The sequence below is a fragment of the Anthonomus grandis genome, chromosome 2 (genome assembly GCF_022605725.1).
Source record: "Anthonomus grandis grandis chromosome 2, icAntGran1.3, whole genome shotgun sequence".
In the NCBI taxonomy this organism is placed as follows: domain Eukaryota; kingdom Metazoa; phylum Arthropoda; class Insecta; order Coleoptera; family Curculionidae; genus Anthonomus; species Anthonomus grandis.
Genome location: NC_065547.1, coordinates 45530252 through 46017838, shown reverse-complemented (window position 1 = coordinate 46017838; position 487587 = coordinate 45530252). Strand labels below are relative to the sequence as shown.

The window sequence follows — 487587 nt, the reverse complement described above, 5'->3', positions numbered from 1 at the left end:
TAAATAGTGAACGGTCTGAGGAAAGGGTTATATGGCACGGTGTCGTCCAGAGATCAATATTGCAATTTGTTTGTCGTTTGTGACGATAACACTTTTCTATAAAATCTAAATCTATAAAAAAAGCAAGAATTGAAATGGCCCGGTATACTAAGAGTGCTACTGATTGGTTTCTTTCAAACCTTTTAAATGTAACAACCCAGAAAACGCCGAAAAAATCAAGTTCTTGGGAGTAACTCTGGATGCGAAAATTGATTTTTGAAAGCCACGTTGACATCATATCAAAAAAACTATGCTCAGCAACATACATTCTTTGTATTATTTCAAAAATCGTTGACATGGAAACATTAAAAATTGCATATTACGGACTTGCCTGGGGACATTTGGGGCATGCCTCGCTTGAATTAAATACCTCGATGCCATTCTTTATAAGTCTAAAAATCTTGAAACTTCCATCACAATACATCCTTGATGTACCGCTGTATCTTCGAAAGAACCTCTCTGGCTATACCTTAGTTGAAGAGACTCAGAATCATAATACTCGTCAATGCTTTAATATGCAGGTCGATTTTTTGCGCCTAAAAACCTCCTGCATTAGGCTCCTACATGTTTGATCATTGGGTTCTTGAAATGAAAGCTAATTTGGTCGCTGTAACTCGTTTTTACTTTTTAAATTATACCATTTATCGAAGAGCGAAATCAAGGTCTGTTGACACACCGTGTTGGTTCTGTCACTGCCCGTCATTTACAGCCGATCCAACGTTGCTACGTCTAATAACTAAATCTAATACTAACTAAGCATATGAATAAAACCAAATTCCAACTAGATAATAAAAGTATTAAATTAACTAACAGAATACTAAATTTTTGAACTTGTTTTTAAAGTTGCTGTTTAATATTAGAAATATTTCTCTATATTCTTTTAAGCATAAAATAAATGAATTTCTTGTAGATAAATGCTTTAATTTAATTGAGCAAATCAAAAGCTGTCAGTTCGCAGATCTGAATTTTTAACGTGTGTTTTTTTTGTATTTATGTATAAGCAAACTATTTTAATATTATGCTCTGTAAGCTTGTTTCTTTGTACGTGTGATATTAACCTATTGACAATGTTATAACCATTGTAAGTTTATACGCAAATATATGAATTATGCACTATATATTATACATACATATATACATACATGTATATTACAACAGATATGCTCTGCTTCTCATAACGTCCGAATAAAATTAATTAATGTGACGAAAATTCAGCTAATGATTAACCTTCTACTCGCTAAAGGAGTATATATGTTACGTCATGCGACCATCAGCGAAGCCGGATCACAGTTCTCGTTATCTCGCGCTCTTAAAATTGTTATATGCAGCAGTTTTGGTATATTTGTAAATTAAGCTTAATATAGTTTTTAGAATTGATTGTACCGCCGCAGAGTTAAGTCATTTGCTTTGTTTTTCAACTTTGATTTTTTTTAATAAAATTATATTTTTGTACGGAAAACATCATTTCCATTTTTTGTTACATCAAAACTGGCGCAGTCGGTAGGATTATTCCGGGGAGAACATAAGGCTGTTCCCTTTTGAATTTATTCGATTAACTGGAATCCGAAGAGTTTACGTGAACGGAAAGATCGACTCTAGCTCTGCATTCGTGCTGAAGATACTTTACGTCTTCAACACGCACCCATAGCCTTGAGGAATTTGGCGTGCATTGAAGCTGACGTTAAGCTACGAACTACCCTTAGTCTGTGGATCACTTGAATTTGGGACACTACAAGAAGCCCTAGCCTAATAGGCATTTGCAGCGTTCTTGAAGACAACACCCTTAGCTTGTGTACCATAGAAATCTGGAAGAAGTATCAGCACCCCGAAGGTGTACGGCCACCCTCAGGAAAACGACGTGCGAGGCGGCAATTATTCTCAAAGGACACCAGAGCTGAATTGCAGGGTGAGTTTGATTGTATGATTTTAATTTTCCTTTAATTCTGTTGTTTCATTTTTATCTAATTTTTTCTCATTATTTTTTTTTAATTGCAAATTTATTTGTTATTTCTTTTTAATATGACCGAGACATCAACCTCAAACTCTCAAACTGCTTTTACCTTAAATTCAGATAAAGCAATTCGCTTAATTAATAGTTTTGACGGCAATCGTTCCAAATTGTATAATTTCATTGACTCAGTTGATTTTGTTTTGTCAAAATTTGATCAAAATGAAATTGATATTTTTCCTTTTCTTGTAAAAAGCCGTTTGGAAGGTCCAGCTTTAGAATTTATTGGGTCAAGGGAATTTAACTCTTGGATTAGTATTAAAATTGCACTCCTGGAGCAGTACGGTGAAATTTTGGATATCATTGCTTGAATTTTGAATTATGCCATTTTAAGCAAAATGTTAATGAGCAACCAATAAATTTCGTAGAACGAGTCGAAAATCAATTAATCAGAATTCATAAGGTTATAAAATATGACATAAGGCTTAATGATGTTAAAAAGAAATGCTTAACCAACTTTCATAATAAATCAGGACTATTAACAATCATTACCGGTCTAAAAGATCCATTGTCACAAACCTTAAGATCTTTAAAACCGAATTCAATAGTAGAAGTCAAGCAATTAATAATCGATTATCAAAACCAACAATTTTTCAAGCAAACAAATGCGCAGTTCTCTAAATTAACTATTAGTAACCAAAATGATGCAACTTTTAAAGCAACAAGGCCTCATACTGAATCTCAAGCGGGTCAAAGAACGCCTCTAAAATTAACAATTCCTAAATGTAGAGTTTGTAATAAATTTGGGCATAAGGCTGAAACGTGCTTTAACAATTTAAAACCTCAAATCTCTGTTAACTCAACTTTAAACACTGAACACAACGACGAAATCGATCAGGATTTTTTATCCGAAAATTATGTGATGAACAAAGATCCCCCTATAACAAAACTCGAATTTCCCAATTAAATAATGAATCACTACTTTATATTCATGTAAAACCCTTAAATATAAAGTTACTTGTTGACTCTGGCGCAGCAATTTTAATTTTAAAACCACTTGATTTTCTTAAAATTTATAAGCTTCTTCCCACTACAATTTCTCATAGCATACATTTTTCTATGTTTTCAAAACTTCAAAAATTCTACATATGTGACATAAATTCTCCTTTTGATGGTATTTTAGGATTAGATTTTCTTAGTGTTAATAAATGTAATTTAGATTTCGAATCTCCTCATTTAATTGTGAATGGTGAAAAATATCCATTATTCTCAATCCAAAATATTAAGCAACCCGCAGAAATTCATCATGTCTCACAAGTTAGATTTCAAAGTTGCCAAAACCTTTTAGTAAATCATTTAAACTCTAATTTACAGAATAAAATTAAAGAGTTGTGTCTAAAATATTCCGATGTTTTTCTGGATAAAGATAAATCATTAACCTTTAGTAATAAAATTAAGCGAATATAATTTCGAAATAAAGTATATTCCTGGTAAGGCTAATAAAGTTGCCGACGCTTTATCAAGAATACAAATAAACCACATAGCGAAAAAGGATTACGTAGCCTATCTTAAAACCCATAAAAATATTGAACTAACTAATTTCTAATACTCAAACGAGCACGTGTTAGATCTCCACAACAAGAACATTCTTTATATTTATAATGACTCGGATAGAAACGAAAACCACTTTAAAATAATACAGGATACATTTCCTACGATAAAAGACTCCGATTTCGACTCGACTCTTCAACCAAAGTTTACTGAATAAAATAAGGTGAACTTTGTTTAACTTCAATACAGGTAAATTCTTAAGATTAAAGCTTAGTATATTTATGTATTATTAGTAATGTATGAGCTTATTGCTTATAGTATAGATCGTTCAAAGAAGTATATCATCAAAATTTGACCAGTGCTTATGGAAGCACATATGGATGGATGACTTGAATGCTTTACTTTTGTGGAAACATAGTATTATGAAAATGTAAATACGTTAATTATTCTGCTAGTTTTTGTACAATTTTATTAGTATTGTGTAGTTAAAGTTGATTCGTAGGGTTTCTTTAGGGTTCTACTTACGTTTGGTTTATTATTTTCATCTATAGTGTTTAGTTTTTAGGTAGTTCATCTTGTTTGAGAGCCCCATTTTGGCCCCAATTTAGGTTATTTAGGTTATATTATTGTAAATCCCTGTAGTTCTAATTTTCTAGAATTTGTATACTTGCTTGCTTTGACTGTCAGTATTCTCCTAAAATTATTGGTCTCTTTGGGCAAAAACAATGAAGATAATTCTAAATATTTCGAAACTGTTCCATCGGGTTTTAAAAAGGACGCGCTTCGTGACAAATCATTCAGTTTTAATTGTTTAGTCAGTTTTTACCTTGGAAACAATTAAACGACAGTCAAAGCGAGTTAGGTTAGTGTTTTTGACGTTGACAATAAAAGTGTGTTCCCGAATTTCGTTACAATTGGTGTCAGAAGTAAAGGATATTTGGAAGCTCATTTTAGTGGATGCCTTTAACAAGAAGTCAGGCCAATATGGAGACCGAGAAATTGATGGAGCTGCTATTAAGGAAGTTTGACGAGCAAAAAGTAGAACAAGAAGAACGAGACCGTAAACAGAAGGAAGAACAAGAAGAACGAGACCGCAAACAAGAAGAGCGAGACAAGAAACAGGAAGATTTACTAAAGACAATTAAATCTGACCTGAAGAAGGAAAATGAAGATCTGATAAGGACCATGAAAGATGACCTAAAGAAAGAAAATGAAGACCTGATTCGAACCATGAAAGATGACTTACTTAATTTAAAAAATAATCTTAAAAAGGAGCAGGAGGAACGAGACAGAAAACAAGAGGAACGAGTTTTACAACTTAAAGAAGATCTGGAGAAGAATCAGAAACAATTAATGACTAACTTTGAAGCAACAGTAGAAGAAGAATTGGGGCAAGTACAAAAAAAGATCCAAGAACTAGAGATGAAAGTAAAACGGACTCCTCTTCATCCCGATCCTGTAATGCAAACAATGATGAAAGTAAAGCCACCAAAATTCGACGGCAAAGAAGCTTGGAGTACCTATTTGAATCAATTTGAGGCCGCTGCTAGGGGAAATCGCTGGGATAACGAAGAAAAGGCAATCAATCTTAAGCTAAGCCTTAGAGGAGAAGCTACAGAAATATTAAGAATGGTGCCATCTGAGGATCAGCTCAATTTCGACGTACTGGTGCGTACCTTAGAGATGAGATACGGTGAAGCCCATCTACAACAAGTGTACCAGGCTCAATTGAAATCTAGAAGACAACAACCCGAGGAAGGACTCCAACAGTTTGAGGCCGATGTTGCTCGATTAGTAAATCTGGCTTACCCTTCAGCCCCAACAGAGTTCCGAGAACAAATTTCCATAAATTGTTTTATTGACGGAGTTCGAGATCCAGATACTAACCACGCTCTAAGGATGGCTCATCATAAAAGTATATCAGAAGCTTTGGCCCATGGACTAGAGTATGAGGCAGCTTTTCAAGCAACTAGAAGGCAGACACGAATAAGACAAATCAGAACTTCGGAAAGTGATCTCGAAGACCGCCTAAAGAAGTTTGAATCATTATTAGCGAGGAAACCTAAAAGACCATTGCAATGCTGGAATTGCAATGAGGAGGGGCACCTTAAACGTCAATGCCCCAAGCCTTTAAGAGATCCAAGGAACCAGGAAAACTTCAACTTCAAGCTGGCTGGGTGCTACCAAGCCCCACGTATAAAACTAAACCGGCTGCCACATCCTGGAGAGAGCTTGGTAGTACCGGGAAAAATATGCGGCCGTGAATGTGAGATGGTAGTGGATACAGGATCAAGTCATACTATCGTGAAGCCGAACATCGTAGCACACTGTAGGCTCTCAGCACCACCCAATTTAATTCTGGAGTCTGCAAATGGAAAAAGGATCCCGATTCTTGGATTGCACGAAGCTACAGTCACCATTGGCTTAACAACATTCCAACAGCCAGTACTAGTGGCAGAAATCATGGATGATGTCATATTAGGATTAGATGTTATGAATGCTCAGCAGTTTAAAATGGATGTATATAACCGGATATTGACGACGAGAAATGAAGAGATTTTTATGCACCACCTATATGAAGATAAAGTAAATACCAGAGTCGTTAAGTTATTCAAGGATGTTACTATACCAGGAAATTCAGAGGTGGTGGTTTATGCTACAACTGGAGGAAAAGAGGGAGAAACTGTTTTGATTGAGCCCATGGAAAAATGCAAACTATATGGTCAAGGAATTTTTCCAGCCAAGACGTTAACTACGCAGAAGAAATCTACTATTTTGGTTCGAATGGTAAATTTAAAAGGATATGATCAACACCTGAAACAAGGAGAGAACATTGGCGTATGCTCTGAAGTAGTGGCAGTCATGAAAAATGCTGATAGAAGTCGTTATTTAAACAGACCTTTTCCTGTATGTTTACAAAACCTATTTGAAGAATCTTCTGCCAATTTAACCATGGACCAGTGTAGTAAATTGCGACGTCTTCTTGAAGAAAATCAAGATGTGTTTTCCTTGCACGATAAAGACCTGGGAAGAACTGATTTGGTGCAGCATCGAATTAACACTGGAGACAATACTCCGATTAAACAAGCACCTCGAAGAATTCCGATAGCTAAACAAGGAGAAGTTTCCTCAATGCTTCAAGAAATGAGGACACAAGGAGTGATAGAGCCTTCTCAGAGTCCTTGGACATCTCCAGTTGTGCTAGTGAAGAAAAAGGATGGATCCACTAGATTTTGTGTAGACTATCGGCGACTGAATGATATTACCAAGAAAGACAGTTATCCCCTACCAAGAATTGACGACACCTTGGACACGCTATCAGGTTCACAATGGTTCTCAACACTCGATCTAAAGAGTGGATACTGGCAGGTAAAGATGCACCCAGAAGATAAGGAAAAGACCGCATTCTCGACTGGAACAGGACTTTGGCAGTTTACAGTAATGCCCTTTGGACTCTGCAATGCTCCAGCTACCTTTGAGAGACTTATGGACACAGTTTTACGTGGAATGACTTGGGAATCATGTTTAGTTTATCTGGATGACGTTATCATACTGGGGAAAACATTTGAAGATCATTTGAAGAATATTCAAAAGGTATTTGTTAAACTGCGAGAGGCCAACCTGAAGCTAAGTCCTAAAAAATGTTGCTTATTTCAAAAAGAAGTTCGATACCTTGGCCATGTAATATCAGAAAAAGGTGTCAAGACTGATCCAGATAAAGTAGAGGCGATCGAAAAATGGCCACGATCCACTGACAAACACCAGTTAAGAAGCTTTCTGGGCCTTTGTACCTATTACAGAAGATTTGTAAGAAATTTCGCTAATCTTGCAAAGCCTCTACATAAGCTCACGGAGGACAAAGTGGTATTTAGTTGGTCAACAGACTGTGAAGAAGCATTTCAACAGTTAAAGAGAGCACTATGCACATCTCCAATTTTAACATATCCGATTCCTGGACAAACTTTTATTTTGGATACCGATGCGAGTAATGTTGGAATTGGGGCCGTTCTATCACAAAAATATGAAGATGGTGAGCAAGTGATAGCTTATTTCAGTAAAACATTATCAAAACCAGAAAGAAACTATTGTGTCACTAGACGAGAGCTATTGTCAGCAGTAAAAGCTATTGAACATTTCCATAAATATTTGTATGGTCAACGATTTATTCTTAGAACCGACCATGCTTCGTTGAAATGGCTGTTTCAGTTTAAAAACCCCGAAGGACAAATAGCAAGGTGGCTTCAACGATTACAAGAGTATGACTTTACAATAGAACATAGGAAAGGCGCATATCACCAAAATGCCGATGCTTTATCTAGAAGACCCTGTGTTGAAACATGTCAACATTGTTTTAAAAAGGAATCAAAACAGCATCCAGAGATATTTACTTGTAATCGTATTGGCCTTCACAGTTCTAAAGAGTGGGATGTAGCTAGTTTAATCCAAGATCAGTGTGATGACCCAGTATTTGGTCTTATTTACGAACTGAAATCTCGAGAAATTTCAAAACCAGAATGGAAAGACATTTCTGACAAATCTCCAGAACTTAAAGCTTATTGGTCTCAATGGAATTCATTGGTTATAAAAGATGGATTATTAAAAAGAGTCTGGGAGAGCGTAGATGGAAAAGAAAAGACATATCTGACAGTCCTTCCTCGAAAACGTATTCCGGAAGTCCTTGAAGCTGTTCATGGCGGTGTCGGCGGGGGACATTTTGGAGTTAGTAAGACCTTGGCAAAAGTGAGAGAACGGTTTTACTGGCTGAACAGTCATCAAGATGTTGAACGCTGGTGCCGACAGTGTGAGCAGTGTTCGTCAAGCAAGGGCCCAAAAACCCGGACAAGAGGAAAGATGATGCAGTATCTTGTTGGTGCACCTTTTGAACGAATTGCCATAGACGTAGCAGGACCCTTTCCTACTAGTAGCTCCGGAAACCGATATGCTCTTGTTGCTATGGATTACTTTAGTAAGTGGCCCGAGGTTTATCCGATTCCAAACCAAGAAGCAACGACAGTAGCTGAAGTGCTGTTCCAGAACTGGATTTGTCGATTTGGTGTACCCAGAGAGATACATTCAGACCAAGGAAGGAACTTTGAGTCACAAATATTCCAACAAGTATGCCAGTTGCTGGGAATCAATAAGACCCGTACAACCCCACTACACCCTCAGTCTGATGGAATGGTTGAAAGATTTAACCGCACATTTGAAACCTATTTAAGGATGGTAGTAAACTCTAAGCAAACCGACTGGGATACCTGTATACAACCATTCCTATTGGCATATCGTTCTTCTATCCACAAGTCAACTGGAAAAAGCCCGGCAAAAGTTGTCTACGGTGATGAACTTCGTTTACCTTTGGACATTATTACTGGAAGACCCCATAAGTCTGAAACCCTGGAGGAGTACGTCGACCATTTACAAGAGCGTTTACAAATTGTTCACGAACAAGCACGGGATAAACTTCATCTAGAAAGTAACAGAATGAAATCACGTTATGACATAAAGGCAAATTCTACCGGTTTTAATCCTGGGGATAAAGTCTGGTTATACAATCCACGGAGGACGAAGGGCAAGTCACCAAAGCTCCAGAAGGATTGGGAAGGTCCATTCAATGTAGTCACCAGAATCAACGACGTGGTGTACCGTATCCAGCGACATCCGACAGCGAAGATGAAAATTGTAAACATCGTCCGGCTAGCGCCCTATCATGACTCAGGTGGTCCCATGTTTGATCGGGACGATCAAACTTGAGAGGGGAGCAGTATTATGAAAATGTAAATACGTTAATTATTCTGCTAGTTTTTGTACAATTTTATTAGTATTGTGTAGTTAAAGTTGATTCGTAGGGTTTCTTTAGGGTTCTACTTACGTTTGGTTTATTATTTTCATCTATAGTGTTTAGTTTTTAGGTAGTTCATCTTGTTTGAGAGCCCCATTTTGGCCCCAATTTAGGTTATTTAGGTTATATTATTGTAAATCCCTGTAGTTCTAATTTTCTAGAATTTGTATACTTGCTTGCTTTGACTGTCAGTATTCTCCTAAAATTATTGGTCTCTTTGGGCAAAAACAATGAAGATAATTCTAAATATTTCGAAACTGTTCCATCGGGTTTTAAAAAGGACGCGCTTCGTGACAAATCATTCAGTTTTAATTGTTTAGTCAGTTTTTACCTTGGAAACAATTAAACGACAGTCAAAGCGAGTTAGGTTAGTGTTTTTGACGTTGACAATAAAAGTGTGTTCCCGAATTTCGTTACAATATTTTATTCACCTTTATAAAACCCGAGCTTACTGGGTTCCTTAAATGACAAAAGGAGACACGTTGGTCTCATGGAGTTCAACACTACTTTGCGATTTTAGTTTTATTGCCAGATCTATATTCCAGATAATATATTCCAGCCATTTGAATATTTCGAGATACGACAAATACGGTATATAGAGATAAGAACTCCGCCATCTTGAAAATAATCTTCAATACATTGAACAAACCCTAATTATGTCCTTACTCTAAGGTTAAACATTCGTAACTTGACAACTGTAAGCAAAATGAGGTTTCTTGTTTTCCTATTTATAATTTTACTAAACTTAATGCTTATTTGTATGGTAATACAAACGATCGGCATGATTTACGGGGCCAGGTATAACATGAAACATAAATGCCGCCTTGCTGAAAATAACACAAGTAAGTCATAAGTATAAAAAAATATTATGGGAGTTAAATTATTTTTTTTTTAATTGAAGCAAATGCTGCTCAAGAATCATCCACATCGTCAACAGATAATAATAAATCTACGACTATAAGTACCACAGTGCAGCAAAAATTAGTATTTAGAAATTTGCTGAAGACAACAGCTGTGCCAAGTAAATAAATTTTATATCCATCTTTCATAAAATTTAACTGAAACTTTTTAGCCTCAAAGTCATCGTTGTCTTCAAAGAGCACTAGTAGACATAATACTACTGCAGTGAATTCTATTATGAGTAATAGTACTACTAATATTACTGCACTAGTTACTAATATGACAACAATATCTTAAAGGACTACTACAACTGTGTCTGCTTCATTGGCTTCAAAAATTGCAATTGCAAATACCAATCTACTACTTTGAATCTGGAAGCAATTTATAATATGACAAGTGTAATTCCAAACATTGAGGTGTCCCCTGATTATCATAAGAGACGAGTGCGAGAAGTATATTATAAATCATGTGTATCTTGTACATGAATGGACATATCAGTATGCTCTTTTTTTTTTTAATGGAAAATGTGATTTAAAATGTAGTTTACTCTTGAGCTTGTTTTGTAATTATTTGCGTATGTTAATGTTATCACCTCTATATTTTAGCGTTTTTAATGTTCCTTTAGTTGTGAATTAAAGCACCTGATGCATAAAAATGGCCAAGGACTTATTACACACGTATACACTAAACACTTAAGAGTAGAGAGAGACTTAAGAGTAGTAGAAATATTTATTTGTTTCGATTGAAAAGTTGGCTCCTTTAGAGCGTTTGTACGCATACCGATAATTATCAGATATCGGAGTCGGACACTCGGACTGGTAAATTCCACTACGATTGCGCTCGATCTCGATGTGCAAATTGTTTACATTCATTTTGGCTTCCAACAGTCTGCAATTTCTAGCGTATTAAGTGGCAAAAATGAGTGCTGGAACATTTAATTTTGATACTCCCACATTGATTGAGCTTGTGGAAGGCAGGAGTTGTTTGTGGGACAAATTTGCTAAAAAGACAAAATTCTTAAAAGAAATGCTTGGAAGGAAGTGTTTGAATTCTTAGAACGAGTAACAAACTTATAATACAAGTAGTCATAAAATGAAAATGGCCCAGTATACAACGTAACACCGATTCACCGATAATTACGGTTCCGATATCCGATATTTATCGGTATATGTACAAACGCTCAAAGTTAGACCATTGTGTCGGAACATTCGCTAAGTTTCTACGTCTGCCGCAAGATGTCACGAGGTCTGCAAGCGCCGATTCCTCTATCCTTGTTGTACCTTGGGGTCTAGGCAGCGGACTAGATGATTCCCGAATGTCAGACAACAGCTGGTATATACGCGGTTATTAGAATATCCGAAGATCCGTTACAATAACCTAAATATGTGATGGGTATGTTATACAATAGAACATTACGCAAGAATATAAAGGTTAGCATTGTCCAGAACTATACTTAAGTATGATTTTACAAGTATTCATAGATTAAATGGGAGTTCCTGTTATTTGTTATGCTTTTTTCTAAATGAGGCTTCAGCTTAGTTTAGGTTATTTTGGAAATCTCCATCTTAGGTAATATAATTGTAAATCCTTGTATTCTTAATCTTATGGTGATTAATGACTTTGGACGCAATTTTTGATTATCCTGATATTGGATTTTTACGAGTTTCTTGTTATTTGATACCAAACTTTTAAAGAAGTCTGTAACTTCTGGAACTCCATCAACTTAATAATTACCTATGATAAATTGATAAGATGCTTGTAAAATGTACGTCCCTGCTTAAAATCGAAATAATATTAAATGCTTAATATTAATACCACAATTTATTTTTTATACCATAAACATACATACTAAAAATAATAACGTAGCTAATATAGCTGATTTTGATTAGATCACATCCATTTTTTGGTAATTGTAACAAATATTGGTTAAAAAAAGAGCCTATAGACATAATTAATCAGCATGAAAAAAAATCCAATCTTCACTATTCGGTCCAAAACGAAAAACCTACAAATATAATATTAATTATAAAAATAAATAAATAAATATTTCTGAATAATTTACAATTTTAAATTTCTTTTTGCTGCAGGAAGTCTATCGTCTGTCTCATGAAAAATATGCCTTCGGGCATACAAAATACAATCTGCTAAATATTCCTTGATGTTCACATTTTCTGCTTCCACCTTAAAGCATTATTTATAAATTGTATAATATATTGTCTAATAACCTATAACATACCTTAAAAATCTTTTTTTCAACTTCGTTCAGCTTTCTTCGCATATTCAAAAAATACTCCGTATTGAAATCCCATACTTTCATAGTATAATATTGGAACATGTCCTGTCCTTTAAGCAACCTCTGATTAACGCCTATTAACCTAAATATAATTGATTATATACTAATAAACAACCTACACAGCACATACTTACACAGGCTTATATCCTAGACATACCAGTAGTAAATCAATAAATGCAGCTGGTATCAACTGAAACAGCACCACATTGAAATAATGCCAGATTTGGTTTTTGGTCATCACCCCACCAGGATACCAAACGATTTGATTAAATGGTACTTTTGTATGGATCACTTCTTTCCCCATCTCGATAATATCTTCCCAGTTTATTGAGAGGTCTTCTTGGGGGACGCAGAGGTTGAAAACTCTTTGTTTTCTAAAAGAATTGTAATATTTTTGTATTCTGTGAAGCTGTATATATTAAAGCTATATGCCTTTTCAATTGGAACAATAATTTCAAAGAAGCATTTGTGGGATTGAAACTAAGACTGTTGGAAATAAACTTAATCTTATCTTTAAGATTAAGGTTTTCCTATATTGGTTCAATCACTGGATTGGTCCGAACTGGGGATGACCAATGTATCCTTTTTAATCTTTAAAAGGCTTGGTTATACTCTGCTGAGCCACTAGGATTCTTAGTTATATTTAGATTGTTTATACTTCTCTATTTAGTTGCGTTAGTCCTAGTTTTCCGTGAAAGAGAAATTGAATTATTCCCTAATTTAATTATTTAAAGTATTATAGGAAAATCAATGGACTTATTTCATGACTGCCTGCTGTAATTTTCTCCATTTCGTTGCGCTGATATGCATTTGTTGCCTTATTGACTGCAATTTATAACAACACCATGAGTTCGTTATCTGGAATGCTGCTTCTATATATCTTTATCAAGTATATACCTTTTTAGACAGAAGTATTTGGTAGAAATCTTCCCTTTCTCTTCAAAACCTTTTTTCATCAGTATATTTCATATTAATATTGCAGCATTTTTCCCGTAAGTTAGGTATAAATTAAAACAATAGAAAAAACTGCTGAAACTATTTAAATTTCGCGCCAATATTCCGAACTTCATTGAACTGACAACTGACTACTTGGCGCTGCGGCTGCTTATATACTCGGCAGAATGTTGCTGTTCCAGAAGGTTCCCGCTAACCTTCGAGGCGTCGTGCGTTGTGTCACTCGTGTCATTCCGGAATGACGCAGAATCAGCTGGTTTCTCAGTGTTTACAATATCGTTACAATACAATAAGTGCATAGACCCAGAAAGCCTCTTACTTGGACTATTCGTGCTTCTGAATTTTTTTATCGAAATCAAATCTAATTTCATTCTTTGCTAAAATGCATTTACTTTTCATTTCTCATTTTCTTGAACTTCGTTATCAGAAAAGTTACTTCTTGATGTTTTTTTTAAGGTTTACTCACTCCACAGTCCATGTCTCTCTCAAAGGTCTTAGTGGACAAAATTTCGGCCGAAAACTTTTCTTCTTTGCTTTAAACCATTTCCATTTATTAGCTGTATAATTTCATAAGATAAATATAATTGATCATTCAAGATTTTCTGTTTTAAGCAAGCAAAATCTCTTTCTTCAGCGATCAGTATCTATTGAAAGCAAAACCATTTTAACATTCGTTATGATGAGTATTGATAAACTTTACTAGAAAGTTTCTTAATTAAATCGTTAGTATTTCCATTAGTTAGTAAAGTGCTGAGTTAGTCTACGATGTTATGATCTTTTTCTGTATTAATCAGGACGTAGACTATGGTTGTCTATCTTCATAAACTCATGGTCCGAAGATTCCGATGTTTACCAATTAATTTAGTATATCCTTATTGTCTCACCTTCAGTTTTCTTATCTTAGTAACCTAATTAACATATTCCCTTCCAAAAGTATCTAAATACTAAACTTTCGGACATCTTACTTCTCTCATCAATATAATGAAACTTGTCTAAAAGACCGTTCATACGTGTGAAGTATTAAACAGCTACTCTCTTTAATTAAGATAACTTTACAAGGCTTTTCATACTTTAAGCACATAGCTCAGGTACGACTTTACTTACGTAATACCTACTTAGTGGTTAAATAGTCCCAGGCAGCAACCAACATAACATTTATTGTACTATCGGCTGGAATCAGGTTGGCATAAGATTTACTGTCCATGTACACAGACCGAATGACGCCCTTGCCTGCCCCAACGAAAATCCCCATAGGGCTCTGAAGGTTATTGAAGAATCCAGGAATCGGCTCTTTCCAGGTGGGTATCACTACGAAACATTTGTTATGAGCAGAATGCTTGAAACGATAGTATAACAGACTTACCTACGGCTGGCCTGACAATTATTATCGGTAAACTATTCATTTGCTCGCTCGCCAGTCCTTCTGCTAAAGCTTTGGAGAAGGTGTAAGTATTTGGACAGTCACCCATAAGATTCTTGTAAAACTCTTCAGATACTTGTTCATTTTTCTCTAGACTGTCTAGAACTGCATGTGGATCTGCTGGGGGGTCATAAAGCTTCTCGTATAAAACCGATTCGTTTGGAAACGCGTAAGCGGTTGAAACATGCACAAAAAGCTAAAATTACACTTGAGTCTAAGCCATTTATGAGTCGGGAATCTCTTACCTGTAATTTTTTGCATCCCTTAGCAAGATCCAGCATGTACTTGGTACCCAAAGTGTTCATTTTGACGGAGGTTCTTACGGTATCATCGAACCTGGTAGTGGCGGCCGAGTGGAAGATAAAATCGACTTCGTTCTGGATAATTTCCCTATCATTTTGGCTTAGGCCTAAGTTCAATTGGGTCACGTCACCTGCGATAGCTACGCATTTGGATGTGCTGGACGGACGTTCTTTTTTTAGTCGGGAAAATAACTGAAATATGGACAAGAAGCTACTGATTTACTATAATCAGGCTGATAAAGTGCTGACAAGATAATAATAATGAAAAGAAAAGATAGTCCTGAGCAAGCAATCATGATCCCAACTTTCAATAGATAATAAATTGAAATAGTTATTCAAGAGGCAATTCCATAGTCTATTTCTGTATATTCAGAAATTAAAAGAAGAATTGAACTAAGGTGAGCCGCGTTTGGGAAGATGGTATATATGTTACGGGTAAAGTTAGAATAACGGTTAAACTTAGGTTTACCCGGATAAACTGCACAATACCCAGAAAACATGGGTAAAGTCCGAAATAATATTGAAATTACACATATTTCGGATTTTACCCGGGTAAACCGCGTTCTATCGGCTTTTGCGTGGGTAAAGTTGGATGTAGAAATTATTATTGCATCATCTTTCACCACGTTCAGTTCAGTTCTAAAATGGCAACCGAAGAGAGTGGACGTGCGCGTTTAGCATAGCGTTTTTATGAAGTTTTTAACGAGTTGGTGTCTACGAAAAGTGTAAATAGTTTTTATTTTAAGAATGATCAATACCAAGAAATGTTAGAATCATTCAAGTTGGCAAAAAACTCTAAAACTAAGACTACGCTACAATATCGGCGGTTAAAGAGGTTTGACATATGTTCTGTTAGAGGCGTTGAAAAGCTTATTGCTCGTGTATCGTCAGGTGAATCTAGCATTAAATATTACGTTATATTACGTTTTACAAACGACGAAATGTTTAACATTTTGCATGATGCACATTTAGCTATAGGACATGGCGGTAAGCACCGTATGGAAAGCGAATGTAAAAAAAGTACAAGAATATAACTCAAGATGTTATTAAGAGTGCCAAAAGAAACTGAAATCTGCCAAAAAAGGAATTGTGGTTAAACCAATGTTTTTTTTCAGAGATGAACAGCCGTTGTCAAGTGGATCTAATTGACATGCAATCCCATCCGGATAGAGAATACACATTTATTACGGTGTATCAGGACCACTTAACTAAGTTTGTTCAAATACGTCCATTAACGTCGAAAAGGGCTGAGGAAGTAGCTAAGAGCCTGGTAGACATATTTTGTATTTTCGGCGCCCCATCTATACTACAATCGGACAACGGCCGGGAGTTCGCCAACCATCTCATTGAAGAGTTATGTACGATGTGGAGTGGCCTTAAAATAGTCCATGGGAAACCACGTCACAGTCAGTCACAAGGCAGCGTGGAAAGAGCAAATCAAGATATACATACAGAACATGCTTATGACGTGGATGGACGATGAAAACTGCACGCGATGGTCAGAAGGTCTAAGATTTGTTCAGTTAATGAAAAATAGGGTATACCATGATGGGATAAAACAAGCTTCTTATGCCGCCATGTTTGGGCATGATATTAAAGTCGGCCTATCCACATCAGCTTTTCCAAAAGAAGCTATTCAAAATCTACGAACCGAAGAAGAGCTCGAGAAAGTGGTAAGGGAATTTGGTTTAGGTGAACAGCCTCAACAAGAAATAAATATAAACCAGTCTATGGATAGTGACCCAGAACCAGACAATTTGCAAGAAGATATTACTGAAGGTGGCAATATGGAAAATGGCAACAATAATTATCGAGAAAACGCTAGTAATACAGAAACTACAGAAAATCAGAGCAAGTGTGTAGAGTGTGACAATTTAATTACATCAGGGAATATAAGGTGTGAACTTTGCTTGTACCAAAGGAATATACAGTCAAGCAGACTAGAAGCAAAAAGAAATTTAGAAAATCAAGCAAAGAAGATGAAAGCTTTATCTAATTCAAAGTTTCCCCCATGTTCTGTTGGAGATACAGTGAGTGTACAAATTCCAGACGTTAATCGAGGAAAGGCTGATTTTAGAAACATTCTCATGACAGTTATCGAGAAAACTGACGACGATTTGTATAAGCTAGCGAACAAGAGAGGAACTATCGAAGAAATGTTTTCCAGGAACCAATTTTCTGTGTGCAGTGAGAAGCTTATTGAGATGGAAAGTGTATCACCGGAAAAGAAAAATTTAAGACAACTTGCAAACGAACAGTCACTTTTAGGAGGTCAAGGTTATAAACTAAATGCTTGACCAATAAATGTAAATGTAAAGTTATTGGAAATCTTTGTAACTCGAAATTTCACAGCAGCTTGTCTTGTTTGAACAAATAGATTATATTATCTTTTACTTTGTTATGATACAGTTTTAGTGTAACCTTTGATTTGTAAAATCTGTTTTTTTAATTAAATAAATTTCTCCAAATATTTATGGCGTTATTTTTTAACATTAACCACGCCAAGGCGGATAGAACGCGGTTTACCCGGGTAAAGCCCGAAACGTGTACAATTTTATTAATATTTTGGACTTTACCCATGTTTTCTGGGTATTGTGCAGTTTATCCGGATAAACATAAGTTTAACCGTTATTCTAACTTTACCCGTAACATGTATACTGGAAAATAAAGACATACCAATAAAAGTAAAGCATGATAGCTGTATCTTACCAGTGCCAACTTATGGACTGCAAATCGTGATAATCACAGAAAGAATTGCTGAAAAACTCAGAGTTTGTCAGAGAGTCATAAAAAGAGCGATGTTGGGCATCAGTCTAAGTGACAAAATAACAAATAAAGAAATACGAGGAAAATACCAAGATCAACTCCAATACAACCAAAAAAAAAAAAACAAGAAATGGGCTGATGATGTAACGAAAATTACAAATAGAAATTAGTTACAGATAGCACAGGACAGAGAGATATGGAAGGAAGATGGAAAGGCTGATGGAGTGATGGACTGATAAAGGAAGATGGAGTAGACGAACAATGGCTGAGAAAGAAGAAGAAGAAGATTTCTGTAGCATATCTTTGAATCCTCTTCGCAGCTGTGCTTTTCGTAATAGGTATAATCCAATTTTAGCTCAATTTCCAATTGCATTTTCCCAGTCTCCTTTTATTTAATTTTGGTGGTGATTTTGAATTTCTCCTCTCAATAGTAATCTGCCTTTTACAGGAATTAAGGGCGGATAGCAATGAATATCCAAAGGAAAATATTGTTTAAGTAACCAATTCTATCACCAGGGAAAGCGATGTTTGCCATGATCAAGAAAAATAGATCTGTCTTTGAAAAAATATCTTCTAAAGTTACAAAAAAATTTCCTCGGTACCTTGAATTAAATTAAATATATAGAAGCTGTTACATGAGCAATCTTTTAAAGTCAGATCACAATCCTTCTGTAAGTATGAAGTTCTATTTCTGTGGATACCGAGAAGACTAGAAGATTTCACTAAACTTTTAGTTAAGAAAATTAAAAATAATAACTTAATGATGAGCTACCTTCTTTTCACTGTAAGATTTCAGTGAATATAAGCAATATATAATTTTATTTCAATGAAGTTTATAATTTGTAATAAAAGGCAGGCTTTGAAAGTAATTGATATTGATGGAATCATTGTATATGAACCGGACGAAACTAAGTGTTTGGGTATAACTTTACACAAAAATGTAGATTGGCAAATCCATGGTAATCAAATTCATAAAAAGATAACGTTGGCAAAGTTCGCTTTGTAAAACTTAAAGAAACTAAAGTTAACTTAAAAAAATATTGTCAATCAATAATCCAGTTTCATTATGCATATGTACATTCACGCATATCCTATGACATAATGTTTTGAGTATCTCATGCAGAGATACTAAAAAGAAAATTTCTTACTCAGAAAAGAATTGAACAAACATTGTACGGATCCGCTTTTCGAGAGCATTGCACTCCTTTGTTCAAAACATTAGAGATTATGTCTATATACTCACTTTACCTATACTCAAAGTATGCTGTTTTGCCACTAAATAGTACTAAGATAAGACAGATTCGATTTTGCAGTGCCTACATATGAAATAAGCCCGTATTATAATTGTGTTAAAACGTACATTATCCTATGAAATTAAGATAGAGGAGTACAGATACTTTAAGCCAATATCAAAAAGGTACTTTCTTCAGCACCCTTTTTATTCAATAGGTGAATACAAGACTCACTAAGGTAAGCCTAATCTGTTTGGCTTTAGATGTCCGTATTGCTAGCCATTTCTTTCATATATTGCTAGTTTGGTATTCAGTACTAATGCTGCTGTACAGTAGTCCATTTATAGACAAATATGTTTTACATATTATAAGTTATTGTAGATAATATTGTCATTCCCCAAGTCAATGGAAGATTAGCACTATTACTTTTCTATCTTGTTCTACTCTCTAAACTATGACCATCCCGATATCTCTACATCAGTCTGGATTCAGAATTCCCCACAGTAGCACAATAGTACTAAGAGATCTCATTAATGATATAACATCAATTACATTTATTACATTTTTCTGTCTTTTGAAAGAAATTTTTTCAGTCATTTTAAAGTAATCTTCATCCCTTTTTCAGACTTTATGAATTAATTCTATTTGGCTATTAGGCATTTGAAGCCATTAATTACACCTTCCAGGCTTTTGAAACAATTTTTATTTGAGTTAAACTGTTTTAACTTATCTCTTTAAATTCGTTCTTGATCCACTTGTGATCAAGCAAAAAGCATTACTAAAGATTTGTCTATTTAAAGACAAAAAATATGTATCAACTGTTTAAAGAGGTAGAAGTTTTTCAAATTCAACATATTTATATAAATTCAGTGATAAAACATTAATAAAATTAGTCAAAATAGACCTGAGGTCCTTACAGCACCAAGATGTTAAATTGTTAAATCTTAAAAAATACACTTTTCATTTATTAGTCTTGGATCCGGTTAACAAATCTCGAGCGATTGCTTTTCTAAATTAAACACTTGTAATTCTCCTTTTGCTTTTCTTTGTTTCCTTACTCTTTTATGTTTATCGTTTTTCCTTTACGTCACTATTATTAGAATATATCACGTACTTGTAAGTACATTACCGTTTAAACACTTAGAATTTATTTTGTCAAAACTAGATAGATGCATATTTTTTAGACTTGTTTTACAAGTTTCCAATTATATTTATAACTGTTTTGTAAAATTCATGTTGAAGTAAATAGTATATTGTTATATGATTATTCACATTTTCAAGAACATCTTTCGGATATTTTAACTTCATTTTTATTGCAGGCATCTAAAATGATCTGTTCAAGGCATGTTTCAGGTTCATTTCTTGCAGAGGTTTATGGTACAATCTCTTATAAGTTTCCGACATTTGGTGTAAATTTTTTTTTTATTCCAGGCATTTAAACAATTCTACGGTTCTTCCTGTGGCTTCTGTATTTAAGTCAAAAATTATTCTTTAATTTAGTGCATTTTCTTAGGCGTGGGTGTTCTGGAAAAAACTTAGTTTTTTACATTTGTTCCAAGAACACACTTTTCACTAATTTTCGATTTATTCCTGACATTTTAACCCATTTATAGTTTTTTTAAGGTTTGAAATGATATTTACTATATTTCTTGAAATATCGCTTTCCAGGCATTTTACAGTCCAATTTCATTCTAATATTTTGGCTTAATTTTCAAGTTTATTCCAGGCATCTGAAGTTATTCCTTTAAGACATATTTTAACTTCATTCTTTCTAGGTATTTATGGTACTTATTATAAGTTCCAGGTTTTTAAAGTAATTTTCCGTTGATTTTATTTTCGCAATTTTAATATCGATATTATTCATTTTAGTCCAACAATTTTCCAGGTAATTACATTTTTATATTCTAGACTTTTGGACTAATTTTATAATTTTGTTCCAAGCGTTTGAAGCCAACTTACGATTAAAATTACGCATTAAGTGCGTTTCTTAAGGCTCGTTTTTATTTTTGGTAAAAGCCTTATTTTCAAGATAATTTTGTACATATTTTTCAAAAGTTTTGCACCAATTTAATTTCAAACATTTTAAACTAATTTACATTTTTTTCTTCAGTTTCGAATGATATTTCCTAGACTTTCAAAATAATTTTTTGCCAGGCATTTTTAAGTCATCTTTAAATCATTCAGACTTTTAAGTACTCGCAATCTTTCGAGTTTTTCAAATTCATTATCACTCAATTTTTTGGGCTCAAATCTCAAATTTATTCCAGGCACTTAAAGACATTCCTTCAGGATCTATTTTTCTGACACAATTTCTTATAGGTTTTAGGCTTTAAAAGGAATATTCCATTCCAGGTATTTTAATATCAACTATATTCATTTTGTTAATTTTTTGTTTGAGTATTTTTTATTTCAATTCAATTCTTTCAACTTTTTTGAACATCTTATGAACGAATTTTTCTAGTCTAATTTTTTTCCAATCTTTGGGCTTAATTTTTAAATGTATTCTAGGCATCTGAAGTCATTCTCTTAAGGCATAAAATAGCTTAATTTCAATATTATTGAATAATATTAATATTATTCATTTTAATCCAATAGTCTTCTAGCTAGTTAAAATGTTATATTTCAGACTTTTTGAGTAATTTTTCATTTTCTTGCAAGCATTTGAAGCCAATTTACGTACCTTCCCGGTATTTAAAGTCATATTTAAAAATTCTGTCATATCCTTAAATTAAGGTTTACTTTAATTATGTTCAATGTTTTCATCTACAGGAGAGGATCGCATACAAGGATTATTAAGTGCCTCTCTTAAGGCTCGTTTTTTTCTGGTAAAAACCTTATTTTCAAGTTAATTTTTTACATATCTTACAAAAGTTTTGCACTAATTTTTCAATTTAATTTCATATATTTTAAACTAATTTTGCCCAGCTTTTGAATGACATTTCCTAGATTTCCAAAATAATGTTTTTCCAGGCATTTTTAAGTCATCTTTATATTTCTTTAAGCCATTCAGTTTTTAGGTAAATCTTTCGAATTAATTTTTTTCCAATTTTTTGGGTTTTTAATTTTTCAATTTTTTATGTTTGTTCTGGGCACTTAAAGTCATTTCTTCACGTTTTACCTTTTTTGCTACAATTTTTTATAAGTTTTAATGTTGATTGAATAATAGGTTCCTACTATTGTTTCCTGTAGTTCAATCAACCGTCATTTCATCATTCAATCATTCAGATTATCTACAGAACATCTTTGGAATATTTCAAATTTCATTCGAATCTTGGCTTAATTTTCAAATTTATTCTAGGCAGCTGAAATTATTCCCTTAAGAGATAATTCTGATTAATTCTTTTCAGGTATGATACAATTTCTTATTTATTCCAGGCTTTTGAAGTTATCTTCCATTGATTTTATATAATATCATTATTATATTTACATTAACTATATACAGGTATTATTCATTTAAAGTCAAGAATCATTAATTTTCAAAATAATTTTTTACACTTTTGCAATAAATTTCATTTTTATTCTTGGCATTTTAACCTAATTCTCTATTAAGATTTGAAGCGATATTTATTACATTTTCTAGGCTCTTGAAATACATTTTCCCAAGCATCTTAAAGTCATCTTAATGCACGACTTTTCTGAATTAATTTTATTTCAAGTGTTTGATGTCATTTTACATTTTTCCAGCTATTTAAACAGATAAATTACATCTTTTAGGTTTTTGGGTCAATTTTTATTTAATTTAAACTCAGGAGCTTTTAGCGTTCAAAGGTACTTTTCTTTTTAGTACTTTCTCCAGTATAGTGACTATTGCAAGAGCCATTTTATCAATCTGAATCTTAATGCTAAAAACCTAGCGATAAAGGAAACTAGCAATAAAAGTCACAGAAGGAAATCTTGCTTAGAGTCTTAACTTCTGATTGTTCCTAAATATTTTTAAGGTAACTTACCACGTGGTTGAACATTTCCTGTACCCTATCCTTAGGCGATTTCATTTTCTTCTGCCTTACCAGCAAATAAAGTGTCTTAACTTCAGTAACTCGCAGCAGTTTTTCAATCAGGATTTTACCCAGAAATCCAGTGGCTCCGGATATAAACACCGTCTTTCCACGAAACATCTCACTGATACGATTTACCTCTACGGCCATCCTGAAACTGATCATGTTTATTAGTTCGAACAACCCTCAATAATATTTTAAATGTTAGGTTGAAGTATCGCGAATAAATGTGTCAGAACTTATAAAATGAGACTTCTTTTTATCTTGACTGCAATTTTATTAGCTTTAATGATGGTTAATCTGTTAGTGCAAACCATTGGTATGGTCTTTGCGGCCAAGTTTTTTTTAAAGCATCGGTGCTATTCTAACAAAGGATATTGTAATGAGCCTAAAGGAAAAGGTGAGTGACCATCATTTGTTAAACGTATTATTAATTTAAATTTGGAAAACCAGCAAAACCTTCAGGGTAATCTTCACAAGTTCAACTGAAGTAAAGGCACCAACCGATAAAATTCGACACAAAGATTCTGTTCTTACTGTGTTAACTAAAGTAAGTCTGATTAAATTTCTTCTTTAAGAGAGTATAAACTGTTTATTTTTAGGTTTGCCTTCAGAGATCACCAATAGCAGACCATTTATTTATAGTATATAGCAACCATATTTATATAAGTTCTAATAAACAATGCTTTAAAATTAAAAATTAATAAGAAGTCCTCTATTCATTAAAGTAATAAGACGTAATGCACTGATGCACCTTCACCAATGCAATTATAATTAATGTACTTTTTATTGCACTTTACTGATTGGCAATTTATTATTTTTTTAACAGTTTTGGTCGCCAATTACTGATAATTTTTTAAAATATTAGTCAAAAACTTTTCGTCATCGATTTCCTAATAACATTTTATTTATTCTATTGTTTTTATTTTAGAACATGTTTACAACCCCACTATTTGTTTAAAATTACTCTAGATGTTAGATTTTTCAAAACTGCTCGTGCCTTATACATATCCCCGTAATATTATTATGAAGAATGAAATCAACTTAACAGTTCATCGTGATCATAGTGTAACGTCCGTTAGGTGTGAGTTAAAACAATCTAAAAAAATTAACCAATTTACTTACATACTTCACTACAAAAATACGACCACTCACAATTGCTATAGAGATATTTATTTCTACTGTACCTTGTACCTATCTTTCTTTGCACCTATTTCAATTTCGCGTCAATATTTCCTCACTAAACTGACAACTCTCGGTGATGCGGTTCTTTATATACTCGGCAGAACGCTATTTCAGAAGATTCTTTCTAACTTTCGTGACGTCGTTCGATGCACCACTTCTAATTTCTTTCGTTTTTTCGTTTATGTTTCTTTCGTTTGACTCAATATGAAATAGTTTAAAGTATCGTCAAACGGGGTGAATCGGGACCAGGGGGTCAATCGGGACAGTTTGACATTTTTTTTACAAACACGTGATTTTCATGCATGCCGCAAATGTTATTAGGATGGGTAATATGAAAAACTTGTTGTAGACACAACAGCTGTTTCACATTCACGCGTGGCCGTTAGTTATTTGGAAGATTCCAGTGCGTACAGTAGTTGTCCACATATTAAAGCGAAATTTAACGTTTTTTCAATCTGCTGCTAACTTTGTTTGGAAAAGGTATTTATTGGGAGATTTGAGCCTTGGGTTGTTATTATAGTATACCTGTGGGTATTTCCTAGATGTTGAGTGGACTTTTGTTAAATTATTTTGCCTAGTTTTTTTATTATTAATTTTTAAACATAAAAACTCGCTTTCATGGGTGAATCGGGACAATGGTCCGGAAATACAAAAAACGCCTGGGACTAAGGTTTATCGGAATTATCAGTCAAGAACAACTGGAAAAGGCTTTGAGGCAGTTCAAAAGAGGCCAGATAACTCTTCGAGGCGCAAAGGAGTTATATAACATCCCAAAATCGACATTACAGCGTCATGCGAAGCAGAAGCCAAAGAAACAAGGTGGTCAAACAATTTTGACAGGAGCAGAGGAATCCAGGCTGGTCCATTTAATAATACTGGCGGAAGAGTGGGCATACCCAATGGAGAAAACTACTATTCCATACATTGTAAAGGGATATCTTGATAGAAAAGGGGTAAGAGTGGCGAAATTTAAAAATAATATGCCCGGTGTTGATTGGGCGACATAAAGAACTTCTGACTGAGAGACTGTGCGAGAATATCAAACGGTCTCGTGCAGCCGTGACTCGGGAAACAGTAAATAAATACTTCGATAATCTCCAAACCAACTTGCAAAACGTTGAATCTGAGTCCGTCATTAATTATGATGAAACATGCTTTGTGGATGATGCCGGACGAAAAAAGGTCATCGTAAAAAGACAAACAAGGCATCCAGAACGGATCATCGATTCAACAAAACAATCGACATCAGTCATGTTTGCAGTAAGTGGTGATGGCCATCTATTACCCCCATTTGTTGTTTATAAAAGCGAGCATCTATACGATATCTGGTTGACAAATGGGCCACCAGGTGCGCGGTATGAACGAAATAAAAGTGGCTGGTTCGACCAGCCATTGTTAGAAGACTGGTTCATTTCCATAGCTCTGCCTTTCTTGAAGAGGCGTCCGACACCAAGGGTTGTCATTGGCGATAACCAATAAGCGATTTGTGTAGTCATTTGTCGCATAGGGTGATTGGATTCTGCGAAGAAAATGATATTCGGTTTTCTTCTTTGCCGCCAAATTGAACCCATTTAACACAGCCATTTGACGTGTCCGTTTTTGACCCGATGAAAAAGGCTTGAAGGTCAACTCTAGAAGGTTGGAAAAAACAATACAAGGGTTCTTTGCCGAAGGAGTATTTTCCAAGCCTACTAAGGCAAGCTATAAGCAAACTAGAAGCAACTCTACCACAAAATATTAAAAGCGGTTTTCGTGGTACGGGAATCATTGCCATCGATAGAAATCAGGTTTTGAAAAGGTTGCCACCAGAAAGAAACCTGAAAGAAGAGTGCTTAACGAAAGCAGGCCTACTGTAGCAAGGAAAAAGAAAGATATTGTCGAGCCAGGCAAAAGCATTTCTACCGCAGATTTTTTAGAAGCGCAACCGCAACCGTCAAGAAGCAAGACAACAGTGCCTCAAGACACTTAAGAGGACGACATTTTCGAACTTGAGTCAGATAAAGCAGAATCTGAAGCAATGGAACTGGACGAGTGCTTTGATGTACAGCATCCAATGGAAAATAGCATTGCCACTGACGATTTTGTCGAGGTTAAGTTTAAGACAAATAGAGTGGAAACATACTTTATCGGGCAAATTAAGGGACTCTTTGGTAAAAGTTTTGAAGTTAAATTTCTCAGATCAAACCGAAAAATAAAAAATTGTTTTATTTTTCCAACAGTGGAAGATATTTGCATGGTTACGCCGGAACAAATTAATAAAAAACTGCCTAAACCAACCGAATTGCGACGAGGAGGATACAAATTTTCTTTATAATTGAACTTAAAATCTTATGCCATCTAATCTCATTATATTATTTCTGAAAATATTTTTTTTAATGTGGTTTTTTTAAGTTTGTAACTGAAAACTGTAAAATAAAGACTGTTTTTGTATTTTACTGTAGTATTTTTTTTTGTTTTTATACTTAAAAATATATGAAAAATATAATTTTTGATCCCGATTCACCTCATACGCGGGGCGACATGCATTTTACATGGTCTATAACGGCGCATCCCGATTCGCCCCAAAACGGGGTCAATCGGGACACCCTATATTTTTTTTTTTAATAATCCATGGAAATTAAAAAATAATCGAATACATATTTCTGCTGTTGTATGGACTACGGTCACTTTTAAATTTTAACTGCTAGTTTTTAGTCTGCTAAATTTTAACTTTGTTCGGCAGTTGTATAAAAAAATATAACATAAATATCTAATAGTCGTCCTGATTCACCCCGTTTGACGGTACCTGAGAAAATAAAGCCAAAAATAAATAAATACATGCTTCAATTCAAGATAGTTATAATCAAAGTATAGTTCTTGTTTACAAATTTGTCACCAAAAGACCGATTTTTTTCATAGTTCTAGATTAAATATGCACAACTTTGTTTTGAAAACGAATTTTAATGATTTTTAAATGAGAAGAAAAAAAACTTATATGCATATGTATTTATGCTAATTGAAATTCATTAAATTGTCAACTGTTTTGCTGATACTAATTTTAAGTAAATTCAGTGAAAAAAAAACTAATGATTAACCAATTTATGCTTGCTTTAATAATTAAATGTTTTTTTTTTGAAAATGAAATAAACCGTATTTTTTTAAATAATTGTTAAAAAAAATGCAATTAGTAACCTGGAAAACTAGATCTCCGCACAATTAATATAAATATTTTATAAAAAAATTCTATACTTTAATTTGGCATAAATTGACGTGTTACTTAGTTTTAAATAGGTGCCACATCAGTATCGGTAATTAAAATACGTTAATTTAAGATGATTAATTATGCTATTCAGTAATATAAATATTCATGAATATTTTCCTGGAATCATTTTCAGCATTTACGTTTATTTTCAACAGCTCCCACTTCTCCAGTGGACAAGAGAGTATCTATATTTTATAAACTTTTTTTTATTATGATTTAATATCTATAGTCAAAATCGCTCTTATCGTGCGGGTATATCGGATTATCAACTACAAACTTTTGTAATTACGTTTCATTTCAATTTGCGCAACAACGGTTTTTAACTACAACGCGTCAGATAAACGAAATGCAGCGTTAATGTATCAAAAGAAGATAAAATGATAAATGTCAGTGGTTCTAAAACAATTACTTTCATAATAAACATGCCTGTCTCGTTTCGATTGACGGATGACATTATTTGTCACAAGATAATTTAAATTTCAAATTATGGAAAAGAACCAGCCTTTTGTGGATTTCTAAATCCTCAAGCCAAAAAAATGGTACTTAATGTTATTAATTACTTCGAGAACCAAAAAGAAAATAAAGGGTTGCCTAAGAATGTACAAGAAGAAGTATCTAAAGCGCTTGGAATTAGTTTAAGAATGGTGCAAAAGGTTGTATATGGAAACAAGAACAATCTTATTCCCAAGAAAAAAAAAAGTGTAAAAGGAAGAAGCAGAAGACTGAAGATTTAAGTGAATGTGTAAAAATGGAAGGATAGGATTTATGAACTATATAGGCTAAAAACAAATAGAACGCTGCCATTTCTGAGGGATGTTTTAAAGCAACGCGGCACTTTGGAAATTGGACTTTCTGCTTTATCAAAATTAATTAAAATCATAGGTTTTCGCTATAAGAAAGACTGCAATAGAAGATATTTGCGTGAACTACCAAATATTGTGAGCCAACGAATAGGATTTTTAAGACAATATACACAAAATGAAAAATTAAAGTTAAGGAAAGTGGTATTCTTAGATGAAACTTGGATATTTTCAAACGGGAGTGGAATAAAATCTTGGCAAGATGACTCTGTGAAAAGCGTGAAAAGAAAAAAAGGATGTGGTCAGGGAAAACGATTTATTATTTTACATGCCGGGTCTTCAACGGGATTCATGACAATATGAATTGCGAAATGTTTGAAAAATGGTTAAAAGAACAGTAAATACCGAACTTACAAGAACCTTCCTTAATAGTATTAGACAATGCGTCGTGTCATTCAAGAATTTTGAATAAACAACCAAATGGAAGTTGGAGAAAAAGCGAAATTTATGAATGGTGAGTAAAAGAAAATCAGAATCCCTTGCCATATATGCTAAAATCTGAACTTCTTTCAATTGCAAAATCGCTGAAAAGACCAAAAATATATGCTGTTGACGAAATAGTACGTGAATATGGCCATGAAGTTTTAAGATTGCCACCATACCATTGTCAATTTAATGCCATTGAGCTTATATGGGCAGGGTCAAAATCTTATTATGAGAAGCATGTGGGTGCTGGGCTTAGATCTGACCAGGTTGAAGCTGTTTGGAATGAGGCATTGAATCACATCACAAAGGAGTATTGGCGGAATTCAGTGGATCACACAGAAAACATTATTAGAACCTGGTGGAAGGGAGAAAAAGTACTCGATATCCAAGTTTTCCATTTGAAGAAGATTCGGAAAATGACGAAGAGTTTTCCGACTCTGTTAGTGATAATGATAGTTATAATTAGTTTCTTTTTTTAGTCAAATTTGTTACTTCATTTTTACACATTCACTTAAATCTTCAGTCTTTTCCCTTTTACACTTTGTTTCCTGCTTGGAAATATGATTGTTCTTGTTTTCATATACAACCTTTTGCGCCTTTTTTAAACTAATTCCAAGCGCTTTAGCTACTTCTTCTTGTACATTCTAAGCAATCCCTTATTTTCTTTTTCGTTATTAAAATAATTAGTTTTCTTTTTGCATTTCGTTTATTATTTAGGTATGATTAAAAAGTAAATTTTTTTTTAAACAAAGCTAAGTAAATAAGTTGGTGAATGCGCTGGGAGACAGATATGCCCGGCGCATTCTCCATTTTTTTAATAGTTACTTTCAATCTTTTTTTGCCTTGTAATGGGTAAATAAATAAATATTCATAAGAAAACGACATTTGAAAGAACTGTCGTAGCTTCCCTCGTATTTATCTTTTTAAAAAAAGCTAAGTAAATAAATTGGTGAATGCCCTGGGAGATAGAAATGCCCGCCGCATTCACCAGTTTTTTTTTAGTTATGTTTTATCTTTTTTTGACTTATAACTGATATAAAAGAAAAGATAACACAACTTTTTTAATTTTCTGTGCATCAACGTATAGATTGGGTCGAACGACAAATAATAAATCATAAAATTAAAATGTCATTTTAAAAGTGAGATTGTAACATGAACTTGCCTTTAAACAAAGAAAGTAGTTTTCTGGTCTCTGACTGCACTGCATCATACACAATACAAATTAATTGTTTGTCATTATACCAAAATGTATAGTTTCCCAATAATTATTACAAAAAAACACAATCACACATAAACAAAGAAGAAGACAAGATCAAATAATCGGTAAAAATTAGACGCTGTGCCCTGAAATCGACAAATTAGTATGTTATGCACATACATAGGGACATGCTAAATCGTATACTATTTTTTTTTAAATTTAGGTAACAACCATTTTTAAATGAAATATGTACAATTTTAATGAAAGGCTAGGGAAGCATTTTTGCTCTCATAAAAAAATATAAAATACTTAGATTTAGATATTATTGCGTAAAGAAAAATTGTTATTGAGAATTCTGTCTATTTCTGACAATTTTTCAAAAAAGAAAAGTAAATATTATGTCTGGCAACTTAGCAGAATATCGGGGATTCTAGGCGTATACCGATGAGGCGTATACCCAACGGGCTTTATACTTATGAGCTTTTTCACGTCATGAAAGGAAATAACCAACGTATGTTTTACATGTCGAATCTCGGATACGTAGTATTCCGCAGACATTTTTACGGCGTTAAAGGCATCACGTCAGTTATAATAATTATGATCTAAGGTGTATACGCGGCTTTAATATGTCACATGACGGCGTTCAATGTATTGTCAAACTCTCAAGGAAATAACATTTTGGCAGCCACTGATTTTTCAATTTGATTCATATTACGTGGTGACCTTTGAACCCGCACGATAAGAGCGAAGGCGACTATACCTGTGTTGATCACTTTTGCTTAGTAATCTTTTCATATCAGTCAGAATCTTTTATAAAATTCTGTTCTACATTTAACACGTTAAGAGCTTCCAATAAATGCTTAGTGAAGTTGGTATCAAGATCATAAAGAAATATTCAATATTCCAGAAGAATAGATACTTATAGTAAATTTGTGTTGTACTGTAAAATTACATTTTGATTTATTGACATATTATAAACCTATTATATATCTATTAACTAATTATTTGTTATTTAATAGACATTCCTGTAGTATTCCATCAATTAAGGTTTTATGTTCAGTACATACCAGGTTTTAATAGTACACTAATTTTAATAATAATAATAATAATAAGAATCATTTAGGTATTATAGTAATGAATATGCATAATTAAAAGAAATAATTGATTACATTAAGTCTGTTTCTATTGGCTAATTATTTCCAATCAGTAGAAATTATTCAATTTTTATTATAAGAATTATAATACTGTTATTAATTACATAATTCAAATTAAAAGCAAAGTTAAAATAAAACAAAAAAAAATGGTTATCAAAGAAATATTGATTTTTAGATATTTTAATGTAATAATAACTATTTTTTTAAATTTAAATATCCCTTTCGATTAATAAAATTTAATTTATTAACAATTTATGACAAATTTACTCCAAAAATCTCATCTATGCGGCATCATGATTTTTTAATACAATAACAATAATTATTATAATATTATTAATAGTTCATTTATTCATGCTTTTAACTCTTGAAAAAATAAGAAATTTTGTTTAATTTTCCTAAAATCAATGTTTTAATTATTAAAATATTTCATTAGGAGGTAATTTGAAAAGAAATAAATATGAAGAAATTGTTTGAAAGAGAATGATTTGAAAAATTAATTTTGATAACATTTTCATAATTGTATAGATTTTTTTGTAAATTTTTAGTTTTGTATATATTTATCAACCGTATATGGTCAACGTATATTTATTAAACTGTAGAATAAAGGGTGAAAAGTTCAGCATTTAACAAAATTGACACGGGATGTACATATCTAGTTTTTAAAGTCGATTACTACACCTCAAATATTTGATGAAATTCTTCTGAAAAATCACTGTTTTTCGTTCATATTATCCAATCTAGTAAGGCTGTTTTTATTTATAAATAGTTATATATAAAATTATATCAAATTTAAATAAACAGTGCTATTAAATTAAATATTGAATATATATTTTATGCAAAAACATTGTTGTTCATCAACAACCCTTACACCCCCCACCCACCCCAAACATTTGCCCAGTAAAAAATTCTTTTGAAAAATCACCGTTTTTCGTCTATAATACCCAATCTTATAACACTGTTTTTGTATTAAATATTATTATAGATAGATATAATTATATCAAATTTAAACAAAAAAAAACTGTGTTATTAGAAAAAATATTAACGATGAAACCAGCCGTTTATGTGCATTATTTTAAAAAAACAATGATTTTTGAAAAAAATTTCTTACAGGTAAGTTGTGTGGGGTGGGTGGGGGGCTAAGGGTAAGGTTAATTAAAAACGGTTTTTTTGCAGAAAATACTTACCTAAGAGAAAAATGCTTGTTAAAAAAATATAAGTGATAAAAAATATATCGTTTTTGTATCTATTAATAATCTTCTAAACAAAAATAAACTTAATTTTAAATTTAATAATATTTCGTCTACTTGATAATATTTTTATTGATTTATGTTACATTTTAAAGCCCATACAACATATTTTAATTTCTTCTTTTTTATACAAAATTTTAGTAAAATTTCCGATATTTTTTTAGCCTCAGAATGCGATTACTTTAATAATGTAATAACAAATCACAATTATTACTGTATAAAATCCATTACTTACCTTAATTAATAATTTAATATTTTAAAAAAAAAAACTAACGCAAAATTTACAGATCGTGGTGACAGCGCGAATAGAACTGACCGAGCCCATTTACCAACTCCAAGAAATATAGGTACACCGCTAACGCCGATTTAAGTCCGGTTTTCAAGGATCGAAATGACGATCATTTTTATAATTTTTTATATTTTTTTTTAGATGATTGTAAGTGCAACGTGCTCGTGAAAAAATTTCCATTAATTATTTACATCTTAAAATGTTTTGAAGATGGACAAAGGGTAAATGTACTTAGACGCCAAATATTTAATTTTTCTTACTTTTTCCACATGATTCAATGAACTGATATGGCTACTACTAAAAGGGATAAGAACATTGCCTAATTTCCTAATAATTATTTTGCCATCATTGCAATGGATATTAAATGTCATGGATACAATGTATCTCTAGTAAAATGATTCTTTATATGTAGTGCACGTGATTTTCTGCAAAAAAAAATGTTAATTTTCATGTAAAATGACATAGAAGCTGCAGGAGAAGATTTTTATTTTTTACATGACATCGTACGAAAAAATATCAGGGAATCGAATTAGCTCTAAATAGAATGAAGATTTTAGATATAATTTTAGCGTTGATTGAATAATAGGTTTATTATTTATTATTCAATCAACGATTTTAGTTTGTAGAAAAACCAATGGCATAATATGTTTAATGAAAGATGACGTATGGACCCCACTGATAAAAATTAAGGAATATCTTTGAGATCGAAATATACCTTATGTTGCTTTAATGCAGCATCCAGACTAAAAAACCATAAGCTACCTGTGCGATAAAATCTCAAACGTCATCACTATTATTTTAAAGAAATGAAGTAACCCTATAAAGTTAAATTGTAAAACAATAGATTTATAGCATACTCTATACTCCGAAAGTAGAAGAAGGCTTATCATCACATTAAGGAAGCATAAGCTACGTGCACAATTTTTTTCCTTTCAAACCGAAGGTACTAAAGCTGATAATAATAATAAAGCATTTATTTAGCATAAAAAAGCTACATATAAGTACAAGTTTGCCTTATTAGTCTTATTACAATAGTAGAAATAGAAAAAAAAACAACATTTGTAAATATGTGAAAATTAAATAAAAATAAAAATAAAAATAAAAAGTGTAATGTATGTACATGACACAAACAAAAAGAAACAAGAATAAAGCTACAGTACCTAATTTAACAAAAACATTATTAATACAAATACCAGGGGGCAACAATAAAATTAAACAAAGATAAAACTTAACTTATTAACAAATAATAAATAAAATAATTAAAAACGGGCTAAAATGTGTAAAATTAAAAATAAACATGTAAAATATTTATATAGAGGACGAGAAATAAAAGAAACGAGAATAAAAACGGGCTAAAATCTGTAAAATTAAAATAAATAAATATAACTATCTGTACTAACAGTTATCTAAAAGAAATTCTCTTAGGAGCCTTTTGAACCGGTTTAGATTATCACAATTTTTTATTATCACAGGTAATTTGTTAAATTCAGATAATCCCTATGCAAAACTCGATAAAACCGAGTTTTGCATTTGGGTCGAATTGCACCGTTACAATAAAATAAAATCTGTACGATTTCTCGTATGATAACTATGAATATCACTAAATACCTTCAATCCATCACACAAATAGTTAGGTAACAAATTATGTTTAAGTTTAAAAACAAACAGCTACACATTAAATAAAACCCTTTGCTTCACAGACAACATATTCAGAATATTCAACATACATTTAATTGGCGTATACCAACTACATTTTAAAATTTGTCTCATAGCTCTATTTTGTACTTTCTCTATTTGGTTTATTTTATACTGAGGTAGATTAAATAACAAAGTCGAACAGAATTGTAAGTGTGGGAGAGCAATAATATTATGGAGTTGTAGTTTTGTATGCATGCTTAAGTTTTTACCTATTCGAGTTATAAAACCGACTTTTTTGAAAATTTTCGCATTACATAATCAGCATGAGCTTGAAAGTTTAGATTGCAATCCAACATTATGCCTTAATATTTAATTTCCCCATTATAAGTAATATTTTCCCCATTTACAGCTATGTGCATATTTTGGATTTCCGCTTCACTAAGCTTTAATTTCTTTCTAAATATGCAAAATTTGGATTTATCAGTATTTAAACATAGCTTATTAACACACAGCCAATCAAAAATACGCTCCAAATCATCATTCAAATCTTTCTGCATTTGTTGTAAGTTTTTACCTATAATATAAAGCATTGTGTCGTCAGCAAAAAGAATAATTTTACACTTAAGTGTTACTCTAACCATATCATTAGTATAGATTAAAAATAACAGCGGACCGAAAACCGTTCCTTGTGGTACACCATATTTAACATTTACAGACTCCGACAAATAATTTTTATAAGACACACGTTGAGATCTTTTATCCAAGTATGACTTAAACCACTCTAAAACAGTATTCTTAATTCCTATATGCTCTTATTTGTTTATTAAAATACTCCTATCTACTGTTTCAAAGGCCCTCCTAAAATCAAGAAAAACGGCTAAGACATAGTTATCACAGTCGACGGCCCTAAGAAAATCATCACACATACCAACAACAACAGACTCGCAAGAATGGTTCTCTCTAAAACCTGATTGGCTAGGAATAATTATTTTATTTGTATCACAGAAGTTTAGCAACTGTTCTTTAACAACAACTTCTAAAACCTTCTCATATATTGGCACCGTATTTATTGGACGAAACTCATTATATAATTTTGTCTTATTTACCTTAGGAACAGGAATGATAGTTGTTAATTTCCAAGATTCTGGAAAAACACCATTGCCAGTGATGTGTTAATAACATCTAAAAGACGATTAACAACTGCATATACTAGGTCACAAAGGACTTGCTTAGAGATGCCACACTCACCCCCACCCACATTTTTAAGATTTTTTACCATTTCCTTCATTCTAACCATTGCTAATTTTTCAAAATTACTAAATATTCCACTATGCACTGTGGGTCCAATATAAAAGGGTACAGCATTCTGTGGAAGTGGTATATCCCCAATTATACCGACAATGCTATACACAAAATACTTATTAAATATTTTAGCTATGTCTGCCTCCTGGTTAATTACTTCTGTTTCAAACCTGATTACGTCTGGCAATTCTTGCTTTTTCCCAGGTAAAAGAGTTTTAAGGTTTTTCCACAGTTCTTTTGGGTTACTTTTATTTAAGTCTATTGTTTCTGCGTAAAATTTTTCTTTTTCTGTTCTTATTTTACTTACAATGTTATTTATTTTCCTTTGTATTCTTGCCAATTATTTTCACTCCCACTCATAACAGCTCTTTTGTATAATGGATCCTTTTCACGCATCATTTCTCTTATTTCAGAAGTAATCCATTTTTTGTCGAGATATTTTTGATTTTGGACTATCTTGACCCTGGGACACATACGATTAATAATATTTTCAATATCTCCAATGAAAGAAGTAGCCAAAATATTTACATCAGAAACATTATTATTCCAAACAGAATGTGATAATTCTTGTTGTAACTTATTGGGATCATAATTTTTAAAAGACCTCTGAAATGTAATTTTTTATCATTTTGAGTTTTTTCTTGGGAAAGTGTTATTGAAAGAATTGAATGGTCGCTGATTTTAGGCGTAAGGTGAACTTTATATTGGAGATTTTTATTATTTGTTACGATATAGTCTATTAATGTTTGATATAATGAATAATTATACAAATTGATTGATCATTGCTGATGAAGATCCCTTATGTTTCTTTTCGCTTTTTTTCCATTGGTTTCCTGATTGGCCTACCCTGAAGAAGCCAAAAGCAGAAACACGCTTTGTCATGTACCACCTTTACTTCTTCTGCTTTCCGTGTTATGGAGTATCCACGAACTTAATAAATATACCTGGACTGCGAATGCATATGGCAACGATACCCAAAAATGACCACTGCCTGGTGGCCGCCATCTTTATAGTGGTTGTGTCCTTGTCCTGTTCATGTTGGTCACATTGAACATTTTTAGTGTTGCCAACAAAAAATATATTAAATATCGGTAATGAAGTTGACAACGCTGACGTTTGACGTGTGAGTATAGCGGATTGCCTAGTTTTTGACGATTTGTAAACGACGCAAGGGTATAGCTTCCTGCTTATTTAATATGTGGATAATATATCATCATCCTTATTTAAACGTATTTGGTTCGCTGTTTCTCAAAACCGAATTATTGTCAATTGTCTGTGTAATGTAGTATGAAGTAATTTAAATATAAATAAAATCATCCGGTATATTATTAGAATTAATTAATATGCTAGGGTATTATGCAATTCTGCAAAGTAAGCAAGTGCAATGTCCGGTCAATATACGACCCATATTGTGATCAGAATAGTTCAATAAACTATGTAGAAAGGTTGAATTTTGACTATTATTAATGGCCTCTAAAAACGAACCTAAGACCTGAGTTATTACATTGTTCGAGAACCCCTATGGTGAGAAGAACTTCTTAAAAATCTTCTTCTTCCTCTAAAGGCGTTAAAGATTTGGGGATTACCTCTAAAAAAAGTCGTTTCTTCGTCTTGAGCTACACTAATAGCATCTTTTAATTTAGAAAAATTTCGAGAAGCTAATATTGTACCTAATCTTGGATTACGCAACCCGTCTGTGAAGCGTTTTATAGCTAATCTTTCGTTAATTGGCTTTAAAACAGCGTAAGCATTTTCATCACTTCTAGCCTGCGATATTGTTAAATTAACAAAAAGGTCTTCCAATTCTTTTCCAAAATCTTCAATGGACTTATCGCCTTGTTTAGAATTAAAAAGCTTCATTTGTATAGCACTGTCAGATTTTACTGTTAAAAAATTCAATTTAATGTCAGATATTAGATCCCTTATGGAGTTATAACTGGTATTGAGTCTTAGTTTTGCGCTATTTGACAACCTAGTTTTAAGAACAAATGTTATTAACAAGGATTTACCCTCTGCATTTAACATAGAATCATAGAGTTCAATGGCATCGATTAATTTTAACGTGGTACCTTCGGTTTCATCCATTATAGGTAGCAAAAAATTACAGCAACTTTAAGGTCAAAGGAAGCCATATTGGTATTCGTTTTATTTGTGTCTTTATTTTGAAAACTTCGAATCTCGTTATATATTTTGTTTATTTTAGAATTAAGTTCTTTAACAATAAAAATTTCAGAGTCGTCTAATTCTTTACTTTTTATTTTTTCATTTATTAAAGATATTTCACTTTTCACTTGTGTATAAACTACATCAGCCTCATTAATCTTTTGGTCTAGAATTGGAGTCTTTTGTCGCTCATAATTTAATTTCACAATATACCCTCTAATTGTTTCTAAGGCATTTAAGTGTTCCTGTAACTTATTATCCCCCATTAAGTATTACCCCAAAAATAGGAAGTTGTAAATTTATCATATAAAATAATTTTTAAATGATACCTAGTTCTTGGTTTAAGGGTCCATATCTTCCTTAAAGTATACATAAAGCAACTAACAAAACAAACAATGAAAATATAAATTTAAACAGTTACTTACAGCGCTTATTCTTCATATTTATATGTATGTATATATTTTTACGACCTTATTATTATACTTTTAACTTCTAGTCACATCAGTTTATCCATAATTTTATGTCCTTTTTATACAATTTTTAACCAGCAATAACCTAAAAAAAAAAAACCTAAAATAAAAAAATTATTGGTCGTGTTCCATAATATTATTTCTTGAGCGTCTTAATTCTTCTTTTGCAATTTCTCTTCTGATGGTTCTTCTCATATTTTTCTTGTACTTTTTAATAATAAAATACAACAGTACTGTTAGAGCTACAGCAATAAGTACGATTAATAAGGTGTCTGTCAAAGAGAATGCCTGGCTCGAGTTTTTAGTAGTGGCATCACCAGATGCGGATTGGGCAATTACAACTGTCTCATCAACTTTCGACTGTGATTTTCCCATCTTCTTTACTAATTATTCTTCAGTAGGTATTTTAATTTAAAATATTGTAGTAATTTGGCCTTTTAAGCAGGGTCGCCATGTAATAACTCAGGTCTTAGGTTCGTTTTTAGAGGCCATTATTAATAGTCAAAATTCAACCTTTCTACATAGTTTATTGAACTATTCTGATCACAATATGGGTCGTATATTGACCCGACATTGCACTTGCTTACTTTGCAGAATTGCATAAAACTATAACGATAAGAATTATCCTAGCATATTAATTAATTCTAATAAATATACCGGATGATTTTATTTATATTAAAATTACTTCATACTACATTACATCTGTGTTTATAATAATATTTTTACTATATAAACTCTTGCTAACTACAAACCCTCATAAAATCATCTATATTTTGATATTTATAAATGATTGTACCTATTCATGTGGAAATATTGTACATAGAAGGAAAGTAAAAGTCGTAATAGTACAAATAGAAAGAAAATAAAAGTGTTTTTAATTGAATTTGTTAAGGAAATACAAGCAAAAATTCAGATGAAGATCATAATTTTCATGATAATAGGATTTATAAGATTCAAGAATAATAAAACAAATATTTTAAAGTGCGTGCAAGTTAATTTAAACTTTATCTCACTTAGGTGATGATTACTTTCTTTCATAAATTTTAACGAATTTCTTAAAGAAATACAAGAAAAATCACAGCTCTAATGCAACTAGCTTAAATTCTTAACGTGTAAATGTAACTTTCTATATTGTATTTGTAAACATATCAAAAACTTTAATTGTTTTGTTTTCCTACAATTGGCACCACTGAAATTTGTCAGAGTGACCAACATCGAAAAGACAGTAATGGTCATTTACTTTTCGTTGAATTGGCAGTCCAGGTATATTCATTAAGTTCGTGGGAGTATCCCAATAAACCTTTCTATTGACCATAAAACTCTTCATGATAACTGTCATTCTTTAAAATTCAAAAATGTGTTAAGTATAGTTCAACCATATTAATTAACGCTGTTGATACTCAATTAATTTATCATTTTGATATGCCTGAAGTTTAGGAAGCCAACTTAAAAATAAATATTGAGCTTACTAGGTTGTGGGTTAAATCTTAACCCAATAAAATCTTTTGCAATGCTCCTTGTCGGTGATAACCATCAATCATCATACAAATATAATCGTATTCCTTCATATAAACAGTAAGCCTGTAATTAAATAATTAGAAAATGTATATATCTTGAGATGTTTGGAGGTAAGTTTTAATTATATAGTTTAACTATTCAAAACTTTCCTTAAAATGTTGCAGTGTCTAATATTGTTGATTTCTGCGTAAAAGTGATACTTGTAGATGATATCAACAGTGGGACAATGAAAACCTACCCAAAGGCTAGGATTTGCTTATATTCTTAAGCAAGTTATTAATTCTTTCTTTCTATCTTCAGGATGAGAAACCTCCTCACGTATTTTGTCCAATACTGGTTTGTTATGTTTAATTTTCTTGTCCGTGAGTACCATAAGGTGCCGATAGAATTTCAACTCTTTTTTCTCAAGTATGGCATTGGGAAAATATTTGTAACATGGTTGTTATTCCTATTTAATACGTATCTAATAGCAATATATTGATGTATTTTTCCTGCTATTAGGTTATACTTTTGATGCCAATGTTGCAATAAGGTGCTCTATTATTATTATACTTAGGTTTTTTTCCAGTACTGATTGTTCTTTGGACTTATGCATCAAGATTTCATTAATTACCAGGTTTGCTTTTTGAGCAATGTGTTGGTGTAATAGTTTTCCGAAGTTATTATGTCGGATTACGACAACGGTTGCATCAAATCTTGTATCGCCATCAGTAAATTCTCTGTTTCAGGAAAAAAGTATAATATAAAATGTCCAAAAATGTATATTATTATTAATATAATAATTTGGTTAATAATAATATGCATTTTACCATCAACCATTTTTATTTTTACCGATTGCTTTCTATTAGTAAGATAGCTTTTTAATAAATTTGGTTGCTAAAGACCAATTATTGCTTCATATTCGACATCTTACTTGTTTTTCATTAAAAGAAATTAATGATTTACCGTATCAATCGATTTTCAAATTCAACAAAGATTCTCAACATTGGCTTCACAAACGGTACTTTCATTTCAAAACTTCTTCTTCTAAAAAAAGAAATACGCCAGTCTAGTTATACAAAGGGACGTTTAAATTTATATTTCACAAACGTCCATCAATCACGTCCTCACCTAACCTGTGATATGTCAAATGAAGACCATAGATTTGACTAAATTGACGTGTTTTTTTTTAATAAGTTTATAAGGGTATTTTGAAATTAATGCACTATATATCAAATGTTAATGGTATTATGATATATGTAGTTTACTTTCCTAAAAGCTCTGTGCCCTAATACTATGTAAGTTTTTAAGCCTTGAAATTTATGGGTGCAAAAGCTAAATCAACTATTTATTCCGAAGCATAAAATGTAACCTCTTTCCGTCAAATCTAATGAATGCTCTTCAATGTTAATATTTCTAATTAATTATTGATTATTTACTCCATAAAGTAACAATCTTAATGATATATTATTGCAATTTCCATATCTGTAAAATTACACTAATATGCATTTCTATAAAAAATATTTAAATACTGTTTGTTAATAAGTGAACTGCGTTCGATTGCTTATCATATTCATAAGCAAATACGTATAATTAAACAGTTAGTAATTGCCAAATGAACTTATTTACATAATATATCGTTTTAAAATACGTTGATGATGACGAACCTTTTAAGTGAGGTAAAAATATACATCAGAGACAAAAAATTATTTATTCACTTATTGCTCTAACCTAAACATAGCTTTGGCAATAGTACCGGCTTTAAGAGCCTCCAGAGCCGTCTTGTAGTCTTTCAAGTCAAAAACTTGTATTCCCAGTCTTCCATACTCCAAATACCTTTTTCCCATAGCCTCGATGAACCCTATAGATTTCACCATACTAAATGGGTTAATATTTACTGCAAATATGGTAATTTCCCGCACGTACAAATCAAATGTTGATACACTAAAAGTAGACAATTATTTACTATTTGATACTACAAAAAGAGCAACTACTCAAACCTGATTGTCTTATCTGGCGGAGCAATACCAAAGCAACAAAGCTTGCCTCCCTTAGTAAGCATGCTTAAACCTTGTTCAACAGCAGGACAAAACCCGCTACAATCCACAACAACTTCGAAACCATAACCGTTAGGATCGGCATCACGTTTTTTCTGCAGTTGGTCAGGCGTAACCAAATCAAAACCAACGTCTTAAAACGAAAAAGTGTTTTTGTATTAAAACAGCAATTTTAATCACTAACTGCTTACCTAACTTCTTCAAATAGTTTAATCTATTTATGTTTGGCTCGGATACGGTTACTTTTCTATGTCCCGAAAGGTGCAGAAGGCATGCCCAAAGGTTTCCGATTATTCCTGCTCCGATAATTAAAATCCTGGATCCTACGGGAACTGGACCGAGCATGTCCCATCCGTGCGAGAGGCAGGATATCGGTTCTGCCAATGCAGCTGAAAATAATTATTAAATATTACGTATTTTTCCTTGTCACGTTTTAATGATAGTCGCAGGACATCAATTGCTAGAAATCTAATTCTTGCGTTCCAGTTCTTTAACTAAAATATAATCTTTGCTATCTTTAACTAGTCCACAAGGATAAGAAAATAGGTGTGGGTACTATTGTAGTGATAATGGATGACAATTTTTAAATTTCAAATACATTTTCTAAAGTAAAGGAGATAATATAAAATAAATAACATCTTCTTATTAAAAGACCAAAAGTAAGTAAGCCCAAAGCCTCATGGCTAACGGAGAATTTAAAAATAAAGAGATATCAGATATTTTAAGAGATATCGAGAGAGTGGAACGAAGCTGGGAGTGAATGCTTGGAGAAGCATAAAGGAAAAGAAAAAGTGGTCTTTTGAGAGAACTGATGATAGATAGACCGGCTTCGAATCACTAGTTCTTTTATTTAATTGGCGACGGTACTTTTATTATTTTATTTAGTTATAGACATTAGTTTACCTTTTTATTTAGTAAACAAAAAAATATTTGTAATATTAGTGTAATTGTGTGTATTTCGTGTTTATTTGTCAATATAGTAATCAAGTGTGTGTTTTCACGAATTACGAGTATTACTTACTTATAAGGAACATGTCCGCCGAAAATAATGAAACTGACTTTCCGACAAATATTTATGGAACAAAGAGACTCCGCTCTCCAATGATTATAAAGATCCAAAAATATTAATGATTGGCTTACATGTATACAAACGATTAAGAATTTTAAGTTACACAAATCTAAGACGCAAAAAAGGTACCTAGGTAACTAAAAAAATTGGAGTGCACTTAGAAATTTTAATGTTGGGTCTACCTCTCAGGCAAATGGCTCTCTTCCGCCTAACTTAAGTAATCCTGATGACATTAATTTATTTTCTGAAAAAATATTAAGAAATATTCTGGTTGTATCGACAAGATTCATTTTTATAATAGGATTTATTATAATAGTGTACATTGTACATAATATCTCTGAAATTAATAAATATTTGCATGGAATTGATAGTAGTGCGAGCGGAGATATATATATATATATATATATATATATATATCTCCTTTTATGCTAAAACTGTCTACTCCATTCATTAAAAAATATATACTACATGTAGTAAGCTGATGTATTGAGGATTAAAATTTTCTATAAAGATTTCTATTGGCAAAAGTAACTAGCCTCGCTACTTGCGATGATCTTAGAGAAATTAGTATATTGCCTTCATTAGTTGAGTTTTTTGAAAGAGTTTTGTTTAATCAAATGTATAATTATTTTATTTCTAATGGAATTATTACTGAGAGCCAATGTAGTTTTATAAGATCAAGTACAGAATTTGCTTTAATTAACATCATAGCTGATTGCTCAAAGGCTTTTGACACGTTAAACCATGCAATGGTTCTCTTGTACAAACTCAAATTTTACGGTTGCTCTTTAGGGTGTTATACATTTACATAAAATATTGTCTAATATAATGAATATACTATTGGGACCCTTATTATTTCTAATTTATACCTCTGATATTTTAAAATCATTACATCATTGCAAAGTACATGCATACGTAGATGACACGTAGCTTTACTTTAGTTTTAATATAGAAGATTAACTCTTGGAAGTGAATTTAATTAGTAGCTGGTCATGCATTAAAAATCAATGAATCTAAGTCTTATTTTATGATAAAAATAAGGTAAGCACCTTAGGAGAGGACTTTGAAGTGACATTGGACGAGGCTTAGAGTTGTGCAAAGTGCGAAAAATCTTAGAGTTTATTTAATTTTTGAGAAAAATGCTGAAATAGGTGTCCAATTAATTTTTTTTTGGGGAATCTGTGCACCAATTTTCAAGTCTCTAGCTTACTTGAGTTTAGAGATTTGAGCATTTTGTCCCTAAAAATTTAATTTTTTTCTAAAAAAACTATTTTCAACTTCCAAGGATGATTTTGTAATTTTTTTTTAATTTTTGGGAAAAACGCTGAAATAGGTGTCCAATGAATTTATTTGTCAAGTCTCTATCTCACTCGAGTTCAGAGATATGAATATTTCGTCCCTGGATACTTAATTTTTTTCTAGAATTTCAAGAATCTGTATACCAATTTTGAAGTCTTTATCTCACTCGAGTTCAGAGATATGAACATTTTGTCCTTATAAATTAATTTTTTTTTTAATATATTTTCAAATTTCAAGGCTGATTTCTCATTTTTTTTTAAATTCTTGGGTAAAACGCCGAAATAGGTGTCCAATGAATTTACTTGAAGAATTTATGTGCCAATTTTCAAGTCTCGAGCTTGCTTGAATAGAGAGATATAAGCATTTTGTACCTGAAAACCTAATTTTTTTCTACAAAAAATACTTCCAACTTCCACGGCTGATTTTGTAATTTTTTTTTAATTTTTGGGAAAAACGCTGAAATATGTGTCTAATGAATTTTTTTGAAGAATCTGTTTACCAATTTTCAAGTCTCTGTCTCATTTGTGTTCAGAGATATGAGCATTTTGTCCCTGGAATCTTAATTCTTTTCTACAAAAAATATTTTCAACTTCCAAGGCTGATTTCTCATTTTCTTTTTATTATTGAGAAAAACGCTGAAATAGGTGTGCAATGAATTTATTTGAAGAGTCTATGTGCCAATTTTCATGTCTCTATCTCACTCGAGTTCAGAAATATGAATATTTCGTCCCTGGATACTTAATTTTTTTCTATGTATTTTTTTCTATGTTTCTATGTATCTACTTTTTATTATAACTCGAGTGAGATATATTAATCATTAATGAGTACCTGCACGCCTTAAATCTAATTCTCCCACCTCATATTGAATTCAAATATCCCGCGTTTTTTTTTTTGACATGACGGTCGTTATTGAAACTACCTGCAATATCGATTATTCATATTTATATCCCAAATAGTTCCAATGGCTGCGAAGAGTGCGCTGTAGTCGCGTCGTAAATGTGTTACCATCTAGTATACATATATTTGATTAGCTTTTCTTATTTTACTATCTATGTGCATATCACTGTGTTATTAGAAATAAACGTGTTGTGGTTCTGGTTTTAAGCATCAACAGATCTCGTGCATGATTTCTTTAACTAAATACCTAAGTATCTCAACAGTTACTTCACTAGAACTAGAAATTTAATTTCCAACAGCTTACAATCTAGCATCTCCAGAGTAGAACTAAAAGCCCGATTCAGTATCGCAGCTAAAAGCTGACTACAAGTAACATCACAATTTGTATAGTCTGAAGTTTAATTCTATAAAACAATGATTCTCTATCAACCAAATTTCTTAGATTGCCAGATCTTACAATAATCGAGTCACTGGCTCAATCTATTAAGTACTATCTGCACCTTGTTTGAAAATCCTCTGAATTAGAGTGGACATTACAAAAGACCTCAGTTATATCAATTATAATTTTCTAATCATATTTTTAGATCATATTCTTATTGTTAGACAGCTTTTTCTTTCGTTACCCTCTAGTTTTGGTTTCTATGAATGAAAACCATTCACCTGATGTCAATTTCAGGCACTGCAGATGGAGTGAGGGTACCAAATCCAACAGGAAAATGTTTACTGGAAATCGATATAGAACATAAAATAACTACGAGCAATTAGTCTAAATTCAATTGGCACTGGCCAAAATGATTCAGAATATTCCATTCCAAGATTAACAGGTATTTTTTTTAAGAAGGAATACTATTGGTACAACTTTTTAAGTAAATGCTCATTGGAAAATTGTTTCGCTTCGAAAATTAATAATGGATTCCAGAGATGCAGCAGAACTGACGCTGGCAAAAGAGGCATTTTCCTATGGGTGTCCCTAGATGAAGTTGAAAAATTCTTCAAGTTTAAACTATAGACAAGAATTTAGGTACTAAAGATTGATTTGAGAACAAAATCTTGAATTACATGGACGATATCTTAATTAATTTTCTTATTTAACTCAGACAATAAAATTAGTGGGCAAATACTTTATAGATAAGTACCTACTTCTGCCTTGTTCAGGATCATCAGAGGAAATCTCTATGTAGGGTCTGTAGTATTCCTAAAGGGGAAAATGGTAGCTCCAAAAGGTTTTTGTATTCAGCTACACACTAAGCATTAAAGATAATCATTCTTATTTGTACAGAATAGTTAATTGGGAAAAAACATTACCTTGCTCTGGCGGAATAGACTCTGGCACCTTCGTGACAGCAGTCGTCGGCACTAAGGCATAAGTAGCAAACCCTCCATTTTGATGAATGCCAATGGTGTTATCAATACCTCCGATATTGCAGTAGTGATAATTACCATTGTGGCAATGATCACAACATTTACATCCACTAAAAAATTTATTATTACCTATAATAAATTTAATATTAATGAGATGTAATAATTACTCGTTAGGATCCACCACCACTCTATCGCCCTTTTTTACGTTGATCACAGCAGATCCAATATCCACAATGGTTCCGGTAAATTCGTGTCCTAGGGTTATAGTGCCTGGATTGCATGGAAAAGATCCCTAAAAGAATGGATTATCGATAGTTTACATGAAGCTTATGGAAGTTATGGTGGTGTAAACTAGAGATGTATTAGTAATATTGCAAAACCATTACAAACAGATTTTATAAAATCAAATAGCAATAAATTTATCTGATATTCGGACGATGGTTTGGCAATTTTTGAAAGAGCTTTACTCCATAATAATCACCGTTCTTTCTAGATTTGTTCATCGTGACCTGTGAAGTGATGAGGGTCAGTTATTTTCGTTACATGTGATACCTGTTCTTCATGCAACAAAATTAATTTAATATGTGTTCAAAAAGGAGTAAATAGTCATGTTTTGGTCTTATTAAAAGTAAGTTTGTTTGAGGATTTAATGCATAAAGTTAAAAGAATTAGTGGTATCATCAGCATTTGGCTATAATAATTCGGTGAATCAATCAAACTATTTAATAGCTTAAATACGAAGATCGTGTGTATTTTATTACGAGGCTTTTTAGAAGCAGAGTAACCCTAACGTGTACAAGTTTAGTCCAAATAATAGGCTTTGCGAAGTTTTCCTTGAACCTTCTCAATTTCAGTTAATGCGAGTAAGATCTTTAGTCACTATGGTGCAATATGAAAACGAGTGTTACGTCAAGATAGTTTATTTTAGATTTTGAAACATTATTAATGCAATACTCCGACTCATCTGGACTTTGTTCGAATCAACTGGAGTTTGTGTTTGACCCTCGTACTAATCAGCGGTGGTCAATGCATCAGGATCACTCTGCAAACTTTTTAGATCAATTGGGGTCTTTTTGGATCAGTGGGGTCTTAATGAATATCCTTAAACATCTTATCTGCAAATATGAGACGTTCATCCTACCTACTTTGTTTGTAAATAATTTGAAAAGTAAAAACCCAGTGCGAACTTTGAATATCAACTTTAATAATACTAGGAGGATATATATGAGGTTAACCGTTTTTAAGCATCTCACAAGAGTTCACCCAATCCAAGTCTTTTCGTTTTGCTAAGAAAATGCCAGGATTTACACTGTCAAAAGCTACATACATACTATTCACTTGTGATCTTTGTCATCTTTAATGCATCATAACAGATTAATAAACGAAAAACTGCTTAGATAAAAACCCATACTGCTTCATCAACTATGTAACCCAGCCATTGCATTGGAAACAGAGAACTGTAAGACATTATTTTTAAATTGAATTTTTTAACCTGAAAGATTTTAAAACAAACGCAATCAAATGCTTTGTTAGATCTAAAAAAGTGGTCTTGCTTAATGTTCACTTAATTGACTACAATTTCGTTAATTATTATCTTGAAATATAAATGTTATTTATTGCAAATGAGGTAGACTTGCAGAAGTAGTCTACAGTAGAAAAATGTAGGAGTGGCACTTCAAATATTAACAAATAGCTAACAAGAATAGTAATTTGTTCAGCGGTTGTTACTAGGAACTAAGCCTGAACCGACATTGATACGTAATTACGGATCCGTTGGGTTCACGTGATTGCTATCAGCCAACAATAAACAAAAACCGGGTCTGTTATTGGCTTATAGCAATCACGTGAACCCAACGGATCGTATCAATGTGGATTCAGGCTAATTGGAAGTATAATCATATTCACACGTTTTTTTAGAAAAAAAAACCCTTTCTTATCAGTACACTTTTACATTTCTTCTATTGATTAAAAAAAGCAACAATTATCAAAGTCTATAACGAAATCAGCTTCATTGAAATAAAATCAACGAAGTAAAACTCAAGTTAATATTTCAAAAATATGTTCATCTCAGTTCTGCTGATGAATTGAAGTAGTGAAAAGGTAGAAGATTCTTTTAAACCCCATATAGCTGAATACCATGAATAAAATAAAATATGTTGGCTCTTTCAATAAATTCAAATCGTGTAACACATAACCACCGATAATAATTGGTGGATGCAATAATTGCTTTTACTCTACTTTTTATAGAGACCATTGAAGTTGTTGACCCTACAGTCTGATACAAAATGCAAATGTTTATTTCATGTCATATAAAACACAAATTTTTTTGTTGTAGCAAACCTCCAAATAATGAATGCAGAAACATGTCCATTAAATATAGGCGATAAAAAATACCTGTTTAGCTAACTTGTGACGTATTACTATTGCAATTGATTTAACTTACTTCGATGATATGCAAATCAGTACCGCACAATCCAGCATAAGCGACTTTGATCAGGACTTGATCGGGTTTGCTGATTTTTGGTACTGGAATCTGAACGTATTCCAGCACTTTAGTTTGACCTGTGAATCTTAATGCTTCCATGGTGGCAGAATCACTAATACAACTAAAATGTCTAATCGGTAATAAAATTATAAATAATTTAATTTTGTTGTTGGTTTGTGGTGGGTCGTGACTTTTATAACGTGGGTTTACATCCGACGATGGAAAATGTTATGGAGAACTTGGGGATTTTCCTAGAAGTATTTACGGTAAGTTTTTTTAATAAATGAGCACTTGGTTTAGATAAAGAATTGATCAAAATGCTAATTGTTATAGATCAAAAATAATCTTTAAGGTGCCAACCAGGGTTAAAATTTCCTGAAGAAACTCATTCAGATTACGTAAGTTATATTATGAACACTCAGATATTTAACAAACAGGCTATTTTTGTATCGATAAGACAGAAGATTTGGCTGATTTATCGTTTTTTCATCAATTCTACATTCAATAATAAAAAGATTAAGTTATACTAAATATAAATAAAAAACAACATGACTTGAAAATCTTGGTTTCTGTAGATATAATTTTTCGTTTTAATTACCTTTTCAGTTATTTGTTTGGTTGGTGTTAACAACTAATAAAAGGTGTCTATTGTTTCTCTTCATCCTATGCAAAATGACTCAACAGCCATCACATCGTCAAATTAATATCGGTTAAAACAGAGTTCATATAAGACCAATCGCTTAATAAACATGGAATGTCATAAAGTTGAGAGCAATATTTTTTGGTATATAATTTCAATCTATTATTATATAATTTGAGAGCATCAATAACAGTACACAGGATACTAATTTCTTTATAGATCTACAAACTTCATTTCTTGCAATTCGTTTATTAGTAGACATAACATCCTTTCTATGGTGTTTGTTCCCTCACTGAAAAGAGCTGTAATAAAATTCATAACTACATTGTGAGAGGCTAATCGCATCTTGTAATTTGTTTGGTATTTTCCTACCTAAATGCTGGTGTTCAATGTGTAGCCATTTTCAGTGCATGATTTTGTACAAGCTATAAACTTACAGCAATTTATATTACTAGTCATAGCAAAGAATGAACAAAATACTTACATTGAAATTTGCAATTAAAAAGCACAAAATAAAAATACAGTGGAATATGTTTCAAATGAATCCAAAAGTTCCTGAACCGAATAAAATGCATGCCCAATCAGGAATTCTTTAGATTAATTTAAAAGTTTGTTGGAGGATTTCATTTGGTTTAGTCACTTTACCCATATACATGAAGGTGAGTTCTGGCTTACAGTTAATCTGCAGTATGGAAGAACTAAATTCTGTGACCCTCTTGAACTGGTGCAATGTTTATCAAAATTTGTATTTGAATAGGTAAAAAACTATTTTTCAATCAACGCTATTACGGGCTCATTTATATATCACTTCACTTGCCATGTAAGTTTTAAAAATGTTATTCATTTTATACGTACGATCTTCCGGTCGCATTTAAACATTCCGGTATAGGATTTGACACTTAGGCGAATTTGATTGGTCCATTTCAAATAATCAACTAATCACAAAGTACTACTGAAAACGATGGCAGAATGTTGCGCATTACTTTTTGCATATACAAATGTTAAAATAAACAGCTTATCTAAACTACTAGTAGCTGTTCTTATTAAGAACAAATAAGTATTTAATATCTATATTTTAATAAGAACCGTTGAGGTAGTTTGTCATAGTTTTTGGCAGATAGCATAACAATGTTTTTCCTTTATGCTAGGTATATGCTGACGTTATATGAAATGACTAGGCTTTTCATGAATTGACAAATTTAACTATAAGACTTATACATAATTATTCTTGAATTGAATCTCAAGGATATACAGGGTGTTTGGTAACATGATACAAAGCCGAAAAGAGGTGATAGTCTAAGCCATTTAGAATATTTTCATTTCATATAAGATATAGATATTTTAGTTATTTTATCGTCAAAAAAACACACTTTAAATTTCTTTTTATATTTTTTTATTTTTAAATCTTCAGTTTGTTTTGAGACACAGATGTTTTAAATAACTTACTTAAAAAAAACTGTGTTAGTGTCCTGATCCATGGGACTTGATTTTGCGCCACGTTAATTGCCAAATTACGTTTTCGTTTTTTAGACCTTACATGTTCTCACTTTGGTGGCCTACCTAGTGGAGGCCTTTTACAACCTCTAGTAGTTCCTACTTTTCGTCGACTAATTGCAGTAGGTTGTACTTTAATACTTAAGTTCGTTCTGTGGCAAATCGGTATTGAACTACCAGCAGTATTCAAAAATGATTCCCATGAAGTTTTTGTTTTAATACATTTCAATCTTTTAAGAAATCTTTCTTCGGTTAAATGTGTTGTGTCAAAAGTATTGTGATGTTCTTTCATTAAGGTCAGTATTTCTTCCTAAGTTCCTTCAGAATCTTGTCTGCAACCACTTGGGTTATTATTTTTTGGTGCCACTGAAATAATATTATTGGCAGAAATATTATTGACATCAAGCTGATTTCAGTATGTCGAATTCTTTTAGTATTTTCAATTTCTGGAACCACTAGAGACTCGTAAACTGTTATTGATTGAACATTTTCTCCGAACGCCAATTTGGCTATAGAATATCGCGATTCCAAACTTACTGGAGGAGAAAATAAATTATTCCTTGAAGCTTGCAAAATCGACCAAATTTTCCACTGGAGCAAGTACAAGATACAATGTTTCCGTCAACATAATGAAATTCGCCCTTATTGGTCATGCTAGGAACTTTGTACATTTTTGGGCTGATGCATTCAATATCATTTTTATTAATTCCAGAGGCTCTTTTTAATAGGTTTTTTAACAACAGTCTTGGATAAGAAAATCTCATCCATTTTTCACAAAGAGACCGACGTATACAACAGACGAAAAACAATGAAAAACACAAAGTCACGGTCTCACAACATTTACTTAAAGCTACACGTGTTTCGCTCTATTCAGAGCATCATCAGGCCTAAAACAATAATAATTAGTCTTGAAAGAAAAAAAGAGGACATTAAAAAGACTAAAACCTTAAAAAGCCACTAACGTTGGCAAAACAGTAAATAAACATACATTTAAGGTTAGGATGACTATACAGTTATTTAGAACCAAAAAATAAAAAATAAAAAATTGTAAAATATCACACCTATTGGGAATCGAACCCGCGACAACAAGCTTACAAGCCAGAGACTATAACCGTTGATTGAATATTTGGGTAAATATTCAATCAATTCCCAAATATTCAATCAACGCTATAACACAGCTTAACTACGGAACAGCTCCACAACTTTCTTATGAGAAAAGGTTTGCGTCGATCTAGTCGCGCAGCGTTTATGCCCCGCCTCTTGGATAAAAGACTTCTTTGGCGTCCGATCGGGTTGTCGGTTTTACCATTATTCGTTCAGTAGCAGTAGCGTGCGCTGATATTTTTATGTATTTTTGTTCGTTTTCTTTGATTTGATGATTTGTCCCGCGTCTGGGACACGTAAGCTTAAGCCGAAAATTATCACAAAAATGTCGGAAAATAATTATATAAAGTACCTACAGAATATTCGATTAAGAAGGAATGGGCGAAAAAATTAGGCGTGAAAATATACGTACAATGGAAAACCTTTTGGCCCAAATCCTGACCCCAGTTTTTGATAGAGTTTAATAAATTCTTTTTTGTTAGAATATTCAAACATCCAAGAATTAAATTTTAATGATTTAAAATTATTTCTTTTAATAAAAATAAGGTTCTGACATTGACAGGGATTTATGGTCGTATTCTATTAAATAGAACGGAATTTACATTTCATATTATATATTCATGTTGTTTTAACAATAGAATAGACGCAGAGCGCTTTTAATTAAAAGAGGTTATGTACTGATTCGCAGAATAGACTTGCAAGCTGCGTAGAATTTTTATTATCTCATTTAGTTTTCTTTTTGTAATTCAGGCCAAAAAATTTCCCTCTTAAATACTATTATGGCTATCTCGTCTCGTCTGCAGACGGCGCCGGTCATATTATGACATCTATAAAATTTGTCTACCTGATATTTAGAAGTTACCTTTATGGTACCTATTACGGACAAAATTGCCTATAATATTATATTTTCGGTATAACGGATTACACAAAATTAAGCAGCCCTCCCTAAAATTGTATCTAAAAAATATTTCGGAGTAATTTTTTGATCCAACAAAAGATGCCGGTTTTTTGGATTTATTATGATAGTAAATAGGTTTTCATGAGGAATTGAAATCATATATATTTAGTAATTTAGAAATTAAAAACTTGGATAATAATAGGCATTTACAAAAATCCGTTTTATTAGCTATTTCGCGTCGAACTTTACAAGATGATATATTTATTGTAAACTGATATTTATTAATATTAATATAAAGCACCTAGGTACTTTTTATATGTTGAAAAATTAAAATTTGGCAACGAAAAAACTAATGTTAGACAAAACGCAAAATTTATAGAATCTTTATTCATTCATTCATTCTATTTTTAGAGAGCCAGGATATGGGCAATGAAAGCCGTGAGAACCTATTGGAAAAACTTTCGGACTTATAATATAAAAGCTATCGGTTATGCGAAAATCATTTTAAAGAAAATATGTTTACAAGTCACCTTCATACTCGATTGATAGCTATTGCAACGCCAACTCTATTTCTGTCTATTGAAGGCAGTTCGAAAACTGCAGTACATGATCATTCCTATAGTGCACCCCTTTTTTTTAATTTTAAATATTTCTGTATTAGTTAAGCTTATTGTTTTCTTAAAAAAGATAGAGACATCTGTAAAGATCTTTAGGCATGATTTAAAATAGGCAATAAAATCTAATAAAACTCCAAACTACATAATTTTATTATGTACCTAACCTTATTCACACCTTTTTTTTATTAAATTCATTTGCGATATTGATTTAATCGAACATCGATATTACTGTTCTATTATTATGATCATTAATCATTCGGAAATAAAAGCAATCAAATATCTCGTTTATCCAGGTAAAACATTTATTTCCTACCTATTGGATAGCTAATTTTATTGTAATATCTGTATTAGATAGTCTAGTATTAAAATAAAGCTAAAAAATTACCTACTACGGTACTGTCGGGCCGAAACGAAACATTTTGCTCAATAATAAAAAACCTTTTTACCTTTCGTAGTTAAGCTGTGGCTATAACCTATGGGCTACCGGAACACTGAGGAGAAGTTCAAAACATTTGTTGTTAAGCCAAGGCATTCTAACACAATATTAAACTTATTTCAGTTGGAAGAGATTATGTAAATATAAAATTGATTAAATAAGATTATTAAAAATAAGGTTGGGTTCAAAATTAAATACGTCGTTAACACAGACAAGAACAGGACTCTTCTTGGCTTTAGTAATTTCCATCCTCTCCAGAAGGTCAAGCTTTTTCCCTTTAGGGCATTCATGAAGTATTTCAGCTCCGACCTCTGGAGAAAAGTGATGTGTGGAAGCTAACCACAGTCTTGGAGTTGCATTTCTTGAATGAATAAAGTTTCTTATCCTTTTTTGATAATAATCTTCCAAGCATGTAGCGATCAAGTCAATTAGGGCTATTGCATTGTATGCCTTATTACGCGACAAAACAACATCTTTAAACAACCGGATGCTTACTTTACAGAAGTTGTTAGTCTGATGACCATGGGTAAATGAATCATGAAAGGCCATGCACCAATCTTCTTTTCTGTCCCAGTATTTTTCCACGTAAGAGATCCATTGTGGATATCTTCTAAACACTTCTATTTTTGAATTAATATTAATTTCATCATCGCCGTTCAACCCATTGGCATATAAGCTAGTTTGATAGCTATTTGCAGAATCTACTCCTGTAGCGATATTAACAAAATAAATTGCTTTCTGTATATCTTTTGAGTTTAAAATATCTCTAAATCCATTGTAAAGAGTCCGGCGACTATTTGCGTCTATATTGTGTTTTTTTTTCAAATAACCAACGCCACACTGCTTGAAGAATATGAAATCGGCATAAGAATGTTTTAGACTCAGGAAAAACATGTTTAATTGCACTCCTTTCGGCAACACTGTCATCCGTAACAAATATTTTTGGATAACCCTGACCATTAAAGGTAAATGATAAACTAGATTTTAATATTGTAAATCCAGCTTTATAGTAATCTTCTGTCTGTCCTTTTGTAATGAAAATAGCAAGAGGCACAGCTCCTACCGCACAAGAAGTTAAAATAAATATCACTGAATGACCACTTGCTTCACAAGAAGCTGTGCTATCAACAAACACTATGTCTTTTGCAAAATCTAACTGGTGAGCTCTTTGCATAAGTTTTGTTATGATTAATATGCAATAGGGCTCCTCTTGATATTCAAGTATGATGCCCTTCTTAATGTATAGATCTCGCTTTTCTTTCAATTTCTAAAAAAAAATAAAAATTAGCAAATAGTAAATCAGGAAAACCTTGTATCACCTAAACAGACAACCTACTCCAAAACGCGGTCCCAAATTTCTTGTTCGCCATTCATTAAACCAATGCTGCAGAGTGCGATATTTTGGATTTATTCTCGCATTAGCAAGCTCAGCACTATCTATTCCAAATTCTATAATATTTTTTTGGTAAAAAAATTGTTGAATTGTTAGATGTTAAAAAATATAAACGCAACTGCTAAAAGAAAAATTTATCTAATTCGTTTGGGACTTTAGAGGCTTTTCATTTCTTTAATATTTGACTCTTTAATTACTGTTCACAACAAAAAAACCTTTAATTTGTAAAGACCATAAATCTAGTCATTTATTATAATTGTTAATATCTGAACAAAAATTATTAAAACTCCTTGGGAATTTCAAGAGATATGGTTATTAAATTGATTAAATAACAGCGGACGCGGACTAAATAGTCTGCTGCCAAACGACATATGCTGGGTTCTCGATTTGCTGTGCGAAAATAGTTTGTGACGTGATAGTAACGGATATTCAAAACATGGCGCTAAATTTGAATTTTGTTCTACTATACCGTGCTCTTAAATTTAGGAAATGTGTGGTTCTTTCGGCAACTATAGTAGGCAAATAGAAAAATGAAATATACAATATAAGTGATGCCAAACATAAACTACAGTGCTCCAATAATATAAAAAAGTCCTTGTTAAAATGTCAACATTATCTCTTATTATCTCTCACCAAATGTATAGTTAGAAAGTGTAGAAAATAGACAAGAAGTCAAGCTCCAGCAAGAATATTATGATAACTTGCTTTGATCAACACGTTTTTCCATATGATGGTGAAGGTGTGTTGAAAAACAGAAATAAGGTGCTTTAGGCTTTTGGTTATTTAAAGCCTAAAAACACTTTTATATTTAAATTAAGGCTGTGTAGTTTTTTTAAACTAAAAGCTAACGTTTCTAAACTCTCTTGAAATTAACGTTCACATAAATGAAATTTTAAGAATGAAACAGCAAGCGTCCTCTTTTAATCAGTAGCGTCATTAAGTTCATTACTTGCTAGTATGAGTGGTAGCGAGCCGATGCAGCTTAGAATACGGATTAGTTGCTTGTGGCCTATAGAGGGCGTCACTAACCACACAAGTAAAAGAAAAGTGGAATCTAATTAAAATAGGATGATGCAGACCCATTCTTGCTAAGCAAATAATTCAAATATATAAATTAGCTTAATCATTTTAGTTACCTTCAAACTTTCAATCCTATTGTTAGAATACAAAATGTTAAATAAATGTTTACAGGTCACTATGTTACATTACAGTGTGCTGTATTATCATAATATTAAAGTTTGCTAGTGTGTTAAGCAGTTTAGAATGCATTCAAGAGATGACGCCACTAGTATTGAAACTTTTTGGCGGTAATTTTCGTGTTGGGCGCTTTTTTGTGTTTTTTGAGAATTTTATTTGATCATTAAGAATTGTAGAATGGCCTTTTATTCGGTTAAACAAATAGACAAATTACAACTCATAAGTAATAAATCCATAATTTAAAATACACGTCATCATCTCTTCTGTCAATCACTTCTGCCAACCTAACAAAACGTAATAACTGTCAACACATATGACGTTATATTGAAAGGCGCGAAATTCAAATTTTAAAATTAAATACTACAGAATATGATGTTATTTATATAGAAGTGAAGTAAACATAATGACGTCACCAAATTTAAAGCCATTGATGAATATATATGCTGAATTGTTGAATGACTCCCTAGTCACTCAATAAACTTAACAGAAAAATGTCTCTTCCCTTGAGCTTGCATTTTGCATCAGGTCAAATTATTTCATGAATACTATTAGTCTAAAAAACCTTCTTGTATTTGAATCAATCTTGACAATCAGCTTTTTTAGTCTAAAGCTCTAACAGAACTCTATTCTAAAAGATTGACAGTAAGGTGGGAACAGCATTTATTTCCCAAAAATGAAATTATATTGACCATGACTGAGCATATGTGATGGCTGTCATTTGATGACTTTGCAAAAATGTATATTAAAGTGATTTGCGTTAAAAAATGTACTAAATTAAAATCATCAATAATTTTTTTCCTAGAACCCACCTAAAAAAGTGTATCACTTAAATATAGTAAGGCTTTTAATAATAACTGTTCTCAATTACTCCAGTCGTCATAAAGTAAGTTATATTTTTAGAAGAGCGCAAAAAATAGGACATTTACATACATATACAATATATGTATTTTAGTAGTAAGTGAAATTGGTTATCAAATGATATTTATGCTTAGAAGCACCTTCACTTTTTTCAACTGCATTATGCCCTGTCATTACTGATTATTGTTATAGGTTAAAGCAATTATGATAGAATTAGAATTTGTTGGTATTAAAGTTCCAAGTGCATATTTTAAGATGTATATGTAGTACGCGCTAATGAGTTTATAAGTGACGGATTGCAGCTGGTCAAATCTTTTTGGAATTGACCTTGATCTTGTAAATTAAATTTTTTGTAGATCAAATAAAACAATTATTTCTATATTGATTTTTCTATAAATAGCTAACAACTTATAGCGTATCTACGTGCAATAAATATTCACTATAATGCATTGAGACTTTTTTAGCTACTGGAAACAGGATTAATGTTAACCATTCTTAACACTGGAAACAACTTCCTAGTGCCGAAATATAGTCCAATTTCAACTTTCAAATATTAGATATGTTTTAAAATATTTTTTGCAGTTCTTCTATGGTACCTGAACTTGAATGTTGTTCTTTACTTGCAGAAACCCTAAAAAGCAAAATCATAGTGCAAATAACGTTCTATAGAAGAGAAAAGCTTACAGACTTTACAGCTTCTAAGCCTTCATTGACCACAACAACATAACATCCTCTAGTTCTTAAATTTATGGGATTATGAAATTTCAATCTATCATCAATAAAAACTCGATGAATTGTTTCAGTTGGATATCTACTCTCCTGATCAGAGCAAACATCTTTGAGTGTTCAAGATTATGAAAGTTCTTTCATGTTTAAATGTTCCTGGAATGTTTCTTCATACATAGATATTATTCATGGCATATCTCAAGTAACAATTTGCAGTAACCTAAGTTGTGATTTTTAAAACGTATTTTTTTACTATAAATGGTAGCAGTAGTAATTTACACTGAAAACAACGACGTGCAGATGTGTACAATTTTTCGAATTAAAAACCCAGTAAGAACAACGTTACCTCATCGTTATCGAATGGGTGTCACATTGCCTGATCGTCTGTGTTAAGCATTTTTGGCTGTAGAGGAAGCTTTTTGACATGTTAAGAGTTTTAGGAAGATGAAAAACAAAGGTAGAGAGAATAAGAGGAAGAAACAATTTTTAATTAAACATAACTTACTTAATCTATATTTTTATTTTTATATATAACATAATGTTAACATTATATTCTGAGTTTATATTTTTCAAAGAGCTTATGAATTTTTTATTTATTAAAGTTTTTAAAAGTTGCTGCATACGCGCAACAAACTGCAAACAATAATTGAAATATTAAAATTTTAGGTTAGGTCCATCCGTTATTCCTCTTGCTTTAGGCCAACCAGGGACACAGGACAACCAATAAAAAAAATTAATTATTATTATTTTTTCGAAATCCGCTATAAATTTATGGCGCGCTTGTTATTTAGGGCTAAAATAACATCTTTGCACAGTAAACTATGTTCCGTTTATAAATTAAGTGCTTGTAAATCTTTTAAAATGGGTATTTTACCCGTATCATTCACTGTATTGAACTACATACAAAACAAATATTAATAAAGACTGTTCAAAAGATGGATTAAAAAGGTTGCTGCAGTTATCTATTAGCTTATTGCTAAAAAAATAATTTTTCTGTCGCTAAGGCGTCCATCCGCCCAAAAATCCGTAAATCTAAAGACTTTGCAACTGCGTAACGTTGAGACAACCAAAAAAAATCTCTTTCAAATTGGTGTAAAACGGGGTTGTCTCTACGGTTAAGACAACGTAACAATGCAACGTTGCGCTGCTATTTGCAACGTTGTCGCGTCGAAAAATTTCTAATTGGGATTTGCTACTGGTGGTTTTCTTTAAACATACCAGGAATGTTTGAGATTTTTAAATATAAATTTTTTAAACCCTGTAGTCATTTTACGAGTAATCTGACTAGACCATCAGGATTTGAAAACCTTTGCCTCATGGCATTGAGCACTTCTTTTGAATTTATGCCTGACATAAAAAAAAATATATAAATGAATATGGAGGAGTTAAGGATAAAAACGTAATTCTGCTTAAGGATATATATGTGAAGGAATATTTTGTAACCAAAGTTTCAAGAGTCCGTTAATATAAAGCTTTGGTGTTTGGGAAACATTCATTTGCTTCAAACCAAAAGGCGGATTCAAGAAGATGGCATTGAGGGTAAAACGTAAGATTCTGTATCTGTAACCTGCAAAGGATAGTGCGAACACCACAGTTAAGCAGAAACATATCATCCATTCTTTCCCCAAGAGACCACGCAAAAAAAAAACAAAAAAAACTCTCAATTCAGGGTCTTATAAAACATATATATAATTTTTTAAAAAGCTACACGTGTTTCGCTCCTATCGGAGCATCATCAGCCCTGAAAGTAAATAAAAACCACGCTTCATAGTCATAGTAGGTTGGACTGGATGACGAACTTATGGTGTGCCACAACGAATCAACAAAGGAGACGACATTGTTAAAGGAAGATTCTCTGGTCTCTCCAAGGAATTAACGGGATACAGTCAGAGTTATTTAATATTAATGAGAGAGCAGGACAATCGCAAATTATGTACTTATTTTCCTGGTGGTTGCATGCCCTGTATAGTGGACTCGTTCCTAGTCTCAATTTGATTAAATAACCACTTAATTGACTAATGAAGATACCGGTCCTGTTACCAGGTGTAGTTTCCTTCTAGTCAGAGAATTTTTTTTTTTTTTTAATGGTAAACACAAGCACAAGAGGACAGTCCTATGTTACTCTTGGAGTGGTGCTTGCGCGAAGATATTTGTGGGCATTTATCTTGACTCGCTGTAGATTGTATGCGTCGGGAAATATGTGAGGTGGAAGCCCGTTCCACAAAGAAGATGTTCTCCATATGAATGAGTCCCGATACAGCGACGTCCTTGGGGTAGGCAGGTGAACTCGATGTTGATGAGCCGCAACTGCTAGACGCGTCCTTCTTGCCGGAACAGCCCTGGGTGGAATCAGGCCTGCCAGCTCAGAGGAGCACTTACCGTGATAATAACGGTAGAATTAACAGAGATCAGCCACCTTTCTCCTGTGCTCCAGACTATCCAGTTCTGGTTTGTCGATAAGACGAATAGCTCTCTTCTGTATAGAATCCAGCAGGTTTAAACTATGCTTGGGTGCAGAGCTCCAGACATGCGAGCAATACTCGAGGGAAGGGCCTATTTGAGCTTTATAAAGAGTCAGCAGCTGTTCTGGTGTATACAGTTTTTTCGTTTTGAAAAGCACTCCGAGTTTTTTGGAAGCCGCCCTGGCGACCTCGGCAACGTGGTCATGCCAGGACACACTATTGGTGACCTCGACTCCTAGAAGATGTAAAGATGATTTCATTGGCAATGTTTTCCTTGTCATAACCAGCTCCGGGCCACCAAGGTTAGTCTTCATCGTAAATACTGCAGCCTGCATTTTTTTAGCGTTAAAATTGACCAAATTGTTATTGCTCCACTCCAAGATTGTTCTAATATCGTTCTTGGTTGAAGCTACTTGTTGCTGCCTAAGATTCTGAGAACTTGCGGCTGTCGTTGGTTTGGCGGACTTAAATGTGGAAATAAGTGTGCTATCGTCCGCAAAGCTGTAGATTGGATTGACAGTAGTTCCTAGCAAATCGTTGATATATACCAAGAAAAGGCTGGGGGATAGAATGCATCCTTGAGGGACTCCAGCGTTAATATTAAATTTGTCGGAGAGGTATCCATCGACGGCTACTTGGATTGTTCGTTGTTCAAGAAAACATTTGATCCAATTCAATAATGAGTTTTGTATGCTGATTGAGGAGAGCTTGGTTAGTAGTCCCTCATGCTACACTTTGTCAAATACCTTGGAAATGTCAAGAGCGATTGAGCGGGACTCGCCGTGCGTCTCCATGGCCTCCGTCCACAAGTGTGTGACGTAGGCCAGAAGTTCGCCGGTGGATCTAAGCTTTTGGAAGCCGTATTGATGATCGCTGATTAGTCCAGATGATTCCAGATATCTTAACAGTTGTTGGTTGACTGCTGCAGAGATAACTTTGTCCAGGTAGCTTTGAAGCCTCTTACATAAATGAAAGCCTTGCAAATTGCAGTCGCATGGATATCATCTCACTGCTTTTTAAAATGTGCAAGAGAGTGTGTTTAATACCGTGTTTTTGGTGAACGCTTCCTTATGAATGGACGTGATGCAAGAACAGGCCGTTTACAGTTCGTGTGAATATATACAGTTTTGTCAGTTACGTTGTTGTTGACTAGTTGTTCTGTCCCCAATAAGGATATCCAAAATAGTTCTCTTTGGGGAACAGTTGGCGTCTCTCTTTCTAACTGCTAGTTTATGTTTAATTAAAGGTCTCTGCAATGAATGTCATAGCCCAAGTGTGTCTGTCTTTGGAACCATCTGAATAAATGTTAGTGATTCCTGCCAGTTGTACATGAGAGTTCCTCTTTAGTTGCTGTCGAGTGTCACACCAAGAAACCTGATTTTGAAAGCAAAACTTAAAATGAGGCACCTAGATAGATTAGGTGCCAGTACAGATGCTATATTTCTCTTTCTAATGAATATTAGATTTTGATGTTCAAAAATTGCGTGTATTCCACACAACATTTTTTTAGTATTTGAAGACCAGCTTGCAAAGTGGGTGCTCGAATTTGCCTGTTGCAGAATAAATAAGTCATTTTCATATAAGTTCTTTTGTAATGTAAATAATTATTTAGGCGGACAATGAGTGTATCCAGAACCATGTTCGTCAGCAGAGATTACAACACCCCTCCCTACGGCAAGCCTCTGATTACCAAGGTATAATCTTGCAAAGTTTAAAGGTACAACACAAATGACTATGTCCGAATTATGACTTAACTTCACAAACCCTTCACCAGATGGCAAGACTATTAATGAAGCAAAAGATAAACTTGTAAATATGTTTATAAGCAAATAAGTGAACTTACTCAACATGCTGGTCACTGGTCATTTCTTAAATATTCCTGGATTCATAAAATATTTCTTATTTATGAATATCTATCAATTATAAGGTTATTAAAATAAATAGCAACCACTTCGGTATTAGGACAGAACTGAGATTATTAATCATAATGTGTTTTTTATTGATTTGATTTCATTGATGTCAAAAGGCATATCCTAGCCAATGAGATCCCAACTTATCCTTCTGTGTCTAATGTCCCCATTAAAACCATTACTGATGGAAGTGGTATAGTTAAATTCTAACTTTTCAAAATCAATAACTTTCAGGTTCTTTGGTTAGTTTTTTTATTCTTCCCCTTTCAGACCTTTTTATTTTCTTTGTATGTTTCTGGTCTACTGCCACAAGAAGTATGTAATATTTTCCTATCACAGATTTCCGATAACTTCCACTGCATCTACAAGGACCTGTGCAGATCTTTAAACAAATCGACACAGGTCCTCAGTCGCAATAATACATCCGCCTTGGAACCAGGTTTGATGTATGTTGGTGATGTTTAATGAAACATACAATCAGTAAATCATCGACGATGTTTAGCAGCTTCTATATATATTTAAACTAATTAGTACAATGATTGTATTTATTTATACCGGCACAGATCAAGAATAATTCATATCCATATAATCAGTATATATATATAATTCATATTTATATAAATGAAACTGCGCAGCTGTCGATGTATGTCATAATCGTCGATATGTGGCAAATCCTCGCCAATCAATACGCTCAATAACGCGTCGTTAAGCTTTCGATTAATGATGGACATGTAAGGGAATTTTGAAAATATCAGTCCAAGGCTTTTAATGCTTAATTGTTCAATGGCTACGCTTTTTTTCAAACCATGGGATTAAAAAAATCGTAATTCTATCGTACGTCCTGGATATGTAAGAAACATTTTTCGACCAGATATGGTCATATTATCTATATATCGACTCAAGTAAGCTAATTATATTTTTCAAAGCATCTTTTGGAAGATCAATGAAATTCCATTGGACAAAGTTAGGTTGAACTCTATTGGATTGCCCAAAATTATTATACATAGGATGTTCACTATTAATCCATGGATATTTCCACTTACTTAGGACCTGATCATAACATATAATCTTCTATATTCAAGGAATAGATTAACTTCACTTTTGTGTCTAAGTTTGTACTTCATGTGCATGAATGATTTTCCCTCTTATGTGACCATAAAATAGTGATATCATCTGCGAAGTTCCACCTCATTTATGTATATAAGGAAGAAAAGGGATTACTTTTAGAAGCACAAAAGGAAAACAACCAAATAATTTCTCAGATACTTTCTGAACTACTCAGGATATTTAACTTTCTGAGAAGCGTATTTCAAGAAATGTAAATGAGCAACTTTACACCCATTAAACTGACTTCTCATTTCGTATACGTTGCATACTAACCTCTAAGCCTCCAGGTCTAAAAAGTTTGAAGGATATTGAACAAAAACCCAATGAAAATTTCAATAAACATTTTATTAAAAATAACATTACAAATTAATACAGAGCGTTGTATTACTAAAAAAAAAAAGTCCTTAATTTGTATTTCTACAATAAATTAATGTGTAAGTTATCGTTTAAACGGCAGTCGTAAACATTTTTGTTATTCGCAATTAATGTAATCAATGTGATTTAACTGGTTAATGTTCTTGTTTTAATATAAAATAGAATCTGTGTCTGGGATCGGTGACTATTTTCTATCAAAGCAAAAACATCTTGAATTTTGGGCGAATATTCTTATATGTATGTACTTACGAGCTACTTAATACTATCAATCAATCAATTTTGTCATGTACGGAATCAAAAAGGGTCTTTACAATTTCAGAAAATGAATCTTTGGTATATTTTTAAGTAGAACACAGTATAGAAAAAACTGTATCAAGAATACAGTCATTTGTAAAAATGTAGAGAGACCATGAAGAAGATCCCAAGTAGGTCATAAGAATTACATTATGTAATACTTTCTTCGGTTTGTCGTTCTGAATAAAAGACTTTTTGGGGGTAAAATTTTTAAAGAAAACTCCTGGGATTCTCTTCGTTGTAAAACAGACCTACACAGCAAAAGCTCTTCAAAACCTAGTAATTTTACACAGCCAAGTTTCCTCAAACAACTTTCTTGTGAAATATATGCATTCAAATCACCTCCTGCTCAATTCTCTTTAAAACTCATCGTTAGACACCTGCGTGCTAGCACTAGAAAAAGACCCCCGGGCATCACTAAGACAACTATCAGGGACCGTAATAAAATTACACTTTTTATAGCTGTTCCACCCCGAACCGACCCTTTTTAAAATACTTTTTCTTTCAGTCTCCACCTTACAGGTTACTACCACCTCCGGTACGACCAAACCGCCCTCCAATAATGGTTCGGTGTTTTCCGGTAAGGCGACATCTAGATTATCCCCGTAACTACGATTTCTAATTAGGCTGCTTTGACGCGCGTAGGCACGCGGAGGCGCATGCGTCTGCTTAGGCACCAGACCGAGCATGCGCCCAATTTCTCGCTTAATGCGCTTGTTCCGATAGCCAAATAAAAATGGCGATATCACGTTCGAGAATACTAGTAATACTAAGCTAAGATAATTAAATATTTGGCCTGGACTGACCCTTATACAACCTGAGGTCAGGACCAACGTGAGGCCGTAAGGAACGTAACATACTAACACCATAAATATCACTAGAACGCTAATTTTTGCCGCTCGCGTTTCCTCCCGATACCGAAACACCGAAGCGTTGGAAATTTTATGTTTTAAGTTTACGATAAAGTTATTTCGATCACTGCTAGTTCGTTTTACAGCACTGTTTAATGGTAAAGGGGTCTGCGGCACCCTTATATTATTCCTGTTATCTTGTAACGCTGAAAAATTAGGTGCCGAATGTACCTTGGGCAGGTTTCTTCTCTCCCGTTCATCCCTAGGTCCTTCCATCACCTCCTCCAACGGTGTGTTGGTTGGTGCCGAAGCACTTTTGCGCATCCGTTCACTGTTCTGGTGCGCAGCCGTGTATATGCATAAATAAATAATACATATGGCCAAAAATGGCGCAAGTATGACGAAAAAGAAGTAACTGAAGGCATAGGTGGTATTAAGAGCCTTAGTTCCATGACTCTCTCCCACTCTCTTGGCGCAGAAATGCCACAGACTGCCATCCGAGTATGTCAAAGTACTCAAAATTGCGCACGTCAAAGCGGCACCCCAACTGCTAAAGATGAATATAGTCGCTCGCAGTTTATTTACGTAAAAGTGATATCTTAACGAGTGAATCACTCCGAAATACTGATTGATTCCGATCAGCAATATACTGAATATGGAGGCAGTACAAACTAAACTGGTACTGGCCTGCGCGAAGTAGCACAATAGCTCCGCACTCTCGCTGCTGATGTTGTCCACGATGCTGGTTTTGATGTACTCGCTAGTCTGGACTATTTTAAATGACTGATTGGAGCTTATCACTTCTTCTTTCGTCAGTAGGTCTTCTTCTATCGTAGTGGTGGTAGTAGTGTTGGTTTCCGTGGTTGAGCTTTGCTTGGTGATCAGTTGGGTTGAGTAACTTTGGTCGACCACCAACAGGGGGATTAATAGGATGCTCGAGAGCAAGTTGGTGACCAGTAGATTTATGACAAATCTGAAAGAAAAAAATTAATGTTAAAAAAATCTAATTATTGAACTTTTATTTGGTTTAGGGTGTATTAGGGATGTGTGGGTATATTGATTACTATTTTGAAATTGATTTGGGTAGAAGATATAGTTAGATGAACAAAGTGTTTTTGGATAACGAACCTATGGGTCATGAGGATGAAAAAAGAAGAGAGAGCACTCAGAAGGTTTAGTTTTTTTGAATCCACACCAATAGAGAGTACATAACATGAACATCGAATATGTTCCAAAGTTATAACAATACCCCCACAACAAACTAAACACAATTTCTAAACAGTAATACCTTGTAACAGACTTCACAAAGTCTATTCAGCCACAACTTTTACTATTATAAACTTGTTTATATGTTTATTTGACGCTAAACCTATTGTCGTAAGATCTGTTGAAATATAATTTGATTTCAAATACTTTGCCTCTATTTGACTAGCTTCAATAACTTCATTGATAGCTTTAGTGCAAAAGATTATTCTTCGAAACACCTACCAACTGACGTCCAAATTGCGTACTCTGTTTCTGTGCTAAATAGACTGTTTTCTGTTTAGTGCTCTCCCATGATACTATACAATTTGAAAATAAAAAACAGAAACCAGTAATGGACTTTCTGTTGACACTGACGCTGCCGTAGTCTGTTGTAGTCTTTTTAAGTATGTCTCTCTCTTGGCATGCTGCTAATCTACAGTTTCAGACCAATTATTAAATTTACTCAAATAACTAACTGTAGTATGAGATATCGGGTCTCATCATATCACTTCAGTACATAAGGATACCAATTGCGAAAGTTCCTGATAAAGTGCGACAAAATCATTTTTACCCCTATCTATACTTAAGTTTTTTTCCATAAGTGTCTCCATAGTTTTACAATCTGGCATGTTGACGATATGATATACTTCAGTAATAACGTTCCTAGTCTTGTCGATACAGACATTCATTCCTACAATTTGCTTAGCTACACAAGTCCTTCAAGAGAAAATGTTTGCTTAATTCTTTTTTTAGATATTTAGCTTCTACAACATCATTTGAGGCAACACAAAAATCATCGTATCATCAATGTATAAGGCTATAACCGTTATAAAATTAATATGACTTCTAATAAAAATCCAAAGTTTGGAATTTATGTACTTTAGGTTAGTCAATGCTACTTCGACCTTATTGTATCAAACTCTGGCTGACTGCTTGAGGCCATAAGTAGCCTTATGTAGCTTTGAATCTTTATCCTGTTTAAGAAAGCCTTCGGCTTGTCTAATAAAAACAATTTCCCTCAATTCCCCATGCAAAAATGCTGTTGTGAAATCATGAAAATCCACTTCCTCTTTCTGGGTAAGCCAAAAGAAGAAATGAAAGAGGCCAGCACCTTCTTCACTATAAATAAAGCCTCATCTGGACAATGTTCACCAGTTGTACACACTGTGTGTGCTCATGAATGTAACATGGTCTGTATGCTGCTTTTTATGACAATTCTCTGAGATCTTCTATCATATGTATCAGCAATGGATATGTTAGGTGTATCTGACTCATACCCACTGCCTGTTTGAGATGAGGGTAAACTCTCGAATGAATTATCCGAGGTACTCCTTTCCACACGATCCTGCTCTGTGTCACCTAGATTCCCACCCACTTGAACTAGGTTCTCTTTTGTTAACTCCTCTGTACAGAACAGCTAACATTCATTTTGTTGCTTTTCATACTCTCATGTATGATCACATCCGTGCTAATCAGTATCTGGGTTATAGATAAGGTAATATGGGCGTTTTTCCATGAAAACCACTAGCAACATATGCGTTTCTAAGGCAGTTAAATGTGTTAACAGTCTCTCCCCAAAAAAAAAAACAAGCTTTCCCAAAAAGCTTTGCCAAATCAGTATCAAAAAGTAGACATCTTGCCTTCTACACCGAGGTGCGGTTGTGTTTCTCTGCAACTGCAACAGCGTTTTGCTCTAGTATGTATGCATTGTTTTTTTGTCGATTCTTAAAGAAACTGTCCTTGAACCTACCTTGCCATGGCTTTAAATTATTTGAAAAACTGAAATAACTCACTTTCCAATGATCCACCAATGAACACAGTTTCCACAGGTCTACATACATCCCCATAGATAACCTCAAGCACCTGCTTACTTCGTATACCTATGGTTGGTAGCCTACCTTGTTGGCCTTTACAGCAGACCACAGAATTTGATTTGTCAATTATTGCCGCACCTCTTAGCTCCAAGCCACTTAGACAATGCTCATTTTGTTCAGGTTTTCACTATTTATGTGTGCTAACCTCTTTTGCTCATAGCTCAACATCATCACAACTGGCTAACATACACTTTTTAGCCTTTAAATCCAACTTGTACACTCCTGTAACTAGAGTAGCTGTAGCGACCAACTTGTTGGCCTTACTGTACACACAACAACCATCACTGCAAAGGAAACTCGACTTTCTTTTGAAATAACGACTGATAATAGATTTGTGGTACGTTAACGAACAAAAATTTAAATGACGACTGAAATAACATTTGACGTGAAAGATATGACAACGACAGACAGATTACATGATGACATACAATTTTTGAGTACATATCATGAACGTCGAATATATTTCAACCTAATTAAAATAATTGGAACGATTTTACTCCTTTCAAGATTTGGAAAAATTACCGTTGAAAGTTGAGGAAAATTAATACTCAGGAAATATTATACTGAGGAAAAATAAACAGTATCAATAACAAGTTAAAGAGAGTTAAAGAGGATGGAGTTAAAGAGTTAAAGATGATGGAATGGAATAAATCAATCATACTACTCTATACTCTACAATGATGACTTAAAGGCACGAACGTAATAAATATACCTGGACTGCCAATCCATTGAAAAGTAAATGACCACTACTAGGTGACTGCGATTTTGCGTGATTATGTATGTAAACACTAGGGTTACTTTAACCCTAAATAAAACAATAAATCTTCAAAACAAAGGACCATAATTTATTATTAAACTTATATACAAAATAACTTGATGCTACAGTTATACGGTGCCCGCGAAGATTGATGCCACGATGCCAGAACGCGCGACCCATTCCCGTGTTCCCCTCGCCTTAAGCTCAGCTTTGCTGAGCTTGCAAATAACCAAAATCAAGTCGATGATCTCATCATCAGGCTTATACACAGGCATTTCCGCTTACACGGCCATCCTGTTCTTAGAGCGTCCTCGCTCAAGCAATAAGTTTGCATCAATCAACATCTGAAATCGTAAAAATTCAGCAACAGATTAACTGTCAAGACTAAAGCAAAACAATTATTTTATTATCATCTTTGTTTTATAAATCAAGTGAGGGTAACACACAATAGTAGGCATAGTGAAAATTCCACTATTCTTAATCAGCAACATCTTATACTGGACATAGTAGGATCGCTACTATCCACTTTTAAACTCAATAAGGTTCTGCCACATTGCTCAGGCATAGTGAGATCGTCTCTACTATCCTCTAACTTTTGATTCATTTAAACCCAAGATGGTACTGCCATCTTGCAACCAGGTGTAGTGAGAACGTCTCTACTACCCTTTATCTAACCAAGATGGGATGGCCATCTTAACACTAGGCATATTGGGATTGCCACTACCCGTCTCTTGGCCACCGCCTAAGCTGTTTATGAGCAGCTACTGTTGTCCTACCTACACCCTTGTTTAGACAAAACATATCTCTCATTAGGCAGAATATTCCGTACAACATACGGCCCTTTATATTTCTGTTTTAATTTTCCTCCACCAGCCAACTGAGAGTCTTCAATAGCCACCTGATCGCTAACATTAAACAATTTGGTACAATACCGTTTTATATCAAACTGTTGAGCTTGCTGTTTTGCTCGATTTGTTATTTTAACTCGGGCTGCTGCGACGGCCTTGTCAGGGTCAATAAAATTGTCATTAGCTGGCGAGGTACCCAAAAATTGTTGAGTGGCACTTAATCTGGGATTTATTCCGAGATGAAGCACTGCAGGGGCGTACCCAGTTGTTGCGTGAATCGTAAAATTTAAATTTTTCTCTATTTCAGGAAATATTGACGTCCATTGTTTTTCATTTTTGTCTGTCAGTGTAGACCGTAACAGATTAAAAAGTGTACGCATGATACGCTCAACCTGTCCGTTTCCACGGGGTAAACCAGTTGCAATGTGATGACATTGTACTTTATGTTCACTTAAAAAGTATTGAAAAGTCATAGAAGTAGATGCAGCGGCTCTGTCAGCAATTATTCGTTTTGGAGCACCGCGAGCTCTTCAAAAACTTTATATAACGCACAAATTGAGTGTTCTGTCGTTTTTCGGCGAATTGGTTGTAACTTGCAAAATTTAGAAAAAGCATCAACAATCACTAGAATATAGGTTGGTTTCACCAATGGACCTGCATGGTCGATATGCCAGGTATGCAAAATATCATCCGGCTTTTCACCGTGCTGCCACATTCCAGCTCGACGCCCTGTGTGCGATTTTCCTAAAACACATGCCCGACAATTTCTAATGTATTTTTTTAAGCACTGTCCCATTTTTGGCCAAAATAAGTCTTCTCGCATTTTGGCGATGCACTTATCCCAACCGATATGTGATGACTCATCATGATACAATCTCATTGTTAAGAGTCGCACAGCACAAGGTACAAAACACTTATGAGGTTTTAATTTAGTAACCACTATATTATTTTTGACTATAAAGTCTGGACCACTGTCCGGCAAAAATTATCATTCATTTGAAAGAAAATCTCGCAGAGTCTTTATCTCTGATATTTTCTGGGGCTTTAAAGTATTTAACGCACACACTTTTAAAATGCACTCATCATCCGGAGGATTTCGAGTTAAATAGTCCTCATGTGCCATTTTATATCCAGGTCTATACTTAATAGAGAAATCATAATCCTGTAGTTTAACCCACCAACACGCCACTCGCGGGTGTAAATCTTTTTTCATAGCTGTTGCGCGCACCGAATTACAATCAGTATACACTACAAAATGGACACCATACAAATAGACACGAAAGTATTCTACTGCTTCTACCAAAGCAAGTGTCTCGAGGTCATATGAGTGATATCTCGACTCACAGTCTGTAGTGCGACGACTGTAATAAGCAACAGGTCGAGAAATCCCATCCTCTTTTTGAAAAAGTAATTTTAATAATCTAATCCTATTGAGCTTGCATCAGTGTGAAGTTCACATTCTAATAAACATACGCAAAACTGGCGTTTCAGTAAGTTTCTTTAAAATTAATTGTTTAACACTCTCACATTCTGTAGTCCATTCAAAAACACTATTTTTTCTTAACAATGCTGTAAGCGGAGCAGCCAACATAGAAAAACCTTTAATAAACTTGCGAAAATATCCAGCAAGTCCCATAAACTGTCTAACACCTTTTACATCTTTAGGAGTAGGCGATTGAAGTAACGCATTCACTTTTCGCAGACTAGGACGAATTGTTTTCTCACTTAGCAAAAAACCAAGATACTCTGTCTCCAACTTAAAAAACGAACACTTCTCATAATTTAAAGAAAATCCATTACTTGACAAAGCATTAATCACCTCTTCGAGATTCTTCATTCCTTCTTCGATTGTTTTTGAAGGCACGAGAACATCATCCAAATAAATGTAGGCTTTACTACCTTTTAACTCACCCAATGCTTCATCAATAGCTCTTTGGTAAATTGCTGGAGCATTGATGTAACCAAAAGGCATCCGAATAAACTCATACAGTCCACCTGGAATAATAAAGGCGGTAATGTGTTTAGAATCTTCATCAATTTCCATTTGATAGAATCCAGATTTCATGTCCAACGTTGTAAAATATTTGGCATGACATAGAGCGTTTATTTGATCATCAATGATGGGCAAGGGATAAATTTATACACCTTTTTATTCACATCGCGAAGATTAACACACATTCGAGTTTCATTGTTTTTCTTCTGAATAAGTACTATGGGACTAGCATATTCAGAACGACTTTTTCGAATAATTCCTTTATCTAAAAGGTCTTTAATTATTTTATTCACTTCCACTCTTTGCTGATACGCCAAACGACGTGCACGGTACACTACCGGAGTATTGTCTTTTAACCGAATTGTCATTTTGGCACAGGTAATTTTATCTGGGATTCTATTTTTATAAAATGTCAATAAACTCTCTAAACGATACTTTAAACTATCTTCTAAATCTAATTCCTTAATTCGCACTACATCAACTTGTAAACTAAACACTCTGGCTTCACTCGCATTTGAGTGGTGTAATTCGATCCCATCATGACCTTTCTCAATACGTATGGAAGGTCGACTGATGACATCCCATCCTATAATAACATCAACATCGCCAGGAATAACATTATCGTAAACTACCATAAAACAAATTTCCAAAGTCAACGTAGGCAAAACAATTATTAGGTCACTAACGCCAACGGCATAAACCACTTGAGAACCGAGTCCCGAAAAAACACGCACGCTGTTCTCGGGCTTAATAATCCCATTAATTGTTTTCACAACAGATTCCTTTATTATTGAAATATCGGAACCGGTGTCAATGAGATATTTTACCACTGAGGCCTGGTTGGAACATAAAACAGTGGCAATAGGGGTTCTCCGCATCTGGCGTCATTTTTTAAGAACAAATGCCTTCTTCGGTTTACCATTTTTCGACCAACAATTAGCCTCAGTGTGGCCAATTTTTTTTGCAAAACTTGCAGTCATTTTTAGGCTCTAATTGTTCTTTAACTTGGCATGCATCTTGTTGATGTCCTCGACGGCCGCACTTGAAACAACTTCCCCTGAATTGTTTATTTGTTGTTTCAAACCGTCGATCTGGCTTTCTGCTGACATCAACAGAATCGAAATTTCTGGGAATTTTTGATGAGCCAGGTCGTCGTGCATCAAACTCGCTAAATAATTTTAGCAATTCCCGCTCATTTTGTGGATTTTGGATGTGCAATGCAGAACGTGCCTCTCCATGATCCATCCCAAATTCTACCATACTAAGAATATATCTTCCATGGTTCATGGAAGATTTTCATGAAAACGGCTGACATGGCGCAATTTTTGAATGCCATACTCGCTAAGTGAATCACACTCTCGGCTGCGAAGCGTCGCGGCTTTAAATGCACGTGCACCTGGAGTTTCTCGATCTGGAAACGCAATTGTCAAATCTGCACAAAAGGTTGCCTGCGAGAAAGTGGCCGCCAAACACAACAATAGCGGTAGGCACGATTTTTCAAAGCTTCACTCGCCTTAGAAATCATGAGGTAATCACTTATATTGAGTTCTTCTTTTAGTTTGCTTGCGTCATCCAACCATTCTTCGATAGAGTAAGCACTTTTATCCGGATCATAACTGGTGAGCTTAAATGAGGCCACAGACCCTGCGTTCATAATTCCCTGCACAGGCGCATGAGAAAAATCCACGCCCGAGGTACTGGGCGTTGGCGTTGAACACGTCAGCATTTGTGTAGGCATCTTTGATTGGCGAGATAATTCAGCCAACTGCTTTTGCTGAGCAGCCACTAAATTCACCAAAGTTTCTTGCCAATCTACTTTTTGACGTCTTTGAGGTGGAAGTTCACCATCCCGATCCACTTCACCCACTACACTGTTAACGGACTCGATACTTCCGCGACGCGAACTGTTTTCTTCAGCCATTGTTCTTGGTATAAAGAAAAAAAAACACAAAAGAAGTTTATCTTGATACAAAATTACACCGCACGTAGTGTATCCCACTTCTGATGTAAACACTAGGGTTACTTTAACCCTAAATAAAACAATAAATCTTGAAAACAAAGGACAATCTTTTATTATTAAACTTATACAAAATAACTTGACGCTACAGTTATACGGTGCCAGAACGCGCGACCCATTCCCGTGTTCCCCTCGCCTCAAGCTCAGCTTTGCTGAGCTTGCAAAGAACCAAAATCAAGTCGATGATCTCATCATCAGGCTTATACACAGGCATTTCCGCTTACATGTATACTGTAAAGTCTGGCAGTTCTTTCGACAAAAGATGGTACGATCGTGGTGCCATCAGCATATCCAGAAGTGAAGACTGTTTGTCGTAAGAAAAGTCGTTCTCAAACACCGAAAAGACTTTATCTGTTCAGTTAAATGGCTTGTGTATAGACTGTAGTACTACAGTCTATACACTACTGGTTCCCAAGCAAGGTTTCCCTTTGAGAGGATTTCTTAGTAGCGCAAGATATTTTGCTGCTCAAATTATTTAATACCGCTTACTAAACCAAAGAGCCTAAACTCTTTTGCTTGTTTTATTGTCTTAAAGATACCTGAGAGTTTTCATAAAACTTCTTGGTATTACAGGCATGACCAATTTTGATTGAAGAAAAATCTGGAGATTAGGTTTATTATTCTGCATAATTTGACTGAACACGATTTTCTCTTCGAATATTCTCGACTGATGACCAGGACCAAAAATTCCTAATTCTAATGAAAGAAGCTGAAGAAGAGGATGAAAGTAATAAAAAAGAGAAAATGTAAAAAAATTGTTTATATGTGTGCGTGTGCTAGGAATAAATTATGGTTATAAATTGATTTTTATTAACGAACCAAATTAAAACTATTACACACGTGTTTTCGTATTTTTATAAAGATGCACTTAATAAGTAATTGTCTTGTTATCAAGTTAGCTGGAATGCTTTTTATAACGTTAATTATTGTGTTAAACCCCCATTTAAACTAGTTCTACGAAAAATAATTACTTGTTGTTTTTTATTTGAATTTTACTGTTATCAGCTAATAACGAGCTTATCAACAAGGTGGAAGTTTCGCTATTTAATGTACTGACCTGTTCGGAATTGTTCTGAGACTCCTTCTCCTAGCGAAGATCAGCAACAGAAAGGCGTTAGCTGTGACCGCTATAATCGAAGACGTCACAAGGGCAACTGTAACTAGCCAATGGTAGTCTGACTCCATTTGTGGCCTGAAACAAACATATTTCATTTAAAAAAAAAGTAAATAAAGAAAAATTACGGAAACTGCAATTAAATTATCGTGTACGCTAACGAAAGTTTCTTTAACGGTTCTCGGTAGCTTTGGCAATGTAGAATGCAGGAAGAGGAATTATTTTATTGGCGAAGAATATCGATAATTCAGAATCAAGATCGGTGGCTTCGCGTCACGAGATACACATAAAAACCTGATTTTAATGTCCACTTCCGATTGATCAAATTATGTTTTGCTCGCGTTCGGATTAACGACCGATAAAAACGTTGTTTTTAGACAGGAATATTTATGCAAAAACCTTAACGGAAATGCTCTCTAGGTCAGATCCAAAATTGAAATAAGTAAATATGAAGCATGAACGATTTGGAAAAATATGTTTTTAATAGTAGTGCATTAAAGCTATGTTATTTTTAGGATTCGTTCGTGGTTGTTGCTGTTAAATAACCAGATTAGAAATAGTTCACTCAATAGTTTCAACAATAACTCTAGCAAACGTTTCTAGAGGAAACAAATTTTTGATTTAAAGTATAGAACTACGATTCAACTAAAATAGGGAGAGAAGAGTTTTTTTTTCGATCTAGTAAAGGCATTACATTATGATAGGGATTTTCAGCGCAAGTAGGCTGAATTAGGCAAAATGCAGTAATTTGAAGAGTCCGACTTGTAATTAAAAAAAAAAGTGGTTGAACATTTAAAAGAAAGTCACATTACGTATTTTGTATAAGGAAAATTTGATTTTTTTAACCGACTGAAGTTGTGACATTTAATAGTTTTCTCAAGTTGGCCTCGCCTTAGAATTCAAAATTTTCGCGCGTAATTGAATTTAAATTTGACGCCGGATTTTACCACCCTTTCTTTCAAATCTGATTGGTTAAACAGGTTGCCACTAGAGTTATGGCTTACAAATGTCACTAGAGGGCCAACATTTCTTCCCGTTAGCAAGGCAACCCGCATTTCTCTATATTTGTGTTTTGTGGCTTGACATGAGTAGTGTCGATAACACTAATACTATAGATCAACGGTATTTGCCTCAACGTTTGAAGCTACAATATGACTCAAAATCTAGCGGGAAATTCGCCATGTTGGCAACACTGCAAAAAACTATATTGACGCATATGATAAGTAAAATAGCGTGTTTCCTTTGACATGAGTAGTGCCATTATAATATATAATATATTATAATAATGTTCAATAACCTTTAACGTGAAATGTGACATACGAGGGAGGTTCACTAAGTCTTTAGAAACCAAAAAGTTAATCTTTAAATCCAAAATTCAAAAATTATAAATTATTTGTATATTATTATTAAAAACGTTAATAAAATCGTAACAGTGTATTTTTTTGGCTGTTACTTTTAGACAGGTCGAAACGGAGTCCACCGAGTCCATGTAATAAATATTAAAAGTACTCAATAAAACCTTTTAAATGAGGTAACACAAGATTTCTATTTAATGCATTTATTCAAGATGGCGCTTATGTGTAATTTTGACATTTAGAACTGTCGTTTTTATGTCAAAATAAAATAGTGACGCATTTATTTTCGTACACTGATTTTTACCTATTCAAAAATCATAAAAATGTAAAACGTTAAAATAAAAAAAAATACTTTTTTATTAGGCCGCCATTTTGAAACGAGTTAAGATATGGGTCTAATATTTCAGGGTTATAAAGTACTCATTGAGACCTTTAAAATGAGGGACCACACGACCCTCCTTTCTATTTAAAATTTTTTCTCAAGATGTCGCCCAGCCGCCATCTTGGAATTCACAACTACCTAGTTTACAGTGAAAAATAGTATCTATAGACTAATTTACTTATGCCAAGTTTCAAAAATTTTTTTTGACCCGTTCAAAAAATAAATGGGGGGGGGACTTCAAAGAAAAGCACTGTATATGTAGTAGCAAAGGAAGAACCATGATAAGATCATTCGTTAACTTAATAGGTAGTATCTAAAAAAATGTTACACCCAAATGTTTCTGGCAAACATGATTTAAATTCTCTCAACCATTACCCTTTGAAGCTACAATATAACCCAAACAATTTTCTATATGTGACTCGTTGATACACGTGCCAATGCGACTTTTTTCCTTATCCACTTAAACTAGGATGACAAAACCTTAAAACCAAAGCAGATATTTCAATTGGAACTAGGTTACTTTATCTAAATTCCCTGATTGATTTCATTATCTCACCAAATAACATTGCTAGTCAAGGTTTATTGTCTCGATTCATGCTGAAAAACTTCCCACTTGTTACAAAAAATCCTCTTAAATATGTTTATTTCCAAATTACATAAATTTTTTTTCTCTCTTTGGTGAGCGATAAACTATTTTTAGAATTCTAGAAAGCGTTCTATTGACTGAGATTTGAATAGTGAGAGATGCCCAATATTGATTTTCAGATTAGGGTTATTTCAGTGATTGTTAACCGAGCTAACAAAAAAAAATCAGTGTCATCAGCTGCTCGAGTTTTTTTTAAAGAGGGCATCACAGCAGGCTAAAATTATATTTAAAAACGGACGTATGCGGGACAAAAAAACCCGAAATTTACATGATTTAAAAGATGAAAGATGCCGCCCGGCCAGATGTCTCTTATACCGGGTGTCTTACGTTTATGCCCACACAAAATTTATTAATTCTCACATCGGGATGAATCATTGTGACAATGAGAGAGGTCGATAGGTGGTAATGATAAATGGGTTTTGTGACCGCTAACTTTTTGGAACAAATGGAATTGGATGCTGCATATTGCATCATATTTTTTTTTGGTATATTAGCCTATTTTAAAGGTTAATGCGCAAGGAGGCGAACACTAAATCGAAGGCAATACGTCTAAATACGGATAAAATGAAAATTACGTAAAACTAATTCGAAAATCGTGTCGCCATACCTATCGGGCCATTAGCGTAACCGATAATGAGTGTAATTGATGATGAAAATTTTTTTTACCGTTTCAGAGAATCAATTTTCCGAGGATAATTTGCGAAATGTTTAACAATGGCGATTATTTGAAATAAATTGGATAAAAATCGTTCCGCCAGAACATCCGAGTTTTTTAACAGTTGATGTCCAATTAGTCGTTTTCTGTCACTTTTTTAAAACTTGTTTTAGCTATTTATAAAACATCTTGAATTAAAGATAACCAAAGTTAGTACAATATTCTGACAAGTGGTCCAGACAATTATTCGATATATATTTTAAATTTGCGATCCGTATGGTTTGTTTAAATTTTTGTCGTTTTATTTTCTGTAAAAGAAAAATTATCAATTTCGTCCAGGCAGTTGAGGTCATGAATAATAATAAGCAATAGATCAGTTTATTTACAATAGAAAAATATTAAACGATTAATTCAATTTGCCAGTAAATAAACAATAATCACAGAAGTAGTAGTTGTACGTGATAACTTATGATACCTAAGCCTGTACATAATAATAATAATAAACGTAGATAGAAATAAAGAATAACAACAATAATTGATTTTTGTCTTCGGTCGTAGAAATAGGTAATTTAGATTTTGAGGAATTCAGTCATGAAGGAGAAAGATATGAAGAACTTTCTGTGTGCCTGTAGTTAATCAACTAATTCCTGTAAAAAAAAATGTTAAATTCTTTTAGACACACAGAAGAAGAACCAGAGAAAGAAGAATACATGCAGGATTAAATTAATTAATTGTCTTTGTGGGGACTTGTATTGCCCTCTCACTCACTCCGAGAGTGGAGGGGAGGCTGTCAATTGTCAGGATGTATTCGATCCATTATGGCGGATTAGGTTGCACCTGAGTCATGACAGAGACTGGTTATAAAAGTCGATGACTTTCAAGTGTCTAAGCTATATAGCCGTTTTCTTGTACGATTGGTACAATAAAGTATTGTTACCCGTTAACGAGTGTATTATTTTGGTGTTTAAGAGTATAGGATCTCTCGTCTGGTGACTACAAAACCTACATCTGTAAAACATTTCCGCCATCTAGCGGGAGGCACTGAACTAGTGTTCACCAGCGTCTGAGTTTAAATGAATATTCATGTTGGTTATATATTATATAACCTCGTTTTTTTTTGTGAGGTTAAATTGTGATCTGTCCGGGAATAATAATATTCTTGTTAGCCTAGTTAGAGTTAGTCTAAAATAAAGAAAGTGAAAAGTATTTTCGGTGTTCTTAATTATCCACACCTCAGATTTTAAGCAAACAAACATCATAATTTCTTCCAGGCAGTTGAGGCTAATAAGAAAAATTACAAGAAAGGCTCTACGGATTGAAGTAACTTAACTGCTTTGAGAAAATTTGTTAATTTCTTTCACGCACTTAAGACCGAAGAAGAACAGAAAGAAGAAGAAGACTTGCATGATAAAATTAATGATCTACTTACCTGCAATAGAAAAATCAATAATTTCTTCCAGACACTTAAAAAAGAAGAAGAAGACCTGCCTGTAAGAGAAAAATCGATAATTTCTTCCCGAGAGTCGAGGTCCTGAAGGAAAAGGACAAGAAGAGCTCTATAGTAACTCAACTTCTTCTAAAAAATTGTTTAATGGCTTTCATGGACTTAAAAAAGAAGAAGAATTAGAACCAGAAGAAGAAGAAAAAGAAGAACTGCGGAATAAAATTCATAAATTGCCTTTAAAAGAAAAATCAATAATCTCTTCCAGGCAGTTGTAGTAATTTATTTCAAATATAATTGCCAACAACTATAAGGTTTAAAATTACTTATTACTGTTATGTAACGTATGTACATAGATCATAAATATTATTATAAATAAATATGCGTCTTTGACCCTTTTCTTTTATTACTATCCACATACTATCACTCACATAATATTTGTACATTTGTACCCCATCATTAATCATATCTCAAGTTAAATGGAAGTGGGCGGGGGAACGAACGCCGACGTCTTATTAGTTTCAAGACGCGGCAAGTCAGTTCGCGTGCGACAATTGACATTGGCACACGGTTTTTTCTTTTCGAGATTTGTGATATTTGGGGTTAGCGCGTACCACAGTGTAGCAGTTTAGGTTAAATATACTCTGTGATTATTTCGCTTCTCAGTAGATTTTGGTGATTATTATTATATGAGTAAGTATCTTTTTTTTGAAAAATACTTCTAAAATATGTCTATAATACTTTGAAAATATTTTAGTTTTTTTTTAAGTTATTATATTTTTCTTTGATTTTTAAGTTATTATTGATTTTCTTTGTTAGGCTGCACGAATAATGGCTGGGCAGAAAAAGTTCTTCGACCTAACAAAGCCTGAAGATGTCGGACAAATTCATCGCATTCTCTATGAATCTGATTCAGACAGTTTGTCTGATGACAGCGAGGAGGAAGATGCCGTTATACCTGATTTTAGAGAGGAGCCAGAAGAGGATGAAATACGCGGCAATCAAATCAATCTTAATTATTTTATTGCACCAGAACAGACTCAGGATACCTTTCCATCTGATACAGATTCGGAAGATGACAATATACCATTGGCAGAAATACAGGCGATCAACAGAGATATGGTGGAAATTTTACCAGTGCCTACCAAATTAAGGGGTAAAAATGGGTTTATGTGGTCAGGTAAGAAAGGCGCAATTCATCATACACCAAAACGAAATCTGGTTTTGCATTTACCTGGAAACAAAAACGAAGCGAACTGGAGCTTGGAAATTATGTTTCACTCAAGAAAATCTCGATAAAATTACCCAATATACTAATAACGAGATCCAAGTTAAACGATTGAAATATTTAAATAAGAGCGATGACCAAGATACTGATGCACCTGTTATTATGCCAGTAGGTAAGAGACCCTCTTGGACTAAGGATAAAAACAGCATTGAACTCCAAGCACTTTTCGGGCTATTTTATTATGCCGGTGTTTTGACCAAGGAACTATTTGATAGACACAGGAATCCCAATATTCCGTGCTACCATGCCCGAGGCACGTTTCAGGTTTTTGATAAACTGTCTTCGCTTTGATGATAAGCAGTCCAGAGCTGAAAGAAAAGAAACTGATAAGCTTGCAGCTTTTCGAGAGGTATTTGAGAGGTCAATCGTTAAAATGAAAAACCTATATACTCCTTCAGAATATATTACAATTGATGAACAATTGGTTGGTTTTAGAGGGCGATGTCCTTTTAAAATGTACATCCCTTCAAAGCCCAATAAATACGAATCAAAATTGTGTTGTCCTGTGATGCCAAAACAGCTTTTGCACTTGATTTATATAGGAAAAGGTTTCACACCACTGATGTTCCTGCAGCTCAGTATTACTGTAATAAGCTAAACAGTTCTGTCCAAGGAAAAAATAGGAACTTGACCATGGATAACTGGTTTACTTCTATTGAGACCGCGAAACATCTTTTGGAGAGGAAAATTACCATTGTTGGTACTGTGAGAAGAAATAAAAAAGAAATTCCTGAGTCGTTTTTGGAACTCAAAGAAAGGAATCAAAATTCTGCTATGTTTTGCTACAGTGGACATCTGACACTGTTATCATACTGTCCACCCAAGAGTGCTAAAAAAACAGTAATTATGCTTTCGACGATGCACGAAAAAGGTGATGAGCCAATTACGACCAAGTTACCAGAAATTATTCAATTTTATAATTCTACAAAAGGAGGAGTGGATACTTTAGACCAGTCGTGCCACACTTATTCTACTGGTAGAAAAACACGTCGCTGGTCATTATGTCTGTTCTATAATTTGCTGGATATTCTGGGATATAATTCGATGATTCTTTTGCGTGGCTCTGGTGAAGTGATAAAGAAATTGTAAAGCACAGGAGAGAATACCTCAAGAAGCTTGCCCTTGACCTGGTCAGACCGCACATGATGAGTCGTTTGGAAGCTCCAACTTTAAGGCGCGAACTCCGTGAAACTATATGTAGGGTCCTCAAGATAACCACTTCAGAAGAAGTACCTACTAGGCTCACAACAACAGTGAGGAGAGGATCGAAAATCGAGAGTAAGCTGTGCTGTATGCAAAAAGTTCGTGTGTTTGCCACATCAAAAAAAAAAATGCTCAGTGTGTGCCGCATGAACATTTGATTATGGATGTGCGTTAAAAGTGTTCTTAGAGACTCGGTTTAAGTTATTATTTTTCTATAAGTGAATAAATTTTTCGTTTTTCTAAAATACGACGAGTTTTATTTGGGGTACGGTTGTACCCCTGTGTAGCAGATGCAGAGTCGGAAATAAGTGTAGCATTCCATTAATAACTTGAAGGTGAAGAGTTCTAAAGACCGGTTAGCAGATTTTGACGGAACTACGATCCAAACAAGTCGGACTATTGGCAACAATGATTATTTGACATTGTTGACAGGTTAAGGAGACAGACAGAATAACCTCATTTTTTGGTAATACACATTTTTTTTCGCTTTCCTTTTTTTAATTTTGTTAGAAAAAAGTCGAATTCACTTTAACCAAGTAATTGCCGAGAGAAACAATTTTTTTTTCACTTACATCCATAACCCTTGATTGACCATTGACGCCCTTTAAACGAAGATTTATTCATGTTTATCAGATGTACATAACAATGGCTATAAGTCACCAAAGAAATATTACAACTAATGAGGTCCCATTCCATAATTGATGTATCGGCAAAATACTACTCTGAAAATGAATAAATCTTCATCCAAGTAAAGTGCTTTTATAAGTATATGCAAAAATAGATCATCAGATCAGGTATTCTCCCCCTTTCTTCTTTCAATTCGCCTTTAAATATTACCAGTAACCAAACATACAGATAAAAGACCCAATAGGCTTACAAGAAGTAGGTTTACACTTATATAACATCAATAAATTTCAACGAGATTAACCAATAAATATAACCGACAATAATTCTACAGAATAGGCGCACCCACCATCTTAGCTCAAAAAAAAAAATTGGTTGCAACAAATGGATTTTTATTTTTAGAGGTTTCGTAAGGCAATCACACCTGGAATTGATGCCCAACGCCCACCGATAGTTAAAAAAAAACAGCAGCAAACTTACGAAGCGCGGGAGAGTGATTTGAAACATTTTTTAGCAATGTTTTCGTTTTGGTTAAACAGAACTGATATATTGATAAAGCAATAATTGGAAAGTAACGAGGTGGGTAATTTTTAGATAGGCGATTTATTGGAATTCTTAGTTGAAAATTATTGATATCTTTGAAATGTGTTTGTTTGAGGAATTCGTAGAAGTTTATTGCAGTAGGAAAAAATTTATTTGTTATCAACTTATCACTTTGACTTTTACTCATGTTAGATTGTATAGGAAGCTATAGTCAGGCAGTAGATTCTAAAAACTGATTTTATGCATAAGTATTATTGTTGCATAAAGAGAAGGGTAATCGTTACATTAGAAGATGATAATGAGGGTCTTGATTGCCCATTATTATGTTCCAAGATATTCTTGAGCTATACATTGGATCAATCCTTAAATGAGACTGCCAGATTTAGGAGCTCTCAAAAAATGCAATTCTCTAAAAACCATGCTCTTTACCTTGACATTATTACTCGAGTCACTTTGAATTAATACTGTATGTTTTTTATAGATTTGAAGTCATGTTAAGTTTCTTCTAGGTATTTTTTAAAAGAAACTTTTGTTTCAGGCGTTTAGAAGCATTTTTCATTTTGTTCCAGTCTTCTGATCCATGGTTTTCCATAAGTTGGACTTTTTCATATCTTTTAGGCATTTGACGTCATTTTTTATTCAGAAAAACTAATTCTTTTCTATCTAATCTAAGAAAACCAGAATCAAACACACGATTTTTACTTCCATTTTATTGTAGGCCTTAGTCTTTTTTTTTCTAAAAAAATTAGAATTCTATTTATTAAGCGATATTTTTTATTTTGTTCCAGGATTTTGAGATTAGTAGTAATTTTCTGTCTATCTTTGACGTAACTATTATATCTTTTAGACATTTTTATTATTTGTCCAGTGGTTAGATGAAGAACCTTTAAAAGTATAGGCACCTTTAAAAGGTAAATTTATTTAGGCTTACACTTGGGTAATTTTTTATTTAAAGTTTTATTAAACCCCTCCCTTCCCTCCATTTTACGGAATAAATTTGTTCCTCGTTTAAACGTTCACACAAGAGTGATCCGATTTCCGGAGAAGATGACACTTCTTCGTCATTCGACTGCAATGTTTCAACGTTCTTTTACGTACAATGCCATTAAACTCTACAATAACCTACCAACTGCATTGTCAACTTTAGATCAGAAGTCATTTAAATCAAAGTTTAAGAAATATCTTTTACATTTAACCTTCAACCCGTAATTTAGGCTTTTTTAGAAATTTGTTTATTTTTATATTTAGCTATTTCATATTTATTTAATAGAGTTAATCTTTATATTGTAGCTTAAGTTTATAACCGTTGAGTAGGGTTCAGTAGAGTAGCTGCCTTAGCTAGACTGCGCCCTGGTTCTCGGGTACTTAATTATAGAATGTTATTATTGTTAACTACATCTGTAAATTTTGAATAAAAGACATTTATTATTATTTTTATTATTATTATTAAAAGAAGAAGAACTCGAGGGATTTAATTTTTTCCCATGTTTTCAGACATCTGAAGTAGTTTTCAGTTTATCCTGTCTTTTTTGTTAAGTGAAATAGATAAAGTTCTATAATTGGTGTCATATTGCCTTCATACCCTCATCATACACTTTACGATTATTAAAAAGCTGTACAGATTGCATGTGGTTAACATTTTTTAGTGTCTTAACAGAATAGCCTAAGGCACTATCTATAAAAACACTTGAAACATGAAGTAAAGAACCTTCTACTTGAAAGAAGAACTTACGTCGTTCAGAGAAAGTTTTACTCTTTAGAGACAACCTAATAGACTACTCTGTGAAGTGATAAGTCCATTAAACTATGGAATCTGAAGAGATTGTCAAAACTATAAATGAGCTCAAGAATACGAAATCTGTTGATATATCTAAATCTTTAGCGAGTTGGACTGTTCTTTATGAAATTCCTCAGGTTGCATTACCTCATCTTTTAAAAATTCTAAGACCATAGAGAGTTACCATTGCATGTCCACACATTTTTAGAAACTCTTAGAAATTATGATTTAATGTTTATTGAGCCTAGACATTATTATCGTTCTGGTCTTAAATCATGTGTATAATCTATTGAAGTTATTTCATTGAAATTATATCACTTACAGAATAAGAGAGATGAAAGACTACAGAATTTAGGCATTTCCTCTTATATATACTTGCCTACTGCTCAATATTTTTTTATTTTTATTTCTTATCTATTCTTATACAGTTTAAAATGTTCTAATTTCCCATTGTATTGTAAACCGTAAGAGATACATGATTATTTAAATGGGAACGAAGTTGTGAATGTTAAAAATGACTTTATGAATGATGTTATTTATATCATTACAAAAATTAAGCCTCTTGTCAATAGTGATACCCAAATCACGAACATAATCACAGTTAACAGTAAACTGTACCATTTAATGCATAGTCGATCCTAATTTCATTTTTTGAAATTGATTTACATTTTTCAATATTAAGAGGAAGCCTATTAATCTTGCACCAGTTGTAATACACCGCTATATGCTTTATAAACATATGACCTAAACTCGTTATACTCTTCAAACTGGTGCCTATCTGTCAGTTTCTACTTTATACGAATTTTGTCTTTGATAAGATGAACAAGGGACTTATCAAAGGCAAAATTACGTCTAGTTGACATTTGTTATTTATAACCTCATATACTTTAGAGAAGTTTGATAGTATGGAAACTGGACGATAGTTTTTTACTACATTTTTCTCTACCGATTTAGGAAAGGCCTTTGTACAAAGAGATAAGTTAAAGCTAGTAAAGCAATTTTCTTTATGTTTAATCAACCCCCTATCCTTCCTTAATAGGCTTTTATCTTCCAAGTTTTTTTTAGCTGCTTTCAGACATCAAAGTGGGACAGACTGACGTAGACAGCCATTACAAAATATCTTCGACGTGTAATTGAAAGAAACCATTCAAAAATGTAGAATAATAAAGAATAAGTTTGTTTTGACTGTATATGTTTTTAAATACGAAAACCCGTTTAAAAAAATTTGTCCCAGTTTTGGACCCATTGAGAAAATGTGTCCAAAACTGGTCCAAATAAGTGTCCACTATGAGACAAAACCAAGGAGCCCAAATGGACCTACAAGAGTATCGTTCGACTGTTCATTCGATGTCGTTTGGATCATTTTTGGATGTCCATAGGATTGACACTATATAATATGTAGAATGCTAAATGCGTTAGACAGGCTACTGAGCTTATTAGTTTGTTAAAAAACCACTAATGAATTAAATTATTAAAACAATGAATAAAATATTTTATCTAACCACGTTTTTTTTTATTATAACCACATGTATGAAGCTTGTATGGTGAAAATCGGAATCGTATGTCGGCCATCTTGCTTGGAAAAAATTGACAGGAAGCTGACTTAATTTACATATTTATTTAAACGTTTATTTTTGTGTTTTTTTTACATTAATTTTGATTTATAAGGTTTGCACTACCTATTTTTTCATTTTATTTCAGGCTCGTATCATACCATTTCCTGTGTTCACTGAGACGAGACATAGGTATAAAGACTAAGAGAGCCGAACAGAATGAATGTTTTTGTTACAACTTGTGTCTTTTTACATAATGTATTTTAATTAACTTTTTATTAATATTATAGTGCCAAGATATATGTTTGTTTGTTTATACTAAAATAAGTTTTCATTTTCAAAGAGTTTATTTTGTTTTGTAGTAGAGGTACTGTTTCTTTGGATAATACGCTGTTATAGAATTTTTAATTAGTTTTTAGTCTTTCTTTAGGAAACAGAAAAAAGTACATATTAAACAAGTATATTTCATGATGTCTATTGAATCTATGTTTGTGTTACTAAATTTGGATATTACTTAAAACTAATGGTAATGTCTTTTCGGAATTTTTTTTCAGGAAAATTACTTAATAAATGTATTAAAGCAAAACATTGTTTTATTTCCATAATTGGTGATATGTAGTACACTATTGTTAATCGATTATTGCAGTAAATTAACTCATTTAGATATGTAAAATAAGAGTTTTGTTTTTGTTCTGATCAATATCTGATGCTAACACACATTATAATCAAAAAGCCTCTTTTCTCTATAAGTAACCTTTTTGATAAGGCGTTTGATTTAGATATTATGATTAAATAATAAGATTATCAGATTAAATGAAATCTGATTTCTCGCCTTAATTTGGCCACGCCTTTCCACCATTTTGATTGGTCCAATTAGGCAAGTCAAAGTGTCAAGTTAGTTACGATAGTTTTCGTTGCCAAGCGAGAGGACGCTAGCTGATTTGTCAGAAGAATTTCATTCATTTTTTATATGCAACCCACACTTCTCTATATTTTTGTGTTCTGTGATTACAACCCAGAATGTGTCAAATCCAGATTTAAAAATATTCGCGGCGGGAAACTTTAACTTTTCCGCGATGTTAATGTATATCATGGGAAATATCATAATATAGAATTATTATTTGTTGATGTTTTGCGATGTGTTACAACAGTTACTGTTTGCACTTATAAAAAGATAATTTAGTGATGAATGCTCGTCTTTACTACAATTATTACGACGATATTATTATATAATTTTTTTAATTCATATGTTTCATAAAAAGCGTCGTAGACCTGCCGCCTCCTGGAGTCTCATCCTGTAGTACCTGCTGTACCTGAAAATGTTGGCACAGGGAGCAAATTTTGACCATTTTCTTACAAATGTCACAATAAATCTACAAAACGCCATAAATCATGATTTATGGCCTTACATAATGTACCTTATCTTACTTGGGTATCAACATTTAGGTCTTCGTATGCCATTATTGACTATTGTTCCTGTACTTTGTTATTTACGTTAGTTTTTGCACAGAGGTCACACAACACAAGACAAATACTTAAAATCTTTGAATAAAAAAAGCAACCCTTTATCGTTTGCTATTTAAAGGTTAAAATAAACAAATTCTAACATAACAAAGAAGAAACTGACAACTAATTACAGCTGACAGAAGAAATTCGCACTTTTTTGTGAATATCCGTTTTTTCGCGTAGACGAATTTCGCTTTTATGTATATGACAAAAATATGTGAATGTGCGCGATAAAAATTGCCTGTCAAAAGTCCGCGATATTCGCCCTACTCAGAACGAAGCTTTAGACAGACTCACTCAAACAGACTGTCATTTACAAAATTAGGCACATCAAAATTAACAGAAAATAAGGCTGCAATCACAGGTGTGAATCTAAATACTTGGGTTGTTATTTCAACAGTATGTCACACATATTATTCGAAACTTACGTAAAACCACTTATACGAAAATTCAAAACAAAAAAAAAAAACAACTTTTCGAGCCTTGTCACTAACATAATTTTTCCAATGTCCCAGACGGTCGTCGGCATTGTTAACATCGGTTCTAATCGATACTATTGAATCGTATATTTAACATTGACATAAGTGTATCGCGCGAATTAATATTGTTTTCAGGTTTCTTAAAATGGTAATTCTAATTATCGACCATAAACCAAATGGTTGCTTTTATTAACTAAAAAAAAAATAAACCATCATGGAAACATAAAATTTCGTTTTAGGAAAGTTTCCACGACCCGTATATTGTTTATAAATAACAAGTGATTTTTTGGCAACAGTCCCGTCGTACCTACACACACACATTCTGTGTGGCTTTTTACGATCGCTTCCTTCATTAAAAAAAATGTTAATGGATCATTTTGACGTGATAATTAAGAGTAACTCGCGTGTTATTGCAACCGTCGTGGGATTTCGATTTTAATTTTAAATTGAATCATTCATTAACTGAAATTGATTTAATGATCGCGGTCGGTCGGTGGGTTGATCTGTAAAGTGATACGATGAGAACCTGAAAACTGATATTTCTATGGCAACAAATGCTGCGTTTAATGATACAGCAATATTGAATTAAACAAATTATCATATACAAGAATAACGCATATGGATTGTAGGCAAATATACAATATATACCAAAAAGTCCCTTAAAATAATTATAAATTGGTTATTTCTTCATTATAAACATTGCCTTCCTTTATAAATTTTTATTAACAAGTTTTTATGTTTATTTTATTCGTTAAATTTTTTAGAATTATTTTCTTCTTAAATTAATTTATTACTTTCTACACTGTCGAGAACTTCATATTTTATGGTTATGATTAAATGGTTTAAATATTCACACAGAAAAATCCCGATGGATTTTTTCACATTTTGTTGTGTAAAAAAAAATGTTTAATTTTAATACACAATTGTTAGATAATATCTCACAGTCCTGTATAAAAATTCTCAGGCATTTTGTATATGTTTTAATGTGTATATTTCATACAATTATTGCATATTAAATTAATACAATATGAGTGGATATTAATTATTAAGATAATGTGTATAAATATTCCACATTTTTTTTTTAAATCCAATGCAGTTTGGTAAAAAATCTAATAACCAAGTATATTTTTACTACAATTTTTAATTATTTTTTTATTCTGGCTTGTGTTGATTTTATTTACAATTGTGTAGATTAAAAAAGATTCTTGCTAATAGCCCTTCACAATTGTAGAATTTTAAAACATGTATTGTGTAGTTATAATACACAATTGTGTATAAAGGAGGACGCGCCCGACGCCCTTGCCTTTGCCGCTAGAACTTCGTTGTTAGCGTCAATGTTGCCAGATTCAAGATTAAACAGTTGTAAAGGTGTGCATCAAAATTTGCAGTCGATTTAAAGTTGTTAATTGAAAATGATTTAATATGATATTTAAAAATAAGCTCAATCAGCATAAGTTCTAATTTTATTTATTTAAATAATATCGTGATAATAACACGCGTAAGGAAAAAGGAAACGTAACTTTTTTAATTGGCGGTGTAATCTTTAAGATACCTTTGATTTGGCAGCATTGCTATAATTCCCAGTGCCACAGGTGTTCAACTGTTCATTCTTCAGTCCTTCAATCAACCGACCGGCATTAATTTGTTTTAAGGTTTTTTTCGTTTCGTTAAGTGTTAAAAGTGTTAAAATTGCATAAGAAAAATATGGATATATTCGTTGAAGATAAACTTAAGGAGTGGGGTTTATTGGACCAACTCCAGGAGCATATTATTATGTACCTGTAAATAAAACCCTTAGCTTAAAACTGTATGTTGTTAATATGTAGGTATGTATCTACATAAGAATTTTCGTTAAGTTCCTAATTACGTTCCTATTAGGTATTTCTATTTCTTTTAAGTTTTTTCGTTTTGTTGTGTCATTTATTTTTATTAAGCGATTTTGAAATAAATTGATGAAGGGCGATTTAAAACGAAATAACAATCATTTTGATTTCCATGGGATATGAAAATCCGGTATATGTAAACATGCCAAAACCTTACTTATTGTAAACCAACCACCCTATAGTCAACACATTTTTAAATTCTACATAATATGTTAAAAATTTTCATGTATCATAAATGTCATACTTGTTAACTATTTTTTTAATATAAGGTGTTGAAAATGGCACTTTTTATGACTTTAAAAGGGATCTAAAGCTAATTCTGTTATGAAGAAAAAACAGATTTCAATTTTCCATTTCGTGTTTTTAATTTAAACTTTTTTAATGATTTCTAAGGTTTTTTTTCTATTTTTAACAGAATTAGCTCTAAAGCCTCCTTAAGTTATGAAAAGTGCAATTTTCAACACCATGCGTTAAAAAAAAATTGATAGCAGTAAACGATTGTTGTTTTGTTAACAATTACCCGTCTGATATACTGTAGATGTTAAGTAACTACATACATATGTACAGGCTCATTTTTTATATTTGCGAGCCCATATACAGGGGTTAATATTAGTGATATAACTTTGCAATGCGCTTTTGTTTTTTTTTACAAATCTAGAAGATAATACGGAAAAAAGTATGCAACTTTTGTATAAAAAGTTTTTCTCTATCACTTACATTATTCCTGTTTATGGGCACGCAAATATAAAAAATGACCCTGCACATAAATGTATGTGTTTATTAGCCTTTAGGTTAAAATCCTGTTTTTACAACTAAGAGTTTCCATTTTAAGTTCCTATTTGCGTTTCTAATGTGTATTTGTAATACTACTACTAAAGTTTTTTTATTTTGTTGTGCAGGTTATATGTACTTTTTTAAAAGGTATTTAAATAAAAAAATGTTTCTTTAAAACAAGTGAATTTTTTTACCCTACCTATACAACTAAAGTTTTTATAAAACATAAATGTTAGAGTGTTGGGGAAAAACAGTCATTATGGAAAATAAGTCAAATTAGGAAAATACATATTCAATCTGTATTTTTCTAATATGACTTCTTTTCTTACCAAACATTGGGCCTCACTTATTTGCCATTTTTTACAAGACTTATTTTATTTTAATCAAATTATGACCTATCCTGTTTTTCCCAGGCGCCCTAGAATTTATTATTACACAGATTTATGACGAAATTCTCTAAAATGTATTTTAAATTTTTATGAATATAAATACAAAACATTGTAATAAAAAACTCCAGTTCTTATGTTAATTTGATATACAAACCTAAAATAAGTAACCTACACTATATTTAAATTTATAAAACAATATATAGTATTAATATACACAATTTGTAATAAAATTTTATAGTTGAAATGAAAGAAAATAAAATATATTGTAAAACCAACCTACACTAACGTGTGTATTTAAAATGCACAAATTGTGTTTTTTTTCTGTACATACCATGTTAAAAAAACACTAAGAGTTTGCTTATTTACTGAACAATTATATTAAATAAATATAAAATATTGTCGAATTTAAGTACACAAATAGTGTACTATATATACAATAAAATAAATCAAATTGATACACAATTTGTTGATTATAAAACCACAGTTGTTTAAACACAATAGCATGGAGAAATTCTACACAAATTGATTCTGTACCATTTCCAGAATCAAATTGTATGTAAAATCTATACAATTGTTGAATTTTTATTCACCTATTTTTAAGAGTGTATTTAAAAATTTTATAGCTTACAATTTTTAAACATTTATTGCTAATAGAAAACTTTACCAATCAAGAATTGGCGAATATGCATTTGGCATACGGAGCAACAAACTGCAACAATGCACGAGCAGCATTGCGGTTGTATTATGAACGTTATCCCGAACGACAGCATCCTGGATACAAAAAGTTTATTGCGGTTCATGGGCGGCTAGCTGAGACAGGCATGTTTAAGACCAAGATGCATGATACTGGTGTTGCTCGAACCGTAAGAATTTGAAGAAGAGGTGCTTCAGCGAGTTGCCAATGAACCATCAAATAGCACACGTGACGTCGCTAAGAATATGAATACGAGTAACGCTTCTGTCTGGCGGGTACTACACGAGCAACAACTCCATCCTTACCACTTCCAGAAAGTTCAAGGTATGACTGCAGCCGATTATCATCCTAGAGTTCAATTTTGTCGATGGCTTCTGGATCACATCATTGCACAACCAAATTTTTTACGATATGTTTTGTGGACCGATGAAGCCTCTTTCACAAGAGACAGTATTTTTAATAGTAGGAATAGCCATGTTTGGGACGAAGAAAATCCTTATGCAATTTTTGCTAGATTGCCAAGAAAACATCAGAATCGTTGGTCTGTCAACGTATGGGCAGGCATTGTTGATGATTATTTAATTGGGCCGTACCTTCAACCGGAACGGTTAACAGGACCTATTTATCTGCGTTTCTTGGAGAAAGTTCTCCCAGAACTCCTTGAAAATGTTCCACTAAACGTTAGACTGCAAATGTGGTTTCAGAATGATGGAGCGCCGGCTCCCTTTGCTGTACGCGAGTATTTGGCTCAGTGGTTTGGGCACCGTTGGATTGCTAGAGATGGAGCAGTTTCTTGGCCTCCTAGGTCACCCGATTTAACGTCGCTCGATTTTTTCTTGTGGAGACATGTAAAGTCTTTAGTCTACGAAACTCCAATAGAATCAGAGCTAGACTTAATTGGACGAATAACAGCAGCATTTGAAATCATTCAAAACGAGGATCAAATTTTTAGTGTAGTCCGCCGAAATCATGTGCGGCGCTTAAATCGGTGTATTGAGGTTGGAGGAAGACATTTTGAACAATAAAATTGTTGTGATGGTATCATATACAAAAGGTAAAAATAAATGCATCAGATCCTATTTATGTAATTAATATTTTTCCTAAATTTAGGGCATGGGTTCCTATACTCAAATGGATTCTACTGTTGCACTGATCAACCCCTAGAAGTTTGATCCCATAGTTCTGAAACACCCTGTATACCAAAAAGTCATTTAACATAATTACAATTATCGTATAAAACTTTTTATCATTAGTATTTCTTCATTATAAACATTGCCTTCCTTTATAAACTTTTTTATTATTTATTTTATTCGTTAAATTTTTTTTTGCAATATATTGTTGTCTTTGAAGGCCTAGAATTGCTGGAAATTTTTTTCAGTGGTAATTTTCACTCTATACTTAATGCTTATCGTCAACATTTATTTATTTTAATTCTCCTTTATATTATCTTAATTAATTTATTTTTTGTTGCATTTTTTTTAACGTCGATCAAACGATAATCTGTTTCTTCCAATCAATTGACTAATAAAAAAAATCATTCCATTGGTCGATTATCGTTCAAGAAGAAAATAACACACGTAAAATGTACAAAAAAAAAATGTTCAGTAATTGTATTTCATAAAAAAAAATAACAAAAATTGAGAAAGTAATGACAAACAATAAATTATTGAAAAAGACTACAATAATAACACAAAATATTAACGATAAGAAAATAATTAGTGAATAAAGACATACCCTTAGACCAGTTATTTAATTTTTGTAATTGAATTATATATCGTTAGAAGAATTTGTTTTGTAAGACATAAATACTTTTATGTCTCAATTTTTAATAGGTAAAGGGAGAATTCTGTATGCGAGAAAGTGTCAGGAATAACAGGTGCTTAGTTTCTTGTAAACAATGGATAATTATAGGTAAATATACTGATAAACTATTCATATTATTTTTCCATCTTGTGAATAAGTAAATTTGGAAAACATCAATCTTTATACTTGTAAACAAATAAGTTAAAAATTTTCATCTCACCGGCAAAAATATAACCTCAAATGCCGATGTCCGTTTTAACGGACAGTAGGAAAATCCGGTAATATTCGATTTTTTTCCTTATATTTGCAGTTATTGAAAGCGGCCCTTGAAACTTCATGAACTCATGGCAGAAATTGAAAACCTTGATGACGATGAGTTGATTCCTGATGCTATTGCCGTTCTACCGCCAGTTAACGCAAATAAATATAACATTGATGAAGATTCCGGCGACGAAAATGAAGTGGGTATAAACAGCCTCCCTGGAAGTCAGCTGATGACTGAAGTTGAGGTAATATTTGAAAACAAGGGATCTAACCAAACTACAGTTGAGAGTGATTTTGATAGCGACGATGACCTACCTTTGTCTCCCTTTCTTACGAAAAAACGACCAAAATTATCGACCTCAAAACCAAATTACTCTTGGAAAAAAGGTGACATCAACCAAGATTTTTTAGAATGGGTAAACGCAAGTGGTCCAAAAAATTCTTTATCTCCTTTAGAACTATTTTTTCAGTTTATAGATGACGAAATTATTGACTTGGTTGTAAAATATTCCAATTTGTATGCTATTCAGCGTAATCGCCAAGGTGATATACATTCCACAGAAATAAAATGTTTCGTTGGTGTTTTACTGCTCTCTGGATACAACTCATTTCCTCGACGGTCAATGTATTGGGAAAATAACAGTGACGCAGGAAATAAGTTAGTCTATTAGGCGATTTCTCGAGATCGCTTTAGTTTTATAATGCAGAATTTGCACCTGAATGATAACAACCTGATGAAAGTCATTTGCACTCCTTGAAGAGTGCCATAGCGTGGACGAGCCGATGGTACCCTATTACGGCGGTCATAGATCAAAACAGTTCATCCGAGGAAGCCCATTCGTTGGGGTTATAAGGTATGGGTGGGAACCACTAAAAAGGGGTACATTAAATGGTTTGAGCCGTATCAAGGTTCCACAACTATTATTTCTGAAAAATATCGTCCACTTGGCTTAGGGGCTAGTGTTGTACTTCAATTTGCTAATATTATTCAGTCTCAATGTGAAAAAGCTCCTTTCCATATCTTTTGTGACAATTTTTTTACGTCATTACGTCTGTTGGCTGAGCTGACCTCCAGAGGGCTCAAATGTACAGGAACTCTGCGAGAAAACAGACTATCAGATTGCCCTCTTGAAAAATCCAGTATGTTCAAGAAAAAATCCTGTGGTAGTTTTGATTATCTTTTAGAGGAGAACCAAAATAATATTGTATGTAAATGGAATGACAATAATGTTGTTACAATCGCCTCAAATGTAACATCTCCTTTTCCGACACAGCAAGTCAAACGCTTCTCTCAGAAAAAAAAGAAAATGATACATGTTGAGCAGCCATGTTTGATCAAAAAACATGGGCGGTGTTGATAGGGCTGACCAAAATATAAGCCTTTACCGCGTAGGAATCGGAGGAAAGAAGTGGTATTTTTGCTTGTTTTCACATGCTTTGGATATGGCAGAACAAAACCAATAACAACTTCATAAACATTCTGACGGGAAAATAGAACATTTGCAGTTTGGGAGGTGTATTGCGGCGGGATTATTAGAAACATATAAGAAAGAAACAAAACGGGGGCCATCTAAACCAGGCAAATACCTGCATTATGAGTCTAGATATGATCGGATGGATCATCTTGTGAATTATCAGGAAAAGCAAACCCGCTGCGCATTTTGCCACAAACAAGCAGCATTCAGATGCCAGAAGTGTGATGTTGCACTTTATCCAAAAATGTGTTTTTTAAGTTACCATACTAAAAACTAATCTATTATTATTGGTTAAAAAAAAACCTCGTTTCTAAATAAAGTTTTATAAGTTTATAAGAATAATTGAGTTTTAGTCCCTTATATTGCTACCGTATGTTTAAACCGACGGCTTTTACAGAAAAACCTAAAAGCGGAACTAAAAAATTTTACTAGAAAAATATGTTTATTTTAACCCAATAAGTAGATTTACAAAAGTATATAACAAAAAACAAACTTTAAGAGTTTCAGGGGTATCTGGGTTAATTCATTTTACATTTAAGAATTCGTTGTATACAAAAAACTTTTGGAGAGTTAAACATAGTTTTTATCATTTTATTATTTGTGGTTTAAATCTCTTAATATCTAGAATTATTTTCTACTATTTTATCGCCTTAAACACTAAAAATTCCTCTTGTACTAAAAATAACCAATTTTGATCAGTCGCCACTGGGATGCACTTGGACCTTTTCCAAACCCGTTTTTTAAACGAATCATTCTTAATTAATCATCATTGACATCTTTAAAAATCTCGTAAAGTTTCAAGGGCTTTTTTCTCACCAATAATAATTATTTCAACATAAATTAATTTCATGAGACTATTATTGCATAAGCAGTAAACAATAACCCATAGAAAACATAAATGCGTCTGAACCGTCATGAAACATAAAAATAGAATTTCTTTGTGCAGAAAATACATCTTCTATTTTCGGCTCATAATATGAATCAGAGAGGTTAAATTAGTTCTTCAGTGGGCACGAAATTTATTATTATTATTATATCACAACTTGTCAATGAAACACCTGACATCCCACAGTACTTATAAGTATAGCAGGATATTGTGTAAAATGCAAAACATTATTGTCGCTATATCTCTGACAAATATTTATTTTTAAACTGAAGATCGGTATGTTAGTAATTCATCTATTGTTAAGATCCCAATTAAAGGAAGAAGATATCGAAGATGCAAGGTCGATGGCCCCGAAACGTGACAACAACACTGAGACAAAAATAGAAAGTAAACTGACTCTCTGGGTGGAGGGCAAAAATCGTTTCCTCGGAAAAACCATTATTGAGAAATCGTTACCCTAAAAATAAAAACAATTTCTTTTTTAAGTTGAAAAATGGTTAAACGTTAAACAAGCTTTAACATTTTTTTCTCACCACCGCCAATTATAAATTCCACATCGACTGCTGACAAATGGCAACAATTTTAGTAATTAGTCAACGTACCGGCAAAAAGTGTATTATGGCACGTTTACGAAATGTTTAATCAATTAAAATGTATTGTAACTTATGGGTATAATCAAAACAGCATCTAAAAATAACATTAGGGGCCCGCTGATATGATTTGTGCTTATTTTTATCGGTTAGGTTTTAACTACCTATTAAACAAACCGTAAAAAAGCTGTTAATATTTATATGGTAATGGCTAAGTAATATTACAAAGGCTTGCTTTAAAAAAAATATTATTAGCCTAGTCCATATATAGGAGTTACGATATATTTTCTTTGATCTGAGCGGCATAGTTCGGACCCTTAAGAATTTCTACGTGTTGTATACTAAATATATACAAATATTTGTAGATATTAATACTTTTTAATGCCCAACCAATTTTTGATCAAGAAAAATGATATTTCTTTTATTAATCATAAAAATAAATAATACACTTGTAAAAAATCCTTACCGGACTAATATTTCAACGTCTTCAGCGGTACAGGTACGGATTTATGTTCTTTATTGTCGATTTTCTATGTTCGTTTCGATTTTAAGAGTTTTTTTTTTATTTAGGATTAGGGTGTAGTATTCTTTAGGTTGTAAATATTGTATCTGGTATTTATATGCAAAAAATCCCCTTTTTTATTCGTGAAAATCATTACATTTTTTGAGGCTTGTTACAGATATACCTTCCAGTGTTAATAGTGTCTTTTTTTTTAAATCATTATCATTAATTGTGGATATCACTTTTGTGGATATACACACATCAAAATGGTCTAGGGAACACATACAAATATGTTAATATTTTTGATTTGAAGATTGGAATTTATTTGTATCTGGTATTTATATGCAAAAAATCCCCTTTTTTATTCGTGAAAATCATTACATTTTTTGAGGCTTGTTACAGATATACCTTCCAGTGTTAATAGTGTCTTTTTTTTAAATCATTATCATTAATTGTGGATATCACTTTTGTGGATATACACACATCAAAATGGTCTAGGGAACACATACAAATATGTTAATATTTTTGATTTGAAGATTGGAATTTATTTGTATCTGGTATTTATATGCAAAAAATCCCCTTTTTTATTCGTGAAAATCATTACATTTTTTGAGGCTTGTTACAGATATACCTTCCAGTGTTAATAGTGTCTTTTTTTTAAATCATTATCATTAATTGTGGATATCACTTTTGTGGATATACACACATCAAAATGGTCTAGGGAACACATACAAATATGTTAATATTTTTGATTTGAAGATTGGAATTTATTTGTATCTGGTATTTATATGCAAAAAATCCCCTTTTTTATTCGTGAAAATCATTACATTTTTTGAGGCTTGTTACAGATATACCTTCCAGTGTTAATAGTGTCTTTTTTTTAAATCATTATCATTAATTGTGGATATCACTTTTGTGGATATACACACATCAAAATGGTCTAGGGAACACATACAAATATGTTAATATTTTTGATTTGAAGATTGGAAAAAAGTTTTTTATTGCAATTTTTTTACATTATTCGAATAAAATAACAATATAATTATTAACTTTTTTTTGTAGATTATAATTTACTCATAATTTAGGGCCCAAATAAAAATAAAGAACAAAATCCCATTTATTACCGTTTATTAAAAAAATATATAAAAATAATACAAATTAAACTAGTAGCCAGATAATCCACCTCTATTATTAATAACACTTTGGCATCGCCTAGGCATACTTAAAATTAAATTATTAATTAATTCTTGGGGCAACTCCTCCCAAACATGTGTCACAGCAAGATGAAGCTCCAGAGCGCTTTGAAAAAAGTCAAATTGTTGAAGAAGTTGCCTTTTTAACCAATCCCAAACATGCTCGATTGGATTAAGGTCCGATGAGGTAGAGGGCCAGGGTAAAAGATTGATTTGATTTTCCTCAATAGCGATTCGTACAAGCCGTGCTCGATGTGGTGGGGCATTATCTTGTTGCAACAACGAATTTGAACCCATTTCGCGTAAACATGGAACAATTACAGGCAGTAGTGTATTATCCCTATAACTTATTCCAGTCATTGTATTTTCCACAAAAATGAGGTTCGTTTTTCCGTCAAGTCTAATGCCACCCCAAAACATTAGTGATCCACCACGTTGCCTTACTACTTCCCAGGCATGACGCAAACGACTTTCATTTTTTTCCTCTCTCCAGACACGAATTCTACCAGAATCAGGAAAAAATGAAAATCGAGACTGTGGCCCATCTTTCTTGATTCTAATTAACATGTTCTTGGCACCACGTTAATCTTGCACCTCGATTTCCTAAAGTTAACCGAGGAACCCTTAGGGGTCTTTTGGCATGAAGTCCTCTCTCATGCAAACGGTTTCTAATAGTTTGACCTGAAACCTCGACGTTATGCACTCGTGAGAGCTGCTGAACCAAATCAGAGGCTGTTACCGTGGGATTTCTTTGAGCTTGCAAAGTTATAAAACGGTCTTGGGCAGGTGTGGTAACTCGCGACGGGCCTTGATGCCGTTCTCTAACATCATTTGTCTCTTTATATCTTGTCCACAAACGATTAATTACACTGGGAGATGTATCCAAAGCTCTTGCAACGTCTCTTTGACTTGTTCCTGCCTCAAGCATTCCGACTGCTCTTAGCATTTCCTCTCGAGTTAAATATCGCCTTTCCATTTTTATTGAATAAAAACTAAATCACAATTGTTCGGTTGGAACCACAGAAAATGCGATATTGCGTTAGAATTTAAAAATTATAATCTGCGTTATTTCGACAAAAAACGCTGTTCTGGCATGATTTTTTGTACCCAAATATTTATTTTACTTCGTTGGTATCTTAATTTGAAAGGTAGTATCTACTCCGTATGAAAATATAAATATATAAAAAGTTATAATGCGAATAAAACTATTTTTCTAAGTGTTCCTTAGACCATTTTGATGTGTATATGCTATATTAATGCACAATAAATTTGATTTTGACTTTGACTTTTAACTGAAATTTTTCTAAAAATTTAACAACTTCTTTCAGCTTTTCCAGCGATAGCCCAAATTTGAACCTGTCAAAGACCCTGTAGACATCAATGAAGATGACATCTACTTGGCTTTTATTTCCAAGGATTCCAACAAGTCGATTTATTGTACTTATGGAAGACATTCCACAGAAAACCGTGACTTGCTCTAAAAGAGTTTTGCTATCGAGATTTTAATAGACCCACGTTAATTAGTAAGGTCCTCACTACTACTAGACTTTAAGATTAGCTTAATGAAACTATGCTTCTGAGTCGAGAAACAGAAGTTGGCGAGACTATAGGCAGTTTCAAGCATACAGTTTTTCAAAACATTTAAAGAAACCTTGCCTCAGAACTGAGAACCATAAAATTTATTTTTAGGGTATTTAAACTTGGCACAAATAGGCAATGTAAGTATGCTATGCATATACTGGCAAATGAGTAGAGAGAAAAAGATTTCACCTTTGCACAATCAGATAGTGTAGTTTGACTTTCAATTCTCAATTTCCACATGAAAACGTGTATTGAGTTTGGACCTACGTGTTAGAAAAGCTGATACCCATGCCTCTTCTGAGGAAATTATGTATTATTATTGTAGCTATTTACTGTCTACTGGACAATTGTCACTTTTTGGATTTCTAAATCCGCTGCTCATTTATGACCAATTTCTCAAGACTATGTTAAAATTGGTTTGAAAATCTTCATGAGAACAATTATAATTTGAAAAACACAATTTTTCGAAAGACTTAAAGAAATGTAGCCTCAGAAGTGAGAACTATAGAATTTGTCTTTAAGGTGTTTAGGTAGAGACTATGTTCTTGACTCCAACATGAATGTAAGATGTATCATCTGCAAAGACAGTGATAGCTTTCAATAAAGGGAGAAAGTAATTACTCTATTTTTACATGCACTAACGTTTCATATTAACCCAACGTAACTTAACCGAAGACAATTTCACCCAATCCAACCCTATAACCCTCTCTCTTCTTCGTAGTGATTTTCGGTACCATTCATCTCTGTATTTCTGAGTATTCTTTGGAAAAGCCTGTTTATCCAGTTTCTGTAGTTTTCTCCTTCTGTTGCTTCATTTCAATCAGTTACTTCATCATTCCTCAGAGTGCAAGTTCAGCAAGTGTTAAAAAGTGGTGAAATCGTTCGAAGTAGAAGAACACATTGACTTACTATACACACCTGATTGTTCTTGTTTTGAATTTGAATAAATAAGTCGCAAAATAGCCGTGATCTATCAAGGATTACTTATTTGACTAAGCTACCTTGCCAGAATCATTTTTAATTGACTTTTCAAAGTTTTTAATCAAGAGTTTTTATCCATGGTGTAGTTTCGTAATAATCAGTGATTTTTCAAGAGTAGAAAGCGAATAGGTCCAAAAATATGCCTTTGAGGAAATCCAAGTTCAACCTCTGCTCAATCAGAGAGTGTAGTTTGACTTTGACTCCGAATTTTATGAAAAACTTAGACGTACGTCTATATTATAACCTACTGATATCTATGCTTTTTCTAAGGATGTAGAAAATTAATTTCTTTCATTTCACATCCTCAAAAATAGGAATTCTAAAATAAATTGATAATCCATTATAAGAACAATGAAAAACCCAATATTGCAATTCTCATTCTCATAAAAATGTTCAATTCTCATAAAATATAGGCAAAGAAATTCGGTGTAGTTGTCATCAATAATAATTTATTTTCTTTGATCTGTGCGGCATAGTCCGGTCGTTTAGGATTTTTTATGTATATACGAATATTTTTTATGCAATAAAGCCAGACTTATCTATAAAACTAATTTTACAATTACTTTTAATGATAATTTATTAAATATAAAAATCCACTTGTGACATCTCTAGCGAACTAACTTTCGTATCCTATTTGCACGTATTCGGCTGAGCAGGTCCGGATTTAAAACTAGTGATATATTTATATATGTAATTAAAATTATGAAAACACCCTGATTTCTCTGTTTTTTAGACATTATTAGTCTAAATTGCATCGAAACTAACTATAGAGAAATAGCAGACCATAGGAGAGGACAGAACGAGCTGCATCATAACAGCAAGTTTTTAGGTTAAAATAGTTGACGTAGACGACTAGTAACAACAATTCCCAAAAATGTATTAACGTTGAATTAACCCAACCCATCATGAATGTAAGATGTATCATCTGCAAAGACAGTGATAGCTTTTAATAAAGGGAGAAAGTAATTACTCTATTTTAACATGCACTAACGTTTCATACAAAATACAATTCCAATCCAACCCTATAACTCCTTCTCTTCTTCATAGTGATTTTCGGTACCATTCATCTCGGTATTTCTGAATATTCTTTGAAAGCGCCTATTTATCCAGTTTCTGCAGTTTTCTCCTTCTGTTGCTTCATTTCAATCAGTTTCTTCATCATTCCTCTAAATGCAAGTTCAGCAAGTGTTAGAAAGTGGTGAAATCGTTCGAAGTAGAAGTGCACATTGACTTACTATTCATACCTGATGGATCTGTTCTTGTTTTGAATTTGAATAAATAAGTGGCAAAACAGCTGTGATCTATCAAAAATTACTTAATTGACTAAGCTACCTTGCCAGAATCACTTTTAATTGACTTTAATTGACTGTTTTTAATCAAGAGTTTTTATCCTTGGTGTAGTTTCCTGGGTTGTTTCGTCATAATCAGTCATTTTTCAAGAGCAGAAAGCGAATAGGTCCAAGAATATGCCTTTGAGAAAATCCAAGATCAACCTCTGCTCAATCAGTTTGACTTCGACCTCCCAATTTCATTAAAAACATGTATTGAGCTTAGACGTACGTGTATATTAAAACCTACAGATATCCATGCTTTTTCTAAGGATGTAGAAAATTAATTAGGATTAGACAACGATTGACTGAACACTAAGTTCAGATTACAAAGTCTCTTACACATTTCACAGACTCAGAAGTGGGAATTTTAAAATAAATTGATAATCCATTATAAGAACCATGGAAAATCCAATATTGCAATTAACAAACGTTGGTTCAATTCTCATAAAATATAGGCAAAGAAATTCGGTGTAGTTGTCATCAATGTTAATTTATTTTCTTTGATCTGGGCGGCATAGTCCGGTCGTGTGGGAGTTTTCATGTATATACTAATATTTTTTATGCAATAGAGTCAGACTTATCTATAAAACTATTTTTACAATTACTTTTAATGGTAATTTATTAAATATAAAAATCCACTTGTAAAAATCTTTAGCGAACTAATATTCCTTTTTTACTCTTCTGAGGAAATTATGTATTATTATTGTAGCTATTTACTGTCTACTGGATAATTGTCACTTTTTAAATGTTTAAATCCGCTGCTCATTTATGACCAATGTTTCAAGACTATGTTAAAATTGGTTTGAAAAATCTTTATGAGAACATTTATAATTTGAAATTGATTATTTATAATTTGAAACACAATTTTTCTAAAGATTTAAAGAAATCTTGCCTCAGAAGTGAGAACTATAGAATTTGCCTAAAGTGTTTAGGTAGAGACTATGTTCTTGACCCCAACATGAATGTAAGACGTTTTATCTGCAAAGACAGTGATAGCTTTTAATAAAGGGAGAAAGTAATTACTCTATTTTAACATGCACTAACGTTCCTTACAAAAGACAATCCCAATCCAACCCTATAACTCCTTCTCTTCTTCATAGTGATTTTCGGTACCATTCATCTCTGTATTTCTGAATATTCTTTGAAAGAGCCTATTTATCCAGTTTCTGCAGTTTTCTCCTTCTGTTGCTTCATTTCAATCAGTTTCTTCATCATTCCTCTGAATGCAAGTTCAGCAAGTGTTAGAAAGTGGTGAAAGAGCACATTGACTTACTATAAATACCTGATGGATCTGTTCTAGTTTTGAATTTGAATGATTAAGTCGCAAAACATCCGTGATCTATCAAGGATTACTTAATTGACTAAGCTACCTTGCCAGAATCACTTTTAATTGACATTTCAAAGTTTTTATCCATGGTGGAGTTTCCTGAGTTGTTTCGTCATAATCAGTCATTTTTCAAGAGCAGAAAGCGAATAGGTCCAAGAATATGCCTTTGAGGAAATCCAAGTTCAACCTCTGCTCAATCAGTTTGACTTCGACCTCCCAATTTCATTAAAAACATGTATTGAGCTTAGACGTACGTGTATATTAAACCTACTGATATCCATGCTTTTTCTAAGGATGTAGAAAATTAATTAGGATTAGACAACGATTGACTGAACACTAAGTTCAGATTACAAAGTCTCTTACACATTTCACAGACTCAGAAGTGGGAATATTAAAACAAATTGATAATCCATTATACAAACATTGGAAAATCCAATATTGCAATTAACAAACGTTGGTTCAATTCTCCTAAAATATAGGCAAAGAGATTCGGTGTAGTTGTCTCTTTGATCTGAGCGGCATAGTCCGGTCGTTTGGGAATTTTAATATATAAACGAATATTTTTTATGCAATAGAGCCAGACTCATCTATAAAACTAATTTTACAATTACTTTTAATGGTAATTTATTAAATATAAAAATCCACTTGTGAAAATCTTTAGCGAACTAATATTCAAACATTCGTTTCCTATTTGCATGTATTCGATTGTACATGTCCGGATTTAAAATTAGTGATGTATATGTAATCAAAATTACGAAAACACCCTGATTTCTCTGTTTTTTAGACATTATTAATGTAGAGAAATAGCAGACCAACCATAGGAGAGGACAGAACGAGCTGCATCATAACAGCAAGTTTTTAAGTTGAAATAGTTGACGCAATTTCTCATTGGCAAAGTAGCAAAAGTACTTAAAAAAAAACAATAGTACACCGACTTCACCTGGTCAACCCAAGACTACTAACAACATTTCCCAAAACGTTGAATTAAGGTATAAAAATCGTCTTTCAGGAGTGAGGACTTTTTTGTGACAAGTGAGTGCCGACTCTTATATTATTGACGTGTCATCTGCAAAGTAAGTGAAAGGATAGTTTGCAATAAAAGAAGGCAAGTCATTTATAAACAGCAAAAAGAGAATCCACCTTCTCTCAAACAGATAGTGTTGTTTGACTTTCATCGCTCAATTTTCAACACATGAAAACGTGTCTTGAGTTTAGACCTACGTGTCTTCGAGGCTACTGGATAATTGTCACTCTCTAAATTTCTGGATTCATTGCTCATTCAAAACAAAAGAGAATAGTTGCAAATAAAATATTAAAAATCGAGTTGATTTCCATGAAACTGTGTCCTTAGTAGGTTCCAAAAATGTTAATTAATTAAATTATCCAAGAGAATACAAAATAATAATTACTTTCATGAATTTAAATTGTGAAGGTGAAGAGTAGAAGATTTTATAGTACTGCCAGTTAAAAACTGCGACAACTGTCTGTAAATGCCTTTCAAATAATTTCAATTTCAAAATGGTAGTAGGTATGAAAAAGCTGCAAAAAAAATGAGTTTTATAAGAAAGTGAGTTGAGTATTTTTAACATAGTGGACACTGAGAGTTGACACATGAACATTTATAAAAAATATTATCTACATCAAAGAAAAATATTATCATCCTCCAATAAGTTGTTGTGCTCTGCATGATATATCAGTAAAAATGTCTGCCATCCGTCAAAATTAGAGCAAGTTCACTCACTTCGGGCTCATTAAGCGTCTAAGCTATTGATTAAGGTATGCGAGGAAAAACTTTTTTTTATAATTAATGTCAATATTTACCTCTTTCAGGCAGTCGAAAAAATCGCAGTAAATAAATGAATTATTAACATGAACTTACACCTTTGTATTTAATTGTTAAGAAACTGACTATTTTCGTCTCACCCCCGTACATAACTGTAAGCGGCCATCTTGGATCGCCACGTCAGACGGTGGGAGGGGCTTAATTTTGATACAACCATCACGTGACTGTACGTTTATTTATACCACTTGGTCACCTGATATGGATTAAATGTTAGAAGGGTTGATCAGTAAGTACTAAGTTTTTTGTCATTTTTAGCTTGAGAATTTTTAACATAGTGGACACTGACAGCTGACATATGAACATTTATAGAAAATATTACCTACATCAAAGAAAAATATTATCATCCTCCAATAAGTTGTTGTGCTCTGTTTGATATAGCTAACTTATTATTTCATCAATAAAAAAACCATTAATCAGTAAAAATGTCTGACATCCATCAAAATTAGAGCAAGTTCATTCACTTCGGGCTCATAACCATTAAACCAATTATCCATATCATTGTTTTGATACGATTTTGTGAATGAATTAAAATTTGCCATTGAGTTGTGGAAATGCAATTTTTTTGACGAACATTCGGGATACACGTGTACCCACTTATTTAAAAATTATGACGCTATCCATTTTATTTAAATGAGGCAAGTGGTATTTACTTACCATCACTCGTAACTAATTATCACAAATTTAACGAGATTTTGTTTTGGTTTTTAGGAAAGTACCCGTAAACTATGTGCTTAAAACGTCATTAAGATAATTTATGGATTCGCTGAAATAAGTGAAACTATATTATCAAAATAATATTGATGATCGTGCAAATATTGTTAGAAATCGAAAGTAAGTTTTAGAGATATTTCGGTTACGTGTCCTCAATTTTATTTAGACTAAGTGTTATTTCGCACTATATAACCACTAACAGAAGCAAAAAAAGCACACGTGTTTGTATTGATTACTTTAAGTAATTAATAGGAAGTTTTCTGCAATCGGGTCGCATCAATTCAGTAAAATTCTATCATACAAAAGTACACACGATTTGCGGTCAACAGACTAAGCAAATATTATTTTTCGTAAACATATAGACAATGGTGGCTTACGTTTATAGTTTTCCGTTAATTTGTTAGAGGTCAAGGATATTGTTGGATTCTACAGCAAAAATCTGAAAAAATATAATAATGAAGCAAGCAAGCAAGTGGCAATTTATATTAATTCTTATAGGCTAAAATAATCGATTTTATAATAAGCAGAAGGATTCAAGGTGCTTGGCACATCCACATAAATAAACGAATTGAAAAAACAATTTTATAAAAATTGAACGTAGCCTACATACAGGTTCGTTCCAGTAAATTTACTAAATGAATTACTCAACAGTTTTTGTTTAAGCTATGAATGATCTGACCCCGTTTCAATTAATTTGTAAACATGAGTGAACTGGAACACCGAAATGCTGAGTGCATGGAGTGGTTTAACAAATTTTAAGGAGATTTTGCTATTTTAGCTTTTAATGAGGCTCGGCTATATCTGCATATGAAGATTTCTCTATTTAGTGTAAATGTCATTTTTGTTTAGTATACGGTGATAAATTGGATTAATATTTATCATGGCAATCATGTTTAACAACAAAGTTTCGTAAAACCTTTTCTATTGAGACTAAGTTACCTCCAAAACATGATTTTTGCAACCAATGCAACCTTCTCTAGGTGCCAAAAAATGTTGGTACGCATTTTGTTCTTTTAAATAAACAAAAAGTGGTTTTTTGGTGCTAAATTAAGCCTCTACGAAGAACGACATATATAGATAGTGGTGTCGACTGATGTGTGACAACTTATACTAGTAAAATGAAGATTCTTTGTTCTAAGTACTTCTGGCAAACAAATGCCTACAAACCATTCAGAATTTACCGCTGTATATTGCTCTAACATTATGGTTGCTATATGTCCGGTTCCTCATTTGACACGTCTTGTTGACTCGTGACTTTTTATTTATGAATACTCAGTGGATCACGTGATGTCTTGATTAATCGTTGTGGCTATCAACGATTAATCAAGAAATACTTGTTGAAGCCTTTAGCTACTTTGGAGCAGTTAAAAACATGTTTGTTCTCTCATTTGCAATTAAAGATCGTTATTTTCTTCTTCCAGGCAGTCAAAAAATAAATATACTTACATCCATGATCTAAGACCTTCAACTATCTATTTTTCGCATTTTTTCAAGATTAAATTTTGTTGCAACCATCACGTGGTTGTTTATTTATTAATATCCAATGGATCACGTGACGTGTGTCAAGATTACGGTTGGTGTTGTTAGAAGGCTTAAACAATAAGTTCTTGAGCTACTTAGAAGTGGCTTAGTTAGCTATTGATTAAGGTATGCGAGGAAAAACTTTTTTTGTGATTTAAGATCAATATTTACCTGTTTCAGGCAGGCGAACAAAACGCAGTAAATAAATGAATTTTTAACATAAACTTACATCTATATACAGTATTGTGCATAAATATAGCAACAAGCGATGTTTTCAAAAATATTATTCGCTCCTTTATTAATTCCATATTATTTCTTTACTTTTAAGTACACGCCTCTGTATTATTTATAAATATACCGAGATATCATAAGAATGCCAATGCGCAGAGTAAGGAACTTCATGTTTGTTTATTTAGACAATGTACATAAATATAGCAACATTCTTGTTTCGCATTTATTTTATCAGTTAAATATCGATTTACCTGCTGTAAAGTTGTTATTTTTCGAATCTCAGAATTAACTTAAAATGGGTCGCTCAAAAACCGTCTCTGGTGATGTAAGAAAGATTATTGTGGAGCATTACGAAAATGGTGTTAGGCAGAGTGACATTGCAAGAAGCTTACGGCTTCACAGGTCAATCGTATCCAGAGTTTGCAAAAAATTTCGCTTTACTGAAACAGGTGCACCGGCGCCTATTCCTGGTAGACTAGAAAAACAAATTTGAGGAAGGATAGGCAGCTGCTATGAATTTCCAAAGAAAATCCTTTTTTGTCTTCTTCCCAAATTTTGGCAAAATTAAAAGAGGGTGGAGGAGTAATCCTCAGTACCGTAAGGAGAAAATTACTTGATGCCAACTTACCTGCTTGTCGCCCCGCCAAAAAACCGTTACTCTCAAAGAAGAACGTCAAGGCTCGTTTTCACTTTGCCCAATCTCATTGGTCCACTGGTCTGTAGCTGATTGGAAGAAGGAAGAAAGTCGTATTTAGTGGTGAATCTAAATATAATTTATTCAGGACTGATGGAGTGATGTACGTCAGACGCCCCAGTAAACAAAGATTAAACAAAAAGTACCATTACACAGTTAAACATGGAGGGGGAAATATTCTTGTATGGGGATGTTTCTCGGCTCGTGGCATGGGACCCATAGTAAGAATAGTGGGCAAAATGGATCGTTTCATGTACAAAGACATTCTGCAAACACATTTAGTGCCATATATGGATGAAGTCATGCCAGTAACAGCCATATTTCAGCATGACAACGATCCAAAACATGCTTCTCAATTTGTTAAGAGGTGGCTATCCGATGAAACTATAAATGTAATGGTCTGGCCATCTCAATCGCCAGACCTAAACCCTATAGAGAATTTATGGCATTACATTGACACCAAAATCAAGCACCTAACATGCTCTAATACAAATCTTCTGAAATAGTGGAAAAGGCTTGGAAAGAAGTGAACAATGACTATATTATGATATTAATTGAGTCCACGCCAAGACGATGTGCAGATGTTATAAAGGAGAAGGGGTACTACACGAAATATTGAATTGATTTTAATTTAGTTGGGTTATATTTTTTTTAGAATCAAGACTATTTTTTGTTGCTATATTTTTGAATAATAAATTTGCATAAAACAATTTGGTGTTTTATTTATTATAATACAAAAAATATGATAATATGAAAATATAAACAGGCTCTAACTATTCTTGTAAATAATATATAAACCTTACTTATAAAATAGATACTAAAAGTTATATAACAGGAAAGTTCAATGTTGCTATCTTTTTGCACGATACTGTATTTAATTGTTAAGAAACTGACTATTTTCGTCTTACCCCCGTACATAACTGTAAGCGGCCATCTTGGATCGCCACGTCAGACTGTGGGAGGGGCTTAATTTTGATACAACCATCACGTGACTGTATGTTTATTTATACCATTTGGTCACGTGATATGGATTAAATGTTAGAAGGGTTGATCAATAAGTACTAAGTTTTTTAAAATTTTTGTTTAAGAAGAGAGGGGTTCGTTACCTGTTTAAATCAAGAAAAAAAGACTGAAAGAAATAAAACAACTCTTATAGGCATATTAAAATAATAAAGAGTTTTTAGGAAACATAGAACAAGTGCCATAACTCTGTTCATTGCAATATAGTAAAATGTTAATCGAAGAAGGCGTAAACAAAAACATTTGATAGAAACTACAACGAATGATCCAAAAATGATATATAGTTCAGTTCAGAGATCTATTAGAATCTTTGATGTGCCGCAAATAATCTGTGTGCCGGTGTTGCTTGTATTGTCACATGACATGCATGTTTAAATCGCAAAAGTTTATGTGGAAAGAGTGATAAAGTAATATTCTAAGCGATATTTAATCATTCCATTAAATAAATAAATGTGTTAAGCATTTTTTTTTAAGAATGTATACGTTTGATTCGTAAAATTTGACTACATGCGCCCACGTACTATTTTGTTCGACGTCTGACCTCAGTCACAGCCACTCAAGCGTGAAAAGTTGCACAGGTCCGGCCTTAAAATTTATTTGTATTTAAAACATTATTATTCTTCTTATTTTTCCTGCGAACTCTCCCTTTTAGTTGTCCCCAAATCAACTCCATAGGATTAAATACACGATATTATGGAGGAAGTCTGAGGACAGTATGACCATACTTTTTAGCTATGTTATCTACTACATACTGCTTTTCCCATGATTTGGTATTTATAACTTCCAATAAATGTTTCTTTGTATAAGATTTCTGAAAATAAAGATCATTAAAAATGTCTCAATTTCCAATTTATGTGAAGATGTGTTTGGGATTTTTTCAGAAAGTCTTGAATGGTATGATGCATTATCCATAACAATCACACTGTTTTCCTTTAAATTTGGAATTAACGTTTTCTCAAACCAGGTTTCAAATATATCTGCATGCATTTTTCTATGATAGTCCACATTGCAGTCTTGCCTGTCCAGATCACTCTTATTGTTTTCATCACAAATGTTATTGTCTTTCTTGTTCACTTTTCACACTTTCCTCTTCATTTGCCAAATTTTTCTGCCTATTTTCCCAGGGTCGAAACATTTTAAGGTCTTTAGGTATAATACCAAAACAAAACCACACACATACAAATAAAAAAACACACTTCCTCATAGTAAAAACTGCAACAAATTTAGACGAATGCAGGCCAAATTCTAAATTCTTCACTTTCATAAACGTGTAAAAAGCAAAACCGGCAAAACTCATCAAATAATAATAACCTCACATGACCCCCCTCCCAAATATTAAACCTATCCAACAGAACTAATTGATTGATTGATTCTTAAAGATCTCTTTAAAAACACGACGAAGGTAACACAAAAACAGTTCAAAAATTTATCTGGGTACGTCCCCGTAATCTTTAAAATCAGTGAGATAGAGAGAGATACACAATCACTTGCACAGCCTAAAGTAGGAATCGCCAGATCGCAGGTGTTTTATCTTTGTTTAATAGACTAGCTAAAAAGAGGTGACAGTCTAGGAGTGCTGCGAGTGTTTAAAATGATTTGTAAAATGCTTGGATTTTAGTCCGCGGTCAACTTTTTGATATTATTTTCTTGTGATATTATTTTCTTTTTAAAAATGGACATTTTCGAAAGAAAAATAAAAAATAGTGTAAAACATGGGGTTTTACGTATATTTAAAATGATTTCATAGATAAACTATATGAAATTTTGCCATTTAAAAGGGTATATCATGCGACAATAAATACGACATAGACGCACGGACTACTTAGTGCGGCATCTGCGACACATCAAAGATTCTAATAGATCTCTGAACCAAAGTTTACTGAATAAAATACAAGTTGCTTCACTCGGCTCCACGCGCCGAATTACCTATTCACCGCCCCGCACTTCATTTGCCGGGCGACGCTCCTACAATCGAATCTGTTGGGTTACACAGTGAGTAGAGTTTAAATCGTTTTGATGTGCGAGCGTTTTATTACTAGTTGTACCGGGTGTATATAAAATATATATTTATATATATAATAAAATAACAAATAAGAAATAAGGGTAACTAATTACATGACAGGTTATAGTACCTCTCTGTCTTGAGGGTGTGTTGTGACCAAAATAACGTGCGCAATTTCGTTTTCACATAAAATAAAATATGAAAGTTGGATTTTGGTCAACTTCTTATTTTATTCTTATATTATTTTGCTATATAAATGCGTTATGGAACTTTTGTACATTTAACTCTTATTTTATTTTTATTTTATTTCTTATTTTACTTTATTTGTCTGTATAAATCCAGATTAAGAAACTGCTTTGTTTACATTTTAAAATAGCAAAATATATTTTCCTCTCAATATTTTGTCCTTCTTTTACAATATTGCACATTTGCCAGAGCTATTTAGAAACGTATCATCCATTTTTTCTTTAAGAGACCAAACGAAAACAAAACAAAGGTAAAAACACAAAGTCACGGTCTCATCAAATCCATATAATTTTTTAAAACACGTGTTAGTGTTAGTTGTAATGTAATCTGTGTAGGTCTAGGCCTGATGATGCCCGATAGGAGCGAAACACGTGTAGCTTTTAAAAAATTATATGGATTTGATGAGACCGTGACTTTGTGTTTTTACCTTTGTTTTGTCAACTATTTATCCGCTTTTTAAGTATTAAAAAATGTTATACCTTTTAAAGGTTATTGAGAAGGTATTTAAAGGTATTTGAAGGTTATTTAAAGGTATTTGAGTCGGAAACATAACTGAGCTTATAATGAAAAAAAACTAATCGAAAATTAATAAAATTCATAGAAAAATGGACTTAATTTAAAAGCAAAAATATTAATAAAAGCAGCAGTCCAAACAAAAATATCTTGGAGCATTAAAAAATTTAGTCACTTCGGCAACATTGCGCTACAGTCTTACGTACGTTTTACTATTTTTCGAGTTCTGTCAAAAATTATGAATGAATGAATCTCGAGCGATGTTGCCAAGGAATTAAAACAAATAAGCGCTTTAAATTATTGAGTCTAAGGGCGTATTTTGTGTTTAGAGTGTGTTTTATCAGTTTTTTGTTGTTTTCGTACTTTTTTGGAGAAAATTAATGCCAAAATAAACGATCATGGTGCATTCTTGTGTAGAAAATAGAGAGTAGAGCATTAAAATTCAAATTTCATCGGTAAGTTTATTTGTTTACGTTTAAACAGCAAAAGACTTTTGTATTTTTACCACCAGCGTCGTCACATGAAAAATATTAAGGTTAAATTATTATGTAATGACATTTTTCGCCTCTATTTAAAATTGCACAAGAGCGACGAAAACAACACGTATAGATATAGAAAATTATTTGTAGGTGCAGTGCACAATCCTAACCCAATTTGTAAGGGAGGGAAATGAAAATTACAAATTTGTCGATTATTATAATATTATTTACACTAGTGCATAAGCTCAACCCCACTGGCAACAAGTATAGTCGCTTCGCTCCTATACTTTTGGTCCGTGGGGACCAGTTTGGAACCTTTAGGACTTGTCAGTGATGGGCCTTAAAGGATTTCTTAAAAAAAAAACCAAAATTGTCAGGTGTACCAACGTTTATATGCCAAGGAAAGAGATGACCAGTGGTTGGGGTATCATGCTTCAAAGAACCATAATTTGTTATATAGTCGCGTTGTGTTAGTATACTATCTTATATTTCAAATATCTGTCGAAGTATATTAATTGTATTCTAAATAAAGCCTGAATACCAAATTCGAACAGAATCGGACCAATAGCTAAAAAGTTACGGTAGTCATGTGACCTAGGCTGACTCAAATGTCAGTTATCTGTCATAATTTATTCCTTGTATCCTAAAGAAACCATAAATACCAAATTCAGAGAGAAGTTCCCATAAGTGTCTATTTATTGAAATAGAACAAACAGGGATTTTACGTCGATTTGTTTTAATTTTCCTTTTTGTTTTGAAATATAATAGTAATAAAATATCAAAAGAATTGACAGGAGGAGAATAAGAAATAAAAGAAACCATCAACGAATCGAATCGAAGCTATAGAAGTCGAGATATTAGTAAAAATGTGAAAAAAAATAAAAGAAAACTCGTTTTTTTTTCCACGGTACCATTTTTTTTCTTAAAATGATAATTGACAAATTATAATGCAAGCCCTAAGTTGGCAATTTCCAGTAAAAAAAACCCAAGAAAAAAAAATTTTTTTTTTTGCTTTAAAATCGAAAGGGGTATAGCCATGAAAAATTGTGAAAAAATGGTTTTTATTTTTTTCTAACTAAACTATAACTCTAACAACTTTTTGCCTTAAACAAAAGTTCTAGGGAATATTACGAGGTATTCGAATGTTAAAACTAATTGATTATAGCTATCACAGATTCGGAGAAAATTGTAAAAAACTATAATTCATAAATATCGAATTATCAAGAGCCCTATGAAAAAATTTCATTTTTTTATTTTTCTATCAGGTACTACTTCAGGATACCTTTCAAAAAGGTTATTATCGATTTGACTCTAAAATGAACAGAAAACCTATTTATTTGCATTTATCGATTTTCGAACAAAACCGGGCCCAAAATTAAAATTTTTTCAAAACATGCTCCAAATTCCAAATTTCTTTTTTCTGGCTAAAGACCATTCAAAAAGGAATGAAAAAGCTTAATGACAAAAATTTTCAAAATCTATAATAATGCTACAATATTATGAAAGAAGATAAGTTCCCTTTAAAGCATATCCAACCGATGATTTTTTAATTTGTTTTTCAAAGGCAAATCTAAGAAACAATTAAGTTAAAAGCAATAGGGTACTACAAAATATTATCTATAAATATATACATATAATCTAATAGGAAATTTCAATCAAATCGGACGAATACGAAAGAAATTTTGATAGTCACGTGACTTAAAAACGCAATATTTTAAAAATTTGTAAAAATTCAATAATGGCATCCTAATAAAACTCTAAATACCAAATTTCAACCCAATCGGATTCATAGCAAAAAAGTTACAATAGTCACGTGACCCAAAACTCAAATATCAAATATCTGTCGAAAATTAATAATTGCATCCTAAATAAAGCCCAAATACCAAATTTGAACCCAATCAGACCAATAGTAAAAAAGTTACGATAGTCACGTGACCTGGAAGTCAAATGTCAAATATCTATGAAAAATTAATAATTGCATCCTAAATAAAGCCCAAATACCAAATTTCAATCAAATCGGATAAATAGGAAGAAAGTTAAGGTAGTCACGTGACCCTAAAACATAGTCATGTCAAATATCTGTAAAAATTTATTAATCTTATCCGAAATAGGTACTAGGTACCAAATTTCAACCAAATCGCACCAATACCAAAAAAGTTATGATACTCGACTAACCTTAAAAATCAATAATTTCAAAAAAATTTTATTTATAACCCAAAAGCAATGTTTAAGAATTGTTAACATTTATTAATAATAAACTAAATAGTAAAAACTCACCTAATATCTAAATTTTTATTTTAAATTAAATAGATCATTACGACTGACCCGTGTATATATTCGAATAATTTTAATAAAATAATCGGGCAAATTTCATTTCGTCTCACCCCGGTATAAAACCACTGACTTTTCAAAAAAACGGCATTTTTCGAAGACGTCAAAATGTTTGCCGAATTTTCCTGGCCGCAATACACAATTTCCCCAAATGATATGCACAGATTCGGAAAGCCCATTCATTTTCTGATTCGGTGCTTCCTTTCCCTGATCGTTTCCGGTTCATTTTCATTCATAATTTTACAAAAAACCCGACCAAGTCCCGGCCACCTGTTACGAGCAAAAAATTTGTAACCACAATGCGTCAAAGTATTGTTCCCACTAGCCATTTCATCAGAGTTTAGGTTGACACCTCCAATTACCTGCAAAAACGCAAAAAAATGGACTTTTTTCATAAAATCGCATTTTTCGGGTACTTGTACTATTGCTGGAACCCTGAAATTTTAGTATGTGTTGTAAAACAAAATTTCGGATCCTTTAGATGTTGTTTGATCTTTTCACCATGTACAGGGACGCCGCAAATGAATTAAACGCGAAAATTCGAATTGCTCAGAACCTATTAAAGTTGGAAGATTGTAATTTTACACAAATACTGGGGTTATTAAAGTATTTAATCCCTGAGAATATAAATGGTCCAGGTGCCACCACTAAAAAGTTATTAAATAAAATGTGATTTTCAGGTCGGACCTTCATGGGTAAAGTTCATTATTGCTCGCCCTGTATGGTTCCCAAAAATTTCGGTTATATGGCATATGAAAGGTAAAGGATAAAGTTATTTTTTGAAAAAAAAATTTTTCCCAAAATAAGTATCGTTTGGCGGAAAATCCCAAAAAACTGAAAATGCCAGAACTCGTAAAATAAATTTTTTACAAAAAAAAGCTCCCAGTATGTCAAATCTCTTATAAAATGAAGTCTTTTCGCCGAAATACTTTTTTTATAAAAATTTTTTTTTAGCCTCTGGAGAAGTTTGAATTTTTTTTTTAGTCACTTTTGTTCGCTTATAACAACTTACCCTGTATACCGATCTGGCCCAAAAAGTATACAGTTCTTAAGCCCCCACCGACCCTTATGTCCTAAAAATTTAAAGTTTTTTAAAGGCTTTTTATTTGAGTTCTCGCGTCTGAAAGGAATTTGACCCGTTTTTTTACGAATTTTTGACTTTGAGACAGTACCGCTCCGTTTGATGGTACCGGAAAAAAAAATCGTAAACGGATCCATCATTCTCAATGTATTGAGAGACCCTATGCCAAATTTCATCATTTCGCTAACCATACAGCCAAAGATATGAATTTTTATTTCCAAAAAAAACACGATTTTTCGGGCCCGACCTCGCGTGCATAATATAGTCTGCGACTATATAACAAGTATAGTCGCTTCGCTCCTATACTTTTGGTTCGTGGGGACCAGTTTGGAACCTTTAGTTCTTGTCAGTGATGGGCCTTAGAGGATTTCTTAAAAAAAATCGCAAATTATCAGGTGTACCGACGATTATATGCCAAGGAAAGAGAGGACCAGTGGTTGGGGTATCATGCTTCAAAGAACCATAATTTGTTATATAGTCGCGTTGTGTGTCAATATACTGTCTTATATTTCAAATATCTGTCAAAGTATATTAATTGTATTCTAAATAAAGCCTGAATACCAAATTACAACAGAATCGGACCAATAGCAAAAAAGTTACGGTAGTCACGTGACCTAGGCTGAAACTTAAATGTCAGTTATCTGTCATAATTTATTAGTTGTATCCTAAATAAACCATAAATACCAAATTCAGAGAGTTACCAAGTTCCAAATACCAAGTTCCCATAAGGGTCTATTTCTTGAAATAGAACAAACAGGGATTTTACGTCGACTTGTTTTAATTTTTCTTTTTATTTTGAAATGTAATAGTAATAAAATATCAAAAGAATTGAGAGGAGGAGAATAAGAAATAAAAGAAACCATCAATGAATTGAATCGAAGCTATAGAAGCCGAGAAATTAGTAAAAATGTGGGAAAAAACAAAAGAAAACTGGTTTTTTCCCACGGTATCATTTTTTTTTCTTAAAATAATTATTGACAAATTATAATGTAAGCTCTAAGTTGGCAAATTCAAGTAAAAAAACCCAAGAAAAAAAAATTTTTTTTTTGTCGAAAATCGAAAGGGGTATAGCCATGAAAAATTGCGAAAAAATGGTTTTTATTTTTTTAAAAATAAAATATAACTCTGACAACTTTTTGTCTTAAACAAAAGTTTTCGGGAATATTACGAGGTATCCGTGCGTTAAAACGAATCGGTTCTAGCTATTATACAATCGGAGAAAATTGGAAAAAACTATTAAACATAAATATCGAACTATCAAGAGCCCTATGGAAAAATTTCAATTTTTTATTTTTCTATCCTGTACTAAATCAGAGTATCTTTAAAAAAGATTATTACCAATTTGACTCTAAAATGAACGGAAAACCTATTTCTTTGCATTTTTCGATTTTGAAGCAAAATCCGGGCTCAAAATCAGTATTTTTTCAAAAAATGCTTCGATTTCAAATTTTCTTTTTTCTGGTTAAAAACCATTCAAAAACTAATAAAAAAGCTTTATGACAAAATTTTCCACGATTTATACGAGTGCCATAATATAAAGGGAAAAATTAGGTCCCATAAGAGTCTATGTATAGGGACTCGTTTTTTCCCACGGTAGCATTTTTTTTCTTAAAATGATAACTGACAAATTATAATGTAAGCCCTAAGTTGGCAATTTCCAGTAAAAAAACCCCAAAAAAAAAAAATTTTTTTTTTGCTCCAAAATCGAAAGGGGTATAGCCATGAAAAATTGTGAAAAAATGGTTTTTATTTTTTTAAAAATAAAATATAACTCTGACAACTTTTTGTCCTAAACAAAAGTTCTAGGGAATATTACGAGGTATTTAAATGTTAAAACTAATTGATTATAGCTATCACAGATTCAGAGAAAATTGTAAAAAACTATTAATCATAAATATCGAATTATCAAGAGCCCTATGGAAAAATTTCAACTTTTTATTTTTCTATCTTGTACTACTTCAGGATACCTTTCAAAAAGGTTATTATCGATTTGACTCTAAAATGAACAGAAAACCTATTTCTTTGCATTTTTCGATTTTCGAACAAAATCCGGCCCAAAATGAAAATTTTTTCAAAACATGCTCCAAATTCAAAATTTCTTTTTTCTGGCTAAAGACCATTCAAAAAGTAATGAAAAAGCTTAATGACAAAATTTTTCAAAATCTATAATAATGCTACAATATTATGAAAGAAGATAAGTTCCCTTTAAAGTCTATGTATTCGAACAGATGATTTTTTAATTTTTTTTTTGAATGGCAAATTTAAGAAATAATTTAACTAATTAAGATAAAAGGAATAGGGTAATACAAAATATTATCTACAAATATATACATATCATCTAATAGCAAATTTTAATCAAATAGGAAATTTTGATAGTCACGTGACCCTAGAACTTAATATTTTAAAATCTTGTAAGAAATCAATAATTGCATCCTAAATAAACCCCAAATACCAAATTTCAACCCAATCGGATCAATAGCAAAAAAGTTATGGAAGTCACGTGACCTAAAAAATTCAACATGTCAAATTTCTGTCAAAATTTATTACTTGCATCCTATATAAAGCCCAAATACAAAATTTCAACCCAATCGGAACAATAGCAAAAGAATTATGAAAGTCACGTGACTTTAAAATATAATTTGTCAATTATCTGTTAAAATTTATTAATTGTATCCTAAATAAAGCCCAAATACCAAATTTGAACCCAATCGGACCCATAGCAAAAAAGTTACAATAATCACGTGACCCGGAAGTCAAATGTCAAATATTAGTCAAAAATTAATAATTGCATTCTAAATAAAGCCCAAATACCAAATTTGAACCCAATCAGACCAATAGCAAAAAAGTTACAATAGTCACGTGACCCGGAAGTCAAATGTCAAATATTAGTCCAAAATTAATAATTGCACCCTAAATAAACCCCAAATACCAAATTTCAATCAAATCGGATAAATAGGAAGAAAGTTAAGGTAGTCACGTGACCCTAAAACATAGTCATGTCAAATATCTGTAAAAATTTATTAATCTTATCCGAAATAGGTACTAGGTACCAAATTTCAACCAAATCGCACCAATACCAAAAAAGTTATGATAGTCGACTAACCTTAAAAATCAATAATTTCAAAAAAATTTTATTTATAACCCAAAAGCAATGTTTAAGAATTGTTAACATTTATTAATAATAAACTAAATAGTAAAAACTCACCTAATATCGAAATTTTTATTTTAAATTAAATAGATCATTACGACTGACCCGTGTATATATTCGAATAATTTTAATAAAATAATCGGGCAAATTTCATTTCGTCTCACCCCGGTATAAAACCACTGACATTTCAAAAAAACGGCATTTTTCGAAGACGTCAAAATGTTTGCCGAATTTTCCTGGCCGCAATACACAATTTCCCCAATTGATATGCACAGATTCGGAAAGCCCATTCATTTTCTGATTCGGTGCTTCCTTTCCCTGATCGTTTCCGGTTCATTTTCATTCATAATTTTACAAAAAACCCAACCAAGTCCCGGCCACCTGTCACGAGCAAAAAATTTGTATCCACCATGCGTCAAAGTATTGTTCCCACCAGCCATTTCATCAGAGTTTAGGTTGACACCTCCAATTACCTGCAAAAACGCAAAAAAATGGACTTTTTTCATAAAATCGCATTTTTCGGGTACTTGTACTATCGCTGGAACCTTGAAATTTTAGTATGTATTGTAAAACAAAATTTCGGATCCGTTAGATGTTGTTTGATCTTTTCACCATGTACAGGGACGTGACAAATGAATTAAACGCGAAAATTCAAATTGCTCAGAACCTATTAAAGTTGGAAGATTGTAATTTTACACAAATAATGGGGTTATTAAAGTATTTAATCCCTGAGAATATAAATGGTCCAGGTGCTACCACTGAAAAGTTATTAAATAAAAAGTGATTTTCAGGTCGGACCTTCATGGGTAAAGTTCATTATTGCTCGCCCTGTATGGTTCCCAAAAATTTCGGTTATATGGCATATAAAAGGTAAAAGATGAAGTTATTTTTTGAAAAAAAAAATTTTCCCAAAATAAGTATCGTTTGGCGGAAAATCCCAAAAAACTGAAAATGCCAGAACTCGTAAAATAAATTTTTTACAAAAAAAAGCTCCAAGTATGTTAAATCTCTTATAAAATGAAGTCTTTTCGCCGAAACACTTTTTTTATAAAAAATTTTTTTTAGCCTCTGGAGAAGTTTGAATTTTTTTTTTAGTCACTTTTGTTCGCTTATAACAACTCACCCTGTATACCGATCTGGCCCAAAAAGTATACAGTTCTTAAGGCCCCACCGACCCTTATGTCCTAAAAATTTTAAGTCTTTTAAAGGCTTTTTATTTGAGTTCTCGCGTCTGAAAGGAATTTGACCCATTTTTTTACGAATTTTTGACTTTGAGACAGTACCGCTCCGTTTGGTGGTACCGGAAAAAAAAATCGTTTACGGATCCATCATTCTCAATGTATTGAGAGGCCCTATGCCAAATTTCATCGCTTCGCTAACCATACAGCCAAAGATATGAATTTTTATTTCCAAAAAAACACGATTTTTCGGGCCCGGGCTCGCGTGCATAATATAGTCGCAGACGCTCCTATATAACAAACCAAACAAAAATTAATTGAAAATATGCATTGTTGCCAAGGGGTACTAACAACACTTTCTCCATCCTTTTCTCTCTCACTACTTATTTTAAAACAATAAAATTCCACATTATTGGGCTGGTTATGAATGAAACATTACGTTTATTACTTATAATGTCTTTGGTAATGCTATTATTAGTCTGACAAAATAACAAAAACGTCAAAAAGTGTAGTAATCAATCATTTAAAATTCAAACATGTCATTACTTAGTAGTTATGTCTATCTTTAGTTGTTAAGTTTAGTAACAGTAATATATAAATTTTTTCACACAAACTTTTGACTTTGATTTAAAAATTAATCCTAATGAAACCAGTCGAACCAAAACAACCTTTAATAAGATACCTAAGTACCTAATTATTAACAAAAAAAATTTAAACATTTAGTTCTTGAATTAGGTAAACTTTGATAATGTAAAATTTATTTAGTTTGGTGGTTGTAAAAAATATTTTTCCCAAGTAGGTACATTAAATAATAATTTTATTCCAGATAATAAAGGTATTATAAAATCGTGCTCCGTCTTCCCCTACAGTTCGAATTAGACAAAACTCGTAAAATAATAGCTATTTTTTACCCGAATTCCCCTTTACATTTTTTGCTAGTTCCCCGTCGGCGAGGAGCTCGGCGGCCTGCCTTTGAGATCGAAAGATAAAAGGTTTTTCGCCGAGTGAAGCAACTTGTATTTTATTCAGTAAACTTTGTCTAAACTGGACTTTATCTATATAAGTAAAAAATATTTTAGACATAAAATAAACTAGATATTTAACAAAGCTAGGAAATTCTATCGAACTGTTCTTCTCACAAAAATGTTCTCTTTCTTAATACACTTCTTCAATTCTAAAACGGTGAAATGGCATAAGCTCCATATATGCTATTGTCCATGATATTCACCTTCGAAAATTCAGGAAAAATCCAAAAAAAATACAATAATTAATACAAAAAGACAAGGTAGTACAAACAGTGGGAAAACCTCCATAATTTCAAAAACTCAATACAAAAATAAATGACATTATCATGTTAAGAAACTACATGAGCAAGATAGCAATTTTTACTTATTATTTCCAAATGTGTGTCAAGAAATCATTTTGAAGAAATTCTAAAATATCTTCATCGCAATGATAACAGTTTAATACAAAGTGAAAATTTCTATACACAAATTTTTGGCCTAGGAATGGGAAACTGCATGTCCCCAATATGCTCAGACATTGTAATGGCACAACTACAAGATCAGTGTATTTCTGAACTATCTTTTAATGTACCTTTTTTCTGTAGGTACGTTGTTGACATAATCACGGCAATTCCAAATAAAAAAGAAAACGAAATTCTATCAGTCTTCAATAGTTTCCATCCACGTTTACAATTCACTATCGAACAAGAAATTAACTGTAGTCTTCCATTTTTGGATGTTAAAGTCATAAGATCCACAGATGGTACCATAAAAACAGATTGGTATCAAAAACCAACTTTTTCAGAACGCATTTTAAATTATTTTTCAGAACATCCTATGACACACAAAATAAATGTAATAAAAAACCTAAAACATCGGTGCTTGAGACTTTCTAGTCCAGAATATCATAAAAAAAACCTTCATTATGTTCAGACAATTTTAAAGAAAAACAACTACCCCCTATCAATTATTAAAAAAATAATTAACGACACCGAGAACATTACTTAAAATATTACACGAAACAATGAAAATAATCAATTGGCTTATTTCAAGATTCCTTACATTAACACACTTTCTCATAAAATTAAAAAGACCATACAATCAAAATCTGATGTTATTAAAATCTCAGAAAGAAGTGAAAACTCGATAAGAAAACATTTCTTTACGAAGCTTAAAACTAAAGACGCCTTTGATTTACATTCTAACATTATTTATAAAATACCTTGCTCTGGGTGTGATGTGTGTTATATTGGTCAGACGGGTAGATATTTGAGGCAGCGCCTATACGAACATGAGTATGATTGTAGGAATTTAGCCCTTAAAAAAAACCCTACTGCTTTAGCTGAGCACAAAATGAATACAGGACACAATTTTAATTTTGACAAGACTACAATTATGGGCCAACAGCAGTTTTTTAAAAAGAGACTTCTAGCCGAAATGATAAACATAAAAAAACATAATAATGCGGTAAATAAAAGAACGGATATAGACAATCTCTTATCAAGTTCTTCTTATTTTAATCTAATAGATCAAATCAAAATGTAAACTTTTGGGACTGTTTTGGTTCTTATCACTAAAAAGAATGCGTCTATTGTGTTCTCGCATACCCGGTTTTTCTGGCTAGATGCTAAATTATTATTGTACACCGTAGAATCAATTTTAAAGCAACTGTTTGTGATACAACCCATCAATTTAAACCGTTTTTGTTAAAAAAACAATATTTTATATATTCTATGTTACCTGTGTGTCCTGTAAACATGATTTTTTATGACAAGCAAAATCACACTGTTATGTAAGCAATTTTATCATTTTTTTTTTGTTGTGTAGTTTTTTTTAATTCAAATCTAAGATTTTGTTGTTTTTTTTTTGTTTTTTCTGTTTTTTTCTTTTTTTTGGTGGTATCAACATAGCCCCAGAAAGTTAAATTTTGTTTATATATAATAATCCTTTTTTTATTGTGTCTTTTTTGTTACCTTAGGGCCCTGATGAAGCAATAAAATTATTGCGAAACGTTGGCCAGTACATAAAGTGACGTTTGTTTTTATTCCTTCGATCCCATCCCACAACTAAACTCAAGATTTCAAAGGATAAAATTTACAAAATTAGGCCTATAATAGCCTATAAAGGACGAAGCTCATTGAAGCAGTTTAATCCGATGAAGCCAATCAAAAGAGGCTACAAATGATGGTGCGTTGCCGACCAAAATGCCTATGTTTCAACATTTGAAATCTATCAAGGAAAAAATGAAGAACTCCAAGAAGACTACAAAGAGTTTGGTCTTCTTTGAGTAAGCCTGAGTGGGACAAGTTCAAAATTATATATGCGCACAATTATTTTACGTTTACGTGATAGAAAATAAATAAATGAAACGGGGTGACTATGATTATCGGATCTCTAACACCCAAGTCAGGATTTTTAAGTGGAGAGATCACTTAAATAGCACCTAGATGACTTAACATCTGAATGTGAATTCGTTTAAAAAAAAATTATAAATTTTAATTTATGTCTATAAAAAATAGAATAATAACAATGAATAAGGCAATGGAGACGAAAAGACTGATTAGAAAAACTAATACAAAAATCAGCGAAAACAAAAGTTACACACGTAAAAATTTTTGGTTTAAATAGTACATTTTTATAAAGGAATTATATGATAGATCTTAAAATTCAAATAGTTAATATTTATTTTTTACGATATCATTTTTATGAAAGAATAAACATAACATAATAACATTCAATATTTGATGACAATTGAAAATAGTTTATCTATATCACGAGGGTGGTCCCAGAAGTACCCGGCCTGACCTAGAGATGTCGGTAGTAGTTTGAAAAATATCAGTGTATTAAAAAGTATACAATCTATAAAGCATATGTTTCAAGTTTGAAGACGCCACGTTGTTTAGTACGAGGGCGGGTCAATAAGTCCGTGACTTTTTGGATAAAAGACAGGTTTTTATATAAAAAGTTATTTTATTTTTCAACATAGTCTCCTTTGAGTTCTATACACTTAGTCCAACGCTTCTCCAATTTTTTTATCCCTTCGGAAAAGTATGATTTGTCGAGGTCATAAAAATAGGCATTTGTTTGAGAGATGATTTCGTCGTTGGAGTCAAATCTCTTTCCGCCGAGCCATTTCTTTAAGTTTGGGAATAGGAAATAGTCACTGGGGGCTAAATCTGGAGAATAGGGCGGATGAGGAAGTAATTCGTAACCTAATTCATGGATTTTTGCCATGGAAACTGCACATGTGTATTGACACCCTTGCATTGTCCTGGTGGAAAAGAACTTTTTTTTTGGCCGAATGTGATCTTTTTTCTTTCAGTTCCTCATTGAATCTATCCAATAAGTTGGTATAATATTCTCCATTGATTGTTTTCCCCTTTTGAAGATAGTCAATGTGTATTATACCGCGTGCATCCCAAAAAACGGTCGCCATGACTTTATTGGCTGACAAACCCACCTTTGCCTTCTTGGGCGCCGATTCACCCCGAGAAATCCACTGTTTTGACTGCTGTTTGGTCTCCGGCGTGTTGTGGTGGATCCACGTTTCGTCCACGGTAACGAAACGACGCAAAAATTCGTCCATATTGCGGTTGAATAACGCCAAACACTCCTGGGAAATTGTCACACGATTGCGTTTGTGGTCGATTGTGAGCAAACGCGGCACCCTTCTTGCGGAAAGCTTTCTCATACCCAAATGATCATTCAAAATTGAAACTACTGAACCATGTGATATGCCTATGGCTTCCACAATCTCTCTCACTTTCAATCTCCGATCGGCTAAAACCATATCGTGAATTTTTTCGATTGTTTTGGATGTAGAGACCTCGACTGGGCGTACAGAACGTTCGGCATCTTCCGTGCTTGTACGGCCACATCGGAATTCAGTAAACCACTTCTTTACCATGGAAATCGATGGTGCAGAGTCCCCATAATATTTATCAAGCTTAGCCTTAATTTGAGTGATGGTTTTTCTCCGTAAAAAATAATGCTTAATGAGCACACGAAATTCACTTTTTTCCATTTTCTTCTCAAGACGAGTGGTAGTCTGTTATCAACAGCTGTCAAACACAAACTAAATGACGCAGCTTGTTCAAATTTTTACAGGCGTCAACTGACAGTTCTCTGTTGACAGGAGCAGAGTTTCCATTTCCATTAAAGGGCGGGAAATTCAAAAAGTCACGGTTTTATTGACCCGCCCTCGTATTTGTTTGGCAGCCATCAGTAGTGAACGTTTTCAGTGAATTTGTGAAAATGGAGAAAATTGGTCATCGTTATGTGATACAATACTTTTATTTGAAAGGCCTCAGCCCAACCAATATAAAAGCTGAACTGGATTCTACTCCGGGTGAGCCTGCTCCCTCTTTAAAAACAGTAAAATATTGGATAGGAGAGTTTAAACGAGGCCGTACGAGCTGCATCGCAGTGGTCGACCAAATGAGCTGACGACTCCAGAAATTTTAAAGAAAATTCACAAAGTGGTACTGGATGATCGTCGACTGAAAGTGCACGAGCTAGCGGACATAGTAGGCATTTCAAAAAGTGCGGTACATCGCCTATTAACTGAAAATTTTGACATGAGAAAGCTGTGTGCAAGATGGATGCCGCGTTTGCTCACACTCGAGCAAAAAACAGTGTCGTGAAGTTGAGTGTTTAGCGAAATTTAATAACAACAAAGCAGAATTTTTGCGTCGTTACATAACCATGGATGAAACATGGGTTCATCACTTCATACCTGAGACAAAAGAACAATCAAAACAATGGACTCAAAAGGGACAACCGGCTCCAAAGAAGGCGAAAACCGTTTCATCTGTAGGCAAGGTCATAGCGTCGGTTTTTTGGGATGCGCGAGTGATAATTTTCATTGACTATCTTAAAAAAGGTAAAACTATCAACGGCGATTGTTATGCCAACTTATTGCAACGTTTGAGCGAAGAAATCAAGCAAAAACGGCCGCATTTGGTTAAGAAGAAAGTGTTTTATCATCAAGACAATTCACCAGCTCACAAATCCGTTATTGCAATGGCCAAAATTAACGAATTAAAGTTTGAATTGCTACCTCATGCACCCTATTCGCCAGATTTAGCCCCTTCAGATTATTTTCTGTTTCCAAACTTAAAAAACTGGTTCAGTGATCAAAGATTTTCCAACGATGAAGAAGTGATGTCTGCAGTTAATGGCTATTTCGAGGCGCAAGACAGTTCTTATTATAAAAAGGGTATCGAACTTATAAAACATCGCTGGGAAAAGTGTATAGAGCTGAAAGGAGATTATGTTGAAAAATAAATACATTTTCGTGTTTTCTTTCTTGGGTCGGGTACTTCTGGGACCACCTTCGTATATATTATTTTAAGTACATATTTCTCAACAATATTTAACTGTCTTCAAGAGTTTTATTCCATATAACGTATTATAGAGACCATAAGAGGTATTTATGCAGATGGTATATGTAGTTTAATTTTCATAACTATTTTATAAAATACAAGATATGCTGATACAATTTTAAGTATTTATCAATAATAATACCGAAATATTTATTAGTGCAAGAAATCTCTTTAATTGCACAGTTAAAGTTTTCAATATGTATGTAATTAAAATGAGGACGATCGGCTTCGGTTGGAGAGAAAGCTATATAATACCAATGGAAGCAGTAAAGACGTATAAATAGACAGAATGTTTTAGGAAAATTTGGAAAGCAACAAATTTCAATATGGAATAAAAAAATTAATGAAGTTCAAATTATACCGGAAAATATGAAAACGATAGGCAAAATACTTGAATCAAGTTTTGTAAATAAATTCCTATAAGTACATCAAATAATAATTAAGGAAAAATTTGAAAATATAAACAACACTATTATGGAAATATTATCAAGTGGCGAAGAAACTAAAGTCTGCCGTTTATTAATACGTGAATTTTTCCCAAATAAACAAACCATTCATAACTATGAATGCTATTTATAAAGGTCATAATGCAGATATTCCGTTTGTTCCACCTTATAAACAACATAATTATAAGATGCCTGATGCTCACGCCAATAAGTAAATAAACAATATCTAAAAAAAAAGCATTTTAAAATCATTATCAATTTCATAATTACCCCAGTTAATTAATCATAATGGGAATAACCGAGAAAACGAGACGCAATTTGACAAATTCTAAAGTATTCATAGATTTATTTGGAATTTCTTCATCTTATGACAAGCAAAAACAAACCAAACAAATAATATTTATCGTTTCAATTAGGAAAGTGCAGATCATGCCCCAGAAATTACCATTTACATATTATGACTTGCTAATTAATTGGTATAATAAGGTGCTAAGTGCTTTAAAACTCGTGATTGAAAGAAGTACCTACCGATTGACGTTAGTTAGTCCTTTCATAAAAAATTACTATTTTGGTCATATCTTCCTGATCAAATGAAAAAAAAATAAAAGTGATTTCAATAGAATAAAATTAAACGAAAGACAAAACAAAATCCGCTCGTTGACGCCACGCTTTTTTCAAATTTGGTTTTTAATTGACGTCAAGCGATCATCGGTGGTGATGAGTGAAGGTTGCACTTGTCGAACACCATAAGGTATACATACCAAACATTTTTCCTTATTTCGTTATTGCTTATGTAAGGTAATCCCGTTTTATTTGTGTTAAATACATCAGCTCCAATGTACTTATTTGGTCGGAAATGTGACGACGGTGCGGATAAAAATGGGATTATTGAATCACCACAATGGGGATCTTCTGTTGTGTTTTTTTTTAATCAAAAGGTTTGTCTTCAAGACATTTTTGCTTCTAATCTAATGCAACAAAATCGATTGTTCAGAGCAAAGAATTTGTTTAGAAAAGAAACATTTGCAGAATATGAAGATGCAGTGAAAACATTCTCAGATTATACAGTTCTGGATTATATTAGATCAACAGGTCAGCTTATAAAGGATTGTTTTCGTTTACAAGATTTTATTGAAGAATGATTTTGACGCAGTTTATCCAGTATGGAAACTTCTATTAGGTATAATTATATTATACCATCTACTATATAATTATATATTATACCAATGGCGAAAAATAATGGTTTTCTAAAATAAAAATAATTGAAAATTAACTTTAAGAAATAATTACACAAAAATCAAATATGAAAAAATGCGTGAAATTAATAGGACTCCCAAGTAGAAATTCAGGCATAATTCCCTTAATTTACCACCGATTTTCATGAAAGTTGGATTAATGGATAAGGTATTTAATTTAGAATAAAAACTGTATCTATAAAAAATTTGAAAAACTAAATATTTTCAGAGTAAAAAATTAAATATGAAAAAATGCGTAAAATTATTAGGACTCCCAAGTAGAAAAACAGGTATAATTCCCTTAATTTGCCACCGATTTTCATGAAAGTTGGATTAATGGACAAGGTATTTAATTTAGAATAAAAACTGTATCTATAAAAAATTTGAAAAACTGAATATTTTCAGAGTAAAAAATTAAGTATGAAAAAATGCGTAAAATTAATAGGACTCCCAAATAAAAAAACAGGTATAATTCCCTCAATTTCGCACCGATTTTCATAAAAGTTAGATTGGTCGACAGGGTATTTAAATTAGAACAGAAAAGTGTATATATAAAAAATGTAAAAAACTGAATATTTTCAAAGTAAAAAATTAAGTATGAAATTATACGTTAAATTAATAGGACTCCCCAGTAGTAAAACAGTATAGTATTATTCCCTTAATTTCCCAGTGAATCAATTTATCATTGCTGAATAGTCCAGGACTATTAGACGAAAAGAAGATCAATCTGCTGAAAAAATTCCAATTTGGCTGAAATTTTTACCAGAGCTTCTTTTCGACATTACAAATCATCCCTCAAAAGTCCCCATGAATCCAAGTGGAGCTTTTTTTTTATGGGGGGTCAAAGGTCACAAAAAACACTTTTTTACAAATATCGTCGAAACTATCAATCCTACGATAAAATGAGCTATTACCTTTTTTGTTCAGTATAAAATTCTCAACAAAAAAGGTCTTATGCATTTTTTTCGTAGAGACCTTCGATTTGCAGAAAATTGCGGCCAAGTGTCGTAACTGTCAAAAATCATAAAATTCGAGTCAAAACGTGTTTTGAAATCGTTTTCTTGTTGAATATTTATAGTAGGGGCTCTATAGGTATTCCCCCTTGTGACCTAGAGCACAGTTGAAGTTGAAGTTGGGGAAGACGTGGAAGATGCCGCATTATGTCACACTGATGACTAAATAAAAAATCCTATTTACTTCATATTTTCGTTGTAGCTTCGTGGATTAGGCCTATTGGGGAGACCACATGAAAAAAAAAACGCGTCTGGTACTTTACCTCTATGGTGACGTGGAAAAAAGTACAAAATTTTACAATTTTTTCAATGTCCAACATTGAAAGTAAAATTTCTATAAAAAAATTACCTCTACGAAAAAAATGCATAAAACCTTTTTGGTGGAGAATTTCATACTGAACAAAAAAGGTAATTGCTCATTTTATCGTAGGATTGATAGTTTCGACGATATTTATAAAAAAGTGTTTTTTGTGACCTTTGACCCCCCCATAAAAACAAGCTCCACTTGGATTCATGGGGACTTTTGAGGGATGATTTGTAATGTCAAAAAGAAGCTCTGGTAAAAAATTCAGCCAGATGGGAAAGTCTAATCATCCTGAATTAGAAGATGATTTATTTCGAGAGTGGTTTTTCGAAGAGTCTTGACTAATTATAATATTTTAATAGTTTTACGAAAATTATATTTTTTTAGAATTACTTACTGCATATGTTTATTTACTAGAAACTTATTAGAAATAATTGCTGTTAAACGAATTTAATTTTTTCTGATAATTGAAAGTTCTTAAAGTTTAAATTGTATTTTTTTGAAAAATCAAAGCTATAGAAGACACAAATGATTTATTTGCATTACAAAACTCAATATACATTAGAGAAATTAATTTTCGATAAATGTAAAAACAATAAAAATATTTATGAATTACTTATGCAAATGACTCGTGTAATTCTTCCTTCATTAATTATTTGAGTCAATAATGGTTGATGCCCGAAAGGACCTATAAAAATAAATATTAAATATAACTTCTCGCCGTATACATATGACCTTGCCTGTTTATTAATTTAAAATGCTGTATATATCAAGAGCTTTTTTAGCTACTTCCGTTTGACTTTAGTGAAACACAAGAAACTTATTTTAATATGACTTAAAGTAACCCGTACATTCTGCAACGTCATGGCTGCCAATTGTAAATTTAAAAATAGATCATCAATATAATATTCAAACCAGCTGTATCTGAAGATAATTAAGATTTAGTCATTACCTTAAGAGTATTTCCAAATATGCACTCAAAAAACTATGAAGTGAAGAGATCAATAATAACAGTGAAACACGAAAAGTGTGTACGTCTTAAATGATTAGTTAAAACTGAGGTAATAATCTCAATAAATTATTAACGTACCTACCTGTCTAAATTGCATAATACCCAGGTACCTTATTGACTTAACCCCAATCATTACTTACTTGCTACAGAAATAAACCTTGACCCCTCTAAATCAGGTATTTCCTGATTAAATATTATGATAATTCTTGAAAAGCAGGTAAATTTAATATTTGGGTTTCTAAAAGCGTGCAAGTAATTTCCAAAAAAATAAATAGGATCTTATAGAAATGACAAGTACGAAAATATTCTGACGTCATTACTGGTGCCTATTACAACTTAATTATCTATAATGTTTAAATCAATAGGTACCCGAAGACAATCGACTGTTTACATCCTCATAATAAGTTCTTGGTAAAGCAAGGAACCAAGGTGAAAACGAGCGTCATATAGAACAAAAAATCGAAATTTTTTACCCAATTATTTTTAACTGTTTTGCTTATGATTAGCTATTTAAAATATGAAAACAAATATTATAAAAAAACTAAAATGACTAGTTATATTCTTATCATTGATTCTAAATCGTGTCTTCATCAACGCTTCTATATTAAAAAAAATATGTTTATTACCTTATCACTATGTCCATTTTCTTTCTACTGTGATTAAAATTTCACGTTAGACGTTTTAAGTAACTTCTAAACATAATATCATTATAGAATAAAAAGATCAACAAAGACAGTGAAGCACCGAAACAATAATTCACTTGTATCCTCCTCGAAAGATTGGGTGAAACTAAGTTAAGCATCTCAGTCCATTATTAGATATCTGCTTAATTTGCATAAACATTAATTCTTCAGGTACCCAACGTATTACGCTAATTTGCTATTAGAATAATTCATAATTTCTCTAAACCAGGTATTTTCTGACTAATTTTATAGGATCTTTGATAACTTAATAACAGGTAAAAATAATCCTTTTGGAGCCCTAACCTCCCTTATATATACAGTGCGTTTTTTTTTAATGCGGTACATAGGATTTTACATGTTAAAATGTCAAGTGCATGTTAGGCACATTTCTACTGTAGTTATAAAAATTTACACAGGCCAAGTTTGGGCTCTTAGCAGCATACTACTCCCAGCTCTTAGAATAAAAATGCTTAAATTTATTCTAAAAATAATTTAAAAATCGACTCTTGAAATACCCCGTACAATACATGACCACCGGCTACAGACATTCATTAGTTGTCAAATGTTTTGACATAACAACAAATAAAAGCTCAATTTTTTTTAATTATTTATTAAAAAATGAATCTTGTTTATACGATTGGAGTAAGATTGAAGATTGTATCAGTCTCATACAAGGAAATGGCCAATGTATTTAACTGGCTTTTATATCCAGATCGCCCAGTTCTACGCAAATCAATTAGAAAGTATGTAGTAGAAAGATTTCTTTTAAGAGTAAACAAAAACCCTTCGTCAAATTTACGGTCCTTAAAAGAATGTGATGTAATTTGTTCCTGAAGTAGCTCTTAAAAGCATTAAAATACAAATTATAAATTTAATTTCTTTATTTTTTTTATATGGATTTATTTTTACTAAAATTAAATGCTTATTTTGTTAAATAAATTTCGTTTTTGACATCATTTAAGTCACTTTTTTGATATTGTCAATGTAATGATGAAATAGCTGGTATTAAATGAATATACAAGGCTATGAAAAAGTGTTTGTTTTCTAAGATTAAATTTGATTTTTCTGAAAATCTACAAAGTTTTTAAGAAGAAACTAAAGCTTGTTATGTTTCTAGAGACCTAAACTTTGCCTATGTGAATTTTGGTCTGCATAGGCTTAGTGAAAATAAACTTAACATGAACTTGAAATTTTACCATATAAAATCCTATGTACCGCATTAAAAAAAACGCACTGTATATTCATTTAAATATATTTGTACCTACATAAGTAAATAATAGTATACCATAGTTGAGTTCATGTATTAACATTATTTATCTTGTTGTTTATCATGCTTATTGCAATTAAGAGCATAAATACGAGTAAATATGCAAAGTGTGTGTATAAACAAATTAATAGTACACTTATATTTAAAGTTACAATAAATAAGTAATTATCGATCTGAAAGTCTTATAACTTTTTGATATAAGTGTCGAAGAATCGTCAAAGAATTAGGAAGAGTGTGTAGAAATCCTGCCACTCTTTTACTTTAAACTCTTACAAATTTGCTTTTTTCATAAATTAAATCTCGAAATATTTAAATTTATAAATAAGTTGTCGATTTATTATTAGTTCTTGATGATAAATTATAATATTTTGTTTTTTCAATTTCAACCTGACGTCGACTTTTTTGTTTTATTTTATGCGAATATTGCAAGGACATCAGAAAGACTTTCTTGAGACCAGTAGATAGTGCATTTTTCGTAAAAACACCAAATAGAAAAGTTAGCATGACATTTTAATGATTTAAGATAATTGTAGCTAACTTGAACAATCTACTTAAATTAACAATACATCATGCCTAAATTAAATTTTTGATATCCTACGTTGTAGGTTTAATTCTAGTCTTTAGTGTGTCATTAGAAGCAAAGCAAAAAAAATAATAAATTAGTTTTAACTAAATTGCTCTCGTGCTACCAAAGCATGCAATTTAATTAAATTACTATAGTTTACAAATGGCAAATCGTGAATAATTTGATAGTGCGCTTCCAATAAAAAAAATAATTAAAATGTTTTATGGGTTACTTACATCCTAAGGTTTTTTAGATGCAGCGTGACCAGTAAGTTCTTACCTAAAATTAAAAAAAACATATTTATATATTTATTTATTAATATAAGCTTAAAAAATTATAGAAAAATCATTGTCACGTGTAGCATTAAATAAGTATGTACTACGAGGCTTTATGTTCATCGGGAGTTTAACCATCTTTTATGTACACACGGACTGGTGCATGCGACATTCTAGTAGTTAAGCATAAAAAAAGGCAAGAGTTTAGTTTCAAAATAAATAAAAACTATTTAAACAATAACAAGTTCAGCAAAGTGGCATAGTAAGGTTGAAAGCATTAATTTCTTTTTTTATTCCAGGGAATTGCCTGGGGGAAATTTCAACTGCCTGGAATAGTCACTTGTGTTTCAAGTAGTTTAACCAACTTTTCCAGACATTTGAAGCAATGGAAGTTATTTTTTTGATGCGTCCAGGCAGATGACACTATTGGGAGGAATTTTTCTGCACTTTCAGGCATCAATATTTTCCAGAAAATTGCCTGGAACAAGTTTTAACTGCCTGAAATAGTCACTTGAGTTTCATGTAAGTAGGTAAAGCAACTCTTCAAGGCATTTAAGATAATTTTGTAAAAGAACTGCTTGTGAATACATATCTTGTACTGCCTTTGACTTAACCCTCTAATGCATAAATTTATTTCTGCATTAAAGAAATTATTTTTGTATAATTTTGTTATTTAAAACATAAATCTAAAAATATAAACTTACTTAGACGTTTCTTTCATCCCCTAGCTGTCCGATAAAAACGGGACACCTTGAGAAGGACCGGTGCATTACCGCTATATTGTGTTATGAAATAATATAGAAAAATGCTTTTATTTTTTATTATGAAAATTAAAGAAACAAGATTTGGTTGGAGAGTTACATAAACTTAAATTACATTTTAGACAAAATGCTTGAGTTTCTGACGTACATTTTGGAAATTTACACTGTTTTTTACCTGATCGATTACGGAATATGCACCAATGTCCTACTTGATCGAATCGAACGTCTTCTGTTGGTAGGTATGCTGGCTTTTTTCGCACAGGTGATGATCTGGGGGACGAAGAGGATGGTCGACCAATGCTTCTTTTACGTCCGATTGGTCCATAATTGCAAATCGATTTAGCCACAATCGAACTAAAAACTGGTAACTGGATTTTTTCTTTTTCAGAGTGAATGCGGTGGTACAATATGTACGAATTTACGATCGCGACGTCTATAAGATGATACAAGATGCGGTTGGACCGTTTGCGAGTTTTCATATATATTTCATTCCGAATGTGATATCTCCCTATTAGTCCATCCATTAAATCCACACCTCCCATGTGTCTATTTTATTCTTTGATAATTTTTAGACAATCAATTTCGTAGTATCTTTTCTCTTTTCTATCCCAGCGAGCTGACTTTAGAACTTCATTTACGTACGTAGAGGCAAAATTTTTTATCCCAGCGTAAGAAGATATAAGTTGAACAGTCTTGGTGCCATGCCACAAAACAGAGGTTATATCAATACAAAATGCATTTCCTACATATTCTTCCGAATAACCTCTTTCCACTTTTTTTTTGCTATTTCAGCATCACTTGATAACTTACAATTGGGTACACGATTTGGGCGCACAGTGCCTAATGATTAAATACCTCTACTTCGGAGATAAACAACTAGGCCCAGAGACGTGTAAAAATTATCAAAATAAATGATGTGGTTTACAAAATTTGGAATATGCTGTGATAAACGGACCACCACATTAGAGGATGCCCCCAGATTTGGAGAGTTTGGAGTTTGCACCAGTATATATTTCAAAAGCATACGAAAAGCCTGAAGAATCATAAAGGGGAAAAAATGTAAAACCCCACTTTATGCGGTTTATTAGGTAGATATTGCCTAAGAAGGCTTCCAGTCATTTTTGTTGCACACATTTGTTCATCCACGCAAAGTCTTGGAAGCATTGGTACGGATAAAAATACATTGTTAAAATGTGTTATAAGGGGACGAACCTTATACAAACTGTCATATTCGGTCTACCTTTGCCAAGCATCGTTAAGTTATCGTTGAAATGAAGATACCGTCGAATCTCCTCAAACCGCAACACCGGCATCGTCTGACGAATCCCTTCAAAAGAATGTCTTCCCCAATATGATCTTACATTTGGATAACGATAAACCGACATATATATATAAGTATTCCAATATATTGTCGTAGTTCAGTTGCATCTGTAGTGAACCTCGTGGAAATATTTTTTTGGCGTGCATATAAATTAGACTGTTCGGTCAGATGCTGAAAAAAATCGTCATTCAAAAAGTACCGAACGCAATCAAAGGGAGTGTTTAGATCCTTCAAAGCAGCTGGAAGTTGTTTTTCTCCCCGAAATACGACTTCATTTATGTGTAATTGAAGATTTTTTTTTCCTCCAAATAATAGATTTGAATTCCGGCGAATTGTTAGTTATGCCAGTATATCCCCCGAAAACGTTCCTGTGGTAGGAACTTCTGGCCCATCTTCTTCTTCAGCAGGTTCAGGCGGTCGGACACGATTAGAACGCTTATAAGTTGATTTACGCTTTGAACTACTATAGCACTAGCAAGAGGTTCATCTTCTTCAGTGGGTGGTTTAGGTACATTAAAACTAGTACTTGGTTTTGTGCTTGGTTCACTTATTGACGAATTATCAGATGATTGGGCTGGTTGCTCTGGCTCTATTTCTTCAAAGTTGTCTACAACTTCAAAAGATGTTTCATTATGATCAAGTTTTAACTCATCTTCGGCAGTAACCAACTTGCTAAGAGGCTCATCGCTGTCGTAGCTAGCGTCACTGTCTATATCACCCTCGCTATCAGTGTCGTCAGGAAGACCCTCAATTATGTCAAACGCCTCATCTGATGATATTTTGGAAGTATCAAAATACTTGCGACATCCAGCCATAACTGAAAATATCGCAAAATCTATTATATGTAATAACGTTTATTTACCAATTTGTAGGAAAATTTATATTAGGCATTGCATATGTCCGCCTGTAGGCGGGTACGCTTGTAGAGGGGCTCTTGGCGGTCCTATTTAATTTTAGCAACAACTAACATAAATTTAAGGTACAAATAACTTACCGATAATTTTCTTAATACCAAAATCCGTTTGAAAACAATTTAAAACTTTCCACCAAAATAACAATCACGTACGGACTCGCTTTTTGACCCGATTTCAAATGAAAATTATTTGAACCAGGCGTTGTTTACGTCGATGCAAAAAGTAGGCAACCAAATATACGTTAGAATATTGAGTAGAATCTGCCGAAAGGCAAGCCTAATTATGCAGTAGCGTTAATAAAAGACATATTTTGGTTTTAAATGGAATTTGAATGAAGTCCGCCTTAAGGCGGGCAGGTGCATTCGAGGGTTAAGTATTGATTGATGAAAGTTATGTTAACTTTTTTACTACAAAAAAATACAACAATTAAAATTACATGAGATTTGCCATGTCCCGTTAGGCTATGCAAAGTAATATAAATATTGTATATAATATTGCAACATTCTAGCTTAAGAAAAAAAAAACATAAATATAATATTATCGGTAAGTGAAACAATAAATCACTTTCAGTAAAGGCAGCCCACTTAGCATACAAATTCATTAAACGGACAATTTATTTCTAGACATTGTCCTTTTTTAAAGAATCCCTAAAATCCCGCTCCTCTTTCTAATGTAAGAAGGGCTATTCTCTTACCAAGTGGATTAATAATTGATCTCAATTTATATATTCTGAATTATTCAAATCTTCTTGGCATGAAATATTAGAAAATTGGGAGTAATTATATCTAAAATAATCATACTCATCCTCCATTTTAATAAACCTCAACTTTTTAATTATCGAGCTTAGAGTTTTAGGGCCACAAAATAGTCAAAATATTAATTTCTAGTTATGAAGAATAATTTTAAATTAATTTAAAAATAGACTATATTTAAGCAATTTAAGGTTAGGGACAATCGCACATCACACCAAAAGAAAAACGACAAAAAGTCATATGACAAATGACGAAGTTCTCAATGGTGCAATTCTAAATCAATAATAATAAGTTAATTTTTTGTGGAAAAAATATTAATTTAATTTTTAGTAGTCTTTCCACTCATTAAATTAAAATATTTGTTCATGGTATACATACAATTAATACATTAAGGAAAATTACTGGAATACAAAATTAAACACTAATATTAAATAAACAAGACCAGGAATAAAAAGAGTTTCAATATCAGAGGAAGACAAGTGAGGAGGACAAGAACAAGTATGACCAGGTAATAATAAGATTGGAAGAGTACTACTGCAAGCTACTAAGAGTTCAGCAAAGTGGCAGAGTAGAACAACCCTACACAAAAGGCTGTTGAGGAACTTACCGCAAAATGCGCAAAACCCTCTCACTTTGTTGTTGATTGTAAAAGTGGTGATGGTGTTGCAGGTAAGAACTTTAAGAATAAAAAGTTTCAAAGGCATAAGAATACATCTTAAACATGTTAGTGGGGTTGACTATAGTGGCTTAGATGAAAGTTAAAATTTTACTACGCACACATCTCTTATACTAGAATGATAAAAAGATACAGGGGAAAATTGTAATTGTTTACCTTTAAAAATACTAAGAACATAATGAAATAGTGAAAAACAATTTAATGTTAAATAGTTATGGTGATAAATTGCTTATTAAAAAATGAGAATTATAACATTAAAACAGTTTTTGTTAAGTGCCATAATTTAGATGTGTTAAGTGTCATAGATAGAAGTTATACATTCTGTACATGATTTGCCATATTCTCATGAAAGACTAAGTGAATTAAGAAATACTACGGATAACGATCAAAGTTACAAGAAAAATATTTTACTCCCCTCACCTTTCAAGAGATGTTGAGAACTTCATATCTAAATCTCAAACGTGTTTAACATTCAATAGAAGTAATGTAAAGGAACCATTCATTCAGCATGACAGGCCACAGAAAGAATTTTGAGATGCACTGGATTTTGAATTAATAATATCTAGTCCAAAATACGCTAAATGAAATCGTCTAGCTGAAAAGGCTGTGTAGCCAAGTCTTTTTTTAAAAAGTGTTAACATGCTGGTGGATATCTATAAGGCAGTTTTGATATATAGAACTTTGCCACTAACTGGACTTCATGTATCACCATTAAAACTGTTCAAGTCTACAGTTTATTAAGGTAAACAGACAAAACTAAGAAAGTAAGCAAAATAAAAGATTATTATACATATATTAAAATTATGGTACATAAAGTCAATAGAATAAAATAAATATTTTGCTCTCCAGGGAATCTTGGTTCTTTTGGTACTTACATTTTTATATTAAGTCAGGAATTTTATTAAAAAATATGATTTTATAGTAGTTCAAACATCCCTGGATCTCGGAGTTCTATTTTAGATTATTATTTGGAGTGTCAGAAGTGGGATAATCAGAGTTAAGGTTGAAGATATGGATAAATTAATTTTAATATGTATAATGCAAGCTAAAATACAAACACAAGAAAGAGTCATTATTCTTAAGGAAATAAAAGAATTGTGACAACCTAGTAATCGCGCTTCTGTAAACCCTAAAGCATAAACAATCTCAAACATGTTCGAATCTAATATTCAACAATAATTATTTTTATCTAGCTTAAATAAACAGTCTTCATGGCGGCATCGGGATCTCAAAATATAACCATTAAGAACAAATTTATGGGTTCGGGGACTTATCAAGATACCACAGCATAAGCACTTCTTTTATAATTGTATAATATGTGGTTTTTCGTTCGTATTTAGCCTGTAAGTTTATAAGGTTGAAGTAACATCTTAATTTCTTTGTGACAGTTCTTATAATATTCGGTTAATAAATCATTATACAATATACTCATTTGTGCCTTTTATTATCTTCGAACTCGAACAAAACATAGAAAAGATGAATCTCTTGAGAAACTATGCCCCTTAAACTTGCGAGTTGCAAATAAGCTCCTACTAATGTACTTGATTAAGTCAGTTTATGGACTTCTTAAGTTAATTTGGCATCAGGGTAGATACCTTGGTATATTTTAGTCGTTAGTCATAAGAGTTCTTAATGTGAAGAACAATAACTGAATTTTGACTTCATTCAGAGTGAGACCCATGAGACTCTGATTTGGAGCAAATTAGGGTGTAGCAGAATGTGAAGTATAATAATTACTTTGAGCTGTGTAATTTATATAACATAGTAAAAGCAAGAAAGGAGAACTCCATGCTTACTCATGGCATTATAACACAAAACATACTAATAATACTATAGGGAGTAAGGCTGTATTTAGATTTGGCTGTTGAAAACTATATCTGGCAAATTCTTGCACTAGTCATGAGATCCATCCAACTTTATCACCATCGATAGCATAGTTACTATTCTATTAAAAATTGGGTTTTGGTGCCACCATATTGTAAACAGATGGGAAATTGAAATTCACATGGTTTTATTTGCTCACATTAACATTTTTTCCTAAAAATAAAGCTGCTGCTAATAATTTATTCTTAAAGAAAAAAAATCACTAAAACCAATTTTATTTTTAATTAATAAGCGGGTATTTTGATAAGGCAAATAAAATGTTCCGACGAAAAGCTTCTGTATAATATTAACTGATAAATATTATGAATATGTAAATGTCAATATAGCTCCTGAATATTATCTTTTACCGATGGAATGATTTATTATAAGGTTCAAATATAGCCAAAAAGGGAATCCCCTGTTTTTTTTCATTTGGGATATTATGTGTCTTTGACTGATATGATTCAAGAATATGTTGCCAAATGTGAATTGAAAAAAAAACTCATATAAGATTATGTTCCTTAAGCAAACCTACCTATGGATTAATCATGTTCCTTATTAATAATATTTCGGTAAAATCTCAACAAGGCACATCACCAAACTGATAAAACTCGAAAAATAGACGTGGGTCTATAAACCGCTCTACGACCGAGTTCCGACTGTTACGAACGCTAGCACCAAACTAATTTATAAGAAAACTCTCAATTCCTAATAATTACTTTTAAAAATTTACCAAAAACCGTCATGTTTTTATTTGCATTTAATGAGTATTTAAACGCATATCAATTTAAGTTAGTTTCCAGAACTATTATATATATTTATTTATTTTTATATAATTGTATAGCGCATTTAAATATTACGGTTCAGTGGTTTAATTAACACAGAATCTGAAAATAGACTAACAGGAAATTGAACATTAGGAGGAAAAAAGAAATAAAATAATGTATTAACAAAGGATTTTTATGCATACATTTTATGAATTTTTTGTTCTTTTAAAAAAATTCTCTTAGTGTTTCGGATATTTGTTTCGGAATTTTTGAAGCTTGCTTAAATATACTGAAACTAGTGCAATTTTTTATAAAATGAATGCCCGTCTTCAATATTGAGTTATACAATTAATTAATTTACATTTTTCCATCAGAATAAACTCGTTTTTATTTTTAGTGTTATAGCTATTTATCTACATCCTTAAATACTTTGATTCTAATATAAACATTATTTGGAAACAAATTATTTTTAATTATAAAAACCTTTAATAAATCTATATCTATATTCTTATATCGTTTATTTAGTCAAAAACTAATACAAGTTATACAAGAAACACTATACAATTAACACAAACATATGTATATTATACAAACAAAAAACGAGAGACAAACCAGACAAAACACGAAATTTTTTTAGAAATAAGGGGTTTATTAGAGTTAGAATCGCTCTCGTAGCTCTATATAAAAAAAGGTTGTTTTATATAAGGTGATTGAATTATTTATTAAGGTCAGGTACAATTATATTCTAATACTATATCGGTTCGTTGGCCCTAGTCGAGTTAATGTTTTAGATAGAAATTTTAAAAAATTTCTGAACATTAAATAGAAACTGTTCTATATTAATTTTTTAAATTTCTGCTTGCCAAAATCACTTAAGATTACCAAAAATAACACGAAATTTTCAAAATGTAATTTTTTCGTTAGAAACGTAGTTTTTGACGAAGCATCCCAAATTAAAAAAAATCGTCAAGGAATTTGTACACACAGTTTAATTTTTTGGTAATACTTTTCGAATTTCTCTTTTTTCCAACTAACTAAACGATCAAATTTAAATTTTAAGTTTGAATGGAAAATAAAAAAAAGTTACAAAAAATACAAGGTGTTCCCTTTAATAACAATGATTTTGTCAAAAAAATTAAACAATGTTTTTTACTTTTTTCTCAAAAAATCTAAATGTTCTATTATTTTGAAGTTTTCTTTGAGGTCTAAAAATGTAAGACTTATATTATATACACGATAATATATTATAACATAATTATAATATATATACATACAGTATTGTCCATAATAGTTGGAACTTTTGAGAATTTATTATATTTTGTGTGCCTTTTAATTAGCATTTTATTTTCTTTTATAAAGTTGTTGTCCACGAAAAACTAGTGTTAATTAATTTAAATGTTGACAAAAATTCAGCACCAGTAACAGTTCGGAATAAAAATTTAAAAAATGCTGGACAAAATACTTGGAACTAAATGATTTTTATTCAAAAACGACATAAAACATAACTTATTGAAACCATAATATTATAATTAATATTTGGTATGGTAACCCTTAGCATTAATTACTGCCTGCATTCTTCTGGGCATTGATTCAATCAAATTTTCAATTATTTGTCTGTCAATGTGAGTCCAGGCTTCAACAAGCTTATGAAATAGTTCATCAGGATTTTTGACTGTTCCAGATGCCCGAATTTTTCGATCCAGATGTTCCCATAAATTTTCAATCGGGTTTAAGTCTGGACTCTGGGCCGGCCACTTTAAAACTGTGATCTTTTCTCGGTCCAACCATTCTATTACCAATTTTGACGAATGTTTTGGATCGTTATCATGCTGGAATACAAAATTTACTGGCATAGACTCCAATGTTTAAGGCTCCATTATATTTCGCAAAATATCCCGATACATAAATCGATCCATTTTCCCCACAATTTTATGTATTGGCCCAGTACCATACCAAGAAAAGCATCCCCATACTATCACATTACTACCTCCATGTTTAACCGTAGGTCGGATAAACTTATAGTATTCCATCACTGGAAAACAGATTGAACTTAGATTCGTCACTGAATAGCACTTTTTTCCAATCTTGTACAGTCCAGTTAAGATGATCCATTGCAAATTGTAGGCGTAACTTGACATTTTTCTTCCGCAGCAAAGGTTTTTTAGCAGGTCTGTAGCTGTTAAGTTCACCAGAACACAATCGCCTTCTTACCGTTCTTGCAGAGACATTGGAAGGTTCACCTTCATTTAATTTTTGTAAAATTTTGGAGGATGACAAAAATGGGTCATTCTGGAAAATATTTAAAATTCGCCTATCTACACGGGCAGTCGTGGCTTTAGGTCTTCCAGTGCTTTTACCTGGTATCACATTTCCAAATAAACGATATTTCCTAATTATCCGTGACACGGTGTACTTAGGAACGTTTCGTCTTTGAGCAATATTACGCTGCCTAACACCCTGATTGTAAAAATCTAAAATTCTTTGGCGAATGTCGCTGGAATAGGCCTTGCCTTTTCCCATGGTAACACAAAATAAAATAAATAAAAAGAACCCACTTGCACACTGGTGTGTCAAAGACTGCCTGTAAAATACATCTTTTATAAAAAAATCCAAGCATTTTGTCCAGCACAAAAATTTAAAGTATTTCTTATTGTCTGAAACAAGATAAGGTTGAAATTCTGGTATGCTTTTTTGTTTACTTATAAATATGTTTATTGATTGGATGTACAAAAATAAAATATAAATTTAAAACATTGGAAAAATTTTAAATTTTATGGCTAATACTGTATAACTACCGCTCTACTTACTACCCATTTAAATATAAAGACAACTTAATTTCTGTTAAACATTTTTGAAATCGTTTGGTATTTCTGCGGGAATTTCATTGCATATTCATCATGCTTGATATAAAGGATTTCTTAGACCTACATATATTAATTCTTACTGTACTTTGGTATAAATTAAACTCATCTCCGGTATTGTAACTATGCACATCATTTGCTCTTATAATTACTCCTATATTAGATCTTAGCTTGTCTATTTCAAATTTTATATACTAATTTATTTTGTCCTTAATTCTAGTATCACATCAATTTTTGGTGTTTTCAATTTAACAAAACTATAAAGTATCTGGACTTGTTATCTTTAAAATTTAATTTTAAAAAACTTGAGTCAAATTATAAAATTTAATTTAGCACAAGTATTTATTTTTTTTAACAAATAAAACGATCACTAAAATTAATGGACTTTTTTAGTCCAGATAAATAGTAAATTTTGTATATGTTAATTATCAATGTTTTAGATAGAGAACAATTAAAAATTCAACATTATAAAATAATAATGTTTGAATCAAATTTTTAAAAAATCTAGAAAGAAATTTAAAAAAAAACGAAATTAAAAAATATATATAATATTAAAAATGTCTTAGATAGCAATTTAAAAAAATGAAATTGCGAATTCAAATACCAAAATTTTAGAAAATTATCAAAAGAATCGTTTAAATAAGAACATTCTTAGATAAAAATTTTAAAAATAGACAAATGTATTTCTATTTAAGTTTCAAAATTAACAAAAAAAAACATAATTGTTAAACTGTAATTGTTACTGAAATTCCAAGTATTAGAAAATAATAAATGTATAAAGTTTTCCTTTTAATAACAATATTTTTGTCAAAACCACTTAACCACAAAAAACAATTTAAATACAAAACATGTTTTTAAATTTTTCCTAAGAAAGTCTAAATTTTCTGTCATTAATTTAGTTTTGTTTACTAAGTTTTTTTTGATGTAATTCCTAAAAAACTAATTTTTTTTTCAATAAATAAAATGATCACTAGAATCAAAGCTTTAATCCAAATGGACTTAGGACTTAGACACTTTAGGTGATAATTAGTAAATTTACCTACTACTTTCCATGTTTTCAATAGAAAATAATTAAATTACATTTTTCTATTCAAAATTAAAAAAAAAAAGACATAATTTTTAAAAAAGGGGAACTTAAAAAATACGTTTAAATAAAAAAATCCTTTAGATAGAAATTTGGAAAAAGTAATACAAATTCGAAATTAAAAAAATATATAATAGTAAAAATATAATTTTTGAGTCAAATTTTAAATATCTGAAAATTTAATAAAAATAGATCTTTTTTAGTTCAAGATTAAAAATTTTAAAAATAAAAATTTAACATTTACAAAAAAAAACATAATTTAAAAATATATTTTCTGACTCAAGTTCAAAGTTTAAAAAAATAAAAAATAACGTTTTAATAAAAAGTGCCTAACATAGAATTAGAAAATAAACAAACAAGATTCAACATTTAAAAAATTAACAAAAATTCAACATTCAACTAATTTATTTTAGAAATTTAAAATATGAAAAAAATACAAGATGTTTCTTTCAATAACAATTATCAGAATCACTAACAATTTAAATACAAAATATTTTTCTTATTTTGTCCAAAAATGTCTAAATTTTCTATTACTACTTTAAGCTTTAACCAAAATGGGCTTTTTTGGGTCATAATTAGTAAATTTTGTATTAGTTTAAATGTTTTCAATAGCAAATAAATAAAAAATGAAATACACATTTTTCAATTCAAAATTTAAAAAAAAAAACACATTAAAAAATAACCGCCTAAATAAAAACAGTGTCTTAGATAAAAATTTGGAAAAAATTAATCCAAATTCCAAATAAAAAAAAATATATATAATAATCAAAATAATATAATTTCTGAGTCAAATTTTGAATTTTAGAAAATTTAATAAAAATATATCATTTTTAATTCAAGATTCAAAATTTTAAAAAAAAAAATAAATTTAAACATTAAAAAAAAATAATTTCTGACTTAAATTCAAAGTTTAAAAAAATAAAAAATACCGTTTTAATAAAAAATGCTTAAGATAGAATTAAGGGAAAAAACAAATAGTAATTTTTCTAATTAAGATTCAAATTTTTAAAAAATAAATAAAAATTCAACATTAAAAAATAACATTAATTAAATAATGTCCTAGAAATTTAAAAAATAGTCCTTTTTAAGATGCAATATTATTTAATATAAAAATTCAACATTTTAAAAAAAAAATAATTTCTGACTCAAATTCAAGGTTTTAGAAAATAAAAAAATATAAGGACTTATAATAATAATAGGTATATTTAATGCAACTTGTATTTAGGTCCTATAGATTAGCATTAAAAATATTTATGTTTAATAAATATTCTTCAAAAACATAAAGCATCGTTAAATAAAAAAATATATACACACATTAACAACGATAAAATTAAACCGAAAAAGCTACATCCTATCAATTCAAATTTGATTTTCAAAAACAAAATGCCAAATTTTTGTTATGTTGTGCAATGTTTTGTTAAAGCTTTTTTTAACAAAAACAAAACAAACACAGCTCCTAAAACCCCAAAACTCCTCTTTTTTTAACTTCTTAAATATCATAACCTCTATACCATATAAAACCTAACATTTATGACTGAAAACCCCAAAACATACCAAAATTTCCTTCAAGTCATCACTCCCACAACGATATCCCACCAAAATCCCAATTGGCACATCACAAAATTAACCGTTTTCCCAATAAATCCCAGTACTATAATAGTACTGCTCATAACACTTTCAAACTACTAAACGTCGTTTTAACTTAAAACACGCGGGACGATACAAACGCTGAGATCCGACCGTTACGAACGCCAGTACTAAACTACGGTAATAAACGAGATGCACCAAACCGCCATTCGCCCATTCAAAAAAAAAAAAAAAATCCTCGACTCGGTTTAACTAATAATGATGTCGTCAGATGGTCGTCATGAAGACTGGGATTTTAGCCAACGAGGAGACGTTGAAACGATGATGATGATGAAAAGGCAAAATAAATCAGATTAGAATTGTCGCGGCGTTATGGCTTTTCGGTTATTACTTCGTGGGAATTTGTTTGTTTTTGTTTGTGGGTTTTTACTTGATAAATAATAGAAACAGTGATGTGTGTGTGGAAATCACCGAGGGATGAAAGTTGTAAAAGTGATGTGCTTTGGTGACTTTAATATTATTATGAGCAATGAATCTAATCTGTTAAGTGTTGCACTTCTTAATGGACAGAGTTTTAATTTTTCATAGTTAATTACTGAGCCATCCCGAGTCAATGCAAATAGCTCTACTTTAATAGATCTGATTTTTTTATATTAATGCAAACAGAGGTAGGAGTTGGACCCTAAAATGTATCTGACCACTTTCTAATTTGTTACACTTTACACTTTAATATGAGGGTTTTCAATATGACTTAAGGCATATCAACTGGAATATTCTTTTTAACTTTCGAAATGTTAACGATAAAGTTAATTTCTCCACCTCAAATCATCATGCACCAGTAAGATCAGGCCTGTTCCTGGGGTGTCAAGCGCCTGCGTGCATAATATATTTTGGCGCCCCTTATATTTATTTTTAAAATAGTAATTAAAAATAATATGTATGCATATAGGTATTTAAAAATAATGTATTTTTATTAAAGTTAATTACATATGAGTAAACAGGTTATCAATTAATACTAATACAAGAAGTTATCAAATAGAAACAAATTCTAAGCAAAAATACCTATTAACTAATTTATAATATACATATAAAGCAAGGATATGAGAAACAAATACACATTACAATAAAATACGCTTTTAAAGATTCAAACTCGTTTATCATTTCATTGTGATCAATGGCTTCACAAATCTGGTTTTCAATCGAGATAATTGCTAAATCCGATAATCGTTCTTGGGACATAGAAGTTCTTAAATAATTTTTTATAATTTTTAATTTCGAGAAACTACTTTCTTCCGACGCCACCGATATAGTTAAACACAAAAATATTCTGAGGGCTATAAATAAATTTGGAAACAAAGATATTAGATTATTTTTGGTAATATAATTTAAAACGTTTTTAGGTGAGTCTGCATCTGTTTTAGATTTAGGGTTTAGAGTTTTGTAAGACACGATTTCATTATTCGTTTTTCACATGAGTTTTTCAGTGTTAAGTTGATTAAAGACTTGTTTTGTGTGTTGGGATATCCTTTACTCTATCTAATAAATACCTCTTTAGAAACTGGTAGAGTCCCAGATGATCTGAAGACAAGTGTTATGATTCCCATCCCTAAAGTGTCAAAACCAACCATCCCAGAAGAATTTCGACCCATTAATTTACTCCCTGTTGTAGATAAGATCATCGAAACAATTGTGTGTCAGCAACTTAGGTACTACTTTGAGGAAAACAACTTACTCTATGTTGGACAATCCGGATTTAGAAATAACCATTCATGCGAGTCGGCCCTACAGTATATTTGTGCGAAGTGGAGAAAAGAAATAAACGATGAAAATGTTGTGCTTAGTGTTTTTATTGACTTAAAAAGGGCATTTGAGACTATAGATCGGGATATCCTCTTTAAGAAATTAAAGTTATATGGAGTTAAGAGTATTGTTTTAAAATGGATTAAGGATTTTCTAAGTAACAGGTGTATGAGAACTAAAGTAGGTGATAGATTTTCAAATAAGGTTCCAAGTAAACTGGGTGTGCCACAGGGCAGTGTTCTTGGGCCCTTATTATTTATAATTTACGTAAATGATATAAACACAGTTCTGCGAAATTCATTTATTAACTTGTTTGCGGATGATACTGTAGTATGCGTGGTAGGTAGGAACTTCAAAAATATTACCAGAATAATGAACTCTGAGATGCATATTTTGTATGATTGGTTGTGCAAAAATAAATTAAAATTAAATATAAGGAAAACAAAGTGTATTGTGTTGGGGTCAAAGACAAATTGTAATAAATTTTATGAATCAGGCTGTACAGTAAATATAAACGGAGATCAAGTAGATTTTGTTTCGGAAATTAAATACTTAGGAATAATTATTGATCCACAGTTGAATTTTTCATTGCACATAGATTATGTTTGTAGAAAATTAGGTAAACAAATTTCATTCTTATCTCGTATTTCAAGTTCTCTGTCATTATGGTCTAAAAAGTTAATATTTAACACTATTATATTGCCTCATTTTAATTATTGTTCTGCTTTACTCATATCCTGTACACAAGAAAACATAAATAGGCTTCAATTACAACTAAATAAAGCTATGAGGGTTATTTTGAACTGTAGTAAATATACACCAATTGAATATATGCTTTCTACATTAAATTGGTTATCGGTAGAAAAAAATATTAAAAAGGCAAATTTAACATTAATTTTTAAAATCGAACATGGTCTTTTACCAAACTATTTATCAACGTTTTTGGAAAAAAGAGAAAATTTCTATCAATACAACATTCGGTCAAAGCAGAACTATAATATTCAACATGTTAAAACCACTGCTTTACAAAAATCACTGTTTTTTGAGGGAATTCGAATGTTTAATAACCTACCAGTAGAGATTAAAGAAGCAACATCACTGAAAATGTTTAATAGAAAGGTGTTTAATTTCTTAAAGAATCAATTATAATTTAATTTTAAGGAATTTATTATATTACACACATGTATATTAAATGTTTGTTATAGTATTATGTACTAGCCAGGTGCTAAAAAAAAAAAAAAAAAATAAAGGATTATTATTATTATTATTATTCAAATCGATTCCATCAACGTCTTTATATATCTTTTCTTCTTTTTGAATTTGCAAAGCTATGTCTAAATCCATGCACGATAATCTTATTACTTCTGAATCTAAATTTTGAAAATTGCATAAAAACCCAAATAAATCATTAAGTTGAGAAATTCCCTCAAAACGTCTCTGTAAAGATTGAATTGTGGTATCTAAAATTTGATAATAAAAATTTATTTTAAATTGTTGTTTTGGATCAAAAACAGTTTCATCAGTACTTTCATATAAAAACTGATTTTTGTTTTTTTTTGTCGTACTAAGGGAAACACTGGCTCTACATCAATCTTGTGGGCTTCTGCTACAGCTTCACTGATAAAAACATCAATCCATTATCTGACCGTTTCAGTAAAATAACTAATAACATTTTTGACTCCTTTATAACATGCAAATTTAAATTTGGATTTTGGAGCATTGGAAAAGCCGAACCGGTCCGATCGACCGTAGGACAAAATCTGAGTAGGACTAATTCCGCCTTCTCAAGGTGCCGCTATCGACTTAAAACCGAGGCAGTTGCTTTTGATAATATCCATTTTTTCCCGTTCTTGCAACTTGCAATAATCAATGTCCCCTTAAACTTATAAACATTGATATGGTTTTTCTTTTGAGTTCGATTATATAGATAATAGTAGTATTCTACATAATATAAGTCTCCTGCTTTTACCAAAAATTATAATAAAAAATGGACTTTGTTTATGACAGACGTGTCGATGCGAGATCAAATGTGCGCCCCTAACTTTTGCCGCCTGCGTGTAGTGCATTCGCTGCATACCTGCCAGGAACGGGCCTGAGTAAGATATGTTAAAGGTAAGAGCAAGCCTTACGCACCTTGGATAACTACTAACTAGTGTACGACATCTATTTTTTTTTAAATATAATAATGCCTCCATAAATCTAATATTATGTTCGAAACTAAAGACAACAAATAAAGCCTAAACTATTAATTAATTATGCGGAGTAGCACCAAAAAGAAATCGCCAACTTTTAATATTTCAACGGTGTCTTTAAGAGATGTGGAGTACGGGCTTAGCAAATTAAGTCTATATACTCATTACTTAACAATTCTTGAATATGACGTTTTAAAATTCATTAATTAGGACAGTTTTTCTCACACAGCATAACTTAATGCTTTATTGTATCATTTGCTACGTTTGTTTACTGGTTTTATTAATTTATTTATTGGAAATCTGCTTTGAACAATTTTTAAGTTTATTGGGTCCTAATTGTACTTTTATAGTAAAAAGAAGTAAAACAAACGTTTTCCTACATTCAAAGAATGTAATCTGATCTTTAGTGAATTTAATTGAAGATAATGGTTCTGTTATTTGGGTACTGTCGCGTATCCTTTGCTTTAGTACTCAAGGCCTGAAATTAATTAAAAACACTGTCGCGTGACCGTCCTTTCAGTGTTTAGTAAATATTTGCGATAAAGTATCTTGCGTCCCATTCCCCTGAGCAGTAATTATTGCACATTCGAAATAATTACTGCTAGTCATCGGAGTAGACACTTTGTGCGCCCTTCCCTTAGTGTCATTTCATGTCTCGATGATAGCTTAGTTTGTGTTTGATATTAGTCATTAGAGGAAACACTGTCCCGTGTCCGTCCCTTCAGTGTTTAGTAAATATTTGGGATGAGGTATCTTGCGTCCCATTCCCCTGATACCTATTGCACATTCGAAATAATTACTGTTAGTCATCGGAGTAGACACTTTGTGCGCCCTTCCCTTAGTGTCATTCCACGACTGGATGATGGCTTAGTTTGTGTTTGATATTAGTCATTAGAGGAAACACTGTTTTGTGTTTGTTTCTTCTAGGGGCGTCTCAAAGAACTTGTGATTGGGGGAGGGGGGGGGGGGGCAGTTAGTACAAGTTAGTTAAGTTAAAAAACCCAACTAAATTAAAAAAACATTTTTTTTTAATGCGGATACTTTATTTCTATTGGGAAATTTTTAATACTCAAATAAAAATTATACATATGTGATGTATAATAAATAATTATTTAATGATAATCGAGGTATTATAACTAAAAGTTAATTAAAAAGTAGGTACCCTACATGTAAATAGAACTAAAATTATCTATTTAATTTTTCTGTTTTTTAATTTGCTCCATTGCACAGCAAGATCTTTAATATTAATTAGGTTACAAATGTCTTTCTCATTGGACAAACTCATTAAGTAGTCAAGACGCTCGTTACCCATAGTTAAACGACCAACACTTTTAATATGTTTTAAGAGACTAAATTTTCGTTCATTAGTGGCCACTGAATATCCAACTGTTAAAATTAGTTGACATAAACGGTATGCAACTTTCAAAGCAGGTTTATATTTTTCAGCTATTTCCATTACTTTTTGCATAGTATCTACCTCGTTTTTAATGCATAGGTCAAGCAACACTTATTTAGATTAAGAACTAGCAATACCTTACACATTTTAATATTATTTGTTGAAAGTGGAAAAGAAAACAATTTAGAAATCCCTTCAATATTTTTCAGAACGGTTGCCAAATTATTTTGAAGAAAGTTGATTAAGGTATCCAAGACTAAATTAAATTCTTTTCTAAAAAAACTGTTTAAAGTAAAAACGCATTCGGTGTCCCTAGTATCATCAATTTTTTTTGGTTTTAATCGAAATCTTCTAACGGCGATACACCTAATTTTTCAGAAAACACTTTTGAACTTTCAATAAGGTTGTCGATTTCCATATCTTCATTTCGTATTTTTCTAAGCACAGCTGTAGTTGAGGAAACTGTTTCCACTACATCCAAAATATTTAAGTCATCTTTTTCTAAAGTTACCGTTACAATTTTCATTTTGTAAAATATTATTTTTAAGAAATGTAAAGTGAGAATAAAATCAAAAGAGAGTAATCGCTTATATAAGCCGATTGCAGTTGCCCTACTTTTAGCATCCAAAGTTATGTCAATACTAATAATTTGCAGCACGTTAATAATCGACTCAAATGAGATAATTACAGCTTTGATGCTTTCCGCTCTAGCTGTCCAACGGGTTTTTGACAAATTTTTTAGTAGAAGTGAGTTTTCAATTTGATCTAGCCCTTCTTTAAGACGCTGGAATCGCTTGGTACTAGAAGAGAAAAAACATACAATTCTTGTAATACGTTAAAAGTTTCAGCGATAATGGAACTAGCTTCAACACAGTGTTCAAGGGCGGTATTAGTACGATGGGCTTGACAAGGAATATATGGTATATTGTAGCCAATTAAATCAGATAGTTTCTGCTGAGTGCCTTTAAATTTACCTGACATCGAAGACGCAAAAGCATAGGATTGAAAAGATAATTTTGATACATCTATACTACAATTTGTCAAGCACCTGAAAATATCGTTTGTCGTACCTTCACCACTTTTATCTTTTGCTTCTAGAATCGACAGCAAACGCTCTTGAGGGCTACCATTATTGTCAACGTACCTTATGACTACAGATAATATATCTTTTTTAGACGAGTCTGGAGTGTGATCTGCCATAACAGTAAAAAACGGGGCATTATTAACTTCCTATACAATTTGTTTTTGAATTTCCTTTCCTAACAGCCCTATAAATTCATTTTGCGAAGTTGCACTTAAGTAGCTTGTATGATATGGCCGCAATTTTGACTCATCTAACCACTTTTTAAGTACTGGATTATGGCGAGATATAAGTTTAATGATTTGTACAAAGTTTCCACTTTCATTATCATGTCCGCGGAAAGCTATCCCTTGCTTTGCCATAGTCCTGCAAGTATCCAGCATAATTTCGATGACCTTTGAATTCTGGTTGAGTATGCGTTGTTCCTTGATAATGACATCCCTTTTTTTACGATCAAGCAAAATATTAACATGCTGATATGTTTTTAAAAAAGTACAATAATCCAATAAAGCCGACTTGTGAGCTATCGAATTAAAGTGCTGCTGAAGTTTGCCGGCTTTATTTGCTCCAGCGCTTTTCATTTTTCTCCAGTTTCGAACGCCACCTTTTACCCATGGAGATTCTGACTTATCCCGTCCAGGACCATTGGGGAAAAGGGAACAAATAAAGCAATAAGCCGAATCGTTTGCAATACTATACTCAAGATATTCAAAATCACTATACCAATGTGGATTAAATCTGTTGTGGCCATCACTAGGGAAAAATTGTAAATGCGATTGGTGTGGTCCTAGTTGAATAAGGCAATTTATTTCTTCCGCAGATTTTACTGATTACGGGAGTCCAGGATCATGCTCTAAACGTACATTTTCTTTTATTTTATCGTCAATTTTTAGGCTAGAATTGGATTCTTTAAAATTTTGGAAATATGTTTGGCAGTGATTTCTTATGTTTTTGGTGCCCTCCAGTATTTGATCAGCCGCTTCACTCATTTCTATGACGGAAAAGTATTCTTCAACAATTTCCTTATTTTTGGTTTTATCTAAAAATTTTTGCTGCGGCTAGCTGCTTGCTAGCTTCCCCACGCATTCTAGCCACAATGATGAAGTTTGACAGTTGAAATATCATCTTCTTCAAGTGTGACTTTGGTTTCTGGCATATCGGCTTGAACCTCTACAAAAAATTATATATGTAAATTTACAGGCTGTTGTATCGCCATGCGGGACATAGAAAAACTCATGTAATATTACTAATATTTAAGGGAGTCAAATATTGGCTTCCCTAATTATTTTAGGTAAAAAATGTATTAAGGTTAATTAAAGAACACTAAAATCTGCAACTAATCAAATACCTATTACTAGTTTTAATTGACCTGTTTCAGAATTATTGCCAATAATCTTTTCAAAAATTTGATTTTTTTTTAAATTAGAAAATCAATACTATTTATCTAGGGTTTTTTGATTAAAAATCAGTGGTTTTTAAGATGTCGCTCTAGATCCAATTTTTTTTTTGGTAAAGACGTAAAAAATTGACATACCGTATCGTTGCATTGAGATGCTAAAATTTATTTCTTAGGAAATAAATTTTGTGTAAGAAAAATATTGAGTGTTGCATTTCATCAGAAGTACTTGCCTCTTGTAGATCATTATTACAAACGTCAGCGTCTTCATCAATAACCATATTTTTCTAAAAAAACTCTAATTAATATACAGTCGTGTGACCCATTTGTTTACGAAATACCCTTTTAAAAAGTTATTTTTTGTCCAATTTGGATCGGATTTTTTTTTAAATTTTAAAGGTAGAAAAAATGCACAAAATATGTAGACAGTGCTGGTTATGTATGTTGGATTACAGTAAAGCTTTCGACATGCTTAATCATGAGATTTGATCGTCAATTCTTCGTTTTATAAGATTTTCTATTAAAGAAGTGGATTTTTTTGACTGGTAAATATTAAGAGGATGAGAGTCTTTCATCTGGCGTATCACAGAGAAGTATTTTGGATCCTCTTCTTTATTCCATTTATACGTGTCAACTTGTTACGTGTTTAAAAAATTTAAAACAATTTTTACTTTGGCCCTTTGATCCAGTATATGACAACCATTGTGTAAATAAGGACCTAAAATTGTTGTATGACCAATCTTTAAGGCATTGTTTCCAGCTAAATACGAAGTGTGTATGTCGCTATGATATTTACTAAATACACTTTAATATAAAACCTCCTTAATCGCATTTATTTGTACATCAATAATGAACCGATTTCATTTTAAAACATGGGTAGGAATCTTGATGAATACATGGATATTGACTTGAAAATGACTCTGTAACAAAAAAGTTATTAAATGCTTAAATTCCTTTACTCACACTTAAATTCACATCTGAATGGCTGTGATACTGTTTATGGTCTTTGTATTGATCATAGAGACAAGCAGAAGCGTGTGCAAAAACTTCAAAATGAATGTGAGAGATTCATATTTGGAATACGACGACCACATAGGGTATCGCACAAATTAAAGGACTTGCATTCGTTGAATATGTCTGAAAGGATAGAGTCAAATTACACTGTGTTGCTATAGAGTCTTAAAAAATAAATGTGCTCCATACTTAATAGACAAAGTTAAGTGTAGGGCTGTTACTCACGAAGTTAAGTAAATAATAAGACATCGAAATCCTTTGGACATCACTCCCAGCTTTCTGTCTATAATATCGCAACATGTAATGTGTGAATAAACATATGTATACCAAACCTCTCCCTATCTATAAAAACCTCGAATTATAAACTTTCAGAGGAAACTTTGCTATTTATCAATCTTTTTTTGCTGTCAAGTGTCTTTTTGCTGTCAGCTGTCAAGTGTTACCAACACAAATAAATAAATTTTGACTTAATCAATTAATAAACGTCAAAATAGGGTCATTTTTAACGGCTTTTACAGGCTTACTAAACACGCAAAACGCTCAGGTAAGAGCGAATTTAGAAAATTTGAGTTTCCAGATAATTTAGCATCGATTTTTTTCTAGCTACTATTAATTCACTTAATCTTCTTAATTACGTCTTTTGGGTAATTTTTTTTTAATGAACAGTAAGAACAATAAAGATAAGTGTGAGCCTCAAATTACGAAGTTATTTTACCTATCAAACATCAAACTTCTATGTGGCACTTTGGTGCTTATTAAAGTTGTTCGTTTTTATAGTGAGTGAAACAAAGATGGACACATATAAATCGAATGATCATAAAAAATCAAACTGTCAAGGCATACCAACATAAAAAAATTAATTTTGACTTTAATTGATAAACGTCAAAATAAGGTAATTTTTAATGGCTTTCACAGGCTTACCAAAGGTACAAAAAGGGCAATATTTATAAAATTCGAAGTTTACTGAGAAACTGTAAGTATTGCAATACTAAAGGCAACCCTACATACAACCCATTTTAATGGGAATCTGCAGGGCATAATTTGGAGGAAGTCGGTAAATTGTACGAACATTGTATCGTGTGTAGACTGAGTGGCATAATGGATCGAGACAATTCAGCCTATACAAGATACAATGTGTTATTTGTACCACCTAGATTGCCATTGAAATTGGATCGTCGATCTAACATCTCTAAGACCAGAGCGCCTCAATGGCTTTTCCAAAGCTATTAGCCTGTACTAATCAAATTCAAACATTTAATTTAATAACAAATCATTGAGAAACATTGAGAGCGTTTACAGTACAGTTTAACTCTTAAGAACCACCTTTTTGTCAGTATTTTATCAACTCTCACATGTTATTATTCTTCAGTACTCTTCTGTGCTGGTTATTGTAACATTTTAGAGTGTAAAATCTCACACTCCGATCTAAGGTCGTTAACTTGATGATTTATTTTTCATGGATTTTATTTATGTTTTAATGCAAATCACGACAGACATTAATGTAATCACTTAGCGAAAAAAAAAGTGATGACAAAGCAAGCCACTTCGTTGCACTCGCAAAGGAGATTAGATTACGATTTGATCATTTTTAATGTATGCAAATACAAGTATATAACCATCGCATAAAATGGACTCTAGCACCGGCAGTAAAGTAACATTTACGAGTCGGATTATCTATTGTAGCGAATTGGGTCAAGACTCTTATATTAGAATTATCTAGAGCAGAACCGAAATAAATAAATCGCGGGGGTAATAAAAAACCAGACGGAATGCAAGAATAAAATGTTTTGACGCGCTTTTTGTATGCAACCGTCTATTAATCAACGTAAAAATAGATTTTTGGGAAATATCTTGTTACTTTCACTTATTGCTGTTTTGATGTTGTTGCAGTGAGCTGCGCAATATACAGAGATGTCATAAAAACTCTCCACATCTTTTAACTTTAAAATTTTACTCTTTTTAGATTTTTCTTCTCGGTTGTTGTGCTTTGGATGTTTGGGATGATTCCAGACTTTTGGAATAATTTTGCACTGTAATCCAGGCACAGATATTTTAAGTTTCATTCTGATCTTTTATTTTCCTTAAATAAATAAATTAAGAGATTACGCTTTTATTTTTAACTCTGCGAAGGGTAACAAGATCTATTTCATGACATACATTTTCAGCTAGGTTAACGATGAAATTTTTTAACATTTTAAAGAAACAAGAAAGACAAGTGACAGTAGCATTTTCTTTTATTAAACACGTTTTAAAAAGTTAAATTAGGAATAAAAAAATCATTTCATCCTTTGACAAGCAGTCATGCCTCTTAAAGTTGAAGTTGACAAGAAACAAATGTCAAATATATGAAGTTCTCTAATGTCTCTAATTCAAAAACTACTTTATTAAAGTATGACTAAATAACATCAAATTTCTTAGAATTATACGAAGAAATTTCTACTGCCACGCCTTTTGTGAACACCCTGTATAAATCAAATAAATGTTAAAATGTAGCTTTTTTCATCCCCCGTAGACAAAGATAAATGAATTTTTCTGCTTGAAAAATATAGCCACAATGAAGGAAGGATGTACTAAATGGACACGCTGTATATAAAAAAAGACATAAATTAAACTTATGTTAAAAAAATTAAACGTAAGCATTTATCAATACTGTAACGATATTGTAAACACCGAGAAATCATCAGCTGATTCTCCGTCATTCTGGAATGCCACAAGTGGCACACAGCACGACGTCTCGAAGGTCAGCGAATCTTCCGGAATTATGGTCAGCCGAGTATATAAGGAGCCGCGTCGTTGGACTAGGTGTCAATTCAGTGAAGTTCGGAATATTAGCGCGATATTTAAGACATAAATAGTTGTAATAAATATTTTTTGTAGTAATAAGTGATCGTGTTTAGTAGTCTAAGTGTGTAAATAAATTAGTCGACCAATTTTATGCCATCCAGTATTTAATTTACACAGTAACGAGAGGGAAAAAGGCTACAGAACTGAAATATGAGGCAAACAAATGAAAAAAATGAATAGTTTAGTCCAAGAGTTTTTAGTTAAGAGCATTATATATTGAATTTTGTCAATTCTGGGAGCTGTGTTTCGAGTGTTTTTTAACGAACTTTCAAGTTCATTCATGCTAAAAGGTTTGCACAAGAAATGGTTTTTTGGGTACTCAAAATAGTTTTTTGCAACTTTCGTTTGTATTTTTGTTTCTTTGTTCAAGCCCATTTCCATTCAGTAACCCCTGATGATGGACACCGGTATCCAAAAACATGTCGGAATTAATAAAACAGAAGAATGTTTAATAAAGAAGTGGAGGGAGACTGTAGGATTTTTATACAAAATTAATTTTAACAATAATTTGGGCAATAGCAAATCCATGTGCTGTGAAAAGGTCCAATTTTCAACATAGATTTTCATCAAATGTTTGGGCTGATGTGGTAAATGTCATTATTATTGTGTCTTGCTTTTTTTCAATTCGACTGACCGATAAAATTTATTTAGATGTTTTTCGGCACAATTTGGCAGAAATATTAAAAGGTATTCCTATGAATGAGAGACAGAATGTGTGGGTCCTAGATAAGAAAATTATTATTCTGACTGAAAATATTCACTTGAAATGATCTTGCACGTCTGTAAAGATCATAATTACGTAAGAGAAATATAATTCCAAGATCATTGAAATAAAGGTGAAATACCACATTTCACCTCTGGATTCCTCGAGATTGGAAAGTAAGTTCCTCGAGGTAAGTTCTTTCACAATATTATAATCTAACATTCTTTCGCGCATTGCATTATATAAGTCAAATGTAAGATCTTAAAATATAGAAAAATATATTTCACATTTACCTGCTCTCCTTCCACCTTTTGAAAAATAATTAAAAAAAAAATCATTCGTTCCAAAATTAAGCTTGCGTCTTAAACTATTCCAAAACAATCTTAAATCCGGAAAGTAGCAGAATTCTAATCCTGAATAGCGAGCCAGTACGAATCGAAAAGATGCGCAAGAGTTTTCGGGCATTTCTCTGTAGGAAATAAAATTTGCCAGATCTTGTTGTTTGCTTCATAAAGTTCTAAAATTCTATTCTATTAACGAGAATTTCTGCCGGGTCAGCACTATCCGAAATTCTTAAGAAATCCTGGAAATTAAAAACTCGAGTTGTTTTAAGATGCCCTCGGAATGTAACGAAGTTTGATACTATCTGATATATTTACGGAAATTTAAAGATTTACTTGTATCGTCTTATTAATTTTCAAGCCATATTGATAGAATTGAAAGCTTGTTTACTTAAAATAATACTATAAATTTGCAAAGGGTTGAGTTGAGTTAGATTCGATGAAAATCAGAATTCTTTATTAGCATATTTTGTTTTTAATTACTTTTAATCCAAATTTTAGATTTAGTTTATCAACCTCGTATAAAAATATATATGTATGTGTTTAATTAAGCTCTACTAAGCTAAAATTCAAATCTTATTGAAAAGATTTGAAGCAGCAAATTCACTTTAAACTTCCAGAATGTGTAATTTATAGGCTTTGGAACCGGACATAAAAATGTTCTTTGCAACAGAGCAGTGCGGCGTCTTGCAATAGCGACAGTACATCTTCTATTTTGTCTTGAAGAAGTTACGACAAGTGTTTTCTTGAGACATTCTGCTTTACTACGTTCAAGTAACTTTAGCAGGAGGGACACAAGATGCCCCACTCACAACAAATCTAACCTAGCTTTAGCAGGAAACAAGCAAACTGTATTACTTGTCTGTATTCAAAATTAAGCTGCGCAATATACAGAGATATCATAAAAACTCCCCACACCCTTTAACTTTTGATTTAATGACTTTTAAAATTTGAGAGGATAATTATGATGAAAAAACATTGATAAAAATATTCATTTTGAATTTCGGAAGTGGCCTAATGTTCTTTAACAGTGGCGTCTTATGGCGTATTTGATAAGGGAACAAATGTAATTTTTCTTAGATCAGGCTCAAATTTTTAATAATTATTTAATTGTTTTCAAAGCTCTTATACATCTTCCTCTCTTTTAGATATTTTTGAACTTATTTCTTATATCTTCCAGATATTTAAAGTAATTGCTGATTTACTTAAATTTTATGCGAATTTTCAATGCTATTCACAGGAATTAAAGTGATTTTGAGTTCCTTTCTAGCATAAAATAATAATAATAAAGCTATTTCTTTTAAAGCTACTTCTTGGTTGTTGAGACAGTTAAAAGAATTAAACATAAACATTTATCAATACTGTAACGATATTGTAAACACCGAGAAATTCACCTGAATCTCCGTCATTCTGGAATGACACACCGCACGACGTCTCGAAGGTCAGTGGATATTCCAGAATTATGGTCAGCCGAGTATATAAGGAGCCGCGTCGTTAATGGGTGTCAGTTCGTTGAAGTTCGGAATTTTAGCGCGATATTTAAGACATGAATAGTTGTAATAAATATGGTGAAAATAAATATTTCTATAGTAGTAATAAGTGATCGTGTTTAGTAGTTTAAGTGTGTAAATAAATTAGTCGACCACTTTTGTGCCATCTAGTATTTAATTCACACAGTAACGGCTACAATACTGAAGTATGAGGCAAACAAATGAAAAAAATGAATAGTTTTCTAAATTTTAAATTGATTTATTTAACATAATACAAAGTTTATTAACCTCCCGTAAAAATATACATGTATGTGTTTAATTAAACTCTACTAAGCTAAAATTCAAATCTTATTGAAAAGATGTTGATTGAATTATCTTTTAAAGCAGCAAATTCACCTAAAACTTCCAGAATGTGTAATTTATAAGCTTTGGAACTAGAACCTAGCTTTAGCAGGAAACAAGCAAGCTGTATTACTTGCCTGTATTCAAAATTACGCCACTTTAACATATCTACTGCCGTGCTGTTATTAGAATAATTCTTCTCGAGGCCAAGCTCATTTTTACTTCTATACTTCTATATTTTTAGTTCAAATATTATTTGGGTATGTTATTATGGACAAATAACAAGTTTTTTTTATCAATTTATGGTTTTTAATGTGTCATTCATATATGAATGACAGCTTTTTCTTTTGTTACAGTTCATTTTGAAGAGAAATAGAAGCTTACCAGATCTCGAGACAACGTTGAATCATGGATTTCTCCACCTTGAACTGTATATTTGCCGTAATGGCACATTACAGCTCTGGCTTTCATAAGTGAGGAATCCATAATTCAATGTCATGATTTGCAGATACCCCAGTGAAAGTGTAAAATAAAAGTAAAATGAGTAAGAGGAAGAGACCAGGAGACCACCAAGAAAACAAGAGACCACTGACAGAATAAGAACTTCTCCGTGAAATAGACTGTATAAGTGATACTGAAGGTAGTGACTTTAGCTCCAATGATTCCATTGATGACCCTGTTTGGTATCCTGGTATGTCAAAAAATAAAACGTTGCTTGACCATCATATCGAAGAATATTCAGACTCATCTGAAGACGAAGATCCAGAAGATCTAGATGATATACTTAAAACTCTGGAAGTCCAAGAATTAGAAGATGATCTTGCCAATGAAGTGGATGAACCCTATCAAGATGACCAAAATGATAATCATGGTTGGACTGAATACTGTGGAAGACACAAACAATTCGTGTTTAGTGGATCCCAGGGATTAAAAATAGATCTTGATGAAAACTCTACGCCACTAGACATTTTTTCGTTGATTATCGATGACGAAATCATTAGTCATATTGTCACGGAAACCAATAAATATGCACAACAAAAAATAAGATCAAGCCAAAAAACCAACCTGACCAATCTCGTTTGAGAGTTTAACATAATATTTCCTTCGCATGTGGTTTTTTTCGAGCTCATTCACCATTCGTTGGTATGTGGTTGGTCGCTGCTCTTTAAAGGTCATCCGTAAGTCTTCGAACCCATGGCCCGTTACGTATAAAACCGATTTTTCCATCATCACAAATACTTAAATAAAAAAAAAGTTATTGCAAAGAAATAATTTAATAAATAAAGCGGAAATAGACCGAAACAAAGAAATTATATACCACGAGTACCACCACGAATGCTTGAACCGTAAAGCAGACAACACGGGATTGCTTAATCGCCAACGAGGAAGTGGCTCAGAGGGTTATTATTAAAATATCCGGAAAATGTCACAAATCATAGTACAAAGTGTACTATGGGGTACCGTTAAAAGAATTCTACGGGGTATTATTTTATAATTGTTATTGCGTAGTAGTGGCTATTTATTTAAATTAAAAATGCTGTTATTTATTGCCTAATAAACAATGTTTCTTAATTGTCTCAGGGTGGTAACGTTCTAAATGGGAAATTTTAAAAAAGTTTGTAACTGGTTTTTGGATAGGGCCAAAAAGAAAATCTGGAGATATGTGTTTGTCGCAAGGATTCCAAGGATGACCTACCTATTTGATTTTAAAATTCTTAAAACATTGCTTTAAGATTTCTGGATTTTAAGGATATAAAGAATTTATCCCCAAAAGCCTTAATTTTTTTAAAAGATAAATTTGTCAATTTTCATGTTTAATTTCTCCACTTTTTTTTTGGAGAAATACTAATCTGGTGATATTAGAGATAGGGGGTACAAAAATACTCATTTGTCAATTTTATCTTATGCTTTGGCATACATATTAATGATTTTGTTAAAAGAAGCTGTGTTCCAATATCCATATTTATAGATTTCTTAATTTTATATATATAATTAATTTTTCCTTAAGAATTTTTAATTAAGGCACTTTTGTTCACTGCTGTGTTAAGCTTAATTTCTTCACTGTTTTTTTTTGTAAAAAAATTGTATTATAAGAATTCGCTTTAAAGATATAAGCCTATATTATCAAAAATAGTACTATTAAGTATCTAACCTTAAAAGTTCAGAAAAAAACAACGGGAAGAAGAAATAAGGTTAAAATCCCTAAAGAAATATAAGATTTAATAGAGGTGCGATAACCACTGTATTTATTGATCTGATGATGCCCCGATGGGTGAAACGCGTGTAATTTTTCACTTATTACATTCCATTAAATACTTATGTTGAAGTAGAGTTTTCTCATTGAGATATATGACTAATTTGTACTTATAAATTTTTATTACAGATAATTTTGCAAACCCCCAAGGCTGACTTTTGAAAAAAGTTTAGATATTTAAAAATTATATTGTACGAAACTCTTCCCTTTAGAGATATGAGCCTTTTTAAATCCAGGAAGAAACGAGGAATAAGGATAACTACCCTAAATGAATTTGAGATTGAATGAAAGTGCAATAACCACTGTATTTTTTATTGATCTGATGATGCTCAGATGGGCGAAATACGTGTAATCTTTAGCGTATTATCACAGTCTAATATTGAAATCTATATACTTTGGTATTATTTTCAATTATGCACATACTTATGTTTTCTTAATTTAATTCTCGATAGATCTGGCCCAAGTTAATTGGGACAATTGTTGTCTTTCTGACATTTTGATTTCATCAATTTTGACAATTGCGTTGTCAAATATGCCACGCATAGAGGAGAGCTTTAGAATGTTAAGGTCAAATATATTTTTCCTTGTTTTTTTTTTTGATACCAGTCTTCTAAGTACATTAGTAAATGTTCTCCAATTGGAAAGAGAGAGAGAGATGTACATAGATATTTTGGCATTTATACATTATGGCATTTACACTGAAATTATTACGACAAAGGTTGATTAATGAAATGGAGAAACCGTAGCAAGTTTACCTATTTTCTAGTGAAACACGATTTTGATGAGCATTTAATTTATTTTTAAAAGTTCAAGATAATCAGTGAAATTTGATCCTAGACTACATTAAAATAATACCTAAATACACTAATAGTTGAAATAACGATTTAATGAATATATATAAATAATTTTTCATTCATTAATATATAAATAATTTTGTTATATCATAGAATGATCATCATGGGAGTTAAATATGTTATCATTACTCTGCTTTCCCCTATTCACTCTTAAAGCGCTACTCTAAATTATGCAAAATCCGTATATCAGACTGAAATCGGAACAAGGCTCCTTTAATAAAATTTTCATTACATCGCATCGCGTCTAACCGTATTTAAAATTTAAATTGTGCGACGTGATGGACTTTTTTTTTTCGTTCTGCAACTATTTATAAACTATCGAAATTTGAATTTGTATTTCAGTTAATATCATTTATGTGCCATGTAAGTCGGCCAATAAATTTTCTAATTAATTATTCCAAGAAGCGAATAACAATCGGTACATTTCCTGATTAGGCAATAACAGAATCTCGTCAAATGTCTCACACAGAACCGAGCGCGGTCAGTATCTTGTATATGTACGTAATTAAGTAGTTTCCCTTTGTATTTTAATTGTTCCGTTTGCGTTCTATTGCTTTTGATTTGTAACGTAGGCTTAACTATAGATAAGATTTATGTGTTTCCGGTATACATTTCCTAATGCCCTTTTATATATCCTATTTACACTTGTAACATGTACAAATGTCTTCAATACTGTGATCACCATATGTATGCTGATGATACCCAATTATTTTACAGCTTCACTGTTCCTGGTACTGAAGAAGCCAATTTAAAAAAATAGTGATCTTCAGTATTTATAGGAAAAATCGGAAAATTTGCAGCTTAAACTTAATCCAGCCAAATCCGTAGCAACTGTCTTTGCCAGTGACATTCACCGAACGAATATCGTTAATGATCTACACTTAAAAATAGGAAATGAAAAGATAACAATTAAAGATTGAAAAAAAAATTGAGTCTATATATAGATCATAAATTACGATTTAAAGAACACATCACTACAAAACTTAAAATAGCCTATTTAACCCTAAAAATGCTTTAACCACATAGACATTATTTTTAAAAAAATTATGCGAATCCTTAGTCTTATCTGACTTTAACTTTCGTGACTCAATTTATGCCCATGCCTTTATAATGAAACAAAACGTCAAATTCAAGTTGTTCAAAACTCCTGTTTGAGATTTATTTTTGGTATACGAAGACGCAACAGCATTACTTATAAGCCTAAAGATGTAAAATGGTTAGATATGGTAACACGTAGAGAGCTACATTCAGTTTCTTTTTATTATAACATTTTAAAAAAATCGCACCCCTCACTACCTCTTTAATAAAATTAAACTAAGAACTTCAGCACATCATGTAAACCTAAGACAAAGATATCTTGTTGACATTCCAAGACATCATAAGGAAATTTTTAAATCATCTTTTTTCTACAATGCTGCCAAGCTGATCTTTCGTTCTTCTTACTGTTCTCTCTCTCTTTCTTTCTCCCTCTTTATTTTGTAAATATATTCCTATATATGTAATTATAAAAAAATAAATAAATAATAAGTTTACTTCCTGGCTTCAACAGCCCCTACGTAATTGTTAGTATGCTGCTTAATACCGCACAATTATATTATTATTATTTCTTTTACAAATACATTACATGTAAATATTGAATTGTATTGGGAATTAATAAACGTGATTATTATTATTATATCTCTAAGCCATGTCTAGATTAAAAGATGTTATGTACATATAGGCCTCTACTTAGTATATATCTTTTCTAATAATATAATATCCACATCCTTGTCATGTTCAATTCGCTCTATGAATATTTCAATTAAAATAAATCAGAAAAAACAGCTTAATCTTTAGATAAAGATAGTTCACAGGAAGGAACTCTATATTTTCTATCGTAGAACATATAGGTACAGATACCAAAATATTTTCAAATGGTTATATTATATAGCAAATATTGGTAATGTCTAATATTCTTTCAATTCCAGGATTAGGTGATACTGCACATATTAACTCTCCTCCTATAACGTACTGAGGTTTACTTCAGAAATCTGAAGAAATTGTGGAATGGCCAGCTCGCTCGCCAGATTTGATACCTCTAGACTATTTTTTATGGGGCTATTTAAAGCAAAAGTTGTACGAAACTGAACCTGGTGTTGGATTTACGACAGACAATAACGAATATTTGTAGAGATATCGATGTTAGTGTATTTGAAAATAATCGGTGTAAAATTTCGGACCGACTTGTTCTTGTGTCAAGAAGTTCAAGGCATCCTTTTCCAGCAACTTCTCAATTGAACTCAATGTATTTATTCGATATATCAAGTTAAATGTTAATGTATTCAGGTAATTATTAAATGTACCACCAGTTTGTAGTAGGTAAAGATATTGAATTTATATTCTAGGGTTATAAAGTACTCGTCAGGAGCTTCAAAATGATGTGCCACAAGACCACCCTTTCCACAAATTTTTGTTTCCAGGATAGCGCCCAGCAGCCATCTTGAAATATTTATCTGTCAATTTTGCTTTAAAACATAGTATTCATTCATCAATTGCATGACCTTACGTTTCAATATTTTGAATTGATCCGCTAAAAAAAAATAAAGAAGTGTATGAACACTGTATGTCTAATTTTTCAATATAAAATAAATAACAAAACAAAATATCCTTTTCTAGGCCTATTGTAGTACTGGTTGCAGCATATTAGCACAACAAATTTAAAACGGTTTTCTTCCGTGATTTTTGGGTTTTGAAAATGGGTTGCTACTCTTGTTACGAGATGGCTCTAAATCAAGTTGACCGTTGACACTAAGTCATGATCACAGACAGTGGATGATCATGCTATCTTCTTTGTTTGAATTTAGTGGGTTAACGTATGTTTTTTCTCAATTTATAGTGACTCCTTGGGAATAAAATCCTTTGGTAATGTGTTAATAATGACTGGGTATTATCTTCTAAAATTATAATCTAGCAGATTCGAGTATCGACCATCTTGGTTCTGTTTCAGTAGATATTCAGCAGGTAGGTACATTTTGTAATTAATCATTTTTTAAAAGCTTCGATGCATAAACCTAATTTTTTTCTGAGGATTGTAATTTTATATATAAATCTCTCGTACATAGATAGGTGGAAGCAGAATGGTAATTTTTTTTAAAGTTTATTGGCGATTCTTATAACTGTTATGTGTAAATATTATAAAAGTAAATGATTACTTATTAATAAAAATAAATAAATCTTATTTTGTATTTAACTGAGTGTTATATTTCCTTCGATCCTCTATTCACAGCAAACTTTTGCCAGTTATAGGTTTCTGATAAACTTAAATAGGTACACTCCGACAAAACTGGATGGCGTCCATAAGGTAAGCATCTCATGCCAAACTTACGACTAATTATATTGCTCAAAAGCTGAAAGCTGCCGTTGGCATATATACTTCTTTATTTTTTTTACTTATTTCTGCATTTTTAACAACTATCAAAAAATGTAAAAATAAAGTAGGTTACAAGGACTCCTGTTAATGTCTATTTTGTCATTTGAGTTGAAATCCAAATCAGTTAACTCAGCTAGATCAGGGCCATCAAAATGGTTGGATGGTTCTTTGAGAATTATGAGTAGTACTTTTAAGGGATGTAAACCAGAAATATCTCTACCTAGTGTTTGCTGAAACTATGCGGAGTATGCACTGAATATCGGGAAAAAATTGAAAAAAATAGAGGCAAATGATATATTTATGAATGACGCTCGTAATCTGTTTCAAGCTATATGGAATATCATTGAAGATTTTAATAATAACGTGAAAAATTCATTACCAAGTCAACTTTACATGTTGCATGATAACAACATGGTAATTGTTGTCCTGGCTTTGCTTTTTCTGCATTGTATTTCTGCATTTCTGCACACAAGTGCGTCAATCAATTGATTTTATGAGCAATAGTCTAAATAGGAACCCATGTGATGTGATTTCAATACATGGCTCATTTAAACGATAAAAAACCTGATTATTGTTTCTTAACAAAATTGATTAACTTAGCTCAGGACAATCTCGTGAATTTACTTCATTTCCTCAAAATTGCAAGAGTCAAACCGATACATAAAATAGGATCTAAGATAGACCCTGAGAATTATCAACCAATTTTTTTTATCCCAACTTTTGGTAAAATCTTTGAGACCTTACTGAATTGCTTTGATCAAAATTCATTGTTTTATGTTGGACAACGTGACTTCAAATATTAACACTCAACGGATGTACCGGTCAGAGACCTGTACGATAAGGTTTTGAGAGCAGATTCTACTTTCAGAGAATATTCTACAATTTGTCAGAAGCTTTCGATTGTGTTGTACATAGTATATATATATGTTCTGTGTCAACAACAATCATGTATCTGGACAACGATTTTCATCGTTCGATGTAGATGCTTAACTTCCTCCCCCTTTTGTTGTTTCATTATTCCTCTCTCTGGTCTCTGATACTCATGGTTTTCTTTATGCCTTTTATTCAAGTTTTCTTCTGTCTCCCTCGTTTTCTACGATTTGATGGTACTCATTTCAGAGACATTTTGGTCACTCTTGTTTCTCACATCCTTTGGACATGTCCGTACCATATCACCGGTTTTTGCTCAATGTCTATCATTATCGAGCCATTTATTCCCATTTATTGTCGTACATAGTGACCTTCTAAAAATATTCATTTCAGTGCCTTGAAGTTTTTATCGATGTTCTTCATTTCGCTCGTTTCTTTCTTCATTCTCTTCTCTTTCCTTAATTGTCTTCATCCTCCATGTCTCTGCCCCATAAACTAAACTGTTCTAATGAGTGTTCCACATATATTGTATTTACGTTGTTTCTCAATTTCTTTACATCATTGTTAATTATAGATATCCTATAATTCTACTGGCTTGAGTTATTTTTTTCCTTATTTTCCATTGCATTTTCAAGACGTGTCGCACTCCACACCAAGATACGTGTAAACGTTGCAACTAGTTACTTCATCTATATCTAATTCTAATTGGATGCTAGATGAATCTGCTCCTATGGGGAGATATTTCTGTGTATTGACTTCCAGTTCCCGATTATTACACTCTTTTTTGCAATTTTAATAATATATGCTTTCTAGAGATCTTTGAATATAAGGTGAGCTTTTTTTTATAATTTGTGTTAGGCAAAAGATATTATCTGTACACGTTCTTCTAGCTAGAAATCCTGACTGTTTGCTCATAAGTTTGTATTCAATGAGATCTCGGATAATTCTCCTATATCGATATCTCCTATAACCAGTACGATAAATAATTTATCTTACTGGTTATAGATATACCTCTGTAGCTTGAATATTTCAGTTAATTTAGATACACCCGAAGTTTAGTTTTGCATTTAATAAAGTTCTCCGGATGTGGGTACCAATTTGACATATGAAAGTGACGTGAAATATGAAATACAAATGTTGTCTACTGAATAAACTAACTAAAGTTGGACTTTCAAAGCGATAGCATCTATCAGAAAAAGTTACTCATAGATAGCTACTTTCAACGGTTCTACTATCAATTCTTTTTGCTTATAATCTGGTACTCCTCAATATCCATTTTTCTAACGAAATTATATTCACATTTTTGTTAAATTCAATTCATCTCTGTTCTGTTGAGTTGTTCTCGGATATAATATAAGGTACGACGATATTGTTCATTTTAGGCGATCTTTTATTAATTTTAGATATCACAGATTCATATCATTCTTGACATTCTGTAGAGAAAACTCCATGGAAATATCTGTAGGTAAAGATGGCTCGTAAGAAGAAACTTTGTTTCCTACTAAGGGATCCTACATCTATATAGATACATCATATAAGCTAATTAATTTTTTCTTACATCAAAGCCATTTAAAGAAAATTTTATAAATAAATATAAGGCTGAGATGCAAGACTCTATTATCAATACTTCCAACTTTGAAGTTCTTTTACCAAGCCTTAGTTCTACATCTCATCCTTTATTGTCATGTTCAATTCACTCTCTATGATGAGTTGCTTTAAAATCTTCTATTTTTCCAACTTTGACTTTGATATTTGAAATGATCTTTAAGTAAATATTTGAAGAAAGCACTATAAAGATGTCTGTATGTTTAACTGTTTTAACACTGAATTTAATAACACTCTGTAAGTTTTTTTTAATTTCATAAAACAGTTAAAACCACGTAATTTATGCTTCGCTTAGAACTGGTTTATCTATTAGCCGATAAAAACTAGTTTAAGTTAAAATGTTGCGGGTTGAGTAACAAAAACCATGTATAGTAGAGTAATTAGTTGAACTTGACAAATTGCGAGAATGCGTGGTATGGTTGTGGAAAATCACCGAGTATAAAGAATTTTATTGATTAAATTAAATTGATTATTGGAATTATGGAAAATGTTGGATGTTCTTTCTTACTTGGTTAGTAATTGCCACTCTACTGTTGGTAGTTTTAGTTTTTCGAATTCTGGTTCTACATTTCTTATGTAACTTGACAAACTGTATAAGAAAGATATAATTTTCAAAAGATTCTAGAGGTTTTAGAAGAGTGAGAGGGATAATATAATCAAAAAAATGCAAGAGAAGTTAATATTGTGGCTGTTCTCAGAGTTTTAAATATATTGCCATCTCAGTCTAAGATATCAGTAAGAATGATTGAAATCAAATGATTATTTTATAATTCGATAAACTGTATAGAAATTGTATAAATCATAAAAGATGTTAAAGGTATTAGAAAAATAAGAGTAGTGTATATATTTTGATTGTTCATCTTTCAAATAATACCTCTATTCGCAACTCTATGGGCAATTTGACAAATTTGATATTCATCAATCACCACTTCACACAAAGTGGCAGATCAATTTATACTCAGTAAAAATTCGACTAAAATATTCGAGACCTAGTCAAATTTTTCCCTGAATTTTCCTGGAATGTTATAGATATTTTATTTAATATAATGTTAATATGTTATGTTAATAATAACAATAATAATAAACTCCCTAATAATAATAATCATTAATAAGGTTTTACGTCACTAGTATGAAATGGAGAGGTGCGAAAGTGTCGCAGATTTAGAACTTTAAATAAAATTGATTTCAGAAGAAATACCAACGTTTCGGCCTTTATTTAGGTCATCTTCGGGGCTGGAAATCATACGTTACGGATTACTATTAAATAAACAAATAAATAAATTAAAACTTCGTTTTAATTAACTTACATAATATTTATGTAGATTTTAATTTACCAGAAAAAGAAAGCATGTATTTCAATCCCGAATATGTCCAGCAAAGAATAGTGATAGGCTGATTTTAGACAGAAATAGATATGTACACTATCCTTTGCTGTGCATATTTGAGATTGAGATATATGCTTTTTCGTAACAGGAATGCACCTAATAAGAATTTATTTTTGATAGTATTTTAACCTTCTTAGTGCTGAACTTCAGATATCTGATCGTATTCTTTTTGTCGTGATATGTATATGTTATAAAAGCTTGGAGAATATAAGTATAACTATTTTAAATAATAAAGACCTTCAAACATCCAGTAAAAAAATCAACGTATTTATAGAATAATTTTAAAATTAGGCAAATTTTAATAGAATGAATTAAAGCGATAACATTTCATTTTCGAATTAAATTCGGATCGATGCCAGACACTTAATTGGCCATAAATTGCATGAATGATACGAAAAGTGTAACCCAGGCGGAAACCGATGTCCAAACAAAGGCCGTCCAATGAGTTACGAGGCGAATTATCTTAAAATTAGGTTTTTTGCTCGTATATCTAAAACATGCGCTTATAATAGCGATAAATATAAATAAACGTTGCACATTTTTATCGAATTATTTATTTATTCCGTTTATTGTCTCGTAAAACATTAAACAGAAATTTAAATAAATTATTTAAAAACTATAAATTTACTAAACAAATCATAAATATAAAAGCTATACTGTATTTCAAATAGGTAGAGAGTAATAAAATGTACATTTCCGAGAGTTTTGTCGGCATCCATGGGCGTAGGTAAACTTAGTACCTATAGTTAATGCATAAAGTAAGAAAGAAGGTAGGATTCGAACGCCATATGAAGGGACTGTACTGCCCTGTTAAGCATAAGAGTCGTATCTCTATATTTAAATATTTTGAGAATAATATCCTTGAAATTGAATTAACCTTAATGTATAAATTTTGTGACATAGAATTTAAATATAAACTTGTTTTCAATAAATTAAGAGTATAAAACATGTTTTTGTTAGTTACGATAAATTTGCCTAACAATCAGCAACTAAAATAGTAATGAAGATTAGTTTAACAAATCATAAGTGACCATGTCTATAGAAAAACTACACTTAACAAAGGTTAAAATATATATTATAACTTCAAATTGTTCATATAAATGATTCTACAAAATGATATATTTAATGCTTATGAGACGCTGAATTGTAACTTAATAGTAAACATAACTGTTTAACTTAAACAACGTTTGACGTAACTAAAAAAAAATATTATTTGTATTTGTAACTAAAACGAACACTCTAACTTATTTAATAAATACACAGCAATATTATGTCAACTGAAATGTTGATTATGATTAATAATTTATTCGGATGTTCGGATACTGGCGAATTATTCCAAAAGTTCATTCTGGTAGTGGGAATAATTCCACCAAGTTGTTTTATAAGAGTGTCCTTCGTATTTTGACTTATGCCACGAAAGTCGTTCTTGCATTTAGGCTTTTCCAAATCATTCTTTTGGTGCTTTGCTACTAAAAAATTTAATGCTATAGCCTCTTGTTCATTAAATTTGCACGACAATGACTAATTTTCCTATTTCAAAATCAGCCTGCACCATATTGTTTAAATATAGGATTTATTCTACTTAATTTATACTGAGAACTTTTGCCTTCCCAATTGAAAAATTGTTAATTTTCATTTCAATTAATTTTACTTTGGACGAGTTAGCTTTTTGAACAGCATCTTTATAATCTTCGAAATCAAACACCTTTTTCATTTGTTTCAGGGACTTTTCTACCTGGTGGTGAAATGAGTCCGCCGACATAAATGTATGTCCGGGTTTAAAAAATTTTAGAAATAAAGATTTTAAAGCGACGTCAGAAGAATTTACCAGATACACACAGAAACTAAAAAAAGCCCAATTTTTATTTTGGGCTGCACAGTTGTCCAACCACAAAATAACTTTTTCCACATCTCTGTTATCCAGAAAAAAGGCATGAAAGGCACTAATAATGTCTTCTTTAGACCGTCCCGATATCATGCGGTCATCTTCATGCCAAACTACTGCTGTGGGGATTTCTTGTGTTTTCTTCCTATTGGAACAATACTTTCATTGAATGCTATAATACGAGATACGAAAATAACCTCCTTGAACATTTCGCACCGCGGCAGCATAATGACCTAAAAAAAGCATTACTTAGGAAGAAGAAAACAATATAATGTGGTTTATGCTGTCACGATCAATATTTAGAAATTAGAAACATGTTAACGTCGCGTCAGGAAGAAATTCCAATTTACTGTAACTAGCATTCAAGATGGTAGTTGATGCAGTAAATTGGAATTTACTGCAACTTCTAAAGTAGCCGCCCATAATAAGCCCAAAGATATGATAAACACGATAATATTTTCTTACCTGCTGAAGATCTACTGAACATGCCAGTGTGTTGGGATTATCCCCCTCAGCATCAATTTGATATTGTTCTCGAGCTGAGTTTGCCTTTTCAATATGTTTATTCCATGAGTTACACTCGGCGCAATCATTTTCAATATCTTCAGGATCATGGTTGGTGTTATTTTTATGGTTTTTGAATGCTGCACAAGTAAAGCACTCTTTATGTCCAAGTGCAGCGAATGAAATTTTCATTTTACTGACGACTTCCCTATATAAATAATAGGAAAAATTTATTGTTGGATGTTTCTCCTTGAAGTCGTTGTACATATTCACTATGGTGATATCACTTGGAAGGTATCTCCTATTTGGAGCGTGCTCCCTCCGGTAGTGTGAAATTGTAGGCTGGAACGACTCTATATGCTCTCTGATTATAGACCGATCTATCTTTTTCGAGGAACTAGCGCTACCTCTTTGGGATTTTTCTGCCTTTAACTGAGATGTTACAGTTGTAGTGGAAGAGAATGCACTTAGAACAATTCGATCATTGTTTGGCAAATATCCAAGAGTTGCCAAGAAAAATATTTTACATACTTCCTGTATCTTACCGTTATCATCTTTGAGCCTATAGGTAAAACTCATTGATCGTCTTGAATTTAAAGATATTTTTTTTTTGACGTATCTACTTCATTGTTAAGTAAATATGTCGCATGTACGCTATGTTAGGTTTATTTGTCGTATGTGAACTGCAAATACGACATATATACCTAAAAATATGCAGTTTGGACAATTTTGCTTAACAAAGTGAACATAATTTCACATACGACAAAGAAATAATATAGTTTGCTGGCCGGTAATGAATGTTTTACGACATTTTGATCTAACAAATAGATGTAAAACTTTGATATGATGTGAAATACCAGAAAACCTCAAAATTGCCAAAAGATGCAGAAACGACTCTTATTTTTAACACGGCAGTGTAATATAGATTAGGATAATATTAAATATACTAATTTGGCAGGTAAATAAATAAATAGGGTTGGGTTGGGTTGGGTTGCTAATAAAGACAGTATAAAAATAGTGTTATCTATAACATCACATAATATGTATTATTATTTATTTTTTTTTTTAAACTTTCAATAAAGGGGCAAACCTTGCATTCCGTATAAAGAATTAATTCCCCAATGCAAACTATGGGAGTCGAATATATTATTGGAGGGTAACCTGTACTCCTTTTGTATACTCTTAATAAGTTTATTACTCTCTACCTCTTTGAAATAAAGTATAGACACCACGGGTCATTTATCAACAAGCGCTTGAACCCGTCGATTTTTGATTGATGAATCCCTTATTTTAAAGGTATCTTTACCTGGATTGTAATACTCGAGTTTTACATCGCGACCATCTGGGTACCTACACCATACAGTACAGCATCAAAAGGACAAAACCGGATTAGCATTTTATATTTTATTTAAAAAGTAAGGTAATTTCGTGATCAAACGGTATTAAAAGTGACATTTCTGCGATTATTTTCGGTAAAATGAAATGCCTTCGTACGTAATTTCTTTAGGGAGCAACTTTTATTCTAAACAATGAAGTTGCTAATAAAATTACCCAACAGTTTCATAGCCAACATCAAAATCGACTATCGAAACTATAGTTTGGAGTTTTTGGGAAAAGGGGTCAGGAATTAAATGAAGCTAAAGATGGAGATTTTAGGGCATATTCTGTAAGACCCCACCTTGAATACAAGAAAGATGTCGAAAACATCTGGTATTAGAACTATCATTCAAAAGATCTGAAAAAACACAACTTTTATCATATCAATACATCTGGTACCAGACGTTAATGTTTAGAACTGTGTGTAACTATGACTGAACGAGCAATAAATGATCCGCACTTTCTTTTAAACGGATAACTTTTTTTTCGTCCTTTTTGTCACTATCGGCTTGTTATTCAAAATATTTTCAAGTATATTATATAAACAAATATTCAGAATATTTTAAGTATGATTTGGTTTAGGATTGTATCCAGAATTAGTAAATAATCCCATTTATCCAGCGTTAGAGTTGACTGAAAATGACAATCAGTACATAGAGAACAACTTAAAATTTTACCCCATTTTGCATCGATTGTACATCAGTATTTGAATCAAACTAGTTTGCGGGTCGCACTTGGACATTCCACTATACAATTTGTCACCTATCTTTATTCTGACTGGATGGTTTGAATAAATATTGCACATTTTTATCGAATTATTAATTTTTTCGGCTTATTGTCTCGTAAAACTTTAAAAAGTAATTACAGAAACTTAAATAAATTATTTAAAAACTATAAATTTACAAAACAAATCATAAATATAAAAGCTATACTGTATTTCAAATAAGTAGAGAGTAATAAAATGTATATTTCCGAGAGTTTTGTTGTCATCCATAGGCGTAGGTAAACTCAGTACCTAGTTAATGAATAAAGTAAAAAAAAGGTAGGATTCGAACGCCATATGAAGGAACTGTAATATAGATGAGCATAATATTAAATATACTAATTTGGCAGGCAATGCAAACTTTATTGTGCTTTTATCAGGTATTTTGACGGATGTAAATAAATAAATAGGGCTGGTAATATAAACACAGAATGTAAATATTACTTTAAAAGTGTCAAGTATGGCAGTATGGACTTGCTGTTACGCCATAGTATTATAAAATTACATAATATGTATTATTATTTATATTTTTTTAAACTTTCAATAAAGGGGCAAACCCTGCACTCCCACAAAAAAGAATTTATTTTGCAATGCAACTTAAAAGTGGCCTACATGATTGGAGGATCAATCTGTATTCTGTACACCTTTTGCATACCTAATACGGTTTCATTACTCTCTACCTATTTGAAATAGACTATAGACAGCCCAGGTCATTTATCAGCAAACGCTTGAACCTGTCAATTTTTGATTGATGAATTTCATCTTTTGACCGTCAACTCGGTAGCGAGGGTGAGACCCACCCTTAAAACTAAACGGAAGGAGTAATACCTTATTGTAAAAGTATCTTTACCTGGATTGTAATACTCGAGTTTTACATAGCCACCATCTGGGTACCCCCTGCATTGTCGCACCAAAAGGATGAAACCGGTTAAGAATTCTTACATTTAATTAAATAAACTAAGGTAATTTTGTTGTAAAACGGAAATTTCAGCGATCATTTTCGCTGAAATAAGTTGCTTCCTTACGCAATTGCTCTGGCATGCAACTTTTATTGTGATCAATAAAATTACCCAACTGTTCAACACCAAAATCGATTATCGAAGTTATTGCCTAAAGCTTTTGGGAAACGGAGTCAGTAGTTAAATGAGAGATGGAGATTTTAGGGCATATTCTGCAAGAACCCACCTTGAATACAAGAAAGATGTCGACAACATCTGGTATTAGAACTAGCATTCAAAAGATTTGAAAAAATACTTAAGGAAATACATCTGGTACCAGATGTTAACGGTTAGGACTGCGTGCAACCATGACTGAACGAGCAATAAATTACCCGCACTTTCTTTTCAACGAATAACTTTTTTTCGACCTTTTTTTCATTATTGGCTAATTATTCTTTAAGTTTAATTTAGTTTAGGAAAGTATCCAGAATTAGTAAATAATCCCATTTATCCAGCGTTAGAGTTGACTGAAAATGACAATCAGTACATAAGGAACAACTTAAAATTTTACCCCATTTGGCACCGATCTTACACCATTATTTGGATTAAACTAGTTTCCAGGTCGCATTTAGACATTCCACTATACGATTTGGCACCCATCTTTATTTTGATTTGATGATTTGCATAAGCCTTGACTTAGGCGGTACTGGATCCTTAACTATGATGTTAGACCGGTGCCGAAGTGCAGAATGGAATGGTGAGATTGTTGATTGTTGAGACAATTTTTTTATTCTTATTTTGAACAAGATGTTTCTTTATATAATTTGACTTCCCTCTCTTTCTGACTATATCTTTTTTGTTTACATCTGTAGGAAAAAATATGAAATATAAAAGTTGTTTTAAACCATTAAAGCAAATGGGACATGTGGTACTTATATTTTTTTACAATTTTTCGTAAAATTTTCAAATTAAATCGTATATAGAGTTATTCCATTAGAAAAAAATAAATTTTTGTTTATAGCTCTATTATGAATCGTCCTGTATATAAAATTATTATTTAAAAAAAAATATATAACACTTTCATTCGTGTGAAACAAAAAATGTGGTAGAGTAGTGAAACTATAAAGAAACTCGAAAAATTCATCCATTATTCCAAAGATGTTGGGCATACACGTTTATAAAAGGTAAAAACACAAAATCTACAGCATCACAGAAATTTCTGTGTTGCAGTAGATTTTGTGTTTTTACCATTTATAAAAGTATAAAGAAACTTCCTGTACTATGTATATTATGTACCATTACAACAAAAAAAGATATTGTTTAAATAGTAGTTGGACGGATCATTAATCAATATGCAGTAAAAATGAGTTCAATGGCATTTATTAATATTTTTAGGTTGAAAACGTCAATTTTAATAAGAAGTTTCTATGTTTTAGTACCTAAGCAATGAAAGCCGAACAGTTTTACATCATGTTACTGGAAAAACTCACATAAACTTTTTAAATTTTATATTTAATACTCATTTATGAACCAATTAAAATTCAACACTTTTGTGATAAAACAAATAAACAAACAAACAAAATTATTAAAAACAAAAAACAATCATAACCTCAAAAATAACTCTTGTTTAAAATGAAAATCACCTTATATTATTCCGCGATATTTCACTCTGGATTTCAGCACCGCCTAAGCATTCCGCTATGCGATTCGGCAACATACTCGGATCGTTGTTAGGACGGTATCGAGATTTATTCAAAGCAATTATTACAGAAAAAAGACGGGTGCTGAAGTCTATATCGGAATGTATAAATGTCAGCACAGCCTAAACTTTCACCGTACGTAGATTATTATTTGACGACATCGAGATTTATTAAAATCAATCAGAACAAAGATAGGTGCCGAAGCCTATAGTGGAATGTCTAAATGCTAGCGAGTCAATGGATCTAAACAAAAAGAAGTATTTAGTGGCCTTCGGGATCTCCTTATCTAACTCTGTCAGATTTCTTTTATCGGAATACATAAAAATTAAAATCGTGTGTGTGGAGGAGGTTCGGGTTGACTTGGGTTGAATTGGATTAAATTGGATTGGGTTACACACGCTGTGGAACATACTGTGTGATTCTGTACTTAGGATAAATTCTTGATGTAAGGTAAATGCATCTGGCGATTCATATGACTTGGCTCTGGTGGTGACATTCAACTGAAGACCAACTTAAGGACAAGGTAAATACAGTATTATTGAAGGTTAATCAATGTATGGGTAGTCGGGGACTGTCCTTGACAACAGAAAAGACCGAGGCTGTTATACTTAATTGGAAGAGAGAAAGACCAAATATACAATTTGTGATTCGGAATAGTGTGGCCTGGACCATTTATAAAGTACCTGGGCATTCTTAGAAGATGGTAAAAAACATGCATTTTGGAGCTCACCTGATAAATGCAACAAAGAAGGTTGAAAAAGCAACTTCGTCGCTAGCTAAAATAATGGTAGACGTCAGTGGCTAAACTTTTGAAAAACGCAGCATACTATAATAAGTTTCTCAGTCATCCTACTTTATGAATTTCCAATATGGGGATATTATATGCTGCAGATGAAGAAATATAATTTTATGATCGAGCCCTCTTCAAAGTTGTCAGTTGTTACCAGTAAAGCAACCAATGTAATTTGGGGAATACTACCATTATCCGAGAAAAAATTAGCAAACTAACTTCAGAACAAAAGTAGATAGTTAGGGTGCAAATGGTGCAAAGATAGCAGTAGCTATGGGAGGAAGAAAGATTAAAGGCGCAAACAAGTGATTATTTTCTAACGCAGGTGCTGTCTGGTTGTGGTTTATATCGCAAGTACTATGAAAATCTATTCAATCTAGCATCTATTGAGAGGTGGAAGATACGCCAGAACCTGCTCTATTTTCCTGTAATAGATGATATCTGAGAAAAATAGCTCAGAGAGAGAGACGTAACTTGGAATGTGGAATATATGGTGGAGTTAATGGTGGAAAACAATGAATTAAGTATCCTATACATCGTGACAAAGACTATTAGTTTCAGAAAGAAGCAGGAAAAAAGAGAAAACTAAAGGAAAACCAGGATATAGAAAATAATAAAATATACATTTGAGCAGAGTCCCAGACTCCGCTTCTTGGAAGGAAGTGGGTTGACTTTGCTGAAGGTCATACTTAATGCTCGACATCCTCAGGTAAACTAAATCTAAAGAAGAATCCTTTCACTTTACTATATAGTAAATAATAGTTTTTCATCATGGTTTTCTTAAATCTAAGTACACTTTAATAAATTTAACGAATGCTATCCTAGATCTCTGATGTTGATCTTCGAGAACAAATAGATTTTATATACACTGACTTTCAACAAGCTTTCGATATTTCCAGAACTTTCGAGTTTCTTGTAGAATATTATTATATAAGTTAAGAGTTAAGGGTTTTTTTTAGGGATATCTTTCTGAAAGGGAGCCTTCAGTGAATATATCTGGTGTACCTCAGGGTTCCAATTTGGGTCCCTTGAATCTGTATTATTTATAAATAGTAAGTATTAAAAAAGTTTGTGGATGACTTACAAATTTACAAGTTAATAAAGTTAATATAAAAAGCCTTGCAGACTGTGCAGATTTACAAGAAGATTTGGATAGTGTCATTCAGTGGATAATCGAAAATGAAATATACTTTCATATATGTAAATGTATGGTCCTTTCATGTCATAGGTAAGAAAACAGTATTATGTACCACAAATTAAATAATGTGTTACTTAAACGTATCTTAGGAGAAGTTTTTGATCAAAAACTAATATATATACCTAAATACATTTCAAATGTACGGGTTCATAGTAAGACATTCTAAAGAGTTCTATAATCCAGCATGTTGAGGCAGCTGTACTATGCCAACATAAGAACGTTTAGCCTTCATAATTTGGAATCCATACTATGAATGTCACAAATATGACTTACAGCGTACTCAAAACAAATAAAATAACGCGTTAGCTGTTCTTTAGTGTAATATTTACAATATGGAATCACATAAAAGAACCGGAGTAATGTTAGCAACGGAATACCAGCAACGGCGGTTGCCGGGTGGTCACGAGTCGCGCGCGATGTCGAAGCGGCGCTTATGAAAATTGATAGTTTATACAACACATGCAAAACTTTAGATGCATTATAACTTTTATTAGATGCATTTTCTCAACGCAAAAAAGCCGACGTATTTTAAAAAACTATAATAATTTTACTATGATAAAAGAAGAGTCCAAATTCGGTATATTCGACATTTGAAGGGTAAAAAAACACCATTGCTAGGGGTAAAAAATTATGATTTTTTTAAGAATGATAATACAGTATCTATAGATACTTACTATGTATGTCTTTTGAAAAAGCCGACGTATTTTAAAAAACTAGAATTTTTTTAGTTTGATAAAATAATAGACCAAATTCGGTATTTTCGACATTTGAAGGGTAAAAAACCACCGTTGCTAGGGGTAAACAATTAAGATTTTTTTAAGTGTGATAATGCAGTATTAATGGATATTTATTATGTAAATCGTTTGAAAAAGCCGACGTATTTTAAAAAACCAGATTTTTTTTTTATATGATAAAAGAATAGACCAAATTGGTATTTTCAACAATTGAAGAATTCATGTGTGTATGTGAGAACTGTTTAAGGCTTAGAATTTTTCTACTTCCTGATACCTTATAGTATGAATCTTTCCTTCGAACTCGTTTGCACCATTTTTCATCAGGTATTTCAATTATTCTTTTATTTACAGCGCAAGATTTTGTATTTATTTCTAACATTATAGTCTTATGGCAGGACAATACATATTCTCTAACATTTCTACAGAATCCATTACAGGTTTTTTTCGAAGCTCTTTATGCAAGAGATAATTTTTTATATAGTTAAAATAATTTTTCCTTAGGCATTGCTGGAACGACCTCTAATAGGAACAGATAACCAAAGAAGTAGGTAAGAAAAGTAATGTTAAATAATATACGATAACAATGTCGGATTAAAAAAATTATTTAATTTACTAACACCGCCATTGCACATTTGTAGATTAATCATTTCTCGGATTAAAATAAAATATTTAAAGAAAAAATAAAATAAAAAAAGGATTTTTAAAAAAAAATTAAGTTTTTTGTTTGCTTAGTTTCTTGTGATTCTGTTAATTTTTTTCCAAATCAGTATTTTAAAACAATAGGTGCTTCAATTAAAAAAATTAATTCCAACAGCTTTTGTTCAGCAAAGGTAAGAGTAAGAATATCAAATTTAGAATCTAATAATATTACAAAATACCCAAACCAATGCACAAAATCTTTAATATTTACAACATTAAAAGCAGCCGCAACAGCTTCCCTTACAAAAACTTAAATGTTATACTAAAATGTTTATTAAATATAATTAAGAAAATTTTCATAATGTGTGCACAACAAATCTGAATAGGAGTAACTGGACTATTGACATGTTTATTATATATATATATATATATATATTTAAACCAAAAATCAGTTAAAACCGTATAAAAAATTGGCCATTTTCCGCTATATTTATCAAAAAAAAAATTTAAATGTATTGAGCCAGTTTGAATTGTTACATAATCACGCTGGAATCAAATCATTTTAAAAACTGGAGATACACATTCATTTCCCTCTTTAGCGAATCCTACTCTTACTCCTACCATATAATACAAAATTCTGTTTTCAAAAAAAATCGCTTTGCTATCTGAAACATGATAGGATGTTGGACAATACTACCAGTAGCATCTAAATGTAAAATGACCTTTCTGGTTGGATTTCCGAATAGAGGATATTAAGAAGTCATTTTGTTTTTTGCTAAAAATATATACAGTAAGATGTTTGCCAGTAAACTGAATATACTCTAGATGATGGGACCCATTAAACATCAAAGCGATTATCAGATTTGCGATCAAGTTATAAAAATTCCGCCGTAATATTTTTATAGACTCCATCACTTTTATTTGCCTGCAAATTTCTTGTCAAATTGAAAATATTATTAGGCTTTAAAATATTTTTCATTTTTATTTATAAAGAAGTCCTATCCCTAAAATGAGTTCCTAATAAAGTTCCTAAAACACAACCACAATAACCATAAATTCCTATGTGTATTTTCTGATGCGATACGACTTTACAAAAAACAAATAAGTATTATAACTATTTTTAGTTCTTTTTTTTAAGTAATATGCGTACTGACGCTTTATAAATTTAACAATATTAGTTCTAAAATCATTATTTGGCTTTAAATTGTGTTATTGTGATCTCAAAAGAACCTTTACAATTATTACACTTATTATATAAAAATTTCCTTTTTTTTGTAGGACTTTGGCCTCTCACAACAACATTAATTGAACCACTAGGTAATAAGATATTAGAAACGTTTTCTTTTTATTAAATAAACTACCAAAAGTATTTGAAATGTGTAATTCATTAAAAGAATTAGTAAGAGAAGCAATAGAAGAAAATAAAACAAATTTACGTAAATTAAAAACAAAAGTTATAATAAAGCGTTAGTTATAGAATAAACCCAATGAGCACCCGCGTCGGCATCCTTTAGTGTAACAACAAACGCATTGCCTTAAACCTTAAACATTACGCAATTGCATCAGCTGTCTCTTTTTCGCACACACGCTTGGAATAACTTATTAGCAGGATCTGAACGATCCGCGTGTTTGGCGTAAGCGTCTCAAACACAAAAAAAAAATTTGGCCAAATTAAAATTCTGGACAAAAAAATTTTTTCTACTGCGTACACACTTAAGCAACATTTAAAAAAGAACTTAAAACAGAAAATTTAATTTTATATTCAGAAAATTATACCTGGAGCAAAGGTGTTTTATACCTTTACGTGCTAAATCTAGCAAAATTAGTTCGTTCTTTCATCAGTAGAAATTAATTCTAGTTTTTCAAAATATGCTGTGTTGGCTTTTATGACATAAAAAAGGTAGATATTAAATTATCAGCCCTAAAAAAACCTAATTTTCACTCACAGCAAAAGTGTTCCTTTACCCTTTTAAACAGCTTATAGAGTACTCAAATAAATAACTATACATGTTGAATTAGAATACCTAAAAATATTAATCCTATACGCAACGGTGTTTTTTTACCCTTAAAATGTCGAAAATACCGAATTTGGTTTATTCTTTTATCATACTAAAAAAAATCTAGTTTTTTAAAATACCTCGGCTTTTTCAAAAGACATACATAGTAATTATCTATAGATACTGTGTTATTATTTTTAAAAAAATCTTTATTTTTTACCCCTAGCAATGGTGTTTTTTTACCCTTCAAATGTCGAAAATACCGAATTTGGTCTGTTCTTTTATCAAACTAAAAAAATTCTGGTTTTTTAAAATACCTCGGCTTTTTTAAAAGACATACATAGTAAGTATCTATAGATACTCTATTATCATTCTTAAAAAAATCATAATTTTTTACCCCTAGCAATGGTGTTTTTTTACCCTTCTAATGTCGAAAATACCGAATTTGGTCTATTCTTTTATCAAACTAAAAAAATTCTAGTTTTTTAAAATACGTCGGCTTTTTCAAAAGACATACATAGTAATTATCTATAGATACTGTGTTATTATTTTTTAAAAAATCTTTATTTTTTACCCCTAGCAACGGTGTTTTTTTACCCTTCAAATGTCGAAAATACCGAATTTGGACTCTTCTTTTATCATAGTAAAATTATTATAGTTTTTTAAAATACGTCGGCTTTTTTAAAAGACATACATAGTAAGTATCTATAGATACCGTATTATCATTCTTAAAAAAATCTAAATTTTTTACCCCTAGCAATGGTGTTTTTTTACCCTTCAAATGTCGAATATACCGAATTTGGACTCTTCTTTTATCATAGTAAAATTATTAAATTTTTTTAAAATACATCGGCTTTTTTAAAAGTAAGTATATACAGACATAATCCCTTAAAAAATCATATTTTTTCACCCCTAGTAACGGTTTTTTTTTTACCTTTCAAATGTCGAAATTCCCGAATTTGGGCTATTCTTTTATCATAGTAAAAAAATTATAGTTTTTTAAAATTGGTTGACTTTCTCAAACGGTATATCCAGTAAGTTAGTAGAGATATTGAGTTGTCATCCCTAAAAAAATCCTCAAATTGCGACCATAACAACGGTGTTTTTTTTGCTTTTTAAACGACTTATATCGAGTTTAAAATCATTTTTTTCCGATAAAATTTTTCATAATTTTTTTAATTGTGCCGACATAACAAAATTAGTAAAGAGGAATTTTTTGCGTTGAGAAAATGCATCTAATGGAAGTTATGATGCATCTAAAGTTTTGCATGTGTTGAATAAACTATCAATTTTCATAAGCGCCGCTTTGACATCGCGCGCGACTCGTGACCACCCGGCAACCGCCGTTGCTGGTATTCTGTTGCTAACATTACTCCGGTCATAAAAGACGTAGATCCAAGTGTGGAGAAGACATATTGTAAGCCCAATGTATTTTGTTGTCTTTTATATATAAAAAATGCTTTGCAAGCCCTAATTTTTATTGGAAACTTCATACTTGCACCCATTTTAACGTTTACACAAAAAAACTTTTTTAAGTGAGGCCTATAATTACCAAAACCTCTTCTATTTTATGGAGACTCAAAAAATCGGTAAAAGATCATGAAAGAAATAATTTAAAAGAAAGAATGTTGCTAATGAGGATCAGTTATTTTGACAATTTCAAATTTTTATTTCTTCATTATAGCTAAAAGAAACCGAATACTGACCTACCGATAATTAAATACTAACCAACTAGCAAATAAACCAAAAATCATTAAAGATGACATGATAATTTTATTAAAAACAGGATCTTGATGCAAATATTATTGTTATTTCGGACCCGGAACCACAAAATCCATAATAGCTTCAAACCGTTTACTTTTCAAAACAGTATCTTAATCTTTTAATTACTGAGTTTATTTAAATTGAGCAATTACTTTAAATGAGTATCATTATAACGATTACTATGCAAATTAGATGAAAACGTTCTAGAAAATTACTTCAAAATCCGGGTTAAAACTCCTACTATTGGGTACTAAAAAATGATATTATTATTATATAGAAACGTTTTATACAGGGCCTTGTGACAAAAAATTCCAAACATCTTGACCCAGTGGGTTCTGCGATGACCAAAAAGTACTAAACTCTCGTAAAGCAAAAGGTCAGCGTATCGCGAAAAATTCATGGTCGGCCGTCGGCATAAAGAGATTGTTGGATAATATGCAAATTTTCGGTTATATTTTCTCCCACATGCACATACGCTTAGTCATCCGGCTATAATATAAAAGACAATAATACGGACGGACGGAATCTCTTTAACAATATGAACAATGGGATGATGACATAGTGAACTCATTTGTTTTTTGATTATTCATTGTGTATTGTATACTTATGAGAGATTAGATGAATTATATGATTTTTAACTCATCTGTGTGAAGTAATATAAAGTAGAGAAATGGTGGGCAGATCCTCTTTAGCTATTTATTAAAAAGAGAAATCTATTATTTATCGTTCGTTGACAGGATTCTCTATCTTGGGTAATGTATCCAAAGTTTTTAAAATCACTGGTTGATATAAGTGGATAGTCTGGTTTTGATTTGAAGTTGATTCAGAATTGATTCGTGTGGTATCCACGGAATTTAGAACATTCTCCTATATCACCTATCATATTTCGAGTTGCATAAGTCGCTATGGGGAAATTGAGAGTTCGTATGAGCCGTTGAGTTTGGTGTTAATTATGATGGAAGTCTCCTTCCAGATACTAGTAAGTTTCGCTGTTAAGTTTCGTGCCATGGCGATATACCTACGGATTTGAGTTTCGCAATTTTCGCTACTAGTAACGAGATTTGTAATGTCAGGGCTATTGTGAATAGCACGGTCAATATTCATTACTTTAGTCTTTGAATTTTTGATTTCCAGTTCGTATCGTCTGCTGTGTTCGACTAGCTTCTGGGGTGCATTCAGAAATCGTTATCTTGTGGTAAAGGTTATCTGACCATAAAGGTCAAATTGTCACGATAAAAAGTAAATGTACCTTTTTTAAAGAGCACGTTATACCATAACCCAGCTAGGTTTGCGCTATGCCATTGAAAGTGGCATTGTAGAACTTCCAATCAACTTTATTAATAACCTTAAAAATAATGTTGAGTGTGTGAAGCGCCATGAAGTTGTGAGCATTCTTGAAAATACTTGTTTGGCATCTTTTCCTGAAAAACGTACGTTACAGGGCTCCGATATTTCATGGTTTAATGATAATTTGCATCAAATGAGAGACTATTTGCATTTCCTTGGAGAGGCCAAAAGGCAAAACAATATTCCTACATATGAATATTGAAAAAAACCATTTATAAGAGCTCTATTTATAAAGAAAAAAAGAATTCAAATGACAGAACAATCAAGTATTCCCAAAACTCTCCTAAACCAATGTGAAGAATTATAAACAAACAGTGGCTCTTCCAAAAACAAGCTATTCACTGACTGTAATATTTCACCTGAAGATTTTATCATGCTTCACAAATATAGCAAACAATTTGATAAGAACATTCGCCCATCAAACATCAACCCTTTTCAAACACTCAACTCACAATTTAAAAAAGTCCAATAAATCCTTTAGTTTCTCCGAAGTTACATATATTGAAGTTCGGGATGTTATATTTAATTAAAAAAAAACAAAAATTGATGTGATATATATAATAATCAGAACTTAAAATTTTTAAAATCTGCCAAAGACATCATCGTGATTCCTCTTATAAAATTGATAAATAGTTGTATTGCTGAAAGAATATTTCCATCCTCTCTTAAAAGAGCTATGGTTATCCCAATGCATAAAAAGGGAGATCCAGAGGTGCCGCAGAACCATAGACCAATATCTGTACTTCCAATAACATAAGTTGAAATTAACTCAGAGTTACAGCTGTTTTCCACAGTCCTTGAAAAGTGTTTAGCAAATCAGCTCATCAAATTTTTTGAAATTGAAAATCTCTTTTCTGTGAGTGTAAGTGTACTCTGATATCTGATTTACTCTCAGTCGTGTCATGTGACTTAAACAAGGCATTTGGCTGCATAAATCATGATATTCTGCTAAAAAAAAAACTAAAATATTATGATATCAAAGAGTCAACCTTGTATTAAACTTCTGGCATGTTATTTGAGGCTTTATTGCTATCAGCAAGTAGTGTATTAAGCATTGGAGTCCTCCAAGGGTGTCGGTGCTCGGTACACTGCTATTTCGAATTTATATCATTGATCTACTCTTAGTAAGCTCAGGGAGTAAATACACTCTGTTTGCTAATGACACTTGCTGATTACCGTTTTCAACAATCATTGTCTGTGAGAGCTCATTGGATTTGTCTTTGGTGAGATACCAGACAAACAGGATGGTGTTTGGCTTGCGAGAACTGGGAGGATCAAATACAGACAGTTCACTAAAATTCCTGGGTATCGAGCTAGATCCAGTACTCTCTGGAATCAGCACATAGTCTGACAAATCAATTCGTAATAAATATTTACTTATTGCACAACTTAAGAAGTATTTCTGCATTGCATTTCACAAAGTACCCTTCGCACAGCCTATTTTGCAGTATTCCATTCTCGCATGTCTTATGCAATCCTGGCATGGGGACATGCTCCTCAAGCATTTCGTATCTTTGGTTTACAAATGAGAGCCGTAGGCAAGACTGTTGGGAGGCATTGGGTTTACTGAAAATGTTAACATTTCGGTCATTATTTATCTATGAAAGCTTACTATACATGCAAAGAAATTATCCAGGCATCGAGATGCGCATTCCTACCCTACAAGGCATAGGTTTGATGCTGTACTTCTTTACAACAGACTAAAGAGATGCCAAACAGCAACTAGGTACTGGGTGGTTAAATTCTGGAACAAACTCCCAGCCAAAATAAAATCACTGAAAAATCTTAAATTTTAAAAATAAGATTAGGAATCTGTTGATTATTCATTCATTTTATTCCTTTAATGATTTTTTTAACTTTGGGTATTTTTCTAGTTTAAAATTAATGTTCTTTTACCATGCCAAATTTCAAACAGTGTATCATACAGTTTTAACCCTAAGTAACAATCAATTATATTGTATGTAAGAAAGTTGTTGTATCTTTCGTCGTAATGTTGTAAATTTTTCCTAACTGTGATTTGTGTAAGTGTATTTGTACCATTGATAACATGAATAAAGAATTGAATTGATAGGTTATACCAGGGTGATACAAAAGCGGCTCAAAAATATATTGGTTAAATATAATGACGTCATGGTAATATTTAGTAGACGTTTGTTTTTGTTTACGGTTTTGTGGTGTTCTCTTCATTATGTAGCTCTGGCTCTGGACACTTATTTATTTGAAATTCAAGATTTCATATTTCATAATAGGAATTTGTGAACAAATTTTTTGAATAAGAAAATGGACCTACAAGATTATATTTGTCTAAAAGACGATAAGGGCAATATAATTTGCGATGGCAAATTTTGCCAGGTTTATTTGTCAACAAAAAAAAATTAAGACTATTAATATTAAATACTTGTTAACCATATTTATTTTGAAAAAACCTCCATGAAGTAAAAGGTTTCATCAGTCAGCAACTTCTTCAACTATCTCTTGAAGGTCCCAAGAGCCTTCAGTTTTTGACATAGAGGAAACGGTGATGGAATAATGGACATATCTCCTTACTAGATCGATTTTCTGAGTATTTGAGAAAAGCGCAGGAACATTTGATTCTCAACTGCCTGGAAGAGTTTAAATTATTCTTCCAGGCAACTGAACTAGAAGCATTCATTATTTTTTGTTCCTGTCTGAGGGTTCCTCAACAAAACCAAAAACAAAAAATCCAAAGAGTTAATTTGCAGCCTGATTTTTTCTTTGCTCACTATGAAATGATTAAATAATAATCAATGCAAGATAATTGAACTCACTTGACTGCCTGGAATTAATTAAATTATTCTTCCAGGCAGCTGAGTCTATTTATCACTTTATTCATTTTAAAATTATTTAATTATCAATGTGAGATAATTTAATTCACTTGACTGCCTGGAATTAATTCAATTTTTCTTCCAGGCAGTTGGGTCTATTCCTCTCTTTATTCAATGTAAAATGATTGATTGATTAATATGAGTTAATTTAATTCACTTGACTGCCTGGAATTAATTAAATTATTCTTCCAGGTAGTTGAGTCTATTTCTCTTTTTACTCATTGTAAAATGATGGAATGATGAATGTGAGATAATTGAATTCACTTGACTGCCTGGAATTAATTAAATTGTTCTTCCAAACAGTTGGGCCTATTCCTCTCTTTATTCAATGTAAAATGATTAAATGATGAATGTGAGATAATTGAATTCACTCAATTGCCTGAAAAAAATTAAATTATTCTATCAACTGAATGAATTGGAAACCGTTACTACGTTAACCATGTTCACCCTCAGACAGAAAGGGTACAGTGCACTGCAGTTCCTCAACATAACAACAAAAAAACATACCTATATTATTTTAGGTGATGAATTATATACAATTTTCAGATTTTAGAGGTGAAACCGTGTATACTGGCACTATCTTTATCCTTTCACTATAACTAGCCGCAAATCGCATTGCCAAAGTCAACAATGCAGCTGAGTTATGGCTATCAGAGTGGGACTACTTTTCACCATTTTTTCAAAGTTACAAAAATAGGTCATCTTCTGCTAGCCTTATTTTTTGTTTCTCAACTAGTTGGATGAAGCCGAGTATACTAGCGTCTAGCTTCATCATTTCATTATAACTAGCCGCAAACTGCATTGCCGAAGTCAGCGATGCAGCTGAGGTATGGCTATCAGAGTGGGACTAGTTTTTTCATAACGTCACTTTATTAATATTATCCCGTATGATATCTAACTTCAATAAAGGATGGCTATCAGAGTAGAAAAAAAATATATTTATTAAATAAATATAAATAAAATCTACTACTGCTTACATCATGTAAGCATTACTTTGATAATACATTTTTCATTCATTTTTATAAGCTGTTTAACATCCTCAAACACTGTCTGGGACAAATCGACATTTCTGTACAGAGGATAAATGGCACTTCTTTTGAATGCTTACGGTAAAAGCTTCTTTGGGTGTTTGATAAGCATCAAGCCAATTAAAGGTAGCTCCTAGTATGGTAATAAGCAAACAAAATATCCACAAGACCTTTAAAACAATAGTTAATTTGGTCCAAGGATTAATTATGTTGTATATTAGGCAAATCTTTCAGAAAGTCTAATTCCTTATCAGTGTACGGACACTTTTGTGCAATAAGCTCACAAATCTCTTTACTTTCTATGAAATCAGCAAGATAATGTTCAACATTAAACTTCCTTGCTCATACTGTCGCCTAAGCTACCTCCTCTCCGCTAACCCGACTTTGCAAGGATCAATGGGAAAAACTTCATCAAATTCCGAACTTATATGGACAAAATCTTTATGAACTCTCAAGCCAAACCGAAAACCATATTCTAACAAGTCTACATTAGCAGGTTGCTCTTAACCAACTTCCACTGAACCTCTGAACCTCTCAGAAGGTCCAGAGACTCTTATAAGAAGCTTCCCCTTGGTGTAAGAAGTTTTGTAATCAGATCAAGGTCCTTGAAATATTCAGCTTTGTTGATCTTAGGACATCTATAAGAAAACTCACCGGAATCTGTGTCAATCAATCCAGAATTTTGCCAGGTAAAGTTAATATTAAATAATAAGGCTTACAGACAAAGAGAAATGTGTTGCCGTCAATATTAAGGTCCAATTTTCCTAAACTGCAGTAGGGTGCTAATATATTGATGGTAACGAACTCGTCGTCCTGGGTCAGCTTAAACTTTGGGATTATCATGATGTTTTGTCATTCAATTTGTGTATAGTAGTGATTCATATAATTCTAACAAAACCCTTAAATAAATTAAATGCGAAATGAATGTATGGCTCTCAGTATTATAGAATACTTTGAACAATTTATTTTCTGAAAACCAATTTGCCTTCAGTTAAGACATCATTATAAAAACTTTTTTGATGACCTTGTTTTGTGACTTAAGCAAAGCCTTCGACTGTGTCACTCATGTCATTCGCCTTAATAAGCTGAGGTACTATAAATAAAATAGGTCCTATTAGACTATCTCTCTTCTTCATTTACCTTCACGCTTTCTTGAGGAAATTTTGAAAACCTCATGAAGAGGGCAGCAGTAGCACGGGGAGCGTATTGGCATTCTCTATTATGATAGGACGCAGGCCTAAAAATTACAGCGTCGAAATGCAGAAGAAGATGCCAGACATAGTACGCCGAAAAACGTTGGTCATTCTCTACTACGATTGGACGCATATCTCAAAATTTGAGACGCCGAATTGCAATAGAAAATACAAAAATCAGCGTAATGTTATATCATACCTAACTACAATAGGATGCAAAAAAGTTAAAACTCTAATTTATTTATAAAAATGAATGCTGTAGCGAAAGACCTGTTGACAAAGTGATTTTCATCTTGTAAATAGGGACAGTGTTATTGGAAATCTTGTTATTAAATAATTAAAAAAAACAACTAATTTAAGCTAAAAATACATTTTTACAAATAAAAAAATACTTAACCTCTTTAAATTAATGACCTTTGGCATTTGGGGTATTTTTATCCATATTAACTGAAAGATTTCTTTTCTTTTTTGGTACTCGTTTATTTTCGACGTTTGAGGGTCTCCCTGATTGAATTCTTTTAGAACCACTCTTCAAACCATCTCGATTTTTACGTCTAACCGTAGAAGTAGGTTGTACCCCAATTTGTCTACCATACCTTTTTTTAATTTGCCTGCTACTTAATAATGTAGGATTGCACTTCTGTCGCGGACTGTACTTTATTTAGTGTAATGTTAATTTTGAGCATAGCTTCAATTACATCAGGTGTGAGGATTTTAACAGCTATATCTAAGATTCTTATAAAATTATGTTTTAAAGCATCTGTTTTATTGGATACATAAAATATTGCTTAAACTTGCATCATCATTTTCTATTTCCTCTAATTCCACGGATTGCTCATTCTCGTTTAAATCCATCATACTCATATTGTGTACTTGAAATTGATTTATTGCATTCTGTAGTTATGTCCATATCATTGTAAAAATTTACATTTGCGTCATCTCCTAAGGCCAATTTTTCCAGTAAAACTCTATCATCGTAGCTTAATAATGACGAAGTATCAATGACTAATGAAAACTATTCTTGGACTGCACACAAATGCTTGCAAAATCGACCTCCTACGCCAAAGGGACAATCACAGAGTGCTATATATGTGTATACCGTATAAAATAGAAGGCTGTCGTTTGCCGAACAAACTCTAAATGTTTGTGCATCAATTTGATAAACATTTAGCCTTTTGGGAGAATTTTAAATAAAGTAATTTTGGTTGACTTTGTCTAGAATTTGCAAATTCGAGTAAATGTTTTTTATGATAACTTTCAAAAACAGTAACTATAAACTCAGCAAGGGCATAACCATTGAATGCTTTACAGCGTTGAAGAACAATATCTTTAAATATTCTTATAGAGGCCTCTACGTTATTGTTTGTATTACCTCTTGTAATAAAATCTTTCCTCAAACATAAACACCAGTGGACTCTTCTTTCCCAAATAGAAGCGACATGGCTTAAAAGCAAAGGATATTTTTTACATCGCTCATCATTCAACATTTTGTTATATTCATATTCAGCTTCTTCAATACAAGATGAATAAATTGTGCTATGCTCTTTTGAAATACCATTTTTAGATGCCCAAAGCCACCTGCAGAATGCTTGGGTAAGATGAAATAAGCAGAGGAGCAAATGAGAAGAAGGAAAAACTGATTTTAGAGCATTTCGTTCACTAGGACTATCATCAGTCATAAAAACCAGTGGGTATCCTAAACCACCAAATCCTTTGGTAGATAAATGTTCTTTAAGAGTGTTAAAAGCTAGGGTGTAATTACTCTCGCTCTGCAATGTAATTACTCTCGCTCTGCAATATAATGTAATAGACAAGAGCAACAACAATTAATATAGTAATCGATGTAGTCATTATCTATTAATCAAGTTAGTTGTAAGTTAGTTAGTCCCTGTTCTCAATAAATTTGTTTTTTAAAAAAGCAAATGCCGGTTGTTGTCCTTTAACTGGCGCAGTCGGTAGTTCGGTCTTTCCAATATTGGACAAAAATCGCCATATTTGGGTCCGTTTCTACGGTTTGAAGACCGCTACAATCCCTGGAAGCTGAAAGAAGACCTGCAGAAACCTTCAAAGAACAAGAATCGTCGGAAGTACCTGCAGCGATCCAATTGAAGCAACCACCCGTTCAGCACCGGATTGAGAACAGCTATAGTTTAGGTCCTGGGAATACAAAAATCGATTCCTTTAGGAAATTAGGCTAAGAGACAAATGGAAATTTTGGCAAGAACCTTACTAATCCTCACCTTCGTTGGAAGAGAACTAGCCCTTCCCCAATTCCATAACCTCAACCAGAACCCTGGACTACTACCAGTTAAACTCGGCAATGCCCAAAACACAGCAGACTATTGGTCTTTTGTACAAATTTTTGACGTAAGTGACATAATCCAAGAAACCAAATACCTAGAACAGACTTTTATAAAACTAAAAGAATCAATTCATAAATTCTTTGACAATAACTCCTTTTTAAACTCCTATAATCTAGTCAATTCGTTAAGTGCTAAAGTAAACCTACAAATTGAACAACTAAATCCCTTATTTAACAACCGAAACAAACGTGGACTTATTAACGGTTTAGGTTCCATTATAAAAACCATAACTGGTAATCTCGCACAAGAAGATGCTGAAAAATATGACAAAGCTATTTTGGAACTCTCTAATAACCAAAATTCGCAAAAAACGTTTATAAAAGAGCAAATAACCATATCTAAAAAATCTGTCGAACATTTCGAAAGCATAAGCAAAAATTTGTCACATAATCAACGAATTTTAGAAAATCGTGTAAAAAAACTAGAATTGGTGGTTAAACAAATTAATTTGAATAATACAAATACATACTCTTTCTTTTTAAGTGAAATACTTGTCTCTCAAGTGATAAATGCGTATCAAAATATATACGATATCTTGGATAACATCGAAATAGCGATAACATTCTCGAAATTAAATATATTTCACAGCTCTATAATCGACCCAAAAGAACTTCTAAATGAAATAAAATTAATTGGCCCTAACTTAAGTAAAACTAAATTACCATTTGCGGCAACTTTAGAGAACATTTTACTATTCGAAAAAATTGTCGAAATTAAGGGTTATACAAAGGAAAACAAAATATTCTTTATAATAGAGGTACCTATAGTTGAACTTGAAAATTATGTACTATATCACCTCTACCCTTTGCCCGTACCCTTAAATTCCATTTACCAAATAATTATCTCTCAAAGTCAATACCTTATCCTAAATGAACACTCATATGTACTGTTCAATGCCAAATGTCAAGAGGTAGCTACAGAAATCTACCTTTGCAAAGAAAACAGCCCTCTGAGCGTATCCGAGGATTCGCCATGTGAAGTACAAATGATGTTGTATTCAAAACATCCCTCAAATTGTCGAGCCATTCAAACCGAGGTCAAGTCTTTGAAAATCCAGAAGCTGGAACAAGAAAAATGGATAATTGTTTCACCCCAAAAAACCGTAGCTGTCCAACAATGTGGCCATAATAAAGAAAATATTCCAATCCAAGGCACCCTTGTCCTTGAGTTAAACCCTAGCTGCACCATACAAATTCAGGACTTCCAGATTAGAAGTTTCCACGATACAAACACCCATTTTCACAACATTGAATTACCCAAGCTGACCTTAGACTTAAATGTTCACCCTAATGCTATTGATTTACAGCCCTTTGAACTCAATAGCTTAAACTTCGATGAACTTAAGAACATTCAAACCATGATGGACATCCAAGCCAAGAAAATGGAAGAAACCAGCCAAGGACCTGTCCATATAACAAATGTTAGCGTATGGACCATCATCTTGTATATCCTGATGACTACTGTAGCCGCCTTCCTGTTGCTGAGAAAGACAAGAAAATTAATCCAGACCAAAAGAAAACATCCCAACCAAACCACCACCACGACCAGTGACGACGAAGAAACCCTACAGAATCCGAGCCATATTGTCATATAATTCACCCCTGGGCTCATTTCTTAGGAGGGAGGAGTTACGGGTACCAACCCGCCACCTTATGCCGACCCTGCATACTTTATTTAGAAATAGCTTAGTTTGTATTTTCATCATTTTTAGAACGTATAAATATAATGTAATAGACAAGAGCAACAACAATTAATATAGTAATCGATGTAGTCATTATCTATTAATCAAGTTAGTTGTAAGTTAGTTAGTCCCTGTTCTCAATAAATTTGTTTTTTAAAAAAGCAAATGCCGGTTGTTGTCCTTTAACTCGCTAAAGGAACTGCACCAACTTTGGTGGCTGTGTACATAAATGTAACGCATGTATTCATTTGGTTACATGGCCCGCTGAAATCAACAAATACAATTTCTTTTGAAAATTTCTAAAAATGCGTTCGCCTCATAATGGGTGTTAAAACTACGAATATTAATGGATTGTCCTTCAGAATAATTTTAGCACCTTTCGCTTCTAGTGCAGCTTCTAGTGCAGCTTTGTTCTTGCAAAGTACTTCAAATATACTCTCTTAATTCACTCCGTGTACCGAAATTGTCAGTTCTAAAATAATCAATATCTCGTAACGTCTCCGAATTCGGTTATTATCTTGTCACAAAATGTTGACGGACATTTTTCTCACTTTTCTCACAGAACTCACAAATAAAATTAAAATCTTGGTTAAAAGTAAATTGAATTAATTTGCTTTTGGTATTATTGCAAAACTGACTTAGCAATTTTCAAACACTTTCCTCCATAATTCACAAATAATTATATACCCTCTACTCTACACTTTATAAGCAATAAATAAATACTAACACGTTAATTCCTGTCTAGCGTGCAAATAAATTCACAGCGTTGCCGCCAAATGCAACAAACGCACCAAACGCCGGCAAAGACCATTGCGACCTAATAAAGTAGCCAATGTTAAAATTTTATGTCATTTAAGATATCTGGCATCTTCTACTGTGCTTCGATGCTTAAATTTTAGATATGCGTCCAATGGCATTAGAGAATGGCCAACGTTTTTCGGGCAACTGTGTCTGGCATCTTCTACTGCGTTTCGACGCTGTAATTTTTAGGCCTGTGTCCTATCGTAGTAGAGAATGCCAATACGCGCACGGGGACGTTGATGGCAATAATTATGCATCTACATCGACAAATGTATTCATATACAGGGTGTTACGAAAAATAGACGGAGATATTTCAATGGGTGATTGAAAAAAATATGAGAAAAAGCTTCTATAAACATGAATCCGAAAATGCACAGTTTTCAAGATACAGGGTGATATTTTTTTTTAAATATTAATTTTTTATTAATATTAATTATTTTTCTAGGAGAACTGACACTTGTCGATGTCAAACTTCCATGCAGAAATTTTTTTTTCAAGGCACCGGTGATTTTTTTACCAAAAATTAATAAACCAATTATGTCCAGTGGCATGCAATAAAACGGTATTTATTTTTTTTCTCGAAAACGAAGTGAGATACGAAAAAAATACAAGAGGCCAAAAAGTTGTATTTTTAAATGCTTAATCGAACAACAAATATTAATGTTGAAAAAAGGCAGCGTACATTTTTTTGCTAAGATGTTCCCCGGGACGCCACTGGACCCTATAATTTCAATCTAGTTAGGGCTAAATTAGCCTAACAAGTAATACTGCCAAATTTCAAAAGAATCGAGTAAATATTTTTTTTAATATTAATAAAAAAATTATATTAAAAAAAAAATTATCACCCTGTATCTTGAAAACTGTGCATTTCCGGACCCACGTCTATAAAAACTTTTTCTCATATTTTTTTAAAAGGAATCACCCATTGACATATCTCCGTCTATTTTTCGATCACCCTGTATTTAATACGCAAATCCTAATTTTTATAAGCAAAAAAAATTAATTATAATTATCGTTAATAGCAATCTCTTGATAATTACAGGTTTAAACTGATTCCTCCAATCTCTATATACAACGTTAATGTGATAAACGGCTATAGTCGGAGACATTAAATTTTTTTTTAAAGACTGATTACAATCAGAAATTCTAATTATAGTGTTGGTTTTGTTATTAGCATGCGGCATTGAAAATTCTATTATTTTATTCCAACCGGGGCGACATTAAATAACAAAGAAATTATCCGTGGATCGTTTTTTTTTCTCGTATTTTCATTGTCTTTTACTGATAGTTTTCCTATTTTAATTAGTTCGATAAAATAAAATTGGTGCCCGATGGTTTTGCGGTTTATTCGCTCGTATAGGCTTATTGTAAGTTGTTGACATGCTTGAATAGCACTCAGACATTGGCGAAATCATCACTTTTTAACTTTATCTCTTCAGAATTAATAATAATAATAATAATAACACTCAGCATGATAATATAGTGTTTACTTGACTGAAACCTATACGCGACACGTGAATGTTATTAAAACTATATTACAAAATAGATTATATATGGTATAAGTGTGCATTATTGCTCTTGTGTACGGCCTTGATGCCACCATCCGAAGCTTAGTTATTAAAATTCATATTATGCAAAACCCGGACTCGTTTTATAGGACCTATACTGATGACTAAATTATTTTTAGCGGTTTAACTAGTTTACGAAATGTTGATTGTTTGGTGCTCTAGTTTAACTGAAACTCTTAATTTTAAACATAAAATGGGTATTTATTCGGTTTTCTGAAATAGAAGAGGGACTTAATAAAAAATCCTCTATAAACCGTCATCATATTAGTTGAATAGGACCTAGATCTACATACTTAGAATCCGATAAATACAAGTAGATAAAAACAGTTAATGAATTCAGGTTTAATTGCTTTGAATAAAATTAATGCCTGTCTTTGACCTTGACCTTTGACTGTTTTTCTTGTAGGCGATTAGATGGCCTAGTGACTGATTCCTGAGAGACTTTAAGGTAAAATTCAACAAAGCCAAATTCTACATCACTGCGAATAGCTACTAAAGGTCTACCAATAGGATATGATTCTATTAGTTTAATATTAGAATCTCTGTAAGTTTCAAAACAAGGATTTGAAAAGAAATAAATTCTCAAACAGAAATTTATTGCAACTGTAGTAGACTTGCCATTTCTAGACTCAAATTACTTTGCAAAGATAGATCTAAAACGTTTTCACCAAATTTTCACAAGCTAAGAATTGATATATCTAACTATGTATAGCTTATATCGAATAGTACCCAAATCGAATTTTTCATAAAATCATGCATTTTGATCTGCTCAATTTCCATCATATCAAGTTGTCAGAAAATTTCAATAGTCAACTCTTCTGCACTTTAACCTGCCATCATTGAGAGAATATCCCTAGCATAGCTCTCTTGATTGTTGTTTATAAATGGTAAACTTGTTTAGCATATATGAAGTTTAATATATTGCTGCATTACTGCATCATGTTCACTCATATAAATGATTCCAATATAAGTACAATTCTTATTCTCAAGTTTACAGACTGGTTTTCTCTGTCCAACTCAATGTTGCATACGAGATATACTATCTTAAGTGGTGTCAATAAAAATAAAGAATTTGCTTTTCTAATAGTTTTTGCAAACTCTAACCTCTCGATGTTCAAACTCTAGCTTTCTTGGTTTCAGCAGTACATATAATAATCTTAAAAAAACATTTCCAATTTCCATGGATGATTTATCCATATTTAAAAAAATAAACTGAATTACCTTATTCTCCAGATATCATTAAATTGTAATTTTTAACTTGGCTTATAACTTTTTTGGTAATTGACCTACAGTCATAATTAACATAAACAAACTTGAAATATAGCTGATTATCTTTAAGAATTTATTAACATTTTCCAGCTGTTTGAATTTTGTTGCACGTCAGTAGCACCTTCAAGCGTTAACCTCCAGGTTTCTCCTTGATAACTTTTGATCTACTGAAGTCACAATCATGAAATAAACATTATTTGGTTAGTAATGATTTATTTTATAAAATTACTTATATTAACTAACATCGTCAATTCAATCCAGTAGGAGAAATTACAGCTACAACTCAGACAAGTCCTTGAAACTGGCACCGAACCAAAAATGGCTTATAACTCCTTTGGTCATTGATCTACAGTCATGATTAACATAAACAAACTTTAAAACTGACCGATTATCTTTAAGAATCTTTTCAAATTTTCTCAAAATATTCAGTAGTTTAAGAGTTACAGCTGTTTGAATTTTGTTGCACGTCAGTAGAACCTTCAAGCGTTAACCTCCAGTTTTTTGGTTGATAACTTTTAATCTACTGAAGTTACAATCATAAAATAAACTTTATTTGGTTAATAATGATTTGTTTTATAAAGTTAGTTATATTAACTAACATCGTCAATTCAATACAGTAAGAGAAATTGCAGCTGCAAGTTAGACAAGTGCGTTGAAACTGGACCAGAACAAAAAATGGCTTATAACTTCTTTGGTAATTGACCTACAGTCATGATTATCATAAACAAACTTTAAAACTGACCGATTATCTTTAAGAATCTTTTCAAATTTTCTCAAAATATTTAATAGTTTAAAAGTTACCGCTGTTTGAATTTTGTTTCACGTCAGTAGCACTTTCTAGCGTTAACCTCCAGGTTTTTGGTTGATAACTTTTGATCTACTGAAGTTAAAATCATGAAATAAACTTTATTTGGTTAGTAATGATTTGTTTTATAAAATTGGTTATATTAACTGACATCGTCAACTCAATACAGTAAAAGAAATTGCAGCTACAAGTTAGACAAGTGTGTTGAAACTGGACCTGAACAAAAAATGGCTTATAACTTCTTTGGTAATTGACCTAAAGTCATGATTAACATAAGCAAACTTTTAAACTGACCGATTGTCTTTAAGAATCTTTTTAAATTTTCCCAAAATATTTAATCATTCAAGAGTTACAGCTGTTTGAATTTTGTTGCACGTCAGTTGCACTTTCAAGCGTTAACCTCCAGGTTTTTCATTGATAATTTTTGATCTACTGAAGTTACAATCATGAAATTAACTTAATTTGATTAGTAATGATTTGTTTTATAAAATTAATCATATCAAGTAACATCATCAATTCAATCCAGTAGGAGAAATTGCAGCTACAAGTTAGACAAGTGCGTTGAAACTGGACCCGAACAAAAAATGGCTTATAACTTCTTTGGTAATTGACCTACAGTCAAGACTAATATAAACAAACTTTAAAACTGACCGATTATCTTTAAGAATCTTTTCAAATTTTCCAAAAATATTAAATAGTTTAAGAGTTACAGCTGTTTGAATTTTGTTGCAAGTCAGTAGCACCTTCAAGCGTTAACCTCCTGGTTTTTGGTTGATAACTTTTGATCTACTGAAGTTACAATCATGACATAAACTTTATTTCATTAGTAATGATTAGTTTTATAAAGTTGGTAAAAGAAACATTTTAATATTAAATTATTCAAGAGTTACAGATGTTTGAATTTTGTTGCACGTCAGTAATACCTTCAAGCGTTAACCTCTAGGTTTTTGGTTCTACTGAAATTACAATCATGAAATAAACTTTATTTGCTTCGTAATGATTTGATCTATAAGACCGATTTAATGAATTGACACTCTCAATCCAATACAAATGGAGGTATCGCAACTGTAAGATCTGGAGCTTTTAAAGGCATTTTTTCTTTGTTCTGGACATTTTTAGTTAATTTTCGATTATATTCCAGGCTTTTGAAACTGTTTATTCCTTTCTGGTATTTGAAGACGTTTGACAATAATTCGAGCGACCTTGAATAGTTTCTAAGGTATTTGAAGCGATTTCTTATAAGCACGTGTTCTTGAGCTTTTCAACTTTTGAAGTTTTCCAGTTTTCCTCCTGGTATATTTAAAGTCATTTTAATTTTTTATTTTAGGAGGTTATTTCATATGTTTTTCTGAATTTGAAGCCATTGCTATATAATACAATTGAAATTATTAATTTTTTTTATATATTTCAAGTGGTTTTTGTTCCCCACCTTGTTCTTTGCTTCATTTACGTCAAATATCTAGAATAATCTTCAATTTTATTCCATATATTTGAAGTGTGAATTTTATGTGTCTTTTTGGCATTTGAAGCCAAGCATTTGGCATCTCTTGTAGATTTCAGACATTTAGAGTCATGGAGTTTTTAAAACATTTAAGAGAGCATTCGATGATCTAATTCTACCTAACTTCCAGGCATTTGGAGCTATTTAAATTTCTTAATACCATCAATTAATCTTAAATTATTTTGATCTCATTTAATCATGAAGTTATCTCTGGGTTTTGTTATATTGTATATTATAAGGATTATTATCATTATTGTTTCAACTACATTTTACTCATCTTCGTTTAAGATTTTACTTTTTCTTCACGAAAATGTCTCACTATTTTACTACAGCTATCACCTTTTACGATTTTAACTAGGGACGGTAAAAGTTCAGTTTCAGGATTCTGTATTCTTTTTTGACCAACTTCACCATATAGTTCTATAAAATTCACATCTTTCCGAGTATACTTTGATAAGAACCTCTAGTAAGAAACCTAATTTTATACTCTCTTTATGAACTTTTAAAATTCTCCAGTTTGGTTGAAACCAGAGCTTCAAATGCCTGGAAGAAATCAAGAAGTTTATTCTTTAAAACCGAAAAAAACGAATAATTCTTTCTTAAAATGAAGAGTTGTTTATCATAATGAGGTCGAAATCAAAGTTTTTAAATTATTTCCCCATGCTCTTGCTGATGTCAACTTTATTATCGAAATAAGACTTTCTGCTTCAACGGAATTTATTTCAAAAGTTCACTTTATAAGAACTTTAATATAATTTATTTATTTCCTGACCCCGCCACCTTTGTTATATCTTTTCACTCTATAACAGACGCATAATATAATATTTTTTTTAGTACGTACCCGCATTAAACTACGTTACATAAATTAGCGGTGCCACCTAATTGGCTAGCCTCAATTAATTCCGTTTCTGTTCATTTGGTACGCAAATTAGGCACTGCAAGGGAAAACTTCGCGCCGCTAATTTCATTTTAATTCAGCTTCCTTATCTGTTGTTGTATTTTTTTTTTGTAATAATAATTCGCTTTAGTTGTAGTAGTCAATATAGCGAGAAGTAACTTTAGGAATCGGAGAAATTGGAAAAAAACAGTTGACTTAAGAGACGTCATCCATTTTCTTCAAGAGACCAAACAAGACAAGGCAAAAACACAAAGTCAGTATTAAATGTCTAAATTTCGTAAGCCACACGTGTTTCAGTGCTATCGAAGCATCATCAGGCCAAGACCTAAAAAAATCGCATTCCAAGATAGGATATGAGCGAAACACGTGTTGCTTACACGAACAGTATATAACTAAATTTAATGAGGCCGTGACTTTGTGTTTTTACCTTTGTTTTGATCATTTCAGATAGATTTTAATTTTTGTCTTATTGGTTCCTATTGAAAGTCTCATGATTTGACTATTTGATTGAAATTTTTAATTAGAACTAATTTCGACATATTCCCTCCATAGCTATAACTAAGGTCTTATCAGGCCTCCCTAATGTTGGCAATTACTTGGACAAATCTTTATTGTAAGAAATATGCCGAATAAGGATCACGTGCAAATAGCCTGGCTTGGTACCGTCGTCATCGTGGTCCAGGTCAACGGTATATTATGAAAGGGAATATCGATCTCAGCATAATTTGGGAAAAGGAAATACACGCGGGCATTGAAGGGAAAGACAGGTTGGCTTTGACTATTGAAAGTTTAAGTCGATCCCGGTGACTTTTATATTTTGTTTGCTTTTGTTCATTTTATTTTTAAACCTTAAATTGTAATTAAAATAGTTATTTTTTTTTTAAAGTTGGGTTTTATTTTTCTATATTTCTGACATCAGAAGTGGGATTATACGCTTGCGCGCCGTGTTAGTTTATTTAAAAACTAAAAAAAAAAACTTTGTGTGTGAAAATGCCGCGTTACGAGGAAGACTATGAGCGCCGCGAATATCGAGAACGCGAATCTCGGCGTGACGAAAGAGCCCTGGTACGTCATCGTCGTCGAGGCTCAAGCCGCTCTTCTAGTAGAGGAGGCGTTGGGTAGTGTTGGGACAAACCTGCTATTTTCGTATAGCAAATGCTTTTGCTAATGCGAATCAAAAATAGCAGTCGAAAATAGCTGCTATTTAATAGCAGGTGCTATTTGAGTTTTATTCCATACGTACATGTCGTACATAGCTAGTCCTAGCTGTAAACATTGTAAACTGTGTAAACTTTAAACTGTTAAATTTTAAACTGTAAAATACTGTAAAAAGCCATGAGCGAATTTGCAAAAGGAACAATTATTATCAACTATAAACAGACCGAGTGGACAAAGAAACATCGCTAAAAGCTTTTATTTTTATTCCTTAATTTTTAAAGTATTAAAAGCCGACTTCTTTCCGATAACGCTATCGCCGACGCCGCACCATAAACGCCGCTGCAACCAACGAGACACCAGACACTCAGCTGCCGAGGTGCCTGCATAAAAAAATTCAGTTGATATTTTAATAGCGATTCTTAAACTCATAGCAGATAGCAGTTGCTACTAAACCAAATAGCAGTTAAAAAGTAGCAGACTGCTAAATAGCAATCCAACACTAGCGTTGGGTCGAGGGTGGAAGACGATAGGGTGGCTCGCGGAAGGCGTTCTCGAAGAAACGGTCAACCTCAGCAGCATGATAGACATCACCGCTCTAGGAGCAGCTCTAGAAGGTACTCCTCATCTGGAACATCTTCGAGTGCTTTGGCTGAAAGCATCTCGAAAATGGGTGAGACCGTAGTGGCTGGAATAGACAGGTTGTTGGTAAGCCGAAGAGGTGGAGTACCAAGATTTCATCAGTTGAAGAGGAACCGCTGGATGTGACAGCTATCCAAGCGGAAATGTTAAGACTCGCCGAGAATCATCAGGCTGAGCAAAAACGCCGATTTGACTCCAAGAGGATTCCTGGACATCAGTATGTGGAGGGTGATTTAGTGCTGTTGCGACTTACAGCGTCTCCAAATACTGGGACCAGCAGGAAACTCTTGCCCAAGTGGCGAGGACCTTACAGGATCAGCAAAGTCCTGGAGCACGATCGGTATGAAGTGACCGACATACCTGGAGCTGTACGATCACGCATTCCGTATAAGGGTGTGGCAGGGTTGGAAAATATGAAACCCTGGATAAGATTCGGTATTGAATCTTAAAGTAGGTATTGGCCCGGTTGCAGAGCTCTGTGGGGGGGCCATCTGCAGGTGTAATTATTGTAATTCCTGGTACTTTTGGCTCCCCGGTTCAGGTGGGCCAAAGGCAAGTGGTTAAAATTCCTGGTTACTTTTGGTCTTCCCTGGTGCGCCTTTAACATACTAGCGCTAGTATTTTTTTGTTATTATTAAATTTAAGTACCTAACGTTTTAATATTACTTTCTTTGCTTTGGCCTATTTATTTTTTTTTAAATACTTAACCCTGTGTATGCATACAACGTGTTACCCAAATTTAATGTTTTCTTAGGTATTAGGTTTCACGGGATGTTCGACTCCATGACTGCTAAGCTGTTGATTTTCTCAGTTTGTTTTTTATAAAATTTTGTTTTCTTTAATGCCTGTTTTATTTTAATGCTTATACGTATTTCTTTTTCTTAACAAAGTCGACTTGAATCGAAATGAATTTTAGGCATGAGGACACGCCATAGTCAGAAAAGGCCGTGTAAGAAATATGCCGAATAAGGATCACGTCTCGGATCACGTGCATATAGCCTGGCTTGGTATCGTCGTCATCGTGGTCCAGGTCAACGGTATATTATGAAAGGGAATATCGATCTCAGCATAATTTGGGAAAAGGAAATACACGCGGGCATTGAAGGGAAGGACAGATTGGCTTTGACTATTGAAAGTTTAAGTCGATCCCGGTGACTTTTATATTTTGTTTGCTTTTGTTCATTTTATTTTTAAATCTTAAATTGTAATTAAAATAGTTATTTTTTTTTTAAAGTTGGGTTTTATTTTTCTATATTTCTGGCATTATCGATTCTGTGCTGTGTATAGCGGCTTGGAAGTCTGCTACCTTCTCTCTTCACTTTTCCCATCATGATCAGGCATATATGTAGGATTCTGTATCGCTTTTCTCTGAAGACATCCAAGATATAAGATATAAGAGTATCCTTCACTTAACTGTATTTAATAGCATACGTATTGCGTGAGTTGTTAAGTACTATTTCGTTGGTCTGCATAGCTGTCCAGAGTATTCTTAGCATTTGTGGATGTATGTAACCGATTAATTATAAGCAGCTTTAATTGTCCAATAGTAATACTGACTATATGTAGGATTTTAACATTTTCTGTTGTAATTTTGGATTTAGATTATTATTGCAGCATAGTCTTTTCATTTTTTGAATAGTTTGTTGTGCGGACAGTCTCTATTCTACACCTTATTTCTCTATCTGGGTTTAGATGTTCGGTGAAAAAATATCCAAAGTACTTAATCTGGCTTAGTCTGTCTATATTTTTCGTATCAATCTGTAGTGCAGCATAAGGATGTGGTTGTCGAATAAAGAACCTTTGTCTTTCTATTGTTATTTATGTTAATCTCTATATTTTGTTTTTCTGCGTTGGCACAGTTTAATAGATGTTACAGATCTTCCAGTTAAATAGGTAGGATAACACTGGCGTTGGCTTAAAATACTAATACTAAAAAGGTTTATTAATCCCTAAAGAAAATATCAACATAACTATCAGCGAAAATAGACACATGGATTAAAAGGCAAATTTCAGCCTCTAAAGTTAAAAGCTGTTTCAGCCTGATAAATAAAATACAAATATCCTACAAAAAACACAAGTCACAACCTTCAGATATAGGTATAACACACATTTGTACATCTAGGCTGCAACACAAGTTCAGACATATACAAAATATAAAGTTGTATAGGCTTAATACTTGTGTGGTCATCATATTCCAAATATGTATCTCACACATGCGTTTTGAAGTTTTTGCACACGCTTCTGGTCCTGATGATCAAGACAAGGACTATAAACAGTATTGCAGAACTTCAAATGTGGAAGAATCAGAGAATCGCAGAGTGTCTTTCTTCAGTCAATATTCAACGCATATCTTTAGGAGTAAAGGGATTTAAGCATTGAATAACCTTTTTGTATTTTTTTTACATGGAGTGAAAGTTTCAAGTCAATATCCATGTATACACCAAGATTCCTACTCATGTTTTGAATGAAATTGGTCATTATTGATGTGCAAATGAACGCGATTAAGTAATTAATCTTATCGTATTCATTATATTCAATATATTCTCCATTGACTTGTGCTCCTTTTTCTTGTTTTTGAGTAGTACGTTTAAAGTCTTTGAATATATGTTAAGAATTAGTGGTCACAGTATGCCGCCTTTTTTGATGCCTCATGGAATTTGGCTTTCTTCTGTAAGCAGCAATCGTACTGGTGTCTATAAGCAGTCTGTGTTGTTCTCTGTTAAAGTGCATTCACAATCAATTCGTGTGTGAAGTGACACTTGGACACGCATGCTAAGTAGGTTATAAGTAATAGGACCATTCACAATAAAATTCAACTTTAGCATGTGTGCTGAAGTGGGCAAAATTGTTTGCAAGCTGCAAGGTTTTATGTCGTGCCGAGTTATGACATGCGTAATTATTACCTTTTTATTATTTTATGTTTATTTTGACTTAACTTTGAGAATTATCCTGTTGCTTTGTTTCGTGAATAGTGAACTAAGTTTAACGCTAACAAAACAAACTATGGATAAAGGATTAAATGCGTTATAGTTGCTGCATATTACCTTGGCACTTTTGCTGTTAAAAGAAGAATTTATTTTCATGGATGCAGTGAAAGTGTTAAAGCCACCTAATACCCTGATCAGTCTTATTTATAAATATTAATTACATGATTGTATTAAGTTTTCTAGGCAAAAATAACTTAAAAACATAATAAAACTCAACATACTTATAACGAAGAATAGATGATGACTGAAGATGAAATCCAAAAATGTAACAAACAAAAAAGTTATCAAGGATATTTAGTATACTCGTAATAAATATAATAAAGTAGTCCATTTCCCTGAGAAATCTTTTAAATTTATGACATTTATTTATAGTTCCTCCATTAAGACACTAGTATTTGGTGGATATCTGTGTTTGCTCTAATATTTTTTATGTCAATTGAAACATCTAGCAGGACATTATCAATCTGCTCAATTGACTCTTTTGAAGAAACTTCCAGTTTTGCTTTTTTTCTGGTAGTTAATTTTGGTCTCTCGCTTCTCTCTATATTACTTTCTTGATGAGGATTGACAATCTGAGTATCTGTCCTTAGACCTGGTACATATTCCAATGCGTCATCTAAATTTTAAAAGTATTATCAAGTTGTACAATTTTTCAAATAAAAAGGCCTATAATTCAAAATACATTGGAGCAAAAAACGACATTTATAAATCTGTTGTGAACGGCTGTTAGTATGCCGAATTTACACTTGACGTCGAACTTGGCTCGCGGATTGATTATGAATGCACCTTTAGAAATGTAACGGAGAAGATCATTATAACAAATAACGTAGTGTCTTCTGCGGTAAAACTTCTATCGGAGGAGAAGAAGAACAAGAAGAAGGAAACAAAGCCATAACAATAACAATACCCACATGTATGAAGCTTGTGTGGTGAAAATCGGAATCGTATGTTGGCCACCCTGCTTGTCAAATTGACAGAGAACTGAAAGAAATGACGTTGTTGACATTTACTGATGACAATCATTTGACACATTATATGAGTTTGATTTTCAATGCATGCTGGACACGAACTTAATAAATATACCTGGAGTGCCAATTCAATGAAAAGTAAATGACCACTACTAGGGGGCCGCCATTTTGCGTGATTGTGTTCTTTCGATGTTGGTCACTCTGACAAATTTCAGTTGTGCCAACTGTGAACAAAACAATTAAAGTTTTTGAGAGGTTATGTTTACAAATACAAAATAGAAAGTTACATTTAGTTAAGAATTTAAGAGAGTTGCCTTAGATCTGTAATTTTTCTTGTACTACTTTAAGAATTTGGTTAAAGTTTATAAAAGTAAATTCTCACCTAAAATGAGACAAAGTTTCAATTAACTTAAGAGAGATGAAAAATATTTATATATTATATCACTTTAAAATATTCGTTTTATTATTCTGATAATCTTGAATCTTATAAATCCTAATACCATGAAACTGATGATCTTCATTTAAATTTTTCCTTGTATTTACTTAACAAATTCAGTTAAAAATACTTTTATTTTTTTTTTATTTTTACTACTAGAACTTTTACTTTCCTTCTATTTACAGTGTTTTCACATTAATAGGTACAACGATCTATAAAAATTAAAATATAGATATGAGGGTTTGTAATTAGCAAGGGTTTAGATAGTAAAAATAAACAACAATAAACACAGACAATTCACAATAATTCGTTTTTGAGAAACAGTGAACCAAATTCAAACCAAGAACGTTTAAATAAGGATGGTGATCCATTATCCACGAATTAACTAAGGAGGAAGCTATATCGCCTGTTGCAGAGGATATACCCAAGCGTCGTTTACAAATCGCCAAAAACGCACACGTCAAACGTCATCGTCGTCAACTTCATTACCGTTATTAAATATATTTTTGTTGGCAACACTGAAAATGTTCAGAGTGACCAACATCAAAAGGACACAACCACTATAAAAATGGCGGCCACCAGGCAGTGGTCATTTTTGGGTATCGTGACCATATGCATTAGCAGTCCAGGTATATTTATTGAGTTCGTGATGCTGGAAGCGTGGCTTGGGGTTGTTTTAATCATGCTACTTTAAATTAATAACTTTTTTTCCTAAAAGTTCTCTTTCAATATCGGGAGTAATATTTGAATTGATTTGCAGCAATTCCAGGTTTCTAGGTAAGGAAATGTGATTTTATTTTTTTACTATTATCTATTTGTATTGTCAATTTTTCGTCTTTAATAAAATCAAATTCAGCTTTTTCACCTTTAAAATGTTTAGTTTTTAACTTGATTACTATTAAAAATTGACTGGCCTCTCATTTTATGTCCCACAATTAACAAATTGATTAAAATTCTCCTGTAAATATCATTTATGTAAGAATATGTATATTTTGAATGGTTCTAATAAACATAGTAATGAAAGATTTTTTTTCAATTTCCTTCAGTCCCCATTACTTCAGACAAACATGAGGAGAGATATGCAATGTCAATTTTAGACTTTGAGCTATAAAATTTAGATATATGAAACTACAGCATGGCTCAATTCTTTGACCTTAGTAAGGCGTTCGACTGTGGCTCACTGTAGAGAATTTGATACCTTTCAGAACATTTTTGATTATTCATTGTCTTTAGTTTTTTTCAAATAAAATTGACAGAACCTTGAACTTCAACTGTTCAAAAGCAGATTTCCTAATTTCTTACGGTACTAACAGTAATAACTGATCATTCTCGAAATCGTCACAATTTGCTTCTGATTGGGCTTCTCATCACCAAGTGATTCAAAAAATCAACATTTTCTGCAGAAGGTTTCTATTTATCATTATCAGCATTCAAACTTTGTAAATTTAACCAGTTTTATAGCAAAAAAAGAGAACCAGCAATAGTGCAGCCCGTGAATCTCCATAAATTCACACCATATTTCCAGACCAATAATAAAATACATAAGATAGTAATTACCAAACATCATGGCGTGAAATAAATCGGTGGAATTCGGTGCTCCATTTTCGAATGACACACATATAATGTAACATACACATCGCCGTTGTAAACAAAATAAATGCATTGGTTTGTTCTTGGTTGGCCGGTGGAGCGGTGGTGAAAGTGTGACAGTTTCACAAGATGTTCTAGGCTAAATATTATTCAACCTCCTTACACAATTATACAACTTTGGGAGAATATTGATTACCACTGGTTGGATAATGGATCAACTGCGTGTACATATAAGTAGTTTCAGCATAGGCATCGTGTATTCGACAAGTCCAAGCAGGCGTGTTTGGAACAAATTTTTTGCAGAAATCTCATTTTCTTATACTAAATTATAGAACTCATGAGTCTCACCAATATTTCTCCTGTTATAGATTCTGAATATCTTTTATTAGGATATGATCTTTAACCTCTTAATAAGATTTTATTCATTCTAGATAGGTCATCCACCAGCATACAAGTAGACTTCAAAAGGTTTATTACATAATATGGGCAGTTTATCCATACCAAAATCCTTGATAAAAATTTTAAGTAAGTGTGGATGTCATTGACGAAGTAGGATCAAGTTTCAACAATTGCTGCAGGGAAAGTATTCGTGCTTTAGCTTATCATTAAAATAAGTATTTTTCTAGGTAATAGCGTCTATACTTATATATAGATGTTAAGAGTATAAAAGAGTATATCCAAAGTATGTTTAGTGTGATTTAGGAGATTCGATTAAATGAAATAAGAGAATAGAAATTTCTTCTTAAAACTTCAAGATTAATAGACTTCCAACGTTGAAGAATTGTTAAATAAGTCATTGCTTCTATTAGCAAGCTTATGTTAACACCTAAAAGTTCATTCTCTAATCAATTGCTAAATGTTAAATGGCAATAAGTTAAATCGTTGATTTATAACACTAAAAGCTAAGATTATATTCGTAAAAGACATTTCTGAAAAATTATTCTTTAAATTAATGGATCTTGCCTGCTGTGTACAATTCAAAAACATCTTGCTGTTTTTTAAATACGTATCTTTATATGCATTCCAAGACATACGAGTATAAGGAACGTATTGAAAACCGTGTCTTTTGCATTAAGTCATTATAATATCATTAATCATATAATAACTGCTTGTCTCATATTCCAGGGATTTCCCCGAGAAATGGTAACTTCATAGAGCCTTTTGATGTTTTCCTACTTAATTGTTTTATTAGGGTAATAGTTTTTAAAACGTTAATAAATTCGTCTTCAGTACATTAAAACTCCATCATAAAATCAGTTTATTGATCTTTTATAAAAAAATACGTTCTATTCATAATTACGGGATTCCTGATATACGATTAAGGTTTTTTTTTAAATTCAAAAATATGAAATATTCCTTTAATTTGATATATTCCAAACGTGTTTTAGATGCGACGTTTTACAAAAATCTCCTACTATTAACACAATAAAAACATGTAACGTTATTGCGTCATAAAGCTCACTAAATACGACTCAAACACATTGGAAATCCCATCATCAATGTTGATTCAGGTTTCTTAAGAATACGCTCTAACCTATTTTTATACAGGTTTATGAATACAAATCACCCTCTTGAGATTCAGGACATGACATGTTATTCTAGTATTTATTGAATATGGTGTACACTATAGGTTACATTTTAATGATGAAAATATTCAAAAACGATAAGAGGACTGGGTTCCCAAATTATTATCAAAAACATCCTATGACTTACTATCAATTAGCATTAAAATGCTTCATGTTTTTGTCAAGTAATTTATCCCATACGGTTACTAATAAGGATACGGAATATTATTAGTAACGATGTTGTAAACATCGAGACACCAGCTGCTTCTACGTCATTTCGGAATGACACAAGTGACACACCTCACGACATTTCGAAGATTAAGCGAGAATCTTCCGGAACAGCATTCTGCCGAATATATAAGGAGCCGTATCATACCGTTACAGATATTCCAACGTTTACATCTCAGAATTATATCTTATTTAATTACTATATTTTTCTCTCTTTTATTGTTCTCTCCAATGTTTTTTTATAGACAACAAATTATGAGTAACGAAATGTTTTCCAAGCACTTCTTATACCAGTGATTCCTGGAATATATCATTAACGTTTTTTAAACTCCATAGATGGGATATTACTAAAATGTTTTCTTTGTTAGATTTTCAAAATGTTGCTTATGACCTTCTATCAAAAGTGTAACAATTATTATTTCATAGCTCTTCAATTCGAGGAATTTCTACGAGAAAATTGATAATAAACCTTAAAATGTTCATAAATCGGTGTAAATTATGAAACTATTAAAAACCATTAGAGGGCTGTGTCCGCTGATAAAAGAAATATTATGCTACATTTTGCTTGTTCCGATTCCTACACATATCCCAAATTATTATCAAAAACATCTTAGGACTTACTATTAATGAGCATTAAAATCCATCAATGTTTTTGTCATGGAATTTACCCAATAAATGTTACTATAATAAGGTTAAAGATGGTTACTAGTAATGATATTGTGAACATCGAGAAACCAACTGATTCTACGTCATTTCGGAATGACACAAGTGACACACCTCACGACATCTCGAAGTTTAAGCGAGAATCTTCCGGAACAGCGTTCTGCCGAGTATATAAGGAGCTGCGTCGCCGATAGTAGTCATTTGTCAGTTTGCAAGCTACGGAATATTGGCGCGAAATTTAAATAGTTGTAAATAAATACAAGAAAAATAAATATCTCTAGTAGTCGTGATTGATCATGTTTTCGTAGTAAAGTAAAAATTTCATAGTAAACTAAATAAATAAGTTGACTATTTTCAATTGTTTTAATTTATACATAACGAACGGGAAAAAAAAACGGTACCATTATGGTTTCTCTAATGTCCCTAGATAGAACATTCCCTCAATATGTTTCCTTTATATTCCCATGGTTTTCTACAAAATATCTTATCCTCTGCTCTACAGACATAGACATTCCAACGTTTATATCTCAGAATCATATCTTACTTGATTACTATAAAAAATGTTAAGATAGAATTTTAATTACAGCTAAAATACACAATTTTTCTCTCCAATGATTTTTTTTTTTTTGATAATAAATTATGAGTAACGAAATGCTTTCCATGCACTTCTTATGCATCGAGAAACCAGCTGATTCTACGTCATTTCGAAATGACACAAGTGGCACACCTCACGACATCTCGAAGTTTAAGCGAGAATCTTCCGGAACAGCGTTCTGCCGAGTATATAAGGAGCCACATCGCCGATAGTAGTCATTTGTCAGTTCGGTGAGGTAAACTCAACTCAAAAATGCTGTATTGTCAATATAAACATAGAAGTTGTAGACAAAGCCAATAGACTGTACATTAAAGGAATAAAAACGAGAAACTAATTTAAAATAAAATAAAATTATATAAAACTTTGAAAAATACTTAAATGCTAATCATTAAAAAATTCACTTAAACTATAGTACGCTTTACTAGCAAGAAATATTTTCGTCCTTGTACGTAGGCTTTTTTTAGTCTTAAGTTGTCTTATTTCTAGTGGAAGTTTATTAAACAGCTTTCTACCTCGGAGAGAGCTACTAACGGAGCTACGGACAAGTTCAAAATGAGGAATGGGTAGCCTCAACAAATAATGAACGGTGGCATGGTGATGGCTTCATTATTTAAACATTTGTCATTTGTATTACATTTAAAATTAAAAATATTTGTTTTGGAAACATTAAATGTCAAAAAATTTGCATCACACCAGTCTTTTATTTTTAATAAATCTGCACGTATATTGGCCTCCATTTGAGAAACATTAGAGTCGTGCCAGAGGATGGTGGTATCATCGGCAAACAATGTAAATTTGCCAGTTACCTGCAGTTGCGACAGATCGTTCACATAAATGAGAAAAAGTAAAGGACCAAGTACTGATCATTGCGGAACACCCATATTTATATTAAGTTCCTTAGAGATACCACCATTAAATTTCACAGCCTGGACACGATTTGATAAGTAGGAACGAAACCACTCAAGGGCAGTTCCTCTGAAACCATAGAGGTCCAGTTTCATCAGCAGCACTCACGCAGTCAAATGCCTTGGACAAGTCACAGAATACCGCTGCTGCAACTTCACCAACATTCATTCGGTTGTACAGGTGCTCTAGAAAGTTAAAGATAGCATAATTTATGCTCACAGACTCACGAAAGCCAAACTGCTAAAGACTCAATAGGCCAAACCTATTTAAAAATGAAACCATCCTCACCTTAACGAGCCTAGATAGAACATTCCTACTATATGTTTCCTTTATATTCCCGTAGTTTTCTACTAAATATCTTATCCTCTGCTCTACAGGCATTCCAACATTTACATTTCAGAATTATATCTGACCTGACTACTATAGGAAATGTTAAGATATGTTTAAGTAATGAAATCAATGTTTTTGTCACGTAATTTACTCTATATGGTTTCTAATAAGGATAAGGAATCTTATTATTGTATAAACACCGAGAGACCAGATGATTCTAAGTCAATGACACAAGTGGCACGCCTCACGACATCTCGAAGGTTAAGCGAGAATCTTGCGGAATAGCGTTCTGCCGAGTATATAAGGAGCCACATCGCCGATAGTAGTCATTTGTCAGTTCGGTGAGGTAAAGTTCGGAACATTGGCGCGAAATTTGAAATAGTTGTAAATAAATACAATAAAAAAAATCTCTATAATATTTTTTTTATAGTAGTCGTAATTCATCATGTCTTCGTAGTAAAATTGAGTAGTAAAGTAGAAATTTCATAGTAAACTAAATAAATAAGTTGACTATTTTCGATTGTTTTAATTTATACATAATGGACGGGAAAGAACAAGACAGTACCATTATGGTTTCTTTAATGTCTCTAGATAGAACATTCTTACAATATGTTTCCTTTATATTTCCGTAGTTTTTTATAAAATATGCTCTGCTACGTTTTTTAGTGTCCATATATGGGACATTCCTAATATGTTTCATTTATTACATCTCCAAAATATTTTGCTTATGACCTTCTACCAAAAGCGTAAAAATTATGTCATGACTCTTAGACCCTGGGGATTTCCACGAGAAAATTGATAATAAACCTTAAAATCTTCATAAATCTGTGCAAAGTATATTGGAAAAACCAACAATTTTAATATATTCCTTAATGAGAAGACGCTCTAACCATTTTTTTGTATATACATAGCTCTCTTGGGATTCACAGTATTTATAAAATATGTTGTTCACTCTTGATTACATGTTAAGTCCTTGATAAGCGGTACCCTAAGTACCCAATTAACATGACTGGAAAATTCCAGTGGTGTTTACATCATGTTATTTTAATTGTTAAAATGTTCCATCTATTATATGGGAAAACAACATGATACAAAAATTTATCAACCATTTTACCTTAAATAGTTAAATCGATCCTCTGTGTGAGCAACAGTGACTCCATTCATTACCTTCAAATTTAAAATTGTTTAAAGATAAAAGCTAAAAAAAATCACACAATGAATCAGCTGTTTTGTCTGAGTCGACGCTTGCAAACAGGAAAAAATCGAATCTCAATACAAAGAAGAATTTAAATCTTAACGACTGGTACCGGACTTACCTACCTCTGGTTCTATAAGACATAACATCAGTAGAAAACGCCGTCCGTTGTCAGAAGACAATAGGCATTCCAGCATGTTATTTTCAATAAAAATTTAGCACCCCAAAAAGTCTTTCGTGATTCTTATCGTCACTATCCCGACATCGAATAAAATTCCGACTACAAAAAAAAATTTCCGCGTGTAAATTTAGTCTGATTGAAGTACCGCCCAGTAGGTACTTCAACACTACTAAACTTTAACTGAAACGGTACGTATGCTGGTACTAAGTTTATACCGATATAGACGGGCATGGCCTCTCGAACCTTTTCTTTGTATACAGAGAAGTGAGAAATGAATGGGTGGTTCTACCAGAAATCAAGCCATGTATTACGGTTATACAGTACTTTGGTATTTATTCATTTTTTTTTCAGCTAATGTCTTTTGATTTTTGTTATTTAATTAATTATTTTACAGAGACAGTTTCCATTTAATTCTTTTAATGATGCAGTCATTAACCTTAATTACTAAGAATATCAATAAGGTAGGAATCACCGAGTGATATATATATGATGAAATGATTTTTAATAAACATGCTATTCCATCGATGTTCGATTTTTCCTGATATCTGGAAGAAAACTAATAATATTGAAATATTTGCATATATAAATTCCTGTACAGAAGCTATTTATTAGTTTCTTAATCTTAGCCTTATGACCATGCAAATTTCTTTACTATGTAAAGGCATTAGTGCTTATCAGCAACTTCAGTTCTCCAGAAACAAATCAACTGTTGGATTTAACAAATGAGTAAGCAAACTGATTCAATTAACATCAACTTTTTATGTCTTGTTCGATTATATCCGACCGAGTCTACAATAGTCTGCAGTTTCCTCAAGAATGTTACAATTCACCTTTTTATTTAAAATATTTGTTAATGATATTGGTAATTGCTCTTTGATTAGTCACTGTGCAGTATTTTCTGATGATTTAACATTTTCGACAACTGAAAGTCATTTTTATCAAGAGCTTTAGAACATCTATTTGATTGGTGTCCCTGTGAAGTCGATTTCTATTAGAGGTTCTAAAATGCTAGTTTTTATTATTAGGAACTGCTGTTTCCTCTCAACTGAAGATATAAGAATAGTATATTGTTCCTGTAAGTATACAGGTTGGCGAATAGAACACTGCACACAGGCATTATAAATGGCAACACCACTTCTCGTTTGCTTTTCCAACAAAAGAAGATTACAATCGTCTTTTGCTCTGTGATGTTATACTGCACTGTTGAGTCTTAAAACGCTATTTTAATTTTTTTAAATATTTATCATTATGGCTGTTTATACCCCTTCCGAAGAAGTTCAATTGATTAAATGGTTTTATGGAGGCAATTTGGCAGTAAAATGCAGGGTTTTATTCTGAGTACATTTTGAAACTAGAACGATTCCTTTTGCTAAAACTATTTCCAATGTCGTGTCAAATTTTGAGATACCTTTTTGCCTCCAAGAATGTAGAACTTTCATACCAAAGCTCAAGAACCACCGCTTGAAAGGGTCCGGGAGATAGAATGGCGGGAATAAATGGTTTGTAGTGCTTTAGTTTTGGATTCAACACGGTCGAGCAGTAGTCTTGTAAAGATACTTGTTATGCACCATAAACTGTGACGAGTATTTCGAAAAAACATGGATACAAATGCTTTAAATATTCCAAAACTCAGCAAGTGTTCCCTAAAGACCAGTGGCGAGGAATGGCATTTTGTGAAATCATGATGGAAAAGGCAAATGAAAATGAAAATTTCTTAGAAAATATTTTGTTTCCAGATGAGTCCTTCTTTCCACATGTATGGTAAATACAATCCTTCCATTGTTCGTTATTGGTCTCAGAAAAACGAGCACAGAAGTCTATTTTCAACAAGATTGCTGTCCTACTTATAATGCGGTCAGAGTGAAATAATGTTTAACAAATAACTTTCCTAACTGGCAATATTAAATGGCCTCCAAGATCTCCCGATTTGTCACCAAAAGAATTTCGTTTGTGGGGTTATCTTTAGAGGAGTTGACAAACAAAATTGTCGAATTTACCACTTCCATTTTACCTCAAACTCTTTTGGAAGTAGCAGCAGCTTTTACGGTAGGCTAACTTTTTATTTAGCTTAAGAAAGAGGTCTTTTTGAGCCTTTCATTTAAAGGTTTATTTGTTAGAAGAATTGGCCTGTTTTTTATAACATTTATATTCTATTTTTATTACAGTTTATATTTTATTCTAATAAAAACAACTCTTTAATTTTTAATATGCAATGCACAACACAAAAAGAAACTGTTAGGAACTTTATATGTGTAGTGATCCATTCGCCAATCTGTATACTCTACTGTATTCATCGAGTACTACTACGAAAGTGTCCAGTATAAGTTAAATTTTTGCTCCAACCAAGTTTTTGATGTTGTATTGTTTTTTTCCTTAACAGTCATACTTCAGGGCCTCTAGTGCTGTCATGTTTCTGGATTATCTGCATCCTTTTTCAGCTTTTTCTGGTTATGTCAGGATGAATCATTTAGTTTATAGAGATTTACTTTTTTCTAAGGTCTAAAAATGGTTCTGACGACATTGTTGAAAACTACTAAAACAAATTTATTGATTTTAGATTCTTTTGAAATCTGATGGGACTCTTCGCTAAAAGGATAATTACTGTTGAAATAGCTTTATACATTTTTACCTCTTGAGTTTACAATTTACAATTTACCCTTGTTGACAATAAAGTTAGTCTATGTTTAGAAACCAACGTGTGCGTTTTATTTTAATAATTACAAATGTTTTTGTAAATACAGCCATTGCGGTGTAATTAATTAATGTTTAAATGGATTAAAAAAACATTTTGTGTACAAACTGTTTAACTGGCAGGCTGTTTTAACTAAATAAAAGTGAAATGGTCATCTGTTACTTACAACTACTTGTTCTTACTTGAGCTGTTAAATAATTACGTCACTATTTGGACTATATTAATTTTTAAGTAATATTAATGCTTTTCTATCACCATTTAAAAGATACACAAGACATCATCTTGTACGATGGCACTTACATCTCCAACAGGTTGATCTTGAGCTTATCTACCGAAAAAGCACACATTACAAAGTCCCTGATTTTTCTATCTTGCTATTACCTGTATTTGTAGATTCTGTTTTTAATATTAATCTTCTTTTGATAATACTATCAAAGCCATTACATGAGTACAAACTTTAAAAACCCACACAACGATTTTGTTATTTTAGGAAACTTTTACATGAACCTAAGTTTATTTACTTTGAAAATTATCTAATATGTATTTCGGGTAATTTCCATAAGACCTCTATCAGAAAAAAGAAGATGGGTGGAAACGTTTATATATTATTTGACGCCCAAAATGCTGTTATAGTATGCAAATGTATGCAATCATCGAAACTTTAATTAAAGGGGACTATGTAAAATAGGAATTATTCATTATGACACCTTTAAGAAAAAAAGTTGATGATGATGGTCGAGAAAAGATGAAACTATGAAAAAATCATTTATCAGCAAATTCATTTTTAAATTTTGAATCTTCGAATTTGGAGTAAGAAAATTCGTATAAAAGTAACGTGCCGATCGACCTTAACTAACTAAACATTGGGCAACATAGCGACTATTTGACACATGTCACCCGGACTGTCACAGTACAAACTGTCAACGGGCAGCATATGTCTGTCGCTTTTGACAGTGACAACTGCAACTTTTAGCTTTTGTTGCTTTTAATTTTTTTTGTAAATTCGATAAAAGTTTTTAATTGTTTAAACTGAAATGGCAGGCGTAAATGATCTGTTTACTTTAGGGAGTGTTGTGTGGTGCAGGACCTGTTATAACACGGAAGTGGAGGGCGAAGTCATGGCCTTCGAACCCCTTAATAAAATGCTGATTTTGAGTATCCTTTTGTTAGTTTATGGCGTGTTTTCAGGTGGAATTTTGACCCTAAAGGGCCCTTTCTAAACCAAGTTACTGGTTATTATAGATATCTCTTATTTTACTAATAATAAGCAGCAACTTTAACATACTTTACACCAATAACATTACTTAGGGAAAGTTTCCTTAATATAAAACCTAGAATGTGCCTCCACAAATGGCGACTCCAAATTAAATGATGTACAGTTTATAAACCTTTCCTTTGTCAGCGAGTTACAAGTTAAAAAAGAAGGAGCCCCTTATTATGATCTACCAAACAACCTAAATTTGCAAAGGGTAAGTAGTTTTTAAGTCTCCCTCCCAGGTTAATAAACTGAGGATATTCTTATAACAGCTAAACACAAGAATAAGAAATCAAGTAGAAGAGAAAAAGAGGATGATCCAAGCCATCTCAGCAAATGTCTCTACTGAAGGACAAACCTTATTTATAGCACTTTCCAAAATGATTGTGGGGCAAGTGCGATGGAGGAACTCTGATATTAGTGTTTGGAATCAAGAAGTGACCATTAGTCCTCCCTATCAATTAGCAAATGTAAGAGGAAATGCAAATAGTCGAGAATTTAAATACATTTTAAAATTGGTAAGTGTATTATGTTATTTTACTAATGTGCAGGTATAAGTAAGGTGTGTTCTAGGTTGAAAAACATTTGCAAGATCTGAGCTTGACCACTCAAGAACAGAGCAGGTCGCCGCAATAATTTTTAGGATATGAAAAATGTAAAAGGTAATTTCACTAAAGGCAAACCAGCCAATGTGTCTTTTTCCCATTTCACTTTCAAATCCTTGAGATGAACTTGTCCGGTTTGCCTTTTTGTATAATTGAACAAAACAGTCCGTGTGAAAATTGGCTTAGAACAAAGGTTCACCATCCATGTCTCTAGGAATTCTCACATGCCTCCTGTTTTATCTATAGATTTTCATTGTTATTCTTTTTTCTGATTTTGAACTAAACTGATTAGCTCAAAAACATTCCATATTATCTTATTTTATTCAGTTTTTGAATGGTTCATACTTTTTTGATCATATCACTGAATTTACATTGTGACCGAAAATGTATAGTTTATGTAATATTGGCCCTTTGTAATTTTAAGTAAATTTTTTTTCTAATTGTTAAGCCTCAATAGTTTTATATAATATATGAATCATTTTAGTTCATCATCATTGGTCATTTTATTGATTTTTGTTAAATAAATTAGGATCTATAGTAAGGTATTTATTTTATACTAAATAAATTGATTTTTTCCCTTTAGCAGTCTTTTTATAGCTCATCTATATTTCATCAATTTTTTTCAGAGTTATTTAACATTGAAAAACTGCTGTACTGTGTTGAGAAGTTCTAAAATTAAGAGACGGTTATAATTATGTTAAAAGATATTAAAGACCTCTTTTAAATAAAATAAAATAGGGCAATTTATCAGTCTTTATTATACAAAATATATGGTATCATCTCCTATTTGACATAGCTAGTTAGTGACCATTAAGTATAATAAGAGAAGTATCAAGTCTCAAAGGGATATAGTAATTCTCAATGACTAGCATTCAATTTTCGTCTATATAAAAGAACACAGCATTTATTATAATTAATAAAAATTTAACATAGACTATTCCTCTCAAATCAACTAAGAACCAAATTCAAATTATTCTGTTTTCCCAGTGTATCTTTAATATTATTAACACATCAAATCTGTACAGCAATCCAGACTCTGAGCTACTGATAAAAATTAATGATAGCAGCGGATTAAAATTACTATTTTGAGGTATACTAGATGTGACATAATATTGACCAGATAAAACTTTGCTGATCCTGACTCTTTACATTGAAGCAGCTAAGGTACTAAAAATATCAGTGATCTGCCAGAGTATCTAGATCGCTGGCGCTTGTTTATTAATATTAAGTAATATATTAAATATAATATATATAATTTAATAATATTAAGTAAAATAAGAGACAACTGTAATCCCAATTACAATTTTTCTCAAATGCTTAATCTGGCCTAGTAACAGTTATTTGTTTATGTCTTAACTCTCTTTTTAAAATATCAAAGGGTTGCATCAATTCCATAAAAATTAAAGATTGTAATATAAAATTATTCAAAGTAATCATCCATTACTCTCAAAGAGACTTAAGTATGACCAAAGGAGGGAAAAAAGTGAACTCAAAGTCCAAGTCTCATAAATCAGCGTCTATTAAAGGTTACGCGTTTCGCCGCATTAGGGCATCATCAGACCTAAATAAAATTATCAAAATTAAATGATCCGAAACAGAACGCTAATTAACAGAAAAGACATACCTATACGCGTAACCTTTAATAGACGCTGATTTATGAGACTTGGACTTTGAGTTTACTTTTTTCCCTCCTTTGGTCTTATAAAATTATGTTCGTACAGGGACATTCATTTAGGACAGCATCACATTCTAACATAATAAAAAACAATTATTGACATGAAATTACTATGTTTAAAAGTATCTAATGATCTCTCCCAATGCATTCTTTCATAGTATAAAAATCAATTGTACCCCATATTTTTTCAATTTATTTTTTAAAATTACCAGCAGACACTTTCAAGGTACATCAATGGACTAAATTTAATATTTCCATGCCAATTCTCCTTAAATTTAATCAGTAGAATAGTGAGATTAATATATATCTAGCAATTTTAAGACAAAATGGTGTGTATACTGTGAAAAGTTAATGATGTTTTTTGACCAATTGCAACTTCAATTTATTTACAATAAAAAGGGATGAAGACAGTAAATTACTTTTGAACACTAACAAGCTCCATGCAATAAAGTGCAAAATACAAATGGTGCAATCAACCTCATTTGACTGATAATTTGTCCAACAATATGAAACAGAATAATTAAGTCATGATTTATAAGCCAAGGAGCAGGTACATTAAATTTAATTTAACTGAAAATACTTGGAAATTGGAGAGACTTTAACAATCTTTAATTAAAGTCAAAATATCTAATCTAGTTAGTATCATTTGTAGTTCTAAGATTTTAAAATGTGATTAAGCAATAGACTGATAATGATTCTCAATGTGAGTTCTATAACACTTTCTTTCAATATTATTTTTATATCCAAATGACTCCAAATTTTTTAGTCATTCCTTTGCTTTCAGTTTTTAAATTGTCAAAGCTTAAGACTAAAGGGTTTCAAATTATCAAATTAAGTCCTGTACAAAGCCTTAGTCAATGTACAAAACACATTCATCATTCTTTTACTTTTAAGTTGCATATTGAATAATAATAGAGGGTAGACTTAATTTAAACTAACATAAAACCTATAAAGATTTAATCAAAAAACATTCAAACAAAACTACAAAAAAAAAGTTAGTTTAATTGAGAGAGTCGTTAAAATATTCCTGCAAGGAATAATATGATTTTGTTAATAATAGTTTCTTTGATATTTTTCCAAATTTCCTCATAGTGTTTGAGATGATTGAATAGTGTTATAAATTATGGACTTTTTCACTCGCTCAGACATCGGTATAGGTAAAGATAGCAAAAAAATCTGTCTTGTTATATTATATGGCTGAATAAAATACAATTTCTCTTTGAACTTTCTGTGAACAAGGCACATAGAATCCTGAATTTCCAGAATTAAAGTGCAATACAATGTTAGGACAGAGTGATTGAGGAACAGCGGTCGAATTTTAGAACAAAACATCGCACGCAGTGCCCGTTTTTGTAATAAGAATATTGAGTGAAACAAGTATTACAAACAAGGCTCTCAGAATGGAATACCACAACGAAGATGTGATTTGATTAGAGAAAAATGTGTCATATGGTCCACTGCCAATTTCAGGTTGAATGATATAATACGACCAGTATAGCAACCAGAAGAGAGTTTTCTGTTCAACTGAATTATGTAGTTTTTTAAATTTTAAGGAATCACCAATGTATGTACAGATCCAGGATCTTTGCAGTACATGAATAGAACAATGTTTTAAGTAAAATCTGTATTGTTATGACGAATTGATAATAAGCTACTTTTTTTGTTGGATATTACGTCACTTATTGTAAAAATCAATTTAGAAAATACCATCTCATACAATCAAATATTGAAAAGTAGAAGAAAATAGGCTTATGTTTAATCTATTGATCTCTAAGCTCGTTTCTTCTTTTCAATATCCTACCTAACTGTAATATGAATATTGAAATTGAAAATGATGAGAAAACCTATTTATTTAATAAAAATACCTAATTTGAATCAACGTTTCGGTAGGTATATCTCTAAATAACTAGGTACAGCAATGTGGCCGTGCTTATCCCGCAGAGAATTGACAATCCTCCATGATTAGTAGAGGCATTTATAATTCTCCCCGAGTAATAAAGAGATTGGGCCCCTCAGAGTAGATCTGTAAATTTGCCTGTATTTATTGAAGTAATTCATAAAGTAAGTATAATGTAAAGATGTCATTTTTGGCTGCAACTTTTATTCACCTTGTGTATAAGATTTCTTTTTCATAAGACCTGAAAGAAAAGCCTTATTATGCTTAAAAGTACCGAGTGGAAGCCTTCCATTGGGTCAGGAAGATATTCTTCCAGTTACACTGATTGCATAGTAGTTCAAACTGGACATATAGTTTCTGCGAGAAAACAATCTGCCATACCTACATTTATCCCTTTTAGAGGGAATACAAGAATCTAAGGCTGCAGAAGCAATGAATGCCTCCTGATCTGAGAGACTTTGCACTAGCTCTTTTACAATGTACAACTGTATGTAGGTCTGACCAAAGATAATCGAGTCTAGAAGAGGAACTAGCAGTAATCCTAGTGGGACTATTAATGTGCAATTTGATAATAAATGAGATAAATAAACAATTTCCGGGAGGTTCAAGGAAATCTACATTAAAGTCGCCTGACAGTACAACTTTCGCATTCATCGAGATGCTGAACAAAATTACTTCCAGGTGATTTAAAAATACTTGAAACCTTGGAGCTGGAGATCTATAAAGACCAACGATATACATATTACTTTTTTTACAAAATATCATAGAAAACTCTTTTAGTTATTAAACCTATCAACATTTACAAAATCTAATTCATTCAATGTCTGTTTCTTAACCATAATTAAAGTTCTGCCATGGATCGCATTTGATCTGTTACATCTAGAGACATTTACATAGGTAATATTCAAGATAAATCAGTTCACTACCCTTAAGCCATGTTAAGTTAATATGAATTATAATGTTAATATCAGGACAGTCTATACCATTAAGGAACATATACAGTTCGTCATTCTCACTTCTGATTGAATACTGAGAACTAACAAGTTAATATTGGTGATTGTGCTGTTAGTTATAAAATCGTCAGTTGTCGTTACTGCACTAAGATTTGCAATATTTGAGTGGTCGCGACTTAAGTAATTCGATCTGGACACATAGTAAGATAAAAAGGATTAATCTGATGTTCAGGCGAGGTTTTTAGGTCCACTTCATAATTTGGGGTTGCTATTTTATTGCCAACCGCGGAACCAGGCAAAAACACTTCTATCATTAACATTTGAATTAGGTGCCTCTGTCAAGTCAGTGATGTAGGTCAAATTATTTTTATTAGCACCAAGATTTAATAATTGTCTACTATTTCTTCTAAAAAGTCCGGTTTATTGATATCGACGTATGAAACCTGCCTAGGAGTACATTTGTCAAGTTTAAAAGCATATTCGCTCAATTTTCAAATATATTTGTAAATACGATTGCTGGCTTTTCTGTTATAATTGATGAAAGGCGTGGACGCTAGAATAATATTAGTGTACCATAAAGACCTTTTCTTATGGGGATAACTAAAGAAAAAGGTGTTTACATCAGATCCACCCTCTTAAAATAACAGATTCGTAACGAGATTACGGGTATATCTGTCGATACGCTTTCAAGAGTTATGCAAAACTTTTAGTATTGACTACAACAATGCGTAAATGTCAACCGAAGATAGTAGTTCTTAAGAAATATTCCTTTGGCAATAAAATGATTTACGAATTCTTTCCGTTTGACTATCGGACCCTGTATTAGAAACATACGCATACTTTTATTAATTCAATAATTTGACACTTGTATAGGACCTAAGTTAAATAATTTTCATAATTCACAGAAATGTAATGGACGATATTTTGGAAATGTACCGGGTGATTTAAAAGGAAGCGTCAAGTGGCGTCACATACGGGGGTGGATAGGGGTTAAAACATCCCTATTTCTTTTACGCTCTGGGTTATTGCGATTTTATTTGAAAATTATAAAACTTTAGAGTTTTCTTACGTAAAAAAGTACTCGTTTATGTAGATAAAGCGTTCCGTTTACGAGAAAACTGACTTTGAAGATAACTTTAATTTGCGTATGTTTACTGATGAAAATTAAGTAGTCAATGCATTTCTATTAAAAAAAAAACATGTTCCTTTAAAAATTTAGAGAAAATGGTCAAAATTATTACCATTAGTATCACGACAAGGTGTTAATCTTTTTATTAGATTACGATGCACTCGTGGAAGAATTCTTGGATTATTTTTGACTGTTTGAAATCTTTCCTTTATTCTTTGGCTAAGAACATCAATACTATTGGGCGAGAATAATAATAAATAAATAATAATCAATATACGTATATTTGCCAATATAAAAATATCTAGAAATTACATCAACATAAAAGGGAAATAAAACGGATAGTCACATAAGCTGCACCAATTTTGTCTGTGAAATTCTTGACAAGTCACGGTATGGTGTACCTTTCCTTAGCTAGACAAACTCTATATATCTCCGCACAAAAGTATCTAGGTTTAAATCAAAGCTGTTAGCTGGTCATTGATTAACTTTTTATTTTTAATAAATTACATTTATGCAATCAATAGCTAACTCACTGTAATAAATTCCAAAATATGAGAATTGAAGCGTGAAAACTGATTATAATACCAGTAGCATTCAAAAAACTAGTATTTAATAAGCTGGAAGTTACATTACTTAAAAATTGCTTGAATAAATGTAAGTAAACTCGCTTATTTGAAATATTGAAGTGGGTTTATCAATAACAAAAAAAACAAAAACGACATTAACAAAGCAATTTTATTGCTACCTGAAATTTTACAATAAAATACTTACAAATAATATTGACAGGTTCGACCTATAAAAGAAAGAAAATACTTAAGATCAAAATAAGAAAAATTGAAAAAGAGACCTCCTCCCTTGATTTATGAAAAAATGTGCAACAAAACTGTTGGACTAGAATAGGTACAAAAATAGTTACTTTTCAGTGATTAAGAGGCCGAAAAAAAAACAGCACATGCAAATTAAAATGTACACTAGATAACAGTGTTTATAATACTCCTCCTCGAGATACAGGATATTTATTTATTACCTAAATACCACACATTGAAGAACAACACCTTCAAACTGTGTGTTGCATAATTTACGGTTTTTACGCACAATAACATTAATATTGTCATTATTATTTTTCTAACTATATATGCAATCTAAGGATTATTTTGAATTAATCAAAAAAAAAGGAATACTAAGGAACCACGTTTAAACTTAAAACATACATAAATAATTTTATAACAAAACAATATCATCTATCACATAACTTACTTTTAAACCGTAAACTGTTATAATAGGGGACTAAACCGGGATAATTGTTTAGTGTTTTTTTCGAATATTGATTTATTGTTTCATGTAAGGATAGTCCACCTCGGTGAGTGGCACAAACGTCTCCTTAATTGCTTGAGGGTTGCCCCATCTGAGGGCGTAGTGTGGTCCGCCAGCTTTATCGTTAGTACCTAGAAAAAATATTAAACGGTAATAATAATAAAATGCCAATCTCAATGTCAGAAGTGATGCATTTTTGTTAAATATCTAAGATATTATGACACTTATAATCTCTGTATTTAATTATTTAGTATACAATGTAGCTAAAGAAACATGGTCTATTGTTAGCAAACTAAGAAATAAGTCTACCTCAACTACCTGTATCTCTACATCACCCGAGGACCTAAACAATTACTTTGTAAACGTGGCAAAAAATCTAATGGCCACCATAACATCATTCTCTGTCATATCTCTCTAATGAAAATTTGCACAATTTCTTTTTTACGCCAGTATCATTTACAGAACTTCAAAGTACAATTAACGAAATAAAAAACAAATCATCAGCTGGTACAGATGGGCTTACTCTTAAAATGTTTTCAAATATCCCTGATTGTACTCTAATCCATTTAGTAGACCAAATCAACATGCCATTTCAAAATGGGGTCTTTCCAAACTGCCTTAAAACTGCAATAATCATTCCATTACATAAAGGAGGAGATAAAGATCAAGCCTCAAACTATCGTCCAATTGCACTTCTTCCAACCCTCTCAAAGATTATAGAACGCCTGTCTAAAAAAAGGTTTTTGTCATTTTTGTTTAAATATAATATCTTAACCCCTTATCAGTTTGGATTTCTGAGCAAAAAATGCACCAACGATGCTATGTTCTCCCTATTTAACAGCGTTTATTCAAATATCAACAAAAATTACTTAACAGCAACAATTTTCTGTGACTTTTCAAAGGCTTTCGATTGTGTAAACCGCATTATTTTAATTAACAAATTGCAGCACTTTGGATTCAGAGGTATATCCCTTCAATGGTTTAAGTCATATTTGTGCAACAGAAGTCAACTTGTAAAGGCAACACCACCGAAATAAAGAAGGCCGCGGGGCTCCGCTGTGACGTCATCACAAGAAGGCAAATGCTTTGCACACGTTTATGCATCTCTGTAGCGATAAGGACGTGTATTTAGGATAATATCGGCCGTTATATTTAAAGTAGAATGTTTTTTAAGGAGTATGGGTGTTAAGACTTTTTAGGCAAATAATTGTGTCTCTATCTGTCTCTGGAATAACCTCATAACCTGTGTATTGCCTCGATAATTTTCGAAGAAGTTAAGATATTAATTTGAAATTTGGTACACATGTTGCATTCCTATAAACTATTAGTTAGGATTTCTTTTGAGTAATATCGGTTCTGAAAAAGGGGTAGAAAATAAAGGATTGTTTTTATTCTTTGACAAAAAAAATTTTTGGCTTTGATAAAATAAAAAAAACAATTTATGAGGAATATTAACAAACTAATTATTAAAAATAAATTGTCTTAACCTTCATTTCAATAAGGGTAATTTCAAAAATAAGAGTTGAAACGAGGGTCGAAATTAAAAAAAAATTATTTGTATCGAGGGTTGTATATAGTATTTGGGGCTCATACTATAATATCAAAAATAATACTTAGTATTATTAATTGTAGGTATTACCTATCTTAACTGTTTTTCGAAAAAGAAATTAAACTTCAAAAATTCGTGTCATAAATTGGCGGGAATATTATTTAACCAAATTTAAGAAGTTAGTGTATCTAATTTTCTTTTACTGCCTTTCCCAAGTCGATCATTTTTTTTGCCACAGTAATTTTTTAAAAGAGTATTGGAAAAATATTGTTCTTAAGATATTCCAATGTGGTCATTGCTTAATATTTGTTAATATTTTATTAGGTTTAATGTTCATCCAGTTATTTTTTATACATTTAAGTAAATGTAGAGTCAAATAAATAAAAAAGTGGTCTTTTGTCCTCTACAGGATGAGGATATACAATGCTTAATTGTTTTTTTGTGCAAAAATTACTCATAGCTTTACTATTAATAACATTATTGTCACTTATAACACACAAAATATTATAGCCAATGTCTTCTAGCCCAACAATTATTGATTTAATGAAAGAGAACAGTAATTCATGATTAATTTTAGCTATCGGTGCAATGTGGATGACCTCCTTAAAATTTGAACACAAACCATTTAGCATAAAGGTAAATGCAGAATTTGCCAAAGTGCTATTGTTAATTGCTGTACCGACAATATTCCCCCCTTTATAATCAAGATATGGCTTTATATGTATTTCATCCATAAGCAAAATCATGTATGTTTCATTTTCTTTGATATACTTAAATGCGTTATTACAAAAGTTACAAATGTTTTTTAAAGAATCTGGATGCGGCAATGTTAAATGTCCAAACCCCCTTAAATACCTGTAGGAATGTGCACTTATTGTATTTAATATAGAGCAAAAATTTATTGTGTCAGGCGAGTAACGATATCTTTCTTTAGGTAATATTAATAATTTTAATTGTTCGGATATAAAAGATAATGTTTTATTAAAATCTTCACATTTAATAGACTCCAACATATTGCAAATCTGGTTTATAATATTTGTTTTTTCCTATGTATTAATTTCATTAGTGTTTTCTATTTGATTTTCTGAATTCAATTTATTAATTTAATTTAACAAATCTGATAAATCATTAATATTACTTAAAATGAATGGAGTTTTAAATTTATTTATCAGGAATACTATGTCTTGACCATATAAATAAGTTTCTAGTTTTCAATGTTGGTTTATAATAAGAGAGTAAGTTATGATTGGTGCGGGTGAGTATTTTAATTTATACAATACAATATCATTTTGGGTATTAACAGATTTTAGCCAATCATTAGGCAGTACCATTGCATTAAAAATAGGTAAAAATTCTTGGAAATTTTTAAAAGTTATAGTTTTTTGATGAAGGCTGAAAATTCATCAATACTGTTTTGAATTGCTAGAGACAAATTTTGTTGTTCAATTTCAATTTTCTTTTCATCTCTACTTTTCCTAATAACTGGTATAGACTTTGAAATATATAAAGGACAATTAGGGAACTTTACAGGGATTGTACCTTGTTGAAGTTTGGGATATTTCAATGGAACTTGTAAAGTCTTGCCTGTCTTTTCATCAAAATATGTTGTCACCCAAATTATATTTTCCTTGGCAAAATGTTCGTCACAAACCCTACTATACTGGTTAGGTTTAAAATTGTCTCTAGGAATCATTCTTAGCCACTTTTTACACAGTTCATCATCCTTCGGAAATTGAAACATGTGCCGAGTATGTTCGGCATTGTAATTGCCTTTGCAACCCGGTACACAGCACTTATTAGGCATAATTGCGAACGGCAGTCGGATTATACAATATTTAATTTATATAATAATACAACACCGAAACCGGCATCGATACACCTGTTATATTCACCTGTAGAAATACTACAAGTTGTCAACAACAAACACCCTTCTAACGGGATAATGTGTAAAGTGTAAAAGAGGCAGCATTGTTGCCACAATGTGGGTATAATAACCACAGATGTCGCGGTCAATAAGTATTACGCCGAATATATTTTCAATGATATTGCGGTTGATTTGGCACCGAGGCTCGGGTAAAGGAACAAGGAATAGGTCGTTCCATTATAAGATTTAAAGGGGGAAGTCGGTAGCGAATTTCTTCGCCTTCTTTGCGTGACGTATTACTTTAGTGACGTCAGAGCAGCTTCGCCTTCTTTATTTTGGTGGTGTTGGTAAAGGTCGATACGTCAAGATCTTCTTGTAAACCAATTGAATGTGAGGTACCTCAAGGTTCCGTTTTGGGTCCTATGCTCTTTCTGCTGTTTATAAATAACCTGGCCAGCCTGAACATAAGCGGAAAAATCTGTCTTTTTGCTGATGATACTAGCTTCACTTAGAGCAATCCGAATGCAATGGCACTACATACAACAATTTCCAACGACTTGGTCTTCATTAAATCGTGGTGCGATTCCAATCTTTTATGCCTAAATCTCTCAAAAACTAAAGTCTTATCATATAAAACGACCATTCCTCCATTTATTCTAAACAATACCAGTTTGGAAGTTGTTGAGTCTGTCAAGTTCTTGGGTTTTGTTGTGGACGGCTCTTTGAAATGGGATTTGCACATAGATACGTTATCTAAAAAACTAAGCTCGGCATGTTTTGCCATAAGATCAATCTCAAGAGAATTAGGCTTTTTCACGGCCAAAACAGTTTATTATGCTCTTTTTGAGTCACATCTTCGTTACGCCCTTCCATTCTGGGGTACATGCTGCAAGACCCAATTTGAGCGTATATTTAAACTTCAAAAGAGAGCGCTTCGCTACTTATTAGGACTTGATAGTAGAGCTCACTGCCAAGTAAATTTTATAAAATATAAGATCCTTACTCTTCCCTCCTTATTTATATTTGAATCTATCTGCCTTATCCGCAAACATGTGTCGCGGATTCCAGAAAGACCATCCCACAGCTATTCACTAAGGAACGTTGATCATAATCTTCATCTGCCAATTCCACGGTCGGAATTAGTAAAGAACTCTATAATTTATGCAGCAATAAAAATGTACAACCATCTGCCTTCCGTAATAAAATCGATGACTACTTTTAGTTGTTTTCGCAATGCCCTAAAATCTTTACTACTGCAAAAAGCCCTATATACAGCAGAAGACTTTTTTAATATTTCCTTTTAAAGCACACACACTGGCGTTATTAGCTACCTATTATTTGCAAAATGTTTGCCTGCTTTTTATTATATGTTTTTTTTTAGACTAAGGTTTTTAACAATTTTATACATATAATTGTGTGTATATTTGTATATAAAAATTATTTTATTTATGTATTTCGACCAAATTGTACAATTTGATAATTTTTACAGTATTTTTGTTTTGTTATGTACCTATTTACTTTGTGTGTATTTTGTCTGGGTATTTTTTTATGTTTATTTGTTTATATTTGTATTTTTTTTCCTTTAGCTTTGTCGATAAAATGTAAATTTTCTGACAATAAAGCATTTTGATTGATCGATTGGGAGCAAATATTTTAAGGGCCCCTCAGAGCTTCAAAATCGATTATTTGAAACTGTAACTACAATTATGCATAGAGCTTTAAGACCGGGAAAACAAAAAGAAAAACTTTCAAAAACACTTACCGAAATCGTAGTTCTCTCTCTCGTCAAATTAAGAAAATACATATCACAGGAATAAAAACATAGATAACATTAAAGGTGATTAAAGATAAGTTAGATAGTACATCTAGTAGAAGAGGGATTACAATTAAAATCTGATAAAATGGAACAAACGTTGGCTAGAAACAAATAGTTTTCTTTAACACCAAAAAACACACCCACAAAATACCATATGTACAATGTAATCTTTTGTACAATGGAAGGACAACAAGTTTGTGACATTAGCTACACACATCGAAAGTAATGATATTGTTACCACATCTAGATGGTGTAAGGAAACTAAAACTAAAAAACAAATTCCACAACCAAAAATTATAGCGGGATATAATAAACACATGGGAGGAGTTGATAAAATGGATGGGCTGATTGCTTTGTATAGGACAAGAATGCGACAGCGAAAATGGTATTGGCCAATAGTTTCATATTTATTAGATGCAAGCATCTCAAATGGCTGGGTACTTACGAAAAAGCTAAGACCAAATGATGCAAATTGTGCCTCCTAACTAGAATTTCGGAGGTATAAGTTTTTTACAGTCCTCTGGTAAAAAACCAAGTAGAGGAAAAACTACGCTTCCAGTTCATAAAGCTTCAAGATTTGATAATATACGACATTTAATTCGGTAAAATGAATCTGATCGAAGGTGCCAAGTATGCAAGAAGAAAAGTAACTTTATATGTGTAAAATGTGACTGTGGACTTCATCCAAAAAATTGTTTCGAAAATTACCATATAAACTAAATAATATGAATTTTATGCATGGTGTCCCTTTTGAGGGACGAATCATAACACACTAATAAAAACTAATATTTGATTATTGTATTTTTTTATATCTTATCTTATCTATAAAGAAAAAATACATAAAAAACAATTTCTATAAGTTCATGCACTAATGGGTTAAGAAACACCCTGAATATATAAGCGATATCCAAATCTCTTCTCGCATTTTATTTCATGTAATGCTTCAATTTCAATAGAACTTATCTAAATTTACCATAACATTAAAAAAAAAACATTTCTCACCTGACATCCTAGCACCACCGAACGGTTGCTGACCGACAACACTGCCCGTAGATTTGTCGTTAACGTAGAAATTACCGGCGGTCATTTTCAGCTCGTCAATGGCAGATTTAAGGAATGCTCTAAAAAAATTCAAAAAAAAATCACAAACTAAAGTCTACATCAATAAATTTTATAATAACTCACTCGTCTTGTGCAAACACGGCCCCGGTTAAAGCGAATTGAGTGGAATTTCCGACCAGTCCCAACGTGTCTTTTACTTTACTGTCGGGATACACGTAAATGGTGAGCACCGGCCCGAAAATTTCTTCTGTCATAATTTTGTCTAGCGGGTCTTTCGTTTGCACGATCGTTGGTTCGATGAAGTAACCGGTGCTAAATTTAAAAAAAGAAGAAGCGCTTTATTACAAACATGATATATTCCTAGAAGAATCAAAATGATTTAGAAAAGATCGCTTAGTGTCCGTGATTCTATAGACGTTGATATAAAGCTTTAATTTAATTTTGTTTTTAATAAATATTTACTCATGACAGCAAATCAGACTACAATAAATACGGCAACGAGGCTTTAGACCATTTAAATATAATAATAATAATAATAAAGACTTTCATTTCCATAAATGAATCGGTCATTTGAGAAACCCCGTGGGTCCATATTTTGGCGAAAATGACATTTTAGCATTATTATAACTCGAGGGTGTAGACGCATCGATTCACAGAGAAACCCCGCTTGTTTCCATATAACTAACGTTCCAAATAAATATGGACTTCTGCTATTCATTTGAGAAACCCCTTAAGTGCAGGAGTTATGGTGTCTCTCAAATGAATGCGCGCGCGATATCCCCAGCTACGCTTCTATCGAAAACGTCAAGCAGTGGTCACTTGGTCAGTATTATAAAAGTAAACAGGCCGGCTTGCGTTTATTATTTTTTATAAACTTATAATCACTTTACCTTTTAAAAAATCTACTGAATAAAATGTCTAGTGATAGTGATATCGACGAAAGTGTTGCAACGAATCCGAAAAAAGAAGGAAGGGTGTGAAACAAGTAGAGTACCAGTGTGAAAAAATAAAGAAATCGAGAGTGAAAAATAAGAAATACACAAACTATAGGGGCCATGTTGTTCAACCGACTCCCCATTTATATCCGTGCAAGTATGTATTAATATGTTTTTTTTTGTTTTATGTTCTACAGCAATAATGTTTTTGCTATAGCTGCAAAAAAAAATGTATACCGAACTTGCTTACAACGCAAGTTGCTGAAATCGTGTACAATCGAATAATTTTATTGCAAAACAAGGACGAGCAAGATATTTTACTGCAAAACAACATAGATATCTTTGATATAAAAAGACGACGTGGCAAAAGAAATGGAGAAGCACCTCAGAGAAATTCATCATTTAAGGTGTGATTTCCTAGCGACGTCCAGCGTTCGCGGCCCGCCGCCGCCGCGACGTTCAGCAGTAACGACTGGTCGCGGCGATTTTGGGATTTGCTTGAAGCGTCTGGCGTCCGCGTTTCTGTAGTAGTGAGAGCACACCCGCCATAGCAAATAGTACAGTTGACTGCAAATCAAAAGTTGCAGGTCGTCAATATTAATAAAAATAAGTTATTATTGGTTCACTGAAGATGTTGATGGTTGAGAACTGATTCATTTGGAATATCTTCTAGTTGACCTGGCATTTGAAAATATACCACTTGTTAAGGACTTGAAGTCATTTGCACTGGTGAACAGGGATTTTGTGGCTGCTCTGGATTAGTCATTGATGCCTGGAGATTTGTTATTATGGTCAAAATTTTTAATTTTGCTTCATTAATTAAATTAGGAGGTAATTTCTTTAACATTAGAGCCATGCTCCTCGAGTTTCGAATACATTTCCATGCGCTTTTTTGACCTTTCTTCTAAATTTTGCAGTAGTTTCGATTTTGCTGTACAATTACAAAGATTATTTTTCAATAGTTCGGTTATCAATGGTCGATGCAAACTGCAAATTTCTGTTTGTTGATGTTGGTGCTTACGGTAAAGAGGGAGACAGTTCCATTTTTTCTAATTCACCGATGGGCAATCAGGTGTATTCAGGAAATTTATTTCCAAATGATGAATTTCTACCTAATACAAACAGGAAGCTACCTTATGTAGTAATCGGGGATGAAGCGTTTAGGTTACATCGACATTTAATTAAACCATACAGCAAGTTATCGGCTAGAGGCGATAAAAGAAAAACTATTTACAACTACCGACTGTGTAGGGCCAGACGTGTCACTGAAAATGCATTTGGTCTGTTGTGCCAAGTCTTTCGCATCTATTATACACCAGTAGCTGTTAAAGCAGAAGTATGCGATAAGTTGATTATGGTGACTTGTTGTCTTCATAATCTATTAAGCGATGGATTTTTGGAAAAAAACAATAAATCTTATTACGGATTCTTACTACTCTTATACTTATTCAAATATTCCATTGCATTGCAAAGAACATTACTCCATTAACAGGAGGTAGAGGATTTGCTGATGCAACTGGTTTGGAAATCAGAGAAATGTTCGCAAATTTCTTTAGCGAAGAAGGAGCAACAGAGTGGCAAAACGACAGAGTCTTTAGAATTTCTAGTTAATAGGTGTATCCATATTTTTGTATTTTAATCTTACACACAATTTGATAATTATTGAGCCAATGTTTTGAAAAATATACATACATATAATAAAAGATGTTTATAGATAAAAACAGTTTTGTGTTTTACTGTCAATACTAACAATTATATAGTGTCCACCATAATGTTCGCTACATATGGGAAATTCGAGCATTTGATCAAGCATAATACATTTTCCCATATCCTACAAGTAAAATAAATTCCCATATGTAGCGAACATTATGGTGGACACTGTATAAAATACCAATTGAAACATTGGGAAAAATTAATCGACCTATTTGACCTAATGCAACCCTACTATTCACAAAACTTGATTCATCTATATGGAGCGGAAAACAATGAATTTATTCTTAAATACTTACGATTCTTGGATAAAATTGCAGCAATTTCTTTCCATACATTTTCCCGAATTTGGTAATCTTTAAAGTCTTTATTTTCATGGTTATAAATACAAGGATATTCACATACTTGATAAATCAATATTTCATCTTCAGCATCTGTGAATTTTTTCGACATTTTGTGTTAATATCTTCAGCTAAACTCTGCTTATATCAAACTGATGTATAGACGGCTAGGGTCGCTAGACGCAGCCGTTGACGGCCGGACGTTGCGACTTCGAGTCACGACGCTTCAAGGAAAACGATTCCATACAAAATACATTGTACGTGTTATTAACTGCCAGACGTGGCGGCGAACCGCGAACGCTGGACGTCGCTAGGAAATCACACCTTTAGGTATCTAATTTATGAGATAATACTAAAAGGTCATCCGACAAAACATTTTTTTAGGTATTTGGTAAATGTTCCCGGAAAGACTAGAATCAATGTTTGTAAAAAAGCAGTTCTTATTGCCTATGGTGTTACCGATGATAGAATTCGAAGAATATGTAAACTTTCGGCTGCTGGCAGTGCTCCCAAAGATAAGAGAGGCAAAAACAGTACCCAGATTTAAAAAATAGGGTCAAATACAAATTTTATATGAAAATATTCAATGAAAATTTTGAATTACAGTTTCAACAACCGCAAGTCGACACATGCTGTACATGCGAGGAGCTGTCTTAATCTCTAGTCTAGACCTTAAACGAAAATGCTAAACGGGTAGCGATTGCTGAAAAGATGGTACATAATCGGCGTGCAAAAAAATTTTATTCCAAAATTTCAGAAAAAATGTTCGGAAGATCAAACTGTTCTGGGTAGTTGCATGGATTTTATGCAAAATTTGCAACTTCCTGTAATTCCAGTACAGGAATCATTTTATTTACGACAGCTAACAGTAGATGTTTTTAATATTCATGAGTTGCGCAATGATACTTCTAGATTTTACATCTATCATGAAGGAGAGGCAAAAAAAGGACCCGATGAAGTATGTTCCATGTTGTTGGATTATATTAATACAGAAATTAACCCATCTGTTAAAGAATTGTATGTATTCTCAGAGCCTGGGGCCAGAATAAAAACCACGCTGTTGTTCGGCTGATGATGGCTTTGCAATCAACTGGTAGGTTTCAACGAATTTTTAAATATTCTCCTGTCAGAGGTAACTCTTTCTTGCCATGTGACAGAGACTCGTGTCGTGTCGTTAAACGGAAAATTAGACGAACTGATCGAATCTACACAATGAAGGAATATGTGTCATTAATTGCAAATTCCTGTTCAATTCGTGGAAAATTCACTGTTAAAGTTTTGAGTTTGTAACTCATGAGGTCTTAACTTTTCAAAAACGGTAGCCAAAGTTCTTTAAGAAGAATGTCCTTTCTAATGAGTCATATCAAAGAAAATTACCCAAAGAACTAAAGCAATCGTTCACTGTCTCTAAATTCAATCAATTTGAATATTGTGAAGACGGAGTCGTTGTAACTCGAGATTTCATTGATGAATTGAAATCTCATTCATTTTCATTGAAATTATTGGCATCAACGAGGATTAGTTTGCCCCAAGAGACACTTTATAATGGCCTTGTTCCTATCAATGTGACCAAACCGAATGACGTTAGGAGCTTGATGCAGTACATATCTCAAGACGAAGAAATACAAAACTTTTATGGGGAATTGACTCGGTGCGATACTCTGTAGATTACGTAGTAATAAATACATGATTTAATCATGAAATTTTTTAGGCTGTATTTATTATACTAGTTTACCTTAACCTTAATACTCTGAAAATTGGCATTTATTTAAGAAACCCTGTATGTTCCCAAATTTCAAAATTGTTTTTGAGCTAAAAAATATTTTTTTTGGTGTGCTATTATGTTGTCTTTAATTTTTAACACTAAATTCTTCATTAAATTAGTATTGAAACAACTTTAAATTTATTGTAACTTCTTGTAGGACTTTATATCCAGTTTTCCCAAAATTGTATTTTTTGGACTATGGGGTTTCTCAAATAACCGATTCAAATATACATTATAAATACAAGATTTTAAAGTAATGGCAAAGTCTAGCCCTAAAGGCTACTCTAACTTAACCACAAAAAGAAAAAACAGCATATGGTTTGTTTTTAATTACATAAACTAACAATAATAATATTAAGATTCTATTCCATAAAACTATAATATAACACTTATAGGTTAAACATAACAATAATGAGGTTTATAGAGTCTTACCGGGAGAGATCAACAAAGTAATACGTATGTTAATTAATTTAATCTCGTTTGTTCATAAAATATCTAAGGCTAAAGCACTGTATGTACAATGTACATGATGGCATGCCCTCCTACGGTTGTTTTTGAAATAGATATTCCCTAAATTTATATTTAAATTTATTTACATTTAAAACTTTAAACTCATTAGGTATATTATTAAATAATTCAATAGCATTAAACAGAAAAGATCTTTTGTAAAAAGTAGATTTAAATGTAGGCATGGTGAAGAATCCTTTATTTTTTATGTTTAAATTATGTACTTTACCCATAGGGATAAACTTATTTTTTAGTTTTACTATTGAAGAAGTTGATACTGGTACTGTAACAATCTTGTGTACAAAATTTGCTAAATGAAGCTTGCACCTATTTGACATGTTAAGCCATTTAGTTTCTTTTATTTTATGTGATATATGTTCATTCCTTTTAATACCATATATTAATCTGCAACAAGAATTTTGCATTTTTTGGATTCTTTCTTTTTCTACTAATGGAAGACATGGCATGTATATAAAATCACAGTACGAATAATCAGGCTCATGACGAGACTATCACACAGTATTTTTTTTAATCTAAAATTAAGCAAATGTCTTTGGCTGTATATTAATTTAAGAGAAAGGAAAGATTTTTTATTTAAATGCTTAACGTGCTCGCTGTAAGTGCAAAAAATTAGCTAATAATAAAAAAAATTACTTCAATGAATATCATTACTTAAGTACACTAAAAGTGGACTTTCCAAGTTTGAACCACATCTTTCTGAAAACCCCGGGAATTTTAAATCAGGTTTTTTATCAGAATTTGATCTAAATGTAAAATAAAAATAATACCTATCGTCATATTTTCCTCCGCCAATGATCTCCAAATTGGAGGATTTCTTGGCGTGGTCGATGTATCCGGTGATCCTCTTAAATGCTTTATCATCTATCACAGCCGACGTAAAGCTACCGTAGTCAGTAGGGTCCCCAATTTTCAATTCGGATCGTTTCGACAATAAACCTTCCTTAATCTGAAAATAACATTAAATTTATACTGAAACTAATACAGTTTACACTATCTGTTACTTTGGGCCACAACGATTCAGGAACATACATTCTGCTGCAAGCGCTGCATTTTTGGCCGCAAAATTCGAAAGCGCTCCGAATAGTTCCGTTAATTACGGTGGTGGGGTCCGCACTCGGATGAACGAAATGATAATTTTTACCGCCGCATTCTCCGATTAGTCTTGGGAAATTTTTGTAGATGCCGATGTTGTTTCCCACTTGTTTCCATAAGCGGGTAAAAGTACTAAATATAGGACAAAAAATGCATTTTTTGTATGTACAACAGAGATCTTGGGTGCGGAACTCGATGTGTTAACGTGCAATAATAATTCAAAGGCACAAGTTAAAAAGAGAACGATTTTCCTATTTCTCATCTGAAGTTGTGTCACGTGCGACGTTCACAGTATAGTTCTAAAATTTTTAATATAAATAATATGTAATTAATTCTATTTTTGAACATAACTTACATCTATTTTAGCAAAATAAATGATTTTTATGTCCTAAAAATTCATATAATTCATTCATTCATTCATGCCATTCCTATATTATTTCAACTATATAACACATCTAAATTAAATTGAACTCTAATATTGTAGCTGCAAATTTTATTTGAAAACACGCTAGAATTACATCTTATTTGGTTGTTAAGTATTTTATACATTAATTTACATTGTTCAAGAAAAATGTCTCTGTATGAGGAGTTCTATCGTAGTTTTACATTATTTTAAGCAGCTTATTTTGTATTACTCGAACATTATTTAATTTTGTTTTACAACATGTAGGTAAAAGGTATTTTAATTGTGATAAAAAAAAGACATTGTAGACATTTCTGTTTTATGTGTTCGATAACTTCTACTCTTTTAGATTCATGGTATAAGGCAATGTATTTTTTGTATAATTTTATTTATATGCATTTTCCAGTTTGAAAATTTATCTTTTACTAAATAAAGATATAATTTATAGAGGGTGTATTTTGTAAATATCCAGGTTACCCATATGGTCATTTTGTTGGTCAAATATCATAAATTTAGTGTTTTCAATCTACAATATAAATCTAAATCATTATTAAGTTTCTACCAGATCTTGTTCATTATCTCCTATGTATATTTGAGTTGTATCATTGAGCTGATTGGAAATTATAGGGGTGTTTGTTTGCTTTCAGTTTTCTCCAAAATATTTGAATCAATTTTGACTGATGAAATATTTAACACCTTAAAATCCTATATTTCTCCGAAACATGGCTTTTACAAAATTAGATCAACGGCGACAAACCTAGCGGATTTTCAGGATTTTTTAAGTGAAAATATCGAAAAAGGCTATCAGATTGATGTTGTTTACACCGATTTACAAAAAGCATTCGACAGTGTATGCCATGGTCTGTTGATAAAAAAACTTGAAGCATTGGGAGTACATGGATCATATCTGAAGTGGATCGATTCATATTTGAATAGTCGTACTCAACAAGTCAAGCTGAGGGGAGCAACTTCAAGAGAAATTCGAGTGACTTCTGGAGTGCCTCAGGGATCACATCTTGGGCCAATTTTGTTCCTTTTATATATAAATGAAGCTGTATCTGTTTTTAAACACTGTGAATGTCTTTTATATGCTGACGATCTAAAATTTTTTGACTGTAACTATTGACTGTGCTGAAGACTGTTCCTTAGTGCAACTAGATTTATATAATTTTAATCAATGGTGTCTAGAAAATTTTTTGAAACTTAATGTTAAAAAATGTAAAGTTATGTCCTTTCACCGGAAAAAAGTTCCTTATAGTTTTACATATACATTAGACGGATGTTTGCTGGAAAGTGTAGACACTTTTAATGCTCATGTTGATAACATCACGATGAAGGGTTTTAGAATGCTAGGTTTTATTAGGAGACATTGTGATCAAATCAGTGATATTAGAACCATAAAATGTTTATACAATAGTTTAATTCGTAGTGTTTTAGAATACAACTGTATTGTCTGGTCACCATTTTATAACATACATATTCATCGTATAGAAAGAGTTCAAAATAAGTTTTGCAAATTTTTACTTTATAAACATAGGTTCCCTTACGAAACTATTTGTTATAACATTAGATGGCAGCTAGTTGGGCTGCAAACTTTGGAAATTAGAAGAAATAATGCCAGAATCTATTTTTTGTTTAAATTACTTAACGGTAAAATAGACAGTTCTTATCTTTTAAATAGGATATTATTAAAAGTCACAGACCAACTAATAAAATTGTATAATACGCACTATAGTTCGTATGATCTATTTACGGGAGGCATTTAGGCAAAGGTACAACGGATTAGCAGCGTCCAAAGTCGAACTGCTAATACGGTGTACCTTTTGTACGCACGTTGCTAATCGCGTGCATTTTGTTTTGTTTGCTAATTGTTATTTATGTAAGTTTTGAAAATATTTTCACTGTGTTATTAGTATTAAGTTAGCGTTTTGCACCACAGTACCATGAGCAATTTAAAATTGCCAGTTAGTTTCAAACATAAGCTTATTAGTAAATCTAATCCTGATGAAACGCATGTATTTTGGGCAGACATAACCTCAAAGGAGCAATGCAAACAGTGGATTACAGAGTTCTCCTCCGCAAATGAGACAGCATGGGTGCTGCGTACCTCTAAATTAGCTTCAAAAAAGATTGTTTGCAAGTGAGTGTTAACTGCAACTAAATACCCACTAAAATTATAAACTAATAGTGTCCACTTGATTTTATTATTTTAATTTTTAATAAAATTATTTTTTCACATTTATTTCACTCTTTAGCCACTGGCATACCGAATTAAAAAGAAAGATAATGAGTAAAAAAACAGAGATTTGTCGTAAAATAAATAAAAAAATTGCTCTTATGCGGTTTCCAAGTGAGCAAATGTTATGTCTATGATGTTACTTACCACTAATGAAATTATACTCTTCATTACAACCACATACACACCCTATCTATTTTCTTTTTAGTGCAAAAAAAACGGAACAAAAAATTATAATAGACGTATTTTTTTAAAAGTCAATACCAGATTTTTAAATGAATATTTTCATTTTTTCAAAACACCCAGTATAACGTTGGCAATTTCATTTTTGCAGAAGCTTAAGGAAAAAGCCGCGGAATATGAGAAGCTTGGAATATTATTGCAAACTACAGACGATCCATTTACAGTTGTAATTATAACACCCATAATGCAAAGAAGCCACAAACTACCAGCTCCAAAAGACATCATATTTATTGACAGTACATCCTCTTGTGATGCAGAAAATCATGTAATAACGTTCATTTTGATGGTAACTTTAGCTGGGGCTGTACCTCTAGGAATTTTTTAATTACCAAAAACCAAACCATATCTGATTACGTATTTGTTTTAAATGGAATAAAATTGATTCTTGGGAACGAAGCTTTTGGAGGTTATTGTCCAAAATATATTATGACGGACGATATTGAAGGCGAGAGGCAAGCATTAAATCAACTATTTCCAGAGTCAAAACTTTTGCTATGATCTTTTCACGTGTCGCAGTCAATATGGAGATGGCTTTGCGAGAAGAAGCATAATATTGAAAAAAACGACCGACCAGCATTGCACGATAGTTTCAAAAAAAGATACTGAGGTCTTTTAACGCTGACATGGCAGAGAGTAGCTTCGAATCTGCATTGAGCAATAACACTGCTGTAAAATATCTCGCTTGGATTATGTACGTGAAGAATTACTGGGAACGCCGACTTTATTGGTGCTTAGCATACAGAAATGCAAGTACGCATGGTCACCAAGCAAATAATTTCTCTGAAATATGTATCAGGCTGTACAAAGATATTGTGTGAAATCGATGCAAGGCCTACAATATCGTGGCCTTAGCTGATTTTACATGTACTGTGCTGGAACAATACTATATTCGACGTTTATTAAATTTTGCTCACGGACGAGTAAATGTAAAGAGGGCCATTTTCGAAAAAGAAATGAAGAAAGCATCTTATTTGACAAAAAAAGACATAGTTCTTGTTGAAAAATTATCATTCAAGGTACCAAGCAGTAGCAGTAATAAACTAGTTTACGAAGTCGACATGCAAATGGGCCATTGCACATGCGAGGTTGGAAGGCTGGGAAACTTGTGTAAGCACCAAACTGCCGTTTTTTTCATTATTTCGATGTCATTTCATGCACAACGGAAGAAAGATTTGCAATGGCTGTATTGGCCTTGGGACAAAAAGCTAAGTCAAAGGAGTTTTACGCTCCTCTTGTTGAAACAACGAGCAGCGATAAAGATTCCCTTCGACCATGTTCTTCTAATTTGAAAGATTTTAGCGCCGGTTATGACGATTCAACCTGAACATCGTTCATTTTGGAAAATGTAATTGAAACATACGCAAGCGACGATGACTTTGAAAATTTAATAACGACTTTGAGGGAAAAACACAGAAAATTCGGTACTCAAAAATAACTTATAAGCATTTGCTCGCAAAGACTGGACCGTGTAAAAACCAAAAGTAATAGGATACTTTTCTGAGTACTTGCGGAAGCACGTTTGCCTTAAGGCATCGAGGTGGTGCTGCGATACGGGTACAACCAACCTCAGTCGCTAGAAGAAGACCTGGCGTAACTAGGGGTAGCAAACGTCTTCCTGTTGGTAAACCAGCGAAGGGCGAAAAAGTGAAATCGAAACGAAGAAGAAATTTGACTGAAAATGTAAGAAAAAATTTACCCAACGCAAAATCGCATTAAATCCTGTATATATAGTAGGTATTGTATCTACCTACCATGTATTTTTACATTAAAACCTTTTGCTCGAGTATAGTTTTTTATTTCTAAAATTTAAACTCCTGTAAAAAAATAGTAATTGAAAATTGGAATTTTTATGATGCAACTTGGATGAGCTCAAAATTACGCATCTTTAGTTTTAAACTAAAAACAAACTTCCATTCTGATTTGAGGTACATTTTTTTTCGACTTGGATTAATTTCTCAAACACTTTTGACTAAGTAGAAGTAAGTAGAAACATGCAGCTTCGGTACAAAACGCCCGTTGCTAATCCGTTGTACGTTTCGCCTTAATGGTGCGGGCATAAAGTACACCGTATTACCAATAGCCAATCAGTGAACGAATTTAAATACCTATTGCTAATCCGTTGTACCTTTTGCCTAAATGCTTACGGGAGAGCCTTGTAATAGTTTTAAAAATAAGATTATAAGAGGAACAGGGGGATAAGTTAGATAATACATGTAGCTTCTTTATTTTCTTGCTTTTTTGTTTGACTTATGTATGTTGATTTATAAGCTTATTGCATATTATTTGTGTTTTTTTACCATTTACATGTAATTACCTGTTAAGGTGTTTGTAATTTAATATATAAATAAATAAATCATCCCAAAACACATACCAACTAACCACGTCAAAAGCCTTCTTTAAATCAATTAATACCACAACCACCATCTTTCGCCCATCCAATGCTTTTGAAATAGTGCTAATAAAATCGATAGTTGCACTGGTACTGATCAAGCAATGTATTATCATAAATAAAAGGCATCAATCACCGTTTAATAACTTCCTAAAGGGCTTTTAATAAAATTTTTATTACGGCAATTGGTCGGTTCATTTGATTTTTTTACCAGACTTAAAAATTGGAGTAACTTTTTTTTTTCTTGAGGAAACTCGCCAGCAGTAAAAACGTTATTTATTAAATTTGAAATAACACCTCCAACATAATCTTTTAAATGTATTTGTAATGTTTGTGTAATAGCAGCTTATTTGAGCATTTAGTAAATTCGGAATCAAGTAAGTGGTAATAAACACCTTACCAACCTAGAATGAAAACATCGTTATAGCATACAAATCATACGATAAATATGAACTTATTAAATCCCAAATAGCGCGTGGGTGATCGAAGAATCAACGATGGATTATCGTTCTCTTTTTAACTTGTATTTAAGCATTGAAGAAATAAATTTGCCAACGGTGTATACGTACGGCACACTTCCGGTAAAGTTGATTCCGGCCAAGTGAGGGGACGCGGTGATGGTATCTCCAAACACTGGACCGTCCGAAGGAACGAAATTGACCACGCCCGGTGGTACTCCGGCCTCCAAACAGATTTTAAAGTTCACCCAGTTGGATAAGAGGGCGGTGTCGCTGGGTTTCCACAAAACTGCGTTACCCTTTAAAATAAAATATAATCTTGTCTTCGTTAAATTGTTCACATAAATTTCCATTTTAAATAAACTTCATTTCTCTTGTCTCAAAATACTCACTTACCATTAAAGCAGGCGTATAAGCTAAATTCCCACCGATGGCAGTGAAATTAAATGGCGAAACGGCCGCGACAAATCCATCGATACCGCGGTAACGCATCGAGTTCTTCGTCACTTTGGGATTTTCGGAAATCGGTTGATATTTGGTGGCTTCTTTTAGGAAATACGCGTTAAGTCTGAAGAAATCGATCAACTCGGCGGCCGAATCGATCTCCGCTTGAATAACGGTCTTGGCCTGGCCCAACATTGTGGCGGCGTTCAATTTCGCCCTGTATTTGCCGGCCATCAGGTCCGCTGCCTTGTCCCAAATCCTAAACCGTTCCGCCACTGTTGTTTTATCCCATTTTTGCTGGGTTTCCCGGGCCACGTCTATCGCTTGTTTGATCAACTTCGCGTCGGCATAGTAAAATTTGGCTATTTGTTTTTTATGGTTGTGCGGCATAACCTACGGAAATATTTGGCATTAAAACTATATTATCCCAAAGGTTATTTGTGATATTTTTAACCCGCTTACAGCTGTAGTAGTTATAGTAAAAGAAACGTTATATAGGATTTAGTTTAATTTATGTATTTATCAACAAATGGGAACCCATTGGAAAATTTACATATACAATATAAATAGTTGTAGAAAATGGTAAATACAATTAAATATAAAATACAAAACTTAAATGTGTGAAAAGTTCAAAACTAACGTATTTGTTATTGGCCATAACAAATACCTTCTTTCAAATGGATGATAAATTCAAAGGTACTTGGTGTCACCCTCGATCGGGACACTGGCATAGGCTGGACTACATAATAGTACGCCAGAAAAATCTGAACGAAGTGCAAGTTACTAAAACCAGCAGTGGCGAAGCGTACGAGTAGACAAGGTAGACACTGTCTACCCAAAATTATCCAGTTATTTCTCATTAATTTATTACGTAATTATTTCATGTAATTGTTGAATTCAAATTTAAAAAAAATAACACAGAATGTAGTCGCTCTCCTTAGTAATATTATATAGTATCTAAACGGCTATAATATCTATCTATCTATAATATCTAAAGCGCGCCCCGCCTGACGCACCAATTAAAATAAAAATGCAGAGCTGACACCTAATTAATGTATACGAGCCCCAGGAAGACACATTGATATTTGTCTTTGGAAATTTGGAGCATCTAATCGAACCATATACGCATCAAGCAGGTGACAGAGGTCCGGCCGCATGAGTATTCAGCCTATTACGTATGCAAAATTTACTCGCGGGAAAGACATTTGAGCTTTTGTCTATCGAAGTCGACCAGCTATGTTATTATGCTCTTGAAGGTTATTGTTTATGGACACGCTTGATCTGGTCGGCCGCAATACATCTTCAGTTTTGTTTTTTGATGAATCTGCATTTGGCATTTGGTGCGGGCGCGTGCTATTGGGCAGTGTGAATAAAAACTTACCTTTGCTTTTAGTATGAAGTATAAGCTTTAGCTTTTACTAATAACATTTGCTGAAATTAAAGTGAATAACCTTTTGCTTTTAATTACTAGCGAAAGCTAGATATTTTAAGTATTTACGTAGCGATGGCGTTATTATTGGTACATGAGTGTCAATTGCACCAAAAGCACAGGGAAATCTATACAACTGTACCCATTCGTTGATTGCCTGCTCAGTCGAGGTTTTTGTAGGAAATTTCATCCAAATTCCTGCCTTTTCAACTATTTTTGGTAAAATGTGAGATATCGTTTTACATATTGTTGTTCTATGAACTCCTTATTTGAAATCCAGGATCACTTAGAAATTGCAAAAAAATTTGCATTTTTTTTTGGACTCAATGCACCAACTCTAGTCTCCACTTTTGGCTCCAAAAAATGGTTAGCTATCCACTCAACATTTTCTTCACTAAATCTATACAGATCGTGGTATTCTTCGGCATGACTTTCTTTTTTCTTTCGGGATAAAATTTTACAGATCTTATATTCATAAATGCAGCCATTTCTACCAAACTATTTAACAATACTAAATTTTTAAGCCAGGGTCTAACAAGCTTGCAAAAATGTAAGCTTTTCCTTAATATTCTTAGTAATTGCTTACTTTTATGCCCACCATTTTTAGACAATGCTAACAACTTTAGCTTTTGCTAATTGTATTAATTAGTATAAGTTACTACTTACTTTTATCCATTGCAAACTAAGCATTTGCTAGGAAAATGTAAGTTTTAGCTTTTACTGAATTCTTATTCACACTGCCCATTTAGTATTTTTATTTTTGGGTGTATAGAAAAGATTTTTTTAGTAGATATTTTAGGGGTTATTTATGAACGACTGTTTGATATTGGCAATTGTATTATAGTTGTGTTTTTTTTGTAAGTAGTATTTATTTTTATCTATCTATCTTTTTATGCTAGTAGTAATAATTTTGTTCTTTTTTATATCACTACATATTTTTCTCTTTGAGTTAATATTTCATGCGCTTTCATTCTCTATTTCATTAAAGTGAATAATATTGAATACACATTTTTTTCTAATTAACAATGTTTATTGGTTGTCTACCCGAAAGAAAAGTTCACGCTTCGCCACTGAAAACCAGAGTTGATGTAGAGTGCTGAACGGACCACCGCCTGGTCCTGGCTAACTTAAAACCAAGGTATAAGCGTGGCAACAGTAAGAAAGTCAACAAAAAGCTTTGCCTAGAAAAACTCAAGGATACAGCAGTAGCTTCGCATTTTCGTAGCGAAATTAGGAAAAATCTTCATGCCGATAATTTCCCACAAGATCTAGAAGAACACTGGGCTTTAGTTAAAAAAAAAATGGACATTAGCAGCTCAATTCTGAGAACCATGCCGCGCAATCATCAGCCAGACTGGTTCAAAGAGAATGAACTCCTGATAAAACCTCTATTGGAACGTAAGTACGTAGCTCAGGAAAACGCTCTTAGCAATCCTCAGAACATAGCTGCGCAAACAAAACTTAGAGATACTAAAAACGAACTCAGAAAGGAAACGCGAATGCTAAAGAACAACTGATGGGCAAACAAGGCGCGCGAGACTACAAAAAGTTTTTTCAAGCTCTAAAAGAAGTGTACGGTCCTTCCCGCCGAAATATATGCCCAGTAAAAGACATGCACGGCAATACTCTTAAGGACATAAAAGATATCATGCTAAGATGGAGGGAACACTATTGCACAGTACTTAATCAATCAAACGAAGTTGACCTCAAAGTGATAGACATGATTCCACAATATGAAACGGCACACGAACTGGATGGTCCAATATCTGTGGAAGACATTCGATCAGCTATCAAAAAATAAAAAAATAATGAAGCTGCGGGGCCCGACGGCTTACCAGCTGAGATCTACAAGGCGGCCGGTGACGATATTATTGTACCGTTGAAATCTATCTTAGACAAAATCTGGCTCAGCGAAAAAACCCCGCAAGACTTTAAAAAGGCCAATATCATAAACATTTACAAGAATAAAGGCTCCGCGTATGACTGTAACAACTATCGCGGCATTTCATTACTGTCGATAGCGGGAAAGATTCTATCAAAGATCTTAGCGGATAGACTACAATCAGTAGTGGAAAAACTTATTCCAGAAACCCAGAGCGGCTTTCGGCCAACGATCTGATCTTTGCACTTCGCCAACTTCAAGAAAAGGCGAGAGAACATCAGACTCAATTACATGTCGCATTCATCGATCTGGCGAAGGCCTTTGATTCGGTTAACAGAAAGGTTCTCTGGTGCATTTTAAAACGTTTCGGAATCCCAAATAAATTCGTCTCAGTGGTCGAAAATTTACATACAAGTAATAGTAAACGGTGAGCTTTCCGAACCGTTCTCCACTGAGACGGGAGTTAGGCAGGGCTGCGTCCTGGCTCCTATTTTGTTCAATGTTTTCCTTGCGGAGCTATCGATCATTGTTGACAGAAATCTAACTGCTAGAGGGATTGGAATCAGATATAGGTATGATGGAGGGCTTTTCAATTTAAAACGTCTTAGAGCTAGAACAAGAGTGCGTTTTATCACGCATCTTCAATATGCGGATGACTGTGCGCTGATTGCGTACACAGCAGAAACTCTTCAGGAAATTGATGCTTCTTATGCCTTAGGTCTAAAACTAAACACGTCAAAAACCAAGTTTCTTATAACTCCTGCATCAGATAATCCTCAGCTCATACAGGTCAATGGCGAGACTTTGGAGCAAGTTGAACGCTTTAGGTCCCATATTTGGCACCTTCGCTTCTTTATTTTCAATTAATATTGTCGCCGCCTAGCGCTTATTTTGTGAATTAGGTCAGATCTTGTTTAGCCGCCGGCATCCCCGTGTTTTACAAAGTTGAAGTGATCATAAAACACATAAAAATCTTTTTTTTTTTGTTTGTCAAATTATCTATGTTTTGGTAAGTATTTATTCATGTGATCTGGTTATAATTACGCCCTTCAATGCATATAGTTGTCAATTGTTTGTCATTTATTTACTTGTGCCATATTTGACGCAACTTGCAGTAAAGGAAAAAATCATTTATTTCTTCAGATGGATCCAAAACGGTTTTATGGCACCAAAACTGTTGATATTCCAAATCAAAGCGGTAGTGAAGATGAAAATTTGTCAGGCGACAAGGTTTGCTAAAACAGAACACTATTTCCAAAAATCTCATCCATTCTTCTTTAAGAGACCAACATACAAAATTGACGAAAAACAAATAAAAACACAAAGTCACGGTCTCACAACATGTAATCAAACGGGCTACACGTGTTTCGCTCTAGTTAGAGCATTATCAGGCCTTGTTTAAAGTTCTGTAATGGCATTTTACTTCTTCCTTCAACCAAGTTGTTCTGGCGACATTCACGGCAGTTTTTGATGAATGAATTATTTTGTAAAGTTTTATTGAAAGAGTCCAGCAAAGATGAACAGATTGAGAGGGAAGTTGAGGGTGTCATAATTTGTGAAACCGATTATTCTGATAGTGAAGATGATGTTCCCCTTTGGTGGTTCTTGAATAGGAAAAAAACATATGAAGGTAGCTGAGGAAGACAAATTATTCAAAGGAACTAAATCTTTAGGAATCGATATTTTGAATTTTAATGATATTTTTGATTTTTTCAATTTATTTTTGAAGTTTTTTTTTACTGATGTACTGGTGTAAATAGCGGAACAGACTAATTTATATGCTATCCAATGTAGGCCTGAAAAACCAGTCAATTTAAGCAAGGAAGGAATAAATATTTTTATTGGAATTTGCATATACATGTCTGTAGCACACCTGTCATCTACTAGAACTTATTGGAGCAGTACCTTGGATATTACTGCAATAACCGAAGCTATGACATGCAATAGATTTGAAGAAATAAAACGTGTTATTTACTTCAATGATAATACAAAGCAGCAACACAATCGTGATGGACCTGACTATGATGAGCTTTTCAAAATCCGTCCATTTTTAGAAGTAATGCGAGAAAGATACTTACTCGTTTCAAAAGAAGAACACCTACAAAAGCTCGATCAACCCTAAAGCAATATAACCCGAAAAAACATCATAAATGGGGTTACAAAGTATTTGCACTAAATGGAGTATCAGACTTCAGCCAATGACCAAAGCTATATTGTACCTTACCATAGAACTTCATGCTATGAAAAAAGTTTTGCATACACTGCTGTTAAAATGTGAAATAGCTTGACACAAGTCCTTAAGAATTCAAAATTTTTGTTTTTTAAAAGTCACATAAATAAATTTAAGTACTTAAATAAGATCAATATTATAATAATTTCGATGTTGAGATTTTTTGTTTGATTTTTTATTTTTTTATTTCGTATTGTTTCTAATATTCTGCCACGCCCTGACTTATCCCTAAAATCTAACTGTCATCAAGACTCGTTTTCCTTCTGCGCGCTCCCATTCTCTTCAGAACTCTTATTTTAATTTGTCTTTTTGTTTTTTGTTTTCTTTTGTTTTTTTTTGGGAATTATTTTATTAAGTAGCTTTTTATTTATTTCTCTTTGCATACTTTATATGTACTATTTTTTTAAATTTATTTTTTGTATTTATTATAGTAGCTATTTATTAGGTTAAGGGTCCTTTCGCAGGCGTCCGCTCAGCGGTCACTGTTACCGGTTTTGTAATCGTGAATTGGTCCTTTTTTGTCAACTGTATATATTATGTGTAACTAAATGATACATGTATTTTTTTACTTTTGGCAAAATAAACAATTCTGAATTTGAATTTGAATTATATGGGCGGTGTGGATCTTTTGGATTCCATGCTAGGCTATTATGGGATACTAATAAGACCAAAAAAATTTTACTTAAGAATTTTTTTTCATTTCCTCGACATGTTATTCTGTAACAGTTAGATATTATGGAGAAGATCGGTCATAAGTACGAATTCTGACGACTGTTATTTGCCACTGGCTGAGTTCAAACTTGGATTGGCGGAAATTCTAACAAGATCTAATATAATATCAAGAAAGCGGGGCAGACCTAGTTGCGCACTTCAGCCACAACTAGAATTAAAAAAAAAAAGAAATATCCTTTTGCGCAAATACCAGCCCTAGAAATTCGTCGCGATAATGTGGGCCATCTTCCTGAGTGGTATGAATATCGCCAGAGATGCAAATTTCCTGAGTGTAAGGGTAAAACCCAAATTACATGTGAAAAGTGTAATGTCAGGTTGTTTTCGCCGGTTTCACGTGAAATAATTAAATATTCTTAAGGTTTATATTTAGTTTAAATATTTTTTGATTTATTTATAATGTTTTTTAATGTTTTTATAACGTTTTCTGGTAATTTTTTTATTTTCTTTCCTATGGGAGAATTTGTGCCAAATCTGGCACATATCAAAATTTTATCTTGCGGCATAAACTATCACATATATTTTTTTCAACTTAAAATAAAAAATCATGCAGTAAGGGGTTAACATGCAGTTTGATCTATAAATCCATGGTCTGTTGTGAAAAAAAGTTGACTATCAAAGGATGTCTGACATTTTAAAAATATTATGTACAATATTCAATATGACAGGAAAAATTAAGTTGTTTTCGCTGTCAACTTATTTATATTGAGACTCTTGATTAAATGACTAATTTTTAAACAAAAAAAAATACATTTTGACCATAAACCAAAAGGAACTGTGGCCTAATATTTCTAATTTTCATTCTATGCTTGCTTGTACTGTAGTTGCATTTTGCTATTGAAACAACTCATTTTTGATATGTTCTATGATGATCTTCTTAAAGATGACAAGAAATATGAGGCACTATAGTTTGTATGAACCTAATTAGTATGTTAGTCAAGATTTAAAATATGAAGTTTATAAAAAAAAAACGATACTTAACGTTATGTTACGTATGTAACCTTTCTTATCTGTTAGAGTCCATAAAATACCCATATGGAACACTTCTTATGTTGTTTATTCATAAAAAACCTTGAAAATAATGTACTGGTCCTATGACGTACCTGATACCGCACATCGCTAGTCTTAAACTCTTTATCGCCAATAACAATGGGGACATCTTCAGTTTTATTGGCAGTTTCATTCAAGGCCTTTTCCAGTTCGGCCCTTTCAGGGGAGCCTTTAAGGTAATTTAGGACAGGTTCATTTTTAGGTCCGAAATCCTCCACTCGCACCTCTGGTACGACAGACCCCAAACATCTTACAGCAGATCTAATAAAAATAAAAATACTTGAAGCTATAAAAATAAAACAATAATGTGCTTTTCAATCTCATTTATAATCAGACATTTGAATTATATAATCAAATGAAAATTTACGGTGAGACACTTAACTAATTTACTGGTGTTATAGTCTCCTGGCTATAACTTTATGCTATAAATAAATCAGTTAATGTTATGAATTAATGCTGTTTCAAAAATAAACTGGATCCTTGGGTGATAAGCCAAGTATTTATAATAATGCAATCATCTCAATTTTTTCTTGACATACTGAGTTGGTATTGTCTGAGAATCATGAATCTTTTATTGCGATAAAAATTACATATTCCACCACCTAATTTAAAACTCCTCATGCATTATGTAACTAAAAGGATTATGTATAGGTCAAGCAAAAATAGTGACTTATATTTATATTTTCGAAAACGAGTAAATAGTACAACATTTTGGTTAATTGCCAACAGTAAAGTTGTTTTTAACTTGTACTGCAAATAGGTATTAATATTTAGTTCTAACTTAAGCAGGGATGGCAACTTATTTAATATGCAGGATGGAGCTTCAGGTTTCATTCACATTACCACAAATATTCAGCAACTTAAAATTTATAGTTGAATGCTTCCTTGAAAAATCTACCACCCAGTAAGTGAGGTGAATATGAAAAAGAGCCTCAATTACTGTGCCAAAGACTCTATTAAAGTGAACATATTAGATTTTCCCTGGAAATCTAGCGGCTAACTGGTGAATGTGATGTGATATCTGTAATGCAGCAACCACTGATCCAGGTGGATCATCAAAATCTTATTATGCACCGTCTGAGCATGACTGAACACTAGTGTCATCAGAGGAGTGTGATTTTGATGAGTCACTAGTGGCAGATCATTAATATTTCAATATGCGGACTTCTTCAACATTCTACCCTGCATACTCTCTAGATAGTTACTTGAAGAAGAGAAGAACTATTGTGCACCATTGATATTGTGATAATCTACACATAAGTGGAATAAGCCACCCTTTTTATTCCCAATAACAACGCGAGATACTATTTAATTTAACTATTCAATAATTTAACGAAAAGTGTTTGGTTTGATTTTTTCAAATAGTCTATTCCTAAGAGAAACTTTATAAATGATATATCTCTGGGTAGCAGTGTAAATAATTTTAATTACAAATTTTGGTTTGTGACATTATAGATTTTATGATTATTTAACATTTTTCTATAATCATAAATCTGAAGACTGCCTTTGCCAATGTTTTTAATAGAAACAGTTACTTTTAAACAGCCTAATTTTTATCATGTATTTTAAGCCAATAAATAAATTAGAAATTGCTGTTTTACTTGCACCATGCCATATAATTAAATCAGAAGAAATTCTTGATTTAACTAATGATGAATTAACATTTTTCATACCCTTTTTTCTAATTTTTCTTTTTACTCCCACCTGAATACTTGTTCCATTGTATATAAAAATCTATTGTTTATCTTTGTGCCAGTAGAGTAGCTATAAGCACCTGTAGTTATATTAAATTATATGTACCAAGTTATATTATTATATGGGAAAAATTAAGTTTTTAATATATATAAATACTAAAAATATATAATACTGTTTTGCCTCTTTTTAATTGATTTGGAGAAAATTTTCATTATTTCTCAATTAGTAAAAACGAAAAGTGACTATTCACACAAACTATTGATAAGGATGGTTGCTGCCCCACTGTCTTAATTGATATATCAAAAGCCTTTGATTCACTCAATATAAATCTTCTACTGGCAAAATTAAAATTTTACAATATAGTTTTTTTGAGAGTTACTTAACAAAGAGAAGCCAGGCTGTTCGCCTGCATGATGAACTGGGTAATCTGCTTATGTCCAATTTTCAGCTGGTGGAGACAGGGGTACCTCCGAGCTCCATTCTTGGACCTCTTTTGTTTTCAGTTTTCAGTTTCCTCTGATATTGAAAATTTTACAAATAATTGCCTGTACCATATGTATGCTGATGATATTTAGATATATCTATCTCCCTTTAAGTGAACCTAAAGATCTGATCAAAGCGATTATAAAAATCAATGATGACTTGAGCAACATTTCTAATTGGGAGGAGCTCTTTGTTGGTTAACCCTCAAAAAACACAAGCAATTTTATTTTCTAAAATCACTATAGAAACTGATAAACTTATTATATGTTAATGGGAGTGTGGTTGACTGGCAGGAAAAAGTAAAAAATCTTGGGTTATACATGGACCAACCATTAAAATTTGATTTTCATATCAATAATGTGTGTAGACAGGCCTATTTTAAATTAAAATCAAATCACAAATACACTTACAGCATCTCTAATTATTTCAATTCCTAATTACCTAGACACTGTCTATAGACCATATCTGACAGAATATAATCAATTTAAATTACAAAAAATTCAAAACTGCTGTGCCAGATATTATGTCAGATGTGTACCTCTTAAAGAACATATCAGTAAAGCAACGGCAATTAGTGCATAAAATCACTTTCTCAGTTAAACCAAATTATTTAGCAGATTTTTTTAAGCTTCGTGGTGAATGCCATGAAGTAGATATCAGGGGAAAAAATAGTTTCAATATTCCCAGGCATAATACTGAATTTTTCAAGTCATGTTTCATATATCAGGCACCTAGTTTATATAACAAAATACCTGAGAATCTTAAAACATTAAGCTGTCCCTGTTTTAAAAAGAAACTAAAAGATTTAATCAGGAGTGGTGAGCTGTGATGTGTCAGTCTGTAGTAATTTTGTGATATGTAATTTTTTAAATTTTTATACTGTGCTCAAAGCTTTTAAATAATGTCATGTATTTTAAAATTTGTCAGTATATTTGAAAGTGGATATTTTATTTGTTATTGCCTAATGGCTGAATCTTTATTAGTAATTGTTAAAAACCGCTCTGCGGATCTATTACCTTTTGACATTTTTGTTAATAAAAGATATTTATATTTAGGTATTTTATTTTATTTATTTTATTTTATTGATTACCTACACCAATCATGTAATAAATAAGACAATGAAGGTACATATCTGGTTTCATCCAGAGGTCAAGTGTTGTCTTGTATATGTTTTTGTTATATATATGTGTATACTATGTATTTGTTATATATAGAATACATTTTTGAGTATGAATACAAGTATCAATGGTGAGGGATAGTCTAAATTTGCTTATATACAGTAGTCAAAAAAAATTCTAGCGATTCAAATTCATATATTTCAATGCTTATAAATGAAAAACAAAGTCATATACATAGGTCCAAAAATAGCCATAAAATATCAAAAAGGTCTTCTTTAGATTCTCCAAGATGGATAGGAAAGGCAAAGGAGTATTCACAATTTTCTATACTGGTCCCTGCAATTATCTCTACATCCTAAACCAGTTCCTTTGCAAGCCAAATAGATGTTGGATATTTGAACCATGATCCCATTCAAGAATGGCATATTATGATAGCTGTGAGTGGAAAATGGCAAATAGATAAAAAAGGTTCTTATTGATTTTTGCAGCTACATTCCACTACTAGATTAATTTTTTTATTATAATTTTACATAAAGTAAAAAATTCTATAGACTGTCCCTCAGTTGTTCTTTCTTTTTAAGCTTAGAATTCCTCCTCAAAATATCAACAGTCTGAAACTTTTATACTATCACTTCATCACATGACATGCATAAACTTACAAAAAAGAGAAAAGTTCCAGCAATTTGAACCATTTCACAATATTTTAATAAGATATACACGCCTCAATTTTCCCATTTATAGACTACAGAGGGCATACTTATTCTTGTATACAAGTTTTTAATAAGTTACCTGGTGATATTAAATTAGACATTGATTTTAATGTTTTTAAAAGTAAGGCAAAAAAGCAGTTAATAGAACAATAGAACTATACACAGTTTAAGAGTTTTTGGACAGCATAATTTAATTCTAGTGCTGTGCTTTTCCTTGTAAATTTTTTTTTATAATTCTGTATAACAGTTATACACTTTTTTAATAAAAGGTGTTCAAAACAAATTTAGTACATAATTTTTTCTCAAGTTGCAATCTCGTTAGTAATTTGTGGCTGTGTTAAATCATTTACTTCCCTTACTGCAATTTTTGTTTCATATTGAATGATATGGTGTGTGATGTTTTTTATTAAACTTAGATGTAAATTATTACATTTTTACAATTACAATGTAAATGGCTTCCATAAATAAAAGTGTCTTCTTGTCACCTTCTGTTAGAACAATAACTAATGAAGTCTCGTCTATAAAAAGCAGAATTAATATGAATTGAACAAAGATATTTTATCAATCAATATTGTACCAAAAAAAACCAGATACAAAAAATTGTCTACTAAAGTTAGAAGACCTTCTATCCAAATTCAGGTGTTGAGTCTTGTACTTTGAGGGTTTGTAACTATTGTGCAAAATGTGATTGAGACATATATTCACTATCTTATTTCACAGAATTATAGTTGTAAAAATTAAAAGATTTAAATATATAAGTTTATGTGTGTACTGAATTGTTATCGCAGTAATCTATATTTAGATCCCCTGTTAGTAACATTTTTTAACTTCAGTGAAAATTGAGAATAATCAAGAAACTGATAAATTATTACTAGTACTAGGCCTGTAGATGCACAAAATATAAACATTTAGTTCTTTATAATAAATTATTGAAAATTCATGATCAAAATTGGAAATGTTAGTAAAACTAGAAAGTTCAACTATGTCTTCTTGAATAGGTATGCACGAGCCTCCTCCCTTTGTAATTGATGTATGAAAACATGATAACATGATATAGTTTTGTATAGACAAAGGTTCATCCATTCTCAACCAATGTTACACACATGAAATGTGGACTATTAAAATGTTCAAGAAGTACAGTTAATGCATCAACCTTATTATGGATCAACTAGATATTTAGTATAAAAAATGACAATATTTACAGTATTATGTGTGTCGGATCCTGACTAGACCCTTCTGAGGTGTCTTTAAAAAAGTCACCTCAGAAGAATGAATAACTGTGGTGGTTCCACATAAGAGCAACAATTTCCAACCCTTGTTTCTCTACAGGTTAAGTTTCAGTGTTTACTGAAGCACAAATTTAAGACCTCATCACAAATCAAATCTGCCAACATCCGACTACCTCTGGAATTTACATAAATTCTTTCTTTCATAAAACAATTAAATTCAAATTTGTCTTACACTTAGACTTCTTGTCATTTATGTGGTAAAACATACTGCAATCATTCCGCGAATTTACATTTATAGGTACATTTCATAAAATCAACATCAATGCAAAAAAAATATGCATTAAAGCTGTAATAAGGTTTACGATTATTATAAACATGTAATAATGCATAATTTTTGTACAAGGCATGCACAAACTAAAATTATGTTGCTGCACAAAGGCATGATAGCTTCATAGGTCCTTAGGTTATAATGCCTTACCCAATTATCTAAGAGGTAAATCATTTCATCAAAAGTGAATTCCCTTGGACTTTTAATTCTTATATTTTTCTGTTATGGATTTATATTATATCTAGTGGTTGAGTTGTGGTGCATATAGGTATTTTTTAAGATTTGAATGAGAATGTGTTATCACTGAGTTTTTTATTTGAGTATTCTCTGTTAATCTTATGCCTACAGAGCCATTCCAAAAACATTAAAATAGTATAATTGCCAACAAACTTCCTTGATTCATATTGTTGGCAAAAGTTTAGTATTACATAAAAATTAAGTTGTAAGTGACTTGTAATGTAATTGTGGTGAATGTGTACCTGTATCTAAATAAGTAAATATTTGATTTAAAGCCAAATAAAATAATAATTGTATTTATGCTTTTTTTTCATTAAAAAATTATAACAAAAAAAATTGTCAAGGGTAATTTACATGACTAGGGTAGAGGATACAGTTATTGACATTCTTATAGTTATTGGCACCCTCTTCATTTTGAGTAAATTAACTAAGCCATCTATTGGGCTTAAATAATATTAAATATATGACTGCTTTCATCACAGTCTTCCTTATGAGCGACCGAGTATTTAAAATGCTAACATTAACGGTTTTTTCTCAGTCTTCAAATGTCTAGCATGGAGTCAGTTAGTGTCGTGATTTTATTGGAATTTTCTGTATACAGGTAAGAACTCCTGCTTATATAACTATGTTTTATTTGATTTTTGGCCTAATTAGAGGTGAGATTTTAATGTTGTGGTTAATAAACATTATTATTTATGATATTATTATTATTTATGCCAACTACTGTCCTCAACATTTTCTAATCCCACAAATATTGTCATAGGTGCCAACATCTGTATTGGTTGTACCGGAAGATTTGTCAGTAGTTGGCACTATTTTTAAAATTGTAAATATTTTTCAGCTTTGTCAAAGTTTTAGCTATAAGTGAAATGTAGGTATACAAAAACGTATAAAAAAATAAAAAAATACTTAAAAAAATAAATAGGTAAATGAGCTAAACAAAAACTAATTGGATTAACTTCTTTCCCCTGCATTTATGGCTACGTTTTTATTCTTTGACTTTTTTTTTTAATTGAGCCTTTTTTAATCCCTTAACAGAAGTTTTAGTTAAAATATACAATTAAAAAAAAGGTTTGAGTGAGTAAACTATTTATTTCTTATTGCACATTATAATTAAATCTTCCTTGGGCTTGAAAAAGGTCGTTCAATTAAAAAATCGAAACGTAACGCAATAAAAACAAAGTAGGGTTTTATTTATGACCCCTAATACCCAATAGACGTCCATGAACTAGTTTTAAATATTTATTACCAGAAAGTTAAAAGGGTTTTTCTAAATTTAAAATAAAAAGTTGTATGTATTACATGATTATGTCTCGTTGTCTAAAGTTGTATGTATTACATGATTATACTCGCACATATATCCTAAGTATCGTAATCCTTTAATAATTGGAAATCAAATATCTAATAATTTTGATATAATGCGTTTTTTTTTCAGCTATGCCAAAACCCTCAGTGAAAAATACTCTGAAGCAGATCTGCAAAATGCCATACAGGATGTCGAAAACGGAATGTCCAAAAAATCCGCCGCTTAAAAACATAAGATTCCAAGAGCGACTCTACAATTTCGGCTCTCAAATAAATTTATTAAAACTTCTCGCGGTCAATTCCAATTCTTTCGCTTAAAGAGGAAAATGATTTGATACTTTGGATTAAAGAATGTCACCGCAAGGGGTTTCCTGTGCAAAAAGAGGCAATTCAAAGTTCCGTCAAGCAGTTTTTGGATGATAATCCTCGAGAAAATCCATTTAAGGACAATTTTCCGGGAGATGGGTGGTATAAGGCATTTTTAAGGGGCCATGTAGACGTAACTGTAAGAAAACCTGAAGCTGTAACGGCAGCTTCTTCCCCCGCGTTAGTGAAGAAAATATATAAACTTTGAACATGTATTGCAAAATCCTGACAGAATTTTCAATAGAGATGAGACAAATTTTCTTCTTTGCCCCCAAAATAAAAGGGTCTTAGCTCCCAAAGGAGCAAAGAACGTTTATGAAATTGACTGTGGTCAAGCAAAAAGTTCAATTACTGTTATGTTTTCACTTAGCGGTTCTGGTATAGTAGTTCCACCCCTAATTATTTACCCTTATGTAAGGCTTTCCAAGGATATTGGAGATTCTGTTCCTAAAGACTTTGCATTTACAGCCACTGATAGTGGTTGGATGAAGAAACATATTTTTATAGAATATATTTCAAAGACCTTTTATAACCATTTACGAGATCTAAAAGTGGAGTTTCCAGTAATTTTGTTTGTGGATGGCCATGCGACACATCTGGATAGGGAACTTAGTGATATTTGTACCAAGTTACAAATAATATTAGTGGCGCTTTACCCAAACGCAATAAGGATTCTTCAGCCGGCAGATGTTTCTACTTTTAAGCCTTTAAAAGACGGCTGGAAGAAAGGGGTTATGCAATGGAGGATAAATAATCCAACCGAAAAAGCATTTTGCCAAAATCCTTAAAATGGTAATTGATAACTCAGTTTGAAAAGATATTATTGCTAATATATTTAGAGTGTGTGGACTCTATCCAGGGAATCCTAATGCTATAGATTTTACTAAATGTTTAGGGGGTCAAAAAGAGAATAGGGAAACTATAGACAAATCTGCTTCTAAAAACATCGACGCATTAACTTTAGATTTTACAACCTTTAAAGAAATAGTTGGCGTTGAGCGAATTAAAAAATTTGAAGCTTTTAATTGTTCCAAAGAAGGAAAAGATCTCAACATTATTTATAAACTTTGAATGGAGTTTATTAAAAAGAAAACCAGCACAAACCAAATCCACAACACTTAACACAATGAAATGTTGGAGCCCTGCGTTAGCAATAATTTAGAAACAGAATTAAGTCAAGAACAAAGAAAGATTTTAAAGATGTAAAAGAAACTAATAAAAATCTCAGTGACTTTATCCAAATGGAATGTTCTGGAGATAACTTTCTTGGACTTGGAGAAAATCAAACATTTCAAGAAAATATATTTGAAGACTGTTTTGACTTTCAAGAGAACATAAAAGAAGATAGTCAAACATTGGAAACATATGTGGTATCAGAAAGTGGAACCCTTGATCTTGCCAGTGTGGAACTTCAGAATTGTTTGAGCCCATCAACTGATTCTTTAAAATTAATCTCGCAAACGGTTACACAAAAAGACATCGTAGACTGCACCTAAAATATTTATTAAGAAAACAGAAAGTAATCCTATGTCCCAATATGTAAAACATCCCGCCACCCCAAAATGGAAAGGAAAAATACTTCCCGAGAAAGCTTTATTTATTTTATCATCATCTTCATGGAAACAATTTAATGACAAAAATGAATCAGAAAAAAAGCAGAAGGTAACTGATAAAGAAAATAGAAAACGAGAAAGGGGGGAATCAAAGAAAAGGATCTAGAAGAAAAGAACAAAAGAAAAATTGAGAAGAAAGAGCCTGGAGTGTCGAAGAAAAGGAAAATAAATGTTTTATCCAAAATAATTCTAAAGCAATTCTATTACAAGAAGAAGATTTGCTTGATTTGAAATCATCAACCCGACCAAGAGTATTAAATGTTACTAGAAATTTATTTAAAGATACTGATGACATAAGCCCTAATAGCAGTTCAACTTTTAAAAATTGTTTAATGTTAGGTTCTAGCATATCGTTTAAAAATCCCAGTTTATATAGTCAATCAATCAATCAATCAATCGGATATATTACATATAAGCTTTTACAAAGTATGTGTAATAAAATCCAATAATTATAATCTATCTCAGTACATTTTAAGGTGCACCTAGGTAACCAAATACCTGTATGTGCAAAAAAAATCAAAAACAATTTTATAAAAATAAATATTTAAACAAAATATGTCCCATCCACTAACTATTGCAAAGTTTCCATTTAACACCCAATAAATAATTAAACATTAGAAAACAAAAATCCTTCACGATCACGTATGAATGCCTAAAGCTATGAAATATAAAAATTAATTAACAGTAAGTAGTTTTTTAAATACATGTAAATGATCATAAATGTAATCCCCAGATATTTTACAAAATTTTTTGACAGCTTTTGTATGTCTAATATATGGTGGTAATAAGTTGTACAGTTTGGGTGCGTGGTAAAAAATTGATTTTAATTTCATAGTAGTGGCAACAGTTGGAATTGATAAGTGTCTATTTACATTTAATCTAGTCTGATACTGATGATTAACAAAGTTCTTAAATTTATTCGACTTGTGAATATATATACAGAGCGACCAACAGTAAAATGTGCGTACATCAAAAATATTTCTGGAATAAAGTAATGCAGTAGAAAATCTTTTGTTTTTTTTGAAAATAACTTTTAAAATGTAGTTTTGGGTTACATTTAAAGAAGTCAATGTGTTTTGGTATATCCCACCCCAAAGAATTAGACCATACCTTAGTAGTGATTCCACAATTGCTTTATAAATCGAAATCAAAAGTTGTTTATTTAATATTTCCCTGAGCACATAAAACTTGTATATTAGTTTTCGAATATTTTTTGATAGTCTAAGGATGTGGTGGTCCCACTTTAAGTGTTTGTCAATATAGATTCCAAGATATTTTGTAGAGTGGACTTCATGAAATTTATCCATAAGACTATCTATGTAAATACTATTAAATGATGGACGGTTTGCAGCTGTGAGGGAAAATGCTATATAAATAGCTTTAGTGATATTTAATGATAATTTACATGAGTCTAGCCAGTGTTTTATTTTCTTTATACCGTTTGTAGCATGTTCCTTCACCAAATCCCATGTTTCCCCATAGAAAGTTACTGCTGTGTCGTCAGCATAAGAGATAGTACTACCGTTTTGTATTGACATATTGGTTAAGGAATTTACATATGCTACAAATAAAATTGGACCCAGAACAGTCCCCTGAGGGATGCCCATTTTAATTTGAAGGGGTTCACTTATAGTATTTTCAACTTTGACGGATTGCTCTCGATCCATCAAATAATCAGCAAAAACGTCTAACACGGTTCCCCTTATCCCATAGGATTCTAGGACTTGGAGCAATTTGTTATGAGGGACCGTGTCAAATGCCTTGGCTAGGTCTAGGAAGACCGTAAGACACTTTCTGCCACCATCCAAATGGTCTGTTATTTGCTCACAAAGCACACAAACTGCATTGGTTGTGCTGAGGCCACTCTGGAAACCAAATTGGTTCTTAGAAATTATATTGTTTTGATTAAAAAATTCCACCAGGTGGTCCTTAAGGCATTTCTCAAAGACTTTAGAAAAAATGTTCATTATACTTATGGGTCTATAATTATTTATATTTGATTTATCACCTGCCTTGTGAATAGGTTTTACTATGGCTTGTTTAAATTTTTTTGGGACCTTTGCAGTTTGAAAAATTAAATTTATAATGTGTGCGAGAGGGGAAGAAATATAGATATGAATATGTTTTATAATATCGGTTGTAATACCATCAATTCCAGGTGCAGAGGATAGTGGCATGTGTAATTCTTAAACCCTAAATTTTTCAAGTTGTAACCCAGGAGTTAGGTGTGATAAATGCATGAGAGCATATCATTTTCCATGTATTGAAAAAAACAATTTGCATAAGTCAAATTCAAACAGTTTTACATGTATTACATGCCTGAAAAAACCCAAATGACATGTTTTAGTTCCTATATTTACCTAAGTGTACCTGAAAATGAGTTTTAGTTAATATTGTTGTACTGATTCCAAAAACAAGCATATCCTTTATTTTTGTTGTATTTACATCTTTGTTTTGCTTTAATGTTTTGAATAAATTTCTAAAAACAAAATAACTGGTCTTTAAGTTACTATACAAATAGGTAGGTAGGTATTATTTTTAGTTTTAAATTATGTAGGTATAAGTACCTAGGTATTTAATAAATTTTTACACTTTAATTTCAAAATGCGAATAACTGTATTAAGGTCATGTCAATAACTAGGTAAAGGATGCCAATTACTATATTTTTGGACTTAAAATCATATTTTGTAGTTTTTATAATTTAATACATGAAATTATTGTAGTTTTATTTTATAAGTTTGGTTTTAAATAGCATAACTCACCAAGTACCAAATAAATTATCCAATTAAGCCTAAAATTAAAATTTTTATAGGCAATTTAGTTGAAATATTTGCTTAAGGGTGCCAATAACTGTATGCTTTACCCTATCCTTAATTAGATCTAATAAAAGTAAATAAACCTACAACTGATTTCGCAACATAGTAAATCAAATTGTTATTGATTTTTAAGAGTGGAAATTTCCACTGCTCCTATCTCACTTAAAACATAGACAGTAACAATGATTTTTTTATCATCTACATACATATTTAATTATCTGTAAAATTACATAGAAAGTTCAATAGAGGTCAAAAAGGGTACCCACTCTCAAGGGGCACTACTTCAAAGATAAAGCAAACGTTTATTTGGATGCGATAAAAATACAATAATAACGCGATAATCGATACTGACCTTTGCAAAGATTGAGAGAAACTCTGTTTACAAACCGATAACATATTTACATAAGAGTTCTTCACTTTTCTGATTAAATTCCGAGATTCCAGCACCAATTTATCGGTTTAATTACACGATATTATTAATTTCCCTTCGCATTTGATACCCAAAAAGTTACGCGATCTCACTCACTTCGACTTTGACGAAAGTGACATAACGTAGCGCATACGTTGTTGTGTCACATTTTATTGGCCAAGGTCATACGGTATTTTTCCATTTTAATATTAGAAATGCCCGTTTAAATGCATTCGGTCATTTTCCTTGAACAAATGTTGCATTGTTAAAAGGACATTAAATTAAATTGAAATATATTTTTTTAAATTAAAAGTTCACGGTGTTGCCGATACGTAAGACCCGGAAGACCGACAAGTAATATGTTAATGTGAAGCCCAAAATTTTTAAATTGATGGGCGGGAAAATTGAATTATTTTAAGATTTCGTGAATTTGCGTTACACAGTTTACAAATAAGGAGTTTATATATCTTCAATAGATCATATATTCGTTTCCTGGAATAACTTAGGGTCTAAAATACAAGATAAGTTAGGTAAAAATATAGATTAATACTTCTTAGATAGGAAACTACCATAAGAGCCAACAGAACACTGAACCAGTGTTGCTAGATGTCATAAAGAGAATAATCGCATAGCCTGTTTAAAATTATCGTACATTATCGGACTGAACGTCGATATTTATACCTTCGAAAGTTTAATTAATATTACTTTAAAAAAATTCTGAAAATATTCTTAAATGTAATTATTTCCTAAATATTACAAAATTTGAATTAAAATATGGTTAAAATTCATCAAAAATTAATAATAATAATAATAATAATAATTTCTTTAATCGAAACTATAGATACACTTGCCCAACAGATACCTTGCAGTGTCTTTCCTAAACTTCATAATATTTTTCTCTTGCCTTAGGGCGAGAGGTAATCTATTATATGTTTTAATAGCAGCAAAGGCAGGAGATCTTTGAAAAAAGGCAGAGTGATGAGTTGGGACACTCAGTTCAGCTCTCCCCCTTGTCACAATAGACATACCCTCAGCATAATGATCTTCATTAGTTTGAAAAAGATGCAGGTGTTTCTTTGCAAAAATAGCTAACATAAGAATGTACAGAGCTGAAACAGTGAGTAGACCAAGCTTAGTAAAATAAGTCCTACAAGACGTTTGTGGTGTGATTCTGAGCATGCATCTTATGATCCGTTTTTGTGCTATAAAGACTGACACGGCGTCAGTTGAAGATCCCCAAAACATCACACTATAAGTGATTAGAGATTGGACCGATGCATAGTAAATTTGCTTCAGACAATTTAGGGAAAGCTCTTCTCGTAGACGCCTTATTAACGCGCAGAAACTATTTAGTTTTTTGCCAAGAGTGTCTATGTGTGGGACCCATGTGAGATAGGAGTCAATTTGTATACCAAGGAATTTTAAGGAAGCTACCTCTTGAAGAGACTTTTTTTCAAACTTTACAAGTAGGGAATTTTGAGGTAAAGTTTTGGAGAATGTCACTAGCCCGGTTTTATCAGCATTTAGCTTCAGAGCATGATTGTCACACCACTCCTGCATCCTCTCTACCACCTGAGAAGCTCTGACAGATAGTTCTTCAATCAGATGTTCTGACAAGATTATGGAAGTGTCATCAGCATATTGGTTGATAAAACACCCTGGAAAACACTCACTGAGACCATTTACATATAATATGAATAGTACTGGGCCTAGGATTGAACCCTGAGGCACTCCCTGTACCACCAAGGATGACGCTGAGTAAACATATGTACCATTACCAGAGCCAAGGCAAACTGTTTGTTCCCTCTGATCTAAATAAGAGGCTATAAGTCTGGCACAGTTTCCCCTAAGTCCACAATTTTCAAGGATTGACAGCAGTAGACCATGGTTGATTGTGTCGAATGCTTTCGATAAATCGAAAAAGAGTCCGGCAACTTTTTCTTTTTTGTCAACATTTTCAATCACAAAGGATATAAGCTTGTAAACTGCCAATTGGGTTGAATGATTGGGCCTAAAACCAGACTGGCTATCTGAAAGAATAGTTTGCCTTTTTAAAAAGTTCATAATACGGATATAAATGACTCGCTCAAAGATTTTTAATATTGAAGAAAGGAGAGATATTGGTCGATAGTTTTCTACATCCTGCTCATCACCCTTATTTTTAAAAATTGGAAGAACTTTCGCCTTTTTTAGTTTAGATGGAAAGATTCCCATGTGCTGACAGGCATTTATTATGTGAGCTAGAGGCACATTTATATGGTGACTAGCTTTTTTGAGTATGTTTATTGGTATTTCATCAAGACCAGCAGAGTATTTATTTGGCAAGGCTGATAGAATATGCTGAACTTCCTTTGAATCTGTGGGAAAGAGGAAAATAGTGGGGATGTGGCTTCCTTTAGGCAATTGACCAGAAATTGAAGGAGTAAGAGATGAAGCATTAAATTTCTTCAAAAATATGTTGGCTATCTCATCCAAATTTTCAATAATTTCATTATTGCTAGAATTTAGGGTGACAGGTTTAGATGACTTTGACTTATTTGAGCATTGATTGAAAATAGTTCAAGCAGTTTTAGTTTTGTTATTTGAACAGATAATCTTGTTTTCATTTAAAGAAATTTTATAGTTAGAAATAAATTTTTTATATTCTTTTTTTTCTTTTTTATATTGATTATAAACTGCCTCACTATTTGTTTCCTTGTACCATACATACAGATCTTTAATATGACTAGAATAATTTTTAATTTCAGAGTTTACCCATTTTTTATCAGGATCCTTTATTCTGTGGCTACTACTACGAGGAAATGTTACATTAAAATAGTAATAGAAAATATTATAAAAGCAATCATATTTTAGATCGACTTCAATGCAGTCATATACATCTTCCCAGTATTATGTCATTGTCTTCAGATTCTGCGTTAGTTTCTTTCTCTTTTGTCGCAGCTTTATTCTGATAAGATAAGTGTGGCTGACGTCATACTTCTCAACATTTTTTCACTAGGATTAAATCTAAAACAGTCTTGTTCTAGATGAACTTTCTGGGAAGATAACATATGACCATTTAACGTAGCCGTTATTATTCTATTTCTTGCCTTAGTTTTTATTAAATCCACCTTTGACAATTGCCTTTCACAACTGGCACTTGAATGCGGTAGTGACAGCACATTTAGTGCAAACTTGGACAAATCGGGGAATATGAATTCTCCACTAAAGTCTTTTACCTGACTTAGTTTATAAAAAACTCATCAACTTCCGTAGATCTTCGTAAATTTGTAATTTTCTCTACTGGTCATCAATTTTTTGTAGTTGATGTGTGTTTTGAAGTTCACAAATTTGAGGTAAAGATTTCATCAGCGATAAAAGTGTGGTCTCATTGCCCTTTTTGATACTATCTAAAGTTAAGATGGGCAACTTACTTAGCACAGGATCTTCGAAATTATACCGTTTTTTTATTTCTAGACAAGCAGTAATTGAAAAATTATGACAGCGTTCAAGAAAATCAATTTTAGCAGGTTCCTCTAAAGAATCTATATTCTGAAGAACCCCAATACCCAAATACATATTTGTTATTCGAAGGAAATGTGCATCAACAGTTGGGTCAATTTTACCAATGTCTGTTTTGTTCCATAAAAGCTGATAAAAAATCTTTGTAACACATAACCATCTTACTGTGTAAATTTAAAATTACCACTTTTTCACTCTGAAAATATTTGTTAAGGTCGACAAAAATTTAGGTAGAACCCATCCCAAAAAAAATATAAAATATATTTATCTCGAGTTTATTAAGAGCAATATTTATTTCCTCGCTGGATATAAGACGATGTTCCAGGTAATTTGAAGTGAAAAACAATTTTAAAGGTTCCCACTGTTCTAGGATCCGCTTAACCATCTGCAGTAATGACAACCAACGAGTTTGGGCTGGTCTAACTATCTTGTGTGGTTCAGTATGCAAAAAATGGCATACACATTTCTAAAGCATTAATCCCGGGATATCGTTAGCTAATTTGCTTGCCACGGAGTTTTTACTACCAAACATGGTATTACAGCCGTCCGATGCAAAACCAATCATATTTTTAAGAGGAATACCATTTTGCGATAGGAGTGTTATTATTTCCTCATATAGCCTCTGGCTAGTAGCACCGTTGATCCGCTTTCTCAGGTTCATCCCCAGAGAAAGTTTGCAAAAGTTTCCAGAAAAGGGTATCAACTTTACAGATTTTAAGATGGAAAAATCTTACGCATATACATAAAGTTTTAACTGATGAAATGTCAGTAGATTCATCAATAATCAGACTGAATTTGGAGCCCTTTAAATAAGAGATTATTTCTTGTTCGGCACAGGCACCAATAACATTTTTAGAAACTTGAGTCGCTTTAAATCTTTCTAGTGACATTCCCTGGGCAATTTCCGAGTCAGGAAAACAACTTTTAATTAGATTTGTTAAATGATCAGCTGAATTAAAAGAGATATTGTGTTCTGTCAAAAATCCTGGTATTTTAATTTCGGCCACTTTGCTCTGAGTTTGCAAAGAACTCTCAGGTTTATTAAATAAAGAGGTTATTGTCGTCTTTGGAAAAGCTTTTACGTTCTGAACATGCTTTGATGATTTAGTATGATTTTTAAGAACGGGACGACACCTAGCCTTTTCATCTGAAAGTGCAATTTAAATATATGAGATAAAGGGAAAAAACTTAATTATTGGTAACAATTTACCATTACTTTTAATAAGCCAACCTTTTAACCCTTAAACTTTTGGGAACATTCGCCGCGTTTCAACTTTTTATATTCAGGAGTTGAACTCCTACTTTCACGTTCAGATTCGGAATCAGACATGGTTACTTCTTATTTTTTTTAGTCTAGTTTTTACACTAGTTTTAGATAAAATCAACGACAAACACAAAATCAACACCGTTCATAATTACCACAATCACGTGAGAAAGACGCAGGTAAACTGTAAGCTGTAAGTAATTTACGACGAAAAATAAGAACGGGGAATCCCCGATACGCGATTCGATATACTCTAGTTGTGTTAGTTGCTAGTTGCTAATTGTTAAATTGGGACTACTTATTAAACACTATCATTATCACTCTATTTTGCACTTTCTATTTGCGTACTATAATTTATGAAAGGCCCATATATTTCCTACTAGATGCATACTACTATCTTGTAAAAAGAAAAGAATTTCACAAGTCCTATCTCCACTTTTAGTCCAAAGCTCTTTTGAATGAGATTTGGGACAAGGATTTAATACGTTCTGAAACTCGCTTCACTGGCAATTAATTATTCGACGTTATTCGATCTGATTATTTGCCTTACTGCATTTTCATCCCGAGTACATCGCATGTATTAATCAGAAGAAACTGATGGTTTTTAGTGCGTATTTGTCGCGGGCTATTTCATGTTATGAAAGGATCATAATAAGGCAAAGAAATTGAAAAGAGGTAAATCATTAGATTTATAATGAAAGACTAGAGACATTTGAACAGATTTTACTGAGAAAACCAAAAATACACTATCAAAGTTAATTGAAAAACTAGTAAAATTTCGCATCATATCTTAGCTTTAATCAAATAACCTCCTTAGTAACTTTCAGTATGGCTTTCAAGAGAGTCGCAATACCGATAATGCCATTTACAATTTCTTGAATGATCTATATGACTAAATAAATGGCGGTGAAGTTTCCGCGGAAGTCTTTTGTGACTTTCCAAAAGCATTTGATTTTATTAGCCATGGGATTCTGCTTTTAAAGCTCGGCTGCTATGATTTTAGAGGCGTAGTACATTCTTGGTTCCGTTTTTATCTAGAGGGTCGTCATCAGCGAGTTTTTGTGGGTTGGGGGAGTTTTTTGGGAATTTTCTGAGATTTCAGAAAATCACGAGATAACCTGGGGGGTACCACAGGGATACAGTCTTGGGTTCAATTCTTTTTCTTTTGTATGTCAATGATCTTATAAATCTGGATATTAAGGGGAAAATTGCTTTATTTTCCGATAATACCACAACTCTTTAGCAGGGATCAAATAGTGAATGCTTGCATCTGACCCTGATGATAACCTTTCAGAGAATACGGGACTGGTTTGACTCGAGCCCTGTCATTGAACTTCAATAAGCTTGGGGATGGGTCCATTGGCGGTAATCAACTAGCTGAACACTCCAACAGCAGATTTCTTGGTGTCATATTTGATAACAAGCTTAAATTTACCAATGTACTTGATCTTGTATCTGTATATTTTACGCTTGTCGAGTCTGCTCTTCGCTACGGTACTTGTTTTTGGGGCAATGCTAGGAATTATCTTATTCAGTTGCTGTTTATATTTCAAAACAGAGCCCTCAAGTATATTTGCAAAGCAAAACCTCGGGATTCCTGCCGCCCTCAATTTGCTCGAGAAAACAAAGTCACCTGTGAGTATGTACTGGAAGTTGCTAGCATCATGTTCAAAAATTGGCATTGGCAAGTTTATGGTAGAGGACCCCAGGTATGTGACATGACGCGCAGAGGAGCAATCTACAACTACCCATTCCCACGTCTACTCTTGTGTATTCAGAAATCTACTCTTCATATATTCAGAAATCAATTTTTTTACTAAAGTATAAACGTATTCAATCACCTGCCATGCAACATTAGAGACCTTGCAAAACTCAAATGCTTTAGACATAGGCTTAAAAAGTAGTTGAAGAGTTTCATGCTTAATGTTTTGTGGAGTCTACAGTGTATGTTTTTGTATATATTTCGTTTTTTTTTATATTCATTTCTTTTTTAATGTTTTTATTCTGTTTTTTTTTCTTAATTTTAAGTTGATTTGTTAACAACAAATATATGTTCACAATAATAAAGCTTATTTTGATTTAATAGAATGTTCATAATCAACAAATCCAAACTTCTCTTGTTTATTGGGACATGAATAATTATAATTTGATGTTTTGTTCATTCGTATTTTAAAAAAATATGTTTTATATTGAAATATGTCGTAGAGAAATAGATAATCGATTATCAATAATTTGGGACCCCTAATTAAGGGACTATTCCAATCGTGACTTAAAAAGAGAAAGTGTGGATATATTTTTGGAAGTTCGGAACCAGGAAAATAGCGAGAAAAAAATAGAAGGATGAGTTGAAATGCTAGTTTTATTTCTTCTCGACTTGTTTTTTATGTCTTTACCTTGACCTTCAGTATCTATCTCAAACATGGGACAATAAAAGTTGTTCTAATAATTGTTAAATTTTAGAATTCGAAATCCGGGTAACAGAAAATAAACGCGCAGCAGGACCTTAGTGTTTTCAGTGGATGCAAATTGACATAATTCGGTTTAAAATCTTGATGAAAACTTGTCAGTATCCAATACCTTAAACTGATCAAATTTAATAAAAAAAAAACAAGATTACAATGGCCGTTGCGCTGCTTAAGAAACTCAAATCAAATCAAATCAAATCAAACTTCTTTATTTGCCCAATATATGCATATACAAATTATACACAATCAATTTTACAACTATATACTATATAACCCGAGGACAAAAAGGACTACAGCGCGACCATAGTGGCCGATAACACAAAATACACAAATCATGTGAATTTGTGCGCGGTAACCCTGTATCACCTAAACTATACATAAATAAGTAAATAAGTCAATAAAATTTTCAATGGAACAGCAAATGGCAGAAAAAAAGGGCGAAAGGTGTGCGCGAGACAAAACAAGGGCAGTTAACAGTAAATTATATATTAATTTTACAGGATATCCTATCTTATTTTATTTTATTTTTGCGGGAAAATCTGACAACAGCACAGCACGCATGGCTTGGAAGAAATGTAGGTTATTTTTTTTGCTCATTAATAAGAAATTGCTTAGCGTATTTTAGGAATCTTTTATAAGTAAATTCCTTTACTTCATCTGGTAAATCATTCCACAATTTAATCCCTATAAATGTAAAAGATTTCTGAAAAGCTGCAGCACGATGTTGAGGTACCCTTTATTTATTAACAAATCTTGTATGATGCTGATGTAAAAATGGATTTAATAACGCTGCAAGGTATGAGGGTTGTCCAGTTTTTAAGATTCTATGTAAAAAAGTATAAAAATGAAGTTTCCTACGGCAACTCATATTAAGGATATTTTTATTATTTAAATGAGGTTTAATATGTTCTCTAAATGGAATATTGTAAGAAAAACGCATACAGCTGTTTTGTATTTTTTGTATTTGGTGTGCTAATTGCATCGTCAAAGATGAACCATAAACCACATCACCGTAGTCGAATAGCGATAGTATTAAACTGTCACATAATTGATACTTTATTTTGGATGGTAGCCATTTTTTAAAATAATTAAGTTTTTTCAATCTTATGTAAGCAATTTTTAATTTATTATGAATATGTGCTTGAAATGTTAGCGAATCATCAAAAAGTATACCCAAATTTTTCACCTCTGAAACTGAGGCCAGAGGCATATTATCTATTTGTGGAACAAATAATTGCCTAATTCTCTCAATCTGATATTTAGCATTAAAAAATAGCGTACAGGATTTAGAGGAGTTTAGTTTTAAATTATGATCATCGGAGAATTTTTTTAAATTATTCAAGTCCGTGTTAAATTTGTCAATATTTTCGTTTACATAATCTAAAGAAAATGAAGTGTATATTTGAGAATCATCAGCATATTGTTGAATTTTCGAGTTTTCAATAGAATTGCTCATATCTGCAACATATATGGAAAACAACAGAGGGCCTTGCCAGCAAAATTGAGCCTTGAGGCACACCTGTGACAATTGGTACAAATTCAGATCGAACGCTTTAAAAATCTCTCACAATTTCCACACAAAAGGATCTATCTAATAAATATTGTTCGAAAAATTTTACAGAATTATCAGAAAGTCCATAGTAATGAAGATTGGCTAAAAGCATATTGTGGCTAATCGTATCGAATGCTTTGCTGAAATCGAGAAATGCCAGGCAAGTTATTAGTTTCTTATCTTCACTGTGACGAACATCATTTAAAAGATTAACTAAACAAGTAGAGGTGCTGTAACCAGATCGGAATCCTGACTGGCTCGATGAGATAAAATTTGACGTGTTTAGGAAGTCGTACAATTGTTTATTAATATGTTTTTCAAGAAGTTTAAAAACTACCGAAAGAATACTGATCGGTCTTAGATCCTTTAGTCCTTTAGGATTCGTATTTTTAGCTAGCGGTTTCACGATTGCTTTTTTCCTTGAAAATGGAAAATAACTTTCTAAAATACAGGAATTTATTATATTTAATAAGGGTGGAATGCAGTATGGCAAGCAAAGTTTAATATCCCTCACTGATATACCATAATCGCCAGTGGATATACGATTCAGAATGTTTAACAGGGAATTCTCGTCTATAAGCGTAAAATTTAGTTTGATATTAACATTGGGATGGACATTTGAACGATAAAAAAAGATTTTGTCATCTGACGCAGAGTTAGGAGCTTAAAAAGTAGATGAAAAAAAGTTGCAAATCTGTTCTGGATCACATAATTCATTGGGAATTTTAACTGTCTTATTGGATGATATATTTAATTTTTTAGCATTGTCCCATAAATCTTTTCCTTTTTTTGAAGAAAATCGCTTAAAATAAGAAGTTTTCTCCCGTGTAATAGCATGTTTTGTCAAATTTCTTTACTGTATTAAAAATATCTAATTTCGTATCAATACTGTTTGTGAAATAAATTCCGTTCCACTCTATTTGCTCAGCACCTCTGCGAAAATCCTCAGGACTAATGTTTTTATAATTACGGTATTTTAAATGTTTTACTTTGTTTTGTATTTTTGGAAAATTTAATATGGCGTATACTAAATTATAATCGGTTAGGCTTCTTGACACAGGTGTAGAAACGGCTTTTATCACTTCAAGTTCTTGACTTGAAATAATCACATCAATAAGACTTGACCTATTTGTCAATAAATTATGGTGTGTACGTTCAGTTATTAATTGTTTTAAGTTGAAGACATTTAAAACATTTTTAAGGTTTCTTGTATTCACCTTTTCATTTAGTAAATTAATATTTATATCACCAAGTAACAAAATATAATCGCAAAGCGTCATTGCTTGCGCCAGTACATTTTCTAACGTATCAAAAAAAGTGACGGTATTTCTATATAGTAAGGGCCAAAACCCGCTTACCACTCACTTCAAACCCAACACTTATATGTTCAAAATCTGGAGAATTGACATTGTCGAATATTATTCGAGAAAATTGTAAAGATTTTTTTATATAAAATCCAACTCCCCCTCCAATGCCAACTCTATCCTCTCTCACGAAATTATAGCCCGGTATATTATAAAAATTACTATCACAATTTGAAGACAAGCCTAGAATATCAAACGCATAAGAAAACTCATGGATATTTTTGTAATCGTACTGGCTGTAGTCAATCGCTTTATATAAAAGCACTTTCAAGCCCATGAATATCGAACGTAACTCTAAATTCCTTGCAGAATCAGTTAAAAGTTAAATGTTTCATCTTGAACGTTTTAAGTACTCCTTCCATTATATAATAATGTGAACTAGCCTTAAGGATAGCGCTAAATATCGATATTGGGCCATCAGCTCTAGCAAATCTGACATATGTTATCGACAATAGCATGTCACAGCTGTTCATTGGATGTTGAACGTTGCATTGTTGACAAAAGTAAAATGTCAAACAAATAATAAATAACCCTTCTATAATAAATTAAGTAAAAAGGGATGGAACCTTCGGAATTTAAGCTAGAAGAGCCCGAATATGTAGACATAAGTGAACTAAACTTAGATATGACTATTAGTTCTGGGGAGATAACTCCTTCCAGGTAGCCCCAACCCTTTTTTTTATCAATCAAATTTCATCCCTTATGTTTTCAGTAATATACTTGAACAGTTCTATACGTGTGCGCTCTGCAACTATAAAACCAAGACTAAAAGTCTTTTAATAACCCATGGACTGACCCACCAGGAAACCGAGAGCAAGTCACCTTGCAGTTACTTTATAAATTCAATTGAAAAGTTTAATTTTTTTTTTAGATATTTTTGAAAAACATGCAGGAACTCATTTATCCAATAGAATATTCAAATGTGGGGTATGTAGCTTCGAGACCAGAGTTCAAGACACTTTTGAAAAACACTTGCAAACTCACAATCCTACGAAGCCCATTAAGAGGTATTTGTGTTACAGCTGCGATTACGAAACTAGAGATAAAAGTGCTTTGCAAAAGCACGAGCTGACACATAAGTAAGAAATTGAAATATAATTAATGATGATAGTTTAAATATTTATGTTCCATAGGAGTATCGATGAAGTAGAGCATTATAAATGTGAGCAGTGCAATTTTGTTACAAAGCATCTTGTATCGATGCATAATCATGTGCTCAAGATTCATAATAAGGATAAGATTGAGAAGTTTCAATGTCCGGACTGTGACTTTAGTACATATCATAAGGTTTCTCTTAAAAGTCATAGTTTAACCCACAAGTAAGTAGTCATAGACTTTTCTTTAGCATGTTTTATTGCATTAGTTATTTTTACTTGATTCTGCCTAGTTAAGCCTTAGTTTTAAACATTAAACAATAGGTACTGTATGTTCAGTTATTATTAACTATACTTGGGTCTATCTAAATTGATCTGATTTAGTTAATTTTAAATTGCTTTTTGAGGATATAAAGTTGCTCCTACAAAGATTTCCTATTCTATATGGCTACCTCTTATATGCTACACTATTTGAATAACTTTATGTTTTTAAGTATGAATAATATAATATAAGTGGAAAACTTGAATCTTATCTGGAAAATGTTACCTACCAATTTGAAAAGAAATTCTCTCACTATTCTCACTATTCCTCATATATAATAAATCTCTTCACTATTCCTTATCATACTATAAAGTTATTTATTAATCATCATAATTTAGCATGATCCATAAGATTCTTGTTTACCGTAACTTTTTATATTTAACTTCTATCATTAGATATAAATTTTTTCTGCTTTATGAGAATGAAGTTGCACTTACTGTACAAAATACCTTTGGTTACTTCAGAACAGGAAAATACTTTTTATTTATTTCAACACCACAGCCAATTTACAAGAATATAATAAAATACATAATATGAAAACAAACATAACTGTAGCAAAAATAATGAACAAAAATGCAAAAAATACAAAAACGTAAAACATAATCCTATCAGCACTTAATTTTTTTTGAGTCTTAATTTAAATGAATTAACAGACCTATCTATGAAGGGGTCAGGATTATATATACATAAAATGCTCTCATCATTCTCGCACTGGTGATTGGAGAAAAGAATTCGTAATTAGTATGATGGAAAGGCAAATGAAATACAGCAGGATTCTGACATCTATTATTGATATTGAATGGTCCCCTTTTCAAAATATCCAGGCAACAAAAAATTCTATTTAATATTTAATAAAATGTGTTTGAGTCCTCTGTGGTTTAATACTATAGGTGTTAAATATATTCTCTATTATATTATAATTTTAATTGCTTCCACATGGTTAGAATAAAAAGGTGACCATACAGGTGACGCATATTCAAGCCCAGAACGAACAATTATAAAAGCCTTAATATTTTTAATAGTCCAAATGTGCATCTTTCCATACTCTAAGGACAGAGAATTCTGGCCCTTTTGTAGTAAAAAAAGCCTATATTAAATCCATATTATTCATTTTCAATGATAATTGAATAATTCACAAATAAATAATTACATAGCTAAAAAAATAAATAAAATATTATAAATACAAATTGTTGTTTGGAAATAACAAAATAGGACTAGGCACTATATAGAATATCACTACCGTTATACAGAGGAAAACAGAAAATATGAAAGTAAAGGTATTATTAAATGTGTTTTATAAATAATATATAACATATTAATAAATATATATTGAAAATGCTTTATTGTTATTAACAAAGAAAAATTGTTCTAAACAAAGCTACCTTAAATTACTACCACTAAACTTAACCACTACACCCCATACACACTCGAGTTCCAAAACAAACATCAGAAAACAATACATAAGAACAGCAGAAAAAAAATACATAAAAAGTAAATTAAATTCCATAATTATCCCCTCAAGTATAAGATAGCAAAGAATTCTAACAATACAAACAAATCAAATAAAATTCAAATACTGTAAATTAGAATGTGTCGACGTAGTATTCATCCAGTGAATAGTAACATTTTTCGTCAAAAGTGTCAATACATGTTGCCTCCCTGATTCCACCTGGTAAACGATTGAAAATTTTGATTCCCTCGTAGAAAATAGATTTTTTAGTTAATGTGGAGAAGGGGATTGGAAGATTTAGATCGTTCACTTGACGCGTTAAGTATCTTGGATTTGGGGTTATAAATTTAAAGCGATTTGCAAAAAGTAAGCAGGCCACTTCCTGAATATAGAGGGAGAAGACAGTGTGTATGCCCAGCCTAACAAATAATGGGCGACAGGAATCTCTTGGTTTAGCCCCACAGATGTAACGTACAGCAAGCTTCTGTAAAACAAGCAGCATTTGTAGAAGGTAGGCAGCTGCATTACCCCAGAAGCAAATGGCATACCTAAGGTGGGATTCAATTAATGAAAAATATACAGATCTTCCAAACTCCATGCCAAGCTCCAGGGTAGCCACTCTGACTGCAAAACAACCTGCAGACACCTTTTTGCAAGTACCGAGGATATGCTCTTCAAATATGAGTTCTCTGTCAATGAATATACCCAAAAATTTTGTATTATCAAACTGCTGAACTACTGAATTAGAAAAAGGCACGTGGTCTAGAGCACACTTAAAACACAATAACTTGGTTTTTTGAGGATTTAGTGACAGCAAGTTTGATTCAAATCAGAGATTTACTGCCTGAAGATCAGTTGCTAATGTAGTTCGCAGAGTATCTGTGTCTGGGCTGTGCCAAAGAAGTGTGGTATCATCGGCAAATAAAGTAAATTGCCCCCATACATTAAGATTGGTAAGATCATTTATGTATAGGAGAAGAAGTATAGGCCCCAAAACTGAACCCTGAGGAACTCCCAGAGTACTTAGATCCTACAAGCACTCGTTGTTGCCGATCTTGCAGATAGGAAGCGAACCAAGAAGATGAAACTCCCCGAAAACCATAATGATGAAGCTTCTGCAGCAGAATCCAGTGGCAGACACAATCGAAAGCCTTCGACAAATCACAAATAACTGCCGCCGAAACTCCACCAGCATTTATCTGGGAGTAAAGCTCATGAAAAAAATTAAACATGGCATCATTGGTACTGGTATTTTCACGGAAGCCAACTTGAAGTCTGGTGAGGATGTTTTTGGACTTTAAAAAGGACATTATTCGATTTTGAACCAATTTTTCGATTACCTTTGATAGCATAGACAAGAGAGAGATGGGACGAAAGTTGGAACGATTATCAAGAGCTCCACCCTTGTGAATTAGGATAACTTTAGCTGATTTTAGGCAAGATGAAAATATCCTCTTGCTCCAAGAAAGGTTAATTGCGTCAACTAGTGCCTTTAGCGCCGTTTCTGGAAGGTTGAGAAAAATCTTAGCTGAAAGGTTGTCTTTTCCAGTTGAATTTTTATTTTTTTCAGTATACAGAATATCCTTGAGTTCGTTTAGGTTTGAGGGTATAAAGGAGAAGGAATTTGGAACATGAATGGCTGGCATAAAGGAAAGAGGATCCACAGAAGGGTTCAAATTTTGCTGAAGTTGTAGAGTATTATTAGAAAAAAAATTGTTAAAATCATTGGGAGAGACTTCAAGGCATTGTCTTGACTGCTTACCACAATTGTGACGAATATCATTAATAATTTTCCAACTCTCTTTCCAATCTTTTCCCATGTAATCATATTATTCATACATTTGAGAGATGTATGTTGGTGTTACATCTGGTTTTATAATCATGTATGTCATAAATTATGATTTATTTACAATTAAACTTACTTTTATAAATTTGATTACATCTTTGAAATACTAAAGTTGAGGTAATAGGATAGATCATATTTAAGAGATCTATGTGAGATTTATGTAGTTTCTTCATAACGTTGCCCTCAATATTGTGATTGTAATTTATTGAAGTTACAGTTGACATTTCATAATACTTATGAAATGCCAAATTACTTGCATGTTGAATGTTCATTTTTCTTGATAAATTCTTGATTTTGAAGATAATTCTTTTAAATAATCAAGAATAACTGAGAATATAGCGTCTTTAATTTGTCATACTTACTTGCTATTTTGTAAATTTTGTCTCAGTATATAAAATCAGTCAGGTTTTCGTAAACAGTTCAGAACAACTACTTGTCTTGTAAAGCTTATTAATGATATAAGACATAATGAAGATAAGAGACTAACAACTTGCCTTCTAGGCTTTAGTAAAGCATTGAATACACTTATTCATGAGATATTACTTGCAAAATTGCACTATTTTGGTTTTTAAGATAATTCATATTAAAATCTTACCTTTCTTATAGATTCCATTGAGGTAATTAAAAATTATGTACTATTTATGTAGAACTACAGTAGTGGAAAAAAGTAGAGCAACATTCGAAAATACTTTATTTTTCAAGCAGTGAATGTAAACCACAAGTAAAATTAATTCCAGTAATTTATTATTACACAAGCAATTTAATATTAAGAAAAAAAAACATGTTTCCTTGTCCTTAGTATTTTTGTATTAAAAAATTATTTTTTAGGTGGAAAAAAGTAAAGCAACATTTTTTAATATTTGTTTTTATTTCATTTTTAATAAATAAAAAAAAATATAAGTTAATATTTTGTAAAGTACCCGCTATTCTTAATTACATCTTCACAACGTTTTGGCATAGATCTTATTAGCTTAGAAATAATCCCTGGATCCATATTCACCCATGCTTCCTTCAATGCTTTAAACAATTCTTGCTAATTTTTATAAGATTTTTCTCCGATTTTGGAATCTAAAATGTCCCGCAGATTCTCAATTGGATTGAGATCAGGAGATTGTGAAGGCCATTCCATTACATTAATGTTTTCCTTTCTGAACCAAGCTTTTACGAACCGAGAAGAATGCTTGGGATCGTGGTCCTGTTGAAATAAATGTCTTAAAGGCATAGTATTATCAGCATATGGAATCATTTGGCTCTCTAATATGTCTTTATATCGAAACCGGTCCATTATACCTTCTATTTTATACAGGGGGCCCATACCATAGCCCGAAAAGCATCCCCAAGCTATTACTGCTCCACCACCATGTTTCACTGTTGAAACATGAACTTGGGGTTGAGTCTTTCATTGACAGGGCGTCTAACATACACAATTCCATCACTTTTGAACAAACAAAACTTGGATTCATCGCTCCAGATTACCTTTTTCCAATCATGCTCTGTATAATGTAGATGCGTTTTGGCAAAACTTAAACGGGAACGTCTATTTTTTTTGACAGCAACGGTTTTTTGGCAGGTCTTCTGGCAAATAACTTGGCCTCTAATAGTCTATTTCTCACCGTCCCCGAAGTCACGTTTACTCCAAGCTCTTCGGATATGCGGTGCTTTATCTTATTGGATCCCAGAAAATATCGGTATATGGAGTGGTTTTTCTACGTCTCCCTGACTTTTACCATATGTTTTTATCTACAGAAATTTTATGCTAAAAGTCATCATCTAATATTTATTTTAGCAACTTATTAAATGTTGCTCTACATTTTTCCACTACTGTATGTACCTTAATTACTGGAGTGTCACAAGTCTCTATTTTAGGACCTTAATTGTTTTCCTTGTATGTTACTGATATGGAAACAAATTTGATTTATGATACCAAATTTTAGCAGTATGCTCATGATTCACAACTATACAGCAGTATAGGGCAGTTTGTCCCAATTTTTTACCTCTTTTCTGAACAAAGTTAAATAATGATTTGGATAACATTACTAAATATGCTGAAAAACACAGTTTAAAACTGAATGCTAAAAAATCATGCGCCCTTTTTTAAGATCCAATAAAATTCAACTCGAAGTAGCAAGGACTAAATATACTCTAAAAATCTAAAATACGAGTAATGAATAAAACCAAAAATCTTGGATTGATTGTTGATAGCAGTTAAAGCATTTTAGTTCATTTATATAAAAAGTTTAGTATTGCTTATTTGCATCAAAGGCATTTATTACTATTCCATCACATTACTACTATCTTTATTTGACTATTACAATGTAGCTTATCCTCCTCAAACCCAAGGTGAAATGAAAACATATCTTTTTAAAACACGTACTTTTTTGTAAAGTGTTGGGTCCAAAAAACAACAAAATATCAAAAAAAATTTTTTTTTTTGTTTTTTACTGTAAAAAGTAAGGTATCATATTTGATACCTTGGGTTTAAATAAATACAAAAAAAGTTGCAAAAAAAAACTTTGTTGGTGAAAAAGAGCAAAACAATTTCGCTCAACGGAGCAGCAAAGATATACGTCACATGAGGCATACTTAACAAATGTCAATTTACCACATTTCGGATATCGACATTTTGATTTGGATTTCTGGTCGTGTTTGGTAAATACTGGTAGATGAGTGTTTCCTTGCTTCCTCTCTCTTCTATCTGGAATAGGCTGAATTTTCCTTTGTTTTCGGGGCGTTACCTGCTCTTCATCAGAATCACTTTGCTCGCAATCTGCTTGAGGAATATCCGTGTAAACGAGAGTTTTGGCAATTGATAATTTGAAGTCAAGGTAATCTAAGATTTCTTTTCTCCGCAAGCCTTCTGCAATAGCATTTTGTCGGTATTCCAGCCAAGACGCAGCTACGGCAAAATGCAAAAAATGATAAATTGTACGTACTGTCCACTTTTTGGTACGTCCACGCATTGCATACTTTCCAATGACTCTATCTAATAAATCGACGCCTCCCTTAAAGTTAAACTGGAATGGTTCAAATTCTCGGACACGGGACCAAGTTTTTTCATAGCTTGGTAAATAATGGGCAAGACGCTCGTCATCCGAAGAATCACTCATATTTTCTGCCATATCCATATCCTCTATACTTTCTAATCCATCCTGATGATCAAGGTTAATATTAACCAAATCCAAGTCCACATCTACTTCATCCCAACTCTCCGACGATAAATCGCCGATATCTGATTGGTCTAGGTCCAGATTAAGAACTAATTCTTCTAGCTCGAAGCTGGTTAAGGCCCCTAAAGATTATTTCATAGACGAGTGACGAAATAATGATGTTCAACAAGGCAAATGATTAAAAAAACCCAAAATATGATTTTATATTTAACACACAAATTCCTAGCAATTCATTTATTTTTGTAGTCTTAGAGACCCAAGATATCACTGGTGATACCTTTACTAAGTCTACCATTTGCGGCACGATTAGATTACTAACAGAGAATTTTTTCTGAATGAGAACCTGCCGTCAATATATAACAATAAAAAAGCAAGAACAATATTACTTACTCTTATTTTGGTCAAAAGGCATAATGATGCAACGTGCACTTGCAAATGTAAACAATACACTAACCTAACCTCACCACTACAGCGTGCGTCGGCGAAATAAAAATGTGTGCGCATATTTGGCTATGTATCATTTATGATACCATCGAGAACTGGCGGCTAATTGCTTCAGGGCGCCGAAAAAAAAATTAAATCCTCAGGTATCTCAGGTCTGAGGAGGATAAAATAATGTTCTAATAACTAATTTTATCCAAAAACTGCAAAATTCCTGTCTGAGGTTTTCTTATGTAATCTCATACAGAAGTCGCATAACTCCTTTTCTTAAGCTTCACACTTATTTAAATATAGAAAATAAGCGAAAATATCATTTATAACATAATCAAAACTGGGCAACCACCATACCTAAAAGAGCCATTTAATACTGGATGATTATATCCAGAATAGATATTTTAATCGCCATATATCAACATCGTACATCCGCGTTTCAGCTTTGTGAGGATTCAAATGTGGAATCCTTAACCTACTTATGCAAAAAAATACTATTTTTTATAAATTGAAAAAACGGCTCTCCTTTAACCGTCTAACCTCTTTTTAGAAAGCCTGGTGAAGTGCCGATGTACAAATGCTCAGAATGCCCATACGAAACTAAAAATAAACAGTTCCTATCCAATCACATGAAAAAACATTTGGACAGCGTCGCGTGCCCGATATGCCAAAAGATGATTGTTCACCGAGGGATGCCTCTGCACCTAAAAACCCACGATCCCAAAGAAGCCGTTAAGAAGTATTATTAGCCATATGCTCTAAAACGTTCTGTACAAATAATGCTTTCAGATATCAGTGTAAACAATGCGAATACTCCTCAATGTATTATGGTAACTTAAGCCGTCACGTGAAGTTGATTCATTGCAGCAAAGAGGAGGTTAATTATAAACAGTGTCCGAACTGCCCATTTAAATCATTAGAGAATGGTAACTAACCATATTTTGATGATTTTTTTTACAATTAACTAACTTCTAATTCATTCTCAAGCACGACTGAAACGCCATATAAAAGAGATGCATTCGGAAGACGCCCCACAGTTCAAATGTAACTTTTGTAGCTTTTCATCAAAGTTCAATTCTTGCCTTAAGAGACATATAGATGCGGCCCATATCAATACGGATCCCGTGGAATGTCCTATATGTCATAAACCTTCTGCGAATATTTATACTTTAAGGATACATATGAAACGCCACAGGGAGCAAGGAGAGACCCAGAAATGTCCCGAGTGTTTGTACCAAACCAAATATGAGAACCGATTTAAGGCTCATATGATTACCAAGCATGGGACATTGAAAGAGGGTCTAGAGGTAAAGTATATTTTTAGACCAAGAAGGTCAGTTCTCAATTTTTGAGGTATTGATATATAAATGAAAATTAGATTTTTCCACCTATTTGCTATATCATCGTTTCATTTTCTAGATAGTGTTTGGATCGCCTGGAAATAGTGTTTTTCTCCCGTAATGTGTCTAACTAAACCCGAAAAACATCATTTCATTCCCATCCTTTTCTAATTTTTAAACTGAGATAGGGATATATAAATGACAATTCGATTTTTCCACCTATTTTATATATCATCGTTTCGTTTTTTAAATAGTGTTTGGATCGCCTGGAAATAGTGTTTTTCTCCCCTAATGTGTCTAACTAAACCCGAAAAACATCATTTCATTCCCATCCTTTTTTAATTTTTAAACTGAGATAGGGATATATAAATGACAATTTGATTTTTCCACCTATTTTATATATCATCGTTTCGTTTTTTAAATAGTGTTTGGATCGCCTGGAAATAGTGTTTTTCTCCCCTAATGTGTCTAACTAAACCCGAAAAACATCATTTCATTCCCATCCTTTTCTAATTTTTAAACTCAGATAGGGATATATAAATGACAATTCGATTTTTCCACCTATTTTATATATCATCGTTTCATTTTTTAAATAGTGTTTGGATCGTCTGGAAATAGTGTTTTTCTCCCGTAATGTGTCTAACTAAGCCCGAAAAACATCATTTCATTCCCATCCTTTTTTAATTTTTAAACTGAGATAGGGATATATAAATGACAATTCGATTTTTCCACCTATTTTATATATCATCGTTTCATTTTTTAAATAGTGTTTGGATCGTCTGGAAATAGTGTTTTTCTCCCGTAATGTGTCTAACTAAACCCGAAAAACATCATTTCATTTCCATCCTTTTCTAATTTTTAAACTGAGATAGGGATATATAAATGACAATTCGATTTTTCCACCTATTTTATATATCATCGTTTCATTTTTTAAATAGTGTTTGGATCGTCTGGAAATAGTGTTTTTCTCCCGTAATGTGTCTAACTAAGCCCGAAAAACATCATTTCATTCCCATCCTTTTCTAATTTTTAAACTGAGATAGGGATATATAAATGACAATTCGATTTTTCCACCTATTTTATATATCATCGTTTCATTTTTTAAATAGTGTTTGGATCGTCTGGAAATAGTGTTTTTCTCCCGTAATGTGTCTAACTAAACCCGAAAAACATCATTTCATTTCCATCCTTTTCTAATTTTTAAACTGAGATAGGGATATATAAATGACAATTCGATTTTTCCACCTATTTTATATATCATCGTTTCATTTTTTAAATAGTGTTTGGATTGTCTGGAAATAGTGTTTTTCTCCCGTAATGTGTCTAACTAAGCCCGAAAAACATCATTTCATTCCCATCCTTTTTTAATTTTTAAACTGAGATAGGGATATATAAATGACAATTCGATTTTTCCACCTATTTTATATATCATCGTTTCATTTTTTAAATAGTGTTTGGATCGTCTGGAAATAGTGTTTTTCTCCCGTAATGTGTCTAACTAAACCCGAAAAACATCATTTCATTTCCATCCTTTTCTAATTTTTAAACTGAGATAGGGATATATAAATGACAATTCGATTTTTCCACCTATTTTATATATCATCGTTTCATTTTTTAAATAGTGTTTGGATCGTCTGGAAATAGTGTTTTTCTCCCCTAATGTGTCTAACTAAACCCGAAAAACATCATTTCATTTCCATCCTTTTCTAATTTTTAAACTGAGATAGGGATATATAAATGACAATTCGATTTTTCCACCTATTTTATATATCATCGTTTCATTTTTTAAATAGTGTTTGGATCGTCTGGAAATAGTGTTTTTCTCCCGTAATGTGTCTAACTAAGCCCGAAAAACATCATTTCATTTCCATCCTTTTCTAATTTTTAAACTGAGATAGGGATATATAAATGACAATTCGATTTTTCCACCTATTTTATATATCATCGTTTCATTTTTTAAATAGTGTTTGGATCGTCTGGAAATAGTGTTTTTCTCCCGTAATGTGTCTAACTAAACCCGAAAAACATCATTTCATTTCCATCCTTTTCTAATTTTTAAACTGAGATAGGGATATATAAATGACAATTCGATTTTTCCACCTATTTTATATATCATCGTTTCATTTTTTAAATAGTGTTTGGATCGTCTGGAAATAGTGTTTTTCTCCCCTAATGTGTCTAACTAAACCCGAAAAACATCATTTCATTTCCATCCTTTTCTAATTTTTAAACTGAGATAGGGATATATAAATGACAATTCGATTTTTCCACCTATTTTATATATCATCGTTTCATTTTTTAAATAGTGTTTGGATCGTCTGGAAATAGTGTTTTTCTCCCGTAATGTGTCTAACTAAGCCCGAAAAACATCATTTCATTTCCATCCTTTTCTAATTTTTAAACTGAGATAGGGATATATAAATGACAATTCGATTTTTCCACCTATTTTATATATCATCGTTTCATTTTTTAAATAGTGTTTGGATCGTCTGGAAATAGTGTTTTTCTCCCGTAATGTGTCTAACTAAACCCGAAAAACATCATTTCATTTCCATCCTTTTCTAATTTTTAAACTGAGATAGGGATATATAAATGACAATTCGATTTTTCCACCTATTTTATATATCATCGTTTCATTTTTTAAATAGTGTTTGGATCGTCTGGAAATAGTGTTTTTCTCCCGTAATGTGTCTAACTAAGCCCGAAAAACATCATTTCATTTCCATCCTTTTCTAATTTTTAAACTGAGATAGGGATATATAAATGACAATTCGATTTTTCCACCTATTTTATATATCATCGTTTCATTTTTTAAATAGTGTTTGGATCGTCTGGAAATAGTGTTTTTCTCCCCTAATGTGTCTAACTAAACCCGAAAAACATCATTTCATTTCCATCCTTTTCTAATTTTTAAACTGAGATAGGGATATATAAATGACAATTCGATTTTTCCACCTATTTTATATATCATCGTTTCGTTTTTTAAATAGTGTTTGGATCGCCTGGAAATAGTGTTTTTCTCCCCTAATGTGTCTAACTAAACCCGAAAAACATCATTTCATTCCCATCCTTTTTTAATTTTTAAACTGAGATAGGGATATATAAATGACAATTCGATTTTTTCACCTATTTTATATATCATCGTTTCATTTTTTAAATAGTGTTTGGATCGTCTGGAAATAGTGTTTTTCTCCCCTAATGTGTCTAACTAAACCCGAAAAACATCATTTCATTTCCATCCTTTTCTAATTTTTAAACTGAGATAGGGATATATAAATGACAATTCGATTTTTTCACCTATTTTATATATCATCGTTTCATTTTTTAAATAGTGTTTGGATCGTCTGGAAATAGTGTTTTTCTCCCCTAATGTGTCTAACTAAACCCGAAAAACATCATTTCATTCCCATCCTTTTTTAATTTTTAAACTGAGATAGGGATATATAAATGACAATTCGATTTTTTCACCTATTTTATATATCATCGTTTCATTTTTTAAATAGTGTTTGGATCGTCTGGAAATAGTGTTTTTCTCCCCTAATGTGTCTAACTAAACCCGAAAAACATCATTTCATTTCCATCCTTTTCTAATTTTTAAACTGAGATAGGGATATATAAATGACAATTCGATTTTTCCACCTATTTTATATATCATCGTTTCGTTTTTTAAATAGTGTTTGGATCGCCTGGAAATAGTGTTTTTCTCCCCTAATGTGTCTAACTAAACCCGAAAAACATCATTTCATTTCCATCCTTTTCTAATTTTTAAACTGAGATAGGGATATATAAATGACAATTCGATTTTTCCACCTATTTTATATATCATCGTTTCATTTTTTAAATAGTGTTTGGATCGCCTGGAAATAGTGTTTTTCTCCCCTAATGTGTCTAACTAAACCCGAAAAACATCATTTCATTTCCATCCTTTTCTAATTTTTAAACTGAGATAGGGATATATAAATGACAATTCGATTTTTTCACCTATTTTATATATCATCGTTTCGTTTTTTAAATAGTGTTTGGATCGCCTGGAAATAGTGTTTTTCTCCCCTAATGTGTCTAACTAAACCCGAAAAACATCATTTCATTTCCATCCTTTTCTAATTTTTAAACTGAGATAGGGATATATAAATGACAATTTGATTTTTTCACCTATTTTATATATCATCGTTTCGTTTTTTAAATAGTGTTTGGATCGCCTGGAAATAGTGTTTTTCTCCCGTAATGTGTCTAACTAAGCCCGAAAAACATCATTTCATTCCCATCCTTTTTTAATTTTTAAACTGAGATAGGGATATATAAATGACAATTCGATTTTTCCACCTATTTTATATATCATCGTTTCATTTTTTAAATAGTGTTTGGATCGTCTGGAGATAGTGTTTTTCTCCCGTAATGTGTCTAACTAAGCCCGAAAAACATCATTTCATTTCCATCCTTTTCTAATTTTTAAACTGAGATAGGGATATATAAATGACAATTCGATTTTTCCACCTATTTTATATATCATCGTTTCGTTTTTTAAATAGTGTTTGGATCGCCTGGAAATAGTGTTTTTCTCCCGTAATGTGTCTAACTAAACCCGAAAAACATCATTTCATTCCCATCCTTTTTTAATTTTTAAACTGAGATAGGGATATATAAATGACAATTCGATTTTTCCACCTATTTTATATATCATCGTTTCATTTTTTAAATAGTGTTTGGATCGTCTGGAGATAGTGTTTTTCTCCCGTAATGTGTCTAACTAAGCCCGAAAAACATCATTTCATTTCCATCCTTTTCTAATTTTTAAACTGAGATAGGGATATATAAATGACAATTCGATTTTTCCACCTATTTTATATATCATCGTTTCATTTTTTAAATAGTGTTTGGATCGTCTGGAAATAGTGTTTTTCTCCCCTAATGTGTCTAACTAAACCCGAAAAACATCATTTCATTTCCATCCTTTTCTAATTTTTAAACTGAGATAGGGATATATAAATGACAATTCGATTTTTCCACCTATTTTATATATCATCGTTTCATTTTTTAAATAGTGTTTGGATCGTCTGGAAATAGTGTTTTTCTCCCCTAATGTGTCTAACTAAACCCGAAAAACATCATTTCATTTCCATCCTTTTCTAATTTTTAAACTGAGATAGGGATATATAAATGACAATTCGATTTTTCCACCTATTTTATATATCATCGTTTCGTTTTTTAAATAGTGTTTGGATCGCCTGGAAATAGTGTTTTTCTCCCCTAATGTGTCTAACTAAACCCGAAAAACATCATTTCATTTCCATCCTTTTCTAATTTTTAAACTGAGATAGGGATATATAAATGACAATTCGATTTTTCCACCTATTTTATATATCATCGTTTCGTTTTTTAAATAGTGTTTGGATCGCCTGGAAATAGTGTTTTTCTCCCGTAATGTGTCTAACTAAACCCGAAAAACATCATTTCATTCCCATCCTTTTTTAATTTTTAAACTGAGATAGGGATATATAAATGACAATTCGATTTTTTCACCTATTTTATATATCATCGTTTCATTTTTTAAATAGTGTTTGGATCGTCTGGAAATAGTGTTTTTCTCCCCTAATGTGTCTAACTAAACCCGAAAAACATCATTTCATTTCCATCCTTTTCTAATTTTTAAACTGAGATAGGGATATATAAATGACAATTCGATTTTTTCACCTATTTTATATATCATCGTTTCATTTTTTAAATAGTGTTTGGATCGTCTGGAAATAGTGTTTTTCTCCCCTAATGTGTCTAACTAAACCCGAAAAACATCATTTCATTTCCATCCTTTTCTAATTTTTAAACTGAGATAGGGATATATAAATGACAATTCGATTTTTTCACCTATTTTATATATCATCGTTTCATTTTTTAAATAGTGTTTGGATCGTCTGGAAATAGTGTTTTTCTCCCCTAATGTGTCTAACTAAACCCGAAAAACATCATTTCATTTCCATCCTTTTCTAATTTTTAAACTGAGATAGGGATATATAAATGACAATTTGATTTTTCCACCTATTTTATATATCATCGTTTCGTTTTTTAAATAGTGTTTGGATCGCCTGGAAATAGTGTTTTTCTCCCGTAATGTGTCTAACTAAACCCGAAAAACATCATTTCATTCCCATCCTTTTTTAATTTTTAAACTGAGATAGGGATATATAAATGACAATTCGATTTTTTCACCTATTTTATATATCATCGTTTCATTTTTTAAATAGTGTTTGGATCGTCTGGAAATAGTGTTTTTCTCCCCTAATGTGTCTAACTAAACCCGAAAAACATCATTTCATTTCCATCCTTTTCTAATTTTTAAACTGAGATAGGGATATATAAATGACAATTTGATTTTTCCACCTATTTTATATATCATCGTTTCGTTTTTTAAATAGTGTTTGGATCGCCTGGAAATAGTGTTTTTCTCCCGTAATGTGTCTAACTAAACCCGAAAAACATCATTTCATTCCCATCCTTTTTTAATTTTTAAACTGAGATAGGGATATATAAATGACAATTTGATTTTTTCACCTATTTTATATATCATCGTTTCATTTTTTAAATAGTGTTTGGATCGCCTGGAAATAGTGTTTTTCTCCCGTAATGTGTCTAACTAAACCCGAAAAACATCATTTCATTCCCATCCTTTTTTAGTTTTTAAACTGAGATAGGGATATATAAATGACAATTCGATTTTTCCACCTATTTTATATATCATCGTTTCATTTTTTAAATAGTGTTTGGATCGCCTGGAAATAGTGTTTTTCTCCCGTAATGTGTCTAACTAAACCCGAAAAACATCATTTCATTCCCATCCTTTTTTAATTTTTAAACTGAGATAGGGATATATAAATGACAATTTGATTTTTTCACCTATTTTATATATCATCGTTTCATTTTTTAAATAGTGTTTGGATCGCCTGGAAATAGTGTTTTTCTCCCGTAATGTGTCTAACTAAACCCGAAAAACATCATTTCATTCCCATCCTTTTTTAGTTTTTAAACTGAGATAGGGATATATAAATGACAATTCGATTTTTCCACCTATTTTATATATCATCGTTTCATTTTTTAAATAGTGTTTGGATCGCCTGGAAATAGTGTTTTTCTCCCGTAATGTGTCTAACTAAACCCGAAAAACATCATTTCATTCCCATCCTTTTTTAGTTTTTAAACTGAGATAGGGATATATAAATGACAATTCGATTTTTCCACCTATTTTATATATCATCGTTTCATTTTTTAAATAGTGTTTGGATCGCCTGGAAATAGTGTTTTTCTCCCGTAATGTGTCTAACTAAACCCGAAAAACATCATTTCATTCCCATCCTTTTTTAGTTTTTAAACTGAGATAGGGATATATAAATGACAATTCGATTTTTCCACCTATTTTATATATCATCGTTTCATTTTTTAAATAGTGTTTGGATCGTCTGGAAATAGTGTTTTTCTCCCGTAATGTGTCTAACTAAGCCCGAAAAACATCATTTCATTCCCATCCTTTTCTAATTTTTAAACTGAGATAGGGATATATAAATGACAATTCGATTTTTCCACCTATTTTATATATCATCGTTTCATTTTTTAAATAGTGTTTGGATCGCCTGGAAATAGTGTTTTTCTCCCGTAATGTGTCTAACTAAACCCGAAAAACATCATTTCATTCCCATCCTTTTTTAATTTTTAAACTGAGATAGGGATATATAAATGACAATTTGATTTTTTCACCTATTTTATATATCATCGTTTCATTTTTTAAATAGTGTTTGGATCGCCTGGAAATAGTGTTTTTCTCCCGTAATGTGTCTAACTAAACCCGAAAAACATCATTTCATTCCCATCCTTTTTTAGTTTTTAAACTGAGATAGGGATATATAAATGACAATTCGATTTTTCCACCTATTTTATATATCATCGTTTCATTTTTTAAATAGTGTTTGGATCGCCTGGAAATAGTGTTTTTCTCCCGTAATGTGTCTAACTAAACCCGAAAAACATCATTTCATTCCCATCCTTTTTTAGTTTTTAAACTGAGATAGGGATATATAAATGACAATTCGATTTTTCCACCTATTTTATATATCATCGTTTCATTTTTTAAATAGTGTTTGGATCGCCTGGAAATAGTGTTTTTCTCCCGTAATGTGTCTAACTAAACCCGAAAAACATCATTTCATTCCCATCCTTTTTTAGTTTTTAAACTGAGATAGGGATATATAAATGACAATTTGATTTTTTCACCTATTTTATATATCATCGTTTCATTTTTTAAATAGTGTTTGGATCGCCTGGAAATAGTGTTTTTCTCCCGTAATGTGTCTAACTAAACCCGAAAAACATCATTTCATTCCTATCCTTTTTTAATTTTTAAACTGAGATAGGGATATATAAATGACAATTTGATTTTTTCACCTATTTTATATATCATCGTTTCGTTTTTTAAATAGTGTTTGGATCGCCTGGAAATAGTGTTTTTCTCCCGTAATGTGTCTAACTAAACCCGAAAAACATCATTTCATTCCCATCTTTTTTAATTTTTAAACTGAGATAGGGATATATAAATGACAATTTGATTTTTTCACCTATTTTATATATCATCGTTTCGTTTTTTAAATAGTGTTTGGATCGCCTGGAAATAGTGTTTTTCTCCCGTAATGTGTCTAACTAAACCCGAAAAACATCATTTCATTCCCATCTTTTTTTAATTTTTAAACTGAGATAGGGATATATAAATGACAATTTGATTTTTTCACCTATTTTATATATCATCGTTTCGTTTTTTAAATAGTGTTTGGATCGCCTGGAAATAGTGTTTTCCTCCCCTAATGTGTCTAACTAAACCCGAAAAACATCATTTCATTCCCATCCTTTTTTAATTTTTAAACTGAGGTAGGGATATATAAATGACAATTTGATTTTTTCACCTATTTTATATATCATCGTTTCGTTTTTTAAATAGTGTTTGGATCGCCTGGAAATAGTGTTTTTCTCCCGTAATGTGTCTAACTAAACCCGAAAAACATCATTTCATTCCCATCCTTTTCTAATTTTTAAACTGAGATAGGGATATATAAATGACAATTCGATTTTTCCACCTATTTTATATATCATCGTTTCATTTTTTAAATAGTGTTTGGATCGCCTGGAAATAGTGTTTTTCTCCCGTAATGTGTCTAACTAAACCCGAAAAACATCATTTCATTCCCATCTTTTTTTAATTTTTAAACTGAGATAGGGATATATAAATGACAATTTGATTTTTTCACCTATTTTATATATCATCGTTTCGTTTTTTAAATAGTGTTTGGATCGCCTGGAAATAGTGTTTTCCTCCCCTAATGTGTCTAACTAAACCCGAAAAACATCATTTCATTCCCATCCTTTTTTAATTTTTAAACTGAGGTAGGGATATATAAATGACAATTTGATTTTTTCACCTATTTTATATATCATCGTTTCGTTTTTACACATCTCGTGAGAGTCCTGGAAATAGTGTTTTCCTCCCCTAATGTGTCTAACTAAACCCGAAAAACATCATTTTCATTCTTATCCTTTTTTAATTTTTAAACTGAGATAGGGATATATAAATGACAATTCGAGTTTTCCACCTATTTTATATATCATCGTTTCATTTTTTAAATAGTGTTTGGATCGCCTGGAAATAGTGTTTTCCTCCCCTAATGTGTCTAACTAAACCCGAAAAACATCATTTCATTCCCATCCTTTTTTAATTTTTAAACTGAGGTAGGGATATATAAATGACAATTTGATTTTTTCACCTATTTTATATATCATCGTTTCATTTTTTAAATAGTGTTTGGATCGCCTGGAAATAGTGTTTTTCTCCCGTAATGTGTCTAACTAAACCCGAAAAACATCATTTCATTCCCATCCTTTTCTAATTTTTAAACTGAGATAGGGATATATAAATGACAATTCGATTTTTCCACCTATTTTATATATCATCGTTTCATTTTTTAAATAGTGTTTGGATCGCCTGGAAATAGTGTTTTCCTCCCCTAATGTGTCTAACTAAACCCGAAAAACATCATTTCATTCCCATCCTTTTTTAATTTTTAAACTGAGATAGGGATATATAAATGACAATTCGAGTTTTTCACCTATTTTATATATCATCGTTTCATTTTTTAAATAGTGTTTGGATCGCCTGGAAATAGTGTTTTTCTCCCGTAATGTGTCTAACTAAACCCGAAAAACATCATTTCATTCCCATCTTTTTTAATTTTTAAACTGAGATAGGGATATATAAATGACAATTCGAGTTTTTCACCTATTTTATATATCATCGTTTCATTTTTTAAATAGTGTTTGGATCGCCTGGAAATAGTGTTTTTCTCCCGTAATGTGTCTAACTAAACCCGAAAAACATCATTTCATTCCCATCCTTTTTTAATTTTTAAACTGAGATAGGGATATATAAATGACAATTTGATTTTTTCACCTATTTTATATATCATCGTTTCATTTTTTAAATAGTGTTTGGATCGCCTGGAAATAGTGTTTTTCTCCCGTAATGTGTCTAACTAAACCCGAAAAACATCATTTCATTCCCATCCTTTTTTAATTTTTAAACTGAGATAGGGATATATAAATGACAATTCGAGTTTTTCACCTATTTTATATATCATCGTTTCATTTTTTAAATAGTGTTTGGATCGCCTGGAAATAGTGTTTTTCTCCCGTAATGTGTCTAACTAAACCCGAAAAACATCATTTCATTCCCATCCTTTTCTAATTTTTAAACTGAGATAGGGATATATAAATGACAATTCGATTTTTCCACCTATTTTATATATCATCGTTTCATTTTTTAAATAGTGTTTGGATCGCCTGGAAATAGTGTTTTTTCTCCCGTAATGTGTCTAACTAAACCCGAAAAACATCATTTCATTCCCATCCTTTTTTAATTTTTAAACTGAGATAGGGATATATAAATGACAATTCGAGTTTTTCACCTATTTTATATATCATCGTTTCATTTTTTAAATAGTGTTTGGATCGCCTGGAAATAGTGTTTTTCTCCCGTAATGTGTCTAACTAAACCCGAAAAACATCATTTCATTCCCATCCTTTTTTAATTTTTAAACTGAGATAGGGATATATAAATGACAATTTGATTTTTTCACCTATTTTATATATCATCGTTTCGTTTTTTAAATAGTGTTTGGATCGCCTGGAAATAGTGTTTTCCTCCCCTAATGTGTCTAACTAAACCCGAAAAACATCATTTCATTCCCATCCTTTTTTAATTTTTAAACTGAGATAGGGATATATAAATGACAATTTGATTTTTTCACCTATTTTATATATCATCGTTTCGTTTTTTAAATAGTGTTTGGATCGCCTGGAAATAGTGTTTTTCTCCCGTAATGTGTCTAACTAAACCCGAAAAACATCATTTCATTCCCATCCTTTTCTAATTTTTAAACTGAGATAGGGATATATAAATGACAATTCGATTTTTCCACCTATTTTATATATCATCGTTTCATTTTTTAAATAGTGTTTGGATCGCCTGGAAATAGTGTTTTTCTCCCCTAATGGGTCTAATTAAACCCGAAAAACATAATTTCATTCCCATCCTTTTTTAATTTTTAAACTGAGATAGGGATATATAAATGACAATTCGATTTTTCCACCTATTTTATATATCATCGTTTCATTTTTTAAATAGTGTTTGGATCGCCTGGAAATAGTGTTTTTCTCCCGTAATGTGTCTAACTAAGCCCGAAAAACATCATTTCATTTCCATCCTTTTCTAATTTTTAAACTGAGATAGGGATATATAAATGACAATTCGATTTTTCCACCTATTTTATATATCATCGTTTCATTTTTTAAATAGTGTTTGGATCGCCTGGAAATAGTGTTTTTCTCCCGTAATGTGTCTAACTAAACCCGAAAAACATCATTTCATTCCCATCCTTTTCTAATTTTTAAACTGAGATAGGGATATATAAATGACAATTCGATTTTTCCACCTATTTTATATATCATCGTTTCATTTTTTAAATAGTGTTTGGATCGCCTGGAAATAGTGTTTTTCTCCCCTAATGGGTCTAATTAAACCCGAAAAACATAATTTCATTCCCATCCTTTTTTAATTTTTAAACTGAGATAGGGATATATAAATGACAATTCGAGTTTTCCACCTATTTTATATATCATCGTTTCATTTTTTAAATAGTGTTTGGATCACCTGGAAATAGTGTTTTTCTCCCCTAATGGGTCTAATTAAACCCGAAAAACATAATTTCATTCCCATCCTTTTTTAATTTTTAAACTGAGATAGGGATATATAAATGACAATTCGATTTTTCCACCTATTTTATATATCATCGTTTCATTTTTTAAATAGTGTTTGGATCGCCTGGAAATAGTGTTTTTCTCCCGTAATGTGTCTAACTAAACCCGAAAAACATCATTTCATTCCCATCCTTTTTTAATTTTTAAACTGAGATAGGGATATATAAATGACAGTTCGAGTTTTCCACCTATTTTATATATCATCGTTTCATTTTTTAAATAGTGTTTGGATCACCTGGAAATAGTGTTTTTCTCCCCTAATGGGTCTAATTAAACCCGAAAAACATAATTTCATTCCCATCCTTTTTTAATTTTTAAACTGAGATAGGGATATATAAATGACAATTCGATTTTTCCACCTATTTTATATATCATCGTTTCATTTTTTAAATAGTGTTTGGATCGCCTGGAAATAGTGTTTTTCTCCCCTAATGGGTCTAATTAAACCCGAAAAACATAATTTCATTCCCATCCTTTTTTAATTTTTAAACTGAGATAGGGATATATAAATGACAATTCGAGTTTTCCACCTATTTTATATATCATCGTTTCATTTTTTAAATAGTGTTTGGATCACCTGGAAATAGTGTTTTTCTCCCGTAATGTGTCTAACTAAACCCGAAAAACATCATTTCATTCCCATCCTTTTTTAATTTTTAAACTGAGATAGGGATATATAAATGACAATTCGAGTTTTTCACCTATTTTATATATCATCGTTTCATTTTTTAAATAGTGTTTGGATCACCTGGAAATAGTGTTTTTCTCCCCTAATGGGTCTAATTAAACCCGAAAAACATAATTTCATTCCCATCCTTTTTTAATTTTTAAACTGAGATAGGGATATATAAATGACAATTCGAGTTTTTCACCTATTTTATATATCATCGTTTCATTTTTTAAATAGTGTTTGGATCGCCTGGAAATAGTGTTTTTCTCCCGTAATGTGTCTAACTAAACCCGAAAAACATCATTTCATTCCCATCCTTTTTTAATTTTTAAACTGAGATAGGGATATATAAATGACAGTTCGAGTTTTCCACCTATTTTATATATCATCGTTTCATTTTTTAAATAGTGTTTGGATCACCTGGAAATAGTGTTTTTCTCCCGTAATGTGTCTAACTAAACCCGAAAAACATTTCATTCCCATCCTTTTTTAATTTTTAAACTGAGATAGGGATATATAAATGACAATTCGAGTTTTTCACCTATTTTATATATCATCGTTTCATTTTTTAAATAGTGTTTGGATCACCTGGAAATAGTGTTTTTCTCCCCTAATGGGTCTAATTAAACCCGAAAAACATAATTTCATTCCCATCCTTTTTTAATTTTTAAACTGAGATAGGGATATATAAATGACAATTCGAGTTTTTCACCTATTTTATATATCATCGTTTCATTTTTTAAATAGTGTTTGGATCGCCTGGAAATAGTGTTTTTCTCCCGTAATGTGTCTAACTAAACCCGAAAAACATCATTTCATTCCCATCCTTTTTTAATTTTTAAACTGAGATAGGGATATATAAATGACAATTCGATTTTTCCACCTATTTTATATATCATCGTTTCATTTTTTAAATAGTGTTTGGATCGCCTGGAAATAGTGTTTTTCTCCCGTAATGTGTCTAACTAAACCCGAAAAACATCATTTCATTCCCATCCTTTTTTAATTTTTAAACTGAGATAGGGATATATAAATGACAATTTGATTTTTCCACCTATTTTATATATCATCGTTTCATTTTTTAAATAGTGTTTGGATCGCCTGGAAATAGTGTTTTTCTCCCGTAATGTGTCTAACTAAACCCGAAAAACATCATTTCATTCCCATCCTTTTCTAATTTTTAAACTGAGATAGGGATATATAAATGACAATTCGATTTTTCCACCTATTTTATATATCATCGTTTCATTTTTTAAATAGTGTTTGGATCGCCTGGAAATAGTGTTTTTCTCCCGTAATGTGTCTAACTAAACCCGAAAAACATCATTTCATTCCCATCCTTTTTTAATTTTTAAACTGAGATAGGGATATATAAATGACAATTTGATTTTTCCACCTATTTTATATATCATCGTTTCATTTTTTAAATAGTGTTTGGATCGCCTGGAAATAGTGTTTTTCTCCCGTAATGTGTCTAACTAAACCCGAAAAACATCATTTCATTCCCATCCTTTTCTAATTTTTAAACTGAGATAGGGATATATAAATGACAATTCGATTTTTCCACCTATTTTATATATCATCGTTTCATTTTTTAAATAGTGTTTGGATCGCCTGGAAATAGTGTTTTTCTCCCGTAATGTGTCTAACTAAACCCGACAAACATCATTTCATTCCCATCCTTTTTTAATTTTTAAACTGAGATAGGGATATATAAATGACAATTTGATTTTTCCACCTATTTTATATATCATCGTTTCATTTTTTAAATAGTGTTTGGATCGCCTGGAAATAGTGTTTTCCTCCCCTAATGTGTCTAACTAAACCCGAAAAACATCATTTCATTCCCATCCTTTTTTAATTTTTAAACTGAGATAGGGATATATAAATGACAATTTGATTTTTTCACCTATTTTATATATCATCGTTTCGTTTTTTAAATAGTGTTTGGATCGCCTGGAAATAGTGTTTTTCTCCCGTAATGTGTCTAACTAAACCCGAAAAACATCATTTCATTCCCATCCTTTTCTAATTTTTAAACTGAGATAGGGATATATAAATGACAATTCGATTTTTCCACCTATTTTATATATCATCGTTTCATTTTTTAAATAGTGTTTGGATCGCCTGGAAATAGTGTTTTTCTCCCGTAATGTGTCTAACTAAACCCGAAAAACATCATTTCATTCCCATCCTTTTTTAATTTTTAAACTGAGATAGGGATATATAAATGACAATTTGATTTTTCCACCTATTTTATATATCATCGTTTCATTTTTTAAATAGTGTTTGGATCGCCTGGAAATAGTGTTTTTCTCCCGTAATGTGTCTAACTAAACCCGAAAAACATCATTTCATTCCCATCCTTTTCTAATTTTTAAACTGAGATAGGGATATATAAATGACAATTCGATTTTTCCACCTATTTTATATATCATCGTTTCATTTTTTAAATAGTGTTTGGATCGCCTGGAAATAGTGTTTTTCTCCCGTAATGTGTCTAACTAAACCCGACAAACATCATTTCATTCCCATCCTTTTTTAATTTTTAAACTGAGATAGGGATATATAAATGACAATTTGATTTTTCCACCTATTTTATATATCATCGTTTCATTTTTTAAATAGTGTTTGGATCGCCTGGAAATAGTGTTTTCCTCCCCTAATGTGTCTAACTAAACCCGAAAAACATCATTTCATTCCCATCCTTTTCTAATTTTTAAACTGAGATAGGGATATATAAATGACAATTCGATTTTTCCACCTATTTTATATATCATCGTTTCATTTTTTAAATAGTGTTTGGATCGCCTGGAAATAGTGTTTTCCTCCCCTAATGTGTCTAACTAAACCCGAAAAACATCATTTCATTCCCATCCTTTTCTAATTTTTAAACTGAGATAGGGATATATAAATGACAATTCGATTTTTCCACCTATTTTATATATCATCGTTTCATTTTTTAAATAGTGTTTGGATCGCCTGGAAATAGTGTTTTTCTCCCGTAATGTGTCTAACTAAACCCGAAAAACATCATTTCATTCCCACCTTTTTTTAATTTTTAAACTGAGATAGGGATATATAAATGACAATTTGATTTTTTCACCTATTTTATATATCATCGTTTCGTTTTTTAAATAGTGTTTGGATCGCCTGGAAATAGTGTTTTCCTCCCCTAATGTGTCTAACTAAACCCGAAAAACATCATTTCATTCCCATCCTTTTTTAATTTTTAAACTGAGATAGGGATATATAAATGACAATTCGAGTTTTTCACCTATTTTATATATCATCGTTTCATTTTTTAAATAGTGTTTGGATCGCCTGGAAATAGTGTTTTTCTCCCGTAATGTGTCTAACTAAACCCGAAAAACATCATTTCATTCCCATCCTTTTCTAATTTTTAAACTGAGATAGGGATATATAAATGACAATTCGATTTTTCCACCTATTTTATATATCATCGTTTCATTTTTTAAATAGTGTTTGGATCGCCTGGAAATAGTGTTTTTCTCCCGTAATGTGTCTAACTAAACCCGAAAAACATCATTTCATTCCCATCTTTTTTTAATTTTTAAACTGAGATAGGGATATATAAATGACAATTTGATTTTTTCACCTATTTTATATATCATCGTTTCGTTTTTTAAATAGTGTTTGGATCGCCTGGAAATAGTGTTTTTCTCCCGTAATGTGTCTAACTAAACCCGAAAAACATCATTTCATTCCCATCCTTTTCTAATTTTTAAACTGAGATAGGGATATATAAATGACAATTTGATTTTTTCACCTATTTTATATATCATCGTTTCGTTTTTTAAATAGTGTTTGGATGGCCTGGAAATAGTGTTTTTCTCCCGTAATGTGTCTAACTAAACCCGAAAAACATCATTTCATTCCCATCTTTTTTTAATTTTTAAACTGAGATAGGGATATATAAATGACAATTCGAGTTTTTCACCTATTTTATATATCATCGTTTCATTTTTTAAATAGTGTTTGGATCGCCTGGAAATAGTGTTTTTCTCCCGTAATGTGTCTAACTAAACCCGAAAAACATCATTTCATTCCCATCCTTTTCTAATTTTTAAACTGAGATAGGGATATATAAATGACAATTCGATTTTTCCACCTATTTTATATATCATCGTTTCATTTTTTAAATAGTGTTTGGATCGCCTGGAAATAGTGTTTTTCTCCCGTAATGTGTCTAACTAAACCCGAAAAACATCATTTCATTCCCATCTTTTTTTAATTTTTAAACTGAGATAGGGATATATAAATGACAATTTGATTTTTTCACCTATTTTATATATCATCGTTTCGTTTTTTAAATAGTGTTTGGATCGCCTGGAAATAGTGTTTTCCTCCCCTAATGTGTCTAACTAAACCCGAAAAACATCATTTCATTCTTATCCTTTTTTAATTTTTAAACTGAGATAGGGATATATAAATGACAATTCGAGTTTTCCACCTATTTTATATATCATCGTTTCATTTTTTAAATAGTGTTTGGATCGCCTGGAAATAGTGTTTTTCTCCCGTAATGTGTCTAACTAAACCCGAAAAACATCATTTCATTCCCATCCTTTTCTAATTTTTAAACTGAGATAGGGATATATAAATGACAATTCGATTTTTCCACCTATTTTATATATCATCGTTTCATTTTTTAAATAGTGTTTGGATCGCCTGGAAATAGTGTTTTCCTCCCCTAATGTGTCTAACTAAACCCGAAAAACATCATTTCATTCCCATCCTTTTTTAATTTTTAAACTGAGATAGGGATATATAAATGACAATTTGATTTTTTCACCTATTTTATATATCATCGTTTCGTTTTTTAAATAGTGTTTGGATCGCCTGGAAATAGTGTTTTCCTCCCCTAATGTGTCTAACTAAACCCGAAAAACATCATTTCATTCCCATCCTTTTTTAATTTTTAAACTGAGATAGGGATATATAAATGACAATTTGATTTTTTCACCTATTTTATATATCATCGTTTCGTTTTTTAAATAGTGTTTGGATGGCCTGGAAATAGTGTTTTTCTCCCCTAATGTGTCTAACTAAACCCGAAAAACATCATTTCATTCCCATCCTTTTTTAATTTTTAAACTGAGATAGGGATATATAAATGACAATTTGATTTTTTCACCTATTTTATATATCATCGTTTCGTTTTTTAAATAGTGTTTGGATCGCCTGGAAATAGTGTTTTTCTCCCGTAATGTGTCTAACTAAACCCGAAAAACATCATTTCATTCCCATCCTTTTTTAATTTTTAAACTGAGATAGGGATATATAAATGACAATTTGATTTTTTCACCTATTTTATATATCATCGTTTCGTTTTTTAAATAGTGTTTGGATCGCCTGGAAATAGTGTTTTCCTCCCCTAATGTGTCTAACTAAACCCGAAAAACATCATTTCATTCCCATCCTTTTTTAATTTTTAAACTGAGATAGGGATATATAAATGACAATTTGATTTTTTCACCTATTTTATATATCATCGTTTCGTTTTTTAAATAGTGTTTGGATCGCCTGGAAATAGTGTTTTTCTCCCGTAATGTGTCTAACTAAACCCGAAAAACATCATTTCATTCCCATCCTTTTTTAATTTTTAAACTGAGGTAGGGATATATAAATGACAATTTGATTTTTTCACCTATTTTATATATCATCGTTTCGTTTTTTAAATAGTGTTTGGATCGCCTGGAAATAGTGTTTTTCTCCCGTAATGTGTCTAACTAAACCCGAAAAACATCATTTCATTCCCATCTTTTTTAATTTTTAAACTGAGATAGGGATATATAAATGACAATTTGATTTTTTCACCTATTTTATATATCATCGTTTCATTTTTTAAATAGTGTTTGGATCGCCTGGAAATAGTGTTTTTCTCCCGTAATGTGTCTAACTAAACCCGAAAAACATCATTTCATTCCCATCCTTTTTTAATTTTTAAACTGAGATAGGGATATATAAATGACAATTCGAGTTTTTCACCTATTTTATATATCATCGTTTCATTTTTTAAATAGTGTTTGGATCGCCTGGAAATAGTGTTTTTCTCCCGTAATGTGTCTAACTAAACCCGAAAAACATCATTTCATTCCCATCTTTTTTAATTTTTAAACTGAGATAGGGATATATAAATGACAATTTGATTTTTTCACCTATTTTATATATCATCGTTTCATTTTTTAAATAGTGTTTGGATCGCCTGGAAATAGTGTTTTTCTCCCGTAATGTGTCTAACTAAACCCGAAAAACATCATTTCATTCCCATCCTTTTTTAATTTTTAAACTGAGATAGGGATATATAAATGACAATTTGATTTTTTCACCTATTTTATATATCATCGTTTCATTTTTTAAATAGTGTTTGGATCGCCTGGAAATAGTGTTTTTCTCCCGTAATGTGTCTAACTAAACCCGAAAAACATCATTTCATTCCCATCCTTTTTTAATTTTTAAACTGAGATAGGGATATATAAATGACAATTTGATTTTTTCACCTATTTTATATATCATCGTTTCGTTTTTTAAATAGTGTTTGGATCGCCTGGAAATAGTGTTTTCCTCCCCTAATGTGTCTAACTAAACCCGAAAAACATCATTTCATTCCCATCCTTTTTTAATTTTTAAACTGAGATAGGGATATATAAATGACAATTTGATTTTTTCACCTATTTTATATATCATCGTTTCATTTTTTAAATAGTGTTTGGATCGCCTGGAAATAGTGTTTTTCTCCCGTAATGTGTCTAACTAAACCCGAAAAACATCATTTCATTCCCATCCTTTTTTAATTTTTAAACTGAGATAGGGATATATAAATGACAATTTGATTTTTTCACCTATTTTATATATCATCGTTTCATTTTTTAAATAGTGTTTGGATCGCCTGGAAATAGTGTTTTTCTCCCGTAATGTGTCTGACTAAGCCCGAAAAACATCATTTCATTTCCATCCTTTTCTAATTTTTAAACTGTGATAGGGATATATAAATGACAATTTGATTTTTCCACCTATTTTATATATCATCGTTTCATTTTTTAAATAGTGTTTGGATCGCCTGGAAATAGTGTTTTTCTCCCGTAATGTGTCTAACTAAACCCGAAAAACATCATTTCATTCCCATCCTTTTTTAATTTTTAAACTGAGATAGGGATATATAAATGACAATTCGATTTTTTCACCTATTTTATATATCATCGTTTCATTTTTTAAATAGTGTTTGGATCGCCTGGAAATAGTGTTTTTCTCCCGTAATGTGTCTAACTAAGCCCGAAAAACATCATTTCATTTCCATCCTTTTCTAATTTTTAAACTGAGATAGGGATATATAAATGACAATTTGATTTTTCCACCTATTTTATATATCATCGTTTCATTTTTTAAATAGTGTTTGGATCGTCTGGAAATAGTGTTTTTCTCTCGTAATGTGTCTAACTAAACCCGAAAAACATCATTTCATTCTCAGTTTGGATTGTTGAAGGAGCCTTATGTAAAAAATATAAAAACATATTAAAGATAGTATTTCCAGGAAAAAAATTAAAACCTTTAAAGTCGATTTTCTCGAAACTTGCAACTTTTTGCATTAGACCCTTAAAGTGTTTTAACGTTAAGTTCCCAAAAAGTGCCTTAACGGGTTACGAAGGTTAGTTTTGACGTAAAATACGGAATTTGTCTTCATATGACCTAACGAACAAAAAAATAAAAACTTGAGTTTTAGCAACTCTTTGTTTTAAATATTTTATAAAAATTATAAAGTAAAACTTGGGTTTTTTTTTAGGTTCCAGCTTCAACGAATAATACATAAAACAGGACATTCCAAAGGCACGGAGGCCATATTATAGCGAATTTCTTCTAAATGGTAAATAAAACCCAAGAAAAACTTTTAAATTAATTAATTTATTATCTAAGTTTAGAGAACTATTGCACATATGGATTTGAGTATAAGATGTAAAAATAATTGGCGCAGTTTTATTACAGCCTCTCCAGACTCCCTTTTGCATACGTAGAGGTTTATTTCACATCATTAAGGAACACTAAAAGAATACATCTATAAAATATACAAGTAAAAATAATATTTGGTATACACAATGTAAAATTTGTCTCTATCTTTTTATGGCAACCACTCGGCATCAGCATCCATAGTTTTACTATACTGACCCCTAGTTCTCTCAGTTATTTCTTCCACTCTGGCACTTTCAACTTCTTTATTGGCAACTTTATCGTAAACTTCCTTAGTTTTTCCTGAAATGTATTCCACACCGTCGCCTGCAAATAAAAATAACACTGTAACAAACTGAATGTAATAGATAAATCTTATTTCTTATGGTTTGTTCGTTAAACCGTTTTTATTTTGCGGGAAACATTCATTTTGAAAGCGAGTAAATAAATGTTTGATGTACCTCAGAACATTTTTTGACATACTTTATTACATTGTTGCGGTGAATTTGAATTACCTATTTATTAATTTTTTAAGCAAATGTTTGTATTATATTTGAAAGTTTGAATTAACAATCAACGTACCAGGGATAAAAAAACTTGTGTCTTAGAATAATAAAATACAGATCAAATAGTACAAAATCTGAAAAATCTATTAAGCATTATGTTTTTCATTTTGTTTGTTTTGTTGCTAAAAGCAATACTTTTTTACAAAACAATTATTTAAAATAAATGTATTATTTGTTTTAAAATATATCAATATTTATTAAATAACAACGACTACAAATTCATAAAAGTACTTACAATGAAAGATATATTTTTTTTACATTTTTCAACATTTTAAATAGAAGAACATACAGAACTGAAAGGATATATTTATTAAATGAAGTACCTACCGTTATTTTAATTAAAATATGGAAATTCATTTATGTTTAAAAAATTTATTTTTTAAGACATTTTTAAAAATATTATTTGATGCCAAATAAGTTCATGAAAAATGCATAAAAATCAATTTTGAAGAAAGTCTATTCTTAGCCAAATATTTTTTTAAATATTTGCTATATTATTAATATTAAGAACTTACTTTCAAAGAAATTATTTTTTAATCTAATTAATAGCCTCATGTCTAGTAAATTTAAAATTCAATTTTTTCAATTTTCGTATATTTATTTTTATTTAAGTCTATTTTATAATTGGTAAAAATAATAGGATTTAAATCTTTTAGACAATGGAAATAATGCCTGGAAGATTAAAAAAAATATTTATTTCTTTTAATTTTCACGCTTGTGTTTCTTTAATTAGAAGGTTAAACGATTATTAATAACAAGGAGTACCTCTTCGGCTTAGAGTACCTTTATTGGTTCTCCACTTTACAATTTAACTAAATTTATTAGTGCCGTTTTAAGTCAAATGTTTATCAAAGACAAACGCTATAGTTGGATAAATGCTTTTTAATTTTTTTTTTAATTCTTGAATTACCAACGTTTCGGCCTATATTAGGCCTTCTTCAGGGCAAACAGAAAAATCAAGGCTCTTCGTTAAATTGCGACAAATGGAACTGACGCTGTTTCAAATGATTGCATTTGGTTTATTTGTTATTGAGGATGTTGGTGTGTAAGTAACAATGTAGTTAACAATAATTAATTGATGAAACGTTGGTAATTAAAGAAATACAAAATTTGAAAAGCTTCGATTTTACTCGACCATTTATCCAATTAAACCCTTAAAAATTAAACTGGGTCATTAAAATAACACACAAAACGAACGATATATGAAGAATTCGTTTGAAGATATTAGAGGGATCCTTTTACCTGAAAACTACGAAATTATTTCTCTAGATGTTGTATCTCTGTTTACCAATATTCCAACTGAAGTTGTCATAAATGATCTGCAAGAAAAATTGCAATTAGTCCATAATAATACTACAGGGAATCGCTTTAAGTTTCTTTTAGATCTAATGAATTTCGTTTTTAAAAATAACTATTTTCAATTTAATAATGATTTTTACAGTCAAAAAGTGTGTGTCTTTCAATGGGTAATTGTTTATCTCCAATATGTGCAGACTTAGTTATACACGAATTGCAAGAAAAAGCCATTAGAAAACTACCTTTTTAAATACCTAAAAGGTACGTTGATGATATTTTAACTTCTATCCCTTTAAATCAATATCACACCATTTTCATGATATTTAATAATTATCACCCGCAATTACAATTCACCCTCGAACGAGAAAAATTGTAAAAAAATATCTTTTCTGGATATTGAAATTATAAGAGGAGCAAATGGTGAATTAAAAAACCACTGGTAGGTACCAGAAACCAACATTTTCAGAAAGGTACATACATCAATTATTTTTCTCTACATTCATTAAAGGATAAATCAAATATCACAATTCAAACATGGAATTTATTCAGAAAATGCTTATAGATATCAATTATCGTTAAGTAGGAAAATTCATTACAAGAAAAATAACACCATCATACAACAACGAACAGTTTCAAACGAAAACTTAAATCTAGATGAAGAAAACATTTTTTACAGATTACTATATGTTTTTGGACTAACAGAACAACTAATAAGTACAGAACAAGGAACTTATAAACAAAAATAACACAAAAATGTTGTAAAACAACGTACTTTTCAAAACTAAATACAAAAACGGAAAACCTTCTAATGTCACACGTCATTTATCGCATTCCATGTAGCAATTGTGACGAATGTTGCGTAGGACAGACATCGAGATATTTAAAAGACCGACTTAGGGAACATAAAAAATGACCAAAAGAACTAGCTACTCGAACAAAATTTGACTGCTTTAGTATAATACTATACTATACTACTTGTAAAGGTGCATTCAAGTTCGACGTCAAGTGTGAATTCGCCATATTAACAGCCGTTCCCAATAGATTTATAAATATAAGGTCTGAACATATAGCACATGTGCTGTAGTTATTTTTTCGGTGATTCACCGATTTTGATTTTTATGATTATTTTGTTAATATATTTGTCGAATTGTGTGTGCTTGTATTTTTATTGTAAAGGGTGTTTTTTTTAGAGGCGGAGAACTTTCATTTTGCAACACTCGTTTTTATGACAGCTGACCTGACAATTCTGGGTTATTTTTAGATTAGTTTGGTTTGGCAATACATCATAAACAGACTTACGCCAGAGCAACGTTTCCAAATTGTTCAAATTTATTTTGAAAGACATGGTCCTATTCGAGAAACACATCGGGCATTACGAGTTTATGGTGCTCATAATCGTCCTTCAGAGAGATTAATTCGAGAAATTGTTGATCGTTTTCACAATACTTTTACTCTAGTCGACAATACGCATTCCGTAAGACGCCGTACAGTGCGCACGCAACAAGCGATAGCTGCTGTGCATAGTGTTGATAATGATCCAAATGTGTTAATTCGTCGTCGTTCTCAACAAGTGAACTTATGTCCATCCACTTTATGGAAAATTTTGCACAATCTCGGATTGCGAGCATATAAAATTCAACTTGTCCAGGAGTTGAAACCCCAGGATCATCTTTTGCGCCGTACATTAGCTGAATGGGCGGAAGGAAAGATTGCTGATGATCCACGATTTCATATGAAAATTTTGTTCAGTGATGAAGCACACTTTTGGTTAAATGGCTATGTAAACAAGCAGAAATACCGAATTTGGGGGATGAGAATCCACGAGCTATTGGCGAAAAACCGTTACATCCAAAAAAACTAACCGTTTGGTGCGCTTTATAGGCCGGTGGAATAATTAATTGGTCCTTATGTCTTCAGAAATACTGATGGTCAGAACGTTACAGTAAACGGTGAGCGATACAGAAACATGATAACCAACTTTTTTGTGCCTCAATTGGAAGCCGTTGCAGGCAATGCAGAAATGTGGTTTCAGTAGGACGGTGCCACGTGCCATACAGCGCGCCAAGCAATTAATTTACTGCAAGAGACATTCGAGCTACGAATAATTTCAAGGAATGGACCTGTAAACTGGCCAGCTTGTTCGTGCGACTTGAGGCCATTAGATTATTTTCTTTGGGGCTATGTTAAGTCGCATGTCTACGCTGATAAACCCGATACACTTGAGCACTTGGAAGCCAACATACTATGCGTGATTGCCGAAATACAGCCTGCAGTACTGAAAAGAGTGTGTGAAAATTGGACCTCTAGATTACGCCACGTACGCGCCAGCCGTGGGGGTCACATGCCCGAAATCATTTTTAAATATTAATGCTAAAAAAATTCTTTAATATAAAAGCAAATTCGTTCGTATCAATAAAATATTTTGTGTTTCATTTCAATTTAAAGTTCTCTGCCTCTAAAAAAACACCCTTTATTTCCATGTAATAAAGAAATTTAATTACGCAATCAGCAGGGAGAATGCAATGTTGATTTTTTGCTCCAATGTGTTTTGAATTATAGGCCTCTTTATGATAAGGCAGATATAGGAAATAGGTCTCTTATACCAAAAGAAAAACTATAGGGCTTCTGTTGCAGAGTGTTCAATACAATTCAATTTGTAATTATAACTTTATAACACTTTCATAATTTAGATGATCAGGTCAAAGGACAGATGCTCAGATCGTCAATCCTCATCAAGAAAGTAATATAGAAAGAAGCAAGAAACCAAAATTAACTACCAGAAAAAAGCAAAAACTCGAAGTTTCCTCAAAAGAGTCAATTGAGCGCAATGTTCTGCTAGATGCTTCAATTGATATAAAATATATTAGAGCAAACACAGATATCCACTATGATAACTTTGATTATTTTGAACCAAACACTGGTGTCTTAATGGAGGAACGATAAATAAATCTCATAAATTTAAAAGATCTCTCAGGGAAATAAACTACTTTATTATATTTATTACGAGTATACTAAATATCCTTGATAACCTTTTTGTTTGCTATATTTTTGGATTTCATCTTCAGTCATCATATATTTTTCGTTATAAGTACGTATGTTGAGTGTTATTATGTTTTTCAGTTATTTTTGCCTTGAAAACTTAATATAATCATGTACCTATATTTATAAATAAGACTGATCAGGGGATTAGGTGGCTTTAACACTTTCACTGCATCCCTGAAAATTAATTATTCTTTTAACAGCAAAAGTGCACATGCTAAAGTTGAATTTTATTGTGAATGGTCCAATTACTTATAACCTACTTAGCATGCATGTCCAAGTGTCACTCCACCCACGAATTTATTGTGAATGCACCTTTAATACTACACAAACAAGACACAGGTCACAACTTGGATTTCGACAATATAGGTATCGGTTTTAAATTAACAGGCTAACTAAAAGAAGAGAACAATATCAGAAATGATACATATCCAAAAACGTAATTCTGTCAACAAAAAAGCTGATATAGAAAAACTAAGCTCTGAGTACTACAACAACTTAGATAAAATAATGCTAAAATGGTAATGGTAAAATTCACCAAAACAAAAAAAATCAAAATAAATAATTGAGAACTATCGATAGTACATATTTCATTATTGCACTTTACCATTATTGAAAGAAGTCGTCCATATTCTCAAAGAGACCCTGATATAAATCAAAAATTTATCTTTACCATTATATCAAAACATTTTAATTTGTACGTGTCTTTTCTTATATAAAGAAATATCCATGTACTGTCCGTTATATCTAAATGTTTTTCCCGTCTATGTTAATTTATATTTATTTTTATTTTATTAAAAAAAAAAGGCTTAAGTAGAATAAGAAATGATTTCCACCCGTTTTTATATGTTGTGTTTTTCTTCTTTCTAAATTTTTTTCCAAATTTTTTATCCAACTTCTATGTGAAAGTTGTTGTTATATGTGGGTAGGGTCAAAGTTATTACCTTGTAAGGGTTCTCAACCAAAAAAAATCCTGTTTTCATTTTCACAAAAGAAAAAATATTGAATTTTTAGTGCCCAAATGTATTTTGCGAAACGTCGGCTATTTTAAGCTAAACTGGATCTTTATTTCACTGATCCGGAAACCCAAAAATCTTACCAGTGAAAAAATTTGGATGGTTAAAAGATAAACCAAAATTGTTATAATCAAATTGACTATTATATTACTTGTGCACTACAAGTAGATAAAATTTAATAAAAGTTTATTTTTTTAAAACATTATTTATTAGACTTTTTTCAAAACTTTTGGGTCTCTAATATTTTCTAAACTATTAAGAATAATTTATTTAAAATTAACAAATTATTGTTATTGTCTAGTTGTAAAAAAAAACTTTTCGACAAGTTTGGTCAAAAGTCTATCGAACTTATATTTATATTGAAAACAGGTTACACGTGTGCCTTTAAGGGCGAAAGGCATCATCAGACCTGATCAACACCTTTTCAAATCACATTCTTAAAAAACAGCAACTTTATGAGGGCGGCACTACGAATTGTTAGCAATAAATGGCGCCGCCTTACGAAAAAAAAATTAAGACTAAGCAAAATAGGTCACGTAGACCAACTCGGTACGCGAGGTCGACGAGAAGGAACAAGTCAGTCGTTTTTGGGGGATAGACGAATTTGCAAGCCAGCTTCGCGATCGCAATAGTTTAACTGATTATTCTTATTTAGTGTTATTTCTCGACGTGGGAAATATATCTTTTCTTTAATAAACATTCGTTTTGGGTTTTATTCGCTTTTAGAATACTCTCAGAAAAATCAGGACAATTTTTCAGTAAAAAAAGCGTTAAAAAACTTTTTTTCAATAAAATATTTATTAACTGACGACATAATTCTTGTGTTTTTTTTTCGCAAATTGTTAATAATATTCCAGGCTTTCCATATGTAAGAAGAAACTTTTTTGTAAATATTTCAAGAAAATAACTATTAATTATTGTTATTTTTCTTGTTTAACGTTTGTTGTCAATTTTAATCGCACCTACCTATTTTTTCTCCAGCTTTCCTGATAACATCACCAGCAGCTTTAGCGGAAATCGTTTCGTCATTAATATTGATATTGTAACCAGCAGTCAGGTCTCTCGGACAGTCTCTTTGACTAATCAGCGATAGCTCGAAGGGATCTATTTGTGAGTTAGCCAATCTTGTCCTCAGCTACAAAACCCCACGGGTTATTATGCTTAAATGCAACAAATATTTTATACATACATACCTTATCGGTGTACATTTTGTCCAAAGTTCTTGTCCTGGACAAAATCGTGGCGGATTGTCTATGGGCGAAAGTTAACTTTTGACAAGTGAAAATGCCTGCGTAGGTGTCATAGTCAGTCATGAAGACTGTAAAGGAGGATTTTCCCGCAACACCTAAAATACGAGTAGTTTCATAATAGTTTAGCACAATGATGTAACGGAGAAACGTTTCTGTAGCATTTTAGGGCAAACCATAAATATTTGGCTATTTGGTACAATCTTAGGTTGAATTTGATCTTTGGACATTGATAGACAAAGTATATCAGGTAAACATTTATTGAAAAAACATGCATTGAGTATATAATATGCGTCTATCGTCTTGCACAACTATTTAAAAATTGAAGATGTAAATATAGAACTTGATTACGATATATTTATTAATAACGTGGATGAAGAATTTATAGTTAAAGGTCAATAACTAATCATGCTCCAGTAGTCGCAGATTCTACAGTCATTTGTAGCTTGCTAGTGATAGGAAATTTTCCCATAATATGGAGAATATACCAAAATATTTGTATTTAGCTAGAATAAGTTCAAAATTGGCAAAATATTTTGATAGTGAGAAAAATGTGTCAAAAATCAGAAACATTTGACAATTTTTTGGGGAATAATTTAAAATGAAGAAAAGTTTGTCACCTTTTTTCAGCAGTTATGCACTAAACTTAGATCACGTATTTTACAGAGAATTGAGCTATTAATGCATAATCAACCAAATGTGGTACTATAGAATATTGAAAGTTCCAATTTTTTTTATTATTTAATTAATAAAACTACTAAAAAAAGCATTTTTTATTCCAAGCTTTTGACGCAATTTTTTCTATTTTCCAAAAATTTAAACTATTCTTCCCGCTTTCCAGATGTCTATCGGTGTAAGTTTAGGTCTTCCAGCAATAACAAAAACATGTATCTTCTATTATTCCAGGCTCTTGTGGCGAATTTTGTATGCCTTTGACGTCACTTTCATACAGTCTAAGGTCAATATAAGAATCGAATGAAAGGTTAACAGCCAATAATTTTGCTTGGACTTTCCTTGAAAGAGAAAATTTAATATTTTATTCCAGGCACTTAAGTCTAAGCGCATATTCAGCTGATGCCTGGACAGATAGCATAATTTGTATTTTATATTCAAGGCTATTCAGTAACGGATTTTGCGTGAAAAAACTGGGTTTAAAGTTCATTATCTCAAAATCCTATTCGCATGAAATGAAAAGCACAATATTCTTCAGAATAATTTAGGCAAGTTTCCCTTAAGGTCCAAAGAAATGCAATAAAAAATTTCAGAGATATGGGACATTTTATGTAGTGAAGTTTTACATTGATGTAAATTTTTCCACCAGTCAACTTCCAAGAATTCCAATCAATTTCTCGTAGTGAGATTTTTGATTTATGACAAACCTAAAAATGTTTTGGAATTAAAAAAAAAATCATAATGTTGCTAGTGACGCTCTCTATGACATAATTTAATTTTAAAATTTGCCCTATAAAAAGAAAACCATATTCCAAATTTCGTTTAAAACAAATAATCTATACTAAATTTAACGCCAAAATTTGAAAAAAAAAACCTACATAAAGTTTATCACCCTGCATGTTGGTTGTCTGATGTTGATTTTGGACTAGGAACATCTAACTTCATTTTTCAAAAGAAATCTGGTGTTAAAATAATTACGATTATTAATGGGACACCCCGTAGGTATACGGGGTAAGCGCCACCTGCCTGTACCAGAGAAATTAAAAACAAATTTTTAAAAGACTTTTTAATTTCCCTGCTCTTGAATTCGACCATGGAATATAGAACATAGAAGAGCAATTTTTTTCCGCTATTTATTAACGATTCTGTGGGCTGTAGGAAAATGATTTGCAATGATTGCAAGAATTCTAGAAACTAGTTCATTTATTTTTGTAGACAAAATTCAAAATTAGGTTTTTTGTCTTTCAGGTCAAGTGAGGCAAAAAACCTTTTAGAGGGGAAAAATTAATCATCTGGAATTTTTTTACACCAAAGGATAAAATTGTTGCCTGATGTAACTATTGTCGTCAAGTGTTATCTTACAAATCATCTATAAGTAATTTGAGGCAACATCTTCAAAGAAAACATCCGTCAATAAAGTTAGTGGAAAGTGGTTCTACAACAACTTCAAATGAGAACTATTATTCATATTCATCCAGTAGTAATTTACAATCAACGGTATCTACCGCTTTTGCCTCTATTCCATCCACGTCATCAGTACCCGTTCATTCACCCACCGCATCAACTACTTCAACACGCCCTGATTCATCTGCCTTATCTATTTCATCTGTTGCATCATCAGTCAACACTAATATAAACGAAAAGCATACAAAAAAGTTTAGATAAGCTGTGCTTTCCGTCCCAAAGAAGATAGGTTTTTCGCAAAAAAAAGCATTGATGATATACTCCTAAGTTGAAGATGCAGGTTTTAAAGAGTTTTGTAATGCCCTAAACCCATCGTCTGTCTTCTTTTGTAGAAATTGTCTTCCCAGTAGAAAAACTCTATCGAATACATTACTTCCAGCGAAGTTCGAAGCAGTGTTAATTAAGGCACAAGAAAAACTTAAAATAGCCCAGGCAGTACCTAACAATTACCACCGATTGTTGGACGTCCTCTAATAATGATGGCTTTATAGCCGTAACATCACATTTTATTGATGCAAATTTTGAAGTAAAGTCAGTATTATTAGAGGTTGGGCCTTGTAGTGAGAGCCATACAAGCAAAAATCTCGCGACGGACCTTAAACGGATCGCTAATGAATGGGAAATCGAAAGTAAAATTTTACTAGTCATATCGGATAACGCGGCTAATATTAAAAAGGCAATAAGTGATGAATTGAAATGGAAACATTTAGGTTGTTTAGCACATACAATAAACTTAATTGTTCAGGATGCATTAAAACTTGTCAATCCGCTTGTTGCAAAAGTTTCTAATATTGTTTCATACTTCAAAAGAAGTGCAGTTGCGAAGTGTAAGTTGGATGCCTATCAAAAACAAAATGGCAAAACTCCGAAAAAGTTGATCCAATCTGTAGTGACTCGTTGGAATTCTGTATTTTATATGCTTCAACGATTCCTGGAACTTAAAGAAGAAGTGAGAACTACATTAGCTGCTTTAGGAAAAGAAAACTGGCCAATGCTCACAAATAAGGAGTTCGAGTATATTGATGAACTCATTCAAATGCTTTCACCCTTTGAATCAACGACCGTGTTTAAGAGCACAGAAAAACAAGTAACTCTTTCATCCGTCATCATGGTTTCTAATGTATTATATGATTTGTACAAAGATCTTAAAAAAAGTCAGTTTTCTGATATGACAAAAGGTGTTTTGTACAAGCTTCTTGAGGGCATCGATACTCGATTCAGCACTCTGCAAAATAGTTCCACTCTTCTGTTAAGTACGTTTTTGGATCCGAGATATAAAAATATTGGATTCAGTAGCGAGTCAATTGGACACCACGCAAAAAAGATCGCAACAAATGCAATTACCGCATTAATAGAGCAAAAAAATCAAGAAAAAAACATCACTTTGGAAGAAAAAAGGCAACAGGTTTCGGAAACACAACAACCGTTTTCAATTTGGAATTCATTTGACAAGAAAGCTGCAAATATAAATCCGAGTCATTCGTCACAAGCACGTGCCATTATTGAAATTCAAAGATATTTGGAGGAGCCATTATTAGAACGTACCGAAAATCCATTAAAGTGGTGGAAAAACAATAGTTATAACTACCCCTTCCTAAGTGAACTAATAAAATTAAAATTTGGTACAGTAGCCACATCTGTACCTTGTGAAAGAATGTTTTCTAAAACGGGGCAAATTATAAGCGATCGCCGAAATAGAATATCAAGTACAAAGGTAAAAAACATTATGTTCATTAATCATAATGACGATTAGTGTAATCCTGGCTGATTAATACGAATTTATACCGATTATTTTTATATTTTGAGTTCAAGTTTCTATATTTTTTGTTAGATATTATTTTTTCTTATAAGTAAAATGTTTTTTGAGTTTATGTTTTTTTATTTTGTGTAACCAATTGCTCCTTATTTTACAGGTTATTAAAGTTAGTTACAATTTTTTACAACTATGCTTTTTATTTCAATTTTAATAACTTTAAGTTCACCATCGGATTTAAAAATTACCGAGAAAATTATTAAAAAGTTTAGGGATTGAACCCGGGTCGGCTGCATGCGCAGAACGTAATTTCATTACGAACTGCATGTACTCCCATTCAGTTTTTGCTATGCTACAACCATGTTTACAAGGTTAAAAACGGTTGCATATCTCAACTTCTATAGTTATTTTATACCTGTTATTTTAGACGAGCGACAACAGTTGCGTAATGTTGTTAAGGAATAATAGTTAAAAAATAACAGATCATTAAATAACAACCCATCTCTAGTTCAAAGTCTAAATTAAAAAAAAAGGTGCCGTGCCATCTATACACATTTGTGTTCTGTGGGAACAATAACGAACGAACAAAACATGGAAGTCTGTATAAAAAAAACTCATCAACAGGTGAACTCACAAAAGAATGATATACAAGCAAAGGTACAAGTCACACACTCTTAACGCATACTTAAGACTAATAGATGAGTTTATTAACCCCAACATATCAATATTACAATTTGCTGATGACATTGGGCTAATATGCAAAGCCCTGCAAAAAAACAAAAGTGATGGTATTCAACAAGAGGAAAGCAAGGTTCACCCTGAACAAACTCACTCTACACAACATACAGCTCGAACAGGTGGAAGAATATAAATATTTGGACATTACCCTATGACATGAACCAAACGTTAACAAATGCATAACTAAAGCACAGCAGGGGGATAAACATTATCAAAATACTAACAAGAGAGGCCCAAAATACTACTGATGGTATACATAGGAATAGTTTGAAGGGATCTAGAACACAGAACAATATGCATCTTTAAAATTGGAAAGTTGAATAGAGTACCAGGCACTAAGAATAATCATAGGATGCATAAGATCCACCCCAATCTGTACTCTACTATCAGAAGCTGCAGAGTTTGCCATAGCAATAAGAGGAATCTGGCTGACCTTTAAGTCCTTAGGAAAATTATTAGCAAGGCAGGAGGTCCTTGGCTAACTGTTAGCATTCCATGGAACCCCAAGTCAGAAATGAATCTATTGGGCTAAACACCCCACTCCAGCAATAATGGAGCTCATGAACGTGAGGCACTCCATTACATCAATTTTATATACAGGGCCGAAAAGCTCAGATGCTACGACTTCTCATACGAGATATAAAAGAAAAAAATTCAGATTGAAAAACTTATATCTACTAAAAATTTTAGTTGTTCTCAAGGGAGCAACAATATCTAAAGCATTCAGTATACCGAAAATTACATTCCTGTAATAGAGTATTAAGACCTGTAAGATCAATAGTTCCTTTACTATAGAGTGTTTTAGTCTTCCTTAAATTGTTAATAAGCATTACATCTATCTCTATTTTTTACTGTAAACAGGACCTTTACTTTAAAACCATTCTTACAGTTACAGATTAGATTATCTGCCTCGTATGTAGTAAAATCCCTTATTATTACTCTAAATGATTTATTATCTACAATTTTAATAAATTATGAGATCTGTAAAGAGTACGATATTTAAATCATAAAACTGGATGAATTGTACACATATAGGGACAAATAGCCCTTGTGCCTAAAAACAGTACATCCCTGGGCGTTTTCGTACAATCCAGGCACCCTGGCAAACTGTTTTTATTTAAGGAATAACAATCTTGACATCGCGGTAGTTGTAAGGGCTACTCGTCCGGTTAAGACCTGTTGGTTTCAAAGTGCCCTAAATGTTCTAAATTAAAAAATTAATTTAAGAAAAAGTGTTGCGATGGCCGTGTTGCGAATTGTTGCTCGCAGAAGAACCAACCCTCCTTCGACGTTTATTACCCTCTCTTTAGTGGTGGCCCTCAGTCTCTATATAGGCTGTGTGTTCGTTACGATGGGCTTTTTTGTCTATCAAAATTACTTTGCTGATAGAGAAACCGAGCTCTATGGGTCGAAAAGGGCTTAAAATGTAGGTCGCGAGGTGACTGGGTTCGATAGGAACGCGTTTATTTGAAAACGGGAAGTCGTCGATTTTCCGACGAAATAAAATAAATATTCGTGGGTTTTAAAATTAAACGTTTTTACAAAATATCGACTCGTTTATGTATATATTAGCTTTCTCGAATTAAGCCTAGATTAGTTACGTGGAATGGTTTGTTGAACAAGGATCTTGTGTTCATTTTTTGCTTTCTTGGAATGAATACCGGTAAATCGTTATTTTTTTATATATTTTTAAAATACCAGTATATCTAAGAAAATCCTTATAAATTTATCCATAGAGAATTTTCCTAAAGTATTAAATAGAGGTATAAATTCAGGCCAGAACTGCCTGCAATTATTTTTGTTTTTGTATTATACTAATACAAAAGGGGGTAGGTTTACCCCCCGGGGTGAACGTTTTCACCAAAAAACCAACTCCGGCGTTCATTTTTCAAAAAACTATTTTTCCATGTGTAAATTCATTGTTTAATCTTTAGGGAGATTTAAATCACTTAGGCTGATAGCGAAGATTATTTTGTTGGAAACAATTATAGCCATAGATCTAAGAAAGTTATTAATATACAAACGTCTAACTGAATTCTAAAACAAACTTGACATTCTGAATATTACCAAGAAAATAAACACTAACAAAAGACACCCCAAATGAAAAAGAATTTTATCCAATCATAGTAGAGACATTGAAACATCACACTTAACCCCAACGATTAGCATTGAACAATTCTTTAATAAGTTTCAGTTCATTTACTATAATCTCTTTAAGTTTTGCCAGATCACTCTTTTTCTAGAATGTTATCAGCAAAAATGGTGATGAGTGAGAGATTTTATTAAGTGAGACAAGGTCATTGATAAAGTAGGATTGGAGGCAAAACAGAGCCCTGCATAACTCTACACTCAATTCCTGAGATAGAAGACCTCTCACCTGAACCCTATATCTTTCAAGCTTTGCCAGCAGTATTTCCTGATCCAAATAATCACTAATAGCCTTGAATAGATCACAGAACACCTCTGCATATGTTTCACCCATGTTCAACCCAAAATATACGTCAAGGAAACTGTAAATGGCATCATGGGTCCCTTTTGATGTTTGAAATCAAAATTGCTTATCAGTTATTAAGGTAATGCCAAATCCTTCCCTTTACATGTTTCTCTACAACTTTAGATAAACTTGGATATAGAGAGATTGGGCTACTGCCCATTCTAATTTATACTAATGTTGGATGAAGATGCTCTTCCATATACTTCAGTCTCCAAATTTCTTGGCGTGCTACTTGATGGTGAGCTGAATGTTGCAGACCATATTTTAAACTTAAGTAAGAAAATCTCACATGGTTGTCTTGATATGAGACTTGTTAAGGAAGAATTAGGTCTAAAACTAGCACGAAATGTTTGTGCTATTTGAGTCTCATATTACATATGGTACCATATTTTGAAGTCCTTCCACTCAGGGACTTTTAATCCAAAAAAGTAGTCCATTTTTCTCAAAGAGACCTCTTAATAATAAAAGGGATTTTTAATATGCTTTTTGTTCTCCAGAAAAAAACCACTGGGACTTATTGTCAACATAAATCAGAGAGGTAATTGTGGGCCACATATTTATAACTCAAAAAATTCTGACCCTTACATCTCTTTATTTTGCAGACATCTACTCATCTTTTTAAAAATCGCTGCAAGATTCAGGGTCCTACTCCTCTTTACTCGTAGTAAATAATACTTGTCAAAACCACAATTTAGTTCTACCTATCCTTACGACTACCTTAATTAAGAAATCTTTTATATATGAGGGTCGTAAAATATACAATCACCTGCTGAGTAGCCTGAAATCGATAAATACCTTAAAAACGTTTCGCTTTAGACTCAGAAAATTACTTCTCAGTAATACTATAACTTGGAACAGTTCTATTGGGACATGCTATAATAATAATACTTTTATTAACTGTTCCTCAATTTTGTTTACATAATTTTTGTACATTTAAAAAAAGCAAAGAGTATAAACAGATAATAAAATATTTAAACTAAAGTACTATGATAAAGGAATTGGACAAAATGAGTTGAAATATTCCTAAAAGTGTACAAAAAAAATTAACATCTTTACAGTGGTGATTGACTAGTCTACACCGTCTAATTAATGGACCTACAATAATTGGTTCTGGTATTTAACTGAGAACGATTTTAAATCAAGAGTGAGTCTTTGAGGGACATTAGGAGTAATATATAACAATTAAATATATTGTTAACAATTTTATATAAAGTGGACGGATCAATTATTACTGGACGATCTTTCCAAGAACTTAGATTTTAGGAATTTTCCATCTAATTGTAATCAAGGTTAAATTCTATAGATATGCCAAATTTAAAAACAGCAAGTCTAAGGGAATTTTGTCCAATAAGTCGATGTATAATATGTGATATTGTGGGGACCTAACTGGACCAACATAATTTAATATAGATGGCACATAAGAGCAACCAAAGGGCTCTAAAACATTGAATATCATTCAAATTCGACTAATAAAACCAAATAGCTTTATGTAGGGTAGTAGCAGCTCTAATACACTATTTTACTCAAATGTTATAGCTAGATACTTATATACATCGTAATTTTTTTGGATTAGTAAAGTATTTTTGAAATGAATTGAATTAACTACGATATGGAAGATAGAAGTTGTTGGATATATTTCTTACTCTTTAAACATTGATTTTCCATGGCCTAATCACTAAATCTGACAATGCATCTTCATGTTTTGGGCATATTGCATTAATGTCTTGGCCTAATGTATTAAAAATGACACTACACTACTTACTTAAAGGAAAGCTAACGGTCATTCTTGCAGGTATCCCTCTATCAGGCACTTTTAATGTCCCCTTGTAATGGTATCCATGCTTCAGAGGTGTTAAGGCTAACAAAAAATGCTGACTGATCTCTTCAATCTTATACTCATCAGGCTCATCACTTTTGGTTATGTTATAGACTATACAGGAACTTGCTGTACTAGTTTTTTCCATTACATACCATATACCTAACATCTATAATAATAAACTAACATTGGTTGAACAGTTTTTTAGGAAATATTTAAGACACTTACCCTATTCATATTGAATTCCGGTTGAGGTTCGATATTGGGACATTCACCCAAATGGTAAGAATGCATTTCCACATTTTTCACTATAAATAGCGGCAAAAATGCAAAAATGAAAAATCTCATTATTAAGGTGGTACGTCTGGTTCAACTGCCGCAAGAACAATGAATAATAATACCGTTACAGTGACGCAGCGAACAACATAAATTACTTAATTTAATTAGGAAGAAATGAGTAAGCCACTACTGATAATATTATTATTGATAATTTAATAACGTTGACCGCTTTGTGTTTTAAATCGTTTCATATGCGTATAAGATGGTTTAAAGACAAACGAGATATAAGCTGTTTTTCCAAGAAGTTTGATCTGAAGGTTAACATCATTTTTAAGATGTAGGATATTGAAATATCTTAAGTTGTGTACAGGGTGTCCCAGTACCTATACATAAGCAATCTTTCAGATTTGCGTAGCTTTTGCATATTTTTTTCCAAAAATTGTTATCGATATTGATTAGGAGGATTTTTTCTTAGGGGAAGACTAGTACTACCAAGACGGCACCCAATATTCATGAAATATACCACCTAATTATCTCGATGATATTTTAGAATATCATATGAATGTGCTTAATATTACATGATAGATTTGTAGATATGTATTTACATTCCAGGACCGTTAAACTCTTTTTATACGATTCTTGTTGTTTTTGTTTGTTTAATGAAAATATGTTGATATAGGTAATAATTGCAGTGTCAGTCTCTACTAAAAAATATGCCCACGATATATTTTAAATAATAAAAAAATATTGCATATTGAAGATCAGCAAAGTACGTCACATAAAAAAGCCAATTGAATTTCTAGAAGTATCTACATGTAAAATATGAAAAGATATTCCTGGGATATGCTTAACGGTGACTGAATAAACCTTAAATATCCATATAGTGTACTAATAAAATGTTCTGAGAATATGCATAGTAGTGTCTGAAGTATGAATGGCGGTAGCCCATCCCTGGACAGCGAATTAACCAGATATATCTATTTACTCATCAACGTATGTTCATATTCATGGAATTATATAAAGTATCTTAAATTCACATTCAAATAATGATGACAAATAATGATATTTTAGTAGTTCAATGAATATTTTGTAATGAAGTTAGATTACATATCTTACTACTGGGACAATTCACTAAGACAAGATATACAAAAAAAAGAAATATATGTACGTACTTCGAACGTAAATGGTACATTGTACATTTAAAAAACAAGAACAAGACTATTTTGAAAATAATGGTGTAGATATCATAAATTTATTTAGAATAAATCAAGAACATAAGGTCTATTTTTGAAACCTTTACACAATATATTCTTCAAATGCGAATTTGCGCTGCAGATACGTGATCATTCAGAAAAGAATATTCTGTATTGACGTTATTAACATGTTCTCGGTATAAAATAATATGTTCATCAAAAATTAAATATTTTATAACTTTTATTTATATATAAATATTTAAATATTTTTAATAATAGACTTGCGTGTATACAAAGGAGTTTATATCTATGTCAAATTTTGAGTACATGAATAATACATACATATAGACTCATTATACGCACTATATCCTAATAGTTACACGAAATGCTTCAAATAAAGGGATAAAGTGTAATTTACTCATAGAGAATATTATATTTCTAATTTTTTTCACAATTTAATTTCTATACTACCCTCTGGATCGTTTGAAAAATATGTTTGTCAGGCCAAAAATGTTAAATTCAAATCTGGTGGCGGTAAATAAATATTTTAATTTTAATATATGGGGCGTTTACCAATTTTTATTATAGAAACAATAATAATCAAATAAATCAAATAGTAATCTTAGTGATAATTACATACATTATATATTTAAAAACCACGATACTTAAATTACTTGTTGATTATGTTGATAAATATGTTGATACATGTAGTCAAGTGTAAGATGACATAACGTACGTACCTGAAAAAATAAATTGTTATTTTATTTAGTATTTTGATTATTAAAAGATTTAATCATTTGTAACTAGTTAAATTATTATTTAATAGCTATTATATAATATTATATTTGGAATATTATTACGCATTGTGTCTGTCACCTACTAGCGCAATATAAATGTGCTATTAACTGCTTAAACAGGTAAAATAGAATATTTGGAAAGGTATAGTTCCATACTATAAATAGTACAGGAAAACGTAGTTTGCAACATACAAATCTGTAAGTGGCTCAAACACTCCACAATACAGAAAGATTGCTCTGTGGCTTAATCACTCCACAATAAGCAACTTCTTGGTAAATAAATCTACGGTACATGGCCATTTTACGTAAAAGGAAAAAGATGATATGTAGCTTTAGGCACTCTGCATTTATTAAATGAATTATCTGTTAATATTTGATGTAGATTAAACATGTATTAAATGTTTTATGTCAAATATTATTATTATTATCTTGTAAAACACATATATTAAAAATAAAATGTTGAAATGTTAATAGCAAGAACAATAAAAATAGGAAATAAAAAAATAATGAAAATCGGTTATGCTCCGTGAGAAAACTCACCAGTATAAAAATAATCCAAAATAGGGCACAAGCACTTAAAACAAATAATATTCATGCACGCTAGTTTCACTTCAAAAGTCGAATACGTTTTAAAAAGATCTTTTAAGCAAAGTTTGGATCTCAGGGCTCTTAGACTGGATGTTTATGAGATCGAACCTCAAGTATCGAATTACTCTTGTTTGGCTTGTCCATAAATTCTTTCTTAATCTTAATAGTAATTGCGGCGTTAAACGAAATGGGACGAAGTGTTTAGTCTAGTTTAATATTTTTTCAAAGGAAAAAAAACTTACATCTTACATGTTTTTCTTTTGAATATTTTAACCAATTATAATAAAAAATAAACTACTAGACTAGAGTTTACTTCTGCTTCAAGAACAGCTGTGAACTTATTGCATTCACTCTGTATTATAAACTTATTAATTTATTAGATGCAATTTGACCCGTACTAGACCCCTATACCATATGATAGCATTCTCGGAAATATTGCTTGATTTTTTAATTATTCTGTTTATTTATAAAAACATTTTAAATTAATGAATCGGCATAACTAGACAATGTAATACTGCGATTGACCTAAGCATTTGTAGAAAACTTATTTATTTGAATTTATGTATGTATGTGACTTGTATTTACTTGAATACGAGTTTTGTCTTCTATGGATGAAGGAAACACTTAGTCATATCCTCTATATAACCACTCACGTATATCTCAAAATAGGTCTAGAAAAAATACAGTTTAGCAGTACCTATTGCATAAAAATTGTAAATTAGCTGTCGGATTTTGGGTTTGGTGGTATATTAATGAAAACACGACAACAACGAAAGCAAGTTAGCACAATTAATTATTGAATTATTATTTTACTTGTATCTCTGGAACTTTAATAATAATAATAATAATAATAATAATAATAATAATAATAATAATAATAATAATAATAATAATAATCGTTTATTAACGGTGATAAGAACCATTTCTATGTAAAAATATTTAACTATTGACAATTTAAAAAAATTTGGAACAATCACAGATTTGATCACATATTAAATCGTCCCTTTTATACTAAAGTTAATAAATATTTTATAAAGGTATATTTGTCAAGTATCTACTACATGATTATTAAATATAAAAAATATATATATAATAATTAAAAAAAAAGCTCCTAAGGACAACAGGGGGAAACAATCCCATAAACATCGTGCACTTAAAGAAGATATAAAAAACTGTGTTATTTCTCATATTCGTTCGTTTAAGGGTACATCTAGTCATTATAGCAATAAAAAGTCAAAGAAAATTTACTTACCTGAAGATTTGAACATTCGCAAAATGCACTCAATGTATAAATTAAAACATCCAGATAAATATGTGTCTTACGAAACTTACAGAACTATTTTTTCGACTGATTTTAATATCAGTTTTGGATATCCCCACTCTGACACCTGTTCCAAGTGCGATGAATTCAATGCTAGATTAAAGTCGCTAAATTTAAGGCTTACCCAAAACATCACTTTGAAAATAAAAGAGTTAATTAATTATATATTAAAGAGTTAATTTAATTAACCTAAATCGCAAAATAAGAAAGCTTACATTAGAGAAAGAACTTCATAAGAAAAAAACAGAAGCCTTTTATGCTAGGAAGAGACAAGCTCGACTTCAAAGTAGGAAATCAATAGAGATAGAAGCGGTGGCCATGGACTACCAAAAAAACTTACCAGTCCCGAACATAACGACTAATGACGTCTATTATAAGCGTCAATTATCTTTTTATTCTTTTAACATCCGTAGACTTTCGGATGCTGATTCAGTATTTTATACCTATTCAGAAGAAGTAGCTAAGAAGGGTTCTAATGAGGTATGTTCTTTTTTAGAAGATTATGTTACTCATCATCTTCCTAGTAGCGTTAAGATTTTAATAATTTTTTGCGACTCTTGTGGAGGACAAAATAAGAACTTTACAGTATTTCGCTATTTGCACTACCTGCTCCACCAAAAAAGGTTTCAAACTATCAAAGTTGTATTTCCGATTAGGGTCCACTCATTTATGGAGTGTGACAAAAATATGGGTATAATTAACTGCAAATCCAAGACCGAACTACCTTCAGACTGGGTTCGGGTTTTCAAGGAAGCTAGAGTTAAACCAACACCTTATAAAATAGAAGAAGTTAGCGACAGCCTTATAAGAGACTGGAGTGCATTTTTGTCTCCTTTGTATGTAAAGAAGTGTCCGTTTTTGAGTCGACCAATAAGAGAGTTGGAAGTCACTGTGAATCATCTAAGAATGATTCTTCATCGTGAATCCTATAATGGATCTTGGACTACTTCCATCGTAACTAAACCAAACCCATACGAGGCCCACCTTTATCTGAAAAGGAGTTTCACTATCCACCACGAGCTTATAATGGTAAGTTTGTTTTGTAATTCCTTTAAATAATAGTGTTTTTGTTAATAAAATATTTTTTTAGGTAAAATTCCTATTTCAAGAGAAAAATACAAAGATCTACAGCAACTGAAAAAATTTTGTGACGAGAGCACATTTTGCTTTTACGACAATCTTCCTGTACTACCCGCAAAGAAAATCCCTAAAATGAACAGAAGAGAAAAGCCCATTAAAACAACAAAAAATAAGCGCTAAACACCAATATAGTAAATACGGTAACATTTAAAACAAAGTGACTTTGCACGTTTTTTTCCTGTTTTTTTTGTACTTTGGTTGGTTTTGTAATAAAATTTAAAAAACTAATTGATATTTTTTAATTTCATTACATAATTTAAAAAGCTAGTATACGGTATAATAATTGTTTCCAAAATCAAAATTTTAAGAAAATTATTAAAAAATTTATAACGTTTTCAAATTTAAAATTTTATTTTCTCAAATTCAATTAATAGTGACTTTGCACGTTTTTTCCCTGTGGTCTTCAAGTGTTTAATACGTTGTTTTTTGTTTAAGTCTATTTTGGCATACCAAATTTTTATATACAGTCTGCATATTTAGATAATACCACTATTATAACCAGCATAAATATTACATGAAAAGAACGTAGAGTAAGGGCGACAAATATGGAATACTTTTTTTAAAACTGCAAAATTATAAGAACTTTTTTATTTTTTTAACACAAAAATATTAAAAGTAATTAAAAAACATGTTATATTAAGATATTATAACATGTATTTGTAAAAAATAAAAACGTTTCAAAAATCGTAATAAAAAAACTAAAATATTAATATTTCCCTTTTTTAAAAATAGGGTCACAAATATGGAATACTTAGAAAACTAAACTAAATACTAAATCTATTAGCAGAAATCGCAAATATAAATGCCAGATACATATGAGGGACATTGCAAATGACACCATGAGTTGCAGGATTTGCACTGTATCCACTGTTTCTCGGATTTTTTGCTTTCCAAAAACTTTCCACCACAAAACAAGCACTCTTCGGCTCAAAAAATTCCATATTAGTGACCCTCATAACCTAATCTTATAATATTCTAAAAAAATATTTCTATGTTAAAAAACAAACTTACCTAAAAACTATTGTAAACTATGATGTTTGAACTGTCACAAATGCACAAAGTTTGAATAAAAAAATAATTATTTTATCGCTAATACACGGAAACAGCAAGATCTGCAAAACTTTTATGATGCCGCAAAAAAAACGACTGTTCATGGTGAGCCAACAAAACAAACTAGAGATCGAAAAAAAACCTTTTTTTTCGCCCTTTTTTTTTTTTCGCTTTTACTTTATAAGGCAGTAACAATAAAGACAACAAGCACAAAATAAAACAGCATTAAAAATGTTTTACTCTTTATTTTCATAGTCAAAATATAAGAATTATAACCCTTAATACGTGATAAGCAAAAAGTCGGACACACTATTGAGAATTGCAAAAGTTTGAGTGAAATAACAACGAAAACAAAAAAATAGAACGCCCTATAAATATTCAAAAGCCCACAGACGTATACGTTCATTTAAAAGCTTAAAAATATATTACAAAATAATAATTTAAATTAAAAACACGCTACTTAAGGCTACGAGCCTTTTACAGGAACAAATGGGTTCTTATTAAATCAGGTTCGTAAAAACTTTTCAAGCTGCCTGAACTCAAACATGAAAACTAAAAATTAAATCGGCATACAGTCTTTATACATTATAATATATTTTACAAAAAGTGTTAGTATTAGTTATATAATAATGGTTGAAACATTCAATAATTATAACACATTATTTACATTTAATATACAAATAAAATCATTGTTAAAATATCATATTATGTCTTACTAGTTAAATAGTTTAAAAATTACTGTGCCTCGTTGGCCATAACGGCCTATTTTACTAAGTGTTTCAACTCATTTACAAAAATCACATTAAGATAGCTAAAGATGTTTAATTTACATAATAATATAGATTTTTAATATACATTTGGGTCGGTACTGTCCTTAAATGACACGCAGGACCGTAATAGGACGATCGCCCAGTTTAATATATAAAAATAATACCTAGATTCTTTAAATTAAATTTAAGAAATTTAACACTTATCCTGGCTTTTGCAAATAAAACCACTTTACTCAAGTATAACCATCAACTCTTTTTTTTTCTCTCTGTTCTACCTGTACATTAACATAGCAACCTAGCAGCTATGACTTTCTTTCTCTACCACATTTTTTTTTTAACCGGCTGCTTTGTCTAAATCACAGAATTTATTCTTAGCCTCAGCGTACCAACAAAAATCAGCAATTTCTCGGGTTATTTTTGACAAGAAGATCGCGAGACCCTGTTTGTCTCCTTCTCCCTTAAATTAACTTAGCCAGCCACCACCGAAGAAAAAAAAACACTAATTATTAACTGATGCAACCTTAAATCTATTAAAGACTTTCCTCGCAACCGTGTTTTTGTCAAAAACTACCCCTTTAAAACAAAAACAGACCTTTTACATCTAAAGGTTAGACAAGTTAAAAGACATGCCGTACCTGCAAAGCAGTACTTTCTTTTGGACCCTGTTTTTTAAAAATATTCCTTAAACCATTTCTTATTATTGGAAATATATGATTTTTGAGATAAAGATTCGTTGTATGCGTGTATTACTACAGGATATCACAATATGACACTTTTTTTTATAAGATACTTTTAAAATATAGCGGTATAAAAGAAATGATAAATTTGACAATTACATGCATTTATGATATTTGCAGGCCATTTTAAGAATGTCAATTTATTTAGATTTTGAAAGTATCTTATAAGAAAATCCCAGCGAAAACCACTTGAAATATAAATGTTGGTAATTTTTAGGTGTAATAGCAGTCCATATATGGTCCTAAAAAGACATGCAGGTTCGGTTAAACTATAGCAAATTTTTACCTGTAACCCAAGTAAATTCTCAATTATATTATTATAACACTCCTTTGTATATCAGACTACTAAGGACTCATTCGTTCTCAATCACATTCAATTCAAGTTCTCTTTGATTTGAATATTGTACGAACAATTTGCAAATGAACTACTTATTAACAAAATAAAATATATTTATTTATAGGTTCATTTAAACTCGTTTATGTTAATAAAATATGGTGAAATCTGTGGAGTATTATGGGCTTAATTTACCATAAAATTTCGCAATTATTTTAATGACAAACATTCGTATCCTTATCGCTTTTCAGGAACGTTACTATTGATTAAAACATTAGCTTTGACTTTCGGGATTATTATGTAGATTCATCAGGGACAGGAGCTTTTAAGTACCCCCTATAGGAATAGGAAACTTTAAGTGGTTTATGATTTTTCTCAGATTTAAAAGCATCTTATAGAATCTGGTATCAAATATATAGACTTTGCTTGTATTTTTGCCAAATTTTATACCAGAAACTCTTACTTGTCATATTCCAGGTACGTTAGTAGATCACATCACAATCAGTTAACATACCTGCTTAATTTTTCCTATATGACGTTAGTCAGATTAACACGTTGAATACGATCGGCCACTATAGTGGCCACAAAATTTTAGTATATGAATAGTAAATTTCTGCAGTACAAAATAGAAGGTTGCGTTTAGTTGGGTGGTACACAGAAAGGAGTGGGAAAATATCTCCACCACTATGGCCACTATATTGGCCATATAGTACGTAGAGGTATTATGTAAATTAGTCGTTTGTTTACCACGTGCTGAATAGGTATTTTGTTTGGTTTAAGTTGTTTTTGACTGAAAAACTGTTAAATTAATATGGGTGATAAAAATGAACCAGGGTGAGTACGATTTACAATGATTTTAACAAAATAACTTAATTATTGTATTGTTAATTGTTTTGTTACCCCATAACCTCAAATATTCGGAGACACAAATTTTTAATATTTTGCTCATTTTTTTCATGCGGTCGGCGTCTGGTGTTTTAATGCATTAAATAAAATTAAATTTATTGTTTTCACCAGTTTATAATAGCTTCAATTGTAAGTTTGTATTTATGTCAGTGTGTAATAAATGTATAAAACGGGTATGTTATCTTGCTACTTTTTTACATGGTAATATTTATTACAGCCCCAGCGGTATATGTGTTGAAAAACGTGACAGAAAAAGGCCTCTTAGATAGGATGAACTTGAAGAATTAGCAAACCGTTCTCATGATAGTGTGAGCATCGAAGACCCCTTTTTAAATGATGATTCAGTGGCAGATAAAAATTACTCTTCAGAAGGGGATCAAGTTGTTTCTGACGACGAAGAGGATTATTCTTCTAACAGCGGCATGATACCAGATGCCAGTGAAAGTGAGGCTGAACTTGCTGAGAATAAAAGAAATCCTAATCAAGTCATTGAGGCAGATCCAGGGTGGGAAGATACCGACTTTGACCATGAAGTTGATTTTGACGGACAACCTGCTTTCAATATAAATTTACCGAAAGATTCTGCGCCTATAAAATATTGAAATTTTTTTTAATGATGATATCATGGAAACGGTTGTCACAGAGACTAATCGCCGAGCAATTATTTTTTTTTATGCTAAGCCTCGAACAAGGAAAGAGCGTCGAGAGACCTGGAAGAACTTGACGATTGTCGATTTAAAAAAATTCCTTGGTTTGTGTCTGTTAGGTGGCACAGTCAAATTTCCCGCCCTGTTCAAGCAATGGAGTCAAGATTCGATATCTTATCACCCAATCTTTGGAAAAACAATGGTAGATCTCGCTTTCAACAAATTTTAAGAATGCTCAGATTCGTGAATCACGACACTGTTGACACTAATGATAAACTTCACAAAATCAAAAACATTTTGGAAAATATTTTAGAAAACATTAAAAATGCTGTATGCCCTGATCAGCATTTATCCATAGATGAATCAATGATATTATGGCGGGGCGTTTGGCATTCCGTCAATATATTTCCAACAAACGACACAAATATGGTATTAAACTGTATGAACTTACAACTCATGATGGATTTGTTCTAAATATAATAGTGTACACAGGAAAAGGAACTATCATAGCAGAAGAAGCAACCCACACTGAAGCTGTAGTATTCGAACTGTTGAAAGACTATCTTGATAAAGGTTACATTGTTTATCTAGACAATTTTTATAATAGTGTTCCGTTAGCTGAAAAACTGTTACGTCGTAAAATATATGTTGTCGGAACTTTAAGGGAACAGCGCACAGGAAATCCTAGGAATCTTCTTAAGAGTAAGCTAAAAAACGGCAAAGCTGTATGGAGAAGAAAAGGGAAAGTAGTTGTGACAAAATAGAAAAATAGACGTGATGTGCGTATGATAAGCAGTGTGCACAAACATGCAATGGAGGAGATTCTAACAAAGTGCGGAGTAGCAAAGAAAAAACCAGCATGTGTACTAAGTTATAAAAAGCATATGAGCAGAATTGATCGCTCAGATCAAATGATGAGCTATTATTCAACTCCAAGAAAAACCATTAGATGGTACCGCAAGATTTTTTTTCATTTATTAGATGTTTCTGTATGGAATGCCTATTATCTATACAAGAAGTTGATTCATCCCAAATATAAATTTTTGCCCTTCAGGGAACTAATTATTAAAAGCCTAATTGGTGTTAAAGTGAATGAAAAAGCAGAAAAACGTGCCGCAGCTGAAGTGGATTCTGATACAAATTCGTTCCATTATTTAGAATCTATACCGAAAGAAAACCAAAATTCAACGCCCTCTAAACGTTGTCAACAATGTTCTAAAAATAACATGAGAAAAAGGACTAGATATCACTGCCCCAAGTGTGATATAAGTCCAGGATTATGCATTCATCCTTGTTTCAAGATATGGCACACAAAATAATGTTAAAATATCTAACAAAATTTGTATTTGCTTAGTTTTTGTATTCCTATATTAAAAAAAAAACTGCTTAAAATATATTTTTGTGTTATTAAATATATAAAAAGTCTAAGTTTATTTATGGCCAATATAGTGGCCATTGGTACCTCAGACTTACATTTTTTCAAAATAGACCAGTGGCCACTAAAGTGGCTCAAGGTCACATTATTAATTCCTAGTTTCATGCTAATATGTCAATCCTTTGTCAAGTTATCAGCTGCGGTACCGCAATATAGAACTGGTTAAAGCATTGTTAGTACTCAACGTGTTAATAAAATAAATGAATTTTATAATTTTGGAGGATTTACACATTGCTATGCAGATTGATGAGGGACATGAGCTTTCAAATAATATACATTCCCTATTTGAATTTGTTCATGACATCATATTAATTCAAGTAAATTCCCAATAACACTCGCCTTTTATATCAGGCTACTAAGGACATTAAAAAAGAAAAAGATCGACGTCCATCCTCGGCAAATGAAAGAGAATAAACCGAGCTGATTTTCTCGCTCTCATTTAAATATTGTATGAACAATATGCAAATGGATTACTTAATTAATTAAATAAAATGTATCTATTTATAGCCCAATCCGAACTCAGTTAATGTTAATAAAATATGGTGAAATCTGGGGCGCTTAATTTATCCATAAAATTTCGTAATTATTTTAATGATAGACATTCGTACCTTTATCGCTTTATTATGTAGATTCATGAGGGAATTGAGCTTTTAAATACTCCCATTAGGAGAAGCAAACTTTACGTGTAGTTTTTTTCAAATTTAAAAAATTTCGTAGATCCTGATATTTTAGGCAAATTTTATATCAGAAACTTGTACTTGTCCCATTCCAAGAACGTTAGTGGATCACATCGCAATCGGTTAACATATCTGATTAATTTTTCCTATATGCTGGTATTTCAGGGGTCAGATTAATAAAATAAATGAATTTTCAAATTGTTGAGGGTTTAATTATCCCTATGCAGATTGATGCAGACCATGAGCTCTCAAATCAGATATATTCCCTATACGAATACTATCTTTATATTAGTTGTTTATAAATGTCTTTTTAAGTTTTGCAGATAGTCCAAACTTCTTTACCTTTGTCTTGTTTTCTAATGAAGCCAATATTGAAAAGTGATGTGATTCTGTAACTTTTGCAGATTGAATTTATTTTTTTAACAACCCTGTACACCCAATAATTAAACACCCATTTAACATTCAAGCTTAAATAGTTACTATGCTTCTAAAGTACTACCTTGCAGGGCCGCAATTGCCAAATCAAATAAACATCTCTTTACAGTTTGGTTCAGTCAAAATGTGCCAAAAAAAAACCCTTAATTTTTGGCACACCCTGTATACTAGGTGAACTAATCATCAGCAATTATATCCCTATCTAAAATAGCTACCGGTGTTCTTAAAATAGCTCACCCGCTTTGCTCGATAATTTCTTAAAATATACATTGCTTAACCTAACAAAGAGTTTCATATACTTATATGAAACTATATCAAACCCCTTGTATACAAATAAATAGTTACACGTTTAATATTAAAAGCCAACAACTCTGAATCACAAATATCATCTTTTGTATGCTTGTTTTTTCGACTTAAACAAATTAAATTGACTATAATATTATTATGGAATACTGCCATAACTAAAAAGAACCAAACACAACAAAGGAAACATAAAAGACCGTTATAAACGCCGCCAGTACCCTTAGCAAGCCGATTTAATAGTTGCTAAGAGTGTGCAAAATGGCCGTCTTTCATCATCTTAAAACTACCGTGATCGACAAGGACAGGACGACCAATAAAATGGCGGGGATCAGTACCGCATTTGAATCTGAGGCTGAGTGATCGCAAGTACCGTCAATGGTGAAATTCAAGGCCCAACTACCACCGAATCCCGGTTTAATATTCCTGTGGCAGCTCTCAGAAATCCTGGACATTTTCATAATGGGTGGGCCAGCACTCTTGCCCAGACCGCCTTCAATAACAGCTTCCTGCGGTTGATTGGATAGTTGAAACATGAAGCAGTACCTCAACGAATTATCGGGATGAGATTTTCTTATGTTTGTGTTAACTGTAGGGGTAGCTATTACGTACGATATCCCATCTTCTTGCCAGCTGCCGTGACAGTTGTATGCTGAAAAAACGTGTTTTTATAATAACTTATATAAAAGTCAAAGTCAAAAGTTTATTACCAAAAAAAAATAGTTATAAATATAAATACATGAGAAAAAAAAATTGACAATTTTTGGTAAAAGAAACTACGTCGCGATTATATAAAACCGATAGCGCAATTTGCGTGAAACAGGCCTTAACAAGAAAATGACATTACAAACTATCATACTTTACAAAATTTCCTAATTAACCCAAAAAAGAATAAAACTAAAACTGAAAAGGGTAGAAACAAAAAATGGCAAAGCAATTTGGCTGGCATGCAACGGAAGGCAACAAGAATAGACAAAAGAGAACTACAAAAGAAAGATTGAACAGGAGGCCAGCTTATCTTTGGCCTTAGTTGATTTTGCAGTTTATATTAAACATACTACTAGGCATCTCGTTGGGAGTCGAAAAGAATTTGCTTAACCTTGGTGTAAAATTTATTAAGTGACGAATCTTTAATATTATTTGGCAAGTTACTCCACATTGTAACTCCGACAACCGAAAATGACTTGTGGAAGTTACATGTTCTATGTTGAGGTATCCTAAAACTTCCAACATTACGAGTATTGTGTAAATGCGAGAGAGAGAGTGGTAAATAACTTATTTAAATAAGGGGGTTGACTAGACTTTATTATTTTATATACAGTGTATGTCAGCCAAACGGAATACATTAGCCAATAAATAGACGGGAGCGTGTTGGAAAAAACGCTCGAACAAGTCAATTGGTTTTTATAGTTGCGCATTTTTTTTCATAAAAACTTTTTATACAGGGAGTATCAGATACATAACACCCTGTATGTTAAAAATTCAGAGATTGGAGGGACACAAAGTCAATGGTCTCAAATTATGTTTTTTTTTAAGGCATCGTCAGATCTAAAAGAAAAAAGAAGGCAACTTAAGAGTGCTAAAAATCTGTCAGAAAGTATGCACTTCATTAGTAAATTAATATTAATATCCCCCATAAAAACCACGTGATCAAATAAAGGAACAATATTTGTAAATAGATCCTCAAGGGAGGATTATTCACCCATAAATTTCTGTTTCCTGGATAACTTTTTTATTTTACAATATTTTTTAATGCGGTTTTCACTAATAAAATGTACATATTTTTGTCAAGAGTTGATAGGTGCCAGTTTTTCAAATTTCTCAAATTTTGATTTTTTATTTAAAAATCAAAAGGATAAATAAAAAAATCTTTCCATACGTCTCTAGATACATCGATTTTAGAAACATTATATTAAAAAATCATTTCAAAAAAATTAATAATAAACCTGTGAGAATGGAAATACAAAATTCAGGCATTTTTCTTATAATTTCTTGAACCGCCGATAAGTTTAGTATCATATGGCAACAACGTACAGCCGGGCTAGCATGAATCAAATCAAGAAACGCGCGATGCTTTTTCGGCCCGATTTGCGCAAACGGCGGTATCGGCTACTGGTCAATAGTAATTCAATACTATGTAAAATTAAAATTTTGAATTTTTATATTGAGAGTTATTGATCGGAAGTTCAGTTAGAAGTATTTTATTGCGAAGGTGTTCCAATTTTGTGCCTGTTTTTCTTTATACTATTGAGTTCTTTACGTTTATTTTTAAAAAATGGGAAAAAGAACAGACGGAAAGTTAAAAGTTTATTATGCCAAAAAAGGGTGTTTCTAAATATTTTAGACAAAAAAAGAAGTAACAGTACCAATAGTCCTGTTTCGCCATTACTTCGAAAGACTATTTCAAATAATATTTGAAGGTTAAGGACTGCTATTATAATGGCTGTGATATATAGGAATAAAGAAAATAACAACTTTATTGATAAGTTACAAAATATTACAAAAGATCTGAAAAACATTCCGTCTTATATGTTTGGGGAACATCGTGAATGTGCATCTCTTGGTTATTTTAAATATGAAAAAAAAGATGACGAAGCAAATTTCATTCCAGAGATGAAAGGCTGTGAGATATTACAAGATTTAGAAGTGTGCTTCAATCAACTTATTCATTACGCTGCAGGTTTATTACAAAATATGGATACCAACATTGCTGAACATTACAATTCCGTAGTATGTAAGTTTGTTGGAGGTAAACGGATAAATTTTTCGAAAAAAGGTTCCTACCATATAAGATGTGAAGCTGCTGCATTATAATTTAATGTTGGGAACGGAGAATATTATGAACAGCTTCACAAATTGTATTCTCAAAAAAATACATCTGGTATTTTAAAAAAAATTATTGAAAGGTTAAGAATGAAAAGGCTGTATTATAAAAATAAGAGACGAAATATTTTTAAAAAAAGAAATAAACCTGTTACATTACCTGATAAGGATTATAGGCTACAAGATGAAGATGTACTGCAGCCTGATATTGAGTCAGATATATTTGAGCAAAAGAAAATGGCCTTCCTTAAGGACCTTGAAAAGACTGAAAAAAAAATTCATGAAATAGAAATAATTACAAGAAGACAAGGAGAAAATCCACTATGGAGCCAAGAGAGAAGCATTAGACTGACAGAGTCTAAATATTTGACAATATTTGTAAAATGCTTCCCAAAACAAATTGTCAAAATAAAGTTCGACAGTTGCTTTTTTCAGACTTTCGTGGAAATGAACATACCAAATATGGCACTGAAAAGGAGCCTTTTGCAATAAAGCAATTTAAGGAAGAATTTGGAATGAAAGTCGAAAAGTGCGGCCTTTTTATCGACAAGGAATATTGTGCATCAGCAGCTAACCCTGATGCGTTAGTAGGTTTGGGTTAGTAGGTTTAAGAGGACTAGTTGAAATTAAATGTCCCTCTACTGCTTCTAATATAAGCCCAACAGAAGCTATTGGTAAAAAAAAATTAAATTTTCAAGCGTGGATGAATACAGTAACATGAAAGTCGAAAGAAATCATGACTATTATTATCAAATTCGCCAGCTTCACATAACGAAAAGAGACTTTTGCTATTTTGTAATTTGGACACCCAAAGGGATGTTGGTAGAACAAGTAAGTGATATTTACTTAATAATTTTTTAATTGAAAAATTAAATAATTTTATTGTTTTAGATTTGGCGAGAAGATTCATTTTGAAAAGAAAAAATGATAGAAAAGTTAAAGATTTTTTATTTTAAATGTCTACTGCCTGAAATTATAGATCCTAGGCATAATAGAGGCATGGAAATTCGAAACCCATCTAGAACTTAGATCCCATTTTAAACTATAAATGACAATTTTTATATTACATTTGTTTGGTTTTTCAATTTCCACTTCGTTATATTATAATATTTATTTTTGTATATATTTACTTTCATAACTAATTCAATATTGTCTTATATTTTATACAGGTTGTTCTAAAACATGTACCTACGTCATTATAAGTAGGTAAGTCCATAAAAACAAAGCAAAAATAAGTAATCTAACGTAACGAATTCAAAATTATTATTATCTACATGGTGGAGAATATGAGTGATTTTGCATACCCTCATTTTAGAAAAACATGTGTCTCTGAGACATATTATTTTGTTAATTATTTTCTCTTTACATAGCACATGTATTTGAAGTTGTTATAGCATGTTGTATTTGAAAGTAAGACACACTTTTTTTTTAAATAATTGAACTGTGGGGTTTATTTTATGCCCCTTTGATGAAGCTCACGCGTGTATCTATTATTTTTATTTTTTGTATTCTAATTGCTAAGAACTTTTTTTTGGGCATATTTATATTTAAAAGTCATTAACATTTTATTTTTTTTTTACGATATACGATTTTTTTTACGACTCTTTGACAAGAACTCTATCTATAATATATGTATCATACACAAGGTATATATAATATACCTTGTGTTGTTCTTTTTATTAGATTTTTATTATTGCGTTACTACGTTTGATACACACATTGTTAATCTTTAATAATTCTAATTTTAGATACATGTTGTGTGTGTGTTTTTTTCTCACATAATTGAATTTTGTTATATTTAATTCATTTTGTGTTTCTTTATTTTGTAATTTTAATTTAGAATTTTATCTTGATTACTAAAAACTGTTTTAGGTACATCTATTTGAAAGTGATACAAAATTATAAAAAATTTTATATTTCATTCCTTCACTCCCTAAATTTGTGGTTCTAATACCTTCCTATATAAAAACATTTTTTAAATAAATTAAATCCGTTAATTTGAATAGTGAATAAACTGTATTACCAGAAGAACATGAGGATATTTTGATTGAACTGATACAAACATGTTATTTTCTTTACTGAATCATACGTCGTGAAATACCGAAATACCCGTGCGACTTGTATGTAGGTAAACGCAAAAAAGTCCAACCACTTGCAAACTAAAAAATGCACGAATCGGTTCCTCCCGACGAACCTCGGGTGTCATTGACCCGTCTGCTATGAGACGAACAGCCTTCTGCTTCCTTTATCGATACGTAGTTGCCAAATGCTCGTCTTCCCGATAAAGCGCATTAAATCCATTTCGAGCAAAGTCACGTGCTGATGATTGCTCTTAAGAAAACTGTTAATATCTGATGAAGGTGGACGATATATCACGGTAAACACAATATTTTTGCTAGAACTCTAAGTTTTTATGCTTAAGAATTCGAAGTTCTGTGGCGGGTTGTGAATATGATAAACTTCAAAATTAACATATTTTTTAACATAAAAACCGACCCTACCGCCACGGCCTAATCGATCTTTCCTGACGAAATTATAACCCTCAATTTGATGAGCCAAGTTATTAGTATAAGCCGTCAACCAGGTCTCAGTCAATCCCAAAATGTCAAAATTATTATCAGTTACATACGCAAGTATTAAGGGACCGAATATTGAGTGACCTAATATTATATTAGTGTAAATAGCTTACTTTTCATGGCTTGATCTTGGCAATTGGGCTTAAATTCCATTTCGAATAATGAGGTGCAACCTACTGATAGTCCTTCGTATTCGTCTGATATACAGGCGGGTTCTGCGTTGTTCATTGTAAGGTCACCTGATAGGGCAACGAATTATTGATTAAAATTTAGTGAAATTGCTTAGAAATGAGTCTTACCTGGTTGTTCTCTTCTCTTCCTCTTTTCTAAGGCAGGTGGTAAGGCAATGCTATATCTTCCTAAATGTGGACACTTTTTGGGGTGTAGGGCAGGAGCTACAAATGATAATGCTATAAATATGAAGGAAGTATTTAAGGTTTTAGTTACTTACCAACTAGGGTGGTATACGGAGTGATAGTCGGGTCAAAGTTGGCACAAGCCTCGTCCGGATTTTCAAAATAGTTGTCTGAAAACAAATACAATACAATTAAAAAATAAATAGTATATTGAGAATAAATGTTTATTTTCTAAAATACAGAATTACATATTTTATAGCAATAATCTCTGGTTAAGTCCCTACTTAAAAAATGTGCGTGTCTGCTGCCCTCTAAAAGTCAAACTAACTGAAGACATCTTATACCTGATTCCTCCACGAAATTAATAAATATACCTGGACTGCTAATAGATATGACCTCTACCTGGTGGCCGCCATTTTTATAGTGGTTGTGTCCTTTTGATATTGGTCACTCTGAACATTTTCAGTGTTATTACTTCATACATACATAGATACACAAGATCTCAGTCAAAGACATGTATAGACTCGTAAAGGGGTTCCTTATTATCTCGTAAAGGGAGATAATAAGGAACATTAAAAGTTTTATACTAAATTATAAAATAACGGACCATTGCCCAATAATTGTAACCTTTGGCGAAAAAACGAGAACACATAAAATAACATCATAGACTACTACGGAAAAGAAATATATTAATTACCAAGAACTTAAACTTGACTTAAGAAATATTTTTTGGTAGACAATCTACCAAGAGCGAGACTTAAATTTGGCCTTTAATGACTTTCTAAAAATACTAATTGACCTTATATATAAAAATACCCAGACAATAAAACAAACAAATACAAAAAACGGTAAACAACCATGGATAACGAAAGAGCTGTTCAAAACAATTAACCATAAAAGTTATTTATATAATAAGTCACAAAAACCCTAATAATAATAACTTATATAATGAATACAAAGTCTATAAAAATAAATTGCGAAATGTAATCAAAAATGATAAAAAAATCATAAGCAGAAAACTTAATTCTTTGAAATAAAAATCAGACTATTATGAATTGTGTTAATCAAATTTGTAATGGGCAAAAGTGAAATTTCAAATCATTTTAATTAACTTTTTTTGTAAAATTGGGGAGAAATTTGCGGATAAAATTGAAATTTCAAATGTTATAGGGAACAGGAACCATGGTGTCCAAAAAGCCTATTTTTATTTCATGAAATAACTTTGAGTTAGTTCAGAGGTTCTAAAAGAAATTGCCTATGAAATACCACTTATCTTGTTTAATAAATTTTTGTTTTTAAATTGGAATATTTTCAGATGCCCTTAAAATAGGAGAAATTAAACCACTTTTTAAGGAAGGAGATAAAATTAGTCTGAACAACTATAGGCCGATTTCACTCATTTCAAATTTTTTGAAAATCTTTCCAAAAGGCAAATTAACAAAAGATGAAATTTGATCGCTGACCCCAAAAATTTATGAAACCCTTGATAAAAAGAAACCATGCATGTCTGTATTTATAGATCTTAAAAAAGCTTTTGATACGGTTTATCGTAAAAAACTTACAGCAAAATTGGAGCAGTTGGGCTTACGAGGAAGTGCTTTGAATCTCGTAAAAAGTCATTTAGGAAACAGGTCCCAGTTTGTTAACACTAAAGGACTTAAAAGTAGTACAAGGACTGTAACCTGCGAGGTACCTCAGGGAACAATGCTGGGACCGGTCTTATTCATTGCTTATGTAAATGGTTTCTTAAAAATACATTCACGGGGACATATAATTATTAGTTTTGCCAACGATAATGTTATCTTTTATGAAGGAGAGTATGTAAGTGGTTAAAGTGAAGAAATATGTAACAAAATTTTTGCCATTTACATCCTATTCTCATACTTTGCCAAACTTTTTCACCCTAGAAGTAAATGGAAACATCACAATATCCAAATTTGATGTTGTCAAATATCTCAGCATTATGATAGATAGTCAGCTAAGATAAGAGCATCAGATAAACTACGTAATTACAAAAACTAGTACCTTGTAACTAGATGACAACCTTAAAGCAATTTATTATGCCCTAGTTCAATCTGTGTTAAAATACTGAATAGTTGGTTGGGGAAGTGCGAGAGACTGTTTTCTTAAAAACTTGGATGTAATTTAAAAATGGATTCTTAAAGTCCTCTACAATTATACAAGCAACCAGATCTTTGCTGAATCCACAGTGTTCGATTTGCGACAATTATATTTCTTCAATATAATAGACCAACACGATACAACACTGACTGTGTAATAGTTTTGATAATTTTGCTTTATTGTAATTTTTTTTTATTTTAAAACAATTATTACAGAATGAGAGAAGACCGAGAACAAAAATCGAAATTGTACCATCAAGTGTAACGAAAACGACGCTTTTTCTCTTTTTCCCTTAATTATACGACATTCTGCATGACATTAATTTAACCCTCCTTGATATTTGCCAACAAAAAATATATTAAATAACGGTAATGAAGTTGACGTGTGACCTGCCACGAACTAAATTTATTTTTTTCATTGACATTGTTTTTAAACCACAGCTGGGATTCTAACATCACGACTTCGAATTCGATCATGACGAGAAAGGTGATTCTAAATTATAATCGTCGGCTAAACTCGTTTTATTCGGTTTGATTTAGGTTTCTTGGTATATATTTGTTATTTTCCCTAATATTTGACGGACAGAAACGTCGATTGTCTTTTCTATTAATAAACACTAAGAATTTTCATTTATTTTGTTAATTTTGTTCGCCTCCGTGTTTTTTTTTATTTAAATATATGCCTATATTATTTCTTTAAAATAAACAAAAATGTCGTTAGAGACCACCGCTACCCATTGGGAAATAATAATTGAATTCATGGAATATCACAAAAACTTGTTGTGTTCATCCACTTTTGGTTTTAATATGGCAACATGAGTTAACTTATAACACCAGGGAAATTGGATCTCTCCATAAATGTTAATTTATTAATTTGTCTCTCATCTCATACATTTGGAAAATTAATGAATCGGTTAGCAAGGTGATTGTCAATAATTTCAGTAATTTTATGGATCCAACGACTTGCAGTAGTTTCGCCAATTCCAAATTTAAAATCTTGTCGAATGCTTCTTTGATAACAATCTGTGGCATAAAATCTTGACATATTAAAACTGACCATTCAATGGTAACTCTACTTCCTCTGCCTTTATTATTAACAGAAAGTTGTGAAAAATAGCGTTGAATTAGATCTAATGGTTGATGTGTTTAAGTAAGCTTCTTGATATACTAATTAAAACCCGGTATGACTATTGGTAAACAATCAATGAACCAAATACGTTTAAAAAAGGATACTGACCCATTATGCAGGTATTAAGCAAGGAAGAAGCTATATCGTCTGGTGCATACGATATACCCAAGCGTGTCGTCAACAAATCGTTAAAGACTAGGCAATCCGCAAGACACTCACGATTGAAAACTTCATAAGAATCAGTCATATCGAGTAATCGCGTCGAATCGTAATTTTAGAATCCCAGTACAGCATTGGGATACTAAAATCACGACTTGACATGATCCCTCAATATGACTGATTCTAAATAACATTTTCAATTGTGCGTATAGCGGATTGCCTAGTTTTTGGCGATTTGTAGAGGACACGCTTAGATATATCGTTCTCCTTATTTAATACGTGGATCAGCATCTTTTTTTAAACGTATTTAGTTCACTGTTTCTCAAAACCGAATTACTGCGAATTGTCTGTCTGTGCTGTTTATCATAGAATAATAAATAATATATAGAGTTGTTAATTTTTACTATATAAACCCTTGCTAATTACAAACCCTCATGAACTCATCTATATTTAGATTTTTATATATTTTCATCTATCCCAAGGTAATTGAACCTTTGTCTTATTTTAGATGAGGATTACTTTCTTTTATAAATTTTGATCTATATGACTTATATTTTGATAAATTTTCAAAATTCGTAAAGAAGTACAAGAAAAATCTCAGATCTCATGCAACTATCTTAAATTCTTAACTTGTTTTTGTAAACATAACCTCCCAAAAAATTTAACTGTTTTGTTTCCCTACAATTGGCACAACTGAAATTTGTCAGAGTGACCAACATCGAAAGGACACAATTACGCAAAATGGCGGCCCCCTAGTAGTGGTCATTTATTTTTTATTGAATTGGCAGTCCAGGTATATTCATTAAGTTCGTGGATTCCCCCGATTTCCAACACAAATCGCTTAACCGAAAATTAGTCAGAAAGTTCTTTTTATTCCATAATTAAATTATACGTTATTAAAATGAAGTTTGCAAGGGGTAATAATAGTAAAATTGTTATAATGTTCCTGGTCCTAGTCAAGTGAAAAAACAAAAACAAACCTACAAACAGAATTTCAAAAAAGAATGGTCAAAAAGCCCCCACGTTTTATTAGGTGCAAAGTAGAAAAAAGAGAGAGTTTTTTTGTTTAAATACATCTTTAGAACAAATAAAGATTGCTAGGTTTAGAAACGGAATGCGCCTATTATGTCGATGTAATATAAATATTCTTTGGCATGCAATATATGCACGTGTGATATAGTTACAAGTACAGTTTTAATTGATTACATAGATGTTGTGTGCAAGGACTGAGAAATTATTAAAAAAAAATTAAAGGCAAACGAACTAAAATAACTAGAGTAATAAAAAAACTTACAGAAGCAACACAAGAAAGCCATTTAATACAATTACTGAAAAAGAACAAGTTTATGCATTGTTGTCAACAAATCCACTGTTGTTGTATACATTTCTTTATAGCTCTGTAGCACTTGTCATAGTTCTGTACCTAGTCATATGTAAACATATCTTCAATCTTAGTTATCTCTTACTTAAGCTCTCTACCATGTTTTTCGGTACCTTTAACACACATGTATAACTTGTATATTCAAATAAAATCCTTGTATAAAGAATTTAATCTAATTAAACAGCGCCACCGTGGAGTCAATAACGGTTTTCCCAGTTTCAACTATAAATAAACTTTTCATTAAATACATGAACAAATATCAATTCTCCTATCATATTTTACGTTCAATGTGGATAAAATCCAAGTAATTCAGAACATTGAGTAATTTCACTTTGGTATCTTTTCAATTTGCTAACTTAAAAAAATAATCTTAATCTTACAATAGCCTTTAAAACAGTAAACACCTTAGCAATCACCGGGTCTGGAACAAGAATTTCCACTAGAGGCAAAGAACATCTAAGCTTTTCTAACCACTATAGCAACACGGATGTTCAAGAAATAAAATCAGCTTTTGCAAATAATTTTTTTTTATAGGTTACAATTTTTCCTTTGTCGGATGATGTAATTGTTTTGCATAAGTGTGCGAAAGATAAAAAACTGACTCTTATTGAAAAGCTAGAGATTACAAGGGGTAAGGAAAGTCTAGTACTGAATTGTGTCAATTACGTCTTTCGTTTTTAACCTATTTAATCTCCAATAAATGTGATTTTCTGAAGATCAGATTTCGTCATATAACAGTTTGAATAAGGGTTCATGCAACAGTTTGCATATACAAGGGGATCAATAAATTATGGAAAATATTTTAACAGCAGATTCCTCCAAAAAAAAATGAGGTTAAATTAAATTTTTCTAGTTCAAAAGTCAAAGAGAACCGGATGATGAATATTGTATTTTTTTTTAAATTTTATCCACAAACTTAGCATTTATTGTTTGTTTTTAACAAAATTTGGAATATGGTTTTCTTTTTATATAGTAAAGCTTTAAATTAACCTATCATTATTTCAATTTTTTTAATTATGTCAATATCACCAGCAATATTTACATTTTTTTAAGCTACGTTCACTTTTTTGGGCTTGGCATAGTTAATTTTTTAAATTGAAAGAGTTTTGCATGAAAAAGGTTATGAGTAATTTTCCTACTCTAGGTTAAATTCCTGACAAAATGACGTATTTATCATAAATGTCATTATTAGGGTTTATGTTCAATGTCAATTACTTTGATGAGTGGTTATGGGAATTACATAATCGGTAACGTTATCCACTTGTTACCTTTTATTACATCCCTATTAGTTATTGTTATTCATTATTACTTATTGCTTATTACCTGAAAGTCAAAAACCTTGGCCCGCACGAAGTCCAGATTTTAATCCATTTGATTTTTGCATATAATATGCATATAATAAATAATCACAAGAGATTAATGGTAAAAATATTAACTTCTGCTGAGTCATTTCAAAATGAGCTATTATATTATTATTATTATGTTGACAATAGCAGGCGGTGAGACCGATGAAGCTATTGTTTCTTCCGTATGTTTCAGGCTTGTGGTAGGTGGACCTGCTCACATGCAGTAGTGGATCATTCTCTCCGAATTTTGTCCCAGCTCAACATCAACGCGATTCTTGAAGATATTCGTATTTGGGGCCGTCACCGTTTCCTGATTTAACGAGTTTCACAAGTGCACTGCACGATTTGTTACAAAGTTTTTTCTGGGAAGTTTTGCCGTTCTTTCTTTTTCAAGCTTCCTTGTATGTCCTCGGAGATGATGGTTTTGGCTATAGTGGAAAAGGTTCGCCAAATTGCACTGGTAATAACCACTGGTAATCTTGTAGGTTTCGATAAGATCGCCTCTATGTCTTCGCTCTCTGAGAGTGGTCAACCCATACCTGATTAATCTTTCTGGATATGGCACCTCGCTTAATTCGTAAGGAATTTTTGTTACTTTGCGCTGTAATTTCTCCAATTGGTCTATATCTTTAATATAATATGGGTTCCATACAACAAAGGCATATTCTATTTTTGGTCTTATGTAACTTTTGTATAGAGTGGATATTATTTCAATAGAATGGTCCCTGAAAGCTTGTTTTATCAGATAGACTAGCGAGTTTGCTTTTTTACGAATTCTGGTTATATGACGTTCCCATTTTAGGTCTGATGTTATTAGGACTCCTAGATCATTTTGTTCGTTCGCTGATTTTAAGGCACATCCATCCAGAAAATATTCATTATCAGGATTATCTGGACCGATCCTCAACACTGTGCATTTGGATGTGTTTAGTTTCATACCCCATTGCCTTGACCACATCTCAACATTTTGCAGGTCTGCCTGGAACAGCGCTGCGCTGGTTAGAGGATTAGCATATATTTTGCAGTCATCTGCAAACAGACTTGTGTCCATCTTTATAAGTCCAACTAGATCAAACAAATATGATGTAAAAAGCACTGTGTTTTATATGGCCAAAATTCAAAAGAAATACATTGAGTTTATCATCCTGTATCTTAGTTGTCTTTGACTTTTGAACCAGGAAAATGTTACTTAACCTTATCTCATAGACCTTATTACCAGACCTAATAACCTTATTGCTAAACTACAACAAGGTTACGTGAGGTACGAATTCAAGAAATCCTGGGTTCGATCTCCGTGCAATTAAATTTTTGTTTTAATTTTCTTACCTCTTTCTTTACTCCTTTATTTCTTATAAAGGAATTTGTGGATAATGCATCGGATTCTTATAATATTTGGCGTTTAAAGATTTATCTTCTAATTAATAACGATACGCGATAAGAGGTCTTTAATGCATGTTATTGCATTTAAAAAGAGTATATGTTTTCTGTGAATTATTGTCTCTATAGCTGCATATCTCTTATTTATAATTGAAGCTGTATAATATCAAGTTAGTTGGATGGATATTTCTCACTTGGCGAGGTCGTTTCTAAAAAGAAACATTTTTAACAAGATAGAGCTCCTACTCAGTATATACTTCTAGTTCGGAAATTGATTTCCAGACAATTATTAAAGTATTCAATAAGTTGATATTAAAATTCAAAAGTAGTGAAAAAATACATAGAGGATGTAGATATAATGAGTAAAGAACAAAAAGTATATAGAAACGGAACTAATGGGTACTAATAGCAATGGGTACTAAAGCGTAATGGCGACTAATAGCTCTTACATCACTACCCCTGAAATCAAGATTAACCTAGGCATTTTCCAAGGGGATTTCCTAAGTCCTCCATTTTAAAACTCCTTAAAAATTTAACAATTTTTTTACTTACCAGATTGCTGTATTTCAATAATGTTCTGCTCCCTCTTATAAAACACCATACAGACATACCCGCTGTCACTAAAAATAAATTTAATTAATCACCAAATGAACCTCGATCCTTCATAAACCGCTTACCATCCTGCTGTGACATGGGCGACAATCTGCACCTGTTTATTATCCTGCTGCTGCAGGATCCCGTGGCACACCAGCCTCATTTCCGAGTTCTGTTTCTTCTGATCCTGTATTTCGAACCCGGTGTCTTGGAAGGCGGCATATTGGGGCGGCTGCGCGTAGCTCTGATGGATCTTTATCGGCTTGGTGTTCTCGTCGTCGACGATTTTTAGCGTGGCATTCTTTTGGGAAAACTTAAAGGTTTTATGATGGTCCAGGCTCACCCAGGTGTGGTGCATGGTGATCCATTCCGGAAACCTGCAGCGCTTATGTTGATCGTCCACTAAACCGGTATTTATTATTAGTAAAGGAATAGTCCGTGGTTGTAGTGGACTCGTAGACTAAGTCTCTTTTTATCTTTGTCAATAATAGAATGTAAATTTTAGAAAATAATTAAGGGTTTTTTTGACATACACTCAAACCCTGGTGTGTGTAACCTATTTTAAACTTTTTATCCCCTAATGATGGACCCCGTTGTGTCCGAAACATGTCCAGAATTACGTTTAAAAAACAAAAAGGAAGGTGACTATAGGATTGTCATTTTACCTTAATTATTATTTATTATGGTAAGTCAAAGCACTCTAACTATAAGAAGTGACTTACCGATGGTGAACTTCATGGTGCGACTTCCCTCGGTGGGACTTTGTAAGCCAGAACATGTTGCATCTCCGGACTGCGCTATCGAGTAGACGATTTTATTGTTTTCCATCCCTTTTTGGTAAATGAAACATCTGTACTGATCCTCGTCTGATATCAGGTTTCTACGGTTACCCTGGGAGATTTTGCCTATAAGGTATTTTGTGGAACCTTCCTTCCAGGCTGCTAGGCAAACTAATTCTTCAACTAAAATTAAGGGGATCAACGTTCTATGGTCAAGTTCTGCTTAAATTAATTTAATTAAATTGCTTAATTTAACTTAAGTTCTGGTTCTTTTAATAATAAACGTAGATTGTTGCAAAAAAATTAAATATTAACATTCTTATTCCTAATGCCAATCTAAAAAGTGTGACATGGCAACACCGCAAGCAAAACCGAAATGTCAACTTATCAAAGTCAAACGCATTTGTGTTTACACGCATTTATTAGGTTCTGTGTTTTTTTTTTTTTTTGAAAAATAGAAAAGGTCCCATTTAAGTGTTTTTGTAAACTCTTGTTGGTAAAAATTCGTGCCGCAGCATGAAGAAATTATTATCGATTAAAGTCTATCGTTTTACAAGAAAATATCGATACTTTCAAAACGGCACATCATGGGAAAACCGTCTTCATACACGTAGAATAGGGGGTGTTAGCAATATGCCTAAATAAAAACTTGACTGTGAATTTGTATGTCAAATACGAGTATGAGTAAAATAAAAATATTTTTTTAAATCTAAGTATTTTTTTGAAAAAACTTAACTCTTAATGGACTATAAAGAAAGGAAACTGGAGTTTTGTCCATGGTTTTACTAACAGGACTTATTTCCAGTTTTGTTGTTACCTTGGCAGGAAATGAAATAATAATACCATGTACATTTATCTATAGTAATAAGACTATCCTTTTAAAGAAGTCAGCACCCTGTATATATTATCTGATATAATATAAAATAAGTGATGTAAATCTGAAATTTGTTTAACACAATAAAATTATGCAAAATGTTGAGAATATGTATCTTAAACATAAATTATTCAGAAATTTATAAAATATTTAATTTACATAAAAATGCTTCTTATTAGGTAGGTCCCTTTATTCTAGTAAAAGTGCGTTAAAAATGACATAAAAGGACATTACAGCATACTCTATTTTTAATAAATTTATTATGTAAATATTTTTTATGACGCCACTGGTAGTGCTTGTGTCGATATCATCAACAACAGGATGGAGCGGCGTTGCCGATCATTCCATCTTATTATTACTTTTTTATTTAAAATACATTATCTACATTCATTTAACGTTGAATATCGACTTAAATTTAAATTCAAACTTTCAAGATGTTTACATACGTAATTCAATTAAAGGATAAAAAACAAATATACAAACAACGTTTGTATAGTAAAAATGATCCTAAATTTAGCCATTTAAAAAGAAAAAAAACACTTAAAGACTAAAAAGAAAAAGTACACTTAACTAAAAACCAAGCACTGGAACATAGGCGTAAAACGTAATGCTTAAAAAACTTATCTACACTACAAAACGCATTTATTAATAAAACCTCTTAAATTCCATTTTTAAAATTCTTCACTGGAAGCTCGCTGGAAGATAAAAAAAAACTAAAATTTGGAGTTTTTTCAAATTTTTTTTTCTCATATTAGTAAATCAAAAGTTATGTAAAAAACTCTAATACATTTTTTCTCTCCGACAAACCGTTTAATTTCTGGAACGGTTTTTCCCACTTTTCCCATAAGAGCCCGTGTTAATTTCTCATCGCCATTTGACCCACTTAATATTGACCGATTTTAATGAAATTTGGTCGACACATTTAGGGGGTCATTCTAACGATCTCCAACGATTTTAAGCCTCCTCGGTGCCATAGGGAATTTTTTTTTATTTTTACCCCTCTCCTGCCCTTGGTAATTTTTGAAACTTCTCATACGGAGCACCCCTATTATGGTTTAGATTCTATCAAAATTTCAGCCAAATCGAAGAATATGTTTTTGACAAAATCTAAAAAACTATCCTATTATCCTCCCTGTCCCCCTTTTTAATAATTTTTTCATACGTTACCCTTCCTACACACACTAATCGACACCGTGTCAAATTTCAACGTTCCACCTGTTTCCCTATCCCCGTTATACCCAAAAAACTAAAGCACTTCCTAAGCTACCCCAAAATCCCCCCTTAAAATTTTTTTTTCACTCTAGCTAAATGGCCCCTATTTGTAGAGGGGCCACTATGTAATAGACCCATCATTTTAAGCCCCTAAACGCACTCCTTCACCTAGAAAAGTCAATTTTTAATTTTTAAACCCCTATAACTATCCCCCTGACCCCCCAATGACCCCAAAATTTTATCAAAATTTGCCCCTTTCGACCCACTAACAGTGTGCAAAATTTCAATATTTCACCATAGTTATGGACCCCAATAGAAGGAAAACACTTTCGAACCTCCTCACACCTCCTCTATGGCACGGACAACTCCAAACTAACCACCATTCTCATCTAAAAACACCACCCTATATTCATTATAAATTTCATTAAAATATATTAATAATTTTACTCTAATACGTATCGCGAGCCGAACAAGCAAATACCTGCCTCGTCTGAAGGTGGTGGATGTATATTTTTTGCTCATTTTCTTATACAGGGTGTTCGAAAAAATAGACGGAGATATTTCAATGGGCGACTCCTTGTAAAAAAAATATGAGAAAAAGTTTCTATATACATGGGTCCGGAAATGCACAGTTTTCAAGCTACAGGGAGATAAATTTTTCTTAAAAATATTAATTTTTTTTTAATATTAAAAAAAAATTATTCGATTCTTTTAAAATTTGGCAGTATTACTTGTTGTATTAAGAGGCTAATTTATTAAGCCCTAATTAGATTAAAATTACAATTAAGGTCCAGTGGGGTCCCGGGGGACATCTTTTTCAGCAAATATTATTGGCAATAAAAATGTACAACACTTTTTCGCATTACAAATTTTCTTTAAATGTGTGGATGGGTGTTCTTGGTGCCAATTTAATTGGGCCTTTCTTTTCACCCTTTAGATTAAACGGCGAATCTTACTTAGAATTTCTTCAACAAGAATTGCCGGTACTGCTAAAACAAGTTCCTCTAAATGTACGTAATCAAATAACTTTAATGCACGATGGAGCTCCTCTTTATTTTAGTATAGCGGTTAGAACTCATCTCAATAACACCTTTGGGGAAAATTGGGTTGGAAGACAACTTGAAAGTTTGCTGGTGAAAATATTTAATGAAAATAAACAAATTCATATTCTATTAATATCAATTGATAACGAAAATGGACGTAATTTATTGTAATTGTTAAAGTCATTCAATTTAGCTCAAACCATATATAAAAATACCAGAACAACAAAAACATGTGCAAGTTGTATAGACAATATGCAGAATATATTGAAACATTGGTATTTGAAAATTTTGTGTCGGATCATAAGCTTTGAAATAGATTGTTTAAACAAAAACCCAATTTTACAATATAAACGTATCTTTTCACAAGAAAATAAGGCTGATTTTTTGAGTAGTTTAAAGGAGCAGGATTGGGCACAGGTGTACTGTTGTAATGTGCAAGATGTAAATATTTCATAAATGTGTTATGAATAATTTTAAGAGTCTGTTTAACCAAAGTTGTCCTCTTAGGCAACTAGGTGGTCGAAAGAAAAAAAGAGTTATATAAAGATGTAGATATTTTAGAATGTAAGCGTAAACTAGATATTTTAGTAAAGTTAAAAAACCAGAATGATACTTTTAAACAAGCGTATAAAGTCGAAAAACTTAAATATGACAGCTTATTAGCTAACGCACGTGCCAAACAATATGAAACCCGAATTAAGAACTCGGGACAACAAATCAAAATGTATGTGGTCTATTTGCAAGGAAATAAATAACAGTATGGGCGACAATATTGTTAAATTAGAGGGTGAACCAGAAGAAATTGCAAATATGTATAATAAATTTTTAATTTCTGTTATTCCAGATATATTAAGTTCCCTAACTAAAATTCCATTAATTCTTTAATTGAAGTAAATTCTAGGTCAATGTTTTTAAGTCCCGTTACACCAGAGGAAATTAGTGCATAGGTTAAAAAATAAAAATAGCAGTGGAATAGATGAAATCCCCACAAGTATTATTAAAATAGCAACTCCTAAAATCAATAAAGTCCCGTGCTATGTCATTAACAACTCTTTTAAATATGGAATATTTCCGGAAAATTTAAAAATTGCCCAAAGGGGATTCTGATAATTTTAATAATTATAACCTATTACCGGGGTTTTCAAAAATTTTCGAAGCAGTTATGAGCACAAGATTGATTAATTTCTTTACTTCCAATAAACTGTTTAGTGAAAATCAATACGGTTTCTTAAAAGGCAAATCAACACAAACTGCTATATTTGCATTCATTAAAAACATTTGGAAAATGGTGAAGTTGCTCTTGGAATGCTTTAAGAGCTTACCAAAGCGTACGATTGTTTGAATAGGGACCTGTTAAGGAAATGTAATGGAGTGGTTTAGGTCCTACATTAATAACAGAAAACAAATAGTAAAAATATCTAAGGATTGGTCCGATATTATTCATAATATTTATTAATGATCTTGATATCCTAATGAATTCACCTAGCCACTAACATTATTATTACTGGTAAATCATTAAAAGATTTATTAAACAAAACAGAAGAATTCTTTGACATGATCACATACTGGTTTAAGACAAATAGGTTAATTTTAAACAAAGAAAAAAGAAATATTATAATGTCTCGATCAAAATAATGTAACATACAAAAGCCTTTGCAAATGAAATTTGGCAACAATGAATGAAAAATCCTTAAGAATTCTGTACTTCGCTAATTAACTTTGAATCTTGAAATTGTTAAATATAGTATAATTTTTCGGGGAAAAGATAGCATGTTACAAAATGTTTTTATTATTCAAAAAAGGTGATAAGAATTATAAAAAAATGGGTTTTCTTCAAAGTTGTAGGACAGTCTTTAGAGATATATATATTTCAATGTTTAAGGCTCCGCTACCTATCTTCTAGCCACACAGCTGAGGGGTAGCGGTGAGAGACGCAGTAGTCATTCTCTTCCGCCGGGATCCGATGTAATTTCAGGGTTGGCCTACATAAATTTGGTGCAGGTTATGCAAGTATAATTATATACTTGCATTACTACCTAAAATTGCTATTATATATGCATTTTGGGTTTTTTTTTTGTTTAGTGCGTGATAGTTCCGGGATGTAGCTGTGTGGTTTCGTTGCGATCATTTTTTGCATTTTATTTTGGTGGTTACATACTGAAAAACTGAAGTGTTCCTGTGTCTTCACTAGTATTTTTGAAAAATTGAATTAGCGGTTTATAGTTTTTCGCGAAATCAAAAATGTAATTTTCAGGTCCTTTTTATTGGCATAAAAAACAAATATTGTACAATTTGCTAACCCTCAAAAAATCAAGGACACAATCAGATACCTAAAAGGCATAAATGCTTTAAAAACTTTGAAGGTTCTTCAACGAGCATGGAAGGCGATATTTTAAAAGAAGGATTTCTCCATAGTTTAGAGCAACATGGATTAATCTACCATAAATTAATAGCCGACGAAGACAGCAATTCTCTGAAAAAAATTTTAGATGCTCATCCATATAAAAATGTCATTGCGAAAAAAATTGAGTGCAGAAATCACCTTCTACGAAATTACTCCCGAAAAATTCGAGATTTAGGTAAAGACGTCAATGCTGGGCCATTAGTTCTTCGGAAGCAAATAAGCGTAAGTACTTACTATTCGTAGAAAAATTATTTTAGGAAAAATACTTATGTTTCTGGTAAAGAAAAACATATTTGTAGATTTATAATGTTGTTTTTTTTTGTAGAAAGAACAGCTAAGATTACGATATGCAGTTACAAAAGCTATCGAACATAGAAAAAATGAGGGTGTTCCGATGTTAGAAAAAATAAAGTTGTTAAAACAAGACATAGACAATTCTATTAGCCACGTTTTTGAAGAACACAAACTTTGTGCAGAATTGGGATATTTCTGTCATGAGCAATATAAACCCAGTGGTAGCATATTATCAGACTTAAAAATGACAGGTAGGTTCTAAAAGCCCAAAGGGTAAAGAATTACGGTTTATGACTGTCTTATAAATATTTATAATTTTTTGTTGTTTCAGACCTATACGACAAATTATATAGCTTTGTCAGCTATCTTTCAAGAAATAGCGTGAGTTTAATACAATATGTTGACAATAATGTATCGGAGCAATTTAACTCAATCATTGCAAAATTTATTGGCGGAAAACGCATTAATTATTGCCAACAGGGATCATATCAGGCCCGCTGTTTAGCTTCTGTAATTTCTCATAATACTAAAAAGCCTATATACACGATTAAAAAATTCCTTAATCATAAAAGCCCGATTGGCTTAGTTAAAAACAGGGAATTAAAGAAAAAATATATTAAACGGAAAAGATTATTCCAAACCAAAGAGAAGTCTGGACTTGATAGCAGTTACGGTGATCAATGTCAAAAGCCTGATCTAACACCTGAGGAGTTGCAAAAAGAAAAAGAAGATTTTCTAGCTAGTATTAAAAAAAATGCAGAAGAAATCAAATTAATTGAGGAGCTCACAAAGGAATAGAGCCAATCTGATTTGTGGCACTTAGAGCGAAGAAAGCGTCTTACGGCATCAAATTACTATGCAATTTGCTCTAAATTTAGTGCCAGAAGCAACGGCGGTACAAAAAAGCTCGTGGAACAACTTCTGTACCCAAAAACAATTCATTCTGCTAGCATTGAGTGGGGCAAACAAAATGAAAAACGGGCAATCAATGTTTTAGAAACATTAATTGATGAGAAGATATTACCATGTGGCTTATTTGTAAGCGAAAATATTTCATTCTTGGCAGCGACTTCCGATGGCCTTATTGGGCAGAAGGGGATTGTTGAAATCAAATGCCCCTTTAGTGCTAAAAATCTCACCCCTGAAGATGCGATAATGCAAAGAAAAATATCATTTTGGAAGAAAAACGGAGAAATTAATAAAAACCACAAATGGTTTTACCAAATACAAGACCAATTGTTGGTAACTGGGAGATTCTACTGCTGCTTTGCAGTTTGGACATCTTTGGGCATTAAGAAGGAAATTATTTTAAAAAACGATGTATTCTGCGAAAACATGAAAAAGAAATTAACTATGTTCTATTCGATATGTTATTTATCTGAGCTTGTAGATCCTCGCAAAAATAGAAATATGCATGTTAGAAATATTTCCCTAAAAGAATATACGATTGTAAAAGTTTTTTTTTATATGTAGCCAACTTTGTATATTTTGTAATAAATGTCTTGTTTTGTTTGATTTATGTGTTCATCACATTTTACAATTATACCAAATCGAAAAAATTTACCATAAAAGCTCTTATTCAAAGTATCTATTTGAATTGGATATTAAAATAAGAAGAAGGTATAGCAATGGAGTCAAGCAAGTAGGTAGGTAGGTATGAAAAAAAAATTGTGAACAGTCAAAGATAACATTGTATGCCAACTTATAGTTTTTATTTTTTTACCTAGATTAAAAGTCAAATATTTAAAAAAAGCATGATATGGGTATTAATTTTGTAAGAATATAGATATCAAGAACACGCAAGAATGTTGTTCTTCAAATGTTATTTTCTACCAAAATAAACAGAAAAGTATTGTTAGTGGTATCATTTAAAGCAATTTTCGAACCATTGTCACAAAAAAAGAAACAAAAAAATAAAAAATATACAAGGGCGAACCACCTAATTGCGATACACAGTAGATCGACACAAACTATTAAATAGTGATTTTAACTAAAAAGCAAGTTCCCTTTCTCAATAAAATATAATAAAGTATCACATACAGGGTGACAATTTAAAAACTTGAAATGGCCATATATTAGGAACGAAAAACTGGAATAAAAAAACGCCCAAAAGATTTTCTATATTATCCCACCCTTATCTGCAACCCCTTGGACATGGTGACATACACCCCTAAAATTTTAAATAGAAAGGGGAGTCGAGTGACATCAATTTCCTGAAATGTGACTTTCTATGGTATCATTGGAAAGCATTTTTCAAAAGCTTCAAGATGATCTATTACTCGACCCCCCTTTCTATTTAAGATTTTAGGGATGTATCCCTGTAACCCTCATATATTATTCCATTCCTAAATATTCCTAATCACTACAATAAGTTCCTTTTTTCAAATCACTTCCTTTTTAAGAATTGCCAAATAGAGAATAAAACTCTTAAATTCGTATAATTTTTACCATCCAAGAAATTTGGAATTTAAGAGAGATTGATAGAAACCTGGAATAATAACAATCCTGTATTTTTTATAATCTGTTGATTTAATTTAATAGGCTTTAGTAATTAAGTAATAGGCTTAATTTAATACATTTATTAAATTAATTTACTGCCATTTTCATAAAGTCACAATGATTAATCAAAACACGAGCACAACTTTTTCCTTAAAAAATAGTGGGTAACTAGTTGATTCAAATATGCCTTTACTAATATATAGATCTGATTCCAATACGACTCTTATATTTAAATTTAAATAAAATATTTAGAATACGAACCTGAAAACCACCCATCTCATCTTTCCTATTCGTAAGGCTCTCGAAATCCGCGAATATTTCAGCAATGGTTTAACTTTTTTTTTTTAATTTGACTAGCCTTTAGAAAAAGGTTTGGTCGATGTCTATAATTATGTTTAAACTTAATTTAAAATTTATAATTACTCTTAAATGGCGTTTGAATATCAACAATGTTTGATTAACAAATTTATATATTTCTAGGCATATCCTCAGATTTTCATATAATTACAGACATGTGTTGATCCTTTATCCATAAAATTAAAAAAAAATTGAGTAAAAAAGTCTAACGGTTTTCAAATTATACCCGGATCTCTAAACCCTTAAAATAATATTTTCGCATGGCCGTGATGCGGAGCCTTAATGTTTCTTTTCAAAAACAAACACCTTTTCCAATCAAAAACGGAGCATAAATATAAGACAAGGACATTAAACTTTAGGTATCCAGTTCATAAACTTTCACTAACAGAAACATCTCCACATTATGCACGTATAAAACTATTTAACTCCCTACCAGAACACATAAAAAGAATTGTATCAGTTGGAAAATTTAAGGCTGCAATTAAGGATTTGTTAGTAAAGCTAGAACCCTACTCTTTAAGAGACTATTGTACCTAATCATAATGCATGTTTTTCTTGACATTATTTTATTTCATGTATAGTGTTTGTAATTGTTATGTGATTTAAAATACAGATATTATTATTAATAATTCAATGGCCACCTCGCTCCCCTGACTTAAATCCAATAAATTTTTATTTATGGGGACACCTTAAAAGTCTGGTTTATGCTAGTCCATACAAACAATAGAAGAGTTAAGAAATAAAATTGTAAATGCTTGCGAAGAAGTGAGAAATAGACCTCGAATTTTAGCTCGAGTGCGTCGTTCAATGATTCGTCGAGAAATGGATGGTGGAAATTTCCAACATTTGTTGTGGTTGTTGTTGCAATAAAATGCTCCTAGAAATGTTTTTAATTTTTTGTTTTCCAAGGCACCTGTGATTTTTTTACCCAAAATTAATAAACCAATTTTGTCCAGTGGCATGCAATAAAACGGTATTTATTTTTTATTATCTTGAAAACTGTGCATTTCCGGACCCGTGTTTATAGAAACTATTTCTCATATTTTTTTTACAAGGAATCACCGATTGAAATATCTCCGTCTATTTTTCGAACACCCCGTATAGACCAAACTTTTCAGTATATAAGAAGCCTCTAAGTAATATATTCCTTTCAATACGAAGGTCTCTTAATGTTATATCCTGGCAAAGAAAATAATAGTAAACTATATTCATATATTCGTTAGTATAATTATCTTTGACCCTGGCCTACTTCTGACACTAGCACTTGATTATTATCAGATTCACTGGTTACTGGTACAACAGACTGAAATTCTTCATTTTCTAATTTAGTGTTAGTGGAATTGAACATTTTGGGCGATGATGGTATAGGAGTAACAATAGAGCTATTATTACAACAATCATTATTAAATTGAGGAGTAATTTCATGAGGTGGAGTCGTGTCTTGAGTTTATGCTAAGTAAAGATTGCACTGTGGTCATAGTTAATTATAATTTTAGAAATACTAGAGAATTAGACATAAGTTATCCTGTATTTTTACGTGTGTCTAGACGGAGATAGAACAACGTTTTCCATTGAGTGCTCTAATAATGAAATACATTTGTCATTGCGAAAGATTAGTATTGTGACGTCACCTTTCAGGAGGGAAGAACGAGACGACGATATATAGTATATACAGATTAAAGCGAGCAGCAACAATTTTTTTATTTAGTTGCACGCCTCTTTGGTTGTCTCTGCTAATACAGTAAACGGTAGCCTAACCTCACATTACCCTGACCAATAGTGGCTCTTGACAAAGGAATATTCAGGGTTGTCACAACTAGAGTAAATGTGCAGTACTAAGCCTGATGAAACGCTTTCACTTTTCTAAGAAGAATAAAACTATGGGATATTGAACATTTTTGCCACACTTACCATTGCTCTCGGTACTAGGGACATCTGGGCATGCTTGGTACTTCAGCACTAATCGGGAGTCATCAGTGCAGCTCTCAGCTCTACTAGGAGGGTTGCTACAGTCTCCTGTACCCCTGTTATACCTACGATAGGAAGTTTAGTTTACTCTATATTTAAATATTTACAAAAATCTTACTCAAAAGTAAACGGGGCGCTCTTAAAAGGGCATCCAATCGGTTCCACTTCGGGATATTTGCGGAACATGCTATACAGCTGAGCGTCTCCGACTATTCGTGAGCAAATGTCCGTCAAGGTGCTTTTGGGCTCGCAAAAACCTTTAAACCATATTTAATTTACTTTATTTGTCAGGTGAAAGGTTGTTTAACTCACTTTCTTTGTACTGCAGAACGCTGGGATGTTTCTCGTGCAACACCAGACATCTGTAGCAATCGTCAGACCTAGAAAATATACGAGTTTTTGTTTTTTTTTTGGTGAATTCTCATTTCCTCTTAAACTGGAAAAAATCCCTTTCCATCCAGCCAAATTGAAATATTTTCATACAGTAGTCTAACAAGGTTTTCGCAATCTGACGTTATTATAACGAGGGAATAAAGAATATGGAATACACCGTCGTATCGTCGCGCTGTATTTGCAAATACGACAGTAAAGAAAGGAAAATAATGATTTTTAAGGGCGAGATGGTTGGGTTCCTTTTCTTGCTTTGCCGCGGGCTTATGATGGGAAAATTAAATGGCTCTTACCCAAAAATGAGCATACGCGTGTGCCTTGATAAGTAGGAAAATTGCGAAAGTATCGTTTTTTTTTGTCGGGGTAGATTTACAGCAAACGAATATCCTCGTTTTTTTATTTCGTTTCCTTTTTGAGAGGTTACAAAAATAAACATTTAAAAAGTAGCATCTGTATCAATATATCAGGAAATTGAAATCATGCTGAAAAGAACAAGTCTTTTAGCAAGGATATGGATTTTGAACGGTATTTGGAGTATATACATATTTATTTGAGAGGTAGAATTGGATTGGAAATTCAGCAAAGTTGAATGTAGGTTATTGCTAAATTTATCAGTTTTTATAGAAAGTCGATCTTTAACAGGTAAATGGGAATTAAGTCGATTTAAAAATTTATATGTAAGATAAGTCTAAAATGAATTGAAAAGTTTTTGTAATGTAATTATGTCCAACAATTTGAACTATTAATGGTCCTAGAAATGTGAAAAAGGAAAATTACTTGTTAAAGTCAGAATTCTCTTTATTCTTAGGCATAAGAAAAGTTACTTTTAAAATTGAAAATCTCACCCCAATGTCCTGGCTTAAAGATGCATTCAAGTAAAATAAATACTTTTAGATATGATCACTGCTATTATTAAAATAATGTTCATTCTGACCTATAATTGTAATTGAAAATTCGAAAAGTTAATTTAAATTTGGGTCACAGGTTAAAAATGAAATTGGAGAATCTGTATATGTTCAGTTCCAGGCCATGCACTTAAAAACAAGATTATGAGTAAGTTAGAACTTCTAACAATTTAAAAAAATTCCATATGTCAAATTTCTTATTCAATTTTAGTTCAAGTGCAAAGGGCAAACCAAATTAATAAATTAATCTTAAATTTTTTTTTTGTTCCTACTATGTACTAATTTATATTAATAGTATCGAAGTTTAAAATTTTATAGTGCTAATTTCCGGAAAGTATTATTTATAATGTAATTGTACAGTATACAGTATCCAGTATCCAATTATACAGTATAAGTATTATTTATTCTATAGCCAACATTTGACCAGCAGTGTCAATGCATATACCGTTATTTGTAGCATCTTGTGAATTCAAGGCTTCAATAGCCCTTCATTTGCTTAAAGAATGAAAGCTGAAATTGCCTTTTATTGCATGGAATTTTGTTTTTTCTTGTATATAAAGTAAAAAAAAAAACATAATTACGTCTATACCTGAATAAATATATAATCAAAATACTCTCTAAAATTCTAGTAGGGTAATAAAATTGTACTAAGTAAATTTATACTTACTCGAATACTAAATATTTATCTCCTTCTTCTTCATAGCATTGCCCTTTGGACTCGATGTGCGTGCTGTTGATTAAAATCAGTCCTTGGACGCCACTCTGGAACCATCTGCCATGCCAGGACTTCCTGAAGACGCATCCAGCTAAAAAAGAAACCGAATTTATATAGAGAGCACTATAACTACATAAATTGAATATTTTATAAAAATTCCTATAAAATTAAAGTGTTTTTTTAAATTTCTTAATCTTTATGATTTTCTTGTAGTACATGTTTTATATAATCAAAACCAGATTTATTTATGATATGATACTAGGTATTGATGCTATAATAGACCATTTAATTCATGTAAGTAGATTATTTCTGTTAAATTTGCTTTGTATTTATTACTTTCACTTAGTGCCTATGGTTTGCCTGTATTCTTCTAATTTTAATTTAATTTGTCTCTATATTTTGACTTAAGGCTATTTATTTGCCCTGCAGGGTGGGCATGCAATTGGGTGTGGGTAGATAACTTGCGCGAACACCCTTGTCTTCACACACTTAGGTTGTAAAAGAATATGTCCTGCTCCGAGTCCTTGGATGAGGTAAAAGTCCTCTAAGTGCTAGTCGCAAGAGCAGCAGGTGAAGGAGTTTTGTTTGGCGTTTTTATTGGGTATTTTTTTTTAATTTCTTTGTTGCTGTTCTTGTTTCCCGGATTTGATTTTTTTTATGGAAAGGGAGTGTGGGCTCACCAATTGTCTGAGGTGGCTGGATTGTATTGGATTTGTTATCGGTTTGCCGTGAGCAGGCATCTGTCACATTGGTGGTTTCGAGGTTTGTTTACTACGGTATTGTGCGACAGGTTGTTTGTTGACATTGTGTGCCTTACTTTTGATCCTTATCTCAATTTTGACTTCTTTATAATACCGATTGTGACTAGTTTGTAAGTAAGGGCTCTCGATTGTTAATTTTTTGTCTTTTCCTGACAGGCTGGTTTATGTTTGGTGTTCACTTGTGTCTGAACCAATGTCTCCGCCCTTGAGCATCGTACACAATAAACGGGAGGGTAGGCGTCGGGGGGGTTTCGGTCTGGTTGGTACGCCTAGTGGGACGTGTTTCGTCACCCCCACAACATGGATGCCAAATACTGGGCTACGTTCCACCTCAGCCCCGTACATATTTTTCGGGCAGATAGTGACCAGTGCCATAAATCGGAACACCCTATAGAGTTTTTTTTGTGATCGATCCCTGGTGCTTGTCACCCTTCAGTTTGGTGGGTACTATAATCCCACTCCCATATCTGGTAGCCATATGGGTCACACTTCTTTTCTAGGTCCACGTTCATGGGGCCATGCCTTGGTTATCCCGACTTATTTTGGAAGGAGGTTAGTAAATGAGGTTCTTCTCACTCTTGAACGAGATTTACGCAATGCTGTCTGAATTTTCCGCCTAAAATCCTGAGGAAGTTCACTATTCCAGAGTGAGTTGATTAGTCGTGATATGGCTCAATGAAGTTTGTTTAATTTTTTTCGTCCTTGTTGTATAGGTTCCTTTTTTTGGACGAAAGGGCGGGAATGTTACATGCAGATTTTGCCCTAAGCATGTAACATGGGATTTGATATAAATTCGGGCAAAAGTTTATGGTTTTTGGTATCGGCTTGAAAGGGTTGTGTGATTTACAGTTTTATAAATGGAATTTGGGGTTTGATAGTAATGCAATTTATTTTTTTAAGGCTTTTGGGGTTGATTATTTTTAGAAATGTATTTACCTACCCTATTCTGTCAGAGATGTACTGTACTTTTTGGCGCGAATAAATAGATAAATAAATAAGCATACCTTATTAAAATAAAGAAAAACTATATCAATCGGTATTTACTATTTAATAGTTGTTCGAATATAAATTTAAATTTCCCGCCCAAGTTGTGCGGGTAACGGCCAGTTATAACACATCTTTTAAGCCCAATGCTTTTGAAAAAACGATTTTATTGTATAAAATTGAAACAAAAAACGCTCAACTGCCTGGAAATAGGAAGATAATTATTTTATAATGGCATGGCATTCAGATGCATATTGATGTCGACAAACAATTTAAAGAAATTTTAATTTTATTATTTTCAAGCAGTTGAAAATTTATTAAAATCAGGTTTCTTAGGTTCATAAAATACTTTTCTAGACCTTTGTTGGAAAGCAAAAAATTAAGGAAAAGCTCTAACACAACCTGCAACATCTGTAAAATGTGAAAGTATGCAAATAGTTTTTAAAAGCTCAATTGCCTGGAATAATCAAACTATTATGGTGCAACTGGAATTTGAATATCCCGCGTATATCTTGACATGACTCAGTCGGTATTATAACTACCTGCAATATCGATTACCATATTTATTTCTCAACTAGTTGCAACGGCTGCGAAAGGTGCGCTATAGTCGCGTCGTGATCGTGATGCCATTTGGTGTACATGTAATTAACTCCTCTTCCTATTTTACTCACTCTTTAACCTAAATACCACATGTATGAAGCTTGTATGGGGCAGTTGGGAATCGTGTGTCGGCCATCTTGCTTGGCAAAATTGACAGAGAGCTGAGAGAAATGACGTTGTTGGCATTGACTGACGGAACATCATTTGTCATATCATATCAGTTTGTCTTTCTATGTATGTCGTAAGCCTGGGTAAGGTTTGTTCAAATGATGCTATTTTAAATTTATTACTTTTTTCCTAAAAAAATGTCTCTTTTAATATTATGGGTAATGTTTTAATTAATTTGCAGTAATTTTCCAGGTTTTTTGGTAATAAACTCAATTGGTTTCAATAAACACATTAATAAAAAAAAAATTCAATTCCCTTTAGACCCCATTGCAAGAAAAACATGGAGTGAGATATGCAATGTGAATTGTAGTGTAGAAGCTATAGAATTTGTTCTGATCATTTCTCTCCAACAAATTTTAATAACCCTGATAATCCTCATAGGCTTAGCCATGATGCTATATCCTGGTCTCCATTAAAATATCAAGTTCTAACTGAACACAATTATTCCCTCATAAAACCAATACAACTATTCTCCAATAAATCGGTTGAAGTTAAGACACTTGACACTTCTGTTGCTGCAAGGAAAACATTTGCAGGTTATGCAACTGAAACTGCTGAGATTTTGACGACTGTAGACATTAGTAATGATTTCGCTTTACTATCCTCTTCTTTGAGAAATGTCCAGTCCGTTCAACCCCAAATGATGCTTCAGTCAATGCATCCAGGGAACTCTATTGATTCAAAATCAATTACAGACTATTCCAAAAAGTATTATTTTCTCCTAGGGAAAAAAAGGTATTCTAGCTAAGGCCGGTCTTTCCAGAAATAGTTTAAGTTATGAACAGGAGATTATGTATAATGTTCATAAATCTACCATGAGCAAACTGTCAAAACTTAAGTTATTTCTGTAAAATGAGAGAGCTGAAGTTGCCTCTTAAAGGTCCCGTAAGTCTTACAATGATGGAAGATTTCAATTTATAGAGAACAGCCTTAATGAAGTAACTAAGGAATTCATGAATTCACAGTTGTTAAATGCCTTTGCCCTCTCCATTTTTAAAGGAAGTCCACGTCTTTACAAATACTTGAGACATTTTTTCCAACTACCCCCTCCAAGGACGCTCCAAGAAATTCTTTCATGCGTTCCTTTTGATTGTGGTAGATATGTATGTAAAATAAAATTGAAGAGTTTTATTTGATCCTGATTATCTGATGCTAACACCTAATCAAAAAGGTCCTATTTTCTATCAGTAACCTTTTTGATAAGGCGTCTGCTCTAGATGTTGCGATTAAATAATAAAATTATGAGATTTCTTATTAAATACAATTGGAATTTTCCCGCCTTAATTTGGATACGCTTTTACACCATTTTGATTGGTCCAATCAGGTACGTCAAACTGTCAAGTTACTTACAACGAGAGGACGCTAGCAGATTTGTCAGAAGAATTTCTATCAGTTTGTATGCTACCACCACTTCTCTATAAATTTGTGTTTTGTGCTAAATACTGTACTATAAATATATGCTGATGACACACAAATTCTTTTTAGTTATAACAAATCGCAAGAGGTGGCCAATAAAGTAAACGCTGATCTTCAAACAAATTAAAGAATTATCTGCTGAATGTAGGCTAGAATTAAATTATGACAAAACTAAACTATCATGTATGGGAAGTAAAATGAAAAGGAACACTATTAAAAACAACTTGAAATTAAATATAAATCCAAAAGATATCTGTATAAAAATAAAAAAAAAAACGCAAGGAGTCTTGATCTGAATAAAATTATGATATAATAATTAAATAATTCTAAGCTATTTGTTAAAAAAATTCTAAGTGATTTATTATTGCCCTCAGCCTAAATACACATTGATACGTAATTAATCGGGTCTGTTATTGGCTGATGGCAATCACGTGGTCTCAACGGATCCGTAATTACGTACCAATGTGGATTCAGCCTTAAGTTTTAACTAGGTATAGCGACCTTATTGTATGGTCCCTATCTTCTCGATAAACAAAAATTCCAAAGGATACAGAAGGCATGCTGTGGATTAACGTATGGAATTGTGTTATTTACAAAATTGTAGAATATAACTGGTTTAACATAGAAAATCGGAGAAAACTAGATCTGTAAACATTTCTGCCTGAGCTTCTTAATAGCATTACCATCTCGAATAATCTTATATATAATATCATTTCATACCTGATACACATAAAATAAGCATGTTAAGGTATTAAGTAATAAAAAAAGAAAAATTGCCAAGAAAAGCATCTTGAACTTGTGTAATACACCAACCTTATAATATTTTAACGATATTGTACACACCGAGAAACCAGCTGATTCTCCGTCATTCCGGAATGACACAAGTGTGACACCGCACGACATCTCGAAGGTTAAGCGAGAATCTTCCGGTATATTGGCGCGAGATTTAAATAGTTATAACTAAATAGAGTAAAAATACATATCTCTAATACTAGTAAGTGATCGTGTTTAATGAAGTGTGTAATTTTTTTTTGTGACAATATATTTAAATACTATTCACTTTTTAAATTAAAATCTCTACTGGCTAAAGCTGTTCAATTATTTTCTTTTGTACTGTACACTGTATCGTGAGGTTAATCTATATGTAAGTAGTTTTTTTGCTTACTCGATATATATATGGGCGCATACATTTAAAGAGCTGTTTTTTAATAAATCGCATAATAATGTTTTGTTTTTCTTTACAGGGATAAGGTAGGTTAAGTAAAAGTAGTCACACGGCTAGACTTCGCCTCCCATATATATATTTATGATATTCATAAGATTGTAAATTATTTGTTTGTTAAATAAAAAAAGATCTATTAAAATATATCGATCGCAAAAATACCTAAAAAAATTCATTGTTCATCTACTCAACTGTTTGGAAGTGAGCCAGAAACATATCGGTCAATTGCCTGGAATAATCAAACTATTACGGTTCAACTACTTGGAATTAAGAACGCAAGTGATTGCTTATCGACTACTGAAACATTGATCCATGTCTAAAATGATTTTAAAATTTCAGTATTTAATTGCCTAGAATAACCAAAAGACTATAGTTTATCTATCCAACTAGCCGGATTTAAAAAAAATACACATATAATTTATGGCTCAATATAATTTAATAATCAATAGAAAAGAATAATAAAACACCAAGAAGATTCTAAAACAAAAACAAGACACCAAGAACAACTTCATTTTTACAACTGATCATTAAAAAAAGTTAAAAAAAATTGTATACATCAAGAACATATACTAAAAGACTACCTGATATTCTGAATACTGAGCTTTTTAAAATTGCGTAAAAAATATAGGCAAAAAGTATCAATACCCAAAGAACTAGACAGTGGTATTGATACAAATCTGTGCTTTGATTGTCAGTATCTATATATGTAGGTCAAACAGGTCATATTTTTAGAAATTAAGTTAATGGAACATAAAAGAAACGTTAAGCCTGGGTTAAAAAACAAAACATCTTTGGCGGGACATGCAGATTCCGGACGAATATAATTTTTACGAGGTTAAGATCATGGGTAACATCAAAGTAACTACAGGAAAAGATTAGTTTTAGAAATGATAAAGATAAAAAAACACACAAAAACAACGTTACCAAAAAGCTGATAACTTAAGCATATCGTATTTAAAGCTAAAAATAAAGTATAGTATTTAATTTTAAAGATTTGAATTTCGCACCTTTAGATATAACGTCATATATGTTGACAGTTATTACGTTTTGTTAGGTTGGCATGAGTGATGTGAATTGACAAGTAGAAATTATGACGTGATTTGCTTGAATGTGTCCTTTCGATGTTGGTCACTCTGACAAACTTCAGTTGTGCCAATTGTAGGGAAGCAAAACAATTCAAGTTTTTGAGAGGTTATGTTTACAAATACTAAATAGAAAGTTAAAAAGGTATAAATCCTAATACCATGAAAGTGACGATCTTCATTTAAATTTTTGCTTGTATTTACTTAACAAATTTAGTTAAAAACACTTTTATTTTCTCTCGATTTTTGCTGTTACGACTTTTACTTTTCTCCTATGTACAGTGTTTCCACATTAATAGGTACAACCATCTATAAAAATCAAAATATAGATGATTTTATGAGGGTTTATAATTAGCAAGGGTCTATATAAAAATAAACAACTCTCTATATTATTCTCTCATAAACACAAACAGACAATTCACAATTATTCGGTTTTGAGAAACAGCATAGAATAACCAGACAAATTCTCTTAACATTCTCTCATTAGCCTTTCAACAAAACATTCTCTCGTTAGCCTATGAAAACAGTGAACCAAATACCTTTAAATAAGGATGGTGATAAATTATCCACGTATTAAATAAGGAGGAAGCTTAATCGCTTGTTGTAGACGATATACCCAAGCGCTGTTTACAAATCGCCAAAAATTAGGCAATCCGCTATACGCACACGTCAAAAGTCAACGTCGTCAACTTTATTACCGTTATTTAATATATTTTTTGTTGGCAACACTGAAAATGTTCAGAGTGACTAACATCAAAAGGACACAACCACTATAAAAATGCTTTAGCAGTCCTGGTATATTTATTAAGTTACGTTCGTGTTCCGAGACGTATTAATAATTTATGAAATTATGGATTTTTAAGTTATGAGTAATAATTTGTGTCTTTGTTTTTACCGAATAAAAAGGCCATCCTACATTATATATTACTTGATTAATTTGAATGCATGTATGCTAATAGTTAGGTTCTTGGTACGTTCTCCAAAAATATACCCTTAGTGGACATCTTAAAGTTACATCAACGGTCCGTTTTATGATTTACAACGAGAAGCCTTAACTTATTTATATGTAAGCTCATTTGAATATTGCGCCCTTTTAATTGAAACTGTTTATTTTCTATTTTAATTGAGCAATTTTAGACATTCCACCTATAGTCAAATTTAACTGGTCATTTTTAATTTTGAGGAAGGCCAATGTGGGCCGAAACTGAAAATTTAAAATACATGGAGATTTATTGGTCCCCATATCTAAGTAAATCTCAAAATCTACCTAAGTAATAATTAAACAATCAGATTGCTTAGTTCTTAAAGAAACTGTTCTAAGCCCTTGCTCCAAAGCAGGAAATCATCGAAAAGCTTTAAATAGCTTATGAAATCCATTAAATATTACTGGCCCCTAATAACATTATAAGGCAAACAAATCGTATAAAGAGCATATTTTATCAGAGAAAATATATATTCTGTGTGTTTAATATTCTATTTCAACAAGAAACATATTTCTTTAAGTCTGATGAAAGCCTTCTAAAAGATTTTTTTATAAATAATATATTACCCCTAAAAGGTTCTACACCATAATCTTAAAGTATAGCAAACTACATCCAACTAGTTGCACACGACCCTATCAAAAAGTGTGCCCTTCTCAAAGGGGCGCGCTCCTTTTACAAAACAACAATGGCAATCACGAAATAGCGTAGGGAACTGCATTACCGGCCTTGGGACCCGATTTAACAGAATTGGCTGCAATTGAATTTTACAAGGGTTAAATTCGCTTTGTGGGGGCCAAAGTACGAATGCTTTTGTCGGGCCCCGGCTAGTTGGATTCTGTTTTTTTTCTGAATAAACTGCGGTAAATCTGAATGTATTAATTCTAAAGAATCCTTCAAAATAAAAAATTAAAGGAAACAGAAAACCTAGGGGGCGAACCCTATACCGCCAAAGCACCTCAAACAAGTACAATAAATCAGACAGCCGAGACACGACGGTAACGAAAAGATATTATTTTGTTCTTTGTTTATTTAGGAAAATAGTTTGCCAGTATTAAGTGGGTTTTTGTGCGAAATGAGAACACAGTTTGGGGAAGTTCCTTTTAAAAAACTTTATTGTCACAAAAACCTATTGAACAATTAATATGAACAGCAACTTTTACACGATATTAATATTACGTTTTAATGGATTACAATTACAGTAAAGCCTCGATAGTCCGGACTAATAAAAACGACGGTGATCCGGATTAACGAAACATGATGTCTTTTTACATACATATATGTTTTTTATTAAGGAATATTATATGTATATAACTAAAAAATTGCCTACAAATATGTGATAAACGAGAAAAACATACAAATTAAAAGAATAAACTAAATTACATGTTTGCTATGTAGTAGGTACATAATAAAGCTAATTAAAAAAGTCTGTAATTTTTGCTCGCTTTATTTTTTCTTGGTTTTTCATAAAAGCTATTTCTTTAAGTCTTTGAAGAACAAGAATATCATGCAAAGGCACTCGATTTTCTTCAGCCCACTTTAAGCATAAATTGAAGCCCTTCACTGCTTCATCATTTTTGACTCCTTTCTCTCTCCCTTGATTTTCGTTATCTTCTTCACAGCTGCTATAATGCATTTCGTTGCCTTCTCTGATCTAATACCAAGTCGTCATCATTTTCAATCCAGTTATTCACTTCATTATAGGATTTATCTCGTTTTCACTTAGTGTTTGGAGCATAGCCGAAACATCCGTTAAAGCTCGTAGCTTTTCTTGTAATTGCTTTAGCGAAATCAGATCATCGGCTTCGTATACTAAATCATTACCAAAAACCGTTTCTTTTGGAATCACTTTTTCCCAACATTTTTGTAAAACCTCTACAGTAAAATTTGACCATGCATAAGTATGTTGAGATTTAAGGTCTTTAATACCTGGATAACATTTTCTTCATTTTGTGATAAAATGTGCGCCAAAAGGCTCTTACGGTAAAACAATTTAGTCAACCTTATGGCATTTTGATCCATGGGTTGCAGCAATGCTGTGTAATTTGGCGGAAGAAAGATTGTTTGGAAATGGCCATCCTCACTTCTCAGTTCTTCTGGCGATACATGGCTTGAGGCATTGTCAATGATTAAAAGAGCACGTTCAATTAGATATTGGCTTCTTAAATTCTCTTTTACTTGCCTAATAAACGAATTATGAAACTACTCTTTAAATATTGCAGATGTCATCCAAGCATTGTAGGAATTTTTGTATTCTACGGGTATGGGTACATTTTTAAATGCTCTGGGATTTTTTGACGAGAATTCTCAATTTGTGAGAACCATCTCCATTTACACATGCCAGGAAAGTAACCCGCTCTATACTTATTTTTCGTCCCGGTGCTGTCTTTTCTTGAGAACGAACAATTGTTTTTTCCGGTAACATTTTCCAGTACAACGCTGATTCATCAGCATTGTAAACCTGCGTAGGAATTAAATTCAGGTCTTTAATTTTCTGTGCCAACATATTTTTAAAAGGCTCAACAGCAGTTTCGTCATTTTCTGACCACAAAATTTTAAAGCTCTCAAACCATGTCTTTTTCTGAATATTGCGATCCAACCTCGACTGGCTGCAAAATTCTCATTTCCATAAACATTGTTGTAAATTTGCTTTGCTTTGGCTGCTAAAATTTCATATGATATGGGAATGTGTCTGGAACAAAACCATTCGAACAATCGCTTTTCCATTCTGGAATATTCAGGCTTTGTTAGTGTTTTCCTAGCTTGTGGTACGCTATCACAACCGCTAATAAAACTAAAAATAAAATACAAAACATTAGTAAAAATAAAACGTCTTTATAAACCTTGGCACATACCTTTTAATGCTCAATTTGTTCTTTTTAATATCCGAAATTGTGGATGTGCCTACATTGTATTCACTAGCTAAGGCTTTTCCACTCACGCCACGTTCTAAGCTGTTCAGTATATCAAGCTTTTGTTTTAAAGATAGTGTTTTATGCTTTCGTATTGGAGCCATATTCCCCAGAATTGGTGTAGGAAGGCCAGGAAGCAATAAGTGTCGACTGTAATACCTATGTAACGTTAAAAACTAAACTTTCGCAAACTACCAATCAATTTAAACTTGTCAAAGCCTGCAAAATGACTGAAAACAGCGCGATCCGGATTATCGCGTACAAGCGAATCCGGACTATAACGTACATAATAGCGGCAAAATTCGTGTGCGGACTACTGAAGCATCCGTTGTAACGCATATCCGGATTATCAAGGTTCTACTGTACTTATATATCACGAACTCAATAAATATACCTGGACTGCCAGTCCATTGAAAAATAAATGACCACTACTAGGTGGCCGCCATTTTGCATGATTGCGTCTTTTCGATGTTGGTCACTCTGACTCTCTTAGTGGTGCCAATTGTAGGAAGTAAAACAATTAAATTTTTTGGGAGGTTATGTTTATAAAAACCAAATAGAAAGTTCAATTGACTTAAAAATTTAAGATAGTTGCATTAGTTCTGATATTTTCCTTGTTCTTGTTTAAGAATCTCGTTAAAATTTACAAATTTTCAATTAACTTACAGGGATAGATGCATGCACTTTAAAATATGTGTATTATTATGCCATAAAAATTATGGTCATTAAAATTTTTGAAATTAAAAACAAAAGTTATTGAAACCCTATCATTTGGTTTTTATTATACCAATTTCAACAATTCTAATTTCTGGCACATATGTTTTAATTTAGAATATGGTTAGAATGTGGTAAACAATGTCAATGAAAATGATCCGATAGTGAATGAACGACATAAAGATAACAAAAGAGCTAACTAAAACATATATAAAATAAGTTTTATTATTTAAAGAAAATTATAAAAAGGAAAATTAATAATTTAAGAGGGAGAAAGAAAGAGAAGCTCTACAAGTATAGAAAAAAATAGAATAGATGTTTCAAAATTTCTATTTGCTGGCAACTATTTAGTTTCGCGACCTACGATACTCCTTAGGGAAAAGCTTTCAAGAAAATGAAAAATATCCTCCTGCAAAGTCATATTTTAAAGATATAAATTTAAGACATTTTAAAATTAAAGTTTGTTAATTTTTAAACTACTTTTTTGTTTCATTGTTTATGAGGGAAGAAAGGCACGGCACTGTAAGAGTCACGACTTTTTATAATTAAGTTCATGTGAGATCAAATGTCAATCATCAGCGTTGTCAACTTCATTACCTATATTCAATATATCATTTGTTGGAACTGAAATGAACACTGAAAATGCTCAGAGTGACCAACATCAAAATGACACAACCACTATAAAAATGGCGGCCACCAGGTTTAACCATTAATAAGTTCGTGCTTATATTACACACTTATTGCTGTCAGCGTTTAATATCAGTTGTTAGATATTACGCGCGTATTCGCACTTTTACGCATCCACTTGTATGTACGAAACTTGTGCTATTACGTCAGGTTGAGTCACTTATAGCTGGTCCAAGCGTTAGTCTGGTACTGTCAAAAATGTCAAATGAGGTCACGGTTAAGACTATCGCTTAGACGGGGTGATTTATTATTGCGGTCAATCGGTTATTTGTTTACATGTGTATTCTGTGGCGCTGTATTGGGTACATGAACGTTGCTCTTAAGACTTCATTATTCCTTTAAATGGAATTTGAACAATACCCACTTGTGGTTTTATAATTCTTAAAAAATATTGGGCCAAAAATACATTTTTGTATATTTTGACGACCGGTCCATTCTATTATGTCAGTGTGTATGAACTGTAGTTTTTGTTGGTTTATACAATCAGTTTTCGAATTTTTTTATTTGTCAGCTGTCAACCGCTATAACTTTCCTCCTAAGAAGGGTTACTAGCGGTTAAACCGATGACGTCATTTGACGTCTCTCGGTAAATACCAAATGTCGCTTATATGAAGCGGTATTTACTTTTGGTTTTAACTATCCCTCGCTTGTTCAGGCTATTATTAATAGACTGACCAATTTTACGTCATTTTATTATAGAAAACCTACTACTCGTTCTTTTTTACACTGACAGAAACGTTTGGTTAACCTTCAAAACAATATATGACAAATGACATTTAAATAAGTCGCCGGTAGAATTTTTCTTAATTGTACGTTAAATATATTGCGTTTTCTATTTATCAAATTAGTACACTTTTTCATTCATTTTTGTTATGTTCATGTTTTGTTTTGTTTGTTAACATTAATTTTATCCATTTTAATAATGAGAGAATGGAAAGTTTGAACATAGACTGTCTGCTATTTTCTAAAAGCTACCAAGGTACCTTCTTTGGGTCTTTACTTTTATTTAACAAAGACCCAAAGAAGGTACGCATGAAGAAGGCATGCTCCGTATTGTTGGGAAATAGTCCGTCAAACAACTCGTTATAGTATAAGAACTGCCAATTATCTTTGGCGGTAGTTTTTAAAAAGATGTGGTCTATGCATTTCCTGCTACCCGAGTAAAACCACATATTTGACTAATGTATCCCATATGATTTAAATAGTTGAGTTACCGTGTTCTCCTTAATATCAATATTCATATATTATGTTTTAAACTTCAATTCAATTAAAAAGCCTTACATTATTGATAAATCCTGTTTTGCTTAAGCAAGCTAGGAGAGATATAATGCAATTAGCTAATGGGGCTAATGCGTAAGACGTGTCAGAATTAGTTGGGGTATTTATATCCCCAATAAGATTGCAGTTCTTAGTATCAATAACTTGATAGTCATTAAAAAGGTCATTATGATCCAGTTATAATAATACTTATTTGAATATAAAACGACCAATGAAACGACTATTATCTACTAAATAATTAAGCTTACATGGTATTTATAATGTTTCCAATTTGATACACAGCTTCTATTTTTAATATATATTAGAGTTTTCTGACTTTCGCGCACTCTTCTTACACCATAGAAAGCCATAACTTTTATTTTTCAGTTTTTTTACTTCCAGAAAGAGATTTTTTCTCGAACTTTCCTTTGAAAGGTTGACTGCAAATGTTATGGGGTTCTCCAACCGAGCAATTCCACAATCTGTAGTTTTTAAAGATCCTCTTGCCTTCCTTTTTTCCATTATCTCATTCCTTTGGTGTATATTCTGTAGCACAACTTCATAATACTGCGTGGCCCCTTAATTTGTTAATTCTTCCTGTTTCAGAGGTAAATTCAATTTCCCAAAAAACTTCCAAGAGATTATCCTTTGCCTTTCCATCATTGGAAACTTCTATAACTATAATCTGACTGTATAATTTCAATCAAACAGCAAATAACAAATTAGCGAAACTTCGCACGGAAAAAAACAACCCCCTTGATTCAGCCAGCATCATTTCGGCCGACCCTCAATTTAAATTTCGTAATTATCTGAGGATACCATAGTGGCCCGGTTATGCGGGAAAAGGGGTTACGAAATTCAGCTTTGTTGAGAACGTCAAAGCGCTATATTACCCTAGAAGGAGATAAAACGATTTTTTATTTCGTTGAAACAAAAATCTTTTCTAGTATGCTAATTCCCGCGGCAGTTTAATGCGTAAGGTAACGAGGACCGAAGGGAAAACTCCCAAGAAATTTACCTTAATGTGCACTTAATATAATTTATAGGCCTGAGGGGGCCCTTGCGGGTCCCCCCACGAGTTATGTTGCTTGTTATTTGATTATGTAAGCCCAGGCGCGAAAACCGAGGGGTTGGAATTCTTTGCTAATTTGATATCGTAATTAGCGTTTTCATTTTGAGGCTGCGAGAAATAGAACGACGAAAAGACAATGTTAACAATTCGGTTAGAGTTTGTATCGTATTATTTGGGTTATGCACACGATATCTAATTACGTTTTTAATTGATTGTAGGTAAGTCAACTTAAAATTGGAGTATAAGTAAATTTCTTTATTTAATAATTCACAAAATTCTAAAAAAGTACAATATTCAAAAAATAAAAATACAAGTTAAAATACTTAAGGTCACAAACTAATCATGTATACAAAATTAATTACATACATATTAAAATGCTTGTGCAAGATTTAAACCTGTACTTCGTTGTCAATTTCTAGACAGTCACATGCTTCATCAGACTCGTAATTTTCCTTTATTTCCTCATCTTCTAGATTTGTAAAACAGCTTTTTCTAATGTTGGAAGATTCTGCCATTGAATATCAGCATTATTAAACTGGTACCCTAAAAGTATTACAATTTTCTTTTTTTTTGACAAAGTTCTATTTTCTATTGGTATTCTTTCTAACCCTTTGTTTTTGCGTTCTTTTCTTAGAAGTGTAAATATTTGATTAATTACAAGGCCATTTAAAGTTTCTCAAATTGGAATTACTATTTGAATACCTACAAAACATAACCTATATGACACTCATAATACCTTTTTTTTCTCATCTTGTCTAAAACTTTCGTCTTGTTTTTTTCCAATGAACTTTTCATGTTTTACTATTTACTTGTATAATACTAAGTATTAATACAGCACATACATAAATACAGTTACATATCACTGCTTTGTGACTAGTGTTGTGAGTAATGGAACGTTTATTCTCGAAGAACGTTCGCGAACGTTCACGACTTTTTTCGTGACGTTTATTCTCAAGAGCACGAATGAGCATGAATCCGAACGTTCCCATAGCGTTAACGTTTGGTGTCGGAAATGAGGCTGTCACAACCAGTACTTTTTAGAACGTTTGCCACTGGTACTGAGCGACATACTGCTTAATTCATAAGTGAAGAATTGCAAAAAATTATAGAGCAAATTGGGTTTAATAAGGTTGTTGGTCTTGTTACAGATAATGCTAGTTCTATGATTAAAGCAAGAAAAATAATTGCTAGAGAGAATAAAAATTGTTGAGTATGGCTGTATTTAACATAGCTTGAACCTATTGGCAGGAGATATCATGAATAGTGATTCTCTTAAGTCACTTGAAGGATACTGCAAACAAATTATAAAAGAAGTTACGAAATCTCATATTATCTTGGCCACTTTTAATAGGATTCAAATGGAAAAACGCGGTACTTTAATTTCTTTAAAATTGCCTGTGGCAACAACATGGGAATCGACACTTGGTTGTTTAGAAAACAAATATTCTTTACAACAACTAGTTATAACTGAAGAAATTGGACAAAAGTTTAGTCCACAAGTAAAAAAAAAAACTGTTTGGATGAAGATATATTTTGGATAAAAATTGAAAAAGTGTGCAATATTCTTCGTCCAATTGTTACGTGGATCCATAGGCTCGAAGGAGACCATATTCACCTATCTGAAGTAACCAATGCATTTCACAGTCTTCAAAAAGTTTTTGAAATAGAAGTCCCAAAGCTCCCCGTTTTCAAAAATGAGGAGGTCAAAATACATAACTTCTTTAAGGAGAGAAAGGAAAAAGTGGTGTCAGCTGCACCTTATGCTGCAAATATATTAAATCCCAAATTTCAGGGAGATGTTTTAAGGAGAGAAGAACATTCAAAAGGTAAAAAAACACATTAATATTAAGCTTTTTAATTTATCAAATAATAAATTCATTGCTTGAATATGATTTTAATGTATTTTTTAGGAATTGACTTTATTCATTGATTGGCAGAAAATAACCGGAACTTTCAGGATATAACCCAAAATATCTTGGTTGAGTTAGGACAATACATGGGGAAGACCGACTACTTTGAACAAGCCTATCTCTGGAAAATGGTGGACAAAATTGATTCCAGGACATGGTGGAGTGGTTATTGCTCAAAGACATCATTGAAAACTCTCGCATTAGCTATTTTAACTTGCCACCGTCTTCGGCTGCCACTAAAAGAACTTTCAGCAAGTATTCTTTCCTGCACACAAAAAAAAAATCGATTAACCATTGAGAGGGCGGGAAAATTGGCATTTGTTGCTTCAAATATTAATTTAGAAACAAAATTAAAGAGTCAAAGTATAAGCTCAAATACCGGCCAGCCAAACACCTTTACCAATTTAATGGAACCGAAATCAAAAAAAAATAAAACTCACTACCAAATCTGGGGCTGAAATTAATACCATTGAAGATAATTCTGAGTCTGACGAGTCTTAATTTGATTTAACGGAAATTCTGAGTGATTTAAAATCAAGCGAGCGCGAGGAGGGAGACATTTTACAACACTATTTGTGACAAAAATAAACAAAGCATATACCTACATCACCTGACTAATAAATACGGTAATGTAGAAAATATTAAACTAACTTAAATTCTGTGGGGACGCCTTATTTTAAAATAAGAAACACAAACTTAAGCAAAATATAAAATGGGATTTGTCTTGTTTTCCTTAGCTTCAGGTTTCATTGGAATATGTCTTGTTTTGCTTAAAGTTCGTACCTTTAAATTTAGATATATGCAGGATATTATGTCTCTCTTCTATCAAAAAACTCTATCTCTTCATTTAAAAGCCTGCCCTAGATATCATACCAAAAATTACGAAATGCTTCAAAAAGTAATTTGTGTTTAAAATGAACATATCTGCTTTTGTATGAATCGTTTTCATATATTTTTAATAGCATAATATAGGAATATTTAATACTATAGATAATATGACATACTAATCAGTAGATAATAATCAAACTAGATATATTCAGAGCAAAATATTTATTATTACCTTAGCAAAGCGCTTTTGGCGATACAGCCATCATCAGTGCTAAAATAAGTTATATATATTTTTTTATTTTTAAATGTCCTCACTTGTCAGTTACGCACAGGAGTTCCACATAGTGGGAAAAACATTTTTACAAACAACATTTTGGAACTTTCAAGACTACAAATAACACACCACTTAATGTAAAAAGACGTTTAATATTTAAAAAAAGGTAGAAACGTTAGTAGGTTAGTACTCTTTCATGTTTATATATAAATTGTGTCAAAAAATATGTTAGAGGTTAGAATTATCTTGCTGTCAACTTCACTTCAGAATCAGCGTCAAACCTGTCAAAAGGCACAGAACACAAATACAGAGAAACGCGTGTTGCCCAATGATCAGACAGAAATTTCGTTGACAGCTCTATTGACGTTGTTGACGAGGACGGGAGGGAGGCGATCAACTTAGGTGGCGGGAAATTTAAATTTAATATATTGCACGAAATTGCTTGGTTAGGATTTTTAGGTCTGGCCTTTGCAGATATTTAGATATAGATTATATTAATAATTATTATATAGGGACAAATTTTGAATTAAAAAAATCAATACCAAATTGTCTTTTAAATATTTTATTTTGAAATTAATTGCAAAAAAATTGACAAAGTGCTTTAAAAAGCATGAAAATAATTACGATACATTTTAAATTAAATACTGTAAATTGGTCAAAAGGATAGTGGCGACAGATCGGTCTAGAAGTCATGGGTATGAAGGTTGAATATGGTGGGGACTAATAGTCACCCAAGATGGTTCCATTGGAACATCCTGATTGGGAAGTTTAACTAATTTTATAGCTTTTTGCAGATTTTTTGTGATTTTCCTTGAAAAATGATAACACATTAGGAATGGACCTCAACATTATCAGAAGACAGTTATTGCACGACGATTAGTTGTTTGCACGCTTTCCTATTTTGGACAAATCTATCAAGTTCTCAGTTTTTAAAATTCAGTTCCAAATCTTAGACCTCCATCCTCCACCGATCAAAATGACGTTAATTTAAACTTCCTTGTGTCTTCACCTATGTTAAGATATTCTTGCAAATATCCTCTATGCACTAGCTTGTATATTAATCATTGCCTAAACAGTCACAGAAATCATAGATTTTTTCAATTTCCGTGGAATCCACCATTACCAAAAAACTTGTAGAGAGATTTGCCATGTAAGTCCTAGTAAAAATATCGTCAATAATGATCGAATTTGCTACAAACACTTTTCTGGTTCCAATTTCGATTGCTTAGTTGGGATGTTGTATCATGGTCACCATATAAAATTAAAATGCCTAATTGCTCAAAGACCCATAATGCAAAAGAAGTCGTTGTTTGCAACTCAGCCCCAAAGAGTGTCTCCAATTGGCATCTTAATTCAGCTAATAAAGAAGAAAAATGAAATAAAGAGGTAGTAAAATGGTTGGTTAGGTTATGATTAAAATCTCTATTGCAAGCTCTTAAGTTCTGATTCACCAGACATCTCTCAAATTGCTGTATAATGGTGGTAGGTTCCAGTTCATCAACAAAAACTTTAATGAGTCTTCCTTCTGGTTCTAGATGGCCTATTAAGGATAAAGCGTCTTCATTTTTTAAATGTAGTCCCACTGTATAAGTATTTAAGAATTTTTTTCCAATTAGCATCAACTCGCACTCTTCGATCCTTACTTCCCTTTGAATGTGGACACATTAAGCTAAATAAATTCTATTTAAGTATATCTATCATCACTTTTCAGTTAACGGATTAACTTCTATAATTCTGCAAATGACTTCAAATTTAATAATCGCGCAATATATAAGATTTAAGTTTCCCTCCACACGCCACCCAAGTACCTTTAAAAATGACACTGAAAAAAATGATGAATCTAGACAGGAAAATTAAACTTTCAATGGAGAAATTGATTCGATTTCAAGTCAAGCTTCAAACAGAAAGAAAGTTCATGTAATTGCTAATGTACTTATTACGAAAGATAATGATTACCATTTCTCCTGACATTGGGATAATTGCGCCTTCAATCGAACAAATAGGTACCGATTCGAAGAACAAGACACCTAGCTTTTCACCAATATGTAAATGTATTAGTGACTTCCTTAAAATTCCTGATAAGCCTGAGCGCAAAAATTAGCGCCGAGTTGAACGTGTATCTTTTGCTATAACTTCACGAGCCTACCAGGATAATTTTGAGGCTAAAAAGGCTCTTAAGTTGGAGGAAGAAAATAAAAAGATTGGAAAAAAAACTTAAAAGGGAAGAAAAAGCTGCAACTAAACCTATCCCAAAAAAACATAAGGAGCATGTCCCCGATGTAGATGATAAGGATTTATTCTTATGTCATAACTGCTACCAAGAAGAAATTGATGAAGATATTAATAGTGAGGAGAATTTTGAGGATTTAGAAACAGAACAAAATGTCTTCATTGGCGAACGAAGATTTAAGGATCTGGCGAGTATGGCAAATATAAATTATCTAGAAGAAGAAGAAGTAGATGAAATGGTAAAAGCTATCGACTCGGAGGAAGTAACATGTCCGACTGACATGTCGGAGAATATTTTAATTGATCAAAATCAAACAGAAAATGAGGGAATATACGAAAATAATCAATTTTATAGTGAGCAACTAGTCGGCGATGATCTAAGTGAATTAAACGCAGACAAACAAAATGATGAGGACGAGGATCAAGAAGTGGATAAACTTTTTGCTTTATATAAAAATGAATATAAACATTTTTAATAATGATTAATAATGGAATTTGTCTATATTACATGTTTGTAGATAAAAAATTAAAAGATCGTACCTTGCGTATCGTTTTTTAATTGTCCAATAATTGCTTTCAGTGTGTCCAAAAACTAGAAATTTTATCCAATAACTAAGATTTTTGACATAGTCCCAGATTTTTTTTTTAAATAATTACTCCTTTATCTTAATCTTGTTAATACTAGTGTATAAATCCAATATATTTTCGATCCAAACTAGCAATCACTCAAGTCTCTAGGTAAAAAAATTTTTTTTTTGCCTAAATTCAAACTTTGTAAAATCCTTAAATGTCCAATAACTGGGTGGTTTACCCTATTGAATTGGCATACCTAAACAGTAAGAAATAGAATCCAATAGGGCAAAATTGCCTATACTTCCTATATAAAATGCAATATCTCGAGACCTTTAATTTTATGCAGATAAGGAGAGACCCATATATTAATAACCTTCGAGAAAAAGACAGACATATAAATATTTGTCCTACATTATTCTGTGAATGACATATAAATTACAAAACAGCCATGGGTGTCTAATGTTGGACTCTGCAATACTTTCGTGCAAAGGAAACGCATGAATTAATTATGTGTTTCCATATATTATTATGTTTACATTATAATGTTTCAAACCATTGTATATTTTAGACAAAGAATGAAATTCAGTTCAGATTAATTGTGATATATTTTATGCCATTATCACGTCCATTACAAGTAAAAGTAAAAATTCATTAAGAGTGCATATTATCTACCTTAAAATAATTTACTCCTACCGTTTTATAACTAAATTCCCCATTTAGGACCTTAATAATCACGTTAATGTAGGCGCAACTTTAATAGAACCCCTTACGGAATACAAACGACGTTTCTAAGCTACGTCTGCTAATATTTTATGTTTTGTGATAGAAAATTGAAAATGAAACATTATATGGCCCAGTTTAGTCCCTACTTTACTTAGTAAGACTTAATGTTATAATATAAAATTCACGTATGATGCTTTATTCAAAACGCATCAAATGTATTTCTTTGTTATGAAATACAAATATAACTAGAAATGATGATTAAATATTAAACTGGAAAAAAAGTCTGTTTGAGTTTACTAGGGTAAATGTCAAAACGTTTTGTTTGTTTGAATATAAAATATGGATCGAAATGTGGCATTATAAATGTATGGGGTGAAAAATAAGGAGATATAGAAGAATGGATTTACAGTGGTTCTTTGTTAGAACATTTAAAAAATACTTCTAAAGAATACAGGAAATAATTTGAATTTATAGTTGTGGCCTATCGGAAGTTTTGTTTTTTCAGGAAGACATTTATTTGTATGAGAAATTCACTTTGAAGTGCTAATAACTCAAAAACTATTAAACGTAGATTTTCTATTTAAGTTCATTAGACATTTCAGTATTAAAAAAAAAAATAAAAAATTGAGAAAAAAATCATCAGTTACAATAAATCATTATTACCATTCAAAAAAGTCATTTTCATTAGTAATAATTAGAATTTCCATGTACGAATTTAATTTAAATTAAAAACCGTAGTAAATTAAATGGTATGTGTATGGAATATTTGGTACATTACGTGGAAAACTAAATTGTGATAAAAATTTGGAAAATTAATTTCAGAAGTTTGAGGTTAAATAACAATGCATGTAAACGCCTGAAAAAATTAAATGTATAGTAACTTCAATGAAACGAAATTGTTAACTCATCTACCTTAATGATGAATATGTAACTAAAGGAATTACTGGATTAACAATTTAAAGAAATTTGCAGAACAAAATATGTAAAAAAGTTTGTAAATGTAAAATTAGGAACCAAAACGTCTATAAATAGATTGAAAAAATGTCATTGTAATTTTACCTTACAAAGCATTGGCAAAATGTAAAGTGATGTCTGAATCATTGCCATAATTTTACAGTGTATGAACAAATGTAAAATTACGAAAGCCAGAATTTATGTAATTTTCTTTTTAATAATTTTTGAGTTTATTCAGGCTTCTGGAATGCTGTCTTTCAGGCGTTTGACATTATTTTTCCCATTTATTCCAAAAAATTGACGTCGCTTTTATATTTTCCAAAAATTTGATATTTTTTCAATTCTTCTGGAATATTGTCTTTCAGAGTCCAAACGTTTCACGTCTTTTTTTTTAAATATTTTATGTGGGAAGTTCATAAAATACTTATAAAAACTATGTAACATACGTATAGCATAAAAATTAATTAACATACATATTTGAAATTTCTTCAAAAAAAAATCATTAATCAAATGTTAAAAAACTTTTGTAAAAACTTCTTTAATTTTTGATTTCATATTTATTCTGATCTGTCATGAAGATATGATGAAGAGAAAACTTTTTAACATAGTAATTATTCCAAAAAGATCACCCTGTTCCATGGGTATTTGCTTCTACTGCATTTAACCTCTAATAATTTGGCCACTAGAGTAAGGCAGAAGTATATATATATATATATATAATTATATATACACGAAGGCTCCCAATTCCACCAGTTTTAATTTATTTCCTTTTTTCTCACAACTCACTCATCAAATCCTTGCTTCGTGCATCGACCTGACCCTAAGCTATACAATAACTAAACTATATCTAAACAGCAAATAACGTTAATTCCCGTTGTTATTGATTTAAATAGACGCCTACGTCTGTACATAATCGGGCTTATTCAATTCTGCTGGCGGCGTGATGCGTTTTGCAAATTGGGATTTAATATTACTGGAAATGCTGCTGAGTTATTTATTTGTCGATAATTCGCTACGAATGTTTAGCTGCTTGAATAGTTTTTCGGTTTGATAGTACTTACAACATTTGTAGGTATTTATTCCCGTCAAATGCCTTCGATACATCTCTTTATTAAGACAATTAATTGTAATTGTTTCTGAATTAATAATGATATAGCACGGCCATCGTATATAGAGAACTTAGAACAGATAAAGGCTAATAGTTTTATTATCATTGACATTCAGTATCACGGAATCAGCATTACTGAAAACCTTCATGAAAATTTTCAGATATTTCACTAAAATATCCCCAGGCCCTCTTCTCTTCATTTCGTCATCACTAAATACGTCATTGATACGATCTTCATAAGTTTCAGTTTAGAAAGCGTCTTATGACCGGCATTAACATAAAAACGACGATGTCAATCTGATTGAAAATTACAGGCCAATTTTGATTTTATCTGCGTCTGAGTGAATGAAGTATATGAAAATGAAGTTAAAAACAAAAGTAAAATTATTCCAATTGAGCAGTTTGGCCTTAGCAAGGGCTGCAATCGCAGATCCTATTGTATCATTCTATTTTATTAAACACTGAATAATTATCAACAGAGAGAGATTTTCAATGGAATGGGTTGCATCATATCTCAATAATAGAAAATAGAAAACTGCGTATGTTAGGACCCCTGTTGTTTTTAAACGTTGTTGTAAAATGCAGTTAATGATGTTTAATAGTCGCACTAATGAATCTGCTGTAGTTTTAAATATTGATGGTGGTGATAGGTATGTCAGGTGAGCTCTACCAGGTTTCTGGGAATAAAGATCGATAGTATCCTGAGTTGGTCAGCTCACACTGGTCATGTACTTTGTATCAGCTTTCCTATCTGCGCTTCCATTGCTCTTTATGCTCGTATTTGTTAAACAGCAATTTCACAAAATTTTTCTGATAATCATTAATTGATCACCCAAAGATTTACCTCTAGGTTTATTCAGCTAAGTAACTCAACCTTACATGCATTGAAGGTTTTCACTGAGTTAACAGTGGACAGAACATTGAAGTTTTTAACTGAGTTGATGGAAATGAAGTTAGATAAGCATCAGTCACATCAGGAACGACTTGTTTTTGTTGAATTCTATCATCTTTTCAAAATTTAACTTTAATTTTGAAACTCACTTAGAGAGTTATTGCTTGATGCATTGCTTTTCTTCGAGATATAAAGAAATCGCAAGCAAAATGGGATACAGTGTATAGGGGCAACATAATGCACCAAGCACTAAGAAAAAAGTAAGGGTATGAAGAACGTGTTGAATATTTTCAAAATTCAAATTACAGGGTCAACCTGCTGAAATAGGTGGCTGTGTGTGGAAAGATGTACTGAAAAAAGAAGGATGCTGAAAGACCATTTAGCAAGTGTATTGGATACTAAATTTAACCAAATATTTCCACTTAAACAAATTAGTGCAAAAAATTCGAAGAATAGATCTTGAACAACACAAGGTATTAAGATTTGCTGAAAAGGTAAACACTAATTTTAACAAAAAATTTGACATAAGGAAGATATTCAAATAGCATATTTTTTTCTTTTCTATAAGTCCAGGTGAAAACATAATTACAACTTAAAATAATAGAGTAACACACAATGAATTCAACAGGGTACCTACCAACAGATAGATTTTAACGCGAAAACCGGCCGAAAAAACGAAGACGATCCACCAAATATAGGATCATATAGTATAGGAAACCGAAACGACAGATGAGAAATGCTACTAGAATACCTCCAACATCAAAATCTATACTGTTTGAACACCTTTTACAAAAAAAACCCCCCCAGAGAAAGTGGACTTGGAGAAGCCCGGACGGACAAATAAAAAACGAAATAGACTATATAATTTCCAACAGACGAGACATATGCCAAGATGTGTCTGTCTTAAACTCTTTCGATACAGGCAGCGACCACCGATTGGTCCGAACAAGATTGCCAATCAACAGTAAAGCTGAAAGGAAAAAGATGGTTCAAAAAGGAAACTATTCAACCACTGAAACATTGATGTCAAAGGTAGACGAATACCAAACTATTCTAGAAGCCAAACTGCACAACTTAAATTACCTGAAGTAAATGGAACTGGAAGAGCTATCAACAATCATAATGAGCAGTATCCAGGTAGCAACAAAAAAAATTTGCTGTAAGTACAAAGTAAAAAAACCATCCAAACTAAGCCCAAACACACTGAAGCTAATAGACCAAAGGAAAAGAACTGCCAGAGACTCAAATGAATACAGGGAGATATGCAAAATAATAAACAAAGAATATCGAAAAGACCTAAGATCTCATAATAATCAGATAATAGAAAGAGCTATTGAAAAAAACTCAAACATGAAAGTACTCAGGTCAAATATGTCTGGAGGAAGGAAAACACTTTTTAAAATAAAAAATAAAAATGGGGAAACGGTTACAGATAGACAAGGTGTAATAAATGTCATTCAAGACTTCTACAAGGACTTGTATACATCAACCCTGCCTAAACCAAACATCGCTTGGCAAGAAATTCGGAACGTTGGATCCAAAGATATACCAGAAGTAAACAGAAGCGAACTAAGAAAGGCCCTGAAACAAATAAAAAATAGGGAAGCACCTGGAGAAGACCGCGTTACCGCTGAGATGCTAAAAATGGGAGGAGCAGCGCTTGAGCATGCCCTTTGTCTCCTTTTAAACAAATGTATTAGCTAAGAGAAAATACCGGAATCTTGGCAAAATGCCGAGGTTGTTTTAATTTTCAAAAAAGGGGACAACACCAATATTGCAAACTATCGACCGATCAGTCTTCTTTCACACTTGTACAAGCTTCTCACAAAAGTTTTGACCAACCGGCTGACAAATAAACTTGACTTCTATCAACCAGTCGAGAAAGCAGGATTCAGGAAGGAATTTAGTATAAATGACCATCTACAAACCGTCCGTACTCTAATAGAGAAATGCTCCGAGTATAACATAACTCTGCACATGGCGTTCGTCGATTACGAGGAGGCGTTCGATTCTGTCGAGACCTGGGCTGTCCTGAACGCAATGGACGAGGCAAGAATTGACACAAGATACTCCAAACTTATAAAACACATCTACGACAACGCAATACTACAAGTGACCATCAACGACGAAACATCAACAAATAAGATCAAGATAGAAAAGGGGGTCCGCCAAGGAGATACCATATCCCCTAAGCTCTTCACGATGGCACTGGAAAGCTCGTTTAAAAAGCTGCCATGGGGAAATAAAGGTATCAACGGAGCTCGACTAAGTCACCTTCGATTTGCTGATGATATTGTTGTCATTAGTGATGACACCAACGAGCTAAAAGATGTTAGAAGAACTGCAAGAAACATCAAAACAAATCGGACTCAAGATGAATCTAAACAAAACCAAAATAATGACCAACGAACAAACAGTAATAACTATAGAAGGCCACGCTCTCGAAAACGTCGAGGAATACATATACCTGGGCCACGCTGTCAGACTGGGAAAACAAAACCAAACAGCCGAAATATCCCGGAGAACAAGACTTAGCTGGACAGCATTCGGAAGACTAAGATACATTTTAAAATCCCAAAGCATCCCAATTAATCTTAAGCGGAAAGTCTACGAGGCTTGCATATTACCCGTTACAACGTATGGACTCGACGACACTGACAAAGAGGAGTGCAAAAAGACTCAGAACAACCCAGAGAGCCACGGAGCGCGCCATGTGGGAACTAGCTTAAGAGACCACATTAGAAACGATGAGCTTCGAAGAAGGACAAAGGTAACGGATGTTATGAGAAGAGTAGCCGAACTAAAATGGAGATGGGCAGGTGACGTTGCAACACAAGACCCATCTAGATGGACTAACAAAATCATGCAATAGCGCCCAAAAGCCACAAAAAGAAATGCGGGAATACCACCAACGCGGTGGCGGGACGACATCCAACGAATAGCAGGGAGAAACTGGCTCGAAACTGCCCTAGATAGACAAACATGGAAAGCACTGGAAGAGGCATACATTCAGGAGTGGATAGATACAGGCTAGAGAAAAAGAAGACCTACCCAACACTTCTCAAAATAGCTCTGGTTAAGCCAGTCTTCAAAAAAGTCGATCCCTCTGAACTTAAGAATTACTGGCTAATATTACTGCTTCTCAATGTAAATAAGGTCTTCAATAAAATAATATATAAGAACCTTAAAATTTATCTTCAAACACATCAAATACTAACACAAAAACAAAATGGCTTTATCACAGCACTGCAGAAAATTATTGTATCAATGGCTCATCGCAAAGCTAAAGTGGTAATTTCTTTGGAACCATTCAAGGCTTTTGACAATGTTCATCATCTAACTCGAAAAATTCATCCATTATCCCAAAGATGCTGGTCATACACTTTTATAAAAGGTAAAAACACGAAATTTACAGCATCACAGAAACATTTAATAAAATGACAAAGGTTACATGTTTCGCTCGACTAGAGCATCATCAGACCATAATATACACAAAACACCTAACATTTAAATAAAATTTTAAATTTTTTTATTTATATGTTAGGTGTTGAAATGTACAGGGCGCATCAGTATGAAGGTATAGAGACATAAAATGACGGTGCTAGTAGTAAAAGTGTATTGTGACTATGGCAATTCTTTTAAAAAGTGATGAATATTGCTCTTGCTTTAAGAATATTGCTCACTCTTTTGGCACGGTCCTATTAACTCTAAAATGTCCCTTACCAACAGCGCCATGGACAGCTTAAAGAATTTCTGGAATTCGTTTTCAAGGAAGAACTCTCAGATATGTTTTTTCTTTTCCAATTAGATTAGATTAGATTTATTAAAAATATCTTTCCATTTTAGCTTTGAAATTTTTCGACAATGAGCATAAATAAGGCCAAATACTGGGTCATCACACTGACTCTGGATTATACTAGCTGCGTCCTACCCTTCAAAACTGTTAATGCCAATATAATAATCACCAAATATCTCTGGCTATTCCAGTTTGCATTGCTTAAGACAACGTTGACGTGTGACAATACAAGGTTGCCTGGATAAAGAATCGTTATTTTACTAGTGTTTGCCTTGCCTATATTCTATTGTAAAGTCATAAACTCGTTGCCGTTAAAACCACCTTCGTCCTTCAGGGTTTTTGGACGAAAACAGCCATTTTAGAGAAGCTCAGTCCTAAGAATAAATTGTTGCTTGCAAATAAATTGTTAAACATTAGTTTCTTTGTGGATTTTATAGCGTTTTACTGAAATAAGTTAATATCACTTGCTAGCCATCTTCATATTTTTGTGAGAGGACGGCGACAAAACCAACATTGGTTTTTAGGCCTTAAAATGCCTCTTCACAGTCTGCTGACTAACTAAATATCATTTTGTCCTCCGTGAGCTTTTGTAGAGGTCTTGCAAGGTTAGCAACATTTCTTACAAATGTTCTGTAATATTTACAAAGGCTCAGAAAGCTTCTTAAATGATGCTTGTCAGTGGGTTATTTTCCAAATCCAATTTTCGAATGCTTATTATACGTTATTTGCATCATTCATATTACTCTTGATTTCATGCAGAAAATGCCAGCTGTAATTAACTTGATTATATACTATGTAAACCCTACTGGAGTATGTAAGTTAAATGTTGCGACTTATACAATTCAAGGATTGAGACAAATCCGAAGATCTTTCAAGAATGTACTTGAGATCTTGCCAAATGTGTTGCCTCTTGAAAGTTATATCTAAATATCATTTATGGTCAGGTCTGAGGAGGAAGTATTAATGGTAATAGAGCTTTTACAGTTCAAAAACGGGCAGTCAGGATCAGGATCTTGTCACTATAGGGCTATAAAAACAGCTACAGATTTCTGAATATGTTGACACTAAGGATTGTATAGTCTTGTTGTACCACAAAAACCCAAATAATTTTATCCAAATTCGAGTTGTCAGCAAATTAATACCAGATGCCTAGGAATGAATATCCCATATCTTAGATTCAATAAGAATTAAAATAGCCAAATACACATTTGTCATTCTGCAATTGAATTCGGCACTTCAGTGAAAATATTTGAAAATTACTTTTTTGTTGGCATAGAAAATTGACATTTTAAATTATTTTATTTGTTTTTATGAGGTTCAAGACTTAGGGATATAACATTTCCTGATATCAACAACATTTTTAAGGACTAAATTCAAGGATGACGTCTCAAAGCTTTAAAGTACCTCTTGGATATTCTTTAAATGAATTTCACAGTATAAGAACTTCCTTCGGATAAACTAATTGGGATTTTCAAATCAATCCATCTAACGGGGTCTCGCATTTCAAGGAGTCTGGCACACTACAGAGTCCAAAGTAAAAAAAATGTATCTGCTTTTATTATTTACAATAAACAAGCACTAAGCTTCGAAATGCGCGCTCTAATATGGAAAATACCATAAATTTTACATAAATAACGCATTAATTATATACGTTGGTTAAAGTAGACCCGATAATTTCCGTTACTGACAGATACAATACCTTTTCGTTAACAGCAAAACCTCGAGATTGAATCTGGCGCGGCGTCGGGTCTGGAGCCGATTAAGTCGAGCAATATTGTTGGTTTTTGCTGGGGGGGAATCCGACACCACCGCAGCACCCGTTGTTCCCCAGTAATTTTCGAACATGGTCCGCTGCTACCGCTCCGTCAGGACTTTAATCCTCTTAAATAATGTTTTTGCCGGGACCGGGAGATTATCGAGGGAAACCGGAACGCATCTTACGTGACTCTCGTCGATTTCGAAACATATTGTAGAGCGAAAGAGATTAGAGATCCGCGGAAGTAATTTTGTTTATTTTATCGAAATTGAACATTGGTCGCGAACAGATTGAAATACAGGTTACGGCATTGGAATGTGATACATTTTAACACTGTATGACACATGAAAGGATCGGGGAGTTCTATTTATGACTGATGTGTTTTTTATTGTATGCAGATTGTGCGTCAATTATCTTCCCAAAATCCACCTGGCATTTTCCAGGGAATTTGTAAAATTGGTGGGCGAAGGAGCAGATGTGATGAATAATTGGTAATTCTGCAGTATACCGGCTTTTGTCAAAACTGACGAAAAATGGTCGGGTTTTTTGCAAAATGAGTAAATTTGGGTATATATCTTTCACTAAGAGTGGCTGAAAGCCCAAATTTTATTACGACGAGGGTGTTATCACGCACTAAATCACTCACTATCAACCCAACCTAATCCAACCCAACCCAACCCCTCGTAAATGTTAGGCAACCAATGCACACGGGGAGCTTACGCCCTCCGTTGGGTGTTGATGTGATGGGATGGGATGGGTTGGATTGGGTTGGGTATATCTATGGTCTGTGCGCAGAGCCTTATATTCCCCTCGCAGTGATAGAGGAACGGAACAAACCGAAACACTGTAAACATACTCCCAGAGTCGGATTTAATTCACTTAGATTTAATTGTGTCGGATGAAGCTTATTTTAATTTATCGGGTTTTGTTAATTAAGAAAACTCTAAGCACAGTAAAAGTAGCACAGTGTCGCGAATACCGCATCTCTCTATCTCTAAAAATAATGGAGATATCCCGCAAAAGTACTTAAAATTGGACACCCTATACATAAGTTTTATAGGCCTTTAGTCGAATAAGTCACTAGATTGTGCTAAAAAAAATATGCTCTTTGGGTTTTAGTAAAACACTTATTTTCTTTTTTAAATCTGAATAAATATAAAAAATAATAGAAGAATAATTAATATAATTTTACCAGGAAATTACATAACAATAATAATCGTCTATTTTCTTTGAAAAGCCTATTTTCAAATCACCCCTTTTCGACTAAAAGCAAACACAACAGCTAATTTAAACAACAATACTAATCCCGCCGTAATAATCACGGGTACTCCTAAAAGGGATAATTCAAATCCTTACCCTCCCTTTAAAGTCTTATTAATTTTTAATGGGGCCGCTTAGCTTCCCAATATACATCCCTTTAACCGCCGCCTAGAACAAGACCCGGGATAGTCATAATAACGAGTGACGCGTTCTCGTTAATAATTTAAACGGTTAGGTAAAGTACCAATTTTGCGGTTTGATAGTGAAATGTTTCGGTAACGTAAAAAGAAACAAACTTTTATCAAGCGATACAGGAACGACAAATGACATCGATAAATTTACAAAATGCCTGAACGATCCCTGGAAAACGATCTCTTTGACGACACCAAGGGCGGCATTTTGATTTCCCCGGAGGAGTGTGTTGGACGAGAAAGAGGGGTTGCAGGGAGAAAGAGGAGGAGGAGGAGGACCGGTATTGGGACAAAAGACGAAAAGCGATCGCGACGGCAAGAGTCGATATATTTGCTTCCCTTTGTCACTTGCAGATGTTTTAATCAAGCCTGGTCAGCTGCCGGGGGTCGAAAGAAATGAGGAGAGAAAGACAAAATTATATGAAAGAGTTTTTTTTTCGTTCGGGTCTTTTTCACGTAGTTTTATTGTGTTGAGCTAAACTGTACAATCATTTTTCTCTTAATAATAATTTAGAATGCTTTTGGATCTTGCCAAGAGATTTGCATATGGTATGAATGCAATGTATGGTACATATGACTAAAATACATTCCAGTTGTCCTAACGTGTCTAGGCAATTGCTCTGTATAGAAAAATATCTCTCATCATAAACAAAAGCACATTTTAAGGATTTCAAGAAAATTATAAATATCTCAGATAATACAGGACATGCCAGAAACATACCATACATCCAAGTTATTTAGGAATTCTTTATTATTCAATTGGTTTCAGGAAAATTATAATAATGGTCATTCGGATATTTAATGGACATAATAATTCTCTTCCAGTGGACATAACGCATTAATAAATCAATCGTTTTTGATAGTGAATTATTAATTGCTGTGCCAGGACACGATGCATGTTAACTCGAGTAATATTTTTGATTTTTGCAAGCAAATTGTTTATTCCATTAAGGCAAGGATGAGATAAGCTAACCTAATCTACAGACGTAAAACCAAGGTAACTCATTGACATTTCCAAGTCCTGTGATAACTCCTGGTGAGACTCTAAGAACATTCCTAATTACTCAATCAAGATTCCTAAGTGAACTTATGACCCTGTCAGTACTTCCAGCCGATGGAATCCACTCATTAATCGTCGTTTTTCTAGTTTGTTTTCTTTGTTGCCTAGATTGCCATTCAGGATTTCATCGATATCCACTAGTATCAGTATCAGTAAAAATTTCCTTGGAGAAGTTTGAATATTTACATGCTGACATTCTGCCATTGATTACAGCACCTATAAGGCCCATCCAATGCCCTTTCATAAGTTTAAAAATTTGTTTAAAACTTAAGGTTTTTATAGACGGCTTGAAATTTCATAAGCACATTTTTAAACTGAGGTTAATAAAAATTTACAAAAAATTGCCTCATTTTTACTTGACGCTCGAGAGAACATAACAAATTTTATTGGTCCACTTAAAAAATTCCCTTTATAAGAAAAAAGTGCCGAATTCAATGACAGAATGGCAAACAATACTTAAATCTTCCTGAAAATAACTAATAATTGTCAAAATTAGTCTGAAATACACGAATTGCTTGGGATTGTTACAGGTCAAATTTTGACATTCTGCCATTGATTTCAGCACCTTTGAGGTTCATCCAAGCAAGACCATCTTATATTCTGTCGGGAAAATCGTCAGTCAATTCAGAGAAGGATGAAACAAGCTGAAGCTCTTTAGACCTAGTCCAAGAGGTAAATCCAAGATAACCATGACGACTCTATAAATTTGAAATTAATTTCTTTAATTTAAAAACCATCAACTTTCCCATTTGTTCCAGGCATTTGGAGCCAAAAAATTAAAAATATATTTTTGTTTCATGCATTTGAAGTTAAATAATATTCCAGGAAACTGGTCAAATATTGCAACTTCTTGGAACTCCTTCTGGAATTAATGAGCATTTCAAGCAAAATATTTGAAAAATTAAAGGCAACTAAAGAACTGACTGAAATCCCTGTTTGAAATTGATTAGAGCTGAAAATCAACACGGATCTCATCAATGCTCACCAATATCATATTCAGAATTTCCTTTAAGAAGTTTAAATATTCACATGTTGACATTCTGCCACTGATTACAGCACCTATAAGGCCCATCCAATGCCCTTTCATTAGTTTAAAAATTTGTTTAAAAATTAAGGTTTTTATAGACGGATTGAAATTTCAAAACCACATTTTTAAACTGAGGTTAATAAAAATTTACAAAAAATTGCCTCATTTTTACTTGACGCTCGAGAGAATATAACAAATTTTATTGGTCCCCTTAAAAAATTCCCTTCATAAGAAAAACGTGCCGAATTCAATGGCAGAATGGCAAACAATACTTAAATCTTCCTGAAAATAACTAATAATTGTCAAAATTAGTCTGAAATACACGAATTGCTTGGGATTGTTACAGGTCAAATTTTGACATTCTGCCATTGATTTCAGCACCTTTGAGGTTCATCCAAGCAAGACCGTCTTATATTCTGTCAGGAAAATCGTCATTCAATTCAGAGAAGGATAAAACAACCTGAAGCTCTTTAGACCTAGTCCAAGGTAGGTCCAAGGTAGACTTAGTCCAAGGAGGTAAATCCAAGATAACCACAACTTTACAAATTTAAAATTAATTTCTTTAATTAAAAAACCATCAACTTTACCATTTGTTCCAGGCATTTGGAGCCAAAAAATTAAAAAAAAAATTTCTTTTTTTCAGGCATTTAAAGTTAAATAATATTCCAGGAAACTGCTCTAATATTGCAACTTCTTGGAATTCCTTCTGGAATTAAAGAGAATTTCAAGCAAAATATCTGAAAAATTAAAGGCGACTAAAGAACTGACTGAAATCTCTGTTTGAAATTGATTAGAGCTGAAGATCAACACGGATCTCATCAATGCTCACCAATATCAGATTCAGAATTTCCTTTAAGAAGTTTAAATATTCACATGTCGACATTCTGCCACTGATTACAGCACCTATAAGGCCCATCCAATGCCCTTTCATTAGTTTAAAAATTTGTTTAAAAATTAAGGTTTTTATAGACGGATTGAAATTTCAAAACCACATTTTTAAACTGAGGTTAATAAAAATTAACAAAAAATTGCCTCATTTTTACTTGACGCTCGAGAGAACATAACAAATTTTATTGGTCCACTTAAAAAATTCCCTTTATAAGAAAAAAGTGCCGAATTCAATGACAGAATGGCAAACAATACTTAAATCTTCCTGAAAATAACTAATAATTGTCAAAATTAGTCTGAAATACACGAATTGCTTGGGATTGTTACAGGTCAAATTTTGTCATTCTGCCATTGATTTCAGCACCTTCGATGTTCATAACTCAAAGAATTGACCAGATCCAATTTTGAAAATTTGTGCACATATTCCCTGGACAATTTGGTTGGACACTTGTTTCGGTGTTTTTCAAAATTCATGCAAGATTTTGAGAAACAGAATATTTTTTGAAAATACTGATGTTTTCTTTTGACACAAGATTCATAACCCAAAAAATTGACTAGATACAATTTTTTAAATTTGTGCACATATTCCCCGGACAATTTGGTTGAACACGTATTTTAGTGTTTTACAATTTTCATGCAAGATTTTAAGAAAAAAAAATTTTTTTAAAAATTCTGATTTTTTTTTCTATTTAATCGATACAATGTTCATAACTTAACAAATTAACCAGATGCCATTTTGAAAATTTGTACAATTATTGGTTGGTCTGGAAAGAAAAAAAAAGAACTTTTTTTTTTTTCTCTTTTGTAAAGTTGTTACTTATCTTTTTAGTTAAGTAACAACTTTACAAAAGTGAAAAAAAGAAAAGGTTCTTTTTCTTTCTTACTAGACCAACCATTGGTCCTTCGAGCCAGATCCATGTAACTGCACTGAACTTTGCGTGGGACGGAGACCTAATCTTTTGACACATTTGTCAGTAATAAATGAGGTCATACTTCCAAAAGGAGAAAATTAAATTAAATGAAATGGGAGTTTTAATTTGGAGAGAAAAACAAAGAAATATTATAAAAAGAAAAAATGTAAATTATTTGGACATTCACAAACTAAGTGTGAACGGACCACATATTCCCTGAACAAGTTGGTTGGAGACTTACTTTAGTGTTTTTCAAAATTTGGGGAACATTTTGAGAAAAAAAATATATTTATTAAAAAAAAAAAAATTTTTGTGGTCTTTACAAATTTTGTGAAAACTGTTAGAGATAAAGGCAAACTTGTTGGTATCAAATTAAAGATTAAAAAATGGTTTATCAAAACGCGTTACTAGATACAATATGTTCTATTTAAAGAATAGCGCAAATTGAACTGGAAATATCATTTTAGTAACGCCCCGTAATCACCCCGTAAAAAAAAATAATAATATAAAAAAATTATAAATTTTGGAATTTTGAAAGATAAAATGAACGTAGCCAAAGACTCAGATAATGATTATTCAAAAAAAGTCGGTGTAAGTATTAAAATTTAAGCGATACATTGATTTTCATGGATTAAAGAGAGAGACAATGAGATCGAATATGAGACTTCATATTCGAAAAAAAATATAATTAGTTCCATTTAAAAAAAAATAAATTATTTATCAATTAAACTAATTTTAAAAAGTAATCCCTCTAACTTAATTAATGCAATAACTCAATTTTTGTATTTCAAGATTTAGCCGCAATCGAGCACCGCGATATTAAATGGACGTGCTGTATATACCTGCCCCATCCTCTGCCTCGAAGATGATTTTTTGCATTAAACCTAAAACTTTGTATTTCTAAAATATTAGATTAATAATCTATATATAAGTAATAATAAGATAATTATCAGTATTCGGAGTCAACTTACGCAGATTTCACACCAAAGAGATAAGCAACAAGCGATAAGCGATACGCAATAAGCAATATGCTTCGGTAGTGTAAATAACACCCGTTCATACCGAAAAGACGGCGATATCGTTCCAAGAAAATATCTGCAGCGATAGGCGATGCGTATCTGAGAAACATTTCAAACAGGATGCGACAGATACTTGTTGCCCATCATTAGATGGACGAAAAGCTGAACATACATTTTGTACAAATAATTGAAAAGTACCCTTGTATTTATAATTATAAATTACCCGAATATGCGAAACGAAATGAATCTAAAAAAGCATATAATTGGGTTGCAAAAGAAGCACAATTACTAGGCATGAAAAAACAAAATACACATATTTTACAGATTTTATTATTTTGATATAATTATTTTAATACTAAATATTATTTATGCAACAATTCCATTGCCATGGGATTGCTGCTTCAGGAGTTATAAAATAATTTTGTAAATATTTTCGTAGTGTTATAGCGGAGCATGCTTCATTTATTTGAATACATTCTTGTGGAAAATGAGTACTCAAAGAGCTTTCTATATTTTCCCTATCCTGTTCCAAAGTCGGTAGAACAAATCGACCCTCCTTACTGCGAATAAAATTGTGAAGAACACATGCAATTTTTATTATGCTATCAACGGTTTTTTCATTACATGCAATGGGCGTTTCGAAAATCCGAAATTTGCTCACTAACATACCAAATGCGCATTCGACACTTTTACGACCGCGAGACAATCTATAATTAAATACGCGTTTCTTATCATCTAAAAGTCTTTGTGGAAATGGACGCATAATATATTTTCTAAGTGGGAAAGCTTCGTCGCCACAAAAATAAAATGGAAAAAAATTTCCACTTGTATCATGTCGAGGTGCCGGAACTTTTAATTCACCTTGGTCGAGTAGTCTTCCCAGCCTGCTACTTTTAAACACAGCTCCATCGCTGTTTCTGCCATAGTCGCCAACATCTACTGTTAGGAACATTCCATCAGCATCAGCTGTTGCCATTAAAACGACAGAAAAATAACTTTTGTAATTGTAGTATTGAGAACCTGTATTACGAAATTTTTTAATTCGGATGTGTTTCCCGTCAACTGATCCTATGCAGTTGGGTAGATTCCAAAGTTCATAATATCGTTTAGCTAAGGCTATCCATTTTCTCTCATCCGGTACCGACAGAAAATGCGGTTGTAAAGCAATAAAAATAGCTGCGGTTCTTTCTGCAATGATGTTACTAATCAACAACATATCTAACAATCTAGTAATTTACCTTCACTAACTCCGAATGATGAACCTAATGATGAGTCTATGTTGGAATCAGAAATGTCAAACGCTTCAAAGTCAAGTCAAGAAAATTGCTCAAAAAAACAAATTGGACAAGAATCGGCAGTTCAGCAAGATTCAGGTGAACTATCAGCAAAAGATATTTCCCAAAATTACAGTCAAAAGAGTGATATTACTGAAAAGCAAACTCAAAATAATGCTTTACCTATTCGACACAAGCAGTTCAGTAGAACTCAAAACAAAAGGATTTGTTCCAAGCCTTCAACATCTACGTTAGCAGAAGAAGCTGACTTACGTCTTATAGATTTTGTAAAAAAAGCAAACATCCCCTACTATGCCAAATGCAGATTTAGAATTTTTACAAAGTCTCCTGCCAGGTGTAACTAAAATGGATTGCAAGCGGAAACGAAGATTTAAAATAGGCGTCCTTCAACTAATTGACACTCTCTTATAAGAGAAGGATACAGAGGAATTGACTCCCTCGGCAGTGCCATTTGGAGCTCCTTCGCCTGCATTGAGCTCTGCACCTTCAGTATACGACAGCTCTACCAGATCTATATCACCGTCGGCTGCAGAATATTTTGCAACGTGGAACATACCATAGTATTTTTATCTTATAATTAAATTTTTTGTGTTTAAGGTTAACAAATAAAATCTTTAAAATTCAACTGCGATCTATATCATGATAAAACAGGTGTTCAATATACCTTAATGTAATCAAAAGACGTTCTTCAGGGGACACAGCTAATCGGTAATTTGTGTCTTTTTTAAGAATCAATGGGGAAACAAGTTTAACTAATATTAAAAAGTTTTCTTGGTTTATTTTATAAAAACTTTTAAACTTCTCTGAGTCTGAATTCATTTCTGCGGCAACTACAGTTGCAGAATGACATACATTTGCAACGTGAAAAGGTCGTACCCAAAAACGTCTTTTTTTGTTTTTTTGTCTCTGCCTGCGTCGACGTAGCATATAAAATGCAATCAAAACGTTATTTATGGTTGCCATTTTTAACTGATTATTTTCGTCTTTGTATCGTTGCGGTCTGAAAATAGAAGTGATACGATATTGCTTTTGCGTATCGCCTATCGCTTGTTGCTTATTTCTTTGGTGTGAAATCTGCCTTAGTCAGTCACGTCTTTTCTTGTTCCTCATACACTCATCACTGATATTAACCTCCACTTAACCAAACCCTTTACCCGATTCTTAATAACATTATCATCAACCATTACAAGGGACTATCAAAATAAATGATAAGAAAACTGACTAAACAGTTAAGCTAAATAATAACATTTCAGTTAATTAAAACAAAAGCGGCCACCACCATTTTTCCGGATCCCCTGCTCGCTCAGCAATCTGACATGAACCGATTTAATTCCACCACGACCACTGCAAACATATTATACGTGCCACGCTTTTATGCAAACTCCGTCAACAAAATAACGAATTTAAAATACGACCCTCTAATTATACAGGTGTACTTTAATTAACGACAGCAGCAGCTAGTCCTCGAAGCAATTAAAAAAATATACAGGCGTGTAAGAGAGGACAGTCGTAAAACGCCCGGGGAATCGTCAATATTATGCTTGCCGTTTTCTTATTATTATTCCACTAAGGGACAATTAGACTGTTACGAGGTAGATTTTTAAAATTTTGTATATGGATTGCATGCTTGTTTTTTTGTTATATTACATCAGGTTTTTCTTTTCGTTACAATGGTGCTTATTAATACTTTAGTATGCCACCTTCATCTATACCCAGTTGATCAAATTTTATAACGAAGCTATATTGTATGTATGTTTCATAGGGAGCTCAAACACAGATCTGCAATTTTGCATAAACTACAAAACTCTTCTATAATTTTATATCTTATAAGTAACTACTCTTACTCTTTACCATCCTACAACACATCCTACCTACAACTTTACCATCCTTGATTTAAATACGGCAAAAATATTGGTGTAAAAAATATAATTAAAAAGGCGCCGAAATTATTTAAAAGAAATCTAAGGTGAATAGCCAGGAAAACAAAAAGGCCTTATTTCGACTAGAGAAATACCTCAACTCTTTATACAGTTATATTAAGAATATCTTTATAACTTTCCTTTAAGACGAGTTTATGACGTTGAGTGAAGTTTTTGTGGGATATCAATTCGGATGGAGATTGTACATCAGAAAGTCAGACTACATAAGGTTCCACTACTTCTTACACAATATGGTAACAACGACATGCGAGTTTACTCGCTCGATACGCTTACTGGTTAATAACACGCTTACGTGGAAAGCGTCGTTGTCACGTTTAGCCAAAAACCTGTTTTCTTTATTCATTTATTCAATCTAAATGTAATTTTTTATTTGCTTTAATTAAACTTTGTTTAATACCTCTTTGAAAAAGCTGTCGTACCTAATTTACCTCCTTTATTTTCTCTAATATCTCTTTTATAAAGCCCGCAAAAAAAAAACTAAACAAACATCGGTTATTGTGCTCACGACAAGGGGCTTAGGCATTATCGAGAAAAGTTCGCGGCACTCGTACAACATTGGTAAAACGAGGCTCAGCAATGGCTCGCCAAAATTGAAAGTGGCTCAACAATGGATTTGGCCCCCGTGGAAAACTTTTAATAGGATATTAAACGCTGCCAGTAGAAAGAAAGTTTTTTTTTGAAGGAAAATACGAAACAGCTTTATTGGTTCTTGTGTTTAACGATTTTTCTCTTTGGTGGGCTTAATAGAAATGCAATTTCCCATAATATCATTTTGAAGAAGACAGGGTTTTCGCAGTTTAAACAGTTGCTAATTTCGTTATTATTAGAGCTACAGGGTCAGTTAAATAGGCTATAGGCTAATAGTATTTTTTGCGCTGGTTACGATAGTAAAAATTTAAAAAGTTTCATTTTTTTTCAGTACGTCTTGTACTCAAAAATTTCAATCGATAGTAAATTGAATTTTAAACAAAAATCGTTGACTGAGCTTTTACCTTAAAATGATTTTTCAAAATCGTCAAGGTGGCTGAGTTAGTTGCCATAATCTTGCCTTATCAATAAAGAGGAATATAAGAAAAATAACTAGTATGGTAAAAAAGGACCCTTAAGTTAAATTTATTAATACATTTTAAATTAAATGCTCAGAAAGATCACTCATTGCTCCAAACATTTTTGAGCTTCGCTTGTACATGTTTCCAGTGGGTCTGCAAGGATTTTGCCATCAATATTATTGCATTATAGACGGCCTCCTATACGGCGTACCTATACGTAGCCCGGTTTCATCACTATATTCAAAGCAAAAACCACCTTCCCTGCCGTCCCCTACATGTCACATGCATCCCAATATACCTATTAGTCTATTGCTTAGTGCCGGTGAGTTACGTTTTTTGAATAGTGATAATGGCTTCTCCAAAACCCCGTCATTCATCTGGAGATCGCGGTGTTTTGTCGGAGATTCTTAAATCGGTAAAATCTTTTGATAAAAGATTGAAGCGGAAAATTGAAGATAAAAAGAGTTATAGAAGCCGATCTAGAACAATAATTAGTCACCGGAATCGTTCCAATTCACGGCATGTCTCGTCTTCGCCCGAGAGTTTTTATCGGCGACACTCTAGGCCAAAATCCCGTATCTACTCGAGACGTCGCCGTATTTTATCGTCTTCTTCTCAGCTCAGGCTCAGACGATTCTCGGTCTCCTTCTAATCGTTATCAGGAGAGGAGAGACCGGAGGGGGGGTACACCACCCCTCAGTGTGGAGGTAGAAGTACCGCATGTTGATGGCGAGAATGATATCACAGAATCCCCGATTGTTTTGGATATGGGGCACGATCCTGTTCAGGTTCCTGAAAATACAGACTTACAGTTTCTTTTGGGTGACGAGTGTGTCACCCCGACCCCTTTTGCAGCTCCGCTTCACAATGATATCGCAACTCGTTGGGATTGTATATAGAGGAAAGGTTTGGACCCGGATAAGCGAGCAGAAGTAATGCTCAAATATTCCCCTCTATCTCGCAAAGAACTGATTTTGTTAAATATTAACAAGGACTTGAGGGACACCCTCGCTAACTCTTCTCCAGACGAGTTGCTTTTTGGATCGAATCTGGAGGACGTTATAAAGACTTAGAAGACCATTGACCTTTCAAGTCAACTGCTTAAGGCGAAGAAGGTTATTAAGAGGCCACCTCAGTCTGTAGTTACCAAACCTTTAAACTACTACCGTCCATTCAAGTCGAACCGAGGAGCATTCCAGAGTGGACAGCAATCGCGTCAAGCTCCTCGCTCAGGGCAGCTAGACAAGACCCAACTGTTCAAGAGGAAACAGAATCAGTGGCAAAGCAGGGACAGATACCGCTAGAGGCGAGTAAACATGCTGGTCGTTTAAGATTTTTTATTAATAGATGGAAAAGATTTACCAATGATACATTTATTTTATCTTGGTTGTCGGGATATACGATCCCTCTTATTAGTACCCCAAAATAAATCGCTCTATGTGGGGAGACCCGTTGGTCTAATACTGAGAAACTGTTAATAAGGAAATCAATCTGAATGTTCGAACCAATTTATATCTAAAATATTTCTTGTTCCTAAATCGGATGGATCGTATAGACTGGTGGTAAATTTAAAGAATTTTAATAGCTATGTTCATACTAAACATTTTAAGATTGAAGATAGAAAGGCTGTTGCTAGTTTAATTAAACCTAATTGCTTTATGGCAACAGTTGACCTTAAAGACGCCTATTTGCTTGTACCTGTGAATAAGCGTCATAGAAAATACTTGAGGTTTGTCTTTGAGGGTGTACTATATGAGTACAATGCCTTGCCTTTTGGACTTAATGACGCCCCATTTGTTTTTACTAAATTAATGAAGCCGGTTGTGTCGGAATTACGGGAACAAGGTTTTATGTCTGTAATTTATTTAGATGATTTTTGTTTGTTGGGTAATACATTTAAAGAATGTTTAGAGAATGTTAGAGCTACGGTTAGCTTGCTGGATCACCTTGGTTTCTTAATTATAAAAAAAGTATTTTAACCCCTTCGCAATGTTGCTCTTATCTATGCTTCTCTTATAATTCTTGCACTATGATGATATGCCCTACAGACAAGAAACGTCAATATTTAATAGACTGTGTCCAATCATTTTTTCGTAAAGAGTCTTGTAAAATAAGAGAATTTTCTCAATTGATAGGAAAACTAGTTGCGGTTTGCCCAGGAGTTAAATACGGTTTTTTTATACCAAGATTTTAGAAAGGGAAAAATTTTTAGCTCTTAAAAGAACCAAAGGCAATTATAATGCGATAATGGTTTTGCCTAAATGCGTCTTTGTTGAATTAAAATGGTGGTTGCAGCACCTTCCAAGGGCATCAAATTGTATCCGTTTTAATTCGTATTGCATGGAAATATTTTCGGACGCGTCTTTGACGGGTTGGGGAATTTATTGTAAGAGTTTAAATAACAACCATGGCCTATGGTCGGATTCTGAGGCAAAAAATCACATTAATTTTTTGGAACTGTTCGCCTTATTTTTTGGTCTGAAATGTTACGCGAGTCACCTTAATAATTGCAACATTTTATGCAGAGTGGACAACACTACTGCCTTGTCATACGTTAATCGTATGGGTAGTATTCAACACCCTAAGTTAAACGCGCTATCAAGGCAGATTTGGCAATGGTGCGAACAAAGAAATATAGTTATTCGTGCGACATACATTCCTTCAAAGGAGACTGTTGAAGCGGATAGCGCATCCCAAAATAGGGACAGAATGGTCGATTTCTGATCAAGCATTTCAGAGAATAGGCCAGATATTTGGTTTTCCATCTATTGATCTTTTTGCAAGTAGAGTCAATAAAAAATGTACTATTTTTGTATCCTGGTTGAGAGATCCGGAGGCTTTTTCTGTCGATGCCTTTACCATTAGTTGGCACGGATTAAAATTTTATGCTTTCCCGCCTTTTTCTTTACTGCCAAAAGTCTTACAAAAAATCATAAGCGACAAGGCTGAAGGCATTGTCGTTGCGCCTCTTTGGATTTCGCAACCGTGATACCCATTATTTTTGTCATTGTTAGTTGATAAACCAATAGTTGTTAAACTGGCTAACGATTTAATTTCTTTTAACAGATGCCCTCACCCGTTAGCCTAAGACCTTTACCTGGTGGTAGGGAAGTTGTCGTGGAAGCGCTCCGTTTAAGAGGTGTTCCAGACGATTCACTAGAAATTTGTATTTCTTCAATTACGGGCGAGACTCTAAAACAATATTCATCCGGCTTAAAATTTTGGTGGGAGTTTTGCGGTATAAAGGGTTTGGACCCCTTTTCAGTTAACGTAGTGAACGTCTTAGACTTTTTATCCGAGTTGTTTAAGAAATGGTCATCCTATAGTTTATTAAATACCTATAGATCAGCCATAGCTCAGATTGCTGATCCTCAAGATTGCTCATGATTGCTCAAGATTTTCGCTTGAAACGGTTTTTTAAAGGGGTTTATGGACTTAGACCTACATTGCCTAGATACGAAAATTCTTGGGATCCATCAAAGGTGTTTTTGAAGGTGGTAGACAATGGTACAGTGAAAACAGGTGTAAACCAGTTTACCAGTGAAAACAGGTGTAAACCAGTTTACACTTGATAACGGTTGGAGATACTTACCAACCGAAACGTCGTGTTACATTAAATAAATAAGACAATGCAAGTCCGACAAGATGTTTTCATCCATCAAAGATATTAGGATATGTCCGTAATTTGGACAATGATTCTATCTCATTAGAGTTGCTTTCACAGAAATGTGGTATTTTGTTAGCGTTAGCTACGGGCCAACGTATACAGACATTATACAACATTGAGGTTTCAAATATAGAATTAAAAGATAAGTCTATTGAGATTAAGATTCCTAATCGTTTAAAGACGTCTGCTCTTAATAAACCTCAGCCCTTACTGTCCATACCATATTTCGATGAGGATCATAGAATTTGTAAGTTTAGAACAATAATTTCATATTTAGAGAAAACCCGTGATTTGAGAGGTTCTGTACAAAATTTGTTTATAACCTTTAAGAAACCCCACGTCAGAGCTACAAAACAAACAATAAGTAGATGGTTAAAACGTGTACTAAAATCTTCTGGTATAGATACTAACACTTTCTCCGCTCATAGTACAAGACATGCAGCTACTTCTGCGGCGCGGCGTCTAGGAAAGGTGTTTGATACCATTAGGTTAACAGCTGGCTGGTCTAAACGGTCTAAAACGTTTGCGGTGTTTTATAATAGACCGTTGGCTCCGGAAAACAATTTTGCTAAAGTTGTATTTAGTTCTTAGGATTTGTTTGTTCATTTTTGCGTATATACTTAGTTAAGGATAACTATTTAGATTTGGTTTATGTTTGTGTACTTATATTGTTAGTTAAGGTTAACTATTTGATTTTAGTTATATTTTTATGTGCAAAATATTTATTTTTCGTTTGTTTTGATTTTCGTTTGTTTTCCTATGTTTCTTTATTATTTTGTTATTGACGGAATATAATCTTGTTTGAAGTCCCATCTTGTTGCAAATTGCTTTAAAAATCTACAAGACATTTATTTACGAGACGAGACCGTCTATAATTACAAGATTAAACGAACTTACCTAAGTGAAGTTTGATCTTGATTATAGGAAGGTCTCGTCGAAGTAAATAAACCCAACCCAACCCCTCAGTAATTTCTTCCCTTGGATTTGCAACAAAAGAACCTTTAGCTTTGAACAGGACTAATGGGTGTATTGGGATGCATGTGACATGTAGGGGACGGCAGGGGGGGTGGTTTTGCTTTTAATATAGTGATGAAACCAGGCTACGTATAGGTACTACAAGACATTTATTTACTTCGACGAGACCTTCCTATAATCAAGATCAAACTTCACTTAGGTAAATTCGTTTAATCTTGTAATCAATTATGTTTACCTGAAGATCTTATAAAGAGTATCATTCCACCTCTTATACACAACATCTTGTAACAACTTTTCATTAGATTTTTGCTTTTAATAAAAAAAATTAGTTTTTAATAGAATGGCATATATGCTGACGGCAGCCTATCAATCTGGAGAACTTATGCTTTTTTATACAGGGTGTACTTTTTTTACGCGCCATATAAAAAAATTAAGTTGATGACGGTTTCTTCGAAACGAAACGTCGTACCAAAAATCTCGCAATGTTATTTTTTAGAGCTTAAAAAGTGGCCATGAGATAGTGTCTTTTGTTTTTCCGTATCTGTTTAAATAACGCCAGAAAAAAATAAAAACGAAATGGGCAAATTTAGGTTTGTCTCGAATGTCTCCGGAACTACACAAAATTTTAAAACTTTCTAAACGGCGTATTGTTAGGCTCTAAAATGCGCAACTTTTCTCCAATTTAATCAACCTCGTCTCTCCTATAGCTGCCGAGATCTCCATGATAAACATCCTTATCTTGGACACACTATATAGTGGCTGTGCCTATCTTTATAATCCTTTATTTCCCTAAAGGTAAAACAATATTTGACATAGATTTCGAGTTTATAATAAATTCAAAGGATGTATTGAAACAGTTGTACTATAGTGGCGAGGGCTGAAACTCAATTTGTACATCCGTATTATATATGCGGCACGTATAACCAAAACCGATGAATAGCTGAAAATTAGCCACAAAACATAACTTTTCCTCTGCTCCGTGCGGCCGTCAAATTGCGAATGCGACATATATATATAATTTTGCATGAATACCATGCTAACTACCCGCGGCTTTCTCTATGAATTCGTCCTCCCTTTCAGTTTCAACTTTGTTGATACGACGTGTTTTATTTGACCACTGTATTTCCGAACTTTGTCCGCTAGATATCGTTAATTTATTTATTAAATTACACGTGTACTATTACATTTAATTTTATTATTTTGAGGCTTAATTTAAAAGCAGTCGTATATTTAATAAATCACTGATCGTGGAATGATATTTGGTAAATTCACACAAAGGCATAATATACAACATCAACCCTGTTGCATCCCTCACAACAATGTTGTAAACCGCGCTTACACCGAGTGCTTGAAATTATCGCAATTATCTGGCATTGTGGCCGAAACGGATAAAAGGGTAGATTTACGGTTTCGGGGGATCTTCAATTACACAGCGTAACCTAAATCAGATGATACTCCCCCGCATCCACCCGCTCACCCCCCTTTGAAAATCACAAAGGGGGGGTGGTTTGCGAAACAACGCTTTCTCTCTCACACTCCCTCGAATAGTTTGCAATTACCGCCAGGGGTTTAAAGGGAAATCTTTTTGTGATGAAAACATTCGTAAAGCTACCGGTATTTTGTGGTTCTTTGATTTAGTTTTCGACCAGTTGCTGTTTTAATAGCGTTAAATTAAATAATGCTAAGACAAAGAAAATAATTTTAAGCACCAAAAGGGAAAACTGCAGACAATACTAACACTGTCCCACCAATACTAAACAATGACTATATAATAACACTGTCCCACCAATACTAAACAATGACACCAATACTAAACAATGAATTTAAAAATATGAAAGACGTGTCAAACCATTGTAATGAGTTTTTTAATAATATAGGGGTAGCAATATTGAAGAAAATCCCGAAGCCTGATAATGAGTTTATAACAAGCAGTAATCGATTAAATTCACTAATAATTGAAGTCCTGGTATTGATAAAATTAGCGTAAAACTAGTAAAAAATAATCACATGTTTTTATTTGATCCTCTGAAACACATAATCAATTTAATTTTTTGGAAATGGTATTGTACCCGATCAATTTAAAATATCTGTTATTACCCCGATATATAAATCAGATGATAAGACAAAAATTAACAATTATAGACCCACAAATTTAATTAATAATTTTACCAAAATTTTTAAAAAGTGCTGTAAGGACAAATTACTTGATTTTTTACAATTAAACTCAATTTTGTCTAATAAACAGTTTGGCTTTTTAAAAAACTTGACTACGTCAAATGCTCTTTACCATGTCACAAAGCAGATTACTGACAGTATGGATAACAATGTAAAATGTATAGTTGTGTTTTCAGATTTAGTAAAGGCATTTGACACGGTTCCATATGACCTGCTTTTAGAAACTCTCGAGAAGCATGGGATCAGAGATGTCTTTAAAAGCTATTTGTACGAAAGAATCCAATATTTTAAAATAGGAGAAACGTTAAGTGATCCATTCAAAATGAGAATAGGTGTACCACAAGGCACAGTGTTGGGTCCAATATTATTTGTATAAATGATGTTAAAATGAATCCTAACGTGCTAGAAATTCTGAAGTAATACTGTAACTGAATTCAGATGTTATCTCCTTCCCCCCTTAAAAAATCACACAGAGGAGTTAATTGCCAAACAATGCCTTCTCCCTCCTTAAAATAATTTGCAATAACTTGACCTTGACTTAAACCGGTCAAGGTGGTCAAAAAATGGAAAAAAAAGAAAACCAACGTAAAAATTTTAAAAATCATTACAAAAAAAATCCCTTGACTTTCAAATGATCTTGAAAATAAAGTCCAAAGGTCAATTTCATTTATCTTTGTTTTTAAAAATAATAAATAAAAAAATTGAGCTCTAATGAGCCCTTTTTTGTAACACTTTACCTTTAACATTGGATGTGACCTTGACTTTACATACGACGCGGCGTTCACTTGAAATTAAATTTGATCTCCTACTTGACCTTGACAAGGTTGCCATAAAAATTGAATAAATATTCAACGTTAAAATGTGAATAATTTCCCTTTCGATATTCACCTTAAATGTGACCTTGCCATTGGATTGTAAAATTGCCATTGGACTTGATCTTCGACGTGACCTTAACATGGCCTTGACCTACAACGTGTCCTTAACTTGACTTTGTTGTTGTTGACTTTTTTCAAAATGTTTAATAGTTAAAAACAAATTAAAGTAAAAATCTGAAAAAAATATTTTAAGTAAAAAAATGCGAAAAAAAAAAAACATTGGCCTTAACTTTCGACGTGACCTTGAACATAAATGTATCCTTGACTCGACCTTTGATTCGAGCTTGTTATTGCCATGACATTGGAAGTGACCTATGCTTGACGTTCGATGTGCCTTAACTTGACTTTGATTTTATCTTGACTTGAACTTGTCAAGGTCGTTCTGACCAATGAAAAACAAAATTCAACGTAAAAACTTGAATAATGAATTTTCAAAAACGAAGGACAGGTTCCGTTATAAAAAATCATTTTTCTTTCAAGTGATCTTGAAAATTACCTTTAAGTCAAATTCAACCTTTTTTTTTTTTCTTTTTTAAAGAATCAATGGGCTCTGATGAGCATTTCTTCAAAATTTCACCTTCATTTGACCTTGACTTAACATTGACCGTAACCTTACTTTAATTTCACCTTGACACAAAATTGAGAATAAAAATGAATCAACTCTTAGTGTAACCTTGGCGTGGTTTTCACTTGACATTGGACTTGTCCTTGGGCATGATCTTGACTTGATTCTGTCAAGTTAAAGTCACTCGGCTTGTTTTCCGACAAGACCTTTGATTTGATCCTAGACTTGTTCTTCATCGTGACCTTGACTTGATCTAGGACGTTACAAATCATTGCAAAATCGCGAAAGGAGCTTCTGTTACAAAAAAAAATCTCCTTGACTTTCAAATGACCTTTGAAAATGAAGTCCAAAGGTCAATTTTACTTATCTTTTTTTTAAAAAAAAATAAATAAAAAATTTGAGCTCTAATGAGCTCTTTTTTGTAACACTGTACCTTGGATTTGAAATTCAATGTCAACTTGAAACTTGACCTTGATTTAACATTGGACGTGACCTTGACTTTACAGTGGACGCGGCGTTCACTTAAAATTAAATTAGATCCCCTACTTGATAAGGTTGCCATAAAAATTGAATAAATATTCAACGTTAAAATGTGAATAATTTCCCTTTCAATATTCACCTTAAATGTAACTTTGACTCGACCTTTCCATTTAGATTTGACCTTAACGTAACCTTTGACTTGACTTTGGTGTAAGGTAAAATTGCCATTGGAATTGATCTTCGACGTGACCTTAACATGGACTTGACCTACAACGTGTCCTTGACTTGCCTTTGTTGTTGTTGATTTTTTTCAAAATGTTTAATAGTTAAAAACAAATAAAAGTAAAATTCCGAAAAAAATATTTTAATTAAAAAAATGTGAGAAAAAAACATTGGCCTTGACTTTCGACGTGACCTTGAACATAAATGTATCCTTGACTCGGCCTTTCATTCGAGCTTGTTATTGCCATGACATTGGAAGTGACCTTGGCTTGACGTTCGATGTGCCTTAACTTGACATTGATTTTATCTTGACTTGAACTTGTCAAGGTCGTTCTGAATAATGAAAAAAAAAAATTCAACGTAAAAACTTGAATAATGAATTTTCAAAAACGAAGGACAGGTTCCGTTACAAAAAATCATTTTTCTTTTAAGGGACCTTGAAAATTACCTTTAAGTCAAATTCAACCTCACTTTTTTCTTTTTTAAAGAATCAATGGGATCTGATGAGCACTTCTTCAAAATTTCACCTTCATTTGACCTTGACTTAACATTGACCGTAACCTTACTTTAATTTCACCATGACACAAAATTGAGAATAAAAATGAATCAACTCTTAGTGTAACATTGACTTGATCTTGGCGTAGCTTTGACTTGACATTGGACCTGTCCTTGGGCATGAAGTTGACTTGATTCTGTTAAGTTAAAGTCACTCGGCTCCGACAAGATCTTTGATTTGATTTTAAACGTGACCTTGATCCTAGACTTGTTTTTCCTCGTGACCTTGACTTGACCTAGGACGTTACAAATCATTGCAAAAGCATTAGTAAAGCTATCGGTATTTTGTGTTTCTTTGGTTTCGACTGGGTGCTGTTTTAATAGCGTTAAATTAAACTGAATTATGCAAAACAAAGAAAAATATCTTAACCACTTATGAGATTACTCGAATATACTTTATATTTATTAAAGGTAAGACCAATATGAAAATTAAAGATTTTTTAATAAAAGCATTTTATTTTCAAGCAAACACTGTCTTTAAATAACAAGAATCTTTCTTTAATTAAAAAAAAAAAACTGATACTAATTGATAGTAAGAAAAGCGTTAAAATATATTTTTTTAAATTATTTAATTAATATTGTGCATAACTTAAATGCCTAGGATACCCATTTTCGTAGAAAATATTAAATTTCCATTTTGCAAGGATTCTTGCCTAATATTTGAATTTTCTTTCCTTACCTGAAAATTTAATTTTATCCAGAGATATTTTAAGGTAAGTTAGATAAATCATATATATTTGCCTTTAAATAATTTGGTATTTTATGGCTCTTTGAATTAGTTTTTGAGTTTGAAATTAAATTAGAATTTGAGAGGATTTTAGGGATTATTTTATATTTGCAACATACACTGACAATAGTAGCGGTGACAATATTGACTCTTGTGGAACTCCTTTCTTTAATAGGCTAAATTTTGATTTCAAACTATGATTTTCCTTTTTAGCAACAATAGCTTTAAATTAATTTAACAGAACCAACAAAATAACCTCAATACTATACTTTGGATAAAAGCAGGTCGTGTTCCAAGGTATCAAATGCCTTACTAAAATCCAGCAATATGATTAGGTCTTTTTTTTATCGCATTTTATGTCGTCGGTTATTTTAAGAAGACACGAACTTGTGCTAAAACCCTTTTTAATGCCAGATTGACCTTTTTTATGTTACTCAGTATTTTTTTTTACTTTGTATTATATTTTATATTTTAATCCGTTGAATAATTTAGTCCACAGTTTTTTTTGTTAATTTTTAGTAATCTATGTGTTATATTTTACTATTGCTAATTCTGATTTTCTTGTAATCAGGTTCTGGCATGTTGGAAAAATAAATAAATAAATATAAAACTACAGTTTTCTAAGAAAAGCACATTGTGTTAAAACAAACATAGTAGTGTAACAACAATCTTTTCCAAGCTCCTAATAGAATAAATGCACAAAGATCTGGGTATATGTACGTAAACCAAGTGTAGAATATTGGTAATTTAACTAATATTGTGCATAACTTAAATGCCTAGGATACCCATTTTTTTAGAAAACCTTAAATTTTCATATTGCAAGGTCCCTTTGTCTTAATATTTGTATTTGCCTTCTTTACCTAAACATTTATTTTACTCAGAAATATTCTAAGGTGTGTTAGATGGGACGTTTTCGGAATTTTACATTACATGCCAAACAATGCTTTCTGTCTTATTTTCCCTCGTATAATTTGCAATTACTGCCAGCAGTCAAAGGGAAATCTTTTTGTGATGAAAGCATTTGTAAAGCTACCGGTATTTTGTGGTTCTTTGATTTAGTTTTCCACCAGTTGCTATTTTAAATAGCGTTAAATTGTGCAAAGACAAAGAAGAATATTTTAACTACTAATGGGATAACTGAAGCATACTTTACATTTCTATAAATATAAAGCTGTATGAAAATAGGGTTTTCTAACAAAAGCATTTTGTTTCCAAGCAAACACCGGGTCTAAATTATAAGAATCTTTTTGCTTGCAGCTCGTAGTGGAATAAATACATAGAGATCTGGCTATATTTATATAAGACACGACGTGGATAAATATATAGGTAAACAGTACAGTTATTGGCACTTTAAGATATACTTTATTTTCCGTATAAAATAATAAATAGTTTTATATTGGGTTTTTTAAATATCTATCATAAATAAATATGTATTGGGAATATATTTAATAATTAAATCCTAAAAGTATGATTAATATAAGGTTAGAAAGCAATTTTTATCAAAATATAAATATGTGCAAACATTGTGTTATTGGCACTATAAAAAACATCATTGGCACCTCAGGACATAGTGATTGGTACCTGATGTACGGTTTGAGATTTCAATGAAAACTAGGTATACCTACATGGGTTTACTTTATTTTTATTTAAATTTTAATATTGAAACCGAAAAGTGCAAATTTATAAAATCACAAATTTAATATTATTGTGTTACAGCTAATTATATAATAAATTCCACTTAGACATATAATTTTGGTATATTACAACAGTCTTATTACAGCTTACTGGTTTTTATTATTACACTCTTTCATACAGCCATTACATATATATTTGTTTACTATCGGGGGCATATTGTTATGTTTTCTTATACAATGAGGGTGAAATTGTCTAACACAAATAGCACATTTTATACCAGCCTTTGCTTCCGTTATATTAAAAGTGCAGATATAACAAAGACCGACAGACAATTTTTTATTCTCAGGAAAATCATTTTTTTCATTTTCAACAAAAACACTTGGATCGTCTTTTTCACTTCGAAATAAGTTCCTCACATGTCGTGGTTTGTTATTTGGGGTATTTAATAGAATATTCGAGATAACATTTATTTTATTTAATACAGGTTTCACAACCTGAGATTTAAAATTGTCACTCGTTTCTGCTGCATTATTTATGATATTTGATTTGGGTTTTTTTGAAAGGTTTCCTGTTTTATTTTTAGGATTTGTTTTTTTTTTTAATTTTCCTTCTGTGTAGCCTTTTCAAGTCTTATTTTTTTCTGTTTTCTTTAGCTTCTTCTTCCGATTTTTTTTTATTTAATTTTTTAAGTTGAATCTTTTTCCATTCCTCCGAAGTCAGCACAAAAGGTAGTTTTTCAGAGTTTCTCTTTCCCTTTCTTTCAGGTGTTTCCGGCCACATAAGATATTTCTTTATTTCTGGAGTTTCTTTTTCAATCGGTGTGGCAACTTGTTTTCCAACTTCACTTTGTTTTATAGATGCTTGATTGATATCTACATTTATTTCCAACTTATTATCAGTTGTGTTTACTTCTTGAGAAAAAATCGATTTTTCCATTGAAACGTCAGATGGAGACGCAGAAAATATAATTGGAATATCCTTCAAACTAAACACCTCGACGTTATCATCATGTTCATTTAAATTACTCACATGATTTTCATTTATTTCTATAGGACTTGCCATTCTAACTTCTATGCTGTCTTTATTTTCATCTGTCTTCTCTAATTCGCTGTAATCCTGAATTTCATTAGATTCTTCCAGTTGCATTTCTTCGAGAACTTCTCTTGATTTCAGTGATACTGCAGTAATATGATCTGGCATAAAAACTTTGTATATATTGTAGAGGGCACATAAATTTTCATCTTCTGGAGGATTATTTAAATTTTGCAAAAAATCTATTTTTTGATCCCCAATAATTTCCTTGAATTTTAAAAAGGAAAGGTTATTTTGTACATACATTTTGGGCGATTCTTGTTTATGACTTTTTGACTTTCCCAAGCATTTAGGATAATCTAAGAGATAAATGCCGCAAGCTCGAAACCCTTGAATCACTACTTCTGGCTTTACCTTCAAAATTGCTTCATTTAAAATAGGAGCGATTTTATTTTTAGTAAGAGATATTAAAGGATTTTCCCTTCTCCAAGCTAAAACTCCTTTTCTCCATAGATCTTTCAATGGTTTAAATGCAGAAACATCTGCAGGTCGGAGAATCCTGGTTGAGTTTGGATACAAAGCTACTAAAATAGTTTGTAACCTTGTGCAAAGGTCACTAACTTTGTATGTTAGATGAGTAGTATGTCCATCTACAAATAAAATGATAGGGAATTTTGAGTTTTTTTTTACAAGGTTACTGTAGAAAACATTGGCAATATACTCATAAAAGAGCACAGCTTTCATCCAACCATTGGGAGAGCAGCCTATTCCCCATTCACTTGGAATAATAGCAGTAATGTCAGCTGGCAATCTTTTGTAAGGAAATACCATCATGGGAGGAGTGGTTTCACCTGCAGCCGAAAAAGTGAACAAAACTGTTACCGTTGACTTTGCTTGACCTCGATCTACTTCATAAACATTTCGTGTACCAATGGGAGCTAAAACGTTTTTCTTGTTTTCGGACACAATTGAAAATTTGTCTCGTCAGAGTTAAAAACCCTTTGGGGATCGTTCAATATGTCCATCACATTTATTTCTTTAAAATATTCTTCAATCTTAGCAAATCAGCCCTTTATATCCTGTTCGCTCACTGTAGCACTGGCGGTAGTAACTGGTTCAGGTTGTCTTTTAGTTAAAACTGGATGACGCTTAAAAAAACTTTTGTGCCAACCGTCACCTGGATAATTATCCTTAAAAGGGTTTAGCCTAGGATTTTTTTCCAAAAATGCTTTGACACTGGCCTGAAGGTCCTCCTTTCGCTGAGGAAAACCTTTACGAACACTTTCTGTTACCCATTTAACTAGGATATTCTCTTCTTCCTTTGTCAATACTGCAGAAGGCCATGACCAGTTTTACAAAATTTTTTACTTAACCGGAACTATAGGGTGGCACGTGGTATACCAAATTTTTTAGCAGCTGTTTTTTGGTAACCCATTTTTAATTTCTTCTTAAGCTTTTTACAGGTTTTCTTCATTATAACTTTTGCTATATTTTAGGTCCTCTCTTACTTTAGGCATTTTCTATAAAAAAAATACCTAAGTAAGTGAATAAGTATCAGAATAGTATTATATATAGTGAGTGCCGCAAGTAGAAAATTCACTTCTATAACTTTTTTTGTTTTAAAATTAACAAATTATGACATTTGGTTTGTCTCTGAAAATTACTTTAATTTTATTAGTTCCCATTAATAAATATGGGCCAGTATGCTTTTGCCCATTTTTAGAAAATATTTAAAAAAAAATAAAACCTTACTTGTTAGTTCCAGTTAAATAGTAAGTTATAGAAAGGTACTGAAAACCTAGGTACCTATTCCATTAAATCTCAATCTAATTTAGTTATATTTGCCAACCTCGATAGTTATTGGCACCCAAAAATACAATAATTGGCATAGTGCCAACAACTGTAATTGGTTTATTTTACTTTATTATGATTTAAATTAAATGTAAATAATTTAAAAAAAAAGATCATTAAACACAAAATATATATAAAAAATGTAGGTATTGGCACTAGGTGCCAATAACTATCATTTAATCAAATCTTCTATACAGTAATTGGCATCCTAGTAAATAAACGAAAAACATGGGAAAAATTGGTGCATCATGCATTTTTTAGCACAATAATGTCTGTTTAATTCATATAACTCACATTTACCTTTTTAGTTGTATTACACCTCCTTAAATATCTTATCACAAAGGTGCCAATCACTAAGACTTTAACAATTTTTAGCTCAATATCTTAAACACCACAAGACATAGGCTGTTGACTTTCAAAGATAACGCCTAACGTGTGGAAATTACCACTGGAAAATAAACAATGTTGCCAGATTATATTAAGATTCGGAGGATTTAAAGATTTTTATTTATAATCTTAATAAAACACTATTTGTGAAATGGGTGCCAATAACTATCGGAGTGCCAACAACTGTGCCTGTTACCTATTATTTCTTTTTATAATTTGTATATAGAAATTTTATCTTTTTGTGTAAATGTGTAATTTTTGATAAAATAACATTATTTTCCTAAAAAAATCACAGATTGGAGGGACACAAAGTCAATGGTCTCAGATAATGTTTTTTTTTTAACGTAATCTAAGACCATTAACTTTATGTCTCTTCAATCTTTTAATTTTTATTATTAAAAGGTCCCTTTGAGAAAAATGGAGTACTTTTTTGAATTATTTTCCTAATGTGTAACTAACATTATGCATAACTTAAAGGCATACGATACCAGCTGGTCTTGTTGGATTCAGAATGACGAAACTAAGACAAAACCGTTAGAATTTTCCCGATAGCTCCCACAGAAGCCGAGATATCGACCTTCAAAGTTTGGGTTTTTTCATTTTTCGGGTATACCCCCCCGTATCGAATTTTTTCACCAAAAATTGATTTTTTTCGAAATTAAACTAAGTATACCAGCCTGTTATTTGGGTCACCTAGATTACGAAAACACCGGGTTATAACAGGATCCGAGCAGAACTAAGGGAATCAGAGCACTTTGAAAATCCTGAAAAAGTCGTTTTCGACGTCCGTTTTTGAGACCAAAAATGGACATCAAAAATGTCATATCTTGGCTATCGTAAAAGCTACGACCTTGCGGATGGTCTCGTTGGATTCAGAATGACGAAACTAAGACAAAACCGTTGCAATTTTCCCGATAGCTCCTATAGAAGCCGAGATATCGACCTTCAAAGTTTGGGTTTTTTCATTTTTCGGGTATACCCCCCCGTATCGAATTTTTTCGAAAATTGATTTTTTTCGAAATTAAACTAAGTATACCAGCCTGTTATTTGGGTCACCTAGATTACGAAAACACCGGGTTATAACCGAATCCGAGCAGAACTAAGGAAATGAGAGCACTTTGAAAATCCAGAAAAAGTCGTTTTCGACGTCCGTTTTTGAGGCCAAAAATGGGCATCAAAAATGCCATATCTCGGCTATCGTAAAAGCTACGACCTTGCGGATGGTCTTGTTGGATTCAGAATGCCGAAACCAAGACAAAACCGTTAGAATTTTCCCGATAGCTCCCATAGAAGCCGAGATATCGACCTTCAAAGTTTGGGTTTTTTCATTTTTCGGGTATACCCCCCCGTATCGAATTTTTTCACCAAAAATTGATTTTTTTCGAAATGAAACTAAGTATACCAGCATCTTATTTGGGTCACCTAGATTACGAAAACACCGGGTTATAACAGGATCCGAGCAGAACTAAGGGAATGAGAGCACTTTGAAAATCCTGAAAAAGTCGTTTTCGACGTCTGTTTTTGAGGCCAAAAATGGGCATCAAAAATGCCATATCTCTGTTATCGTAAAAGCTACGACCTTGCGGATGGTCTTGTTGGATTCAGAATGACGAAACCAAGACAAAACCGTTAGAATTTTCCCGATAGCTCCCATAGAAGCCGAGATATCGGTCTTCAAAGTTTGAGTTTTTTCATTTTTCGGGTATACTCCCCCGTATCGAATTTTTTCATCAAAAATCGATTTTTTTCGAAATTAAACTAAGTATACCAGCCTGTTATTTGGGTCACCTAGATTACGAAAACACCGGGTTATAACAGGATCCGAGCAGAACTAAGGGAATGAGAGCACTTTGAAAATCCTGAAAAAGTCGTTTTCGACGTCTGTTTTTGAGGCCAAAAATGGGCATCAAAAATGCCATATCTCGGTTATCGTAAAAGCTACGACCTTGCGGATGGTCTCGTTAGATTCAGAATGACAAAACTAAGACAAAACCGTTGGAATTTTCCCGATAGCTTCCATAGAAGCCGAGATATCGACCTTCAAAGTTTAGGTTTTTTCATTTTATGGGTATACCCCGCCGTATCGAATTTTTTCACCAAAAATTGATTTTTTTCTAAATGAAACTAAGTATACCAGCATCTTATTTGGATCACCTAGATTACGAAAACACCGGGTTATAACAGGATCCGAGCAGAACTAAGGCAATGAGAGCACTTTGAAAATCCTGAAAAAGTCGTTTTCGACGTCCGTTTTTAAGGCCAAAAATGGGCATCAAAAATGCCATATCTCGGCTATCGTAAAAGCTACGACCTTGCGGATGGTCTCGTTGGATTCAGAATGACGAAACTAAGACAAAACCGTTGCAATTTTCCCGATAGCTCCCATAGAAGCCGAGATATCGGTCTTCAAAGTTTGGGTTTTTTCATTTTTCGGGTATACCCCCCCGTATCGAATTTTTTCACCAAAAATTGATTTTTTTCGAAATGAAACTAAGTATACCAGCATCTTATTTGGGTCACCTAGATTACGAAAACACCGGGTTATAACAGGATCCGAGCAGAACTAAGGGAATGAGAGCACTTTGAAAATCCTGAAAAAGTCGTTTTCGACGTCTGTTTTTGAGGCCAAAAATGGGCATCAAAAATGCCATATCTCGGCTATCGTAAAAGCTACGACCTTGCGGATGGTCTCGTTGGATTCAGAATGACGAAACTAAGACAAAACCGTTGGAATTTTCCCGATAGCTCCCATAGAAGCCGAGATATCGACCTTCAAAGTTTGGGTTTTTTCATTTTTCGGGTATACCCCCCCGTATCGAATTTTTTCACCAAAAATTGATTTTTTTCGAAATCAAACTAAGTATACCAGCGTCTTATTTGGGTCACCTCGAATACGAAAACACCGGGTTATAACAGGATCCGAGCAGAACTAAGGGAATGAGAGCACTTTGAAAATCCTGAAAAAGTCGTTTTCGACGTCTGTTTTTGAGGCCAAAAATGGGCATCAAAAATGCCATATCTCGGCTATCGTAAAAGCTACGACCTTGCGGATGGTCTCATTGGATTCAAAATGACGAAACTAAGACAAAACCGTTGCAATTTTCCCGATAGCTCCCATAGAAGCCGAGATATCGGTCTTCAAAGTTTGGGTTTTTTCATTTTTCGGGTATACCCCCCCGTATCGAATTTTTTCACCAAAAATTGATTTTTTTCGAAATGAAACTAAGTATACCAGCATCTTATTTGGGTCACCTAGATTACGAAAACACCGGGTTATAACAGGATCCGAGCAGAACTAAGGGAATGAGAGCACTTTGAAAATCCTGAAAAAGTCGTTTTCGACGTCTGTTTTTGAGGCCAAAAATGGGCATCAAAAATGCCATATCTCGGCTATCGTAAAAGCTACGACCTTGCGGATGGTCTCGTTGGATTCAGAATGACGAAACTAAGACAAAACCGTTGGAATTTTCCCGATAGCTCCCATAGAAGCCGAGATATCGGTCTTCAAAGTTTGGGTTTTTTCATTTTTCGGGTATACCCCCCCGTATCGAATTTTTTCACCAAAAATTGATTTTTTTCGAAATCAAACTAAGTATACCAGCGTCTTATTTGGGTCACCTCGAATACGAAAACACCGGGTTATAACAGGATCCGAGCAGAACTAAGGGAATGAGAGCACTTTGAAAATCCTGAAAAAGTCGTTTTCGACGTCCGTTTTTGAGGCCAAAAATGGGCATCAAAAATGCCATATCTCGGTAATCGTAAAAGCTACGACCTTGCGGATGGTCTTGTTGGATTCAGAATGACGAAACCAAGACAAAACCGTTAGAATTTTCCCGATAGCTCCCATAGAAGCCGAGATATCGACCTTCAAAGATTGGGTTTTTTTTTTTTGATAAATATAAACTTACTACTTTGGAGGAACCCTTTCTCTAAAAACCATAGTCCTTGTAATTTTCGACATAGTCCCTTCTCTCTCACACTCCCTCGAATAGTTTGCAATAATTACCATCACCGACAAAAAACATTTTTCTTTTGCGAGTAAATCAACCGGTATTTTGTGATTCTTTAATTTCATTTTTGCCGTTTTAATGGCTTTAAATTAAAGTGAATTATGCAGAAAGAAAAAAATATACTTTATTCATTAACCCAGCGGCAACCGGGGCTAAAAAAAGCACAGTTACCTTACATTTATTACGATATAAAGCTGTCTGAAAACAGGGGGGGGTTTCGAACAAAAGCATTTCGTTTCAGAGCAAACATTTCGTTTAAACAACAGAAATATTTTTCCAGCTTATTGTGAAATAAATAAACAGAGAGAGATCTTACTATAGGCACATAAACCGAGTCTTGAATAAATAGATATTTTTTCTTTTGGGAATTTATACACAAAAATCGTATTGTTTTCATGTTGAAATAATATTGTGCATAACTTAAATGTATACGAAATTGTTTTCCAGAAAATATCAAAAGACTTTACAGCTTTTTAAATCATTACTTTATTATTAAAACCGCAATCTGGATTAATTCATTGTGTGTACTTAAAATGTCTGCACAAAAGTCTTTTATAAATACTATAGAACAATTACATTAAATAGTAGGTTTAAATAAGCATTTTGAATAGCAGAAGAAAATTATTTAAGGACTATTAAACGTTCATAAATTGGAGTGATTGAAGCACTTTAAATTGAAGGTTTGATAAACTATGGAAAGCAAGAAAATGGAACCTTATTGATTCTATGTCACTCTTTTTGTACCAAATTAGAACTTTGAGGATCAATTTTAATCAGTTCTCGTAAAAACTTTGTCCGCTAATTAATTATTTCTTAAGGTATGAAATTCACTTTTGGTTTTAAAAATTACTAAAATTTTACATTTGGTTTTAGTTTTTGATCTAAGTGAATTTAGTACGTTTGTACTATTGCTATCAATTATTTTGTTTAAAGTATTACTGGGAACATCCTAGTCCCCAGTTACATATATTGTCCATTTATTTAAAAGTAGTAAAAGTCTACAGTAAAAGTCTTTTTGTGTTAAAAGATTAATGCAATAACTTTTATTACTAGTCTCAAAATTTAAATCTTAAATGTACTAATATTTACACTACTAACAGATATTTAACTAATATTGTGCATAACTTAAATGCCTAAGATACCCATGTCCTTAGAAAACGATAAATTTTCATATTGCAAGGTTCCTTTGTCTTAATATTTGTATTTGCCTTCTTTATCCAAACACTTATTTTACTCAAAAATATTCAAAGGTGTGTTAGATGATCCTAACGTTTTGGGAATTTCGGATAAAAAAGATCTCAAGTGGCTTTCATGCTAAATGGATAAAAAATTTCAAAAAGTCAAAGGTTGTTTTCTTTTTGTCTTTGTTACAGAAACTTGTACCTCCTTTTTTCACCTCTTACTTTTAGTAAGTCATCATTGCTTTTGATGTTGGTCTGTTCTATAGCAGTTTTATATTTATTTATATTGTCGCTGACTATGATCGTTAAATAAATTTTAAAATGTTCTAAAATGCTGCTTTACTTTTATTTCAAAATCATTTACTAATTTCTTTATAGCAAATCTATCTTCCTTAGAATAATTGAATTCCTTCAGATTCATCGACTAATTTACATGCTGTCTTAGGAGTATAAAGGATTTTAGATATTTTTATTGATTATTAATCTTTTGAGAGATAAACTCATGTACAACTGGTCAAGAATAGAAAGAGACGTGGATCAAGCTCCACCTCCGATGCGCACAAAATCGCGGCCAAATTCGACAATATTCCTTCATTATTTCATGCATTTTTGAGGACGAAACATTTGTACACTCCGCAACAAATTAATATAAAAAAAGAAGATTATACCTAGTACTAGTGTTTTTGCTTGAAATATTATGGAATTAAATATTTTATAATTATTTTAATTTATTGTCTATACTCTATAATGCTGCAAAAAAATGACGTCATTGCAAATGAGTATGATTTTTACTATATTTTTGTTTATTATTATAATAGCAGTGGTCACTGGTCATTTATATTGTTTATAAATAGGTATAAGGATTAAAAAATTCTTAAGACACGTTCCCAGATATACCAAATAATGGTAATAAATAAATACCTATATAATACAACTAAGTACAAACACTACCTACCTGTTTGATAAAAATTTGATGCAATAATCGTTGTTGATTTTATAGGGTATAATACCTACCTAGTTGATTTTATTTTTTTTTTTCACAAATTGAGGATTAAGTTAATGCAATTTCAAATAAATACATTAGTTTTGCAAGAAAATTAAGAGATTAAAATAAAATTGAAGGTAGGCAATTTTGAGAATTTTTTGGGCAAATTCAAAGTTTAGGTAAAAAAGGTACCTGTGTCTCTGGTGCTGCACTCGTCAGTTTCGTATCTATGGTTAGTATTAATTTTTGGTGTTAAGAGTGTGTTCAGTTTTTCAAGTGTTAAAGTTGTTGATGTTTATAAGATAGTTTTGAATGTTTTTTTTTATAGTTAACATGGAATTTCATTCGAAATTAAACAGAAAAGTCTTGTCAGGACAAACGAGAGAGGTGGTGGCTAATGTACTTTTTTACGCGGCCTTCTCCGTCGAATCATAATCAAAACTTTTATATTACGGAAAAACGAGTGCCTACCTTGCGACAAATAACTTAAAAATTAAATGAAGCAAATAATTACTTAAGGTCCTATGAAACTATAAGAAAAGTAACGAGAATAATGGGATTTCGATGAAAAAGGGCTAAAAATAATTTAATGGAAAGGCCTGACATACAAGTGCTCAGAAGTAATTTTCTTAGAAACATCAAGCAATATAGAGAAGAAAAATGCCCCATAATTTATATGGATAAACTACATTTATTCTTCGCATACCATAAAAAAACATGGGGAGACAATACTAATAAAGGCCTTCATAGTCCAGTATCAAAAGGGCAAAGAATGATTATTGTTCATGCAGGCGGTAAAATGGGTTTTATAAAAAACGCGTATTTAAAATTTAAATCTGGAACTAAATCGGGTGACTACCATAATGACATGAACTTTTCAAGTTTTAAGAAATGGATTCAAGATAAACTCCTTCCGAACATTCCAGCCAATAGTGTGTTAATTATAGATAATGCCCCATATCATAACGTTCAAGTGGAAAAAATGTACTACTATGGCCTCTAAGGAAGATGTAATGAAAAGAACTGGTTGAGACAACGCAATATTTCATTTTCAGAGCAAATGTTAAAAGCGGAATTATATAGTTTATTAAAAATATATAAACCTAAGTATCCTATACTAAAAACCTATCAAATAGATAAGCTTATGGTCGATGCAGGTCATTCAGTCTTGAGACTGTGAGACGCTCATTTTTACGGTCACCTAGATGTTTTGCACGGAGACACGCAGCTGCCCTTCGTTTATCTGACCGCACTGTGCGAAGAATTCTTCACAAGGATCTTCGTTTTCATCCATACAAGATGGTTCTGGCATGTGAAATTATGGTCTTGCATGTGAAATTATGCTTCAAAATTTACCTCAGGGCGCAGTTTTTTTTAGTGACGAGGCACATTTTTACTTGTCTGGCTGGGTAAACAAGCAAAACTTTCGGTATTGGGCCGCTGATAATCCGAGAGATATACACGAGAAGCCTCTACATAGTGAGAAAGTGACAGTTTGGTGCGCCTTGTCTGAAATGGGGATAATCGGCCCTAACTTCTTTGAAGAAGAAAATCACGCTGTTACTGTCAATTCGGAACGCTATATACCGATGATTCACAATTTTTTCGCCCCAGCCTTTGCAGGACTGAATGTGCAAGATGCCTGGTTTCAGCAAGATAAGGCAACAGCTCATACATCTCGAGCTTCAATGCAAGTATTGAGAGAAATGTTCCCCGGACGTTTGCTCTCCCTGAGAGGCAATATTTCTTGGCCTGCACGCTTGCCCGACCTAACGCCCTGCGACTTCTTTCTGTGGAGTTACCTAAAAGCTGAAGTCTTCAAACACCGTCCAACGACTATTAGACAACTAAAGGATGCAATCCGCCTGAAAATTCGCAGAATACCCCAAGAAATGCTTGCAAGAGTTATGCGAAACTTCAGAAGTCGCTTGCACCAGTGGTTCGATAATGGTGGACGGCACTTGCCAGATATTCTCTTCGAAACCACATAGGACAAAAATGTTTTAGTTGTACTTTTAAAATAAAAAAATAAAATCTTCGTATTTCAAATAACATTTCTTTTATTAAGCCTTAAAAACAGGGAGACAATTATGCCGCACCCTGTATAAAAAATTTAATATACGGCAGAAACGAGATACAATTCAGAAATTACTTGATAATCTGCACTATAACCTAATATTATCTTTATTTAAGTACCTGAGGAAGCTCGGATTAAACTAATGAGAGGTCGCACTAAGCTAATAGTGTTTTATTTCTACTCCTAAGTTCCTACGAACCCTAACATTTTGCAAATATACTAATTTAATTTTGCTGAGATTTTTTAATGCCTTGTTTGGAGTATATTCATTGATATTAAAAGAAAATGATATCGTATGCATTTAAGTTATGCACAATCTTCTAAATCATACTAAAACATTTGGATGTAAACGACTAATTTGGAATAAAAGGAATGACATACAAACAATAAAATTGCATTTTCATGTTTTCTATAATTTACCTTGGCTTCAATTCAAGGTGCCTGAATAATCTTAATTTACAATCATTTATTACTTCTGGAACAATTTTCTTTTTAATTTAACCACTTTAAATTGTTTAAAAGACTTATCTCTTGTGTGGAATTTTTTTAAATACAGTTTGTAGCTCTGACGTGTTCTAAAATTTTAAAATTAATTTTATTTTGCTTCAATTTTACTATATTATTGCCCTGTTTGAAGTAATTTTATTGATATTTCAAAAAAAAATATATCGCATACATTTAAGTTATGCACAATATAAGTTGGGTTATATTGGGCCTCGTCTCGTAAATAAGAGTCTATGTAGTATCTTCGTTTTTTGGGGCTATCAATCACAAATTTAAAAGTAAACATACCCTCCCCGCTATACCGCTCATCTGCCGCAGTACTTGGTCGCCAGGAATCAGTCTTCTTTTTTATGCGCTTAAGTAGAGTTCGGTCGTCTGATTTACCGCCCTTGATAAAAGTCGTTTCTTGAATGCTCCGAAGCTAAACTCTATGGTGGCTCAGCCTTTTAATGAGTCGGTGCAAAAAAGGGATGTACGTCTTAGTAATAAACAAGTGCAAATCGCCGCAATTGGCTCTGTTATGTCACAATTATTTGAAAAACAGGAGGGAGAAGAAGACTATAAGTTCATAATAGAGCGTCTTAGCGATGCTGGTCGGCTCTTATCGGACTTTCACCATTCTGAGAGTGTCACTCGTAGAGATTTGATCTCTCTTAATTTAAACAAAAAGTGGAAAGAAATACTATCCCAGCCAGTTAGTGATGAGTGGCTTTTCTCAGGACATTTAGAGGACAGACTGAAGAATGCTAGAACAATTCAACAGTCTTCCAATCAATTGAAGAGGAAAACCAAAATTTCCGCTAGGAGAACTAGCGCCAGATCTGCAAGTTCTTTAAACTTAAAAAGTCCATTCAAGAAGGTTCGGGGAACAACACAGAGTGGACGATACCAGATGCCAGTTCCCAACAACAAATACCATCAGCAAAGCCGAGACCAGAACCGTCTACGTCAACAGGACAGATCCGAGAAGCAGGAAGAATAAAACATTTCTCTGCTGATTAGAAGAATATTACTCACAATGAGCTGATCCTATCATGGTTAAAAGGAGTAAGGTTACCTTTTATTGAAAAACCCATACCGGCTTTGATACCTAAAGAACCAAAATGGTCTGTGAAAGATAAAAATATTTATTCTAATGCTATTGTACAAATGTTTAAATCTGGGGCCTTAAGGGTTGTGATGGCCAATTTGTATCTAAATATTTTTTGATCTCAAGAATTTAAATCAGTATATTAAGACTAGCCACTTCAAATTAGAAGACCACAGAATAGTGGCGAGAATAATTAACCGCAACTATTTCATGGCTAAGATCGATTTGCAAGAAGCTTATTTTTTAGTTCCGGTACACGAAGGTCATAAGAAATTTTAAGATTCAGATTTAACGGCTATATCTATGAATACAACTGCCTTTGCTTTCGTATAAATTGTGCACCTTTTGTTTTTAGAAAACTTTTAAAGCCGGTAGTTCTTCACTTTAGAAAGAGAGGGTTACTTTCAGTGGTCTATTTAGATGATTTTTTACTAATAGTGCATGATAAATATATCTCAGACGATGTCTTTTTTAGAGAATCTAGGCTTCATTATTAATTATAATAAGAATTTGCTGGTCCCTAGAAATATATGCATCCACCTGGGTTTTCAGTTTAACTCCGCGGATCTTACTATTTCAGTCCCTAGCGATAAATGTAATTATTTAATCCGTATATTAAATAATTTTAAGAAAATTAATCACTGCAAGATTTAAAAAAATTCTAAATTAATTGGTAAATTAATTTCTGTTTGCCCAGCTATAAAATATGGTTTTCTCTATACCAAATTGTTTGAGCGAGAAACATTTTTAGCGCTTAAAAATTCAAAGGGTAATTATAATGTTATTATGCATATCTCGGATAACTTAAAATTGGATTTAAATTGTAGTAATAATAATAATTCAAACTTTTTAAAAAGAAACCATTTTGCTTGAGATTTATTCAGGCGCATCCAAAACAGGATGGGAAGTTTTTTGTAAGGGTAACAGTTCTCATGGTTTCTGGCCAGAAGAAGAAAAAGATGAACATATAAATCACTTGGAGCTTCTGGCTGTATTTTTTAGTTTGAAATGTTATGCTAAATATTTAAATAATTGTTTTGTTCTTTGCAGGGTTGATAATACTACTCCAATTAATTGCGAATTTGGCAATGGTGCGAAAGAAAAAATATTTATATTTTCGCATCGTACATTAAATCAGCCGAAAATATTATAGCAGATAAGGCCTTTCGCAATGTCCACACAGATGTGGAACTCAGAAAGTGGACTCTGGATGACTCCAAATTTCAGGCTTTAATTAAGAAATTTGGTTGTCCAGGCATCGACTTATTCGCAAGTCGTATAAACAAGAAATGTGATATGTATGTATCTTGGCTTAGAGACCCAGATGCCAATTTTCCTCCTTTTTCAATTATATCACACGCGCTAGATAAAATTATCGCTGATCAAGCAAAAGGTATTTTGGTGGTTCCCGTGTGGCCTAGTCAGCCTTGGTTTCCGATTTTCATGTCACTTCTAGTTGAAAAGCCGTTGATTTTTAAGCCGAACCCCAATCTTCTTTCTTTTGGTAGATTTTAACATCCACTGTCAGCACGGCTTTCTTTGATGGGAGGACTGTTCTCAGGAAAGCGTTGCAGCTAGGTCAAGTTCCAGATTAATCATTGGAAATCTGTATGATGTCAATCTCTGATAGCACACTAAAACAGTATACTTCAGGCTTGAAGCTGTGGTGGTCATTTTGTGCCTCCAAATATTTCGAGCCTTATACGGTTACACCAGAAAGTGTTTTAGAATTTCTTACTTTGCAATTTAAGAGCATCATACAGCTCGCTTAATACTTATAGGTCCTCGTTAGCCCAGATAACCCCCGACTTTATCGCAAGACTTTAGGATCAAGAAGTTCTTTAGGAGTGTTTATATGTTAAGACCGAATATGCCAAAATACCAAAATACATGGGATCCGTCAGTAGTTCTTAATTACTTGAGAAATATAAAAAACACTGAAATTAATTTAAATCTTCTTTCACAAAAGTTAGTTACTCTGTTAGCACTAGCTACGGGTCATCGCCTGCAAACATTAGCTTGCATAAAAGTCAATAACATACGTCGAACCAAAAGTAAAATTGATATTCCTATTGTTAAAAGAATTAAAACATCTGCGAAAAATAAATTTCAACCCATGCTAAGTCTTCCTTTTTTAACATCGGATCCTGAAATTTGCGTAGCCTCGACCCTTCTTCTTTACTTAGAAAAAACCAAACCACTTAGAGGGTTATTAAATGGTTTATTTATTTCTGTTTATAAGCCCTATAAGGAAATTTCAACTCAAACTCTTAGTCGTTAGGTCAAAAATGTTTTGCAAAAAAGCGGCGTCAATACTGACAAATTTTCAGCTCATAGTACAGGACACGCGTCTACTTCGACCGCCAGTAGGAAAGGTGTTAATTTCGACACCATTCGACTTTCAGCGGGATGGTCTAAAATTCAGAAATGTTCGCGCAAGTCTACAACAAACCCCTTATGTCAGATTTGTCTTTTGCAGAGGCGGTTCTGTCTAATCGATAAGTTCATAGTGATTAGATTATATACATACATTTATTATGTTACTTTATAAACCTTTGCTTAGTGTAACTTATACTATCTTGTATAAGTAATTACATTTAGGTTTCGTTTATTTCAAAATCAATTTACTATTAGTAAAAATTTGTTTCGAGTTCAGTATATTTTATGTTAATAGCTACATAGACTCTTATTTATGAGACGAGGCCGAATATAATCATAAGATCAAACGAACTTACCTGTGAAGTTTGATCTTGATTATATAAAGGCCTCGTCGAAGTAAATAAGGACCCTCCCTTCTTACCCACCCTATTAATTTTTGCAAGGAAAAAAGAAAACAGAACTTGGGATAAAGAAGACTAATTCCTGGCGACGGAGTACTGCGGCAGATGAGCGGTATAGCGGGGAGGGTATGTTTACTTTTAAATTTGTGATAGATAGCGCCAAAAACGAAGATACTACATAGACTCTTATTTACTTCGACGAGGCCTTTATATAATCAAGATCGAACATCACAGGTAAGTTCGTTTGATCTTATGATTATATTTTACATGAATTGTTTTCATCAAAAAAAGAATATCTCTATACAATTATTCCACAAACGCTTGACAAATATTCTTTAAATCTACCTCCTGTGTAAGTGTGCCCACAGAGTGGACGCGAGATTCTCGCTTACCGGTGACTCGCGTCATCTCGCGTTTATCGCTTTAAGAATTATTTCGAATGTTTATTTGAACGTATACACAGTTAAAACTGGTTAAAGCAGGTCCGCGCAGATAACCTGCTAGCCAGCGTTTAAAGTAATAAAAATTTAGTTTATTTCCGCGCTTGTCGTACGCGTGTCCACGTGTGTTGCCATGGATAAAGAATTACATATTGCTGCGGTTTTTGAAAGGACAGCTATTTGGAACAAGAGGGATAAAATTACATTGCAATCGCAATGTGATTAACAAATACTGGAAGGAAATAAGCGCTGAAATTAAACAAGATGGTAAGTACTTAAAAAGTATGTTTATTACACCATTATTTCTTAACATTACTTTTTTCTTCTTTCTTCTCTTAGTGTTATTGTTGTGAAATTATTTTAATATGTTTTTTGTTTTTTTTTTTCCTGTTATAGGCTTTACATGTAACTACTATTACCCGATTTATAGTGTTTGTAAAGTTTTTTGAATGAATAAATAAATAAATAAACATTATTTTGCAGTATTATTATTTAATAAGATTAATTTAGGTTTTGTATAATAAAGGATACTGAGAAAAATACGTCATAAAAACATCGCGAATATTTTTTGCTTCATTTGGAGGTCTTCCCGTCGTCTTTTTCCTGACATTTTCTGAGCCATTTTCAATAGATACTTCACTGAGATGTCTTTCAAAACCTTCCTTATCAATGATTGTGTTATGTAAAACGCAAATACCTTTAAGATAATATATCTTAAGATATTTTAAGATAAGATTAGATATTAAGATAAGATTATTTTAAGATAATATTATCTTATATTATCTTATCTATAAGATTTACTATCTTTGTCTGCTGTTGTAATATTGGTTTCAATGCATTTTGACTATTTTGAGAGTATACGCCATTTTGAAGTAATTATACCAAACGTACAATCTACACATTTTCTAGCACGAGATAAGCGTTTATTAAAACATTCCTCTTTAATACTTAAATTTTTTTCCACCAAAAGGTTTTAAGAGGAAAGGCAAGAGTGGGTATGCCTCGTCACTTATTAGTACAAAAGGCGCCTTTATTGTTGTTTCGAATAAATAAGATGGTGGCGGGATTTTTAATATGCCATTTTTTAATTGACGATATAGTTCAGAGGCCTAAATTTGTACCACCGTCGCTCTGTTTACCGTAACCGCCAATTTCTATTTTCCGCCTGTAATTAGCGTCGGCTACACCCTCTAAAACTATAGAAAAATAATGCTTATTGTTATAGAACATCGATCCTGAGTTTTTTTCTTGGGAACAAACAATTCGAACGTGTTTCCCGTCAATGGCTCCGATACAGTGCGGAAAATTCCAAATGGTATTAAATTCTTCTGATATCCTTTGAAAATCTTTGTCATTTGGAGTTGGCATATGAATGGGTTGTAAAAAAACCCATATTATACACACTGTTTCTTGAACTATTTGTCCTACAGTTGATGCGCCGAGTCTAAATGAAAATGCAATTTGTATGAATGATGATCCTGTTGCCAGATATCTGAAACAAAATCAGAAAAAAGTTTAAAAAAATATTAATTGCTTCATTACAATTTGATCGACATGAATTTAATTTTTGTAAACTGTGGTTGTTATAAAAAAAATATGTATATAAAAAAAGATGTAATAAAAATATATAGATATAAAAAAATATAGCTTGTATTTTTATTTTTTAGAGTCCAAGATCAGAAAGCAATGGAAATATTTGCGGTACCAATTCTCTGTTGAATTGGGAAAATACCCTCCACCAAGATCTAGAGACGCTGCTGAAGATGTGCCCACATCTAAGTGGCCATATTTCGAACAACTTCTTTTCCTAAAGGACGTTACCAAGCCGAGGGTAACCAGTGGAAATTTGTCGAGCACGCAGTCAACGCAGCAGACAGAACAGACATAAGAGACAGAACAAAATCAATCTTTGGACGAGAATAGCGATAAAGAGGAATGTTCTTAAGCTAGTTAAAGTTGCGTGATACCACCTACTCGTATTTTAGGGCAAACTAATCCTATTTTGGCACTTAGTACATCACAGAGAAGAAAAAGAACTGCTACTGATGCATATCAGAAATCAATTCTGGAAATAGAAAAACGCAAAGTCGAGTATCTGGAAAATAAAGCCAAACAAAGTTGCACTGATCAAGATGACGAACATCAGTCATTTTTTAAAAGTTTGCTTCCACATGTAAGAAAAAAAACCTGAATGTTCCAAAGGCTTCCTGCTAATGTTCCTACACCTATTTATAATAACCAGGAGGAAAACTCCACTTATAATCCTTATTTCCATTAACAAATAACAGTATTCCTATATGGCGTTAAGCTTATATTTGTTTAAACAAAAGTAATAAAACAATTTTATAACCTAAAAATAAGTTTGTTTTATATTGGAAATGTATACTACTATCTTCCATTTATACCACTAAATACCTACGATTTAAACTAAATAAGAAGAAAAAAATACTATTAAAAGTAATTTAAATTATTTAACAAAACTTACCTTAGAGTTATAACAAGTTTTTCTTCTGGTAAAATAGGCTGCTTATGTAGATTGCACCAATTTTTGGTTAAACGACATTTCACTTTATCTGTAATATAACTAAAAGTGTCCTGACTCATTCTCATATATTGGAAGAATCTTTCATTATCATTCTTTAAATTTGGAAATAAATGATGGTATTCCCCGTAAGTTTTTCTTTCACGATTAATAGAATGAATTCCAACTTTTTTTCTGTTTAGTTTGGTAAAAATAAACTCCGTTGCGATAAGATCATCATCAGACGACGACATCTTGCTAGCAGTTGTAAAACAAAACTGGCGAATTTTAAAACGAAACTCGCTTTTACCGGTATTAACTGTGTGTAATCTCCGCGCGAGAAAACGGCGCAGATCGGCTTTGAGTACCGGAAGCGAGAATCTCGCGTCTACTCTGTGGGCACACTAATACCATTGAAGCCTACCTCAGACGAATTCGTTAATCATATTCCACATAAATAAAACTAACTTTCGTAACTGAAACAAATGACAAAATAATTCCCCGTACTAAAAACCATAGAACAGAAACATTATTATGTTTCCGTTATCGTAAATCTAGCACAAACTGGACAAGTATAGCGACTATATGGCGTGACTGCGACAAATCTTGTAGCCCAGTCCTTTTTATCAATTTATTACAACATAACCGGACCAACTAACATTTTTTAAGCAACCTTTTTATAATTATTATCCCTTTTATAGTTAAATTGGTAATTTCTTGATGGGTTGGACGTTCCAGTTTTTTATTAATTAAAACCGTCTCCGCCCCTGGCAACTCCAAAGCAAATTAAACAAGTTTTCAAGTGGCTCCCGTTTTTAAAAACCTTACGCCGGTAAGTTTTAAAATATTCATTTTTCCCCGCGCATTTTCATGAATATTCAGGACGAGATAGTTTTTAAAACTGCCAGCTAATTTGCCGAGGTCAACTTAATGCATTATTGAAAAAATGTGTCGTCCCAGTCTAGTCGCCGCGTTTTAAAAGATCCCTTTTAGAAAAAAAAACTGGAAAGAGCACCGGGATTTTTATGCTAAAAACTCGATTAAGTATTCTTTTTAAATGGTAATTTATTTTTGGGAAGTCTTTTAAATTACTTCCCGAGTTATCCGAGTCGATAAAACCTAACTGGGCAAACAGAGGGACGGACAGTTATACAGACAGTCTGATAAATTGATACTGTTGGTGGTGGAATGGATACAGGGACCGCAATTATGGTAAATATCAGATGGGCAACTAATGTGTATTTTGCAGTAAAACGGGAGGTGCGGGTGGGAGAACGATACCATCCGATGTTGCTGCTGAATCGCGTGTTTGTATTTATGGCCTGACGGTTTTATCGACCACATTACTACACATGAGTCGTCATTTTGCCCCGATTGGACACTGTATGTCCGATCATTATAAACTTAGTTTAGACAAGTGAATTCTGTATGCAATTTATTAAGAGCTAGAGTATCCTTGCTATATATACTAAGAATTTATTCCTGTGGATGCAGAGAAAAATATATCCTTTATGATGCAAGTGTTTAGTTTTAGTACACAGCTTAATTTTTATTCATTAAAAAATTAGTGCCAATATATTGAGATCCTTTAAGAGCTCCATCTTTATCTTTATCCAGTTTCAGTTGATTAGAGTCTTTAAACCATATTTCACGTGTTGCTCGTGCGTTTTTGACGTACATAAATCTCAGTACAGTAAAAAAATGCCCCAAGGGGTCCCAAACACCGTGGCACTTTTATTAATCTTGTCCTAATTGTTTACATGCAATTCTCAACACAAGCTTATTTAAAGTTAACATTTTGTTGCTAATCCTCACTTCTTCTATATGAGAGTACAAAATTTAAAGCATTTATTAAAAATTTTGCAACTGCCGAATTGAAGGTTATAGTGTAATAAAATCCCAAATGTACATGATAACCCCCTCTATAAACCACACAAAAACCTATAAAACTGTAATAAAACAGTTTAGGATGTATCTCACATACCGGGCAATTTCTTTTAAATTAAAAATATGGTCGTTGCGAGAATCGTTATTTAATTTTCCAATAAAAGTTTCTTAAACGACCGCCTTTCTCTCTTTAAGCACTTTATTCTGAAGTAATAAAAAACTTGGATATTGAATTTTAAGCTGAATGCACTCCGAAAAGTTACGTCTGATAATAAGACAAGAGGGTCGGGATCCCGAATCCTACGACATATATAAAACTTTATCATCCTGCGTCGTAGTAGTTCCTAATTAGACGAACTTCCATACGTTAAATAGCGTAGAATTTTAGCGTGTGCATTAATGCGCACTTCACGGTTCACCTGCATTAAGTTTTACGAAAGTTGGTTATCTGTAGGTTAACGCCTGTCTTAAACTTACCTGAAGTTAGTAAACATGTGGGTAAAGAAGAAGATGGAGGTACTTGAAAGAGCACATCAGGAAATTTCTATATTTTAAATTTTCAGATAAATAAATTGGGGTAAGACACGTTAGGAAGACTTCTTGAGGCTTAGTAGTAATATCCTGAAATAACTTGTATACGTGACTGAGAAAAAACTATAAAAAATTTGAAATAAGCCTTTTTCAGGTTTTAAATCACTGTAGGTTTTTTGTTTTTCTTATACTTAAATAATTTCTTTTTTATTACTCTCTACTAGGAAATCTTTCTGTATTATGGAATGCGTTGTTTATTATGCACTATATTTATTTAAAATATTAGATTTTTTGGATCATTTATTGTAAAATTTCGAGAAAATCTATAGAAAAAACTTTGAAAAATGCAAATAGCAAGACAGGATATTTTTCCATTCAGACATCTAATGCTGTTACTCTTTTAAAATGTTTTGTTTTAATTCTTAGGAAGTATTTTGATGGAAATGCGTTCATATTGTTGGGCGCCAAAAGGTTGACATTTGCATATATTTAACCCGCGATCACTAGCGCTGTTAGATTTTTTCAACATATTCCATATTCTTTACAAAATAGAGATTTTTAATACGTGCTTGCTTAGTGATTTTTAAATAATCACTTGGTAAATAGATTTCTTTGCTTTTTAAGCAGGTTTCAATAGCACTATGGACAGAGTCACACTCCATCTGAGTGTGACCCTTGTCCAAAAACTTGTGCGTAATTGAAACATCATGCTTCTCTGTTAAATAAAGAAGAGTATTAGCGAGCACACTATTCCTATTTTGCGCCGTACAGCCATCAGAATAAATAATGATAGGTGTTTTGGCCTCTTGGGTTAAAACTTGCTCTTGTAAGTAGTCTACTATAAAGGAAGCATAAACAGATGCTTGCCCATCGGGAATAGTTTCGTTAAACCAATAACAAACGGCTTGGTTGTTGACTAAATTATAAATCGTGAACTTATGGCAACACAATTTCTGTTTATAGTACAACGTGCTAGCTGGTATTTGCAGAGATAGCTTCACAGCTTGCACATCCATGGTAATCATGTGAAACTCACCATTTATCGCCTTTTCTTTATCTATTTCCTTCCTATATTTTCGTTCTTATACTTAAAACAGACATCACATTGGTCCTTTCTAGGTCGGAATATTGAGATTTTTATTTCGTCGGCAAGGTTAGTCATTGTAATAATTGACATTGGATTTTGCCCCTTTTCTTGGCATTGCCCCATGTAGACACGGTATAAATCGGACCATGACTGAAAAGACTGTTCCAAGTACATTCTGTTGGTATCTTTTCGACAGTAATGTGAAGGAAGATTGTTTAAATTTTGAAGAAACTCGGTAAGAAAGTTTCTGTCATTTAAAAAAATATCTTGTCGTTTTTCTCTTTTGCTTATATCGATTTGGTTGCTACTAGCCATGCCATTTTCAGAATTCATCGCCCAGGATCGTACGGACCATTCTCCGAGATTAAGGGTATTCAAGTACATTTTCTTACAAACAGTAATGGATTGATTACCGATAATAAAAGAATAATTTAGTGTTCTGGATCTACGAGATGAATCGATTTGTTTCGACGGCTTTTTTTTATCGCATACTTTGACAGTATTTCCAACAAACACTTTTCGCTGCTCCCAAGTCATATCTTCCCAGAACTTCTTGAATAACTTTTCTCGATCCTCGTTTGAAATAAGAAAACATTTTTTTGTAGCATCCTTCACTTTTTCTTTGTTTAAACACTTACACCTTTCTTTTATCTTCCTTTCCTGGCGATTTTTGTTTTGAAATGTATTTTTTTTGATATTTGGGATTTGTGAATCCCATCAGCCTTAGATTTTTATTAATAGCCCTTTTATTGTATCCTTTTCGCTTTCTATTTTCATGTTCACCTACAGGTTGTTCTTCTAAATCGCTATGCTCTTTTGAAAGTTGCCCTTGCGGTCCTTCGTTTGAATTGTCTTCGACCATACTTTCTTCAGATGAGTCGGGGTCATTGGGCTCCATAGTGGCGTCGTAATCAGGATCAGACAATGTGTTTTTCAATGAGCTTTCGAATACGACTTCCGCATTATTGGTTAGTTCAGAAATATCCTTAGGGCTTAGAATTTGGTCCAACTCAAGCTCGAGTAAAGACTCATTGTTAAAATCACTTATATTTGACAAGTTCAGGTCATTATTTTCTTGTCCTAAGCGTTTAGTTACTGTATTTAATTTATTTCAGTTTAGATTTTTAGCCATTGCCACCATTTTTCTTGCTCGGCTAGACATTATAATTGTATTAGTAGTCTTAAACAGCAACTCGTAAGCGGTAATATGATTTAAATTTTAAAAAATGCAGGATCTCGTAAGTGTTACCTGGAAAAAAATGTGGTTTAAACATTATATTTATTATAAAATAATTAAACACAAACTACTAACAACTATTTTCAAAGTGATATAAAATTTTAGCCATTTTAAACATCTTACCGGCCAAAAACACAAAGCACTTCCACGAAGAACAACAGTGACGGTCGCTAACAAGGGTTAACTGACAAATACGAGGTAACGCTTTCAAAACTGACGCGAATGTAAATACGAGGTTATGATTTTTGCGATTTGCCGCTAAAATTAAAAACTGATTAATATCTAACTTGGTCAACAGATGCCACCATCTATTCTACGCATAATGGTATATTAAAACTAATTTAGCCAAAAATGTTAGTTACGAGGTCCTGCGTTTTGACCCTCGATATTGTGATTTATTTAAGTAACGAATGGAGCATTAAGCTTATTTTAATAAAAATCAATTTAAATTGAAAAATAAAATGCTACAAACCGATGTTGTCCATAACGTCAAATAAAAAACTCATTTAATCAGCTTTACTATTAATTAACATCAATTTACAAGAATCTAATACTGAGACCTTTAAAACATTCCTAAGCTGTATTATCTGTTGTACAGGGTGTCCCAAATTCGAGGGTGACCATTGGGATCTCTGAAACCGTAAGAGCTACGGGGTCGGTTAAAAAAATTTGGAGCTTAATAAAATGACGTTAACAAAATTTTAAAATTCCGGATACTTAGAGATATTCAAAAAAAAAACAAAATTTGCCAAAATCGTTTCTACCTTCTACCAAAGATAATTATACTAACGAATAGATAACCCACGTAAATGGCAAGCTGTGAACCGACCAGGAGACATCAATGCTTCCTTAAATAAGAATATTTTATGCGCTAACCGTGTAAGAATCGAAGCGACGTTGCCATTACTGATAACATTTTAAATTTTATCCAATTCTCTCGCTGCGCCGCGCCGTATAAAGGCAGAACGAGGTATTCGCAAAAATTAAGTTTTAGGAAAATGGATGTTTTAATTAATTTTTAGTTTATTCTTAACATATTGATTTAACTTATTATTAGAAGCTTGTGACTATGTTTTTTGCCTTATTTATTTAGATACACTGTGATAAAATTGCTTGGGTCTTAATATCTAGTGAGGTTTTGTCGCCTGCATTATGTGCCTCTGTAAAACTACATAAAATATTACACCCACCATATTATTTCATTGAAAAAAATTGTAAAAATTGCGAAAAATTGTTGAGTCATCATTTTGGTTTTGTTCGCATTAAAATTAAAAATTCTCCATTATTATTTCAAACGCTAAAATTTTAAAAAAAATGCACGTGCCTAGAAAAATAAAACGATTCCAAATCTATAAGACTTAATTTTTGGCATTTTTTGCATTGATTTGTCTTTGTACCGCATCGCAGAATTATTATTGATAAGTTCTTAATCTTTAAAGTTGACATTTGAAGTTAATTAGGAACAAAGTGGAGGAATATGTTTTAATAGAAAATAATTCTCACAAACATTTTAAATAACAAAATTAAAGAAACATTACTAGTACCTATATTATTTTTATGAAAAAACTTAAAGTTATGGTTTAAAAAATAATAGGATATCGGAAGTTTCCAATTCTTATATAGGCCTTTAATCGAAAATACGAGAGCATGTGTTGCTTTTTTTGAGGAACGCCCTAAGACACCTAAATCTTCAAATCCTTCAATGAGATCGAGTTTTTTGTTGTATTCAATTAGTTTTTTAATGCTAACCTCGTCAAAGGCTAACACAATTTTTTTTTCACATTTTTTTTTAAGATGATACTTTAAACCGTTGTCAATATCTGTTTTAAATAAATTTTCGCTCATCCATCTTCGTATTGTTGAAACGGGCGGTAAAATAAAACCTTTACGCCTCAAAAACATATATGCCGCAGGAGATTTATAAAAAATTGACACTTTTTTTTCCCTGTTGTTCCATTTTTTTCTAGAGTGTCCATTTAATTGCATCAAAATAAATGTTTTTGGTACTACTGATAGAAATATTAACAACGCCATTACTTTTGAAATTAAAGATTTATTATTTTTTTGTTTTAACTGTGAAAGTCGCATACGGAATTGATTTTTTTTTTAATTTACTTCCGAGAATTTTTATTTGTTTTTTTAACATTAATTTTCTTGGCATCATTGTATGATTTGGAAGTTTAATTATTTCCTCTAGTTTTTTTGTATTATGATCGCCTTTATTTAAATGTAATTTTTTCGTTACATTTTCGTTGGTTGTCGGACTGTCTGTAGGTAAAGCCCGTTTTTTCCCCGAATAGGTCCTTTCTGGTGATAGTACTTTTAAATGTTCATCCGTTGGGAAATATACGTAGGTATTGCATTTGTTTTTAAATAACGCCGTTTTTCCGTCCGAAAAGCGCTGTCCGCAAAATGTCTCTCACACAAGTGTTTATTTTTCAGGATTTCCAGATCCATACCAAGTAACGTTGCGTTTCCTGAAATCGGTAAATAATAAAAATACCGTTTAATGATTAAGTTTTATTTCGGGTGTTGCATCGCCAAGAGGGACCTAGGAAAATATTGACTCTCCTTGTAGAGAGAAAAAATATTTAAGTTAAATAAAGAATAATAAAATCTTCTACCAACAAAATAACTTTTATTTTTTTTAATTGGTCTGTTTAGAGGTTATGTTCAAAAATCTTGATGAGTTTTTTGTCACGCTGTACTTACTTTACTCAAAGTAAAAAGCCAAATGACTACTGTATTTACTACCAATACAGTAGTCATGTATAAAATGACAAACTTATTTGACGGTCCACTAGTCAAGATAAAAAAATGTTGGTTGTTACCTGTAAATACATTGCAATAAAAAAAGATAATTTTTTATATAGATTTTTGGCTATAAAGCTTAATAAAGCTCACAGAATAGGCGTAAATTGATATATCTGTCAAAGGTATTTTGACTATCAAAGTAACAAGTGGTAAAGATTTAAGCTATTTAAATAAGTAAAAAATGTCTGTGCGTGACGTGCTATTTTATTGCTGTGCTATTTTATAGGCTGTAGATTTTAGTGCTCTTTAATAAACTTTAATACTTTTTTCTCTAAGTTAAAGAGGAAAGCCAATCCCTATAAAAAATAACATGGGATTTCCTGTGTCCCACTTAGCAATGGCAACGCTAAGTATACAAAACTGCATGAGCACAAAAAAACGATGGCGCGCAAAAGAGAAATTCTATCAAAGATATTTATATCCACGATCCCATCCTCAAACTTCCCCAAAATCGGTATCATATAATACCTACCTATTTAAAAAGAAAAGCGTAACTTATATTTTTTGTCAACCTGATGATCTAAATTTGACGATTCGCTTTACAATTTAAGGTTACAATTTATCTTTCTAATTTTTGAGTTTGTATACTTTAAAGTTGGTCAAGATCAGAAGATTCAGTATAATAAAATAAAATAATATATTTTTCGCCTTCACTCAAAAAGTTCACTTTATTGACTTTTACAGATGAGGCAGTAAAATGATTAATAGGGAGTAAAATGATGAGGTTTACTACACGAGCTTTAGCGAAGGCAGTAATTTTAAAACGCCTATTTTACTCTAATAAGTAACTATTATTATTTGTTATGGTACTATTTTTAAGGTTTTATCTCAAAGTAATTATTGTTTTGTAATTTGACTATTTAAACCGGTATTATATATTTTTATTCTTTAAATTTAATTTTCAGTATTCAAAAATTAACTTTGTACAACAACTCATAGTTTTACCACCTTAGACATTTTTCATTTATCTAAAAGTCAGAAAATTATAGTTTTTGGTTAACTGTAATTTTCATTGCCGAATAGTTCCCAATTAAAACTTGAGATAGATATAGATTGTAGGTGATGTTCATTTCACAGGTATTCAGCTGTAACTTTGCGTAAAAATACACGTATTTATTCCTGGCTCTTCTAGGACCCACAGGTACAAGGTGTTCCATTTAAGAGGAAAAATGGCATATTTTTAACTTTTTCCGTACCTTTACATAATTGAAGATAGCCAATCGACGTATTTTAACTCGGAGAATATGAAAATCGTAATAAGAAAACAATGTCGTCAGTCTTTTTTGTTTTTTATGGAATTATTTTCTTATTACGATTTTCAAATTCTCCGAGTTAAAATACGTCGATAGGCTTCTTCAATTTTTTTAAATATACCGGAAAAGTAAAAAAATATGCCGTTTTTCCTCTTAAATCGAACACCCTGTACTTACTTACTAAGGCACTGTTAAGATTGAGTATGTTTATAGAACTCTAGGACTTTAAAACCGCAATTTAAAATCCAACGTTCGCAAATACTTGGATTTTTATAAGGAAATTTAAACATCTTTAACGTAGGATTCTCTCTTCTAGTTCGCCTACAGTTATAATATTGGCATACATTGCCCGACATTATGTATTACAGAACCAGTGACAAAATTTAAAAAAAATAACAGAATTATTTGTAAATAAGTTTTGTCAAAAATCGACGGAGAGCTTTGCCGGTGTTGATAACCTGTATCGATACGTCCGTCACAAGAGCGAATAACAAAAATAATATTGTGTTGCTCAGCCGAGTCGCAGCCGCCAAATTAAATTTTGCAACACAGCCAAGCGATCGGCCAGATTTCAACGCGTAATTTCACCGATGGATCCTCGCTCGAAAAGCGGGGATCCTTTTAGGTGGTCAAAAAATTTACACGGGGTGGATTTTCTATAGTTTACTATTATTTTCTTTGCTTCTACTGACTTTATTTAAAGAGATATCGGAAAATTAAAAACAGTTTTTCATTGCCACTTTTTATGATCTACAACATGACGCAAAAAAAAAATAATCCGACGTTTCGTTTTTTTTTGGATCATCAATTTATTTGGTTATCCCATTGATATTTATCTTTCTCTCTCGCACTGATGCAGTTCTTATGGGAAGTACTAGAAGGAGTAATCGGATATGCAATTGCGATACCTTATTTTAAAGGCAATTAAAAATAGTTTTTAAAAATGAGAAAATTAAATATGGCGCCCATTGAATAAGAAAATAAAGTTGATGATGATCGAAAAAAAAACGAAACGTCGGATTATTATTTTTTTTGCGTCATGTTGTAGGACATAAAAAGTGGCAATGAAACACTGTTTTTAGTTTTCCGATGTGTGTTGAAATAAAGTCGGTAGAAAATAAAAACGATTTTGACAATTTTCGATTTTTTTCGGATAACTCCGGAAGTATCCGGAATTTTAAAATTGTTTTAACATAATTTTATTAAGCTCTAAATTGCGCAACTTTGCCTTTATTTAACCGACCCTGTAACTCTTACGGTTTTCGAGATTTCAATGGTCACCCTCGAATTTGGGACACCCTGTACATTGTCAATATTCGTATCTTTTTTTATGAACCGTAATTTACTATTTAAGTAATTTCAGAATAATGGGCAAGTGGGTTTACAGGTGTGAATTCAATGTAAATCATAATATGGGCCAAGAGGTTTTTTTTTTACGTTTGCCAATTCGATTACGTAATTAAGGCAAGAAATGAAGTTATACGCAAAGAAAAAAAAATAGTTCATAAGATTGAATACTTATTAAAAATATGTTAAACCAATAAGTAAATTGTAGGGCGTAAAAAATGTATTAAAACGTAAAAGAGCATTCCGAATTAAAATCTAGACTAAACAATCACCTAGACTATTATAATCAAGTCTAAAACCGCCCTTTTCCCGAGCTACACCACTTACTGGCCGGTTTCCATGGAATTCCGGTCCCAACTTACATTAAAATGCCCTTTCGCTCGGCCGGACACAAACATATTTAAATATTAAAACCCCCCCAGACAAGCAGTTGACCGCGAAAGACTGCGGTATGGCCACATTTAACCAGTGCCGTAGGCCCCGCTGTTCATTTATGCAGAAACCCTTTCGAAGTAATTAAAGAAAACGAAACAAGTAGCAGCGGGAAACGTCGATATAATACGGTTTTTCCAACAATTAAGTTGGCACTTACTATTCAGGGGCGGTAGAGGCAGCTGTGTCTTATTTAAATTGAAGCTCCCACTCTACTACTACTACTACTTCGACTCCCATTCGAATGAAAAATGCCGGTTAAACAGATAAAATTACATCGGGGGGTTGTGAAGCGGTGAGGAACGCTGCTGCTGGTCTGGCATTCGGATAGCCAGAAAGGAAATTAGAAAACTGAGGAAAAATTGCACCGGTGTATTGTTGGAAGAGAATAGGTTTTGTTCATTTAAACAATTTCTTTATTAAAAATAGATGGGCCTGAAAGAAGTCCCGAAGAGTACAGATGACATTTGCTTTTAGATAGCATTTGTAGGAATTGCTCGTTTTCAGAAAGATTTTGGACGTATGTAATTAGTATAATCAATCTTAATTGGCATAAACAGAATAAAAATTTTTTAATTTCAAGTCTTCTGTAACTCATATACAGTGAGGACGCGCAAGTTGGTACAAATTCGTTTAAAATTCAGGGGTGTGTTCAATAAAAAAAAACGCTCGGACACGTTAATTTTTTTTTTTCGATTTTTTTGATATTGAATTCATGTATACAGGATGGACCAAAAATGAGCTATCACTTGCGAGCCACACCCTTTTTTTATTTTATTTTTTAATTCTGTATAAAATTTTAAGTATATTTTGTATACCATGTCCTACTTCAATATTTATTAAGAAAAATGCGATTTTTTTATAAATAACCATGAATTTTTAGAACAGTTAAAAAAAAACAAAACAAAAAAATTAAAATAAATTTTCAAATTGTTAACCATTAACTTCCTGACAGTAATCAAAACGATATTCAAATTCTTGCTTTTTTAATTCGATTTTTTCATTCTTCTAAACTTTCAGGTTTATCAAAATAAACTTTAGATTATAGATAACCCCATAGATAAAAATCCAAAGAGTTTAAATCTGGCGACCTTGCTGGCCATTCAATAAACCCCCCCCTTCCAATCCCTCTATTTGAGAAAATGTTGGTAAGGTAATCTTGTACTGTTGTACGTGACTAGTGTGAGGGAGCGCTATCTTATTGAAACCATATCAAATCTGCCGGTATAAATGGGTTTTCATCATTTGAATAAAGTGCAATAATCTAGGTGCTATCTGATTTTCAAGCAACTCTAAATATTTTTAGAGGTAAGTGCGTCCTCAATAAAATATGAACCCACAATTGACCTGTCCACAATTCCTGCCCATACATTTAACTTCTTGGAAAAAAGTGTGTGACTTTCCATACTTCAGTGTGGATTTCCTGGTGCCCAATAACGAAAATTTTGCCTGATTACAGAGCCATATTAAAAAAAAACTTGCCTCATCGGAAAAAATAATCTCACTTAAAAATTGTGGGTTTGCATTACATTTATTCATCACTATTTCGCAAAAATGATGTGGATCGTGGATTTTCTTGTAAATGGAGCAAATTATCTAATTGTCTGTTTTATATTTATTAAAATATATTTCAAATTCTATGCAGAATTCAAAATAGGTGTTTCCATTTAGAAAATTGAAGTTGATGGTCGTTGCTTATTTTTTCGAACACCTCCCTGAATTTTAAATGAATTTGTGCCAACCTGCGCGTCCTCACTGTATAAAAATATATAAAATCAAATTAAATTCTCTAGATTTTCTAGAACCAAAGATACAGAAATTAGCAAGAATAAATTGAGTGGGTATCTAAATAATTCAATAATCAGTAATTTTATTTCCTACTCTCATAAAATTCCCGATTTTTTTGGAAATATTCGCTTTTTTCCCAATTATCTTCGATTTCCTAAACCTGAACATACGTGATATCCAGATCTCTTAAGGTCATACTTTGGTAAAAAAAACTCACTTTTTTATGGCCAAAAATTCATAAGTCTGTAAGGGGTAGTCCGATTTAATCCTAGTTTCTACTGGTGAATAGAAAACACTCAATTATATAACAAAAAAAAATACACTAGAATACTTTTGTGATTAAAAGTATGTTGTTTAATGATCAAAGAATACACAAATTTTTATAGCAATTCGTTTTAAAAAATTTATAAGTCTGTAAAGAATTTATTCTAGTTTCTACTATTTGAATAGGAAACCCTCTATAACGTAATAAAAGAAACACACTAGAAAACCTATTTAATTAAAAATATCAATTTTTTTAATATCAATGAAAAGACTATTTTTTTATAGCAATTTATTTAAAAAATTCATAAGTCTCTAAGGAATTGTGTGATTTAACTTTAACTAAAAGACATATACAAATCCCTTTCTCAAGGACATCAGACGTATTTTGGCGAAGGAGAAGGAAAAGGTAAGATTCGGTAAATGGGTTAATTAATTTGAAATACATACTTTGGTCAAGGAGTTACAACATTAAAACTTATTAGCATGTTCACTTTTTAAAAGTTTTGAAAACATGAAAATATGTGAAGAATGATATAGAAGCTGCGAAATGACATCTCAAATTCACTTAACGCCATATACAAGACATATTTTGGTGAAGGAGCTAATAAAGAATTTAGCTCAAATTTTAGATTTTTTTGTAAATATCGACATTTTTTAAATTCAATTATATTTAATTTCTTTAAACTGAATACCGTTGATATCCAAACTTTTTACCAGCACACTTCGGCGAAGGAGCTGGTAAATCAACTGTGACTAATAAATATTACTTTCTTGCGACTTCTAAATATATTTTGGTGAAGGATCTGGAAAATATAAAATTCGTTAAAACTAGTTGATAAAATTTTAATACATTGTTTGTTGAAGGAGCAGAAAAACATGAAAATTAAAAAAAAATATTTTGACATTGTTTGATTCGGGCGAAAGATCAAATGTTCTTAAACAAACATGATTTCTATATTTTTGACGTCTACGAGCCCTCCTTAGGACCATATAATTTCAGCTTGCGTAAAAAAAGAGGTACAATTACAAAATTGGTAAAAGAACTGGAAAATATAAAATTCGTTAATATAAGTTGATTACTTCACAATAGATACTTCGGTGAAGAACCAAGGAAACATAAAAACTTATAGACATACCCGTTTTTCAAATTATTTTAAAAACTATTTCTTTGCCATTCAAAATTTTTTACTGAAATGATTATTGGATTCGAACCAAAAATAAGACGTTTTTAGATAAACATGAATTTATATTTTGTCGGCGTTTCGACCTCTACTAGGTGATCCTCAGAACCATATAAATTTGTTGCTGTTTGCGTAAAAAAAAAACAGAAATAATGATAAGACAGCTGAAAAATATAAATGATATCTCAATTTAAACAAAAATTGGTGAAGGAGCTGGGAAATACCGTAATTGAGTTGACACTGGTATTGTTTAAATTAATTATCCTGTTCTCAATGAAGATTACCAGTTAAAAATAATTTATCTTAAACATTCCTTGCATGAAACTTTTTCAAGTTTTTAATCCTTTTTTTTTTGGAGTTTTTCAGCAAAACAATTGCCTGGAAGAAAAAATAAAATTATTTCAATCATTTCTAAAAAACAATTTTTATTATCACATATTATGATATTTAAACATAATTTCGGTGAAGGAGCAAGAAAAACATATATTATTGATAACATAATTGGTTAATTATTGCTGAAGGACCAGGGCAACATTAAAAGTTAGAAGTCCCCTACCCTTAATTTTTAGAACTGTGTTTTTACATTTTTTTTGTCCTGTACTGCCTGTACTTGTTTAATTTTTAATACAGTTCTTGAAAATATTAACATAGAAATTAATTCTAATTTAATATCAATAAAATAATTTGCTAAAAATTTGGGCTTGATTATTGATAGTAAAGTGCCGTATAAAGAGCATGTAAGGCCTAAACTTAGAATCTAAATTTGGAAAATAAATATGAAATTTCTGTGATAGTATCTATGGATTCTATTTGGACTTTTTAGATGTTCAAAGGATTCAAAAGTTATGAAATTAGTTTTTGTGCCTTATATTTGGAATACGGTGTTAGAGGGCGAATTTCCCATAAACTGAAAAAAGTAAATTGGCTAAATATGTAAAAGAGAAAGATTTTTGAAAAAATACTAAAAAGTAACTGTAAATTGCAACTGTAAAATACTAAACTTCATCCTAGTAAACATTCAAAAAATCCCTATGTCCTATTCTACTTTTTTCGGTATTTGATTTTTTAAAGATATTTTTGACAACAGAATTTATTATTTATATTGGAGCGTAAGCGACTATACATATTATGTGCCCCACGTAAAACACTAATTTTCGTATTTTTTATTACATAAAAATTCGTATCTTTGGCTATATGGGTGGTGAAACGATGAAATTTGGCATGTTATCTGTTATCTATTTATTGAGAATTGTGGCTCTATAAACAAATGTTTTTTTCCGGTACTGTCAAAGGGTGCGGTACCGCCCTACAGTAAAAAATTCGTAAAAAAATGGATAGAATTCCTGTTTTTGATCAGAACTCTAATTTAAAGCTTTTAATCGACCTGAAATTTTAGAGACATAAGGGTTCTTAGAAACAATAGTCTGTATACTTTTTGGATCAGATCCGAATTATATTTATCATGTATTTGTGAATAATTATAGACGAATAAAGGTGAATAAAAAAAGTTAAACTGCTTCAAAGGCTAAACTATGATTTGAATTAAAGAGATTGGCGAAATGCTTAGTTTTATAGAAAAAATGACGTATTTAGAACTTTTACAATTTTTTGAAATTTTTAGCTAAATGGTACTTATTTCAAAAAAAAAATGTTTTATGAAAAAAAGCTTTATTTCTTTTTTAAATGCTATATAAACGAATGGTTTTAGCCATACAGGGCGAGCAATAATTAACTTTTTCCCATCAAGGTCCGACCCAAAAATCATATTTTATTTAATAACTTCCTAGTGGCTCCACCTGGATACTTTGTATTTTTAGGTATTAAATACTTTAATAAGCCGATTATTTATGTGTAATTAGAATTATTCTAACATTAAAGACTATTTAGGTAATATGAATAGGACCTCTATGTATGAAATAACTGATGTGCAAAATTGTTATTCCTATTTTATTGATGTTTTAAAAAATTATTGTGGGCAGCACAAACGAAATACGTGTTAAAAAAAGGATATATCCAGAAATGTCTGGATTACCCTAAGACTTATATAAGATCGGTTCAACCAAAAGAGTCATTTTATAAAAAATTTAAATCAAATCCTGACAGGTATAGGACTGAATACAGCCAATAAATTTTTTTTTTAATAATCTGACAAAAAAAGCAAAACAAGATTATAGAAATAAAAAAGTCGAAAATAGTCAGTCTCATACAAAATCTCTAAGGAATGCCATAAATACCCTAACAAATAAAAATATGTTTTAATTCTAAAGACAAAGAATGATAAAAACCAAATAACCTCAGATCCAAAAGAAATATCAAATGTATTTAATAATTACGTTGCTGATGTTGGATAAAATATAGCAGAGAAAATACCCTAGCTAGTTCAACCAAGCCATAACAGACTAAAAAAGTGGCTAATTCATTCTTTCTTAAAGAAGCAAATAAGACTGAAATTAAAAAAGAAATAACTCTATTGAAACCAAATAAAACGGCTGGATATGATCAAATAAAAGCTGAGACTCTTAAAGAAATAAAAATGTTAATATCCGAACCTCGAACACATATTAAAAAAAGGAGATAAGGAGCTAGCATTTAATTATCGGTCTATTTCTTTAATAAATAGTATAGCAAAAGTTTACGAAAGATTAATAAATACGACTTGATATCAAACAAACAATTTGGTTTTCGTGAGGACATTAGTACCCAATACGCAATAGGCAATTTAACTAAAAAAATACAAGTCTCTCGATGGTTGTAATCCTTTTCTATGTGTCTTCTTGGATCTGGCTAAGACATTCGATACAGTTGACCACATCATCTATAAGATTCCAAAAATTTGCTTCACAACACATACTAAAATTATAAAATTCTAGCTATATTACAATTATAGAAAAAATGCCCTTTTTTTCAAATAAGTCTATTTTTTGTGGCTTTTTTAAACGTTACCACAAAGGTGAAATAATCCAATATGGCCGCCAACAGCAGGTACCTCAACATATTTTTTTCTTTGGAAGGGTGTCACACTTTCATTAAAATTTCAATGAAAATTATCCGAAAGCTGTCAATTAAAGGTACCGTCTAATCAGAAAAACTCTGAGCTTTCCGAATATGTGCATGTCAATTGGGGAAATTGTGTTTTGCAAACAGGAAAATTCGACAAAGTATTCACATTTAAAAAAATGGCTCAAAAACAAATTGGCACGATTTATTAATTTGAAAATAATCGGATTTATAAAAATAATAGTATTAATTTTTTTGATTTAAAATATGGATTTAGTTATTAGGTAAGTCTTATAATATTAAAAAAAATATTTTTAAGGTATTTGTTTAGGATACAATTAATAAAATTTGACGGATAATGGAGATTTGAGTGTCAGGTCACGTGACTGACGTAACTTTTTTGCTATTGGTCCGCTTAGGCTTAAATTAGGTATTTTATGTTTTACCTATCTATTATTGATTTATAATACCTTAGAAACGGAATATGTTATGGTAGCAATAATACCTGCTATCACACCTAGGGCATTAAAAGCGGGCATTATGATAATGCCCGGAAATTTTATTACTTATCTAATTTTATTTCTCTCATAATAAAGAATAAACATCCATTTTATACAAAAAATAATGTTTCTTTAAATACTAAAAATTAAACTTTATTTCCAAAAATGTCCCGGAAAATGTAGCTGATCCCACTATAGAATGGTCGGTGTTTTTTGTGATGGTAGAGGTGGCAGCACTAACGCTATTTTGTATAGTTTGTAAATTGTCCATTAAAGAATTTTCAATAGTCGATACGGAATTAACCTCAGAATTAACTGAATTGGCAATCATTTTGGCTACTTTATTTTTGGATGAAATACTTTGCGATCAAATTTTGCGATCAATGTTGGGACGCTTCCTATGGTATTTTTTCTGGTTGTACTCTACAGCGACTCTTTCTATAGGCAAGAAAGAATCTTCGCTCCTTTATTCCAGCTGGTCTTAATGCTGCGTACTTTTTTATTAAATTTAAAGCGCCTAAATCTTCTTCAATGATAGTAAAACTTTTTGAAGTTGAAGTTTTAGTTTCTGGTACCTTTATAACCAAGACCGTTCCTCTATCTTTAATATCATCATTGGTCATTTTAACCAACTCATCTTGCCTTAAACCTCCAAAAACACCTATTACCAATATGACTTTGTGTACTAAGTAGATATCATTAGGAGCCTTCTTAATAAATTTTATTATTTGTTCTCCTTCCAAAACTTTAGACTTCTTCGGGACATATCCTTTCTACTTAATTTTTGAAAAAGATATGAGACGATGGTATTGCGAGATGTCTATATTTTTATAGACCATTAACGTACTGTTGCCTTGATTTAACTGGCAAAAGATTTTCGGTCGCTTTTATGGCCTTTTCTCTTATATTTTGTAAAATTTCTTCCATTTAAAGCAAATATTTAAATAAAAAATGCTAACTGACTAACTGACAAAAACATCAAAGTCAAACTTAAATAATCACTGCAAGTCACTTGATAAATTTCTGTAGGTAGGTATATACGTATACCTACCTGTACAGGTAGACCCTATTTTTTAATTAATATTAAAATTATTTTTGTTCACAAAAATCAATTTTTAGGTAAAACATAAAGCATTGTATGCACCACGGGCATTGTTACACTTTAATGCCCATCAGGCGGAAACCTACTATTTCCACCTTCCGGGCATTATCGTCCTTACAATGCCCTTGATACATAAATAGCTATAAGGTGCATGCAATTAATACATTTTGACTGATAAATTGACATTTAAGTTTTCGGTCACGTGACTATCGTAACCTATATGCTATTAGTCCGATTAGGTTGAAATTTTATATTTGGCGTTTATATAATATATACTTTTGATAAATTTTTAACATTGAGTTCGGGGTAACGTGTTCAATATAACTTTTTTGCTACTGGCTAAAATTGATTGAAGTATTGTATTTGAGGTTTATGCAATTTATCAACATTTATTTGTTTTTGACTATCGGATTCCTTTGAAGCTTATTTGTGCAAATCTTTTTTACTACGTAACTCACTCAGAGAGACTATATAAACACATTATGTTCTTTAAAACGTGATACCCCAAGAACTGATCCTCTTTCTTTCGCATATAAACCACTTTGGCCCTTCGATTAACCAGACCTAACTACATCTGACAATTTGCAGTTTTTTTTAAGAATTATTATATTAAACGCCTTTGTCTATGTAATATTAAAAACAAATCTTTGACTGTGGAATTGATTAATTAGGATTTATATGTACTAAGAAAATTATCGGGAAGTCAAGCGTTAAATTTTAAGTAAGTTGGCGTTACTTGGAAATAAAATTAAAATCAATAATATAGAGGAAATGAAATTATGGAGGAGTGTCTGGAGTAATATTGGACAGCGATCTAAGATTTCATGTAAAAACTTTATTTAAAAAATTTCATTTTCCCTAAATTGTCCTCTCTAACTTTAATTATTGTTGTAGTGTTGTATATGGGGTTTTTAATGATTATGAAAATAGATGGAGCATTCAGAGAATATAATGATTTGTAATTTTATACGCTAGAGTTTTTTTCTGAATTAAAAGATTTTGTTTAATACAATTAAAAATATTTATTATGTATATTTACAGATTTTTATAGGCATTACATGAAGCTTTTATAAAAATACGACGAGTACGTAAAGTAAGTAAAAGTTTGTAATTTGACACTTTAAAAATTATATGACCACGTTAATAATACGCTTTTTTTTGTAAAAAAATTCAAGCCATCTGTCTCTTTTTCGAAGCCTTTTTAAAACAAAATTACCCTTGAGCAAAAAAAGCCAATATGTACACTTCTTAAACAAAAATAAATATGCCCCGAATATCCATTTAAATTATGCATAGTATCCCCTCAAGATCATCCACGTTCCAGTCTATCATCGTCTTCATACCATATCTCACGAGCAGCACGCAACTGCGTTTTTGACGTACAAAAATCTCAGTATAGTAAAAAAAAAGGCCCCAAGGGGTCCCAGAGGAACGATGACGGACACCGTGGCACTTTGTAGCACGGTCTCGTGCCTCCCCTTTTCTGACCAGACCCCCCCGAGGGAAAAACCTTTTTGATCTTCAGATCTGTGTACGTATAAGTCATATTTGCGGTATATATTTCGGGGGGAGGGGTACCTTCGGATCAAATATTTATAGGTTAGGGTATAAAACAGGAAAAAAACGCTCTGTCAGAATATAAATAAGAGGGTAATATTGAACTGGGGGCAGCCAATAACTTATTAATAGGAGCGTAAGGGAGTTTTAGTTAGTTTAGGCTTATGGAAAGCATAGTATGTAATATATTATGGTTATCGTACCTATTAAAGTTATGCTTCATTAAATGCAATAAATAAATAAGACCTTTAATTGAAGAGTTATTCATTTAAAAAAAGTAACATTATAATAATAAATAAGAAATCAAATTAAAGCATTAAAGAGATATGCATTACATTAAATACTAATAAATACTAATAAATACTTATATTGACATTGAGTAATAATGTAAACTTAGCTTAACCTGGATAATTTATTAGAGATAAATAGGCACATTTCTAAGCAAAGTGAAAAATCACATGGGCAAAAGTATGGTATTTTTTAAAGTAAGACAGGAATATCATTATGTTTTTTTTACCGTAAAACTGGTACTTTGTTTAATGTACACTTGTATTCTAAATCAATAAAATCTCTACTGTTTAAATAGGCAAATCTACTGTTTTTTAACCTGGTTCCACTGCTAAGTAAAATTTCAATCTGGTAACGTTGCCTGTAACGTTGTTTTGATCTGTGCTTCCAAATCTGTCATTGTAGAAAGCTGTACTTAGTCCACTTCTAACTCCACTCTGAGTATTAGATAATAGTTTCATTTTTAATTAATCATGAATTTGGTTTTAAAAATTGTTTAAAAGGCTTCGAAAAAACGCTGCTGACAAAATACTGATGATCGATTAAATCTAACATGATAAGTGGATGTTATCTTTGATATTCCCGGCTTTCCAATCTCTATTATTGAAATAAGAATTAATTAAAAAGGTAAGTGGACTCTAATGATTCACTAAATTCAGTGACATGCTAGTTTCACCACTGGGTATTTATTTATATTAATACTCTTGGACTATCAAACGGCTTAACTTAAAACTTTCTCCAGAATGTAAAAAACAAATAAACTCAAGCAAATCCCCGTCTTTTGTAAAATCTAGTCAATTCAGAACCTTAGGGAAGAAAAATAAAGCCGAAGCAGATGAACAAATTCGCAGTGGACAGGACTATAGGATGTCGAAACGTTCGGACACAAAAGGTAAAACGGACTTTGCGGGGGGATTTATTCCGTCTAACAAAATGGACGGTTTACGTTACACAAAAGAGGAAATAAAATCAAAACCTTGTTGGTTCTTACACGTCGAGAAGCTCGGGACTTTTATACGGAGATCTATTTATCCTTTTAAGGTTTACTTATATTCTTAAATTTTCAGTTACGTCATGAGTCTTTTTTTTATTAAACTATGTTAATTTTTTACTCAAACAAAGAGTTTCCGTAATAAAACATTAAAATCCTCGGTTTAATCATTTTAAAAGCAGTCTAGCAAGGAATATGCCTCTAGGAAGAGAATAATTAATCTTCGGTCGATAGCGCTCTCATTAAAAGTAACTGCATTGCCCTTTCTTTTCAGAAAAAGAAATTCGTTCAGGTTTTGCTTTGTGTACCATTAATATACTTTTTATTGCGTGGTAACTTAGGTGTTTAATATACCAAAACCTCCAAAAATTGATCACTTAGGAAATACTACATTTCTAGTCTAACTTTCTGTATATACACAGTGTAAGTGAGAAAAAATATGTTTAAATTAAGTCACTTTCTGTAAATCATTTATATAATACTAATTATAATTGTTATTAATAGTTATAAATAGAAATCTTTATACTTTACCAAGCTGGAAGACTGCTCGATTTGTCTTAAGTGGGATATCTTACCTGAAAAGAAAATTAATTAAATAGATTTCAACACAAATTTTTTTTTAATTATTTGAATTTTTATTTTATTTTAACAGTCAACGCGCTTTTGACCGTTAGACTATCTTCAGTGTGTAAGTACGATTTACTTGAAATATAAGCCATTCAATCCAATACTAAGCATACGACAAAATATTTCAAATAAACTATTGACCTTTTATTTCAATTAGAGTCCGTTAAATATTTATGTCCTTTTTATTTAAATATTGAAAACAGGTTTGTCAACTGGATGGAGTTAGATTTTGTTGATAGAATCCCTCTTTGGCGATATAAAATGACAAATTGAAAACGCTATATTTGAAAGCGACAGGTTAACTATCACAGATGGCCCTTATCGACAGAGAAAGTAAAATAAGAGAGAGATCAATGACGCTTAGGACGCCGTATTTTTTACACTTGACAGCTTGTAGTTCCAATGGCTAGAAAGGGCGGCGCCACTGACACTGGAACAACTGATATTGACATAGTCGTAATTAAAAGTCCGTTAAATATTTATGTCATTTTTATTTAAATATGGAAAACTTTTTGAAAAAGTTTGTCAACTGGATGAAGGTAGATTTTGTTAGGTAAAATTTGAGTTCTTTAGGGTTCTACGCTTTGACCTGTATCGAGGTGTAAAATTAATTTACGTACAACACAAATAGAATCTACTGAGTCTGATATAACAAGTAACTATCTTACAGTACTTCAGGGAAATGGTTTTGGAAGTATAATAAATAACATAACAAGAAAATCTGAGCATACAGGCACATGTCTAGACCATTGTTTTATTAAATGTCAAAGCGAATTATTTAAAAATATTAATTCTGTTATTTTGCAGAACGATCTTACAGATCGCTATCTTATTCTTATTAATATACCACTGAACAATGAACTTATAGAAAGACTTTCCACACAAAAATTATATTATCAACACTATTAATTATGAAAATCTTTCCGAGCAGTTAAATAATAAGAACTGAGATGATATTATGAGGGAGACAGATATTGACATAGCTATGAATATCTTTATAAATAAACTAAAAGTTATGATTTCTAAGTCCACGCTTACTACAAGAATTAAAAGTAAAAATAGGAGATTAAAACCTTGGATTACTAGTGGTCTCTTAATATGAATTAGAAATAGAAATAAATTGAAAAAAGAATGCACACACAATCAAAATAATATTATGCTAGTCAATCGATACAAAACCTACAGAAATATGTTAAGTAAATTAATAAAAAATGCTAAATATCTTTTTTATAAAACATTAGCACAGGAAAATGCTCAAGACTCCGGAAAGCTGTGGAAGGTGATCAAGGAAGCCACAAATGATCAGGGCAATAGATCGGTAATTAATTCTATAAAAAATGACCTAAATATAGAAATAACCAATAAAAAGCAAATTCCAAATGAATTTAATTCTTACTTTTGTAGTATTGCAGAAAGACTGGCTGAACAAATGCAACATAATGATCATGAGATGAACTGGAGGGAGGAGAGGGGACGTATTCATTCTTTCTGAGCCCTGCATCAAATGAGGATATACTAGAGGCAATATTAAGTTTAAATAGAGGGGTGAAGAGTGGTGAGGACAATATTTCCTCTGATATAATTAAATTAAACTATAACTCACTAATTAAACCCCTAAAACATCTATTTAACCTTATCTTTAATACAGGTGTTTTCCTTAAGATTTTAAAAACAACTATTATAATTCCATTATATAAGCAGGGGGATAAAAAATCGGTATCAAATTATAGACCAATAGCATTGACTAGCAGTTTAAGCAAAATAGTTGAAAAATGTCTCAAGGCAAAGTCCGTTAAATATATATGTCTTTTTTATTTAAATATTGAAAACATATTTGTCAATTGAATGGAGTTAGATTTTGTTAATTAAGATTGGAGTTCTTCAGGGTTCTGTACTTTGACCTGTATCGAGGTATAAAATTAATTTACGCACAACACAAATAGAATCCCTCTTACTTTGACGATCAATCTCTACGATCTAGCATAGGCAGTTTATTTATTATATATATTTAGTGCATTTTATATATAAGCGGTTACAGAAGCGAGTGACATTTGATTAGCAAAGCCAAAAACTTAGGACCAATAAGTAAAGTAAGATAAATCAAACAAGTGAACATTCACCCCTCCTCTGTTAAAATTTGAACGGTAATTGTATTATTACTTGCCTACAAAACCAAAAAAAGGCCAAAACAAAAGTATCAAAAGTAAATAAAACGGAACCAGGCAGAATGATAATAATAACTGTCAATACATTGATTTGACAAGTGGAAACCGCTATATTCCAAAGTAAAAGATTAACTGTCACAGATGGCTCTTACCCATAGAGAAAGTAAAATAAGGGAGACGTCAATGACGCTTCGGACACCGTATTTTTTACACTTGACGGCTAGTAGTTCCAATGGCTAGAAAGAGCGGCACCACTGACACTGGAACAACTGATATTGACATAATCGTAATTCAAAGTCCTGTGCTTGACCTGTCAATGTCGCCACTCTTTCAACGTCTGCTTGGACTTTTTCCATTACTCAGCTTTTTACATTTTTTACCATTTTTTAGTTCGTTAAATATATATGTCCTTTTTATTTAAATATGGAAAACAGCTTTGCCAACTGGATGGAGTTAGGATTTTGTTAGTTAGAATTCTTAAGATAGGAGTTCTTCAGGGTTCTGTGCTTTGAAATTTGAGTAGGTGACATTTGAGTAGAAAATCCAAAAACTCAGGATTAATAAGCAAAGTAAGATAAATAAAAGAAAGGGGCAGAATAATAATAACTGTCAATACATTAGTATGACAAATGGAAAACACTATACTCGAAAGCGACAAGTTATCTATCACAAATGGCCTTTATCGACAGAGAAAGTAAAATAAGAGAGAGGTCAATGACGCTTCGGACACCGTATTTTTTACACTTGACAGCTAGTAGACGCTAGAACAGCTGATATTGACATAATCGTATTTCAAAGTCCTGTGCTTGACTTGTCAATGTCGCTGCTCTTTCAATGTCTGCTTGGACTTTTTCAAGTCAATAAAACGGAATGAGGCAGAATGATAATAACAAGTGTCAATACATTAGTATAACAAATGGAAAACGCTATACCCAGAAGCAAAAGGTTAACCGCCACAGATGGCTTTTACCCATAGAGAAAGTAAAATAAGAGACACGTCAAATGATCGTTAATGGCGCTTTGGATATTGGATTTTTTACACTTGACAGCTAGTAGTTCCAATGGCTACAAAGGGCGGCGCCACTGACACTGGAACAACTGATATTGACATAATCGTAATTCAAGGTCCTGTGCTTGACCTGTCAATGTCGCCACTCTTTTAATGTCTGCTTGGACTTTTTCCATCACTCAGCATTTTACGTTTGTCCCATTTTCATAGGTTTTCTTGTTATCTAAAGAACTCATTAATCTTTAGAAATTTAAACTGTAATATAACCAGCCGAATATTACTTTGTACTTGCTAACTTAATTAATTAATCAAAATGTAATCATAAGAAAACTCTACAGATAAGTACATCTTAAATGTTTATATATTTATACTAATCATATATACATTCGAGTAGCAAAGCCTGAAACTCAGCACCAAAACGCAAAGTGAGATAAATCAAACAAGTCCAAGTCAACTATCACCCAATGTTCTATTAAAATTTTAACGGTAATTGTACATTGCATGAACCCGGTTATCACTTGCCTACAAAACCGAAGAAAAATAGGCCCAAACAAAAGTATCAAAAGTAAATAAAACGAAACGAGGCAGAATGATAATCATAACTGTCAATACATTAGTATGACAAATGAAAAACACTATATTCAAAAGCGATAGGTTAACTGTCACAGGTGGCTCTTACCGACAGAGAAAGTAAAATAAGAGAGAGGTCAATGACGCTTCTTACACAGTATTATTTACACTTGACAGCTAGTAGTTCTAATGGCTAGAAAGGGCGGCGCCACTAACACTGGAACAACTGATATTGACATAATCATAATTGAAAGTTCTGTGTTTGACCTGTCAATGTCGGCACTTTTTCAATGTCTGCTTGGACTCAGCCTTTGACATTTTTACCATTTTTTATTTATTTAAAGAATCCAAGAAAAAAAAATTAAACTGTAATATAATCAGTCTAATGCTATTTTTTACTTGTCAGCAACCAACTTAATTTATTAGTCAAAATATAATCACTCGTTTTCCGTGAAAAAAAAAAGAAAATAATTAACTTTTAGTTTATCGATTTTATTTTCTTGTACGGCAACCTAAAAACCTTAACCTAGTAACAATGAAACAAAGAAAAGTCGTCACTTTATTATCGCTCTTTTTTGTTGCGCCGGTTTCCCTAAGGCAGGAACACAAAAAAAAGCGAGAGGAAACTCGCCTATTTAACGCAAAGGACCTTTTCATTCCGCGACATAGAAACAAGAGGTCTCTTATGCGTAATTTCGGTGAGGGCTTTCGACAAAGTTCCGCTCTCTTCCCGGCCCTTTTAATAGAGCCCCTGGTTCACTGAAACAGCCAAACGAGCATAAAACGGAGGTAGTGAGAACGTAGCCGCCGTAATTGCGGATGTTTACGCAAAAAAGCCGGCAGTTTTTAACTTTTACTGAGGTAAAAAAAAAAAAAGATTGAAGGGTATGTTTACAGGTGTCTGTTTAGTGGAACTGAACTTCAAAACCAAAATAGGATCGTTTTTTGCCTATTAAAAAATAGTAATATTTTTTTGAAAATGTTTAAGCACGCAAAAAAAATGGATTTTGTATTGTAGACATCGTTATTTGGAATTTTTGCTATCGTTTAGTCGTATAACGTTCATTTAGGGTTAAAGTTTCACTTGCTCCGCTGTTTTTGAATCCTATTATATTCTGCTAAGGGGAGTTAACTCATATACATATATAAGAATACCTAAACTCCTGGGAAAGATAAGGTTTTTCAAAGCAAAAATTCTATGAAGTTGATGGATAGAAAGTCTAGTATGGAAAGGTGAACACATATTTAGGATCCCTGAATACATAAATGTACCTAGAAGACTAATGAAAGTGACGTCAAAGAAATTAAAAAACGCTTATTTTTTAATTGTTTGAACTATACCGGGTGTCTTAGGCAAATGGGTCGCCCCTGTAATTGGGATTGGCTGACGTATTCAGGTGTTTTCTGTCACTTCCGGTTCAACCGGAAATGAACCGAACTTTCTTATTTTAAATGGGACCCTCCAACTTTTTTAACATATTTTGATAGGAAATTACAATCTAAGAAAAATTACACCCCATATGTCAACTTTTGACATCTAACCTTTAAATTATTTAATTTTTTAAATTTCAATCTAGAGTGCCATGAATAATTTAACATCGTTAATTTTACATCAAGTAGTCCTAGAAAAATATAATTGACTGTTTTTTTTTCCAGAGCTTTCCTAGATGCGTCTAAAGTTTGTAAAATCGTATTTTCGGCTCTAACTCAATTTTTTCAAATGATACTAGGGTGGCTCATTACCATAGTTAAAAAGTGTATTTTCTGCGATCTGGATTAAAAATAAACTATAAAAACTACTAAACTAGATAAGAACAATAAATAACAATACAATAAACGCAATTGGGATAATAATAATTATAATTTATAATTACAGTGAGAAATGTCTGAATAACTCGAATTATATCAGAAAGTGACAGGTTGCCGTGACAATTTGTAGCAATGATATGTCAAATCCAAGGTCAATTTACTATTGTATTATAAATACCGACAAAAACACTTCAAAAGCTCTTCAATTTATCGTTAATAATTAGACGGTAACGGTGAGAGTCCAATTTATCGTTAATCGTATCGTAAATGTTGGTTCAAAATGATACCATGAAACCATCGACGTTTCTGTAAATCCATGTGTAAATTTTGTAAATCATAGTATTCTTGATGATGGACATGTTATATCCGAAACATGTCGGATTAAAAAATTTTGGAGGATGAACGAATTATTTTTAGTTACCCATTACTAATTTAGTTTATTTTTTGTGAAGTATCATTCTTTTATTTATTTACTTATTCTTTTGGATTTCAGGAGTACTAAATACTATTACTAATTTTTTCTTATTACCTACTTAAAATCTTAAATTTTTTAAATCATATATCATTTATATTATTTTTTAAAAATATTTAGATCTTTAGTCTTCCCTAAATATTGGATGTAAATACTAGTTGTTTTAATTTATAAACCCTCCTGCTAATATAATTTTCTTTATGATTTTATTGTTCAACTGCCTGAAGGAAAATAAGAAACAAAAAAAACAGATAAAAAGAAAGAACAGCTTGTCTTTAAATGCCTGAAAGAAAATTTAAAATAACAGCATAACAAAGTAGTTTCTTTTTTTTTTCAACAACATGATCAGCTTAAATGTATTCCAGACAGTTGAATATTTACTGATTCTTCAACTGTTTCGAAAAAATACATAACTAATCAGTTGATCGATGGTTCTATTTCCTCTTAAACTGACTGGAGAAACTACTTTTTAGTCAGTATTTATTTCTTCCAGGCAGTTGTGGGCTTATTACTCCTTTAACTTCCTGGAAGAAATACAAAATTAAGTAACATTGTTTCCTATTTAATCTACATTGATATGTGATTTTATTTTTTGTTCAACTGCCTAGAAAAAAATAAGAAACTACTTTTTGGTCGTTAGTTATTACTTCCCAACAATTAAAAAAAAGGACAGAATGCCTGAAAGGAAATTCAAAATAACAACAAAATAGTTTTCTTTTTTTGCAACAATTTGATAATCTTAAATTTATTCCAGGCAGTTGAGAACTTATTACTTCTTCAACTGCCTAGAAGAAATAAAAAATTAATCAACATTATTTTATATTCCTTATAAAACGTTGGGGCTCATCGCAATTTAGAAGTAGGAGTGAAAAACAGTTGAAAAAGAAATAATAGAATGTCTTCAACTTCCTGGAAGAAACACAAAATTAAATAACATTGTTTCCTATTTTTTATTTATTTTTTGTTCAAATGCCTGGAAAAAACAACAAACTACTTTTTGGTCTTTATTTATTTCTTCCAGGCAGTTGAGGAAATGAATGAATTAATCAACATTATTTTTAATAATTTTTTTTTCATTGTTGAAAGAGAATTCAATAAATATTTTCCATTATTATGGCTCATTTTCATAGTATTCAATTGCATCTGATGTATGGATCATACGAGACAAAAAAGTTTAATAGGTATATCATAATAAAATAATACCTTTCTAAACTTTTTTATTTTAAAATGATAATGTTTTTTATTTTATTTATTTTTCTTAAGGATACAAACAGGTAAACCCACTACAGTATCCGCTCATAAATATAGAAGCAAATATAAACTTGCAAACACTAAAGTTAAATACACTTAACAATTGCTAAACCAGAAAAAGACTATTGAGTTTTAAATACTAATCTGTACATACTAATTCCTACACAAAAGACAAAGTCTGGACACGAATTATAGTAGCTCTCTCTTCAATACACCTCTCAGGTTTTTCTGGGTTTCAAAAAAGAGATCTATGTTATTATAAAAATTTGATAATCTCATCATTCTACACAGTGGAGATGACTGACAACTGTTAGTATTTCTGAAAGGTAAATTAAAAAGATCACTAAGTCTTAACTGCCGTGATGAAACATTAAACCTCAACCCCTGCATCAAACATGGACAATCCACTTTATTATTCAACAGTTTATGCAAAAATAAAAGGTCTGAAATTTTTCTTCTGTTGTCAAGAGTAAGTATACCAAAATGTTTTCTTATATCACCTAAGTCATTAGTAACAATATTTAAATTAACCCTATAATAAAGACACTTTAAAAATCTGTTCTGCACAGATTCCAATTTATCTTTATAAATTGAGTAAATCGGATTCCAAACCACACACCCAAAATTAAGCTTGCTATAAACAAATGCATAATACAAAAAAATATAGGATCTAGAGGATTTCAAAATTTTAGCCTGCCTATTAATAAACCCTAACATTTTATACGCACTTAACACTAAGGTATTAATATGTTTATCAAAAAGTAACTTCTCGTCAAAAATGATTCCCTTAATAAATTGGATTTTTAATCTATTTTTAGTAAATGAAATAAACTGACATTTTTCAATATTTAAAAAAGGGCAATTGATCCGACAGTATTCAACAAGGCTTTCTATATCCTCCTGCAGGAGCTGGCAGTCTTCGTGTGATTTTATAGGTCTATAGAATTTAAGATCATCTGCATAAAGCAAAAACTCCGAGTGTTTAAATATATCATTTATAAATATTATGAAAAAAAGGGGGCCCAAATGAGATCCTTGGGGCACCCCCGAGGTTACATTAACTATTTCAGAGTTTACGCCGTTTATGCAGACTGTGAACCTTCGATTTGAGAGGTAAGATTCAACCCATTTTAAAAGAAAACCACCCACTCCTACCAAAGCTAGTTTTTTTAGCAAAATTGAAATGTTAATTTTATCGACGGCCTTGCTGAAGTCCGTGTAGACGCTATCAACCTGAATACGTTTGTCCATATTTTTCTTTAAAAATTCAAGATAGGTGAAAAGATTGCTGTCTACAGAACGGTTTGCAAAAAACCCATGTTGTTCAAAAATCAGCTGTCCTTTCACCAACTTAAAAAAATATGTATATAAAAGTTTTTCAAATAATTTTAAATAATATAATGTTTTACTAGATAAAATAATAACAAGTGTTCTTTTTAGACTATTTAATAATTTTTTATACTAAATTTTAATTGAGCGAAGTTTAGAAAATTAATTTAAAACTATCCATTAAGGGCCTGAAATGAGATTTTAGTAAAAGCCAAATTAATAAGATCATGTAACAAAAGTATTTTCCGACATTTGCAGAAAATAAACAGTTTCATTACGTAAGTAAAATGTTCCGCATGTTTATTTTTCTCAAATACCATGATTCCTCTTATAATCAGATTTGAAATACGCGCCTTAATTATCTGAGCCAATCACAGACAAAGCGCCGTGATTGGCCCGCATGGGTGCGGAAATTAATGTATCCCAATAAAAAGGAGGAGGACATTAAAGAAGAGCACTGTATATACAAAAATATATAAAAAAAAACAGGTTTGGTAGCATTTTCTTTCAATTTTATTTCCTTGATTAGCGATAAGTTCCTTATGAAAAGTTTCATGAAGCACGGCCTGGATCGTTGTTGTCGAACAAAACCCGAATCGGCTCAGGTCTTTAAACTCACAACTTTTTACCGTTTTCGCCTTTAAGCGGATAAAAACCCCACGGTCGTCTTCTTCTTCTTCTTCGTTTTCCCGTTTTCTTTTTTCCCTCTTCGCCACCCCTCGCGCCTTCCCGAGCCGTTTTGCTCCATTTTCTATCTTTTAAAGAAGTTTCCTGCGGAAAGCGTCCGGATTAAATGGTTAAACAAAAGGACGCCAGTCGTTTAAAATAAGTGTCTCACGAAGAAGGAACATGTTTTTATTTTTCACTCCGAGGCTGTTTGGCCTCGTAATCGTTTAAATGACTGCTAATTTCGTGCGGCGAAAAAGGTGAAAATTTAATTTTAAACTTTGCGGAATGCCTGCGATACGTTTGATGAAAATTAAGTTGCTTGCTGTAAATAGTACAGAATATTTTGGATGCAAATTAGTAGTGGGTCAGTCGGTTAATCATATAACATCATCACGACGAAATTTTAAAAAAGATGTAGGTAGAGTCCGTTTATTCTTACTTGAAGGAGCCAAATATTAAGCCACCGTAAAAAATATATTGAACTCTGCCGCCGCACTGTGCTTTGTCTTATAGGGAAATGAGGACAAATTTTATTGCTTCAACACTGTATTTATTTTAATTTTAAAATGACTTTTATCGTAACTTAAACACTTTTGTCAAAAACTAGAAAGCGTTAAATTTTAAGAATGGATAAATGTACACATTATTCGAAGTATAAACATTTCATTTTAATATGCTATCTTACGTATTGCGAAACTGGTATTAAAAATATTTATAGTGGTATCAAAAGTACAAAATTAATAATTAAATATATATGTAAACATTATACAGTGTGAAATAAGTGTAAATGTTGAATTTTATTATGATGTTTTATATATTGTGAAATATAAATATCTTAATTATGTTTTTTTATATTTGCAAATAATGTAAAATATTAAAAATAGTAAAAATACTATAATACTAACAATGTAAGTATGTAGTTATCTGCAATAATCCAACGAAAAAAATAATTTCTCATAAAAGATGTTCAACAAAATTTAGCACACTATTGAAGTTTTTAACTTTTAACCAAATACTTGATTTATTTATTTTACTTTTCGAAAAAACCTAATAACAAAAATTAGATTCTCAAATTCAGAAAATCGGTTTTAAAAAAAACTTTTACTTTCCATATAAATAGAAGGAAGCAATATTACTATTTTCCAGTTTTTATAAAAACGCTTATACCACTTAATAAAACACTACGTAATAGAATGCGCTTAAGCAAAAGGGCATACGTTATTATCAACAACATAATATGTGAGATTTTTTCATTCTAAAAAAACTAGATACTCTTATCTGCGAAACGTGAAACCAAAAGCAAAAACTCTCGTGAATTAAGTATAATATAATAAAAAAGATTATATAGGAGATATTATTGAATCATGAATTATTCCTGAGGTCAACTAACTTTGGGTCAGAAGTCATTAACAGCGTTCTTATTAATTTCAGAATTAATTAATTTAAAGTATTGGGATTATTAGCGTCGTTCTGTTCATATTCTGTTCTTTATTTTTTAATTGTTGGGAAGTAATAATTAACGACCAAAAAGAACAAAAAATAAAATCATATGTTCACTGTCTGTATAAAATTGACAACAATGTTGATTAATTTTTTATTTTCTTAATGCAGTTGAAGAAGTAATCAATCCTCAATGGCCTGGAAGAAATAAATAAAGACCTTAAAGTAGTTTGTTATTTTTTCCAGGCATTTGAACAAAAAATGAATAAGAAATAGGAAACAATGTTATTTAATTTTGTATTTCTTCCAGGAAGTTGAAGCCATTCTATTATTTCTTTTTCAACTGTTTTTTCACTCCTGCTTCTAAATTCCGATGAGCCCCAAGGTTTTATAAGGAATGTAAAATAATGTTGATTAATTTTTTATTTCTTCTAGGCAGTTGAAGAAGTAATAAGTTCTCAACTGCCTGGAAGAAATAAATAGTGACCAAAAAGTTGTTTCTTACTTTTTTCAGTCAGCTGAAGAGAATATAGGATCATCAAGCAATTGATAAATTTTGTATTTTTTTAGAAGCAGTTGAAAAAATAATAAATCTTCAACTGCCTGGAATACATTTAAGATTATCAAATTGTTGAAAAAAAAATTGTTATACTATTATTTTCAATTTTATTTCATGCATTTAAAGATATTCTGCTCTTTTTTTTATTGTAAGGAAATAATAATTAACAACCAAAAAGTAGTTTCTTATTTTTTTCTAGTCAGTTAAACAAGAAATAAAATCATATGTCCACTGTCTGTATAAAATTGAAAAAAATGTTAATTAACTTTTTATTTTCTTAATACAGTTAAAAAAGCAATCAATCATCAACTGCCTGGAAGAAATAAATAAAGACCTAAAAGTAGTTTGTTATTTTTTCCAGGTATTTGAACAAAAAATAAATAAAAAATAGGAAACAATGTTATTTTAATTTTGTTTTTCTTCCAGAAAGTTAAAGACATTCTATTATTTCTTTTTTAACTGTTTTTCACTCCTACTTCAAAATTCCGACGAGCGCCAACGTTTTATAAAGAATATAAAATAATGTTAATTAATTTTTTATTTCTTCCAGGCAGTTGAAGAAGTAATAAGTCCTTAACTGCCTGGAAGAAATAAATAGTGACCAAAAAGTAGTTTCTTACTTTTTCTAGTCAGTTGAAGAGAATATAGAATCATCAAGCAATTGATAAATTTTGTATTTTTTTAGAAGCAGTTGAAAAAATTAAAAATTTTCAACTGCCTGGAATAAATTTAAGATTATCAAATTGTTGAAAAAAAAAATGGTATACTGTTATTTTGAATTTTATTTCAGGGATTTAAAGATATTCTGCTCTTTTTTTTATTGTAAGGAAGTAATAATTAACAACCAAAAAGTAGTTTCTTATTTTTTTCTAGTGAATTAAACAAGAAATAAAATCATATGTCCACTGTCTGTATAAAATTGAAAAGAATGTTGATTATTTTTTTATTTTCTTAATGCAGTTGAAGAAGTAATCAATCCTCAACTGCCTGGAAGAAATAAATAACGACCTAAAAGTAGTTTATTTTTTCCAGGCATTTGGATAAAAATAAAATCATATGTCCACTGTCTGTATAAAATTGACAACAATGTTGATTCATTTTTTATTTTCTTAATGCAGTTAAAGCAGTAATCAATTCTTAACTGCCTGAAAGAAATAAATAACGACCTAAAAGTAGTTTGTTATTTCTTCCAGGCATTTGAACAAAAAATAAAATCATATATTAACAAGAAAAAATGTTACCTAATTTTGTATTTCTTCCAGGACGTTGAAGACATCCTATTATTTCTTCTTTAACTGTTTAAATGAAATATATGACAACAAAATGGTTTCTTATTTTTTCTATGCAGTTGAATTAGAAATAAAATAATTTTTCAACTGTCTGTATAAAATTGAAAACAATGTTGATTGTTTTTGTATTTCGTCGAGGCAGTTGTCGACCTTCTATTATTTCTTCTTTAACTGCCTGGACGAAATATATGTCGACAAACGTAATTTTTAATTTTTTTCATGTAGTTAAAAATCGAATGTTAACTGTCTAGATAAAATACGAAACAATTTTGAATAACTTTGTATTTATTCCAGGCAGTTGAGAAAATTGTAAGTCCATAACTTCCTGGAAGAAGTAAATAGTGACCACAGAGTAGTTTCTTACTTTTGCCACTAAGTTGAAGCGTAAATAGAATCATAAATCAACTACCTGCATAAAATATGAAACTATGTTGATTAATATTAACAGTGACGACAATCCTGTCCATTTAGATTATGCTTACTACTAAATATTGTACCAAACTAAAATCAGTTTATACTATAAGGTCCGCCCTTTGTGTTTGCTCTAATAAACTGGCAAAAGCTTTCCTCTCTAAGTGGAAAAAGCGTATTACAAAAATTTAGGTCAGTGCATTGTCAGCAAAAATCCAATAGTAAGCACAGTTTTAATTTAGTTTTCCCGATAGTAATTTCACCAGATTTTCCAGAAAAATAAACTTTTTTATGTCAATAGTAATATATTCTGGGGGACAATTATTAGAACCCGGATTGACCCTTCTTTCAGTCCGGTTACTACTTTTTTAATTTCTTAATGCAGTTGAAGAAGAAATCAATCCTCAACTGCCTGGAAGAAATAAATAAAGACCTAAAAGTAATTTGTTATTTTTTCCAGGCATTTGAACAAAAAAAAAATCATATATCAACTGTCTAGATTAAATAGGAAACAATGTTACTTAATTTTGTATTTCTTCCAGGCAGTTGAAGAAGTAATAAGTCCTCAACTGCCTGGAAGAAATAAGTAGTGTCCAAAAAGTAGTTTCTTACTTTTTCCAGTCAGTTGAAGAGAATATAGGATCATCAATCAACTGATTGGTTCTGTATTTTTTCGAAACAGTTGGAGAATCAGTAAATAATCAACTGTCTGGAACAAATTTAAGCACATCCAGGTGTTCAACTGCCTAGAAAAAAATAAGAAACTACTTTGTTATACTGTTATTTTGAATTTTCTTTTAGGCATTTAAAGATATTCTGTTCTTTGTTTTTTAATTGTTGGGAAGTAATAATTAACGACCAAAAAGTACTTTCTTATTTTTTTCTAGGCAGTTGAACAAGAAATAAAATCATATGTCCAGTGTCTGTATAAAATAGACAACAATGTTGATTCATTTTTTATTTTCTTAATGCAGTTGAAGACGTAATCAATTCTTAACTGCCTGGAAGAAATAAATAAAGTCTAAAAATAGTTTGTTATTTTTCCAGGCATTTTAACAAAAAATAAATAAAAAAAAGAAATCAATGTTATTTAATTTTGTATTTCTTCCAGGACATTCTATTATTATATAGACATTCTATTATTTCTTCTTCAACTGTTTGTACGAAATATATGATAACAAACTAGTTTCTTATTTTTTCTATGCAGTTGAAGACTTTCTATTATTTCTTCTTCAACTGTTTAGGCGAAATATGTGTCAACAAACGTAATTTCTTATTTTTTCCATGCAGTTAAAGAAGAAATAAAATCAAATGTTAACTGTCTAGATAAAATACAAAACAATTTTGAATAACTTTGTATTTATTCCAGAACGTTGAAAAAATAATAAGTCCGCAACTTCCTGGAAGAAGTAAATAGTGACCAAAGAGTAGTTTCTTACTTTTTCTACTAAGTTGAAGCGTAAATAGAATCATAAATCAACTACCTGCATAAAATATGAAACAATGTTGATTAATATTAACAGTGACCTCAATCCTGTCCATTTAGATTATGATTACTACTAAATATTGTACCAAACTAAAATCAGTTTATACTATAACGTCCGCCCTTTGTATTTGCTCTAATAAACTGGCAAAAGCTTTCCTCTCTAAGTGGAAAAAGCGTATTACAAAAATTTAGGTCAGTGCATTGTCAGCAAAAATCCAATAGTAAGCACAGTTTTAATTTAGTTTGCCCGATAGTAATTTCACCAGATTTTCCAGAAAAATAAACTTTTTTATGTCAATAGTAATATATTTTGGGGGACAATTATTAGAACCCGGATTGACCCTTCTTTCAACCCGGTTAGTACTTTTTTAATTTCTTAATGCAGTTGAAGAAGAAATCAATCCTCAACTGCCTGGAAGAAATAAATAAAGACCTAAAAGTAGTTTGTTATTTTTTCCAGACATTTGAACAAAAAATAAAATTATATATCAACTGTCTAGATTAAATAGGAAACAATGTTACTTAATTTTGTATTTCTTCCAGGCAGTTGAAGAAGTAATAAGTCCTCAACTGCCTGGAAGAAATAAATAGTGTCCAAAAAGTAGTTTCTTACTTTTTCCACTCAGTTGAAGAGAATATAGGATCATCAATCAATTGATTAATTTTGTATTTTTTTTTGGAAGCAGTTGAAAAAATAATAAATCTTCAACTGCCTGGAATAAATTTCAGATTATCAAATTATTGAAAAAAAAGAAACTACTTTGTTATGCTGTTATTTTGAATTTTCTTTCAGGCATTTAAATATATTGTATATGTCTATTTGAATTTTTATTTTCATTAAGAAAGTACTGTATCGAAAGCTCACTGTTGAGAAAAGTGGACTGTATTTATTGATTTTTGACCATTAATGGATGTGAGACCTTATCTGGTTTTCTCTCGATTACAGTTTTTCACTGGCCAGCTTTTTCTCAGTACGAAATGCGGCTTATCCCATAAACACAGGATTGTATCGGGTGGTACTAGAACTACTAGATGCGTGAGCGATGCGGTTTAGCGAATTTACTTCTTCTGATAATAAGTTTCAACGAACTGGCTCAGTATGTTGGACGCGCACCTTTTTATAAGGCCTCAAAACATTCTTTGGATGCATTTGAATAGAAATACTTTGACTAACTGTTTCTACACAGTGAGCCAAGCGAAATTGAGTTAAAGTTTAAAGTTCAATGAAAATTTGAAATAGAATGAAGAATGAACTACTTGATTAAAATTATTGTAAAATTTAAGAAAACTGAACACTGTTCTTTTTTTTTTGAATTGTTGGGAAGTAATAATTAACGACCAAAAAGTACTTTCTTATTTTTTTCTAGGCAGTTGAACAAATAAAAAATCATATGTCCACTGTCTGTATAAAATTGAAAACTATGTTGATTAAGTTTATATTTTCTTAATGCAGTTGAAGAAGCAATTAATCCTCAACTGCCTGGAAGAAATAAATAAAGACCTAAAAGTAGTTTGTTATTTTTTTTCAGGCATTTGAACAAAGAATAAATAAAAAATAGAAAACAATGTTATTTAATTTTGTATTTCTTCCAGGAAGTTGAAAATATGCTATTATTTCTTTTTCAACTGTTTTTCATTCCTACTTCTAAATTTCGACGAGTCCCAACGTTTTATAAGGAATATAAAATAATGTTGATTAATTTTTTATTTCTTCCAGGCAGTTGAAGAAGTAATAAGTTCTCAACTGCCTGGAAGAAATAAATAGTGACCAAAAAGTATTTTCTTACTTTTTCCAGTCAGTTGAAGAGAATATAGAATCATCAATCAATTGATAAATTTTGTATTTTTTTAGAAGCAGTTGAAAAGATATTAAATCTTCAACTGCCTGGAATAAATTGAAGATTATCAAATTGTTGAAAAAAAAGCAATTACTTTGTTATGCTGTTATTTTGAATTTTCTTCCAGGTATTTAAAGATATGCTGTTCTTTCTTTTTCAATTGTAGGGAAGTAATAATTATTGACCAAAAAGTAGTTTCTTATTTTTTTCTAGGCAGTTGAACAAAAAATAAAATCATATGTCCACTGTCTGTATAAAATTGACAATAATGTTGATTCATTTTTTATTTTCTTAATGCAGTTGAAGAAGTAATCAATCCTCAACTGCCTGGAAGAAACAAATAAAGACCTAAAAGTAGTTTGTTATTTTTTCCAGGCATTTGAACAAAAAATAAATAAAAAATAGGAAACAATCTTATTTAATTTTGTATTTCTTCCAGGATGTTGAAGCCATTCTATTAATTCTTTTTCAACTGTTTTTCACTCCTGCTTCTAAATTCCGATGAGCCCCAAGGTTTTATAAGGAATACAAAAAAATGTTGATTAATTTTTTATTTCTTCCAGGCAGTTGAAGAAGTAATAAGTCCTTAACTGCCTGAAAGAAATAAATAGTGACCAAAAAGTAGTTTCTTACTTTTTCCAGTCAGTTGAAGAGAATATAGAATCATCAAGCAATTGATAAATTTTGTATTTTTTTAGAAGCAGTTGAAAAAATAATAATTTTTCAACTGCCGGGAATAAATTTAAGATTATCAAATTGTTGAAAAAAAAATTGTTATACTGTTATTTTGAATTTTATTTCAGGCATTTAAAGATATTCTGCTCTTTTTTTTTATTGTGAGGAAGTAATAATTAACAACCAAAAAGTAGTTTCTTATTTTTTTCTAGTCAGTTAAAAAAGAAATAAAATCATATGTCCACTGTCTGTATAAAATTGAAAAGAATGTTGATTCATTTTTTATTTTCTTAATGTAGTTTAAGAAGTAATCAATCCTCAACTGCTTGGAAGAAATAAATAAAGACCCAAAAAAAGTTTGTTATTTCTTCCAGGCATTTGAACAAAAAATAAAATCATGTATTAACAGGAAAAAATGTTACCTAATTTTGTATTTCTTCCAGGACGTTGAAGACATTCTATTATTTCTTCTTCAACTGTTTAAACTAAATATATATCAACAAACTGGTTTCTTATTTTTTCTATGCAGTTGAATTAGAAATAAATTTATATTTCAACTGCCTGTATAAAATTGAAAACAATGTTGATTATTTTTGTATTTCTTCGAAGCACTTCAAGACCTTCTATTGTTTCTTTTTCAACAGCCTGGACGAAATATATGTCAACAAACGTAATTTCTCATTTTTTCCATGCAGTTAAAGAAGAAATAAAATCGAATGTTAACTCTGTAGTTAAATAAAGACCAGAGTAATTTGTTATTTTTTCCAGGCACTTGAACAAAAAATAAAATTATATATTAACTATCTATATTAAATAGGAAGCAAAAAAAAAACACAAAATTACCTAATTTTGTGTTTCTTCCAGGAAGTTGAAGATATTCTATTATTTCTTCTTCAACTGTTTCGACAAAATATATGACAACAAACTGGTTTCTTATTTTTTTTATGCTGTTGAATTAGAAATAAAATCATATTTCATCGGTCTGTATAAAATTGAAAACAATGTTGATTATTTTTGTATTTCTTCGAGGCAGTTAAAGACCTTCTATTTTTTCTTCTTCAACTGCCTGGACGAAATATATGTCATCAAACGTAATTTTTTATTTTTTCCATGCAGTTAAAGAAGAAATAAAATCAAATGTTAACTGTCTAGATAAAATACGAAACAATTTTGAATAACTTTGTATTTATTCCAGACAGTTGAAAAAATAATAAGTCCGCAACTTCTTGGAAGAAGTAAATAGTGACCACAGAGTAGTTTCTTACTTTTTCCACTAAGTTGAAGCGTAAATAGAATCATCAACTACCTACATAAAATATGAAACTATGTTGATTAATATTAACAGTGACGACAATCCTGTCCATTTAGATTATGCTTACTACTAAATATTGTACCAAACTAAACTCAGTTTATACTATAAGGTCCGCCCTTTGTGTTTGCTCTAATAAACTGGCAAAAGCTCTCCTCTCTAAGTGGAAAAAGCGTATTACAAAAATTTAGGTCAGTGCATTGTCAGCAAAAATCCAATAGTAAGCACAGTTTTAATTTAGTTTGCCCGATAGTAATTTCACCAGATTTTCCAGAAAAATAAACTTTTTTATGTCAATAGTAATATATTTTGGGGGACAATTATTAGAACCCGGATTGACCCTTCTTTCAGTCCGGTTACTACTTTTTTAATTTCTTAATGCAGTTGAAGAAGAAATCAATCCTCAACTGCCCGGAAGAAATAAATAAAGATGAAAAAGTAATTTGTTATTTTTTCAGGCACTTGAACAAAAAATAAAATCATATATCAACTGTCTAGAATGAATAGGAAACAATGTTACTTAATTTTGTATTTCTTCCAGGCAGTTGAAGAAGTAATAAGTCCTCAACTGCCTGGAAGAAATAAATAGTGTCCAAAAAGTAGTTTCTTACTTTTTCCAGTCAGTTGAAGAGAATATAGAATCATCAAGCAATTGATAAATTTTGTATTTTTTTAGAAGCAGTTGAAAAAATAATAAATCTTCAACTGCCTGGAATAAATTTAAGATTATCAAATTGTTGAAAAAAAAAGAAACTACTTTGTTATGCTGTTATTTTGAATTTTCTTCCAGGCATTTAAAGACATGCTGTTCTTTTTTTTTAAATTATTAGGAAATAATAATTAACGACCAAAAAGTAGCTTCTTATTTTTTTCTAGGCAGTTGAACAAAAAATAAAATCATATGTCCACTGTCTGTATAAAATTGACAACAATGTTGATTAATTTTTTATTTTCTTATTGCAGTTGAAGAAGTAATCAATCCTCAACTACCTGGAAGAAATAAATAAAGACCAATAAGAAGTTTGTTATTTTTCCAGGCATTTGACCAAAAAATAAAATCATATATATAAATTTTAGTTAATTTTTTATTTCTTCCAGGCAGTTGAAGAAGTAATAAGTCCTCAACTGCCTGGAAGAAATAAATAGTGTCCAAAAAGTAGTTTCTTACTTTTTCCAGTCAGTTGAAGAGAATATAGGATCATCAATCAATTGATTAATTTTGTATTTTTTTTTGGAAGCAATTGAAAAAATAATAAATCTTCAACTGTCTGGAATAAATTGAAGATTATCAAATTGTTGAAAAAAAAAGAAACTACTTTGTTATGCTGTTATTTTGAATTTTCTACCAGGTATTTAAAGACATGCTGTTTTTTCTTTTTCAATTATAGGGAAGTAATAATTATTGACCAAAAAGTAGTTTCTTATTTTCTTTCAGGCAGTTGAACAAGAAATAAAATCATATGTCCACTGTCTATATAAAATTGAAAAAAATGTTGATTAATTTTTTATTTTCTTAATGCAGTTGAAGAAGTAATCAATCCTCAATTGCCTGGAAGAAATAAATAACGACCTAAAAGTAGTTTATTTTTTCCAGGCATTTGGATAAAAATAAAATCATATGTCCACTGTCTGTATAAAATTGACAACAATGTTGATTCATTTTTTATTTTCTTAATGCAGTTAAAGCAGTAATCAATTCTTAACTGCCTGAAAGAAATAAATAACGACGTAAAAGTAGTTTGTTATTTTTTCCAGGCATTTGAACAAAAAATAAAATCATATATTAACAAGAAAAAATGTTACCTAATTTTGTATTTCTTCCAGGACGTTGAAGACATCCTATTATTTCTTCTTTAACTGTTTGGATGAAATATATGACAACAAAATGGTTTCTTATTTTTTCTATGCAGTTGAATTAGAAATAAAATCATATTTCATCGGTCTGTATAAAATTGAAAACAATGTTGATTATTTTTGTATTTCTTCGAGGCAGTTAAAGACCTTCTATTATTTCTTCTTCAACTGCCTGGACGAAATATATGTCAACAAACGTAATTTTTTATTTTTTCCATGCAGTTAAAGAAGACATAAAGTAAAATGTTAACTGTCTAGATAAAATACGAAACAATTTTGAATAACTTTGTAATTATTCCAGATAGTTGAAAAAATAATAAGTCCGCTACTTCCTGGAAGAAGTAAATAGTGACCAAAGAGTAGTTTCTTACTTTTTCCACTAAGTTGAAGCGTAAATAGAATCATAAATCAACTACCTGCATAAAATATGAAACTATGTTGATTAATATTAACAGTGACGACAATCCTGTCCATTTAGATTATGCTTACTACTAAATATTGTACCAAACTAAAATCAGTTTATACTATAAAGTCCGCCCTTTGTGTTTGCTCTATTAAACTGGCAAAAGCTTTCCTCTCTAAGTGGAAAAAGCGTATTACAAAAATTTAGGTCAGTGCATTGTCAGCAAAAATCCAATAGTAAGCACAGTTTTAATTTAGTTTGCCCGATAGTAATTTCACCAGATTTTCCAGAAAAATAAACTTTTTTATGTCAATAGTAATATATTTTGAGGGACAATTATTAGAACCCGGATTGACCCTTCTTTAAGCCCGGTTACTACTTTTTTTATTTTTTTTTTTCAAAGTCAATAGAGTTTACCTGTGTAAGTACAAAACGTTCCATTATTTTCGCTTTTGCCGTTTCCAATATATTGGTCGTTTTTTTCAATTTCTCCTTTGGTAGTATTTACATTCGAGTCACGCTCGGCACGAGAAAATAGCGCGTTTGGGACGCCTTTTGCCTTACCTTATTTGTTCTTAGTACACATGACGAGCGGTTAGGTTTATTCAGGGCCGTACAATATGTCGCGTTTAATCATAAAACTTGATATCAAAGAAACACCTTTCATTAGATAAGATGCTTTGCTAATAAACGGAGCCCGAATTCATATTTTATGAATACAAAAGGCCCGGGGGAATGTTTTACGTAAAAGGGATTCTTGTTAATATGTATGAATTAGGACCTCCTTTCGTAAGCATAAATATTGAAATATTTATGCGAGACAGTTATTCTATATTGCTTGGTATCTGTTCGCGTTATTCTCTTAAAAGAGCTGGAATATTTAAGGAAAAGGAGGATTTTCGGTAAGCATTAAGTCTTGATATTTCTTGTCGAATGGCCCGTTTCTTTGTCCTTTCCCGGAAGATTTTGCATATTCACAAAACTAATTTGCCTTTTAAGCAAGCAAACAACATAATAACTAAAAAGCCCTACCCATCGGAGAAGCGGCATTCAAAAAGGCGAGCAATAAAACAGAGTGTGTTCGAAGCAAATCTCTTTCTCTTACGACTGAAAACGGCGGGGGGCTTATGCTTTTATTTGCCTTAAGACGACCTTATATTAGTATAATTGTCAATAAAATTCCCGCTCCTTGTATAGAGGCTAATAAAATATGAAAATAAAGAGAGTCCGTCTTAATGAACTAGTTTTAAAGCATTTTCTTAGGAATATTTTTCTGAGCTCTTTTATATAAATCAGACTTAAGTGTGTTATGTGCAGATTAAAAAATCGTCACTGAAGCTTTCGAGTTGTTTTTCTCTCTACTATTATTTTGGTGTAAAATTCCCCACATCAATTAGCACTAGCTTTGAACTAATTCAACGATACATCCTCAATGATCATCCGGACATGGGAACCAAATCGCGAAAGGCTACTTCGTCAAAAAAAATTTGGCTGCAATTTCGGAAACTGCCAAAAAAGCAAACTTTTAATTGACCTGAAAATCCTAAAATTGTACTAAAAACTTTAGTTTTTTGACTATATTCGTTTCTCTTTATTAGTTTTTATTTAAGTCAAGATAAATTTAATTCTCTCAGAATTTTGATCTCACTTTAATTACTTAGGTGAATATACCATAGAGTTTTTTTATAAATGTTTAAATTCTCTTGTAGGACTGTTATATATTATTATAAGTATCTTTTTTTAAGATAATTTTTATTTTGTGATAAACTCAGGTATTTTTTCTAGCTATGATAGATATAACTATCAGTAGTTAAGTTTAGGCTATCTTATTTGTTTGCTGTTTAACTGTTTTATTTTCTTTGTTTTGTAAGGTAAGGTTTTTTAGTATTTATACAAGGTGTTTCCTAACTACGGTACGAAACTATACAGGATGAATCGTTAGGTCGTTTTATGAAAAAAAGTTCCTATGAACGTATGTCGAGAGTTGCTTTGCTTCTGAGATACAGGGCGATGAAGGTTCAAAAAAATATTTTAAAAATACTATAACTATCCTCAAACCGATTTCGTTGAAATTTGGTACAGTTATTTGAAGTTATAAGACGCTGATTTAGCTGTAACTAGATTGAAATTATTAGGTCCAGTGGCGTGTCAGTGGGTACCACATGCTCGATGACAGAATTCGATAAACAATTTCGACCTTAAAGCAAATGAGCAAAATGCCCATGGTTATGCATATTAACTCCCCAACCAGAATAACCAAAACTAGCTCTAGTATCATTGACTATATCGTATTAACCTTTGATCCAGAACTCGTTGATTCAACTGTCTTTAACTCAGGTTTCTCCGATCATGAAGCAGTGTTAACTAAATTTTCTCTAAATCACAAAAATAAAAGAGTCCCGCGCAAAATGTGCCGTATCTTTGGGGAAAAAAATTTCCTAAATTTCAAAAATCTATGTCTAAGAACGGACTGGGACTTTCTATCTGATGATGTAAACACTGAGTTTTCTCGATTTATAAAGTTACTCTCTGATTTGGCATCCAACTCATTTCCTCTTAGACCCATCAAAATTAAGCAAAAAAAACCATGGTCTACTAAAGGCTTACGCTTGTCTTCTAAAAATATACGCTCCTTATCACACTTAAAAAATTCTCAGACAGTGTGTTCTTCCACGATTACGTAAGGTTGTACAAAAAAATTTACCATAAAACAATAAAGGCAGCCAAGGACCTCTATTACAATAAAAGGATTTCTAATTCTGCAAATGTTGGTAAGGAGACTTGGTCTATTGTTAATGAATTAAGGGATAAGGCTTCTCCATCTATCACAATCCCCACTTCACCGGATAACTCAAACAACTACTTTATAAATGTAGCCAAAAATCTCATGAATACCGTAACTCCTTCCCACGATCCTCTCTCATATCTCGCTAATGAGAATTTACATAATTTCTTTCTTACACCCATAGCACTAGAAGAACTATATGCCGGCCTGTAACACAACATGGGCTTTTTAATTTCCATAACATTATTTCAGATTCACCTTGGCATTTTGTATCAGAGCCTAACATATTGGTTGAAGAAAAGTTTATCACATTTCTAAACATTTTACAGGATACATGCTTGAAGTGTTTTCCCATAAAGCAGTTTACTGTGAGATCAGATCAATCCAATAATATTTCCTGGTTTAGTGACGAGCTTAGAGGGATGCGTGAGAGGCTTAGGTTTCTTGAATTGGTGAGTAAACAATACACAGATGTATATCATAAAAATGTGTTTCTTCAGTACAGAAATAAATACAACAAAGCAATAAAAGTAGCAAAAATTAAAGCAAATGACCAACTCATTCAATCTTCAAGTAATCCTGGTCGCACTATGTGGCAAGTCATAAATAAATCTTGTGGCAATAAAACTGGAAGGGTTAGAGATTGTAGTCTTACAGCGAATGATTTTAACAACTTCTTTTTGGGTGTAGGTCAGGGTATCATGTCAGGAATGCCACTTTCAAATATTGATCCAATATCATTGATTCCCAAACATGATATTGTTTTTTCTTTCAATGAAGTATCCTATAACAAAGTCCGTGATATTATCTCCAGCCTCAAAAATAAAAATATTTTTGGTCTAAATGTTAAAATATTAAAATCAATTACAAATGAAATTATTGTTCCACTTACAAATTTAATCAATTTGTGCCTTAAAGAATCATGCTTTCCATCTGTTTTAAAGGAGGCACTTGTAATTCCTTTGTTTAAGAAGGGTGATTGCAATAAACCAGATAAATACAGGCCTATATCTCTTTTACCAATTGTGTCCAAGATTTTAGAGAGGTGTCTAGCTGAACAAATTGTGGACTTCTTTGAAAAAAACAACTTATTTAGCAAATGTCAATTTGGTTTACGTAAAGACAAAAGTACAGTTCTGGGCGTCTTGGATTTGGTTTCAGATATTCTTGAAGGTTTTCAAAATTTTCAATATGACACAGTTCTTTGCTGCGACCTGAGTAAAGCTTTTGATTGCGTCGACCATGGGATCCTTCTTGGAAAGCTCAAAGCCTATAATTTTAATCCATCAAGCATTCAACTTATGAAATCTTACCTTGAGGGCAGGTGTCAGTCTGTGAGTTTTGCTGGGGTGGCGTCGGCAATAGGCGATATTACAATGGGTGTGCCTCAGGGGTCAATTCTGGGACCCATTCTTTTTTTAATATATATCAATGATCTTCCACTAATTAGTGAATATGCAAAATTTACCCTCTTTGCCGATGACACCACAGTATCCTTTCGGGCTGACACTCTGGGTGCTTCCCTGGAGGGATCCCTGGTGGCGCGGGAAGGAGTTGAAAGCTGGTTCTGCAGCAATCGGCTTCTCATGAACTCAGATAAGACACTTAAAATCATTTTCTCTATGAGGGAACTTGGGCAGGTGGAGTCTGCTGACACAGCTAAATTCCTAGGAGTCACACTAGACCAACGTTTACATTGGGGTCATCACATCAACCAACTGACTTTAAAGCTAAACAAAGCTGCCTATTTAATAAGAGGGCTCAGTGATAGGGTCTCAGCAGCAGTTCTGAGAACTGCATACTTTGGTGTTTTCCATTCACACTTGTCATATAGTATTCTAGCCTGGGGACATGCATCTGATACCAAACGTGTGTTCGGTATACAGAGAAGGGTAATAAGGGTACTAGCTGGTCTTGCATATAGGGAGGACTGCAAGGCAGCCTTTAAACAACTTGGCATTCTCACCCTGCCCTCAGTGTACATTTTGGAAAACCTTCTGTATGTTAAACGTAATACTCAGTCTTTTACTACTCACCAAGATATACATTGCTATAATACTCGCCATAGAACTGACTTTGTACCTCCTTACTGCCGTCTGGAAAGGTGTCGGGATGGACCGGGCTTTTGGGAAATAAAATTATTTAATGCTCTTCGCTTTGAAATAAAATACTTACTTCTAAACAGTTTTAAAACAAAAATCAAAAAAGTTTTATTAGTGAATGCTTTTTATTCATTAGAGGAGTTTTTTAACCACATATTTTAAGGTGATTTTACTGTGTTTTTATAACATTATTTATTGTTTTAGTTATAGTGGAATTTTAATTTAATGTTCTTAGTGTTAGTACTGTTAAGTAGTCTGTTTTGACTTTACCTATGTATTTTTTGACTTGTGTAAAATTTATATAACTGGCATCAATAAAAATTATGATTATGATTATGATTATGATTATGATTAACCTTCATCGCCCTGTATCTCAGAAACAAACAAAAACAAAGGTAAAGACACAAAGTCACGGTCTCATCCAATTGTTGGATAATCGTTTGGACAATTGGAATTGTTAGAGGCCGTGACTTTGTGTCTTTACCTTTGTTTTTGTTTGTTTCTGAGATACAGGGCGATGAAGGTTCAAAAAAATAACGGTATTTTAAAAATACTTGATTTGGTTGAAATTTGGTGCAGTTATTTGAAGTTATAAGACGCTTATTTAGCTGGAACTAGATTGAAATTATTAGGTCCAGTGGCGTGTCAGTGGGCACCACATGCATATTTTTGAGAAAAAAACAAGGCCAATAATTAATTGTTTTCCAGCTTTTTATTTATTTTTGTATTTAAGCAACTAAAAATACAATTTTTTTATATCTTATCTTATTATCTTGCTTTGTATCTTTAACTCATTCTAAAAATTATTATTCATGGACGACAATTAATCAATCAATGCTTTATTATCATAAAATTTAAAATTTTGTCGACAAAGCTATTATTTAAATAAATCATACAAACAAAATATATACAAAAACAAAACAAAAAATACAACAAAACATACAAAAAACTTAACAATTTTATAAATTGTTTGAGGTCACATTTCCTTAAAATCTATAAAATATATATACATTTACTTGCGTACAAAGTCGGCAAAAAAAGCAGTTGTTTACAAAAACATTACCTTTGATTTTGTGTCCTTACCTTTGTTTTTATTTTCGTTTGGTCTCTTAGAGAAAAATGGATGATACGTTTCTACTCGGAAACAAAGCAACTACCGACATGCGTTCATAGGAACTTTTTTTCATAAAACGACCTAACGATTCACCCTGTATAGTTTCGGACCGTAGTTAAGAAACACCCTGTATTTATAAACCTTGTTTAGGATAAGTGTACCCACATACTCGTATATTTATTGAAAAGTTAGGTATGAGAGTACAATTAACAAAATTAAATATATTGTTTAAACGTTAATTAATAATAATCAGTTTGGTTAATATTAAAAATTATTCTTTTTACGTTTGCTGAGAAATAAATTTTTAAATTTCATAAACAACAGTTGTATTTATTTTTATTATACATAAGTTTCTATTTAAAATGACGTTTTATAAAATTTGTTTAAAGTACTTAAATTTACTTTAAGGTGCTTACTACTATACTTACTATCACTTATTCAAAATTTTCTAAAATACTAATTATTTGTTTGCTGTACTGTAAATTTTACGAAAAATTTACAGTAGAGTTGTAGTAAAAAAATATTTAATCAGTAAAACTTTACAAGTACAGGGTTGTATTTTTAAAACGAATTTACGATATCTAAAGTAATTCTTCCTTTTTTATAAACATTTTACATTGTTTTCACAAATAAATTACAGCAAATTTATAGTAAAAAAAGCATTTAGTTAGTAAAACATTACAACTTATGAAATTGTAATTTTACATTAAATTTACGATATTTCAACAATATCTGCTGTAAATTTCCTGTTTTTTTGTCGAATTTTTACAACATTAATTCAAGAATTTTTCACAACAACTATCGTTAAATTAAATATAACCAGTAAATCCATTTTTACATGAATGGCGTAAAATTACAAGTAAAAGTAAAATCATCACAATTTTTACTGGCATCATAATATAACCAATAATATTATTTGTTCATCAATTTCAATTTACTTTCAATTTAATTTCAATTCACGTAACTCGTTTTTACAGTGTATAGAGTAAATACCCCTAGATGCCAACTTATAACCTTGAAAATGTGTTGTAAACAGCAAACTTAATTAGTTATTCACTTATCATTTTTTTCAATAAAATGGTATGTTGCTAAACAAAAGCCATAGACAAATCGGCTAAAAACATTTTTTTTTAATCTAAATTAATTTTGAAAAAATGCTACTTTTCAGCAGTAGTTGCCAATTTTATCGAGTAGTCACCCTATTAAAAACCAATAATTGCAAATAGTTATTTTTACATAATTTTATTTAGAAAAAAAATAAAAAAACTACAGAAACATTTAAAGATCTTATATTTAAATTTCCTACGATGTTGGATCTTCTATTTTAAATTTTTTGTACGGAATTTTAATTTGTCTTAAGACTGAATAGAAAACGGTCCATTGTCGATCCGATTAATTGGTTAATATATAACACATATTTTTGATTCACATAATTAATGTCAATTTTTTGGGGGCCAGTTAAAACTGTTTTCGGATAATTCATTTAAGTACTTAAATTTTAATCTAATGATAAATATAATGATAAACTCAAATGTTTTCTACTGTTGCACTGACTGACCCCTACAAGTTTGATCCCATAGTTCTGAAACACCCGGTATAACACCTAATACCAATTATATCATAATTGTCTTCATATTGACGTCATATAAGATATGACGTCATCGGTCATTTTTTTAAATGAAATGCTATATTTTTTATTGCATCTATGAAATATAGGCGAAAATCCAAGCATGTTTTGTATAACACTCCTTATCTCAAAACTCAACTGTCTTCGAAATATTTATAGTTAAATAACAAGAAAACAAATAAGTACGTCTATTTACAAATTAAGGTAAAATCGAGGATAAAAATAATGTTATAAATACTGCCAATTGTTTCTATTTCCATGGTTGCACTTTTACACTAATTTAACGGAAACCCAACGAATTGAAATGTTGATGATGCTAGGGTACGGGGATCGAGTGCGCACGCAAAAAGAAGTAAGTGAACTGTTTAATGCCAAATACCCAAAACGTCCTATTTCTCAGTGACCAGCCAGTAGAATAGAGCACAAATTCATAACTTCAGGTCATGTTAGGGATTTGCCAAGATCACGTCGACCAAAAATTTCTGAAGAAACAAAATTAAACGTTCTGCTCTCCGTCGAAGAAAATCCAAACAATGCAACTTCACAAATTTCAGTAAGACGCATCTTATAAGCAAATGAATACCACCCTTATAAAATTAGACTAATACACGAATTAAATGAGGACGATCCTGTTCAAAGAAACCAATTTTGCGAGCAAATGATGAACATTCTTCTTTCTTAGCAATTTAAAAAACACTAAAATCAAAGTATATAGATTTCAACGTTTTCAATGTTAGACTGTGCTAAAATGTGCCCTTTTTCCTTTTTAAACCAAAAATGAAAGAAAATACACAAATCCCGAATTTAAACAAAAAGCCGTTTGACAGATGACACTACGCGTATCGCTCAGACACTTAAGCTTCCGGTGTTGTCACTTCAAAATTTTTAGAAGCAGTTTTAGGAATAAGAATGTTATTAATTTTGTTTTTTTTTGCTTAAGGATATTATATTTATTCTTAAAATAGGTTAATTATATTTACACTTTTTATTTTAAATTTTCCTGTAAAATACAACATAAATAAGTTAAATTAACGTTATAATGGTTGTTAATATATAGCTAAAAATTTCCTCCATTGGAAATTTGTGTAGACTTGACAACAGAGACCTGTGCACATGTTGGACTCAAACAAAGTTGATGTTTACTAATTCTAGCCTTTCAATGTTCTAAGCATCATACTCATTAACGCATAGTAAATCATATTTGTAAAAATAAATGTAAATAAAAAAGTCTGCACGAATCAGTTTTTTTTTAATTCCCTTTATTATTTTCCCCTTTTTGATTTCAGTCGAAATTCCATACAATCCGACAACGGCTTGAAACATTCCGACCGGGCAATATCCATCAGAAGGGCCCCGGAGCGCATTAATTCCGCCATATTTGCCATGGGGAGCGTCGAAGTTGGCATTAATTAGCGCGCGGGTAATGCAACAGCCCCGATTTGCATTTACACAGCACCTAATTACCTAAGCCTATTTCGGCGAATGTTCATCGGTTTCCGACTCTTGTCTGTTTTGGTAAAAGGTCGTCGTGTCACCGCCACACGCTAAAAAGCTAACTTTTACTTTTAATACGAAAACTCTTTAGCTCTCAGCTCTCCCTGTAAAATCCTTAAGGCCTCGCCTTATCCGGGATTCAATCTCAGAAATGCACCTTTCCTTCCGCAAGACTCCTGAGGGAATAGATTATATCCTTTCTAAAATATTAATCGTTTTTTGATTCAACCAGGGCGCCACGTAATACATTTTAATTAGGATTTCGCCGTACTCAAAGGAGATTCCGTTGCTGCGAACTTAATTACTCGGGGAGCTTTCTAACATGTATTATTTAAACCGACGTTAAATTTGTTTGTTTTCGTTTTAACAAAAGGTCAAGTTTGGCGTCTCGATAATCCGGAGATTCTACCGCAACAAGGAAGGGCAAAAAGAGATACCAATTAGCCCGGCAGCTAATAGCAACATAGTTTTAATTAACGTTCCGAAAATGAGACAAACAAAGAGGTTACGGCTCTTTGTCTGCTCTCTGCTGATTATGCCGTTCTTGCCTACATAGTTTACTGTTAAGTAATAGATAGAGCTAGTTATCTTTCGAGGAGACTTTAATAAAAAGGCTCCCCCGATGCAATTGTACCAGTGGTTGTTTATTTCAAGTTTGGAAACTTTTGAGCGACTGCTTATTGTCATAAAATATTTGTTGGTTGAATAGAAATCCATATTTTGTATGAGAATGGGTATTTATATGTAGAAATGTTTGTGAATAGAGTCACACACATTTCCGATGAAACATTTATTAAAGAAAATCTCAGTATGTTGTATAAATTTTTTTAAAATAATGGTTACCCTACGACTTGCTAAAAAAACTTATTTATTCATCAACGTTTTTCGATGACCCTACAATAATTAAATATAAGAAACTCCCTTACATCCATGGTTTAACAAATAACCTAATTAATACTCTAAAGTCAATACCAAATATTAAGATTGCCAAATACAACACAACCACTTCTAGGGGCATTTTCTCTAAAACAAAGGATAGAACGCCTATTTTACCAAGTTCTAATCTAGTTTACTAAGAAAAACACTGAAAACACTGAAACAGTGAATTACGCAACATAAGAGTGATTGTCGCATAGCTAAAAAAACCTTGGGGGTTTGTTTTTTAAATACGAACCATCAGTTTGATTATGATAACAAATTATATAGATTTCAATTTGTTAGACTGTGATGATAATGTAACTATATTGCATTCTGAGACTAACTACCGTAAACGCTTGTTTATGGAAATAGTTCATATCAACAATGAGAAGAAATCGATTAATTCTAGATTTGACATAGACCAATTGAGTGTGATATATTGCCATTTATTAAAATAATAATAATACCTATTTCTTGTTTCATAGTATACCTTAATATTCTTATTGTTATCAGCGAAAACACTGTCCTATTGTTTAGGGAATGTTGTGGATAAGAAGTAATATAATGTACAGGCTAGTAACTGTGTAGTTTCGTTTTATTTTATTATAATTGTAACCGTTGAGATAGTCCTTTTTTTTAAATGTATATGTCTCTTAATGTAAAATTTTAATTCCCACATTGTAAGTATTTTATGACTTTAAATTATTGTCGTTTTAATTGTGATGTTATTTTAATTCTTGGACCATTTGGACATTTTAATACCCCGGTCTTTCTCTATTAGATAAACTGGATAGAAAAGTAGATACTAAGGAACCTGTATCACGACCATTATATCACAGTGTATACTAAATATTTCCTCAAAAACCATAAGCAATATATATCCAGAACTGA

At 32.1% G+C, this 487587-nt stretch overlaps 9 protein-coding genes and 5 long non-coding RNA genes across 24 annotated transcripts; 6 read left to right on the top strand and 8 right to left on the bottom strand.

The window, feature by feature from the left end:
- Positions 1–292: 292 nt before the first annotated feature.
- On the bottom strand, positions 293–717 carry LOC126750454 (uncharacterized). The gene is made up of 2 exons (XR_007665731.1): positions 678–717; positions 293–621 (listed from the first exon to the last, which is right to left on the bottom strand). It is a non-coding gene; the product is annotated as an uncharacterized LOC126750454 (long non-coding RNA).
- A 9191-nt stretch (positions 718–9908) lies between these two features.
- Positions 9909–10934, top strand: LOC126750450 (uncharacterized). Its single transcript, XM_050460075.1, has 4 exons — positions 9909–10219; positions 10279–10398; positions 10450–10518; positions 10577–10934. Exons 1-4 carry the CDS (start codon positions 10084–10086, stop codon positions 10663–10665), a joined length of 414 nt encoding a protein of 137 aa, XP_050316032.1. The 5' UTR covers positions 9909–10083; the 3' UTR covers positions 10666–10934.
- A 1145-nt stretch (positions 10935–12079) lies between these two features.
- LOC126750445 (fatty acyl-CoA reductase 1-like) lies at positions 12080–38940 on the bottom strand. Of its 2 annotated transcripts, none has more exons than XM_050460068.1 (9): positions 38368–38940; positions 23192–23396; positions 15190–15438; positions 14888–15140; positions 14640–14832; positions 12705–12944; positions 12514–12652; positions 12340–12458; positions 12080–12282 (listed from the first exon to the last, which is right to left on the bottom strand). In XM_050460068.1, the coding sequence occupies exons 2-9, from the start codon at positions 23387–23389 to the stop codon at positions 12204–12206; spliced, it is 1470 nt and encodes a 489-aa protein (XP_050316025.1). In that variant the 5' UTR covers positions 23390–23396; positions 38368–38940; the 3' UTR covers positions 12080–12203. The 2 variants fall into 2 exon arrangements, with proteins under 2 accessions (XP_050316025.1, XP_050316024.1); XM_050460067.1 differs by lacking the exon at positions 38368–38940 and adding an exon at positions 32786–32940.
- Positions 23442–23949, top strand: LOC126750452 (uncharacterized). Its single transcript, XR_007665730.1, has 3 exons — positions 23442–23639; positions 23693–23789; positions 23842–23949. It is a non-coding gene; the product is annotated as an uncharacterized LOC126750452 (long non-coding RNA).
- Positions 38941–41601: 2661 nt separating the features above from the next.
- LOC126733639 (uncharacterized) lies at positions 41602–49206 on the bottom strand. The gene is made up of 6 exons (XM_050437034.1): positions 49037–49206; positions 46761–46885; positions 46537–46703; positions 42158–42355; positions 41910–42099; positions 41602–41853 (listed from the first exon to the last, which is right to left on the bottom strand). Exons 1-6 carry the CDS (start codon positions 49175–49177, stop codon positions 41628–41630), a joined length of 1047 nt encoding a protein of 348 aa, XP_050292991.1. The 5' UTR covers positions 49178–49206; the 3' UTR covers positions 41602–41627.
- LOC126733641 (uncharacterized) lies at positions 49207–87235 on the top strand. The gene is made up of 3 exons (XR_007659800.1): positions 49207–49344; positions 83285–83461; positions 86904–87235. It is a non-coding gene; the product is annotated as an uncharacterized LOC126733641 (long non-coding RNA).
- Positions 64245–217377, bottom strand: LOC126733638 (uncharacterized). 6 transcript variants are annotated; one of them, XM_050437029.1, is made up of 3 exons: positions 217132–217377; positions 75232–75366; positions 64245–66413 (listed from the first exon to the last, which is right to left on the bottom strand). In XM_050437029.1, exons 1-3 carry the CDS (start codon positions 217152–217154, stop codon positions 64949–64951), a joined length of 1623 nt encoding a protein of 540 aa, XP_050292986.1. In that variant the 5' UTR covers positions 217155–217377; the 3' UTR covers positions 64245–64948. The 6 variants fall into 6 exon arrangements, with proteins under 6 accessions (XP_050292986.1, XP_050292987.1, XP_050292988.1 ...); XM_050437030.1 differs by having other exon boundaries at positions 217136–217377; XM_050437031.1 differs by lacking the exon at positions 217132–217377 and adding an exon at positions 147153–147360.
- LOC126733640 (uncharacterized) lies at positions 204361–206780 on the top strand. Its single transcript, XR_007659799.1, has 2 exons — positions 204361–204517; positions 206663–206780. It is a non-coding gene; the product is annotated as an uncharacterized LOC126733640 (long non-coding RNA).
- Positions 217378–220813: 3436 nt separating the features above from the next.
- Positions 220814–222325, top strand: LOC126750243 (LSM12 homolog A-like). The gene is made up of 4 exons (XM_050459792.1): positions 220814–221038; positions 221219–221352; positions 221411–221656; positions 221712–222325. The coding sequence occupies exons 1-4, from the start codon at positions 220918–220920 to the stop codon at positions 221772–221774; spliced, it is 564 nt and encodes a 187-aa protein (XP_050315749.1). The 5' UTR covers positions 220814–220917; the 3' UTR covers positions 221775–222325.
- Positions 222326–228114: 5789 nt separating this feature from the next.
- Positions 228115–267315, bottom strand: LOC126748493 (delta-1-pyrroline-5-carboxylate dehydrogenase, mitochondrial). The gene is made up of 9 exons (XM_050457762.1): positions 267119–267315; positions 254920–255127; positions 247499–247939; positions 247214–247401; positions 241283–241505; positions 241049–241227; positions 235126–235314; positions 234943–235061; positions 228115–228842 (listed from the first exon to the last, which is right to left on the bottom strand). The coding sequence occupies exons 1-9, from the start codon at positions 267160–267162 to the stop codon at positions 228727–228729; spliced, it is 1707 nt and encodes a 568-aa protein (XP_050313719.1). The 5' UTR covers positions 267163–267315; the 3' UTR covers positions 228115–228726.
- A 10477-nt stretch (positions 267316–277792) lies between these two features.
- LOC126747676 (zinc finger protein 142-like) lies at positions 277793–364148 on the top strand. Of its 2 annotated transcripts, XR_007664324.1 has the most exons (9): positions 277793–277981; positions 278034–278134; positions 278193–278400; positions 278455–278640; positions 286183–286371; positions 286422–286558; positions 286620–286939; positions 307789–307869; positions 363949–364148. XR_007664324.1 is itself a non-coding variant. In XM_050456453.1 (8 exons), exons 1-8 carry the CDS (start codon positions 277881–277883, stop codon positions 307813–307815), a joined length of 1269 nt encoding a protein of 422 aa, XP_050312410.1. In that variant the 5' UTR covers positions 277793–277880; the 3' UTR covers positions 307816–307968. The 2 variants fall into 2 exon arrangements, 1 of the variants encoding a protein (XP_050312410.1); XM_050456453.1 differs by lacking the exon at positions 363949–364148 and having other exon boundaries at positions 307789–307968.
- Positions 307889–324589, bottom strand: LOC126747683 (apolipoprotein D-like). 4 transcript variants are annotated; one of them, XM_050456488.1, is made up of 6 exons: positions 324279–324589; positions 323997–324219; positions 315060–315211; positions 314833–315001; positions 308169–308276; positions 307889–308044 (listed from the first exon to the last, which is right to left on the bottom strand). In XM_050456488.1, the coding sequence occupies exons 1-6, from the start codon at positions 324396–324398 to the stop codon at positions 308022–308024; spliced, it is 795 nt and encodes a 264-aa protein (XP_050312445.1). In that variant the 5' UTR covers positions 324399–324589; the 3' UTR covers positions 307889–308021. The 4 variants fall into 4 exon arrangements, with proteins under 4 accessions (XP_050312445.1, XP_050312436.1, XP_050312426.1 ...); XM_050456479.1 differs by having other exon boundaries at positions 308096–308276; positions 324279–324588; XM_050456469.1 differs by having other exon boundaries at positions 307889–308276; positions 324279–324588.
- On the bottom strand, positions 330649–374424 carry LOC126750580 (uncharacterized). Its single transcript, XM_050460228.1, has 12 exons — positions 374372–374424; positions 363913–364089; positions 362263–362330; positions 362069–362207; positions 361894–362015; positions 351243–351482; positions 350604–350922; positions 350479–350546; positions 342510–342584; positions 342358–342453; positions 342172–342297; positions 330649–337311 (listed from the first exon to the last, which is right to left on the bottom strand). Exons 1-12 carry the CDS (start codon positions 374422–374424, stop codon positions 336935–336937), a joined length of 1860 nt encoding a protein of 619 aa, XP_050316185.1. The 3' UTR covers positions 330649–336934.
- Positions 374425–378055: 3631 nt separating this feature from the next.
- LOC126750523 (uncharacterized) lies at positions 378056–381176 on the bottom strand. Its single transcript, XR_007665744.1, has 2 exons — positions 380786–381176; positions 378056–378358 (listed from the first exon to the last, which is right to left on the bottom strand). It is a non-coding gene; the product is annotated as an uncharacterized LOC126750523 (long non-coding RNA).
- Between the last annotated feature and the right edge of the window lie 106411 nt (positions 381177–487587).

Excerpts from the sequence above, each read along its gene's own strand:
- LOC126748493 (XM_050457762.1), bottom strand. The coding sequence starts at position 267,162 with ATGTTATCGGTTTGTAAACAGAGTTTCTCTCAATCTTTGCAAAG. Across the intron at positions 247,940-254,919 it reads CTAGCGATGTGCGGTATCAG|GTTATGCCGCACAACCATAA; the intron begins GTACGTCATAGG and ends ATATTTCCGTAG. Across the intron at positions 241,506-247,213 it reads AACTTTACCGGAAGTGTGCC|TACTTTTACCCGCTTATGGA; the intron begins GTACGTATACAC and ends TCCTATATTTAG.
- LOC126747676 (XM_050456453.1), top strand. The coding sequence starts at position 277,881 with ATGGAACCTTCGGAATTTAAGCTAGAAGAGCCCGAATATGTAGACATA. Across the intron at positions 278,135-278,192 it reads GACCCACCAGGAAACCGAGA|ATATTTTTGAAAAACATGCA; the intron begins GCAAGTCACCTT and ends TTTTTTTTTTAG. Across the intron at positions 286,372-286,421 it reads CCCAAAGAAGCCGTTAAGAA|ATATCAGTGTAAACAATGCG; the intron begins GTATTATTAGCC and ends TAATGCTTTCAG.
- LOC126750243 (XM_050459792.1), top strand. The coding sequence starts at position 220,918 with ATGGCAGGCGTAAATGATCTGTTTACTTTAGGGAGTGTTGTGTGGTGC. Across the intron at positions 221,039-221,218 it reads TAATAAAATGCTGATTTTGA|AATGTGCCTCCACAAATGGC; the intron begins GTATCCTTTTGT and ends TATAAAACCTAG. Across the intron at positions 221,353-221,410 it reads ACAACCTAAATTTGCAAAGG|CTAAACACAAGAATAAGAAA; the intron begins GTAAGTAGTTTT and ends TTCTTATAACAG.
- LOC126733638 (XM_050437027.1), bottom strand. The coding sequence starts at position 134,622 with ATGTTTTTTTTAATTTTAGGTAAGAACTTACTGGTCACGCTGCATCTA. Across the intron at positions 75,367-134,560 it reads CATCTAAAAAACCTTAGGAT|GCCACAAATGGAGTCAGACT; the intron begins GTAAGTAACCCA and ends TGTTTGTTTCAG. Across the intron at positions 66,414-75,231 it reads CTCAGAACAATTCCGAACAG|ATTTGTCATAAATCTACTGG; the intron begins GTCAGTACATTA and ends TTTTTCTTTCAG.
- LOC126750580 (XM_050460228.1), bottom strand. The coding sequence starts at position 374,424 with ATGCGTTACAACGGATGCTTCAGTAGTCCGCACACGAATTTTGCCGCT. Across the intron at positions 362,331-363,912 it reads GATAAATATTTAGTATTCGA|GTCTGACGATTGCTACAGAT; the intron begins GTAAGTATAAAT and ends TATATTTTCTAG. Across the intron at positions 350,923-351,242 it reads CACCATGAAGTTCACCATCG|TGGACGATCAACATAAGCGC; the intron begins GTAAGTCACTTC and ends ATACCGGTTTAG.
- LOC126747683 (XM_050456469.1), bottom strand. The coding sequence starts at position 324,398 with ATGAGATTTTTCATTTTTGCATTTTTGCCGCTATTTATAGTGAAAAAT. Across the intron at positions 324,220-324,278 it reads CGGAATTCAATATGAATAGG|ATGTTAGGTATATGGTATGT; the intron begins GTAAGTGTCTTA and ends TTATTATTATAG. Across the intron at positions 308,277-314,832 it reads GAAAGCTGGAGAAAAAATAG|GCGACGGTGTGGAATACATT; the intron begins GTAGGTGCGATT and ends TTTTATTTGCAG.
- LOC126733639 (XM_050437034.1), bottom strand. The coding sequence starts at position 49,177 with ATGGAAGCATTAAGATTCACAGGTCAAACTAAAGTGCTGGAATACGTT. Across the intron at positions 46,886-49,036 it reads CTGATTTGCATATCATCGAA|GGATCTTTTCCATGCAATCC; the intron begins GTAAGTTAAATC and ends CCATTCTTTTAG. Across the intron at positions 42,100-42,157 it reads AAACTATTTGAAGAAGTTAG|ACGTTGGTTTTGATTTGGTT; the intron begins GTAAGCAGTTAG and ends TTTCGTTTTAAG.
- LOC126750450 (XM_050460075.1), top strand. The coding sequence starts at position 10,084 with ATGAGGTTTCTTGTTTTCCTATTTATAATTTTACTAAACTTAATGCTT. Across the intron at positions 10,220-10,278 it reads CCTTGCTGAAAATAACACAA|CAAATGCTGCTCAAGAATCA; the intron begins GTAAGTCATAAG and ends TTTTAATTGAAG. Across the intron at positions 10,519-10,576 it reads TGCAGTGAATTCTATTATGA|GACTACTACAACTGTGTCTG; the intron begins GTAATAGTACTA and ends AATATCTTAAAG.
- LOC126750445 (XM_050460068.1), bottom strand. The coding sequence starts at position 23,389 with ATGGCCGTAGAGGTAAATCGTATCAGTGAGATGTTTCGTGGAAAGACG. Across the intron at positions 15,439-23,191 it reads AGGAAATGTTCAACCACGTG|TTATTTTCCCGACTAAAAAA; the intron begins GTAAGTTACCTT and ends TCCATATTTCAG. Across the intron at positions 12,459-12,513 it reads TTGAAAAAAAGATTTTTAAG|GTGGAAGCAGAAAATGTGAA; the intron begins GTATGTTATAGG and ends TAATGCTTTAAG.